Source organism: Zophobas morio, unplaced genomic scaffold (genome assembly GCF_036711695.1).
Source record: "Zophobas morio isolate AGI-343-1 ecotype UQ-CSIRO unplaced genomic scaffold, CSIRO_AGI_Zmor_V1 ptg000006l, whole genome shotgun sequence".
Classification (NCBI taxonomy): Eukaryota; Metazoa; Arthropoda; class Insecta; order Coleoptera; family Tenebrionidae; genus Zophobas; species Zophobas morio.
The window spans coordinates 4,225,904-4,674,910 of NW_026972111.1; the positions used below are offsets into that span (position 1 = coordinate 4,225,904).

The following is a 449,007-nucleotide window of genomic DNA, read 5'->3' on the forward strand; positions in this document are numbered from 1 at the left end:
ATAGCCTTAAAACATCTGCAACATTTCAAAGCATTCTGGTTAGCAGATTAAAAATTAAATTTCAAAATGTTGTTTTATAATTTTGATTTTTTTTCCAAAAATCTGGACGTTTCGGGTGAAAAGTCGATTCAGAGTTGTAAACCACATGTGTAGGACTATGTTATTTTATACAATTGAAAACCCATTTACTATGTACAATTTTGAAGTGACGTCATTGCATTAGTGGTGGGGACGATTAGACAAATTTTGGTTAACGTTTTACCATCTACATGATATTCTTAATATAAGTACAAAATTTCACAACAATCGGTCGAGTACTTTCGGAGATTATCTGTCTAATAAAAATCCGGGACGGCAGACGGACAGACGGACAGACGGACGGACAGACGGACGGACAGACGGACGGACAGACGGACGGACAGACGGACGGACAGACGGACGGACAGATGGACAGACGGACAGACAGACGGAAATGGGAGACCTATTTCTTCGTCTTCTAGGGGTCATGAAAGATCGAGAAAACGTAAAAGTAGAGAGTCGGCCGACGGACTCGATTACAATACTTCCTTTGCTTACGCTTGGGAAGTAAAAAATTAGTGGGCTTACGGTTTTCACACAAGCTCTGCAGAATATTTTGTTGTTTTAGTAATTTTAATTCTGGAAAATCCCTTATCCACTCATCCGGCGTCGATTTTACTTTCGGCATTCTTTTAAAATATTAGTAATATTACCAAAAAGAACTCAACATGTAACAAGGGAGAACCACGTATAACACTGTACTACGACAGATGCGATAGACTGATGGTTGTGAAATAAACGGTTCATTTACTTAAAAGTTTCCATTACAAAAATTTTAAGGTAGGTAGTTGGGTACAATAATCCTTTTTTCTAGAAAATCTTCAACGGTCTTGCCGCAAAATGCCGAAAAAGAACATCTGGTTAAAAGCTTTAATTCATTATCAACGGAAGTAAGGATTTAAAGTCATAAAATCAATGGAGTATTTTTCCAATCCTATAATAAAATTTTATTACCCAAACGACCGGAACCTATTCACAGTAAGTGTACTTCAATGGTCAAGTCCAGGTAAAATGCATACGAAACGATACGGCTAACTAACAAGTATTTGTCATCCCGACAAGGCCGGCATTTGAACAAAATATGCATTAAAACTCATATTCGTCGAAGAAAATGTGTCAAATGACTCCAAATTGTATCATAGTTACAGATATAAAAAAGTTTTGAAGTGCTTACATTTTTCACAAAAAGTATTAAACCTAGAAATCCGCTCTCTAGTTAGGACAATACCTAGAAGGACAGTTAAATTTACTAAAATGGTGGGCTTGTTTCATTTAAAAGTAATTGTACTTGCATCTCCACAAAAAAATCTAACTAAGTTGTCAAAATTTTTGTAATTGACTTACAACATCAATTTCAATCAACCCATTAATCCACCGTTACTTAATGTACTCGCACCCGATCCCGCCTCAAGAACCGCCGCTTCCTCGAATCGCCGACCTAATCTAACATTTACGGGCATCAAAGCCAAGAAAGCAATCCCAAGACTGCCACAAGAAGCCGGCTTCGATCGCATAACAACCTGTCCCCGCAGACATGCATCAGTCACCGGTTGTGATTACGCGAGATCATCAAACTCCACTGCAGCAATAACGAAACTTTTCAAATAGAAACCTGTTGTGTTTGCGTTATTTTAAGAATGTACGCAATTAGAACGTTTTCTGGCTTGTTATCGAGCGTCCGCACCACGACCCGGCGGAGGAAAACAGCGTCGAGGACGAGGCGCTGTTTTGTCAGGTGGTGGTGGACGTTTTTAATAGTTGACAGGTCAGGAATAGTGGAAGGTTGCGGTTTGGCCGTGACTGTTTATTGGAAATTTTGGGTTTTAATTATGTGGATATGACTTTTTCAAGAACGGTGTGAGAAACTAGTTCGATTGATTTGGGTTGGTGTTGGGGGATTGGAGAGTGTTGTGTGCAGTGTGACGATAAAGTTGTGATAGTGAGAGAAGAAAAGTGTTTCCCGAGAAAACGGCGCGGAAAAGGTGAGTGATAACTGATAAGTTAGAGGGAGGATTTATAGGCACTGAACATTCATCGTCAAATGAATTATAATTTTGAAGAGTGTTCACTGATATCGTTTGCCGGTTTGTCTAGTTTGAGGTTATGTTGCTCATATGAGGCTAAATACTAGAGTTTACTCTGATATAAACCAATTTTAACTCTCTTTTTTTACGTTTTGGGGTTCGATTATTATTTGAATGGAAACGTGTACGATTAAGGTAAAATTTCTTTGTTCTTTCCTTTCAAAAATTTGATGACGTCATCTGAAGAGCTTGATAGGTAATTCTCCACTGAAATTTTCCTAGTAACTTTTCTAATTTATAGCCCTCCATTTTTAAAGATGGAAGTTTGGAATTTTTATCACAAAACGTTTAATCACCTTGCCTTAACATACGTATATCAGAGGAAAAAGGTTTAAACATGTTTATACAGGATAAGTAAATTTGCACATGTTTTTTCTTCTCATAGTATTAAAATGTGGCACATGTAACTAGGATTTAAATTTTTTAAAATCACATACTTCCCTACTTGTGGTTTATGAATTCGCCTTGAGGTTTCCCTCAAATGCATAAAAGTTTTCACAAAAAAACAATTTGTACGGCAACCTTTTTCTATTTTTATATGAAGAGCGGATTTATATTCACAAATATTTCGTCGCTTGAGAACTCGTTTGATCTACAGACCAGAGCGCGCTCAGGCCAATGTCGACTCTAAACGTTCAGAAGCGATTTAGTTGGTTTGGACTATAATTTCCGCGGGAAATAGTTTGTGTCATATGTTTCACAGGATTTTGACATTCAGTTATTTTTTGTTTAACTAAGAATTCATTCTTTAGCTGTGTTTCATACTAGCAAAACGTCTTAAGTTAAGAATATTGTTGAAAACTTAATAACTCAATGGATTTTTTTCGGCAAAATGTATTTGTTTTTATGTTTTGGAAACATTGTGTTCTACTTTGTATGAATTTTTAAATGTTTTTAGTGACAATTTTTGTGGTTATTTTCGATACACTGTTATGATATTAACACTGAGGAAAATAAAATGAAAAATTAAAATAATCGAAAATTCGAAAAATCGAGAAATCTAAAAATCGAAACATGAGAAAATCGAAAAAATGTAAAATTCAAAAATCTAAAATTTAAAAACCGAATAACGAAAAATCGAGAAATTAAAACTCCCAAATTTAAAAAATCGAAAAATTGAAAAATCGGATAACTGAAAAATCGAAACATCGAAAAACTGGAAAATCGAAAAACTGAAAATCCGAAAAGTAAAAATCGAAAAACCGGGAAATCGAAAATTCAAAAAATCCAGAAATCGAGGAGCCGAAAAGTCGAACAATTGAGAAACCGAAATAAGCCAAAACCGAAAAATCGAAGAGTTAAAAATTGGAAAATTGAAATATTGGGAAATCGAGAAATTGAAGTCATGAAGTAGAAAAATCGAAACATTGAAAAATCGACAAAACAATAAATTAAAAGTTGAAAATTTCAAAAAGCGGAAAAATAAAAAAAGAAAAAATGAAAAACTGAGAAGCCGAAATAGGCCAAAATAAAAATTTAAAAAGTTATAAACTGAAAAACTGATAAATCGAAAAACTGAACATCTAAAACTTTTAAAAATTCGAAAAATTGAGAATCGAAAAATCAAAAAAGTGAAGTCAAAAAATCGAAACCTTCAAAGACCGAAAAATTGAAAAATCAAAATCCTGGAAAATCAAAAAATTGGAAAATTGAAGAGCAGGAAAATCGAAACACTCGAAAGTGAAGAAATGGGAAAATCAAAACAACGATTAACTGAAAAATTGAAAAATCGAAAATTTGCAAAAATGACAATTGAAAAACAGGAAATCTAAAATTGGGAAGTCGAAAAATCGAAAGATTAAGAAATCAAAACACTTGAAAAATTCTAAAACTTGAAAAATTTAAATATTGACGGACTGAAATGAAAAATCGAGACATCGAAAAATCTAAAATTTTAAAAATTGAAATATTAAATTACAAAACTTCATCCCAAAACTGAAATATCGAAAAACTAAAAAACAAAAGGAAACCTGAAAAGCGGAAACTAAATCGGGAAATCAAAACACTGAAAAATAGAAAAATTTTAAAAATGGAAAATTAAAAAGTCGAAAATTTGAAAAAAACGACAATTGAAAACACAAAATCTAAAACCGGGATGTCGAAAAATCCAAATATTTGAAATATTGGAAAACTTGAAAAACTGAAATATTGAAGAACTGAAATGAAAAATTGAGAAATCGAAAAATCTAAAATTTTAAATTTCGAAAAATTAAAATATCAAAAAATGAAAAATCTAAAATTTAAAACTCGAAAAATTGAAAAATAAAAGAAAAACTGAAAAACCCGAAAACTGAAATATCCAAAAACTGAGAATCTAAAAAATTGAAAAATTGAGAACTTGAAAAATCAAAAAGTGAACTCGAAAAATCGAAACCTAAAAAAATCGAAAAAATGAAAAATCAAAAACCTGAAAAATCGAAAAATTAAAGATTGAAGAACACTCGAAAGTCAAGAAACGGGACAATCAAAATATCGATTAAATGAAAAATCGAAAAATTGAGAGTTTATAAAGTCAAATATCAAACACGTGAAAAATCTAACATTTAAAAATCGAAAAAGTAAATAATCGACACATCGAAAAATCTAGGAGTAAAAAATCGAAACACTGAAAAATTGACGAATGAAGAAACAGAAAAATCCCAAAACGGCAATATCCAAAAATTCAGAATCTAAAAAATTGAAAAACTGTGAAACCGAAAAATCAAAAAAGTGAAGTCGAAATATCGAAACCTTAAAAAAATGGAAAAATTGAAAAATTTAATAATCCGAAATACTTAAAAATCGTTAAATTGAAAAACAGAAAAATTGGAAAATGTAAAATTGAAACATCGAAAAACTGAGAAATCGAAAAATTGAAAATCGAGAATTTGAAAAATTGAAAGATTGTAAAATCCGAAAATCGAATAATAAAAATAATCTGAAAAATCCCTAAACTGAAATTTCGAAAAGTTGAAAAATGAAAGAAAAACTGAAGAATGTAAAAACTAAAAATTCTCAAAACTTAAATATCCAAAAACTGAGAAATTAAAAAATTCAAAAATTGGAAAATCAAGTCAAAAAGTAAAGTCGAAAAATCGAAACTTTAAAAAATTGAGAAATTGAAAAATTAAAAACCTAAACAATTGAAAAATTGAAGAATTGAAGAAATGAAAAATCGAAAAACTGAGAGTTTATAAAAGTTAAATTTGAAAAATTGAAAAATCGAAATATTTAAAAATCGTAAAATTAAAGAGGAGAAAAATAGGAAAATCGTGAAATTGAAAACATTGTAAAATTGAGAAATCGGAAAATTGAAAAATTAAGAAATTGTAAAATCGAAAAATTTAATTATAAATAAACTGAAAATTCCCAAAACTGAAATTTCGAAAAACTGAAAAATGAAAGAAAAGCTGAAAAATCACAAAATTGAAATGTCCGTAAACTGAGAAATTGAGAAATTGAAAAAGGAAGTTAAAAAACCGAAACCTTTAAAATAGAAAAATTGAAATACCAAAAACCTCAAAAGTCGGAAAAATTGAAGAATTGAAAAACTGAAAAATCGAAGCAGCCGAAACTCAAGAAATGGGAAAATCAAAATATCAATTAATTGAAAAATCGACAAATTGAGAAATCGCAAAATTGAAAATCGAGAATATAAGAAAAATTGAAAAATTGTAAAATCAAAAAATGGAACAATAAATAATTTGAAGAATCCCTAAACTGAAATTTCGAAAAATTGAAAAATGAAAGAAAAACTAAAAAGTCTCAAAACTGAAATATCCAAAAACTGAGTAATTATAAAATCGAAAAATGAGAAATCAAAAAGTCAAAAAAGTAAAGTCGAAAAATCAAAACTTTAAAAAATTGAAAAATTGGAAAATCAAAAACCTAAACAATTGAAGAATTGAAGAAATGAAAAATCGAAAAACTGAGAGTATATAAAAGTCTAATTTGAAAAATTGAAAAATCGAAATATTTAAAAAATGTAAAATTGAAGAGGAGAAAAATTGGAAAACGTAAAATTGACACATTGGGAAATTGAGAAATCGAAAAACTGAAAACCAAGAAACTGAAAAATTGAAAAATTGTAAAATCCCTAAACTGAAATTTCGAAAAATTGAAAAATGAAAGAACAACTGAACTAAAACATCTCGAGACTTTAATATCCAAAAATTGAGAAATTAAAAAATTGAAAAAGTGAGAAATCAAAAAGCCAAAAAAGTGAAGTCGAAAAAACCAAAACTTTAAAAAATTGAAAAATTGATAAATCTAAAACCTTAACAATTGAAAAATTGAAGAATTGAAGGAATGAAAAATCGAAAAAATGGCAGTTTATAAAAGTCAAATTTGAAAAATTGAAAAATCGAAATATTTAAAAATCGTAAAATTGAAGAGGAGAAATTGGAAAATCGTAAAATTGAAACATTAGAAAATTGAGAAATCGGAAAATTGAAAATCGTGGAATTGAAAAATGAAGAAACTGTAAAATCGAAAAATTGAATAATAAATAAATTGAAAAATCCCAAAACCTGAAATTTAGAAAAACTGTAAAATGAAAGGAAAATCGAAAAATCTCAAAATTGAAATATCCAAAAACTGAGAAATTAAAAAAATGAGAAATTTAGAAATCGAAACAGCCGAAACTCAAGAAATGGGAAAATCAAAACATCAATTAATTGAAAAATCGACAAATTGAAGGTTTATAAAACTCAAAAATTGAAAAATCGAAATATTTAAAAATCGCAAAATTATAAAGGAGAAAAATTGGAAAACGTAAAATTGAAACATAGGAAAATTGAGAAATCGAAAAATTGAAAATCGAGAAACTGAAAAATTGGAAAATTGTAAAATCCCTCAACTTAAAATTCGAAAAATTGAAAAATGAAAGAAAAACTGAAGAATGGAAAAACTAAAAAATCTCGAAACTTAAATATCCAAAAATTTGGAAATTAAAAAATTGAAAAATTGATAAATTAAAGAGTCAAAAAAGTGAAGTCGAAAAATCAAAACTTTAAAAAATTGCAAAATTGATAAATGAAAAACCTAAGCATTTGAAAAATTGAAGAAGTGAAAAACCGAAAAACTGACAGTTTATAAAGTCAAATCGTAAAATTGAAGAGGAGAAAAATTGGAAAAACGTAAAATTGAAACATTGAAAAATTGAGAAATCGGAAAATTGAAAATCGTGGAATTGAAAAGTGAAGAAACTGTAAAATTGAAAAATTGAATAATAAATAAACTGAAAAATCCCAAAACCTGAAATTTAGAAAAACTGAAAAATGAAAGGAAAACTGAAAAATCCAAAAACTGAGAAATTAAAAAAATGCGAAATTGAGAAATCGAAAATTCAAAAAAATGAATTTGAAAAATCGAAGCTTTTAAAAATAGAAAAATTGAAAAACCAAATACCTGAAAAATCGTAAAAATTGAAGGATTGAAAGATTGAAACAGCTGAAAGTCAAAAAATGGAAAAATCAAAGAATCAATTAATTGAAAAGTCGACAAATTAAGAGTTTATAAAACTCAAAAATTGAAAAATCGAAATATTTAAAAATCGCAAAATTGTAAAGGAGAAAAATTGGAAAACGTACAGTTGAAACATCGGAAAATTGAGAAATCGAAAAACTGAAAATCGAGAAACTGGAAAATTGTAAAATCCCTAAACTGAAATTTCGAAAAATTGAAAAACGAAAGAAAAACTGAAGAATGGAAAAAAAAATATCCAAAAATTGAGAAATAAAAAAATTGAAAAAGTGAGAATTCGAAAAGTCAAAAAAGTAAAGTCGAAAAATCAAAACTTTAAAAAATTGAAAAATTGAAAAATCAAAATCCTAAACAATTGAAAAATTGAAGAAATGAAAAACCGAAAAACTGACAGTTTAAAAAAGCCAAATTTGGAAAATTGAAAAATAGAAATATGTATTTAAAAATCGTAAAATTGAAGAGGAGAAAAATTGGGAAAACATAAAATTAAAACATTGGAAAATTGAGAAACTGAAAAATCAAAAACGTGAAGATGAAAAATCGAAACCTTCAAAAATAGAAAAATTGAAAACCACAAATCTTAAAAATCATAAAAATTGAAGAATTGAAAAATTGAAAAATCGAAAAAGTAAAAAATTGACACAACGAAAAATCCAGAAGTCAAAAATTGAAAAGTCGAAGAATCCAAATATGTATTGAAAAATCCCAAAACTGAAATATCGAAAAACTGAAAAATGAATGAAAAACTGACGAATGAAAAAAATGAAAAATCTCAATACTGAAATATCCAAAAACCCAGAATCTAAAAAATTAAAATACTGAGAAACCGAAAAATTGAAAAATTGTAAAATACAATTGAATAATAAATAATCTGAAAAATCCCTAAACTGAAATTTCGAAAAATTGAAAAGTGAAAGATAAACTGAAGAATGGAAAAACTAAAAAATTTCAAAACTTAAATATCCAAAAATTGAGAAATTAAAAAATTGAAAAATCAAAAACCTAAACAATTGAAAAGTTGAAAAATTGAAGAAATGAAAAATCGAAAAACTGACAGTTTATAAAAGTGAAGTCTAAAAATCGAAACTTTAAAATATTGGAAAATCAAAAACCCATAGGTACAATTGAGAAATTGAAAAATTGAAGAAATGAAAAATCGAAAAACTGTTATAAAAGTCAAATTTAAAAAATTGAAAAACCGAAATATTTAAAAATCGTAAAATTGAAGAGGACAAAAATTGGAACAACGTAAAATTGAAAATCGTGGAATTGAAAAATTAAGAAACTGTAAAATCGAAAAATTGAATAATAAATAAATTGAAAAATTCTAAAACCTGAAATTTAGAAAAACTGAAAAACGAAAGAAAAACTAAAAAATCCCAAAACTGAAATGTCCAAAAACTGGAAATTAAAAAATTGAGAAACTGAGAAATCGAAAAATTCAAAAATTGAGAAATGGTAAAATTCAAAAATTGAAAAATAAATAAACTAAAATTTCGAAAACCCAAAAATCTCATTGTCGAGGATTCAAAAAATTCAATGCGGATTCTTAAACCACAAGTTCAAGACTATGTTACTTGTTAACATTTAAAACAGTTGTTTTATTTTATTATAAGATGCATGTACAAACATGAATAATTTGTTTTCCCGTAGAAATTATGGTCGAAACCGGCTAGGATCATGGCTTATAGATCAAATCGTTTCTGAACGCTTAGAGTCGACATTGGCCTGAATGCGCTCTGGTCTGTAGATCAAACAAGTTTTCAGACGACGATTTGTCAAAATACGAGTATGTATCAGTTGGTTGCCGCCGTATGTTCGGTTAACATCTTTAACAATCGTGATTTTTTCAATTCAGAGGGTGTCGACATGCTAATGCCTTATAGTGTGGCTGATGGAAATGTGATGATGTTTTTTCTATATTTCTGCATTACTAAGGTACGTGATACCGGGGGTACAATTGTGGTATATATTTCGAAATCACCCTGTATACTTTTAACAGGATCAACACTCTTCTATGTTGGTTTACGCCATTCCTCATAGGATGTAACGAATTTTTACCATCACCAGCCTTTTTTAATGTCTAATTATGAATGAATTAGAAATATTTTGCCAAATTATTCTCCCGATTTTTATTTGCCAATGTCAGGGACGAAATACTGTATGCTCAGTTGACATATACCTAGTTAAACTTTTATGACTTAAGACAAATCAACCTTATCAATCAAACTGTTTTAAATTGTAAACTTCGTAAACTATTGTCAAAGAATTCAATTTTTTTCGAACCATTTTTAAGCCAAATTTCGAGTGAGAATATAGTTTTTCCTGAAAAGAAAAGAGACTTTGGTTTATGTAACTATGTGCACTGTTATTACTGTGCACACACATTCTGTTGTTAATTAGTTTTGTTTGATTTCTTCATTTACGGAATAGCGTAATTTCAAGAACAAAGGATCGGTCACTTTCAAATAGGAAAACCAAATATTAAGTTGGATACTTGACAGGAATTTCGTTCTTATAATCAATCATCAAGTTGCGAAAACTCTATCCAGATAAATATAGTTTAAGGTGTTTTCTCCAAATATAGGTTTAGTATAAACTCAGACTATCTTAATACTGGTCATGGACATAAATATTATGTGTAGATTATTATCTTCGACACACTCTACTAAAACTAGGTGTACGTCCATATGCAAAAAAGTGGCTCTTTTTCCGCCGAATTCTAACTTAGTTTCACGCCAATCTGCCAAGTAAGCCCCCTATTTGCAGAAGATTACAAGTAAATGAAACGCAAATAAGATAACGTCTCACTCAACATAATTCACCGTCAATGACAATTATCGAGATCTCGGGTAAACAGCACATTGTTTGCATGTGTACACAAATAATTGTGTCTAAAAAGTCTTCTGCACGCTCCAAAGCTTAACACAATACCACGATCCTCTAAAAATATTTAAAATCAGGTCAAAAAATGTCTCGCCCGCATTTCCACTTTCCATAGTTACATCATCACCGGTGATCCTTCGAGATTATTTTCCATAAAGTAACAATTAACGATGCTATAAATGGATTCATAATTATTATTATAAAATTTCAATGCCGTCGTGTCAATACCATCGCACGGAATGTAGACCAAAATTATAGGTAGGACCCAGCAATTTGATAGCTCGTGTGAAGTGGCATTGATGGGTCGTAAAGCAAAATGGGTGTTTGTTTATCTCATTGATAAGTGAAGTGTTTATCAAGGAAGTCAATTGAACAACAAATTGTGATTCCATTTTCATGGGTGCTTCTGCGACCTTCTCGGTCAAAAATTTAGACACGGTTTGGTCATGGAAGATGAGTGGAAGAATTGTTTTGTAAACTCGTTCTGCACCTGTCCACGACACGCCTGAATTTTCCGACCTCGGGGTCAGTTGATAAGAATTATTTGAGGTATTTCTCTCTTTCACAAGCCGTTGCTTATCAAGAATTTAGAAACAGCGCACGATGTTGTATGTATCCATCTTTCTAAATGCGAATTAGTGTCAGATCTCTTTGCGAAATCTGTATGATTTATACACGGTTGCTACGCCTTCTTGTGTATGTTACATCATGAGAAATACTACAACATTTATCACAATTCCAGTGTTTGTAGTTTTCCGCTGGGTTGTTGTAGACGAATGTAGTTGCAATTTATGAACGAGCTTTAACATTTACAAGATAAAACGTTTTTAATGATAAAGGTGGTATGGGAACTAAGTACATACTTCTGTCTTGACGTAGCAGTGATTATTGGTGTGAGTAAGTGGAGGAAGGAAAAATTGAAGGATCTGCGTGTAGAAAACGTAATCGATGAAGGCCAAGTTTTTCGAGGTTTATTACCATGTACAAACACTAAAATTGCGCGAGAATTTTTCGTTACATTAAGTTATTCTGGGACTAACTTTGGTACAATTACAATAATGTTTTCTCGTCTGTCTGCCGTCTGTCCAGATTTTTATTAGAAAACCATAACTACCGGACCGATTGTTGTCAAATTGTGTATGTATGTTAAGATTCTCATGTAGATGGTAAAACGCTAACCAAAATACAATAGTAAATGTCGTTTAGCTTTTATAATTTAACGTACTCCTCCATTTGTGGTTTATGAATCCGTGTTGAATTTTCACCTTGGGCATCTAGATTTTTGGAAAAAAAAATCAAGAACTGATGATGTCGTCCTACAGTTTTATCGAATAAATGTTAAAAACTAAGATAGTCCTGCACTTTTGGTTTATGAATCACACACATGTACATACATGTACACACATATATAACAAATTTTCAATTTCTCAATTTTTTGAAAATTGATTATTCAACTTTCGATTTCTCAAGTTTTCGCAATTTCTCAATTTTTTGAAAATTGATTATTCAACTTTCGATTTCTCAAGTTATCGATTATTTCAGTTTTGGGATTTTTCAGTTTTTTATTCTTCAATTTCTTGATTTTCTTCATTTAAGGAGTATTAATTTAGTCAGTTTTTCAATTGGTCAATTTTTCGATGTTTAGGTGTTGGGATTTATCAGTTTTTCAATCCTTCAATGTATCGATTTCTCGGTTTTTTCATTTTTCGATTTCTCAATTTCACGATGTTTCAGTTTTACGATTTTTCAATTTTTCGATTCTTCGATTCATCAGTTTCTCAATTAATGAATTTTTTAGTTTTTCGATTTCCCCACTTCTCGATTTTCCGAGTTTTTAGTTTTTCAATTCTCCTCTTTTTCGATTTTTCAGGGTTTTAATTTTTCAGTTTTCATATTTTTAATATTTGCGATTTTTCTACTTCAACTCTCAGTTTACCGATGTTTCGGTTTTAGGATTTATCAATTTTTCCGTTCTTCAATTTTCGATTTTTTAGTTCTTCCGTATATCCATTTTAGGTTTTTCAGTTTTTTAATGTTTCAATTTTTCGATCTTTCGGTAGTTCATCTTCTTAGTTTTAGATTTTTCTGTTTTTCAATTTTCCGATTTTTAAATTTAAGATTTTTTGATTTCTCGATTTTTCAGTTACCTTTTTAACCCCCCAATTTTTCAATTTTGGGCTATTTCGATTTCTTAATTTTGTTATCTTTCGATGTTTCGTTTCTCGATATTTCAGTGACTCAATTTTACAATGTTCGGATTTTTTCATTCCTGAGCTTTTCAATTCTTTTTTTTTTGTGACTTTTCGATTTTTCAATTCTTGAAGTTTCTAAATTTTCGATTTCTCGACTTCTTGGTTTCTCGATTTTTCGAGTTTTCAGTTTTTCAAATGATTTTTCTACTACAATATGTCAACTTTTCCATTTCCTGATTTTTCAATTTTTCAATTCTTCAATTTTTCTTCGATTTTTCAATTATTGGATGTTTTAATTTTTTAATTTTTAAAACTATTGATTTACCGTTTTCCCGATTTTTCAGTTCTCGGATACTTCTATTTATCACTTGAATGTTTGAATTTTAGGTTTTTCAGTTTTTTAATTCTTCAATTTTTCGATTTCTCAATTCACCAACATTTCAGTTACGGAATTTTTCAATTTTTCGATTTTTCAACTTTTCGATTTTTGAGGTTTTAATTTTTAGTTTTTCCAATTTTCAGATTTTTCGATTTTTTGATGTTTTAACTTCTCGATTTCAATTTTTCGATTCTTCAATTTTTCTTCGATGTGTCGATTTTCCAGTTTTAAAACTATAGGTTTTTCAGTTTCCGATTTTTCAGTTCTTCGATATGTATTTCTATTTTTCTATTTTTCGAATCTTTAAATTTTAGATTTTTCGTTTCGATTTCTTGATCTTCTGATCCTTCAACTTTTCGGATTTAGACTTTTTGGTTTTTTAATTTTCCAATTTTTCAATTTTAGATTTATCGATTTTTCAATTTTTCGATTTCTCGATTTTCAATTTTTCAGTTTTTCAATTCTTCAATTTTTTGAGTTCTCTATTTTCCGAGGTTTCAGTTTTACGATTTTTCAGTTTTTCCATTCTTTAATTTTTCGGTTTCTAAATTTTTGGATTTTTAAATTTCTTTCAATTTTTAACGTTTCTAGATTTTTGATTTTTCAATTTCTGGATTAATCGATCTTTTTAGTTTTTAGTCTTTTCAATATCTCGACTTCTCGACTTTTATATTTTTCAGTCTTTCAATTCTTCAATTTTTCGATTTTTTAAATTTTCGATTTTTCTACTTCGATGTGTCAAATTTTCGATTTCTTGATTTACCAATTTTTCGATTTCTTAATACATCGATGTTTCAGCTTTGGGATTTTTCAATTTTTCTATTCTTTAACTTTTCGACTTTTCAGTTTTTAAATTTCAGTTTTTACAATTTTCCAATTTTTCGATTATTTGAGAGAGCTCGATTTCTCGATTTTTCAGTTTTCCGATTTTTCATTTTTTTGCTGGTTTAATTTTTCAACTTTTAAAACTGTAGATTTTTTAATTTCCCAATTTTTTAGTTCTTCAATTTTTTTCAATTTTTCCAATGTTTGAATTTTAGATTTTTCGTTTTTTTCACTTTTCGATTTATCGATTTTGGGCTATTTTCAATTCTTAATTTGTCGATTTTTAAACTCCTCGGCTTCTCGATTCTTCGAATTTTCAATTTCTGTATTTTCCATTTTTTTCAATTTCTTTATTTTAAATTTTTCCATTTTTCAGTTTTCCAGCGTTTCTGCTATACGATTTTTCAATTTTTCGATTTTTAAAATTCTTGGTTTTTCTACTTCGATGTATCAACTTTTCGATTTCTTGATTTTCTAGTTTTTCGATTTCTTAATTCACCGATGTTTCAGTTTTGGGATTTTTCAAATTTTCGACTCTTCAAATTTTCGACTTTTTGGCTCTTAAATTTTGGTTTTTCAATTTTTCGATATTTCAATTTTTAAAACTATAGATTTTTCAATTTCCCAATTTTTCAGTTTCAATTTTTCGAATGTTTAATTTTTAGATTTTTCGGTTTTTTAATGATTCCAGTTTTCGATCTTTCAATTCTCGGATTTAGATTGCCCGTTTTTTAATTTTTCGATTTTTAAATTTTAGATTTCTCGATTTTTCAGTTTTTCAATTTCCTGATTTTTCAAATTTTAACTTTTCGATTTTTCGATTTTGGGTTATTTCGATTTCTCAATTTGTCGATTTTTCAACTTCTCGGCTTCTCGATTTCTCGATTTTTCAATATCCCAATTTTCCATTTTTTTTCAATTTCTTGATTTTCCAATTTCTTGATTTTCAATTTTTCGATTTCTCAATTTACCACTGTTTCTGTTATAGGATTTTTCAATTTTTCAATTTTTCGATTTTTCAATTTTAGACGTTTCTAAATTTTCGATTCTTTAATGTTTCGACTAATTGATTTTTTATTTTTTAGACTTCTCGATTTTTCGATTTTCCATTTTCCCAATTTTTCAATTGTTCGTTTTCTAAATTTAAGATTTTTCAATTTTTCAATTTCTCGATTTTCCGATGATTCAGTTTTACGTTTTTTCAATTTTTCGTTTATTCAATTTCTCAGTTTTCGACGTTTCTAAATTTCAGATTGTTCAACTTCTCGATTAATAGTTTTTTTTTAGTTTTTCGACTTTTTCAACTTTTCTACTTTTCAGTTTTCAAATCTTAGTTTTTCAATTCTCCAATTTTTCGATTTTTTGATGTTTCGATTTCTCGATTTTTCATTTTTTGGATCGTTCAATTTTTCTTCGATTTTTCAATTTTTCGACGTTTTACTTTTTCAATTTTTAAAACTAGGTTTTTAAATTTCCCGATTTTTCAGTTCTTTGATATTTCTATTTCCCAATTTTTCAATTTCTCAATTTTTCGATGTTTCAGTTTTACGATTTTTCAGTTTTTCAGTTTTTCAACTTTTAGATTTTGAAATTTTCGATTTTTCAAGTTTTCAATTTTTAATATTTCTAAATTTTCGATTTTTCAATTTCTCATACAATCGATTTTTTAGTTTTTAGACTTTTCGAGATCCCGACTTCTCGATTTTTAAAATTTTCGATTTTTCTACTTCGGTGCTAACTTTTTCATTTCTTGATTTTTCAGTTTCTCAATTTACCAATTTACGATGTGTCAGTTTCGGGATTTTTCAATTTTTCGACTTTTCAATTTTTGAAGTTTAGTTTTTTGTTGCAATTTCTCGATTTTTTAATTTTTTGATTGTTCAATGTTTCTTCGATTATTCAATTTTTCGATGTTTTAATTTTTAATTTTAACAATTATTGATTTTTCAATTTCCCGATTTTTCAGTTGTTCGATATTTCTATTTCTCACTTTTTAGTTCTTTGATATTTCGATTTCTTGGTCTAACGATTTTTATTCTTCTCAGTTTAGATTTTTCAGTTTTTCAATTTTTAGATGTTTAAAATTAAAATTAAATTTTCTATTTCTCGATTTTTAACTTATCCATTTTTCGATTTAGGGCTATTTCGATTTCTTAATTTTTCGATTTTTCAACTTCCTTTTCGTTTTCAAAATTTTAGATTTTTCAAGTTTTCGATTTCCCAATTTTCCGATGTCAAATTTAACGAATTTTCAGTTTAACTTTTCGATTTTTCAATTTTCGGCTATTTCTATTTCTCAATTTGTCGATTTTTCAACTTCTCGGCTTCTAGATTTTTCAATTTCCCAATTTTCCATTTTTTTTTCAATGTATCCGTTATACGATTTTTCAACTTTTCGATTTTTTGAAATTTTCGATTTCTTAATTCATCAAGTTGCAGTTTTTGGATTTTTCAATTTTTCGATTCTTTAACTTTTCGATTTTTCAACTATAATAAATTTTAATTCAATTTTTCAATTTTTCGATTATGTATTTGAAAATTCGATTTCTCGATTTTTCAATTTTTCGATTCTTCAATTTTTCGATGTTTTAATTTTTCAGTTTTTAAAACTATAGATTTTTCAATTTCACAATTTTTTTAGTTGTTCAATACATATTTCTATTTTCCACTTCTTCGAATGTTTAAATTTTTCGTTTTTTTGATGTTTCGATTTCTAGAATTTTCAATTTTTCAACTTCTCGGATTTAGATTTTCAGTTTTTTAATTTTTCAAATGTTCAATTTCTCGATTTTTCAGTTTCTACTTTGTGATGTTTCGATTTTGGGCTCTTTTGATTTCTCACTTTCTTGATTTTGCAACTTCTCGGCTTTTCGATTTCTCGATTTTTCAATTTCTCAATTACTTGATTTTCAGTTTTTCGATTTCTCAATTTTCCAATGATTCTGTTGCACGATTTTTCAATTTCTGGAGTAATCGATTTTTTATTTTTTCGACTTTTCGAAATTCTCAACTTCTCGATTTTTTGATTTTTAGTTGTTTCAGTTTTTCGTTTTCTAAATTTTAGATTTTCAATTTTTTAATTTCTCAATTTTCCGATGTTTCAGTTTGACGTCCTTTCAATTTTACCATTTTAAAATTTTTCGATTTTTAAATTTTTTGACGTTTCTAAATTTTTGATTTTTCAACTTCTTGATAATAGATTTTTTAGTGTCTGGACTTTTCGATTTCTCGACTTCTCGATTTTTCGATTTTTCGTTTTCAATTCTTCAATTTTTCGATGTTTCAGTTTTACGATTTTTCAATTTTTCGACTTTTCAATTTTTAAATTTTAATTTTTTTTGCAATTTCTCGGTGATTCAATTTTTCGATTCTTCAACTTTTCTTCGTTTTTTCAATTTTTCCATGTTTTAATTTTTCAATTTTTAAAACTATAGATTTTTCAATTTCCCCATGTTCTTCTACATTTCTATTTTTCGATTTCTCGATCTTTCGATTTTCCAACTTCTAGGATATAGATTTTCGGTTTTTAAATTTTTCGATTTTTAACTTTTAGATTTTTCGATTTCGGGCTATTTCTGTTTCTCAGTTTTTCGATTTTTTAACTTCTCGGTTTTGATTTCTCGATATTTCAATTTTTCGATTTTTCAATTTACCAATGTGTTAGTTTTGCGATTTAAAAATTTTTGGATTCTTCAACTTTTCGACTTTTCTGTTTTAAAATTGTATATTTCTCAATGTTTTTGATTTTTCGATTTCTCGATTTTTCAGATTTTCTATTCTTCAATTTTTCGATCTTTTAATGTTTCAATTTTAAAAACTATTAATTTTTGAATTTTCCGATTTTTCAGTTGTTCAAAAGTTCGATTTTTCACTGTTTGGAATTTTAGATTTTTCAGTTCTTTGAAGTCTCAATTTCTTGGTCTATCGGTTTTTCCACTTCTCGATTTAGAGTTTTCAGTTTTTCAATTTTTCTATACATAAATTTAAGATTTTTCGATTTTTTATTTTCCTATTTTTCGATTCTTCAATTTTTAACTTACCGATTTTTCAATTTTGGGCTATTTCGATTTCTTTTTAAACTGTACGTTTTTCAATTTCTCGATTTTTCGAATTTTGTAATTTCTGATTTTTCGATTTTTCAATTTTACGATTTTTCAAATTTTCGATTCTCCAATTTTTCGATTTACAATTTTTCAATTTTCTAATTTCTGGATTTTTCAGTTTTTCACTTTTCGATTTTTTGATTTTGGGCTATTTTGAATTCTTAATTTGTCGATTTTTAAACTTCTCGGCTTCTCGGTTCCTCGATTTTTCAATTGCTCGATTTTACATTTTTTTCAATTTCTTTATTTTCAATTTTTCCATTTCTTAGTTTTCCAATGTTTCTGTTACACGATTTTTAAAATTTTTGATTTTTCTACTTCGATATGTCAACTTTTCGATTTCTTGATTTTAAAAATTTTCGACTCTCCAACTTTTCGACTTTTTAGCTTTTAAATTTTGGTATTTACAATGTGTCGATTATTTGATATTTCGACTTCTCGTTTTTTTTAATTTTTTGATTCTTCAATTTTTCTTCGTTTTTTCAATTTTTCGATGTTTCAATTTTTCAATTCTTCAATATTTCATTTTTCAATTTTTCAAATGTTTAAATTTTAGATTTTTCGGTTTTTTGATGATTCCAGTTTTCGATCTTTCAATTTTTCAACTTGTCGGATTTAAATTTCCAGTTTTTTAATTTTTCGATTTTTAAATTTTAGATTTCTCGATTTTTCAATATTTCAGTTTTTCAATTTCTTGATTTTTCAAATTTTAACTTTTCGATTTTTCAATTTTGGGCTATTTCGATTTCTCAATTTGCCGATTTTTCAACTTCTCGGCTTCTCGATTCCTCGATTTTTCAATTATGTACCCCATTTTCTATTTTTTTCAATTTCTTGATTTTCAATTTTCCGATTTCTCAATTTTCCAATGTTTCTGTCATAGGATTTTTCAGTTTTTCAATTTTTCGATTTTTCAAGTTTAGAGACGTACCTAATTTTCGATTTTTCAATGTTTCGACTAATGGATTTTTTATTTTTTCGACTTTTCAAATTCTCGACTTCTCGATTTTTCGATTTTCCATTTTCCCAATTCTTCAATTTTTCGTTTTCTAAATTTTAGATTTTTCAATTTTTCAATTTCTCGATTTTCCGATGGTTCAGTTTTACGTTTTTTCATTTTCTCGATTTTTCATTTTTTCGATTGTTCAATTTTTTTCGACGTTTTCCTTTTTCAATTTTTAAAGCTATAAGTTTTTAAATTTGCTGATTTTTCACTTCTTTGATATTTCTATTTCTCAATTTTTCGATTTCTTGACTTTTCGATTTTTCAGTTTTTCCATTTTTCAATTTTTCGATTTCTCAATTTTTCGATGTTTCAGTTTCACGATTTTTCAGTTTTTCAATTTTTCAACTTTTGGATTTTTAAATTATATCTAGATTCCTCGATTTTTCAATTTCCCAATTTTCCATTTTTTTTCAATGTTTCCGTTATACGATTTTTCAAGTTTTCAATTTTTTGAAATTTTCGATTTTCCAAATTTTCGATTTCCTAATTCACCAAGATGCAGTTTTTGGATTTTTCAATTTTTCGATTCTTTAACTTTTCGACTTTTCAACTATAATAAATTTTAGTTTTTTCAATTTTTCAATTTTTCGATTATGTATTTGATAATTCGATTTCTCGATTTTTCAATTTTTCGATTCTTCAATTTTTCTTCGTTTTTTCAATTTTTCGATGTTTCAATTTTTCAATTTTTAAAACTATAGCTTTTTCAATTTCACAATTTTTTTAGTTTTTTAATACATATTTCTATTTTTTACTTCTTCGAATGTTTAAATTTTTCGGTTTTTTGATGTTTCGATTTCTAGAATTTTCAATTTTTCCACTTGTCGGATTTAGATTTCCAGTTTTTGAATTTTTCAAATGTTCAATTTCTCGATTTTTCAGTTTCTACTTTGCGATTTTTCGATTTTGGGTTATTTCGATTTCTCAATTTGTCGATGTTTCAACTTCTCGGCTTCTCGGTTCCTCGATTTTTTAATTGCTCGATTTTCCATTTTTTTCAATTTCCCTATTTTCAATTTTTCCATTTCTCAGTTTTCCAATGTTTCCGTTATACGATTTTTAAAATTTTTAATTTTTCTACTTCGATATGTCAACTTTTCGATTTCTTGATTTTCCAATTTTTCGATTGCTTAATTCACCGTTGTTTTAGTTTTAGGATTTTTCAAATTTTCGACTCTTCAACTTTTCGACTTTTTAGCTCTTAAATTTTGGTTTTTACAATGTGTCGATTATTTGATATTTCGACTTCTCGTTTTTAAAATTTTTCGATTCTTCAATTTTTCTTCGTTTTTTCAATCTTTCGATGTTTCAATTTTTCAAGTTTTAAAACTACAGATTTTTCGATTTCTCAATTTTTCATTTCTTCAATATTTCATTTTTCAATTTTTCAAATGTTTAAATTTTAGATTTTTCGGTTTTTTGATGATTCCAGTTTTCGATCTTTCAATTTTTCAACTTCTCAGATTTAGATTTCCAGTTTTTTAATTTTTCGATTTTTAAATTTTAGATTTCTCGATTTTTCAATTTTTCAGTTTTTCAATTTCTTGATTTTTCAAATTTTTACTTTTCGATTTTTCAATTTTCGGATATTTCGATTTCTCAATTTGTCGATTTTTCAACTTCTCGGCTTCTCGATTCCTCGATTTTTCAATTTCCCAATTTTCAATTTTTTTTTCAGTGTTTCCGTTATATTTTCAAGTTTTCGATTTTTTTGAAATTTTCGATTTTCCAAATTTTCGATTTCTTAATTCACCAAGTTGCAGTTTTTGGATTTTTCAATTTTTCGATTCTTTAACTTTTCGACTTTTCAACATAATAAATTTTAGTTTTTTCAATTTTCCAATTTTTCGATTATGTATTTGATAATTCGATTTCTCGATTTTTCAATTTTTCAACTTCTCGGATTTAGATTTTCAGTTTTTTAATTTTTCAAATGTTCAGTTTCTCGATTTTTCAGTTTCCAGTTTTCAATGTTTCGATTTTGGGCTCTTTCGATTTCTCACTTCGTTGATTTTGTAACTTCTCGGCTTTTCGATTTCTCGATTTTTCAATTTCTCAAATTTCCATTTATTTTTCAATTACTTGATTTTCAGTTTTTCGATTTCTCAATTTTCCAATGATTCTGTTGCACGATTTTTCAATTTTCAATTCTCAACTTCTCGATTTTTTGATTTTTCGGTTTTTCAGTTTTTCGTTTTCTAAATTTTAGATTTTCAATTTTTTAATTTCTCAATTTTCCGATGTTTCAGTTTGACGTTCTTTCAATTTCTCGATTTTTTAATTTTTCGATTTTTAAATTTTTTGACGTTTCTAAATTTTTGATTTTTCAACTTCTTGATAATAGATTTTTTAGTGTCTGGACTTTTGGATTTCTCGATTTTTCGATTTTTCGTTTTCAAATCTTCAATTTTTCGATGTTTCAGTTTTACGAATTTTCAATTTTTCGACTTTTCAATTTTTAAATTTTAATTTTTTTGCATTTTCTCGGTGTTTCATTTTTTCGATTCTTCAACTTTTCTTCGTTTTTTCAATTTTTCGATGTTTTAATTTTTCAATTTTTAAAACTATAGATTTTTCAATTTCCCGATGTTCTTCTACATTTCTATTTTTCGATTTCTCGATCTTTCGATTTTTCAACTTTTAGGATATAGATTTTTCGGTTTTTAAATTTTTCGATTTTTAAATTTTAGATTTATCGATTTCTCAATTTCTCAATTTTTCGATTTTTCGATTTTGGGCTATTTCTGTTTCTCAATTTTTCGATTTTTTAACTTCTCGGTTTTGATTTCTCGATATTTCAATTTTTCGATTTCTCAATTTACCATGTTAGTTTTGAGATTTTAAAATTTTTGGATTCTTCAATTTTTCGACTTTTCTATTTTAAAATTGCATATTTCTCAATGTTTTTGATTTTTCGATTTCTCGATTTTTCAGATTTTCTCTTCTTCAATTTTTCGATCTTTTAATTTTTCAATTTTAAAAACTATTAATTTTTGAATTTTCCGATTTTTCAGTTGTTCAAAAGTTCGATTTTTCACTGTTTGGAATTTTAGATTTTTCAGTTCTTTGAACTCTCGATTTCTTGGTCTATCGGTTTTTCTACTTCCCGATTTAAATTTTTCAGTTTTTCAATTTTTCTATACATAAATTTAAAATTTTTCGATTTTTTAATTTTCCTATTTTTCGATTCTTCAATTTTTAATTACCAATTTTTCAATTTTGGGCAATTTCGATTTCTTTTTAAACTGTACGTTTTTCAATTTCTCGATTTTTCAATTTTTCGATTTTTCGATTTTTGAGTTCCTCGGTATTTCTATTATTAAATTTTTCGAATTTTGTAATTTTTGATTTTTCGATTTTGGGCTATTATTTCTAATTCTCAATTTTTCGATTATTCAACTTCTCGGCTTTTAGATTTCTCTATATTTCAATTTTTCTATCTCAATTTACCAATAATGTGTTAGTTTTGCGATTTAAAAATTTTTGGATTCTTCAATTTTTCGACTTTTCTATTTTAAAATTGCATATTTCTCAATGCTTTTGATTTTTCGATTTCTCGATTTTTCAGATTTTCTATTCTTCAATTTTTTGATCTTTTAATTTTTAAATTTTAAAAACTATTAATTTTAGAATTTTCCGATTTTTCAGTTGTTCAAAAATTCGATTTTTCACTGTTTGGAATTTTAGATTTTTCAGTTCTTTGAACTCTCGATTTCATGGTCTATCGGTTTTTCTACTTCCCGTTTTAGGTTTTTCAGTTTTTCAATTTTTCTATACATAAATTTAAGATTTTTCGATTTTTTAATTTACCAATTTTTCGATTCTTTAATTTTAATTACCGATTTTTCAATTTTGGGCTACTTTGATTTCTTTTTAAATTGTACGTTTTTCAATTTCTCGATTTTTCGAATTTTGTAATTTTTGATTTTTCGATTTTTCAATTTTACGAGTTTTCAAATTTTCGATTCTCCAATTTTTCCATTTTTAAATTTCCAATTTTTCAATTTTCTAATTTCTGGATTTTTCAGTTTTTCACTTTTCGATTTTTTTATTTTGGGCTATTTTGAATTCTTAATTTGTCGATTTTTAAACTTCTCGGCTTCTCGGTTCCTCGATTTTTCAATTACTCGATTTTACATTTTTTTCAATTTCTTTATTTTCAATTTTTCCATTTCTTAGTTTTCCAATGTTTCTGTTATATGATTTTTTATTTTTCTACTTCGATATGTCAACTTTTCGATTTCTTCATTTTCCAATTTTTCGATTGCTTAATTCACCGGTGTTTCAGTTTTGGGATTTTTCAAATTTTCGACTCTCCAACTTTTCGACTTTTTAGCTTTTAAACTTTGGTATTTACAATGTGTCGATTATTTGATAATTCGACTTCTCGTTTTTTTAATTTTTTGATTCTTCAATTCTTCTTCGATTTTTCAATTTTTCGACGTTTTACTTTTTCAATTTTTAAAACTATAGGTTTTTAAATTTCCCAATTTTTCAGTTCTTTGATATTTCTATTTCTCAATATTTCGATTTCTTAACTTTTCGATTTTTCAGTTTTTCAATTCCTCAATTTTTCGATTTCTCAATTTTTCGATGTTTCAGTTTTACGATTTTTCACTTGGTCAATTTTTCAACTTTTGGATTTTTAAATTACAGATTTATCGATTTTTCAATTTTTCAATTGTTCAATTGCTTAATTTTTCAGTTTTTCACTTTTCGATTTTGGTATTTCGATTTCTCAATTGTCGATTTTTGAATTTCTCGATTTTCCATGTTTTCATTTTCTTTATATTCAATTTTTCGATTTCTCAGTTTTCCATTGTTTCTGTTATACGATTTTTCAATTTTTCGTTTTCTAAATTTTAGATTTTCAATTTTTCAATTTCTTAATTTTCCGATGTCTAAGTTTTACGTTTTTTCAATTTTTCGATTCGTAGATTTTTCGATTTATCAATTTTTTAATTTTCGAAATTTCTAAATTTTCAATTTTTCAACTTCTCGATGAATAGATTTTTTAGTTTTTCGATTTTTCTATTTCTCGACATCTCGTTTTTTTTATTTTTCAGATTTTCAATTCTTCAATTTTTCGAGGTCTCAAATTTACGATTTTTCAATTTTTCAATTCTTCAACGTTTCGATTTTTCAAGTTTTCAATTTTTAACATTTCTAAATTTTCGATTTTTTAATTTCTCATACAATCGATTTTTTAGTTTTTAGACTTTTCGAGATCCCGACTTCTCGATTTTTTAAATTTTCGATTTTTCTACTTCGGTGTGCAAACTTTTTCATTTCTTGGTTTTTCAGTTTTTCAATTTACCAATTTACCGATGTGTCAGTTTCGGGATTTTTCAATTTTTCGATTTTTCAATTTTTGAATTTTAGTTTTTTCTTGCGATTTCTCGATTTTTTAGTTTGTTGATTCTTCAATATTTCTTCGATTATTCAATTTTTTGATGTTTTAATTTTTAATTTTAACAATTATTGATTTTTCAATTTCCCGATTTTTCAGTCGTTCGATATTTCTATTTCTCACTTTTTGGAATGTGTAAATTTTTGGTATAACGATTTTTCTACTTCTCAGTCTATATTTTTCAGTTTTTCAATTTTTCGATGTTTAAAATTAACATTTTTCGATGTTTTAAATTCTCTATTTCTCGATTTTTAACTTATCCATTTTTCGATTTAGGGCTATTTCGATTTCTTAATTTTTCGATTTTTCAACTTTCTTTTCGTTTTCAAAATTTTAGATTTTTCAAGTTTTCGATTTCCCAATTTCCCGATATCAAATTTAACGAGTTTTCAGTTTAGCGATTCATCAATTTTTCGATTTTTTTAATTTTTGACGTTTCTAAATTTTCAATTTTGCAACTTCTCAATTAATCGATTTTTTAGTTTCTAGACTTTTCGACTTCTGAATTTTTCTGGTTTTCAATTCAACTTTTCGATTTCGCAATTTTCCGATTGCTTCAGTATTACGATTTTTCAATTTTTCAATTTTTAACGCTTCTAAATGTTCGATTTTAATTGATTTATTAGTTTTAAGAATTTTCGGTTTTTCGACTTCTCGATTTTTCAATTTTTCAGTTTTTCAATTCTTCCATTTTACGAGTTCTCAATGTTTCAATTCTTCAATTTTACGATTTTTCGAATTTTCGGTTCTCCAATTTTTCGATTTTTAAATTTCCAATTTTTCAGTTTTCGAATTTCTGGATTTTTCAGTTTTTCACTTTTCGATTTTTTGATTTTGGGTTATTTTGAATTCTTAATTTGTCGATTTTTAAACTTTTCGGTTTCTCGGTTCCTCGATTTTTCAATTGCTCGATTTTTCATTTTTTTCAATTTCTTTATTTTCAATTTTTCTCAGTTTTTCAATGTTTCTGTTATACGGTTTTTAAAATTTTTGATTTTTCTACTTCGATATGTCAACTTTTCGATTTCTTGATTTTCCAATTTTTCAATTTCCCAATTTTTCATTTTTTTTTCAATGTTTCCGTTATACGATTTTTCAAGTTTTCGATTTTCCAAATTTTCGATTTCCTAATTCACCAAGTTGCAGTTTTTGGATTTTTCAATTTTTCGATTCTTTAACTTTTCGACTTTTCAACTATAATAACGTTTAGTTCTTTCAATTTTTCAGTTTTTCGATTATGTATTTGATAATTCGATTCAATTTTTCGATTCATCAATTTTTCTTCGTTTTTTCAATTTTTCGATGTTTTAATTTTTCAATTTTTAAAACTAGATTTTTCAATTTCACAATTTTTTTAGTTCTTCAATACATATTTCTATTTTTCACTTCTTCGAAGGTTTAAATTTTTCGGTTTTATGATGTTTCGATTTCTAGAATTTTCAATTTTTCAACTTCTCGGATTTAGATTTCCAGTTTTTTAATTTTTCAAATGTTCAATTTCTCGATTTTTCAGTTTCTACTTTGCGATGTTTCGATTTTGGGATCTTTCGATTTCTCAATTCGTCGATTTTGCAACTTCTCGATTTTCCATATATGTATTTTTCAATTGTCAATTTTCCAATGTTTCTGTTATACGATTTTTCAATTTTTCCATTTTTCAATTTCTCTAGTAATCGATTTTTTATTTTTTCGACTTTCCGAATTCTCGATTTTTTTATTTTTCAGTTTTTCAATTCTTCAATTTTTCGTTTTGTAAATTTTAGGTTTTCAAAATTTCAATTCCTCAATTTTCCGATATTTCTGTTTTACGTTCTTTCAATTTTTCGATTTTTAAATTTTTCAACGTTTCCAAATTTTTGATTTTTCAACTTCTCGATAACAGATTTTTTATTGTTTCGACTTTTCGATTTCTCGACTTCTCGATTTTTCAGTTTTCAATTTTTTAATTTTTCGATGTTTCAGTTCTACGATTTTTATATTTTTCGACTTTTCGATTTCTCGAGGAACCGATTTTTTATTTTTTCTCGAGTTCTCGATTTTGTGATTTTTCATTTTTTCAATTCTTCAATTTTTCGTTTTGTAAATTTTAGGTTTTCAAAATTTTAATTTCTCAATTTTCCAATATTTCAGTTTTACGTTCTTTCAAATTTTCGATTTTTAAATTTTTCGACGTTTTCAAATTTTTGATTTTTCAACTTCTCGATAACAGATTTTTTATTGTTTCGACACGTTTCGATTTCTCGACTTCTCGATTTTTCGATTTTTCAGTTCTCAATTCTCCAATTTTTCGATGTTTCAGTATTACGATTTTCATATTTTTCTACTTTTCAATTTTTAAATTTTAATTTTTTGTTGCGATTTCTTTGTTTTTTAAATTATTCGATTCTACAGTTTTTCTTCGATTATTCAATTTTTCAATTTCTCAATTTACCGATGTCTTTAACTTTTTGACTTTTCGGTTTTTAATTTTAGATTTTCAATTTTCCAATTTTTTGTGTTTTTGATGTTTTGATTTGTCGATTTTTCAATTTTTCCATTGTTTAATTTTTCTTGGTTTTTCAATTTTTCGATGTTTTTTTAATTTTTCAATTTTTAAAATTATAGATTTTTCAATTTCCTGATGATTGAGTTCTTCGACACATTTATTTTTCGATTTCTCGATCTTGCGATTTTTCAACTTCTAGGATTTAGATTTTTCGGTTTTTTAATCTTTCGATTTTTAAATTTTAGATATATCGATTTTTCAATTTCTCAATTTCTTGATTTTTCAATTTTTAACATTTCGATTTTTCAACTTCTCCGCTTTGATTTCTCGATATTTCAATTTTTCGATTTCTCAATTTACCGATGTTTTGATGTTTCGGAACCCGATGTTTCAGTTTTTCAATTTTTCGATGTTCCCATTTTTCAGTTTTTCAATAATCCAATTTTTCATCATTTCAGTTTTGGAATTTTTCAATTTCTCGATCTTTCAATGTTTCGATTCTTCAGTTTTTCGACACTTTCACTTTCCAATTTTTTTAACTGCACATTTTTCAATTTCTCGTTTTTTCGATTTTTGGGCTTTTCGAAATTTCTATTATTCAATTTTTCGAATTTTGTAATTTCTGATTTTTTCAATGTATTGATTTCTCGATTTTTTTATTCGATTTCTTGACATACACAAAAAACAATAATAATAATAATCCTTTATTGATGCATAATAAGTACTTGTTGACCATCAAAACGTTTCCAACAAAAATTGGATCCTATCATTTTAAAAAATATGAAATAAACATTTAGTGAAAACATTTTCTCGTTTGATGATTAATTCAGAATTTAGTAACATTTTTTTTTGCTTTGAGAATTGTTTTTGCAGGAATATTTAAAAAAATAAATCCATTTATGTGATTTTCGTGTTTATTATTACCCAATTATCGACTGAATAATTCAATAAATATATTTTGGAACAGAGTTTACTTTATAATTTTCCAATTCGTCGATTTTCCGATGTTTCAGTTTTACGTTATTTCAATTTTTCGATTTTTCAATTTTTCAATTTTCGACGTTTCTAAATTTTCGATTCTTCAACTTTTCAAATAATAGATTTTGTTTAGTTTTCGACTTTTCACTTTTCAGTTTTTAAATCTTAGTTTTTCTATTTTCCAATTTTTCGATTTTTTGATGTTTCAATTTCTCGATTTTTCATTATTTCTATTGTTCAATTTTTCTTCGATATTTCAATTTTTCGACGTTTTAATTTTTCAATTTTTAAAACTATAGGTTTTTAAATTTCTCGATTTTTCAGTTCTTTGATATTTCTATTTCTCAATTTTTCGATTTTTGACTTTTCGATTTTTCAATTTTTCAATTCTTCAATTTTTCGATTTCTCAATTTTTCAATTTTTAACATTTCTAATTTTCGATTTTTTAATTTCTCATACAATCGATTTTTTAGTTTTTAAACTTTTCGAGATCCCGGACTTCTCGATTTTTTAAATTTTCGATTTTTCTACTTCGGTGTGCCAACTTTTTCATTTCTTGGTTTTTCAGTTTTTCAATTTACCAATTTACCGATGTGTCAGTTTCGGGATTTTTCAATTTTTCGATTTTTCAATTTTTGAATTTTAGTTTTTTGTTGCGATTTCTCGATTTTTTAGTTTGTTGATTCTTCAATATTTCTTCGATTATTCAATTTTTTGATGTTTTAATTTTTAATTTTAACAATCATTGATTTTTCAATTTCCCGATTTTTCAGTTGTTCGATATTTCTATTTCTCACTTTTTAGTTCTTTGATATTTCGATTTCTTGGTCTAACGATTTTTATTCTTCTCAGTTTAGATTTTTCAGTTTTTCAATTTTTAGATGTTCAAAATAAAAATTTTTCGATGTTTTAAATTTTCTATTTCTCGATTTTTAACTTATCCATTTTTCGATTTAGGGCTATTTCGATTTCTTAATTTTTCGATTTTTCAACTTCCTTTTCGTTTTAAAAATTTTAGATTTTTCAAGTTTTCGATTTCCCAATTTTCCGATGTCAAATTTAACGAATTTTCAGTTTAACTTTTCGATTTTTCAATTTTCGGCTATTTCTATTTCTCAATTTGTCGAATTGTTCAACTTCTCGGCTTCTCGATTCCTCGATTTTTCAATTTCCCAATTTTCCATTTTTTTTTTCAATGTTTCCGTTATACGATTTTTCAAGTTTTCGATTTTTTCAAATTTTCGATTTTCCAAATTTTCGATTTCTTAATTCATCAAGTTGCAGTTTTTGGATTTTTCAATTTTTCGATTCTTTAACTTTTCGACTTTTCAACTATAATAAATTTTAGTTTTTTCAATTTTTCAATTTTTCGATTATGTATTTGATAATTCGATTTCTCGATTTTTCAATTTTTCGATTCTTCAATTTTTCTTCGTTTTTTCAATTTTCCGATGTTTTAATTTTTCAATTTTTAAAACTATAGCTTTTTCAATTTCACAATTTTTTTAGTTTTTCAATACATATTTCTATTTTTCACTTATTCGAATGTTTAAATTTTTCGGTTGTTTGATGTTTCGATTTTTAGATTTTTCAATTTTTCAACTTCTCGGATTTAGATTTCGAGTTTTTTAATTTTTCGAATGTTCAATTTCTCGATTTTTAAGTCTCCACTTTGCGATGTTGCGATTTCTCAATTTGTCGATTTTGCAAATTCTCGGCTTTTCGATTTCTCGATTTTTCAATTTCTCGATTTTCCATATATTTTTCAATTGTCAATTTTCCAATGTTTCTGTTATATGATTTTTCAATTTTTCGATTTTTCAATTTCTCTAGTAATCGATTTTTTATTTTTTCGACTTTCGGAATTATCGAGTTCTCGATTTTTTTATTTTTCAGTTTTTCAATTCTTCAATTTTTCGTTTTGTAAATTTTAGGTTTTCAAAACTTTAATTTGTCAATTTTCCGATGTTTCAGTTTTACGTTCTTTCAATTTTTCGATTTTTAAATTTTTCGACGTTTCCAAATTTTCGATTTTTCGATTTTTCAGTTGTACGATTTTTATATTTTTCGACTTTTCAGTTTTTAAATTTTAATTTTTTGTTGCGATTTCTCGGTTTTTTAAATTTTTCGATTCATCAATTTTTCTTCGATTATTCCATTTTTAAATTTCTCAATTTACCGATATCTTTAACTTTTTGACTTTTCGGTTTTTAATTTTAGTTTTTTCAAGTTTGGAATTTTTTGTTTTTTTGATGTTCTGATTTCTCGATTTTTCAGTTTTTCGATTCTTTAATTTTTCTTGTTTTTTTTTTCAATTTTTCGACGTTTTTCTAAATTTTCAATTTTTAAAATTACAAATTTTTCAATTTCCCGATGATTGAGTTCTTCGACATTTCTGTTTTTCGATTTCTCAATCTTGGGATTTTTCAACTTCTAGGATTTAGATTTTTCGGTTTTTTAATTTTTCGATTTTTAATTTTTAGATTTATCGATTTTTCAATTTCTCAATTTCTTGATTTTTCAATTTTTAACTTTTCGATTTTTCAACTTCTCCGCTTTGATTTCTCGATATTTCAACTTTTCGATTTCTCAATTTATCGATGTTTTGATGTTTCGTTTCCGGATGTTTCAGTTTTTCAATTTTTCGATGTTCCGATTTTTCAGTTTTTCGACACTTTCCGATTGTTTTAATTGTACATTTTTTAATTTCTCGATTTTTCGAATTTTGGGCTCTCCGAAATTTCTATTATTCAATTTTTCGAATTTTGTAATTTTTGATTTTTCAATGTATTGATTTTTCGTTTGACGTTTCCAACAAAAATTGGATCCTATCACTTAATTAATTAATTAATATTAAATAAACATTTAGTGAAAACATTTTCTCGTTTTATGATTAATTCAGAATTTAATAACATTTCTTTTTGCTTTGAGAATTGTTTTTGCAGGAATATTTTAAAAAAATAAATCCATTTATGTGATTTTGGTGTTTATTATTACCCAATTATCGACTGAATAATTCAATAAATATATTTTGGAACAGAGTTTACTTAATGATTAGTGTCACACTATACAAACACACTGATCTTCGAAAAGAGTACCCCGTATAGAAAACATTAATACTGAGTGTACTTCAAAAATGAAAGTTATTAATAATAAAAATAAAACGGTCCTTTAATTTTTATAATTATAAAAAGTATAAACAAAATATAACAGTTAAACACACATAAGGTCGTCTCCGTACACAAATAGCGTACCTTTCACCTTGTATTTAACTCATTGTTAGAGATAATTTTATTTATCTAAGTACGTCTCTGTACTACCGATAAATGCCTACTTCAAACTTTCAAAACGTGTTTGAAACGCCGAAATAATTAATATCCAAGCAATCCCAAAAATTCCACCATCCTCGACATTGACCCTCGACCTCGCCTCGTAACCCCACTCGCCACCCCCATCCCCCCACAACCCATCCCGTTACACCCCGCACGTGCCCCTCCCCGCCCGCGCGCGCACTCCCGATTCATTCATCCCGCGCCGTCCACGAAACCACTTGTTATCGTGCACGTGGTGCCGGGCGGGGATGGGCGCGGCGCTGGCGGGACGCGGGGGGCGGCAGCGCGGCGAGTCGAGCCCGAGCCGGCGACCGCTCAGTGCGCTCATCAAGTCGCCTTCGCCGTAAACAAAAGACAAACGCGAAAACAAGCGCGTGGCGCGATCTAGTCGGCATGTAGTGAGTGTCACTTGTTCGCGTGTGAGTGCTGTTTGTGTGCACATTTTTGGATACACGTGTGCTGGTCGGCCTGCGGACCGTCGGTGAGTGATTGAAGCAGTGCGCAAAGCGGGCCCTTATCGCACGCGGCCTTGAGCCGCCGATGGCAACTAGATGCGCCGCGAGGCAGGGGTTGCCACCGGGGCGAGAGTCGCGGAGCGGCTGGGTGCGCGCGACCTTAGTTTTTTTCCGCGTTTTAATTAAAATATTCATTGTGGGTTATTAATAGCGCGTTCAGGAAAGGTTACTTGACTGAGTTTTTTGTGCGCGAAAATGTGCGGCGGGATTGAGATTGAGATTCTTTGGTTTAGCGGTTTCGGGCGACCGGTTCGAGCTGGTGGTTCGATGGTTGTGGGTGGGTGGTTGACGCCACCACCTGTTGCTCGGGATTGACTGTTGACATCATGCGTGAATCAATGGAGTGTCATCGCTCCGCTCACGCTGTTTTCGGTTGACAGTTGGAGTAATGATAAGAAAGTTGGCTGTGGTGGTGATCGGATGAAGTATACATTTGTACAAATATACTCCATCCAATTATTTGAGTACAACACACTTGTTACTATAAGATTCGAAGAAATAAGACTGTCAGTTTGGGGATAGTACGTTCGGGTGGCTTACGGATCTTGGATCTAACCTTGAATTTGATACTCTACAATCGTATAATTTGGCTTATTACATTGTAGCGTGGACGGATTGTACAAAGAAAAAGCAACTCCCATTTTTAAAAACAGGTTTTGGTTATAGGGTCGAAGGCAACTTTTTTGTGGTAGCAACTTGGTTTCGTAATAAATACTTTTGTCGTTTATGTAACGGGGACCACGGTAGACCCCATCGTGTAGAAAAGTGAATCAAAATAAATAAATAAATTTAAATTTTTTAAGTTTTACAATTTTTAAATCTTTCGATTTTTCAATTTTTTAATTTTTCAATTTTTAAGTCTTTCACTTTTTCGATTTTACAAGTTTTTGATTATTCGATTTTTAGATATTTTCGTTTCGATCATTGAATTTCTCTATTGTTAATTTTTCGATTTTTGGTCATCTTAGTTTTTCGTAATTCAATTTTTCCATTATTGGTTTTTTTAATTTTCCGATTTTTCAATGTTTAGATATTTTCGTCTTTCGTTTTTTTTTTAGTTTTTGTGTTTTTGAGTTTCTCCATTTTTCGATTTTTCGTTTCTTCAATCAAGTTTTTAATGTTAAATTTTTCGATTTTCTAAATTTTAGAATTTTACATTTTTTTTTAGTTTTGGGTTCTTTAATTTCTTCAGTTGTAATTTTTCGTATCTTTAATTTTTTAATATTCTAGTATTCGTTTTTTTTCAATTTTTCAATTTTTCGTTTTTTCAATCTAATTTTCAATTATAAATTTTCCAGTTTTTAATTTTTTGATCTTGTAATTTTCAGTTTTTCGATTTTTCAGTTTCTTGATTTTTCAGCTTTGCGTTTCTTCAATTGTTCGATTTACAATTTGAAATTTTTAGATTCTTTCAGTCTTAAATAATTCAATGTTTCCATTATTGTTTCTTTAGTTCTTAGTATTTTCGTCTTTTGTTTGATCAATTTATCGGTTTTTGAGCCTCTATTTTTAATTTTTCGATTTTTCAACTTTTAGTTTTTAGTTTTTCGCTTTTCATTGTTCGATTTTTGAGGTTCTTAAATTTTCCAGGTTTTCAATTTTTTGATTTTATCATTTTGCAGTTTTTCAGTTTCTCGATTTTCCAGTTTTCAAATTTGTAATTTGAAATTTCTAGATTTTTTGATTTAAAATTTTTCAGTAATATATTTTCGTCTCTCTTTTTTTTCCAATTTATCGGCTTTTGAGTTTTTTTATTTTTCGATTTTTCTTTTCTTCAATCAAGTTTTTAATGTTAAATTTTTCGATTTTCTAAATTTTAGAATTTTACATTTTTTTTTTATTTTTGGCTTCTTTAATTTCATCAGTTGTAATTTTTCGATTTTTTAATTTTTGAATATTCTAGTAGGTACATATTATTCGTTTTTTTTTTCAATTTTTCAATTTTTCGTTTTTTCAATCTAATTTTCCAGTTTTTAATTTTTTGATCTTGTAATTTTCAGTTTTTCGATTTTTCAGTTGCTTGATTTTTCAGCTTTGCGTTTCTTCAATTGTTCGATATACAATTTGAAATTTTTAGATTCTTTTAGTCTTAAATAATTCAATGTTTCCATTATTGTTTCTTTGGTTCTTAGTATTTTCGTCTTTTGTTTGATCAATTTATCGGTTTTTGAGCCTCTATTTTTAATTTTTCGATTTTTCAACTTTTAGTTCTTGGTTTTTCGCTTTTCATTGTTCGATTTTTGAGGTTCTTAAATTTTCCAGGTTTTCAATTTTTTGATTTTATCATTTTGCAGTTTTTCAGTTTCTCGATTTTCCAGTTTTCAAATTTGTAATTTGAAATTTCTAGATTTTTTGATTTAAAATTTTTCAGTTATATATTTTCGTCTCTCTTTTTTTCGAAATTATCGGCTTGAGTTTTTTTATTTTTCGATTTTTCTTTTCTTCAATCAAATTTTCAATGTTAAATATTTCAGTTGTGCAATTTTTTTAATTTCACAATTTGTCAATTTTTCGATTTTTATGTTTTTTAGTTTTTCAGTTTCTAGATCTTTAGTTTTTCACATTTTCTTTTTTTGATTTGTAATTTTTCGAATTTTCAATTTGAAAATTGTAGATTTTTTTGATTTTAAATTTTAGATTTTTCTATTATTGGATATTTTCGTTTTTCAATTTTTCCATTTTCGAGTTTCTGTATTTTTATTTTTTCGATTTTTCAATTTTTGGTCATCTTAGTTTTTCGTTATTCATTGTGTAGTTTTTGAGTTTGTTGATTTTTCATTTTTCTTTCCATCAATCTAGTTTTCAATTTTAAATTTTTCGGATTTTTCAGATTCTCGATTTATCAACTTTTCGTTTCTTCAGTTTTACGATTTTCAATTTGAAATTTTCATATTTTATCATCTTAATTACTTCAATTTTTTTCATTATTGGTTTCTTTAATTTTTCGATTTTTCAACTTTTAGTTCTTAGATTTTCGTTTTTCATTGTTCGATTTTTGAGTTTCTCGATTTTTCAGTTTTCCAATTTCCAGTTTGAAATTCTTAGATTTTTTGATTTGAAACTTATCAGTTGTTAGATACTTTCGTTTTTCATTTTTTCCAATTTATCGGTTTTTGATTTTTCGATTTTTCGTTTCAGCAATAAAATTTTCTATGTTAAATCTTTCAATTGTTCGATTTTTTTATTTCACAATTTGGCAATAAAATTTTTTGTTTCTATTTAACACTTTTTTACTTTTTCTCCATTTTTAGGTCTTTTCGTTTCTTTCAGTTTTTAGATTTTTGAGTTTATCAATTTTGAATTTTTTGATTTTTCAATTGTTCAATTTTTGAGTTCTCGATTTTTCAATTTTTCGTTTTTTGAATCAAGTTTTCAGTTCTAAATTTTTCGGTTTTTCAATGTATTCTTCAACTTTTCGTTTCATCAATTTCTCGATTTGTTTGAAATTTCATCTTAAGTACTTCAATTTTTCCAGTATTGGTTTTTTAAATTTTTTGATTTGTTTTTTTTCGATTTTTCAATTTTTTGATATTTTCGTCTTTTTTCAATTTTTAGATTTTTGAGTTTCTCCATTTTTTGATTTTTCATTTCTTCAATCAAGTTTTCAATGTTAAATTTTTCGATTTTTAAAATTTTACAATTCCGCAATTTTTCTAGTTTTGGTTTTTTTAATTTTTCCGTTTGTAATTTTTCGATTTTTCAATTTTTAGATATATTTTTCTTTCGTTTTTTGCAATTTTTCGATTTTTCAACCTATACTTCTTAGTTTTTCGTTTTTCATTGTTCGATTTTGAAGTTTTTCGATTTTTCAATCTTAAAGTTATCAATTTTTATTTAACATTATGAAATTTTTTATTTTTCAGTTTTTCAGTTTCTCGATTTTCCAGTTTTCCTATTGACAATTTGAATTTCTCACCTTTTTTGATTTAAAATTTTTCAGTTAGATACTTCCGTGTTTTTTTCTTTTTTTTTCAATTTATGGGTTTTTGACTTTCTCTATATTTCGAATTTTCGTTTTATATATATTTCAATTGTTCGAATATTTAAATCCACAATTTGACAATTTTTCGATTTTTTGGTTTTTCAATTTTTCAGTTTTTCATATTTTCAATTTCAGAATTTTAGATTTTTGACTTTTAATTTTTCAGTTTTTCCATTTTTTGTTTCCTTAATTTTTCGATTTTACGAGTTTTTGATTTATCGATTCTTAGATTTTTCCCTTTTTTTAAATTTTTCGATTTTCGAGTTTCTCTATTTTTAATTTTTCGGTTGGTTTTTCAATTTTTGTTTCTTAGTTTTCCGTTTTTCAGCTGTTTACTTTTTGAGTTTGTCGATTTTTCATTTTTCGTTCCTCCAATCTAGTTTTCAATGTTTAATTTTTCGGTTTTTCAATTTTTCAATTTCTCGATTTTTCTACTTTTCGTTTCTTCAACTTTTCGACTCACAATTTGAAATTCTCAGATCTTTTCATCTTAAACACTTCAACTTTTCCATTATTGGTTTCTTTAATTTTTCGATTTGTAATTTTTCGATTTTTCTATATTTAGATACATATTTTCGTATTGCGTTTTTTCAATGTTAAATTTTTCGATTTTTTAATTTTACAATTTGGCAATTTTTCTATTTTTAGTTTCTTTAATTTTTTTATTTGTAATTTTTGATTTGTTGTTTCTAGATCTTGTAGTTTTTCAATTTTCAATTTTTCGATTTGTGATTTTTCTAATTCCCATTTTGAAAATTTTAGTTTTTTTGATTTTAAATTTTTCAATTTATTTGTTTCTTTAATTTTAGATTTTACAAGTTTTTGATTTTTCGATTTTTCAATTTTTGTTTATCTTGGTTTTTCGTTCTTCATTGTGTAGTTTTTGAGTTTGTTGATTTTTCATTTCTCTTTCCCTCAATCTAGTTTTCAATTTAAAATTTTTCGGTTTTTCAATTTTTCTATTTTCAATTTTAAATTTTCAGATTTTTTCATCTTAATTATTTCAATTTTTCATTATTGGTTTCTTTAATTTTTCGATTTATAGTCTGTATTTTTAATTTTTAGGTTTTTCAACTTTTAGTTCTTAGATTTTCGTTTGCCATTGTTCGATTTTTGAGTTTCCCGATTTTTCAGTTTTCCGATTTACAATTTGAAACTCTTAGATTTTTTGATTCGAAATTTTTCAGTTAGGTACTTTTGCTTTTCGTTTTTTCCAATTTATCGGTTTTTGAGTTTTTCTATTTTTCGATTTTTCGTTTCATCGATGGAATTTTCAATGTTAAATCTTTCAATTGTTGTATTTTATAATTTTTTACTTTTTCTCGATTTTTAAGTCTTTTGGTTTCTTTCAGTTTTTACATTTTTGAGTTTCTCTATTTTGAATTTTTCGATTTTTTAATTTTTTAGATATCTAAGTTTTTTCTTTTTCATTTGTTCAATTTTTGAGTTCTCGATTTTTCAATTTTTCGTTTCTGCAATCAGGTTTTCAATTCTAAATTTTTCGGTTTTTCAATTTATTTTTCAACTTTTCCTCAAATTCTCGATTTACTATTTGAAATTTCATCTTAAATACTTCAATTTTTCTAGTATTAGGTTTCTTTGATTTTTTCATTTGTAATATTTCGAGTTTTCAATTTTCATATATTTTCGTCATTCGTTTTTTTTTCAATTTTTAGATTTTTGGGTTTCTCCATTTTTTTATTTTTTCGTTTCTTCAATCAGTTTTCAATGTTGAATGTTTCGATTTTTAAATTTTACAATTTGCCAATTTTTCTATTTTTGGTTTCTTTCATTTTTCCATTTGTAATTTTTCGTTTTTTCAATTTTTCGAATTTTGAGTCTATTTTTAATTTTTCGATTTTTGAGTCTATTTTTAATTTATCGATTTTTGAGTCTATTTTTAATTTTTCGATTTTTCAACCTTTAGTTCTTGGTTTTTCGTTTTTCATTGTTCGATTTTGAAGTTTTTCGATTTTTCAATCTTAAAGTTACCGTTTTTTTTTATTTTTACCATTTTGCAATTTTTTATTTTTCAGTTTTTCAGTTTCTCGATTTTTCAGTTTTCCGATTTACAATTTGAATTTCTTACATTTTTTGATTTAAAATTTTCCAGTTTTTCCATTTTTTGTTTCTTTAATTTTTCGATTTTACGAGTTTTTGATTTATCGATTCTTAGATATTTCCGTTTTTAAATTTTTCGATTTTCGAGTTTCTCTATTTTTAATTTTTCGGTTTTTTGTTTTTTAGTTTTTCGTTTTTCAGCTGTTTACTTTTTGAGTTTGTCGATTTTTCATTTTTCGTTCCTTCAATCTAGTTTTCAATATTTAATTTTTCGGTTTTTCAATTTTTCAATTTCTAGATTTTTCTACTTTTCGTTTCTTCAACTTTCCGACTCACAATTTGAAATCCTCAGATCTTTTCATCTTAAACACTTCAGCTTTTCCATTATTGGTTTCTTTAATTTTTCGATTTGTAATTTTTCGATTTTTCAATTTTTAGATATTTTCGTATTGTGTTTTTCAATGTTAAATTTTTCGATTTTTTAATTTTACAATTTGGCAATTTTTCTATTTTTAGTTTCTTTAATTTTTTCATTTGTAATTTTTGATTTTTGAATTTGTAGAAATTTTCGTTTTCCGTATTTTTCAGTTTTTCCGTTTTTGGGCCTCAAACTTTGGTTTTTCGGTTTTTCAACTTTTAGTTCTTCGATTTTTGATTTTGATTTTCTCGATGTTTCAATTCTTTCCTTTCATTTGGTTTTCAATCTTAAATTTTTCAGTTTTTCAATTTTTTTATTTTATCATGTTGCGAGTTTTTAGTTTTCAGGTTTTCAGTTTTCCGATTTACCATTTGAAATTTAATTCTTCAATTTTTTTAATTTCACAATTTGGCAGTTTTTCTATTTTTGGGTTTTACAATTTTGCACTTTCTAGATTTTTCAGTTTTTCATATCTTCAGTTTTCCGATTTGTAATTTTTCCGTGTTTCAAGATAGAAATTTTTAGATTTTTTGATTTAAAGTTTTTCAGTTTTTACATATGTATTTTGTTTCCTTCATTTTTCGATTTAACAATTTTTTAGTTTTTCTCGATTTTTTGGTTCTTTTTGTTTTCTTCAATTTTTCGGTTTTTGATTTTCTGTATTATTTTTCAATTTTTAGATATCTTAAGTTTCTCGTTTTCAGTAGTTCAATTTTTGAGCCTCTATTTTTAATTTTTCAATTTTTCAACTTTTAGTTCTTAGATTTTCGTATTTCATTGTTCGATTTTTGAGTTTCCATCTAGTTCTCGTTCCTAAATTTTTAAGTTTATCAATTTTTTGATTTTACTGTGTTGCAATTTTTTATTTTTAGTTTTTTAATTTTTCAGTTTCTCGATTTTTCAACTTTTCGTTTCTTCAATTTTTCGACTCACAATTTGAAATTATCGATTTTTCAATATTTAAATATTTTCGAATTGCGTTTTTTTTTCATTTTTTAGATTTTTGAGTTTCTTTAGTTTTTGATGTTTCGTTTCTTCAATCAAGTTTTCAATGTTAAATTTTTGATTTTTTTAAATTTTACAATTTAGCAATTTTTCTATTTTAAGTTTCTTTAGTTTTTTCCGTTTGTAATTTTACGATTGATTAATTTTTAGAAAATTTAGTTTTCCGTATTTTTCAGTTTTTCCGTTTTAGTTTTTGATTTTGAGTTTCTCAATTTTTTAATTATTTGTTCCTTTCATCTAGTTCTTAATCTTATATTTTTCGGTTTTTAAATTTTTTGATTTTACCATGTTGCGATTCTTAATTTTTTAGTTTTTCAGTTTTCCGATTTACCATTTGAAATTCAAATCTTCAATTTTTTTATTTTCACAATTTGCCAATTTTTCGGTTTTTGGGTTTTACATATTTTGTTTGTTTAATTTTTCGATTTTTAGATCTTTTTGTTGCCTTCAATTTTTGGGTTTTTGATTTTCTCTATTTTTCAATTTTTAGATATCAAAATTTTTCGTTTTCAGTTGCTCAATTTTTGAGTCTCTATTTTTAATTTTTCGATTTTTCAACCTTTGGTTCTTGGTTTTTCGTTTTTCATTGTTCGATTTTGAAGTTTTTCGATTTTTCAATCTTAAAGTTACCGTTTTTTTTATTTTTACCATTTTGCAATTTTTATTTTTCAGTTTTTCAGTTTCTCGATTTTTCAGTTTTCCGATTTACAATTTGAATTTCTTACATTTTTTGATTTTACGAGTTTTTGATTTATCAATTCTTAGATATTTCCGTTTTTTAAATTTTTAATTTTTCGGTTGATTTTTCAATTTTTGTTTTTTAGTTTTTCGTTTTTCAGCTGTTTACTTTTTGAGTTTGTCGATTTTTCATTTTTCGTTCCTTCAATCTAGTTTTCAATATTTAATTTTTCGGTTTTTCAATTTTTCAATTTCTAGATTTTTCTACTTTTCGTTTCTTCAACTTTCCGACTCACAATTTGAAATCCTCAGATCTTTTCATCTTAAACACTTCAGCTTTTCCATTATTGGTTTCTTTAATTTTTCGATTTGTAATTTTTCGATTTTTCAATTTTTAGATATTTTCGTATTGTGTTTTTTCAATGTTAAATTTTTCGATTTTTTAATTTTACAATTTGGCAATTTTTCTATTTTTAGTTTCTTTAATTTTTTCATTTGTAATTTTTGATTTTTGAATTTGTAGAAATTTTCGTTTTCCGTATTTTTCAGTTTTTCCGTTTTTGGGCCTCAAACTTTGGTTTTTCGGTTTTTCAACTTTTAGTTCTTCGATTTTTGATTTTGATTTTCTCGATGTTTCAATTCTTTCCTTTCATTTGGTTTTCAATCTTAAATTTTTCAGTTTTTCAATTTTTTTATTTTATCATGTTGCGAGTTTTTAGTTTTCAGGTTTTCAGTTTTCCGATTTACCATTTGAAATTTAATTCTTCAATTTTTTTAATTTCACAATTTGGCAGTTTTTCTATTTTTGGGTTTTACAACTTTGCACTTTCTAGATTTTTCAGTTTTTCATATCTTCAGTTTTCCAATTTGTTATTTTTCCGTGTTTCCATTTGAAATTTTCCGATTTTTGAAATTTTAGATATTTTCGTTTTCCGTACTTTTCAATTTTTCGTTTCTTGGACCTATATTTTTGATTTTTCGACTTTCACTTTTATTTCTTCGATTTTTGATTTTGAGTTTCTCGATTTTTCAATTTATTGCTCCGTTCATCTAGTTAAATTTTTGAGGTTTTCAATGTTTTGATTTTACCACGTTGCGATTTTTAATTTTTCAGTTTTCTGATTGATCATTTGAAATTCAATTTTTCTATTTTTTAAATTTCACAATTTGGCAATTTTTCGATTTTTGGGTTTTTAAATTCTTCAATTTCTAGATTTTTCAGTTTTTCATGTCTTCAGTTTTCCGATTTGTAATTTTTCCGTGTTTCAAGTTGAAAATTGTAGATTTTTTGATTTAAAGTTTTTCAGTTTTTACATATGTATTTTGTTTCCTTCATTTTTCGATTTAACAATTTTGGTTCTTTTTGTTTTCTTCAATTTTTCGGTTTTTGATTTTCTGTATTATTTTTCAATTTTTAGATATCTAATCTCGTTTTCAGTAGTTCAATTTTTGAGCCTCTATTTTTATTTTTTAATTTTTCAACTTTTAGTTCTTAGATTTTCGTATTTCGTTCTTCGATTTTTAAGTTTCCATCTAGTTCTCGTTCTTACAGTTTTAAGTTTATCAATTTTTTGATTTTACTGTGTTGCAATTTTTTATTTTTAGTTTTTTAATTGTTCAGCTTCTCGATTTTTCAACTTTTCGTTTCTTCAATTTTTCGACTCACAATTTGAAATTATCGATTTTTCAATTTTTAGATATTTTCGAATTGCGTTTTTTTTCATTTTTTAGATTTTTGAGTTTCTTTAGTTTTTGGTGTTTTCTTCAATCAAGTTTTCAATGTTAAATTTTTGATTTTTTTAAATTTTACAATTTAGCAATTTTTCTATTTTCAGTTTCTTTAGTTTTTCCATTTTTGGGTTTTACATATTTTGTTTGTTTAATTTTTCGATTTTTAGATCTTTTCGTTGCCTTCAATTTTTGGGTTTTTGATTTTCTCTACTATTTTTCAATTTTTAGATATCAAAATTTTTCGTTTTCAGTTGCTCAATTTTCGAGTCTTTATTTTTAATTTTTCAATTTTTCAACTCTTAGTTCTTAGATTTTCGTTTTTCATTGTTCGATTTTTGAGTTTCCATCTAGTTCTCATTCTTAAATTTTTCACTTTATCAATTTTTTGATTTTACTGTTTTGCAATTTTTTATTTTTAGTTTTACAATTTTCCAGATATCCGATCAGTTGGATTTCTTTCGATTTTTTTTTCAATTTATCGGTTTTTGAGATTCTCTATTTTTCGATTTTTCGTTTCATCAATCAAATTTTCAATATTAAATCGTTCATTTGTTCGATTTTTTTAATTTCACTTGTCCATGTTTGACCGAAAATCTTAAATACAAATTACAGAAAATCCAGTATAATTGTGAGGTTTACGACTCATGAGCCACGTTCTAATCATGTAACACCTTATTTGCAATCTTTAGGTCAGTTTTTCATGACTTCAATTTTTCGAGTTGTACTTTTTCGGTTTTTCAGTTTAAAATTTTTCGATTTTTTGATTTAAAATTTTTCAGTTTTTCTATTTTTCAGTGTGTGTGTTTTGCGATTTTTGATTTTTCAAATTTTGTTTTTTTCCAGTTCTTCGTTTTTTGAAGTTCTCTATTTCGTTTTTCACCAATTTTTCATGTTAAATCTTTCAATTTTTCGATTTTTCAATTATTAGATTTGAGTTTCTCGATTTTTTGTCTGTCGGCTGTCTGTCAGTCTGTGTCGATTTTTATTAGACAGATAATCTACGAAACTACTGACCGATTGTTGTTAAATTTTGTATGTGCCTGTGTTAAGAATAACCAAAATTTGACTAATCATCCCCACCACCAATGGGATGACGTCAAATTTTACTTAAATTTTATAAAATAACATAATTTTGTACATATAATTTATAACCAGATAATTAGACAAACTAGAGAGTGGGAACAAGCAGCGAAACAAGGCAAGTGCGCGGAAATAATGAGGTTATGTATCGGTGTTAATTATAAACATTATTATTAATCAACCAAGCTTTGGTTATTTTCACAGGACCGTAGTCTGATTTACTGAACATATGAATAATATAGGTGCCTTCCGTGATAAAAATATATCAATAAAATTAATTACTGCAACATAAAATTTGTTTTTTATTACCCGCTCAAGTTACAGTTAATTTAAACACAAAGTATATTCCTGACTCTAGACGAAGACGACTGAGTTGCCGTGACTCATTCATTTTACCCATGAGATCAGCGGTCACTGGATATTGTCAAAGAAAAAAAATTGTTTGGGGTGAATGTCATCGGACAAAATCAAAAAATAAATGGAGACATTCATTTGTGGATTGAATTTCCGTATGGAATTTTTACTGCAAACAATTTTTAAATTTAAATGTTTTCGTGAAATCGGATACCTCTTGCACCTTCAAATAAATTTGGTGTCCGAGTTGGCTTTAACACTGTCGAGAATTGCGGATTGCTAGTCAAAATTATGAAACAAGTGTATTAATTACGTGTAATTTCTGTTCCACATGTCCAGACATGTTAACGTGTTGCTTGTTATTTTAATGCTTGTTGTCTTATTTTTATTGTAGCTGCCGATAACACTGTCGTTAAAACCTTATCTTAATGAAAAAATGGGGTAGACTATGACTTAAGATAATTAAACTGGTGTTAAAAAGGTCAAGGTCACTTATAGAACCTTCATAATAACAATATAATTTGTGTGAAGTGGCAACGTCAAAGGTTTGTGTGTTGTTTTCGAGTATTATGTTAATCGCAAACTCACACAAATCGCTTAAAAAAATCCACATCACGACTTAATTTTTCGCATGTTATATGACACTAATCCACCGCTGACATAATTTATTGTAAAATTTATGTCAATAACACAACGATAACAGCACATTTTGTATTAGATATGGATGAAGTAAATGCAATAACATGATCTTGTTTACATGAAATTAATGGAGCAGGGGTGCCAACGTTGTTTCTTGACGTGTTTATAGAGTTGAAATGTTTTGCGTTTCGGAATTTTTGTTCGGCTTTTTTGTGGTTGGAGTGAAGCTTTGCTGCTGGGTCTAAAAATTCCTTTTACTTAGCGATCGCGTGCCACTAATGGGTTGGTTATGGGTTGTGGTCCAAAGTAATGGGGATTTTCTAGATGGTATAAAGAATGCGACAACCACGATATATCTGTAGCTAACAAATCGTCTACACTATGTAAATTAGTCCACGAACAACACAATTAATTTTTTTCGACTGAAACTGGAACTAGAACCCACAAGGGATATTACGTAAAGTTAGTAACCAGAATTAGAATTAAAACTAATATTATAATAAAGCCTGCTACTGAAATAAATAAAATTGATTTATCTGGAACTAAAAGTAAAAATACATCGTGTTGTCGCAAAATTCAACTTGGATTTTAGTGCAATTTTGTTTAATTATTATTTTGACTGATTTTGATGTACTGACATGCTACATAATAAAATGATGATACATATAATACGGAACGTTCATTAAATTTAAAGACCAGAAACAATAAAAAATTCTGAATACATAGTTAAATAAAAGCCAATAGAAAAGCTTCCAGTCACATTTTCTATGCTAAAACACAGCCTCAAATGAAAAGAAAATGTGGACATTGAGAAATATTACTACCCGACAAAATATGGGACTAATATAACTAACTAATAGTTCAATAACTACAATTCCCAGATTTAAACGAATATACTGGTCATAGATGGAGACGGAAATCAGCGATTACATATTTGGTTGAGACTGGTGGTGATATTTTATTAATTATGTAATATATACTTTTATATATAGTAATTATAGTACTAAGATAAGACTGATTTTGGCAAATGACACCCGCTAGGAAAATAGAGGGCGGGTGGGCGGGGCTAGTACTTGCTAAGGTATATTTAATAGATTATATAAATTAGAGCATATATGTTTTGTAGTCTTAATTTTGACTGCAATAGATCTTCCACGACCGCTGCAGTGTGGTCTAGGCGCCCAGAGTCTAATTTTTGAAGTAATTTGAAAAAAGTTTGGGCACTCTGTGGGTTTTGGTTTTGAAGTAGTTTGAAAGAATCGCGGGGACCCTTTTTATCTGGTTTTTGAAGTAAGTAGTTTGAAGACATCTCGGGAATTAATTTAAAAAAAATTCGGTGACCACTTGTGTCTTGTTTTTGAAGTAATTTTAAAGAATATCTTTTGAAGTAGTTTGGATGAATCTTAGGGACCCCTTGTGTTTGGCTTTTAAGTAGATTGAAAGAATCTTGTGGATCCCTTGCGTCTGGTTTTTGAAGTAGTTTGAAAGAATCTCGGGGATCCCTTTTCTTACTTTTGAAGAAATTTGAAAGAATCTCGGGTATCACTTATGTCTTGTTTTTGACATACTTCGAAAACATCTTAGAGGACCCCATGTGGGGTTGTTTTTGAAGTAATTTGAAAAATTTTCTGAGATCCCCTGGGTTTTGTTTTTGAAGTATGTATTTGAACGTTTCAATTTTTCGATTTTTCGGCTTTTCATTTCTCTGAGTTTTTATTTTTACGATTTTTCAATGTTTCGATTGATCAATTTTTTTTGTTTTAAATTTTTCCTTTTTTTTATTTTTAACTTTTCGATTTTTCGTTTTTGGCCTATTTCTCAGGTTCTCAATTTTTCGACTTTTTCGATTTCCCGCTTTCTAGGCTTTTTGATTTTCCGATTTTCCAATTTTTGGAATTTTTCAACTTCTAGATTTTTCAATTTTTTGGTTATTCAATTTCAGATTTTCCAATTCTTGCGATTTTCGATTTTTCAATTTTAAGATTTTCAAGTGTTGGATTTTCGAATTTCTGACATCTCAATTTTAAGATTTTTCCATTTTTTGATTTTTCAATTTTTCGAATCTTTAATTTTTCGATGTTCTAATTTTTCAATTTTTAAAATTTTTCAATTCTCGATTTCTCTACTTCCCGATTTTTCAATTTTACCGTTCTTCGATATTTCTATTTTTCATTGTGATTTTTAAAATTTTTCAACTCTAATTTTTCAATTTTTTTAACTTTTCAATTTTTGAAGATTTTGATTTTTCGGTTTTATAATTTTTTAAATTTATCATTTTCCGACTTTGATTTTTTGCATTTTCGATTTGCCAATTTTTCAATTTTTAAATTTTTCAATGTTCCAGATTTGGGATTTTTCAAAGTTTCGATTCTTCAAAATTTCTTCCAGTTTTCAATTTTTCAGTTTTGGGATTTTTCAATATTTGAACTTCAGTTTTTCGATTTTCGACTTTTCAATTTTTTGACATTTCATTCATTGATCAATTTTTTAATTTTAAATTTTTCATTTTTTCGATTTTTAACTTTTCGATTTTTCGTTTTTGGCCTATTTTAAGTTCTCAATTTTTCTATTTTTCGACTTTTTCAATTTGTCGGTTTCTAGGCCTTTCAATTTTCCGAATTTCCAATTTTTGCGATTTTCGATTTCTCGTATTTCGATGTTTCATATTTGGGATTTTTAATGATTCGATTCTTGAAATTTTCATCCAATTTTCAATTTTTCGATATCTCAGTTTTGGGATTTTTCAATATGTGAATTTTTCAATTTTTCGATTTTTCGACTTTTCAATTTTCTGAGTTTTTATTTTTACGATTTTTCAATGTTTCGATTGATCAATTTTTTTTTATTATAAATTTTTCCTTTTTTTTATTTTTAACTTTTCGATTTTTCGGTTTTGGCCCATTTCAGGTTCTCAATTTTTCGACTTTTTCGATTTCTCGCTTTCTAGGCTTTTTGATTTTCCGATTTTCCAATTTTTCGATGTTTAGATTTTTCGATTTCACATTTTTTCATTTGAGTTGTGTAATTTTTTAACTTCTAGATTTTTCAATTTTTCGATTATTCAATTTTCAGATTTTCCAATTCTTGCGATTTTCGATTTTTCAGTTTTAAGATTTTCAAGTGTTGGATTTTCGAATTTTTGAATTTTTCGATTTTCTGACATCTCAATTTCTCGATTTTTCCAATTTTTGATTTTTTAAATTTTCCAATTCTCGATTTCTCTACATCCCGATTTTTCAATTTTCCCGTTCTTCGATATTTGTATTTTTCATTGCGATTTTAAAAATTTTTCAACTCTAATTTTTCGATTTTTCAAGTTTTATCTCCTATTTTTTTATTTTCCCATTTATAGATTTCCAGACTTTTTAAATTTTTTAATTCTTCAATTTTTCAGTTTTTTAAATTTCACATTTTTGTTTCGATTTTTCCGTTTTTTATATGTAATTTGAATGGATCTCGGGAATCCGTTGTGTCTGGTTTTTGAAGTACTTTGAAAGGATCTTAGGGGACCTTATGTGGGTCTTGTTTTTGAACTAATTTGAAATAATCTTGGGAATCACTTGTTTTGTTTATAAATTAGTTTGAAACAAGTCCGGGATACTTTCTTTTGTTTTTGAAGTAATTTGAAAGGATCGGCGGATCCCTTGCTTGTCGATTTTTCAATTTTTAGATATTTTGGTCTTTCGTTTTTTACAATTTTTCGATTTTTGGGTATCTATTTTTAATTTTTCGGTTCTTCAACTTTGAGTTCTTGGGTTTTCGTTTTTCAGTTCCGATTTTTGAGTTTCTCGCTTTTTAGTTTCTTAAATTTTTCAGTTTTCTGATTTACAATTTGAAATTCTTAAATTTTTTGATTATATAGGTATATATTTTTCAGTTAGATACTTTCGTCTTTCCGTTTTTCTCCATTTATCGGTTTTCGAGTTTCTCGATTTTTCAATTTTTCTTTCCGTCAATCAAATTTTCAATATTACGTCTTTCAATTGCCAAATTTTTTAAATCTCACAATTTGGCAATTTGTCGATTTTTGAATTTTTCAGTTTCGAGATCTTTTAGTTTTTCATAACTTCATTGTTTCGAGTTGTAATTTTGCGGTTTTCAGTAAAAAATTTATAGATTTTTTGATTTAAAATTTTTCAATGTTTATATTTTTTGTTTCTTTAATTTCTCGATTAGTTTTAGTATTTCTCGATTTTTAGATTTTTTTGTTTTTTTCGATTTTTGAGTTTCTCTATTGTGAATTTTTTTATTTTTCAAATTTTAGATATCTTGGTTTGTCGTTTTTCAATTGTCCAAATTTTGATTTTTCGATTTTTCGTTTCCTCAATGTAGTTTTCGATTGTAAATTTTTTAGTTTTTCATCGTTTGATCTTGTAATTTTCAATTTTTTGATTTTTTAGTTTCTGAATTTTCAGTTTCTCGATTTTTCAACTTTTCGTTTCTTGAATTTTTCGACTTGCAATTTTTCGATTTTTCAAGTTTTAAATATTTTCGTCTTTCGTTTGTTTTTTCACCTTTTCGTTTTTCGAGATTCTATATTTCAATCAAGTTTTCAATGTTAGATCTATCAATTTTTCGAATTTTTAAATGTTACAATTTGTCAATTTGAAACAATCTCGGGGGTCACTTGTGTCTTGTTTTTGAAGTAATTTGAAAGATTTTTTGACATTTCGTGGTTTTTGTTTTTTAAGTAGTTTGAATGAAGCTCGGGAATCCCTTGTATCTAGTTTTTGAAGTACTTTGAAAGAATCATAGAGGACCCTATGTGGACCTTGTTTCTGAAGTAATTTGAGACAATCTCGTGAATCCCTTGTGTTTTCTTTTTGAAGTAGTTTGAAAGAATTTCGAGGATATTTTGAAGTCATTTGAAAGAATCTGGTGGATACCTTGTTTTTCGATTTTTCAATTTTTAGATATTTTGGGTTTTTGTTTTTTTCAATTTTCCGATTTTTGAGTCTCTATTTTTCATTTTTCAGTTTTTCAACTTTTAGTTCTTGGTTTTTCGTTTTACATATCCGACTTTTGAGTTTCTCGATTTTTGAATTTTTCGCTCCTTCGATCGTAGTTTTCAATCTTAAATTTCTCAGTTTTTCAATTTTTTGATTTTACAATTTTGGATTTTTTTTATTTTTCAGTATTTCAATCTTTTAGTTTTTCGATTTTTCAGTTTTTCAATTCACAATTTGAAATAATTAAATTATTTTATTCTATATTTTTCTGTTAAAAACTTTCGTCATTCCGTTTTTCCAATTTATCGGTTTTTGAGTTTCTCTATTTCTTGATTTTTCTTTTCATCAATCCAATTTTCAATATTAAATCTTTCATTCCAATTTTTTAAATTTTACAATTTGACAATTTTTCGGTTTTCAGTTTGAAATTTTTAGATTTTTTGATTTAAAATTGTTCCATTTTTACAATGTTTTCTTTAATTTCTCGATTTTTAGATCTTTTCGGTTTTTTTTTTCAATTTTTGAGTTCCTCTATTATGAATTTTTTGATTTTTCAAATTTTAGATAATTTAGTTTTTCGATTTTCAATTGTTCAAATTTTGAGTTTTCGATTTTTCAATTTTCGTTTCTACAATCTAGTTTCACATTTTTTTGATCTTCTAAAAATTTCAGTTTTTTTTATTTTTCAGTTTTTGAATTTTCAGTTACTCGATTTTCAAGTTTTCGTTTATTCAAATTTTCGACTTGCAATTTTTCAATTTTTCAAGTTTTAGATATTTTCGTTTGTTTTTTTTTCATTTTTGCGTTTTTCGAGATTATTTCAATCAAGTTTTCAATGTTAAATCTTGTTTTTGAAGTAATTTGAGAGATTCTCTAAGATCCATTGGGTTTTGTTTTTGAAGTAGTTTGAATGAATGTCAGGAATCCGTTATAGGGCTTTGTTTTTGAAGTAATTTGAAAGAATCTCGGTATTCCCTTGTGTTTTGTTTATGAAGCAGTTTGAAAGAATTTCGGGGATACTTTGTTTTGTTTTTGAAGTAATTTGAAAGAATCTGGTGGATCCCTAGTTTTTGTTTTGGAAGTACATATGTAGTTTGAAAGAATCCTGGGGACTCCTTGTGGGACTTATTTTTGAAGTAATTTGAAAGAATCCCGTGGACCTCTTGGGTTTTGTTTTTGAAGTAGTCTGAAAGAATCTCGAGAACCCCTAGTGTACCGTTTTTGAGATAATTTGAAACAATGTCGGACGCACCTGGTGTGTTATATTTAAAAGAATTTGAAAAAAGCTCGGGGGTCCCCGTGGACTCCTTGGGTTTTCTTTTTGCAGTAGTTCCAAGAATCTTGGGATCCCTTTTCTTGTTTTTGAAGTAATTTGAAAGAATTTCGGGGATCCCTTGGGTTTTGTTTTTGAAGTAGTTTGCATGAATCTCGGGCATCCCTTGTGTCTAGTTTTTGAAGTAGTTTGTTTATGAAGTAGTTTGAAAAAATTTCCGGGGTCCTGTGTTTTTGTTTTTGAAGTAATTTGAGATCGCCATGATCTCTTGGGTTTTGTTTACAAAGTAGACTGAAGGAATCTCGACAACCCCCAGTGTACGGTTTTTGAGATAATTTTAAACAATTTTGGACGACCCTGATGTTTTGTTTTTAAAAGAATTTGAAAAAATCTCGGGGACGCCTTGGGTTTTTTGAATTAGTTTCAAAGAATCTCCGGGATCCGTTTTGTCTTTGAAGAAATTTGAAAGAATCTTGAGAACCCTTTTTCTTTTGTTTATTAAGTAGTTTGAAAGAATTTCGAGGATTCCTTGCTTTGTTCTTGAAGTAATTTAAAAGAATCTCGGGAACTTCTTGTGTCTGTTTTTAAAGTAGTTTGAAAGAATGTCCAGGACCCCACGTTGAGCTTGTTTTTGAAATAATTTAAAAGAATTAGTGGTGCTTTATTTTTAAAAGAATTTAAAAGAATCTCGGGGATCCTTTGGGTATCGTTTTTGAAGTAGTTTCGGAATCCCTTGTCTTGTTTTTGAAGAAATTTGAAAGAATCTCGGAAATCCATTGTGTTTTGTTACGAAAATAGTTTGAAAGACTTTCGGGGATCTCTTGTTTTGAAGTAGTTTTAAAAAATTTGAAAGAATCTCATAGTCTCCGGGGTATTGGTTTTGAAGTAGCTTGGGGATTCCTTGTCTTGTTTTTAAAGAAATTTGAAAGAATCTGAGGATCCCTTGTTTTTCGATTTTTCAGTTTTTAGATATTTTCATCTTTCGTTTTTTCAATTTTTCGATTTTTGGGTCTGCATTTTTAGTTTTTAAGTTTTTCAACTTTTAGTTCTTAGCTTTTCCTTGTTCATTTCGGATTTTTGAGTTTCCTATTTTTTCAGTTTTTCTCTCCTTCCATCTTAGTTTTCAATCTTAAATGTTTCAGTTTTTCAATTATTTTTTCAATTTTTTATTTTGCAGTTTTTCGATTCGCAATTTGAAATTCTTAGATTTTTCGATTTTATATTTTTCAGTTAGATACTTTCGGTTTTTTTTCCAATTTAAGGTTTTTGAGTTTCTCTATACATATTTCGATTTTTCTTTTCATCAATCAAATTTCACAATTTGGCAATTTTTCGATGTTTCGGTTTTTCAATTTTTCAGTTACTAGATCTTTTAGTTTTTCATAACTTCATTCTTTCGATTTGTAATTTTTCGGTTCAATTTGATATTTTCAGATTTTTTGATTTAGAATTTTTCAATTTTTACATTTTTTGTTTCTTTCAATTCTCGATTTTTAGATCTTTTCGTCTTTTTTTTCGATTTTTGAGTTTCTCTATTATGAATTGTTCGTTTTTTAATTGTTCAAATTTTGAGATTTCGATTTTTCAATTTTTCTTTAGTTTTCAATTGTAAATTTTTCGGTTTTTCATTTTTTTCATGTTGTAATTTTCAATTTTTTTGATTTTTTAGTTTTTAAATTTTCAGTTTCTCGATTTTTTCGACTTGCAATTTTTCGATATTTCAAGTTTTCGATATTTTCGTCTTTCGTTTTTTTTTTCATTTTTTCGTTTTTCAAGATTCTTTATGTCAATCAAGTTTTCATTGTTAAATCTTTGAATTTTTCGAATTTTTAAATGTGATAATTTGTCAATTTGAAAGAATTTTACAGGACCTCATGTGGGCTTGTTTTTGAAGTAGTTTGAATGAATCTTGGGAATCTTTTTTGTCTAGTTTTTGAAGTATTGTGAAAAAAGCTTGGAGGACCCTATGTGGCCCTTGTTTTTGAAGTAATTTGAATGAATCTCGGGAATCCCTTGTGTTGTGTTTTTGAAGTAATTTGAAAGAATCTGGTGGATCCCTTGTTTTTTGTTTTTTTTTCGGTTTTTAGATATTTTGGTCTTTCGTTTTTTTCAATTTTTCGATTTTTGGGTCTCTACTTTTAATTTTTCAGTTTTTCAACTTTTAGTTCTAAGTTTTTCGCTTTTCACTTCCGATTTTTGAGTTTCTCGATTTTTCAATTTTTCGTTCCCTCCATCTTAGTTTTCAATCTTAGCTTTTTCAGTTTCTCCATTTTTCAGTTTTCCGATTCACAATTTGAAATTAGATTATTATGTTCTATATTTTTCTGTTAGAAACTTTCGTCTTTCCGTTTTTTTCCAATTTGTCGGTTTTCGAGTTTCTCTATTTTTCGATTTTTCTTTTCATGAATCAAATTTTTAATACTAAATCTTTCCATCCAGTTTTTTAAATTTCACAATTTAGAATTTTTCGGTGTTTCAGTTGGAAATTTTTAGATTTTTTGATTTAAAATGTCCCAATTTTTACATCTTTTTTTCTCGATTTTACAAGTTTTTAATATTTCTCGATTTTTAGATCTTTTCCTTTTTTTTCCGATTTTTCGATTTTTAGTTTCTCTTATGAATTTTACGATTTTTAAAATTCTAGATATCTTAGTTTTTCGACTTTCGATTGTTCAAAGTTTGAGTTCTCGATTTTTTAATTTTTCGTTTCATGAATCTAGATTTTCATTTTGTTGGTCTCATTATTTTGAATTTTTTGATTTTTAAGTTTTTTAATTTTCATTTTCTCGATTTTTCAACTTTTCGTTTCTTCAAATTTTCCACTTGCAATTTTTCGATTTTTCAAGTTTTAGATATTTCCGTCTTTCGTTTTTCGAAATTTTTTATTTCAATCATGTTTTCAATTTCAAATATTTCCATTTTTAGAATTTTTAAATGTTATAATTTGTCAATTTGAAAGAATCTCGGGGATCACTTGTGTCTTGTTTTTGACGTACTTTGAAAGAATCTTAGATGACCCAATGTCAGCTTGTTTTTGAAGTAATTTGAAAGATTCTCTGGTTTTTGTTTTTGAAGTAGTTTGAATGAATGTCGGGAATCCCTTATGTTTGGTTTTTGAAGTACTTTGAAAGAATCTGGTGGATCCCTAGTTTTTGTTTTGGAAGTATGTAGTTTGAAAGAATTATGAGGACTCCTTGTGGGTCTTATTTTTGAAGTAATTTGAAAGAATCCTGTGGACCCCTTGGATTTTGTTTTTGAAGTAGTGAAACAATCTCGAGAACCCCCAGTGTACCGTTTTTGACATAATTTGAAACAATGTTGGACGCACCTGGTGTCTTAGTTTTAAAAGAATTTGAAAAAAATCTCGGGCATCCCTTGTATCTGGTTTTTGAAGTAGTTCTAAAATCTCGGAGAACCCTTGTGTCTGGTTTTTTAAGTAGTTTGAAAGAATCCTCGGAATCCCTTTTATTTTGTTTATGAGGTAGTTTGAAAGAATTTCCGGGGTCCTTTGTTTTGTTTTTGAAGTAATTTGAAAGGATCGCGATGATCCCTTGGGTTTTGTTTGTGAAGTAGACTGAAGGAATCTCGACAATCCCCAGTGTACGGTTTTCGAAATTATTTGAAACAATCTTGGACGACCCTGATGTCTTGTTTTTAAAAGAATTTGAAAAAATCTCGGGGACGCTTTGGGTTTTCTGAATTAGTTTCAAAGAATCTCCGGGATCCATTTTGTCTTTGAATAAATTTGAAAGAATCTTGAGAACCCTTTTTCTTTTGTTTATTAAGTAGTTTGAGAAAATTTCGAAGATCTCTTGCTTTGTTCTTGAAGTAATTTAAAAGAATCTCGGGGACTCCTTTTGCCTGTTTTTAAAGTAGTTTGAAAGAATGTCGGGGACCCCACCTTGATCGTGCTTTTGAAAGAATTTAACTCGGAGATCCTTTGGGCATTGTTTTTAAAGTAGCTTCGGAATCCCTTGTCTTGTTTTTGAAGAAATTTGAAAGAATCTCGCGAATCCATTGTGTTTTGTTTCGGAAATAGTTTGAAAGACTTTCGGGATCCCTTGTTTTGTTTTGAAGTAGTTTTAAAGAATTTGAAAGATTCTCATGGTCCCCTGGGTATTGTTTTTGAAGTAGTTTGGGGATCTCTCGTCTTATTTTTTAAGAAATTTGAAAGAATCTCGCGAATCCCTTGTGTTTTGTTTCTGATATAGTTTGAAAGAATTTCGAAGATCCCTTGGGTTTTGTTTTTGAAATTTGAAGAAATCTGGGACGCCCCCCTGTGGCTCTTGTTTTGGAAGTAGTTTGAACGAATCTCGGGAATCCCTTGTTTTGTTTTGAAGTAGTTTTAAAGAATTTGAAAGAATCTCGTGGTCCCCTGGGTATTGTTTTTGAAGTAGCTTAGATATCCCCATCTTGTCTTGTTTTTGAAGAAATTTGAAAGAATCTCGCGAATCTCTTGTTTTTTGTTTCTGAAGTATTTTGAAAGACGTCGGGGATCCCTTGTTTTGTTGTTGAAGTAATTTGGAAGAATTTCGAAGATTCTTTGGGTTTTGTTTTTGAAGTATGCAGTTTGAAGGAATCTGGGACACCCGCTGTAGTTCTTCGTTTTGGAAGTAATTTGAAGGAATCTCTAGCATCCATTGCGTCTGATTTTTGAAGTACATACTTTGAAAAAATCTCGTTGGCTCCTTGCGTATTTTTGAAGTACTTTGAAAGAATCTCGGCGATCCCTTGTCTTGTTTTTGAAGAAATTTGAAAACATCTCGCGAACCCTTTTTCTTTTATTTATTAAGTAGTTTGAAAGAAATTTCGAGGATCCCTTATTTTGTTCTTGAAGTCATTTGAAAGAATCTCGGACTCTCCTGGGGCCTTATTTTGAAAAGAATTTGAAATAATTTCGGGGACCCCTTGGGTATTGTTTTTGAAGTAGCTTTGGGATTGTCCTGTTTTTAAAGTAATTTGATAGAATCTCGGGGATTTCTTGGCTTTTGTTTTTGAAGTATGTATGTAGTTTGAAAGAATCTCGCGGATCCCCTGTGGGCCTTATTTTTGAAGTAATTTGATTGCATCTGATTTTTGAACTACATAGTTTGAAAGAAACACGGGAATCCCTTGTCTTGCTTTTGAAGTAATTTGAAAGAAACTCAGTTATTAATTTAAAAAAAAATATTTTCCATTAGTCAAACAAATTTGATTTCCAGTAGCGATAAGACTGAAAACTACATGTGATGTTTATCTGTAAGCTTGAACTTCGATAGTAATTCTAATCAATAAAATCATGGGTATTTTAGTGATTCAAATTATTTGGGGAAATCTCTGCTACATACAATGTCGTTTCGCGATGCGCAGCAACATGATTTCGGTGGTTACTGGTTCAGATTTAGACTGGTTAATATTATATATTGTTTCTCTAAATGAGCGTATGTGGGTTTTTATTGATATCGTGTTGCCAAAACAAGATTTAAATACTCTGGCAGTAGAAAATAGCTATACATTGATCAGAGGTAGAACAAGATTAAAAAAAAACAGTTACAAATAACGGAGTATTTCAAACCAAAATAAAATAAAAAATATTACTGTTTTATGGCTTCAAGAATAGTTGTTACTTTTTAAAATAATAACTCATCTTAATTCAAATTAGCGACGTTCGACTGTACTTTAGTTATTTGAAAATGTAGATAAGTAATACCGGTATCATTGTAAGTAGTTAAAACACACTTGTTTCTATTTAGTCTGGAGTGCACTTGTCCTTTATTGTTTTTCGATACATAACCGGTTATGGGTGCATTACGGACAGCGCACATATTAAACGACATCAGTTTTGCGTAAATTCATCACCGAAAAGATTGCCCGGTTGCCACAGAACTACCACCTGTATCAAAGTATCATCATTTTCAACAATATACACTCACGTACTGAATAGTCCACACGTGGGGGGTAACCACTTATCGATAATACGATAAGCTTGCACTGCTGTTCATACTTAAACCTAGCGTGTATTCGCATGTTCGCCAGATTAGAGAGCGGCTGATGGAATTATTTTTGGTGTAGAAGATAATATTTTTATATACAAGCAGAGCGCTTTGTAACCAGCTAGATGTCAGATTATCTGTATTTACACAAACACTCCATTCTTCTCACGTGCGTAAACGCTTCCACAATTTTCCAGTTTCGTGTTTCGTGCCTGCAAAGTGTGGGGTAACCGAGTTACTTCTAAATAAATATGTCGCGTAATAACACGTTTAATTTAATTACTGTTTACACCTGTTACAAGTTTATTATCTCATTAAACAGTTAATTAGTTTTTGGCAGCGATATTTGTCGAGTCGACTCACTTTTCCCGTTATCTATGTTTGTGTTTACGTTCGTCGTTCCTCAGCGAAAGCAGTTTCTTCTACATACCTTGAACACGCATTTCATTTTCGGCTTTAGATAAGCGAGGATTTCCCTTCGTTTTTGGTGTTATCGCGACCTTTGTTGATTCCGACGACGACTTGACCCATTTTTCCATAATCGACTCATTTTCTAGGGCCAATTTCGTTTTCACTCCACGGCAATTTTCAACAGGAAGTGCGTTTAGAATGACCGAAATCAGCACTCGGTGTTTTGTTTCGTTGTTATTTATATCAGTTTCAGGAATTTATTTTTTGTGGTTTCTATATTTACGCAGGTATTTGTGTAACGCGAAAAAACAAATATCCGTGGCTAGGTTTACGATTGATTGCGTAATGTGTGTGTGGTTTCTCGCGTTTCATTTTAGGTGTTTGTTTTTTTGATTATTGGGCGGATTTTTGGCTTTGTGTGGTTTAATTAGTAGAGGAATTCGTGCTTAGGTGTTGGTAGTAGCAGTGAGAAAAATCTCGTGTTGTGTTTGTCGGATTAGAATTGGTAGTAGGAAGCATGAATTTCATTTTCCCACTCAGTGTTTTAAATAAGTTGTCAATTACATAATTCTCCTTGTTGGATTTAAATTGTATTTAAATTGTCGGGGCTTTGTTTTGTCCTATTGGAAAGTTGTCGGAGAGATATGGAAAGGAATTTTCCTCGTAAGAAATTATGGATGCGTAGTATTGAATTAATTGCATTGGTTGTGAGTGCGTTTGATGAATAAAAAAGAAAATTTGGTAGATCTTCTGTGAGTATTTTCGTTGCATGTTAAAATAATTGTAATAAATTGACTCAATTTTGTGTTACAGTTTTATTTTATTTAAATACTTGAATTTATTACTTATTGTTCTATGTATAGTTCTTTTAATTTTGTTTTGTTTTGAATTTTTATCTAAACAGAACTCGGGCACTTTTTTTCTTCTCTTTTTCCCTGCAGGAATTCATCTGAAATTCACAGTTTGAGCTTTAGATGTATATTTGTAATGGAAATTTACAAAGAACCAATTTTTTTTCTGCAAGAATTCACCAAGAATTCACCCAGAATTAATTTTCCCCTGCAGGAGTTCTCATATTCATCTAAAAACGAATTAAGCTTGCTGGTATCCTTTAATTCCTTTTTCTCTGCAGGAATTCACTTAGAATTGGCTATCTGCAGGAATTTAAATTTGAAGAAACAAATTCAGTGGTTACTTTTTTTCATGAACTATAAAAAAAGATATTTTATACTGAAGAATGTAAAATGGTGGCCACCGATTTTTGACAGTTGCAGGAATATCTTAAAGTCTCATTTGTTACTAAGGATTTTTCTATACAATGAATGCATATTTTACTTACTTTTTCTGTGCTTCAATTCATCCAAAATAGACTTATTTTGCAGGAATTCAACAGAATTGATCTGAAGCAAATTTAGTGACTACTTTTGCTGTTTCAGTAAATTGTTAACATCTTGTAAGTTCTCTTTGCAGGAATTCATCCCGAATTGACACGTTTTTCGTTTACCGTTGGTAATTCTTGAAAGCGATTTTATACTTTAAGAATGGAAAATTGTGGTCACGGCATTCGCAGGAATATCAAAATTATTTTGGTTTTGCAGGACGAGTTTTTTCTGTACAAACTCACATATATTTCATGCAGGAATTTACCAGAATCGACTTTTCCTACAGGAATGTACCCAGATTTTAAACAGATTCAGTAGTAACTATTAGTATCTTTTAATTCCTCTTCCCCGGCAGGAATTCACCCGGAATTGGGAATAACAACTTTCTAATCTGAAAATCGCGTCATGTTTTTGCAGAAATTATGTATAATTTGACAAAAATTGTAATGGCCAATTTTATTCACGTTTTCATTTATAGTTGAAAACGATTTTATACTGAAGAAGATAAAATTGTGGTCATCAACATTTGCTTGAAACTGAAAATTGTTTTGGTTGTGTCGGGATAGATTTAACGATTTTTCTCTGTAAGAATTCACCCATGTGGGAATTCGCCCAGAATTATTTTTTCAGCAGGAATTCACCAAAATTGATTTCCTGCACGAATTCACACAGATTTGAAACATACTTGGTAGTTAGTAACACGGCTACATTCTTAAAACAAATCAGTATTGTCGGCATTATGCAATTCCTCTTTTTTTTGCAGAAATTCAATCGGAATTGACAGCTATTGTAATAAAATATTTTATTTGGTCGTCTGCTAATTTAGATTTTTGTATCTAATGAATCTATAAGTTTACAAAGTTTTTCTGTGCTACAATTCACTCAAAATCAACTTTTCCTGCAGGAATTCAGCAAAATTGATTTGCGCCACAGGAATTCATCCAAATATGAAACTAATTAGGCAGTTACTTTTGTTATATCAGGATTCAGAAGTAGTTGGCTATACTTTAAAAACAAACCAATATTGTTAGGAACTTATAATTCCTATTTCCCTGCAGGAATTATAATGGAAATTGTAATGGATAATTTTCTTCACGTTTTCATTTATAGTTGCTAGTTTTTGAAAACGATTTTATAGTGAAGAAGGTAAAATTGTGGTCATCGATATTTGCAGGAAAATCAGAGTTGTCTTTTATATCACTGTTTTTCATCTAGAAATGGCGTTTTGTTTTTGCATAAATCATCTACAATTTGCGAAAAATTGTAATACACTATTTTCTGATTCTGAAGAAGGTAAAATTGTCGTTATCGAAATTGTCTCCGATTTCCTGCAGGAATTCACCAGAATTTATTTTCCTGCTGGAATTCGGTATTATTTTGAGGAGTAGGACCGATATTTCCAAGAAATCTATATTGTTGGCGGTTAGTATTCCCTGTTTCTCTGCAGGAATTTACTCCGAATTGAAACCGAATCCTGATCTGAAAATCGCGTTAAGTTCTTGCAGGAAATTTTTGATAATTTGCCAAAAATTATAGTAGACTATTTTATTCACGTTTTCGTTTAGAATTGGTAGTTCTTGGAAACGATTTTATACTTAAGAATGTAAAATTGTAAAATTCTTGTCATGGCATTTGCAGGAATCTCAAATTTATTTTGGTTTTGCCAGCATGAATTTTACGAGTTTTTTCTGTAGAAATTCATGGATGTAAGAAGAATTCACCCACAACTATTTTTCCTACAAGAATACATCCAGAAATGCCTATATTCTAAATATGCTCTTTATCTGCAGGAATTCGTCATCGATAGTTTCCTCATCTGAAGGAATTGTAATAGACAATTTTGTTTACGTTGATATTTCTTGAAAACGACTTAAGAAACAAAATTGTTTTGGTTGTGCCAGGTTGGATTTAACGAGCTTTTCTGTAGGAATTTACCAGAATCAACTTTTCCTGCAGGAATTCAGCCAGATTTAAAACAGATTCAGTAGTCTACATTCTAATAAATAATCAATATGGTCGGCCTTTTGCAATTTCTCTTTTCTCCAGGAATTCAAACGGATTTGCTGAAAATCACGTCCTTCTGCAGGAATTGTTTACAATTGCTAAAAATATTAATGGAAGATTTTATTCTCGTTTTCGTTTACAGTTGTATTGAAAATGATTTTATACGAAAGAAGGTAAAAATATTTTTACCGACCCTTGAAGGATTATCAAAAATTGTCTGGATTTTTCTATCGAATGAATTAATGGTTTATAATGTTTTTCAGTGCTACAATTCTTCCAGGATTAACTTTTCCTACAGGTTCCTATCCTATCTGAAAATCGCAGGTTTTGCAGGAATTTTGTACGATTTGCAAAAAATTGTGATAAACAATTTTATTCACGTTTTTATTTATAGTTGGTGGTTCTTCACAACGATTTTATACTGTTTTATATACGATTGTGGTTATCGACATCTGCAAGAAAATAAAAATTTTACGAGTTTGTTCTATAAGAAATTACACAGAATTATTTTTATTGTAGGAATTTTCCCAGATTTGTAAGGGATTTAGTAGTTACCATTCCTATATCAGAAGTAGGTTATTTTAGATAAACAAGCCAAAATTGTCGCCATTTTGAAATTCCTTTTTTAATCTGAAAATCGCGTTCTGTTTAGGCAGATTATGGTATTCACATTTTCATTTACAGCTAGTTCTTCAAAACGATTTAATTTCGAGGAAGGTTGAATTGTGGTTATGGAGTTCTGACTGTGTATGAATATCAAAATTGTCTCGGTTTTCTCAAATTTTTCCATGGAATAAATTTTACCGCAGGAATTCACCAGATTTTATTTTTCTTTGCAGGAATCCATCAGAATTCATTTTCCATGCAGGAATTCATTGTCTTAGCAGGAGTAGATTTGTAAGAAACCAATATTGTTTCCCCCGGAATTGATACCGATATTTTCCTTATTTGAAAATCGCAACATATTTTAGCAGGAATTATGTACAATTTCCCGAAAATTGTTCTGGGAAACGATTTTATAGTGAAGAAGATAAAATGATAAATCACTGATTTGACAGTTGCAGGAATATCTTAAATTGTCGTTTGTTGTCCAGGAATTTCCTAAGAAATGATATATATTTTACCTAGTTCTTCTGTGATACAATTCATCCAGAATAGACTTGTAATTACTCTTTTTTGCAAGAATTCACCCGGAATTGGCCCCAATAACTTTCTAATTTGAAAATCTTTAATGTATAATTTGCCAAAAATTGTAATAGACATTTTAATTCACGTTTTCATGTACATTTGCTTGTTCTTGAAAACTATTTTATACTGAAGATAAAATTGTGGTCATCGATATTTGCATTGTTTGGTTGTGTCAGGATGGATTTAACGATTTCTTTCTGCAGAAATTCACCCATGTAGGAATTCCCCCAGAATTATTTTTTCAGCAGGAATTTACCAGAATTTACTTTAAGCATGAATTCAGATTTGAAACAGACTTAGTGAATACTAAAATTTTATACGGAAGGAGATAAAAATGTGTTTTACCGAAATTTGAAAGGGATATCATGAATTGTCATTTGTTAACCTGGATTTTTCTGTTGAATAAAATAAATAATGTAAGTTTACAGAGTTTTTGTGTGCTACAATTCACTCAAGATCAACTTTTCCTGCAGGAATTCAACAGGATTGATTTACGGAGTAGGAATTCGCTCAAATGGCCTTTTTCTGTGGAAATTCTTCCAAATCTGAAACCGATATTGTAGGTATCTTTTCTCTGCAGGAATTCAATCCTTCCTCATTTGAAAATCGCTTTATGTTTTTGCTGGAATTTTATCCAATTTCCAAAAATTGTAATAGATGTTATTCACGTTTTCATTTACAGTTGGTAGTTCTTGAAAATGATTTTATAAAATTGTGGTCATCGATATTTGCAGGAAAATGAGAATTGTCTTGGCTCTTTGCCAGGATGGATTTTACGAATTTGTCCTGTAGGAAATCACACAAAATTATGTTTCCTGCAGAAATTCACCAGAAATGTCATTTCCTGTTGAAATTCGTCAGAATTGACTTTTCCTGTGGGAGTTCATCCAAATTTTAAACTGATTGATCTTGTAATTCCTTTTACTTTCCAGGAATTCATCCGGGGGTTAACGAACCCTGGATTTTTCTGTCGAATGCATTTATATGTTTACAAAGTTTTTCTGTGCTACAATTCATTCAGCATCAACTTTTCCTGCAGGAATTCAGCAGAATTGATTTGTGCAGCAGGAATTCATTGAAATATGAAATTAATTTGGTGGTTGGTTATTCTCAAAACAAATCAATATTGTGGATCTTGTAATTCCTATTTCTCTCCAGGAATTTACCCGGAATTGGGATCGACGGCTTCTATATCTGAAAATCGCCTAATATTTTTGCAGGAATTTTGTGCAGCCTGCTAAAAACTAATACATAATTTTAATCAAACTTTCATTTATAGTTGGTAGTTCTTGAAAACAATTTTATACAATAGAAGGTAAAGAATTTTGGTCATTGATATTTGCAGGAATATCAAACTTGTCTTGGTTTTGCCAGGGTGGATTTGACGAGTTTTTTCTGTAGGAAATTCACCAGTATTGACATTTTGACAATGAGGGACTTCATCAGAATTTATTTACCCTGCAGGAATTCATCAAAATTTATTTCCCGTGCAGGAATTCAGTATTATTTTAACTGGCCAGGACTAGTTACCGATACTTCTAAGAAACCGATATTGTAGGCATCTTGTATTCCCCTTTCTCTGCAGAAATTCACGTGGAATTGAACACCTTTCCTTATTTGAAAATAGCGACATATTTTAGCAGGAATATAACAGTTTCCGGAAATTTATTCTGGAAAATCATTTTATAGTGAATAGAGTAAAATAGAAGTCACTGAGTTTTGACAGTTGGAGGAAAATCTTAAATTGTCGTTTGTTACCCAGGATTTCCCTATAAAATTAATATATATTTTACTTAGTTTTTCTGTGATACAATTAATTTCTGGAGGAGTTCGACATAATTGATTTTCGCTGCAGGAATTCACTCAGATTCCAAACAAATTTAGTGGTTACTTAGGTTGTGTCAGGACTAGTTGGCTGTATCTGAAAATAAAGCAATATTTATAGTTGGTATTTTGTAATTTTTCTTTCTCTGTAGGAATTCACCCGGAATTGACAGCAACGATTTCCTTATCCGAAAATCGCGTCATGTTTTTGCTGGAATTATGCACAATTTGTAAAAATTTTGTACAGAAAAAGGTAAAATTGTGGTTATCGAGCTCTGACTGTTGCAGGAAAACCAAAATTGTTTTAATGGATTTTATGTTTTTTTAACGAATTCAGAAACAATTGTTTTTCATGCGGAAATTCACCAGACTTAACTTTTCCTGCAGGAATTCACCCAAATTTGAAACAGATGTAGTAGTTACTGTTGCTGTGTCAGGAATAGGCCGCATACTAAAAACAAAAAATATTGTCGGCATTTTGTAATTTCTCTTTCTCTGCAGGAATTCACCCGGAACTCACACTGCCGGTTTCCTGATCTGAAAATTGCTCCCTGTCTTTGCATAAATAATAATCTATAGTTTACGAAAAATTGTAATAGACAATTTCTTGAAAGCGATTTGATACTGAAGAAGGTAAAATTCGATGGTCACCGAACTTTAACAGTTCCAGGAATATTATAAATTGTCGTTTTTCCCCAGGTTTTTTTTCTATGAAGTTAATGTATATTGTACCTACTTTTTTGTGGTACATTCATCCAACATGTACTTTCCCTGCAGAAATTCAACAGAATTAATTTTCGCTGCTAGAACTTTAGCCACATATATCAATATCCAATAATATTACCCTGCAGGAATTCACCCGGAATTGACATTGACAGTTTCCTTATCTGAAAATAGTGTCCTGTTTTCATTTAAAGCTGGTAGTTCTTGAAAACTATCTAAGTAGTTAGTGAAGAAGCCAAAATTGTGATCACCAATCTTTGACAGTTGCAGGAATTTTATAAATTTGAGTTTGTATTCTTGGATTTTTCTAAGGAATAAAAATGTACTTTATCTAGTTTTTCTGCAGGAATTATGCAGAACTGATTTTCGCTGCAGGAATTCATCCAGATTTGAGACAAATTTGACAGTTGCAGGAACACAAAATTGTCCTGGTTTTATAAGGTTCTTCTATGGAATTGATGTGTATTTTTCCATTGCAAAAATTCATCCTGGACAGATTTTTACGCAGAAATTCACTAGAATACTTTTTGCCTGCAGGAATTTATCCAGATTTTAGTCAAATTCATTATTATTTTTTTCTGTGACAGAAGTAGTTCCGGAAATAACCAATATTGTCGGTATCGTGTAACCCGTCTTTCCCCGCAGGAATTCACCCGGAATTAACAACACCTCGGGTTTCCTTATCTGAAAATCGCGTCCTGCTTTGATAGGAATTATCCCCAACTCGTACCAAAAATAAACCCACATTTCCCATCTCCTCTGTCTCCTTTCGCCTTTATCACACTGCAGGAGCGTGTTTACAGTGACCGCAATCTCCTCGCCAGAAATAGTCCAACAAACAGCAGGAATTCAGTAAGCAAAAGCGATAATTAGTCAGTCGTACGTCACACCGGACTCGGCGTTATCTCGTCCATTGTCGTCGCGTCCGTCTATATTTAATCCGAGTCTTTGTTGTGGAATTAACGGCTAGACCCCGCACCAACCTACGCCAATGTTTGGAGGTCGTTTATTTTTAAGCAAACGAACACGTTCAGGAAGTCCCCATCTTTCGCTTTCGGTATTTATAACATTCGCCGCTGTTTATAAACAATTGCAGAGATTCTCCTTGCGCAATAATAATTAATCCGTTGGAAGTGCGTTTTCGAAGACGGTTTTGGATCCCGCTTTTCTAGGCGGAGAGCGGACGTCTAAAAATAGCTCGAAAAGCGCCCATAACGAAGAATGCGACCTTGGACGGCGCCTCTTGTAATTCGAAGAAGAGGAGACAGTGGCGGATCTTGATTTTGAGAGGCGGTTGCCGAGGCATGCGTGCGTGTGTGGTCGCTAGACTGGAAAAAAAAGGATTTTCGAGGAATCGAGCGGTGATGCCCCTGTTACACCTAGGCTTTAGCGGGGATTATGCAAATTTATGCAGCGGCAGACGTTTGCATTATAAACAGTTTAAGGCGTTTAAGATTCTAGAATTCTCTGAATTGATGAATTTTCATTTGATTTGGACTTTGAAATTCTCGCTAAAAGCGATTGTTATGCGATGGTCGAGATTAATTGAATGCGATGGTATTCTGGGAATTTTAAAGACTGGCATTTTTCCAAACTGGTGCAGACTTTCGCAGTTTCGTTGCCTTTGAACGTTTGCCTTAGGGAATATTCCAAAATATACTTCATAACGTGCTTTTTGATTTACACCCTCTCAGTTTTTTATTACACTGCTCGTGTCGGAATTGACATAGGTGCCCTTTTTGGAATAATTGTTGATCATAAATGAATTTGCGCAGTATTCTTTCTGACCGATACATTTCTGGTCAATAAAATATTTTTTTACGATGCATTTACCATCAGGAGCAAAATTTGGTGAATAAAGAAAATCTTTATATTTAGATCTCTGATAACTCAGTTTTCAAGCGAAAAATGAAAAATGTGGGTGGACAAATGGCGGAAATTACGAACAACTGCGTCAATACAAGTCAAAAAATGCCTCAAAATATTTTTGTAAATAAAAAGAGAGAAATAATTTCGACGTCTAGAAGTTAATTTCCGCTCCATTTTTTCGATAACTCCAATGTTTTGTTCAGAATCGCCAATTGAAAATCGGCAATTTTTAGGATTTTTTTTAGAAAATCGAATTTGAAACCGAATATTTCTCAAATCTGGCTTCAGAACGACAGCAGGCTATATTTTTCGAAATCAAGACGTGGAGGTGTAGATCCCAGATTTCTTTGAGATTTTTTAGGCAACTTTCAATTTTCCAAATTCAAATTTTTGAAATCTCTGTTTTTCGACAATTTTCGAAATTTAATTAAGGGATTTTCTTTTAGATTTGGACCACTAGAAATTACTTTCCGTCCCATTTTTTCGATGACCCCTACCATTTTTTCAGAATCGCTAAATAAAATGTAATTTTTAGTTTTTTTTATTTTAAGAAAATTGAATTTCAAACCGAATATTTTAAATTATTGCTCCAGGATCATAAACACGCCATATTTTTCGAATCATACATCGAGATCTATATCCTAGAATTTTTTGGGAATTCTTGGGAAACTTTATCAAATACTCAATTTTTTTGGTATTCACTTGAAATTTTCGACTGTTTTTCGAATATTTTCGAAATTTAGTGCAAGACATTTTCTTGTAGATTTTGATCTCTAAGAGTTACTTTCCTCCCTATTTCTTCAATAACTCGTTCGCTTTTTCAAAATCGCCAATTGAAATGTAGTAGTTTTAAGAATTTTTTAAGAAAATTAAATTTCAGACCAGATATTTCTAAAATCTTGTCCCGGGACCATAAACACTCCGTATTTTTCGGATCAGCACGTCGAAATCAATGTCCCAAAATTTTTTTTGGAAATTTTTCGTAGCCAACTTTTTCAAAACCTCACTTTTTCCAAACTCCACCCTTTTGAAATTTGCGATCGATTTTTGAAATTTAGTTAAAGTCATTTTCTTGTAGATTCCCTCTAGAAGTTACTTTGCGCAAGATTTCTTCGATAACGCCTCCCATTTTCCAAATTGCCAATTGAAATGTCGCAATTTTGAAATGTTTTAAAGAAAATTGAATTTCAAACAGGGTGTTTGTAAAATCTTGCTTCGGGACCATAAACAGTAAACACGCTATTATATTTTTCAAATCATGTCTAGATGTATATTTCAAACATTTTTTTGAATTACTAGGCAATTTTTTTTAAAGCTCAATTTTTCAGTAGGTACCTACTCCTTCTCTTTTTGATTTTTCCGACTGTTTTCGATCATTTTCGAAAAAAGACCTTTTTTTTGCTGTAGAAGGTATGTGCTTTCTGCACCATTTCTTCGATAACTTCGATCATTCTTCCAGAATCGATAATTGAAATGTGGCAATTTTTACGATTTTTTAAAGAAACTTGAATTTCTTGTCCCGAGACCATAAATACGCCATATTTTTGGAGAATTTTTAAGAAACTTTTTCAAAAGCTGAATTTTTTAATATATACTCCTGGTTTTTGAAATTTTCAATTGATTTTCCACCATTTTCGAAATTAAGTTGAAGACATTTCTTGTAGATTTCGATCTCTACAAGCTACTTTCACCCCATTTCTTCGATAACATATCATTTTCCTACAATCGTCAATTGAATGTGGGAATTTTAAGATTTTTTAAGAAAATTGAATTTCGGATCGGATACTTGTAAAATCTTGCTGCGGGACCCATAAATACGGTATATTTTTCGAATCATGTGGAGATCTATATTTTAAAAAAATTTTGGAATTTTTTAGGCATGTTTTTCAAAAGTTCAATTTTACAATACTGTCTTTTTTGAAATTTCCGACTGGGTTTCAATCATCTTTGAAATTTAGTTAAAGGCATTTTCTTGTAGATTTCGGCTTCTAGAAGGTATGGACTTTCCGCAAGAAAATTGAATTTCAAACAGGATATTTCTCAAATCTTGCTCTGGGACCATAAACAGGCCAAATTTTTTGATAATTTTTAGGCAGTTTTTTCAGAAGCACAATTTTTCAATACTTTCGAAATTTTCAACTGTTTTTCTACCATCTTCGAAATTTATTTAAAGACATTTTCTTTAAATTTCGATCTTCAGAAGGTATTTTCAGCTTCATTTGTTCGATAGCTCCAACCATTTTTCTAGAGTCACCAATTGAGATATGGCAATTTTAAGGATTTTTTTTAAGAAAAATTGAATTTTAAACGGGATATTTCTAAAATCTTCCCTAGGGACCATAAACACGTAATATTTTTTGAGAATGTTTGGGCAACTCATTCAAAAGCTCAATTTTTCAATACTTTTGAAATTTTCGACAGATTTTCGACCATCTTCGAAATTTATTTAGAGACATTTTCTTGTAAATTTCAATCTCTAGAAGGTATTTTCAGCTCCATTTCTTCGATTACTTTTCCATAATCGCAAATTGAAATGTGGCAATTTTTAAGATTTCTTAAGAAAATTGAATTTCAAACCGGATATCTGTAAAATCTTGCTTCGCGACAATAAAGATGCTATATTTTTCGAATCGTGTGGAGATCCATTTTTCAAAAATCTTTTGGAATCTAAGGCAACTTTCTTAAGAGCTCAATTTTTCAGTACTCCCACTTTTAAAATTTTGGGCTGTTTTTCGATCATCCTTGAAATCTATTTAAAGGCATTTTTTGTAGATTTTGTAGATTTCGACCTCTAAATGTACTTTCCGCACCATTTCTTCAATAACTCGAATCATTTTTTCAGAATCGCTAAATGAAATGCGGCTTTTTTAGGACTTTTTTTTAAAGAGAATTGAATTACTGGCCCCGGGGCTATAAACAACTTCAAATTTATTGAGAATTTTTAGGAAACTTTTTCAAAAGCTCAATTTTTCAATTTTTGAAATTTTCTATTGATTTTCGACCATCTTCTAAATTTATTTAAAGACATTTTCGGTCTCTAGAAGGTATTTTCAGCCCCATTTCTTCGATAACTCCAACCACTTTTGAAATGTGTCAATTTTTCGGATTTTTTAGGATAATTGAACTTCAAGCTGGATATTTCTAAAACCTTGCTCCGGTACCACAAACATGCTATATTTTTCGAATCAGCACGTCGTGATCTATGTCCTAGAATTTTTTGGAAATTTTTAGACAACTTTTGCAAAAAGCTCAGTTTTTCTATGAAATGCTTTGAAATTTTCAACTGATTTTCAAGACCATGTCTGAAAATTATTTGAAGACATTTTCTTGTAGATTTAGATCTCTAAAAGGTATTTTCAACCCCATTTGCTCGATAGTTTATACCATTTTTCCAGAATCGCCAATTGAAATGTGGTAATTTTTAGGATTTTTTAAGAAAATTGAACTTTTAACCTGATATTTCTGAAATCTTGCCCCGGGACCATAAACACGCCATATTTTTTGACAATTTTTAGGCAGTTTTTTCAGCAGCTCAGTTTTTCAATACTTTCGAAATTTTCAACTGAATTCGCCATCTTCGAAATTTATTTAAACCCATTTTCTTTATTTCGATCTCTAGAATGTATTTTCCGTCCTATTTGTTCATTCCTACCATTTTCCAGAATCACCCATTGAAATGTGGCAATTTTTAGGAATTTCTAAGAAAATTGAACTTCAAACCGGATACTTCTAAAATCTTGCCCCGGTTTCGTAAACAATTTGTATTTTTCGAATCAGCCCGTGGAGATCTATGTCTCAGAATTTTTTGGAAATTTTTAGGCAACTTTTTCATGAGCTCAATTTTTCAATTTTTTCAACTGATTTTCAACAATTTTCGAAATTCAGTTGAACACATTGTCTTGTAGATTTCGAGTCCTAGAAGGTATTTTTAGCCTCATTTCTTGGATATCTTAAGATCTTAAAAAAATTGATTTTCAAGCCGGATATTTCTAAAATCTTGCGCCGATACCATAAACATGCTATATTTTTCGAATCAACACATCGAGATCTGTCCCAGAATTTCTCGAAAATTTTTAGACCGCTTATTAAAAATCTCACTTTTTCAATATGTACCCCCCCTTTTTTTTTAAATTTGTGGCCGTTTTTCGACCATTTTCGAAATTTAGTTAGGAGGATTCTGGTATTTTGAGGATTTGAAGATTATGGTGTTCTGAGGATTTGAGGATTATGGTGTTCTGAGCATTTGAAGATTATGGTGTTCTAAGGATCTGAGGATCTGAGGATTATGGTGTTCTGAGCATTTAAAGATTCTGGTGTTCTGAGAATTTGAGTATTACGGTGTTCTGAGGATTTAAGGATTCTGGTGCCCTGAGCGTTTGAGGATCCTGGTTTTCTGAGGATTTGAGGATTATGTTGTTCTGAGGATTTGAGGATTCTGGGTGTCCTGAGCATTTGAGGATTATGGTGTTCTGAGGATTTGAGGATTATGGTGTTCTGAGGATTTGAGGATTCTGTAATTCTGAGGATTTGAGGGTTCTGGTGTTCTGAGGATTTGAGAATTCTGGTGTTCTAAGGATTTGAGAATTCTGGTGTTCTGAGCATTTGAGGATTCTGGTGTTCTGAGGATTTGAGGATTCTGGTGTTCTGAGGATTTGAGGATTACGGTGTTCTGAGGATTTGAGGATTCTGGTGTTCTGAGGATTTGAGGATTACGGTGTTCTGAGGATTTGAGGATTATGGTGTTCTGAGGATTTGAGGATTATGGTGTTCTGAGGATCTGAGGATTCTGGTGTTCTGAGAATTTGAGGATTCTGGTGTTCTGAGGATGTGAGGATACGGGTGTTCTGAGGATTTGAGAATGATGGTGTTCTGAGGATTTGAGGATTTTGATGCTCTGAGGATTATGTTGTTCTGAGGATTTGAATATTACGGTGTTCTGAGGCAGTTTTTGAAATATGATGTGATAAGGAACCAAAAAACACAATTTTACAGTCATGAAAATTCAAGAAATTACTCGATTTACTATGAAATGTTAATATATCCGACTGCACCCCCCAAACATCTGGTGGATAGTAAATGCAGAAGTTGAGCGTTATTTTTTCATTAGATGAAATAAATTTAATAAAATCAAAATTAACCACTCTCTAATTTTTTTGCTACCCATCATCGCTTTATAAACGTCTTTATAAAATCAAAATTCGACGAATGAACTCTTCAAAACCTTGTCCCGTTTCAGGGACAATGGGCAAAGAATTTTTTTGGCTTTGTTTGTGTCGTTGATTCTTCCCTATATTACCCCAGATGTTTAAGGTGACCAGACGTTCCGATTTGATCGGAACTGTACCGATTTCAATACTCTAATTCCGATTTCAAATTTCGTCCAATAAATGTTCCGGTTAAAACATTCGTTCCGTGAATGTTCCGATTTCTATAAATCTGATAAGAATAAAGATAAATCTTCGGATAAATCACTAATTTTCATGAATAGTAATTTTATTTTGTGAAAAATTGGGAACAAAACTTGTATCGATACGGTTGTCAGCACTGTTTTAAATGTCAGCAGATGTCAGTACTGTTAGTATATTACAACTAAAAATTTTCAAAGCAGTTATATATCAGATTACGATGGAAATGGAAACTAATGTTCCGATTTCGGACTTTTGAAATCTGGTCACCTTACAGATGTTCTATTTATAATTTGCCAAGCAGGTACTTACATTTCAAGTGAACAAGTTTAGAGAAATAATTCTTAGAAATTATTACAATGAAAAAAAATTGTCTTTGGTGTATTTCTAATAAAGCCGTTGTATTTTTCGCTCTGAATATAATTATTAATTAAACATTTCGAACTCACTGACGAAGGTCACTTTTTAAAGAATACGACGACCCACATCTCATTGACCATATAATCTTTAACAATAAATTTCAAATAATACCATAGTGGTTTTTTTAAATTTTGGTAAGGTGTAAAACTATTTCTGTTTCTGTCTTCATTCCAGATAGTGTATTTACGTGGGCAAAGGATGCCGTACGTGGGATTTTAGGGGCGGAAACGTATACCTGATTAAATACTGTAAATACAGTGGTGTCGAACGAAGACAAAAACAGAAACATACCCGATGTATTGGTTATTATTAGAGAGCGGATTTTATGAAATTTGCATATCCGTTATTTTTTGCATATAAGTCTTGATATTTAATATGTGAACGAATCATGCTAATTAAAAAGGAATACAGCTATTAAAAAATTGCATATTTGCATATATTGCATTTTTATCAATTTTTGTGCTACTTTGAAAAAAAATTGCCATTCGATCGGCATTTTTCTAGAAAGACGAAATTTCATGAATCATATTGCAAATATTATCCTGAATTTCAAATAACTGGGAAAGGTTTGGGTTTTATGGTAGTTCGGAGGAACCACTGGGTGTTAAGCCATCCTTCCAGGTAAATTCGGGTCCTAATTACTTTTGGAAATACCGTACATTTCAATATTTTTGTTCGTTACTTAAGTGTATTAATGGTAAGTTTTATGGTGGTCGAAGGGACGTTATCCTATTATTTTTCATCGTGAATTTTTTAAGTATTTAAAGCGATAGAGGTGTGTGTCAAAATGTAGATAACTTAAATTAATTTATGAATTAAACTTTTTCCTGAACTTATTCTTCACGAAGGAACTGTGTTTTGTTGTGCCTGCTCTAATCCGATAAGTATTTTTACATCTGTGGACGCAGTACGCAGTTTTTCTATTTACAAATACATACTTTAGAATCACCGGAAAAATTTTTGTTAGAATATTTCGCAAAATATTTAAAAATAAGTTGTTACCAAAATAGTAACTAAATAGTCGATTACTACTACTTTTTAATTCGTTCTGTTTACCTATATTTATTTTTTAGTATAAGAATATTATCTTAAAAAATGTAATTTATTTGTCAGTGAGATCTAATTAAACACTTTGCGGTGTGATTTATGTATTTTTTGTAATAAAAGGTAAGGTGTTTTTGCAATTTGTAAATAAATTTAGTTCGGTTATTACGCTTTTTTTTTAATTTTTGGAGCATATGCAACTGCATATCTCTGCATATATTAAGAAAGTTATTGCATATTTGCATAAATTTGATGCATATCATATGATCATATTTCCCAAAATTTTGCTGCATATTTTCCGCTCTCTAGTTATTATACATACACTCTATTACCGACATTAAAAAAAGTCTACACTATTTCGTCATATCTGCTGCTTTATTATCAGTTTTCAGTTAGTTACGTATTGGATATGAAATTAAGTGAATTTTTTGAATAAATAATAATTTAAAAGATCAACCACGAAAATACTCAATTATAATTATACATTATACATTACCAGTTTATTTTAGAATCCAAGATTACATTGGAAAAATTTAAACTTTGGAAAATTTAATGTTAAACAGATATACCTATAACTGAGTGCGAAAGTCAATACACAAAACTCGATGATCAATTATTGTTTCGTATTCAAATTATTATTTATTTTCCTTACGATCAAAGTGAAGAAATTATTTAATTAATTTTTATTTAAGAACGATATCGCTGACCTTGAAATAGATTAGTTTTTTAATTTCGATTATTTTCTTTGTGTTGCTTTTGTTGCCGATCAACATATTTTGCATTAGAATTAATAAAATAATGAAATATATCATTTTATTTTTCGAGCTCATTTCAAAATTCTGTATATGTATAATTGTTCCTTTTTGGCAGTGACGCATAGGCAGAGGTTAAAAAATAATGTCTCATTACTAGTCTTAATTCGTATTACCTGTTAGATGGGACATTTTTTAATTCTGATCATAAACTATATGCATTAAGTCTCTTGTTCTGTTTTATAAAGCGCAGGTCGTTATGGACGTATAAAAATAAAATTATAAATAAATATATGTAATTACAGGAAATATAATATGAAAAAAAAAATTAAGAGCAACTCACTATTGGCGTCATCTCGCTTGTGCAAGATTTAAGACAGGGGAGAAATTTCTTTTTTTAAGATTCAGCATCTTTTGTTTATGAATATACTATTTACTTGTAACACAAACATAAATAATAAATATAGGGCAACAAATTAGAAACAAATTTTATTTTTTTTTTTTTACATTTAAGCCTGAAGGGGACCCCTTACCTTCAGGATCACAAGCATCCCTATAGATCCGCCTCTGTTTGTTAACACAAATTTAAAAACTCGCACGGTACGTCCCTGCTACTGGCACAGTAGCAGGATTAAATCCGGCACTCAGTTATTACCGTCTCCACCTTCAATGTGATAAAATTTTAGCGCTTCCAAAAAAACACTGCGAGCATAAATTGATACCAGCTTTATCCGTACGCCACTGCCCCTGCAGCCGCCTCGTCCGGGCCGTGTTTTTTAACACCTTGTAAATAAATCAGCAGGCGCAATTACGTTACCGCCCGCAGTAAGCGCACTTTACCGAATACACTGTTGCATAAAATGGTAATTGCGATTTTCGGTCAGTCCGCCGTTGCCTCCGGTGTGGTACAGAGTAGAACCGAACGTCCGAACATATACTCGTACATAAAAGAACAGGTGAGTCGCCGAGATTAAGTCGTGAGGATAAATCACTGCGCCGATTCGGAACCGACAGGAATTGCACGTTACTCACCACCGAAGACAATTATTCGCGATAAACCGCTTACGGTTATTATTTATTGCGGCCGGTGCTCCTGCAAGGATCGTTCCTGTGAGGCTCCTCGATAAGTCGCCGCTTCGTTACGGTCGGGTTCGTATCGTTTTGTTTGCTTTGTGATTTGATGCTTTGCTGGCTTATTTACGCTGGAAATGAGGATGGACGCTTTGATGGGATGGTAATGCGGGAGCAGTGGCGGAACGGAAACGGCGCCCCGGGGTGCGGAAAATGCGATGGAATTACGCTTTAAAAAATTGGAATATAAAAATTGGTGAATTAGGTGTGGAATATTTTGGGTTTTGAACTAATTGAAGTTTAAAAATAAAGAGCGGTAAAAAACCCTAATACCTGTTTTAACTCTTTTAATCCCCTACAAAAGTACAATGTAAAATAACTAAATAAATAAACTAGCAAAAATTAGGATGATATTCAGTAAAATTTTCATATTTCTGTTATCGGTGCGAGAGCCATCTACAGAAGTTCATTCTGCGTGGTGTAAGAGATTCCATACACTCCATGTTGAGGTACCAACATCAAGATTAATCGCACGAATGGGTAAATTTTTCTCTTCATTTACAATCTCTTTCGGCAGCATTCGCATCTGGATTCCTTTCAGTATCCTAATAAATACTGGGTTCAAAACGTCCAAGATCACGGTTTTCTGTGAACTTGGGCGAAAATATTCCATCCGGTTTTGTCTGTATCTCTGATCGGTAGGCCGACTAATTTGACCGATCTGGAAGGCCATAAATTAAAGGCATATCAGCGCATTCTTGATTAATACATGCAGGTATGGTTTGTTTTGGTTGTTTTCGAATGATTTCCAAGTGCGAACCAATTACGCCAATAATGGTACAAAATAATAACTCGAGTTTCCAATTACATATCCGATTTTTAACTTTTTATTTCATTTTGTGAGTGTTTCTATTTCTCAATTTTAGGATTTTGCAATTATTCAGTTTTTAATTTTTTAATTTTTCATTTATTCGACTTTTCAACATTTCACAATCATCCGATTTTTAACGTTTTAATTTCTTAATTAATTTCCCAATTTTAATTTTTTTATTTTTCGATTTTTAGTTAATTTTAAGACTTAGCAATTGTTCAATGTTTAGATTTTTAATTTTTTTTTAATTATTCGGTTTTTCCTTTCTTTGATTTTTAAGCTACCATTTCGTCAATTCGTAAATTCGATTCGTCAGTTTTCCGATTTTTCACTTTACGATTATTCAACTTTTCAATTTTAAAATTCCAGTTTTTCGTTTTCTCAATTGTGTATCTGATGTTTCGATCTTTCAGTTTTTGAATTTTTAATTTTTAAATTCGGCTTTTCGATTTTGTGATTTTTAAATTTATCCATTTGTCAATTTTTCCAATTTTTCACTTTTTGATCGTTCAGCTTTTCAATTTTATTTATATAATTTTGCTACTTTTCGATTTCTAAGTTGTTTGATTTTTAATTTTTAAATTGCTCAATGTTTAATTTTTCATTTTTTGATGGTTGAATTTTTGAGTTTTCAGTTTTTCAATTTCAATTTTTTGTTGTCTCAGATTTTCAATTTCTCAATTTTTAATTTCTTTTTATTTTTCGACTTTTAGCTAATTTTCAGGTTTTTTTTTAACTATTCAATGTGTAGATTTTGTTAATTTTTCAATTATTCGACTCTTCATTTTTCAAATTTATCATTTTTTCTCGATTTTCCACTTTTCGGTTCTTCAACTTTTCAAGCTTAGAATGACAATTTTTCAGTGTTTCGATTTCACAATTACCAAATTTTTCAGTTTTTCCTTTTTTTAATGTCATATTTATAGTTAATTTTCAATTTTTCTTTTTTAATTCTTCACTTTTTCAATTTCTAATTTTATAATTTAGCAATTTTTGGATTTTTTGATTTTCCGATTGTTTTTCAATTATTAGAGTTTTCGATTTATCGATTTTTAAATTTATCGTTTCGTCAGTTTTTCGATTTTAAACTTTTTAATTTTAGAATTTCTAGTTTTTCGTTTTGTCAATTTTTCTATTTGCATTTTTTCAGTTATTCGATTTTATAATTACCGGATTTTGCATTTTCCGATTTCTAAATCATCCGATTTTTAATTTTTAATTATTCAATTTTTTCATGGTTCAATTTTTCAACGAGCGGGCGTTAATAAAAATGCGTATTCTTCAAGAAATCAATTTTGGATTTTTCAATTATTATCTGATTTTTCTTTTTTTTTTAATTCAATTTTTTCATTTCTGTTTTTCGTTTTCTCAACTTTCCAATTTCTCAATTTCTAATTTTTAGTTGATTTTCAATTTTCCTATTTTTAATTATTCAATTTTTCAATTCGGTTTTTCGATTTTTTGATTTATCGATTTGTCAATTTTTCCAATTTTTCACTTTTTGATCGTTCATCGTTTCAATTTTAGAATTTTCAATTTTCCGTTTTTTCAGTTTTTCGACTTGTAGTTTAAATTTTTCGATTTTACAGTGACCCTATTTTTCAATGATTCGATTTTTCAATTTTATAATTTTGCTACTTTTCGATTTCTGAATCATTTGAATTTTAGTGTTTCAATTGCTCAATGTTTAATTTTCCATTTTTTGATGGTTGAATTTTTGAGTTTTCAATTATTCGATTTTTCAGTTTTTTTATTTTTCGGCTTTTAGTTAATTTTCAGTTTTTTTAATTATTCAATGTTTAGATTTTTGTAATTTTTTAATTTATTATTCGATTTTTCGACTCTTCAGCTTTCAAATTTACCATTTTGTCAGTTTTTCGATTTTTCACTTTTCGGTTCTTCAACTTTTCAATCTTAGAATTCCAATTTTTCAGTGTTTCGATTTCACGATTACCAAATTTTTCAGTTTTTCGTTTTCTCATCTTTTCAATTAACAATTTTTGAATGTTGTATTTTTAGTTACTTTTCATTTTTTTTAATTCTTCACTTTTTCAATTTTTAATTTTACAATTTAGCAATTTTTGGATTTTTCGATTGTTCAGTTTTCAATTTTTCGATTATTTGATTTTTTGTTTCACCGATTTTTCGATTCATCGATTCTTAAATTTCTCGTTTCGTCAGTTTTTCGATTTTAAACTTTTCAATTTTAGAATTTCTAGTTTTTCGTTGTGTTCTATTTGCATTTTTTCAGTTATTCGATTTTATATTTACCCGATTTTTCAATTTTACTATTTTGCAATTTTCCGATTTCTAAATCATACGATTTTTAATTTTTAATTATTCAATTTTCTTCCAGACATCAATTTTTGATTTTTTATTATCTGATTCTTCAGGTTTTTGTTTAATTTCAATTTTTCGATTTCTCTTTTTCGTTTTCTCCACTTTCCAGTTTCTCAATTTTTAATTTTTTTATTTTTGAATTGTTCGTTAATTTGAAATCTTTCTTTTTTTTAATTATTCAATTTTTCGATTTTTTAATTTTACATTTTTGCTGCGGTTTCTTTAATTTTTCGAATTTTTTGTTTTTCAGTGATTGGATTTTTAATTTTTGAAGTTTCATATAGATACATCTCGTAATGGTATAATTTTTAGATTTACATGTTTTTCAACTTCTCGATTTTTTATTTTTGAGATTTTCGATTTTTAATTTTCAGTTAAAATGTTCCAAATTTTTTATTTCTCTATTTTTCTTTAATTATTTTTCACTTTTCGATGTAATAACTTTTTAGTCGTCTTCAATTTTTCTATTTGTCAATTTTGCAATTTTTTGATTTCTAATTGTCCAATTTTTAATTTTTTCAATTATTCTAAATTTTTAATTATTCAATTCTTTCATGGTTCAATTTTTCAACGAGTAAGGAATTAAAAATGCGTATTGCTCAAGACATCAATTTCTGATTTTTCCTTTTTTTTTATTTCAATTTTTCAATTTCTGTTTTTCGTTTTCTCTACTTTCCAAATTCTCAATTTTTAGTTTTTTTATTTCTGAATTTTTAGTTAATTTTCAATTTTTCTTTTTTTAATTATTCAATTTTGTAAATTTTTACGATTTTTGAATTTTTTGAATTTTCAGTTTTTAATTTTTCAATTATTCGATTTTTCGTTTTCAAATTTATCGTTTTGTCAATTTTTTGATTCTTCAGATTTTCAATTTTTCAGTTTCAGGTTTTTTAGTTTTTCGTTTTTCCAAATTTTCGTTTTGTAATGTTTCGATTTTTTGATTTTACAATTTTGTTGGATTTTCTTCAATTTTTCGAGTCTTCATTTTTTAGTGATTGGATTTTTAATTTTTAAAGTTTCATATAGATACATATTCGTAATGGTATAATTTTTCGATTTAAATGTTTTACATTTTCTCGATTTTGTTTTTGATATTTTCGATTTTTAATTTTCATTTATAACGTTCTAAATTTTCCATTTCTCAATTTTTCTTAATTTCAATGTTACAATTTTGCGATTTTACAATTATTTGTTCGTTTACTTTTCAGTTTGTTTTTAATTTTGGAATTATTTTTCACTTTTCGATGTAACAACTTTTTAATACAATTTCCAATTTTTCGTCTTTTCAATTTTTCTATTTGTTAATTTTGCAATTTTTTGATTTCTAATTGTCCGATTTTTAATTTTTTTGATTCTAAATTTTTCATTATTAAATTTTTTGTTGGTTTCATTTTTGATATTTTAATTTTTCCTTTCTCAACTTTTCAATTTGTCATTCCTTATTTTCTCTTCTTAGTTGTCGACTTTAGTTAATTTTCAGTTTTTCTTAACTATTCAATGTTTAGATTTTTTTAATTTTTCAATTATTCAATTTTTCGCCTCTTCAGTTTTCAAATTTACCATTTTGTCAGTTTTTCGATTTTTCACTTTTCGGTTCTTCAACTTTTCAATCTTAGAATTCCAATTTTTCACTTTTTCGATTTTTAATTTTACAATTTAGCAATTTCTGGATTTTTCGATTGTTCAGTTTTCAGTTTTTCAATTATTCGATTTTTCGATTCATCGTTTTTTAAATTTATCGTTTCGTCAGTTTTTCGATTTTGAACTTTTCAATTTTAGAAGTTCTAGTTTTTCGTTTTCCCAATTTTTCTATTTGCATCTTTTCGATTGTATAATTACCCGATTTTTCAATTTTCCGATTTCTGTTTTTCGTTTTAAATTGTCGGTTAATTTTCAATTTTTCTTTTTTTAATTATTCAATTTTTTAATTTTTACCATTTTTGAATTTTTCGATTCTTCAGATTCCCGGTTTCAGAATTTCAAATTTTTTGTTTTCCCAAATTTTCGTTTTGTAATTTTTCGATATTTTGTTTTTCAGTGATTGGATTTTTAATTTTTGAAGTTTCATGTAGATACATACTCGTGATGGTATAATTTTTAGATTTAAATGTTTTTCAAATTCACGATTTTTTAATTTTTCATTTCTCTATTTTTCTTTATTTCAATGTTACAATTTTTCGATTGTACGATTATTTGTTCGTTTACTTTTCAGTTTGTTTTTAATTTTGGAATTATTTTTCACTTTTCGATGTTAACAGCTTTTCAGTTGTGGAATTTCTAATTTTTCTAATTGCAGTTCTTCATTTTTTCTATTCGTCAATTTTGCAATTTTTTGAGTTCTAATTGTCCGATTTTCAGTTTTAAGTTTATCATTTTGTCAATTTTCCAATTGTTCAGTTTTTCAATTTTTCTTTTTTTGGAATTTTCAATTTTTCATTTTTCCTTTCTTCTTCTTTTCTTAATTTTTCAATGATTGGATTTTCAATTTTGAAGTTTTATGTAATAATTTTTTGTCATGTTTTTCGATCTTTTATTTTTCAGTTTTCCATTTTTTAATTATGCAATAATTATAATGTTGACTTTTCAATTTGTTTTTAATTTTGCCTTTTTTCAATGCAATTTTGCGATTTTTTGTGTTTTCAGTTTTAGAATTTTCAATTTTATTTCAACTATTTCGAAGTATAATTTTCTCTTTTCAATTTTACAATTTTGCAGTTTGTCGATTTAACGTTTATTGAGTTTTAATTTATTGAATATTTTCCATTTTAATGGTCTTCTTTTTCAGTTATTTAATTGTTATTTTTTTATTTTCGATTGTCGTTTTTATTAATTATCTTTAGCTCTATTTTATTGTCTTCCTTCCCTTTTTCTTTTCCGTTTTCGCGACCTTTCATGACCCCTAGAGTACCAAGAAATAGGTTTCCCGTTTCCGTCTGTCTGTCTGTCTGTCTGTCTGTCCGCCTGTCTGTCTGTCCGTCCGTCTGTCGTCCCGATTTTTGTTACACAGATAATCCCGAAAGTACTGGACCAATTGTTGTGAAATTTTGTATTTATATTAGGAATATCATGTAGATGGTAAAACGCTACTTCAAAACTGTACATAGTAAATGGGTTTTAAATTGTATGAAACAACATTTTGCAATTTAATTTTGAATCTGTAAAACCGAATGCTTTGTAATCAAAATATATTTAGTTATCCCCTCCAAAAAATTTATGACGTCTGTTCAAAATTTTGCCAACTAAATCCTGTTTAAATTGAACACTGTCCTTGTTTTCAATTCAAAAAAAATACTGAATGCGTGAATTTATTTTATTGATTTAATCAGGAACAGGTATTGTTTTGGAAATTTCTTTCTACACTATAAAATTTTTGTTGGCAATAACGAGACGGACAGTAGCACAATAGCAAGAGATATTTACAACTTGAAGTTGTCGCGTGCCGGTAATCCCCAGATGTTAGAAAGCAGAATAATCCAGGTCCGGACAGGCCCCATCATTACGCACGAACGAAAATGAGCATTATTTTATGAGTACAACTACCTGCTAAATGTTCACAGACAAATTCTTACCATTGTACCACTGTTCACCTCGTTATTGTCAATAAAATTTTATAGGATAGAATGAAATTTCCAAAACTGTATATGTAGTACAAATAAGTAAATTTAGATTTAACTTTTTTTTACAATAATTCACTCCTATGCGTAAGCTTAAAAATATGGATGTTGCATTAAACCACAGATAAAGGAGCTGTGACGACATACAACCAGCCGGAAACGGGGTACTCGAAGTTGTGAAATATCTAGAAACCATGACATTAAACAAACAAATCACGTATTTTACTTTATAATGTGTATAAACGCCGACTTAAAAACCACAAAATTGAGCAAACCGTATTTCAAATGAATATGACGTCTCACATGGAAGATTGTTTGTAAACGACAAATAAAAATTAATATACAAGTAAATATTTAGTGGCAAGCTAAAGCTTTGTTTTGAGCATTGGATTTGTTGAAAACTCACTCACTAATTCTGAAAAGAACTGCTGTCAAGTCAAATGTCAATTATCTGTCAACCTGAGTTGCCTATTTGGTCTACGAAATAATTAATTACATTATTTCCAGAGCTTTACTATACGTAAGTAAATCGTTCGTTTTTCGTGTTCTAAATATTGAAAACTACTGTTTATTATTCAACGTGTGGTCTGACGCACGTGAATCCAAATATACATAATTCACGAGAACTGTTGACGACTCATCCACCAACATTATTAATTTTTCTTGAAGTTTTTATTTACTATAAACAAAGTTTTACTTTCTACTTTGTTTTTCCTTCCATTTCTTGTTTCCCATTTCCTTTAGGTGTTTGAAGAATTAGTATTTCACATTTTTTGTATTAAAATTTTAATGGTGGATTAAAACTAACATTAATCGTTAATAACTTTTTATTATTTTTTTTTTTTTATTTATATGTGCAAGCTATTTCGACCTTTAACCTTCCAATTAAATTATCATAATTGCGAATTTATAGACGCATTCAAACAAACCCAGCAGAAGTCGCTCGGTTAGTTTTCGCCATCTCACAACCAAAAGTACACAAACATAATTTACAATCTAAACACCTCGCAAAAACAAAGAACTAATACACGAATATCGCTAATAAACAATGTAAACATTGCCACATTCCCCATAAATAACAATAACATGCATAAAATTGCAAATATTCGTCAAAGAAACATCTCGTTTTATGGCTGTCTACATCTCTACAGGTGGCGAATTTATGCTTATGCATGGTGACATTTAAATATACCCATATGTTATTTTTATATGGTCTGTGCGGCTACACCGTATTTCAAAACTATCACACCAATTGGCATGTTTACAGGAGCTTACAAAAGAATATAAAAAAATTCAGCCATTTTCTATGATCTGTAAAGTGATAAACGAAAAATTAGCTCTAAAGGGGCCAAAATGGCCCAAATATGAATCATATAATTTACTGCAAGTCTGGTCAATAAAAATGCCACTTTGAGAACTCACGTCACTTACTATTTACTCAGTTAAACTAGTTGTTCCGATGAAAATAATAATAGTCATAATAAACCACTTAATGCAGTGTTTATCGTTAATGCACATACTTTTACAACTTGTAATTTAAACACGTCAGAAAAACAGGGAACAAAAACACGAATACCGCTAATCAACAAAGTAAATAACGACGGGAATTGCATTATTGCTTTGATAATGAATAACAATAGTGCAAGTAAAATTGCAAATAAAGCCGCGTTTTATAGTTGCGTATTTACATCTCAATGGGTTGCAAATATCCTCATTTATTATTTTGGTGCGTTAAAAAAAAGTTTCAAATCACATTCAGAATTTAAAAATAAGGTGCTATAACGCAAACAGCAGTAAATACTGGCACATTCATAATATTTATTAGAACAATTGGCTAAGCAAAAATGGGACATCGTAAAACTTGTTTATAAATAGGATTGAAATTTTGATCGTCGGAGTTCACATTAACACCATTATTTTTATGTTGTTTTTTCCAAAAATTCAAATATCTGCTAATAAATTAGACTTATTAAGGTTGTGTGGGAATTTGGCACGGTCTTTTAAGGTTGTTTTGTGATTGTTGTGTATTCAGGGGACCAAAATTAGAGCCTGTTTTTATGAATGCCAGATTTTTCGCATATTCTAAATCTGTCATATTTTTTTGTGAAATATTTTTGGTGTCAAATAAACGTTTAAAAAGTTGTTGCGTCAGATTTTGAGTCCAGCTAAATTTTTGGCTTCAAATCAAGAATGTGTTAAGTACAGAGTATTATGTATGTATAGAAGTAGAACGTTGTTTATATATTGTTTTTCGACAATGTAAACTCATTTTTGGAATATAGGAACAATACAAACACAGGGGTTATTATTAATTTTTCTTACATCGTAGTGGGGTGTGGAATTTGCCGCGTACATTTCTGGGTGTACCTAAATAATTGGTTAATAGTTTGGTTTATTTGGGTGCAAAAAACAAGTTTAACATGTTTTATAAAGTTGCAGTTCCCGAATTAGAGAGAATCGAAATTAACGAAATAATACTGTATTACGGAAAAAATTTAATTGAAAACGAATGAATTTTTATTTTATTTTATTTTAAATCATTTGTACATAAAAATACACAGTATGTTTGGTATACGTCAATATAAGATTACAACCTTAAATATGTAGAAGTGTAGATAATGATTAAAATGTACAAGTTACTACCAGTTTACTACATTCTATAAAAAATTTTTATTTTTTTCTTAAACATAGGTTTAAATTCTTACTATTTGGAGATAGCTAAATTTGTACTTTGTATCATACTGTTACGAAATAAACCCATATGCCGCCCCGATACGACGCCTATGGGTTTATCGAGGCTTTTCTAGTATGTACGGTTATGATGGGTGATCATGGGTGACGGCGGCCGGGCGGGTTACCGAAAGTCTCGATTGCAGCGTCGAGAAAAACCTCGAAGCGGCATTCGCGATCCATCCAGAGGAATGTATGACTTTGAATAGAGGCTACTTTCGGGAACGGATTATTCAGTTAACGAGTTGAGTCCAGTCAAGTTGCGCCATTGTATTGCTTTAATTTTTCCAATAATAGTAATTTACTGTTTCTGTAAATTGTTTTCTGGTATTTTGGAAAACACAAGAAGAATGGTTATTGGTCTAAAGTTGGAGGAGTCATTTATATCGCCTTTTTTATAAATTGGTGTTATGGAAGCAACATTTATCTAAATTCAACAATAATTGGTTGCTCAGACACTGTTTGTACAGTTCGTGTAGATCGGACTGTAGAGCATATGCATCTTTAACAGAATTTATTTGTTTGTAAATTTCAAAATCATCTCAGTAAGAAATATGAATGTTGAAATCAACATTGTAAATCGTTAACAAAAGGTAAAAATAGGATCGGTACGCAATGTGACCCCTGTGGCACTCCGGATGTATAGTGATCCAACTCTGACTTCGTTTTTATGGCACTGCAATCTCAATTACCGCAAGTATTAGGAACTCTATTGAAAATGTAAATAGCCGTGCCATAAATCATCTTAAAGTTTTACGGGCGCATACGGCCCTGCGTAGTATAGACAGTTGTTCCCTTGATGGTTTATGACCTGTTGTGGAACACTTAACTCCTTCACAATAGGATGCAGTCGTAAAAACTAACCAGCAGTTGGAGCACTATACCATAAAAATTTTGCTATTTAAAATTACCTCTTAACTTCTGTCTATCAGGTCTAAATCCAAGTTGATGAAGAGAGTTTGGTACTTAATACATTGTGATTGACTCTATAAGGCCTTCGCAAAGTCGGTGTAGATTGATTCAATTTGTTTCATTTGTTGAAATGATTTGTTAATAAACGAATAATAGAGCAGAAAATTAGAAAGGGAGGATTTACCCTTAATAAAACCATGTAGTACTGAACATATTTGATTCAGAATCTTTCGGATCACCGACTGATTACATATTCCTCTCTAGTCTTCAGCATCGTTTTTTTTTAAATTTTATCAAGTTTTTCATCTTATTTCTCATTTTCTCGATTTTATATCACAATTTTTCCTTTGTTTATTTCCTTTATTTTTTCAATGTTCCTTTCGATTTTACAGTTTTTCGTTTAAGTATTTAGTTTTTCAAATATTCAATCTGTGGTTTTTCAATTCCTCCATTTTCTAGTTTTTAAAAATTTTTCCAAGAAAATTCCTTTCGTTTATGAAGAGCTCGATTATGATGATCTCGTGTGACAGTAAAAATTGTTGCGTGATTTTACATTTTAAAAATACAAAATGTTGCCCACCCATCCTTTATGTTCTTAGAGGGTATATTATTTGGCAATTTCAGTCTTAACTTATCAAGTACTAGCCCCGCCCACCCCCCCTTTATTTTCTTAGAGGGTATGCCATTTGCCAAAATCAATCTTATCTTGGCAAGTACTAGCCTCGCCTACTCACCCTTTATTTGCATAGCGAGTAGGTTATTTGCTAAAATTAGTCTTATCTTGGCAAGCACTAGTTCCGCCCACCCGCCCTTTATTTTCTTGGAAGGTGTATCATTTGGCAAAATCCGTCTTATCTTGGCAAGTACTTTCTAAGTTAAGACTGAAATTGGTAAATAACATACCCTCTAAGAAAATAAAGGATAGGTGGGCAAGGCTAGTACTTGCCAAAATAAGACCGATTTTGTAGTAGAAAGATTAGAAAGTATGTCCTTTACCAAAATCAGTTCTATCTTCGCAAGTATTAGCCTTGCACAACCCGCCCTTTATTTTTTTAGAACAATAGGTCATTTGCCAAAATCAGTCTTGACAAGAACTACGCTCACCCACCCGCCTTTTATTTTCCCATAATGTCTGTCATTTGAAAAATTCATTCTTTTCTTAGCAAGTCCTAGTCGCGTCCACTCGCCCTTTGTTTTCCCAGAGCATGTCATTTGCCAAAATCAGTCATATCTTGACAAGTACTAGCCCCGCCCACCCGCCCTTTATTTTCTTAGAACAATAGGTCATTTGCCAAAATCAGTCTTGATAAAAACTATACTCACCCAACCGGCCTTTATTTTCCCCTAATGTATGTCATTTGACAAAATCATTCTTTTCTTAGAAAGTCCTAGTCGCGTCCACTCGCCCTTCGTTTTTCTAGAGTATGTCATTTGCCAAAATCTGTCATATCTGGACAAGTTTGTACTAGTCCCGTCCACTTGCCCTTTATTTTCTCAGAGTATGTCATTTGACAAAATCATTCTTTTCTTAGAAAGTCCTAGTCGCGTCCACTCGCCCTTTGTTTTTCTAGAGTATGTCATTTGCCAAAATCTGTCATAACTGGACAAGTTTGTACTAGTCCCGTCCACTTGCCCTTTATTTTCTCAGAGTATGTCATTTGCCGAAATCAGTCATATTTTGACAAGTACTAGCCCCGCCCACCCGCCCTTTATTTTCTTAGAAGAATGGGTCATTTGCCAAAGTCAGTCTTATCTTGACGAGTACTAGCCCCACCCACTCGCCCTTTATTTTCCCAAAATGCTTCATTTGACAAAATCATTCTTATTTTAGCAAGCACTAGTCCGGTCTACTCGCCCTTTATCTTCTCATAGTATGTCATTTGCCCAACTCAGTCATATCTTGACAAGCACTAGCCCCGCCCACCCGCCTTTTATTTTCCCACAATGTAAGTCATTTGACAAAATCAATCTTATAGAATTTTGGTGTTTCAAGGATTTGAGGATTTTGATATTTTGAGGATTTTGCTGTTTTGAGAATTTGGGGATTTTGATTTTTGAGGATTTTGACGTTTTGATAATTGGGGATTTTGGTGTATATAGGATCTGGTGATTTTGGTGTTTCGAAAATTTGAGGATTTCGATGTTTGGAGGATTTTGATTTTTTGATGTTTTGTGGATATAGGAATTTTGGTTTTTGGAGGATTTGAAGATTTTGGTGTTTTTAAGTTATAAGCGTTTTGGTGTTTTGAAAATTTTCGTATTTATATATTTTGAGGATTTAAAGATTTTGATGTTTTGGGAATTTGAGGATTTTGGTGTTTGAGGATTTGTAGATTTTAGTGTTTTTGAGGACTTGTGGGTTTTGATATTTTGACAATTTCAAAATTTTTGTGTTTTGAGTATTTTAGTAATAATAATAATACGTTTATTTTTGTAATATTGTACTTTGTAACTGCTATTTTTGAATTGCCTTTTTTTGGCGTAATAAATCCTATACTATACTATTTATTTGGGCATTTTGATGTTTTGAGGAATTGAAGATTATGATGTTTTGATGATCCCAGGAATTTGCTGTTTGAGGATGTGGGGATTTTGGTTTTTCAGAATTATTCGGCGTTTTGAAAATTTGAGAATTTTGATATTTTGAGGATACGGGGATTTTGGTGTTTAGAGGATTAATATTTTGGTGCCAAAATCTGTCTTATCTCGGCAAGTACTATTCACGTCCACTGGCCCTTTATTTTCCCAGAGTATGTCAATTGCCAAAATCTGTCATATTTTGACAAATACTTACCCCGCCCACCCGCCTTTTATTTTCCCAGAATATAAGTCATTTGACAAACTAAATCTTATAGAATTTTGGTGTTTCAAGGATTTGAGGATTCTGCTGTTTTGAGAATTTGGGGATTTTGATTTTTGAGGATTTTGGTGGCTTGAGAATTTCGAGGTTTTATTGTTTTGTTTTGAGAATTTGAGGATTTTGGCGTTTTGATAATTTTGGTGTATCGAGGATTTGGTGATTTTGGTGTTTCGAAGATTTGAGGATTTCGATGTTTGGAGGATTTTGATTTTTGGATGTTTTGAGGATATAGGAATTTTGGTTTTTGGAGGATTTGAAGATTTTGTATTTTTAAGTTATAAGCGTTTGGGTGTTTTGAGGATTTGCGTATTTATATATTTTGAGGATTTAAAGATTTTCATGTTTTGGGAATTTTGGTGTTTTGGGAATTTGTTTCGAAGATTTGAGGATTTTGGTGTATGAGGACTTGCGGATTTTGATATTTTGACGATTTCAAAATTTTTGTGTTTTGAGTATTTTAGTAATAATAATAATACGTTTATTTTTGTAATATTGTACTTTGTAACTGCTATTTTTGAATTGCTTTTTTTTTTGGCGTAATAAATACTATACTATACTATTTATTTGGGCATTTTGATGTTTTGAGGAATTGAAGATTATGGTGTTTTGATGATTTCAGGAATTCGCTGTTTGAGGATTTGGGGATTTTGGTTTTTCAGAATTTAAGGATTTTTGTGTTTTGCAGATTTGAGTATTTCGGCGTTTTGAGAATTTTGATATTTTGAGGAAACGGGGATTTTGGTGTTTAGAGGATTAGTATTTTGGTGCCAAAATCTGTCTTATCTCGGCAAGTACTAGTCCCGTCCACTGGCCCTTTATTTTCTCATTTGCCAAAATCAGTCATATTTTGACAAGTACTAGCCCAGCCCACCCACCCTTTATTTTCTTAGAATAGCGGGTTATTTGCCAAAATCTGTCTTATCTCGGCGAGTACTAGTCTCGTCCACTCGCCCTTTATTTTCTCAGAGTATGTCATTTGCCAAAATCAGTCATTGCTAAATAGATGAAGAGAAGAGGCCCAAGGTTCGAGCCTTGTGGCACTCCAGACCTTGACAAAAAGCGAAAAAAAGTAAAATCATTGCAAAATATATACTTGTTATGGTTTATTAGGTAAGATTCCATCAGTTTGAGAAGACCTTTTTGTTTTTATCACGAATATACATGCAAAAATATTTTGGATTACGTGCAACGCTACCATCTATATAATATAAAAATCGAAAAGGCTGTGGCTGTAAAATTTGATGGTTTTAATGGTTTCAAAGTTTTCCGGGTTGGATCCGTGTTAATTGAGTTTGGAGCCCAAAAACTCCATTAACACGGTTCCAACCGGAAAACGATCATGTATTGATTCCGACCGTGGAACCTCCGAAATTATTTCCAAAGTGTTCAATACCAATAAACAGAAAATCGTAAAAATAAGAAACCATCAAGGTGTGTTTTCCAATCAACGGATGCCAAAAAATTATTTAAGGACAATAATCACCCTTAATAAAGTCAAAGATGGTAGAGTCAAAAGGTAAAAAATTTCTCTCACACTCTGCAAAAAACAAATTGAGAATTTTCATCTAACACTAGTTCGGTACGCTTTCTTATCCAGCCGTGGACACTTGCAGAAACTTTTGGCATTTTGGACTCGAAGTCAGTACCAAAATAAGGGTTGACAAAATTAAAAATGAAACAGGTAAATGACAAAATGTGTAGAATGAAATATTAAAACTATCGACCAGCCGATAGTGCTTGTAATAATAGATTCGGACAAGTGATATCCTTATCTGTTATAATGGAACATAACCATGTTCCAAATTTTAAATGCAGATCATGATTCAGTACCCAAAGCAGGTACTTGCGAGTTCCGTTTCGCATATTCTATTTTGGTTCAGTTCAACGAAAGCCTAAAGGAGTCACGATCTTCATGTAACATATTCTTGTGATATTTGCCAGTAAAATTTCAAGTCACCAGCAACCTTCAACGATTCTTAAAGTGCAAAATTACAGGTCCACATTGTTCCCCTCGGTTACAAAAATCCGCGATACTGCATCCATTTCCGTTCCAAATTTATTATCCGTCACTGTACCTTGACTTCGCTGATAATTTTTCTCGCGAATTTTTCCCTGACGTAACATCCATCGAGTGTTACTTCACAAATAAAAATTAATCATTTATAATCACTATTTATAATGTCTTGTATTATGGTTTTGTCGGTATGCATTATCACATACTTTACAACTGAGACCATACTTCAGACTAAATATGATTTATATTTTGCTATAGGCGTGACTTTCAACTTTCAAAACCTACTCCAATTACAACTTTTTGCTTATTATTAATGAGGTATTTATTAATTTATTTTTTTCTCTTCGTTTTGTTGCGCCGTAATTACATTTGGCAACCGAACGTACGGTAGGAAAATTAACTACCGGGTTCGAGCAGTAATTAGATTTTAAATAAAATCGAAAAAAACGCGATTTTGTACAAATTTCGTCCAACGATTATCGAACTTGGCTACCAGAAACATTGACACATGTCTTGATAGAGGGAAATAGCATTATCATATTTGATTAATGCAGTGGGTTTGGAGATTTTTTAATGTGTACAATTCATCATAATCAAGTGACAAAAACCAGTTGAGGTGTCAAGATAAGTGGTGTTCGCAGCAGCAGGAAACGTTACGTATGGCGACAATTTGTTTCTCGTTTATTTGGGATAATAACAATGTAGAAAAACACACACAAGATGAAATATTATCTAATAGTACTGTGTGTGATCCGGCACGAGACCGTGGATTTTGGATACGTTTTTTGTCCATAAACGTTTTTAGGTCGAGTGGACTATGAAAAAAGCAAACTTGTGTTTCTTTACAAAGTAAAAGAAAACAAAAATACGTCACTTCATTGAAATTTTTTGTAGTAACAATAATTCGATTTGGTCATTCGACTCTCGAGCATTTAGAAACCATTGACAGTATTGAACTCTTTGTGGAAAATCAATAGGACGTAATTCATGTAGATATGTGGGACGATAGGGAAACAAATGAAGATCTTTTCTTAGAATCGTATTACAGGTACCACCAGATAAGCCAAGTTGTTGTGATAAATGAAAAAAGTATCCAGGGTTTGTCCCATTACTTTTTGCTTCGTCAGTAAGTTCTGGAGTCCACTTTTTTGGGCGGTCGCTTCCAGATTTTCATGTCACAGATCCATTTTTTGTAATTTTGGAAAAATCAGGGAATTCTTCTCGAAACTCTTCCATACATAATCCAACTGAATATTGCTAAGTTCCATCTAGTTTCATTCCATTTCGACAATAGTCACCACGAATACTTTGTGTTGTTCCGAACAAGCCATTTTTGGTGAAAATGTAGTAAATATCAAAAGTAAACTGCGGAAAAGTGATACTAACAGTCTAGGGAATGTTGTCAAGTCAAATGTCAATTGTCTATCAACCCGACTACATATTTTAAGATAGCAATGATGAAATTTTCAATGCTCTCAAGTACATTGGGTTGTCTACTAATTTCCGAAAATAATTCCTGCTGTAAACAAAAAAAGATACGAAAAAGCCGTCAAAAAGAACCTTAAAAAGGGGCATAAAAGGGAGAAAAGGGGATACAGGAAAGGAAACAAAAAGAGATACAAAAGGAAGGTGAAGAGAAGCGACAACAAAAGGATAACAGAAAAGAGACGGCAAGAAAAAAGGGAACAAGAAAGTCATATAAAGACTACAAAAATGTGCTGCAAAAAATCGACAAAGGTTAACAGAAAAAAAAGGAAAAACATATCGGTGACAAAACAAAACGACAAAAGAAAGCGACAAAAAAAAGGTGCAAAAAAATCTAGAAAAAGAACAAGAACAAGGAAAAAAATGCTAAAAATGCGAGAAAGAAATAAGCGGAGATTTCTTGATTTGAGTATTTTGAAATTTTGAGGATTTAAGGATTTTGATGTTTTGAGGATTTAAGAATTTTGGTGTTTCAAGGATTTGGGGCTTTTGATATTTTGCTGTTTTGAGAATTTGGGGAATTTTTTGTTATGTGGATTTGGGGGATTGATATCTTGACGATTTTGGTGTCTTGATGATTGAGGATTTTGATGTTTTGAGAATATGGGAATTTTGGTGTTTGGAGGATTTGAGTATTTTGGTGCTCTGAGGATTTGAGGATTTTGGTATTTTTATGTTATATGTGTTTTTGTGTTTTGAGGAGTTAAAGATTTTCATGTTTTGAGGATTTGGGGATTTTGGTGTTTTGAACATTTCTGGATTTTAATATTTTGCTGATTTTAGTGCTTTGAGAATTTGGGGATTTTGATGTTTTGAGGATTTGGTGATTTTGGTGTTTTCAGGATTTGAGAATTTTGGTGTTTCAAGGATTTGAGGATTTTCGTGTTTTGATGATTGGGATTTTGGTGTTTTGAGCATTTCTGGATTTTAATATTTTGCTGATTTTAGTGCTTTGAGAATTTGGGGATTTTGATGTTTTGAGGATTTGGTGATTTTGGTGTTTCGAGGATTTGAGGATTTTGATGTTTTGGGGATATGGGAATTTTGTTGTTTTGACCATTTCTGGATTTTGATATTTTGCTGATTTTGATGCTTTGAGAATTTGTGGATTTTAGTGTTTGTGGATTTGGGGATTTTGATGTTTTGAGGATTTGGAGATTTTACTGTTTTTTGTTTTGAGAATTTGAGGATTTTGCTGTTTGAAGATTTGGAAATTTTAGTGTTTTTCAGGATTTGCAGATTTTGATATTTTGAGGATTTAAAGACTATTGTTTTGAGAAATTGAGCATTTTGATGATTTGAGGATTTCGGTATTTTGAGGATTTGGGGATATTGATGTTTTGAGAATTTAAGGATTTTTGTCTTTTGTGGATTTGAGTATTTTGGCGTTTTGAGAATTTGGGGATTTTGATTTTTGAGGATACGGGGATTTTGGTGTTTGGAGGATTTGAGTATTTTGGTGCTGAGGATTTGAGGATTTTAATATTTTGAAGTTTTAAGTGTTTGGTGTTTTCGGGATTAGCGTATTTGTATATTTTGAGCATTTAAAGATTTTGGTGTTTTGAGGATTTAGGGATTTTGGTTTTGAGAATTTCTGGGTTTGATATTTTGAGTGTTCTGGTGTTTCGCGAATTTGGAGATTTTGGTGTTTTGATGATTTGAGGATTTTGGTGTTTCGAGGATTTGAGGATTTTGATGTTTTGAGGATATAGGAATTTTGGTCTTTGGAGGATTTGAGGATTTTGGTGTTTTTAAGTTATAAGTACATGGTCGTTTTCCGGGTTGGAACCGTGTAAATTGAGTTTTTGGGCTCAATGTTTCGCACACTTTCGAAAGTGGCATCTTCAGGGGCAGGGTTAAGAATAAGGCAAAAGAGCACGGTAACTCACTATGTCAACCGTACCAGAGGCGAAACTTTTACAAAAGTGTGTGAAACGTTGAACCCAAAAACTAAATTTACACGGTTCCAACCCAGAAAACGATCATGTATTGATTCCCACCGTGCAAGCCTCAGAAATTATTCAGTTATAAGGTAAGTGTTTTGGTGTTTTGAGGATTTGCGTATTTATATATTTTGAGGATTTAAAGATTTTGATGTTTTGGGATTTAAGGATTTTTGTGTTTTGAACATTTCTGAATTTTGATATTTTGGTGATTTTGGCGTTTTGAGAATTTGAGGATTTTGGTGTTTGAGGATTTGTAGATTTTAGTGTTTTTGAGGACCTGCGGATTTTGATATTTTGAGGATTTAAAAATTTTGGTGTTTTTAGGATTTGGGCATTTTGATGTTTTGAGGAATTGAAGATTATGGTGTTCTTCTGATGATTCTTGGAATTTGCTGTTTTGAGGATTTGGGGATTTTGGGTTTTTGAGAATTTAAGGATTTTAGTGTTTTGAGGATACGGGGATTTTGGTGTTTAGAGAATTTGAGTATTTTGGTGCTCTGAGGATTTGAGGATTTTGGTATTCTGAAGTTTTAAGTGTTTTGGTGTTTTCACGATCAGCGTATTTGGATATTTTGAGGATTTAAAGATTTTGGTGTTTTTAGGATTTGGGGATTTTGGTTTTGAGAATTTCTGGTTTATGATATTTTGAGTATTCTGGTGTTTTGAGAATTTGGGGATTTTAGTGATTTGTGGATTTGGAAATTTTGGTGTCTTGAGGATTTGGAGATTTTATTGTGTTGTTTTGAGAATTTGAAGATTTTGATGTTTTAAGGATTTGAAGATTTTGGTGATTTGGGGACTTTGGAATTTTGTTGTTTTGATGATTGGGGATTTTGGTGTATGGGGGATTTGAGGATTTTGATTTGAGAATTTTGTTGTTTTGATGATTTGAGGATTGGTGTTTTGAACATATCTGGATTCTGATATTTTGAAAAAATGAGCAATACTTTGGAGATTTGTTGATTTGAGTATTTTGAAGTTTTGAAGTTTTGAGGATTTTGTTGTTTTGATGATTGGGGATTTTGGTGTATGGAGGATTTGGAGATTTTAGTGCTTTCTGTTAAGAATTTGAGGATTTAGGTGGTTTGAGAATGAGGATTTTGGCGTTTTGAGAATTTGAGGATTTTGGTGTTCGAGGATTTGGAGATTTTGATGTTTTGAGAAATTATGGATTTTGGTTTTTTTATGATTTAAAAATTTTGGTGTTTTGAGGATTTGAGGATTTTGGTTTTGAGAATTTCTGGTTTTTGATATTTTGAGTATTTTGGTGTTTTGAGAATTTGGGGAATTTAGTGATTTGTGGATTTGGAAATTTTGGTGTCTTGAGGATTTGGGGATTTTAGTGCTTTATGGATTAGGAGATTTTGATGTTTTGAGGATTTCGAGATTTTAGTATTTTCTTTTGAGAATTTGATGATTTTGGTGTTTTGACAATTTGAAGATTTTGGCGTTTTGAGAAGTCGAGGATTTTGGTATTTTTATGATTTAAAGATTTTGGTGTTTTGAGGATTTGGGAATTTTGGTTTTGAGAATTTTTGGTTTTTGATATTTTAAGTATTCTGGTGTTTTGAGAATTTGGGGATTTTAGTGATTTGTAGATTTGTGAATTTTGGTGTCTTGAGGATTTGGAGATTTTATTGTAGCTTTTATTGTTTTGTTTTGAAAATTTGAAGATTTTGGTGTTTTGGGGATTTGAGGATTTTGGTAATTTGGGGACTTTTGAATTTTGTTGTTTTTGATGATTGGGGATTTTGGTATATAGAGAATTTGAGGATTTTGGTATTTCGAGTATTTGTAAATTTTGGTGTTTTGAACATTTCTGGATTCTGATATTTTGAGGATTTTTTGTGTTTTGAGAATTTGGGGATTTTAGTGGTTTGTGGATTTGGAGATTTTGATGTTTTGAGTATTTGGAGATTTGTGTTTTCTTTTGAGAAGTTGAAGATTTTGGTGTTTTGTGAATTGGAGGATTTTGGTGTTTAAGGATTTGGAGATTTTAGTGTTTTTGAGGATTTGCGGATTTTGATATTTTGGGAATTTAAAGATTCAGGTGTTTGTAGGATTTGAGTATTTTGATGTTTCGAGGAATTGAGAATTTTGATTATCTTGGTGTCTTGAAGATTTGAGGATTTTGATATTTTAAGGATTTAAATATTTTGGTGTTTTGAAGATTTGGGCACTTTGATGTTTTGAGGAATGGAGGGATTTTGATGTTTTGAGAATTTATGGATTTTGGTGTTTTGCGGATTTGAGTATTTTGGCCTTTTGAGAATTTGGAGATTTTGGGGTTTTGAAAATTTGGGGATTTTGGTGTTTTGATGTTTGAGGATTTCGCCACAAAAAACAGCGGCAACGCCAACAAAAAAGCGACAAAAAAGTCCACAAAAAGCCCAAAGGAAGACGAAAGGTCCACAAAACAAGGAGGGCTAAAGAAACGCGAAAGAAAGGGCGACCAAAAAGAGCATAAACAAATACGACGAAGAAGGAGGAGACATAAAACACTAAAAAAAAGGGATGACAAAAAGATACCACAAAAAACGACAACAAAAAATGAACGAAGGTTCCGAAAAATGGAGAAAAGTAACAAAAAAGTCGAGAAAAGAGCAAAAAGAATACGAGAAATAGCAACAAAGTGCGACAAAAACGAGAAGGAAAAAGCGACAAAACAAAATGCCAAAAAAATAGAAAAAAGCTACAAACAAAAGGCGACAAACTAGACAAAAGGGCCACAAAATAGAGGAAAAAAAAAGGGATCAAAACGATTTTTCCCGCGCCGGTTCATCAAGACAAGACAAGGGATTTTTCAAATTACTTCAAAAACCAGGCACAAAGGGTCCCCGAGATTCTTTCAATCTAATTAATAACAAAATAAAATGGGTCCCCGAGATAGATTATTTTCAAATTACTTCAAAAACAAAACACAAGGGTTTTCTGAGATTCTTTCGAATTACTTCAAAAAGCAGACAAGGGATTTCCAAGATTCCTTCAAACTACTTCAAAAACAAAAGAAAGGGAGTCTCCGAGATATGTAAAACTACTTGAAAAACTGGACACAAGGAGTTCACGAAATTTTTTCAAACTCTTTAAAAAATAAACACAAAGTGTCCCCAAATTCCTTCTCACTACTTGAAAAACAAAATACAAGGGGTTCTTGAGATTCTTTCAAATTGTGTACTTCAAAAACCAGACAGGGAGCGCCAAGATTCTTTCAAACTACTTCAAAAATAAAACAAAAGGTGTCCCCAAGATTCTCTCAAACTACTTCGAGAACAAAACGAAAGGGATCGCCGGATTCTTTTAAATCACTTCAAAAACAAAACAAAAAGATTCTTTTGAAAGCAGGAATGTACTTTAAAAATAACACAAGGGGTTCACGAGATTATTTCAAATTGCTTCAAAAACCAGACAAGGGATCCGCAAGATTCTTGCCAACTATGTACTTAAAAAAAACGAAAAAGCGAAAGAGGTTCCCGAGATTTTTTCAAACTACTTCAATAACGGAATAAAAAGGGTCTCCCGGATTCTTTTAAATTGCTGCAAAAACTGTACACAGAAAGTCCCCGAGATTCTTTTAAATTTTGGTAACTTTTTCATGAGAATGCATATGTTTATTTCAAATGGTGTTGCAAAATTTTGTGTAACTGTAAAATTCAGAAAAAATATTTGAGGAATAAAAAAATGATCAATAAAAAAACTGCTTTGTCCATCTACGTTTGTACCTGTTCTGAATTCATTAACGTAGCATACTTTAATCATTCATACTCCGCCAGTGTTTATGATTTGAACACAATATGTTTATAATATTTGGTCTGGAGTGCACTTAATTTCAAATATAGAAACATTTAATACAAAATTTGTTGAGTGAAGATTTTCAATAAATGAGCCATTTTCATTATTATCGTGTAAGGGAGTGTCTCATTTAAGTGATCGATTCCATTAATCCAAAAAGAGTCCTTCGAGCCGGATTGTAAAAACGTGACTTGTTAAGACGATATTGTTCAGTTAACAACACGTATCGAAATCTTTAGACTGTGACACATTTAACCTGTTTACCAACCACTTAATTAGTACAAGATAATTGTTTCAGTACACTTTCCAGGAGATAAGTTGTTTGTTGGACTTTGTCAGGAAATTCTGTTTCCTCCTGCCTCAGTAATCTAAGTATTCGTTCAGAAGTAGCCACACAATCGATGTTTTCCTCGAATACTCGAAACTTCTAGTGCACCGATTTTGCTCCTCGACTTCATCTAAAAGTCTTCTTGACATGTGACGCTCCATCGATAAGATAACAAACGGTGGAACTTTACACAACCGAAACTTTGTGAATGAGTGTTATCCGGCTGTAGTGTAGTGACTTTTGTGTTTTTTTTCCAAACCGAAAAAATCAACCCAAGTATGTGTGTTTTTTGGTGCATCCGAACCGCGTTCGTTGCGAAAGCCCGCAATCAAGACCGCAATTAAGATAAAACATCCAAAGGTAGTAATTGAAAATTAATTACTTCATATCAGTAATTGTAGATAAAACCGCCTTAATTAGACGCAGCGACTAGAAGGAACACCTAATAAGCACAAAATAATTTAACGCTTATAAATCAGAATCGCCATTCATCATAATTACGATCCAGCAAGTTGCAACAAAAACAAAAACTCGTTTCTTTAATTAAATACCAACTACTGCAGATTCTAAAACGGGACTGTTTTGCTGAACGTTATGGTTCAATTGACTTCAGTTAACTCCGGGCTATTTCGAGTTAAAGTGCAGTTATAAGGTGAAGCGTTATTCCGGCGAGTGTTGTGATTGCCGAGGATTTTCTTCGAGAGTGAAACTCCGAGGTGGTTACGTGCTCAGCTATTTCCATAGACATAGTTGGTTGCATACCCTCCGGGCTCTTCGTGCTGAGACAGGTGTTCGGCGGGCCATTATTTTTATCTGATTTTTATGCGTTTGCGAGTATTTCACTTGGGTTATTATTTATGAATCAATTTATAAACGTTTCACATGTCACGATAAATAAAATTGGCGACCAAGCCCAACGAGCCGCCACCCACACGACTCTCTCATTAGCATTTTCATAATATTTTATTATTTTTAATTAATAAATAACGAGTTATTTATGTGCAGACGTTCGTTATGAAGCCATTGTTGTTGGAGGATTGTTGTGATATATTGTGTTAGATAATTGTAAGGTGGATTAAAATTTATGGCAGAAGTTTCGTAAAAAATCTTAACTTTGTTTAAACAGGTCGTTGTTTTGACGGGTCGTAGTCAAGTGTGACAGTTGTGTTATAATTCGTTTTCGGGGTAAAATGTGGTGGTAGCACTTCACGCGGGAAATCATAGGTTATGTCGTGTGTTTGAACTTTGTTGGAAATAGGTGGCAATTACGGACTTAAATCATTCTGTTGTGGTAATTATGCACTAATTACACCATAAATTACCGGTTTATTATTGTAACTGACAGTTTTCGTACTTTACGGCGCTTTTAAATTTGAGGTTAGTCGGCATTATTAACACTAATACGGTGATTTTTTGACACTGTTAACGTCTAAATTCTAAACTAACCAAAAATGGAATTGTAATTGTTGGCTACTAGATTAATGTAACTAGTAAACTAGTTTATCTAATTGTTCACGTGTTAAAAATGGCAATTTATCTCGAAAGTCCACTTGGCAACGTTGCAAAATTATACAAAACATATGTTTTTTTCTTATACATATATAGTAATAACGTCAATACCTACTTATATAATATTTGTCAGCGCCATTTATATACTATAATAAAATGTCAATATTGGTTCATTCAAGTGGGTTATGCATGTGACGCTTCTTTTTGATGATGAGCTTGATTAGCTACTAATATTTACAACCTTGAACCTCTGATGTGAAGACGTTGCCAAAATTGGAATTTTATTGCGAAATTACAGTCAATATCATAAATCAATATTTGTAGGTCCTCTCCGTGGCAGGCAATCTTCCCGTGTTTTAGAGTCCAAAATTAATAAGTTCATGTTTTGTCCACGTTTCGTAATGTCTAGAGCACGTAAATTATGGGGTTTCCATTTATTTAAACAGATATTCTCCAAAACTACTATACTGACTGCTATGAAATTTTAGTATTTTAGGAATCCAACCAAAAGAACAATTTGATGACGTCATCTCAAAATTTTATAAGTAAACGAATAAAACTTCAATTTCATAAAATACACGTTTGTCTATAAATTCGCAACCAAATTTTTTTTTTATTCGCTCCAAAAAAATTTCTTGGGTAGTTCTGTCTAAAATATACAAAAATTAGACCTCCATTTTTTATCGCCTTTTCTCGTCGTCTGTGTTTAGTTGTTGTTTCGTCGCACTGTTTTTGTGACTTTTTGTCGCAGTTTTTGTTGCCTCGTTTTTTGCCTCTTTTTTGTTGTCCGGTTTTTTTGTCGCTTTCTTTTTGTCACATTGTCTTTGTGTTTTGGCTCTTCTTTGTCGCCTCTTTTTCTGTCGCTTCCCCTTTTTTTTTGTTACCTAATTTTTTGGTTAGCTCTTCGCTTTTTTTGGCAATTTTTTGTCATTTCTTTTCTCGTCTTTTTTGTCCTCTTTTTTGTCATTTTATGTGTTGTCACTTTTCCGCTTCCTTTTTTATGACCTTCTTTTGTTCCTTTTGTCGTTTTTTTGTGTCCTTTTTTTGTTGCTTCCTTTTTGTCGCTTTCTTTTTCTTACCTTATTTTTCTTCCTGTGGCTTTTTTTATCGCTTTTTTTGTCGCTTCTTTTTTTTTGTTGCCTCTTTTTTTATCGCCTCATTTTTTTGTTTTGTTGCACTTTTTTGTCGTTTCTTTTTTTTGTCGCCCCTCTTTTTTTTTGTTTCATTTTTCTTGTCTCTTCGCCTTTTTTTGTCGTTTTTTTGTCAATTCTTTTCTCACCTTTCTTTAGCTTTTTCGTGTTCCCTTTTTTATTGCTCTTGTTTTTTTGTTGTCTTTATGACTTTTTTTGGCTACTTTTTTGTCGCCTTGTCTTTCTTTCTGTGGTCCTTTTTTGTCGTCCTTTTTTTTATCGCCCTCTTTTTTATTTGTTCCTCGGTTTTGTCGCTTTATTGCCTTCTTTGTTGCTAATTTGTTATTTATTCTCTCTTTTTTTGTATTTTTTCGTCATCTCATTTTTTTATGGCCCTTGTTTTTTTTTTGGCGACATTTGTCGCCTTTTTTTGTGGTACTCTTTTTGTTTTTCCCCTATTTTTTGTCGCTTTTTTTGTGTTGCCTATGTTGATTTTTGTCAAGCATATTTTTTGCCGCTTTTTTCGCATTTTTTCTTATTGTCTTTGTTTCTTGGTGCATTTTTTTTTTGTAGTTTCTTTTTTTGTTATCCTTGTTTTTGTCACCTTATCATCCTTTTGTGTTACTTTTTTGTCCGTTTGTCATCTTTGTTTGTCATTTTTTTCGTCCTTTTGTATCTTTTTTTGTTTTCTCTCCTGTATCACCTTTTCTCCCTTTTTTGACATTTCGCCGTTTTTTGACGTTTTGTTTGTAGTTTATTTGTCGCCACTTTTTGTCGTTTTTTTTTGGTAGTAATTTTTCTTTGCTGCTTTTTTGTCACCTTTTCTTTGTCGCTTCTTCGCCTCTTGTTGCCTTTTTTTAGTATTTTTTGTCGCTTTTCTTCATCTTCCTATTGTATATGTCTTTGTTTTCTTTCTTTGTCAGTTTTTTTCTCGCCTTTTTGACCCTTGGCGCCCCCTTTTTCGTTGTCTCTTTTTTTATTCAGACTCTTCTGCGTCTTTTTTTGTTAATACGTTTTTACCCCCTTTTTGTTATCTTTATCGCTTTTATTTTGGCCCTTTTTTTGTCGTCTTTTTTGTCGCCTCTGTTTCCTGTTTCCTTTTCTTTTCTTTATTGTTCGTCTTTTTTGTCACTTTTTTGTTGCAATTTTTTTGTGGAGTCTTTCACTCTTTGTTCCCTTGTTTCATTGCCTCTTTTTTTGTCGTCTTTTTTTTTATCGCTTGTTTTTTTTGCGCCCCTTTTTTTGTCGCCTTATTTTATGTCTCCCCTTTTTTGTCGCCTCTTTTGTTTTGTCGCCCTCTTTTTTTGTTGCCTCACTTCTGGCGTTTCTTCACCCTTTTTTGTCATTTCTTTTCTCGTCTTTTTTTGCCACTTTTTTCGTCATCCCCCCTTTCATGGCTCTTCTTCTTCTCTTCTTTGTTATAACTTCTTTTTTTGTAGCATTTTTGTATCTTCTTTAGTTGCATCTTTTTTTGTTGCCCGTTTTTTGTCACTTTCTCGGATTGGGTCTTTTTTTTTCGTCTTTCCTTTCTTGATGGCCTTTTCTTGTCTTTTTGTAGGTTTTTTGTCGATTTTTTTTGTCTTTCGTTCTGTGATTCTTTTTTTTTTGTCAATTTTTTTGTGGCCCCCTTATTTTGTTACCACTTTATTGTCGCTTCATTGCTTTTTTTGCCTCGATTTTGTCATTTATTTTCTCTTTTTTTGTAATCTTTTTCGTCTTCATTTTTTATGACCCTTGTTTTTTGTCGCCATTTGTCGTTTTTTGTTATACTTTTTTGTTTTTCCCTTTTTTTGTCGCTTTTTTGTTGTTGCTGTTGTAATTCAATATATTAATTAAGGCAAAAATTATTGCGACCATATCCCATACATTCTCTGTTTAGCTTACTGTTAAGTATTTGTTTATAAAGGGCGATAAATGTAAGACGCCCGAGAAACGCTGAGTACTTCAGTTTGAATTTGATATTTTATATATGCGTATTTGTGATCTTAAAAGTTAGTTCGTAATAAGCTTTTAAAACGAACGGATCGCATTTTTAATACACGCACTTTAAGGACAATTGTGTTTAATTAACCCATTTCCTAGAGTTGCTTTTGTAGATATTTTTGCAGCATATATTTTTGGTCGCTTTTTGTCGCTTTTTTCACAATTCTTCTTGTTGTCTTTAAATCTTGTCGCATTTTTTGTCTTCTCTTTTTGTTATCCTTATTTTTGTCACCTCTTCATTCTTTTGTCTTGTTTTAATTTTTTTTTCACTTTTCTTTTTCATCCTCTTTTAATACGTTTTTTTTTTGTTGTATCATCTTTTCTCTCTTTGTTTGACTTTTTTCAGCGCTTTTTAACGTCTGTTTGTGGCCTCTTTGTCGCCGTTTTTTGACATTTTTTTGTAGTACTTTTTCTTTTCCCCTTTTTTCTTTGATGCTGTCCCTTTGCCGCTTTTTTGTCGTCTTTTTTTGCCACTTTTTTCGTCATCCTCTTTTTCATGGCTCTTGTTCTTCTTCTCTTCTTTGTTGTAACTTCTTTTTTGTAGCATTTTTTTTACTTTTTTTAGTTGCATCTTTTTTTGTTGTTTTTTTTCGTCTTTCCTTTCTTGATGGCCTTTTCTTGTCTTTTTTGTCGTTTTTTTGTCGATTTTTTTGTCTTTCGTTCTGTGGTCCTTTTTTTCGTCTATTTTTTTGTGGCCCCCTTATTTTGTTACCACTTTATTGTCGCTTCATTGCTTTTTTTGCCCCGATTTTGTCATTTATTTTCTCTTTTTTTGTAATCTTTTTCGTATTCTCATTTTTTATGACCCTTGTTTTTTGTCGCCATTTGTCGATTTTTTGTTATATTTTTTTTGTCGCTTTTTTGTTGTTGCTTTTGTAGATATTTTTGCAGCACATTTGTTTTGGCCGTCTTTTGTCGCTTTCTTCGCAATTTTTCCTGTTCTCTTTAAATTTTATCGCATTTTTTGTCTCCTCTTTTTGTTATTGTTCTTTTTGTCAACTCTTCACTCTTCTGTGTCATTTTTTTTGTCTTATGTTTTCATTTTTTTTTTCACTTCTCTTCTTCGTGCTCTTTTAATATGTTTTTTTTTTGTTGTATCATCTTTTCTCCCTTTATTTGACTTTTTTCACCGCTTTTTAACGTCTGTTTGTGGCCTTTTTGTCGCCATTTTTTGACATTTTTTTGTAGCACTTTTTCTTTTCCGCTTTTTCTTTACCTCTTTTTTCTTTGATGCTTTCCCTTTGCCGCTTTTTTGTCGTCTTTTCTTTGTCGTTTTTTTTCCGTCTTTTTTTGTCGCTTTTCTTTTGTCTTTTTGTGTCGTTTCGTTTTATGGTTTCTTTTTTTACCGAAACTCTTCTGCCTCTTATTTTTGTCGTCTTTTTTTGTCGCCTCTTTGTTTGTCGTCTCTTCGTCCCTTTTTCTCCTATTTTTCGTCTTTTTTGTCGCTTTTCTTCATCTTCCTATTGTATTTTTTTGTTTCCTTCTCGCTTTCCATTTTTCTCCATTTTTTTTGAGCTATTTTGCCTTTTTTTGTTTTTTTGTTGTTAAGTTTTCATCGCCTTTTTGTTGTCTTTGTCGCTTTTATGATGAGACATTTTTTTGTCGCCTCTTTCCTGTTTCCTCTTTTTTGTCGTTTTTGTTCATCTTTTTTTGTCACTTTTGTCGCCATTTTTTGTCGAGTGTTTTTGACTCTTGGTGTCTTCCTTCGTCGCCTTGTTTTGTCGTATCTTTTTTTGTTATCTTTCTTTTGTTGTCTCTTTTTTTGTCGCCTTCTTTTTTTGTTGGTTTTTTTGTCTTGGCTAAGAATTAATGACGTCATCATAAAATTTTGTTATGAAAAACGCACTCGAAACACGCATAATATTCTTCATTTGTAGCTTGAAAATGTAAACATCTTTATTTCAAATCGCAAAATCAAATTTTATAATTTATCTAAGAACGTGGATTTTTTTGTTTTTTTGTATTTTTTTTTTTTTTATTTTATTTGGGTAATAACAATCCACTTTGTTTCAGATCATCTCGTGGCGCCCCCGCGATGCACCCGTCCCTCTAACCGCCGCACCGCCCATCCGCATCCCCACCGCCGCCTTCGCCAGCGTCGCGCCGCCGCGCGCCTTTCCACCCCCACCTCCGTCCAGCACGTGAATGCGCGTCTGTTTCGGGACGCTGTGCTTCTCGTCGCGGCTGAACGCAGCTAACGACGAGGAAGCCGCCGCCACGGAGCGCCCGACGCCGACGACCGCCCTCAACGGCCACCACCGGCAGACCGCGATGATGGCGTCGTCCGTCGACGAATTGCACGCCGCCCTCGCCGAGAAGGAGGCGCGCATACAGGAGTTGAGCAAGCTGGTGCAGCAGCGGGACCTGGAGATCACCAACTTGCGCTCGCAGCTGGACAAGTTCCAGAGCGTGCTGCCGTTGTACAACCCGACCAGCCCCAAGCACCTGGTGGGACTGAACAACAATGCGCTGAGGCCGAGGAAGCAGCGGGCGGGGATCTCGGCCGAGCCGCAGAGCGAGGCGTCGATCTTAGAATTGAGCAAGGAGACGTTTCCCACGTATAATAAGGATGAAAGGTAGGAAAGGGGTGTGTGTGCTTGAGTGGGGTGGGGTTAGCACGTGCCGGTCGGAAGTGATGACGGAGTGTGTTGTGATGGACCAATGAAATTTTTTTACTTGAAATCGAAAGTAAAAATAAACTGCGCCGATGATTTTTTTTTTCTTAAAAAGTAGAATTGAACTGATGAAATGAAATATAGTAACAAGTAGAGTCCGCCAAATAGTGAACAGTACCTTCGTGTTTATTCGAAGGACCGGTTAGGATTGCTTTCCTAAAACGAAGAAAGTATATACACTGACAGTGTTGGGCAGTATCTAGATACTTGTATCTAAATAAAGTATCTAGATACATTTTTGGGTATCTAGTATCTGCATCTATATACAAAATTAATGGCGCAGATACAGATACATTTTTTATTTCACTTTTTTTTCAGTAGTTATTAGTTGAGTTATACTAGTAGTAATTTTTCATACTTCATGTTGGTGATTTTGGTCACATAAACAAAAATAGAAGTAAGAGGTCCACTAATAGTGATCTGCCACGGAAATTTTCATATTTTAAATACCATCATTTCTTACATTGTAGCCTTCCATTCTTATACATCTTTAAATATAATCCTGAGAGGTAATAAATCTAAGCCATGGTAAGGTGGTATTTTAAAAACCATAAACCACAATTCACTATTCACTGCGTTTTACGCTTATCGGGGCAATGCATTTTATCTGTGTACCTGAGCAACCCGGGTCCGGTAGGCCCGCTGGTTGTATTTGTGTTATTAAATACGAGTAATTTTAATAGTAAAATATTTGTTTAATGTATGTTATTATTTTTAGAAAATAATAATTGCGTGTTACATAATGATTATTTTTTTCAATTAGCACAAATTAGTTCTGTAATTGACTATCGAATGTTCAATACATACATTTCTCTTCATAAATCGCATATTTGTTACTGTTTTATACCTTTATTTTTCAGACAAATGTAGCATCTTTTCCTGTTGCCACATGTGTCATTTCTTCACTTTTTCATTGTTGGACCTAATGCGAGGCGGGCTTGGCAGGTCCGTTTTGCCCTAGAATGTGCCGATTATGTTTAAGTGTAAATCTTGGGCAATAAAATTAATATTTTTACAACCCTCGGTAGAATAATTTATCGTGATATATTCTCAGAAATCGTGAAACGAGATTAAAATAAAATGAGTTTCAACAAAAATCTGAAAATGTAAAGTTGCACTCTGGTGATTCCGGCCTGCCAGGCAGCCTTTGATCCTATAAGGGGTTTAAATACCTTTCTAAGAAATTGTACTTATTTTGCCTTAAACGGAACCAGCAATTCTTCCTGAAATGTATATACCTGCCGCACCGGGATAGACGATTACCGGACATGGTTATAAAAACATCGTAAGCCGATATTGCAGAATAATAATTTATGACAGCTTGCCGACAACCGACCTTCAGCACAGAATAATCATTTCCCGTATTCTTTTGAAATATTAATTTTAATGCTGGAGATAATTACTAGATATACTCAAACACAATTTGGACACTGTAGTATGGGAATAAAAACAAAAAAAATATTCTTTTTAAGCGTACGTAATAAATATTGCACAATTTGCGACACATCAAACAGCGAAGCGATGGCCTATTTCCAGGAAAAAAGAAAAGATTTTTCAGTCTTGAATAACTACGCTACAGTAAAATGTTTATTTTTTAAATTTAATACCACAATCCCTTCTTCTGCACCTGCGGAACGGGTGTTTAGTAGCGGAAACAAAATTCTGACACCAAGAAGAAATAATTTAGGTGACAATACGTTCGAAATGTATTTAATTAAAAAAAAAATTATTAAACAATTCATAAAAAAATACATAAACATGTTTTCAGTTATTTTATTCGCCAAAGCTTCAAAAAGTATGTTTTCTTGTATCTGTATCTAGATACATTTCGAAAAAATCGAAAACAATCTGTATCTAGATACTTTTATCTTCCATGTATCTATATCTGTATCTAGATGGTTTTAAAAGTATCTGTCCCCAACACTGTACACTGACCGGCAAAAAAAAACCGGGCACCCTGAAAAATTTTGCAAAACCGAACTTTAAAAATTATTAATTCAAATAGTGATCGTTATTTTATTAAAGAACTATTCACTATTGACAGATTAGCAAAAAAAAAGAAGTCAAATAAACGCAGAATTAAATTTAATTTAACAAAATAACAGAAACAGAGCGACAATTTGAGAGACGTCTGTAAAAGTTAACGGCGTTGTTTTCGGGTGAAAACGTTTATTAACTGCCAAATTTATAATGAAATAATGAAAAACACTGTTTACAACAACAGCCTCCTTTATTGTTTTAATTAAGAAATATCGTACTTGGTCTGTTTCTGTTATTTTGTTAAATTAAATTTAATTCTGCGTTTATTTGTCTTCATTTTTTGGTAATTTGTACATCATGTGTCAATAGTTCTTTCATAAAATAAGGATCGCTAGTTAAATTAATAATTTTTTAAGTGGTTTTGCGAAATTTTTTAGGGTGGCCGGTTTTTTGCCGGTTAGTGTATATAAATACTATTTTATTATATTTTTTTCCCACTGCCACTCTAGAATTGTTCTGGCTTTTCCAGAATTAAGTTCGTATAGTATTAACGGTATTATTCCTGATTTAATTTTACTGGATTTTCCTTCTCTTCCTATTTTGTTTTTTCTTTAGCCTCCCAAAACTCAATTTTGTCGTCTAAAACATTTATGCACAGTGCACACTCATCAAACTATTTCTCTTCTACAGCATGTTTCTAACTCACCTTATTTTTCTCCTTTGCCTCTTCTGTCTCGCCGTTCTTCGATTTCTTTTCATCTTTTTCCCAAATATATTTTTTCCCAGCGTTAAACTCAGGAAGTACTTGTCATAGCGACTGGCTGCTTTCATGTTTTATCAACATTTCATGATCTCTAAAGTATGAAAAAGTAGATCTCCCGTTCCAGTCTGTCTGTCGTCTGTCGTCTCTGTCAATTTTTATTAAACAGCTTCAAAACTATTGGTTGTTTAACTATTAAAATTTGTTAAATCACCCTCATCGACAATTTGGTGACGCCCTCTTATGATTTGACGCAGTTAGGTTATCCAAATTTTATAAAATAGTTTATTCCTGTACTCGTGGTTTATGAATCCGCTTTGATTTTTTTCACAATTGTGTAGGAACATTTTTTTCTCTATATTTTCGACGTGTTTATGTGGACGATATCTCGTTTAAATATCGTGACCGAGAGGTTAGGCGACGGATTGTCTGCCAGTGTGGGTTGGAATCCCATTCTCATCCATTTTTTTTTACCTGCAACTTGTATCTATATTTTTTGACTCAGCAAAAGTTAGATTTTTTTTTAAACAGAATTTGTTCGTTTGTGTTTATTTTTGTTTATTGCTCTTTCCCATGAATTAATTTTTGTTTTCTTCAGTTAGTTTATACATATTTCAATACTGTTACGTTGAGCGTCCGCCGTCACCGACGATGAGTCATTGCCACACATACTAGAAAACCCATAGGCGTCGTACCGGGATGGCGTATGGGTTTATTTCGTAACAATAGTGTTCATTTGTCTTTTCTCGACATTTTCTAACCCCTAGGATATGTAAAGTTAGGTCCTCCGTTTCTGTTTGTCGTCTGTTTGTTCATGTCTCCGAAACTACTGTTTTTTGCTAATTTTCGGTTATTATTTGTCTCTGATTTTATACGATCTAGAATTTTCTAAAATATTTTGTCTAGTTCCTTCATGATTAGCATATACATTCATCTACTTGCGTTCTCAATGGTTAGTTTCTACAATTAAGTGTTTTGAATATTTTTTTTTTCTCTTAGTTTTAGTTCTTTTCTTCCTTATGGCAATATTCTGTTTTTTCTTTCTCCTATCAGAACTATCTTCTTCCGTACTAACAAATTTTTTTTGTTTCCACGTCATGTTGCTAATTAATTTTTTGCTTTATCTTCTTTTCATACTCTCTCCAATTTTGGCTTTTTCTTCAGTTTTTTACAGAGTGCATTATCTTCTGCCTGTTTTAATATTATTATATTTTTGTTTATTGCTCTTTCTGTTGCCTGAACCACTGTTTTTCTTGCATTTGTTTGTGTTTTTTAAATAATTTTTCTCATTTCCTTGCTTCTGTGTATGATCCTTCGCTATTGCATGACGATTTCATGCGTTTTAGAGATTTTCTAAAATATTTCGTATTCGTCTTTCATATCTCTGTGATTTTCCTTTATTTCTACAGCGGGTATTTTTTTCTTGTAGCTCTTTTTTTCCGTTTTTTATTTTTTCTTATACAGAATTTCCGTTTTTCTTCCAAAATCTTCATCCAACCGACAAATTTTTTTTCTCTTCTAGATCATGTTTCTGAGTCATTTTTGTTTTGCGTCTTTTCCCACTTTGTCTCTAATGTTGTTTTGACGTTTCATAACCCTAGAGTATGAAAAGTGGGCTTCCTTTTCCGTGTGTATGTGGTCTATTTGTTGGCAGTTTTATTGGGCATATAATTTCCAAAACTATTTTTTTTTCTTGTTTTCAGTTTATTATTTTTCTCTTTTATATAACAATTTTAACGATTTATTAGAGATTTTGTAAAGTATATATTTAAATATCTGTGTCCTAAATGGCCTGTTTCCTCATTTCTCTATACATCTCTTATTAGTGTTAGTTCTTTTTTTCTTTATGATTTTATTCTGTTTTTTTGTTTCTCCTCCCAGAACTACTTTTATTTTTCCATGCTAACTAAATTTTTTTATCTTCCACTTTATGTTGCTGTCATTTTTTATTTTATCTTCTTCCAAACTCTCTTTAATCTTGGATTTGTCTTCAGTTTTTTCAGAGTTATTTAATTCCTGTTTATAATATTATTTATTTTTGTTTATTGTTCTTTCCCTTGCTTGAACAATTTTTTCTTGCGTTTGTTTCTATTTTTAAAGTTTTTTTTTTCCCTTGCTTCAGTTTATTATTTTTCTCTACTTAATAAAATATATATTTTGTAAGGCCCTTTCAGAACTATTAACATTTGTTTTTCTGCATACATTCGTATGCTTGTGTTCCCAATGTTCTGCTTTTCTTTTATTTCTACTGTAAGATTTTTTCTCGTCCACATAATGTACTTTTAACTGACTGTTGTTTTTGTATTTTACGACTGTCTCTAATTTTGTATTTTGCTTTAGACTTTTCTTTTTTTTTTGTTCTTATTTTTCCACTTCCTCATTAATTCGTCTTTTTTAATAGTATTATTTACTATTTGTTTTTTCAATTTTTTTCTAGTTCAATATCGTTAGCTAGAGAGGTTAAATTGTAACAAGCTCCATCCGGTTAACGACTAATTTCTCATGTTTTCTGGACGTTTTATAACCCCTAGAGTCAAAATATAAGTCTTTCGTTTCCATATGTCTGTCGTCTGTCATCTGTTGGCAGTTTTATTGGACAGATAATCTCCGAAACTACTGTTTTTTTTCTTGGTTTCATTTTATTATGATTCTCAATTATACCGGGTGTCTGGAAAATGGCAGATTAACTCCCCGCTACCCTCTTAACAATCAACTTGTGAGTCTGGGAAAAATAGTAAAAAATTTGGTGGAGTTATAACGATTTTAAAATTGTTTCTTTTGCCAAAACCTGTTTTATCTTAGCAGGTACTAGCCCCACCCACCCACCCTCTCGTTTCTTAGAGAGTATTTCATTTGCCAAAATCACTCTTATCTTAGCAGGTACTAGCCCCGCCCACCCACCCCCCTCTTTTCTTATGGTTATTATTTAAAAAAAAATAAAAGGGGGGTTTCAATCATCATCGTTACTAAGAAACCAGCAGGTTCCTATTTTTTGACATCTCCATTTCATCTAATGCGTCTTTTTAATACTGCTATTTATTCTTGTTTTTGGCTTTTTCTTTCCATTAATCACATTTTTTCGTGATTCTAATATTTTTACTTTTTTTTATTGTTTTTAGTTTATCCTCGATTATATAACGATTTTATTCATTCTACAGATGATCTAAAATTATTGTTCTGGCTCTTTCATAATTAATAGTTGTCTTTACACATACATTATGTAGGTCTGTATTCTCTTGGTTTCTTTTTCCCTTCCAGAGCTTCCTTCCCTCCAAAATTTTCATGTGTACTGATTAATTTTTTACTCTTCCACATAATACATGTGTTTCTAATTCACTTTTTGTACTTACCGAGCGTAAGCATAATTTAATTATGTCGTGAAAATTTATAGCGTTGACAGACCAACTTCAATCGTTTCGAAAATTTCCCCAAAAATTAAATATTATCAAGTAAACGAATCACGGAATCAGATAAATTAAAATTGAAGTGGTACTTACCCCGTTTTCGGTACTTTTTGGAAAAATATCCACTTATGTTCGTGTTCACAGGACCAACACAACACATTTTCACTAACATTTATTAATAATAAATTAGAAATTCGCGAAAATAGGCCAAACCGGAGCTCTGATGTTGCTGCCATTAGACCGAAATCTAAACAGAACACAAGGGGCCGAAAAATGTGACCTTTGCTCAGGTAGCTCACGTGACAGTGACGACACCGTACGTCACGATGAGATTGCAAAAATTACTTTTCATATTTTCGCACATTTTCGGGGTTAATTTAATAATATTTAAACAAATTGCTTTGTTTTTAGTAACTTTGTGTTTTTAAGAAAACGTATATATACGTATCGTATTTAAACATTATAAATAATATTAATTATATTATAAATAATATTAATTATATTTAAATATTATTTAATTATATCGTAAAAATTTATAGCTTTGATCGACCAACTTCAATCGTTTTGAAAATTTCCCCAAAATTTAAACTTTGTCCAGGAAACGAATTATTGATAGGACCGAAAAACGTGGACAGGTAGTTCACGTGACAGTGACGTCATCGCACGTCACGATGAGATTGCAAAAATCATTTTTCATATTTTCGCCGGGAAATTAGACATTTTCAGGATTAACTTAACAATATCTAAACAAATTGCCTTGTTTTTAATACCATCGTGTTTTTAGTAAACCGTTTTCGGTTTGATTATCATATATTAATAGTTACTTACCATATTTGAGCATTATAAATAATATTAATTATGTCTAAATTTTATTTAATTATATCGTGAGAATGTATAGCTTTGACCGATCAACTTCAACCGTTTCGAAATTTTTTCCAAAATTTAAACATTGTCGAGTAAACAACTTTCGACCAATTTTTTATTTTCCACTCAATCTCTCTAGTCTTGGATTTTTCTTCAGTTTTATCCAAAACGTTGTTCGCCGTTGAACTACTTTAGATTTTTTTCCTTTATTAGTTCATGTTTTCTGTCATTTCATTGTATTTAATTTCTTTTTTTAATACTATTATTTATATTTCTTTGTTTTCGTTTCCCTTGCATTCAACTTTCGTTTTCCTTTGGTCTATTTCTATTCTGATACTTTTAATTTTTTTCGTGTTTTCAGTTTATTCTTCTTCTCGATTTTATAATGAATTAATATATCTTCTCTGATTTTTTATATTTTTATTTTTTCATTAACGTTTGCTAAATATGTATATTCGTATCTTTGTTCCTAATGGTTTTATGTTCTTATTTACACTATGATTATTATTTTATCTCTTTTCTCCTTCTTTATTATATTCTTCTTCTTCGTTCCAAAAACTCATTTCGCTTCCAAAAACCACTATATGAATTAAGACATTTTTTTTTCATTTGATATTGTCATGTCAATCGTTTAATCAACTAGCATCCTTTGAAAATTAACTGCCTTTTTAGTTCTTATTTTCAAATTCACATTTGTGTTTCCAGTATATTACATTCTGGTACTATTTTTAAAATTTTTATCTTTTCCTCTTGTATTAAAAATTACGTCATCACTTGTACGTGGGCTCATTCTAGAGTAAGAGGCGATAATTTCACCAAACAAGATTTGCGAAACGCTCGAAGCCATTTAAAGCCAAATTTGATAATGACGAACAAAATTCAATGCATTTTTACTTCCCGAGCGTAAGCAAAGGAAGTATTGTAATCGAGTCCGTCGGCCGACTCTCTACTTTTACGTTTTCTCGATCTTTCATGACCCCTAGAAGACGAAGAAATAGGTCTCCCATTTCCGTCTGTCTGTCCGTCTGTCCGTCCGTCTGTCCGTCTGTCCGTCCGTCTGTCCGTCTGTCCGTCTGTCCGTCCGTCTGTCCGTCTGTCCGTCTGTTGTCCCGGATTTTTATTAGACAGATAATCTCCGAAAGTACTCTACCGATTGTTGTGAAATTTTGTACTTATATTAAGAATATCATGTAGATGGTAAAACGCTAACCAAAATTTGTCTAATCATCCCCACCACTAATGCGATGACGTCACTTCAAAATTGTACATAGTAAATGGGTTTTCAATTGTATAAAATAACATAGTCCTACACATGTAGTTTACAACTCCGAATCGACTTTTCACCCGAAACGTCCAGATTTTTGGAAAAAAAAATCAAAATTATAAAACAACATTTTGAAATTTAATTTTTAATCTGCTAACCAGAATGCTTTGAAATGTTGCAGATGTTTTAAGGCTATAAAGAGCATCATAAATCTTTAGTCAAAAAATATTTGCTTATCCCCTCCAAAAACTTGATGACGTCAGCTCAAAAGTTTGTGGAATAAATCATATCTAAAATGTACAAAATATGATGAGTCTGTACTTGTAATTTATCACTCCATTCATATTTTTTGGATTTGCATATACAGGGTGACTCAAAAAAATTAATGAATGCGTAAATATATTTTATTGATTTAATCAGGAACTACAAAACCGAATGCTCTGAAATCTTGCAGATGTTTTAAGGTCATAAAGAGCATAATAAATGTCTAGTCAAAATATATTTGCTTATCCCCTCCAAAAACTTGATGACGTCAGCTCGAAAGTTTGCCGAATAAATCATATCTAAAATGTACAAAATATGATGAGTCTGTACTTGTCATTTATCACTCCATTTATATTTTTTGGATTTGCATATACAGAGTGACTCAAAAAAATTAATGAATGCGTAAATATATTTTATTGATTTAATCAGGAACTACAAAACCGAATTCTTTGAAATCCACTGCGAAAAAAAAACATAATAGGCATGCAGTCGTCACGTTTCCGACAGCGAGGGAAGTACTGTCTAAACTCTTTAGACCAATTTTTTTCTTATCAACATAATTTTACATCGTAATCTTATCATCGATTACGACTTCTGACGTCATTAGTGAGCTCGTTTAATGTACTGTGGAGTAATAATTCCCAGAACTCTCTTCTAACAATGATATTTTAAATAAAATTACTTAAAACCAACACAATCTTAAACAGTTGGCGAAAATTTCGAGTCCTCGTCCCAACAATTTCCGTGAATCATTACTGATTTGACTTTTATCAGTCAGAAATTTCAAACAGTTTCGTAGTGATGACACAGCAAAGGAAAATTTGTGTATGTAAATTTCATTGTTTAAACTGTAACAAAGCTTCAACACGTCCCTTTTCCTCGGAGAATTTCCACCACGCAAAGCTTGTTTAGATTCTTTTTCCGTCTGTCATAATCCCCCTATTAATTTCGAATTTTCCCGATTTACGACGCTCCAGTTCCGTCTGAATAAATAGACAATTTTCGGATGGCCTGACCCAGAACTTAGTGCAGAAAATAGCCCCGCTCTAAAAATAGCCCGCCATTACGCCATTTGTTTTCATCCTCCACGAAGATATAAAGCGAGCTGTTTCTCCATTAATTAGTCGACGGTGTCACATAATAGACCGATTAAAGGCGATAAAGAGGGAAACCTAAACGATTTAATTATAGTCGAACCACTCGGTAATAAAACTTAATAGACGCACATTTCTTAGGACGGTTAATCCTTATCGACTCTCCGGATGGAAAAATGGATATTAGTCAGAAGTACGTGCGACAATTAAATTTAAACGAGGGATATTAATTTTCCTGTCGGATTTATGCTGGAAGCGAATTTTTCACTTCGGGAAACCGGACCGACGACTTATCGAAAAGCGATTTTCATTGTGACGGTAATCTCGACAAATTTTTTCAAAGAGACGCTGTGGGAATCTTCCTCGGCAGGAATTTCGAGGATGGTTAGCATTCATGTTGGGTTATTAATTGCCGCTATACACTTATTTATTAATAGGCGAGACGGCTTCATTACGTCAGAAGAACTTGCTAATGTGGACATAATTTTTAATAGAGGAATAAACATAATAATAATAATAATAATAATTACAGAAAGGGCAATAAATGAATGAAATACAGTGTAAAACAAGAAACGTAATTTTACATGGATTAAGAAGAAACAGAGACACTGAAAATACATGGCAAGAAAAAAGGAAGATTAAATAAGAAGTATGATCTAGAAACATATTGTAGAGGAGCTAGAAAGTTTTGTTCATGCAATGTTTGAAGATTTTGGAAGGAAAAATGTTTAGAGCCCATATAAGAAGAACGGAAAAAATACGGAGAAAATACATGTGTCAGTATATTTCGAAAAAACGAAAATTCACTCTAGAAGAAACATGAAGAATTCTAGAGATCAAAAAGCCAATCTAGAAAAAGATCATATGAAAAATTTGAATTGGAAAAAAACGCCTTGTGATGGACCAGAATATTCCAATTAGCACAGTTTTGGGAGTCGTAGAGGGTTTTGGTCGGAATGGAACAAAGGGCAGCAATTAGTGGAAAGAAAATAAAAGGTAGAACAAAATTAGAAACAGATCCGTTAAGAACACAGATGTATGAAAGTGTTAAAAATCAAATGAAAACGTCGCATAAAAAAGAAAAATAGATTAAAAGTGTGGTGTGGAGGAACAGACAAATTTGTTCAAATGGTTGATTTTGGGAGGAGAAGCGTTTGATTAAAATTTGAAGGGAGAAAGGGAATAAAGAGGACGGAAGATTGGAATAAGAAATAACAAGAAGCCCAGAAAACAATGTCAAAATAGAAGATCACTTGAAAAAGTATGAATTGGAAACACGAAGAGAAAAATGAGAACCACTCTTATGATGATTTGAGGAGGAGAAGGAATTTTTGAGACGACGAAGTAGAGAAAACATGAAAAACGGAAAGTAGAAATGGATCGTCCTCAAAACGGCTGCACAAAAACATCTAAAAAATTTAGAAGAAACACAAAGAGACATGGAAATAGCGTTGTAAAAAAAGGACCAAAGAAAAGTGTGATTTAGAAGTGTGGAACAGCAAAAAAGTTCTGCTCGTATGAACAACGAGGTTGGAAGGAGAAGAGTACTTTTAACTTCTAAAGGAAAAATAGAATAAGGAGTATAGAAGAAGTGAAAAAAACGAATACAACAAAAAGAGGACAGAATTTCGGAAAAATTGTGAATATGTTTCGAAAAGAAGAAAGAAAATTCATTTCTGAAGAAATAAGAATTTTGAGATCGAAAAGGCAATGTAGAATACAAATCATGTTGACAAGGGAAACAAGAAATGAAATAAAAGATGATTAAGAATGAAAAAAAAAGAAAGTAGAAGCAAAAAACTGATTTTGTACGAACCCAAAAGAATTCTACACATGAGAAAACAGTAGAAATAATGTTAGTCAGAAACATTCAAGAAATAAACCTTAATTTTATTAAACAGAAATAAAGTATTCTTAAACAACAATGGATAATAGAAAAAAATATGAAATGACCTACTCTTCTAAGAAAAGGTACTAGCCCCGCCCACCCACCCTTTATTTTCTTAGAAGAGTAGGTCATCTGCCAAAATCAATCTTATCTTGGCAAGTATGAAACTGATTTTTGCAAATGACATATCTTCTAAGAAAATAAGGGTGGGTGGGCGGGGCTAGCACTTGTCAAGATAAGACTGATTTTGGCAGATGACCCACTCTTCTAAGAAAATAAAGCGTGGGTGGGTGGGGCTAGTACTTTGTAAGGTAAGACTGATTTTGGCAAATGACATATCCTCTAAGAAAATAAGGGAGGGTGGGCGGTGGCTTAGTACTTGCCAAGATAAGACTGATTTTGGCAGATTACTTATTCTTCTAAGAAAATAAGGGCTGGCTGGGTGGGGCTAGTACTTGCTAAAAATAAAAAAACTAGAAAATCAAAAAATGACAAATTGAAAAATTGGATAAATGAGAAATCGGAAAATAGTACAACTGAAATATCGAAAAATTGAAAGAAAAACAAATCTTATAAAATCAAATTCCAAATTCCAGTTTTAATTTTTTTTTAGTTTTTAGATTTTTCAACATTTGAATAATGCTTTTGATAATTTATTTGACAATTTAGCAATTTTTGGATTTTTCAAGTTTTAGCTTTACAATTTTGAATTTTTTTGAATTTTAATTTTTGAAGTTCTCACGTTAAAATTTTTCCTTTTCAAGATTTGTCATTTTTAGATTTTTGAAGTAAAAGGAAAAATTTATTCCAACCGAAATTTTGAAAAATCCAAAAATTGAAATTTAGAAACAAAATTTTCAGATGTTTTAAAAAGTTACGGTAAACATGGCAAATCGCTGACCAAAATTACGTTTTATTCCATTCCAAAAACTCGGTGACAAAAAATCAAAAATCGAAAATTAAAAAAAAATAAACATCTATTTTCTCGATATTTTTAAAAATCAAATACTTAATTCAGAAATCGGAAAACTGCCAAAATTGTAAAATTAAAAAGTCGAAAGTTCTTTTCAGTTGCCCAAAGAAATCAAAAATCGAAAGACAGATCAAAAAGTTGAAAATTTAAAAAGTGAGAAATTAAAAAATTCGGAAGTTGAAAAATCGAAAAACTGAAAATTTTAGTAGTACTCGCTACGATAAGACTGATTTTGGCAAATGTAGTACCTTTTCTTAGAAGAGTAGGTCATTTGCCAAAATGAATTAAGATTCATAGAATAAGTTTTGGCAAATACTAACCTGGCCCACCCACCTTTTATTTTCTTAGAGGGTAGGTTATTTGGCAAGTACTAGCAAATTTCGATCCATTCTCGACGATTTTCTAAATTTACACTAAAGACTTTTTCTTGTAGATTTTGAGGTGCTGGAGTCATTTCCGGCCTCACTTCTTCGATAACTTCAACCTTTTTTCTAGAATTAGTTGATTAATTCAGGGCATTGAACTATGACAATTTTTAAAAATTTTACAGTACAATACGCTGTAGTCGTGTAAATTCGAGTTAGTAGGAAATAAATTGTTGAGTCTTACCCACGCTGATTTTATTCACCGATCAATGTAACAGTATGGTGTAGAGGAGCAGAGAAAATGTATTCGTTGAGTTTACGACGAGAAGAGTGTTTTAATATTAGAAAGGAGAAATGGAATAACGAGGAAGTAAAGATTGGATTAAGTAACAAATAAAAGAAAATAAGAAAATAATAAAATCAATATTTTCAAAAAAAAAAATGTACTTATGAATAAACAGAAATCTACATTTCCAAAATACGACGACGAAATAGAAGAACACTTAAAAAAATTAATGTAGAAGCATGGTTATGGAAGAGATAAATTTTAGCCTGTTTTGAAGTTGAATGGAAAATAGAAAAATGAAAAAAATGAAAAAAAAAACAACGAATAGAAATTAACGAGGACATGGAATTAATGTGCGAACGTGTTTCCAAAAAAAAAAAGAAAATCTATTTTAGAACAAATAAGAAGAATTACTGATAACAGTTCATCATTTCGGATGCAGAATAATGCTTTGAGAGGAAGAACGAGAAATGGAAGAAAGAAAGAAAAGTAAAGAAGGAAAACAAAACAAAATTAAGGACAAATGTGTGTTCGAAAATAAACCAAAAAAAGAAAATGAATTGTAAGAATCATAGAAAAAAAGCCCTAGACATGAAAAAAAACATTGTAGAAAAAAAACAGGACATATAAGTCAGAGACATGGAATGGAAAAGCAAAAAATGTCTTTCCCTAAAGACAGTGGTTTCGAACTTCAGAAGGAGTTATCGAATTAGGGGGATGGAAGATTGGAAAAAGTATAACGAACAGAACAATTGTAGGAGAATATAATGTGAAGGGGTAAAACAGTTCTCATCAGTCTTATGGATGAGGGTATGAAAGAATGAAAAAGAGACAATGAATAGGGAGGAAAAACGAGGAATGGAATAAATGAGGGTAAAGAATGAGAAAAAAAAAACAAAAGTAGGAAGAAAAGCTTAAGAAAACATATGTACGATTATAATCCAAAAAAAAAGAAGGGACACGTCAACAAACAAATGACAAATTTAAAACACCTGGTTAAGGAGCAAAATATTTCTGTTGCTACCGGTCATTATTTTAGGACGAGAAGCGGCTTTTGATAGGAATCAAACAAGGGAGAGCAAAGGATGAAAAACATCCGAGGTTGAACAAAATTAGAAACAGATGGTTAAGAACATAGATACATAAAAATATTAAGAAATTTAAAGATGAAAAAACATTTAAAAAAGAAGATTAGAAAAAAAATGTGGTCTAGAAGTAGGACGAGCAAGAGAATTGTGTTCAAACGGTTGATTTTAGAAGAAATTAGGACGAAGAAATGGATTAAGGAAAACTGAAGAAAAAAAGTAATAAAAATTCATTGGTTCAGAAACTAAAAGAAATTGAGAAACTCAGAAGGCTGTGTAGCAAAAGGAGATCACTTGAAAAAATATGAAATAGTAAACAAGATCTTGAAGGAGAAAATTTGTTAGTACGAATCATGGTTTTGGGAAGAGAATGGACTTTTGAGAAGAAAGAGGTGTGGAAAACATAAAAAAGTTAGAAGAGTCACAAAAAATATGGAAGATTGTGGAAATAATAGCATTGTAGGAAAGAAAAAATGATTTAAAAACCTGGTATTAAGGAACAAAGAAGTTCTGTTCGTATGGATGCTGAGTATTTTGAGCTTGGAATAGAGAAGAAAGAAATAGAATAAGGACTGTGGAAGATTAGAAAAAAAAAAAAACGAATAGAGAGGGGACAAACGAGAACTGAACGAAATTGAAATAAAGCGTTAAGGAAATATATTGTTACGAAAGGAACCTTTACGCTGCATAAAGACAAGTCTGGAGCGGGTTACCGGAAGTCTCAATTGCAGGGCCCAGAAAAACCTCGAAGCGGCGTGCGCGATCCATCCAGAGGAACGTATCTGGTTAAATAGAGACCACCGGCGGGAACGAGGATTATTCAGCCAACGAGTCGAGTCCAGTGAATGTTGAGAATCCAGTTAAGTTACGCCGGAGTTATTTTGTACATAATCGCTATGTAATTAAATAGTCGTGTTACTATGGTTTTGGGAAGGGAGAAGTTTTACATTTTTGTAGGAATAAAAGAAGCAAGTAAAGAAAGGAAAAAAATAAGAGCCGGAACAAAATTAAAAACGGATCGAATTTGAGAAGAAACCTAAAGATGATAGCGAAAACACAGATTTAAAAAGTGTTATCTTGGACTATGGTGGAAAGTGTTTTGAAATTAGAACGAAGAAATGAAATACCGAAAACCAAATAAAACAAATTGAATCTCGGGAAAAAAATGTTTTGGAGTACTAAAGAAGAAATTTAGAGATCCAGAAGACATTGCAGAAAAAAATCACCAGGAAATATATGTAATAGAAACAAGATTATTGAAACCAAAATATTTGTTTGTAGGAATCATGATTTTGGGGAAGAAGGGAATTTTAGAAATAGAAAAGGATTATGGAAGAATGAAAAAAAAAGAACAAAACGACTACCTAGAATTTCGAAAATATCAACATTCATTCACTTCGGAAGAAATAAGGAATTTAGAGATCGAAAAGGCAATCTAAGAAGAAAAATCATCTAAAAATATTAATTAAATCATGTATTCAGGACACAGTAAAGTTCTGGACAAGGGCGTTTTGAGAAGAAAAAATAGAAATGGAATAAAGAAAGGTAGAGAATGGAAAATAGAACAAAATAACCAAAAAAAAAAAAAGAAAATTGATTTTGAAATAACCAAAAAGAACCTAAAAAACGAGCAAAACATAATATAATTCAGCTACATGGTATGGAAAAGAAAAGATTTTTTTCCGGTTTTGGGAAAAGAGGGTTTTCAGCTTAAAAAGATGACAAGTATGACGAAATAATGGAAACAATATGGCGTAAAGAACAAAATGAGAAAAAAGAACTTTGAGAAAAAATGTATGTATGAACGTAGTTCGAAAAAAATAAGGACACTAAAAACCGAAAAATAAAGTAAAAAGGAGATCTAAAACATAAATTGGGATCAATAAATGTCATTAAGAAACAGTAAAATTTCATTGATACAGAGCATGATTTCGAGAGAAGGGTGTTTTGAAAGGAGAAACGAGAAATTAATAGGAAATGGAAAAAAGAGAAAATGTAAATATGTCTTTAATGTTTGAACTAAAAAGTACGAAGAAACAAATTTCTCTTTTCATACGAATAATAATTTTGAGAGGCGAAAGGACAAATACGAAAGTTGGAGAGGGAAGAATCCAAAAAAATAATTAGTAGAACAAAATTAGAAGCGACCGTTAAAAAAAAAACGAAAAAAGAAAGAAAACGGGGTGGAATTTACGAATGCACCTGGAAAAAAAAAGAAACTCAATTTGGAAGAAAGTCATCCAAAAAAAAAAAAAAAAATGTAAATTAGAAACGTGATATTAAGCACCAATCAGTAATCACCGAATTTAATTACAACCTCTTTAATGGAAGAACAGTATATTTTTTTTACTAAAATGTGATATTTATGTTGAGAACCAAAAAAATGCACACAAATGTCAGCTGTCACAGTAAATTTGCTTAATTATTAGTTTTGCTAAACATCTTTATGCATAGCTGCATCCAAATCTATTTTTTCTCACGATAAAATTAGTCCGGTTCTAACCCAGAGCACCTCAAACTATGCAATAATTAGCACTAATTTCGCACAAATTAGTTTTTTTCGCAAAATTCAGTCCCCATCCGCCCTGCGGCTTCTAAATAATGCGTCATCTGGCCGAACAGCTGTCATCCATTTATGGCAATATCAGCACTAGCGATCTAGCAGGAAGTTCAGGTTTTTTCGCAATTTCTCCATATTCCCATCCTTCTGCGTACGTCGTGCTTTCACGACTTGTATACCAAACAACCTGCCGTGTTTCGTTTCAGCAGGAATCCATCAGATTTGTAGCGGCATCTAAAACAGTTGTACCATCTTGTCGACATTAAAAGCTAGAAATCGCAAAAATCGACAAGAATTTACGACTCCGGTTATTCCTGGAACCCGACAAACGCGCCGGAATCTTGACCACTCACTCATTACGATCGCATTTTCATAATTGTGTCATCCAGCAGGCATCTCCGCGCCAATTCCTGCATAGATTTTCACCAAAACTAAACGCGGCGACATTCCTTCCGCTTGCAGGAATTAGCCTTATCTGAAATTTATTAGCACATTGGTGAATATTTCAAAAACACCGGACCACCTGCTAGCAGAAACGTTGTCAATTTTTTATGGCGCTCTTAATTATAAGTCGCAAGTGTATCACGTGGCAAACCTGTTGCACCGAATTTATCATTTTATAGAGGCCCGTGGTAGCAGGGCGGCAGGAAAGTAATGATGTTATTGAGGATTTTGACAATGCTATTGGTTCGCTGCGGGGGCAAACAATGGCTCTGATTGATATTCACCTACGATGGAAATAGTTACGTTTCAATCGTAAAATCAGCAGGAGATTCCTGCGGCGGACTTCAAATTAGTGAAATTTTCTCGAGTGTCGGAGTAAATTTATTTGATTCGATGAGTTATGGGAGTTGATTAGCGTGTTTTTGGTGAATTAGAGAAACAGCAGGAATTGGAAGACCAGCAGGAAGTTATTTAAATTGCCATTAATTATGGGGGGATTGAATTCCTGCGGAGACGCGTTAGAGAGTCAAGCGGTTTGTGCGTGAAGTAGGTTCATAGATCTACAAATTCCTGCGGGAATTCATAATTTCGAACCCGACGTTAATTGGAATTGTTGCACCACTTGTTTTTCGCTGCAGGAAATTATTTGTGTGTTATGTTTCTTCCTTTCCTGCTGGATTGAGTAACGTTCAAATTCCTGCTGACCATCCAAACTTCAGTCAGATTGCTGTCGCAATTCCTGCTGTGCTCCCAATTCGCGTCTCTAACGAATTTCGAAGGCCTTTTTTGAGGTTTATTATCGCGAAGTGGGACAAAAATCTCCCGCTGTCACAAAGATATTATTTGTTTCATGGCCCCCTCGCTTAATTAATTATATCTTTATAGCCGATTAAAGCGCAGGAATCGAGGACATGCATTGTGACTTTTATAGACGTGTTTATCTTTTTCGCGATTTTAGAAAAGCGCGGTTTTGCAAGACCCGAACACGTTTCTAGTGGCGGGGACAAAATGGCGTCGCAGGAATTGCGCTGGAACATCGAAAACGCATTCGCTGCAGCAGGAACTGCACCGGCATTGTCGTCGCCCCAGCAGGAGTTGATTTACGCTCCGAAACGGTGCCTTTGAAGCGCGGTTTGTTCGTTTTCGCAGCGAATTCCTGCGATTTTTGGCGTAATGAGACCGCCGCTGTCAGAACGCTGCGTTTATTTATTCGGTACTTTCGATTAATTAATTATATGTTTGTGGCATTGTCCGAGATTCGGCCACCTCCCGGGAGGCCGACCGGCATCAAAAAGGACCGCGAATTCGGAGTTTTCGGCAAAGGGAATAATTGCAGCGAGTGATGCAATAATTGCAGAGAGAAGAGAAAAAACCTCCGTTATTTTATGAGCGTTCTCGATGTATCAAGGGCGCGTGTTGAACAATTTTTCTGTCGATCGCTGGCACTGATTAACATTTAAAGTATTATTAGTAAACGGGTCATGGAATTATCGTGAAATTATGCTGATAAAAGTTGCCCCAGAAGGCGATTACGCTAATTATGAAATTGGTCGCCATTGGTCGGGTGGAGAGGAGTCGGGCCAATGAGGACGAGGAGGGCTTGGGAAATTGGAATGGAAACCGACGGACGAAACTGGGTTGTGGGAAATAGGGGCGAATTAGAAGCACGAAGGAATTGATAAATTTGCACTATTTTGGAAGGATTTTGGCGAGAACTGGTAGAATGGCAAAATCTGAAAAAAATCCACGTGTGGTTTGAAATTGGATCCTATTTTGTCCCAGTGAGGTTTTAAGTTGTTTTAGAATCGCAATTTTCCAAAAATATAGTTACGAGAACACGTTTTGAATTGTCTTCAAATCTTTAGATGTTTACATTTTCAGAAATTCGAAAATATCCATATTGTTTTAATGTTTGGTATACAAAGTACCAAAGAATAAATGTATATAAACTGCGAAATTTTTTGTTACACCTATATATGAGCGTGTAATTATGCAATTCTCATGTGACATGTGTTATTAGATCTTGATGCAATAAGTTTTATAAAATTATGTTCGAAAAAATTGCTTCTAAGTGTTGTTAAACGGTATAAACAAACAAAATCTGAGACATTTCATACAGGATTTTTTTTAAATGAACTTTTAAATTGTTGTGGTGATTGAAATTTTAAGGGAAATTATTGCTTCTACCACGAAAATGAGCGAAACCTAGGTATATGAAGAATAAATGGAAAAATCGTGATGATTCCTTTAATTATATCTAAGCCATGATAGGTCCTGAAAACTTTCAGGATTTAGACAGATTGTGAAAATGTGGACTTTTTTATATTTTTCCATTTTCCGGTGGTTGCTCCCCCTTAAAAAAATTTGACAGTTCGTAATTTAAATTATTATTTTTTTTTTAATTTTCTTTTCAAATGCAGTTTAAATCAAAATGAAGTCACCACTGACTACTTTGAATAAAATATTTTCAACAAAATGAAATGCTATTTTTTACTTCTCGATCATATTTTATTTCCTCGACGTTTCATGACACCCAGGCTACGAAAAAGTAGGTCTCCCGTTTCCGTCTTGTTGACGTCTGTGTCGACTTTATTAGATAAATAATCTTCGAAACTAGTAAATATGCTAAAAATCTAGCAGTAAAATTTGTCTTAAATCTTTCGACAACTACGATTTTGAAATTGATAAACACAAAAATACATATAAATCTGAGAAAATGTTCCTTGGCTTTCCTCCCTTCTAAAGTTGAGTCGAAAAAATACAACTTTTATTTAAAGCAGATAACTAAGAGGAAAAATATATTCTCAGTACATGCTTAACTTCGACTGTTTATGTTTATCCTTGGAAAGAATGCGACTATTAAGCACGTATAGGTAACCAACATGAGTGGCGATAGATCAAAGTATGCACCGGTGTAATAGAAAATAAAATTTGATTGATTTTGTCTCCTCAAAACAGAAAGTCCTAATTAATCAATTAATTATTTAAATAAACTACAATCGAGCAGAACGACCGGAATATTATTTTGGGCGACTAGTTGTTGTTATAGTAATTATTATTTATATACAAGTACAGGAGTACATATTTTTTGGGTTTTTCAGTGCTCCCAATTTTTTATGTTCCTGTTTATCAGTTATTCTAATTTTCTTTTGTTCGATTTTTTCATTTTTAATCTTTTAGGTTTTTTCAGTGTCCATGTCATGGATGTGACAAAATTAGTAATATTTATTTAATTTTTTGCAAATTAAGAACCTTTCCGATTTTTAAATTTTTCGTTTCTTCCATTTTACGATTGTGTAGATTTTCCGTGTTTCAGTTTCTCGATTTTTAATTTTTCAACTTTCTGGATTTGTTTTTCGGTTTTCAATCTTTCATTTCCATTTTACGACTTTGCAATATTTCTATCTTTCAATAATCAGATAATATCTGCATTTTGTACATACATAAATATTGTATTGACACTGACAACCGATAGACAGACAGACAGACGGAAACGGGACATCTACTTCCACATTTTTTTAAGGTCATGAAACGTCGAGAAAACATTAAAGTAGCCATTCATAGACTAAATCCGTTCACTTGGCTTATGTTGGAGAAGTAAAAAAGAAATGTACTTACGGAACGGAGTGTTTTTTTAATTTTAATTTTTTTTTTTTCACAAGAAAATTAAACTTCAAACTTTGTTCTGTATATTTTTTTTTTAGAAGCAATTCATGGTTATCTGCCTCTATAATTTTAAATTCTTCACGAGTTTGTGTATGTTCCATTTTTGAAGTTGTTATTTTTCGTGGTAACATTCTATCATATTGTATTATATATTTTTCGTACAACGTCCACATTTTAATAATTTTCTGGAAAACAGAAAAGCAAACCCGAAGAAAGATTTTTCAAAATATAAACTTGTCGAAAATCTTTGTAGGGTTGGATTTTTTGTGTTAGTTCTAGTTTTGTTGCCTTGATTTCTATACTATTTTTTTATATTATTTTAGACTATGTATATGTTTAAACAAAGCAAAATATAAGCTCCGCCCATCCGCCCTATCTTAATTGTGATGAATTTTTTTATTCGTCGAGAGCCGAGGGGCGGAGCTAAATTTGAAAATACACATTTCTCGGTAAAAATTTGCCATTGTAAACATGTTTTAAGCTTCTTGTTACGAAAAGAAGACTATGTATATATATTTTAAAAAAGGAAAATACAAGCCCCGCCCACCCGCCCTATCTTAATTCCGATGATTTTTTTATTGGTCATGAGCCGAGGGGTGGAACTATATTACAAAATACACATTTCTCTGTAAAAATTTACCAATTTAAACATGTTTTAAGTTTCTTGTTATGAAAAGAAGACTGTACATTTAAAAAAAGGCAAAATATAAGATCCGCCCACCCGCTGTATCTTAGTTGTGTTGACTTTTTTCATTCGTCGTGAACCGAGGGGCGGAGCTAAATTACAAAATACACATTTCTCTGTAAAAATTTACCATTTTGAACATGTTTTAAGTTTCTTGTTATAAAAATCCAGTATGTCCCACATAAAACTCCGCCGCTTAACATTTTGAGAACGATAGAGATTTTGAAATTTTCAAAAAATCGCATTTCGAAAATGTTGCTTCGTGACCATCAACGTGCCATATTTTTGGAATCAGCGTGTCGAGATCTACGTCCCCGAATTTTTTCATAATTTTTAGACAACTTTTTATAACTGAAATTTTTTAATGAAAAAATTTTGACGTTTTCGAAACTCAACTAAATATATTTTCTTGTAGATTTAGAGCTCTAGAACTCAAATCCGGCTTCGGTTTTTTGATAGCTGCAACCAGTCCAGTCGATAAAAAAGTACAAATTATAAAAAAAAAATGAATTTGAGTTAAATAAAGTACTATGAGTCGGTCATCTGGTACTTTCGAGTCAAATAGAGGGAGTCAAATCTGTGCAGCGAGCTGGCCATCAGATTGAACTTCTAATACCGATCCAATTTTCATAAGAAATGTTTTTCAGAATTGAAAAATTAAGCCATTTTCAAAATCTTTTAAAAAATATATACTCCCCGTTAGAAAACATAGATTTGCGTCGCGACGCCGACGCCATTTAAGTGTCTTATTTGCAATCTCATTTAAGCTTCCTTCTTCAAGCTAAAATCAACGGCGTTTTTCCCCAGATTTTTTGAAATATATGAGAATACTCTAATCATGTTTTGAACTGAAATTATATCTTAGTCCTCTGAAACAAACACTTCATCCCTGTATTTTTTTAATTTTAGCTTTAGTTGGCCATGGCGCTTACGTCAGCCGTTTCAGGTGCACTGTTGACGTACGCGTCATGGCCAACTAGGGCAGCAATTAAAAAAATCGCACGACATCTTAATGAGTGTATTAGGCAAAAGTGAAATAAATGGAAAAACCATTTTCTTGGTGCGGTTTTTACAAAAGTTGGGATTTTTATTGTCTGATTAGGTTAAGGTCATCTACGAAAACCCCTCAAACTATTAATTATAAAATTCCACCTGTAGAGAAAAGCGAACAAAGACAGACTGGAATGTTCGGAAAAGGACGGCTTCAACCTGGAGCGCCCAGAGAATGCAAAGCGCCTTATGAAAAAACCTAATCAACTTACGTAATTCATCTCTTATCTGATGCCAAACCGATTTATCCCTCCAAGATATCATTATTTTGAGCTCGGCTCCGTGAACAGCCGACCAAAACCAAACCATCCATCACACGACCTGTCCAAACCACGAAAACACTCCTTGCATCTCGACGACTCCTCTCCTAGAATCTAGAAATCGCTGTACGTAAAAGCGGCGCCATCAAAGTTCCCCTGGTACACAACATACGCTTCTCATTTACATACGCATTTATAACAGCGACAAGAAGCGCTATCGTTTAGAACAAGTCTTCGGACGCGAGTCGTTCGAATTAATTTGCATAATCGACGGTATTAGTTGACAGGAACGGAGCTTGTTGGCGTGATGGATCGAAAACGGGTGCAGAATTGACAGCTTCGGGGCCACCCTGGGCCCGGACTCTCAAGAAGCTCCGCACGAAATACCTTCGGCTTGTACTTAGCCGGAGAACTTTACGACGTCGCCTATTTTACGAGCCTAGTTATCTCGGACGCTCTTACCGTGGAATGGATTCCACACGATTTACATATTAAGTCTTCAATTATCCGGGGTTTATCTAAGTACAAACAGACTCGTTAATACTCGGTTAAATCAGCGGTCTTATCGGGCTTGTCATCGCGGGATTTAACACTAGAGGATTTCGAGTTACACAGACGGTTTTGGAGGCGACACGCAGGATTAATTTGTGTAAAATTAGTGTTATTTCTCACGGGAATGCCGATTTCAATTTTACTCATTACGAGGACGATGCTTCAAGTGAGAGAATTGCCAATATGCACGTTCAATTTTTAATTTGTTTTGTTTGTTTTGTGGTGGGTTTGTTATCGATACAAATCTAGAGGGAACAGTCATTTTTATTAAATATTAATAATCCAGTTTTTCTACATTCAAGATTAACGAGTTAGTGTGAAACCACTTTATCATGTCTTGCATTAAATGTCACGTTTTATTTGACAGTTTCGGGATCGTTTTTTATCTCCAATGGACGAAATTTCTTTGTAAATTGAATAGTGGAATTTATGGAGAAATTCAGAAAAATCATTGACGGACTGAAGGAATTGAGGAACAGCGGTATCCGAGACAAATACAATAATTTAGAGAGAAAGTCATTGTTTTTTATTTTCGTTTAAAAATTTTCACAATCTTAGAAATCATGTTTTAAAAGAAAAATTGTATTCATTTTGTCTTTTTGTTAAATGTTTCATAATTGAACACAGCTTTTCTTACTTTTTTTTAAGTTGGAGTTGTTTTGTTTCACATACCTACCTATTTTACCAGTCTTCAGTTCTTTACTTCTAATTTAATCACGTCCGATTTTTTCTTCTATTTTGCTTAAAAAGTGCATTTCTAGACTGTTTAATTTAGATCTCTGTCGCTCTGTTTCATTTACAAATGTCAAGGTTGATTTTACTATTATTTTAATCACTTCTGCTTTCACCTATTTGTTGCTTATGCAACTAAATAACTTTCCTGTTTTCTATTCTTTCATTTATTTCGTCTTCCATAGTTCTATGACTGTTAACTATGTTTCCCAGACACTTAAATTTGCTGTTCCATATTTCGGCCCTTATTTTGACGTCGAGCTTCTTATTTCAGTTTCGAATTATATCGTTGTTTTTGACTTATCAGCTTATTTTAAATTTTTGTCATTTTTGGTCATGAGTACCCAATCATCTTCATAACACAATTCTGTGATTTTTATCAATTAAATTTTTGCAAAAAAGCACCACACAGAATCTTTTTACTTTTTTTTTGTTTTCGTTATTGCTTCATCTAGTATACGATTAAATAGGAAATGCCTCAGAGTGAATCCTTGTTTCAAACCTATTTTATTTTATTATTATCCTTTACTTTTTAAACATCTATACATAATTATGTAGCATTGTAATTCAACTGATTTGTTTTTCCTCAGTTTCGTGTTTTTACAGTTAGCCGTATGTTCTTTCTCTTTATGTCTTTATATGCTCAAGTCAGGTGATGTCAGGTCATATAATTGCTAAATTTATTACTGCACTTTTTGCGACATAATTATTCTTATTCTCCACTCATTCTAAGTCTTTTTATGACTCTTATTAGATGTGTTATTTGTAATAGTTTTTCCTTTTCTTCTTCACTGAAGTAAGTATTTAATCATTTCCGTACTATTTTCGACTGTTTTGGGTACTTTTGCGCGTTTGGTTTTATTATGTACGTCCTTCTAGTGTCTTTCTACATAAATTATCTTGGTTTTCTCTTTTTCGTTTTGTTCCAGTTTTTTTTTTTTTATTTTTTTTAACCATGTCATACCCATCTTCGTCGTGTAATTTTTCAAAATGCTTTCTAACATTTGGTTTTCACGGAATTAAGTGGAGATTTTATTTCCAAGATATTTCTTTTATTTATTATTGATATGACGCAAGATCTTTCTGTACGTGTTGATTTAAATTTTTTTAAATTTTTAAAAATTGTGATGTTTCAATGCACTGTATTAATTAACTAATTCTGATATTAAAAATTTCTGGAAAAAAGGTTGGAGTTAACGAAGAAATGAGGCCGAAAGTGACTTCTGCGCCCCGAAATCTACAAGAAGAAGTATTTAGTTCAATTTGAGAAAAGGTACTAGCCCCATCCACCCTCTTATTTTCTTCAGAGCATATGTCATCTACCAAAATTAGTCTTATCTTATCCAGTACTAGCCCCGCCCACCCACCCTCTCTATTCTTCAGAGGGTATGTCATTTGTCAAAATCAATCTCATCCTCACAAGTACTAGCCCCATCCACCCTCTTATTTTCTTCAGAGCATATGTCATCTGCCAAAATCAGTCTTATCTTAGCAAGTACTAGCCCCGCCCACCCACCCTCTCTTTTCTTCAGACGGTATGTCATTTGCCAAAATCAGTCTCATCCTTACAAGTACTAGCCCCGCCCACCCACCCTCTATTTTCTTCAGAGCTTATGTCATCTGCCAAAATCAGTCTTATACTTACAAGTACTAGCCCCGCCCACCCACCCTCTATTTTCTTCAGAGCATATGTCATCTGCCAAAATCAGTCTTATCTTAGCCAGTACTAGCCCCGCCCACCCATCCTCTCTTTTCTTCAGAGGGTATTTCATTTGCCAAAATCAGTCTCATCCTTACAACTACTAGCCCCGCCCACCCACCCTCTATTTTCTTCAGAGCATATGTCATCTGCCAAAATCAGTCTTATCTTAGCCAGTACTAGCCCCGCCCACCCACCCTCTATTTTCTTCAGAGGGTATGTCATTTGCCAAAATCAGTCTTATCCTTACAAGTACTAACCCCGCCCACCCACCCTTATTTTCTTAGAGGATATGTCATTTGCAAAAATCAGTCTCATACTTGCCAACATAAGACTGATTTTGGCAGATGACCTATTCTTTATTTTCTTAGAAGAGTGGGTCATTGGCTAAAATAAGTCTTATTTTGGCAAATACTAGCACTTTATTTTCTTAGCGGATAGGTTATTTGGCAAGTGTTAGCCCCACCCACCCGCCCTTTGTTTTCTTAGAGAGTAGATCATTTGCCAAAATCAGTCTTATCGTAGCGAGGACCACTATATTTTTCAGTTTTTCGATTTTTCAACTTTCGAATTTTTCAATTTCTCGCTTTTTATATTTTCAATTTTTTGATCTGTCTTTCGATTTTTGATTTTTCTGGGCAACTTTCGATTTCCGATTTCCCAATTATTTGATTTTTACAAACATCGAGAAAATAGATCTATATTTTTTTAAATTTTCGATTTTTGATTTTTTGTGACCGAGTTTTTGGAAGGGAGTAAGAAGTAATTTTGATCTGCGATTGCCATGTTCACCGTAACTTTAAAACATCTGAAAATTTTGTTTTTGATTTTCAATTTTTGGATTTTTCGATTTTTTTAAATTTCGGTTCGAATAAATTTGTTCTTTTAGTAAAAAATGGAAAAATGACAACTCGTGAAAAGGAAAAATTTTAACTTGAGAACTTAAAAAATTAAAAATCAAAAAATTCCAAAATTGTAAAGTTAAAACTTGAAAAATCAAAAGATTGGAATTAAAAATTGCAATATTGTCAAAAAAATTATCAAATGAAAATGTTATTATTATTATTATTATTATTATTATTATTATTGAAAACGTTGGGCAGAGGCAGAGCCTATTATGCCCATCCGCCGAAAACAATTTTCCAGCAACTACAATTTATTACTGCTTCTCACATAGGAAGAGTTCCGGTGTCAGATGGGTGTTAAGATGACTGGTACAAATATATACCCAGTTTGTTTTTAAAGGAAGCAGTTGTAGTTGCTTCAACGATTTCTACGGCTAAGCCGTTCCAGATCTGGAAGACTCGGTTGGTCAGAAAATTTTGACGCCATTTAGTTTTATAATTTTCATGGTATAATTTCAACGAGTGTCCCCGGAGACGGGAAATATCCGACAGAACAAAGATGTCGGCAAGGCTGAAACTAAATTTATTGGAGAGGATGTTATAAGTACAAACCAAATCATTGAAGAGACGCCGTTTTTCGAGGGTAGGGAGTTTCAGTGTCGAAGATCTATCTTCATAAGATTTATTTCTGAGAGATTGGCCGTACTTAGAGAAACGACGCTGGACTTTCTCAATTAATTGCTTATCTTTTACTAGGGCAGGAGACCAGATTACACTCGCGTATTCTACGATAGGACGAATGTACGATACAAAAAGTGTTTTTAACAGAACTTCGTCCGGATTGGTAAACGTCTTTTGCAACAGATAACTTCTGACATTGGCTTTTTTTACAATGTGAACGGTATGCTCCGAAAAAGATAGCTCTTTGTCAAGTATGACACCTAAATCGTTGATCTGCTGAACGGATTCTAAAACATAGTTGTTCAGAGTGTATGCAATGTTGGGGTTGTTTTTACCCAAGCGAAGTACAAAACATTTTTGGAGATTTAGGGGCATTAACCATACGTGCGTCCAAGTATACATAGTATGAAGATCTTGTTGGATGATTCGTGAAGATGAAAAGGAATTACCGTATATCCGACCATCGTCAGCGTAAAAAGCGTGATGTGAGTTGAGTGAAGTTAGCAGGTCAGATATATAAACAAGAAACAATACAGGGCCCAAGACCGACCCTTGCGGCACACCAGACAGTACGTCTTTTTTATTTGAAAAAGCTGAGCCTACTTTTACTTTAAAATTGCGACCACAAAGGAATGCTTTAATCCATTGCAATAGGAGCCCACGAATTCCGCTGTTTTCAAGTTTGTGTATAAGACGACGATGGGGAACTCTATCGAAAGCTTTTGCGAAATCTAAATAAATTATATCAACTGGAATATTTTTTTCTAAAGACAACGTCCATTCATTAAGACATTGAAGTAGGCAAGTGACAGTGGACCTTTTAGGCAAGAAGCCATGTTGATTTAATGTAATAATGTCGTGATCATATAAAAATCGGAGAAGATGCCTCCAAATTATTCGTTCCATAACTTTACAACAGGCTGATGTCAGACTAATGGGTCGATAATTCTCCGCCATTGTTTTATCACCTTTTTTGTACACCGGTGTAATATGGGCTTGAAGCCATACTGGTGGAAGTTTTGATGTTTGAAATGAACGCTCCATAATATGTGATAGCGGACGAGCTAGATTACTACTACATCGCCTGAGAACATGTGATGTGATGCCGTCTGGACCAGGCGAACTTTTATCAGGAAGGTTATCAAGTTCCTTCAGAACTATTTCATCAGTGAAATTAATATTTGGTAACGAAGCTTCTGTACGAGGTGCTGGACATGCTGGTAAATTTCCTTTGGGTTCACTAGTAAATACACTCCCAAAGAAATCTGCTAGAAAGTTGGCTGACTCTTGTTCATTTTTTGCAAATAAGTTGTTGCTGCAGATAATAGGGACCGAAACTTTCGACAGAATTTTATTTCTCATAAATTTGTACACGGCTTTGGGACCGCTCTTCACCACGTTATTCTCAAAACGACTTTTTGCTGATCTCAAGTCACTTTTTAACATATTGGAAAAATTGCGGTGTAGGTCGTAATCCTCTTGAGCACCCGACATTCTGTATTTATTCCATAGTTTGTTTTTTATTTTTGCACGTTTTATAAAGGTCTGGGTAATCCAGGGTTTTGTACGATTGCACTTGACTTTATATGTAGTCGTATGTCTAGAAACCAGGTCACACAGTACATTTCTAAATATGTTCCACGCTTCGGTACAACAACTTGTGCTATATAGAGAAGTCCAATCGGTATTGGTCAGATCTGAATTTAACCTTTCAAAATGAATTTTGGAGTGCTTACGAAAATGATGCTTTTGCAACGAAGATGAGTGGTACTGTAAAGTGGTTTCAATAACACAATGATCTGAAATGCCAATGGGAGCACAATGCCTGATCTCCCCTAAGAGATTGAGATCAGTTGTTAAGACTAGATCAAGTAAAGATGGTTCTTGTCCAACGCGAAAACGAGTGGGGGCAGCGACAAGTTGTGTTAGGTTTGTTTCATGGAGCATATCAATAAATTGTGCTGTAGAGTCATCGTTGGTCTGCGATTGAACGTTTTGCCAGGAAATATTTGGAAAATTAAAATCGCCAAATATGATTAAGTTGGAACGAAGGTGACATAATCTTTTAATTTCATCGTACAGCAATTCATCATCAACTAGGGGACTTCCAGGCGGTCGGTAAACACATACTAATGAAAAATTTTGAGAGTTGTGACTACAGACCACACTAACCAATTCAGTATTCCCATATCTTTTGCTGTTACATATTACAGAAAATTGATTAAATAACGCCTGTTTTAGTAAGATGCAAGCACCTCCTCCTCGCGACGTTCGATCGGTGCGGTATAAAGTGTATTCATTAAGCCCAATCAAGGAATCGGAGATATCAGAAGACAACCATGTTTCCGTTAGTAGAATACAATCAGGTTTATTATCTTCGATATAGAGAGCCATAGAGTCAAGTTTTGCTAGGAGAGAGGCGATGTTAGTGTACATTACTGAAAACTGTATTATTTTGGCAGGGTGGTCTTGCATATATGTGTTACAACCTAGAGACTCCTGGCCCATATGCTATGCTGAAAGAATTTCAGCTTTGAGCTTATCAAAAGCTGATTTATACACCGGGCAGCAGTGATCCCATACTGCATGATTAGTGTCGACAAGGCTGTTGTTTTTTTCATTTAGACGAACGCAGTTGATACACTTCAAATGTTCTGATGTGCAGTTTCTGAGTTCGTGTTCGCAGCTGCATTTGGGACATGTTACTTTATTTTTACAAACACGAGAAGAGTGACCGAAGTTGTTGCAATTAAAGCATCTATTTGCTTCTAAGCCTTCAAACGCCAAACAGTAATCGTAACCAGCAAACAAGCCACCAGCAGCCATTAATCTATCATACGAAGTTTTGTCAATTTGCAGGAGGGCTTGATATACTTTCGGTTTTTTTTTAGTGGGCCAGAATTTCAGAATTTCGCATGTTGACTTAGGGTTAAAGATAGAGCTATTTACCTTTATCATGTGGTCAGCAAGGTCACTCCACTGAGCTTCCTCAAATGCCTGTGAGAAACCAACTAGTTTAACTCGGGGGGAGACTCCTTTGATTTCTCTTATTACATAAGTTTCCGCGAGTTTTTCTTGGGCTAACAGTTTGAAACGGGAGTTTTGCTCAACTGAAGAACATCCGACAAGTATACCTCCGTTTTTTGTGCTCAGAACTTTTTCTAACTGAATATTCGCGTTGAGAGGGTCTATGTTGGATGCAATGTCGGACTTAGTTTTGTTGAAATCTTGTTCTGGATTTTTTGGCTGAATAACTATTGCTGGCTTTGTTTTGTTTTTTAAAATTGCAGAAAAAGAAGGTACAGGTGGTTTACATTCCGGAAGTGTATCCTTTATCTGACGCTCAGCGCTCTCAATTAACTCCGTTTTTAAATTCGAAAATATATCTTTTAGATTGCCGACTAATTCGTCAAATTTTGCTCCGAGAAATTCATTTAGCGAATCCGAGTCAAGACAGAAACACTTTTTGACACATTCCGGACATTTCCAGTTTAGGCCAGGAACAGATTGAAGATGCTCGTGCAGACTTTCCGGAACATCAGCACATTTATAATGATACTGCTTGCCGCATGTGCCGGAACAAGTTAGGTAACACAGTGAAACCAGCCGACCGCTTTTGATGGCCGCATGGCACTTTCCACAAATGGGCAGCATGATATTGCTGAAGTCTTAGGAAAAAAGAAAACAGAATGTTTGGACTTAAAAGATTTGTTTTTGGTGGGTCAGCGAGCCGCCTACACAAGCGAAGACCGGCTGCTGGCCATAAAAAAAAGAAAAAAAAGCAGAAAAGAACCGACAATGCAGTTGATAAGGGGCCGAAAAAGATTAAGAACTTTAAAATTTAACGTAGTAATAAGGAAAGATCTTACCAAGTTTGCAATAGGAATTTGAAAATTTGTCTCTCTGGTTGGTTGCCAAACCTAAAGAGGAATTCAGCAGTTCCCAGGATATAATTGAGCCTATAAACTCACAAAAACACTAGTAAACCAGAAGCACGATACGAACACTCGCGTACTCAAGATATTTCCAATCCAAAAATGTATTCAAGTTGAAAAATTTAAAAGCTAAAAAAAAATGAAAACAGGAATTTCGAATTCGATTTTATAAGATTTATTTTTTTTCAGTTTTTCGATATTTTAGTTTTTGATTTTCCGATTATACAGTTGTACAATTTTCCGATTTCTCATTTATCTGATTTTTCAATTTGTCATTTTTTGATTTTTAATTTTTTTATTTTAAGCAAGCACTAGCCTCACCCAACCAGTAGTCTTTATTTTCTTAGAAGAGTGGGTCATCTACCAAAATCAGTCTTATTTTAATAAGTACTAGCTCCGCCCACCCACCCTTATTTTCTTAGAGGATATGTGAATTGCCAAAATCAGTCTCATCTTGATAAGTACTAGCCCCGCCCACCCACCCTTGATTTTCTTAGAAGAGTGGGTCATCTGCCAAAATCAGTCTTATTTTAACAAGTACTAGCTAAGCTCACCCACCCTTATTTTCTTAGAGGATGCCATTTGCCAAAATCAGTCTCATACTTTCCAAGATAAGACTGATTTTGGCAGATGACCCACTCTTCTAAGAAAATCAAGGGTGGGTGGGCGGGGCTAGTACTTATCAAGATGAGACTGATTTTGGCAAATCACAAGGGTTCTTTTTGTTAAGTTTTTTTCTTTTTGTCCTTCATACTTCGCTTTCCTAATTTCTTACATTTATTTGTTCTTCACTCACATTCAATAAATTGTTCTTTTGATTCTTCTCAGTTTTTCTCTGTTTTCTTTATGTATACAACCTGATCAAAAAATGGCGGATATGCTCGATGTTTTTTTGAGTTCTTCAGAGCCTTCGAACCACGTACCATCGAGCTTTTCCGTCATTTTTTGATCACCCTGTATATTTCTGTGCCAATTTCATTCTTTCTATATAAGTCTATTATTCCATTCCCATTTTTAATTCTTCCCTGTTCTCCTTCTCTGCTTAGTAATTTTTCCAGACCCCTGTTATATTTCTCATGCTACCATTTTGATGTTAACTTACAGTGTTTCTGTTGTCTTTCGTTTCGTCTTATTTTAATTTCCTGAGCGTAAACTAAGGTATTTTGATAGGGTTTATCCGATGATTCGCTACTTTAATGTTTTCTTGATGACATTTTATGACCCCTAGATTATAAAAAAATAGGTGTCTCGTCTCTGTTTGTCGTCTGTGTTGATTTTTATTAGACAGATAATCTCCGAAACTACTCGACCGATTGTTGTCACATTTTGTATGTATATTATTATTATTATACATTTTGTCTTGTTTCCCTATCACGTGTAGTCTTCTTTTCACAACAAGAAACTTAAAACATGTTTAAATTGGTAAATTTTTGTAGCGAAATACCGATTTTGCAATCACGCCCCGCCCCTCAGATTGACAACGAATGAAAAATTCATCACCACTGAGATCGAGACGAATGGGTGGAGTTTATGTTTGGCTTTTTTTTACTTATAACAATTAGTTTTCTTTGAACAACGCGATATTTTTAAAAATATGTTTTTAATTTCTTGTAGAGAAAAAATGATTTTGCAATTATCCGCCCCCTTGGCTCACAACGAATAAAACAAATCGTCACAATTGAGAGAGGGCGGGTGGGCGGGGCTTACATTTTACCTTTTTTTTAAATATGTGAAGTCTTCTTTTCACAACAAGAAAAGAGTAGTACCTGCTAAAATAAAATTAATTTTACCAAATACATACATACCCTCAAAGAAAATAGAGGGTGGGTGGGCGGGGCTAGTACTTGTAAGGATAAGACTGATTTTGGCCAATGACATACCCTCTGAAGAAAGAGAGGGTGGGTGGGCGGGGCTCGTACTGGCTAAGATAAAACTGATTTTGGCAGATGACATATGCTTTGAAGAAAATAGAGGGTGGGTGGGCGGGGCTAGTACTTGTAAGGATGAGATTGATTTTGGCAAATGACATATCCTCTCAAGAATAGAGAGGGTGGGTGGGCGGGGCTAGTTCTGGCTAAGATAAGACTGATTTTGGCAGATGACATATGCTCTTAAGAAAATAGAGGGTGGGTGGGCTGGGGTAGTACTTGTAAGGATAAGACTGATTTTGGCAGATGACATATGCTATGAAGAAAATAGAGGGTGGGTGGGCGGGGCTAGTACTTGTAAGGATGAAATTGATTTTGGCAAATGACATACCCTCTGAAGAATGGAGAGGGTGGGTGGACGGGGCTAGTACTGGGTAAAATAAGACTGATTTTGGCAGATGACATATGCTCTGAAGAAAATAGAGGGAGGGTGGGCGGGGCTGGTACTTCTAAGGATGAGATTGATTTTGGCAAATGACACCCTCTGAAGAATAGAGAGGGTGGGTGGGCGGGGCTAGTACTGGCTAAGATAAGACTGATTTTGGCAGATGACATATGCTCTGAAGAAAATAGAGGGTGAGTGGGCGGGGCTAGTACCTGCTAAAAGAAAACTGATTTTAGCAAATGAGACCCTCAAAGAAATACACAAGAAGTCTCATGTAGATGATAAATGCTAACCAAAATTTACCCAATCATCTCTACCACCAATGTGATGACATTTCTTCAAAGAAATCACATACGTTCGAATGTCCCATGGGGTTTTTTGTTTTTTTTTATGTTATTATTGCTACTATTTATCGTATTTTTTGCTAATTTAATCTCAATAACACTATACCTTAGTGTTTTATCATTAGTATTACACTGCACGTGTCGGAATTGACAAACGTGTCCTTTTGTATTTCGTATTATTTATTACTAGGTCTATTTTCGCAGCCTTTTTAGCCATTTTTCCCAGACCCTTGCAGGGGGGAAGAACCTGCCCAAATAATTGTAGCAATTTTTTTTAATTCCAGTGATCGCCTTTGTACATAGTCGTAAAATTGATAAAAGGGGTAACCACCATGTCATCAAGGAAATTCGGACCTTGCTAACTCATACTACCGTTTTCGCTGTGAACTATAATTTCGGCAATTTTGGAATCATTTATTACAGTGTTTAAAAACAAGGTTGATTCGAGTACCAACGATTTCCAGGAATTCACTCAGCTCCGAAATTGCAGCGATCGTACATCATGGAGGTAATGTGTGCCCATGGACCGGCGGGGTCGTTAATAACCATTGCGAATTTGCCCATAAAGTGGTCGTGACGAAAGGGAGAGAGTTAATTCAATTAAGACAAAATTGAAAGTCGCGCATCGATGAAGAACTTTGTAGCGTCTCGTCTGCATTATTAACACGTTCACGTTCGGACTTTTTTCGGTTTTTTTGAAAGCTCGTTTTTGTGGTTTCTTTCTTTATAAAACACAGATAGAAATCAAAAATAAAACTTACAAACCGCTTGAAGATCGGATCTCGTTAAATAAAATATCGGCCGATAATTAATATCCCGCGTGACAGTTCCAAGAACTAAATTTTTATTTATAGCCCATAAAAAATATTTCTAAACCAACCTGTTTCTTAATGTATGCGACACTAGCCGTGCTCTAAAAAATTTAATTACGTTTTTGTGGCGCAAAGTGTAGGTTTAAACAAACTCCAAATTAAAAGACACTAAAAATTAAATTGTCCAACACATAAAACAAGCTGATTAAACAACATAGTAACATTTAGAAAAGTCACCAGATGATAAATAATTTCCGCCAGTAAGTGCAGATAAATATCAGTGATTTTTTTTTGTAATGAGCATTCCGCGATTTACGACCTATTTGAGCCAAACACGGCTCCCGCAAACTTCGAAAATGTCAGTAAGTTAATTTGAAAGCCATTCGATTTCTCTTTGAGTAATAATTGTGACATTAAACGGCGATTTTATGTATGTATGTACATAAATAAATCCGCGTGTTGTCGTTTGATTAATTGCATTTAATTAATCTCCAATTCGTTGAAATCAATACCCATTGGGACTTGACACGTTATGTAGACCACGATCATTGGTTAGATGGAGAAGGTTAAAAGTGATAATTCGCAAGGACGTTTTCGCACTGCAAATGCATAGACAGCTATTGCATGCTTTGTAATTGATCGGGTTGATGAAAGCAATCAATTTTGAACGCGTGGAGATTTATGATTTATTGCTCGAGGATCATTTCAAGTAAAGTGTTAAGTGTTAAGGAAAAGAAGAGGTTCGTTGAGGTTGTAAAAGTTGTGTGTTTGGTAACAAATGGGGGGCTTTAAGGCTTTTTCTTACATTTATTAATATGAGCTGAAATAATGTAACATTAAATTAAAAACTTTTGTTAAAAAAAAAAAAATAAAAAAGCGAATTTCCATCTATCAGTATATTTACTCAATGATGAAGATCACCATTATTAAATGTTAACATAATAGCAAGTTTTTAACTTTGAACCTGATATAATTTTGACAAACTCAGTTCACTACAGATCTTTTTTGTATATTTTGACCTCCTTTTCCAAAATCGTCCAGTGAGACATGTCTATTTTTAGTCTTTAATAAAAATTCAATTACAAGTCAAATATTTTTAAAATCTTGCTCCAGGACCATAAACACGCTATATTTTTCTCATCGGGATCTATTTTCCAGAATTTTGTATTGATTTTCAAAAGCTGAATTTTTCAATGTCCCCCCTTATGCAGGTTTCGATCTTTTTTCTAACATCTTCGAAATTTAGCTAATCCAATTCTTTTATATATTTCAACCTCCAAAAGTTACTGTCAGCTTCATTTCTTCGAAGTCTTTTATGACTTCTTCAAAATCTACTAATGAATAATGGCAATTTTTAGAGTTAAAAAAATATGTTTGAACCGAGTATTTCCAAAATCCTCCGGGTCCACAAACATGCTATATTTTTTGATTCAGACTTATATCGCGGAATTTTTGTACATTTTTAGTCAAGGCTCCTAGCACTTTTCCAAAATCGTCCAATGAAATACGGCAATTATTAAGATTTAATAAAAATTGAATTACAAACTGAAAATTTATAAAATATTTCACAATTTTTTATTGTTTTTTAGGTAATAATTATTTCAAAAGACGAATTTTTTAAAGCAAGCTCCAACTTCATAAAATTTCTACCTTTTTTCGACCACTTTCGAAATTTCAGCAATGGGATGCTTTTGTAGATTTACTTTGAAACCGAATATTTTCAAAATCCTACTCCGGGTCTACAAACACGCTATATTATTCGATTCCTGATTTATATCCCAGAATTTTTGTCAAGTTTTTAAAAGCAAAATTTTTCTATATTCTTCCTTACGAAAAATTCGACTTTCGTCGACTACTTTCGAAAATTATGTAGAGATTTTTTGTATATTTCGACCTCGAGAAGCTCCGTTTGGCCTCATTTGTTCGAAGACTCCTATAATTTTTACAAAATTGTACAATAAAATATGACAGTTTTTAGGATTAAATAAGAATTTAATTACAAACCGAAAACGTATTTCCAAATATTGCTCCGGGACCATAAACACCCAGATTTTTCGCATCATATATTTCAGAATTTTTTATCGATTTTTAATTATTTCAAAAGACGAATTTTTCGAGGCTCCACCCTCATAAAATTTCGACTTTTTTTCGACCACTTTCGAAATTTCGCCAATGGGATTCTTTTGTGGATTTCGACCTCCAAAAGTTACTGTCGGTCTCGTTTCTTCGAAGTCTTACAATCTCTCAAATATCGCATAATTAAATATGGCAATTTTTAGGGTTTAAAAAAATTACTTTGAAACCGAATATTTCCAAAGTCCTACTCCGGGTCTACAAACATGATATATTTTTCGATTCCAGATTTATATCCCAGAATTTTTGTGGATTTTTTGTCAACTTTTTCAAAAGCAGAATGTTTATATATTCCTCCTTACGAAAAATTCGACTACTTTCGAAAATTATGTAGAGATTTCTTGTATATTTGGACCTCAAGAAGCTCTGTTTGGCCTCATTTCTTCGAAGACTCCTATAATTTTTCCAAAATTGTCAAGTAAAATATGACAGTTTTTAGGATTAAATAGAAATTGAATTACAAACTGAAAATGTTTTTCCAAATATTGCTCCGGGACCATAAACACCCAGATTTTTCGCATCATATATTTCAGAATTTTTTATCGATTTTTAACTATTTCAAGAGACGAATTTTTCGAGGCTCCACCCTCATAAAATTTCGACTTTTTTTCGACCACTTTCGAAATTTCGCCAATGGGATTTTTTTGTGGATTTCGACCTCCAAAACTTACTGTCGGTCTCGTTTCTTCGAAGTCTTATAATTTCTCAAATATCGCCTAATTAAATATGGCAATTTTGAGGGTTTAAAAAAATTACTTTGAAACCGAATATTTGCAAAATCCCACTCCGGGTCTACGAACACGCTATATTTTTCGATTCCAGATTTATATCCCAGAATTTTTGTAGATTTTTCGTCAACTTTTTCAAAAGCAGAATTTTTATATATTCCTCCTTACGAAAAAATCAACTATTTTCGAAAATTATGTAGAGATTTTTTGTATATTTCGACCTCGAGAAGCTCCGTTTGGCCTCATTTGTTCGAAGACTCCTATAATTTTTACAAAATTGTACAATAAAATATGACAGTTTTTAGGATTAAATAAGAATTTAATTACAAACCGAAAACGTATTTCCAAATATTGCTCCGGGACCATAAACACCCAGATTTTTCGCATCATATATTTCAGAATTTTTTATCGATTTTTAATTATTTCAAAAGACGAATTTTTCGAGGCTCCACCCTCATAAAATTTCGACTTTTTTTCGACCACTTTCGAAATTTCGCCAATGGGATTTTTTTGTGGATTTCGACCTCCAAAACTTACTGTCGGTCTCGTTTCTTCGAAGTCTTATAATTTCTAAAATATCGCCTAATTAAATATGGCAATTTTGAAGGTTTAAAAAGATGACTTTGAAACCGTATATTTCCAAAATTCTACTCCGGGTCTACAAACATGCTATATTTTTCGATTCCAGATTTATATCCCAGAATTTTTGTGGATTTTTCGTCGAGTTTTTCAAAGGCAGAATTTTTCTATATTCTTCCTTACGAAAAATTCGACTTTTTTCGACTACTTTCGAAAATTATGTGTAGAGATTTTTTGTATATTTCGACCTGGAGAAGCTCCGTTCGGCCTCATTTCTTCGAAGACTCCTATAATGTTTCCAAAATTGTCCAGTAAAATATGACAGTTTTTAGGATTAAATGAAAATTGAATTACAAACCGAAAATGTTTTTCCAAATATTGCTCCGGGACCATAAACACCCAGATTTTTCGCACCATATATTTCAGATTTTTTTATCGATTTTTAATTATCCCAAAAGACGAATTTTTCGAGGCCCCACCCTCATAAAATTTTGACTTTTTTTCGACCACCTTCGAAATATCGTCAATGGGATTGTTTTGTGGATTTCGACCTCCAAAAGTTACTGTCGGTCTCGTTTCTTCGAAGTCTTACAATTTCTCAAATATCGCCTAATTAAAAATGGCAATTTTTAGGGTTTAAAAAAATTACTTTGAAACCGAATATTTCCAAAATCCTACTCCGGGTCTACAAACATGCTATATTTTTCGATCCATATTTATATCTCAGAATTTTTGTGGATTTTTCATCAACTTTTTCAAAAGCAGAATTTTTATATATTCCTCCTTACGAAAAAATCAACTACTTTCGAAAATTATGTAGAGATGTTTTGTATATTTCGACCTCCAGAAGCACCGTTTGGCCTCATTTCTTCGAGACTCCTATATTTTTCCAAAATTGTCTAGTAAAATGTGACAGTTTTTAGGATTAAATAAAAATTGAATTACAAACCGAAAACGTTTTTCCAAATATTGCTCCGGGACCATAAACACCCAGATTTTTCGCATCATTTATTTCAGAATTTTTTATCGCTTTTTAATTATTTTAAATGACGAATTTTTCAAGGCTCCACCCTTCTAAAATTTCGACTTTTTTTCGACCACCTTCGAAATTTCGTCAATGGGATTCTTTTGTGGATTTCCACCTCCAAAAGTTACTGTCGATCTCGTTTCTTCGAAGTCTTTTAATTTCTCAAATATCGCCTAATTAAATATGGCCATTTTTAGGGTTTAAAAAAATTACTTTGAAACCGAATATTTCCAAAATCCTACTCCGGGTCTACAAACATGCTATATTTTTCGATTCCAGATTTATATCTCAGGATTTTTGTGGATTTTTCGTCAACTTTTTCGAAAGCAGAATTTTTATGTATTCCTCCTTACCAAAAATTCGACTTCTTTCGAAAATTATGTAGAGATTTTTTGTATATTTCGACCTCGAGAATCTCCGTTCGGCCTCATTTCTTCGAAGACTCCTATCATTTTTCCAAAATTGTCCAATAAAATATGACAGTTTTTAGGATTAAATAAAAATTGAATTACAAACCGAAAATGTTTTTCCAAATATTGCTGCGGGACCATAAACACACATATTTTTCGAATCATATATTTCAGAATTTTTTATCGATTTTTAATTATTTCAAAAGACGAATTTTTCGAGGCTCCATCCTCATAAAATTTCGACTTTTTTTCGCCACCTTCGAAATTTCGTCAATGGGATTCTTTTGTGGATTTCGACCTCCAAAAGTTACTGTCGGTCTCGTTTCTTCGAAGTCTTATAATTTCTCAAATGTCGCCTAATTAAATATGGCAATTTTTAGGGTTTAAAAAAATTACTTTGAAACCGAATATTTCCAAAATTCTACTCCGGGTCTACAAACATGCTATATTTTTCGATTCCAGATTTATATCCCAGAAATTTTGTGCATTTTTCGCCAACTTTTTCAAAAGCAGAATTTTTATATATTCCTCCTTACGAAAAACTCGAATACTTTCTGAAATTATGTAGAGATTTTTTGTGTATTTCGACCTCGACAAGCTACGTCCGGCCTCATTTCTTCGAAGACTCCTATAATTTTTCCAAAATTGTCCAGTAAAATATGACCGTTTTTAGGATTAAATAAAAATTTAATTACAAACCGAAAATGTTTTTCCAAATATTGCTCCGGGACCATAAACACCCAGATTTTTCGCATCATATATTTCAGAATTTTTTATCGATTTTTAATTATTTCAAAAGACGAATTTTTCGAGGCTCCACCCTCATAAAATTTCGACTTTTTTTCGACCACCTTCGAAATTTCGCCAATAGGATTCTTTTGTAGCTTTAGACCTCCAAAAGTTACTGTCGGTCTCGTTTCTTCGAAGTCTTACAATTTCTCAAATATCGCCTAATTAAATATGGTAATTTTTAGGGTTTAAAAAAATTAATTTGAAACCGAATATTTCCAAAATTCTACTCCGGGTCTACAAACATGCTATATTTTTCGATTCCAGATTTATATCCCAGAAATTTTGTGCATTTTTCGTCAACTTTTTCAAAAGCAGAATTTTTATATATTCCTCCTTACGAAAAATTCGACCACTTTGGAAAATTATGTAGCGATTTTTTGTATATTTCGACCTCGAGAAGCTCCGTTCGGCCTCATTTCTTCGAAGACTCCTATAATTTTTCCAAAACTGTCCAGTAAAATATGACAGTTTTTAGGATTAAATAAAAATTGAGTTACAAACCGAAAATGTATTTCCAAATATTACTCCGGGACCATCAACACCCGGATTTTTCGCACCATATATTTCAGAATTTTTTATCGACTTTTTAATTATTTCAAAAGACGAATTCCACTTTCATAAAATTTCGACCTCTTCGACCACCTTCGAAGTTTCGCCAATGGGATGCTTCTGTAGATTTAGACCTCTTACAGTTACTGTCGATCTCATTTCTTCAAAGTCTCTTTTTCAAGGATCATCTAATTAAATTTGTCAATTTTTAGAGTTTTAAAAAATAGGTCTAAAGAGTTTAGACACTACTTCCCTCGCTGTCACATTTTTGTAGCCGGGCAATTCATAAAAATTTTCGATGACATCAACAACAATTTTGCAAGAACACATATATCAATTTGGATAGCTGTAGTGTAATACTAAAAACAAAAGTATGGTATTCCCAAATTGTCGGGAAAATGAATTGGGTCGTCTTGAATATTGATTTATAATCAGTAAAATAATGAAACAGTTTACTCACGTATGTCGCGTGTATCAGCAGAGGTGACTCAAAATCACTTCAGTATAAGCATTCTCAATTTAAGACAACAAGCGCCAAGATTTGTTGAGATTGTACACGTGAGAGAACAGAGAAACTGCAAACAATACCGATGGTCGCCCAGACTTTTTTATTGCTTCGACTTCCGCTTATTAGATATAACATTGGATTCTACTCCGGGTCCACAAACACGCTATATTTTTCGATTCAGTGCGTCCAGATTTATATCCCAGAATTTTTGTGGATTGTTAAACAACTTTTTCGACTTTTCTCGACTACCTTCAGAAATCATCTAAAAACACTTTGTTCATTTCGACTTCTATAAGCACTTCCAGCCTCCTTTGTTCGAGAATTCCCAATAACCCAATGAAATCTAGCGATTTGTCATTAGGGTTTTTTTTTAAATTTTACTTCAAACCAAATATTTCTAAAATCTTGCTCCTAGCTAATAGTACCTCGAAATCTAGGTATATCTCAGAATTTGCTTTTAAAAAAAGTTGATAACTTTTTTAAAAGCTTCTTTTTCCAGTACTCCACCCTTCATGAAAATTAAAAAAAAAAAATTTTCTCATTGAAAAATTTACACAAGGTAAAGTTTACCTTGACGTAACATCATCGACAAAATCACACAAGGTATTAGAATTACTTTTTCTAGTTAGAAAACCAAATTGGTTTGGACAAATTAGATTATTCTTTTCTAAATATAAATTTAAATAATTGAAGAAATAAAGTTTTTTCCTATATTTTAGAGAACATCGTATTAAGTGAATGCCAACGCATAGTCTCCAAATAGACCTCCACAGTTACGGTGAAAAGGTCCTCCTTCTATCACATCACGGATTAACGCCACAATATTAAAGTTAATTAGAGGTGAAAGAAGTTTATGGGGAGCCTTTAAGCGAACAGGTCTATCAAGATATCGGGTGCATCGGAATTTCTCAAACGAATTATCTTTAATCATTAAGGAGGTCGAGACAAAGTATGAAAAGCGAATGACAGCGATAAAAATACCAAAAGTTTTTACAAACATATACGTTCGAACAAGGCTAACAGGTCCCGTTAAAACTACTCCTTGTTTAAAAGATGAGGAAACAGCCGATATTTTCTCGAACACCTTTTTAAAGTTTTTACGAAGGAAACTGTCAGTTCTTTGGTTAAATCGTGCAGACTTTTTTTTAATCAATCGTTTGACTATTATTAATTATACATTTTGATCGGAAGACTGGCAGCTATCGTCTTTGACTTATTTAGTCTCTTTCCACGATGTTGCATAATTTTTGATTACATTTCATAACAAATTTTTGTAATGAAAACGCTCACATGAAACATACCCCTGGCATGCTTCTTTACATTTACTGTGAGCTTACAGACATAACTTAAAATAATATTAAAAAAAAATAAATAAAAAAAATTTCTGAAAATGTTTCGGATTTTCAGTTATTGAGTAAAAAAACATCATACAGAGTAGCTAATTCAGCTTTAAGTTTATTATTTGATGCCGATACTAAAGCACTGAAATCGTTTAATAGTGTTGTCAATAAAGTTATTGGAAGAAAAGACGGAACAAATTTTGATGCGAACTTCATATCATCACCCGTAAATTAGAACAATGTAGGCAACCTACCATACATATTGTTATTTTAAATATTTCTTTTATTTTCTGTTGTGTATTACTAGTTGCCTAAAAGTGGGAACTATAGTTTAACTTTGGAAAAATGTTAAAGTAAACTTTAATTAAATTTTCAAAAATTTTTCATCCATCATGTTCGACACAAAGTCGAGCTTTCCTTGCTCCATTAATATCATTAATGCTGTTTTTAATATTGTCGAACTGAAAACTATCTAAACGAGACAGGTTTGAGTATTTGGGAGGCCACAAATCAACCGAGATCAAATGTTGGTTCAATATTCTTGAAACTGTGATTGTGGTCATGGCCATATGGGCCGTAGCACTATCTTGTTGAAAGTATCCTGATTTAGAGTCAGTTGTGACGAAGCGGGCGGGTTCTTCCACTATTGCCCTCCAAAATAAGGCACAATAACTTCAAGACATAAAATAAAATAAAAATGCTTAACCAAAAGTTACTTTAAGTAGGTACCGGATGATTTTTTGATTTGTGATTTAGTTACCCAATAATTTTTTGACAGAACAAGTTAGGCCTAGAAGTAGGTCCTAACTAGACACAGTGTTTAATTAATTATTAGGCTTCGGATTTTAGGTCGTTAAAAACTGAATAAAAGGAGATATTTTGACGAATTAGGTTATAAAAATCTTAGTTTAGGTTAAAAACCTGGAGGAAAAATTTACTCAACGAAAAAGCATACATCAAAAAAATATATATTTAAAAAAAAAACATTTAACAAAAAATTATAGAAACAAATATTTTGTGTAACAAACAAAAAAAAATGATTAAATAAATAAACGATCTATTGTTACGTCCACTAATTCTAGGTTATCGCAAAAAAATGGTGATCAAATTAAAGCAAGTCGCATTTAAGAAAAAATAAAATATTAATTCAGGTATTTAAAATGAGTTACAAAAGCAAACTATATATTTCTCTAAATTTTCGATTGTAAATTTACACCTTTGATCGCTTTAAACGCTTTTAAGTTTTGAAAATGTGCGTTCCATATCACAAGAAGTGATGGGTGCAAAATTAAATATTGAACAATCTACGTTTTCATTTATGTATGTATTGTTGGTAGCATTTCCATTACTGCAAATTACGTTATTTACTGAACATATAAAATCGTATCCTGGATTCTTTTTTAATAGAGAACGTAATTTTTGGAACGCCATTTCCCTCACCTTTCCTGGTGTGTTTTTTAAAGATATATATATACACTTTTTCCACAATTTCCATACTTTGGTTTAATTTTAAACCTATAGTTTCTAATAGTTCTATTTCATCAGCAATAATTTTAAAGTGAGTTTTAATGTAGAGTTCATTTTTAACGTTTGCTTTATTCAGGAATTCTTGAGCTTTTTTAATGCTTTGTGCATCTGTGGCTTCAAATGACATTACAACCTAAAAATATTCAATATAAGAATGATAGTAAAAAACTATTATATATTTACTGACTTGTTTTAAAACATCAAAGTGTTCTGCCTAAAACAATGCTGCTTAAAGCCAAGTGCCCCACCTGGTTAATACAGGTTCAGGTGGGAGAGGTGTATTTGGTTAACCTGTTTTTATAAAACTCTACTTTTATTGGTGCTTTTAAAAAGATTTTCTTAACATTGCTAATTATCCCATTGACATCTGGATAATTCAGTCTAATTGTTTCAGACACTAAATGTAACCCATGTGCCATACATGTTAAGTGTGTTATATTTTCATAAAACACCTTCAAATTAGTACCAGTTTTGATCATGTATGAAGCACCATCTGATACAAACCATTTAACTTTTTTGTGTTTAGTTCCTTTTGCCACAATAAAGCTACAAATCAACAATTAAATAAATTATAATCATTTCAATGCTTAAAATTATCAATAGCACACCCAAGGATTCGTTTATAAATCTCGAGATTGTGTTGCTATTAGTTTTATCAAGTTGCTTCAAAGCTAGTAGAAATGGACGGCCAGCTTCTTCAGAAGATAACTTTCCAATTACTAAATGGGCTATGTATCTTCCTAATATGTCCGTCGTCTCATCGACGCTAATCGATATATCATTATTGCCAATCGAATTTCTAATTTGTTTAATTACCTGTAAATTATAAAATTTATGTTAAAAAGTTTTTAAATAAAAATTCACCATATCGTAATTTTTGGTAAATAATTTTTTCTCAGAGTGCTTTCTGAGGGTAAATGCCTTCCTGTATATTTATGCATAAAATTTTTAAACTCAGGACAACTAACTTTATTCCATGGAATATTTGCTGCGGTAAATGCCCAACATAAATCGGTGCAAAATTGCGTAAAATCATTGTCGGAACTAATGTTTAATAAAGTCTGTTTACTGGATTTATTCCCGTTCTTTTTATGTGCATCGCCACTGCAGTGTTGTTCAAAGTGTGATTTTTTTTCGCGCTTAAACTAGGAAACAAAAATGTAAACATAATTCAAGCTTCAGTGTTTTAAATGTTTACTTACAACTTTTTCACACACTTTGCAGAATAACTTATTGTCTTTGGTTGAAGAAGGAAATTGAAAATTAGTGTCCAAATTATTCCCTAATCATAATTTGATTGTGGTTAAGTTGATTTGCGGCGGTGATTACACGCACATTTTTGAAGTGTCACTCATACCCTTGAATTGATAGCAAAATTAATCATCAAGGTTGCAGTAAACTTTTTACTTGTGATACCTATTGATAAATTATCAAAACTATCACAATTTCACTTATTTAAATTCGTAACCTTCAAACCCAAAATATTGCTTTGATAAGACGCGACGTACTCGTTTCTTATCACTCCACAAAAAACTAGTTTTTTGCAATTAAAGACGTGGGCTATTGACACCTCTAATTTTAGAATTTAAAAGTCTAATAACTCTAGAATGTCATTTAAAAACTTGTCTAATCAAATTTTATGGGCATTTAAAAACGAGTGAAATGCAAATTACAATTTAATCCTTTACTTTGCATTTTAAGATATCGGCGAAGTATGCGAGCGCGATACAAAGCGCGGAAATTTACAAAAACCCTGCCTCAGTGGCCTTAACACACTTAAAAACGCCAATTTCACGTCACCTCACAACCCTACCCACAATCACTGCCCTAATTTAGCATTCGCTTACGCACAATTTATCGCCACGACGACGACGTGTTAGATAATGCAGCCTTGCCGTTGACAAAGACGGACATTTACACCGTTATTGTTGAATGTAGTGCCCGCAGGAGCCATCAATCAGGAAAATATGGACAAGTTAATGAGCGCTCTCGATGGAAAGAAAAGCCGAAGGAATTGAAAACCGATACGCCATAACTCAGACGGGAGCTACTGGTTTGAGTCGGACCTGACCCGATTCGCAGAATCGCGAGAACTTTGACCGTTCCTGGTATTATCCCGGGCGTCGGCCACCTTGTCCGACATAATTTAGCCCGTGTGAACACGTCCCAAAAATCCGCTCGCGCTTCCACGTTCGCAGCCCGCGTGGGCGCGATTTACGGGCCCCGCGTACCGCAAGGCACATGTCGCGGACCCTTCCTTTTGCCTCGGACTCGCGACGATTTACGGAGCGCAGGGTGTGAGAAAGTCGAAAGAATCGGAGGAATGTTTATTGGCGGAGATAGCGGCCGGCGAGGTTAAGTTGACGCGGAGATCATTAGTTACGTCGGCAACCAGGCTTGTTCGTGTGCGTTGTTGTGTGCGTTGTCTTAATAATGGATCTAATTAGGAGCTGGCGGATGAGGTCGTGGTCGTTTTGCGTTCGGCGCTCGGGTAATGGCGATATAATAATCTTGTTCGATTTTGATTGTTAATGGTAATGGGTGCTGCGAGGCGAGCGAGGAGTCGAGATGATATCGGTTTCATTATGATGTGGCGCGGTTCGTCTTGGGTCGTTTTGGTTTCGTTGGGTGGAAAAAGTACTGAAAATAAGGAATTTGGTTGTAATACATTGTAATGCAATTATTATTAATTTAATATATACTTATATGTAGAGAGCGGATTTCTAGGTTTAATGCTTTTGTGAAAAATGTAAGCACTTCAAAACTTTTTTATATCTGTAACTATGATACAATTTGGAGTCATTTGACACATTTTTTTAATGCTTATTTGCTTTTTTTTTCAATTATATGCATATTGAAACTTATATGCTTATTTAATGCTTTTTTCGACGAATATGAGTTTTAATGCATATTTTATTCAAATGCCGGTCTTGTCGGGATGACAAACACTTGTTAGTTAGCTGTATCGTATGCATTTTACCTGGACTTGACCATTGAAGTACACTTACTCAAGACCCTTGTGAATAGGTTCCGGTCGTTCGGGTAATAAAATTTTATTATAGGATTGGAAAAATACTCCATAGATTTTATGACTTTAAATCCTTACTTCCGTTGATAATGAATTAAAGCTTTTAACCAGATGTTCTTTTTCGGCATTTTGCGGCAAGACCGTTGAAGATTTTCTAGAAAAAAGGATTATTGTACCCAACTACCTACCTTAAAATTTTTCTAATGGAAACTTTTAAGTAAATGAACCGTTTATTTCACAACCATCAGTCTATCGCATCTGTCGTAGTACAGTGTTATACGTGGTTCTCCCTTGTTACATGTTGAGTTCTTTTTGGTAATTTTACTAGTATTTTAAAAGAATACCGAAAGTAAAATCGACCCCGGATGAGTGAATAAGGGATTTTCCAGAATTAAAATTAGTAAAACAACAAAATATTCTGCAGAGCTTGTGTGAAAACCGTAAGCCCACTATTTTTTTTATCTATTTTTCTTTGTTAATCCTGTATATGTACGTTGTTTTAGATTCAAAGTGATAAAAAATATAACGTGACGCAACATGTCAGAACGACTCTTCATGTAGAAAGGACGAAAATGTTTGAAGTTTCTAAAATTAAACAGCAGACCATACATGAATCTGTTGCATCTACTTCCACAAAAGATGAGTAGCTTCAGTTTAATTTCGATTTATGTAAAATGGTGATCCAGTCCGATATACCTTTAAAAAATTGGTCTAAAGAGTTTAGACAGTACTTCCCTCGCTGTCGGAAACTTGACGACTGCATGCCTATTGTGTTTTTTTTCTCATTACATCTTTGTAGTGGGAATTTAAAAAAAAATTGCGATGACGTCATCAACATTTTTGCAAGGACACGTATATCAGTTGGGATAGATGTAGTGTAATACTAAGAATAAAATTATTATATTCTCAAATTTTCGGGAAAATAAATTGGGTCGTTTTGAATATTGATTTGTAATAATCAATAAAATAACGAAACAATTTACTCACGTATACGTATCAGAGGCAACTGAAAATCGTGTATGTATAAACATTCTTAATTTAAGATGACAGGCGTAACAGCATACGTGAGAGTCAAACAGAGAAACTGTAAACAAAACGACCATCGGTTTTATTGCTTCGACTTCCGCTTATTATATAAACCATTGGGTTTTATTTTAATTCTTGACGGTGAAATTCACAATTGGTTGATTATAAACATGTCTATTTCACATTCGCGGAACCAAGTGAGCGCATAAAACAAATGCAGGTCTGTAATGTTAAAGTCGATGTAAATAAGCGTGCTACCCTTATGTTTCAACCGAGTTTTTCCTTTAATAAATTTTGTGTCTACCAAATTGGGTTGGTTGGGGTGTAATACTAATAATAAGTGTTGCCTTTAATTTAATCAATAAAATAAATTGACTTCATTAATTTTTTTGAACCACCTCTTAAGAAAATCTAAAAAATATGAATGGAATGATAAATCACAAGTACAAACTCATCATATTTTTTGCATTTTAGATAGGATTTATTCAGCAAAATTTAAGGGTGACGTCATCAATTTTTTTAGGAGGGATGAACAAATACATTTTGAACAAAAGTTTACCATGCTTATAATAACTTTAAAATATTCCCAAGATTTCAAAGCATTCGGTTTTGTAATTCCCGATTAAATCGATAAAATAAATTCACGCCTTCATTAATTTTTTTGAGTCACCCTGCATATGCAAATCCAAAAATATGAATGGAATGATAAATCACAAGTACAGACTCATCATATTTTGTACATTTTAGATATGATTTATTCGGCAAACTTTCGAGCTGACGTCATCAAGTTTTTGGAGGGGATAAGCAAATATATTTTGACTAAACATTTATTATGCTCTTTATGACCTTAAAACATCTGCAAGATTTCAGAGCATTCGGTTTTGTAGTTTCTGATTAAATCAATAAAATATATTTACGCATTCATTAATTTTTTTGAGGCACCCTGTATATGCAAATCCAAAAAATATGAATGGAGTGATAGATCACAAGTACAGACTCATCATATTTTGTACATTTTAGATATGATTTATTCCACAAACTTTTGAGCTGACGTCATCAAGTTTTTGGAGGGGATAAGCAAATATTTTTTGACTAAAGATTTATGATGCTCTTTATAGCCTTAAAACATCTGCAACATTTCAAAGCATTCTGGTTAGCAGATTAAAAATTAAATTTCAAAATGTTGTTTTATAATTTTGATTTTTTTTCCAAAAATCTGGACGTTTCGGGTGAAAAGTCGATTCAGAGTTGTAAACTACATGTGTAGGACTATGTTATTTTATACAATTGAAAACCCATTTACTATGTACAATTTTGAAGTGACGTCATCGCATTAGTGGTGGGGATGATTAGACAAATTTTGGTTAGCGTTTTACCATCTACATGATATTCTTAATATAAGTACAAAATTTCACAACAATCGGTCGAGTACTTTCGGAGATTATCTGTCTAATAAAAATCCGGGAGAACAGACGGACAGACGGACGGACAGACGGACAGACAGACGGAAATGGGAGACTTATTTCTTCATCTTCTAGGGGTCATGAAAGATCGAGAAAACGTAAAAGTAGAGAGTCGGCCGACGGACTCGATTACAATACTTCCTTTGCTTACGCTCGGGAAGTAAAAAATTGGAGAAAGGCCCTCTTCCAGAATTCTTTGAAAACACTGCAATCGAAATATTCATTCCGGTTGAAAGTACTCTCCGAAAAAATTATGTAGGCCCAGTATTTCAGCAAGTTTACAACGAAATTAAACATCGCATTTTAGATAATTATTTGTGGTTCGCTGTCGATGAAACAACCGATAGTTGTGGAAGATACGTGGCAAGTTTAATTGTTGGAATCTTAAATGAAAATTTCCCGAGTCGAGGGTATGTAGTAAGTTTGAAAATGTTAGATAAAACAAATAGCAATACGATTACCAGATTTGTAAATGACAGTCTTAAGTCACTATTTTTGCCAATAAAATTTTATTGATGATCTCGGATGCAGCTCGTTACATGTTGAAAGCAGGGAATAATCTAAAAATATTGTACCCCAATTTAATTCACTCTACTTGCATTGGCCAAGGTTGAAACAGAGTGGCTGAAGGAATACGTTTGCAGTTTCCTGCTGTTAATAAATTAGTGGCAAATGGTAAAAAGATTTTTGTTAAAGCCCCACTAAGAGTGCAACATTTTAAGGAAAAATTTCCAAACATACCATTGCCCCCAGAGCCGATTATAACGAGGTGGGGAACATGGTTACAGGCCACATTTTATTATGACAAATATATCAAAGAATGTGAGGAAGTAGTTACGGAGTTTAGCGAAGATTCTTCTCAATCGATTAAAGATTGCATAAATATTTTGGAAAACAAAGATTTGCGACAAGATCTAGCTTTTCTAAGAAGCAATTATCAATTCGTATGTGAGGTAATAGAAAAGTTAGAAAAACCCAACATGTTGTTGGTAGATGCCATAAACTTAGTGAAAGAATTTAAACAACAAGCAAACGCAGTAAGGGGTGATATTGGTACTAGAGTATCTCAAAAACCTGACGAAGTGTTAAATTAAAATGCAGGTTTCGGTGTTCTTTCCGACGTTGCTGGTGTTTTACAAGACCAAAAGGTGGAAGATTTGGAGTTAGATTCAACATTAGTTGCAAAATTCAAATTTGCGTCAACAACGAGTGTGCATGTTGAACGCACATTCTCCAATTTTAAACACATTTTAAATGATCGGCGAAAAAATTTTACAGTGGACAACTTGGAACATATTACAATCATAAATTGTTTTAAAGAAAACTGAAATACGTGTGTAAAATATAAAGTCTAGGATTATTGTAATAATATTTTATCCAAAGTTCTAAGAAGTGTTCTTTGATTTGTAATATGATTATGTTTTTAATGCTTTTTTGCTTAAAATAAAACTTTTTTATTGAAAATGTTGTGCTTATTTAAGGGCTTATTCTTAATTTTTTTGTGCTTATAAATCCGCTCTCCACTTATATGTTTAATTTATTTTCAAAGGTACACTCCCTGCACTTTGGAAATATGTATGTCGATTATAACCTGTCAGTTCTGCGAACTTTACAAAATAGTGTATCATTAAACGAATCCCTGAAGTGCAAAATAAAATAACAGGTAGTGAGTTTTTGTTTTCAATATGTAACTGCTATGTTGTTTTGATTTGGGACGCAAGTGTCATTCATACTTAATAACATACTCGTATATTGCAAAATGAAATTTTGTGGCTGTATTGCCATGGGAGACAGAGTAGTCCGAAATTAAGGGTCAGGCTGAAATTATAGCTCATTTGGTTGTGGATCCTCTCTGGTTGGATGGGCTTCTACAATTCTGTAACGTATCATTCCCTATGTAGTTAGTCGTTACATGGAGAATGGAATTCGAAAAATATGCACCATGAATCTTTATATAGTAGGGTTGGCCATGAAAATCTAGTGAGTTTGTTGGTATTCGATGCAGAAGAATAAAAATTCCCTGAACTTTTTTCGTTAGGTTATGTTTTATTAAATTAAAGGTTAAAAAATATGCCAGAAATATAAACATTGTTGCCGATATTTTCCGTTATCAGTAGCAATGACCAAGTTAACGGTATCCATTTCTTAGAAAGCATAAAACTTTACGTTATTTAAAACAGTTATTCGACTTTTTGTAAGTGTTTATTTCATATGTAAGGAACAAACACTAAAATTTCACTTAAACATTGTTTTTATATGAATGGGGGTTCTGCATACGACTATTGTCGCATGCTACATTTAGCATCTCATTTTGGAGTACATCAAGCCATAAATTCTCCACCCTATTTTTTAATGAAGGTTGAGAAAAACAGAGGCCCTAAAACCGAAAAATTGAAAAATATGGAAAACGAAAATTTCTGAAAATTCAAAAGTCGAAAAATTACAAATGGAAAAATTAAAGCAACTTAAAATAGAAAAATTGCCAAATTGTTAAATTTAAAAAATCGAAAAATTTAACATTGAAAATTTGGTTGAAGAAACGAAAAATCGAAAAATAGAGAAACTCAAAAATCTACAAAATGAAAAAGCCATCTGAAAATTGAAAAATCGAAAAATTAAAGAAAGTAATAATGAAATAATTGCAGTAATTAAGATGAAAAAATCTGATAATTTCTAATTGTGAGTCGAAAAATTGAAGAATCGGAAAGTTGAGAAATCGATAAACTGAAAAATTTAAAAACCGAAAAATTAAATATTGAAAAACTAGATTGAAGGAACGAAAAATGAAAAATCAACAGACTTAAAAACTGAACACTTGAAAAACGAAAAACTAAGAACCAAAAATTGAAAAACCAACCGAAAAAATAAAAATAGAAAAGTCGAAAATCAAAAAATTGACAAAACGGAAATAATCAAGAATCTGAGAAACTCAAAAGCTGATAAAAAAGCTGAAAAATTTTAAATCAAAAAAGCTAGGAATTTCAAATTATAAATTTGAAAACTGAAAAATCGAGATATGAAAAACTTCAAAATGATAAAATCAAAAAACTGAAAACTTGAAAAATTTAAGATTAAAAATTACGTTGAAGGAACAACAAACTGAAAAATCCAGAATCTCAAAAAGCGAACAATGAAAAACGAAAAACTTGAAAAATTGAAAAATTAAAAATAGACACTCAAAAACCGATAAATTGATCAAACGAAAGACGAAATCACTTAAAAATTGAAAAATCGAAAAATTAGAAATGAAAAAATTAAAGAAACCAAAAATGGAAAAATTGACAAATTATAGGTACAATCTAAAAAATCGAAAAATTTTACTTTAAAAACTGAGACAAACGAAAGACAAAAATATATAAACATTGAAAAATCGAAAAATTAAAGAAACCAATAATGGAAAAATTGAATTATTTGAAATATTTAAGATGAAAAAATCGCAAAATTTCACATTGTAAATCGAGGAACTCAAAAACTGAATAATGAGAAACGAAAAACTAAGATAATCAAAAGTCGAAAAATTAACAATAGAGAAACTCAATGATCGAAACGAAAATATCTAAAAATCGAAAAATCAAAAACTTGTACAATCTAAAAAAGAAACAAAGAATGCAAAAATTTTAAATAAAAAATCTAAAAAATTGCAAAAAAAAATTCGAAAAATTTAACATTGAAAACTTGATTGAAGAAACGACAAATCGAAAAATAGAGAAACTCAAAAATCTACAAAATGAAAAACCCATTACGAAAATATTTGAAAATTGAAAAATCGAAAAATTAAAGAAAGCAATAATGGAAAAATGGAAGTATTTAAGACGAAAAAATCTAAGAATTTCAAATTGTAAATCGGAAATCTGAAAAATCGAAAAACTCAAAAATCGAATAATAAAAAACGAAAAACTAAGAACGAAAAGTTGAAAAACCTAGAAATTAAAAATGCAGACTAAAAATCGAAAAATTGAAAAACACGAAACCTGAAAATGTCTAAAAATTGAAAAATCGAAAAATTACAAATCGAAAAATTGAATAAACCAATAATGAAATAATTGAAGTAATTAAGATGAAAAAATCTGAAAACTTCAAATTGAAAATCGAAAAATTCGAGAATTTGAAAAATTGGAAAAGCGAAAAATTTAAAACTGAAAACTAGATTGAGGGAAAGAAAAATGAAAAATCAACAAACTCAAAAACTACACAATGAAAAACAAAAACTAAGATAACCAAAAATTTTAAAGTCGAAAAATTGAAAATACGAAAAACTAAAAGATCTAGAAACTGAAAAATTGAAAAACCGAAAAAACGAAAAATTGCCAATTTGTGAAATTAAAAAAAATGAACTGAAATATTTAACATTGAAAATTTGATTGCAGAAAAGAAAAATTCAAAAATAGGGAAACTGAAAAGCCGATAAATTGGAAAAAAACGTAAATCAAAAATTTGTAAAATCGAAAAAATGAAGGAAACAAAAAATTGAAAAACCAAAAAATCGGAAAATTGTCAAATTGTGAACATAAAAATTCGAACAATTGAAAGATTTAACATCGAAAATTTGACTGATGAAACGAAAATTGGAAATATAGAGAAACTCAAAAACCCGTAAATTGGAAAAAAAAGAAAAAAAGAAAAAAATTTTAAATAAAAAAATGTGAGATATTCAAATTGTAAATCGGAAAACTAAAAAATCGAGAAACTGAAAAACTGAAAAAAATGCAAAATGGTAAAAATTAAAAAATTGATAACTTTAAGATTGAAAACTAGAAGATGGGAGGCGCGAAGAATTGAAAAATCGAAGAACTTCAAAATCGAACAAAAAAGAAACTTCAAAATTGAACAATAAAAAACGAAAAACTAAGAACTAAAGGTTGAAAAATCAAAAAATTGAAAAAACGAAAGACAAAAAAAGTATCTAAAAATTGAAAAATCGAAAAATTACAAACGGAAAAATTAAAGAAACCAAAAATAGAAAAATAAATTGTAAAATATTAAAAATCGAAACATTAAATATTGAAAAATTGATTGAAGAAGCAAAAAATCAAAAAATAGGGAAACTCAAAAATATCTAAAAATTGTAAAAAACGAAAGACGAAAACATGTAAAAATTGAAAAAATCGAAACACTACAAATTAAAAAATTGTAGAAACCCATTCTGGAAAAATTGAAGTATTTAAGATGAAATTTCAAAGAGTAAACCCAGAAACTGATGGAACGAAAAGTTGAAAAATAAATTGAAAAACCGAAAAATTTAGAATTGAAAACTTGATTAAAGAAAGGAAAAATTGAAAAATGGAGAACTCAAAAACTGAACAATTGAAAAACGAGAAACTTTGATATCAAAAAATTGAAAAATCGAAAAATTCAAAACAAAGAAACTAAAAATCTAAAAACTGAAACAAACGAAAAGAGCTAAAAATCGAGAGAAAGTAAAAAATTGTAAAATAGAAAAATTAAAGAAACAAAAAATTTAAAAACTGCCAAATTGTGTATTAAAAAATTAAACAATTGGAAGATTTAACATTGAAAATTTCGTTGATGAAACGAAAAATCGAAAAATAGAAAAACTCAACAACCGATAAATTGGAAAAAAAGAAAAATGAAAGTATGTAACAACTGAAAAATCGGGAAACTCAAAAATCGAACAATGAAAAACGAAAAACTAAGAACGAAGAGTTGAAAAACCTAAAAATCGAAAGAATGGAAAACACGAAAGCTGAAAATGTCTAGAAATTGAAAAATCGAAAAATTGAAGAAACGAAATGTTGAAAAATCGAGCATCTGAAAAATTGAAAAACCGAAAAATTTTAAATTGAAAACTATATTAAGGGAAAGAAAAATGAAAAATCAACGAACTCGAAAACTACACAATGAAAAACAAAAACTAAGATAACCAAAAATTTTAAAATCGAAAAATTAAAAACAGAGAAACAAAAAATGGAAGAATTGAAAATTTTAAAATCGAAAAATCTAAAATTTTTAAACTGCAAATTCGAAAAATTACAAACCGAAAAATTGAAAATACGAAAAACTAAAAGATCTAGAAACTGAAAAATTGAAAAACCGAAAAAACGAAAAAAAGCCAAATTAAAAAAATAGAACAACTGAAATATTTAACATTGAAAATTTGATTGAAGAAAAGAAAAATCCAAAAATAGGGAATCTCAAAAGCCGATAAATTGGAAAAAAAAACGAAAGACGAAAATATATAACTGAAAAATTTTAAATAAAAAAATCTAGGAATTTCAAAGTATAAATTTGAAAACTGGAAAATCGAGATATGAAAAACATCAAAATGATAAAATAAAAAAATTGAAAACTTGAAAAATTTAAGATTGAAACTACGTGGAAGGAGCAACAAACAGAAAAATCCAGAACCTCAAAAATCGAACAATGAAAAACGAAAAACTAAGAACTTGAAAAATCGAAAAATTAAAAATAGCGACTCAAAAACCGATAAATTGATCAAACGAGAGACGAAAACACCTAAAAATTGAAAAATCGGAAAATCACAAATGAAAAAATTAAAGAAACCAAAAATGGAAAAATTGCCAAATTGTACAATTTAAAAATCGGAAAAACTTGATTGAAGAAACGAAAAATCGAAAAATGGAGATACTTAAAAACACAAAAACTGAAAAAAACGAAAGACGAAAATATCTAAACATTAAAAAATCGAAAAATTAAAGAAACTAATAATCTCTAAAAAATTTCCGGTCGAGGCCACCTCTGAATCCAGTGCCACACATGTCTTGATCGTCTGATTTAAATTGCAGTTTTAATTGTCAGCAATGTGTCAAAGCTGAGTGACTTCGATCAAGATAATTTTCGGTCGTCCTGAACAAAAATTATGCAAACAACTTCTGTGTCGTATTTACGGTTGCCATTTTAAGTGACAGGCTCCTAATTAAGCATTATCGTTAGAATATTTTACAACAAAAACATCTTTTTGATTGCTTCAGGTTTATTTTTAATTAGTTTTTAGGTTTTTCAGATATTACTTAATTTACTATTAAATGCATAACGGGTATTCATTTAAAAAGTCAGTCGGCTGACTCTCGACTTTTACGTTTTCTCGACCTTTCATGACCCCTAGAGTGTGATTTATCATTCCATTCATATTTTTTGGATTTGCGTTGCAGGGTGAATTAAAAACTAATTTTTACGTGACATTCTTCCGATGTATAAACATAAACACTTTTTTTGAAATATAGTCAGTGAACATTAGACGTGCAAAATAGATGAAATATCTCTGATCGGCTTCTTAAAGTCTGTTACTTTATATCACATGTTAGTTATTCGTACCGGTATGAAATTGATAAAAGCTGACATTTATAGATCTAATGTGACATAATGACTAATTTGAACAATAATAAGGCAATAGCATTAATTTTCCGGTCGATTAAATTCGATAGCTCTGGTTATTAATTACGATGTTTTAGAACCATTTCCAATTTCCGTTGCAGTATACCATACATTGTAATACTTGTCAGACAAATTTACATACGCTACAAAAAACCACAATAAAAAATTTGTTTGGACAGATTAGAACCTCAACAAAAATCCGCGCATACTAATAAAACAACTATTTTAAACATATATTACAACCATGGAATGCATTTCTCATTTCAGTTTACTTTGTTGATTTTCGTCTTACGTCAGAATTGGTTTAATCTGGACGTCAATCGAAACTCTGGTGGGTGTTAATTGGGTGATAATTTTGCTAAAATTTACCTTGGGTGAGAATCAAGCCGAAGAGGACTCAAATTCGAGCGTTATCTGCTTGTGTATTTTGGGTTGCATCACCACAAATCCTTACACCCGTATTAATCAGTTATTGGTGTTTGTCGTCGACACGTGATAACGTTGTTTGCGCTTGGAATTAGCAGCTTCGCGTCGCTGTGCGAATTAACTCGTCTCGGGGGTCGTCTTCGGGTTAAGCCAAAATGGGCTTAATTACAGATTGACAATTTACGTCGGGGCTATTGTGGGGTCGTTTTTTGCACACACCTATTGCCTCATATTTAATCGTCGGGTTTATCGGAGTCAACATCTCGTATGCAAATGTGGTGCATGCCAAAATGAAAACATGTTATTTAGAAGGTGATTACCATGGCGGTTTCAAATAGAACCAACATCTCAAACAACTAAAACCAGTTTCGGGTGATGTTGTGCTGCACAGAATATGAATAAATGAATAAATTTTGGACATAATCAAGATTTCAAAGATTATATTCATTGATTTTTTGTTTGGGCTATTAATCATGGAAGTGGAAGGTAGAGCTGGAAGCGATTGGAGTTTGTGTCAATAGGAGGCATTTGTTTGAAGTGAAAATGGAAATCTTTTTAGGCTCGAATTTGTATTGGTTGAAAATTTTGGAAGCTGGGAAGACTGCAATGATCGTGGTTTTCGGTCTTGTGGTATAAATTTTTGTCGAGGAGTTTGGAGATTTACTAACAGAAGTAGGGAAATTCGCAAGAAAGAGTTTTATAACCTTGTAAATCTGACAAACCATTCAAAAGACTCCTATGATATAAATATTGTAGTTATTAGTTATTATATTAGCATTAAGAAAATGAGGATGAAACACGTGTGCTCTCCTGTTTTCGTCTATATCAATTTTTATTCAATACAATTAATTTTGTACAATCTTCGAAACTACTGGACCGATTGTTCGGGAGGATAATCGTCGTATGCAAAATTTTCAGTTTTTTTTTTTCGAAAATAAGATACTCAAAGACGTATGAATCCATGTTGGGTTTTCACCCTAGACATCCAAATTTTTCGAAAATTCTGGATCCATTTACCGTCGACGAATTTTATGATATCACAATTTTTCATTTTTCCTTTTTTATCGATATTACAATTTTTTGATATCACAAGTTTTCGTTTTTTCGTTTTCTTTCATTTTTCAATTTTTTCATTTTTCAGTGTTTCGGTTTCATTTTTTCAATTTTATATCCCAATTTTCCAATTTCTTTAGTTTTCAATATTTCGATTTTTTGATTTTTAAGTTTCTCGGTTTATATTTCGATTTTTCAATTTTTTTCTTCAATTCTTCAAGTTTTTGCTTTCCAATTTTTAGATTTTTCAAAGTTTTCATTTTATGCTTCCTCGTTTTTTGATTTTTGATTTTTCAATTTTACAGAGTTTTACAATTTAACAATTTTTCCATTTTTTTTTATTCAAAAATTGAAGAAACGAAAAACTAAAAAATCATTAAACTGAAAAATCGAAAAATGGAAAACCGAAAAATTGCAAATCGAAAAAGCAAAAAATCCAAAAAATGAAAAATTTCACATATGTATTCAAAAATCAGAATACTGCAAAACAGACAAATTGAAAAAATTAAGAAAATAAAAAAAAGAAAGGAGAAACTACAAATCGAATGATATGGGAAATTGAAAAATCGAAAAACTGAAAAATTAAAAATAGAAAACTCGTAAAACTGGAAATCGGAAAATTGCTAAATATAAAAAGTAAAACATCCAAAAGTTGGAAAATCGAAATACTGAAAAATTTTAAAATGAACCGGAAGAGTTTCATATCATAAAATTGAAGAAATGAAAAAGTTGTAAAAAAAAGAAAATAAAAAATCGAAACCAAAAATTGAAAAATTAAAAATCGGAAGATTGAAAATCAGAAAAAATGAAAAAGTTAAAAAATCCAATCATTGAAAAATGGGAAAATTCCTAATTCGTAAAATTGGAAAAGTGAAAAATTTTAGAAATTATTACATTTTGAAAATGAAACTCAAAAAATTCCAAATCAAAATTGAAGAAACGAAAAACTAAAAAATCATGAAACTGAAAAATGTAAAATTAAAAAATCTGAAAGTTGAAGAATCGAAAACCGAAAAATTGCAAATCCAAAAACTGAAGAATTTCACATATCAAAAAAAAAAATCAGAATACTGAAAAACGGAAAAATTTTAAAAATTAAGAAAATAAAAAAGAGAAAGAAAAAACTACAAATCGAAAAACTGATGGAATGAAAAATTGCTAAATATAAAAATTAAAACATCCTAAGTTGGAAAATCGAAAAACTGAAAAATTTTAAAATGAACTGGAACAGTTGCATATTGTAAAATTGAAGAAATAAAAAAATTGTAAAAAAAAGAACAAAACATCAAAACGAAAATTGAAAAATTAGAAAACGGAAGATTAAAAATCAGAAAAAATGAAAATGTTTTAAAATCCAATAATTGAAAAATAGGAACATTCTTATTTCGTAAAATTGAAAGAGTGAAAAATTTTTAAAATTATTACATTTTGAAAATGAAACTCAAAAATCTAAAATTGAAAAAACAATAAATTAAAAATATGGACGTTGAAAAACCGCAAAATGGAAAACTGAAAATTTGTAAATCGAAAAAGTGAAAAATCCAAAAGCTGAAGAATTTCATAGTTTTAAAAGAGAAAAATCATAACATTGGAAAACCGAAGAATTGAAAAAATAAAGAGCATAAAAAGTCGAAACGAAAAATTTACAAATCGAAAAATTGATGAAATGAACAATTGAAAAATCGAAAAATTGAAAACTCGTGAAACTGCAAATCGGAAAATTGCAAAATCTAAAAAGTGAAACATCTAAAAGTTGAAATATCGAGAAACTAAAAAATTTAAAAATAAGGTTAAAGAGTTGAATATCGTAAAGTTGAAGAAACGAAAAAAATGAAAATTTGCAAAATCTAAAAAGTCAAATATCGAAAAGTTGGAAGAGTTGTGAATATCCTAAAATTGAAGAAACAAAAAAAATGAAAAACTGAAAAATTGCAAATCGGAAAATTGCAAAATAAAAAAAATAAAAAAATCGAAAGTTTGAGGAAATGAAAAATTGAATCGGAAAAATGAAAAATTAAAAATCCAAAAATTGAGAAGTTGAATAAATGAAAAACTTTTAAAATCCAATAACTGAAAAATGGAAAGATTCTAAATTTGTAAAATTGAAAAAGTGGAAAATTTAAGAAATTGTTACATATTACGTATTCAAAATGCAACACAAAAGAATTCCAAATAGAAAATTGAAGAAACGAAAACTGAAAAATTTAAAAATGGTAAACCGGAAAATTGTAAATCGAAAAACTGGAAAATTAAAAAACTTAAGAATTTTACATAGAAAAAGGAAAAATCCGTACATTGAAAAATTAAAAAAATAGAAGATAAAAAAATAAAAAGTCGAAACGAAATTAAAAATCCAAAAACTGAAAAATTAAAAATTGGAAATCGAAAGTTTGAAGAAATGAAAAATTGAAAAGCCGAATAAATGAAAAAGGTTTAAAATCTAACAATTGAAAAATGGAAAAAATCTGAAACGTAAAATTGCAAAAGTGATAAAATCTGAAAAATTATTATTATTACATATTGAAAATGAAACCTAGAAAAATTCCAAATCAAAAATTGAAAAAACGAAAAACAAAAAAATCATAAAACTGAAGAATCTAAAATTAAAAAATCTGTAAGCTGAAAAAACGAAGTATAGAAAACCGAAAAATTGGAAATCGCAAAAGCAAAAAATTCAAAAATTGAAGAATTTCACGTATAAGAAAAGAAAAATCAGAATACTGATAAACAGAAAAATTGAAAAAATTAAGAGAATAAAAAAGAGAAAAGAAAAATTACAAATCGAAAAACTGAAAAATTAAAAATAGAAAACAAGTAAAATTGGAAATCGAAAATTGCTAAATATAAAAAGTAAAACATCCAAAAGTTGGAAAATCGAAAAACTGAAAAATTCAAATATGAACTGGAAGCGTTGCATATCGTAAAACTGAAGAAATAAAAAAATTGTAAAAGAAAAATAAAAATCGAAACAAAAAAGTTTGAAGAAATGAAAAATTTTAAAATTATTACGTTTTGAAAATGAAACCCAAAAAAAATCCAAATCAAAAAGCTGAAAATTCTAAAATTGAAAAAACAAAAAATTCAAAAATGTGGAAGTCGAAAAGTCGAAAAATGGAAAACTGAAAAATTGCAAATCGAAAAGTAAAAAATCCATAAACTGAAGAATTTCACATATTTTAAAAGAAAAATCATAACATTGAAAAACCGAAAAATTGAAAAAATAAAGAGAATGAAAAGTCGAATTGAAAAATTTACAAACCGAAAAATTAATAAAATGAACAATTGAAAAATCTAAAAAGTGAAACATCTAAAAGTTGAAATATCGAAAAACTGAAAAAATTAAAAATAAGGTTAGAGTTGGAGTTAATTTATTTATTTAAAATTGGTTCAATAAAAATTATTACTATTATAATTATTATATCGCAATTGAAGAAACGAAAAAAATGAAAAATTCTAAAATCGTAAAGTTGAAAAAGTGAGAAATTTTAAAATTTAGTATTACATGTTTGAAATGAAAAGTAGAAAGATTTCAAACAAATATTGAAGAAACGAAAAATTAAAAAATCTGAAAGTTGAAAAATCGAAAAATTGGAAACTGAAGAAAGAATTCCGAATCGAAAAATTGAAATATCAAAATAATCAAAAATTTCACATTGGAAAATAATTATGAAACCAGAACATTAAAAAAATCGAAAAATTTAAAAAAATAACTTAGGAAAACAAAAAACTGAAACGAAAAATTGAAGACATAAAAAACTGAAAAGTCGAAAAATTGAAAAATTAAAAACTGAAAACTCGTGAAACTGCAAAACTAAAAATTAATTGTGACTTTCGAAAATCGTAAAACTGAAAAATTGTAAAATGAAAACACGAAGAAAATTGCATACCGTAAAATTGAAGAAACAAAAAAAAATAGTAAGTGAAACATTGGAATTAAAAAAATTAAATAATATTAAAATCGATAGGTTTAAAAATCGCAAAATTGTAAATATGAAGGAAATTAAAAACTGAAACGAAAGATTGCAAATCGAAAATTTGAATAAGTGAAAAATTAAAGAGTAGAAACATTGTAAAATCTAAAAATTGAAACAGGAAAAATGAACAATCACAAATCGAGAAGAACTGATGAAACGAAAAATTGAAAGGATTAAAATTTGAAAAACCAAACTTATAAAATCGAAACAATGGAAAATCGGATAATTTAAAAAGTAAAGAAAATAAACAAACGAGAAATTGCAAATCGAAAAATTGGAAGGAAAAAATCAAAAATCAAAAGAAAAATAGTAAATTGACAGTGTGAAGAAATGAAAAATTTAATCGGAAAAGTGAAAAGTTCTTAAATCCAATAATTGATGTCTTCATCTTTTTTTAAAAAAATTCAAAAATCGTAAAATTGAACAGATGACAAATATTAAAAATTTGAAATGAAATATTGAAAAATTGCAAATCAGAAATTGAAGAAACAAAAAATTAAAACATTTAAAAGTTGAAAAATTAAAAAATTGAAAACCGAAGAATTGCAAATCGAAAAATTGAAAAATCCAAATAATGAAAAACATCACATTGCAAAAATATAAAACTAGAACATTGAAAAATCGAAAAATTAAAAAATTAAAGAAAATGAAAAACTTAAGCAAAAGTTGGAAACTGATAAATAAATTGAAAGTCATGAAAAATTGAGAAGTCGAAAATGTGAAAAATTAAAACCTGAAAACTAGTGAGAAACTGTAAATCAATCTACTAATTGAGACATTGAGAAGTTGGAAAATCGAAAAACTGAAAAATTTTAAAATGAAAACTCGAAGAGTTTTTAATATCGTAAAATTGAAGTAACAAAAAAAAATTAAAAATTGAAAAATTGGAATTGAAAAAATAAAAAATTATTAAGCCAGAACATTTAAAAAGCGAAAAGAAAATTTAAAACGGAAACGAAAAATTGCAAATCGAAAATTTGAAGAATTGAAATATCAAACAATCAAAAACTTGTAAAATCTAAAAATTGAAGAAACAAGAAAAATAAAAAAAAGGATCAAAATCGAAAAGACCAAAAGTGATAAATTTGAAACAGTGAAAAATCGAATAATTTAAAAAATAAAGAAAAAAGTTGTGGGGATATTATTTATTGCACTGTTTTTTTCTTATCAGAAAACAAAAATAGCAATTTTTTGTTATAATTTTTCGAAGAACCGGACTTTCTTGGGCTTCAGAGGCGAGCGAAATTCTATAGAAATAACCGTCGAACCGTCGATAAATTTTTTCAATTATTTTTTATTTTGAGAAAGATTTTTCCGAAAGAAATAATTGTGAAAAAAATTTAACATGTAATAATTTCGGAAGCTAGTACCAACAAGTAATTCTTTTTTCAGTTAGTCCCATTATGGTGTTTTCGATTTTTTCAAAATTTAACTAAAGACATTTTCTTTTACATGTCGACTCCCAGAAGTTACTTTTTGCCTCATTTCATCGATAGCTCCTACCATTTTTTTTTCAAAATCGCATCCTTAAATCTTGCATTTCTTTTTTATTAAAAAAAAAAATCAAATCTTGCGTGGAAAGCATAAACACGCTATATTTTTGGAATCAATAGGACGAAATCTATATCCTAGAATTGTTTGTCAACTTTTTTAAAAGCAAAATTTTTCAATAAAAGTTGCATTCTTTTTTGGCAAAAATAGTTCAAATCTTTCACTGAAAGTATAAACACGCTATGTTTTCGGAATCAGTACGACGAAATTTAAACCCTAGAATTGTTTTGGAATTTTTTGACAACTTTTTCAAAAGCTAAATTTTTCAATACACTTGCGAAAATCACAGCCAATTTTCGAAATTTAACCAAGACCAACGAATTTTTTTTGGTAACTTTTTCAAAAGCAACATTTTTCATAATAAAAAAAAATCGACCAATTTTCCAAATTTGACCAAAATAAATTGACGTAGTATCTTTTTTACTAGACGTTATAGAATTTTTCTGAAAACAGATTGAGATTCCGGATTCAAGGAGCTTTATAAAACCATCGTAAAATTACTTATTTGCTTAATATCTGTTAGCAGATAAAACGAATATTTTGTTCATGAATTCCTGCGGAATTTTTATTACAAAATGACAGGATAATCTTAGGTATTTTAAGAACAGAAACAGATGGGTTTATTGAAATATCTATTAAATTCTTGGTCAACGGTTTGATAACTCTTGTTGACTGTATTTGGTTCGTTAAATTTTTCGGCTTTGATGGTGTCGATTGAGCATCTGCCAACTAGTTTTACAGAATTTTAATTAATTTAATTAATTTGCAGATTTAGAAACTGATGCTGCTGCATTTCCGGTCAGTGAGACTTGTGCATATGTTTGTGATTAAAACAAAAAAAAAATCCAGAGTTTTGGTACACTGCCAAATTTTTTTATAGCTACGTCGGTTCCACACCACCTAATCCCCCCAAAAAACTCAAATGAATCATACACCGTATTTCCCCGAGAGCGAATCAGCTCCATAACCCACTTTTGTCGCGTTATTAAACCGAAAATTATTCATGCAGAAATGATGTGTTTGACACTTGGAAACCAAATCCAATCCCGAACCGGCGAAAAACTAGTTTCAGATGATGAATGCTTTATGAATATAGACAGCTTTAATTAATGCGAACTAAAGGTTGTCCCAGCCGCGAAATCCAGCCCGCACTTTGTTTCTTAATCGTTTATTTTTTCGCCGCTTAAAACACTTCAAAACGACTTTTTCACTACCGCCATAAATCGAAATTACAATACAATTGCGTTTTGCATCTAAAAATAACGTCGCTTTTATAGACCATTACACTTTACGACGCATTATAAGCCTTTAAATGGTAATTTAATGTTAGTAGGTTTCAATAAAAAATACCATCTGCAGAAAGAGCAAGGCTCGCTTTTTAGCCGCACATGTTTTCTGCTGTAATTATGGTTTTTATAATATTAACCTCTGGTTAAAGGTGACGACTGACGAGCGATCGAAGCACGATTTGCGCGTCCTTCGGGGCTAATTTTCACGATGAGGGACTTTTTTGACCAGATTTACCCCGTGACCTAAACTTCGTTGTGACAGTTTTGGGTTAAGTTCAAAATCCCAAATTCGGCAGCCGTGACCCAGACCGCATATTTTCAAATGTCAGAATTTCCGCTTGCACAATGCTGAGAGTGAGCGTTGACAAAAAGATGTGATGAAGGAAAAATTGCGGTTGGGTTGCGGTCCGATTGTGGGCAGGTTTTTGGCAATGGTCTTAATTGAAATTATTTGGTGGCTCTTCTTTTTCCAGCTGGTGGGTATTTTAAAATCTGACCGCGTTTAAGTCAGTGATGTCTGGCTAATTTTGTTTGTTTAAGAGCTTGAGCCATCGTCAACAGACGAAAATTGACTCAAACCACAAAACTAAAATTTACTATTAATAGACGACACCAAAAAACTACGGTGTCTATCAATGTTTGTTTTTATTTTTTATTTGTGTTTACACACAAGTGGGTTTCTGACTTTCTGATAAGTTTTGTTATTTGTTTACTTGATATGTTGATAAATATCTTTACTCGTTTATTTGTACTTTTTTATATTCATCACTTTTTCTATTTCAGGTAAATACCAATCTCGTGTGCGTGTCAGCTGATCGTAAGTGAAATTTTAATATTTATTTGCTATTTTTATTATTTGTTAAAATAATCGAAAATATTTCTAATTAATGAATCAGCTTTTTCTCTAAAAATTTTCATACTCGAAATAAATAAGCGTTGACAGATGTTTCGTACGTCTAGTGGCCTGTGAAATTTACGCGTGCTGCGGATTTGCCACTTCTTAGTAATGGTGGATATTTTTAAGGTTTTAATTAATGTGGTTAATATGTCAACTGTCAGAATAATTACGGCCTATAATTTTCGAACGGACAGGCAAGGGATTTTCCCAACATGTCAAAGTAATTATGACATTTGAACATCGTTGCCATTTATTATGGTTACACACACCGAAAGAGGCGGAACGAGTCAGTGTCCACTTGGATGTACGGAATCATTTATGAAAGCTCGATGAAAGCCTTGTACAACATGTTCGTGGTTAATAATAAATTATTATTAATGGTGGTGGTTTCACAAGATATGTTTTACGGAATTAATGTATTTTTTCATTTCTCTTTTATGAATGAAGCTTTGAAGTGTCATTTTCGATCTCTTAGATTTTTTTCGTGGTCGCAAGTAACGTGACCGAACGACGCCTAAAACTGTACCCCGTTTATTGAACAAGCTTTAGCAGATTTAAGTATTGTGAAATAAGATTGGAAAATTTTCTCCTTTTTCATATTCATTTCGTAGGTTCTTGTGTTTTTTGTTGTATTTTTTTAAGACAATTTATAAATGAAAGAACAATATATCTGAAGGTGCTTAGACAAAGTTCCTTCGCTTCTGCAGCGTCAGCACAAATCAAGTTTAGTTTAAATTCCTTAAAGAGACGCAAGAGATCCTAAGATTCTTTTAGACTCTTTCAAAAACAAAACTTAAAGAATCTCCTACATTATTTCATATTCTTAAAAAAAAATTATAATACTAAAACAGTAACTCCTAAGATTCTATTAAATTCTTTGAGAAACATAAAGAGCCCCCAAGACTCTTTCAAAATCTTGCAAAAAATAAAAGACTAGAAGTCCCTTATGTACTTTCAAACTCGTGTGAATACAAAAGAGAACCCCACAAGATTCTTCCAGACTCCTTCAAAAATACTTACCAGAGGCCAAAAAGATTCCTGCACATTCTGTAAAACAATATTCTTTTAAAATCTTTCAAAAACAAGGCATAAAAATGCCCAAGATTCTTTCAAACTCTTCAAAACCAAAACACAAGCGGTTACAAAAATTCTTTACATTCTTAAAAAAAGACATTACGTGTGTCTAAGTTCTTTCAAACTATTTCAAAAACAAAACAATGAGCTCGAAGATTCTTTCAAACTTTTTTGGAAATAAAGTATAAATATGCTCCAGAGTTCTTCGAAACTCCTTTAAAAACAAAGCACAATGCGCTCCCAGAAATCTTTCAGATGATTCTTGAAAAAAATAAGACATTAAGGGCTCCTACGATTCTTCCACATTTTTTCAAAAACTAAACTTCTGAAGCCTACAACATTTCTTCAAATTCTTTCAAAAATAAAACACAAGAAGCTTCAAGATTTTTTCAGATCCTTAAAAAATAAAACACTAGCACAAGAGGGCATCAGGATTTTTTCAAACTCTTTTAAAAACAACACACAAGAAACCTCCAAATTCGATTCTTTTAAACTATTTCAAAAACAAAACATGAGAAATGCCGAAGATTTTTTAGTTTCTTAACAAAAATAAGATATTAAGGGGCTAAGATTCTTTCAAACTATTTGAAAAATAAAACACGATGAACTCCAAGATTGATGCACATTTTTCAAAAAAGACCGTAGGAGTTTTAAGATTCTTTCAAACTCTTTCAGAAACAAAGCATAAACAGCCTCCCAGACACAAGGGGTCTCAGAGATTCTTTCAAACTTTTTCAAAAACACACTACAAGAAACCTTCAAATTCTGCTACATTCTTGAAGGAAAAAGATATTAGGGACTCCTAAGACTCTTCTAAAAAAAATTTTAAATTTTCAAAAAAAATTTTCCAAAATAACAAAACTTCTAAGGCTCCTAAAATTGTTTCAATCTCTTTCAAAAAAAGCACAATTAGTTCCAAGATTTGTTCACATTCTTAAAAAATAAGAAACTAATTCAAGTCTAAGATTCTTTCAAACTTCTTGAAAAACAGAACACAAGTGGTTCTGAAAATTCTTACAGAAACAACATAAATAGCGCGAAAGATTCGTTGAAACTCCTTTAAAAACAAAGCACAAGGAGCCCGTAGGATTGAAACTCTCTCAAAAACAAAACACAAGAAGACTCCAAATTTTGTGACATTTTTTAAAAAAGTAATACATTTGGGGCCCCCAATTCAAAACACCAGAACCTTCCAACATTTTTTCAAACTCCAAAAACAACAAAACGCAAGGAGCCCCAAGATTTTTTCGCATTCTTGAAAGTAAGACACTAAGACTTCCCTTAGATTTTTTCACATTCCGTCAAAGACAAAAGAAAAGCGGCACCGAAAATGTTTTAAATTCGTAAAAAAGGCATTTGGAGTCTCTTTTGGAGACTCTTTTAAACTCTTTCAAAAATAAAGCACAAAACCGCTCCAAGATTCTTTCACATTCTTGAAAAAAATAAGACTCCTAAGATTTTTCCAAAATGTTTCAGAAACAAAACTACTGAGGCCCACTACATTCTTTCAAACTCTTCGAAAAACAACACACGAGGAGCCCCAAGATTTTTTCATATTTTTAACATATAAGACACTAAGGTTCCCTAAGATTCTTTCAAATTCTTTGAAAAACAAAACACAAGAGGTCTCGAAAATTCTTTTAGGTTCTTAAAAAAAGGCATGAGGGGTCTCGGAGATTCTTTCAAACTGTTTCAGAAACAACATAAATAGCCACCAAGATTATTTTAAACTCTTTTAAAAACAAAACACAAGCAGCCCGCAGGATTCTTTCAAACTGTTTCAAACAACATAGTCTTGAAAAGAAAAGTCATTAGGAGGTCCTAAGATTCTTCCAAATTCTTTCAAAAACCCAAATATCTGAGGCCCCCAATATTCTTTCCAACTTTTTCAAAAACAAAACTCAATGAACCTGATGATATTTTCACATTCTTAAATAGTAAGACACTCAAAATGCGTTAGATTTTTTCAAACTCCTTGAAAAACAAAACTGAAGAGGTTCTGGAAATTCTTTACATTATTAAAACAGGATAGATACAACATAAATAATAATTGAAAAAGAAAACGCCAGACGTCCTGAAAATTCTTTCACATTTTTTAAGAAAAAAAGTATTAGGGTTCTTGGAAATTTCTTTTATACTCTTTTAAAAACAACACACAAGAAGCCCTCAAGATTCTTTCAATCTTGGAAAAAAAAAGGATATGAGAGGCTCCTAAGATTCTTCCGAATTCTTTCAAAAACTAAGGCATCCTAAGATGTCTTTTACATTCTTTTAAAAAAAGATATTAGGGATCTCCGAGATTATTTCAAACTTTTTCAGACACAACATAAATATCCACCAAGATTCTTTTAAACTCTTTTAAAAGTCGAGCACTAGTAGCCCGCAGGATTCTTTCAAACTGTTTCAAAAGCGACACACACGAAGCCCGCACGGTCTTGAAAAAAAAAGGTATTAGGGGCTCCTAAGATTCTTCCAAATTCTTTCAAAAACAAAACTTCTGAGGCCTCCAACATTCTTTCTAGCTCTTAAAAAAAAGAAAACAATGAACCCCAAGATATTTTCACATTCTTAAAAAGTAAGGCTCCGTAAGATTCTTTCAAACTCTTTGAAAAACAAAACACAAGAGGGCTCGAAAATTCTTTTACATTTTTTAAAAACAAAACATTTGGGGTCTCGGACATTTTTTCAAACTCTTTCAAAAACAGAACATAAATAGCCCCAAAGATTCTTCCAAACTCTTAAAAAGAAAATACAAGAAGCCCTCAAGATTCTTGCATATTCTTGAAAAAAAAGGACATTTGGGGCTCCTAAGATTGTTCCAAATTCTTTCAAAAACAAAACACGAGGAGCCTGAACATTTTTTCACGTTCTTAAAAAATGAGACATCTAGATTAAGATTCTTTCAAACTCCTTGAAGAACCAAACACGAGATGTCTCGATAATTCTTTTACGTTCTTTAAAAAAAGGCTTTAAGGGTCTCAGACATTCTTTCAAACTCTTTCAGAAACAACACAAATTCTTTGAAACTCTTTTAAAAACAAAACACAAGCAGTCCCCAGAATTCTGTCAAACTGTTTCAAAAACAACATACAAGAAGCCCTCAAGATTCTTCCATGGTCTTGAAAAAAAAAAAGACATTAGGGGCTTCTAAGATTCTTACAAATTCTTTCAAAAACCAACCATCTGAGGCTCCCAACATTCTTTCCAACTCTTTCAAAAACAAAACACGATGAACCTCAAGATATTTTCACATTCTTAAAAAGCAAGGTTCCGTAAGATTCTTTCAAACTCTTTGAAAAACAAAACACAAGAGCTCCCGAAAATTCTTTTACATTCTTTAAAAAGAAAAGTGCATGAGGAGTGTATAAGATTCTTTCAAACTCTTTCAGAAACAGAACATAAATAGCCCCAAAGACTCTTTCAAACTCTTAAAAAGATAATACAAGAAGCCCTCAAGATTCTTCCATATTCTTGAAAAAAAAAGACATTTGGGGCGCCTAAGATTGTCCCAAATTCTTTTAAAAACAAAACACAAGGAGCCTGAACATTTTGTCACGTTCTTAAAAAATGAGACATTAAGATTAAGATTCTTTCAAACTCCTTGAAAAACCAAACACAGGATGTTCCGAAAATTCTTTTACGTTCTTTAAAAAAACGCTTTAAGGGTCTCAGACATTCTTTCAAACTCTTTCAGAAACAACATAAATTCTTTGAAACTCTTTTAAAAACAAAACACAAGCAGTCCCCAGAATTCTTTCAAACTGTTTCAAAAACAACATACAAGAAGCCCCCAAGATTCTTCCATGGTCTTGAAAAAAAAAAGACAGGGGCTTCTAAGATTCTTCAAAATTCTTTCAAAAACCAACCATCTGCGGCTCCCAACATTCTTTCCAACTCTTTCAAGAACAAAACACAATGAACCTCAAGATATTTTCACATTTTTAAAAAGCAAGGTTCCGTAAGATTGTTTCAAACTCTTTGAAAAACAAAACACAAGAGGTCCCGAAAATTCTTTTACATTCTTTAAAAAAAAGTGCATCAGGAGTGTATAAGATTCTTTCAAACTCTTTCAGAAACAGAACATAAATAGCCCCAAAGACTCTTTCAAACTCTTAAAAAGATAATACAAGAAGCCCTCAAGATTCTTCCATATTCTTGAAAAAAAAGACATTTGGGGCTCCTAAGATTGTCCCAAATTCTTTCAAAAACAAAACACAAGGAGCCTGAACATTTTTTCACGTTCTTAAAAAATGAGACATTAAGATTAAGATGATTTCAAACTCCTTGAAAAACCAAACACAAGATGTCCCGAAAATTCTTTTACGTTCTTTAAAAAAAGGCTTTAAGGGTCTCAGACATTCTTTCAAACTCTTTCAGAAACAGCATAAATTCTTTGAAACTCTTTTAAAAACAAAACACAAGCAGTCCCCAGAATTCTTTCAAACTGTTTCAAAAACAACATACAAGAAGCCCCCAAGATTCTTCCATGGTCTTGAAAAAAAAGACATTAGGGGCTTCTAAGATTCTTCCAAATTCTTTCAAAAACCAACCATCTGAGGCTCCCAACATTCTTTCCAACTCTTTCAAAAACAAAACACGATGAACCTCAAGATATTTTCACATCCTTAAAAAGCAAGGTTCCGTAAGATTCTTTCAAACTCTTTGAAAAACAAAACACAAGAGGTCCCGAAAATTCTTTTACATTCTTTAAAAAAAAGTGCATGAGGAGTGTATAAGATTCTTTCAAACGTTTTCAGAAACAGAACATAAATAGCCCCAAAGACTCTTTCAAACTCTTAAAAAGATAATACAAGAAGCCCTCAAGATTCTTCCATATTCTTGAAAAAAAAAGACATTTGGGGCTCCTAAGATTGTCCCAAATTCTTTTAAAAACAAAACACAAGGAGCCTGAACATTTTTTCACGTTCTTAAAAAATGAGACATTAAGATTAAGATTCTTTCAAACTGCTTGAAAAATCAAACACAAGATGTCCCGAAAATTCTTTTACGTTCTTTAAAAAAACGCTTTAAGAGTCTCAGACATTCTTTCAAACTCTTTCAGAAACAACATAAATTCTTTGAAACTCTTTTAAAAACAAAACACAAGCAGTCCCCAGAATTCTTTCAAACTATTTCAAAAACAACATACAAGAAGCCCCCAAGATTCTTCCAAATTCTTTCAAAAACCAACCACCTGAGGCTCCCAACATTCTTTCCAACTCTTTCAAAAACAAAGCACAATGAACCTCAAGATCTTTTCACATTCTTAAAAAGCAATGCTCCGTAAGATTCTTCCAAACTCTTTGAAAAACAAAACACAAGAGGTCCCGAAAATTCTTTTACATCTTTAAAAAAAAGTGCATGAGGAGTGTATAAGATTCTTTCAAACTCTTTCAGAAACAGAACGTAAATAGCCGCCAAGATTCTTTCAAACCCTTAAAAACAAAATACAAGAAGCCCTCAAGATTCTTACATATTCTTGAAAAAAAAAGAGATTTGGGGCTCCTAAGATTATCCCAAATTCTTTCTAAAACAAAACACAAGGAGCCTCATTATTTTTCACGTTCTTAAAAAATAAGACATTAAAGCTCCCTAAAATTCTTTCAAACTCCTTCAAAAACCAAACACAAGACGTCCCGAAAATTCTTTTAGGTTCTTTAAAAAAAAAAAAAAACGGAATCAGGGGTCTTGGACATTCTTTCAGACTCTTTCAAAAATAACATAAATAGCTACCAAAATTCTTTTCAACTCTTTTAAAAAACAAAATACAAGCAGCCCACAGGATTCTTTCAAACTCTTTCAAAAACAAAACATCCGAGGTCCCCAACATTCTTTCCAACTCTTTCAAAAATAAAACACAATGGACCCCAAGATATTTTCACATTTTTAAAAAATAAGATATTTGAAAAACAAAGCATAAGAGGTCCCGAAAATTCGTTTATACTTATTATTAAAAAAATGCGTTAGGCTTATCTAAGATTCCTTCAAACTCTTTCAGAAACAGAACATAAATAGTCTCAAGATTCTGTCAAACTTTTAAAAGCAAAACACAAGGAGCCTCCAAGATTCTTTCACATTCTTGAAAAAAAGAAATCATTTGGGGCTCCTAAGAATCTTCCAAATTCTTCTTTCAAAAACAAAACTTCTGAGTCTCCCAACATTCTATCAAACTCTTTCAAAAACAAAGCACAAAAGCCTCGACATTTTTTCACGTTTTTATAGATTCCCTAAGATTCTTTCAAACTTTTTGAAAATCAAAACGTACGAGGTTCCGAAAATTCTTTTACATTCTTTAAAAAAAAGCACTAGGGATCTGAGATTAATTCAAACTCTTTCAGAAACAACATAAATAGCCACCAAGTCCCCAAGATTCTTTCAATCTTGAAAAAAAAAAAATACATTAGAGGCTTCTAATATTCTTCCACATTCTTTCAAAAACAAAACGTGTGAGGCCGCAACATTCTTTCTAATTCTTAAGAAAAAAATGAACCCCAAGACATTTTCACATTCTTAAAAAGTAAGACACTAAAGCTCCGTAAGTTTCTTTTAACCTCCTTGAAAAACAAAACACAATAGGTCTTGAAAATTCTTTTACATTATTAAAAAATGCACTAGGAGTATCTTCAGATTCTTTCAAACTCTTTTAAAAACAAAACGCAAGAAACCCCCAAGGTTCTTTCACATTCTTGAAAAACAAAAAAACATTGGTGTTCCTAAAATTATTTCAAAAACAAAACGCAAAGAGCCTGAACATTTCTTCACGTTAAAAAATAAAACACTTTGGCGTCCTAAGATTTTTTCAAACTCCTTTAAAATCAAAAGAAGAGGTCCCGAAAATTCATTTACATTCTTAAAAAAAGACATTGAAGGTCTCTAAGATTCTGTCAAACTGTGTAATAAAAAACGCAAGGAGCCCCAAGGTTCCTTCACATTCTTTAAAAAAGATATAAGGTGCTCTTGAGATTCTTTCAAACGTTGTCAGAAACAAAACATGAAGAGTCCCAAGATTCTTTCTCATTCTAAATAAGACATTAGGGTTCCGTAAAGTTCGTCTAAACTCTTTTAAAAACAAAACACCAAAGGCCCAAAGAATCTTTCAAACTGTTTCAAAACACAAGGGGTGGCAAGATTCATTCACATTCTTTAAAAAAGACACAAGAGGCTTCTAAAATTCTTTCAAATTTTTTCAAAAACGAGACACTAAGAGTCCCTAAGTTTCTTTCATATTCTTGAAAAATTAGGCGACTCTAAAATTCTTCGAAGCTCCTTCAAGAACAAAAAACCGCAGGGCTGCAAGAGTCTTTCACATTCTTTAAAAGAATACACAAACAAAACACAAAGAGCCTTCGAATTCTTTCAAAAAATAGATATTACAGGCCCTAAGATTTTTCCAAACTCTTTGAAAAACAAAACACTAGAAGCCACAAAAATTCCTGCAGTTAAAAAAGAGACTAGGGGCTTCTAAAATTGTTTCAGACACTTTCAAAAGCAAGAATCTCCAAACTCTCAGAAGCAAAACATAAAAAACTCCAGAGATTCTTTCAAATCCTTTCAAAAACAAAACACTAGAAACCTCTTTGATTCTTTCAAACTCCTTCAAAAACAAAATGCCAGACAATAGGGGCGCTTAAGACTCTTACAAACTTTTTCAGAAATAAAACACAAAAAAGCCAAGATTCTTTCCATTCTTTTAGAAAAAGATACAAGGTACATGTTTTTAAGAAACTTTCAAACTCTGACAAAAAAAAATACCAGGAGTCTTTGATGCTTTCAAAAACACCAGAGTTCCGTTCAAACTCTTTAAAAAGAAAAATCAAAAGTTCCCAAAATCTTTTCAAATCAAAAATGAAAATATCTAGGGGTCGCAAGGTTAATTCCCGTTAAAAAAAAATCACCAGGGAGTCCTAAAATTTTTCCAAACACTTTCAAAGCTTACGTTCTGAAGAATTAATATAAATGTTGCATTTTCTCATTTAAACCTACAACATAGTGTGTCCGTAAATATGAAAAAAGACTTGATAAAACATCATCAACAAAATTTAATTGTAAGATAGAATCGGTTGGATAATTACTGGACCTTCATTAATGTTTCATATCTAGTAGGCCATGACAATTTGAAATTTGACGTTTGATGTCAAAGTTGCGTCATATTATTGTAGTCTACTAGATATCAAACCTTAATAAAAGCTGTCACTTTTACTCAGACTGCATTTTACCTTTGACATTGTACTGTTCCTATAAAAACACTATGTTTTTCATTCAAATTTTTACATAGAAACATAATTATTTACCGCAAGTTGTAACAAAGGAAAAGAGAAACTAGGTGTAGAAATACAGCGTTTGGATGGTTTTAAATTACATCAGGCTACGTCACAAAATATTCAGATAAATAAAAAATTAATAAAAAGTCGTATCAAATCTTACAAGCCCCGACGATCTCATTATTTAAAACGCGGCCTCTAAAGCTATTAATCAGTCAGACCGAAAACCATAACTTTGTTGGTACTCGCTAAACATTAATCGACAAAACTATCAGCTGTCAGTGAAATTTATGTTTCCATTACAACATTGTTCATAACTTCATAGCGACCCCAGAGCAACGTATTTGTTTTGGCCTTTTTTCCCAACTTAATGCATTAAGGATTTCAGACTTTATGTGCTGTTTATCAGCTCTTTGTGAATGTTCGACGTGGGCGAAATGCAGCCGTTCAAAGATAAAAACGACACCAGTTACCGAAAGTGTATATAATTCATGTCAGCTTGAACCTCTCCTCGTTTCTTCCATAACTCCAATAACCATCAATTTCGCATAGTTGCAATTGAAACCTCTTCCGTCCCTCCCAGCTGATGCACGTCCCTTCAACACTCAATCAAATACCTCGCCGATCACAATTAATTGCACTATCCGCTCAATCTAATCCGACGTCCTGATTGGATAATACCGCTAATTTGTCCGATCCTGTTACGACATCCGCGTTTCAGCGTTTTTGCGAGCCGTAGGCGTGCGCGAAGACGCTCCGGATTAAGCCATTCGTTTATGATTTACGATCGTGATTCTGTTTTCGTAATTTGTCAACGAGGCTTGAAAGTTATGAATCGACAAAGGACCGGCTTTCGGCGCCACTTAGTGGGCCATGAGTTGCACTTTGGACGACAAAGGACGGGCCGTCGAAGAGGAGACCTCACGTCGGGCCCGATTTCAAGGGTACTTACCTGTACCGAGAAAGAGAGAAAAAAGGTAATTAGTTCACCTGCTACGAGCCGGAGAATAAGATTCGTGACGGCGGAAGAGCTAATTTATGACTGGGCATGGAGATATGATCGACACGTGTGGAACTGTGGGCAGTCGGACATTGTTGGGCTTAATAATAATAATAATAACGGAGGTGAGCCCGGAGATACTTTTCAATCAGTGAATTGGTGATTAAGACAAACAACGAAATTGCGTGGCAAAATCGAACCAATTGCTGAAAGAGTGTTAAGTAAATTTCTGGGAACAGCTAGGCGATTTGTATCGCCATGGCATGTGTCAATATAATGAACCTGTTGACGAAAAGCGATGTACCTATAATAATTATATTGTTATTAAAATTTTGTGGCAGCTATGAAATCTCTAATAGACTAACTAAAGATAGCGAAAATCCTGGAATAAAAGGTTTACTTGGTTTAATTGCATTTGTTGGTATTGTTAAGGGGTACATTGATAATTCAAAAGTATTCAACATCAGTGATGATTCTTCTAATCTCGTTTCAAAAAAAAAAAAACACCAGATGTTTCAACATTCTTGTCAATTATTTCATAAAAGGAGACACATTGATCCCCAAGACTCTTTAAAAAAAATTCAAAAAGAAACATCAGGATCTTTCAAGATTTTATAAATCAAATCCCTTTCAAAAAGAAAACTTCTAGAACCTCCCAAGATTTTTTGAATTTTTTTTCAAGTTTTTTCAAAAGCAAAACTTAAGAGTTTTTCAATTTTTTTAAGAATGCAACCAGCAGGGACCACAAAGTTTTTTATATCCTACCTAAATTCAAGATTCTTTTAAATTCCTTCAAGTTAAAGACAATTAGGACCACAAAATTCTTTCGTTTTTCAGGAACGATACACCAAGGGCACTCTGGATTGTTTTAAACGCTTGAATAAACAAGAAATGAAGAATCTCAAAATGCTTTCAAATTTTTCAAAAAGAAAACACCAAAGACCTTCCAAAATTTTTCTTTTTTTTTAAAGGACACAAGGTACCTGAAGACTTTCAAATTTTTTTAAATAACCAAAACAGATTCTCCCAAATTCAGAACACTCGCAGCCTCAGAACTTCTTTTCAAATTGCTCCAAAGCCAAAAAAAATCTTTAAAAAACAAAACACTAGGAATCTCCAAGATTCTTTGAAATTCGTCAAAAAAAAGACACCACGAGATTTTTTCAAATTTTTTAAGAATGAAAACAGCAGAGGTCCGAAGATATTTTTTATATTCTTTCTAAATTCTACATTCTTTCAAATTTCTTAAAATTAAAGATACTTGCAGCCTCAAGATTCTCTCAGATTTTTTCAAAAACGGAACATCAACAATCTCAGAGTTTCTTTTTAATTTGCTTTAAAAAGGAGTACCAGCGACCTTCAAAATTTTTGCAAATTCGTTTAAAAACAAACCCCAGGCGGCTCCAAATTTTTCAAAAACAAAACACCAAAGACCTTCCAAGATTTTTCTATTTTTTTAAAAAAAGGATACAAGGCACCTCGGGACTTTCAAATTTTCTTAAGAATCACAACAGATTCTCCCAAATTCAGAACACCCGCAGCCTCAGAGATTCTTTCCAATTTCCTCCTAAGCCAAAAAAAATCTTTAAAAAAACAAAACGCTAGGAATCTCCAAGATTGTTTGAAATTCTGCAAAAAAAGACACTACGAGAGTTTTTCAAGTTTTTTAAGAATAAAAACAGCAGAGACCCAAAGATATTTTTTATATTCTTTCTAAATTCAAGATTCTTTGAAATTCTTTAAAATTAAAGACATTTGCAGCCTCAAAATTCTTTCAGATTTTTTCAAAAACAGAACATCAACAACCTCAGAGTTTCTTTTTAATTTGCTTCAAAAGGAAGTGAAAATTTTTGCAAATTCGTTTAAAAACAAACCCCAGGAGGCTCCAAATTTTTCAAAAACAAAACACCAAAGATCTTCCAAGGTTTTTCTATTTTTTTAAAGAAGGCCACAAGGTACCTCAAGACTTTCAAATTTTTTTAAGAATCAAAACAGATTCTCCCAAATTCAGGCCACCCGCAGCCTCAGAGCTTCTTTTCAATGTACTCCAAAGCCAAAAAAAATCTTTAAAAAACAAAACACTAGGTATCTCCAAGATTGTTTGAAATTCTTTAAAAAAAGACACCACGAGAGTTTTTCAAATTTTTTAAGAATAAAAACAGCAGAAGCCTAAAGATATTTGCGGCCTCAAGATTCTCTCAGATTCTTTCAAAATTTTTCCAAATTCTTTCAAAAAAAAACCCCAGGAGGTTCCAAAGTTCATTTAAAGCTCTTAAGAAGCACCAAGGAGTCCAAGAGTTTTCAAACTTTTTTAGAATGAAAACAGCAGAGACCCTCAGAATTTTTTCAATATTCTTTCTAAATTATACATATATTGCCGTTTTTTCTTAATATATGTAGTCATCTTTTCACGACAGAAATTTAAAACAGATGACTGCGTATATTAAGAAAAAAAAGGCATAATATAAGCCCCGCCCACCCACCCTGCCTTAATTGTGATGACCTTTTTTTACCCTTCGTAAGTCGTAGGAGCTTAATTGCAAAATCCTTGTTTTCGTACAAGAAATCGCTATGTGAAACATGTTTTTGAGTAATTGTGTTGCTTAAACCAAACTACATGTGTTCAGGTAAAAAAGAAAGCCAAAATAAGCCCCACCCATCCGTCTCGAGCTGAATCTGTTTTTAATTTTTAATATAAATAAGTAGTATTTTTTGTACTACACGATGTTCAAAAACATGTCTTACATGGTAGTTTCTTGTAGAGAAATAAAGATTTTGCAATTAAGCTCCGCCCTCTTGTCTCACGACGAATTAAAAAAATCATCACAATTGAGAAAGGGTGAGTGGGTGGGGCTCATATTTTGCCGTTTTTTCCTTAATATACGTAGTCATCTTTTCACAACAAACATTTAAAACAGATGACTACGGTTGTAAATCTTGGGGCGGAGCTTAACTGCAAATTCCTATATTACTATATCCTATATGTATTAAGCAAAAAAGAAAGCTGAAAGATAAGCCCCGCCCATGCGTCTCGATCTCAAGCTGGCTTTAATTTTTAATATGCATAATATTTTTTGATCAACAGGATGCTTAAAAACAAACCTCACATAGTAATTTCTTGTGTAGACATAAGGATTTTGCAATTAAGCTCCGCCTTCTTGGCTCACGGCGAATAAAAAAAATCATCACAATTGAGACAGGGTGGGTGGGCGGGGCTCATGTTTCTTTTCTTTCTTTAAAAAGATAATATAATATAAGCCGCCCACCCGCCCTATTTTGCTGTAATTTTTACTTAACGTAACTTAAATTTGAAGACACTTAGAATACTAGGATTTCTTCAAGTGGTTCGTGAAAGATACATCAACGCCCCGAAAATTCTTTTAAATTTTTTCAAAATAAAGACACCAGGAATTTGTACAAATGTTTCAAAATACAACATAAAGGACTTGGCAAGATTTTTCTAAATTTTCAAAATTTTTAAAATTGAGAACAGCAGGGGCCACCATTTTTTTCCAATTCTGTCTAAAATCTAAAGCCAGACGTGTTAAGATTTTTCAAATTTGGTACACCAAGAGCCGTGAGGTTAAAATTCTATCAAAAACAAAAGACGAAACGTTTCTAAGATTTTTGAAAATTTTTTCAACAATAAAACATTAGGGACGTTCAAGATTCTTTTGAATTCTTGGAAAAGAAAACACGAAGGACCTCAAATTCTCTTAAAATTTTTCAGAAATATAACATCAGAAAACCTTGAAGATTTTTTGAATTTTTAAAAAAAGGACTGCAGGGTCCACTTTTTTTCGATTTTTTCTAAAACGGTGTATCAGGGCCTGTTAATAAGACCAGGCGTCCCCAATGTTTTTTCAAATTTTTACAAAAACAAAATACTAGGAATCTCCGAGATACCTTTAAATTCAAATAAAAACACGAAGGACCTCAAGATTTTTTAAAAATTTTTCAAAAATTAAACAACAAGAACCTTCCAAGATCTTTCCAAATTAAAAAAAAAGACCAAGGACCTCATGACTTTTCAATATTTGTTAAAATAGAAACATCAGACTACCAGTTTCTTTTCTTGTAAAATTCCTTCTAAAACAATACACAAAAAATGTTAACAGGCCCTAGTATACTATTTTAGAAAGAATCTGAAAAAAATTGGTGGCCTCGATCGTTTCATATTTAAAAATTTTGAAAAAGCCCTGAGGTCGCTTGTGTCCTTTTTTCTAATTTAGAAAAATTTCAGTGGGTCCCTGGTGATCAAGGTAACTTGTGGCTTTTCTTTTGAAAAAATGTAAAAGAATCCCGAGGACTGATTGTTCACGAAAACTCTGAAAGAATCCTGATCACAGATGTCTTTAATTTTAAGAAATTTAAAATAATCTTGAATTTAGAAAGAATATTTTCATTCGTAAAAAAAAACGAAAAACTCGTGTCTTTGTTTTAAAGATTTAAAAGGATGTTGGAGGTCCCTGGGGTTTTGTTTTTGAAAAAAATTTGAAAACAAATTTTGAGAAAACCCGGTGTCTGTTTTTGAAAGAATTTGAGATAATCTTGAAACGTTAAGTGTCTTTAATTTTACGGAAATGAGAGAATCTTCAATTCAGAAACATGATGAAAAAATCTTGGGCCCCGCACTGTTGGATCTTGGGATTTTAATCTTAAAGAATTGATAGAATCTTCAATTTAGAAAGATAATGGAAAGATCTTGGGAGCCCCACTGTTTTGATTTTTTAAAAATTTAAAAACTCTCGATGTCCCTGGTGAGTTTAAAAGGATCATGGAGGTTTTTGATGTTTTGTTTTTGAAAGAATTTGAAAAAAATCTCTTGACTCTTGGTTTATCATTTTTGAAAAAAGATCTTGGACGGTCATTAGTGTTTTGTTTTTGAAAAATTTTTAAATGTCTTGAGGTCATTTTCGTTTTTTTTTTAAGAATTTAAAAGAATCTTGGAGATACCTAGTACTGTTTTTGCAAGAATTTGAAAAAATGTTGGGACACCTGGTGTTATCAACAGGACCTGGTACACTGTTTAACAAAAAAAAAAAAAAAATGTAAAAAAATAGTGGGCTCTGCAATCCTTTTCCGAAAGTCTTAAAGGTTCTACATTAACAAATATTGAGAAGTCATAAAGTCCTTTGCCTTTTTTTTAATGTAGAAAGATTTTGAAAGCTTCTTGGTGTTTCGTGTTTGAAAATTTTTTAAATATCTTGAGGTCATTCGCGTCTTTTTTTTTCAAGAATTTAAAGGGCTCTTGGAGATACCTAGTATTTTGTTTTTGTAAGAATTTGAAAAAATGTTGAGACGCAGGTTCTTATTAGCAAGTTTTGTACACTGTTTTAGAAAAAAAAATAATAATAAAAAAAATAGTGGGCCCTGCAGTCCTTTTTTTAAAAAATCGAAAAGTCTTTAAGGTTTCGTGATGTTTTGTTTCTAAAGAATTTTGGGCAAATTTGGGGTCCTTCGTGTCTTATTTTCCAAGAATTTAAAAGAATCTTGGAAGCTCCTAATGTTTTATTTTTGAAAAAAAAATTAAATGTCTTAGAAAAGCTCCGTTTTTTGTTTTTGGTAGAATTTTAGAAAACCTCACAACTCTTGGTATATCATTTTTGAAAAAATCGTAACAGGCCTTGGTGTACTGTTTTAGAAAGAATTTTAGAAAAAAAAGAATTGGTAGCCCCTGATGTTTCCATTTTAGCTAATATTGAAGTCATGAGGTCCGTTGTCTTTTTTTTTATTTCGGAAATATCTTGGTGTTTCATTTTTGAAAACTTTTTAAACATCTTCAGGTCATTCGCGTCTTTTTTTTTAAGAATTTAAAGGAGTCTTGGAGATACTTTGCATTTTGTTTTTGTAAGAATTTGAAAAAAATGTTGGGACACTTGGTCTTATTAACGGTCCTGGTATACTGTTTTAGAAAAAACAAGTAAAACAAATAGTGGGCCTTGCAGTCCTTTTTTTAAAAATTCAAAAAATTTTAAAGGTTTCCTGGTGCTTTGTTTCTGAAGAATCTTGAGCGAATTTGAGGTCCTTCGTCTCTTATTTTCCAAGAATTCCCTATTCTTTTATTTTTGAAAAAAAAATTAAAAGTCCTAGAAAAGCTCCGTTTTTTATTTTTGATAAAATTTTAAAAAACCTCACGATTTCGTGTATTATTTTAGAAGAAAAAAAAATGGTAGCCCCTGGCCTTGATGTTTCTATTTTAGCAAAATTGAAGTCATGAGGTCCTTTGTGTTTTTTTTTTTAATTTAGGAAGATCTTGGAAGGTCATTGGTGTTTCGTTTTTGAAATTTTTTTAAATATCTTCAGGTCATTCGCGTTTTTTTTCAAGAATTTAAAGGAACCTTGGAGATATCTAATACATATTTGGTTTTTGTAAGAATGTTGGGAGGCCCTGGTCTTATTAACAGGCCCTGGTACATTATTTTCGAAAAAATATATAAAAAACTAGTAGGCCCTGCAGTCCTTTTTTTTTAAATTCAAAAAATCTTTGGTTTCTTGGTTTTAGTTCTGAAGAATTTTGAGCGAATTTGTCTTTCGTGTCTTATTTTCCAATAATTCAAAAGAATCTTGGACGCCCCTAATCTTTTATTTTTGAAAAAAAAATTAAAAGTCTTAGAAAAGCACCAAGGGCCGTGAGATTCTTCGAAATTTTTTCAAAAACAGACCACTCATGACTTCCAAAATTCTTTCAATTCTTAAAAAAAAGACACTAGGGACCCCCAATTTTTTCTTTAATTTCTTAAAATTAAAGACACTTGGCAAGATTGCTTCAAATTGTTCAAAAATCAAACACCAGGGACTTCGCAAGATTTTCCTGAATTTTTAAAAAAGGGCATTCGGCATTTCACTTAAAAAATTTTAAAAATACATCATTATTTATTAAAAAGTGTCACTATCGTCGTGGAGTCCTCTAAATAATGAACTTGAAAAAGTCATGTTTACAATAAACCCAAAATTTAGTGCATGACAGTGGTACAATATAACCTCACTTTTCCGTTAAATACCTTTGTACACAATAGTATAGATAAATAAAATACATGCGTTTTTCGCTGCGTTTTCTTCTATAAAAAAAGAATGCTTATCATAACTACATAACTAATTACAAACGAACCAACAGACATTGACGATGGAATCAATTTTATATAGTTTTTTAATGTAAGAGGCGTTATAACAGTATTTCTATTTTGGATTTCGCAGTCCTAAAAATTAATTTGCCATTAAAAAATTCACATTATTTCAAATTTGCACATAAATCCTATCTTGTATTAAAGATCAAAGCCTTACCGGTTTCGCCAAATTTTTACGACTCCATTTTTTACCGTAGTTTTATGATAACCCAAGGAAATTTTATGTACTATTAACTAACCACCTGACATCATTTACGAACTTTAATTCCATGTATCTTAAAAAGCCAATTTAAAAACGACCCATTTCGCTTATTAAAAGATTTATCATCCTTCATTTACCTCTGTCAAGCAGCGAAATTCAAACCGCAGGTGTCCATAAACTGTTAAGCTTGAAGTCAAGTAGCAATTTGATAAAGAGGCATAGTAAATTTTGTAATTTATCAGACCGAATTAAAGTTTATGCGCTGTGACTCTAAATTAGTTTTAGTAATTGTAATAAATAAAAATGGGCAATAAAATATACGTTCGTGTGGTGTGGGAGATCACGTTACCATAGGGTTTTTTAGACCCAATTAAAATCACGGATGTGGGTCACGTGCTGCTGATTGTAACCTCAACTATTGTTTTTTAGATTCTTGTCTAATAATAGTAATAAGATGCTAAACCTTGATGGCTGAAGCAGAACTTTAGTGTTAATAAAGGTGCAAAACCTTCCACTCCGAGATAAGAACACCGTGCAATAAATTTTTTATTTTATATTTTTTTGTTTTCATAAATTGTAAGATACCTTGACATTATCTGATTATGATTATGAAACCTTATACAGAAAAATGAAATAAATTAGAAATATGATCGCGTCATGTTTTGAGGTGTAATTTTTGGTTTCGAAGAACTCAAATATCGAACGATTTTTCTATGGTTGTGTTAAATGGAAACCCTAGACCGTCTTGGAGTTTTTGGGTTCCGTTCCATCAGTTTTCCTGGCGCGTACTCGCGAAATTTGTGAGGGCGCCCCCAAACCCTGACCGTCTCTCGATTAGCATATAAATCCTCGTCGCGTGACATTTGAAATGGGACTGGCGTTTGATTGGTCAATCCGTGACCAATATCATCTGAGTGCGGTTCTGGTCGACCTCATCTGTTTTAATTTGCACGAGCCATGGCCTCCTTAGCGTTCGCTCGCAATAACATATAATATCCGAATTTAATACCACTACTACTCTCCTTTCCAAGATGGCGCTCCATTGTTTAGCTTAATGAATCTAGTGCGTCACATACGGCCTTCGGATGTTTTGCTTTTGGCGGGCCCAGAAATAGAGCAGCAGATGGTGGTGCTAACGAACCCTCGCTTTTGGGTCGCTTTTTTCCTTGGAGAGGCTCGGGAATGAGGTCCAATTACCGGGCCCACGGACTTCTTTTTGGCGGCCCAATCGGATTGACATTTAGATAGGCGTATGCGCATTTAAATTTCGAATCGTCGTGTTTTTTCATTCGGACCGCGATAACTGAAGTGCATTAGCCTCGATCATTTTGAGAATGATTTCCATGCGAACGCTGGACGGGCGGAATTTATGCGAAGGCACGTACGAGGTTGAGGATAAAAGTGGGCAAGGAGTGAATTTTAATTGAGGAAGAGCGATAAGATTGTGAAGGAGGATTGCGAAACGGGGTTTCGCTATCTAAATGAGCGGCCGATCGAAACTGCTCGAGTACCGAGAAGTACCGGGTGGCTCGAAATCGACAAGAAAAAATAAACAAATGTGGGATAGAGAGTGTTCGGACGAGTAATCAGATCATCGGGTATTGGCTGTGGACACGCAAACTTCCGTGAATTTTGCTGAGTTTAGGAGCTCTCATTTATCATGGAGTACCGGTGCATAAATTTCGGGAGGTACTTTATGAGGCTTCGTGTAACTTCTTTGAAGCACGAAAGTAGTACCTTACGTGTTTTAAGATTGTGTATCGTAGCCCGAAATGTACGTGGTTATCACACTATAATAATGGTGGTCAAAAAATGAAGTAGTACCGTAATGAAATGAGTGAAATAACGTAATCGTTAGACAATTTTATTCAATAAATTAAATGAAAGCGTGGAAATAATACATATCAACTGCAAAATAATTTGACTTAAAATAATTATTTACAAATTTTACAATAATATAATAAAGTTTATCCCCACAACACCGAAAAACGCAAAATACAGGATGAGTTCGAAAGAATGCGATACGATCCACTATAAACTGTGAAACTCCAACTGCAGCTGCAAGTGGACGAGTGTTGATGTCGGGCTCTTCTTCGACGCGTTCCAAAATTTGTTCTTCAGCTTGCAGTGTTGTTTCTGTTTTATCACGATCACGAAAGTAAGTTTGAGGCTTGAGGGTACTCGGAGATGCTGTACCACTGATGTAAATGTTCGCGCACACGGAATCGCGCCCTTTGCCGTCTCTTCATCTTATTGAAAAAATTACCTGTTAAACTGAAAAATATTCTGTTTCAAATGACATTGGTTAGTTGGACTGACAACTCTTCTAACTAGACTAAGGTTTGCGGTATTGAAACACTGGGAAAAAGAGGACAAACTTCGAATGAAACTAATATTTCACTATCTTCCAAAACAATGTCTTTAATGCGATTAATAAAGTCTAGGGAATTTTTAATAGCAAAGCTTGGTTGTTTGACTGGCAAATGATTAAATTCGTTTGTCTTCAGAACAATAGTATGTTGGTACTATTGTCAATAAGCTCTTAAAGAGATTTAAAAACCCAAGAATTTGTCGAAATCATCAAGATTTCTATTCGAGGATTTTATTAAATTACTGATAATGGTACTGTTTCCCCAGATTATCGATCCTCAACCACTTTTCTGATATTTTCTTCATATAGAAGTTTTACTTAGTGAAGTAGGTAAAGTCCGAAGAGTCTGAGAATAGCATGGATCAGTCTTATCTTACCAAGTACTAGCCCCGCCCACCCGCCCCCTATTTTCTCAAAGGATATGTCATTTGCCAAAATAAGACTTATCGTTTTAATATATAGGTAATATATATAAAGTGGAGGATTTAAGTAGATTCCTACAAAAATGTACCATTTTAGACATGCTTTAAGTTTCTTGTTGTCGAAATGATCCTGCACATACTAAAAAAAAAAGGCAAAATGTAAGCCCGTCCACCCGCCCTATTCCAATTGTGATGATTTTTTTCTTTCGCTCTGAACCAGGGGGACTCAGCTTAACTGCAAAATACTTTTTTCTTTAAGACATTAAAAACATATTTTTGAGTATCGTTGTTCAAAGAATACTATGTATATTAACAAAATAACAGAAAATATTAACAGCCGCCCACCCACCCCATCTCAATTGTGATGATTTTTTTATTCTTAGAAACTTAAAACACGTTTAAAATGGTAATTTTTTGTAAGAAAATATGGATTTTGCAATTACGCTCCGCCCCTAGGTCTGCCAACGAATGAAAACTAAAGGGCAGTTATGGGTAGGGCTTAATCTTTGACTTTTATTTTTTCTTAATATACATATTTTTCTTTGAATAACACAATGTCTTACATGGTAATTTTTTGTAGAGAGAGAAATAATAAAAATTTTGGATTTAAATTCCGGTCCTTTGGCAATCGACGATTATAAAAAAATCATCACAATTGAGATAGGGCGGGTGGGCGGGGCTTATATTTTGCCTTTTTTTTAATATACATAGTTGTCTTTTCAGAACAAGAAACTTAAAACATGTTTGAAATGGTAAATTTTTGTAAGGAAATATGGCTTTTGCAATTAAGTCCCGCCCCTCGATCTGACAACGAAATGAAAAATTTATCACAATTGAGAATTGAGATCGGGGCGCGTATGGGTGGGGCTTAATCTTCGGTTTAATTTTTTTCTTAATATACATAGTAGGTATTCTTTGAACAACAGGAGACTCATAAACATGTTTTTAATTTCTCGTAGAGAAATAAGGATTTTGCAGTTAAGCTCCGTCCCCTTGGGTCACGACGAATAAAAAAATCATCACAGTTGAGACAGGGCGGGTGGGCGGGGCTACATTTTGCCTTTTTTTTTTAGTATGTGCAGGATCATTTCGACAACAAGAAACTTAAAGCATGTCTAAAATGGTACATTTTTGTAGGAATCTACTTAAATCCTCCACTTTATATATATTACCTATATATTAAAACGATAAGTCTTATTTTGGCAAATGACATATCCTTTGAGAAAATAGGGGGCGGGTGGGCGGGGCTAGTACTTGGTAAGATAAGACTGATTTGGCAAATGACATATCATCTGAGAAAACAGTGGGTGGGTGGGAGTTGCTAGTACTTGTCAAGATAAGACTTATTTTGGCAAATAACATAACCTCTGAGAAAACAGTGGGTGGGTGGGCGGGGCAAGTACTTGGTAAGATAAGATAAATAAATAATAATGTTGCAAAAACTTGTGAAATTTAAAGGTGTTAATTGCAAATTACCATAGTAACGAGTTTTCACTTGTGATTTATAATTGTATTAATATTTTTTAGGTTTGCTTATACAGGTGGCTCAAACAAAAATTGAACTAGTGAACATTTTTTAACAAAATGTATGGAAAACTTGATATTTTACCGTCGAAACGTTGTAAAGGAAGTAGAATTAACGATAACAATAAAAATTAAGCCAAATCATTTTCGAAATTCTTCTAAAAACTTTAAGTAAAAGAAAATGCATATGAGTAAATCCTAAGTAGAAGTATTTACTGAAATATTCATATGCATAGTTTTATACTTTTACGCAAGCACGACCGAGGTACTTTATTTTGACATGGAATATTTTGAAATTTTTAAAAATTGCGATATTTCAATGCACTGAATTAATTAACTAATTCTGGAAAAAAGGTTGAAGTTATCGAAGAAATGAGGCCCGAAATCTACAAGAAAAAGTATTTAGTTAAATTTCGAAAATCGTCGAAAATGGGTCGAAATTTGCATGAGGAAAATTTCATTTTTGAAAAAGTTTCCTAAAAATTGAGGGATATATGTATATCCCGACGTGCTGATTCCAAAAATATAGCATGTTAATGGTAACCGAGCAATATTTTCGGAAAATTCGGTGCGAAATTCCAATTTTTCGAAATTTATAAAAATTGCGATATTTCAACTGAACGAATCTGGAAAAATGGTTTAAGTTATCGAAGAAAATAATGAAGCCAGAAGTGACTTCTGAGGCCCAAAATCTACAAGAAAATGTATTTAGTTAAATTTCGAAAATCGTCATCTTAAAAATTCTGAAAAAATTCAGTGTATAGATCCCGGCGTTTTGATTCCAAAAAGATAGCGTGTTTATGGTCACGGAGTAATATTTTTTTAGAATGAGTATCTATTATCCATTGTTGCTTAAGAATTCTTTAATTTTGTTTAATAAAATTAAGGTTTATTTCTTGAAGTTTGTTTTCAACTGTGAATGAAGTTGTTATTCAATTCCCTTTCAGATTTTTGGGAAATCGCTGATCTGAATAAATCGTTAATCCGAACACACCTTTTTCCCAATTAATTCGGATTATCGAGGTTCTACTGTACACTATACGTGTAACGAACACAACCAAATGTCACCCATGTTATGTGAAAAAGCTAAAATTTTATAATTTTTTTTGTTTAGAACGAATTTCTGGGAGATAGGTAAAATCGCACAAAAATTCCCTAGTATAAGAAATTCCCACAAACTCAATTTCATTATATATAAGTGTCAGTCTACCTAGACGACTAACAGGCGACTGAACTGCGTACAGAGTACGATGAAATGGAATTGAAAGTAAGTGAGAATTTCTTACTTGACGAGATGGAACATGTATCATAAATAAAATCAAAATATTTGAACAAGTAACAACACCAGACAATACTTTATAAACAAAACACATATGAAAATTATTCTTCTCTTAGAAAGTAATATAAGCCCAAAATAACTTATTATTATTAAAATATGCTGAATTTATAGCATAGAAATTCGATGATTTTTTTTTTAATTTTTTCAATTCTTTGACTGTGCACCTCATAATAAGGAGACCATAATTCCGTACTCGAGAATCGACCTTACAAAAGATGAAAACAAAACAATAAAAGATCTAAGTTTTGAGAACTCAATACAGGTTCTTTTTGCTAATCCTAATATTTTATTTGCTTTAGAAACAATATTATTTATATGAAAAGTAAAAGAGAGTTTACTACGCTTTCAAGAACAATAGAAGACAATGTATAATTATAATGTTCAGAACATAATTTGCGACTAACTCTTAAAACCTTACATTTAGGATGTTAAATTCTAGGTCATTTTCCTTATACCAAAAGTCTAAAAAGTTCTAATAAGATTGTATCATATGACAGTCACAGGGACATGTAATTTTTTTAAACATTTTTAAATCATCTGCAAATAGTAAAAACTGACTAGATTTTAAAACATCTGTGATATCATTTATAAAAAGAGAGAAAAGAAAGGGCCATAAATGGGAACCTTGTGGAACACGGGAAGATGGAATTATACATTTTGATTTAAACCCATTTATGAATACAAATTGCCTTCGATTATTGAGATATGAATCTATCCATGATAGTAAAGGATCACCAATTCCAAGCTTAGCCAATTTTAGTAGTAGAATACGAATGGTCACCCTATCAAAAGCGTTCGCCAAATCAGTATAAATACAATCATTATCGTAATCATTTTTCATATTATAATTAGTAAATATCATTAAATTAGAGGTTGTCGAACGCCTTTTAAAGAAACCATGGTGTTCCTCAAGGGTGATATTTTTTACATGAAAGGATAAAATGTCACATGTAATTGAATAAAATACTTTGGCTATAGGTGAACTAATACTAATAGGTCTATAGTTTGAAATATCACTACGATGACCTTTCTTATAAATAGGTGTAACATATGAAATTTTCTATAGTGTAAGTACTTTAGATAATTGTAAAGATCTTTTATCCAAAATTTGAAAGGGAAAACATAAATTGTGAGCAGATTGTTTTAAAAATAGAGATGGAATACCATCTGGACCTATTTTAACAGAAGAATCTAAGGAAAGTAATTTAGACAAAACAATTTCCGAGGATATTTCACATGAATTAATATCAACAAGATTGTGTTTTAAATATGATGAACTCATATTAACATTAGTATCAGCTATCGTATACACAGTTTGAAAATAAGTAGCAAACAAATCTGCAATGGATTTAGAAGAATCAGTTATGGTATCACCTAAGAACATAGAACAGGGGAACTCCACTGTATTAGATTTTGATTTCTTGACAAATGACCAAACTGGTCGCAAACAACTGATCGCACGTAAATTGATCGCAGCGACAATTGAACGCACGTAAATTGATCGCAGCGACAATTGATCACAAGGTAAAATTCATCGGGAAGTATTTTCTTTTATTAAAACTAAATATTTTGTATTTTGACTTTTAAGTTGCAATAAATTTAACAATGTAAGGTGTAAATATCGAATTAAAAACAATTTGAATATAGATAAGTCGAAGTTTGTAGTTGCACGTTAAAAATTAAAAAATACGAGCGTAAGCACCTTGTTACATAAGATTTTTTATTAATAAATTGTCATTTTGGTTATTTTTTTTCAAGAGATTGTTACTATTTATGTCGTTGCTTATTTTACCTATTATATTATAGGAACTAGCTTCATTATAATAAGTACTCAACATAAAAAAAGTGTTTATTGTTGTTAACTAGATTTATTATACAATTATTTAAAACATCATTTTTTTAACAACCTTTAAAGTTTAACACGTTTTGATACAGAATAGCCTCTATTGTCTATTCTTGTCTTTATACATATCACCAAACAATAAAATTTATGAACTAATAGTACATCTAGAGTATCCATATGCAGCGAATCTAAATTCCACTGGACGGATATAATACTTATTTTAATCCATTGTAAACTGCAACGGATCTTTTACAGGGTTTGAGAAAGGGTTACGTGTATTGTAAATATAAATTGCAAAAACTTTTGTTAGAGCGTCAAGAATAATTTTGTGTTACCGGGAAATCTAAGAAATGTAGGTACTTGTGCAACTAAAAACTTACTTTTTAATTATTATTATATGACTAGTATTGTACTGAAGAAAAATTCAGTTGTACCATATGTGGTTGTTAAAAATACATATACAGGGTTAGTCACGAGAAAATTACTTCTGAAAATTATTTTTACGCAACCCAAAATACGGATACCGTGCACCACTTGATACTAACTGAATTTAAAATGAAATACTTAATCCGTGATTGCTTTGAGTTTGGCAATGTCATTTTGACAATTCTGGAAAAGGAGGTTACCCGAGTGTCCATGGTGGTACCGCAGCCAATTGGAGATCCCCACTGGCGCCGCTAATAAGTTTGTCAGGACTTGCTTCGAGTGCCTCTTGATCTTTTGCAACCGATTAATCACGAGAAAATTATTTCTAAAAATTCCTTTTACGATAGATATTTCTGTGACGTGTAAAACAGCTCTTAGATCTAAAAAAAAAAGGAAGAAATAATTGGTTCCCAGTTTTCCATGAATGACCCTGCTGCGGGCTGCTACCTGTTTTTATTATTCTCCGCACTTTGCATCCTACAAAAATTTACAACATGGACTGGAGAAGATTAAAGCCGCTGTTTACATCTGCCCACCTACATCCGACAGATTAGGCAAATAATTCTAAGTGAATAGTCGCCTTCCGAGTGAAATGCCCCTCAATAAACTTTTTAAACTTCCCAAGCTAAAAATTAGTCACGCCGCGCCGTTGCGAATAACCACTACTCAGTGGCGTCGTCATCCTGGTTGTTTCTACTTTTTAACGGTATTCACTGTTTGTATTACTTGTTACTCGTGATTTATTGATTGATTTACATATTTTAAATAATCTTAATTAATAGATAATATAAATCTGTTATGTGCATTGTTTTATTCAACAATTTTTATTCCATGAGCCGCTTCAAAAAAAAAAACTGTACGTCACTGTCATCGGCAGTCTTATCTGGGTAATGAGGGGTACTGTTTATGACACTTTACCGGTTTGGCTCGAAACCATCATTTTAAGTCTGGCACTTCCTCCAGTATGAGTATATTCTTTGCTCCATGGTCAAAACTAATCTTTTTACGATCTTGTTTACACAAATGGCGGAAAAGTGGAGATTGGTATGTAGGTACTTAGCAAAGGCAACGAGATAAATTATTCATTCTTTCGTATCTACAAGCGCTTCATTAACAGTGTGAGCGTTCAAAAAACTTCTGAATGAAAAAACATCTTTGGTTTTATCATGGATTAAAGATAATCCAGAACTAATTTGTAGTGACCAAAAAATTGTCTGCAAAGAATGCAGTAAACTCCAAGATTAATTGTTGATATATAAATTCAAATTTCTTTGCACCAAATTTATTAAAAAAAATATATATTTAATTTTTTAAACTAATAAACGTAATGAAAATAATACTTTTTCACTTGAAACTGTAACGAGAGTTTTTTCACGCGTTCACTGATTATGATAAATCTATAAATTTTTAATTTGACGGTTGTAATAATTTTAAAGTCATTTTTTATTTAAAAAAATGACGTGTGTAACACGTTTTGAAAGCCATTTTTTTCATTCGTTTAATTGACAAACTTTATTATTTTCCTCATTCATAACAATTACTTATTTTCTCTATAAACCAGTTGTACTTGCGACGAATTGTGACTGCGACCAGTTGTCGTTGCAACCAGTTGTCGCAAACTCATTACTACGATCTTCAAGAGCATCTCCATTTTCGTTGGTGACTTGAGAAGTACGAATTATCAAAGTGTTCGTTACTCACATTTTACTGGTGGCATTAGTAATATTGGACGTAACTGAGCATACTGACAAAGATTTAGCATTTTTGATACTCGTCAAAATGGATATTTATTTTTTTAATGTGTCAAAAATTAGAACTGTGTCAAAGTAAGCTCTTGAGAAGTACTCGGAATCAGCGTTTCCTCTAAAACAAAGTTAGAAATGCTTAAAAATGACCCTAGAATTAATTGAAAATGAAAACACATGTTTTAAGATATTTATACACAACATAAGATATATGAAGACGCCTACAAGTTGTTATTAACTGAAAGAACATTTGCGTGTAGCACGACAACATATTATAAATCAACATTTTCTATTCTAAATCATATCCATATAAGATATTCGACGAGTTCAGCAACACATTTGATATTGATATAATTGTTTTGATATTTTATCACATTTTTCCGAAAGTATGCATTAGTATCTATTTTTATACCATTCAAAATCAAATTTTGTATTTGAGATAAGCATACGTGGTTAATTTTAGCTACATAGATAGAAAATGATCCATAAACTGATAATCTTTTGATTTCATCAGGAACTGAGTTGTACGTCCTCCACTATCATCACAGTTTTGCTCCGAATCATTTCAAAATGCATTAAGTTGCGAAAAACAACATTAATACATAAACATAACCCATGAGGAGTGTTCTTATGGTGATTAGCTCTTCTATGAAGCTCCAGCCGTTCGAAAATTATGCAAATGCTATTCACAAAGTGTATGAACGTTAATAATAGACTCGTATATCGGAAACCCGATACAAAACAGTATATCAGTAACGCATTAACGTGTCTCGTGACTAATTTTAGCATAATGCATGTCTACCCACTTATCATTGCCACAAATAGATGCACTCGCTAATCGACATTATAAAATTTTATCGCATTTGTTATTATTATTACGATACTCCTGTCCTTGGATCACTCGAGATTTCAGCAGCTCAAACCAACGCGCACCGTCTCACTATAATAAAAATAACATTAATTAAAAAGTGGATGTTATTTATTATAAAAATTTTGTTGAAAGTTGAAAGCGGCAATAAAATTTAAATTTATTGGTAGCACCTACAAAGATCCTTGTCCTTTCTAATCGCGGTACTGTTATGTGCATATGAACGGTCGGTATGTCCTACAATAGCGCGTTTTTTTGCGTTATCACGTTATCAGCAGACAGCTGACCCGTGAGACCATTAAAAATAATTACAACTAGCTAATATTTTTAATAACGGCTAATCGCGGCAAATTTCGTAATCCGAGCAGATTTCTTTTCATTAGGTGACGTTTCGCTCATTCCGAACATCATAATTGATTGTAAACTACTTAATCACTTTGTAATTATAGATATGGCAAATCCTGTGGCCATTTTAATAATCGAGGACAAAATTTGCGCCATCAATCATCCGAACACATTGCTCGTTTTCAACGTGGCGAAAAAGTATAATCAGGGTTGTTGACTTTTTTTGGATTCGTGGTATTTAATTTTGACGGACGATGCAAATGATTTTATAAGTACTCCAACGAGATCGGACGTATGATGGATGAATTTCGTCGTTTGCCCGAGTTTTAAAGCGAAATTAAGTCTGGCGTGATAGTTCCAATGATGTTCGTGATCGTAAACCTGCAAGGAGGTAAATTGAATTGGGTTTTGGTGGGTTTTTTGTATGCGGGCTGGGCGGGGTCGAAGATTCGATGAGGAATTCGATATTCGGATGGTCGTATTAAGGTTTGAGATGGTCGAAAACGCTAAAAATAGGTATGAAGTATTAGTAGATGTAGAAAGATATCAGGATGTGGATGTGAATCTATCAATAATATCAAAGCAATAACTTTTTGACTTTATAAAAAACATTATTTTAGTGTTTTTAATTTTTTTAGAACGTGTCAGAGTTGCTATGACAGGTTGTTAAGGACTGTTTATTGAACAAAGAAATAATTATACAATTATTTAGTTGTATTTTGTCTTGGGTACATGAAATTGAGTGTACTTTCATTAATTATTTCTTCGTTTTATAGAATAAGTGTTATAGAAAACTGAAAAATTGTTCAGAATGAATCTGACAAATTTTTCAGGAGCAGAATTTTACAATAAAAAAAATCTTAATCATTTCATCGCGAACTCCTATCATTTTTCCAAAATCACCTACTGAAATATTGCAATTTTTTGGTTTTAAAAACTGTACATATTTTTAAACTGAAAATTTTTGAGTCTTGCACCGAGGGCATAAATACGTTGTTTTTAAAATTAGGAAGACGAAATCTACATCCCAGAATTTTTTGGTGTTTTTTTATCAACTTTTTTAAAAGCAAAATTTTACGATATGAAAAATTTTGTCTATTTTTCGATAGTTTTCGAACTTCAACTAGACATTTTCTAATGGTTTTTTCGACCTCTACAAGTTGGTTTCGGCCTCATTTTTTCGATACCTTCTTTTTTTCCATTTGCATTGCTTTGTTTTTTAATTAAAAAAAAATGTATATTGTCAGAGTCTCTATTTTTAATCTTGCACCTGAAGCACAAACAAGTTATGTTTTTGGAATCAGGGAAACGAAATCTACATCCCTGATTTTTTGGGATTTTTTTAGCCATTTTTTTTAAAAGCAATATTTTTCAATATGAAAATTTCAGCCAATTTTTGACAGTTTTCGAAATTAAACCAAAAACATTTTCTTATGGATTTCAATGTCTAGAAGTTGGTTTCGGCTTCATTTCTTCGATAGCTCCTACCATTTTTCCAGAATCGCCCACTGAAACATTGCAATTTTTTAGATTTAAAAAAAATACATAATTTCAAACTGAATATTTTTCAGTCTTACACTAATTATATAAGACCACAAACACGTTACGTTTTTGGAATCACGAAAACGAAATCTACATCCCAGAATTTTTTGGGATTTTTTTAACAATTTTTTCAAAAATAAAATTTTTCAAAAAATTTCGCCCAATTTTGGACAATTTTCGATATTAACCAAGGACAGGTTCTTACGCATTTTGAGCTCAAGGAGTTGATTTCCGTTTCGTTTCTTCGATACCTCCTACCATTTTACAGAATGAGACCTCTGAAATATTGCAATTTTTTTGGATTTAAAATTTATAGGGAGTTTCAGACCGAATATTTTTAAATCTTGCACCGCGAGGATAAATACGTTATTTTTTTGGAATCAGGGAAACGAAATCCACATCCTAGAACTTTTTGGGATTTTTTTTTCGGAATTTTTTTAAAAGCAAAATTTTTCAATATGAAAATTTTGGCCAATTTTCGACAGTTTTCGAAATTTAACCAAAGACATTTTCCTTATGGATTCAGATCTCCAAAGGTTGATTTTGGCCTAATTTCGTCGATAGCTCTTATCAATTTTTCAGAGTGCCCACTGAAATATTGCAATTCCTTAGATTTAAAAAAATATGTGTGTACGAGTATGTAATTTGATAACTGATATTTTTGAATTTTGCAGTATTTCCTAAGGTACGACTGATTTTGGCAAATGACATACCCTCCAAGAAAACAGAGGGTGGGTGGGCGGGGCTTGTACTTGTTAAGATAAGACTGATTTTGATAAATGACATACCTTCTAAGAAAAACAGGGTATGTTTTTGGAATCAGGCAGACGAAATCTGAATTCCAGAATTTTTTGAATTTTTCTAGCAATTTTTTAATATTAAAATTTTTCAAAAAATTTCGGCCCGTTTTCGACAAATTTCGAAATTTAAGTGACAATTTCGTATGGATTTCGATTTCCAAGAGTTGGTTTCGGTTTCGTTTTTTCGATAGCTCGTCCCATTTTTCCAACGTTATATTTTTGGAATCATGGAAACGAAATCTACACTCCACGATTTTTTGAGTTTTTTTAGCAATTTTTTAAAAAATAAAATTTTTCAAGAAATTTCGGCCAATTTTGGACAATAAACAAATTCTTATGGATTTCCATCTCCAGGAGTTGGTTTCCGTTTCGTTTTTTCGATAGCTCGTACCATTTTTCCAGAATAAGCCCACTGAAATATTGCAATTTTTGGATTTAAAAAAATTATAGGTATTTTCAGACTGAATGTTTTTAAATTTTGCACCGCGAGCTTAAATACGTTATTATTTTGAAATCAGGGAAACGAAATCCACACCCCAGAATTTTTTGGGATTTTTTTAGCATTTTTTTTTGTAAAGTAAAATTTTTCAAAATGAAACTTTTAGCCAATTTTTGACAGTTTTCGAAATTTAACCAAAGACATTTTCTTATGGATTCAGACCTCCAGAGGTTGATTTTGGCCTAATTTCGTCGATAGCTCTTATCATTTTTTTAGAGTGCCCACTGAAATATAGAAATTCCTTAGATTTAAAAAAATATGTAGGTATGTAATTTGATAACTAATATTTTTTAATTTTGCAGTATTTCCTAAGATACGACTGATTTTGGCAAATGACATACTCTCTAAGAAAATAAAGGGATGGTTGGCGGGGCTTGTACTTGTTAAGATAAGACTGATTTTGGCAAATGGTATATGCTTTAAGAAAATAGAGGGCGGGTGGGCGGGGTTAGTACTTCCTAATATACGACTGATTTTGGCAAATGACATACCCTCTAAGAAAACCGAGGGTGGGTGGGTGGGGCTTGTACTTATTAAGATAAGACCGATTTTGGCAAATGACATTTCCTTCTAAGAAAAACAGAGTATGTTTTTGGAATCAGGCAGACGAAATCTAAATTCCAGAATTTTTTGAGTTTTTTGAGCAATTTTTTTTAGATTAAAATGTTTAAAAAAATTTCGGTCCATTTTCAACAGATTTCGAAATTTAACCAAAGACATTTTTTATGGATTTCGATGTGCAGAAGTTGGTTTCAACCTCAATTCTTCTATAGATCCTACCATTTTTTTAGAATCGCTCTCTGAAATATTGCAATTTTTTTAATAAATTCCAAAACTATCGAAATATAAAATATTTTTTAAAAATGGTTTGTTGGCCTTACTTACAGTAGTTGAATGTTTATAAATTTTGCCCCGAGAGCATAAACACGTTATGTTTTTGGAATCAGCAGGACAGAATCTGTAATCCAAAATTATTTGGAATTTTTTTAAGCAATTTGTTCAAAAGCAAAATTTTTGCAAAATGAAAATTTCAATCAATTTTCAACAATTTCGAAATTTAATGAAGGACAATTTCTTAAGAATTTCGGCTTCCAGAAGTTGGTTTTGGTCTCCAGAAGTTGGTTTCAGCCTCGTTTCTTTGATTTTTCCAGAATCGCCCACTGAAATATTGCAATTTTTTGGATTTAAAGGAATTATAGGTATTTTCAGACTGAATATTTTTAAATGTTGCACCGGGGGCGTAAATCCGTTATGTTTTTGGACGACGAAATCTATATCCAGATTTTTTTGTTTTTTTTTATCAAGTTTTTCAAAAGTAAAATTTTTCAATATGAAAATTTCGGCCAGTTCTCAACAATATTCGAAATTTAACTAAATACATTTTCTTAGTGTTTTCGACCTCCAGAAGTTAATTTCGGCCTTGATACTTTTCCAGAAACATCCATTGAAATATTGCAATTTTTTGGATTAAAAAAATATATTTTCAAACTGAATCTCCTTCAGAGCATAAACACTATGTTTTTGGAATACGAAATCTAGATAAATAAATATTTATCAGAATTTTTTGTGACTTTTTTGTAACTTTTTCAAAATCACAATTTTTTAAAATGAAAATATTGCCTAATTTTCGACAATTTTCGAAATTTAACTAAAGAATTTTCGTTTTGATCTCGACCTATACAGTTCAGTTTCGATCTGATTTCTCATTTTCTCCTATCGTTTTCTAAAATCGCTCACTGAAATATTATAATTTTTTTGAATTTGTAATTCTCATGCCGAGAGATCATCATCCCAGAATTTTCTTGGATTTTTTAGCAATTTTTTCAAAAAATTTCGGCCAATTTTCAACAATTTTCGAAATTTAACCAAGGACAATTTCTTATGGATTTCAAACTCCAAAAGTTGGTTTCGGCCTGGTTTCTTCAATAGCTCGTACCATTTTTCGAGAATCACACACTGAAATATTGCAATTTTTTCTTATTCTTAGAAGGAATATTTTTAAATTTTCCCCCGAGAGCGTAAATACGTTATGTTTTTGGAATCGGGAACTCGAAATCCACATCCCAGATTTTCTTGTGATTTTTATCAAGTTTTTCGAAGCGAAAAATTTTCAATATGAATTCTAAATTTAACCAAAAACATTTTATTATGGATTTCGATCTCTAGAAGTCACACCAAGAGCCTAAACACGTTAGGTTTTTGGAATCAGGAGACAAAATCTACAGCCCAAAATTTTTGGATTGTTTTTTATTAACTTTTTAAAAAGCACATTTTTTCAGTATACAAATTTCGCCCAATTTTCGACAATTTTCGAAATTTAACTAAAGACGTTTTATTGTTGATTTCAACCTCCCAGGTTAGTTTCGTTCTCATTTCTTTGATAGCTCCTACCAATTTTGAGATTCGCCCACTGAAATACATGTTGCATTTTTGTTTTTATCCAAAAAAAGTACATATATATATTTTTTCAAAGCGAATATATTTAAATCTCACAGGAGATCTTCATCCCAGATTTTTTTGTGATTTTTTTTCAAATTTAGCAAATATAATTCCTTATTGATTTCAATCTCCAGAATTGGTATTGGTCCAGAATCGCCCACTCTAACATTGCAATTTTTTGATTTTTTAGGAGCTTTTTCAAAGACAGGATTTTTCATTATGTAAATTTGGAATTTTTTTTATATATAATTCTCATTTCTTCGATAACCCCTACCATTTTTCCTGAATCGCCCACTGGCATTTTTTTGGTTAAAAATAAAAAAAAAAAATCAAACCGTATACTTTTAAATCTTGCACCGGGAACCTAACCAAGATATGTTCTTGGAATCACCAGGATGAAATCTATACCTCAGCATTTTTTGGGATTTTTTTGCCAATATTTTCAAAAGCAATTGGCTAATTTTTCATATTTTTAAATTTATTAATATCTAAATCAACATTTTATTTTCGTAAGTAAACGTAGAATTGACGTAATTAATTTTTTAACTATATTTGTATATCCTTTGATATTTGTCGAACGTGGTGCTCGAATCTTCAACACCGACAATGAAAGTACCATTTCGTCTACTGATCTTCACTTCGTAATCAGGTTTTTTCCGTTCGTGGAAGTTTTTAATTTACAGCCAAATTTAGCAATCTTTTTAACACTTTCAACGCCAAATAGCGACATTAAATTCGCTTCTTCCATTTCAAGCCATAAATCACTTTTTGAAAATTTACTTTTAATTTAAGGCGGCGTTCCTACTTCTAACATTCTACTAGAACATGACGCACAATTATTAATTAAGCACACTCCTTTAATTATCAACAAAATCCTACAAAACTCTTACCAGACCCCGACCACCTGTGGTCCAAATGAGAAAAATGTCTTCGCCCGACCATAAATCCAATCTGTCCTCTTTCGGAACCCGTATTTATTTACGACTTTTAATAGCCACCCAACAATTATTCCTACCTCAAACATGACAAATAATAATTAGTCTCCTCGCGACACTAAGCTCTTATTAATGTTCATAACTCAGCTCCGCCAACCTAACAACTCTATACGTGCCTTTCGCCCATAAAATACCTCCAAGTTACCTCCAAACGGCACTGCTAATATCTACCTATCAACTAAACCGTCCCAAACGGCCATAAGTCGCCGTCTTTATCACTGCTCCGGTACCATTACGACATCGCCTCTTATTATTCATGAGTGGCTCCGTGCGAAATCCCGTAATTTGTTGAATGGTACCACTTTTTTGCCTTTCTCTTTTTTCTCTTACCCTGGTGAAACACCCACCAGAGGCTATCCGCGTAATGGGCGCGATAAGCTCGGTCGCGATTCGTGTGCTAATGGGAGAGCTCTCACTCTCGCGAGAATGTCGAAAGGTTGATTGGAAATTGGCTAATCTCGGAGGAGGAATTTTAACTGGGCTAGGTGATGGGTGTTGGGTTTGTTTGTTTCTGTGATTAGGCGACGGGAAGGAAAATGAGATGCGGAGAGAAAAAATTAATGAGGAGATTTACGGAGATAGTACCGGGGTACCATCTGGTGAATGCTTATCTAACCGTCTGAAGCAGCGGTTCCCAAGGGTTTAGGTGTAGGTAAGGCTGGTTTTTTCAGTACTGAAAGAGTACCAATTGCGTTTCATTGTCACCTTTCTCAGTGTCGAGTCCCGCCAGCGAATTTGGCAGATTCGTCTACAACTTTGACGCTTTAGTAATCTCTAAATTTATAACAAATTCCAGGTGAGAAGTGACTGATCACGGCATGCGAAGAATTTCAATCACGAAATCAATGAATGCTCTTGTCGCTTCTGTTTACTTTTACAACCGTCAAACTTTATGGTCGGCTAGATGGAACTTTTTGATTGCGGGCGATATGCAAAAAATTCGAAACTGCTTGGATGGAAATTCCTCGAGAATTAGCTTATCTTTACCTAATTTGGCTTTTTACGGACATAAATTTAAAGTGATTGCGATAATTAAAGAGAAAAAAGTTGTTTTTATTTTAGATTGCGATCTGAAAAATAAGTAGACTGGCTGTTCTTTATATGGGAGCTATCTGGTGGCTGACACCTCGTCAAGGAACACCATCTTCGAGTCTTTGAAAAAATTTGAAACTCATTTATTTTAAAAAAAGTAATTTACAAGTGTTTTGTCTTGACAAGTTACTTTTGAAATATAAATATTAGAAGGATCACTATATAAATATAATAAAGAAAATATTGTGCACTAAAATTCAAATTTATGATCGATAACAGCTGTCATAAATTCATGTGGGGAATTCAATAAATTCTTGTGGGTTTTCATGACTCCAAATTTTCATATTTTGCGAGTTTATGTATCAATTGAGATGAAACCATGCAAAAAATACAATGTACATTAAGAAAAAAGAGCAAAATATAAACCCCGCCCGACCACCCTATCTCAATTTTGACGATTTTTTTTTATTCGTCGTAAACCGGGGGGCGAAACTTAATTATAAAATTCTTATTGTTCTATGAGAAATTATCATCTGAAATATGTTCTTAAATAATCGTGTTATACAAAGTAATCTAAATGTATTAATTAAAAAAGAAAACCAGAAGAGAAGCCCCACCCATCCGTCTCGATCTCAGTCGTGACGAATTTTTCATTCGTTGTCAGACCGAAGGGCGGAGCATAATTGCAAAATCCATGTTTCCCTACACAAATTTACCTTTTTAAACATGCTTTAAGTTTCTTGTTGTGACAAGATGACTACGTATATTAAGAAAAAAGATAAATTATGAACCCGCCCACCCGCCCTATCTCAATTGTGATGATTTTTTTTTTAAATTATCGAGAACCAAAGGAATAAAATTTGACATTTTAAACGTGTTTTAAGTTTCTCAGTATAAAAAAATCATCACAATTGAGATGGGGTGGGTGGGCGGGGTATATATTTAGCATTTCTTTTTTAATGTACATAGGATTCTTTGAACAACACGAGACTCAAAAACTTGTTTTAATTTCTTGTAAAGAAATAAGTATTTTAAAGTTAAGCTCCGCCACCTTGGTTCAGTCAATAAAAAAATTATCACAATTGAGACAGGGTGGGTGGGCGGGTTTTACATTTTGCCTTGTTGTTTTAATATGTGTAGACTTATTTTCACAATAAAAAACTTAAAACATGTTTAAAATGAAAAATTTGTACAAGGAAATATCGATTTTGCAATTAGGTTCCTTCCCATAGATGCAAAATCCATATTTCCTTGCAAAAATGTACTATTTTAACCTGATTGTTGTGAAAAGATGGCTATGTATATTAAGAAAAAAACGGCAAAATATAAACCCCGCCCACCCGCCCTGTCTCAATTCTGACGATTTTTTTATTCGTCGTAAGCCGAGAGGCGGAACTTAATTATAAAATACTTATTTTTCTATGAGAAATTATCATGTGACATATGTTCTTAACTAATCGTGTTATATAAAGAAATCTAAATGTATAACTTAATTAAAAAAGAAAACTAGAAGAGAAGCCCCACTCATCCGTCTCGATCTCAATCGCGACAAATTTTTCATTCGTTGTCAGACCGAGGGGCGGAGCGTAATTGCAAAATCCATGTTTCTCCACACAAATTTACCATTTTGAACGTGTTTTAAGTTTCTAAGAATAAAAAAATCATCACAATTGAGATAGGCTGGGTGGGCGGGGTTTATATTTTGCTCTTTTTTCTTAATGTACATAGTATTCTTTGAACAACACGAGACTTAAAAACTTATTTCAATTTTTTGTAAAGAAATACATATTTTAATGTTAAGCTCCGCCACCCTGGTTCACGGCGAATAAAAAAAATCATCACAATTGAGACAGGGTGGGTGGGCGGGTTTACATTTTGCCTTGTTTTGTTTTAATATGTGTAGACTTAGTTTCACAAAAAGAAACTTAAAACATGTTTAAAATGGTAAATTTGCATAAGGAAATATCGTTTTTGCAATTAGGTTTCTCCCCATAGATGCAAAATCCATATTTCCTTGCAAAAATGTACAATTTTAACCTTCTTCTTGTGAAAAGATGGCTATGTATATTAAGAAAAAAAATGGCAAAATATAAACCCCGCCCACCCGCCCTGTCAAAATTCTGACGATTTTTTTTATTCGTCGTAAGCCGAGAGGCGGAACTTAATTATAAAATTCTTAGTTTTTCATGCGAAATTATCATCTGAAATATGTTCTTAACTAATCATGTTAGACAAAGAAATCTAAATATATTAATTAAAAAAGAAAACCAAAAGAGAAGCCCCACCCATCCATCTCAATCTCAATCGTGACGAATTTTTCATTCGTTCTCAGACCGAGGGGCGGAGCGTAATTTCAAAATCCATGCTTCCCTACACAAATTTACCGTTTTAAACATGCTTTAAGTTTCTGGTTGTAAAAAGATGACTATGTATGTTAAGAAAAAAGACAAAATATAAACCCCGCCCACCCGCCCTATCTCAATTGTGATGATTTTTTTTTAATTGTCGAAAGCCAAAGGAGCGGAATTTACCATTTTAAACATGTTTTAAGTTTCTAAGAATAAAAAAAATCATCACAATTGACATAGGGTGGGTGGGCGGGGTTTTATATTTTGCCTTTTTTTCTTAATGTACATAGTATTCTTTGAACAACACGAGACTCAAAAACCTGTTTTAATTTGTTACACAAAAATAAGTATTTTAAAGTTAAGCTTTACCACCTTGATTCACGGCGAATAAAAAAAATCATCACAATTGAGACAGGGCGGGTGGGCGGGTTTACATTTTGGCTTGTTGTTTTAATATGTGTAGACTTATTTTCACAACAAGAAACTTAAACCATGTTTAAAATCGAAAATTTGTATAAGGAAATATCGATTTTGCAATTAGGTTCCTTCCCATAGATGCAAAATCCATATTTCCTTGCAAAAATGTACTATTTTAACCTGATTGTTGTGAAAAGATGGCTATGTATATTAAGAAAAAAACGGCAAAATATAAACCCCGCCCACCCGCCCTGTCTCAATTCTGACGATTTTTTTATTCGTCGTAAGCCGAGAGGCGGAACTTAATTATAAAATACTTATTTTTCTATGAGAAATTATCATGTGACATATGTTCTTAACTAATCGTGTTATATAAAGAAATCTAAATGTATAACTTAATTAAAAAAGAAAACTAGAAGAGAAGCCCCACTCATCCGTCTCGATCTCAATCGCGACAAATTTTTCATTCGTTGTCAGACCGAGGGGCGGAGCGTAATTGCAAAATCCATGTTTCTCCACACAAATTTACCATTTTGAACGTGTTTTAAGTTTCTAAGAATAAAAAAATCATCACAATTGAGATAGGCTGGGTGGGCGGGGTTTATATTTTGCTCTTTTTTCTTAATGTACATAGTATTCTTTGAACAACACGAGACTTAAAAACTTATTTCAATTTTTTGTAAAGAAATACATATTTTAATGTTAAGCTCCGCCACCCTGGTTCACGGCGAATAAAAAAAATCATCACAATTGAGACAGGGTGGGTGGGCGGGTTTACATTTTGCCTTGTTTTGTTTTAATATGTGTAGACTTAGTTTCACAAAAAGAAACTTAAAACATGTTTAAAATGGTAAATTTGCATAAGGAAATATCGTTTTTGCAATTAGGTTTCTCCCCATAGATGCAAAATCCATATTTCCTTGCAAAAATGTACAATTTTAACCTTCTTCTTGTGAAAAGATGGCTATGTATATTAAGAAAAAAAATGGCAAAATATAAACCCCGCCCACCCGCCCTGTCAAAATTCTGACGATTTTTTTTATTCGTCGTAAGCCGAGAGGCGGAACTTAATTATAAAATTCTTAGTTTTTCATGCGAAATTATCATCTGAAATATGTTCTTAACTAATCATGTTAGACAAAGAAATCTAAATATATTAATTAAAAAAGAAAACCAAAAGAGAAGCCCCACCCATCCATCTCAATCTCAATCGTGACGAATTTTTCATTCGTTCTCAGACCGAGGGGCGGAGCGTAATTTCAAAATCCATGCTTCCCTACACAAATTTACCGTTTTAAACATGCTTTAAGTTTCTGGTTGTAAAAAGATGACTATGTATGTTAAGAAAAAAGACAAAATATAAACCCCGCCCACCCGCCCTATCTCAATTGTGATGATTTTTTTTTAATTGTCGAAAGCCAAAGGAGCGGAATTTACCATTTTAAACATGTTTTAAGTTTCTAAGAATAAAAAAAAATCATCACAATTGACATAGGGTGGGTGGGCGGGGTTTTATATTTTACCTTTTTTTCTTAATGTACATAGTATTCTTTGAACAACACGAGACTCAAAAACCTGTTTTAATTTGTTACACAGAAATAAGTATTTTAAAGTTAAGCTTTACCACCTTGATTCACGGCGAATAAAAAAATCATCACAATTGAGACAGGGCGGGTGGGCGGGTTTACATTTTGGCTTGTTGTTTTAATATGTGTAGACTTATTTTCACAACAAGAAACTTAAAACATGTTTCAAATGGAAAATTTGTACAAGGAAATATCGATTTTGCAATTAGGTTCCTCCCCATAGGTGCAAAATCCATATTTCCTTGCAAAAATGTACCATTTTAACCTTCTTGTTGTGAAAAGAGGGCTATGTATATTAAGAAAAAAATGGCAAAATATAAAGCCCGCCCACCCACCCTGTCTCAATTCTGACGATTTTTTTTATTCGTCGTAAGCCGAGACGTGGAACTTAATTATAAAATTCTTATTTTTCAATGAAAAATTATCATCTGAAATATGTTCTTAACTAATCGTATTATACAAAGAAATCTAAATGTATTGATTAAAAAAGAAAACCAAAAGAGAAGCCCCACCCATCCGTCTCAATCTCAATCGTGAGGAATTTTTCATTCGTTGTCACACCGAGGGGCGGAGCGTAATTGCAAAATCCATGTTTCCCTAGACAAATTTAATATTTTAAACATACTTTAAGTTTCTTTTTGTGAAAATATGACTACGTATATTAAGAGAAAAGGCAAACTATAAACCCCGCCCACCCGCCCTAACTAATTGTGATGATTTTTTTTTAATCTTCCAGAGCCAAAGGAGCGGAATGTACCATTTTAAACGTGTTTTAAGTTTCTCAGAATAAAAAAATCATCACAATTAAGATGGGGTGGGTGGGCGGGGTTTATATTTTCCCTATTTTTCTCAATGTGCACAGTATTCTTTGAACAACACGAGACTCAAAAACCTGTTTTAATTTCTTGTAAAGAAATAAGTATTTTAAAGTTAAGCTCTGCCACCTTGGTTCACGGCGAATAAAAAAATTATCACAATTGAGGCAGGGTGGGTGGGCGGGTTTACATTTTGCCTTGTTGTTTTAATATGTGTAGACTTATTTTGACAAGAAACTTAAAACATGTTAAAATGGAAAATTTGTATAAGGAAATATCGATTTTGCAATTAGGTTCCTCTCCATAGATGCAAAATCCATATTTCCTTGCAAAAATGTACAATTTTAACCTTCTTGTTGTGAAAAGATGGCTATGTATATTAAGAAAACAATGGCAAAATATAAACCCCGCCCACCCGCCCTGTCTCAATTCTGACGATTTTTTTTTATTCGTCGTAAGCCGAGAGGCGGAACTTTATTATAAAATTCTCATTTTTCTATGAGAAATTATCATCTGAAATATGTTCTTAACTAATCGTGTTATACAAAGAAATCTAAATATATTAATTAAAAAAGAAAACCAAAAGAAGCCCCACCCATCCCTCTCAATCTCAATCGTGACGAATTTTTCATTCGTTGTCAGACCGAGGGGTGGAGCGTAATTGCAAAATCCATGTTTCCCTACACAAATTTACCATTTTAAATTTGTTTTAAGTTTCTTGTTGTGACAAAGATGACCACGAATATTAAAAAAAAAGACAAAATATAAACCCGGCCCACCCGCCCTGTCTCAATTGTGATGATTTTTTATTTAAATCTTCGAGAGTCAAAGGAGCGGAATTTACAATTTTGAACGTGTTTTGAGTTTCTATGAATAAAAAAATCATGACAATTGAGGTAGGGTGGGTGGGCAGGTTTTACTTTGCCTTGTTTTAATATGTGTAGACTTATTTTCACAACAAGAAACTTAAAACATGTTTGTAATGGAAAATTTGTATAAGGAAATATCGATTTTGCAATTAGGTTCCTCCCCATAGATGCAAAATCCATATTTCCTTGCAAAAATGTACCATTTTAACCTTCTTGTTCTGAAAAGATGACTACGTATATTAAGAAAGAAGGCAAACTATAGAGACCGCCCACCCATCCTATCTCAATTGTGATGATTTTTTTTTTAAATCGTCGAGAGCCAAAGGAGCGGAATTTACCATTTTGAACGTGTTTTAAGCTTCTAAGAATAAAAAAATCATCACAATTGAGATAGGGTGGGTGGGCGGGGTTTATATTTTGCTCTTTTTTCTTAATGTACATAGTATTCTTTGAACAACACGATACTCAAAAACCTGTTTAAATTTCTTGGACAGAAATAAGTATTTTAAAGTTAAGCTCCGCCACCTTGGTTCACGGCGAATAAAAAAATCATCACAATTGAGACAGGGTGGGTGGGCGGGTTTACATTTTTCCTTGTTGTTTTAATATGTGTAGACTTATTTTCACCACAAGAAACTTAAAACATGTACAAAATGGTAAATTTGTATAAGGAAATATCGATTTAGCAATTAGGTTCCTCCCCATAAATGCAAAATCCATATTTCCTTGCAAAAATATACTATTTTAACCTTCTTGTTATGAAAAATGGGAATGTATATTAAGAAAAAAATGGCAAATTATAAACCCCGGCCACCCACCCTGTCTCAATTCTGACGATTTTTTTATTCGTCGTAAGCCGAGAGGCGGAACTTAATTATAAAGTTCTTATTTTTATATGAGAAATTATCATGTGAAATATGTTCTTAACTAATCGTGTTATACAAATAAATCTAAATGTATTAATTAAAAAAGAAAACCAGAAGAGAATTTTAGACATGCTTTAAGTTTCTTGTTGTGACAAGATGACTGCGTATATTAAGAAAAAAGGAACTAGCCCGCCCACCCGCCCTATCTAATTTTGTAAAATTATATAATGTTCTTTAGTGTCAGGATATATTAAAATACTTATCATCTATATAAATTATTATTCCATCAATACCAGAAACATATTTTCTATTAACTTTTGAAAAACTTGAGCTGATACGATTAAAACGATTCTTCTGTCAGTTCCACATGCCAAAATCCATATTTCGGATCTAAGAGTGTAAAGTGATTCATGTCATCATCCAGAGTGGGAATTTCATAAAAGCCTCTCATTTCATTTAGTTACTTGAGATCCAAAAAAATTCGTAATGATTTGTTTGGCTTTTCAACAAGTAAAATTAAACGTTTTTATAAACGATGTCTAATTGCTACAGGAACTCATCTTGCCGAATTAGCTGTAGGGACTGCATCATTTTTCAACTGAATGTTATATTTATCAGGAAAACATCCTAAACCATCAAAAATATATTTATTCAAATTGATGAAATTCTCTTTTGAATCTAGTTCCTCTATTAAATCAACTGGATTAATTAACTTTTTAAACCCAAGATTGGAATTGTTTGATTATCATTTACATTAACAAACTGAGTTCTAATAGCTTTTTTGTTGACAAATTCGCAATCAATTACTAATTCTTGTAAATCTGTCACAAACTTGTCAAAATTTTCGTTTTTTTTTTCTGTTATTTCATTCTTCTTGGGGATGCAGAAAACAGAAAACACGTAAAAGTACGTAAACTAAACAACGAGACAAACGGAAAATCGGATAAATCGTATTAGCGTAAACAACTCTGCTTGTCAAAAACGTCAAACCACTGTCAAAAATTAATCATGCACATGCGTTTTTCGCTACGATTTCTGTTTTCCGTAGTACTTGAATAAAATTGCATGATTTATGTGAGGAATTCGACCCTTTGAGTGGAGTGTTCTTCAGAACTAGATAATACGAATTCTTAATTAAAAAAAAGAACCAACAAAATCTCTCTCTTCGCATCACGATACCCCCTGCTGCGACTACTTGCCATGACCACGTTTTTTATACCCGTAACTCTAGCCTAGTAACACCCAGATACTCTGATAACGAACCCATTACACCTTGCTACTGTTAGCCGCCTCGGTATGCAAATATGTGGAAACCCGATCTCTCGTTCCTAGGATAAAATCCAACAGCTACCAAATTAACTGACACCTCTGATCTCTTCCTCGACAAGCCACTCGCCTGGAAACCACCAGCCTCACTTTTCCCTCCTGTTTTCTCTCCAATTCCAGCTGCTGGCGACACAGATCCTCGAAAAATCGCAGAAAAATCCGACGTATAAGGACAAACTGGTAGCGCGACGAGAACCACGGGCGTTCCACCACAGGACATTCATCATTTCTCGGTGCTAATTATCGACCATTTCATATCAAACACGGCCAATTAATCTACATGGCTAATTACGACATTACGTTAATTATCCGCAAGAGTTGTGTTGCTACAAGTGGTGATTGACACGGACACCTCCATACAAATCGCCAGCGAAGAATACAGTCGGGACGACAACGGCGATTGTGATGGAAGAAAGAACACGCCTTGGTAATGGGCTTTTTTGATGGAATGGGCCATTGTTGGGCGGGAGATCAAACGGCGTGTTTACAAATGGAGCGGTTTGGAGATGACGAGGTGGTATTGTGATGCGGAGATGGGGGCAGCGTCATGTAGAGTGAACCCATGTTTATATGAATTTGGAAGAAATTCAAGCAAAGTGATTATGTTGTTTTTCTGGACAAAATAATGTTACTAGAGACTCCTGAAACAGTGTCCAGTTTTTTCCTACTTTTTTCTGGTTGACAGCACTAATTCCACGAAAATCAAATTTGATAGAGATAATGAGGTCCACTAATATTAAGTCATTTAATCACCATTTCACCGAAATCGTCAGATTTTAAATAGCTGCCATCATTTTCTGCACTGTAGCTTTCTGTCAATACTTAGACATTGTTAAAGATAGTTCTCGACATTCTCCGAATTAATTGGGAAAAAGGTGTGTTCGGATTAACGGTTTGTTCGGATCAGCTATTTTCCCAAAAATCTAAAAGGGAATTGAATAACAATTTCATTAAACAAAATTAAAAAATTCTTAAGCAACAATGGATAATAGATACATTCTAAAAAAATATTACTCCGTGACCATAAACACGCTATCATCTTGGAATTAATACGCCGGGATTTATACCCTGAATTTTTTCAGATGATCAATATGTATTTCAGTGGGCGAATCTCAAAATTGGTAGGAGCTATCAAAGAAATGAGAACGAAACTAACCTGGGAGGTTGAAATCAACAATAAAACGTCTTTAGTTAAATTTCGAAAATTGTCGAAAATTTGTCGAAATTTGTTTCCTGAAGAATTGTGCTTTTGAAAAAGTTAATAAAAAACATTCCAAAAAATTTTGGGCTGTAGATTTCGTCTCCTGGTTCCAAAAACCTAACGTGTTTAGGCTCTTGGTGTGACTTCTAGAGATCGAAAACCGTAAGAAAATGTCTTTGGTTAAATTTCGAGTTCATATTGAAAATTTTTCGTTTCGAAAAACTTGATAAAAATCACAAGAAAATCTGGGATGTGGATTTCGAGTTCCCGATTCCAAAAACATAACGCATTTACGCTCCCGGTGCAACATTTAAAAAGATTCAGTCTGAAAATTTCTATAATACCTTTAAATCTAAAAAATTGCAATACTTCAGTGGGCGATTCTGGAAAAATCGAAGAAACGAGGCTGAAACCAACTTCTGGAAGCCGAAATTCTTAAGAAATTGTCCTTAATTAAATTTCGAAATTGTTGAAAATTGGTTGAAATTTTCATTTTGTAAAAATTTTGGTTTTGAACAAATTGTTTAAAAAATTCCAAAAAATTTTGGAATGTAGATTTTGTCCTGCTGATTCCAAAAACATAACGTGTTTATGCTTTTGTGGTAAAATTTATAAACATTCAACTACTGTAAGTAACACCAACAAATATATTTTGATAGTTTTGGAATTTATTAAAAAAATTGCAATATTTCAGTGGGCGATTCTAAAAAAATGGTAGGATCTATTGAAGAATTGAGGTCGAAACCAACTTCTGGTGGTCGAAATCCATAAAAATGGTGGAATTTCTAAAATTGTAAAAAATTAGCCGAAATTTATTACAGATATATTGAAAAATTTTGCTTTTGAAAATGTTGCTAAAAAATTCCAAAACATTCTGGGGTGTAGATTTCGTCTAAACAAACACATAACGTGTTTAAACTCCCGATGGAAGATTTAAAAATATTCGGTTTGAATTGCAATATTTGCATGCATATAAAAAAAAATGTCGAAAATTGGCAGAAATTTTCATATTGAAAAATTTTCTTCTGAAAAAATTGCTAAAAAATCGCAAAAAATTTTTGGTATATAGATTTCGTTTCCCTGATTCTAAAAACATGACGCATTTATGCTCTCGGTGCAAAATTTAAAAATATTCAATCGGAATTTTATTAAATCCAAAAAATTGCAATATTTCAGTGGGGTCATTCTGGAAAAATGGTACGAGCTATCGAAAAAACGAAACCGAAACCAACTCCTGGAGGTCGAAATCTACAAGAAATTGTCATTGGTTCAATATCGAAACTTTTCGAAAACGGATCGAAATTTTTGAAAAATTTTAATGAAAAAAAAATGCTTAAAAAAACCTAAAAAATTCTGGAATTTAGATTTCGTTTGTCTGATTGCAAAAACATAACCTGCTTTTCTTAGAAGGTATCTCATTTGCCAAAATCAATCTCATCTTAACAAGTTCAAGCCCCGCCCACCCACCCTCTGGTTTCTTAGAGGGTATGTCATTTGCCAAAATCAGTGGTATCTTATTAGATCTTCGGTAACTTCAACCTTTTTTCCAGAATTAGTTAATTAATTCAGTGCATTGAAATATGGCAATTTTTAAAAATTTAAAATATTCCATACAACATATGCAGAAAGATCTTGCGTCATTTTTGCAAGTAGGTGCATGTTTCCAAGTTCAGTTCAGATTGCAGAGTTTTTGTTCAGATTAAAGAAGCATCGACTTCAAATAGCCTCTGTTTGGATTACTGGATGTTCGGATAATGGTAAATTCGGATTATAGAGGTTGTACTGTATGTACAAAATGAAATGCGATTTCAAAATTTTTTAATTGGTCAAAATAAAGTACCTCGGTCGTGTGTCGGAGGGGGGGCAAAGTGAACTCATTGTGACCACTGAAATATACAAAGAGTAAATTTTGAAATGGAAGGAAAGTCGAAGAATACTTTCAAAGCCACGATCAAAATGTATTTGCTTATCTTCGCCAAAAAATGCATGACGTCATGGCAAAATTTGATGTGATGAGTCAGTATCTGTGATTTATCATTGCAGTAATATTTTTTAGATTTACTTATACAGACTGTCTCAAAAAAAGATCACTTCGATTTTCGATTTTTCGTTTTTTCGACCAACCGTTTCATCTAATAGATTTTTCAGTTTCCATTTTTTTTTTACTTTCCCATTTTCTGATTTTTTAAATTTGCTGTATTTTGAATTTTCGAGTTTTCGGTTTTTCCGTTTTTCGATTTGTTGATTTTTCTGTTGGTCAGTTTTTAGACTTTGCTGCAATTTTTTTGCATTTTTCGATTATATTTTACTTTCCAATTTTTTTGATTTTTGAATTTTCGATTTTACGTTTTTAATTCTTCGATTTCCGATTTTTCAATTTTCCGGTTTTTTAATTCTTCTATTCTCGATTTTTCGATTTTCCATTAATCATTAAATTTTTCGCTTTTTCGGTTTTTTTATTTTTCGACCTTCGATTTTTCAGTTTTCGAGTATTCGATTTTCCATTTTCTGATTTTACGATTTTTCGATTTGCGATTTTCGTTTTTCCGATTTTGTGGTTTTTCGATTTTTCTGTTTGTTTCAGTTTTTATGGTTCTGCGATTTGTTTTATTTTTCCATTTTTCGATTATTTTACTTTCCGACAGTTTGATTTTTGAATTTTTTGATTTATTCATTTTTCGATTTGGGATTTTTCAATTTTTCGGTTTTTTAATTTTTGGAGTCTCGATATTTCGATTTTCGATTTTTCAGATTTGTGGATTCGTGTCCGTTTTTTCGATTTTAAGAATATTGATTAATCGAATTTTCGATTTTTGAGCATTTCGATTTTTCCATTTTTAGATATTTTTCGATTTTTTTTAATTTTTCGATTTCTCTGTTCGTCAGTTTTAGACCTTGCAATTTTTACTTTTCCGCTTTTCTATTATTTTAGTTTCGGATTATTGGATTTTTAAATTTTCGTTTTTTTTTTTCATTTTTCGATTTCCGATTTTTTAATTTTTCGATTTTTCGGTTTTTTAATTTGTCGATTCTCGATATTTCGATTTTCGATTTTCCAATCTCCGATTTTTCAATTTCCAGTTTTCGATTTTCCACTTTATGATTTTACGAGTTTTCGATTTTTCTGTTCGTCACTTTTTAGGCTTTGAAATTTGTTTACTTTTCGATTTTTGAATTGTCGACTTTTAGAGTTTTCAATATTATGAATTTTCGAATTTTCTGTTTTCCTATTTTTCGATTTTTGAATTTTCCATTTTTCGGTTTTTTGATTTTTCAATTTTCGGTTTTTCAATCTTGCAAATTTCCGATTCTTCAGATTTGTGAATTTCCGGTTTTTCGATCGACCTACGTATTATATTCATTGAATTTTCGATTTTCGGTTTTTCCATTTTTAGATTTTCCATTTTTCAGTTTTGTATTTTCAGATTTTCTGTTTTTCGCATATCTGATTCATCAAATTTTGGATTTTTCGATATTTGATTTTCGAATTTTCGATTGTTCAGTTTTCCATTCTTCAGCTTTTAGACTTCAATTTTTTTACTTTTCGATTTTCCGAATTTTCGAGTTTCAATTTTCAGATTTTTGATTTTTCGACTTTCCTTTTTAAATCTTTGAACTTTTCGGTTTTGATTTTTTGAATTTTTGATTTTTAATTTTTCCATTCTTCGGTTTTTAGACTTCAATTTTCTTTCTTTTAAATTTTTCGATATTCTATTTTCCGCTTTTCAGAGTTTTCGATTTTCAGTTTTCAGACCATTAGAATTTTGGATATTTCGGTTTTATGATTTTTCGATTTTTAGAAAATTTGAGTAGTCGAATTTTCGATTTTTCAATTCATCGATTTTTCTATGTTCAATTTTTCAATTTAAATTTTTCCATTCTCACCTTTTAGACTTCAATTTTGTTTCTTTCCGATATTTGGTTTTCGATTTTCCAATTTTCGGAATTTCCAAGTTTCTTTATTCAGATTTTCGATTTTCCACTTTCGCGATTTTAGATTTTTCGAATTTTAGTTTTTCCAATTTTTTGCTTTTTCGATTTTTCTGTTCGTTTCAGTTTTTAGACTTTGCAATTTTTTCTACTTTATATATTTTGATTATTTTAATTTCCGATTTTTTTTAATTTTTGTTTTTGATTTTTTTAATTTTCAGTATTACAAATTTTTGACTTTTCGATTTTTTGGTTTTTCCGTTTTTCGATTTTCGATTTTTCGATTTTTGAGGTTTGTGAATTTCCACTTTCGATCGACCTCGGTATTTGATTCATTGAATTTTCGATTTTTTGGTACATAGTATTCATTGAACAACACGATACTCAAAAACATGTTCTTAATTTCCTGTAAAGAAATAAGGATTTTACAATTAAACTCCACACTTCGGGTTACGATGAATAAAAAAAATCATCAGAATTTAGATAGGGTGGGTGGGCGGGGCTTATATTTTGCCTCTTTTTGCTGAATAGACATAGCCATATTTTCACAACAAAAAACTTAAATAATTTTGAGTATCGATCGTGTTGTTCAAAGAATACTATGCATATTAAGAAAAAACAGACAAAATATTAAAACCCGCCCACCCACCCCATCTCAATTGTGATAATTTTTTTTATCATTATAAACTTAAAAGACGTTTAAAATGGTAAATTTTTATATTTTGCATGTTTTGTTAATATTCGCAGTCGCCTTTTCAGAACGAGTAACTTAAAACATCTTTAAAATGGAAAAAATTCTTCTAGACAAACAAGATTTCAGAGCTTTCGGTTTTGCAATTTCCAAGTTAAATTGTAAAATGTTATACAGATTTTAATTTTCTTACAAAAGTTTGGATGTCAAGGGTGAAAATTAAACACGAGTTCACTCCACAAGTGCAGGAGTATCGTATTTTATACAATTAAAAAAACTTACTATTATAAATTTTGGAGATGACGTCAACCCATGGGTGGTGGGGATGGCTATCCAAATTTTAGAAAAAAAATTGTCAAATTTTGTATTTATATTAGGAATATCATGTAAATGGTAAAACGCTGACCAAAATGTCTCTAATCATCCCCACCTCTAATGCGATGACGTCTCTTCAAAATTGTACGTAGTAAATGTCCAGATTTTTGGAAAAAAAAAAACAAAATTATGAAACAACATTTTGCAATTTAATTTTGAATCTGCTAACTCGAATGCTTTGAAATGTTGCAGATGTTTTAAGATTATAAAGAGCATAATAAATGTTTAGTCTAAATATATTTGCTTCTCCCCTCCAAAAAATTGATGTCGTCAGCTCGAAAGTTTGCCGGATAAATCCTATCTAAAATGTACAAAATCTGATGAGTCTATACTTGTGATTTATCACTCCATTCATACTTTTTGGATTTGCATATACAGGGTAATTGTATTGTTGGTTGCGCTTTGAATTTTTTAGACGTGACACTTCACGTGAATAACTTTGTATATGGTATATTTATTTAAGAAAATAAATAATACTCTTTATAATTCAATATCTATATTTTAGTTTAATATAAACAACAAAAACTTCATACTTAATTTTAAATATGGTAATAGCTAACACTAAAATTATTGTCCTTCATTTTTTCTTCGATCCACCAAACATATAAGGCTAGATTCGTATACACTCCCGGCTTGTTGTTCCCCCCACAGCCGATCCCCCATGACACGATCCCCACTTGCATGTACCTGTCCTCCTGACCCAGAACTGGACAAATCAGCGGATAACCTCCGTCCCCCTTACACGTATCCCTATTCCGTTCTCCTCCCGCGCACAAGAAACTCTTATGCAGCCTGAATTTCTTCCCCAGCCTCGTCTGCCTTAAAGCCCGTTGACACATCCTCTTCCTCACTAACGGCACAGTTATCTTCCTCAACACCGGCGATAACTTCTGCCTTTCCATTTCTCTCCTCCCCCACCCACTTGCCAGACAATTCCGGTCGTCAACTTTAAAGTTTCCTCCGGGCAGACAAATGAAGCCGACGTTCTCTGCCAGAGAGAACGGTTCATTTAGGATAAGTAAGGCGATGTCGTTCCACAGTGTTCCAGGTTTGTATTGGGGATGCAAAAGGATTTCTTTCACGGTTACCTCCTGGTGTGGGAGGGGTTCGTCCTTGGTCCTGATATTCCATTCTCCTGCTCGCACTTTTACCGAGTCGCTCTGCCAAGTAGAGACACAATGAGCTGCTGTTACAACCACCTGCGGATGGATTAGGGATCCGCCGCATATAAATGAGTTTCGTTCGTTGGATGAGGAGGAATCCAGTAGTAAAACCGTCCAGGGAAGCTCGCCGAAGGAGGTTTTCTCCGAGTTGGACGTGATACGAATGTTGAATTTGTCCGAATTAGAGCCGGGGATGCCGCATTTTTTGACAGATGGTGTAGGAGAGGAGGTCTTCAGGGGCATGTCGCAACACACATCGAAGTGATTCGGACATGCATCGTTCTCAAATCTGAAATAAAAGAACCGTTACTATAAAATAATGCAATGTGTTCCCTTGTAGGACAAAAAATTGAGTTATATGTGACCTATCTGTTTTGCGGCACAATTTATCTCTTACTTACCGGATATCCAATGATCCCTGACCATTGGCAGCGTCATCGTCGTCGGCACATTGCTCTGGAGGAACACACTGACATTGTAGCTCGTCACTAACTACATCTTCTTCTTCGAAGTACGCACCTAAACTAGAATAAAATAATCCTAGTAAAAAGAGGAGATGTAACGAATACATTTTGTTCGGTCGTAGTGCTGATGCCTGACTACCAAGCGATACCGAGTGAAGGCAAAAGAAAAGTCACAAATGAGAAAATAAGTTACTGGGTCCTAGTAGACTGAACGGTAATTAAAAGGGATTATTGTAAGTATTGTGTCTGAAGTACTTAGAATTCCCTATGAATACAGGTAATCGTCTTCAAATGGCCAAACTTTCTATTTAACGGCGTTCTATGAATAGAAGCATTAGAAACAGTTTTTTAAAGCTTGACTTGGTATACTTCGTAATTTTTTTTTGTTTTGTTGTTGCAGCATGTTGGAAATTGTATTGAGCGATAAGTCGAATTTTTCCTAATTTCTTTCTTCATGACTTCCAAAACATTACCAGTGCAAAAATGATTATTCTTTAAATAATCTCTTAAATTACAAAATTTTTGCTCTACTAAAATTGCTATTTGGAACGCGTTCTCTGAAGCGTAATGTAAAGCACCAGTTTTATATTATTTTAATGTCACAAATTTTGCATAATTTTCATCACAATTCGTCTTAGAAACCAAAACAACAATACATTTTTTGCAAAAATTTTGATTTTTATCAAGCTTTTAACAACGTAACCTGTGCAACTGTACAAAGCATTTTTTTCTCTCAAAGAAACTTCTTTTTTCTTCAAATTCCAATTTCCAGGTAAAGCTAAATTTTCTTTTCCTTTAGGAACATCGTTTTCTTTTCTGTTATTATTTTTAATATAACTCAAAAAACCAACTGAAGGTGTTGTTTTGTCAGTTTCGTAACTTGAGTTATTTGAAACGTCCAAATATTGAGAAACTGATAAAAGTTTTAAGTCATATTTATGAATGGCCGTAGGGACCGAATGTCTTGACCGAATTTGGGAAAATACATTTTCTAAACAATCTTGAGAAGATTTCGATGTTAATAAATAAGAGTTTTTTTTTCGTTCAAAAACAAGTTTTGCAGGTCTAAAATTCATGTTGTGGTCAGTATGACACCTGTTTGAATAGACTTCCCAACTGTTTTTCCAAATTTGTCAGGAGCGACTTTTAAGTTTAAAAATAACTTAATGAAATCTTGAAGAAATTCTATAGTTTCCCTATAGACAACCATATTAAACTTGTTCAAGGCCAAAATAGTTGATCTAGAACTAATCAACTGGAACCACCTATAGGCCAGTGCCGATAATTTTTGAGAACAAAAAAATTTAGATCAGGATGATACCCATTGCAAAAGAAAGAAAATATAACAAAATAAAAGAAAAAATAATTTACGGGCGATCTGAGGTCGGTAAGTGGAAGAGGGTGAGCTTTTAAGGGCACAAAACGGTTTATCACGATTTCCGGCAAAACTAGTCATATCGAAAAAAGTTAAATGGCAAAGTTCTAGGTAATAAAAGGATCTACAACTTTTGTATTTAGACTTTTTTTGGATAACCTCAAAATTTATGCGAAAAATGCAAATAACCGAGTTTTTGGTTTTTTATTACCTTCCACAAAAAAAAAAAATCACGAAATTTGGTGAAAGCTTACCTATTTATGTCCCAAACTCACTGTAATTTTTTTGATTCAAAATATTTATTTTTCTCAATTTTCAATCGAAAATTCTCACGTCAAAATGTTTGCTTTTTTAAAAAAATCCGTGTGCTTTTTGTTCGTTGAAATCTCTAGTTTCTGATGGTGTAAAGAAAAGTATACATTACTATGGCAAATTTTCACAGGAAATCCAAAAAAACGAAAAAACTCGAATTAGAAATTTTTTTTAATCATGTAAAATTTTGAGATATTTATTAAAATTTACACTTTAATTACTCGAAAAAAGTAAGATTCCATGTTACATTGATAAACCAAAAAATTGAAAATCCATGAAACAAACGCCTTCTGTTGGTGGGAGATTTGTCAATATGAAAGATGATTTAATTCTTGCCAATTGATTTTCGAAATCTTAATTGATTCAGGATTATATTGTCATTTATACATTTATAAATATATTTGATTAATTGTAATCCATGTTTTGCGATGTCTTGTTTGTTTGCATGTTTTGTATATAAAATATTGGCCAAATTTGACAAATTTTTATCGTCTAACTAGCGTTGTTTTGCCATATAAATTATTTCTAGTGAATATTTTAGTAGTTAAATAAAAAATTAAATTAAAATAAATAAATAAATTATAATTATATTAAATTATAAATTTTACATACAAATTTATCGTACGACAATGATTATATTCAACAGTCATCTTGCAACCCTATTGCAATCACCAAGGAGTATAAAAAATGGTTTACGACCTATTTTCAGACCTACCGAATATAGACAGAAAATTTCATAAAAATCAGTCAAGCCGTTTCGGGGAGAATTTTATAGAAGGCAATGAATTTACAATGTTTTGCTTCAATTGATTCAAAAGCACCAAAACATCAATATCTTGACCCACAATTATGACAGTTTTATTAGTATCTCTGGCAGTTTCTATCGAGATCTTAACTATGTTAGCATCAGCATCTTCTTCGGCTTGTTTTCAGGAAAATCCTTGTGACTATAGATTCCAAAAGTTTCTTTTAAATAAATCAATTCGTCACGATTCTCTTCAAGTAACTCAGCCTGCACGTGTATTTTTATAGAAGATGTTGTTCATTCTTCTGATGGCCTAAAATTTTCCTTAGGCCATTCAAGTATATAAGTTATCTTAAAATAGCAATAAATAGGCACCTATGCATATTATTTAAAAATTATCCTACAACTTTAACAAAATATTGTAAATGTCTTATAAAGTATTAAGTTTATTAACTTATTTGGTTGTTAATTATAGTAGTACCTATATAATAATGATAATAACGTCTTTATTTATTTATCCCAGGTGTCAAAGTTTAGCCACAGGCTATTCCACCACTTAACCACCCAACAATACAACAAAATACATATTTCTGAGAAAAGTTATTAATATATTTAAATTATGATATACATGTGTATAATTATAGGTAATTATAAAAAAAATCAACTATTCTGTTTAAAGAATAAATATTTAAAAATATTTTTTTTAAACTAAGCCAAATTATAGCATTTTGCTGCTTGGTCAATGCTATTATACAAGGTGATGGCATTGTAAGAATAACTCCTGCAAAACATGGATGTAGAATGTTTAGGTAACAAAAATAACTTACGCCTTGGGTTGCTTCTAGTGGACAAAGGTTTAAATAATTTAACCAAATCAATAGGTCTACGACTAATCAGACAACGATGTGTTAAGCTGAGCAGGTGGTAGGAGGCAGTGTTTCCAACATTTAACCAATTAAGTTCTTTAAACCTAGAAGATATGTGGTCGTATTTTCTAAGTTTAAACACATAACGACAACAAGCATTTTGCACTTTTTGTATTCTATTTTTATGCATCTGATCAAGGCAAGTGTAAAATACCGTAATTCCATAAGAAAGAATGCTAAGTACAAGAGATTCACATAATTTTTTCCTAGTTTCAAAATTGAGTATGAACCTAGACGAATATAACACTTTCAAGCGACTAAACGTATGACGTAGAAATGGCTTACATGTAATTTAAATCTCATACATTCATCGAGATGAATGCCCAGTATTTTTACAGTTTCCTTCCATGGAATAGTCTCATTATTTATGGTGATATTTATATTATTTTTTAAGTGGTTTCGATCCATGACCGATGTAATTAACACAGCGTTTGACTTGTTAATATTCACTGTCAATTTGTGACGACAAGAATATTCATATACAGCTACTAAGTCTGAAATTAACAATGCAATCGTATTGGTTTCCTCCGATTTAAACTTAAAAACTAAAGAGATGTCATCAGCATAAGAAAAAATACCACAATTCCTGACAACATTGGCTGTGTCCGCAATAAAGATAGTGAACAAAAGCGGCCCCAGGACACTTCCTTCAGGCACACCTGAGGTTACTGCCACAACGTCCGAAAACTTACTACCTATCACCACTTTTTGTCGATGATCACATAGATATGACTTAATTAAACTTACAGACGAATTACACAAACCATAATATGAAAGCTTCGCAAGTAGTAGTTCGTGAGTAATTTTATCGAAAGCTTTGGAGTAGTCCACTGTCACAAGAATTGACGACAACTTCTGGTCTAGATTACGGATTAAAGTATCAGTTAAATGTAGCAAAGCAGTCGTGGTACTGTGATTCTGTCTGAAACCGAACTGATGATTTGGTATAATTTCATTTTCTTCACTATATTTGCGTAACTGTTGCATAAGAACGCGTTCGAAAATCTTAGAAAGAGTAGGCAACAAAGTAATTGGACGTAAGTCGCTGGGAGATTCAGGTGATGATATTTTTGGCAGAGGTCTAATTAAAGCCGTTTTCCCAGCATTAGGAAAGTAATCAGCTTCGCTGCAGCAATTAATTAAATGAGTAATGTGAGGAAGTATCACAGAGCTGCACAACTGTATCATTTCTAACGAAATTTGATTCAACCCTAAGGCATTAGATTTTAGAAAACGAATAATTAAAGCAACTTCTTCAATTGTTGATAACTGGAAAGTGAAAACTAAATTGTCTTTGCTTTTTGAGAAGAATAAAAATCAGTCGTGTTAGGATTAGGAGACACATTCTGAAAAACAGATGCAAAAAAATTGTTAATTGTATCAGGATTATTTAAGTGAGATGGAATTTCAAGATACCTGGTCCTAGTAATGTGTGATGCATTTAAAGATTTCCAAAATTGTCGACTGTTGTTTTGACCGCACATATTAACCAAGTAAGCCTTTTTCTCTCTTCTGAGAGATGCGACCGCAAAGTTTCTTAAATTTTTATATTTGTTCCAATTCTCAGGGGTTTTATGTTTTTTATAGTTACTATAAACTAGGTCTCTTTCACGAAAAATTAGCTTTAACACATCAGTCAACCACGGAGCTTTAGGTTTGGGGATTCTTATGGTACGCAAAGGAGCATGGATGTCGAATAATAGTAAAATGTTTGTTGTCAAAAATTCCAACTTTTCATCTATAGTAGGAAAGTAGAAGACATTATCCCAAGGTATACTTGACAAGTCTAACTGAAAGCGATCATTATTTATTTGCTTTAATTTTCGTAATTTAATATATTTTGGTTTTTGTTTCGGCGAACAAATTTTTAATTCAGCAAATACTATTCTGTGGTCTGATATGGCGTCTGCATTTTTCGTACCTTTGTTTAAGACTAAATCCGGTTTGTTCAAAAAAATATGGTCAACCAAAGTCGCTCATGTAGCAGTGACTCTAGCAGCTTCATCGATAATTTGAAACATGTCAAAATTAGACATAGAATCAGTTAGCACATTAGTAATATTTAATAGGTCAATGTTAAGATCACCTACGATTGCAACTATATCGTACTCTGGTATTGCTTGGGACAAAATATCTTCTACTAAGTTAATAGTATTCATTAAATTACCTTCCGGTCTGTAAATCACTCCTATAAGAATGCTTGTATGATTAACCTTACATTTAAGCCACATATGTTCCACAGAATCATTATAATCAACGTCAAATTTAACAGTATCACAATTCATATTATTTCTTACATAAAAACCTACTCGACCTCCTCTTCGCTCATCGGGTCTGTCCATACGAAATAAGTTGTAACCATTTAGACCTATATCAGCAGAAGCAATCTTATTTGAAAGCCATGTTTCGCTAATCCCAATGAAATCAAAGTCACAAAAATCGACAAAACTAGCTGTAAGTGACCGAACATTTAAATGTGCTATTTTAAAATTTTTTTGAACTTTATCAACCATAGTCAATCTTATTTTGTAAATATTTAACTTTATTTCGGTACACAAAACATTTAGCTTTTGACATTTAATTTGGAATCTGCTTAAGTTTTGTTTTTTTTTTGTAATATATAGAGTTTTCTTTCAACAGCAAGAAAGTTAAACATGTTTTCAGTTTCTTGTTGGGAAAAGAAGACTTCTTATATTAAGAAAAAATGGACAAAATATATGCCCCGCCCACCCACCCATTCTCAATTGTGATGAATGTTTCATTCATCGTGAGCTGAAGGGCGGAGTTTATTTGCAAAATCCTCATTTCTCCACAAGAAATTAGCATATGAAATTCATCACAATTGAGATTAGGGGGGGTGGGTGGGGCTTAATCTTTGTTTTTTTTTTAATATATAGGGTTGTCTTTGAACAACAGGAAAGTTAAACATGGTTTAGGTGGGGCTTAATCTTTGTTTCGTTTTAATATATAGAGTTGTCTTTGAACAACAGGAAAGTTAAACATGGTTTCAGTTTCTTGTTGGGAAAAGACGACTTCTTATATAAAGAGAAACTGGACAAAATATATGCCCCACCCACCCACCCATTCTCAATTGTGATGAATGTTTTATTCACCGTGAGCTGAAGGGCGGAGCCTATTTGCAAAATCCTCATTTCTCCACAAGAAATTAGCATATGAAATTCATCACAATTGAGATTAGGGCGGGTGGGTGGGGCTTAATCTTTGTTTTTTTTTAATATATAGGGTTGCCTTTGAACAACAGGAAAGTTAAACATGGTTTCAGTTTCTTGTTGGGAAAAGAAGACTTCTTATATAAACAGAAACTGGACAAAATATATGCCCCACCCACCCACCCATTCTGAATTGTGATGAATGTTTTATTCATCGTGAGCTGAAGGGCGGAGTTTATTTGCAAAACCCTCATTTCTCCACAAGAAATTATTATATGAAATTCGTCACAATTGAGACTGGGGCGGGTAGGTGGGGCTTAATCTTTGTTTCGTTTTAATATATAGAGTTGTCTTTGAACAACAGGAAAGTTAAACATGGTTTCAGTTTCTTGTTGGGAAAAGAAGACTTCTTATATAAAGAGAAACTGGACAAAATATATGCCCCACCCACCCACCCATTCTCAATTGTGATGAATGTTTCATTCATCGTGAGCTGAAGGGCGGAGTTTATTTGCAAAATCCTCATTTCTCCACAAGAAGTTAGCATATGAAATTCATCACAATTGAGATTAGGGCGGGTGGGTGGGCCTTAATCTTTGTTTTTTTTTTTTTTAATATATAGGATTGTCTTTGAACAACAGGAAAGTTAAACATGGTTTCAGTTTTTGTTGGGAAAAGACGACTTCTTATATAAAGAGAAACTGGACAAAATATATGCCCCACCCACCCACCCATTCTCAATTGTGATGAATGCTTTATTCATCGTGAGCTGAAGGGCGGAGTTTATTTGCAAAACCCTCATTTCTCCACAAGAAATTATTATATCAAATTCGTCACAATTGAGACTGGGGCGGGTGGGTGGGGCTTAATCTTTGTTTCGTTTTAATATAGAGCGTTTTCTTTCAACAACAAGAAAGTTAAACATGTTTTCAGTTTCTTGTTGGGAAAAGAAGACTTCTTATATTAAGAAAAAATGGACAAAATACAAGCCCCGCCCACCCACCCCTTCTCAATTGTGATGAATGTTTTTTATTCATCGTGAGCTGAAGGGCGAAGTTTAGCTGCTAAATCCTCATTTCTTTACAAGAAATTACCATATGAAATTTCTAAATATTTTTCGGCGCAAATTATTAGTTACTTCTATTACAAAGTTATAAGTATATTTCGACTTGAATCTTTTTATAAGTTTTAAATGATCAACATGTGTATCTAACCCATTCATGACTAATATATTATTAACTAACTCATCATCGTTCATTTCTAATATGTCTTTGCCACCTCCTTACAAATAGACGTGGGTTTCATTTTTTGGATTTTTCGATGACGTATTCTTGGCTAAGTGACGTTTTCAATTCATTCATTAGTATGTCACGCGAACAGTCGCTATTATATTTGACAAGAAGACCAGTATTTAACACTTATGTCGAATTAATTTTCACATTCAACTCCTGTATTTTTACCTTATGACAAATTGTTTCCAATACTTTATCAGGCTTTATTTTCGTTGAACCTTGGTACTTAATAAAAATATCGGCGGAGTTTTTGCAACTTGCTGTAGTTTTTGCGGTATCTGCATACGAAGGCTGTTTATTAAATGAGTTGAGTTCGATGCTCTCTATTTTTTCAGTTTGAAGATGGTTCACCCTTTCAAGTTGATCAACTAATTTCTGGAGCAATAACACTTGTTCTTGGAGAGCACGTTTGGCTGCAGATTTATGCACATCGTCGAGTGCTGATTCACAAGATTTACAGTACCACTCATCTTCTCTGATACACACCAATTTGGCCAAATTTTCGAAACACTTAATATGGAGCACAGCACTGGACTTTTTAGATTTAATTCGAGCTGTATAATATAACTTTTACACAGCTTACAATTATTATATTTTTGAGGATCGGTATTACTACCGTCCTCGTCGTCCGCCATGTTACATGGAATATTTCGATTTGCAATTTTTTAATTTATCAATGTAACATGGAATCTTATGTTTTTCGAGTAATTAACGTGTAAATTTTAGTAAATAGCTCCAAATTTTACATAATAATTAAGAAACAACTTTTTGAATTCGAGTTTCTTCGTTTTTTTGCATTTCTTGTGAAAATTTGCCGTAGTAATGTATAATTTTTTTACACCATCAGAAAGTAGAGATTTCAGCGACCAAAAAGCACACCGATTTTTTTTAAAAAGACATGAGAATTTTCGATTGAAAATTAGGGTAGTTTTTCGATATTAAATCAAAATAAGGCGAAAAAATAAATATTTTGGATCAAAATTTACAGTGAGTTTGGGTCATAAATAGGTAAGTTTTCACCAAATTTCGCGAAAAAAAAATTTTTTTGTGGCAGATTAAAATAAAAAACCAAAAACTCGGTTATCTGCATTTTTCGCATAAATTTTTTAATAAATGTGGCCCAACTGCTAAAAAGTAATTTTTTTTGCCATTAACTAGCTCTAGGGCATAATTTTTGCCATTCTCAGATCTATTTTTACAACCTTTCACGCTGCAGCCGGTCATCGTTCAAATTTCCACTTGACGAACGGTTACGAATGTCAAAATGACAACATTAAAATAACATTTCTTTTAAATAGGCAAGCAAGACCTGCAATTGGCCCACCATATCCGATCTGAAACAAATGGAATCGAAAGTGATTCCATTTTCTGTGTCATTAGTTTCCACTCTTGGCGCCAAACTCCAGCCGGAAAGCTCAAAATATAATTTAAGAAATTTTCAAATCAACCGTTCTCTTATGCTTTTTGTTGCTTTCCTATCCCCCTATTTTCTTGAAAATGGAGAATGCGCCCGGCGATATTTAATAATGATAAAATAATAATTGAATTTTGCGTTCCCAAGGCGCAGGGATTGGGGGGGTGCTATTGACGCCGGTTCATCCGTTCACCGAAGAAGCCCAATGGTCTCTAATCTAGTTATATTGTTTTTAAGGTGGTAAAATGGGTTTTTAGAAAACTTTAGAAAAACTAGTAAAAGAAAATAACTTGTGCGAATTTCTGAATAAGTTTACGTAAAAGACGAAAACAAAGTTAAAGAAACTGTTAGAAATGGTATCCATTCTCGTGTATAAATAAACTGAAACAAAAGTTGTACTTAATCTCAATTCTGGAACCTCGGCCTACGCCTCGTCTGATAATCTTCACAATGATTGGCGTTACGATCCTTAGAACATAAATAACAATTAGCTCAATATAGACGCTCACGCCAATTACTTGATTTAGGAATTTTTATTCAAATTCATATCATAAACCCAAAACTGGACCCGCCAGTCGATATTCCTTACAACATCGGGTAATTTATGTCTGAGGCCGATGTAACACCAGATGTTATTTAAATATATCCAATTACATCTACGAAATGATTTCAACCGATAACGTTTTTCGTTAAAAATGTAAGAAATCCAAAGACTCGAGTTTCTCGCTGTCTCGGTTTCCGCCTCGACCCCAGCCCTCATCCCATCACCTCTCTTATCTCTCGAATGCCCAGCCTTATTAGTCCGGCAATGACATTTACATATAAAGTATTATCGCGTTTATTATCGCGACCGAGACCGGCCACATTACAAATCCAGTTTGGTTTCGTGCACTCATCTCGTCAGAAGATGGCAATTAGCATTCATTTTTGGTGTGCCTTTTATTATTAACGTCTGAAAGATCGTACGTTTTACGCCCCGTATAATGGAATATGAATGTTCTTGAGCCGATCAAAATATTTAATCCGAACGAGCAATATCTCATTTTAATTGGATAATCCGCGCAAGGTTGTGCAGCGTGCGATTTTATTTTCTCGATGGTTGTTCATTGAGAGAAGGTCGCACGATCGCTATGATTAATAACGGGGATAATGAAGTGTATCGAGAGAGTGATGTGGTGAGTGTGACCTATAGTGTGATTGGCCAGCAGGTGTGAAATTGGCTAGCTGGAGATCAGTTTTTTAAATTTCAGAAATAGCCGTGCTGATGTCGGGCTCTTTTTCGATGCGTTCAAAAATTTGTTCTTCAGCAATTTATATTTAATTTGCTACGTGAACTTTACAAGAAGCATAACGTTTAATAGTAAGAAGGGCCAAAGTGAGCTTTCTTTACCACATGTACCCATCCTTCACACTCAACAATGTCTTATCAACACAACACAAAAACCTGTTCGTCAGTACCTACACACATTTTTTCTAGGCTTCCAACACACGCAGACACGATAGCTACCTACCCTTTCTATCTCCCTTTGTCGGCGAAGCTCCATTATCACAACATGTTTTCTAACTGGATGGAATTTGTGTTAATTAATCAACAGGAAACATGAGCCACTTTTTTCAAGCTGTCGGCTCGAACCTCTCGTCCGTCCTTGTTCGTACAAATTCGTATTCTCCAAACACGGTCCACTACAAATCCTCGCGAATTTTTTGGGCCGTTTTTTGAAATTCTGCAAAAATGTTCACATTCCGCGACGAGATACGAGCAGAAGCGGCAATTAATCAATTTGAGCAAAATCGAAACCAGTTAGTTGGTTGTAGCAATTTGCGCTTGTTGACATAATTAATAAACGTGCAACACTGTCAAAATATTTTGTTTTCTCTGTGATTATAGACCACGGTACACACAGACCGGTCAATAAAATCTGTAAATAAACAATTACGGCGTAATTAATTGGCGAGCTGATTTTAGCTACGGGCGAGTAGCAACAACGTTTTTCGAATTGTGCACTTACACCTGCATGGAAAATTAACTCGTTGCAAGTGTACACCGTAAACTATTTATAAACATCTCTACCATAACGTATTAAAATTATGCATTATGTGCGAACTGTGTAATACTTCGTAATAACATCATCCGGTTTTGATCAGATAAATTTTTATCGCCTGCAGGAATTTGCTTACGCGGACCCGGAGCAAGTACTCTTGTTTACGAGGTATAATGTGATGTCAATGATAAAGAAATGTGTGAAGTTATTTACAGACGGTCCTGGCCAGGGGCGAAGCTTGGAAGTGTGCGGTCCGTAGGGCCGAAAATAAGTCATATAAATTGTTTAAAAGTAACGACTGTAGTTTGTTCTATTTAGGAATATTAAGAGAGACATTTAGTTAAAACGACAGAATACTAAGTATTTTTCTAAATTGGACAGCATGAAACTTTATCTACGATCGCTTGGAATCATTACAACATTAGAGGATGTAATTGGAGCATATTTAAATGTTGACATATCTGGTGTTAAATCAGTTTCTTGTAATCTGTTTTCACTGGTCAAAGTTCCAGACAACAAATTTGCGACATAACGTCCACATGCATCGGTTGTTTCATCAACATGAACATAAATTACATTGTCTTAGCCTGCTTTGTTTTTTTGAAGCACTTTGTCCACGTAATTTTTTCGTAAGCTACTTAATTACTTATTACTTAAGTAATTGCTAGAAGAGTTGAATAAGAATTAGATAATAATTTTAAGCCGGATTACGCCTATTAAATATAGCAATAAACGGAATGTCTCCCATTCGGTTTAGGACGTCTTAATTACAGGTTTTTCCAGGTAAAGATTTTACCGGAATGTCTTGGTATTTGCTGAATAAACCTAGAATTTGAACATTTTTTATTGAAAAATATGCGAAATATGATTTTTTTTAAAGGCCAGGTTTTTGAGATATAACGAGATAAAAAATAAAATTTTAACACGAAGACAATTGTGAGAATAATTTTAAAGCTTTTATTTTGTACCCGGAAAACAAAATCTTTTCACAGTTCAACTAGAAGTAATCCAGGGTTTCGCTGAAATTATTCATCATTATTACAGTTCTCACTTGTCATTAATGTAATTTGTAACCTGTCACTTAAAGTCAACGTTTAAACGCTTTTCAAGTGTGAATTACTGTAATTCTCGTTGATCCAAGCTCAAAACAGTCGTTTTCAAGCGAAGACTGTAAAAATGGTTTGTTTATTCTGTTGAACAAGACACTTTCATTGTTATGTCTTGTTATCGTAAACGAAGAGTGTTTGTATTCTGTAACCGCTTGTAAGCAAGAACAACAAAGAAAGATCTCCTGGAAGACTTTCAGTATCTGAGAAAGTTGTTGATGGTTTGAGATGACTTGAGTAGACTCCGCAAACATCTTTGACACGATTTCCTCAGCAGTCCTGTTGAGTTCCTGTTGCAACATGAAATTGAACAATGGATGTTGAAATTTTTGAAATGAGAGAAATAAAATGGTTAACATTTTCAACATTTACTGTTTGTAATGTTTAACCACAATAAATTTGTTTCTTTCTATTGTAATGAATTATTTTTTTTTGTTTTTTACTAAGGTATGAAGCATGTAGGCAGCAAATTGCGTGTGGTATTTGTCGGGCCTCCTTGGGTATTTAGTAAAGTTCAAAAGTGAGAGGCGGCACATTTTCATGACCAAATTCGACCCTCTAATCATTTCTAAAACACCATAAACCAGGCTTGGAAGTTACTTTCAGTAGATATGGAAACTTTTACTAATATTCTGTACGCAAAACGATCAGTAAAAAAAAGTATATGCTTATATTTTGTCCATTTTTTCTTAATATACGTAGTTTTCTTTTCGCGACAAGAGAGTGAAAATATCTCTAACCATCGTGTTGTTTAAAGCAAACTATATTAAAAAAAAGGTTCCGATCTCAATTACCACAAATTTTTCATTCGTTGTTAGACTGAGGGGTGAAGCGGAATTACAAAATCCATATTTCCCTACAAAAATGTACTATTTTGGATAGGTATTAAGTTTCTTGTTGTGAAAAGAAGGCTACGTATGTTAAAAAGAAACGAAATATAGGCTCCGCCCACCCACCCTGTCTCAATTGTGATGATTTTTTTCATTCATTGTGAGCGGGGAGGTGGAGCTTAATTGCAAAATCCATATTTTTCTACAAAAAATTGCTACGTCAAACATGCTCGTAAGTAATCGTGTTCTTAAAGAAACTATAAGTTTTAAGTACAAGAAAGCCAAGTTTTCATTCGTTGTCAAGCCGAGAGGCGGAGCCTAATTGCAAAATTCGTATTTCTTTACAAAATTTTTCCCTTTTAGAAACACATTTCACATGGTAATGTCTTGTGGTGAAACGAGAATTTTGCAAATAAACTCCGCCATTCCGACTCACGATGAATAAAAAAAATCTTCACGTTTGCGAAGGGGTGGGTGGGCGGGCTTATATTTTGTTCATTTTTGCATTTCCCAACAAGAAAGTGAAAATATATAAATATCTTTTATTCCCAAATTTTCTGGAAAATGAAAATGAAGAAGTTTCTGATTTAATCAATAAAATAAATTGATTTATTTAATAATTTTTTTGAGTTACCCTTCAGAAGCAAGTCTAAAAAATATGAATGGAAGGGTAAATCACAAATATCATAATTTGCATATTTTAGATAGAATTTTGATTTTTTTGCAAAAAATGTATGGCAAAACCCAACACGGATTCATAATCTACAACTTGAGGAGCATATAATATTTTATAAAATTTAAATATATTTATTAGTATTGTAAAAGTTGGAGATGACATCATACCATTGTTTGGACAATTAGACAATTTAGACGGAAACGAGAGACCTATGTTCTCGTATTCTAGGGGTCATGAAACGTCGAGAAAAGGTAAAATATAACAGTGTTTGACAAATTTAACCGTATCTTGGATCGTGTTTTTGCAAATTTTTATTGTTTAGTGGATAAGTCAGAATGACCTCTTTTTGTTTATTTACCTTATTCTTAAGTCGTCGTTTCCAAACCTTTGGAAAAAAGCAACTGTAAGACCAGTTTTAAAAAAGGAGACCCAGCTCTTATTGACAATTACAGACCATAAGTATAATGAGAAGAATTTATTCCAATATCAAACATCTCATTACACCATTTTAACACCGATTAAAAAAAAAATATCGATCATTTCTAATTTAGCTTGCGTTAGTCAATACACTTTAGGAACTATTGACGGTAAAAACCACGTGATTGACATTTTATCATGTTGAAAAAGTTGGCTTTTCAAAATCTCTTCTTGTAATTTCATGGCCAAAACATGTTTTGGTCATTCGGGTATACCGCAAGAATCCAACTTAGGACCAATATTTTTCGTAGTATTTATTAATGACATTGTTGATAGGAGGAGCCTCTTTAATGTTTAAAGGTAATAGCAAATCTGGAAACTATCATGATATCATGAACCAGAATAATTTTGAAAAATGGGTCAAAGAACAGTTGATACCAAGTTTCCGGGAAACTTCTCTTATTGTGATGGATAACCGAACTTATCACAGTAGACTTGAGGTGTCAAGGAAAGTTAAAATTTACCATTTTTTTAGTAGATATAATTGAAAAGAGAGGACCTACGTTACTAGATAATTAGTCTCTGAACTTAAAAATTCAGTTTACAAAAAAATTTCTTATTGACTTTCCTGTTTTAGTACCTGTACCTTTCAATAATTACGAATTTGAAATTTATATTTAACTATAGCAACATATTCGTAACATATAAGAAATCACCTACGAAAAGTTATTAAAAAAAAAATCACATTCCAAGTGTTTTTGACTAGGAGTATTTCCACGACTATACTTCAAGATAATCGTCATTTTATGAGTATTAAGTAAGTTGTTTCTGGACATCTTTGACATGCTTAAATTTAGGACATCGATTGTCACACAAATAAATGTCAAATAACCATCAAATACCACCGTTAAAACATCTTTTTTAGATAAAGTAATATTAAATTTTGTTAAATGTTATTTTGTAAAAACAAACTCTTTAGTAGACTGAAATTTAACAGCCAAATCCGTTAAGCAATTAATGTAAATAACAGTTTTACCATTTATCAAAAATCTAACATTGAGAATGTTTAATTACAACAAAATCACTAGTTCCTGTAGATTTTCGCAATTTTGATTTTTTGTGCGAAATATTGTTCAGCACTGCTGAAGATTCCAACCTCTAAATTTCTTTCAATTAAGGAAATCGCCTCCATTTTTAATAACATATTGGCTCCTCGGACGATGACTCCAGGATGCGTGATTTATGAATCCGTGTTGAGTTTTTACCCTAGGCATCCAAATTTTTGAAAAATTTGAATCGTGTGAAATCTTGAAACATTTTAAGGTTATTGGAAGCATGATAAGTCGTTAATCAAAATTTGTCCGTTTAGCCTTCGTCCCCTAAAATTTTTAATATATTTTTGAGTGTTTACCCAGTTTTTTGGGGGAAAAACCGAGTGCGCTTAATTATTAGTCCTCTAGTCCTGCTTTGAGGAGACAAAATCTATCAAAATTTCATTTTCTTTTAGAACAAATACCCTTGCTGATGCTGCTAATTTAAACGTGCCAACAGTCGAATTCTTTCGAAGTATAAACATAAACAGCCGAAGTTAAGCATACCGAGCAATTGAGAACACATGTTTTCTTATTGGTTATCTGCTTTAAATATATTTCATATTATTCTTCTCATTCAGTTGGACCACCTAGTGAAATTATATTTTTTAGAGACCATAAAAAAAACGAAATGGTTTTGTTTAGATAAAAACATGGTCAAAAGCTTTTTCCACAGAACTTCCAAAGAATTCGACTTTTGCAGAGTTCAGAGTCGTTGGCTTTTTTAGATTTTTTAGCTATTTAGACATGGCGTAGCTAAACTTTACTTTTTTGTCATATTTATTATTATTACTAAACTTTGAAAATCTCCTGCTTTTTCGTACTTTTCTTGAATAAATCATGAAGTTTTCGGTCTTCAAAAATTATTTATACGAAGAGAGATGAGGCAGAACAACAAAAATTCAAGCTTGAAATGAAGGAAATGGAAACAAAAATAAATTCAAATAAAATCGACATTAGTGCTTTTGAAAATAATTTAAAAATTCCACAATATAAAGATTAAGTGACTATTAATAAAAAGTTGTGCCGCTGTAGCACAAACAAACAACAAAGTCTTAAAAATGAATTTGTAAAATAGAAAACTTGATTAAAATTAATATTTACAGTAATTTATAATATGTTCTTAGTTTGCGGAGTTTAATGTTTATTTTGTTATATTTTTATACATTTTTAATAATTCAAAGTGCGCCAAAAATCGTAGCTCTGAACCCTGCTATTAGCACGTTCTGATAACAATCATCTGCGTTAAAAGAAAATGAAATTTTTGATTTTGTCTCGTCAAAACAGAGAAGAGGATTAATTTAATAACATAATTTTGGGTGAGCGGTTGTTATGAGAATAATTATTTTATTATTATTATTAAAGATACAAGCACCAAAAATTCCAAAAAAAAGTTGTTTCAGTCTTCTGTCAAAGCTGCAGCCTTTTTTGACTGGTAGTATTCAGATTTTTTTCTTGTACATTTTCCACATCTGAAAAAACAAACTTAAAATCATGACAACTAATTTGCGAAATTTTGACTTTGACTTTAGATTAAAAAAATATATATATTATTTTGCTGTTGAGTGTTATTGGTTCCCTAAAAGTAGGAAATAAAGTTTAATTTGGAAAAATATCTAAATTTACAAAAATTGTTAAAATATCATCATGTTCTAAATAAAGTCGAACTGTTTTTTTCATATTTTCAAAAACATTAATTAATGACGGAGGTGACAAACTTCACAGTTCATTAATCTCTTTAATGTGATTCTCCATAACAACTAGTAGTCATTAATCGTTAATTAATTAATATTAATAGTAATAAAACAAGCTGCTATTTTTCATTAATAAATAAACCAAAAAAAAACATTAAATAAGACATTTATAAATTATAACAAAAATAGAGAAGATGTTCAAAATTTGTGTCTTGTACATATAAGTAAGTTGATAATGTTTCCAAATTTTGATAATTTTTTGTAAAACTTGCTAAGATAAAACTGATTTTGGCGGATGAGATACCCTCTCAGAAAAGAGAGGGCGGGTGGGCGGGGCTAATACTTGTTAATATAGAACTGAATTTGGCAAATGACATACGTGCTAAGAAAAGATAGGGTGGGTGGGCGGGGCATGTACCTGCTAAAATAAGACCGATTTTGGCAAATTCAAAAATGCATTAATTATATGGTAATGCTGTTTAAAAAAAAATAAGTTGGCCTGGCATCTCGAAAACAAATGAAGCAAAAAAAAATTTTTTTTGACTAATAATTATAGCACTATTTCTTGTACCCCTACCCCTAGTTTCACTTGATTTGAACAATTGGTTTTCAAGATATTTAAGCGACCCTGTATATAACCTGTATTTTTGCCCCAAAGCCAAAAACGCGTTTAAAATACCGGACCTTTACACCAAAAATAGCGCTTCGGAAACTTAGAGGAACGGAAAGGAAACAACCACTTTGGCTCATTACCAGAACCAAACAACATTAAATTAACCTTAAATAAATAAAGCTTTGCGGTTTACCTGACAGACTGCGGCAACACAGTCCAGAATTCCCCCGTATTTGCATATCATGAAAATTTATATTTTATACAAATATTTTACCATGTCATTAACCCAACAACTTTAATCTTTTCCCACAAAAAACTTTCCTATTAAGGCAATTATCATCTTCCAGCCACGCTCGCCCAGAGTGACGACCCTGCGCCCCATCGCCAGCCCCCGCACCATCGTTAGCCCAAAAATAGCCCTTTCTCATCCCAGCCCGTCCAACGCGCCTCAATCACAACTTTGACACTTTTCCAAAACCGCGAAAACCCAACGCGATGGTAAAAATCCACCTCCGCGCTCCTCCGCGCGAATTCGCTCCGAAGCATGGAACGGAGTTTAGTTTCATGTTTGCCGTCGTCCGGTTTAGAATCCATCATCAAAGCGACCAGTGCGAAAAAGCGCGAGACGAAGAAGTGTGCTACGGAAATTTCGACCTTGTGCCGGTACGACCCCGTTCCGCCCCTGGTGTGTTGCGTAACGCGGTTCGATTTTCGGAAGTGGTTTTTTTGGAAAATTTTGGCATTGGGTTTGCTGTATGTCGTGGGGCGATGGAAGAGGTTTTTGGTTTTTTTGGCGGTTTTGTGAGGTTTTTGAGTGAGCTGCGGCGTGTCGTTGGTAATTAGTTTAATAGTCAACAATGTAATTTAACGGAACACGTGTTCATCTGCAGTGCGTGGTATGATGGCGATGGGTTCCAGTGCCATTTTTTTTTTATTATTAATTGGGGAGTTTGGGCGATTTATGCAGCTTTCACTGCACCTGGCACGAGTTATGATGATTATGATGGGGCGATGAGGCAATGACTAAAAATATGCACCTGTGGTAATTTGCCCATTTGGACAGTGGCGGCGGCTTTAATCACTCTTAATTACAATTGAAATGACAGTTACTGTCTTAGTACTTGGTCTGAATTTACATGTTTATCTGGGTTTTATGCCACTATTGACTACCATTGTAGCTCTAGGTAAACAAATCCATTTTGACCAGACTTGTGTTCATATTTCTGTAGCTACCTGACGACTGTGATCTCGCCAAAGTACTAAAATATCATTATGGAGAGTCGTAACATAAAATCCAAATCGTAGTTCTGTGGAAACTGAAAGAAAAACATTTTATTTGTTATCGTGTGGTTGTTCAAACCAAGGACAAGTCATGGACACACCCACATAAATCATGGTTATCTAAACCTGAAGATTACCACAGTCGGAGCTAATTTAAGTGAATCCTAAACTGATGAAATTGTTAAAAATAACGTTGAGAACATAGAAGTGTAATTTCCATTGTAACGCGTTGGGAATTTTCGGAACTGGAAAATTTTGAAAAGCGAAATATACTGGGTGGTACGTGGCACATACAGTAGTTTTTTGAGTTATTATTAGTGGAATCCTGTGACAAAAATCAAGTTTAAAATGTTAAAAAAAATATTGCTATTAGCAACGGGTTCCTTGTTCGTGATATTTACTGCCAAATAAATCAAATTATTGTCAAATATCCGCAGTGCCAACACGATTATTTTAAAAATAAATTTCATGGCTTACCCGACGTTTTTTTTATTGTATGCTACTAATATGGATTTCGGGATTATACAATATTAACTTCTTTCCTTTTATAAAGTTCTGGCTTGTGCAGTACTCAACGTTTCATTGAACTTGGTTTTTATTGTATTGATAAGCAATTAGCAGAATTTTTGGAATGTAAATTTGAAAATTATTTTTCTGTTTTGACAAAATTCGAATTTTTGAATGGCCACATTTTTGTGTTCGAATTTTCTTAGTAGTTGATGAGATGGAAAATATTTTGTCATTTCTAAAATTTTGGGAAATCAAATGTCAAAAAAATTCCAAAAACGAAAGAACCTGTAAACAAAAGAAATTGGCCCAAGGTTATTTAGACAGAACTTCCCTCTTCCCTGATTATTAATATTTATTTTCTGTTATTCGTGGCAGTTTTCCTTGAGTTTTGATGTCTTTTTTGTGGTAATTTATTTTTTCGTATTTTTGATTTTTTTCAAATTTTGGTCATTTAATAATAAAGTGATAATTGCAAAATGCTCACTACTTTACAAATTATTCCGGTTTCGCCACAAAATAATAAAATCTGAAGATGGAAACGATCGTTTCCCGAACGTGAAAACTGTATAAAAACCAAAAACAAAGTAAATTACAAAAAAAAAATCAATTATAAATCTCCTTACTTTCTTTTTCGACTTCTGAAAATGTTATATTCTGTTCTTCGTCAGGGTTTTCGTGTAAATAAATAAAATTGAAAACAAGTTAAAAAATATAAATAAAACCAAACACAGTCGACCTTCGCGTTACGAGCAAGAAACGCTAACCGTTTGTCAAGGTGGATTCATAAATCACAAATACAGGAGTATTGGTGGGGAAAAATTACACAAATTTTGGTCTGAGTTTTACCAACTACGCGATATTCCTAACATACATTTTAAATTTGACAACAATCGACCTAGTAGTTTCGGAGCTCTAATAAAATTCGGCACAGACAGATGACGGACAAACAGACGGAACGGGAGACCTGATTTTCGTACTGTTGAAGTCATGAAATATTTAGAAAACATGGAAGTCGCTGTTCGCCGGAAGTAAAAACGAAATTAAATGTTTCAAAATTTCGTTTTATATTATATGAATGTTTATAATATCAAGAACTTCAGTTAAATGTTAGTGGTTCTAAAAATTTTGAAAATTATTTCTCGAATTTTGAAAATTTTCAGGCTTAGCGTACATGTTCACAGTTAACAATTTCTTTAGAGATGATAATAAAAATAATAATAATATGTAATGCATATTTGTCTTACTCACTTTACTTTTTTTTTTCAAAAATTACTTAATACATAGTTAAAATAATTGAAACAAATACAAAAATTTCCCATGATGACATAAAATCTTGAAAAATATTAATGTTGTACGCTTGTTTGAGAATTATATTCTAAAATTATTTTTTGTAATACAGAGTGTTCTGTTTTTACAACGCACAACTTAGCTTTTTAAATAAAACACCCTATATATTTTCACATATTCTCATTTTTCCTAGGCTTTATAACTACAGATTAATCCATTTTTTTTTAATTTTTTGAAAATTGGAATAATTGGCAACGTCGCATTGGAGTCTCAAAAATAACTTATGAATATAAAACTTAAATGAGGCTAATTAAAATATGTAAAAATACATACATATGTAACACTCTCTATAGTTGAAAATAATTTTACAATTTTTATCGATTTTTTTTCTTTTTTAATAATGAGTGACTCACCCTGTATATTCTATTCTTGCAAGATGATAAATTTGGAGTTTATAGACAATTTTTTTAGATATCTCCAATGACTACAACACATTACGGCGACAACGCTTCCTATTTTTGTTATTATACAGGGTGAGTCACTAAACGCGCAATCCTCTACGTCTCATTAATTTTTATAAACTGAAAAGAAGTCACTAACTAAACTTGCACGGGTTTTAGAGGACCATACACTAAAATTATTTTCAACTGTACAGAGTGTTTAATTTTTGAAGCATAGTACACAACTTGGTGTTTTTGAATAGAACACCCTATATATTTTTACATATTCCCATTAGATCCATCATAGACTCTATAACCATAATTTATTTTTGAAATGCTGATGCGACGTTGCCAAGTTATTCCAATTCTTTGTGGAAGCGAATTTTTCCACCAAAATGTGACCCAGAACCCCCATCATATAATTACTGTGCATTAATTTAATAAAAGTATGTTATTTAAAAAATATATAATATGTAAGGGTTTTTTACGAACACTCAGTACATTATAACTCTATGTTACATTTATACCACTATTCACAGCTTGTTTATGTTCTTGTAAAATAGTGTTTCAGATTTTAAAAATAACCATTTTACGATTTATTTTTTATATACCTTTGTTCTAAAAAAAACAAAGTTGTGTGTTAAGCCTCTTAAATAGAACACCCTGTATGGTTGATAGTAATTTTAGTGTATGCTACTCAACTTTAGTCTGAGTCTTTCTTTTTATTTCTAATAATGAATGAGATATCGAAGAGTGCGCCCGTAGTGACTCACCCTGTATATTGTATTCTTGCAAGATGATTACTTTGCAATTTGAAGACAAATTTTTGGATAGTGTAGTGTTTATAAGGCATTAGGGCAACAGCGCATCACATTTTTATATTAATATACAGGGTGAGTCAGTAAGCACCTGTTGGTCTACTTATCTGATTAATTATTAAAAACAAAAAAAAAGGTCAAGAACTGAAATTGTAGTACGGTTGTCTGAGTAACAACGCTAAAATTATTTTCAACTATACAGAGTGTTTAGTTTTTGAGACATAACACACAACTTAGTTTTTTAAGTTTATACACGCCCTATATTATAGAACTCGTTTTCAGTAAAATTCGAAAAACTGAAAAAACCAATTTGAAAATATCCAAAAACTGTAAAAAGTTGAAAATAAAATCCAAGAATGGGATAATTGAAAAATAGAAATATATTAAAATTTAAAAAATTGAAAAACGGAAAACTGAAAAAGCCAAAAATTTAAAAATTGCTGAAAATCAAAAAATGCAAACCTTTAAAATTGAAAATTAGAATAATTATGAAATAAAACTCGGTCTTAAAAATCGAAAAATGGAATAATTGGAAAATTGCAAAATAATTGAAATATCGAAAAAAGACCAATCGTAAAATTGAAAATTAAAATAATTCCGTATAGTACTTGTTAAGATAAGACTAATTTTGGCAAATCACATACCTTCCAAGAAAATAGAGGGTGGGTGGGCGGGGCTACTATTTGATAAGATAAAACTGATTTTGGCACTTTTAACATTTTGGGACCATTTTTCAACTATTTTCAAAATTAGTTGAAGACATTTTCTTGTAAATTCACAGAAATGTTTAAAATTTGTTTATTTGAGACAATAGAAAAAGCGGGACAGGTCAGGTCACATTAGGTCAAGTCACGTGAGGTAACGTGAAATAATAAATAAATTTTATAGCAAATAGTATAACAAAAAAAAATACGATTGGCGCCTTTTTTTTTACTTTTTCACATCTTTTTTCCACTACTACACAACAGAAGAACATAACAAAAACAATATCAATGGAATTATTTGTAAAATCTGTGCTACAATATTTTGTAGAGGGATAAATAAACGTACGCGCTTTCTTGTGGTATCAATTAAATTAAATTTTAATATACAGAGTGTTTGTAAAAAAAATCTAAAACTTTACAATTTTTAAACATCGATATTTCAGTTTTTCGAATAGAACACCCTGTATTTTGTCTTACTTTATTTTTTGTTATCATTCTTCCAATATGACGATGTGCCTAATAAACTACAGGTGTTCTTTTTGAAAAAACTGAAATATGGATATTTAAAAATTGCAATAATTAATTTTTTTGTAAACACTTTGTATATGATGATTTAATTTTATTTATACCACAATCAAGCACGTACCCTTATTTATCCCTCTATAAAATATTTTTCCCAAATATTAAAAATAACGCTAGTGCGATTTTTTTTGGGAACCGTTGTATTGCTAAACAAAAATGAAGAAAATTTGAATAACGTGGCAACGTCGCATTAAAATTTAAAAAATAAACCGTGGTTATAAAGTGTTAGAAGAGGTGATTCAAAATATGTAAAAATATATAGGGTGTTTCTTTAAAAAAATTGTTGTATGTTACGCCCAAAGAACAGAACGCTCTGTATAATTAAAAATAAATCGATTTTAAAGTATATCCTCAACCAATCGTACAACTTTGGTCTATGTTTCTTTTTATTTCTAATAATTATTATAATGAAATATTGAGGAACGTGCTTAGAAAATCTGTAGATAATTTCGAAAAATTGTAACAGTTTATGAGAAAATTTGAGAAAATTAATGGTATGTATTTATTGTCAAAATTTCTGTAAATCAAAAATTGAAAATGAGAGAAAACCCCAAAATTTTTAACACTGAAATTCTTGTTTTGGTCAACAGTTTTTGTATGAACTTAAGAATGTTTGTAGAATAGTAGGAATTTTAAAAAAGATTGTCTTCAAAATAATGAAAAACGATTTACGTTTACATACACTTGAAATTCAGTTTTTCAAAACTAAAAGTCAGAAAAAAAAGCTTGGGAATATTTTTTGAGTCTTCAGAAGTTTTTAAATTTAAAGACATTTTAATAATTTAAAAAAGGAGCCATTATTGTTGAATTTATGATCTTACACATATTTGGAGTTTTCAAAATTTTCAGCTTTTAGAAAATACCTGTCGATTTTTTTCGAAATCCTCAAAATTTTGTAGATTTTAAAAACGAGAGCATTTGTGGGACTAAAAGTGGATAAATATAAAACTATGAAAATTAATATAATTCCATGAATTCTCCGAATTTTCACTTTAAAAGAAGTAAAACTATTTTTCCATAAATACAAAATCTGTAAAACCGCAATCTTAGTATTTTTTTTAAGAAAAAATACACAACCTTCAAACTTATAGTTTCGGATTTTGGGAACCAATAACCTCCTCGAATCGGCCGTCCATGTTCTCTCCTTCGCCTATAATTCTGAACATCGTGTCTTACAAATTTTTCGGTCTCTTATTGCCGGTAAGCGCAGGTGTGTATTAGCATACATTAATGGGTTGGGTAAATAAATTTAAAAAGACTCGTATTGACTTGATAATGCGTACATAAATTAGTGGTTCGAAGGTGATAATTAAACCCAAACAATAACAAAAAAAATGCCCGCGTTGGGTAACAGCTGGGTGTTGGCCACCATTTTCGAATTTTGCAGTCGGCCAATTAGAATGTCACAGCGCTTATTAGCACTCAATTTAATCAAACGGTTTATGGGCGCTCCGATAAGGAGAAGTGAACTAGTTTGCGGTTGAATGGAAGATTAGATTTTCCTTGTTGCCATTATCATGGAGATTTTATGGGAAAGCGGTGGCTAATGGGACGGCCAATGGCCGTATTTTTGCGGAATTAGTAATGAAAATTTCGATCTTGCGAAACTATTAGATAATTCGTAGGAGATACATGGATGGGTTCGACGTTCGTGATCTAAACTGTGATAATGGGTTTGGATTGTGGCGTGATTGGAACAGCTTCGATGTCGCATGTAAAATAGGACCGTGTTCGCTTAAATTAATAATTCATGCTGTGGCATCAACGGTGTTCTGTAACAGGGGTCTGTGAGGTGAATTTTAATAATGTGTGGTTGTGTTAAGTTGTTGTAAGAATAAATTTCATTCATGTTGACGGGGGAATTTACAAGAAAAATTGTGTTGTGCGTGTTGGTTGGACAGAATTATGGAAACTGGTGGCACGATGTACAATGTATGTGTGGTAGTTTGGACCGAGAAGTTGTTACCAGAAAGGAGTTGGGACTAGTAGTGAAAAAATTACCGGAATGGCTATAAAATCACACTTTTTAGTTTTATTGTTTGGTGGCCGCTGTAAAGTCACACATTCCGATCATAACAAAGCCATGATGTTGTTGCGCGTTAGTATTTTAGTTTGAAATTGTTGCGAGTCTTGAAATTCATACATTTGTTGATGTTTTTTAATCACTTTAACGTTGTAAAACTTAGAACTTAAAATAAAAACTGTGTTTTCTTGGCGTTTCGCAATTTGTTAAATACGAAAATGCTGATTTTTGATTTATGAGAGACGCTGTTGGAAACTACAGAACCGATTACTTCGACATTTTAAAGAAATCAGTAATGTTATTCCAATTAGAAACCTAGTTACGTTGTAATTAGTGATGCCATTTGATCGAAAAAAAAAGTACTAGAACAGGCGTTGAAATTATTTTTAAAATAATGATGTTGGCAACACTAACGCATTTCTTGTTCAGTTTGGCAGTTACGGTGAAATAACTGTCAAATAGCTCCAATGCCAACATTATTATTTTAAAAATAAATTTCTTGGGCTACTAGACGATTTAATCGTAATGATAAATAATAATCCATATGTACATAGGGTGGAAATAACACCCCTTCGTCAGTTTTGTGTCATTTTAATTTTTTTTTATTTTATTTTTATCATTTTCTTCTTTTTCCCGTTTTACATTTCTCTACAAGGTTTAATTTTCTTTAAATTTCTCTTATTTTCTTCTTTGTTTTGCCGTTTTTTCGCCATTTTTTCTGAATTTCGTTTTCAGGTTTTTTTGCGAAGAAGTTAAAATTTCCTTCCTCTTTTATATACTTTTTTTATTTTTGGCCTTCAATTTTTGGTTGTCATTTCTGCAAATAATGAAATGTAAAACGTTCACCCAAATTTGTTTGATCATCCCCACCAACATTTTGATGACGTCAAAATTCTGCAAGATAAATGCTATTTAAATTTCATAAAACTGTACTTGTGGTTTATGAAACCACCTTGATTGTTTATCTTCGATATCCAAATTTTCGCAAACAAAATCTAAATTATATCAACAATCATGGGATTTTTTAATGATCTTTGATCTTTAGACTTTTATGACAAGAAAAATTTTCTTGTTGTTTTATATTCCTGGTTCATTTTTGCATATTTTTCTATCTAGTTGAGATTTCTGGCAACAACCTTCTTGATTTTTAGTTCTCCTAGACCTAGAGTATGAAAAAGTTCAGTTTCCCGTTACTGCCTGTCTGTTGTCTCTCGGCGATTGTATTAGGCGGAAAATCTCCAAAACTACTAGGTTGATCGTTTAAAATTTTAGACATGTTTTAAAAACATCCTGTAGATGGTAAAGCGTCCATCATAATGTATGATTTTAGATTTTACTCGATACAAATGTCATTAAATAATATGCATCTATCTTCTATAAACTTGTTGTTTATTAATCCACCCTAACTTTTTACTCGAGATATACAAGATGAGCCACTAAGTGGGCGCTCCTCGATATCTCATTAATTATTAGAAACAGAAAAAAGTGTAAGTCTCAAGTTGTATAGACCATATACCAAAATTATTTTCAACTATACAGAGTGTTCCTGTTTTAAAGTATAATGCACAACTTGTTTTTTCCAAATATAAGACCCTATATATTTTTATATATTCCGATTGACTTCTTCGGATTTTAATTCAATTAATTTATTTTTGAAATTTCGATGCGACGTTGCCAAATTATTCAATTTTTTTTAATTTTTTTAGTGAGGGTTCACAAAAAAGCGCAATAGGGTTATTTTCAAAATCTGGGTCATAATATTTTATGGAGAGACAAACAAAATTGAGTTTTTTAATATACAGTGTTTTTAGAAAACAATTTTCAAATATCGATATTTTAGTTTTTTTCAAATAGAACACCCTGTAATTTATTACTGCAGCTTATAATTTTTTTTTGTTAAATATTTTCTATGGTTAAAGTTGATAGCTATTTAGATTTTTTACTTTTTTAAGGAACACACCGACATATTCAAAGAAAAAGAACAAAAATTCTCAATCAGAATCAGAATCTTTTGAAGCTAAGATTTTTCATTTTTTTGATTTCTCCATTTTTCGGTTTTTTGACTTCTCGGTTTTAGATTTTATGGTTTTTCTATTTTTCGATTTTCAAAATTTTTGAATTCTATTTTGCAATTTTTCGGGTTTTAAATTTTTCTATTTCTGAATCGATTGTTTAATTTCCTAATTTTTTAATTTTTCGTTTTTTAATTTTTCGACTTTACACTGTTTCCATGTTTCAATTCATCGGTTTTCCATTTTTCAACATTTTAATTTTTGGAATTTTTCAGTTTTTCGAAATTTAAATCTTTTGGTTACTTAATTCTTAGATCTTCAATTTATTTAAATTTTGGATTTTGCGATTTCTCAAATTTTCGTTTTTATTTAATTTTTTAACTTTTCGTTTATACGATTTTTTAATTTCTCGATCTTGCGATTTTTCTACTTTTCGGTTTTAGATTTTACAGTTTCTTAATTTTTTGGTTTTTTGTTTTGTTAAGGTTACGACTGCTTAATTTTTCAACATTTCAATTTCTGGGATTTTTAAATTTTCCTCGGTTTTTCGATTTTTCGGCTTTTCGATGTTTGAAACTTATTTTGGATATTGCGATTTCCCAATTTTTCATTTTTTTTGTGGTTGATGTGAGATTTAATAAAAAAAATTTCGTTTTTAAAATTTTTCTGTTCTTAAATTTTTCGATTTTTCAGTTTATCGACTTCTTCAAAATGAAAATGTTTCATTTTTTAATTTTTCGATTTTTCAATTTTTCTATTTCCCAAATTTTTGACATTTCAGTTTTGGGATTTTTTTATTTCCCGATTTTTCGGTTTTTAAATTTCTTTCGATTTCTGGATTACCTAATCGAGATTTCAATGTTTCAAATTTTCGGTCGTTGAATTTCCAAATTTTTCAATTTTTCGATTTTTAATTTTTCGATTTTATGTTATTTCGATTTCTCAATGTTTCAAGTTCGATGTTTTAAGTTTTCGGTTTTTTTATTTTTCAAGTTTCCGATTGCTCAATTTTTCAATATTTCAATTTTTGGAATTTTTCAATTCTTCAATTTTCCAATTTTTCGATTCTTCAATTTTTCCATTTTTTAAGTTTTGGATTTTGCAGTTTCCCAATTTTTCGGTTTTCTTTTGATGTTTCAGTTATCCTATTTTTAAATTTTTTAGTTTTTAAAATTTTTCGATTTTTCAACTTTTCAATTATACGATTTTATGACGTTATGATTTTTCCATAAACCTTGGAATGTCAACAGCGCCCCCTGGTTGATATGTACCACACCATGTTATGAATCTTCCCTAGTTGAGATCTACTGAAACCTCAAGTAAGATGCAGTAATTAACTACAGCGTGTTCTTCTTAAACAATGTGAAATATCAAAAAAAGGTATACCTTTTTTACAACCACTCCGTATATACAATCTGGGGAGTGGTTAATAAGTATATATTAAATATGTGTTCTATTGAAAAAAAAACTAAGTGTATGGTATGTCTCGCAAACAAAACACTCTGTATAGAAGAAAATAATTTTATTGTGTGCTACTCAAAGAGTCGTATAACTTAAATCTGTGACTTTTTCTATCTCTAATAATAATTACTGTGATATCGAACACAACGTAACTCACCCTGTATACATATTTCGGAAAAAAAAATGGTAACTGTACCACATTTTATAATTTAATTAACAAACTAGAAAACGGAGTCCTGAAATCTTCAAACGTTGTAAAGTTATTGCAAATATTTCCAATATTTAATTTTTCAAATTTTAGATCCTTTAAATTTTTTTTTCTTCAATTTTTCTATTTGCAATTTTTGGTTTCGGTTTTTTATTTTCTTTACTTTTCCAATTTTTCGGTTTTTCAGTGTTCTGATATTATAATTTTTCCTTTAATCAATGTGAAATTTTACAATTTTTGAGTTTTTCGGTTTTTCGATTTGGAATTTTTCGTTTCGGTTTTTTATGTGCTTTATTTTTACAAATTTTCGATTTTTCAGTTTTTCGTTTCCTCAGTTTGTCGATTTGCGCTTTTGCAATTTTTCATTTTTATTGTTTCAATTTTTAAATTTTCCAACTTTTCGATTTAAAATTCCTCGAGTTTTCAATTTTAAATTTTTCAATTTTTAAATTCTTTAAATTTTTATTTCTACAAATTTTTAATTTTTCATTTTTTTTTGTTTCTTCAGTTTTACGTTCTATAATTTTTCTTTATTTTTTGTGAAATTTTTACGTATCTAAAAGTAATTACAATTTCAAAAATGTTTCACTTTTTCAATTTTACCATTTTAGAATTTTTTATTTTTTAATTATTGGATTTTAGTTTTTTCAAATAGAACACCCTGTAATTTATTACTGCAGCTTTTTTTTGTTAAATATTTAGATTTTTTACTTTTTTAAGGAACACACCGACATGTTCAAAGAACGAGAACAAAAAAAATAAGTGAGATGCAGTAATAAAATACAGTGTGTTCTTCTTAAACAAAGTGAAATATCAGAAAATTGTATACCTTTTTTACAACCACTCAGTATATACAATCTGGGGAGTGGTTAATAAGGATATATTAAATCTGTGTTCTATTAAAAAAAAAAACTAAGTGTATGGTATGTCTCGCAAACAAAACACTCTGTATAGAAGAAAATAAACTATGTGGTAACTGTACCACATTTTATAATTTAATTAACAAACTAGAAAAGGGACTCCTGAAATCTTCAAAGTAAAGTTATCGTAAATATGCTAAATCGAGTATCAAAATTTATCTCTTTATTCGCTCCAAAAACTTGATGACGTCACCTAAAAAAATTTGCTATCAATTTTGATGAGCCATCTTTTGCCTTAATTTTACATTTTTGCGTCCATTCTAGTTCTCTGAAAAGTTATCTTGGTAATTTTTTGTTGTATTTTTTTTTTCATTATACTTTTTATTTCTTTTATTTTAATACAAATTGTATTTTTTTTACTTCCGGAGGGTAATGTAAGAATATTTTGTAATAGGCTTATTCTAGTGAATGCCTACTTTAATGTTTTTTAGACGTTTTATGCCTCTCTTGATTGCCCGACAACTAATCAAATTGTTATCAAATCAAATTATGTATTCTTAGTAATATCGTGTAGATGGTAAAACGCTAACCAAAATTTTTCTGATCATTCCCACCAACAATTTGATGATGTCATCACGAAATTTTGCTTGGTAAATGCTGTTTAAATTTTGTAAAATAATATACATATTGCTGTACTTGTGATTCATGAATCCGCTTTGATTTTTTACCGTAACCATCCAGATTTTCGTAAAAAAGTCAAAATTGTATAATGATTTTTTATAAAAGAAACACTTTTGCGCTAATGCTGCGGTCATGGGACACTTTATTTTTGTCTAATACTGTGATTTGTGATATCTTTGTATATATATTTTTTCTAAAACTCTGGAAAGTTCTATCAAATAACATAAGACTAATTTTTCCTTCTGTTCCTGCTTTAAATCTCTGCACAAAGTGTAATTTTTTCCCCGTTTTTCGAGTGTCTTTTTACTCAAAAATTTCCTTCGTTTTGGCACGATTTATTCTTTGGCAACCAAAATAATCCGGAAAATGTAAATTATGTTACTATTTTATATTCCTAGTTCATTTTTGTTTATTTTTCTGTCTATTGGTGATTTCTTGCAGTCGTCTATCGGTGATTGTATTGGGCAGATAATCTTCAAAACTACTGCACTGATTGTTCTAAAATCTGTCTTAATTTTCTAGCCTCATATGTTATTTTCGATTTATTATTCTCTTCTATCAAATAAATATTTTGTTCAATTCGATGGCCGTTTTAATATTCAAATTTTTTTATAAAATAATAAAGTACAGAGATGCTTTTTCGTATCTATCGAGTTAAACATGGTTGTAATTTTCCTACATTTTAATTTACATAATTAGAAAAGAATCTGCAAACAATATCGTCTTGATTAAACAGTGAATTACGTCACCAATTAGAAATCTCACATTATTTGTACTTCCGCTTACAGCATGAGCGTAGTCTGCGTTAGGCAACATCTACGATTTATTAAAACCTCGCCTTTGATTGGCCAGTTCAAGGTCAGTTAGGAACACGTGGCCGTCTGTTCGGTTCGTTATTCAATTAGGAAATTAGATATGAATAATCTGGCAACCGGAACCTCGGCTAACTGCTGCAATTTAAACAATAACACGAATTTTTTCACTGAAACGGGGACCAAATTTTTGAATATATTTCTTAAAATGGTCGAGCGGCTTCGTTGGACGACTTAATATGGAAGACCCTTGAAAATTGCGTAATTGACGTGATGCATTTTAACTTGATGTGTATATTAATTCTCCATTTTAGACATTATCCGCTAAACTCCGCAATTACCTTTTTTACTGTCTAAATTGACGATAATCACCAATGTTTACCTGTTTATCGTCTAGATTTATCAGGCTGCGAAAACATGACTACTCTCGCTAACTTCTGAAATTAAATCAACCCAATTAAAAAATTCCAAAACACACAAACCTGTAGGGTTATTGCCCTCCCCGTGACATTGAAACCACTCCAAATAATTCTTTTCTTGACCCTATTTCTGCGAATTATTCTCCCCGCACCGCGCCGATAATTACCATGGAATTTCGCAATGAAATTTAATCTCGACAAAATTGCGCTTCAGCATTTCGATCAAGGATGGACGGGCAGTGGAAAAGTAGCGAATAATAACAATAATTGTGAAGCGGGTCCTTGAAGCACGCAAATATTTGAGATTTTCGACGTTAATTTTCGTGTTGGAGTGTGATGTTTTAATTAGATAGTCTCGGCGGAGAGCTTCCGAGAGCGAACAGGATCTGGTGGGTTTTGACGAGGACCAGGTCCTGACCCGGCCTAGTTGCCGGATGATGGATGATGTTATTTGGAGCAGAATACGTGCGGATTAATTTGCTGAGATACGCCCACGTGAGCTTTGGGAGTTTTAAATTTGCATCGAGTGCAGGTGGGACTTAACAATTATCGTTTATGGTGGGTTTTATGGGTGTTTTATTTGCGGCGTTCTTAAAATTATCGTGTACGGCGCGAGATCGACCGGATAAAGAGCTGGTGGGTAGGGAGTTGTCGGTTATGGAAGGACGATTTAATAATTATCTTTTTTATTAGCTGGGGTTTTATATTCTGAGTATTCGTAATTGTAACACCTTGTTTATTATACAGGGTCATCATAAAATACTGTAGTCAATTCACCAAAATGATTTGAACTCTTTTGAAATGGCACGAACGTCAAAATAAATCTGTCAAATGTGCCAAAAATTGAAATGCCAGGTTTGCGGTTTAATTTCATTTTAAATAGACACGAAAATACGCCAGTGTGCACTATGGTACTTCGTGAGTTATGACTGACATCATTTGCCAAAATCAGTCTTATCTTAGCAAAAGTACAAGCTCCGCCCACCCGCCCTCTATTTTCTTAAAAAGTAAAACATTTGCTAAAGTCTATCTCATCTTGTCAGGTACTAGCCCCGCCCACCCACCTTCTTTTTTCTTAAAGGATATGTCATTTGCTAAAATCAGTCTTATTTTTCCAAATACTACCCCACCCACCCACCCGTCCTCTATTTTCTTAGATGGTATATATACGCCGGTTTGTTGGGCTAGTACTTGCTAAGATAAGTCTGATTTTGGCAAAATGATATACTCTATAAGACAATAGAGGGTGGGTGGGCGGGGCTTGTATTTGGTCAGACAATACTGATTTTGGCAAATAATCTCAAGTCACATCTTACGAAGTACTAGCCCCACCCATTTATACTTCGATTTTATAGTTTTTTTGTTTTTTTTTTCAATTTTAATTTTTTCAGTTTTTCGTTTTTTTAAATTTTGCAAATTTTCGATTTGAAATTCTTCGAGTTCCCAACTTTTAATTTTTCAATTTTTGGATTCGTTAAATTTTTTTTTCTTCAATTTTTCGATTGTGCGATTTCTCAATTTTTCATTTTTCATGTATCTTCAATTTTTAAATTTTTGATTTCGGTTTTTTATTTCCTTTCCTTTTTTCGGTTTTTCAATGTTCTGATATATTGTAATTTTTCTTTTTATCAATGTGAAATTTTAAAATTTTTTAGTTTTTCGGTTTTTCGATTTGGAATTTTTCGTTTCGGTTTTTAATTTGCTTTATTTTTACAAACTTTCGATTTTTCAATGTTTCGATTTTGTAATTCTTTTGTTTTTTCAATCTTAATTTTTTCAGTTTTTCGTTTTTTAAAATTTTGCAAATTTTCGATTCTTTAAATTGTTATTTCTTCAATTTTTCGATTTGTGATTTCTCAATTTTTCATTTTTCATGTATCTTCAATTTTTAAATTTTTGATTTCGGTTTTTTATTTCCTTTCCTTTTTTCGGTTTTTCAATGTTCTGATATATTGTAATTTTTCTTTTTATCAATGTGAAATTTTAAAATTTTTTAGTTTTTCGGTTTTTCGATTTGGAATTTTTCGTTTCAAATTTTTATTTGCTTTATTTTTTGCAAATTTTTGATTTTTCAATGTTCCGATTATAATTCTTTTGTTTTTTCAATTTTAATTTTTTCTGTTTGTCAATTTGCGCTTTCCCAATTTTTCATTTTTATTGTTTCTTCTTCTTTAAATTTTTATTTCTACAATTTTTCAGTTTTTCATTTTTTTTTTGTTTCTTCAGTTTTACATTATATAATTTTTCTTTATTTTTTCAGTTTTTCGGTTTTTCTGATTTTTCTTTTTATCAATGTGAAATTTTACAATTTTTGACTTATCCGGTTCTTCGATTTGGAATTTTTGATTCCGGTTTTTTATTTGCTTTATTTTTACAAATTTCCGATTTTTCAATGTTCCGATTTTATAATTCTTTCGTTTTTCAATTATAATTTTTTCAGTTTTTCGCTTCTTCAGTTTGTCGATTTGCGCTTTCGCAACTTTTCATTTTTATTGTTTATTCAATTATTAAATTTTGCAACTTTTCGGTTTAAAATTCATCTAGTTTTCAATTTTAAATTTTTCGATTTTTAAATTCTTTAAATTTCTATTTCTACAATTTTTCAATTTTTCATTTGTTTTGTTTCTTCAGTTTTATGTTATATAATTTTTCTTTATTTTTTGAATTTTTCGTTTCCATTTTTATTTGCTTTGTTTTTTGCAAATTTTTGATTTTTCAATGTTCCGATTACAATTCTTTTGTTTTTTCAAGTTTAATTTTTTCAGTTTGTCAATTTGCGCTTTCCCAATTTTTGATTTTTATTGTTTCTTCTTCTTTAAATTTTTATTTCTACAATGTTTCAGTTTTTAATTTTTTTTGTTTCTTCAGTTTTACGTTATATAATTTTTTATTTTTTCAGTTTTTCGGTTTTTCTGATTTTTCTTTTTATCAATGTGAAATTTTACAATTTTTGACTTTTTCGGTTCTTCGATTTGGAATTTTTCATTCCGGTTTTTTATTTGCTTTATTTTTACACATTTTCGATTTTTCAATGATCCGATTTTATAATTCTTTCGTTTTTTTATTTTTAATTTTTTCAGTTTTTCGTTTCTTTAGTTTGTCGATTTGAGCTTTCGCAATTTTTCATTTTTATTGTTTCTTCAATTTTTAAATTTTGCAACTTTTCGATTTAAATAATTCCTCGAGTTTTCAATTTTAAATTTTTCAATTTTTAAATTCTTTAAATTTTTATTTCTACAATTCTTCAATTTTTCATTTGTTTTGTTTCGTTAGTTTTACGTTATATAGTTTTTCTTTATTTTTTCAGGTTTTTGGTTTTTCTGATTTTTCTTTTTATCAATGTGAAATTTTACAATTTTTGACTTTTTCGGTTCTTCGACTTGGAATTTTTCGTTTTGGTTTTTTATTTGCTTTATTTTTACAAATTTTCGATTTTTCTATGTTTCGATTTTATAATTTTTTCGTTTTTCCATTTTAATTTTTTCAGTTTTTCGTTTTTTCAGTTTGTCGATTTGCGCTTTTCCAACTTTTCATTTTTATTGTTTCTTCAATTTTTACATTTCGCACCTTTTCGATTTAAAATTCCTCGAGTTTTCAATTTAAAATTTTTATTTCTACAATTTTTCAATTTTTATTTTTTTTTGTTTCTTCAGTTTTACGTTATATAATTTTTCTTTATTTTTTCAGTTTTTCGGTTTTTCTGATTTTTCTTTTTATCAGTGTGAAATTTTTCAGTTTTTGAATTTTTGAATTTTTCTATTTGTAATTTTGCAATTTTTCTAGTTTTCATTTTTAATGCATACTTTTCTAAAAGTAATTACAATTTCAAAAATGTGTCACTTTTTCAATTTTACAATTTTAGAATTTTTCATTTTTTAGTTATTGGATTTTAAAACTTCGATTTTTTTTCAAAATTCTATAATAATTTTTCGATTTTACAATTTTTGTGTTTTTCAGTTTTGCAATTCTTTAAGTTTCTGTATTTATCAGTTCTTTGATTTGCAATTTTTCTTTTTTTCAGTTTTTCGATTTTTCAATTTTTCCATTTTTCAACTTTTCGAACAAAAAATGGAAAAATTACAAATTTGTAAAATTGGAAATAGAGATCTTGAAAAATTAAAAAACGAAATATAAAATCGAGATGAGATATTGAAAATTAAAGAAATCATGGGATCGGACAATTGAGAAATCCAAAAACTGCAAAACTGAAAAATTTAAAAATTGTAAAATCGAGGAATTGAAAATTAAACACTCAAAATTTGAAGAATTGTATAAATGAAAAATTATAAAATCGAAAGAAACATTGAAAAAATAAAGAAGGTGGAAACTGTGATATAAAATCTAGAAAACATGAATTAAAAAACAACGGGAAAATGAAAAATAAAAATCAAAAATTTGAAAAATGACGAAACGAAAAATTGCAAATGGGGAAACTGAAAAGTCGATTAGGACTTCCTTGACTCACGCTGGGGAACCAAAATTACCTGTTATCGAGCATCTGTGAACGCCACTGCAATACATTTAACCTTCAAAAATTGTGAATTAACAGAAAAGTGTTTAAGGGCTTTGTCATGAATTACACCTTAGGAAGGAACAAATAGTAGGCCCACCTACCCGCCGCCTGTTTTCCTGGAAGATATGTAATTATCCAAAATCAGTCTTATCTTACCAAGTGCTAGCCCCGCCCACCCGCCCCTGTTTTCTCAGAAGATATGTCATCTGCCAAAATAAGACTTACGTTAGCAAGTATTAGTACCGCCCACCCGCCCTTTATTTTCTCAGAAAATAGTATTTTCTAGTACTTACTAAGATAAGTCTTATTTTGGCAGATGACATATCTTCTGAGAAAATAGGGGCGGGTGGGCGGGGCTAGTACTTGCTCAGATAAGACTGATTTTGGCAAATGCCATAGCCTCTGAGAAAATAAAGGGCGGGTGGGCAGCGCTAGCACTTGCTAAGATAAGATTAATTTTGCCTCTATTAAACTTGTAAAAACTTGTTAAATTTAAAAGGTATTAAATTGCATAGTAACGGGTTGAATTCCTAAATTTGATTGGATATTTATTTTTTAACAACGCAGTAATTAATTTTTCTGAGACACCCTGTATAAGCAAATTTAAAAAATATTAATTATTTTTAAAAATTAAATCACAAATCACAATTATAGACTCATCATATTTTGCACACTACGGCTAGACTTAGAAATTTAACTCTTTTCTATGGAAATTTGCAATTTAACATCTTTAAATTTTCACAAACTTTTACAAGATTAACAGGGACAAAATCAGTTTTATCTTAACAAATACTAGGCCCGCCCACCCGCCCCCTACTTTCCTAGAGGATGTCATTTGCCAAAGTCAGTCTTATCTTACCAAGTACTAGCCCCGCCCACCCGCCCCTGTTTTCTCAGATGATATGTCATTTGCCAAAATAAGACTTACTTTAGGAAGTATTAGTACCGCCCACCCGCCCTTTATTTTCTCAGGGGGTACTATTTGCTAGTACTTGCTAAGATAAGTCTTATTTTGGCAGATGACATATCTTCTGAGAAAATAGGGGTGGGTGGGCGGGGCTAATACTTGCTCAGATAACACTGATTTTGGCAAACGCGATAGCCTCTGAAAAAATAGAGGGCGGGTGGGCGGGGCTAGTAGTTGCAAAGGTACAGCTTTTTTTGGCAAATGACAAACTCCGAAAAAGTGGAGGGTGGGTGGGCTGGGCACGCCACTATGTCCTCCGAGCCGTGTTTTTTTCTGTTCTCGAGCATCTGTGAAGGCCACTGTAATACATTTGACCTTCAAAAATTGTAAATTAACAGAAAAGTGTTTCAGAGATTTGTCATGAATTACACCTTAGGAGGGAACAAATACTAGGCCCGCCCACCCGCTCCCTATTTTCCCAGAGGATATGGCATTTGCCAAAATCAGTCTTATCTTACCAAGTGCTAGCCCCGCCCACCCGCCCCTGTTTTCTCAGTAGATATGTCATCTGCCAAAATAAGACTTACGTTACTAGGTATTAGTACCCCTCGCCCGCCCTTTATTTTCTCAGAGGGTAGTATTTACTAGTACTTGCTAAGATAAGTCTTATTTTGGCAGACGACATATCTTCTGAGAAAATAGGGGTGGGTGGGCGGGGTTAGTACCTGCTCTGATAAGACTGATTTTGGCAAACGCCATAGCCTCTGAGAAAAAGAGGGCGGGTGGGCGGGGCTAGTACTTGCATAGGTAAAACTCATTTTGGCAAATGACATAAACTCCGAGAAAGTAGAGAGTGGGTGGGCGGGGCTAGCACTTTCTAAGATAAAACTGATTTTGTCCCCATTAAATTAATTTAAAAGGTATTAAATTGCACAGTAACTTAAAACTAATCTTCTTTTTTTATTTTCCAAAAAGTCTTGCAACACTTCTTGATTAAGATTTTCATTACAAAAACGTGTAACTTTTTCTATTAATTCTTGCAATGTGTGGATTCTTATAAACACTGTCCTTCATCCATCCAAATATTGAAAAATCAAGTGGGGTCAAGTCAGGCGATCGGGGAGGGCACTCTGGATTGGCTCTTAACCTTATTATGCAGTTGCCATAAAATTCTTCCAAACATCTTGAATTTTCTCTTGTCGTAAGAGCTGTAGCACCATCTTGTTGAAAATAACCGGACTCTAATTCTTCGGGAAATAACATTTCCGTCCTTAAGTCCTCAAGAAAACCTTCACTAACTTGAAGTCTCCTCGTCGGTTTTCCCTTAGAGACGCTACCAGTGTCGTTAAATCTGGCCACAATTCGCCGTATGTGCGTCTTCAAAGATTCTTCCTCGATGACAACAGGATATTTCACCATATACTCGTCTTTACACGCATCCACAGAGTACACCCAGTCCCTGTCCTTATTTAACACCCCATTACGGTAATAGGACATGATGAACGTGTTTTGCTCCAAAGAATAACCCATCCTAACCTAAAAAAAATATTTGTAACACTGACCGTAGTCATTCCTCTGTGTTCATTACCTGAGATCATTCCACAATGATCTGAAGTTTTGATAAAAACTGTTTTTTGAGACACTTAAAGGGGAAGACAGCAAATGAAAACAACAAGACAAGTCAATGAACGCACAAAGTGTGGGAAAACGTACTAGTAATCGATAAAAACAACGTCAAAGTCATGGCCTTCCTTGACTACAATATTTTATGATGACTCTGTATAAGGTAAAATTTTTTCTATTACTGGCTATTATTATTATTATTATAAAAGTTGTTTTCTAAACAATTTTAACATTAGACCTCTGTTGGGTAGGCAACTAGTAATACATTGACGTTATTTGTAAATTTTGCACGAATTGTGTCTATCTTGATGTACTTACGGGAAATAGACGTAGCCATACAGCAACCTCCAGTGTTTTTTTTTATCATCGACCGAAACCGCGTTGCGTAACCGCACCAGGAACCGCCTTTCGCGGCGTTGGCGATTTTCCATTTCCCCGCCTTTTGCAGTGCGATTAAAATGGACCTATGAGTTGCTACAACTTCATCACAAAGGTGCTGCATCGTCGGAAGTACGTCACGGAGATGCCGCCCAGCGAGACGGAGGTGGTGCAGAGCTTGAAGAAGCTGCTCGAGGACAAGAACCGCGAGCTGAAGCTCAAAGAGGAGACGATCGCCCTGCTGGAGAAGGAGCTCGACGACAAGGATGCCATCATCAAGCACTTGCACAACGAAATCGACAAGTTTCGACAGGTGGTCAAGCCGATCACGCAGAAGATCATCACCAAGCAGCTGAATCTGGGCGACGAGAAGCCGAGGATCAAGAGGCAGGCCATCAGTGCGGAGCCGCTGAATGAAGCGGTGGGGGATTTGCATATTACGAAGAGCCCGAAGACTGCGACGTAAGGCAAATTTAGATGTAGGGGTTGTGTGGTTGATGAAATAAGCGATTTTGATGCTTTTTTGATGTAATTATTGTCTTGTCGAGGGACTATTCGACGACTGTTTATATAATCGATAATCGTGGTTCTAAAAATAGGCGTTGTGGTTTTTACTTGTTTTCACACTCACTTGCAAGTTGTCGGTTTTGTTAAAAAACAGGATGACGTCTAACAGAGTTTTATTGATATTAGGCGTAAGTTTGTTAGCGGCAAACCATGTAAATACAGCAGACTGAACGGCATACTTAACCAAATTTAGGTCAACTGGATTTCTATTATTTATAATAACTGAGGTGTCATCGGCAAAGATGATACATTTGCCATTGGTAATACAGTTTGAAAGGTCATTAATATATATTAAAAAAAGCAAAGGTCCAAGTATCGAACCCTGCGGAACACCCGTATATATTTTCTCGACAGTTGAAATAACACTGTCAAAGTAGACAAACTGAGTTCTTGTACTTAAGTAGGATTCGCTTTAGATAAGTCAAAACTTAACATTGAATAGTTACTTTTTTTTCAAAGGCTTGAAGAACTTCATTATATTCAACATGCACTAACAGCTAAACTCGTGGATCTATTATTACGAAAACCAAATTGAGTGCTATTCCAGATGTGCAAAAAGTTGCATTTTAAGAATGGTCTCAAATGTTTTACTTAAAATGGGTACAAGCGATATTGGTCTATAATTGGAAACAATATTTGGATCATTCTTTTTTAAAACAGGAATAACCTTAGCAATTTTTAATTGGCCAGGAAAAACAATCTCGAATACATTTTTTGTTAATTATTATTTTTGTTAATGGAATCACAATTATATTAACTAAATTCTTGATTATAATAGCGTTTATACCATACACATCTCTACTATTTGTGTTTTTCAAGCTATGTATCGCACTTCTAACCTCATTAAAAAGTCACTAACTTTTTAAATTCGAAATTATTAATATTAGCTTGTAGTAGGTTAGAATTTCCGCAGGAAATAGATGCTTTTATTTACAAACATAATATCACATCTCACATGTTTCACCTGATTTTGACATGAAACTATTTTTTTGTTCAACTGTGTAATTGTAAATTGAACAATCGGATAATTGAAAAATCGAAAGATCGAAAAATTGCAGTCGAAAATTTAAAAATTTCGAAAATTGAAATATAGAACTGAAAACTTGAAAAATCGAAAAACCTAAAATTTTTAAAACTGAAAAGTTTAAATATCGAAAAACTGAAAAATAGAAGAAAATTGAAGATTAGAAAAACTGAAAAATCACAAAATTGATCGAAATATCCAAAAATTGGGAAATTAAAACTTGAAAAATTTGGATATCGAAAAGTCAAAAAAGCAAAGTCGTAAAATCGCAAACTTAAAAAACCGAAAAATTGAAAAATAAAAAACCTGAAAAATTGAAAAATTGAACTGAAAAATTTTAACTTTGGGAAATCGAGAAATGGGAAAATCAAAAAATAGATTAATTGAGAAATCGGAAAATAGCAAATTCAGAAATGTCAAAATTTGAAAAATTAATAAATATTGAAAAACTAAAAATATCAAAAAATGAAAAATATAAAAATTCGAAAATCTAAAATTTAAAAATGGAAAAACTGAGAAATTAACAAATCGAGAAATTGAAACTTGAAAATTTAAAAAATTGAAAAATTGAAAAATCGGATAACTCAAAAATCGAAAAACTGAGAAACCAAAATAGGCCAAAATCGAAAAATCGAAAGTTGAAAATGGAAAAATTGATGAATCGAAAGATTGAACAATCAAAAAACATCGAAACATCCGTATCTCGATAAATTGAGATCTCAAAAAATTGAAAAATCGAAAAGTTGAGAAATTGAGAAATCGATATATAAAACATTCAAAAAATTGAAAAATCTAAAGTTTAAAAAACGAAAAATTGAAAATCCGAAAAATGAAAAATCGAAAAATCCAGAAGTCGAAAAGTCGAAGAATCAAATTACTGAAAAATCCCAAAACTGAAAGAAATATCCAAAAATTGAGAAATTAAAAAATTGAAAAATTGAACTGAAAAATTTAAACTTTGGGAAGTCGAGAAGTGGGAAAATCAAAAAATAGATTAATTGAGAAATCGGAAAATTGCAAATTCAGAAATGTTAAAATTTGAAAAATTAATAAATATTGAAAAACTAAAAATATCAAAAAATGAAAAAAATAAAAATTCGAAAATCTAAAATTTAAAAATGGAAAAACTGAGAAATTAATAAATCGAGGAATTGAAACTTGAAAATTTAAAAAATTGGAAAATTGAAAAATCGGATAACTCAAAAATCGAAAAATCGAAAAACTGAGAAACCAAAATAGGCCAAAATCGAAAAATCGAAAGTTGAAAATGGAAAAATTGATAAATCGAAAGATTGAGCAATCAAAAAACATCGAAACATCCGTATCTCGATAAATTGAGATCTCAAAAAATTGAAAAATCGAAAAGTTGAGAAATTGAGAAATCGCAATATAAAACATTCAAAAAATTGAAAAATATTAAAGTAAAAAAACGAAAAATTGAAAATCCGAAAAATGAAAAATCGAAAAATCCAGAAGTCGAAAATTCGAAGAATCAAATTACTGAAAAAACCCAAAACTGAAAGAAATCAAAAATTGAGAAATTAAAAAATTGGAAAATTGAGAAATTGTAAAACCAAAAAAGCAATGTGTGACAGTCGAAGAATGGAAGAACTGAAAAATTGAAACTTCGAGAAGTCGAGAAATCGGAAAACTTAAAATTTAGTAACGTCAAAATTTGAAAAATTGAAAAATAGGTACACTGAAGAACTGAAAAATCAAAAAATTGAGAAATCGAAAAGTCTAAAATTTAAAACATGCAACAATTAAAATATCGCAAAGTTGAAAAATCGAGAAATCCAAATATCAAAAACTCCCAAAACTGAAAGAAATGCCCAAAAAATTGAGAAATTAAAAAATTGGAAAAGTGAGACGTCAAAAAACTAAAAAATATCGAAACTGAAATAACGAATAGAAGAAAAATCAGAAAATTGATCGAAGTTTCCAAAAATTGGGACATCGAAAAGTTAAAAAAGTAAAGACGAAAAATCGCAAACTAAAAAAAAAGAAAAATTTGAAAATCAAAACCTGAAAAATCGAAACTTTCGGAAGTCGAGAAATGGGAAAATCAAAAAATGGATAAATTGAGAAATCGGAAAACTGCAAATTCAGAAACGTCAAAATATGAAAAATTAAAAAATATTGAAAAACTGAAAAATCGACAAATCTAAAAAATCTAAAATTTAAAACAGTGAAAAATTAAAATTGGAAAATCTAAAATTTAAAAATGGAAAAACTGAAACATTAACCAATCGAGAAATCGAAACTTTAAAAAAATCCCAAAACTGAAAGAAATATCTAACAATTGAGAAATTAAAGAATTGATTAAAAAATGGAGAAATTGCAAAACCAAAAAAGCAATGTGGAACAATCGAGGAATTGAAGAACTTAAAAATCGAAACTTCGAGAAGTCGAGAAACGGGAAAATTAAAAACAGATTAATTGAGAAATCGGGAAACTGAAGATTTAGCGACGTCAAAATTTGAAAAATTGAAAAATAGAAATACTGAACAACTGAAAATTCAAAAAATTGAAAAATCGAAAAATCTAATAGTTAATACATGGAACAATTAAAATATCGCAAAATTGAAAAGTCGAGAAATCCAAACATCAATAACTCCCAAAACTTAAAGAAATGCCCAAAAAATTGAGAAATTAAAAAATTGGAAAAGTGAGACATCAAAAAACTGAAAAATCTGCAAATTGATCGAAGTTTTCAAAAATTGGGAGATCGAAAAGTTAAAAAAGCAAAGTCGAAAAATCGCAAACTAAAAAAACAAAAAATTTGAAAATCAAAACCTGAAAAATCGAAACTTTAGGAAGTCGAGAAATGGGAAAGTCAAAAAATGGATAAATTGAGAAATCGGAAAACTGAAAATTCAGAAACGTCAAAATTTGAAAAATTAAAAAATATTGAAAAACTGAAAATCGACGAATCTAAAAAATCTAAAATTTAAAACAGTGAAAAATTAAAATATTTTAAAACTGAAAAATGGGAAAATCGAAACTTCAAAAAATCAAAAATCAAAAAATTGGAAAGTCTAAAATTTAAAAATGGAAAAACTGAAACATTAACTAATCAAGAAATCGAAACTTTAAAAATATTTAAAAAGTTGGAAAATTGAAAGATCTGATAATACAAAAATCGAAACTTTAAAAAATCGAAAAGCCGGAAAGTAAAAAGTCAAAAAGTCGAGAAGGCGAGAAATCGAAAAGGTGACAATCCGAAAAAGGCCAAAATCGAAAAGTTAAAAATGGAAAAATTAATAAATTAAGAGATTCAACAATAAAAACACCGAAACATCCGAATTTCGATAAATTGAGATCTCAAAAAATAAAAAAATTTAAAATATCGAACAGTTTAAAAAATGAAAAACTGAAAATACCAAAAATAAACAATCGAAAAATCCAGAAGTCGAAAAATTGAAAAGTCGAAGCATCAAAATACTGAAAAATCCCAAACCTGAATGAAATATCCAAAAATGAAAAATTAAAAAATTGGAAAATTGAACAAAATTGAAAAACCAAAAAAGCAATGTCGGAAAATCGAAGAATTGAAGAGCTGCAAAATCGAAACTTCGAGAAACCGAGAAATGGGAAAATCGAAAATAGATTAATTGAGAAATGGGAAAACTGAAATTTTAGCAACGTCAAAATTTGAAAAATTGAAAAATAGAAATACTGAATAACTGAAAAATCGACAAATCGAAACATCGAAAAATTGGAAAATCGAAAAATTCAAAAACTGAGACATCGAGAAATCGAAAAATCAGAGGATCGAGAAATTGAACAATCAAAACATCGCGACGTTCGATAAATCGGGAAATCAAAAAATTGAGAAAACGAAAAATTTTAAAGAAGAAAAATTAGAAAAATCGAAAATTTAAGACTGAGGAAAATTGAATCATAGAAGAACTGAAAACTCGAGAAATCGAAAAACCTACAATTTTAAAAATGGAAACATCGAAAATTTGAAAAATTGAGAAATCGAAGTATAAAATAATGGAAAAATTTAAAAATCTAAAATTTAACGAAAAATTGAAAATCCAAAAAGTAAAACATCCAGGAGGCCAAAGATCGAAAAGTCGAAAATCGAAATATTGAAAAGTCCCAAAACTGAAAGAAATGTCCAAAAAATTGAGAAATTAAAAAATTGGAAAAGTGAAACATCGAAAAACTAAAAAGCAAAGTCTAAAAATCGTAAGTTTAAAAGAACGAAAAATTGAAAAATCAAAAAACCTGGAAGGCGGAAAAATTGAAGAAATGAAAAAAATCGAAAGTCGAAAAATGGGAAAATAAAAAAAAAGATTAGTTCAGAAATAGGAAAACTCAAAATTTAGAAACGTCAAAATTTGAACAATTGAAAAATCGAAATACTTAAACATCGTAAAATTGGAGAGGGCAAAAATTGAGAAATCGAAAATTTGAAGAATGGAATAATTGAAAAAGCCCAAAATTGAAAAATTGAAAAATTGAGACATATACAATTCCTGGAGGCATGAACGGATAAATTTTGACTAACGACTTAATATAATTGACGTCTAATGTAAAAACTCAACACGGATTCATAAACCATAAACGAAGGGTATAAAATTTAAATTACGTCTACTATTGTAAAATTTGGAGAAGACGTCATTTTTGCCATTTGATAACACAATTTGAAATGTAAATTTTGTCATTCGGGAACATTATGTTTTAAATCCTTAAGATGTTCAAGAACTTGGTTCACTTATTCGTTGTAAAGTTCGACCACATGGCTAACGAAAGTCGGCTTATAGATAAATCGCTTAGAGTCGATATTGGCCTGAGTGCGCTCTGGTCTATAGATTAAACAAGTTCTCAAGCGACGATTAACTAAAATACGAGCTTTATTTTGAGAAGTCTCAAATTGGACATTAAAATCGCCAGAAACCATTATATATTTGTTATCTTTTATCAAATTACGTAATAAAGATTCAATATTACTTGCGAGTACATCAAAATTACCATCAGAAGTGCTGTAGATTGTTTGATGTGTTACTAACTAGCGTTGTGTATCGAAAATTTCTACCAAAGACGGAATAACTCGATGCCACTTAACACCGGTGAAAAAGCAGTATTTTGACAGTCGAAAATTGACACGGTAAAGGTTTTTTTTAATAGTTGTATCAATAAAAGTTCTTCAAACTAGTTATCAAAGCGGCTACAACAAACAAGATTTTTATCGTTAATCCATCAGGAAAGTTCACTTAGCGCTTGCAAATAGTTACAACATTAAAGTGTTTGTGAATAAATAAATTTACATAATAAAGAACTACTTGAACTATTTTTGTCAAGTCATTGACGAATTTCAAACACTTCTGACTGTAGCGACTTTAATCAGATACTAATATACATTTCACTTTGTGTTGGTAGCTTACGAAGTTATAAGCAATACCGCTGCATTATAAAGTCTGAGTCATTCCACGTCTACTTACACTTATTAAAATTCGATTGTAATTTTGGGAGATTTTTTGGGCCAAAATGTGTTATCAAAAAAATTTGTAATTTTCGCTTTTTTCAAGACTCTTTAGCCAAAATTCTGTGACAATGTTCGATTTTTCAGTTTGATGTTTTCATTTTTCAATTTTTCGATTTTCAGAGTTTTTAAAATATTTCCCACAATTTTACGATACGTAACAACAAAAAGAATATAAGTACACTAGCTGACCCCGTGAACTTCGTTTCACCTACAATTTAATTTTGAATCTGCAAAACCGAATGCTTTGAAACCTTGCAGATGTTTTAAACATATGATAAGCATAATACATCTTTATTCAAAATATATTTACTTATCTCCTCCAAAAAATTGATGACGTCAGCCCAAAATTTTGCCAAATGAATCCTATCTAAAATGTCCAAAATAGAATGAGACTATACTTGTGATTTATCATTCCATTTTTTTAGTTTTGCTTATAGAGGGTATCTCAAAAAAATTAATCACTGATTCATTTTATTTTATTCATTGAATCAAGAATTGGAAGACTGAATTTTGAAATATTGCAGACGTTTGGAAGGTACTGTTTGACTTCGCTCCTATTGATCGTAGCGTGATGTTATATAGTCTATATGTAGATACGATAAATGGACTATCCAACACAAAAAGATTTTTTGAATTCGAGCCAGTAGTTTCTGAGATTAGCGCGTTCAAGTAAACAAACACTTCTTTTTATATAAGTATAGATTACAGTATTAAAACACGACTGTGATCGTGCTTATGCTGCTATAAAAGAAACCATCACACATCTACATCACATAATATTTAATTACATTATAATTACGCAGCAAAAAAATGATCACAACTTCGTAACGTAACCAACAACATCAATAACCTCCAAATATATGAAGAATTCTCCACTCGATTAATTTTGCTTCCACCACACAAATATGAAGCCTTCGAAAAAGAATTACCATAAAGCTCACACGCTCATGAATACAGAAAAATTTCCTGTGTATGCGCCAAGTAATCAAGCGTATCCTTGTCTTCTTGGCTAAGATAACCACAATTGTAGGCAAACATCTTTATCGAACAATTTTGTACGCAAAATTTCTTGGCTATTTTCTTCAGTGGGTTGAGGTTCAAGTCCACACTTTCAAACCTGTGGTTGCTGAAAACACCTTCCCCCAAATTTTCGATGCGGTTACCCTTTAAATCTAAAACTATATCTCGTGCAGGTGAACCCTTAAAACCATCTTCGACTAGAGAGATTTGGTTGCATTTCAGGTCAACCACTGGATTTCCCGAGAGAAATCTTAACGCCCCGTCTTGTAGGGTTCTAATTTGGTTGAACATGAGATTCAGGGTTTGTAGTTTCGGCACCGCGGAAAAAGCGTCTGGATTGAGGACTTGCAAGTTGTTGTGTTCGAGATTTAGAATCTCCAAGTTCGACAAATTGGAAAAGGAATCGTCTTCCAAGACGATGATTAGGTTGTTTGCTAGATTAATTTTCTTTACCTGGATATTACGAAACGTTCCCTTTTTAACAGTCGATAGGTTATTGTTAGTTATCGTGAGTGATTCGGTGAAGTGTTGTAAAGCTTCGGACAAACAGTCCTCTTCTAATTCCTCAGTGGCACAATTGTCAAATGTGATTTGTTCCATTGGGTGTGTGAAATTCAGGATTTTGCAGCACAATTGTGGGATCAATTGGTCTATAACGGAAACATCGTCGTAAGGATCTGGGGCACTAATTATTTCCACCTCTTCGACACTCAATTTCCATTCGGTGGGAGCTTCTAACGTATAATTGAAAGGAGCGAAATTTTCACATGTCCATGCTAATTTCCACAAAGTCGTCACAAGCGACACGAAGAGTTTGAGTTGCATTTTCAAGTGCGGCTAACACACTAAATCGCATTACCCAATATTATAGAAAACGCATTAAGTTTTTTAAAAAAACGCTTCAACTTTTCCCATTATCTATCATTTAAGCGTTACCTAAGTAGTTTACAAGGACAAAACTTCGCTAATTACGGTCTTCTAAGAGATAAACGACTTCGCAGTGTCGATAGTTCCACTAATCTACAATTAAATGGCGCAGTCGGTAGGATTAGAACAAACTTCCACAAAAAATTTTCCAACGCCAACAACTAAAACTAAAAATTGTCTAATCATCCCCGCCAACAATTTGATGACGCTTTCTCCGAAATTTACAGTAGTAATAACATTTTGCAACTTGGCTTTGAAACTACAAAGCCGTATGCTCTGAAATCTTGCAAACGTTTTAAAGTTATCATAACCGTGTAATATAGTTAATCATAATTTATTCATTTATTCCTCTACTAATTCTAAAAACTCATACTTCTATGACGAGGGAAGTTCCGTCGAAATAACTCTTGAAAAATTTATTTTGTTAATATTTCGATTTGAAAGTCATCAATTTTACAATTTTTCGATTTTTGGTATTTCAATTTCTCCGATTTTCCGAAGTTCAATTTTTTAATTTTAGGATATTTTGATTTTTCAATTTTTGTTTTTTTTTTATTTAACAGTTTTTCATTTTGGATTTTTAAATTTTTGAATTTTTTACTTTTTTAGCTTTTCAATTTTTTATTTTCTTGAAGTGCAATTTTTCGATCTTTTTTATATTTTTTGATTTTACGATTTTTCGATTTTTGAATTCTCCACTTCTGATTTTCCAAATTCTCGACTTTCAATTTTTAACATTTCCATTTTTCCACTTTTTTAATTTGCGTAATTATTCAATTTTCCAGTTTTTTGATTTTTCAATTTAATGTTTTTTAAATTTTTCAGTTTTACGGTTTCTCGAATTTTCCTAGTTTACAGTCTATCGATTTTTGATTTTTCTAATATTGCGGTTTTCGGTTTTTCAACGTTTCAATTTTGTTGGATATTTATTTTTTTTTAATTTTTTCACTTTTAGAATTTTGCAATTTTTCGGTCTCTCAATTATACAGTTTTTCCGATTTTTAAATTTTTCCATTTTTTTGGTTTTTCTCTTTTTAAATTTTCCATTTCTTCTAGCTTTTGACGTGCAATTTTTTAATTTTTCGGTTTCGCACTGTTCCAATTTTTTGATTTTCAACTACTGACTTTTTTTTCCAAAAAATTTTACAGTTTTTTTTTTCTTCTACTTAGTTTTTGCAGTTAAGTTTCCAATTTTGCGACTTTTCCGATTTTCAGATTGCTTAAAATTTCGATTTTTCAATTTATAATGTTACGATTTTTCAATTTTCCTCTTCCGATTTTTCAATTTCTCGGATTTTAATTTTTAATATTTAGGTTTTTCAATGTTTCGATTTTTTAATTTTTCAGTTAGACTTTTAAATTTTCAGTTTTTTGACTTTTCAGTTTTAGAATTTTGCAGTTTTTCGATCTCTCAATTATCCAATTTTTCCAAAATTTCGATTTTTCAACTTTTGAATTTTTTTGGTTTTTCGATTTTTCAATATTTCATTTCTTGTAGTTTTTGAAGTGCATTTTAGAATTTTTCGATTTCTAAAGAATCCAGTTTTAGATTTTCAATTTAATTTCTCAGCTTTTCGATTTTGCAATTTTCTTCAAGTTTTTAAAGTTAAGTTTCCCATTTTGATTTTTCAATTTTACGGTTTTTTGATTTTTCGATTTTTCATGTCCCAATTTTTGTATTTTTCAAATGTTGAATTTTCCATTTTTGTCAATATATCAATTAGAAAAATTTTCCATTTTTCTTCTAGTTTATGAAGTACAATTTTACAAATTCCAATCTCCAAAATTTCGATTTTCAACTTCTGAATTTTTCCGTATTTCGATTTTATAATTTTCGTTTCTTCTAGTTCTTCAAGTACGAGTTTTCAATTTTGTAATTTTTCAGATTTTTCTATTTTTAAAAATTTTGATTTTTAATTTTTAATTGTACAATTTTTTGTTTTTTCAATTTCGCTACTTCGTATGTTCCAATTTCGCAATTTTTCAGATTTTCGAATTGTTTAAAATTTCGATTTTACAATTTTTAATATTCCGATTTTTTAAAATTTCGAATTTTCAATTTTTTGATGTTTTCATTTTTAAATTTTTTAGTTGCATTTTTAATTTTTCTATTTTTCATTTTTTCAATGTTCGAATTTTTTTATTTTTCAATTGTTGAATGTTTAAATTTATTAGTTTTACGATTTTTCCACTTTGTATTTTCCATTTTTTCGATTTCTCGATTAGAAAATTTTTCAATTGTTCTAGTTTATAAAGTACAATTTTATAATTTCTAATTTCCAAAATCTCGATTTTCAACTTCTGAATTTCTCAATTTTTCGATTTTATAATTTTCGTTTCTTCGAGTTAATGAAGTACGAGTTTTCAATTTTGACATTTTTCAGATTTTCCAATTTTTAAAAATTTTGATTTTTCAATTTTTATTGTACAATTTTTTGATTTTTTAATTTCTCTACTTCTCATGTTCCAATTTCGCAATTTTTCAGATTTTCGAATTGTTTAAAATTTCGATTTTGCAATTTTTAATATTCCGATTTTTTTATTCTCCATTTCTCATTTTTCAATTTCTCGAATTTTAGTTTTTAAAATTTCGATTTTTCAATTTTTTGTTGTTTTCATGGTTTTCATTTCTAAATTTTCTACTTGGATTTTTAATTTTTCAATTTTTCAATTCTTCTAGTTTACAGTCCTTCTATTTTGAATTATTTTAACATTTCGCTTTTTCAGGTTTTTATTGTTCCAATTTTTTTTATTATTCAATTGTTGAATTTCTAAATTTGTCAGTTTTACGATTTTTCCACTTTGTATTTTCCATTTTTTCGATTTCTCAATTAGAACATTTTTCAATTTTTCTCCTAGTTTATAAAGTACAATTTTGCAAAATTTCGATTTTCGACTTCTGAATTTCTAAGTATTTCGATTTTGTAATTTTCGTTTTTTCTAGTTCTTGAAGAACGAGTTTTCGATTTTGCAATTTTTCAGATTTTCCAATTTTTAAAAATTTTGATTTTTCAATTTTTAATTTTACAATTTTATTATTTTTCAATTTCTCTACTACTCATGTTCCAATTTCGCAATTTTTGAGATTTTCGAATTGTTTAAAATTTCGTTTTTGGAATATTAATATTCCTATTTTTTAATTCTATTTCTGATTTTTCAGTTCCTCGAATTTTAGTTTTTAAAATTTCGTTTTTTTAATTTTTTGATGTTTTCATTTCTAAATTTTTTAGCAGGATTTTTAATTTTTCAATATTTTGTTTTTTTAATTTTACGGTTTTTTGATTTTCCAATTTTTCAATTTTTCGAATTTACAGTCCTAAGTGTTGTGAATTTTTTAACATTTCGATTTTTCATCTTTTCAGTGTTCCAATTTTCCAATAAATTGTTGAATTTTTAAATCTCTTAATTTTACGATTTTTCCACTTTGAATTTTCCATTTTTTCAATATCTCAAGTAGAAAATTTTTCAATTTTTCTTCTAGTTTATAAAGTACAATTTTACAATTTCCAATTTTCAAAATTTCGATTTTCAACTTTTGAATTTTTCATTGTTTCGATTTTATAATTTACGTTTCTTCTAGTTCTTGAAGTGCGAGTTTTTAAATCTTGCAATTTTTTGGATTTTTCAATTTTTAAAAATTTTTATGTTTCATTTTTTATTTTACAATTTTTTGATTTTTCAATTTCTCTACTTCTCTCATGTTCTAATTTTGCAATTTTTCAGATTTTGGAATTGTTTAAAATTTCGATTTTGCAATTTTTAATATTCCGATTTTTTAATTCTCCATTTCTGATTTTTCAATTTCTCGATTTTTAGTTTTAAAAATTTCGATTTTTCAATTTTTTAATGTTTGTATTTCTAAATTTTTTAATTGGATTTTTGATTTTTCAATTTTTATAGTTTATAGTCCTTTGTTGAATTTTTAAATTTATCAGTTTTATGATTTTTCCACTTTCAATTTTCCATTTTTTCAATATCTCAATTAGAAAAATTTTCAATTTTTCTTCTAGTTTATAAAGTACAATTTTACAATTTCCAATTTCCAAAATTTCGATTTTCAACTTCTGAATTTTTCATTATTTCGGTTTTATAATTTACGTTTCTTCTAGTTCTTGAAGTCCGAGTTTTTAAATCTTGCAATTTTTTGGATTTTTCAATTTTTAAAAATTTTGATTTTTCTTTTTTTTATTTTACAATTTTTTGATTTTTCAATTTCTCTACTTCTCTCATGTTCTAATTTTGCAATTTTTCAGATTTTGGAATTGTTTAAAATTTCGATTTTGCAATTTTTAATATTCCGATTTTTTAATTCTCCATTTCTGATTTTTCAATTTCTCGATTTTTAGTTTTAAAAATTTCGATTTTTCAATTTTTTGATGTTTTTATTTCTAAATTTTTTAATTGGATTTTTGATTTTACAATTTTACGGTTTTTTGATTTTTCGATTTTTCAATTTTTCTAGTTTACAGTCCTTTGTTGAATTTTTAAATTTATCAGTTTTACGATTTTTCCACTTTGTGTTTTCCATTTTTTCGATTTCTCAATTCGATAATTTTTCAATTTTTCTTCTAGTTTATAAAATACAATTTTACAATTTCCAAAATCCAAAATTTCGATTTTCAACTTCTGAATTTTTCAGTATTTCGATTTTACATCTAATTTTCGTTTCTTGTAGTTCTTGAAGTACGAGTTTTCAATTAATTTCTCACTTTTTCGATTGTTCAATTTTATCATTTTGTAATTTTCCATTTTTCAATTATCCGATTTTTCAATTTTTCGTTTCTTCAAATTTTTGAATTGCAATTTTCAGTTTTACAAAATTTCGATTTTTCAGTTATAATTTTTTATGCTTTGGTTTTTCGAGTTTTCAATTTTCCTCCGGAACATAATCTAAGCAAATTTTGTAATCGAATCCATCAGGTGACCAGCTACTTTTATGTTTTTTTGACGTTTCATGACCCCGAGAATGCGAAAACATAGGTCTCTCTTTCCGTCTGTCCGTCTGTCGCCTGTCCGCGTCTCTGTCGATTTTATTGGACAGATAATCTTCTGAACTACCGGACCGATTGTTATAAAATTTTGTGTATATTAGGAATATCGTGCAGATGGTAAAATTCTAACCAAAATTTGTCCGACCATCCCCGCCAACTAGTAGTTTATGAATCTGCTTTTTTAATTCAGTTTTTTCTTCCAAATCTCTTTCTATCTTCATGATTAGTATCAAAAAATTTTTTCTATGTGGAACAAACCAAGGAAAACGACCTTCTTTGTCGCAGCTTTCGGGGTGACTGACCACCTCGGAATCCGCGCCCTTTTTCCGCCGTCTTTCACCGCGATTTGCCCGAATCTTAATAGCTTGTGACATCCCATCAATTTATTTTGACGAAGTGAATGAGCTGTACGCGTGACGTCGCCATTACCATAATATTACCATTCACCTTTTTCTCTTCCATACATACAATAAAAAGGTAGGACGAACTCGCGCCGGAATTCTACGCTACAATGTCGTTGTCATTGTTTGATTTAGCCACGCTTTTCTCAAATCATGCTTACGTCCAGAATTCGCCACACGCTCATTTAATATCTCGTCGTAATCACGGTTAGTGCCTAATTCTCAAGCGAATCGAATAAAACGTTATTGTTCGTAAATTGGCTCGATTCAGTCTCGATCTTACACCATTCCACTTTTATTTTTATTCGTTTAGGTTGTGTTATTCGAGCAATAAAACTCAATGGTCTATTAAAATCTGTTGAAGCAATAAAATTTAATGAAGTTATATTTTAAGTGACGAAATTCGGTGCATTAAGCTGCATGGAACATGGGTATGGAGGTATCATGGTCGAATAAAGATTCGGGTAACTGCTGGTTGTAATTGGCGTAAATGGAGGAGCTGGGGCTGATGAAGAGGCGGGATTTAATTGCCAGGTCACAGATTAATGAAAAAAGGATACATTGAATGCTGGGTTGTGGCAGGTCGTTAATGTCTGAGTGGTGGTGGTGTGATTCAGACATGGTAAAACGAAAAACTCGACAATAATTGAACAACAAATGTTCAAAATGTTCTTCGTTTATTTCTTGGCAATAGTAAATACGTTCCACACGATTCTATTAGAATATTAGGAAGACTGCAATCTTTGTGGTCTATTATCACAAACTCCATTTTTTACATAACCCCACAAAAAAGTCAAGTGGGGTTACATCGGGTAACCTAGCTGGCCACTCAACTGCTTATTGAAATATTTTTAAATCTGCATCTAGCATGTTTGCTTTTCAATACACACCTGACAAATCGATGACGGTGTTTTCAAAGCTAACTACAATTTTTTATTTTAGAATTTATTCATAGTGAATCATTTATCATTTTATTTGAGGTTTTAGTTAAGAAAGTGTATGCATGTGTTACACAATTCTATTCAAAAATTGACGACTGTGCTGCTATTTAAAAAGGATCAAGGTAGCCTTGCATCGTGAAAACAAATGGAAGTTTAAAGTTTAAGTGCCCGAGATTCTTTCAAACTACTTCAAAATCAAAACACAAGTGTTTCCCAAGATTCTTTTCAAATTATGTCAAAACCGGGACAAACAATGACCGAAATTCTTTCAAACTACTTCAAAAAGAAAACAAAGTGTCCCCGAGATTCTTTAAAAAACCAGACACAAGGGATCCCAAGGTCCTTTCAAACTACTTCAAAAACCAGACAAGAGATCCCCAACATTCTTTCGAACTACTTCAAAAAATCATCCACAAGAGGTCCCCGAGATTCTTTCAATCTACTTAAAAAACAAAACTCAAGGGATCCCTGATATTCTTTCAAAGTACTTCAAAAGCCATACACTAGTTGTGCCCGAGATTTTTTGAAACTACTTCAAAAACAAAACACAAGTGATCCCCAAGATTCTTTTCAAATTACGTCAAAAACTAAACAAGAGATCACCGAAATTCTTTCAAACTATTTCAAAAGCGAAACAAAAGAAGTCCTCGAAATTTTTTTCAAACTACTTCAAAACGAAAACAAGGGGTCCCTGAGATTCTTGCAAACTACTTCAAAAACCAGCCACAAGAGATCTCCGAGATTCTTTCAATCTACCTAAGAAACAAAACTCAAGGGGTTCACAAGATTCTTTTCAATTATGTCAAATGCAAAACAAGGGATCGGCGAAATTCTTTCAAACTACTTAAAGAAGCAGGCTTAACAGGTTCCCGAAATTTATTCAAACTACTTAAAAGCAGACACAAGAGGTCCCCAAGATTCTTTCCAACTACTTTAAAAACCAGCTAAAACAGTTTTCCGAGATTCTTTCAAAATAATTCAAAAACCATACATTAGTGATCCCCGAGATTCTTTCAAATTACTTTAAAAACAAAACATAAGTGGTCCCCAAGATTCTTTTCAAATGTTGTCAAAAACCAGACAAGGGATTACCGAAATGCTTTCAAATTACCTCAAAAATCAAAACAAAAAAGGTCCTCGAGATTTTTTTCAAATTACTTCAAAAAGACAACTAGGGGTCCCCGAGATTCTTGAAATCAGAGACAAGGGATCCTAAGTTCCTTTCAAACTACTTCAAAAACCAGACAGAAGAGTTCCCCGACATTCTTTCAAGCTACTTCAAAAAACAGCCACAATAGATTCCCGAGATTGTTTCAAACTAAGTACTTCAAAAACCATAGACTAGTGGTGCCCGAGATCCTTTCAAACTACTTCAAAATAATTCACAAGAGTTTCCCGAGATTATTTCATACTATTTAAAAAAACAGACATAAGGGGTCCCCGATAATTTTTCAGATTGCTTTAAGAACAAGAAAAGGGATCCTGAGATTCTTTTAAACAACTTTAAAAACCAGACACATGGTGTCCCTGAGATTATTTCAATCTACTTCAAAAACAAAATTCAAGAGGTCCTGAGATTCTTTCAAAATACTTCAAAAACAGTACATTAGTGGTCCCCGAGATTGTTTCCAAATTTTGTCAAAAACTATACAAGAAATCACCGAAATTCTTTCAATCCACTTCAAAACGTAAACAAAGGGTACCTGACATTCTTTCAAACTACTTCAAAAACTAGCCACAAGAGCTTCCCTAGATTCTGTTAATCACAAAAAAAAACAACTCAAGAGTTTTCTCAGATTCTTTAAAAATAGTTCAAAAACAATACATTAGTCGTTCCCGAGATTCTCTCAAATTACTTAAAAAACAAAACTCAAGTGTTCCCCGAGATTCTTTTCAAATTTTGTCAAAAACTAGACAAGGGATCACCGAAATTCTTTTAAATTACTTCAAAACCAAAACAAAAGAGGTTCTCGAGATTTTTTTCAAACTACTTCAAAACGAAAACAAGGGGTCCCTGAGATTCTTTCAAACTACTTCAAAAACCAGCCACAACAGGTTCCCGAGATTCGTTCAATCTACCTAAAAAACAAATCTCAAAGGGGCCCTGACATTCTTTCAAACTAAGTAATTCAAAAACCATAGACTAGTAGTGCCCGAGATTCTTTCAAACTACTTCAAAACGAGATACAAGAGATTCCCGAGATTTTCCAACTACAAAAACCAATCAAAAGAATTCCCCGAGATTCTTTCAAATTACTTCAAAAATAAAACTCAAGAGGTCCTCAGATTCTTTCAAACTACTTCAAAAACAATACATTAATGGTCCCCGAGATTCTTTCCAAATTTTGTCAAAAACTAGACAAGAGATCACCGAAATTCTTTCAATCTATTTCAAAACGTAAACAAAGGGTACCTGACATTCTTTCAAACTACTTCAAAAACTAGCCACAAGAGCTTCCCGAGATTCTTTTAATCACAAAAAAAAACAACTCAAGAGTTTTCTCAGATTCTTTAAAAATAGTTCAAAAACAATACATTAGTCGTCCCCGAGATTCTTTCAAATTACTTCAAAAACAAAACTCAAGTGTTCCCCAAGATTCTTTTCAAATTTTGTCAAAAACTAGACAAGGGATCACCGAAATTCTTTTAAATTACTTCAAAACCAAAACAAAAGAGGTTCTCGAGATTTTTTTCAAACTACTTCAAAAAGAAAACAAAGGTTCCCTGAGATTCTGTAAAAAATCAAATCACTTCAAAAACCAGACACTAGAGATCCCCGACATTCTTTCGAACTATTTCAAAAATGAGCCAGAAGAGGTCGCCGAGATTCTTTCAAACTACTTCAAAACCAAAACAAAAGAAGTCCTCGAAATTTTTTTCAAACTACTTCAAAAAGACATCAAGGAGTTCTCGAGATTCTTTAAAAAACTAGACACAAGGGATCCTAAGTTCCTTTCAAACTTCTTCAACAACCAGACACAAGAGTTCCCCGAGATTCTTTCAAACTACTTCAAAAACCAGCCACAACAGGTTCCCGAGATTCTTTCAATCTACCTAAAAAACAAATCTCAAAGAGGCCCTGAGATTCTTTCAAACAAAGTAATTCAAAAACCATAGACTAGTGTCCGAGATTCTTTCAAACTACTTCAAAACGAGACGCAAGAGGTTCCCGAGATTTTTTCCTACTACTTCAAAAACCAATCAAAAGAGTTTCCAGAGATTCTTTCAAATTACTTCAAAAATAAAACTTAAGAGATCCGTGAGATTCTTTCAAACTACTTCAAAACCATACACTATTGGTGCCCGAGATTTTTTCAAAACCAAAACAAAAGAAGTCCTCGAGATTTTTTTCAAACTACTTCAAAAATAACACGAGGGTTCCCCGACAATTTAAAAAAAAACAGATACAAAGAGTCGCCGGGATTCTTTCAAACTACTTCAAAAACCAAACACAAGGAGTCCCCGAGATTCTTTCAAACTATGCTTCAAACAGAAAACAGAAGGGATCCCGGAGATTCTTTCAAACTACTTCAAAAACCACACATTCGGGGTCCCCGAGATTCTTTCAAATTACTTTAAAGACAATTTTGACCTTTCAGACGCTAGTCTAAATTTTTAAAGTCATAGTTTCAAATAACATACAAAAATGTTCTTAACGATTAGTTTCTCATTTTTTTAAATTATACCCGGACGTGCTCCCTGCGCTCGCTTGTTAAACTTTTTATGTAATAAGTTTCTCTTAAAAACTTAGCTTCTCAGTAACATTATTCTTAATAACGTGAAGCTAAATTATTCTGATAAAATCGACTTCGAGAGTATAAGCGCACATATATTTTTTTACATTCTTGTAGAGCTTGCTTTTGTGGATTCATTAATGTATCATAATTAATTCACCCACACTTCGCCACTGTCTATAATTCGAACGCATTATATTACGAAAATACATTCTATTAATTTGTTGTTGTTGAGATATTTTTAAAATTTGATTTTAAAACCGCAAAAATTTCGAAAGACTGTTTTTCGAATCAGTTCGTCGATATCTGTTCCCCAATTTTTCGTGGCTTTTTAAATAACTTTGGCAAATTTTCAAATATTTTTGGTTTTTTCCGAATCGCCAAAATGAGGTATAGTCATTTTTAGATTTTTTAAAAATTGATTTTGAAACCGGGACCATTTTTTTTAATCAGCTCGTCGCTATCTACATATTCCAAATTTTTTTGTGGATTTTTAGGCAACTTCCCACAGGGTTAATTTTTCATTGAAATGACGGTTGTTTTTTTTTTATTTTTCCAAGTAATTTTTTAAATTATCCAAAGACATTTTTTTCTTGATTTCGATTTTTAGAAGTTACTTTCACTGCTTCCAAAATTCCGACCATTTTCCCAAATCGCCAAAATGAAATATAGCAATTTTGGAATACTTATTTTAAAAATTTGGTTTTGAAACGAAAAATTTTGAGAATATTGATTTGGGACCATGAATAGGCTACGTTTCCAAATAAGCTCGTAGATATTTAAGTATATTCCAGAATTGTTTTTTGATTTTTTGGGCAACAGTGGGAAAAGCGCAATTTTTAAGTAACTTATGAAATTTTTGAATTTTTTTTAAGACATTTGAAAATCATTTGACCAAAAATTGCTACCATATTTCCAGAAACGCCAAAATGAAATATGGCAATATGTGTGATATAAGAAAAATTGGATTTTGAAACCGAAAATTTTGAAAAAGTTGATCTGGGTCATCTACAGGCTGTTTTGATTTTTTCGGAGGAATTTGAAAACTTCGCCAAAATTTCGAACTAATGACCAAAATGAGAGCGACCATTTTTGGAATATTTTAAAAACCAAGTTTTGAAACCAAAGATTTCGGAAATCTTGGTGCTCTTTTTCGAATAGGCTAGTCGATATTTATATTTTAAAAATTTTAGGGAGTTTGCAAAGTCCCAATCTGGGTCCATTAACAATAATAATTTTCGAATCGACTCGTCGATATAAAAATTTTATTTTGGAACAGAAAATTTTGAAAATCTCTGTTTGGGACCATGAATAGCTACGTATTCGAATCAATTATGATTTTTTTTTAGTTTTTCCTGAACACTGTCTAAAATCTTCATTTCGCCGAAATTTCCAACTATATTTCCAAAATGACCAAAATGAATATGACCGTTTTCGGGATATTTTAAAAATTTGATTGTGAAACCGAAAATTTCGAAAATCTTGGTACTGTTTTTCGAATAGGCTCGTCTATATTTAAAATTTAGAAATTTTGTGGACATTTGCAAATTTTTGATTTTTACACACTTTTGAAAATTACTTCTTGGAAAATTCGAACCACATTTTTGGATATTTTGAACATTTAACTTTAAAGTCGAAAAATTCGAAAGTCTTGATCTGGAACATCGACTTCGAGAGTATAAGCGCACATCTATTTTTTTAGATTCTTGTAGAGCTTGCTTTTGTTGATTCATTAATGTATCATAACTAATTCACCCACACTTCGCCACTATCTATAATTCGAACGCATTATATTAGGAAAATACACTCTATTAAGTTGTTTATATTTGATCTGGAGTGCCTTCTCGTCCACTCTTAATAGGAAACGGATTAACAATTGCTTTAACTTATAATTTATGGTGCTAAACGGCTACTATAAGGTACAACAAAACTAAAATTAGTGTGACCTAAAAAAAACACAAGTATTAATTATTCATAATGCTTACAGAAGACCGATAAGTGTGACGATAAGACACCATTTCAACCAAAATAGCTGCATACAATTACCATAAGCGTGACCTCAAAATCGACATTGACCTGACAAATCAGAACTGAGGCTTCCGTAAATGTTACACGTCGAGCCACAGTTTACAAAATCGTGTCTTATAAGTATTTGTATCTTTGATTAAAAGAAAGATTCCTTTTCTGATCAATTGTTTGATCATTTAAGGTTAATAGAATGGTGGTTTTCCAAAATTGCATTGAACATTTGTATAAATCCAAAATGTTGCATAGTCAGGAATGCAGGACTGAATCATAAGGTAAACATGTGATATCTTATTTTGATAGATTTGTTGTGTCATCATGATTTTAGTTATGTTACACCATGATATAAAAATGTTGGAAATCTGGATAGTCAGATTTATTAAATTCAAATTCTTGAGACCAAAGTTTTGACCAGTTATTATTATTATTGCTGTCTGACCAACAGGTGTCGCGTCCTCCGGTCTCCGCGACTCCCCTCCTCGCTAATTTAATTGTCAAAATTGCCCCCGATAATTCCTATGCGCTTAAGCCCAGCCCAGATTGCAGCGATCGTGTTCCGATAAAATGATTAGCGAGTGCGTGAGCGCAATTTTACGACCGGGAAGCGGCCATTGATATTCATGAGTGTTGTCAGATGAAGAATTCACACAAAAGCGCCGACATCGGTGATAAATCTATCGGGTCGTAATTGGCCGGAGACCAGTTTTGTTTAGATTTCCCGATATCGCTCCATTCATGGCCTTTTTATGATTAATTGAATTGTATATGCGCCATTAGACCATTGTCACACTTTATTCTTCACCTTCCTGCTGCACTGTCCGCTTGTACAAACATCTCCTAACACGCCGTTCTCCGCTGGACGTTTATCAAGATTTTATTTATTATTATGATTTTTTTAATTTGCTTATTAGTTTTTTATGATTTATGGGTTTGTCGCTCGAATGTTAATTCGATACGATGTTGGTATGCGTATAAATCACGCCGGAATTGACTTTTACCTTGCCGTAATTGGCGGCATCTGGCGGCGGGTAACGGAACCGACCGGATTCGAGAATAACTATCCGGATTACCTTGATTTTGAGAAAATCTTTGAAATTATGGGCAATTTCGAGATTCGACGATTTAGATGTGACAGGCTTTTAGGCTACACGAGGTGAAAGTTGGACATAACCTGAATGGACTCAAAAAGCACACGAAGTAACTGCTTAATAGACAAAATGCCGTTTTAGTGCCCACACCGGAAATATTAATTTGATATCTAAACGTGAAGCATGTATTTTTAGTGTGATAATTACCCACTTAACGACCGTGGTCCGCAATGGTTGCATGACATCTGAAAATAGAAAAACAGCCACAACATGCGTAATTATCGCTTTCTAAACGAACACTAATTGTGATAATTTTTTATAATTGTACTAGGATGTATATTTACTAAAACTGTAATTTGCGGATTTAACTACTAAAAATGACGATTTGTGCTATTTCAAGGTCTTGAAGGGTTCAACATTGAAATTCGACGACGCATAATTTTATGACATGTAAATTGTTTACACGTTACATTTTAATTAATTTTACACAGTGGGTAGAGTAATAAAAGTCTACTAACAGGTAATAAAATTCGTAAAAAGAGAATCGAGCCCGTCGAATGTTTCTCCGAATTTTATTAGCTAGTTAAGTGTATCATCAATGTTATTATTGATCCATTTAAATCGGCTCACTGCCTGGGCGTAAATTGATCTTAACCTATATTGTTGTATTTTATGGTCTTTTTATTCTGTTTTATTATCTACAAGCTTGTTTCAGAATTAGCAAAATGATTTCCGGTGGTGTTTGCATTGCTAAACACTAAGTGACTGTGGTACCAACATAATTACACAAAATCACTAAAATTGTGCTCTGACAGCAAAAGATGGAAGATACTTTGCAATCGTCAATGTAATATAATTACACCTGGAAACTTGAAACAGCTTGTTGATAACCACCTGTATTTAACTACTACCTGCAATTAATGCTATTACTACTAATTTATGCCGTGTTAAATTTAACGTGACGATAACCTTGAAAACTACTAAATAAAGTGACGTAAAATAAAAATTTTCTTATTAAATATTAGCCAGTGTGTACTTGTTAAGTAAACTTTAAATGACCAAGCAAAGTTTAAGCGCTTCTAATTTATAAGTGAAACGAATTCCGGCTTAGGTTAGTTTCACAGTTCCTTCAAAATCAGTTTTAACGTTCTGCTATTTTGATAAACACTCTGTTGTAATTAGATACAATAGAACTAATAGAAAAACAGAAATTTATAATTTCTTATTTTGATTATATTTTAGGTTTTCGTTTTTACAATATTTCCCGCCAAATATCTTGTCCAGTTTATTAAATTTTTCAAGCGATTAGTGTTCCTGGGGTATTAATTCCGGTGAAACTGACAACATCGTGACGTTATATAACCTTACTTTATTTGACTTCAATCTGACATTTGCAGCTGGAGAAATACCAACCGCAAAATTTAGAACCCCAGTTTTCAACTAGAGATTTAAAAATTGACGTTAAAAATGATTCTTTCGTGCTTAAAAAATTATTAAGAATGATTAAAAAACGTTAATTTTATGATATGAAAAACTGAGGTAAAGTGGAAACATTCTACGTTGTCAAATGGCAAATTATCATGTACACGCAAGCAACAATACACCCATTGGAAAATTGGTATTGGATGTAAGATGTTTTTCTGACTTTGGAGGATCATGAGGAAAACGTTGTCAAATTCTCTAAATATTAAGGAACTTGAACACAATGATAACGTAAAAAAATGAAAATTTGTGTCTTAAATTAAAAATTGTTCACTTAATTTTAATCAATTTATTTTAATTAGATCTCATCACTGCCAACCGAATTGCGCAAAAAACCCAAACAGGGCAGAATAACCAACCTTACTTTTTAACAAATGGAGAAATAGAATGACCTGGATATTATACAGGATGAGATATAAAAAGTTGTTTGAGTAGCACAAGGTACAACTTTCGTAATTAACTTCTTTTTCTGTATCTAATAATAATTAATGAGATATCGACTCAATCTGTTTAATGTAATTCAGGCTTTTCGATTTTGAGTTTGGAATTTGTTAAATAAAACTGATCTTAGTAAATGACATACCCTCTAAGAAAGTAAAGGGCGGGTGGGCGAGTTTAGTATTTGCTAAGCTAAGACTGATTTTGGCAAATGACATACCTTCTAAGAAAATAGAGGGCGGGTGGGCGGGGATACTACTTTGTTAGATAAGACTGATTTGCTAAGATCAGACTTAACAACTAGAAACTGGGTTAAGCTTTATTATACAGAGTATTATAAGCAACCAGTAGTCCCGCTTACCCACCCCCTCTTCATTCTAGTTATTCAGAAAAGACAGATTTTGTCAAATTATATATCCTCTTAAGTGGCAGTACTGACAATATATGTCTGACTAGAAAAACAGATTAAGTCATACTGTGGAACCTTTCCATTATTCTTGGTTGTAATTTAGAAATATCTTTTTTTTTATTCGTTTTTACAGTATTTCCCACCAAATTTCTTGTCACAATTTATTGAGTTAAGTTTTCCAGGCGATTAATGCTCCCGGATATTAATTCCGGTGAAACTGACAACATCGTAACATTGTGATAACCTCAGATATTTGCAATTAGAGAAATACCAACCGAAAAAAATTGTATTCCAACTTCAACTAGCGATTTAAAAGCTTACGTTGAAAATAGTTCTTTTGTGCTTAGTAAACCGAAAATTAGGGGAAATGACGCTTCTGACCTATCTTGTTCTCATCATTGGTACCACACCAAGAATGTAAAAGTTACTGATGTCATTACTTTATTTGCATGAGGGAGTGTTCACCACACTGTGAAAAGTAACATAAGATAGCGAAAAACGCATGTGTTTTGTTAATTCATACTGTTGTTTGTAATTAATGTTTGACAGAATTATTGAAGAACGTTATTTTTTTTATTCGGCACCAACTAGAGCACGATTTTTGTTCATCGCAGGTTATTTTAGTCCAAAATTTTTACTGAATTACTCGTTTTGATACGAAATTAAATGAAAAATTAAAAAAAAACTTAAATTTTGATAAATTACGAATAAATTTTGTTGTTTTTTCAAAATCTAAATTATACAAGCACTCATGAAGTTAAAAAACTGTAATAAGTTGGCATGCAAGAACAAATTCCGTGATAAGGCAATACCATTGAATGTTTTCTTTATTGACCATAACCTATTTAAACATCAAGTGTCCTGAAATTTGCCGCTTCTTAGTAATGGTAGGTTTTAGTTAATTAATATATCATCGGTCAGAATAATGATGACATTTGAATTTGCATTACCGTTATGATTCCACAATTCAAAAGAGTCGGAACAACTCATAGCCCACTTGGATGTACCTACTTTAGATATCTGTTATTATTTGTTTTCGTTATATTTTATGTTTTTGAACAACTACAAACCTTCAAAATGTCATAGTTAACGAAGAATAAAAAGGATTTAACAGTTGGGTGAGAACAAACATTGCCTATATACTACAATGTTTATGCATTTTATTTAAACCGGACTTTAATGAGATATCTCTGGAAGTGTCATATAAGATATAACGTCTAACCTCGGTAAAGTCACTTTTACACACGAAAACTATCCATGAATGTTACCATCAACCATCATTAACACGCAACCAACAATACACCCATTCTTTTATCGGTAATTTTCCACTCTCTAGTGTAAATTATGGACAGTTGCTGGGTGTAAAGTGTTTTTGGGCCTTTGAGGGAAAATGGAAGAAAACCTGGATGAGGTTAAACGTTACAAATGTCAAAGAATTTGAACGAATGGATACATAAAAATAAAATTTTCTATCTTAAGTTAAAGATTATTCGCTTAATTTCAATCAGTTTAATTTAATTAAATCTCATAGCTGCCAACCGAATTTAACAAAAAACCCAAGCAGGGTAGTTTAACCAACCTTACTTTTTATCAAGTGGACAAATAGAATGACCTGCACGTTATACAGGATGAGAAAAAAAGCTGTAGTTTATAGTATATGTTTACGTATTCCTTATATCTCCTAGGTCTTATAGCGGTAAAAAATTGAAGTAATTATTAACCTTAATTAAGTATAGGAAATACTTAACAAAAATAAAGAGAACAAAAAACAGAATAATATGTAGTAATAAAATACATTCGTCAATCATTCGTACCACACTAAGGATGTAAAATTATATAAAGACGTTCACGGGTTTGGACCGTGTGAAATTTGACAAAGGTTTCCACGTTTCACCCACTTTCTAAGGGGCATCTTCAGGAAAGAACGAACAATTCAATGAAGAGAGGGAAACAAGTTAAAACATCTTCAAAATATCATCTCTCAGAATAATTATGACATTTGAACGTGCGTTACCATTATAATTAAGAGCCCATTTGGACGTACGAATCATTTAATGAAAGTCCTGTATATTTTCTTGTAAAATTAAATTTTTTTAAAATTATATTTTATTTTATCAAGTACTAGCCCCACCACCCACTATTTTCTTAGCGAGTATGTCATTTGCCAAAATCAGTCTCATCTTAGTAAGTCCTAGCCCCGCCCACCCGCCCTTTTCCTAATTTTATTTTTGTTCAGTATAAGATGCATTTTTCATTCTGAGCAAATCAGTGAAATAGAGGTGGGGTGGGTGGGCGGGGTTAATTATATATTTTTCTGGAGAGTGAAAGTGGGAACTTATAGAACCTAGGCTATAAAGAAACTAAAAAAGCTGCAATTGTAACTTTTTTGTGCTATTTATTCATTCTAGTAAAAACTCTTAATATTGTTCAGTCTTATCTTTATGAGTACTAGCCCAGCCCACCCACCCTCTGTTTTTTTAGAAGGCGTCAATTGCCGAGCCTAGTTTTTTCTTATCAAGTTCTAGTCCCCGCCCACCCGCCCACTATTTTCTTAGCGAGTAGGTCATTTGCCAAAATCAGTCTTATCTTAGCAAGTGCTACGTAAGAAAAAGTAAATGATTATATAAAAATTATATTACCTAATATTTTAGCATTTTTTTATGAACACCACTACTGACTCAATTTTATTGATATCACAGTAAAACGTATTTTTTTTTTTTTGTGAGGTGGGTGGGCGGGGTTAATTATATATTCTTCTCTAGGGTGAAAGTCGGAACTTATAGAACCTAGGCTATAAAGAAAATAAAAAAACGGCAATTGTAACTTTTTTGTGCTATTTAAGTTAAGTAAGATTTTCTACAGTCTTATGAGCAAGCAATAGCTCCGCCCACCTACTTCATTCTAGCAACTACTCTTAATATTGTTCAGTCTTTGTAAGTACTGGGCCCGCCCACCCACCCTCTGTTTTTTTAGAAGGCGTCAATTGCCAAGCTAAGTCTTTTCTTATCAGGCTCTAGTCCCCGCCCACCCGCCCACTATTTTCTTAGCGAGTAGGTCATTTGCCAAAATCAGCCTTATCTTAGCAAGTGCTACATAAGAAAAAGTAAATGATTATTTAAAAATTATATTACCTAATATTTTAGCCTTTTTGTTATGAACACCACTACTGACTCAATTTTATTGATATCACAGTAAAACGTATTTTTTTTGTGGGGTGGGTGGGCGGGGTTAATTATATATTCTTCTCTAGGGTGAAAGTGGGAACTTATAGAACCTAAGCGATAAAGAAAATAAAAAAGCGGTAATTGTAACTTTTTTGTACTATTTAAGTTAAGTAAGATTTTCTACAGTCTTATGAGCAAGCAGTAGCTCCGCAAACCTACTTTATTCTAATAACCACTCTTAATATTGTTCAGTCTTATCTTTATCAGTACTAGCCCCGCCCACCCAACCTCTATTTTTCTAGAAGGCGGCAATTGCCAAGGTCAGTCTTATCTTATCAGGTGCTAGCCCCCGCCCACCCACCCACTATTTCCTTAGCGAGTAGGTCATTTGCTAAAATCAGTCATATCTTAGCAAGTGCCACATAAGAAAAAGTAAATAACCATTTAAAAATTATGTTACCCAATATTTTAGCATTTTTTTAAGAACACCACTACTGACAATGTTGCATCGGAATTTCGCAAATAAAATACGTTTGTAAAGCTTAAAAGCAGGTAAATTAGAACCTAGGTACATATACAGGGTGAGTCATTGAACGCCCATATTTCATCATAGCACATAACATAGTTTTTTTTTTAATAAAACATCCTGTATATTTTTGCATATTCTCATTGTTCTCTTTCTAGGCATTCTACACCAATTTTCTTGATTTTTTTAGTGGTCGAAGGTTCATAAAAAAAAATCGCGATAGACTTATATTTAAAATATTTTGTGGAGAGATTAACAAAGGGATACGCTTTATGTTGGTGTAAATTAAATTGGATCTTAATATACAAGGTGTACATAAAAAAAAGTACAACATATTACATGTTTCACATATTGACATCTCGGTTTATGAACACCCTATATCTGCAATTTTCCACATTTTTAAGACCCACACTAACTAATCGAAGAAAAGAGAACAAAAAATTGGTGGAAAGTTGTTTCGACCGAACTTTTCTCGCCCCTCCACAATTTACAAAATGAAATACAACAATTTTTTAGAATTTCAGTATTCACAACGAATAACATCATTACAATTGAGTTGGCGGTGGGTAGGCGGAGCTTAAATTTTGCCTTTTTTTCCCTTCGGTCTGACAACGAATGAAAAATTCACCAGAATTGAGACTGGGGCGGGTGAGTGGGGCTTATTTTTTTACTTTTTTTTCTTAACATATATAGTTTGCCTTTTTTTTCTTAATATGCATACAGTTTCCGACAAAAAATTTCAAACATCACTTTTCTGTCATGTCAAAAATTTTAATGTAGTCTATGCTTTACTGTCATTATTTCGGACAGCTGGAATGTCAAATTTTCAAAATACTTCAACATCTAAAGGTTGCTGCACACTATCTGACGACTGAATGACATTGACGTCTGAAATTTTTTGGCGGCAACTGTATATACGTACTTTTCTTTTCACGACAAAAAACTGTAAACATGTTTTAAAGGGTAAATTTGTATATATTTAGAAGTATTATATCTACAGTGTTGCGAATCCAACAATACAAAGTAAAGTCACTTTTACACCTAAAAAATATGGTGAATATTACCATCATTGCCCGCAACCAACAATACACCTATCCTTTTACCCGTTACGGTTCCAGCTCAAACTAATAAAGCAGTTCCACTCGACCAAATCTCAAGAATGACAATTCTCAACGCAAATATTTCCATTGATTAAATCAGATCGAAAAAATTCACACGCTGATTCATCGCCTCAACCAACCAATTAAAAACAATCAGAAACCCATCCAATTTAGCGCTCGAACAACAAACCCAAACCGACAATCGACACTTTTAACACCACGAGTTCGAGCGTGAAGAAGTGGGCGTTTATTAATTTAGCCAACTTTATCTAGCATTCATCTTCATTTTTTTTGCAGTTCTCGGGAACTCATCAAGGCTGCTATTTTGGACAACGACTTCATGAAAAACCTAGAGACGAGCCAAATCCGAGAAATCGTCGATTGCATGTACCCGGAGACGTACCGAGTCGGAAGCCTCATCATCAAAGAGGGAGATGTCGGCAGTATCGTGTACGTCCTAGAAGGTGAGTTATGCAGCCAGTTATTCACATATGCTGTGTTTATACAACCCGTTAAACGCGAAAATCGCGCATGGTGTCTATATTCGTGGTCAGTCCAAGCGTTACCACGAGTTGTTGACCTTTCGACCAGATCTGTTAAGATACAGACACTGGGGAATTATTGGACTTAATAAGTTTAAGTGGGGACTTTCTAATTTTAAAGTTTGAGCGTTGAAAACGAGTCTTGTGATTTGTCCAAAGGGGGGGACACTTTCAAGGCGGGCGGCTATTATTATATTGTTAGTTTTTCATTGTTGTTTTTTTAAGTGTAGTTAAAGCGAATTCTGATCTTGTTGCCATGTGCACCAACCTTGATCTTTCACGAGGCGGCTCCGAACAAGTACTTTCACTGTTGGTCACGTTGATAGGGTGTTTGTTTTTAGATGCACCATACGTTCTGAATGAATTTTTTTTTGAGTTTGATTTATTGTTCGTCGGAAAGGCCAGGGGTCGAATTGACGTCGTTAATCATTGCTGGGAGTTTGAACTGTATGTGTTTTGTGCGTTGGTAATGCTGTGCATTTCCGTGTAGAGGTTGGGGTTTTTTGCTTTTGAAAGGTGGGGTTATGTAAGGAGAAATAAAATTATGTAAAGGATTTTATTGAGGAAAAGGTGTACAAGCTTTTTTAAATTAGACTGGAGAGTTCTTCAGTTCTTCTGCAGCGAGGTTATAACTGACCTATAATGATTTTAGCTTGTAGAATAAATCGGTTCGTGTTATTTTTATGATTCCATATTTTTTAGTCATTTAACAGAATTAATTATCAAGATTTCCAACTAACCCGTAGACTAAAATAATATACCATAAGCCGAATGTGCCGCTTCATTCAAAAACGAACTCGACTTAATTTTTATTAATAACATCTAATAATTCTTTATTATCAGCAATTCTACACTATAAATTGTTTAAATTCTCGGAAGAAATAAAATCTGCTATTTAATAAAAAAATGGAAAGTACGCAAAATTCTCTTTCCATTAATGGTAGTAAGTCCCATAAAACCGTCAATAAAGTTTGAAAGAAGCCTTTATGTAGTTAGTTTCTAAGGTAGATGGTAAAATTTTATTGCACAATTTTGATTTTTTCTTTTAAAATCCATTTGTGCAAGTTTAAAAGTAGAGGTGGATTCATAAACCGCACATATCTGACCTTAAAAGAAAGAACAAGTCGAGCTATAACATGCTATATAATTTTTTGGGGAAAATCTGAATGCCTAGGATAAAAATACAAGACTGTTTCATAAACCACAGGTGTATTTTAACATTCGTAAAAATCCATTTCAAAACCAATTCTGTTCAGTAACAATTAGACATGACAATCAAAAATATACAAAAAGTAATTTATCATGTATGTACTTGAATGCAGCAAATGAAGCAAAGATTACAGTCATAGTTAAACAAATCACAGCCAAACGTTGTGTAGGTGTAGACTGATACCAGTTTTGATTATTAGGTCGGTAATAACTTGTTGCTACGCCAATGACAAACATTTTTAACAAGTGTTCTGAAACTTGGATATTTCCTGACCTATTAATTGCGAAAGTCGTTCCAGTCCACAGAAAACGAGAATATATGACGTTTTAAACCGTACTACGCTTCAGTACTACCAACATTTACAAATATTTTTGAATAATAGGTTAATTGTCATGGTTTTATACGAAAGTCTTCTAAAATTTGGATCAGTTTTTAACACTGAATTCATTAAAACGAAATTGTGCCAGTAAAAGTGGTTAAAAACAAAATCCAAGGTTCGGGGTTCATTTTAGGACCTCTCCACTTGCTTCGATTCGTAAATGATTTCTCTATGTTCATTCATGTAATTTTAAGAAAGTGCTGCAATGAGTTGCACCTTGAGGTAGAAGAAAAATATCAGATTTGTTATGATACTATTTATAAACCTAAAAAGAACCCTATTGGTTAAAATAATTCTCAAAAGCGTGTTCTAAAATGAAACGAGAAATCGTGGTGGAGTGGCGGAAAACAGTAGAGTTCAACTAGGGAAGATTCATAACGTGGTGTGGTACTTATCCATCAGAGGGCGCTGTTGACATTCAAAGGTTTATGGAAAAAAAAATTCCAACACTGTTTCGTTGGTGCCGTTTATTATTTTTACATTATTTAATGAAAAACAGAAATCGTTATTTCAATTTTTAAGTTCAAAAAATGAATACAAACTTTTCTTTACGTCTTAATTTAGTAAAATTTCGTTTCTAATTTGAAAATAAATCTATCTACTAAATTTCAATGCTTCAAAAAAAATCAGTTTAACCTTTGTTTTTCAGAAAATGATGGCTTTTTTATTTATTAAACCTTTCGTCGTTGCAATATTACCAGTTTCCGTCTTAAAATTGGTTAAGATTTGTTTTCAAAACCAACACTTAAAATAAAAAATTGGTCGAAGCTTATTTCGACAGAACTTCCCTTGTCCCTGAACTACAGCCCAACAAATTTCGCTATTTTTTTTGGAAAAATTATAAAAATGAAATATTGAAAAATACAGAAATCGAAAACTTGAAAAAATGAGATCGAAAAGTTGGAATATTAAAAAATTTAAAAATAGGGAAACCGAAACATCAAAAAATTGTAGAGTCGAAAAATTGAAAAATCGAAAAACTGAAAAATCGGGAAATTGGAAAATCCTAAACTGAAGTCAAAAAATTGAAATAGCGTTCAATCGAAAAACGAAAAAATTAGCAATGAAAATTTGAGAAATTATAATTTTGAAAAATCGAATAACAAGATCTCACAACATCAAAAAATCGTATAAAAAAGTTGACAAATCGAAAAATTTTATAAACTAAAAAATTTAAAAATCGGGTAACTGAAAAATCGAAAAAAAAACGAGAAATTGGGAAATCACAAAATCCAAAATTTAAAAAAATCGAAAAACCGAGAAAACGAAAAGTTGAAATATTAAAACATTTAAAAATAGTGAAACCGAAACATCAAAAAATTGGGAAATCGAAAAATTGAAAAGTCCAAAAGTCGAAAAACCGAATAATTGAAATGGCGTACGTTAAATCGAAAAATCAAGAAATTAAAAAATAAAAAATTGAAAAACGTTAAATTTGAAAAAATTGACAAAACTGAAAAATCCAAAAATTGTCAAACAAAATATTAAGAAATTGAAAAATTGAAAAATTAAAAAATTAAAAAATTTAGAAACCGAAAAATTAAAAAATCGGGAAGTTTAAAACCGAAAAGCCGAAAAATCGAAGATCGGGAAATCATAACATCAAAAAATGGTATAATTGAAAAGTTGAAAAATCGAAAAATTTTAAAAAGTAAAAAATTAAAAAATCCGCTAACTGAAAAATCAAAAAAACCGAGACATTTAGAAATCGAAAAATCCAAAATTTAAAAAATCGAAAAATTTAAAAATCGAAAAATTGGAAAATCGAAAAGCCGAAAAATCAAAAAACCGAGAAATAACTAGAAAAACAGGAAAATGCAAAAATGAAAAATGTTGAAAAATTTCAGAAATCGAAAACTTGAAAAAATGAGAAATCAAAAAGTTGAAATTTTAAACCCTTTAAAAATAAGGAAACGAAATTTCGAAAAATTGTAGAATCGAAAAATTGAAAAATGTAAAAATTTTAATCTAAAAAAATTGAAAAATCGAAAAATTGGAAAATCCTGAAACTTAAATGTCAAAAAATTGGGAAATCGGAAAATTCAAAAGTCCAGAAGTCCAAAGCCGAATAATTGAAATAGTGTTAAATCGAAAAATAAAAAAATTAAAAAAAGTGAACAACTGAAAAATTATAAATTTGAAAAAATTGATAAACTGAAAAATCCAAAAATTGTGAAATTTAGCAAACGAGACATTAAGAAGTTGAAAAATCGAAAAATTTAAAAACCGAAGTCCAAGACCGGAAACTCGAAAAATCGAATATCCAATTATCATAACATCAAAAAATCGTACAATCAAAAAGTTGAAAAATCGAAAAATTTTAAAAACTAAAAAAATTAAAAATCGGGTAACTGAAAAATCGAAAAAAAAAACGAGAAATTGGGAAATCAAAATCCAAAATTTAAAAGAATCGAAAAACCGAGAAATCTTAAAGTTGAAATATAAAAACATTTAAAAATAGTGAAACCGAAACATCAAAAAAATGTAGTCGTTAAACTGAAAGATCTAAAAATTTTAATTTGAAAAAACTGAAAAATCGAAAGACTGAGCAATTGAAAAATTTAAGAATCGAAAAACTGAAAAATCGGGAATTTGAAAAATTCTAAAATTGAAATGTCAAAAAATTGGGAAATCGAAAAATTGAAAAGTCCAAAAGTCGAAAAAGCGAATAATTGAAATGGCGTACGTTAAATCGAAAAATCAAAAAATTAAAAAATTGAAAAACGTCAAATTTGAAAAAATTGACAAAACTGAAAAATCCAAAAATTGTGAAATTGAGCAAACGAAATATTAAGAAATTGAAAAACCGAAAAATTAAAAAATCAAAAATTGAAAAATCGGGAAATTGAAAAATGGAAAAACTGAAAAATCAGGAAATTGAAAAATCCTAAAACAGAAACCAAAAAAATGGGAAATCGAAAAATTGAAAAGTCTAGAAATCGAAAAATGAAAAAATTCAAACTGAAAATTTAAAAAATTGTAAGTTTGAAAAAATTGAAAAATCCAAAAATTATGAAATTGAGCAAATGAACATTAAGAAGGTAAAAAAATTAAAAATTCAAAAATTGTAAAGTCTAAGACCGGAAACTCGAAAAATCGAATATCGAGATCTCATAACATCAAAAAATCGTATAATCGAAAACTTGAAAAATCGAAAAATTTTAAAAACTAAACAATTTAGAAATCGGGTAACTGAAAAACGAAAAAAAACGAGAAAATGGGAAATCGCAAAATCCGAAATTTAAAAAAAATCGAAAAATTGAAAAATCCTATAATTGAAATATCAAAAAATTGGGAAATCGAAAAATTGAAAAGACCAAAAGCCGAAAAAGCGAATAATTGAAAAATACGTTAAATCGAAAAATCAAAAAACTGAAAAATGAAAATTGAAAAATGTTAAATGGGCAAAAATTGACAAACTGAAAAATCCAAAAATTGTGAAAATGAGCAAACGAAACATTAAGAAATTGAAAAATCGAAAAATTAAAAAATCAATAACATCAAAAAATCGTATACTTAATCAAAAGTTGAAAAATGTAAAAATTTAAAAACCTAAAAAATTTAGAAATCGCTTAACTGAAAAACGAAAAAAAAACGAGAAATTGAGAAAATTTAAAAAAAAATCGAAAAATTGAAGAATCGAAAAACTGAAAAATCGGGAAATTGAAAAATCCTAAAATTGAAATGTCAAAAAATTCGGGAATCGAAAAGTCGAAAAACCGAACAATTGAAATAGCGTACGTTAAATCGAAAAATCAAAAAATTAAAAAATGAAAAATTGAAAAATGTTAAATTTAAAAAAATCGACAAACTGAAAAATCCAAAAATTGTGAAATTGAGCAAACGAAACATTAAGAAATTGAAAAATCGAACAATTAAAAAATCAAAAAATTTAAATACCGAAAAATTGAAAAACTTCAAACTGAAAAATCATAACATCAAAAAATCGAATAATCGAATAATTTTAAAAACTAAAAAATTTAGAAATCGGGTAACTGAAAAACGAAAAAAAAAAACGAAAAATGGGAAATCGCAAAATCCAAAATTTAAAAAAATCGAAAAATTGAAAAATCCCAAAAATTGAAATGTTGAAAAATTAAGCAGTCGGAAACTTGACAAATCAAAAAACCGAAAAATTAAAACATCGAGAAATTCAAACATCAAAAGAGCGAGAAGTCGAAGTTGCATATAAAAGTGGCGTATTAAAAATCTAGAAGTTGAAAAATCGGGAAATTCGGCAACCGAAAATTTGAAACATTGAAATCTCGTTTAGATAATCCAGAAATCGAAAAATTTAAAAACCGAAAAATCTGGAACATAAAAAATGCTAAAACTGAAATGTCAAAAAATTGGAAAATAGATGAATGAAAAAATCCAGGAATGAAAAATTGAAAAATTTTATTTTGAAAAAGGCTACAAACTGAAAAATCGAAAAATTGAGATATCGAAAAACCGTGAAATTGAACAAAAGAAACATTAAGAAGTTCAAAAATCCAAGAATATTAAAATACAAAAATTTTAGAAACGAAAAACTTGAAAACCCAAAAATTGAGAAACCGTAAAATCTAAAATCGAGAACTCGAAAGATCGAGAAATCAAAAAATCGTATAATCGAAAAGTTGGAAAATTAAAAAAAAAACGAAAATTTGAGATTTCGCAAAATCCAAAATTTAAATAATCGAAAAATTTAAAATCTAAGAATTAAGTAATCGAAAAATTGAAGAATTACAAAAATTGAAATGTTGAAAAATTGAAAAACCGATAAATTGAAACATCGAAACTATGTAAAGTCGAAAAAATTAAAAACCGAAAAATTGAAAAATCGAAATCAAAAATTTTAAAAATCAAAAAATTAAAAAATTGTAAAATCTAAAAGAGAAGTCGAAAAATCGAGAGGTCGAGAACTCAAAAAATTTAAAAATCTAAGCATTAATAATTCGAAGAATTGAAAAATTGAACTCAAAAATTGAGATTCCGAAAAAATTTTAAAAATCGAAAAACTAAAATGTCGAAAAATTTAAAAATTAAGAAATCGACACAAGTATTGAAGTAATTATTCAAATATCGAGAAATTAAAAGTTGGAAAAAATCGAGAAAGCGAATAAAAAAACTAAAAAATCCTGAAATTGAAATATCAAAAAACTGAAAAATCGAAGATAAATTAAAGAATCGAAAAAAAACCTGCAGAATCGAATTACTGGGAAATTGTAAAACAAAAAGATCGAAAAATTAACTAATCGAAACGTAAATAGTAAGAAATAAAGAATTGAAAAACTGAAAACTCGAAGAAAAATTGAAGAATGAAAAAATTGAAAGATCCAGAAATCGAAAAGTTAAAAAATTAAAAAAAAAGAAAATCTTTAAAAATCGCAAAATCCAAAATTTAAATAATCTATAAATTGGAAAATTGCAACTGCCGAAAAATTAAAAAACGAAAATTTAAAAAATCGGGAAATTGAACAATCGAAAAATTGAAACATTGAAAACTCGATTAAGTAATCCAAAAATCGAAAAATTAAAAAACCGAAAATTCGCAAAATTGAAATCAAAAATTTTCAAAATCGAAAAATGAATCAACCGTAAAATCTAAAACCGAGAAGTTGCAAATTTGAAAGATCGAAAAATCAAAAAATTGTAAAATTTAAGCTTTAAAAATTCGACGAACTGAAAAATTGAGGAATTCAAAAATAGAGAATTTGAAAGAATTAAAGTTTAAAAAATCGAAAAACTAAAATGTGGAAGAAATCGAAAAGTCAAAAAATCGAATAATTGAGAAATTGATAATTCGCAAAATTGAAGAATTAAAAAACTGAAAAATCGAGAAATGGAAACGTCAATTAATTGAAGAATTGAAATATTGAAAAATTCCAAAACTGAAGTATCGAAAAACTAAAAATTGAAGAATTGAAAAAGTAATCGGGGAATTAAAAATTGAAAAACTGAAGAATCAAAATACTGAAATATTCTAAAACTAGAGTATTGAAAAATGGAAAATCCAGAAAGAAAAAACAGAAAAATTGAAAAATCGAAAATTTAAAAATAACAAAAATGGAAAATTGAAAAATCAAAAATTAAAGGATCGTAAAATTGAAATATCGGAAAATTGAGAAATCGAAAAATGCAAAAATCGAGAAATCGAAAATAAAAAAAATCGTGAATTTGAAGAATCGAAAAATTGAAAAATCCCAAAACCAATTTATCGAAAAATTGAGCGATTAATTTTATTAAATTTATTTGACCACTGCCCCCCGTCAGCTGTAAGTCGGTTGTGTGCTATATCCGTAAAGAACAAGACGGATTAAACAATACACAAATATTAATAATAAAGAAAATCAAGATAGATTCAGAAACCACAAGTACAGGAAGATATTATTTCACATAATTTAGTAGTGTTAATTATGCAATGTTTGTGATGATTATCAGCCAAATTTATATTAGATTATACATTCCTAATATACATACAAAATGCGACGAGAATCGGTCCAGTAGAGTCGGAGATTACGTGTCTAATAAAAATCGACACATGAAACGTCGAGGAAATATGAAAATAACCAGTCGCCCGATGGACTCGATTACTATATGTAGTTGAAAATGAATACACCGCTTTTCAGGTGTTCGAAACCCAGTTCGTTGTGTGCTAAAATTGACAACCAAATGTACCCCTTACTAACACGGAGTAGTTGTTGATCATTACAGAAAATCGTTTACACGGATCAAAGTGACCAAATGCGAGTCTAGTGTATATAATCTGTCGAAAGATTTTTCTCTTCTTCACTTGGAGATTGCTTCAAGGTTTGATTAATGATTCGATTCCAGGTACTCCTCAATCACCAACCAGTTAAATTATCCAAGTACGATTTCGTGTGACGGATGCTTTCAACATCCACGACAATTAACAACCGGAAAAAAGCAGTTACTTAAACTTCGACCTTTTGGACATTTTTGAAACGAAACAGACCATGGCTGGGATCCGCGCTTGCACAATCCAACTAGTTATTATTCCAAGACACTCCAGTAACGAAATCCATATTCACTAACCTCTACATCATAAAATTTTGAAAGTCATCAAAGTTTTGATTTCTCTTGTTTGAAAGCAGCATAAACAATACCGAGTATTATAAATGCATCATAAGCATAAATGAATACAATGTAGTTGCATTTATGCTCAGATAAAAGCCCCGTTAATCATTGTACATTACGGTTCCCACAGGCCGAACAAACAAAAGGAAAAAATCGTACCTTTTGGATTTAGAACTTGGTTCAGCATGGAACGAAAACCCATGCCCCAATTAAAGACAAATCGGTCCGTAATTGGAGTTGTTGCCACATTACTCCAGCCTTCAATTTTCAATAAAGTGGAAATTTATATTCGAAACGAAAATTGCACGGTGACGATCCTACACTATAATTTATTACAAAATGAAATATCGTTGCATGACAGAAAACGGTGATTAGGTTACATCAAGACTTGCCGCAATACTCTTCATTATAAAAGTTATAAATGACCCTATTGCCTCTTTTATCGCAATTTTGCAACTGTCACGCTGAGTAGGAGAAAAAATTGAGTGGTTTTTCTGGTTGTAAAGTTGATGCGGCCGGATATTATGTCACTGAGGAAACCATAGAAACATATTTCTCGGTATAGGTACGGTTGTATTGTGGAAATTGGCGGTACCGCTACAGTACCAAAACAACAGAATCCGTTTTAGGAGGTACCAAATTCGAGAGTTCCACACGCAATTTAATTGCACTAAAAGTGAAACTGGACGTTCCCTTTCGTTTTTTCACTTTTCAAATTGCTGATAATTTATAGAGGTACTTAATTTTTCTAATAGTACGCCACATGTGGTTATTGAAAGTTTGGCACTGTCACCACGTAGGTACTCGACAAAGTCGGGTTTTCACTAAATAAAAACCAGTAAAAGTGCAAATATTACCCGATTTCGAGTAACCTTCTGTCGTGCTACGTCACGTCGAAACATGTAAATTTTATTCAGATCAATGCAATACATAGTTGAAGACCTACGCAATTAAGGAACTCTATTTTTATCATCACATGTCATTGTACCGTGTACACACTAATTGCTCCGTATTGTGACAGTTGTTTGATGTAACACCGACTTCAATCAAGGTCGTCGTTGGTGATTTTTTTGTTGCTGCTAAAACAGGTGGCGGTACGTAAAAACTAGATTTATTTAATAATATTCCACTACTGATAACAAGTAAAACTCTCACCTTGGCATTACAAAAATCATTAGCAAAATTGCATTACTGGCCTTCACATAAGCAAAGCATTGGTGTCGCAATTAAAAAATTAAAACCGGATTCGTTAGCTCAAACATTGTATTTTGACAGATCGCTCAATTTTCTGATCGACTTGCCCCGGAAGCGATGTTTATGAAGATGAAAATTTAATGTGAACATTTCCACGGCCTGGAAAACAGATTTACGACCTCGACACATCTAAAGCGGAGTTTAGACACGCACGCTTAGCTCGGTTTATTGACTTTTAATTTTTTTATGGAGTTTGCGGAGATAGGGTTTTTAATCAGGCATTGTTAATTTTAACTTTACAAACAAAACGAAAAAGTCGGTAATGGGTTCATCCGAAAGGTGATGTCACCGACCAGACAGCGTTGTTTATGGGTTCGCAGTTCGCCGAATTTTACGTTAGTTATTAAAATTTTCCAGGCTGGGTGCAACACGGGTCCAGAAATTACAAAAAGGATTTATAATCTTCAAACAGTGTAAATCCTGTTCGTGAATTTATGTAACATGTAACGATAACAAGCCGCAAGCACTGTGGTTTTTAGATTAGTGAAATTTTTCCAAAGAATTTAGATAGTCCTATACTTTTGGTTTATGAATCCGCCTAACGCGAGTAACAAATGTTGGTTGACTTTTCTTATTTTTTTTTAATTGCAATTTATTTTGTGTTCCTTATTCATTTTGACAGTTACGGTCAAATGACTATCAATAGCTGCCATTGTTTTAAAAATAATCTGCACGGCCTACTAGAGAATTTTTTTTCGATTATATGGTATGTAAACCTACTCTCTACATCATCCCTCATTCAAACCCATTTAGACACTGACCACACGAGATTGATTTAATAATTTTTGTATGGTTATTAACAATACAATCCTTAATTTAATGGTAACTGATGGCAAAATAATTGCAATTTTGCTGGTGCCATTGTTCGTCGAAAATAAAACAATTTAAACAATAAATAAAAATTATCATTTGAATGTAGTTAATTTAACTGTTTTAATTAAATAATTCATTAATTTATTATTAAAGACAGAAAAAAGTCAAAGTTGTTTGTATGTACAGGGTGGATCACGAAGTGCGCCTTCTTTGATATCTTATTAATTATTAAATGTTTAGAAGAAAAAGTAATATGGTTCATTGAGTACTTCACAGTTATATTAGTTTTTTTTTAATATACTACCCTGTATATCGATTTCTACCTACCGCAATATTTTTTGGAGGGATACACAGAGGTACTCGCTTTATTGCGGTATCAATTTAATAAAATATTAGTATACAGAGTGTTTATAAAAAAAATAAAATGTTACAATTTTCGAATATCGACATTTCAGTTTTTTAAATATTAGGAACACCTGTATTTTAAATAATACTACATGTTACTCTATTTTGTTCTCTTCCTTCCAACATGTTGCTGTCTCTCAAAAACGTAAAAAAACGGAAGAACTAACATTTGAATATAGAAAATATTTAATAAAAAAGAAAAACAAAATTTTCAAAAAATTGAAATGTCCATGTTTCAAAATTTTAATATTTTGGATTTTTTTTTATTGTATTGTAAGAAGACTCTTGCTTTATCTCTTCGGGAAATGTTGTAAGACAAATTTTAAAATAAGTATTGCTAAAAAATTTCGGGAAAATTGGAATAACGTGGCAACGTCGCATTGAAAAATAAACTACGGTTATAATTATAAAGCCAATTAAGAGGCCAATAATAACATGTAAAGATATCTAGGTTGTCCTTTTTTGAAAAAGCTCAGTTCTCGTAATGCTTCAAAAATAGAACACTCTGTATAGTTGAAAATAATTTTAATGTATATTACTCAAACAACCATACAAATTAAGTTGGTGACCTTTTTTCTTTTTTTAATAATTATTGATTCATTTTATATACAGGGTGAGTCACTAAACGCGCGCTCCACGACATCTCACCAGTTATTAGAAATAAAAAAAGTCAAAGACCAAAGTTGTACAGTTCTTCGAGGACCATGTACTAAAATTATTTTCAGCTATACAGAGTATTGTTTTTTTAAGGCGTAACACAAAATTTATTTTTTTCAAATAGAATGCCCTATACCCCTATATAAAAGTTTTCTCGCAGTAGGGTTATTTTTAAAATTTGGGTTACAATATTTTGTGGAGAGATAAATAAAAAATACGGGCTTGATTGTGGTGCGAATTAAATTTGGTTTTAATATACAGTGTTTGTTAAAAATAAATTATAGCAATTTCCAAACATCAGTATCTATTTGTTTTTTTTCAAATAGAACATCCTGTATTTTATTACTGCATCTTATTCTGGTTTTTGTTTAGAATAAGGTGCAGTAATAAAATACGGTAATTAATTTTTTATGAACAGTTTGTATATTAAAATTTAATATAATTGATACTATAATAAGGCGTGGAACTCTTTTTATATCTCCATAAAATATTGCAAAACAGATCCTTTTTTGAAAAACCTCATTTTCAAAAATACAACACACTCCATGTATATTTGAAAATAATTTTAGTATATACTACTCAACAAATCATACAAGTCTAGGTCGGAAGAAAGCCAAAGACTAAATTTGTATAATTCTTCAAGGACCGCGTACTAAAATTATTTGCAGCTATACAGAGTGTTCTTTTTTTAAGGCCTAACACCAACAATGTTTTTTCAAATTGAATACCCTATATATTTTTACATATTCTACTCGACTTGTTCTTAGGTTTTTACACCATAGTGTATTTTCAAAATTTTGATTCGATGTTGCCAAGTTATTCCAATTTTCTTAAAACTGGAAGGGTTAAAAAAAACAGTAAAGCCCATATTTTTATTTATCTGCGATTTACTAGTTCTTACTAAAATAAGATGTTGGTAAATGATTTACCTTCTAAGAAAATAAAGGGCGGGTGGGCGGGGCTAGTACTTCTTAAGATATGACTGATTTTGGAAAATGACACTCCCTCTAAGAATATAATGGGCGGGTGGGCGGGGCTAGCACTTGCTACGATAAGACTGATTTTAGCAAATGATATACTCGCCAAGAAAAATTAGGACGGGTGGGCGGGGCTAGTACTTCTTAGGATATGACTGATTTTGGAAAATCACATTGCCTTGAAGAATATAACGGGTGGGTGGGTGGGGTTAGTGCTTGCTGAGATAAGACTGATTTTGGCAAATGACATCCCTTTAAGAATATAATGGGCGGATGGGCGGGGCTAGTACTTACTAAGATTTTATCAAATTATATACTATCTAAGAAAATAAAGGGGGCGTGGGCGGGACTAGTATTTGCTAAGATAAAAGTGAACAATATCAAAAGTAGTCACTAGAATGAAGAAGAGTTAGGTGAGCAGGACTCCTGCTTGCTTATAAAACTCTATAAAAAAAGGCTAAACCCAGCCCCCTCTCCCCTTTTCTTTTCTCCATTTCATTGTCATTTAAAAAAAGTTGAACATCGTATACAAAAACAAATGAACGCTAAACAATTTTAACATTTTTTTTTAAGCACATGCTATCTGCATCTCTAACGTGTGTAAGATCTTAATACCAAAAAGTAGGAAAGTCATTATTTTTCTCGAAAAATGTTATTTGAGAATCCGAGATTTTTTTCCTTTTTCTCAAAAACTGTTTTGTTAATATCGAAAAAGCAATAAAACCCGATCTAAAGCAGCCATGGATTTTTGAGAATCCGTCTTTGATAGAATTTTCACCTTGTCAGATTGCCGTCAATTCGAAAGTTTGAGTTGAAATCCATGGCTGCTTTTATCGTGTTTTTCTTAATCTCTCGGTATATTTTCGACGTACGGTTGGTCATTAAAATCTAGCAAGCTCGCTGGTAGTCGTTGCAGAGGAATCAAAAGCTTTCATGTTTTCTTGTTAGGAATGTTAGGTTATGTTGTTTTAACTGTAAGGTTAGGAAATCTGACGAAAACGTAAACATTGTCGCAGGAAACATATTTTTATCGCATTTTGTTATTATAGAAGAACAATGGTTGGCATAGAAAACCGGCTTGAAATAAATTATGTTAGACTATTGACAGAAAAAAAGTATAATATTTTTTTATATTTATCAAAATATAAACATTATACTTATTAGTCTGTATTTCGTACACAGAGTTTTATGAAGTAAAATATATATTTTCAACCCTGAAAATGTACAGGATGTCCAAAATCTTACAGTAAAAGTTACTCACTCCCTGCTCACTATTAAAAAATGTTTTAATACAGTCAACAAATGTTTTAATTAATTAAATATTACATAGATATTTATTTAAAAAAATTGCTCTTTTTGTAGTGGGACAGTCTATATATTTTTCGTACTTGAATGACTACAAGAAGAGACATCACCAGAAGCTAAGATTTTGTCCTATTGAATTTATTTTCGTGTACAAGAACTTAAATTTTCAAACTTCAGTACTTTAACAAAAGTTAAAAAATTGTCAAAATTGCTAATATAAATTTCGGCATGAAGTACCTAAATGTGTATATGCAAATGATTTTAATTAGTACTTGCTGTGATAAGACTGATTTTGGCAAATGATATAGTCTCTAAGAAAATAGAGGGAGGGTGGGTGGGCGGGCCTAGTACCTGTTAAGATAAGAGTGATTTTGGAAAATCACATTCCCTGGAAGAATAGAATGGGTGGGTGGGCGGGGCTAATACTTGCTGAGATAAGACTGATTTTGGCAAATTATTTACCCTCTAAGAAAATATAGGGTGAATGGGCGGGGCTAGTACCTCCTAAGATATGACTGATTTTGGCAAATGATTTACCCTATAAGAAAACAGAGAGCGGGTGGGCGGGGCAATATGAAGAGTTGTCATTAGAATGAAGAAGAGGTGAGTGAGCCCTGAGGAGGGCTACTGCTTGCCTATAAGAAGTTAAACCCAGCTCTTTTCTCCATTTCATTGTCCTTTTTCTCTCAAAAACTGTATTGTTATATACCGAAAAAGCAATAAAACCCGATCAAAAGCAGCCATGGATTTTTGTGTATTCGTCTTTGATAGAATTTTCGTCTCAAGGCTGCTTTAATCGTGTTTTTATTGATCTCAGTATATTTTCGACGTACCATTTGGTCATTAAAATCTAGCAAGCTTGTTGGTAATCGGTGCAGAGGAAACAAAATCTTTCATTTTTGGTCAAAAAGTCAGCAATAAAAAGGTAACAAGAAAGCTGCGAATGACAATCAATAATCAATAGAAACAAAAAAGAGGGCAAAAAAGGGAAAATAGAGGAATAAAAAGCACAAAATGGAAAAAGAAAAAAGTGACAAAAATTAAGAAAAGTGACAAAGAAGACAAAAAGTTTGAAAGGGGCCATAAACAGTAACTATGCAAAATTTCACGTGACGTCATCACATTGTGGAAGAATAAATATAAAATTTGACAGCAATTGGTCCTGTAGTTTCGGTAATTTTCTATCTAATTAAAAACGACAGACAGACAGATGACAGACAGGCAACACACAGACGAAGACAGACAGACAGACGACAAAAAACACTGAAAGGGTAAAACATATACAAAAGCAAAACAGGTACGATGAAGAATGAACTGCACAAAAAAACAGTAAAAAAGGGACAAAGAGAATGAACTCCACAAAATCAGAAAAAACACGAAATGAACATAAACCCAAAAAAAATACCAAAAAAAAAAGGTATTAAAATCGTCTAATAAAAGCTACAAAAAAGAGGGACAGAAAATGCACACGAAAAGTAAAAAAGTGGTAAAAAGGGACAAAAAAGACATGAAACAGAACACAAAAGATGCCCCAAAAAGGTACAAATTCAGCAACAAAATGGTAACAAGAAATAGCTGCGAATGACAATAAATAATCAATAGAAACAAAAAATATAGTAAAAAAGAGAAAACAAAGGAAAAGGAAAAAAGTGTCAAAAATTAATGAAGGTGACAAAGAAGAGAAAAAGTTTGAAAAGGACCATAAACAGTTACTATGTTAGGAATGTTAGGTTATGTTGTTGTAAATGTAAGGTCAGGAAACATATTTTTATCGCATTTTGTTATTATAGTACAACAATTTTTGACATTTTTTATTGAAATTATTTGGCAATGACAAAATTTACGTAGAAAACCGTCTCGAAATACATTTTGTCAGACTATTGACAGACAGACAGACAGAAAGGATAATATTTATATATGTATTTACAATAGAAATTTTACAGTTTGTGATTTTCTTATTTATCAGAAATAAACATTATGCTTAGTCTGTTTTTTTTTACACAGATTTATATGAATTAAAATATTTTCAGCCCTGAAAATGTACAAGATGTGTCAAAATCTTACAGTAAAAGTTACTCATTCCCTACTCCCTATTAAAAAATGTTCTAATGCAGTCAACACAATTAAGTATTACATAGGTATTTCGGTAAAAAAATTGCGCACCAAATCCCCTTCTTGTAGTGGGTCAGTGTATATATTTTTCGTACTTGACTACAAAAAAAGAAATTACCAGAAGCTCGAATTTTGTCCAGAAAATTACAAAAAATTTCTAAATGAATTATTTCTGGAACTTACATATAGCCTTTTTAGATTAGATAACAACTTAATTAAAAATTTTTATGTGGTTACATTGAATATGAAATTAATTATTAGACACGATCTCGTAAAGCTGCTAACACCACACCGAAACGAAAATAAAAGTCAGCTCGCAGGAAATGCAGTTTTACAGGTTCTCGCCACTAAACGTTCGTTCCCAGCTAGTTATCCAAACCCATTAAGCCCCCATCAATCCCAGCCACGCCAAAAAACCTTCGCAGCTCCTTCCTGCCGCACTCCGCGCGTTACACTTCTCTCACGGAAAACTGCAAGACACCCTGACGTCACACGCATTCAATCCGCGCCATCACCGAAGGCTGTTCTGCTGTCCCCTACTTTCCTGCAGCCGGGTTTCCTGCTCAGTCACCGTCCAGAAGTGTTCGGCGACGGTCTCGCGCTCGCACGCTTCACCGTAGACCTCGTGCGCGAAAAACGTGAAATGTAGTTCCGCATCCGAAGACATTTCCAGCGAAAAAGTGTAAGCATGCCGAAATGCGGTTTCCGGGTGCTGCTGCTGGCGCTGGCGTACTCGACGATGGCGTTGGGGTTGGTAGATTTTAGGGCTGACGAAGAAGTAAACAATCGGTGACACACATTCGATTTATAAATATCGGGTTTTTGCGATGGAGTGAAAGTATCGGGGCCAGTGGTACTCGTGCGAAAAATGCAGTGAATCCGGGCGATGGCGATGGGCTGACACAGGGAGGAAGTGTGGTTGTGGTTGTTTTGGATTGCTATTGTATGCAGCGGTTACTTGGTCGGGTATTTGGTGTTGTTGGGTTTGGTATTTAGCCCTAAAATTTTATCAAAGAATACTAAATATAGTATTAAGCGAGAACTTGGTGTAAACTAGGGTGTGAAAAAATTTACTCCGAGTTGGCTAGAATCCACAAGCTTCTAGGATGTCTGTCATTTTTGGTAATAATATTCAGGGAAATTCGTAGTATCTTGTAGAAAAGTACACACATTTAGATAAATCGGGTCCAAATTTTGTTTGACTTTGTGGATAATAATAATAATTGTTTTAAGATAGATAGCTTGACGTTTTATTGGCGTTCTGCAGCTTATAGAATACGAAAAAATAATTTTAGTTGTGCTTTGTTGCCGTATGACTTTTCTTTAAAAAAAGAGTCACCATTTATTTCGAAGGATTTGTAGTAAGACTTTTTTCAAATTTGGCAAGGCCTAAAACTGAATCATACTTACAAATATTAAAAAATAGATTTTAGTCATCTTTTCCACAAAAATGATGACCCACTTCTAGTTTTCAAATATAAATTTTACTTATAAATGAATTGATGAAATAAAAGTCTAATAACACACTAGTGTTGTTGTGTTAATAAATTAATATACAGGGCGAGTCAAAATATATATAGAAAAAAAAGTTCGAAAATTACTTACAATTACACAGTGTTGTGTTTCATAATTTGAAACTTTTGACACTAGAAATTAACAAAAATATATTTTATGGGTGGATAAAAAAAAACATATCAACAAAACTGAGTTTTAGTATGCAAAGAATTATAACAAAGTAAAAAGCAATTTCACCACCCTATATATTTTAACATACCATAGTTTATTTTTGAAATTCCGATACGACGTTGGCAGGTTATTTCAATTTTCTTTATTTTTTTTTTTTTGGCAACATAAAATTCGTAAGGTTATTTTTAATATCTTTGTTGCATTTTATGGAGAGATAAACAGAGGTACGTACTCTGTTGCAGTATAAATTAAATGAAATTGTAATATACGGAGTGTTATACAAAAATTTTAAAGCGTTACAATTTTCAAATATGTATCCCTTTTAAGTTTTTTCAAACAGTATATGTTTTTACAAGTCGATGTGTCTCAAAAGAGTACAAATGCCAAGAACTATCGACTTCAAATATGGAAAATATTTGATAAAAAAGAAAGGGATAAAAAATGAAATTTGTAACATTTTAATTTTTTATAAACTGTCTGTATATCGAGACTCAAGTTATTTTATACCACAACTAAGCACGTGCTTTTATTTATCTCTCCACAAAATATTTTATCACCGATGACCCTATTGCAATTTTTTTTGTGAATCCTGAAATAATTTGAAAGAATCTCGGGGACCGTCTGTGCCGAATTTTTGAAGTACTAGTTTGGAAGAATCTTGGAGTTTTTTTATGTCTAGTTTTTTTAACCAATTTCAAAGAATCTCGGGGAATCTTTTTATTTTATTTTTGAAGTACTTTGAACAAGTTTTGGGATTCCTTATATTGTTTTTGAAGTAAATTGAAAAAATCTCGGGGACCACTTGTGTCTGGTTTCTGAAGTAGTTTGAAAGAATCTCGCGCAACCCTTTTGCTTTATTTTTGAAGTGATTTAAAAGAATCTCGGAGGATCCTTTTCTTGTTTTTAAAGTAATCTAAAAAAATCTCAGGGACCTCTTGTCTCTCATTTTTGAAGAAGCATGAAAGAATCTCGAACGCCCATTATGTTTTGTTTTTGAAGTAGTTTGAAAGAATCTCGGGGACCTTTTGTAGTTTTGTTTTTGAAGTACTTAATTTGAAAGAATCTCAGGATCCCTTGTCATATTTTTAAAGCAATCTAAAAAATTCTCAAGGACCCTTTGTGTCTGATTTTTGAAGAAGCATGAAAGAATCTCGAACGCCCATTATGTTTTGTTTTTGAAGTAGTTTGAAAGAATCTCGGAGATTCTTGTGTTCTGTTTTTGAAGTAATTTGAAAGAATCTCGGGGACCGCTTGTGTTTTGTGTTTGAAGTACTTAGTTTGAAAGGATCTCAGGATCCTTGTCTTATTTTTAAAGCAATCTGAAAAATTCTCAGGGACCCCTTGTGTCTGATTTTTGAAGAAGCATGAAAGAATCTCGAACGCCCCTTATGTTTTGTTTTTGAAGTGGTTTGAAAGAATCTCGGGGACCTTTTGTAGTTTTGTTTTTGAAGTACTTAATTTGAAAGAATCTCAGGATCCCTTGTCATATTTTTAAAGCAATCTAAAAAATTCTCAACGACCCTTTGTGTCTGATTTTTGAAGAAGCATGAAGGAATCTCGAACGCCCATTATGTCTTGTTTTTGAAGTAGTTTGAAAGAATCTCGGAGATTCTTGTGTTCTGTTTTTGAAGTAATTTGAAAGAATCTCGGGGACCTCTTGTAGTTTTGTTTTTGAAGTACTTAGTTTGAAAGAATCTCAGGGACCCCTTGTGTCTGATTTTTGAAGAAGCATGAAAGAATCTCGAACGCCCCTTATGTTTTGTTTTTGAAGTAGTTTGAAAGAATCTCGGAGATTCTTGTGTTCTGTTTTTGAAGTAATTTGAAAGAATCTCGGGGACCTCTTGTGTTTTGTGTTTGAAGTACTTAGTTTGAAAGGATCTCAGGATCCTTGTCTTATTTTTAAAGCAATCTGAAAAATTCTCAGGGACCCCTTGTGTCTGATTTTTGAAGAAGCATGAAAGAATCTCGAACGCCCCTTATGTTTTGTTTTTGAAGTGGTTTGAAAGAATCTCGGGGACCTTTTGTAGTTTTGTTTTTGAAGTACTTAATTTGAAAGAATCTCAGGATCCCTTGTCATATTTTTAAAGCAATCTAAAAAATTCTCAACGACCCTTTGTGTCTGATTTTTGAAGAAGCATGAAAGAATTTCGAACGCCCATTATGTCTTGTTTTTGAAGTAGTTTGAAAGAATCTCGGAGATTCTTGTGTTCTGTTTTTGAAGTAATTTGAAAGAATCTCGGGGACCTCTTGTAGTTTTGTTTTTGAAGTACTTAGTTTGAAAGAATCTGAGGGACCCCTTGTGTCTGATTTTTGAAGAAGCATGAAAGAATCTCGAACGCCCCTTATGTTTTGTTTTTGAAGTAGTTTGAAAGAATCTCGGGCACCTCTTGTGTTTAGTTTTTGAAGTAGTGGAAAAAGTTTCGGGATCCCTTGTAATATTTTAGAAGTAATCTGAAAAAATCTCGGGGACCTCATGTGCCTGGTTTCTGAAGTAGTTTGAAAGAATCTAGGGCAACCCTTTTGCTTTATTTTTGAAGTGGTTTAAAAGAATCTCGGGGAACCCTTGCCTTGTTTTTAAAGCAATCTGAAAAAATCTTGACGGCCCTTTGTTTCTGATTTTTAAAGTAATATGACAGAATCTCTGAGACCCCTTGTATTTTGTTTTTAAAGTAGTTTGAAAGAATCTCGCGGACCTTGTCTGCCCAGTTTTTGAAGTAATTTGAAGGAATCTTGGAGTTTTTTTTATGTCTAATTTTTTTAATAATTTGAAAGAATCTCGGCAAACTCTTTTGTTGTGTTTTTGAAGTAGTTTAAAAGAATCTCGTGAACCCCTTGTGTTTTGTTTTTGAAGTAGTTTGAAAGAATTTCGGGGACCTCTTGTGTCTGGTTGTTGAAGTAGTTGAAACAACCTTGGGCATTCATTGTACCTGGTTTTTTAAAAAACCTCTGCAACCCTTTTTGTGTCCTTTTTGAAGTCGTTTGAAAAATCCCTTGCATTGTTTTTGAAGTAACCTGAAAAAATCTCGGGGACCTCTTTTGTCTGATTTTTGAAGTAGATTGAAAGAATCTGGGGAAACCCTTTTGCTATATTTTTGAAGTGGTTTAAAAGAATCTCGGGGAACCCTTGCCTTGTTTTTAAAGCAATCTGAAAAAATCTCCACGACCCTTTGTTTCTGATTTTTAAAGTAATATGTCAGAATCTCGGAGACCCCTTGTGTTTTGTTTTTGAAGTAGTTTGAAAGAATCTCGGGGACCCTTTGTATTTTGTTTTTCAAGTAGTTTGAAGGAATCTTGGAGTTTTTTGTCTAATTTTTTAAATAATTTGAAAGAATCTCGGGAAACTCTTTTGTTGTGTTTTTGAAGTAGTTTAAAAGAATCTCGTGAACCCCTTGTGATTTGCTTTTGAAGTAGTTTGAAAGAATCTCGGGGACCTCTTGTGTTTTCTTTTTGAGGTAGTTTGAAAGAATCTGGTAGATTCCATGTGTCTAGTTTTTGAAGTATAATTTGAAAAAAATTTCCGGTACCACTTGTGTTTTCTTTTTGAAGTAGTTTGAAAGAATTTCGGGGACCTCTTGTGTTTTGTTTTTGAAGTAGTTTGAAAGAATCTGGGAATCCCCTTGTGTCTAGTTTTTGAAGTAGTTTGAAAGAATCTCAGGGACCCCATGTGTCTGGTTTTTGAAGTAGTTTAAAAGAATCTCAGGATCTCGTGTCTTTTTTTTTTAAAGCAATCTGAAAAATTCTTGGAGATCCCTTGTGTCTATTTTTTAAAGTAGTATGAAAGAATTTCGGAAACCCCTTGTGTTTTGTTTTTGAAGTGTTTGAAAGATTCTGGGGATCCCTTGTGTCTGGTTTTTGAAGTAGGTTGAAAGAATTTCGGGATCCTTTGTGTTTTGTTTCTGAAGTTGTTTGAAAGAATCCCGTGGATCCCATGTGTCTAGTTTTTGAAGTAAAGTTTAAAAGAATCTGGAGGACCCCTTGTGTTTTGTTTTTGAAGTGGTTTGAAAGAATCTGGGAATCCCCTTGTTTTTGAAGTAGCTTGAAAGAATTTCATGGAACTCATGTGTCTGGTTTTTGAACCAGTTTAAAAGAATCTCAGGAGCCCTTGTCTTGTTTTTAAAGCAATCTGAAAAATTCTCGGGGACCCCTTGTGTCTGGTTTTTGAAATAGTTTGAAAGAATCTCGGGCACTCCTTGTGTCTGGTTTTTGAAGTAGTTTGAAAGAATCTCGGGGATCCCTTATGTTTTGTTTTTGAAGTAGTTTTAAAAGAATGTCAAGAACCCCTTGTGTTTTATTTTTGAAAAGTTGTTTGAAAGATTCTCTGGTTTTTGAAGTAGATTTATAGAATCTCAGAGACGCCTTGTATCTTGTTTTTGAAGTAGTGTAAAAGAATCTCGGGGACCCTTGGTGTTTTGCTTTTTAAGTAGTTTGAAACAAAATTCGGGGATTCCTTCTGTCTAGTTTTTGAAGTAATTTGAAGGAATTCCAGAATTCCGTCCTGTTGATTGCTAACAAAAATTATTTCAAAATAATATGTGAAAATATACAGGCTGCTCCCTAAGAAACTAATTTGTTTGTTACACTTTAAAAACAAAACACTCTGTATAATTGTACTGCATGTTTCCCAAAATTCCGTACGACGTTGGTCTTCTGACTTTTTTTTTACATACTTTACATGTTCTATTTGAGAAAACTTGAGTTGAATATTTGAAAATTGTCTAGAATGAATTCTGTTACAAATATTCTACGCATTATTAGGCGACAACCTTTCTTGTGCTAAAAAAATTAAGAATGTTGAAATATTTTGAGCAAGGTGGGAATTTCAAAAATAAAATATCCTTGTCAAGTTTAAAATTAAAAATATAGTGTTTCATCAAAAACCGAACACTATCGTAGTAATTACTAATTAGTAATAAATTATTGTAATTCAAAACAATTGATACAAGGAATTTTTGTAGCCTTGGCAACCAATCAAAGCAATCTAATTAGTGGAAAATGAACCTTGTAAAGAACAAATTTTGTGTGACCGTGTGTACATTTTTAATTGTCGAACAAGATACTTTCTCAATTTTTATTTTATTCCATTAATAGGATGTTAATTGTCATAATAGAATATAATAAAATATTTTTTCGTTCAAATGTTCAATATTGTTGTCAAGCTGCTATCAGAAAATGCATTTAATTCATTATTTCGCGTAATTGTTTCTGCGCTAAGTCGCTTAAGTACTTTATCTCATTTGTTTCACAATATTAATATTCCATAACGCGTGTAATTTTTTTCTTTTTTTTTTTTTTAATTAAAGTCAGTAAGTTCGCAACATTAACAACGATTTAAAAACATTTGGCGCGCTTTTTAATTATATATTTCTGAAACACAATAAGTGGCTGTTTTTATAGCCTATATTACAAAAAACCCAGATTAAAAAGCACCAGAAATCGTTGTGTCATGAGCTAATTTCTTAATTAAATGACCCGAGACCAGGTGTAAGATAAACACACAGTTACAACCGAATAACAAAAGAATGGCGTTTTTGTTGTTATTACGTTTAATGGTGCAAGAAATGTTTTACCGGCACTTAAAAACTCGTGGAACGTAGTCGAAAAATCGACAGAACAAAGAAAAATAATTTGGAAATATTTAAAATCGATAACAGAAATGGACAAAAGCTGAATCATGTTGAATTGACCTTCCATTGTCTTTATAAATGTGTTGATCAGTAACTGGCGTTTTTTACATAAAACTTTACACCTCGGGCTTTCTACAAATTTTTTCTACACCTTTCGCATAAAATCTTAATACAACCATAAATTTTCTCTTGTGGTTTGCGCTGCGAGCTTGAAAAAAGAAGAACAATTAAACTTGACGCTATAAATCGGCGACCTGAAATAAATTTCAAAAATAAAAACGTTGTCTGCAACCTTATCCGTCAGGTTGGTGTTTTCTCTAGAACTATTTCGAAAACAAGAATGTTTTTTGGCAACAAGCGATTTGAGGTGTTCCTATTTTGGAAATCGTTCGTGTTCTCCAACTTTTTTCTGAAAACTGAGTGGGCTGAAAATTATTGCAACAATACAATAGTAATAAAAAGATGGTGTAATTTGTTGGTTACAGTAATTCCAACCTAGAACGAGATAATTCTAGTTCTGAATCGTGGCGTTTTCACAAGAATACTACGCTATCATTCATGTAATCGTTATGCAGAGATAGCATACATGAGCATGTCATTGACTTTACAAGGAAAGTTAACTGTACCATTGTTAATACAGAGTTCCAAAATTGTAAATATGTTTCAGTCGGTTTTATCTTATCTGATAATTTACGACCGTTATTAATTACTGATTTAAAGACAGCGTCCACGCTTACATTATAAATAGACCAGATAAACGCCCACACTTATGTTTTTTTTTTTTTTTTAGAAGACACTCTGAATTACGAGTTTAATTAAATCTTGCTTTATTCGCTTTCGTTCGAATTTTAAAATTATAATATATTCACATCTTTTCGTTGACTACCATGCCTGATTAAATTCGAAAATTAGTGTTTCTTGTTAGGATTAAAATAAAACATGCTTACAGACGGTCATGAAAAAAATGCTTGATGTTTATGAAAACTCGCTAGAAAATTATGGACCAATTTGTCAATTCCTGCAACTTTTAGTCAAAAAATTACCAAAATTTTGTTTTATTCAACATTTAAATTGTGAAGTTGTCAGTCGTTCTCAAGAAACTTATATTATTTACCAATTGTTGTTGATTTTTATTTAGCAAATTTTCATTTTTACAATTTTTAGATACTTTAAGTTTTTTTTAGTTCTTCAATTTTTCAATTTCTTATTTCCCGATTTTTATTTTTCACTTCAATTAATTCATCAATTTGCAATTTTTTGATTTTGTAATTCTAAAATTTTGCATTTTTAAAATTTTGAAAATTTTCGGCTTTTGATGTCATTTTTTAGATCTTTCATTTTTTTATTTCTTTAATTTTTCTAGTTTTCAATTACCTATTCATTTTTCAACTTTTGAAGATTTTCAATTATTCCATATTTTATTTTTCTTTCCTTTTTAATTTTTCAATTTGCAATTCAATTTTTTTACTTCGCAAATTTTCTATTTTTTTAGATTTTACAATTTTTAAAGTTTTCACTTTTTCAACTCTTTTTCTTTCTTTGAGGTATTTGTTTCTTCAATTTTCGATTTGCAATGTCGAGTTTTCGAATTAAAATTTTTCAATTATTCTAGTTTTCAATTTTAGGATTTTTTTTTAATACTGTGATTTGCAATTTTTCTACTTTTGAATTTTTTAACTCCTGAATTGTCAATTTTTTTATTTTCAAATTTACAATTTTCAATTAGATTTCCATTTTTTTAATATTGCATTTTTTCAACCTTATTTTTGTAAATTTTCTTTTTTGTGGTTTATCAGTATTTTAAATTTTTGGATTTTTAAATTGATACTTTCTCGATTTTTAATTTTTCGTTTCTTCAATTTTTCCACTTGCAAATATTCTATTTTGTTATTTTACATTCTCAATTTTTCAATTTTATAATAAGTAATTACAGTTTTTTTATTTCTCAACTTGTCTGGATTTTAATTTTTTCGATCTTCCGGTTTTGTTTCTCCAGTTTTCGATTTCCAGTGTTTCCAGTTTCAAAATATCAATATCAAAATTGTTCAGTTATTCATTTTTTCAATTTTGGATTTTAAATTATTAAATTTTTTAAATTTTCAGTTTTAGAATTTAACAATTGATCAATTTATTTTGCAAATTTTCGTTTCTGCAATCCTTAAATATTCTAAATTTTTGGTCTTTCAATTTTATTGTTCCTTTCTCGATTTTTAATTTTTCGTGTTATTAATTTCCCGTTTCTTCAGTTTTCCAATTTGCAAATTTTCCAGTTTTTACAGTTTTCGAATTTTCGACTTTTGATTTTTACTTCTTTCGATCATTCAAGTTTTGTTTCTTGAAATTTTCGATTTGCAATGTTTCGAGTTTATAAGTAAAAATTGTCCAATTTTATTTTACAAATTTTCTTTTTTTTTCAACCTTTGTTTGAATTTTCAGATTTTTTCTTTTTTTTCATTATCAGATTGTTTAATTTTTTGATTTTAAAATGTTGCAGTTATTTTTATTTTACAAATTCTCTTTTTTAAATTTTTGGTATTTCAATTTCTTAAGTTTTGGTTTCTCGATCTGTTATGTTTCGTTTCTTCAATGTTTCAATTTGCAAATTTAGTTTTTTTTTTTATTTTTAGGTTTTACAATTTTTTTTTTGTGGTTTTAATTTATTGCATTTTTCAGGTTTTTTTTTCTTCGATTTTTCGATTTGCAATGTTTCAAATTTTTGAATCAAAATTTTTCAGTTTTGAGTTTTTTCAGCTTTTGAATTTTTCAATTTTTCTACAATCCTTAAGTATTTTAAATTATTGGTTTTTCAATTTCTCAATTGTTCACTTTTTGATTTTTAATTTTATCTATATTAATTTTCGTTTCCAATTTGTACAGTTTTCGAGTTTTCAACTTTTGATTTTTAATTCTCTGGATCTTTCAGGTTTTGTTTCTTCGAATTTTCGATTTGCAGTGTTTCGAGTTTATAACTAAAAATTGTTCAATTTTATTTTGCAATTTTTCTTTTTTTTTCAAGCTTTGTTTGAATTTCCAAATTTTAAGTTTTTCGTTTATCACATTATTTAATTTTTTGTTTGATACTTTTATTGTATAAATTTACGTTTTTACAATAATTCCAAAGTATGTAAAATCATTATTTTTTCGATTTTTTAAGTGTTTATTTCTCGATGTTTACTTTTTCGTTTCTTCAGTATTTCAATATTTTTTGGTTTTACAATTTTTTGTACTTTTTAATTTATTGGATTTTTCAGGCTTTTATTTCCTCGAATTTTCGATTTGCAATGTTTCGAGTTTTCAAATCAAAATTTTTCAGTTATTCGTTTTTTCAGCTTTTGAATTTTTCAATTTTTCTACAAGTCTGAAGTATTTTAGATTGAAGAACCTTGGATTTTTTCAATTGCAAATTTTTTGATTGTCCAATTTTTCAACTTTTTTTAATTTTTATATATTTCAATTTGACGTTTTTGCAATATTGAGATTTCTCAATTTTTCGTTTCTGCAATTTTTCGATTTGCAATTTTTCCATTTTCAAATTGAAAAGTTTGCATTTTTTTGGTTTTTCGTGTTCTTGATTTTCCATATTTTGATTTTTTCGATACTCCAATTGTGAGATTTTTCAATGTTTCGAATGTTTCGATTTTACAATTTTTCGTTTTTTCACTTTTTAGATTTCCCGATCCATTTTTTTCAATTTTTGGTTTTTTAATTTTTGAATTTTTTAATTATGGAATTTTACTTAACACCTTCCAGATTTTCAAGTTCTCATTTCTCAATTTTTTGTTTTCTCGACTTTTAATTTTTCAATTTTTCGGCAAAAACAGCAAACTGAAATTTTGAAAAATTGTCAACTAGATCCTTTAGGACTATTATTTCTATTCAAACACGACTTTTTTCATGTGTAAAAAATTGACAAATTGAAAATTTGAAAGTAGTACAATCCAAAAATTAAAAAATTAAATCATTATTAAAATCAAGACAGCGAAAAATCGAGAAAATGATATATGTATTAAAATGGTGTCTAAAAATTCAAAATTTGAAAAATTGTAAAAACGAAAAGTGGAATAACTGAAAAATCGGAAAATTTTTCGCCATGTTCTGGATGTCCCAGTTTAGACAGTCATAGCAAATTTAGAACGGCTAAAGTAAACAACAAAATTTATTAAATCAGTACATTGTGGGATTTATGAAACACCCAAACACAACAATCTTTTATTTTTTACGATAAACATTTGAATGAAAATAATAAAAATCAAAGAAAACGTAAATGTGATGGAAATTTTATAAACAAAAAAACCGTTATATCTAATTCTTTGATTCAATTTAAAACCCGTATTTCCAACAGACAGTGCACCACTGCATAACGGGAGCGTGATAACCACACTGGAGTTGACTTAGATAATATGTGGACGACCTAAAAAGAATTAGAGTCGAACGTAGTAGGCGGAATTTTCTTCAGTTTCAGTAATTAAACCTTGAACGAAATAAAATTTTATGGAGACCTAATGCACAGTTTTATAACAAACATTTTCCATTCTGCGCTTCACACGATTATTTCAACCAAGATTTCATGGCTTGCTGCGATCTAAAAAGGTCGTGAATGCATTATACGTCATCGTGTTAGCGAAAGGCTATGGAGTTCGATTTTCCAGAAACCACAGACTTTTTAACGTTCTTAAACCAGACAATAGGAATTTACTTTTCTTCAAACCCAAAGTGCGAAAAAAGTGACCGGTGTAGTCAATGTTGCCAATTCGTTAACCGCCCGTGACTTTAATGTTTTTACGAACCTGTTCTTTTTGCAAGTCTGTCAGAGTGGTTATTTGAATTTAAATACTTTTGTACACGCTACAGCACAATCAAGTAATGCGAGAAAAATGACTGTGTTTCGTAACAGATATTATACAATTTGGGATTGTATTTCTTGCTGCATTCTCAATTCGTGTTCGACTTATGCACTGGACAGAATTGCGTCATCTCAGCAACAAATTACAAATAAATTTCAAGCCATCAATTTTCTATTCTTGTTGCAACGTATTCGACTCAACTCGAACCGCCTTTTTCCAGAAATAATAAACGAGTGACTATTTCTTTGTCCGCGGATGACACACGTGGTAAATTGGAGATGATTTGGAAGCTGCTAATTTTAAAATTCAACTCAGTCATCTTTCTCTTAAGCGACAAATTGTTCAGTTGGTGCCGTGACCAGTACCTACACTTGGTGCCGTGACCACTACCACCGAATTCGCACGCACCGATTTCGCGCCTTATCTAAATCGCTTTCGTAATCCCATATTCTTCGCCTTCACTTTTTGATACAAAATTAGAAAGTGTCAAATGTTGCGATTTGCCGCCGCTAATCAGATTTACTGTTGGAATCTCGTTTTACTTTCTTCATTGGCGATTTTGACCTCTCCGGTTTACTGTTATGTCTAAAATCTGACACGGTGACGTCACGCTGCACCGTTCGAACCTAACCTTGAAGGTTTCCGCACACATTCTATTTTTCAGCTTTCCCAAAACTTGCCAAGGTTGTTCGTGTTGTCAAAGTGCCGATTCTGTGGTATTGGTCACGTCTTCCTGTGCGAACAAGGTGTAGATTTTCCGGAGGAAATTGGGAAAGGCGCTGATTGCAAAAAGTGGTTGCGCAATGCTGTGCTAATGTTTCCCAGGATGTTTAGGCAACGCAAACTAAACGATTTCTATGTAGGAACGAAAATTTTTCAAATGTGTAACGAAAGCAGGACTTTTCTTTAATCGAAGTAGCTGGAATTTATGGCATGCCAGAAACGAAACGGTGTTATTATTAGCCGGCAGTGACCCTATATTTTTACGAAATGTTTACGTTTCGCAAACGGAAGCAAGTGTAGACGTCTGAATGCTGATATCAGGCCTTGAAGGTTATCAGGGGTTTTGTTAGTGAAATTTTTACAATTAACATAAAATGAAATGACGTCGTTGTAAACGTAACTGGGGATTTACTACTATTCTAGAATACCTTTTTGGTATTTTTGCAATTAAAAGTTGGTACACATTTTAGCGTTTTTGGGTCAGGTCGGTTTCTCTTACTTAGCGAAACGTGTAAAAATCTAGGTAATGAAGATTGTTAATTACGGGGAATTAATTTAGTGCGAAGTGATAATTTGTCCGAATGGGGTTGGTAAAAGTGACTAGTTTGACAAATGGAAAATAAAGTGCAAATGAGGATCGTCTACGCGTGAATGTTTATTTACACGATTTGTACAAATAGAACAATGATAATATTATTTAAGAAAACCAAATATTGATGTAGAGTTTCAAGATTTGTGGGAGGCGGCACGAGCCAAAACGCAGTTTGTGTTAGATAACACCAGTGGCGCCTGTGACCTTAAGGTTGGCCAGAGCGTTAAAGCATGGCCAACTACTTTAATGGTTAATGTGAGACATCCTAATTTGCTGCGATTTTTATCAAATGTGAAAATTTTTTATCAAGCAGGTTATGAAAAGGTCAACTGCAAGAACAACAATTGTAAAACAATAGAGACAACCTTGTGGAAGCACAGAATTAGGAATTATTTACATTTGTATGAATTTTAAAAATGGCAAAAATTTTGATTCAAAAGATAAAATTTAAGGAATCGTTAAAAATCAGCCTCGATAAAATTGTATTTCATTCAATACGGGTTTGAATTAAATTAATTAATTTAATTAAATTTCAAAAACCCAGATATATTTCTCCTTTCTAGTGATTTTTTAGACGCTAAAACTTAAAATTTGGATGTTTTTAAAATTCCTTGTCAATCAAGGATTTGGAATATAGCCGATTTTTTTTAATATCTACATTTTGTCATTTTTAAGTACCTACTTTTTCGTTTTCAATATTTTCTTTGTATTACAAAAAATATGTACTGGTTAAAACACTTGAGAACATCTCTATTTAATTTATAAAAGTGTTGTCTTCGGGTGTCTTATAATTCCAACTATTTTGGTTTTTTTCGAATTTTCAATTTTAATTTTTTGACAGCGTGCTATGATGTCTCGCACCAAAAAATAATAATCCAGAAGGTCCAAGTTTCTACTTTTTCAAAATTCCAGTTTGATTAAATTTGTTGTTTTTGTAGATAAATGAAAACTTTTAGAAGTGGGGAAAATGAAAAAAGATCGAGAACTTGAAAATTTTAAAACCCAAAATTTGCGTAATTATTAAATACAAAAATTAAAGAAACGAAAAAACTTAAAATCGGAAAATTAAGTTTAGAAGAGAAGGATTTCAAAATTGAAAAGTCAAAAATTTAAAAAAACGTGAATTCCAAAAATATCACCCTGTTTGTAAATTTGTAAAATTAAAATTCGAAAAATTGCAAAATTGTAATTTAAAAAGTCACAAATTGAAACAATGAAGAAACAAAAAGTGGGAAATGTCTAAAATTTATTAAAACGAAAATTTGCAATACACAAATCGAAAAATTGATAAAAGTTAGTGTACAGAAAGATGACAGGATTAATTAAACAATTTTAAATAAAAAACTAAAATTGCAAATCGAAAGTTGACTGATTTTAAAATTGAAACCTCTGAAAATTGAAAATTAGAAAACTTGTAAAATTGAAAAGTCGAAGAATTTTAAATTGAAAAATCCAGAAACTAAATATGTATATTAAGGTATCAAAAAATTATATATAAAAAATAAAAATAAAAAAATTTGAATAGTGTTTATGGGATATATCCTGTACTCTGTAATTTTCCATTTGAATACATGGAAAAAATGAAAAATTAGAGAAACCGAAAAATTTTAAAAAATACTCCTAATAATTAAAAGATCCCAAAATTGAAAAAAGTTAAAATGAAAAGGAGAAAAATCAAGAAACAAAAAACGAAAAGATCGAAAAAATGTTAACCAAAGGTTGAAAAATTGAAAATTCCAAAAATTGCAAAATAAGAACCCGAGGAAACTTGAAAAACCGAAAATTTTAAGTATGTACAGTACAATTTGTAAAACAAAATTCGAAAAATGGAATTTTTGAATAATCGAAAAATTAAAAATCGACAATAGAAAATTCCACAATCATATAAGTGAAAAAAATCTAATTAAAAAATTGTAAACATTCCAAAAACGAAAAACTGGAAAATGCCAAATTTAAAACTAAAAAAAAATCAGGAAAAAATCAAAACAATGAAAAACCAAAAGTTGAAAAAATAAAAACTCGAGAAAAATTGAAGAAGTCAAAAATTCAAGTATGATGTCACAAAATTATAAAATTATAATATTAGAAAATTAAAAATTTAATGTCGGTATAAATTCAGGGATCAAAATACTGAAAAATTAAAAAATCGTAAAATTGAAGAACCACAAATTCCAAAATTGAGAAAACGGCTAATTGCAAAATTGAATAAATTCAGAAGTTGAAAAATTTTACATTGAAAACTCTAAAAATTGACGAAACAAAAAACTGAAGCATTGAAAAATGCAAAATCAGATCTCGAAAAATAGAAAATTTTTAAAAATCGAGAAGTTACAAAATTGTAAAATCAAAGAATCGAGAAAATGCAAATAGAAAAATTGAAAAATATGTAGAACAATAATTAAAGCTTGAGAAACCCAAAAATGAAATCTTGAAAAACCAAAAATTAAACCAACAAAAAATTGTAAAAAAGAAAATTTGCAAATTAAAAATGGTAAATATCAAAAAATTAAAATACGAGAAATTGAAATACTGAAAAAATTCAGAAGTTGGAGCAACGGTTTGGTGGAAAATTTAAAACTCGAGTTAAATTGAAAAACCAGAAATTTATTTTCGGTATAAAATTTGTGAAAACAAAAAATTTGCTAAACAAGAATCGAAAAATGGAAAAATTGAAAAATGGGAAACTGTGGATGGAAAAATTGCAAAATTGAAAAAGTGAAAAAAAATAAACATCTGATAACTAAAAAATGTAAAATTGAAGAAACGAAAAATTTTTGAAATCTCAAAAAAATTAAAGAACATTCAACAGGATAAAAAAATGAAAATTAATACTTGAAAAATTAAGAATTCTAAAAATTGTAAGTCGAGACAAGACGATAAAGCGCAAAATTGTAAAAATAAAGAAATTACAAAATCTAAAAAATCTAAGTATTAAAAAATCGTGAATCTTAAGAAGCATTGAAAAATTCTGAAACACTCGAAAACCAAAAATTATGTAACAAAACAATGTAAAGCAAAAATGTACTAAATGAAAATCGAAAAATAATTGAAAAATCAGAAATGTCAAAAAATGGAAAATGTAAAAATCTAGAAATCAAAAAAGGGAAACATTAAAAATCGTGTCAGATTGATACACCAAAAAAAGTTGAAAAAGCGATTAATTGCAAAACTAAATGAAATCAAACTTTTAAATTGAAAACTCTTAAAAATTGAAAAAAACAAAAAACTGAAGCATCGAAAAAAATGAAAAATCGCAAGTCGAAAAAGTGCAAAATGAAAAATTTGGAAAAGCGAAAAATTCACAATTCCAATAATTAAAATTGGAGAAACTAAAAAATGAAATACTGAAAAATCAAAAATTAAAGTAACAAAAAATTGTAATAAGGAAAATTTGCAAAATAAAAATCGGAAATATCGAAAAATTAAACTTCGAGAAATTGAAAAACTGGAAGATAAAAAAACCTAAAACCGAAGAAATCAAAATTGAAAACTCGAAAAAACAAAAAACTGAAAGATAAAAAAAATGAAAAATCAAATGTTGGAGAATTGGAATATTTTATACCTGAAAAATCGAAAAGTCTAAAATATAACATATCTAAAACAAAACTAAATATGCGAAACATGTAACGGTAAACCAAAAATCGAAAATAAAATATGTATTAGAAAAATCTGAAAACAAAAAAATTCAGAAGTTGAAAAGACGAATAATTGAGACATTTTAAAATGAAACCTTTAAAAATTGGAAAAAACAAAAAACTGAAGCATCGAAAAAATGAAAAACCAAAAATTTAATGTGAGTATCTAAAAATTGTAAAAACAAAAACTTGCTAAAAATCGAAAAAGGGCTTAATTAATCGAAAAATAATTAAAAGTCGGGGGGTTTATAGAGTCCAAAATTGTAAAATTAAAAAATTAAAAAATGTAAGAACTAAAAAGTCGTAAATTTCAAGAAACATTGAAAAATTCAGAATTTGAAAAGACGAAAAACTTGAAAAAACAAAAACTGGAAGATCGAGAGAACGAAAAACAAAAGTTAAAAATTTTTGGAAGGATTTTAAAATTGAAAGCAACGAATAATTGAAAAATCGAAAAATTAAAACTCGAGAAACTAAATTTTAAAACATTGGAAAACCTAAAATAAAAGTAACAAAAAATTGAAAAATCGAGGAATCAAAAAACTGAAAAAATAAAAAGTCGTAAAATTGAAGAAGTTGAAAATTTTAAATTGAAAACTTTAAATATTGAAGTATCAAAAAGTTACAAAATTGTAAAATGAAAGAACCGAAAATTGAGAAATCGAACAATTAAAACTTGAGAAACGAAAAATGAAATCTTGAAAAACCAAAAATTAAAGTAACAAAAAATTGTAAAAAAGAAAGTCTGCAGAAGTTGAAACAGGAACGGTTGAGTGTAAAATTTAAAAAACGAAAAGATAGAAAAAACGAAAAATCAAACTTTAAATATTGTAAAATCGAAGAATGAAGAATAATTGCCAAATAGGAAAATTAAAAACTAGAAAAATAAATAATTAAAAAACCAAAAATGTGAAGTCGGTATAAAATTTGTAAAAGTCGAAAAATAGAATAATTGAAAAATTGGAAAAATCGAGAATGGAAAAATTGGAAAACTGAAGACACGAAAAATTTATGAATACTCGAAAAGTCAAACAACAAAAAAACAGAAGGATCTAGAAAGATAGTTGAAAACTTGACTAAAATAAACTTACAAAAAATCAATTTAAAAAAGAATAAAAAATCGTAAATTTTAAGAAACATTGATAATTTCAAAAATTAAACAACTGGATGGAGAATTGAAATGTTGTAAAATTGAAAAATTGAAAAGCCTGAAGTATAAAATACTTATGTATTAGAATAATCGAAAAATTGAAATTCAAAATTTGAAGGAGCAAATAATTGCGAGTGAGCAAGTAATTATAAAAAATTTGAAAAAAGAAAAATCAAAAGTTGAAAAATTCAAATGTTGAAAAAGCAAATCATTGAAAAATTCTAAGTTAAAACTCAAAAATTACAAATTGAAGAATTCAAAAATATATAAATATGTACAGTGAAAGCAATAATATTCGAATTCAGTAGTTTTCCCCCACCAAACCCATACTAAAAAAAATGTCCACCAAACAGCAAACCTCTTGCAGTATTTGGCACATGCGAAAGTGAAATATTAGCATACTTTGAATTCTGAATTGTTAAAGTTCCAACTGATAACCACATGAATCACATTACTCGGTTCAGGGTTAACACAGCACACCTGCAAACATTTACAAAGAGCTTTTGCTAAGCTCAAAACAAATCTGATTTACGTCCTAAAAATTTAAAAACCGCACAACTGTAATCCAAACACAACTGTGTTTACGCAAATGGAACAAATTACGCTACGCTACCATTTACATAAAATAATTATAATAACACTTGTTACCTCATTTCGGATAACAAGCGAAACCGAATCGAAACGACAGCTGTGAACTCCTTTTTCCAAATTCCTTATTACGTTATCGCACCACCTAGAGTAGGAGTCCCATTTCGATAAGAAAATTTGATTGATAGGTCGAAAACAAAGAAGGTCAGAAACCTCTTAAAACAATAAATAAAAGGTCAGGACAAGGACACGAATAATCTTCAAGTCGACGAAACAATGAAGATGGAAACGATAGAGTAAATAAGAACCGTGGCCTAGAACCAGCGAGACGACGGCATCGTTACCAAAATTGACACAAGTAAAGATTCAAGAACAAGATCTTGGCAAAATTTTTGACTTGGGTTATAAAATAGTCGATTATGTGTCTTCCGCGTCCGAAATATCCGCGTTTTATCGTCGAACTAGAAACTTATCGAGAACGGAACCGCACTGATTAATCTTAACAAGAAGAGAAAAATGACGATACTTAACCCACATCTGAGCACAAAGCGCTTGATGACATCAACAGACAATCCAGATGTACATGACGTAAAGCGGTGTAAAAACTGGGCTGACTGTAAATATGTGCGAGCATTTGGGGAAAACTTTCGGTTTCGGACGATTGTTGTGGAATCCTCGGATTACCAAATAACGTCTTCGGTTATACAACACTTTATGCTCTAGTTGCGGCGACACCAAACAATATGGCGCTTTCCTTTGTTTGGTCTTAAATGTCACGGCGAAAGTATGTGCTGCGAGCGACCGGGTAATCATGAGCTCGTTTACCTCGTAAAGCATTAAATTGTCTTTATTAGCGTTGTTGCTTTCTATTTGCAGCCGCGCCGGTGGGAATGTTTATGGCAGTGGGTTGCTAAACGCATCAAAAACAAGACCGAATTTTTAATACGGTTCTGGAAAAGCTGGAAAATTTGTCGTTTGGCTAACTGGTGTGGTTTTCTCTTGATGCTGTCTATCGTTGCTCTCTTCGTTTGCTAATTGCACCCCCTCCAACAATTTGATGACGACATCTCAAAATTTTGCGTGGTAAATTCTATTTAGATTTTACTTTTTATTTTCGAAACATAGATTTTTGTAAAAAAAAAATCAAAATCGTACGACAAAAATGAAAATTTATCTTTGAAAATGCAAACTCGAGAAAATGTACAGTCTTATTTTGTTTACATTTATAAGAGTTAAATTAATTAGTTTATAATTATTCACATTTATTTGATGGAAGACATATTTTTAAAAACATCTTGCTATCCTTGATGATTCGTCGTAAAAAAAAAATGGGAGAATTTTGGAGGTCTTTGATTTCATGTTGAAAAAACTTTCAAGAATCTATTTTATTTTAGAACGAATTTAAAAAGATCTGGACGTCTCCAGAATCTTAGGAGTCCTGGTGTTCTGCTTTTGAAAAAAAATTGGAAGGATCTTGAGATTCCTGCTGTTATATTTTCAAAATGTAAAAGAATCTTGAGTTCTGTTTTAAAGAATTTAAAAGAAATTTAAGGCCCCTGGGGCCGGTTTATAGAAAGGTGAATTAAATATTTAATCCTCGATTAATTTAACACTGGATTAAAATGTGGAATGGGAGCTCGTGATTGGTTAAAACATGCACGTCGCCTAGCAACGGACCTCAATTAAAAGTTAACAGCGAATTAACTTTAATTTCGGTTTCTATAAACCAGGTCCTGGTGTTTTAGTACAGAACGAATTTGAAAGATAGCATGATTGTTTGGTTTCTTTAAAATATGAACTAATCTGAAGACCCCTAGTGCCTTTTTTTAAGCATTTAAAAGAATCTTTGAAACGAAACTTTTGAAAAAAAATTTAAAGAATGATGGTTTCTCTAGTGTCTTTTTTTGAGGTGTCATTTTGGAAAAAAATTTAAGAATCTTAGAATTCCAAATGTTCTACTTTAAAGAATAAAAAAATAATAAGCCCCTGATTTATTTTAGGGTGAATTTGAAAGAATCTGGGAGGCACTTGGTGTTTTGTTTTTGAAAAAGTTAGGAGCAATTTGAGGGTCCTTAGTGTCGTTTTTTAAAAATTTTAATAGAATCGTAGTAGCCCCTGTTGTTTTATTAAAAAAAAATTGAAAGAATTTGAAGGTCCCTAATTTTTTAAGAATTTATAAGAATCTTTGGAGTCCCTGGACTCTTATTTTTGAAAAAGTTTGAAAGAATCTTGGTATTCTTGGTGTCTTTGAGAGTGTAAAAGAATTCCTGATTTCATTTTTTAAAAACTTTCACGAATCTTGAAGTTTCGAGTGTTAGGTTTAAGAATTTAAAAGAATCTTAATTTTTAATTTAATTTTGAAAATACGGGTGTTTATTTTAGAACGACTTTGAAAGAATCTCGGAGGGACTTGGTGTTTCGTTAAAGAAAATGGAAAGAACCTTGAGATCACTGGTGTCTTTTTTCAGAATGTAAAAGAATCTTGGATATTCCTGGTTTCATTTTGGAAAAATTTTCAAGCATCATAGAATTCCCAGTATTTTAATGAAAGTAAAATAGAACACTGGAAACCCTTAAGATTCCAAAGAATTTAAAAGAACTTAAAGCTCCTGGTGTTTTATTTTAGAGCAAATGTGAAAGAATCTTGAAGGCACTTGGTGTTTCCTTTCTTTAAAATTTGAAAGAATCTGAGGGTCCCTAGAATTTTTTTTAAGAATTGAAGAGATCTTAAGAATCCCTGGTGGTGTTTTCTTTTTGAAAAAATATTGAAAGAGTTTGGGGGGTCTCAGTGTCTTTTTTTAAGAATTTGAAAGAATTTTAGGAATCCCTGGACTCTTGTTTCTGAAAAAGTTTAAATGAATCTTGGTGTATTTGAAGCCTTTGAAAATGTAAAAGAATTTTGGAGATTCTTTATTTCATTTTTGAAAAACTTTCAAGAGTTTCGAGTGTTCTGTTGCAAAACATTCGAAAGAAATTTTTGGGCCCCTAGTGTTTTATTTTAGAATCAATTTGAAAAAATCTCCGGATCTCTAGTGTTATTTTTCAAGAGTCTAAAAGAATCTTGGTGTACGTGATGCCTTTTTAGGTATAAAAGAATTTTGGAGATTCTTGATTTCATTTTTGAAAAACTTTCAACAATCTTGGAGTTTCGAGTGTTCTGTTGCAAAACATTCAAAAGAAATTTTGCGCCCCTGGTGTTTTATGTTAGAACGAATTTGAAAGAATCTTCGGGTCTGTATACCTAGTTGTTTTTCGAGAGTTTAAAAGAATCTTGGAGGTCCCTGGTTTCATTTTGAAAAGACTTCAAAGGGTCTTTACTCTCGCGTCTTTTTTTATTAAAAAAAATAGTCAAACCCCTGGTGTTTATTTTAAAACGAGTTTTAAAGAATCTTCGGGTCCCTGGTGTCCTTTTTTAAGAATGTAAACGAATCTTGCAGATTCCTGGTTGCATTTTGGAAAAAAAATCCAGAATCTTAAATTTCAAGAATCTTAAGAATTCCCAGTGTTCTACTTTAAATAATGTAAAATAGAACATTCGGAACTCTTAAGATTCTAAAGATTTTAAAAGAACTTTTAAGCCCCTGGTGTTTTATTTTAGAGTGAATTTGAAGCACTTGTGTTCTGGGGGATCTCTAGTATCTTTTTTTGAGAATTTAAAAGAATCTTAGGATCCTCGAGACTTCTTGTTTTTCAAAAAGTTTGAAAGAATCTTGGTGTCCCTGGTGTCTTTATGAGAATGAAAAACAATTTTGGAGATTTCTGGTTTCATTTTGGAAAAACTTTGAAGATTATTAGAGTTGCGAATGTTATTTTAAAGAGTTTAAAAGAAATTTTAAGCCCTTGGTGTTTTATTTTAGAACAAGGTGAAAAGAAGCTTGAATACACTTGGTGTTTTCTTTTTTAAAAATTTGAAAGAATCTATGGGTCGCTAGTATCTTTTTTAAGAATTGAAGAGATCTTAAAAGCCCCTGGTGGTGTTTTGTTTTTGAAAAAAAAAATTGAAAGAGTCTGGGGGGTCGCAGTGTGTTTTTTTTTAAGAATTTGAAAGAATCTTAGGAATCCCTTGACTCTTGTTTTTGAAAAAGTTTGAAAGAAACTTGGTGTAGATACTGATGTCTTTGAGAATGTAAAAGAATTTTGGAGATTCTTGTTTTGATTTTTGAGAAAATTTCAAGAATCTTGGAGTTTGGAATGTTATGTTTTAAAGTGTTCAACAGAAATTTTGCACCCCTGGTGTTTTATTTTAGAACGAATTTGAAAAAATGTTCGGATCCGTAGTGTTGTTTTTCAAGTGTTTAAAAGAATCTTGGGAGGTCCCTGGTTTCATTTTGAAAAGATTTCAAAGAGCCTTTACTCACTGGTGTGTTTTTTTTTTATTCAAAAAATAGTTAAACCCCTGGTATTTATTTTAAAACGAGTTTGAAATAATCTCGAAGACACTTGGTGTTTCGTCTTTGAAAAAAAAAAAATTGAATGAATCTTCGGGTCCTTGATGTCTTTTTTTAAGATTGTAAAAGAATTTTGAAGATTCGTGATTTCATTTTGAAACAATTTTCAAGAATCTTAAGAGTTCCCAGTGTTCTCTTACTTAAAATAATGTAAAATAGAACAGTTGAAACTCCAAGTTTAATATTAGAGCGAATTTGAAAGAATCTTGGGGGCACTTGGTGTTATATTTCTTCTGGGGAATCTCTATTATCTTTTTAAGAATTTAAAAGAATCTTAAGAGCCCCTAGACTTCTTGTTTTTCAAAAAGTTTGAAAAAATTCTGGTGTCCCAGGTGTATTTTTGAGAAGGTAAAAGAATTTTGGAGATTTCTGGTTTCATTTTCGAAAAACTTTGAAGATTAATTTTAGAATTTCGAGTGTTATTTTAAAGAGTTTTCGAAATTTTAAACCGCTGGTGTTTTTTTATTATCTATTTTAATTTGAAAGAAGATTGTAGGTACTTGGTATTTTCTTTCTTTAAAACTTTAGTATCCTTTTTCAGAACTTAAAGGATGTTAATTCCCTCTGGTGTTTTGTCTTTGAAAAAAATTGAACGAATCCTAAGAATCTCTAGACTCTTGTTTTTGAAATTTTTTTTAAAGAATCTTGGTGTCCTTGATATCTTTGAGAATATAAAAGAACTTTTGACATTCTTGATTTCATGTTTGAAAAATTTTCAAGGATCTTGACATTTCGAGTATTCTGTTTTAAGGAATTCAAAAGAAATTTGGCGGTTTTTTTTTTTTTAGAATTAAAAAAAAGATCTCTTGGTGTTTTACTTTGGAACGAATTTGAAAAAATCTTGGAGGCACTTGGTTCTTCATTTTTGAAAAAAAAATTTAAGAACTTTGGGATCTCTGGCGTCTTTTTTGAGGATGTAAACGAGTATTAGAGATTCCTGATTTCATTTTGGAAGACCTTTCAAGAATCTTGAAGTTCCGAGTGTTTTATTTTAAAGATTTTAAAAGGAATTTTAAGCCCCTCGTATTTTAATTCAGAACGAATTTAAAAGAATTCACTTCGTGTTTTATTTGTTCAAAATTTAAAGAATCTGAAGGCCTCTTCTGCTTTTTTGATTAAGAATTTTGAAGAATCTTAGGAGCCCTTTTTTTTTTTTTTGAAAAATTTGAAAGACTATTAGAGTCCCTGGTGTCTTTTTGATAATGTAAAGAGAATTTTGGAAATTTCTGGTTTCATTTTGGAAAAACTTTGAAGATTCTTAGAGATGCGAGTGTTATTTTAAAGAATTTTTGAAAGAAATTTTACGCCTCTGGTGTTTTCTTTCTGTAAAATTTTAAAGAATCTGAGGGCTCACAGTGTCTTTTTTTAAGAACGTAAAAGAATCTTTGAAACGAGCACCTGATGTTTTATTTTTGAAAAGAATCTTAAAGATTCTTGGTTTCATTTTGGAAAAATTTTCAGAAATTTTGGTTCCCAGTGTTCTGTTTTAAAAAATTTAAAGGAACTTTTAAGCCTCTCATGTTTTATTTCTTTAAAATTTGAGACAATGTCAAAAGCTCCTGGTGTTTTGTTTTTGATAAAATTTGAAAAAATCTGAGGGATCTCTAGTAACTTTTTGAGAATGTAAAACAATTTTGAAGATCTTTAGTTATTTTAAAGAGTTTAAAAGAAATTTTGAGCTCCTGGTGTTTTATTTTTCAAAAAAAAAAAATGTAAAGAATTTTGATGTCCTTGGTGTCTTTCAGAATGTAAAAAAATTTTGGAGATTCTAAATTTCATTCTGAAAAACTTTCAAGATTCTTAGAGTTGCAAATGTTATTTTAGAGTTTAAAAAAATTGCGCCACTGGTGTTCTATTTTAGAACAAATTTGGTTTCATGTTGAAAAGAATTCAAAGAGTCTTAGAGTCTCGCCTTTTTTTTTAGAATTTAAAGGAAATTTGTTCTCTTGGTGTTTCGTTTTTGAAAAAAAAAAAAAATAAACAAAAATTGAAAGAACTTTGCCGCACCTCGTGCATTTTGTTGAGAATCTAAAATAATATTAGAGATTCCTGATTTCATTTTCGAAGACGTTTCAAGAATCTTGGAGCTCTGAGTGTTTTATTTTAGAGAATTTAAAAGAAATTTTACTTCGTGTCTTATTTACTCAAAATTTAAAAAAATCTGAGGGGCCCTAGTATATTTTTTTAAGTATTTAGAAGAATCTTCGAAACCTCTGGTGTTTTTGAGAATGTAAAAGAATCTTTGAGATTCCTGGTTTCATTTTGGTAAAGCTTTCTAAAATCTTGGAATTTCGAGTGTTCTATTCCAAAGAATTTAAAAGAGCTTTTAAGCCGTTGGTGTTTTATTTCTTTAAACTTCGAAAGAATCTTGGGGTCCCTGGTGTCTTTTTGAGAATTAAAAGAATTTTGGAAATTTCTGGTTTCATTTTGTAAAAACTTTCAAGAATTTTGAATTCAGAGTGTACTATTTTTAAAGAGTTTAAAGGAAATTTTAAACCCATGTGGTTTTATTTTAGAACGAATTTGAAACAATCTCGGAGGTACTTGGTGTTTTTTCTTTAAAAGTTGAAAAAATCTGAGAGTTCCAAGTGTCTTTTTAGAAAAACTCGAGGGATTTTAGGAGCCCCTGGTGTTTTGTTTTTGAAAAATCTAGGGTTCCCTAGTGAAGTAGAATTTAAAAGAATCTTTGGAGTCCCTTGGTGTTGAAAAAATTAAACAGTCTTGGGGTTCCTAGTGTCTTTTTTAAGAATTTAAGAGGATCTTACGTGTCCAGAGTTGTTTTTTTCACATTTAAAAAAAATGTGAGACTCCTTTTATTTTGGAACGAATTTAAAAGAATCTGAGAAGCGCTGGTGTTCTTTTTTAAATATTAAAAATAACTTTAGGGACCTGGTGTCCTTTTTCAGAACGCAAAAGAATCTTGGAGATTCTAGAAAAACTTTTCAAGAATTTTAGAGTTCCGAGTGTTCTATTTTAAAGAGTTTAAAAGAAATTGTGATAGAATCTGAGAATCTCCAATGTCTTTTTTAAGAATTAAAATAATTAATCTTGGGATTCCTAGTGTTTTATTTCAAAGATTGTGTAAAATAATCTTGGAGCCTCCTGGTGTGGTTTTTGAAAATTCTTAGGGTTCCTAGTGTCTTTTTTGAATGTAAAAGTATCTTACAGTTTCGTGATTTCATTAAAAAAAATTTAATTTTTAAGTTCCAATTTTTTTTATTTTTTTTATTTATTTTTTTTTTCAAGAATCAAAAGAATTGTGGAGGCACTTGTTATTTTATTTCTCTAAAATTTGAAACAATTTGGGCCCCCTAGTGTTTTATTTTAGAACTACTTAATATAATTTTATTATAAATTGATGTCGAGAATATTTAACCCTGCGTGTCCAAATTTTCGTACAATCTTCCATTAATCCACGTTTTTTTGAAAGCTGCTTTTCTCTACTTTCCTTTCTTGTTCTTTTCCATTACTTATTAATTTTTTTCTTTTGATTCTACATTTTTCGTGGCATCAACTACTACCGGTGTCGTTTTTAATATTTTTGTTGCCATATCATTTAACTAAAATTTTACCACACAAAAACCATCATTCTCAGAACAAATCAGTCAATCGCAGTAATTGACACCTTTTTCCGGCTTCTTCTTTCCCATTCCGCGATACGAGTGAAAGGCGATTTGGATGAAGAATCACCATCTCGTCTCACAATTGATAAACCTCAAATATTCGATTACGGCCGATATCAAATTACTCGCGTAACGATTCCTGGTTTCTTTTTGCCCGTTTTTCATTTCTTCAGAACCGCATTCGTTCCATTTATGTGGTTTTCACACAAACTGTCAATTAATTTGATCCGAGATGAATGACTGCATGGGTTTTTTGCGCTTTGGCGCAAACTCTCGACGATGCAACATTATGTAACTCCGAACGCCTTTAATGAGACGAAATTTACCTAATTAGCCTCTAAATAATCGAGGTTTCTTCCATTTAATTGGTTGGTATTTGCTGTGGATCTATTATAGAATAAGGTCATCGAGCCGGCTAGAATTTCAGCGGGCTGGAAGACAAAGGAGTTGCATAAAATGTGTGAAATACGTGTTTTAGTAATTGGTGAATGCATTTTTGTTAATAGTTTGGTGTTAACAACACCTGTGTTTTGTATTCTAACAGTTGATCTATTTTTGGTCTTGGATATTGGAAATGACTAAGCGCTGAACACATTGACATTACCGTCAAGGTTTTTGTTTTTGTGTGGACTTATACTTATTTGAAATTTAAGTTGACCTTTCTTTCAAACGTGTTTTAGGTTTTAATTATTTTGCTTTTATTACTATTTAAAATAAATTGACTTTTTTTGACTTAATCAACCAAATTGGGCAACTTTGGTAATTGTTTTATGGCAAGTTGACCTTCCTTGTCAATTTTGCCAATTTAAACAAATATTCGAGGGAAGTTGCTAGGGCGAAGTCATATCGCACAATATAGCTTCCATTATCCTCCTCAACATCGCCTGCTCAAAATCTTCTTATAAAAACCGAGTCATCATTACTGTGAACTCGTTTCGTTTTTTTCCCAATTTCTATTTCCTCCGACTCTTATCCATCAGAATTCCATATCAATTTAATTATCTCTAACATGTGAAACTGGGCAAAAAATATTGAGGCTACTAATGGTCAGGCAATTAATTTAATCAAAACTCGAATTTGTTTCATTTAAATTTCTATCTCCTATCTGTGTATTCTCTAATTTAATAGGACGAGATCGAAACTTGTTTCGATATTGTTAACAATAATGAAAAGTTTTTTTTGGCGATACAAAAAAAGTAAACAAATTGGCACATTTGTTAGGCTTCCGACATCAAATAACTTTTCCAAACACGTTTTAACAGCACTTTCTCGATTTACTAACGCGAAAATCGGTTTGTAAGTCGCGGCAATCGTATTATTAGGCGCGAGATATTGGAATTTAGAAAGCTAGACTGAATTAAATTTGCATTTTCAGTTTTTTGTTGAAATTCCGAATAATTTAAGTGAGACGATATTTCGTGGTGTTATGTGTGCACGGATAACGAATCTGCAACAATTAAATAATAGAATTTGTACATATTCATAGAAACGCGGGACTTTACTGGACGTGTGAGCAAATTGCGGCTCGAGCGCAGCGAGCATTAACAATATCATTTAGTTTATTATTATTGATACTATACATTATCATTTAAAGGTGAATGTTGTTATAATCAGAGCATCTAAGAAATTGTTGTTTTATTCACTAGTTGAAAAAAATGACTCGCTTTCGACTCGTGAGAGTAATTCTGTTTGTGTGGAAAAAATGCACATTAATTTTTAAATACAATGATATCGTTTTTTGTTTCGTGTGGCTGTTTCGTTTAAAAAGTATAGCAGAACTTGTAACTTTTGGGTGGAACAGCCTGTATATTTGAAAATAATTTTAAATTGTAGTTCTAAATAGAACGCATTTAAATGTTTACTTGTTCCAGTTAATTTGGAATGCTTTGTTTTGATTATAAAACTGGGTAGAATTCTAGATTTAAAAAGAAGTTTTTTTCGAAATTTATAAAGTTTCCTTATGGCGCAATTCGTACAAATATCGTTAATGAGCAAGACCAAGAGCAGAAGCCCCAGAATCAGCCCTGGGTCACACCAGACGTAAAATTTTGTAATAACATCACTTTCGAGTTTCCTCGTTAACTAAGATACTAACAACTGAAGTAAATATTCATAGATATAAAAAGAATTAAGTTTATTCACCTAACGCCCTCGAAAAGTCGATGTAATTACCGGCAGCGTGGGTTTTTTCATTAAGAAAATTACTTAGAATTGTGTAAATAAACAAAGATTAGACGATACACATCTATCTTTTACAAAACTGTGTTGGTTGGATCATACAGGGTGGCCAAAAAATTACGGATTGGCTCGATGGTATAATATAAATTTCTATTTCAGTGTTTTCTTTTTTTTTAGTATTTACTAGTATATTGAAAGTGATAGTTATTGTAATTTCTAATTTTTTTGTGAGAAATATCAACATATTAAGACAAGAGAACAAAATTGTCTTTTTAGATTTTTTTATAAACACTCTGTATATTAAAATTTGATTTTATTGACAATACAAAGTACGTTCTTCTGTTTATCTCTCCATAAAATATAGCAACAAGTTTTTAAATAACATTATTGTGATTTTTTTTTTTGATGAACTGGAATGACCTGGCAACGTCGCATCGGAATTTCAAAAATAAACAATGGTTATTTGATAGTCAGAGTATATCAAAGATATAGGATGTTCTATTAAAAAAAAATAGTTACATGTTATATCTCAAAAACAATACTCTGTATAGTTGCAAATAAATTTAGAGTGTGCTGCTGTCAGAACAATGCAACTTTGGTTTCTAACTTTTTTTGTTATTTCTACTTCATGAATCATGATATATTAAAAACCGCCCGCTTAGTGACTCACCCTGTATATTGTTGTACATGGTGTTTTTTTTATCTTCTGATCTAGTCACCCAAGAACTTGTTGACAAAACAAAATGCGAAAATGAAAGGAAAGCACGATTGAGGTTATGTTAAAGCACATTGTATGTTCCAAGAGACGACATAAGTTAGTGACGTAATGGACAGCAAAAACTAGATCAGGAAATTTAAAAAAATCGCCCGGTACATGACCCACAATCCGCTCATCCAGTAAATATCTAAAGACTTAAATAATTATTGCAGTATTTTACTTTTTTGGGAGAAATATCGACATATTAAAAGAAAAAGAACAAAAGTATTTTTTAGATTTTTTTATAAACACTCTGTATATTAAAATTTGGTTGAATTAATAACATAACAAAATGCGTACTTCTGTTTATGTCTCGATCTCGATAAAATATGGCAACACAGTTTTAAAAAACATTATTGTGATCGGAATTTCAACAGTAAACAATAGTTATAAACGAAGGCAATCAGACTTTGTAAAAATATATAGTATGTTTCATTAAAAAAAAAAAAACTAGTTACTTTTTACGCCTCAAAAACAACAGCATCTAACTTTTTTTGTTTCTTATAATTCATAAAATATTAATGACACCTTGTATATTGTTGTATCGGCTGAATTTTTAAATTTCTGTTCTAGTCATCCAAGAATTTGTTGGCAAAACAAATCTGACCGAAAAGTATGTCGTAACTTGACTTGCGAAAATGAAAAGAAAGCACAATTGAGGTTATGTTAAAACACGTATGTTCCAAGAGATGACTTACGTAATTTAGTGACGTAATGGGCAGCAAAAACTAGATCAGAAATTAAAATAAAATCACCCGGTACATGACCCACGATCCGTTCCTCCAGTAAATATTTAAAAACTTAAATAATTATTGCATTATTTTACTTTTTTGGAAAAAATATCGACATATTGAAAGAAAGAGAACAAAAGTGTCGTTTAATTTTTTTTTTTTTGTAAACACTATATTAAAATTCGGTTTCATTAAAAAGCATTTATTTCTCGATAAAATATCGTAATACTGTTTTAAATAACATTATTGTGATTTTTTTTCTGTGAACTGGAGTGAATTTCAAAAATAAACAATAGTTATAAAATCTACAACGAGGCCAATCAGAGTTTGTAAAAATACATAGGATGTGTTAAAAAAAAAACTAGTTACATGTTACGCCTCAAAAATAACACTCTGTATAGTTGAAAATAAATTTTGTGTATGCGACTGACTTCTAATTTTTTTTTTATATCTCTTATTCATGATATATTAGAGACCGCGCACTTAGTGAGTGACTCTGTATATTGTAATATTGTCCGATTTTTGAAATTTCTTATCTAGTTATCCAAGAATTTGTTGAAAGAGCAAAGTTGGCCGAAAATTATGTCGTAATAACCAATAAGAACTACATATATATGAAAATATTAAAATCTAAACTATAAATTTTAAAAATATGATTTTTCAATGATGTACTTTAAAAAATGTATAGAACCTAGGTTATATATAATTTAAAAAAATTATAAAAAGCGGCAAATTTTACTTTTTTTGTAGTATTTAAGTTAAGTAAGGTTAACTTTTTTCTTATATTTCTTATAAGCAAGCAGTAACCCCGCCCACCTACTTCATTCTAGTAACCACTCTTAATATTCTTCAGTCGTATCTTTGAAGTACTAGTACCGCCCACCCGCCCTCTATTTTCTCAAGCGGAGTCATTTGCCAAATTCAGTCTCATCTTATCAAATAGTAGCCCCGCCCCACCCGCCCACTGTTTAACTACTTGCCAAGATAAGACTGACTTTGCCAAATTCTACCCTTTATTTTCTTAGAGGGTATGTCATTTGGCAAAATCAGTCTTATCTTGGTAGGTACTGGCCCCGCCCACCCGCCCTTTATTTTCTGAGAAGGTATGTTATTTGGCAATATCAGTCTTGTGTAGGCAATTACTAGCCCCGCCCACCCGCCCATATTTTTTTAGAGGATATGCCGTTTGCCAAAATCAGTCTAATCAGTCTTACAGTGTGTTTCCAAGTTTAGAAGATCAATCTCAAGTCGATGTCATTTATACCGACTTTACAAAGACAGCTGATCAAATTGACCAGAATATTCTGTTTAGAAAGCTTGTAAACTTTGGTGTCACTTCTAAATTGTTAAGCCTTTTTCGATCCTATCTGACAGTCCGAACGAACAAAAAAGTCATCACATTTGAGATGAGGGTGGGTGGGCGGGGTTTATATTTTTCCTTTTTTTCTTAATATATGAATGTAGTTTTCTATTCACGACAAGAAATTATCATTATTATTAGATCTTTCTTATTTATTGCCATTTTTGTTAATTGGAGAGACCAACATATTTTCCACAACAAAAGAATATTTTTGATTTCAAAAATAAATCGAAAATTATTGAGAGAAAATTACGGTCTGTATTTACAGTTATCTCATTATTAATTTTTAATAACACGATTAAAATTCTCTTATATTATTATAATAGCTTGCGTTTCATCTTTAGTTTTGATTTAATAGAAAACGTAAACTACGGAAAGTACTACTTTCTTTTTAAGCGTTAGGTCTTTGATAAATATTTTATAAGATTTTGTAAGATTCTTTAGAAAAATGTTCATTATACATCAGTTACCTCTTGACAGGGCTTGTCTAGACCTAACTTGTCTTGACCTGACTTGTCCTGACCTGACTTGTCCTGACCTGACTTTTGGTGACCTGACTTTTCCTGACCTGACCTGACACAAAGTACTCATTTTACTCTACTACAAACCCTGAAATACTTGTTTCTTCGTATTCGTGAGATGTATACGATTTCAACCTTGTATTATATATGTATAATAGTATATTATTTTAATACCATAGTCAAATTCTCTAAAATTTTTAATGAAAAACTATGCAAACTCGCTTTTCTTCGAAAGTACCCGTCTTCGGAATTTAAAAAGTGCCTCGTCCGCTTCGCGAAACATCCGGACGAAATCTCTCCCCGCAGGGAGCTCCGCTAGTTCCGATACTGTTCACTCCGCCATAAAATTAATACACACACTCCGCTTTCTCCCTCCGCGGCCTGCAAACCTCCGCATTAATCGCGTTATCACCCGCACGAGAAACCAACGCAACGCTCAGCCATCCAGAAAACAGGCCAGCAGCAACGCCTCGGTTCCACAGCTCTTCCTCACACTCGACTCTGTGCAGAAAATGAAGATCAAACACTACCCGGGCAAGGCGGTGGTCAACGATCCCGCTTGGCTGGAGATGGACATCTCCAACGACATCCGCGGCCGCCAGTACGAGGCCAACTGGGAGGACGCCCAGAGGAACCTCTCCAGCACCAGCAGCTCGGGCTCCAACTCATGGGACAAGTACAGCGAAGGTACCCTTTCGTCGAAACTGGGCCAGTACCAGAACATGCTCGACGAGCTGGCGCAGGAGGAGCAGCTGTACGCGGTACCCAAGAAGGAGAAGATGAAGTACCACAGCGAGAAGTGTCTAGCGAGGATTAATGGCAACATGGCGAACTACTATTTACCGTCGCAGACGAAGGTGCAGCGGAGCCGCAGCGTGAAGGAGGAGAAGCCGAAGCCGAAGCCCAGGTACTTGGTGGACGCGAGGCAGAGCCGGTACTATCTTAACCCAGAATTAGGTTTATTATATGTGTTAGTAAATGTCGAGGGGTAAGATGGTGTCGGTTCTCCCGGTTCGGGTTCAAATTTTTGCAACGGTTTTGCTCCGCAAGGACCAAGCTCCCGCCCAGCAGCGACGAGAAGTTCAAGAACGTCATCAACGACCTCGAGAAACAGATCAAGTCGGTGAGGTTCGACGACGAGAGCGACGGAGGTGTCACGGAGCGGGTGAGCGAGTGGGTTGACGACCAGAACAAGCACATTTTGGGCGACACAGTGCTGACCCTCACCGAAGAAGTACCCAAGAAGGTACGCCAGCGGATTCCGCCGCGGAACCTCACGCCGTCGCCTTCGGAAGTCAGCGAAGAAACCCCGGCCCAAACCGACGAACAAATCTACAATTTGTACAAAAGTGGGGTGGAAGCACCCAGTACTACCGCGAATAAGAGTGACTTTTTAATTCCGAGACCTAAATTGATAGTTCCTGTGCATACGTACGCGGTGCGGAGAAGAAGGACGGGGAATCTGCAGTGCAAGAGCGAAGAGGTGGTCAAGAGCGATTCGGGTGAGTTGTTTTTTTGGACGGGGATTCGGAGGTCTTCCTACGTACTTGTCTGGGCGCTGCCGAGAATTTCCATTGTGGGTGTGGCGGCGCTAAATGGCCGCTTTGTTGCGGGAAAAAATGACAGTTTGCGAAAGACGTTACAGGAATTCGGTGGGTTGGCCTGGTCGGGGTAATGATGGGTTGGGTGGGAAGGATGGATGAGAGATTTTGTAATGTTTGCAATATAAATAACGTCGTGTTGCAAGTGGTCATTACCGGAGGTACTGTATGATCAAGGCACTAAGTCATGAGTACTCTACGACCATGCAAAATAAACGAAAACATTAACACTTAGAGTTGAAATAGTGGTACCACGTTGCCTAAGTACCTGTACAATACATAAATTAAAATGGAACTTTATTTTTAAGATGTCAAAATCATCGCTCCAACAATTCCCGTTCGACCATCCTCGACAAAAACTCAATCAAGCTCTTCGCCCGCAGCGAGCCATCCGTTGTCTGCACGTCGAGACAGCAACCAGACGCTCCCAACCAAATCGATTCCTCTTTCCCATCACCTTTAACCATAATCCAGCAATTAACCGTAATGACGGTCCCGCGGGCCTGCACGCTTAAAAAAGCTATCGGTGATTCGGTGTCTCGCCGACAACCGGTGCACTTGCTTTATTTGTATTGTAGGGAATTAACGATGATGTTATGTGCTGTGCTGCCGGTCGGTGCTGCGCTCCACCGAGAAATTACTTACGTTGCAGGCGACGGAAATTTATCGAGCCGGTCGTGTCGTGCGGACGCATGATAGATGGTCTTGTTCGATAATGCCGTCGGCTGGGTAGCGCGTTCTTCATGCTGTCGACGAGGAGACTTCGACGGGCGATCACGACGGAAACGCAGGAAGTGCGATTAATTTCACGCAGTCGGGTTTCTACCGTTACAAGTCATAAGTAAAAAACGGATTTTAGGCTAAAAAAGCGATTTTTATTGCCGCTTCAATCCATGAACCCCTCTTGTCAGAACAGGTTCTGGAGGCAATGGACAAACCGGTAAGGCTTTCCGGAAGGCTTGGATCCTCAAATGCGCGTTAAAAAATAGTTTCTTTACGTTGGAAATTAAACCATTGACGTCTTCATATTGATTCTGGATGACTTCAGCTACTAAACTTAAGGCGTGAGCGAAACAGTATGCAGCGCCGTCCGTTAGTATATCTGTATTATTATATTTGAATTAACATTATCATTTAAAAAATTGGGTCACAGAGCAAATTTAAGTTCGCTTTACATCAGTTTACTTACCTTATCACATACCAAAATTGCAAATTTGCCCTAATTATGCAACAATGTTGATACAACCTTGCAACCGTGCATTGGTAAATATAACCAACCTGATTGACGCTACTAAGATACAATTTGAACACTAATGCAAGCGAAGTTAATTTAAATCCATCCTTGAAAAATGGATTTTTTTATAATTTATAGAATATTTGCAACGTATTGCCCATTAGAATTTGTAGTTTCACCTACTCAGTTTCTCTCCAAAAATAACCACCACTTTTAAGCCTAATAAAACAATATACTATTCTCAGATGCACATTTATATAAAACTTTCATGCATTTGCCTACAACTAAATAAAATGAACGATGTTTGACCTAAAATCCCCTTTTTAATCGATATCCCTGCTCTGATGCCAAGTTTGTAAAATCGCTTGTACCTCCTACGTCTATGTCTGTTTTGTTGCTTTTTTCTTTTCCATGTCCTCTAGCTTTCGTACCCACATCATTTTTTTCTTCAGTCACTTTGTTTTTGCAAGTATCGGTGAAAGAATCTTGTGATGTTCTCTTTATCTTTTGTCCCAAATGTTTGAGTCCAGTAATTGTCTTAGAGATTCCACTTTTTTCTGTGAAAGGCTTCATCACCCCATCACTCAGTTTCCAAATTATTAAATTCGCCTCAGAATTTTACTATCCTATCTAATTTTATATATCCGATGTATTTTTTCTGTTCTTGTGTTCCGGAAAGCGAAAGTGGCTGCACGTCCTACAATCCCAAGCAATTTTTTCGGTCTCTGGGATCGAATTTTATATTTTCCGAAAAAAAAAAACGGAAATTACGACCTTCATTGTTCGACCATTCAGATTTTTGGAACAATTGCTCTCTTCATATATTTCGAACTTTAAACCTTGTAAAATTTCGTCTTTAATGTTTAATGAATGATATTTTTTAGAATCATTGTGAAAGTATAGTTTTTTTTTTTTTTTGGAATTAGATCCCAAATATCCAGTGTTCTGCTTCTTCTGTTTTGTGCCGCCTGTGACAGAATACTTTCTAAATCTTCTAAATATATTACATCAACCAAGATTTATTTTCGTCTTCCTTCTTTTTTTTTGTCTTCAGTAATATGGTATCTGTATTTTTTTCTGTTTCTATTAATTGTGTTTGTAGTCATTTACACTGTAGTCATGACAAATTTAAGCTCTTTAAGCAACTCCTAAAAATTTCTTTGATACTGAACTTGGGCTACACTATCGAAACTTGTCACAATTTGTTTCTTTTTGAATGAACCTTAAAACACTCCTAAAACCCCCGATAAACTTTACTGAGTCCAGTCTTGTATTGAAGTCCAAAAATTTTAGGCTTCTTGTTAAATTGAACCCTTCCATAATCTTGCTTTCAATTTTCGAATGGTATAGAATTTCATGAAATATTGAGAGTCCTGGTAATTTTTTTCTTGAACTAAGTATGTATCCCAAATATTCAACGCAATATTTTGTGTTTTTTTTGTCGTCTTTGATAGGAATACTTTGTAAACGTTCTAAATATACATCAACTAACATTTCTTTCTCTTCCTTCTTCTGTTGTCTTCAGTGATTTGGTGCGTACCTATTTTTTTTTTTTGGTCATTGGTTAAATCTTTCACATTTCTCAAAATGGTTGGTCCTGGATGAATACTGTCTTTTCCAAATATTATTTTCAATTGTTGGCCATCATTTACGCGGTAGTCATGACAAGTTTAACTTGTTTGAGCAGCTTCTAAAAAAATTGTAGTACTGAACTTAGTATACAACATCAAAACTTCATAGAATTTGGTTCTTTTTGAATGAACCTTAATGAATTGAAATTCCTGATAAACTGTTCGCAAAGCCCAAAAATTTCAGCCTTCTTTTCAAACTGAACCCTTACAGACTCTCGTTTTGAATTTTCGAATGGTGTAAATTTTCATGAAAACTTCCCCATTTTTACGATTTTGATACTGAATTTAGTATACACCATCGATACTTCATAGAATTTGGTTCTTTTTGAATGAACCCTATTGAATTGAAACTCCTGATAAACTGTTCGCAAAGCCCAAAAATTTCAGCCTTCTTTTCAAACTGAACCCTTACAGACTCTCGTTTAGAATTTTCGAATGGTGTAAATTTTCATAAAAACTTCCCCATTTTTACGATTTTGATACTGAATTTGGTATACACCATCGAAACTTCATAGAATTTGGTTCTTTTTGAATGAACCCTAATGAATTGAAACTCCTGAAAAACTGTTCGCAAAGACCAAAAATTTCAGCTTTCTTTTCAAACTGAACCCTTACAGACTCTCGTTACAATTTTCGAATGGTGTAAATTTTCATGAAAACTTCCCCATTTTTACGATTTTGATACTGAATTTGGTATACACCATCGATACTTCATAGAATTTAGTTCTTTTTGAATGAACCCTAATGAATTGAAACTCCTAATAAACTGTTCGCAAAAACCAAAAAGTTCAGCCTTCTTTTCAAACTGAACTCTTACAGACTCTCGTTTTGAATTTTCGAATGGTGTAAATTTTCATGAAAACTTCCCCATTTTTACGATTTTGATACTGAATTTGGTATACACCATCGAAACTTCATAGAATTTGGTTCTTTTTGAATGAACCCTAATGAATTGAAACTCCTGAAAAACTGTTCGCAAAGACCAAAAATTTCAGCTTTCTTTTCAAACTGAACCCTTACAGACTCTCGTTACAATTTTCGAATGGTGTAAATTTTCATAAAAACTTCCCCATTTTTACGATTTTGATACTGAATTTGGTATACACCATCGAAACTTCATAGAATTTGGTTCTTTTTGAATGAACCCTTCTGAATTGAAACTCCTGATAAACTGTTCGCAAAGCCCAAAAACTTCAGCCTTCTTTTCAAACTGAACCCTTACAGACTCTCGTTTTGAATTTTCGAATGGTGTAAATTTTCATGAAAACTTCCCCATTTTTACGATTTTGATACTGAATTTGGTATAGACCATCGGAACTTCATAGAATTTGGTTCTTTTTGAATGAACCCTAATAAACTGAAACTCCTGATAAACTGTTCGGAAAGCCCAAAAACTTCAGCCTTCTTTTCAAACTGAACCCTTACAGACTCTCGTTTTGAATTTTCGAATGGTGTAATTTTCATGAAAACTTCCCCATTTTTACGATTTTAATACTGAATTTGGTATACACCATCGAAACTTCATAGAATTTGGTTCTTTTTGAATGAACCCTTCTGAACTAAAACTCCTGATAAACTGTTCGCAAAGCCCAAAAATTTCAGCCTTCTTTTCAAACTCAACCCTTACAGACTCTCGTTTTGAATTTTCGAATGGTGTAACTTTTCATGAAAACTTCCCCATTTTTACGATTTTGATACTGAATTTGGTATACACCATCGATACTTCATAGAATTTGGTTCTTTTTGAATGAACCCTATTGAATTGAAACTCCTGATAAACTGTTCGCAAAGATAAAAAAGTTCACCCTTCTTTTCAAACTGAACCCTTACAGACTCTCGTTTTGAATTTTCGAATGGTGTAAATTTTCATGAAAACTTCCCCATTTTTACGATTTTGATACTGAATTTGGTATACACCATCGATACTTCATAGAATTTGGTTCTTTTTGAATGAACCCTAATGAATTGAAACTCCTGATCAACTGTTCGCAAAGCCCAAAAATTTCAGCCTTCTTTTCAAACTGAACCCTTACAGACTCTCGTTTTGAATTTTCGAATGGTGTAAATTTTCATGAAAACTTCCCCATTTTTACGATTTTGATACTGAATTTGGTATACACCATCGATACTTCATAGAATTTGGTTCTTTTTGAATGGACCCTATTGAATTGAAACTCCTGATAAACTGTTCGCAAAGCCCAAAAATTTCAGCCTTCTTTTCAAACTGAACCCTTACAGACTTTCGTTTTGAATTTTCGAATGGTGTAAATTTTCATGAAAACTTCCCCATTTTTACGATTTTGATACTGAATTTGGTATACACCATCGAAGCTTCATAGAATTTGGTTCTTTTTCAATGAACCCTAATAAATTGAAACTCCTGATAAAGTTTTAGCAAAGCCCAATCTTATAGTGAAGTCCAAAAATTTCAGCCTTCTTTTCAAATTGAACCCTCATAGAATCTCGTTTTGAATTTTCGAATGGTATAAAATTTCATGAGAACTTCCCCTTTTTTACGATCTGATCTTGATGTTCCTTCTTCTTTTGGTCATTCGTTTAATTTTTCATGTGTTTTTTATAAGGATGTATTTTGTCTTTCCCAAATATTGTTGTCAGTTGTTTGTTATAATTTAAGGTGTAATTATGACAAGTTTAACTAGTTTGAGCAGTTTCTAGAAAAACTTTGATAGTGAACTTGGTGTACACTATCAAAACTTCCTAGAATTTGGTTCTTTTTGAATGAACCTGAATTAACCCTCCTGAAAACTCTCTATAAACTCTTCACTTAGACCGATCTAATCTTACTTTGAAGTCCCAAAATTGCAATCGTATTTATAAATGGAACCATTCTAGAATGGTATAGAATTTCATGAAAACTTCCCCCTTTTTATTAGTTGATCTTTTATGCAAACATCAGGACAACATTTTTTTCACAGCAAAGTTTTCTAGAACCACTTTGAAGATATAAGTGTTTCTATTCTTCTGTTTGAAGTCGTCTTTGATAGAATACTTTCTAAACCTTCTAAGTAAACATCAATCAAAATTTTTTTCGTCTTCCTTTTTTTTTGGCTTTAATCTTTCATTTTTTTCTCTTGATGATATGATCTAGAGGAATATTGTTGGTTCCAAATATTGAAATGTTGTCAATTGTTTGTTGTCATTTACACTGTAGTCACGAAAAGTTTAAGTTTTTTGAGTAACTTCTAAAATTATGTCAGTTTTCTTTTAAATTGAATCCTTCTAGAATCTCGCTTTCAACTTTCGAATGGAATAGAATTTCTAACTGATCTTTTCTGCAAACATCAAAACAAAGTTGTTTTAGAATGAAATTTTCTAGAATCATACGAGAATATTAATATTTCTTTCTTGAACTATAGCCCAAATATGCAGTGTTTCTATTCTTCTGTTTTCTGTGGTCTCTGATAGAATACTTTCTAAACCTTCCTTCTTCTTTTGTCGTTAGTGTTATGGTATGTACCAGTTTTATTCTTTTGGTCATTAGTTTCTTTCATGTTGTTTTCATAACTATTTACAGTGTAATCATGACAAGTTTAACTCGTTTGTGCAGCTTCTAACAAAATATTGATAGTGAACTTGGTGTACGCTATCGAAACTAGAATTTGGTACTTTTGAATAAACGATATAGTACCAAAATCCAGAGTTCCTCACTATTATCGTTCAAATTTCCCCCTGTTCTAGATTTTATGTATCAGAGCAAGGCAATATTCTAAAATTTTCTCTAAATTTTGTTAATTGTGTCTTTCATGAAGCCTAATCTGATAGAAATCTCTCTGGAACGCAAATTAACAAACTTCTCTTTTCAATCTTGAGTAGTACTCGCAACTTGTCTCTTTTCTTTTTACCAAATAATTCGCTAAACCACTCGGAGTTTCCTTTGTTATTCCAATCACGCATATTCCCGTTCCAGAACACTCCCGACATTTACCTTGATTCTTAACCTCATTTTTATGGATTTCTTTTTTTATTTCATTTTACAATTTTATGAATAATAAGTATATACAAAAAAAAAATACTCGAAAACTTAACACATACAAGTAACGTGATAGGTAAACCCCGTAACTACGTATCTAATAAACACAGGATGTCCATGACAAGTAGATGATTGCCTGACTTTTTTCCCTTATGATTCACGATAATAATTTCACATTTTTCATTTCTTGTCATTAAAGTAATTAATCTTTCCTTGCTTGTAACCACCAGTATAACTTCTTTCCACCTATAACAATATAATTAATTTTAATAATACATTATTCACAACACTTTGCATACCAAGTCAGACCATTCATGTTTAAGCTCAGGATAATTCCACTGAGTGTTGTTTTCTGATACGTGTTTTTATTAGATACGCAGGTGTGATTGATTGATTTATAGTGCCTTCACTTTCTTGTTTACGTTCTGCGCTTGACAATGGTGTTTAATTTTTGTGTTCTCAGTGTTTCAATTTTCCGCCACCTTATGGTACTTAATAAATGTGTGTTAATTTACCTTTCATGACATAACCTCCAAACCGATACAATTGATTTCTCAATTGAATCCTTGTTTATAAATAACTTGTTTACTTTCACTAGCTGTGTAATTATAAACTCGTTAATAAACAGTGACTGTTGGAATAATTTGCTTGTGCCTTGTTTGCAAAAAACTGGGTTTATATTATGATTACGACTGTGTCTAAAGTACCACATCGTCGATGCCCCTTTAGTCACTTCCACAGCAACTAGCTATAGGTACATTACGTGGGTTCAGCACCCATTTAACTCCTACTAAAAGCCCGTCCAATTAACGCAGATCAAGTTTGAACAGTTGGTTTTCGCTTTTTTGTTCAATAACTGCAATAAATGAATCAGCTGTCTTTTGAAGGTTACATTTCTTAATTCTTGCCTCGACGAGTTCTTACCTTGTAGACATAAAAGAGCACTTTGCGCCTACACATCTGACAACTGTGATCAATTCTGAGAAAACAAGAGTGGAACCGTTAATCATAAAATTTCTACCAACCAATGTAAATAAGCTGCATCAATTAAGGAGAAAATTTGCTTTAATAATAATATAAATGCTAATGGTGAACCGAAGGTCAAGAAAAGTTGCGTGGAAAGTGAAAAGTGTCACTACTGTTAACCTTGTGGGAACAAGCACCAGATGCAAATTGAGGGAAAACATGAAAAAAGCTTCTGTTTAAAGTAAATAAATACATAGTAACCGATATAATGTTTATTTTCAAATTTGCATATGTTTGCATTAATGGACTTTCATTTAGCGTCGACGAGAGAGCCTCGATTTTAGTAAAAAAGCGTTTAAGTTTTACCACATTATTCGAATATTAGTTAAGATTTTTAATAGCAATAAAATATTTGTCTAATTTGTTGCTTTAGAAAGCAATGTGAAAAATTTGAATGGCAGGTATAGAGTAAAATTTATTACTCCGCATAAAATTTGACTCGCAGTGTAACCTTTTGCCTAATGGATATTAAAAGCGTAGATAATTAAGCATTCACGGGTTGTTAAATTCTGTACATGTCTAATTAAAAATTTACGACGGTACAACTTAATTGAAAGCGATTTTCGTAGTTGTAATTGGGTGGCCGATAATGTGCGCTGTTATAATGCTTCGGAGGAGGTATTCGGGAAGGACTGAAAGCGATATTGGGTGGGAAAGTTATTTATAAGTAAAATTTTTAGAACAAATTAAAGTCAGCCTTGTTCTACACACCTTGTTTTGTAAAGGTAAGCTAAAAATAGCACTGCAGCATTAATTGGAAATGCACATTTACCTCATTTAAATTATGCTACCGCTGAATGTTTTTCGTTTTTAAAAATGTTAATAGATTCCAAATGTTAACCTGTTGGTGGCCCATTTATAGAACGTTACCTTTTTTTTTTTAGAGGAAATTTCTACATTTTTGCTTTTGTTACCTATTATTAATAAACCAGAGTGTACACATCGTTCGCTATTGTTAGATATTAATTGAATAGGTTATTAAATCTTGGACTCAACAATATGATCTAAAAAGACAATTATTTCATTGTCTAAATCTTTTTTAATTTGCAAATGGTACCGTTCTATTTATACGTCTTTCCATACTAAACGAAAAGAGTACCCGGCCTGAAAATTTGCTCGTAGGACTAAGACGCTTCGAGGGATCGAATATCGCAAACCCCAATGGGAAATCTTCAATTATTCGGAAGTCGTACCGTTCTATATATTCATTTCTCCGTTTAAACAGATCGAATATCCGGTGCTCTAAACCCCAACGCAAGGTCTTCAACCACCATGGAGTTATGTTCCTTTGAATTTGATCAAAAACCAGTTTTAATTCGAAACGGTGCCATTCCATACTAAACCCACTGAGTTTCCTGTCTGAAAGTGTGCTCATAAAACTAGGAAACTGCGAGTAATCGAATGCGACTTTCTGAACCATTCCAGAGTTATCTTCCTTTAAACTTGAAAAAAATCGTTTTTTAATTCAAAAATGGTACCACCGTAAACGGATTGAGTATCCAGTCTGAAAATCTGGTCGTAAATCTAGAAAGCTTCGAGGAATCGAGTACACCAAACTGCAATGGCAAGTCTTGATCCCTTCTGGAGTTATGTCCCTTTAAATTAAAAAACATACATATTCGAAATAACACCGTCCTATGTATTTGTTTCTCCATACTGAATGAATGGAGTGTTTTTACTGAAAATTTGCTCGTAGGACTAGGAAGGTTCTAGGAATCCACTACTCCATACCACAGTCCGAAATTTTGAATAGATTTGGAGTTACGTTCTTTTAAATTTGAAACAAGAATCTTTTTTAATTGGGAAATGGTACCGTCTCATATGCGTCTCCCCACCTAAACGGAAAAGGTGCGAGGAATCGAAAAATCCAAACCGCAATGCGAATTTATGAACCGTTCTGGAGTTGTCAACTTAAATTTGAAAAAAAAGATCCTTAATTTGAAATTGGTACTGTCGTATATATTTGTCTCTTCATGCTACACACATAGCGTACCCGATCTGAAAATTTGCTGGTATGACTAGAATAGTACAAGAAAGTGAATGTTCCAAACCCTAATCCAAAGTCATCAACAAAGAAACGGTTTTAATTTGAAATGGTACCACCCTATAAATTCGTCTTTCCATATTAAACCGATTGAGTTTCCGGTCTGAAAATTTGCTCGTAGGGCTAAGAAGCTACGAGGAATCGAATACTTCGAAGCGCAATGAGACTTCCTGAGCTGTTCTGGAGTTATCTCCTTTTAAACTTGAAAAAAAGCGTTTTTCAGTTCAGAAATGGGACCGTCCCATGAATGCGTCTCTCCGTCCTAAGCGGATTGAGTATCCATTCGTCTCTCCATTTTGAACGAATCGAGTTTTTTTGCTGAAAATTTGCTGTAGGACTAGGAAGTTTCGAGGAATCCACTACTCCATACCACAGTCCGAAATCTTGAATCCTTTCGGAGTTATGTTCGTTTAAATTTGAAAGAACAATCTTGGAAATAATTTCGGAGTCAATATGTGATCGTTTTGCGGGTTGAGAGTGCCATTTTCGTAAGTGACATCTTCAGGAACAGGGTTGAGAAATTAGGAATAAAGCAAAAGTAACTCAGTATGTCAACCATACCAGAGGCGCAACCCTACTCCTGAAGATGCCACTTACGAAAATGTGCGAAACGTTGAGCTCAAAAACTGTATTAACACAGTTCCAACCCGGAAAACGATCATATATAAGAAGAATATTTTTTATTTGGAAAGTGGTACCGTTGCATATATGCGTCTCCCCCGCCTAAACAGATCGAGTATCCGATTTCAAAATTCGTTCATAAGTATAGAAAGGTGTGACGTATCGGATACTCCAAACCGCAATGTCAATTTAGGAACTGTTCTGGAGTTGCGTATTTAAATAAAAAAAAAGAAAAGATCTTTAATTTGGAAATGATACTGCTGTATATATTCGTCTCTTTAATCTTCACTCATCGGGTATCAGATCTGAAAATTTGCTGCTAGGACTAGAATACCAGAAGAAATTCAATGTTCCAAACCCCAATGCAAAGTCATCAACCGTTATCGAGTTTGTCCCTTTGAATTTGAAAAAAAAAATGGTTTTAATTCGAAGTGGTACCATCCTATGTATTCGTCTCTCCGTAGTAAACGGATTGAGTACCTGGTATGAAAAATATACTCGCAGGGACAGAAAAGTAAGAGAAATCGAATTCTTCAGCTGTTCTTGAATTACATCTCATTAAATAAAAAAAAAACTGTTTTTCGACGGGCATGGTACTGTTCCATAAATGCGTCTCTCCACCCTAAACAGATTGAGTACCCGGTTTCAAAATTCGTTCGTAAATCTAGAAAGCATCGAGGAATCGAACACCCAAAACTACAGTGGCAAAAGTCTTGATGCCTTCTGGAGTTATACCCCTTAAATTGAAAAATATATATATTCAATCAAGCTTCAAGTACAATAATAGATAAAAATTAATAATTTTAACATATTTAAAAGTGTCGGAAATCAATAACAACTAACTACGATATTGTGAACTTAACACCGACCTGTGTATTCGTCTTTCCATGCTGGATGAGTGGAGTATTTTTTCTGAAAATTTGCCCGTAGGTGCAGAAATCTTCACGGAACTGAATGTCGTATTATTATTTTTTTTAATTCAGAAATAGTACCGTCTTATATATTTGTCTGTCCATACTACACGGATTGAGTACCCGGTCTGAAAATTTACTCGTAGGGATAGAAAGCTGCGAGAAATCGAATACTTCAAACCGCAATCCGAATTTTTGAACCATTCTGGAGCTGTCACTTTCAATTTAAAAGAATATATAATAATTTGGAAATAACACGGTCCTATGTACTATCAATTTTATCTTAGCAGGTGCTAGGCCCGCCCACCCGCCCCCTATTTTCCCAAAGGATATGTCATTTGCCAAAATCCGTCTTATCTTACCAAGTACTAGCCCCGCCCACCCGCCCACTATTTTCTCAAAGGATGGGTTATTTGCCAAAACCAGTCTCATCTTAGGAAATACTAGGCCCGCCCCCCGCCCCCTACTTTCTCAAAGGATATGTTATTTTCCGAAACCAGTCTCATCTTAGCAAATAATAGGCCCGCCCACCCGCCCCCTACTTTCTCAAAGGATATGTTATTTTCCGAAACCAGTCTCATCTTAGCAAATACTAGGCCCGCCCACCCGCTCCCTATTTTCCCAAAGGATATGTCATTTGCCAAAATCCGTCTTATCTTACCAAGTACTAGCCCCGCCCACCCGCCCACTATTTTCTCAAAGGATGGGTTATTTCCCAAAACCAGTCTCATCTTAGCAAATACTAGGCCCGCCCACCCGCCCACTATTTTCTCAAAGGATATGTTATTTGCCAAAACCAGTCTCATCTTAGCAAATACTAGGCCCGGCCACCCGCCCCCTATTTTCCTAAAGGATATGTCATTTGCCAAAATCCGTCTTATCTTACCAAGTACTAGCCCCGCCCACCCGCCCACTATTTTCTCAAAGCATATGTTACTTGCCAAAACCAGTCTCATCTTAGCAAATACTAGGCCCGCCCACCCGCCCTGTATTTTCTCATAGGTTGTCATTTACTAAAACCAGTCTTATCTTAACAAGTACTAGCCCTACCCACCCGCCCTCTATTTTGTCAGAGAGTATGTCATTTGCCAAAATCAGTCTTACCTTTACAAGTACTAGCCCCGCCCACCCGCCCTCTATTTTTCGGAGAGTGTCATTTGCCAAAATCAGTCTTACGTTTGCAAGTACTACCCCCGCCCACCCGCCCTTTATTTTCGTAGTGGGTATGTCATTTGCCAAAATCAGTTTTATCTTACCAATCACTAGCTCCGCCCATCCGCTGTCTATTTCCCTAGAAGATAATAAGTGTTTTTTGCAAGTATTAGGCCCGCCCACCCGCCTTTTATTTTCGTAGACAGTATGTCATTTGCCAAAATCAGTTTGATATTAACAAATATTAGCCCCGCCCACCCGCCCTTTATTTTCGTAAAGGATATGTCATTTGCATCTCCACACTAAGCGGATTGAGTACCCGGTCTGAAAATGTACTTGTTAGGAAAGCTGCGAGGAATCGAATACTTCAAACCTATGTGAGAATTTTTGAACCGTTGTGGAGTTATTATAGAATTAAAAAAAAAAATTCAATTCGAAATTCACATTTTTGCGTCTCTCCATCCTAAACGGATTGAGTATCCGATCTCAAAATTCGGTCGTAAATGTTGAAAGCTTCGAGTAATCGAATCTTAAAATACCACATTGCGAATTCTTGAACTGTTCCAGAGCTATGTCCCTTTCAATTTAAAAAAATATATAATACATAATTCGGAAATGACAGCGTTCTATATACTATCAGTTTTATCCCCTCACCCGCTCCCTATTTCCCAAAGGATGTCATTTGCCAAAATCAGTCCTATCTTACCAAGTCCTAGCCGCGCCCACCCGCCCCATTTTTTCTCAGAGGATATGTCATTTGCCAAAACCAGTCTCATCTTAGCAAATACTAGGCCCGCCCACCCGCCCCCTATTTTCCCAAAGGATATGTCATTTGCCAAAATCCATCTTATCTTACCAAGTACTAACCCCGCCGACCCGCCCCCTATTTTCTCAGAAGATATGTTATTTGCCAAAACCAGTCTCATCTTAGCGAATACTAGGCCCGCCCAACCGCCGCCCTCTATTTTCTTAGAGGTTGTCATTTACCAAAACCAGTTTTATCTTAACAAGTACTATCCCCGCCCACCCGCCTTTTATTTTCATAGTTGGTATGTCGCTTGCTAAAATCAGTGTTATTTTTGCAAGTATTAGCCCCGCCCACCCACCCTTTATTTTCGTAGAGGGTATATCATTTGCCAAAATGAGTTTTATATTAACAAGTACTAGCCCCGCCCACCCGCCCTCTATTTTTCGGAGAGTGTCATTTGCCAAAATCAGTCTTACGTTTGCAAGTACTACCCCCGCCCACCCGCCCTTTATTTTCGTAGTGGGTATGTCATTTGCCAAAATCAATGTTATTTTTGCAAGTATTAGGCCCGCCCATTCGTCTTTTATTTTCGTAGAGAGTATGTCATTTGCCAAAAACAGTTTTATATGAACAAATATTAGCCCCGCCCACCCGCCCTTTATTTTCGTAGAGGGTATGTCATTTGCCAAAAACAGTCTTATCTTAGCAAGTACTAGCCCCACCCGCCGCCCCTTATTTTCGTAGAGGATATGTAATTTGCCACTCCACACTAATCAGATTGAGTACTCGGTGTGAAAATGTACTTGTTAGGATAGAAAGCTACATAGGAACCGAATACTTCAAACAGCAATGAGAATATTTGAACCGTTCTGGAATTATCTCCCTTTAAATAGAAAAAGAAAACTTTCAATTCGGAAATAGTACCATTACATATTTGCGTCTCACCATTCTAAACAGATTGAGTATTCGGTCTGAAAATTTGCTCGTAAGTCTAGAAAAGTGTGAGGAATCGGATATTCCCAACCGCAATGCGAATTTATAAACCGTTCTGGAGTTGTCTATTTAGATTTGAAAAAAATGCGATGTAAGTTCTTGAATTGTTCTGGAGTTATATCTCTTTAAATTTGAAAAAAAAGAAACTGTTTTTCAGTTCGGAAATGGTACTGTTCAATAAATGCGTGTCCCCACCCTAAACAAATTGAGCATCCGGTTTCAAAGTTCGCTCATAAATCTAGAAACCTTCAAGGAATCGAATACTTCAAATCGCATTGGCAAGTCTTGATGCCTTCTGGAGTTATGCCCCGTTAAATTGAAAAATATATATATTCGGAAATAACACCGTCCTATGTATTCATCTCTCCACACTAAACGAGTGGAGTCTTTCTTCTGAAAATTTGCTAGTGGGTGCAAAAAGCTTCACGGAAATGAATAGTCCAAACCGCATTGCGAATTTTTGACTCGTTTGGGAGTTGTGTCGCTTTAAATTTGATTTTTTTTTTAGTTCGGAAATAGTACCGTCTTATCTATTCGTCTCTCCATACTAAACGGATTGAGTACCCGGTCTGAATGCGAATTTTTGAACCGTTGTGGAGCTATGTCCTTTTCAATTAAAAAAATAGGAGTATATAATAATTCGGAAAAGACACCGTCCTATATACTATCAGTTTTATCTTAGCAAGCCCGCCCACCCGCCCTCTATTTTCCCAAAGGATATGTCATTTGCCAAAATCAGTCTTATCTTAGTAAACAGTAGCCCCGCCCACCCACCCCTATTTTATTAGAGAATATGTCATCTGCCAAAATAAAAATCTTATCTTAGCAAGTACTAGCCCCGCCCACCCGCCCTCTATTTTCTCAGAGAGTATGTCATTTGCCAAAAACAGTCTTATCTTAGCAAGTACTAGTCCCGCCCACCCGCCCTTTATTTTCGTAGAGCATATGTCATTTGCCTCTCCACACTAAGCGAATTGAGTACCCGGTTTGAAAATGTACTCGTTAGGATAGAAAGCTGCGAGGAATCGAATACTTCAAACCGCAATGACAATTTTTGAACCGTTCTGGAGTTATCTCCCTTTAAATAGAAAAAGAAAACTTTCAATTCGGAAATAGTACCATTACATATTTGCGTCTCTCCATCCTAAACGGATTGACTATGCGTTCTCAAAATTCGGGCCTAAATGTTGAAAGCTTCGAGTATTCGAATGCTAAAATACTACATTGCGAATTCTTGAACCGTTCTACAGCTATGTCCCTTTCAATTTAAAAAAATATATAATACATAATTCGGAAATGACATGTTATTTGCCAAAATCAGTCCTATCTTACCAAGTACTAGCCCCGCCCACCCGCCCTCTATTTTCTCAGAGGTTATCATTTACCAAAACCAGTCTTATCTTAGCATGTTAGTACTTGCTAAGATAATAAGAACTAAAGGGCTACTTTTGCAAGTACTACTTATTTTCGTATAGGATATATCATTTGCCTCTCCACACTAAGCGGATTGAGTACCCGGTCTGAAAATGTACTTGTTAGGAAAGCTGCGAGGAATCGAATACTTCAAACCGCAATGCGAATTTTTGAGCCGTTCTGGATTTATCTCCCTTTAAATAGAAAAAAAAACTTTCAACTCGGAAATAGTACCATTACATATTTGCGTTTAACCATTCTAAACGGATTGAGTATTCGGTCTGAAAATTTGCTTGTAGGAATAGAAAATTGCGAGGATTCGAAAACTCGAAACCGCAATGCGAATTTTTGAACTTTTTTTGGAAATATTTGAAAAAAAAAATGTTTTGGAAATTGGGGAATGGTACCGTTTGCCCAAACTAAGGAATTTCAATATCCAATCTGAAAATTTACTCATAGGACTAGAAAGAAAAATTCTGCCTGCTTTTTTTCCCATATACATATCTAACTTTCAACTTTTTTTTGTTAAAAGTTAAAACCCATGGTATTGGTAATGACTATTTTATGTAACCCTACTATCCTCGATTTCAAAATTCTGAACTACCGGCTACCGAGTGCCTATTAATATTTACCATTTTTTTGTCAGGTTGGCAGCATATATAAAAATTTTTCGTGGCATAGTTAATGAAGAATTGAAATTTTGGGCAACTGCCACCTTGTTATTGGTTTTTAGGCGCGCTTATGTCAAAATGACGACTGTGAACTGACATGCTAACATTGCTGCCAATAATTCAGAATTGCCAATCGAAAAATTTCAATTTACATATAACATTTTACATCTGGTAGTCTGACCTTATGTTTTTCTATATTTTCTATTAATGCTTCTTTTGTGTCCTAAACAGCATCGTATAAAGCTCAAAAAAGTTAGGTTATGATCAAGATGTGTGACACAAGTAGCCATCAATCATCATCACAACGAGGCGGCAAATGTTACAAAATTTCAAAGCCAACTTGTACGATATTTTATAATTACCTTGTGTATATTTATTTCGGATTTATTGATGTTTATCTGATTATTATCAGTATTATTAAGTAATATCAGTAATATGATCTGTAGATTGTTGGTATCCTTCATTTACTTGAACATCTTATTGCTCCCGAATTTGATAACAGTGTATATAGATAGCATTTGAAAAGAATGAGTAATACAGATACGATAAATGCATACTGACACCATTTACAGATCAGTTAAAAATTTCACTAATGAACTGAGTAATTTAAATGGATGGAAACAACAGATAGTAGGTACACTTATAAAGATTCTTAACTGTGTATTTTATTAGTTGCTTGGAATTCTTATGGTTGGTGGTAATTGTGCGCTGTACTACACGAAGATTTGTGTAAATTTTATCCACTGATAAAATCCGAACGAAGTAGTATTTTGTGTATATTATAGCATACAGTTAACTGACCACCGCAGAAGAGCGTTTATGTTGAATTTGTACAATTTTTTGTCAAGCCGCTCTCGTCTCTCCTCCGTGGGTTCGGATTATAATAAACAACCATTTGAATGTCATATCGAGCTCGATAAAATCAAACCACTCGATGTTACGTCCGATAAATCAACACCATAAATAATTCATGCGTTGTAGCACATCTCCCCAAGTTTCTCCTCTAAATCTCGTGCGCTTTTCAATTTTTTCCTAACCTCCAATATGGCGAAGAAAGCATCGTGACGGCCGCAAAGGCTTAGAAACCCACGAACGCGAGGTCATAGGTCGATTGCACTTCGACGAAAATCAATTTTACTTTCTTCCCGTGAACTTTCCAAGGGTGCGCCTCATTAATTCGAAACGTGCACTACCGGACGTTGTTATTCCCGTAGTGTCTTAACAATTGCGACACGTACTAATCAACAGCGATTATTTCTTGTAACGGTACGCCGGCCGATTCGGTGTGGGATGGTGCGTTACTCCTCGATTTTATACACACAACAAGGAACTACCGCTAGATCTAGTTGCCTAACGAGATCCACCTTTCCGCTCAATTAGTCGCGGAATCAGTGACCGGAATCTAACCGATGTTTTGTTCCAGAGGGCTGCGTCGAAGTATCCCGCGAAAACAAGTTCCTCAGCACCCTCACCCCCGGCAAGGTCCTCGGCGAGCTCGCCATCCTCTACAACTGTCAAAGAACGGCCACCATCAAGGCCGCTACTGATTGTAAGCTATGGGCCATCGAACGCCAATGCTTCCAGACGATTATGATGAGGACCGGCCTCATCCGCCAGGCCGAATACACCGACTTCCTCAAGAGTGTCCCGATTTTCAAAAACCTCCCCGAGGACACGCTTATCAAGATCTCCGATGTGCTGGAAGAGACGTTCTACGCCAACGGGGACTACATCATCCGGCAGGGTGCCCGGGGTGACACTTTCTTCATCATCAGCAAAGGCACGGTGAAGGTAACGAAGAAGGTGCCGGATAACAACGAGGAGAAGTATATTAGGACCTTGGGGAAAGGGGACTTCTTTGGCGAGAAGGCGCTCCAAGGGGACGATTTGAGGACGGCCAACATCATCGTGGATAATCCAGAAGGAGTCTACTGTTTGGTGATCGATCGGGAGACGTTCAATCAACTCATTTCGAATCTGGATGAGATCAGGACGAAGTACAAGGATGAGAGTGTGGATAGGAGAAGGTGAGTTGTGTGGGAGGTGCGACTCGGGTTTAATAGATTTGGTTTGCATGCTAAGAGGATTGTGGGTAAGTTTTGGGAATGTGGTGGCATTGTTTAAGTATATTATAGTTGGACAACCTATACGGACAATCACTTTTCCATGTAGAAAAGAATGAATATATATTTTACATCTCACTCGCTTCACAATGAAGTGGCGCTACCTTACGAAAGGGGGTAAAAATAGTCCGTAAGCACGTGATGTCGATAAGGTAGTAAACGGACGTATTAATCAGTACGTTGTACGAGGAGCAGTCACAAAATAAGCAAACGTACATGTTGAAGACTTTACTGTAATATATGTATATGTAGTGCATACCTGTTTCAAGGTTAAGGTAACAAAAATTTAATATTATCGCGGTATACCTATTATCCATGAACTGCATGGCTAACAAATATGCGTCCCTTCGTCCACTTTAAAGGTATACGAAATTAAACGACTACTACTTTAATTAATAAGTAACAAGTCATCTAATTTGCCTCCAGAATAACTATGGGTTATCATCAAACTATGAACACCAAATTAATTCAATATGAACATCTTCTTACGTATTTTTTTTATTAACAGTAGTCAAATCATTAAATACATATTATTTTTGAAACTAAAATGCATTTTATCCTAAGATTGTATCACAAAATATTCATCACCATTTAAATATATACGATTTAGACATCAAGAAATAAATTTAAAATTGCAAAAATTATATCTAGTAGACTTAAAACAGCCTTAAATGTGCCTTGTATGTACGTGCTTATCAGTATGTAGGCATTTTAACGCACAGCAATAATCGTTCTTGATGAGTAATGACTGATGCCTACTGTAACACAGTAAATTCTCGAAATCGAAAATTTAAAACACTGAAAAATTCAAATATGGGAAAATTGTAAAATCGAGAAATCGAAACATAAAAAAATCAAAAAAATAAAAATTGTAAAATCTAAAATTGAACAATCTGTTAATTCAAAAATCGAAACATCGAAAAATTGTAAAATCGAAAAATAAAAAAAAATTGGACAATCGAAAATTTAAAAATTCCGAAAATTGAAAAATTGAAATATAGAAGAACTGAAAACTCAAAAAATCGAAAAAAATTAATAATTTCAAAAATTGAAAAGTTAAAATTGAGAAATCGAAAAACTGAAAAATCACAAAACTGAACGAAATATCAAAAAATTAGGAAATTAAAAAAATGAGAAACAGAAAAGTCAAAAAAGCAGAGTCTAAAAATCGCAAATTTAAAAAAATCGAAAAATTGAAAAATCAAAAAACTGAATAATCGAAAAATTGAAGAGGTGAAGAACTGAAAAATCGAAACTTTAGGAAGTGGAGAAAAGGGAATATAAAAAAATAAATTAATTGAGAAATCCGAAAACTAAAAATTCAGAAACGTCAAAATTTGAAAAATAAAAAAATATGTATTGAAGAACTGAAAAATCGAAAAATCTAAAATTTAAAACATTGAAAAGTTAAAATATCCTAAAACTGAAAAAGGAGAAATCCAAACATCAAAAAAATAAAAAAAAAATAAAAATCTAAAATTCAAAAATCGAAAAACTGAAAAAATCAATTAATCGAGAAGTCGAGAATTTAAAAAATTGGAAAATTGAAAAATCGGATAAATCAAACATCGAAACATCGAAAAATCGAGAAACCGAAAAGCAAAAAATCGAAACATTGTAAAATTCAAAAATTGAGACATCGAGAAATCGAAAAATCAAAAGACAAAAAAATCGAGGAGTCGAAAAATCGAGAAGTCGAAAAATCAAAAAATTGAGAAACCGAAATAGGCCAAAATCGAAAAATCGAAAACTTAAATATGGAAAAATTGATAAAGCGAGAGATTGAATAATCAAAACATCGAAACATCCGAATCTCAATGAAAACCGAAAAATCTAGAAATTTAAAAATTAAAATATGAAAAAGTTGAAAAATTGAGAAATTGAAATAAAAAACAAAAAACGGAAAGTCCAAAAATAAAAAAATTGAAAAATCTAGAAGTCGAAAAATGAAAGAATCGAAGTATTGAAAAATATCAAAACTGAAAGAAATATCCAAAAACTGAAAAATCACAAAACTGAACGAAATATCAAAAAATTAGGAAATTAAAAAAATGAGGAACAGAAAAGTCAAAAAAGCAGAGTCTAAAAATCGCAAATTTAAAAAATCGAAAAATTGAAAAATCAAAAAACTGAATAATCGAAAAATTGAAGAGGTGAAAAACTGAAAAATCGAAACTTTAGGAAGTGGAGAAAAGGGAATATAAAAAAATAAATTAATTGAGAAATCCGAAAACTAAAAATTCAGAAACGTCAAAATTTGAAAAATAAAAAAATATTGAAGAACTGAAAAATCGAAAAATCTAAAATTTAAAACATTGAAAAGTTAAAATATCCTAAAACTGAAAAATTGGTCTAAAGAGTTTATACAGTACTGCCCTCGCTGTCGGAAACTTGACGACTGCATGCCTATTGTGTTTTTTTTCTCATTACATTTTTGTAGTGGGAATTTAAAAAAAAATTGCGATGACATCATCAACATTTTTGCAAGGACACGTATATCAGTTGGGATAGATGTAGTGTAATACTAAGAATAAAATTATTATATTCTCAAATTTTCGGGAAAATGAATTGGGTCGTTTGAATATTGATTTGTAATAATCAATAAAATAACGAAACAATTTACTCACGTATACCTACGTATCAGAGGCAACTGAAAATCGTGTATGTATAAACATTGTTAATTTAAGATGACAGGCGTAACAGCATACGTGAGAGCCAAACACAGAAACTGTAAACAAAACGACCGTCGGTTTTATTGCTTCGACTTCCGCTTATTATATAAAACATTGGGTTTTATTTTAATTCTTGACGGTGAAATTCACAATTGGTTGATTATAAACATGTCTATTTCACATTCGCGGAATCAAGTGAACGCATAAAACAAATGCAGGTCTGTAATGTTAAAGTCGATGTAAATAAGCGTGCTACCCTTATGTTTCAACCGAGTTTTTCCTTTAACAAATTTTGTGTCTACCAAATTGGGTTGGTTGGGGTGTAATACTAATAATAAGTCTTGCCTTTAATTTAATCAATAAAATAAATTGACTTCATTAATTCTTTTGAACCACCTCTTAAGAAAATCTAAAAAATATGAATGGAATGATAAATCACAAGTACAAACTCATCATATTTTTTGCATTTTAGATAGGATTTATTCAGCAAAATTTAAGGGTGACGTCATCAATTTTTTTAGGAGGGATGAACAGATACATTTTGAACAAAAGTTTACCATGCTTATAATAACTTTAAAATATTCCCAAGATTTCAAAGCATTCGGTTTTGTAATTCCTGATTAAATCGATAAAATAAATTCACGCCTTCATTAATTTTTTTGAGTCACCCTGCATATGCAAATCCAAAAATATGAATGGAATGATAAATCACAAGTACAGACTCATCATATTTTGTACATTTTAGATACGATTTATTCGGAAAACTTTTGAGCTGACGTCATCAGTTTTTTGTAGAAGATAACCAAATATATTTTGACTAAAAATTTATTATGCTCTTTATAACCTTAAAACATCTGCAAGATTTCAAAGCATTCGGTTTTGTAGTTCCTGATTAAATCAATAAAATAAATTTACGCATTCATTAATTTTTTTGAGTCACTCTGTATATGCAAATCCAAAAAATATGAATGGAGTGATAAATGACAAGTACAGGCTCATCATATTTTGTACATTTTAGATATGATTTATTCGGCAAACTTTCGAGCTGACGTCATCAAGTTTTTGGAGGGGATAAGCAAATATATTTTGACTAAACATTTATTATGCTCTTTATGACCTTAAAACATCTGCAAGATTTCAGAGCATTCGGTTTTGTAGTTCCTGATTAAATCAATAAAATATATTTACGCATTCATTAATTTTTTTGAGTCACCCTGTATATGCAAATCCAAAAAATATGAATGGAGTGATAGATCACAAGTACAGACTCATCATATTTTGTACATTTTAGATATGATTTATTCCACAAACTTTTGAGCTGACGTCATCAAGTTTTTGGAGGGGATAAGCAAATATTTTTTGACTAAAGATTTATGATGCTCTTTATAGCCTTAAAACATCTGCAACATTTCAAAGCATTCTGGTTAGCAGATTAAAAATTAAATTTCAAAATGTTGTTTTATAATTTTGATTTTTTTTCCAAAAATCTGGACGTTTCGGGTGAAAAGTCGATTCAGAGTTGTAAACTACATGTGTAGGACTATGTTATTTTATACAATTGAAAACCCATTTACTATGTACAATTTTGAAGTGACGTCATCGCTTTAGTGGTGGGGATGATTCGACAAATTTTGGTTAGCGTTTTACCATCTACATGATATTCTTAATATAAGTACAAAATTGCACAACAATCGGTCGAGTACTTTCGGAGATTATCTGTCTAATAAAAATCCGGGACAACAGACGGACAGACGGACAGACGGACAGACGGACGGACAGACGGACAGACGGACGGACAGACGGACAGACGGACGGACAGACGGACAGACAGACGGAAATGGGAGACCTATTTCTTCGTCTTCTAGGGGTCATGAAAGATCGAGAAAACGTAAAAGTAGAGAGTCGGCCGACGGACTCGATTACAATACTTCCTTTGCTTACGCTCGGGAAGTAAAAAGGAGAAATCCAAACATCAAAAAAATAAAAAAAAAATAAAAATCTAAAATTCAAAAATCGAAAAACTGAAAAATCAATGAATCGAGAAGTCGAGAATTTAAAAAATTGGAAAATTGAAAAATCGGATAAATCAAACATCGAAACATCGAAAAATCTAGAAACCGAAAAGCAAAAAATCGAAAAACCAACAAATCGAAAAATCGAAACATTGTAAAATTCAAAAATTGAGACATCGAGAAATCGAAAAATCAAAAGACAAAAAAATCGAGGAGTCGAAAAATCAAAAAATTGAGAAACCGAAATAGGCCAAAATCGAAAAATCGAAAACTTAAATATGGAAAAATTGATAAAGCGAGAGATTGAATAATCAAAACATCGAAATACCGAATCTCAATGAATTGAGATCTCAAAAAATTTAAACATTCGGAAATTTAAAAAATTAAAATATAGAACTGGAAACTCGAGAAACCGAAAAATCTAGAAATTTAAAAATTAAAATATGAAAAAGTTGAAAAATTGAGAAATTGAAATAAAAAACAAAAAACGGAAAGTCCAAAAATAAAAAATAGAAAAATCTAGAAGTCGAAAAATGAAAGAATCGAAGTATTGAAAAATATCAAAACTGAAAGAAATATCCAAAAATTGAGACATCGACAAACCAATAAAGCGAAGTCGAAAAATCGAAGAATTGAAGAACTGAAAAATCGAAACTTTGAGAAGTGGGAAAATCAAAAATAGATTAATTGAGAAATCAGAAAACTGAAAATTTAACGCAAAAATTTGAAAAATTGAAAAATTTAAATAATGAAGAACTGAAAAGTCAAAAAATCGAGAAATCGAAAAAACTAAAATTTAAAACAATGAATAATTAAAATATCGCAAAATTGAAGAAACGAGAAATCCAATTCAATTTGAAAAATTGGAAAATCCAGAAATTGAAAAGCTCAAGAAAAAAATCGAAAAACCGAGAAATCCAAAAATCGAAACATCGAAAAATTCAAAAACTGAGACTTCGAGAAATCGAAAAATCGGAGGATCGAGAAATTGAGGAGTCGGAACCGAAAAGGAAAGTTAAAAATTGAAAAATTGAGAAATTAAAAAATTGAATAATCGAAAAATTTTAAAAAAGAAAAACTGGAAAATCAAAAATTAAAATTCAAAAAATCGAAAAATTAAAAAATTGAAATATAGAAGAACTGAAAACTCGAGATATCGAAAAACCTAGAATTTTAAAAAATGAAATATTGAAACATCGAAAAGTTTAAAAATTGAGAAATCGAAGCATTAAACAGTCGCAGAATTGAAAATCCAAAAAGGAAAAAAGCGAAAAATCAAAAATCCATCAATTCAAAAATCGAAAAGTCGAATAATTGAAATATTGAAAAATCTCATAACTGAAAGAAATATTCAAAAAATTGAGAAATTAAAAAATTGGAAAATTGAGAAATCGAAAATCTAAAAAAGCAAAATTGAAAAATCGTAATCTTAAAAAATCGAAAAATTGAAGAATTGAAGATGTGAAAAATCGAAACTTTAGGAAATCCAGAAATGGACAAATAAAAAAAATACTTTAGAAATCGGCCAACTGAAAATTTAGAAACGTGAAAATTTGAAAAATTGAAAAATCGAAATATTTAAAAACCGTAAAATTGAAGAGGACAAAAATTGAGAAATCGTATCATTGAAACATCGAAAGATTGAGAAATCGAAAAATAAAAAAAATCGAGAAATAGAAAATTTAAAGAATGGAGGAATCGGAAAAGCCCAAAATTGAAATATTGAAAAATTGAGACATTTAAAGTTGAAAAATCGAGAAATCGACAAGCCGAAAAATCCCAATAGCGTATTTAGGTATAAATCACAAGATCAGGACTATTCTACTTTTTAAAATTTAAATAACATTATAAATTGGAAAATGTTGATTTTTTTTTCCAAAAATCTTGACGTCTAAGGTGAAAACTCGACACGGATTCATAAACCGTAAACGGGGCGAAACTACAATTTTACTATTGTAAAATTTGGAGATTGCGTCATTTCATTGTTCGTGACAAATTTTGGAAAGTGTAATTTGATAATACAATTTGAAATGTAAATTTTGTCATTTGGGAACATTATGTATTAAATCGTTAAGATGTTTAAGAACTTTGTTCAACTTATTCGCTGTAAAGTCCAATGGTCGAAAGTTCTTCGTAGTGGATGTGTATCAGATCAACTCTAACGAATATCGGTTTATATATAAATCGCTTAAAGCCGATATTGGCCTGAGTGTGCTTTGGTCTGTAGATCAAACAAGTTCCCAGGCGACGAAAAATTGCATGTGGAGGGAGACTTCGGATTACAAATCGGGCCAAGAAAGTAATAAATTTATATCGGTCTAATTTCATTAAAATGATAATTATAAAATTATCATAATCACTATTGATATTAATTAACAGAAAATAGCGCGCAAGTTATCAGTTGATTTCGTTAATAAATTCATAGAAATCTATATGGGATTTTTTTCATGCCTTAGAAAATTAAAAAGTAAAAAATACAATAACAAAAATTTTAAAATACGGTTTACGAAAAATTAGTTGACCTGCGCAAAGAAGAAAATTTTGGAAACGCTGACAAATATGACATCTTAAAAAAAAAAACACTTGAAGAAGTGCTTTCGGCGTAATATTTTTGATGCTCGCGTGAACAAAATACTCTATGTCAGTGTGCCGTGCGCAAAGAGTTAACTGTGCAGATCTAGCCGAAAATCCGAAAACCAAATCGCTGTGTCAGGGCCAGCATAACGGAAGTAATAAATCATCCCATCGGTTGAAGAAGGTTAGGTCGGTGCACTGATGTCGGTGTTATATCCCGAGAGGGACCCAATACACCCAATAAAATCGAACAGACAAAATAAAGCTTCAAACATGATTATTTTTATACTAAAATTCTGAAGTTTATAAACTGCACATTTTATTTATTTATTTATTTATTTATTTTATCTTGTTTTCGAACTAAAATAAACATTTCAAACAATGTCTGTAACTTATTTTAATGTAAATTATATTCATGTGGTTAACAAAATCAGATGTAATATTAGTGTGATTTTGACCGTATTCTAGATTTTATTACAGCAGAACGGCGTATCCTTTTTAAATTTTAGAAGTTACGAAAACTAGTTCAAGAAACAATTAGTTATCTCGTATTTTTAGAACAAAATCTACCAAAATATCCGATAACAGCATTTGTTTTTCATAGAAACAAACAGTCTTCAAAGCAGCCTTTAACAACTCGATATTACAAACATGCCTCTTAAGTTCTTAATGCGTTTTTTTCTCTCTTGTAATTATTTGTAATGTTAACGCCGAAAGTTTATGTCATTCTGTTATTTACTTAGAACATATATTTTCATTTTGTGTTAATATTTTTGTAACACCACGAATCTAAATTTTACTTAAAATCTTGTTTTACTTTAATCTTGTAAAACTAAACAATTATACCAGTTTAAAAACCCTTGGAAAGTTTCTGTCAGTCTTCAGATATAGTCAAATAAAAATAGGCGTCAAATTCATTTAAATTCAATTCTTTCGTATCACGTTACAACGCGTTGTTTCATATTTTTTATGTCAAGTATATTTTCATATTTTGTATATATATGTTTATACACATTACTGTTTACGGAACAATGTTAATTATGGATTTATGGATAACTCCTCGTATAAGAGCAGAGTGAAGGGTGTTTGCCTTTGCTAATGTTTGATGGCGCCATCTGATTTAGAGTAAAATAAACCTAATACGTTGGCTCACTGTAGTGAAAATGCGCGTTGATGAAAAATTTGTATTAGGTTGTCCAACTATAATATACTTAAACAATGGTGGTGGGTTTGGAATGGGTTTGGGCGTTGGGTACAAAGGATGGTACCTGTTAACAATTAAGCAAATATGAAATCTTGATTAAACTTAATCTGAAGAGAAAGGAGGAAACGTTGCTTTTACATTTGTTACATCAAGTGATGTTTTAAAGACATTTGCATGTGAAATAAAACCACTATTGCCTACTTTTTTAATCGGTTTAATCAACTTTGCAATGTTTAAACTTGGAACAGTAAGTGCGAATTTCGTAATAAGTTTATTGTATATGTTTTTTACAGTTGTATCTAATTGTTAATTGCATACAACGTAGGTTGTTCTCACCGGGTCTGAACGACAATACAGAAAAGTCGAAATCTTGCCGATAATCAACGGCGCAAACAAATTAAGTGCTTGGAATAATAGCTTTCTTGAAGACCATTATCGAGTTCCTATTGTCCATGATTCATAAACATCTCTCTGTGAATAAAAAAACTAATTATCGACTGATGGTAGAACCGCGGGGTGCAAAACAAACGCTTAGAGTTAACGAAGTAATTATTTGTGACCATAGTACGATAATAATAGAAATGTTAAAGACAACAAACGTCCAAATATCGAATTTTTTGTACCACTATTACTACCCAGCGTTCAAACCGCCGCCATTTTGTCCCCTTTTAACCACGTCGGCCATTTTCAGAATGAACGAAGAGTTCGAACGCGTGGAGCTATCAGATCTAAAAAAACTGACAACCTTAGGTGTTGGAGGCTTTGGTCGCGTCGAACTCGTCCAAATTCAAGGCGATTCCAACCGCTCCTTCGCCCTCAAACAAATGAAGAAAGCCCAAATTGTGGAGACTCGCCAGCAGCAACACATCATGTCCGAGAAAGAAATCATGGGTGAGGCCAACTGCGACTTCATTGTGAAGTTGTTCAAGACCTTCAAGGACCGGAAATACTTGTACATGCTCATGGAAAGTTGCTTGGGGGGAGAATTGTGGACCGTCTTGCGGGACAAAGGGCACTTCGATGATGCTACCACCAGGTTCTACACAGCTTGTGTGGTGGAAGCCTTTGATTATCTGCATTCAAGGAACATCATCTACAGGTAACAACAAAATTGGGTGTAGAAACCCTTGACACTTCGAACTTTTGCAGGGACTTGAAGCCGGAGAACCTCCTCTTGGACAATCAAGGTTACGTGAAATTAGTGGACTTCGGCTTCGCTAAGAAACTGCACAGCGGCCGCAAAACTTGGACTTTCTGCGGAACCCCCGAATATGTAGCCCCTGAGGTCATTCTAAACAAAGGGCACGACATCAGCGCCGACTATTGGTCCCTGGGCGTGTTGATGTTCGAGCTCCTCACTGGTACTCCGCCATTCACTGGAGCCGACCCTATGAAAACCTACAATATCATCCTAAAGGGAATCGACGCCATTGATTTTCCGCGGAACATTACAAGAAACGCCATGGCCCTAATCAAAAAACTATGTAGAGACAATCCCGCCGAGCGCCTTGGCTACCAGAAGGGAGGAATTAGTGAAATTCAGAAACACAAGTAAGTATAACCACAATCCAGAAAATCACGAAGTTAAAAAAAATATACTATTTTCTCATAGGTGGTTTGACGGGTTCAACTGGGAAGGTCTAGTGAACAGGACCCTGAGCCCGCCCATCCTGCCGCAGGTCAAGCACGTGACCGACACCAGCAACTTCGACGAGTACCCTCCGGACGCGGACGGGCTTCCTCCCGATGACGTCACGGGCTGGGACGCCGACTTCTAGCGTTAATTTAACTTTAGGTTTTTTCTAATTGAACTGCGTGTTCGCTGCAATGACAAAGTGCCAAGGTTGCAATGATCCGATTTACATGGTAACATGACAATAATTTTGGTTTTATTGTTATTGACTGATGGTGGATGGCCGCAAATGGATAGCACCCAAGTGCCATTTTAATTCGTTTTAAAACAATTTGTTGTAATTATATTTTTTTAAATTTACAATCAGTGTTGTGACTGTTCATATTTTAACAGAAAGTTACCCAATACTATATGTGTATATTTAAATAATTGTAAATGTAAAGCAATACGTATGATGTAAAGTTTTTTTATTGTATAAGTTGTGAATATAAGATTGAAAGTGAATGGCGTTTTTTTGCGGTTTGAATTCGAGACCTGAATAATCGAGTGAGTGTACTCTAGTTTTTTTAGCCCTATTAACAATACACTCATTTACGGAAAATGTAAATTATGAACATTCTTTAATTGACGTTCTCTCGATGATATATGCAATCAAATATACACAAAAATTGAAAAAAATTTTATGTATTTGAATACAAAATTGTAGAAAAAAAGCCCCAAACAGGTAATGTAAAATTTTGCCGCTAAGAAAGTTGTTAAAATACAAAAAGAACAAATTTATTTAGGCTGAACGTTTAAAAAACCGAAAAATTGTAACACTGAAACATCAAAAAACAAAATAATTAAAAATCGAGAAACTGAAAAAATAACAAAAAGAAACAATTTTGAAACATGAAACTTTAAAAATGAAGAAAATGAGGAATGAAACAAATGGATAATTGAAAAATCGAAAAATTGTAGTATAGAAGCCTGAAAACCCCGATTGATTAGAAATAAAGCGAAAAATTGAAAAAACGAAAAACAAAAACTTTTATAAATTCAATCAAAAATACAAAAAAAAAAAATTCAAAATCCAAAAATTTTTAAATGAAAACAGGAAAACTAAAAAATTAAGGAATTGTAAAAACAAAAAACGAAAAAATTAAAAAATTGTAACATCAAAAAAACGAAATACTGAAAAATCGAAAAATTTTAAAGTTGAGAAGTCGAAGAATTGAAAAAATAAAGAAACTGAAAAATCGGATACTGGAAAAGCCAAGAATTATATAATTAAATAATAAAAACCCTAATAGTTATTTGGAAAAAATTAAAAATTAAAAATCGACAAATTTAAAAATGAAACAATTACAAAATTGTAAATTTGAAAAAAAAATTAAAAATGGAAAAAAATTGAAGATATGAAAATTGAAAATCAAAAATTGTAAAACCAAACTTGAAATATCGAAAAATTGGAAAAAATTAGCAAACTGAAAATTGGGTAATGAAAAAAGCAATTAAAAATAGAACAACTGAGGAAAATATAGAAACTGTAAAATCGAAAATTTGTAACACTGAAACCTGAAAAAGTGATAAGTTAAAAATCGATGAATTGAAAAATCGATAAAACGAAAAATTGTAAAATTCAACAGATAGAAAATCGAAAAATTAAAAAGCAAATTAGAAAAGCGAAAAATTAAAATATCTACAAATCAAAAATCGAAAAATACAAAAATTTTACTGAAAAACCCAACAATTTAAAAATTCAGATATCGAAGAATTGAAAACATAAAGAAACGCAAAATCGAATAATTAAGAGGTCAACAATTGGAAAAGAAAAAATTGTAACCTTAAAAATCAAAAACTGAAAATTTAAGAAAAAGAAAAATCGAACAATTGCGAAATTGAAAATCAAAAATAGAAAAAACGAAACTTGAAACACCGAGAAAATTAAAAATTGTAATCTTAAAACTTGAGAAACTGGAAACTTCCATAATATAATTGAAAAAACAACTGAAAATTGAAAAATACGGAAAACAAAATTTTCTAGAAATAGAAAAATCGCCAAATTGTAAAATTCAAAAGTTAAAGATTCGAAAAATTAAAATATCTAGACGCTAAAAAATCTAAAATTCCAAAAATGTCGAAATAAACATCGAAAAACAATAAAATTAAAAAATCGGATAACGAAAAAATCAACAATTGAAAAATCAAAAAATAAAAATATCGTAAATTGGAAAAATCGAAAAAACGAGAAACTGTCAGATTTGATCTAAAAATTGTAACATTGAAACGTGAAAAATGAAAAAAAAGAGAAATTAAACAAGTGGATAATTGAAAAAACAATTAAAAAATCGAGAAATTGAAAAAACGAAAAACAAAAATTTCTATAAATTAAATAATCAACAATACAAAAAATGTTAACTTCAAAATCCAAAAATTTTAAAACGAAACTTGAAACATCGAAAAATGAAAAAATTGAGAAATTGAATTGGAAAAATTGAAAAATTAAAACATTGAAACCTGAAAACCCTGGTTAATTAAAAATGGAGAAAGAGAAAAATTCAAAAAACGAAAAACAAAAACTTTTATAAAATTTCAAAATCCAAAAATTTTAAAATGAAAACAGGAAAACTAAAAAATTAAGAAATTGTAAAAACGAAACATGGAAAAATTAAAAAAATGTAACATCGAAGAAACGAAACACTGAAAAACCGAAAAATTTAAAAGTTGAGTAATCGAAGAATGAAAAAAATACAGAAATTGAAAAATCGGATAATGGAAAAGCAAGAATTGTACAATTGAATAATAAAACCCTAATGATTATTTGAAAAAAGTGAAAAATTAAAAATCGACAAATTTAAAAATGAAACAATTACAAAATTGTAAATTTGAAAAAAAAAATTAAAAATGGAGAAAAATTGAAGAAATGAAAATTGAAAATCAAAAATTGTAAAACCAAACTTGAAATACCGAAAAATTGGAAAAAATTGGCAAACTGAAAATTGGGTAATGAAAAAAGCAATTAAAAAATGGAACAACTGAGGAAAATATAGAAACTGTAAAATCGAAAATTTGTAACACTGAAACCTGAAAAAGTGATAAGTTAAAAATCGATGAATTGAAAAATCGATAAAACGAAAAATTGTAAAATTCCACAGATAGAAAATCGAAAAATGCAAAAATTTTACTGAAAAACCCAACAATTTAAAAATTCAGATATCCAAGAATTGAAAACATAAACAAACGCAAAATCGAATAATTAAGAGGTCAACAATTGGAAAAGGAAAAATTGTAACCTTAAAAATGAAAAAACTGAAAATTTAAGAAAAAGAAAAATCGAACATTTGCAAAATTGAAAATCAAAAATAGAAAAAACGAAACTTGAAACACCGAGAGATTTAAAAATTGTAATCTTAAAACTTGAGAAACTGAAAACTCCCATAATATAATTGAAAAAACAACTGAAAATTGAAAAATACGGAAAACAAAATTTTCTAGAAATAGAAAAATCGCCAAATTGTAAAATTCAAAAGTTGAAGAATCGAAAAATTAAAATATCTAGACGCTAAAAAATCTAAAATTCCAAAAAAGTCGAAATAAACATCGAAAAACAATAAAATTAAAAAATCGGATGACGAAAAAATCAACAATTGAAAAATCAAAAAATAAAAATATCTTAAAATGGAAAAATCGAAAAAACGAGAAACTGTCAGATTTGATCTAAAAATTATAACATTGAAACGTGAAAAATGAAAAAAAAAGAGAAATTAAACAAGTGGATAATTGAAAAAACAATTAAAAAATCGAAAAATTGTAGTACAGAAACCTGAAAACCCTGATTTAAATAAAAGTCGAGAAATTGAAAAAACGAAAAACAAAAATTTCTATAAATTAAATAATCAACAATATACAAAAAATGTTAACTTCAAAATCCAAAAATTTTGAAATGAAACTTGAAATATCGAAAAATAAAAAAATTGAGAAATTGAATTGGAAAAATCGAAAAATTAAAACATTGAAACCTGAAAACCCTGGTTAATTAAAAATAGAGAAAGTGAAAAATTCAAAAAACGAAAAACAAAAACTTTTATAAAATTTCAAAATCCAAAAATTTTAAAATGAAAACAGGAAAACTAAAAAATTAAGAAATTGTAAAAACGAAACATGGAAAAATTCAAAAATTGTAACATCGAAAAAACGAAACACTGAAAAACCGAAAAATTTAAAAGTTGGGTAATCGAAGAATGAAAAAAATACAGAAATTGAAAAATCGGATAATGGAAAAGCAAGAATTGTACAATTGAATAATTAAAACCCTAATAATTATTTGAAAAAAGTGAAAAATTAAAAATCGACAAATTTAAAAATGAAGCAATTACAAAATTGTAAATTTGAAAAAAAAAATTAAAAATGGAGAAAAATTGAAGAAATGAAAATTGAAAATCAAAAATTGTAAAACCAAACTTGAAATATCGAAAAATTGGAAAAAATTAGCAAACTGAAAATTGGGTAATGAACAAACCAATTAAAAAAGGGCACAACTGAGGAAAATATAGAAACTGTAAAATCGAAAATTTGTAATACTGAAACCTGAAAAATTTTACTGAAAAAACCAACAATTTAAAAATTCAGATATCCAAGAATTGAAAACATAAAGAAACGCAAAATCGAATAATTAAGAGCTCAACAATTGGAAAAGGAAAAATTGTAACCTTAAAAATGAAAAAACTGAAAATTTAAGAAAAAGAAAAATCGAACAATTGCAAAATAGAAAAAACGAAACTTGAAACACCGAGAAATTTAAAAATTGTAATCTTAAAACTTGAGAAACTGAAAACTTCCATAATATAATTGAAAAAACGACTGAAAATTGAAAAATACGGAAAACAAAATTTTCAAGAAATAGAAAAATCGCCAAATTGTAAAATTCAAAAGTTGAAGAATCGAGAAATTAAAATATCTAGACGCTAAAAAATCTAAAATTCCAAAAATGTCGAAATAAACATCGAAAAACAATAAAATTAAAAAATCGGATAACGGAAAAATCAACAATTGAAAAATCAAAAAATAAAAATATCTTAAAATGGAAAAATCGAAAAAACGAGAAACTGTCAGATTTGATCTAAAAATTATAACATTGAAACGTGAAAAAACTGACGAAATAAAAATCGGGAAACTGCAAAAACGATAACAAAAAATTAAAAAGTGCAAGAACTCCAAAATAAAAATCGAAAAACTGAGAAATCCTAAAATCGAAAAGCTAAGAATCTTAAAAACTTCAAAAATCGATGCGAATTAAAGAAAAATGCTCAGACCACACAGATGAAAGATGAAAGCAATAATATTCGACTTTGGGCCAGTTTGAATTTAGCGCCGATGTACTTTGTAGTGACTGGTCGACACGGGTGCGGAAATTAATTTAGGTATGCTTTTCTGAAATAGACTATACTCGAAGATTAGCTATTTGTAAATGTCGGACTTTTTCGTGAAGGAAAGAACAATGTTAGGTAAGTAGTAAAATAAAAATAATAGATACTTTTCGAAAAATGTACTTTACATAATAAGAGCATTTAATTCAATGTAACCATTGCTCCTTGGAAATTTTTAGTGGTATCGTAAGTATCAAACTGGAAAAGACTGTTGTAGTTATTAAAAATGCCTAATTTATATCGTAATAAGACTAATAAAACAGTAATTTTAGTTTTAAATCTTAATACACGTTATACTCTGATTGTATACGGTAGCAAAGTGATTTTTTTAGAACAATTTAGATGTAAATACTTGGGTATATACGTAGCAATGACGGTCAAATGTCTCGTCCATATGACATCATAGTGTAACGAATTATTGACGTGATGTACCTACTGACGTCTTAGAGACTGCATTTACGTCAATTTTAAGACGTTTTTCATATTTTGATTTTTAGAAAAAAAAAATGAAATAGGTAAATAAAAGCCTGAAATAATTTTATATTTTTATATTGTTTACCTTAAATAAAATATTATAATTCGGTATAATTACCAGGTAAACCTCAAAATAAACTATATTTTAATTCAAGTTAAAACAGGTAATTAAAATTAGCGTAAAAAAATGAAATTTACTATAATTGTGTACAACCAACAATGAACTTCAAAAAACAAATAAAAAATATATGTCAATTAAACAAATTAAAGATAAAACATTCTTAAGAACACAAACAAAATAAACTTCGCAATAAAATATGCTATTTAAAGAAAAATCACCTTTAAAACACTAACAAATCTATTTGCAAAAAATATTAAAAGAAAACTAGAATAAAAGGAAAAAACAAGTTAATAGCATTGTACAGTTCAACATATTTCGCTTCTTCGAATAATTAAAAAAAAATGTTATTATTAAATAATAACGAATTTTCCCATTTAAAAATGTTCGGATCAGCGTTATTTCATCAAAGGCACGTATGTCATTTCCTATACGTGCAGTGTAATATAGCAATAATAATAAAACACTGAAATGTGCCCCTGTGGACATTGAATAAATAAAAAAATAGGGTGAATCAGTTTTGATTTAATCAATAAAACAAATATAGAGAAGAATCATAGTTTAACATTAAAAAAAGAAACCAAACGCCAATGTCTAAGGGAAAAACTCAAAGCGTATTCATTTACCGCAAATGTTGTATATCATAGTGTGATAATTTTTGTGTTTTCTGTACGAATCATTATACCTTGTTCGTCGCCACAAAGGGAAGATTAACCCAGTAGGGGGTTAAAACCTAAAACGAGCTTAGCACAAAATTTGTCAGGAAACCATGATAAATAAACGCTTCAAATATCATTTTAACGACTTCTAGATGTACGTTTCTGTGAATTGCATTTTGCACATTTTTTCTTGGACCTTTGGATGTTAGAAAAAATAATGTACCTATAGAACAAATATCTAAAATTGTCTCCTCTTTGTATGATTTACGACAACATTATTAGGAGTATTTGAAACAAAGGAGAAAGTTGGGTGGTGATGCACCTTTAACTATAGTATCTTGGTGCTCCGCTCCAAGACAAGAACGGATCTTATTAGCTTATTTATTACATTTTTGGGCGTTCTGACCGATAATAATTTATGTCACCCCTAAATCGTAGGCAAAGATTTTCAGAGAGAAGAAAGTTTAAATGCGAATTGCTTGGTAGTTTTAACGCATTAGTAATTATGCGTTAGGTCCAAAGAACAATGTTAAGCAGACCTGTCTATCCACGTGATGAGTTGGTTCCTCTTCTCCTCATTCTATAGCCAACCCCTTGTTATAATCAATTCGATACATAGGTATTTATCAAAATTACATTGGTTTTATTTAAAAATTCACACAACAGGGTGGTTCTTTTAATCGTTTTCAAGCTTTTAAGTGACGATACCATACATTAGGTAGAAAATTCCTCTGGTCTAGAACTGAAAATCCGTTTAAGTCATTAAATAAGTATCAGAGATCATTTCAGTAGAAATGAATCAATATGATAGCTATATTTTATTACTTGGCTGGGATTATCAATTTTTAAAAATTACTAAAAAAATAATAAAGTGGCATCTAATCACAAAAATGACACCTAACCTCAAAAATTCAAATAGTTTTATACTGCATATACAAAAATGACAGACGAAAATAAAAATAAATATAGAAAAATTCCAAACAGCTGAAACTATAGTCAATTGGAAATATATTTTTTGCTTTTATTGCAAATGTACCTGTGTATGTACCAATGTGATATTTTTATAGATAAATTTATACACATATTTTTTTATTGGCTTAGGTTGTAAATAAATACAAAATTATATGTATTTGTAAATTAATTATAAATGTTATACAAAAAAGTATAATTTGGACATGCGCATAACTTATGTATGGCTTGGATGTTACATGTACTAATTCTTTTCAATAAAAACAGGTTTTTTTTTTGTGAAGTACATTCTTGTATATTATTGCACAGTCTCGACGGTGCGGCCTATTAGCCTTAATCCGTGTAGGTACCTGTGTAACCGGGAGAGAATTTACCTATACCCTTTTTGTCACCTTGACCACTGGGAGACAACAGACAACTTACCTACAGCCAAAATATGCTTAGGAAAATTTATGTCTGGTAATTTAACCCATGAATTATTTATTTTATTTTTTCTGTATGGTAAAATAAATTGTCAAAATAAAAATTCTAGAAATAACAATACTCGGATTTAATTATTGTATGTAAATAGTGAATACATTATTATGAAAGCTTTTTGAAAAATTTAAATAAAACAATGAAACATATATTATTGAAAAAAGATCAAATTAACATTTAAAAAATAATAATTTTAGTGTGTTTTCCATTTACTTCCTGTCAGTAGTAAATACGTTGCACAAGGTTTTCAAATTAATCTGTTATTATATTAGGGCGAATATCAGCAATCACATTTAATATTCTTTCTTGGAGTTCTTCGATGCTTTGTGGTCTATTAACATAAACTCGATTTTTTACATAACCCTGATGAAAAATCCAAGTGGGGTTAAATCAGGTGATCTAGCTTCGTCCTACCCTTATAGATAACCTTAAAGCCTGAGCAAAATTTAATTCTTTCTACTTGTCCTTGAATGGACTCAGTTAAAATACTTGTCAAGGTCACGTCTACAATTTTCTGTTGTAAACTATTAACAATACTTGGTTAGAAATATGATTTACGACATTTTTGGAAGTATCTCAAATCAAAAACAAACTTGCTTTGGACCCCGTGCCGGTCACTATTTTTAATAGCCGTCCCTAATAGCCGACACCTTGGTGCCTTGGTGTTCCGCTCCAAAACAATAACGGATCTTATTATATACTTCCCCACTCTGCGTGATAATTTATGGTCACCTCTAAGTCGTAATCAAAGATTTATAAAGAGAAGAAAGTTTTGCAAATTGCTCGGTACATTTATAAAGCACAAGTAATTGCTTTTCAAGGCCAAAGCACAATATGTAAATAAATCAGACTTATCTAGGATATTAAGCCACTCCACCCACGTGATAAGTTAATCCTTCCTAGCTCACGTGTGTTTTTAATTTTCTTGTGCTAGTTTTTTTCAGAATGGTTTCCACATTCTTAAAAATTAATTCTTAAACTAAGATTAAACAAAGAAATGCGTTAAATCATATTCACAAGTCTCTTACTAACGTGAAAAATGCAATAGATTTTTATTATACAGGGTGTAATTCCCAAAGAACTAGTTGAAAATGTTAGGGTATTAAAAATCAGCAAAATGTTTATGGAAAATCTTAAAGTACCTTTATGTTTCTTGGTATTTAGATATTATTGTTTGGCTGTCTGGTGGTCATCCTTGTTTCCAAAACCGTTTAGACACACAATGGACAATTAATTTAAGCCTTTGATAATATTGTGAAACTTTCTAGGAAAAGGATTTCAACCCCACACCTGGCGGTAATTAGTTAGGGCTTATCATTTTTGACATAAATTTGAAAATGGGGAAAATTGTCTATATAAACCACCAGAGTGTGCACATCGGCATATTTAACTGGTGACCGACGTAGTGACTAGAGCTAAAATCACTGTGTGAAATAAAAATGGGCGTCCTAGTAAGGCAAATTAGGCCTAAACGAACTTTGCCATTTAAAAAACGACACAAAACGACATGGATAGGGTAAGTAGTTTTTATTTGTTTTTGTAGCTGTTGTTAGAACTATACTAAATCTGTTCATCTTTTTTAGGGACAACGATAAACAAAAATCTTTAAAGTTGGACGATCTAAAGGTAATCACTACTTTGGGTACTGGAGGATTCGGCCGAGTCAATTTGGTGCAAATTGGAGACGACTGTAGCCGTTCCTTCGCCCTAAAGAAACTTAGGAAATCCCACATCGTTGCAACTAAGAACGAAAAAAATGTTAAAGAGGAACTCAGAATTTTAAGTCAACTGAATTCTGACTTCATCGTTGAATTTTACCAGACGTTCAAGGATGACCACAATGTGTATATGTTGATGGAGTGTTGCTTAGGGGGCGATTTGTGGACGATCTTGCAAAAAGAGGGCTCATTTAGCAATACTACGACCCAATTTTACACCGCCTGTGCAATAGAGGCTCTGGAATATCTACATTCCAGAAATATAGTGTTTAGGTAAGAGTGACAAGTTATTGTCATTATTTTTTTAATTTAATCTACTTTGTAGAGATTTGAAGCCCGAGAATCTTGTTTTGGATGCCCAAGGGTACGTGAAGCTGATAGATTTCGGATTTGCCAAGAAGCTAGGTATTGACGGTCGAACTACGACTTTGTGCGGCACGGTACACTACATGGCGCCCGAGATCATCCGAAATGAAAGCCACGACATAAGGGTGGATAGCTGGACTCTAGGAATAGTAATGTTCGAATTCCTGACTGGTGACCTCCCGTTTGGCGGAGAAAACAGCTACGCGATTTTTAAGAATATATTAGCAGGCATTGACACCGTGGACTTTCCAGAAAACGTTACCACAAGTGCCATAAGCATAATAAAAAGCTTTTGCCAAGAAGATCCCTGCAAACGTCTGGCGGGAATCAGTGCCATAAGACAACACAAGTAAATTATAAATAGATTTTTGAAATAATACCTAATATATTTTGTATTACTTTGTGAAATTTTTATAAAGACAATCGTAAAAACGAATTAATTTTCTCTTTTTTTTGTAGATATTTTAACGATTTTGACTGGGATGCACTGGTCGCTAGAACACATATCCCACCGGTTGTACCCAAGATCAAGAACGCAACCGACAGCAGCAATTTTGTCGATTGCTTTTCCGACGAAGACGAAACTCCGTCCGAAGGCATGAGTGGCGACATGGACTGGGACGCTGATTTCTAGCCCTACATAAAAAAGTACCAGTGAACTAATAATTATGATGTCTGTGATAAGAAGACTTTTTTCTTTTTACTTTATAATATTTAAAAATAAATAATTTAAAGCTAAACTTTAAATTGTATTTTTCTTGGTCAATTGTCTATAGCCATTTCGTTGTTCTAATAAATATCTTATTAACAAGTTTGTACTCATTATTTAGTTGCACGTACACATATATTATTTTTGAATGGATAATAAAGAAGATTCCATCATAATTTGCGTGGAATCCATCTACCAACTAATTTTTTTGGGGACGAATGATTAATTACGATTAATACAAAAACTGGATTCAAGAAAGTTTTCTTTTGTCACAGATTACGGATATCCGTAATCTGTGCTTTTGTAAATTGATGCAACCAACATTAGACGCCTGTTGGTTTAATTTCATAATCTGAAAAGCAACCGAAATCTAGAAGACGTACGTTCAAAATCGCACAGCATTCTTTGATCTAAATAATTAATGAACACATTATTTTTTTATTTTTTGCATTGCAAAGATTGTCATGGGCTTTTTTAATTTTGCGTTGAACTTTTCTGCATTGCTTTTGATACTTATTATGTTCTATAAGTATAAGAGGATACGTGCCATACAATTAGCTATATACACTGGGAACGCTAGACGAGAGACAAGTTTGAATTGGGCCCCATTTGTTGCCTTAAAAGCAACCAGCAATTCACCTTTTAATCTACCTGACGCGCTGGGATAGACGACTACCGGACGTGGGTCATAAAAACATCCTAAGCCGATAATGCAGAATAATGATAATTTATGACAGGCGGCCCACAACATACCTTCAGCACAGAAATATCATTACTCGTATTCTTTTGACATATTAATTTTAATATTCGAGATAATTATTATATTATTCAAACACAATTTAGACTCTGTAGAGCAAACAAGGCTTATCAAACCCGTCTATTAGTTTATTCGCCTAAATGTATTATTAATACCGTTTTCAAATTACACCAAAATTGAAAAATCGAAAAGTTAATAATTGAAAAATTGAAACATTTTAAATGAAAAAAATCGGTAAACCGAAAAATTGAAAAATCTATAAATCGAGAAATTGAACAATCAAAAATTAAACAATTTAAAAATCGAAGAATTGGAAAACCAAAAAATCTAAACCGAGAACTTAAAAAATCGAATAATCGAGAAATCAAAACATCAAGGAAAACAAAAAAATTAACGGAAAATCTAGAACTTTAAAATTGAAAAATTAAAATACCTACCGAAAAATTGAAAAACCGAGAAATCGAAACATCAAAAATTGAAAAATTGAAGAACCGAAACATTGCAAAATCTCAGAACTGAAATACTGAAAAACTGAAAAATAGAAGGAAAATTGAAAAATCGAGAAAGTGAAAAAATTCAAAACCGAAATCTTGAAAAACTGAAAAATGGAAAGAAAATTGAAGAATCGGAAAAGTGAAAAAATCCAGTAATCGAAAAATTGAAAAATCACAATTGAAGAAAGAATTGAAAAATCAAGAAATAGAGAAATGGGAAAATCAAAAAATCAGTTAATCGAAAAATTGAAAAATCGAAAAATTTAGAAACGTCAAAAATTGAAAACTGAAAAATAAAAAAAATTTAAAATCGTAAAACTGAAATATCGTAACGTTAATATATTGCAAAACTGAAAATTTTTGAAAAAAAAAAATCGTATCAAAAACTAAAAATTAAAAAATCGAGAAATTGAACAATCAAAAAATCAAAACATTGAAATCCCAGTAAGTTGATAAATAGGAAAATTAAAAAAACAAAAATGTTAAAAATCCAAGAATTGAACAAAAAAAAAATCTAAGCCTGAAAATTCAGAAAATTGAATGACCGAGAACAAAAAATCTAAAATTTAAAAATTCGACAAATTGAAAAATCATGGAACTGAAAAATCGAAAAGTGGAGATAGTGAGAAATCTAAAAACCTAAAACTTTAAAAACTGTAAAATTAAACTATCGAAAAATTTTAAAACCGAGAAAATACAATATCAAAAATTTGAAAAATTGAAGAAACGAAATATTGCAAAATTCCAAAGCTGAAAGATTGAAAAACCTAAAAACGAAAGGAAAATTAAAGAATCGAAACAGTGAAAAATTCACAAACTGAAACATTGAAAAATTGAGAAATGGAAAAATGGGAAAATCAAAAAAATTGGTCTAAAGAGTTTATACAGTACTTCCCTCGCTATCGGAAACGTGACGACTGCATGCCTATTATGTTTTTTTTTTCACATTAGATCTCAATGCATTCGGTTTTGTAGTTTCTGATTAAATTAATAAAATAAATTTGCGCATTCATTAAATTTTTTGAGTCACCCTGTATATCCGAATCCAAAAAATATGAATGGAATGATAAATTACAAGAAGAGACTCATCATATTTTGTAAATTTTAGATAGGATTTATTCAGCAAAATTTTGAGGTGACGTCATTAATTTTTTAGAGGGGATAAGTAAATATATTGTGATTAAAACGGTCCTGGTTTAATAATAAAAAAATATTGTTCGTTTATATTCGTAAAAAAATATGTCGTAAAAAAATGTACGTATGCTGGTTCCGACTGCGATTACGGTTTAAATATTTTTTAGAAAATCCTGTCATGAATGTAGAAACATTTGTGACAGCAAAAGAGATTTTTGGAGAAAATTATCTTTGAATTTAGACCAAATTGAAATAGACACTAGGCAACAGGCACATTTGGGCAAAAGAAATTAGGGTCACGGCTTCAAATTTTGGACGTATTTACAAACTTAGACCGACTACAGCAATAGCTAAAACTGTGGAGTCTCTGTTGTACAGTACATTTAGAGGTAATAGTCATACATTCTATGGACAGCAAAGTGAGGAAAAAGCTGTCAAATGTTTTGAAATAAATAAAAATATAAAAACTGAACGGTGTGGCTTGTTTATTTCAAAACAATTTCCTTACTTGGCTGATAGTGCAGACAGGGTTCTAGAGGATAGGAGGGCATTAGTCGAAATAAATGCCCTTCAAAATCGCAAGATTTGTCTCCCGAAGAAGCGGTTAGAAAAAAAATAATCAAATTTTGTACATTGACAGAGAATTGAAACTAAAAAAAAATCATGATTACTACTTTCAAGTTCAGGGACAAATGCTTGTTACGGGTATTTCACAAGTTTTATTTTGTTGTGTGGACACCCAAAGGAATAAATATAGAAAAAATTTATAAAGACGAAGAAATATGTAAAAAGATGGCAGATAAACTTGGCAGATTTTACTTTGGCGCATTATTGCCCGAAATAATTGATTCAAGAAGAAAGAGGAATCTGTCTTTGCGAGAGATTTTTTTTAAATAAATAAAATTTGTTTCTATTTTTTATGTACTTTAATAATTTATTAGGAGTAGATTTTTTATCACCAAGACTTGCATATTTTTTTTATAAATATATTTTGAAAATTATCTCTCGGCAAATGAAAACATATACGACCACTTTTTTCGAGTAAACAATGAAGGGAGAAGTTACTGGGCGTAGGGCTTTTTTAAAACACCTCCTTTCTGGGATAAGTAGAGATACACTTAGCTACTTATACGTGTTAAACAAAATAAAAACTGTCATGGAGTAGTAGTGTGTGCTGTGCTTATCACTATCATTATTTTGTGTTTAATGTGATTATAATTTTCAAAATTGGTGTTAGGGCCACATTATTCGTCTCCCGAATGGGTTCAGAAGTTAATTGAGCTTCTTGTTCATCTTTTTAACGGTATTGTGTGCCTTTTGTTCCAGTAAATATTTTTGTTATTGTTTGAGGACTCACGAAGTTGCCGCCGCGCGGCGCTCGGATTATTGAAATCTGTTCATCAGGTGGGTTCACTGTGTTTGTTTACTTTTCAGTTTTATTTTTATATTCTATTTTCTTTGTATATGAATTACTTTGCAGTATTTATTCGTGTTTAAAGATCGTCATTAAATACTTACCGTAATACTTTCTGTTGACACGTATACAGGATGTCGAATAGTAAAGACGCTTACATGGCCCTGCCTTGTAAGAAATGCAAAATTCTACCGAATTCAGGTTTAACTTGCCTGAAATGTAATTCTTTGAGCCACCCAAGTTGTATAAAACTTCTAAGAAATATAAAATACATAAGTGATAAAGAAATAATTTGTTGTGATCGATCTGAGGATCAGGATGAAGTAAGTCCCAGAGACATGTGGATCCGTACGTTTGTGATAGAGACAATTTCCCCATTGCTCGAAGAAATAAAGTTGTTGAGACAGGAAGTAATGAGTTTGAAGAAAAACAATGATACCGTTGATGCAGCTGTCGCTCCATTACGCTTAGAAATTAAAACTTTGTCAGATGAGGTGAAGTGCCTTCGTGATAGTAATCTGGATCTTGTGAAGCTTTTCTTCAATAGTCCAAACACTAATATTAATAGTAAAATGTTTTCAAAGTCTTTTAAGTTATCATCTTCAGTTTCTCAGCAACCGAAACATGATAATATATATGATAAGCAGTTGATGAAAGGTCATCCCCCATCGGTAAATAAATCGGCCTTAGAATCTGATATGAACGTGTATAACAACATTGAGGATACTAATGTTGTGTCTGGGCATAGCAAATCGATCCCGGCAAATGTAGATGACAAAACAAATGATATAGTGTCTGTGCATAAAAAGCAGGTCCCTGCAAATGTAGAGGACAAAATGAATGATGAGCAAGGATCGTGGCTAACTCAGCGCAGACGTAGATTTAAAAAAAGAGCTACTATAACAGGAACATCTACAGATGACAACAATAGTAGTTTTACTTCATCCTACGTAAAAAGAGCATGGTTTTATATAGGCAAGGTTGATAAAGATGCAGAAATTGATGCAATTAAGACATATATAGGAAAACGTTTGAAGAATTCTGACGTAGAATTAATAATTGAGAAACTTCCAGCAAAAGGTAACTTCCAAGCTTTTAAATTAGGGGTGCCTTTTATTCACAAAGAGGTCCTTCAGGATACAGAATTTTGGCCGAAAGGTATTATACTGAGGCGTTTTAATTTTCCTAAGACTAATTTTTTATGAATACCAAAAACCATTGCGTGAGTTTGGGAACAAATCTTAAAATAAATAGCTTTTCTTTATGCTATCAAAACGTACGTGGTCTTAATTGTAAAACACATCTACTATTAAAAAATTGTTCTGATCAGTCTTTTGATATGATTGCGCTTACAGAAACGTGGCTTAACGACTCTGTCTATGATTCGGAATTATTTACTTCGGAATTTAATGTAGTACGATGCGACCGGAAATTTGCAAGGGTAGGTCGAACTAAGGGTGGAGGAGTCTTGCTTGCTATCTCTAGTGCTGTCCACTTCTCTATAGTTGATACAATGTTTCTTACCGACCTCGTTCCAATTATTGATATTGTTTTATGCAGATGTATTCTTTCTAATATACGTTATCTTATTGCTGTTGTTTACATTCCACCTGATGTCAGCTGTCAAGATCTTGAAATATTTCTCAATGCGTTGGAAGTTCTTTTAATAAATGAGAATGTTATACTTATTGGCGACTTTAATGTACCCCAATTTTCCAAACGGGGCGGTGCTTTCTGTCCTAAAAGTTCAGTCCTTACAGACTTCTGCTATGTTGTAAAACTCACCCAATGTAATTCGATTAGCAACTTTTATGGCAACATATTAGATTTACTGTTTGTCAATAACAGTGGTCAGTTCAACATTGATCATCTTATTCCAGCTCTGGTGCCGGAAGACAGACATCATCCAGCTCTCTTTATAACTGTTACCATTCCGTTGACCACTAAGAATTCTTCATTTCCATCTTCTAATAACTGCCGATACAACTTTCGTAGAGCTAATTTTTGTAGACTTTATGAAGATCTTTGTGATATTAACTGGTCATTTCTTGATTCAGTTGATGATGTGAATCTTGCCCTTGATAAATTTTATGATTCATTGTATCTAATTATTAACCTACATGTTCCTCTAACAAAGCCGAATAAGCCTAATTTTCCGCCCTGGATATCATCCGATATTAAACAGATTATAAAAACAAAAAATTATCACAGACATCTATGGATGAGAACCCGTTGCCCTCATCATTATCAAGAATTTAAAAAATTGAGAGCTGTGCTGAAACGTCAAATATCCGAATCTTATAATTTTTACCTTGCTAAAATTCAAGAGGATGTTAAATCCAATCCTGCTGCGCTTTGGAGATTCTTACACCAAAAGAAAGGTACTTCCAGAATACCTAATCAACTTGTTGATGATGACAACACTGAATATGCCGAACCGCAGAAAATTGTTGATGCGTTTGCAAGTACATTTGAAAGAGCATTTTCCCCGGTTGATTCGTCTCCTCCTCAGTTCTCCTCTTGCTCATTGTCATCGTTTTCATTATCTCATGTCAGGGAGGAAGATCTAATCCCTATAATGGCAAAATGCTCAAACAATCTAACTGCTGGAGATGATTCAATCCCTAGCTTCATGGTTCGAGACTGTAGGTTTTTGCTAGCGAAGCCTTTAGCCATAATAATAAACTTGGCGCTACGTTCAGGTTCGTTTCCGGGTCGTTGGAAAAGAAATAGAGTTATCCCAGTTTTAAAAAAGGATAACCCACATCTGTTAAGTAATTATAGACCAATCTCCATCCTTCCCAATTTTGCAAAAGTTTTTGAACAAGTTCTCTATCGGTGTATAGATGGTAACGTTCATAGCTACATTTCTGAGAACCAACATGGATTTATGACGGGGCGATCCACTGTTACAAATTTAGCTGTTTTAACCCAAGATTTATGTGAGTCACTTGATAGAAGGGGTCAGATAGATGTTATCTATACGGATTTTTCTCGTGCCTTTGACACTATATCGCACAACATCTTGCTCGTTAAATTGCATCGCTTTGGCTGCTCTGATACTTTACTGAAATTATTATCATCCTATTTAACGGGTCGGGTAAATTATGTATTTTACAATGGGTACACATCGTCTGAATTTATTTCTACATCAGGAGTCCCGCAGGGCTCCAATCGTGGTCCATTACTTTTTAACATTTACCTGAATGATCTCTTCTCCTCGCTAAGATGCTCCTGCCTCGCGTATGCCGATGATGTCAAGATCTACAATAATATTTCGTCGATAGTAGATACTGCACTACTTCAGACGGACCTTGACAAGATAGTGCAGTACTCATCCGAAAATAAACTGTTTTTGAACACAAAAAAGTGTTATTATGTCACATTTACACGTAAATTACAGCCAATTGTCACTTCATATAGCATCGGTTTAGAATCATTGGAACGAAAGACATCTATTAAGGACTTAGGAGTGATATTTGACTCGGAACTTACTTTCAATGACCACATACAATGCGTCAGCAGTTCTGCTAGTAAATCACTTGGCTTCATAATGCGTGTCTCTAAATATTTCAATGACATCGATCTGCTTAAGTCTCTTTTCTTTTCATTTGTGATGAGCAAGTTGGAGTATGCGTCAATTATATGGTACCCAATTTATTTGTGCCAACATATGCCACTAGATAGAATCCACAGGAAGTTCCTTAAATATCTGTCATATAAACTCGACGGATTTTATCCTAGTAGAGGTTGTGATATGGTGATCCTGCTCCAGCGTCATGGATTGATGTCCCTCTCATCTCGGCGTGATGGGCAGTGTGCGAACTTTATTGTAAAATTAATTAATAATAGGATTGATTGTGCGTCCTTACTATCGAAAGTTGAATTTAATGTGCCGCAATTCTCTTCACGACATGTAGTTACCTTTTATGTGCCGTCTCCACGCACGAACGTCTTATGCCGTTCACCGATTTCAGTGATGTGCAAATGTGCTAATAAGCTCGTGAGTGATGTTTTCTTGGGTTAGTTCTGTTTATATTATGATCGAGAGTGCTGATTTACTCGTATTTATTTATTTATTTTTTTTTATTTAGTTATTTGTATATTTATTATTATGTATTTTTTATATTTTGTCCTGTAATTAGGGAAACCTGTGGGACAATAAACTTATTATTATTATTATTATTATTATTATTATTATTAAAAGCTGTATTTTATATATTTTGTATTATTATTATAAATGTGTTTATTAGTTTTATTAATTAACAAAGCAAAATATATATTAACAATATATTACAATGAATTTTTAGTAATCATGTGTATTGAATTCAGAATCCTGAGTGGAGTAAAAATATTATAGTTCCCCAGTTTTAATTCGGTTTTATGATAGTACCTCATTGTGTAAAAGTTAATTTCCTTAACAATAGATTACTACGGCCGGTCCTGGCGGCTTGTTATAAAACTGAGTTCCTTGCCATAAATTAGAAAAATCAGCCGAGAATTCTAGCAATTAGCCTATGGTAGAGCAGGCGATAAGGGTTTTACCTGGAAAGTCGTTTCCGTAAATTTTAGTGGCGCTCCTAGCGGCAAAGTACTGAACTAACTGCTCAAATTCTGTCGAATTGATACCCATTTTTTTCAATAATTGTTAGTTTTTGTTAAAAACTCTGCTAACCAATAGATCATTAATTTTCCTCTGATATTCCTGTTAAAATTATTCGACGTATTTTGCATTAATTTGTGGTATATTTTGATTTTAATAAACACATTATTATTTAAACAAATTGTACCACTAACAAACATTTAATGACTCTGTGCCCATAAAAAGTGATGTTTTATCCATGTGTGAATTTTCAAGCGATTCTATGATGGTTATGACTCAAAAAACTTGAAATGAAAACATGCAATGGTGCTTTTTTTACGATATTTTTCAGCCATATTTTTTTAGTTGATTGAACTGGTCTCTGCGCTCTAGAATATGAAAAAAGCTGCAGTTTGATGTAGATACATCTATATTAATATAATTTTTTCATACAAAAAACCAAAAAAATGTCTAGCTAGTCCCCTTAATCCGTCTAGGGACCTGCGTAACCGGGGGAGAATTTACCTATACCCTTTTTGTCACCTTGACCACTGGGAGACAACTTACCTACAGCCAAAATATGCTTAGGAAATTTTTAGGTCTGGCGATTTTTAAAACTTGTAAAACAAACAATGAATTGCCACACACGGCACTGAGAAACTACCTCCCCTAAATTTGCGAAAATGGAATCGTCCGGTTTCAACTTTGTTCATAGCGCACATTTATTGTGTGTTATTCTTTTGTTTTTTTTTTTGATATTTTCAATCATTATTTTGAATTTACTAGCAGTTTTATGTGTTTTAACTCTAAGAGACTAGTCATTCGTTAAATAGACTCTATTATAAATCCGTTTAATATTTTCTAAAACAAATCAAAATTTTAAGTAAAGTAATTACCTAATTCCTTATCGGCTTAATATTTACCTTCTCACTCTACAATTATAATTTTTAAGCTCCTATTCTTAAAAATCCAAACTGTTATTGTAGACTTACTCTAATACAACATGTACAATTTTGAATGGATTCCGGGAGGGGATAGTTTTTGATATATATAAGGGACTTGCAGTTCATTTCACTTGATACCTGCCTGTCAGTTCGATCACCGTGTATACCTGCAGTGTAAAGTGAATAATAAAAAAAATGTTTTTGACAAAAGTGTATGACCTGTTTCTGGTCTTGACAAGAAAAATACTTGTCTTCATCAGCATAATTAAACACATTAAATTGGAACAAAGGTATTTAAAAAGACTTTTTTTACTTATAACACTAACTAGTTTGTTAAAAGTTGTCTTTATTAGTTAGTATTTTTTTAACCAGTCTCCAACATCAAAGGTGACTTTGCCTAAATCAAAATTTTGGGCTGACCCTTATGTTTCTTGGTGGATATTTAAAATCAAATAGTTCTTTTGACATGCTTTTGTTCACTTTTTCAGAGACACGAATGAAAACAAACCTTTAAAGTTAGACGGCCTAGAGGTCTTGCGAGTAAAGACGTTAGGTGCTGGGGGCTTCGGACGTGTCGACTTGGTGCAAATTCTAGGCGATTCCAGCCGCTCCTTCGCCCTAAAAACAATGAAAAAGTCGCACATTATCGCAACCAAGCAACAAAAACACGTTAGAGACGAAAGGAGAATTTTACAGGAATTGAATTCCGACTTTATAGTTAAATTTTACCGGACGTTCAGTGACAACCAACATGTGTACATGCTAATGGAATGTTGCCTCGGGGGTGACTTGTGGACAATTTTAGATAAGCAAGGTTCCCTTGACAATGATACCACGAAATTTTACACCGCGTGTGTAGCACAGGCTTTGGACTATATACACTCGAAAAATATCGTCCATAGGTAAGAGCGAAAATTTTGACACAGTAAAATTTATGACGTTGCATTCGAAATATTTCTAATTTTATTTACTTTGCAGGGATATAAAGCCGGAAAATCTTATTTTGGATGACCAAGGGTACATAAAGCTGGTAGATTTTGGACTTGCCAAGAAGCTAGACTGTGACGGCAGAACCACAACTTTCTGTGGCACGGTAGACTATATGGCGCCCGAAATCATCCTGAAACAAGGACACGACCTCAAGATTGATTTCTGGAGCCTAGGGGTACTGGTCTTCGAGTGTCTCAGTGGAGATCTACCCTTTACCGGGAAAAACAAATACGAGACTTATACGAACATACTAAAAGGCATCGATACCGTCGTTTTCCCGGAAAACTTGACAGAAAATGCCACAAGCCTGATTAAAAGTTTGTGCAAAGAAGACCCCTCCAAACGCCTTGGAGGCTTGAATGACGTTAAACAACATGAGTAAGTTAAAAATGGATTTTTGAAATTCAAAATGTTCTCATTTTTTTTGTAGATATTTTAGCGAGTTTGATTGGGAGGCGCTGGTGGCTAGAACTCTCGCCCCACCAGTTTTGCCCCAGGTCAAAAACGCCACCGATAGCAGCAACTTCATCTCTTCGGACGATGACGAATCCCAGACGGAGGACTGGTACGACATTACAGACTGGGACGTTGATTTCTAGGGCGACTTCAAAAATGTTGTTAGTGATCGAACTGTGATAAAAAATGCCAGTGATTCGATTTCTGTGATAACTGATCACAATTTTCGTTTTATTATTTGTACATAACTGTAACGCATTTTGTAATAAATTTGTAAATACAAAATTGAAATTGAATATGTTTTGTTTTTACGAGCTTTCTGTAGGCATCTCAATTGCAAGCGCAGACTGATTTTGATTAACATTATACTTAAAACATGTTTCACATGGTAGTTTCTTGTAGAGAAATAAGCATTTTGCAATTAAGTTCCGCCCCTCGACTCACGACGAATAAGAAAATTCATCACAATTAAGATTAGGGAGGGTGGGTGGGGTTTGTATTTTGCCTTTCTTTTCTTATATCGGGTGTCTGGAAAATGGCGGATTAACTCTCCGCTACGCTCTTAACAATCAACTGGTGAGTCTAGGAAAAATAGTAAAAAAAATCCTTCTCACATTTTGGGTCAGTTATAATGATTTGAAACTGCTTCTTTTGCTACGTTTAACAACTAAATCACTCATTCATTATCGAAATAACTAGTAGTAAAACTTTTAGTTTATTTAATATTTTATTATTTATTCACGACAAGAAACTGAAAACTTGTTTAAAATGGTAAATTTGTAGAGCAGTATAGGAGATAAAATTTACCATTTTAAGCATGTTTTCAGTCTTGGAAAATCCGCAGTTACGTGGTTTTTTGTTTATTTGATTTGTCACTTTTTTGTGTAGTTTTTTGGTACTTCTTTTTGAATTAGAATTTTTAGAGACATTTTTGTGTCCTTTTGGTGTCAGGAAAGATTTTTAATTTTTCGACTCTTCAATTTTCGATTTCTCGATTTTTTAATTTCGATTTCTTAATTTTCCGATATTTCAGTTTCACGATTTTTTCCACATTTCGATTCGTCAATTTTTCAATTTTTTACTTTTCGATTTTTAACTTTTAGGTTTTTAAATTGTTTTATTTTTAGATGTTTCGATTTCTCGGCTCATCAATTTTTAGATATTTTAATTTTTCAATTTTTTGAATTTTAGTTTTTTTGATTTTAAATTTTTAGTTTTTTGAGGTTGCGATTTCCCGATCTTATGATTTTTTATTCTCGGTTTTAGATTTTTCGATTGTTTAATTTCCCGATTTTTCGATTTCTTTGAATTTAAAATTTTTTAAGTTCTCGATTTTTCGATTTTTCGATTCGTCAATTTTTACATTTTTTGACGCTTCGATTTTCCGATCTTTAAATTTTTGATAATTAGTTTTTCGATTTCTTGATAATTCGAGATTTCGTTTTTTAAATTGTTCCATTTTTCAGTTTTTCGATTTTTCGTAGCCTGGATTTACCCAGATTTTCACTGTTCAATTTGCCGAGTTTTATCAGTTCAATTTTTGTTTAATTTTTCAGTCTTTTGGTTTTTTAATTTTTCGATTTTTGAAATTTTTCGACTTTTCGATTTTTAGATTTCTCGATTTTTCAATTTAAACATTTCAGTTTTGGAAAATTTTCAATTTTTCTGTTTATTAAATTCTCGATTGCTCGACCTTTCGATTTTTCGGTTTATCAATTTTTCGATGTTTAAAATTTTTTATTTTTCAATTTTTAATTTTTTTTCCATTTTTCAATTTATCAATATCTTTTAACTTTAAAATTTTCAATTTTTAACTTTTTCGATACTTCGATTTTCAGCAATTTCGATTTCTTTAAATTTAAAATTTTTCGATTTTTCCACTTTTCGTTGTTTTGATGTTTCGATTTCCCGATTTTTTGATTTCCCAATTTTTCGATGTTTCAGTTTTGGAATTTTTTATTTTCTCGATTTTTCGGTTTTTCGGTACGTCAATTTTTACATTTTTTGACGCCTCGATTTTCCGATCTTTAAATTTTTAATAATCAATTTTTCGATTTCTTGATATTTCGAGATTTCGTTTTTAAAATTTTTCAATTTTTCAGTTTTTCGATTTTCCGTATCCTCGAATTATCCAGATTTCTACTATTCAATTTCCCGGGTTTTATCAGTTTGGAAATGTTCAATTTTATTTTAATTTTTCCGCCTTTTAATTTTTGAATTTCTCGATTTTTAAAATTTTTCGACTTTTCTATTTTTAGATTTCTCGATTTTTCAATTTAAACATTTCAGTTTTGGAAATTTTTCAATTTTTCTGTTTATTAAATTTTCGATTGCTCAACCTTTCGATTTTTCGGTTTATCAATTTTTCGATGTTTAAAATTTTTGATTTTTCGATATTTTTTTTTTTCATTTTTCAATTTATCAATATTTTTAAACTTTAAAATTTTCTCTTTTTAACTTTTTCGATCCTTCGATTTTCAGCAATTTCGATTTCTCGATTTTCCGATTTTCCAATTTATTGATTTTCAGCTTTTCGAGTCTTGAATTTTCCTATTTTCCAATATTTCGCTTTAAATTTTGGATTTTTTGATTTTTAATTTTTGGGCTTTCCGATTTTTTTATTTATCCATTTCTGGATTTGATGTTTCAATTTCTCGATTTTTTGATGTTTCAGTTTTGGCTTTTTCAATATTTCGATTCTTCAATTTTTGTTCAATTTTTCAATTTTTCGATTTCCCGGTTTTTCACTTTTTTGATTTTTGAAATTTTAAATTTTTCAATTTTTTGATTTTTAGATTTTTTCACTTCTTGGTTTTAGATTCTTCGGTTTTTAAATTGTTCGATTTTTCAGTGTTTCGAATTTTCGTGCTCCCGATCTGCCGAGATTCGATGTTCCGATTTTTCAATTTTATGATTTTTTTGAATTTAAAATTTCCGATTTTGGCCAATTTTTCAATTTCTCGATGTTTTAGTTTTTCAATTTTTCAATGTTTCGATTTTCCAATTTTTCAATTTTTCGATTCTTCAATTTTTCGATTTTTAGATTTCTCGATTTTTCAATTTAAACATTTCAGTTTCGGAAATTTTTCAATTTTTCTGTTTATTAAATTTTCGATTGCTCGACCTTTCGATTTTTCGGTATATCAATTTTTCTATGTTCAAAATTTTTGATTTTTCGATTTTTATTTTTTTTCATTTTTCAATTAATCAATATTTTTAAGCTTTAAAATTTTCTATTTTTAACTTTTTCGATACTTCGATTTTCAGCAATTTCGATTTCTCGGTTTTCCGATTTTCCAATTTATCGATTTTCAGCTTTTCGAGTCTTGAATTTTCCGATTTTTCAATAATTTGCTTTACATTTTGGATTTTTTGATTTTTATTTTTTGGGCTTTCCGATTTTTTCATTTGGAATTTCTCGATTTTTTGGATTTTTCAATATTTCGATTCTTCAATTTTTGTTCAATTTTTCGATTTCCCGATTTTTCACTTTTTAAATTTTTTGAATTTTAGATTTTTTGATTTCTTGGTTTTAGATTCTTCGGTTTTTAAATTGTTCGATTTTTTAGTTTTTCGAATTTTCGTGCTCCCGATTTGCCGAGATTCGATGTTCCGATTTTTGAATTTTACGATTTTTTGAATATTTATATTTTGGGCTATTTTTCGATTCCTCAATGTTTTAGTTTTTCAATTTTTCGATATTTCGATTTGCCAATTTTTCAGTTTTTCGATTCTTCAATTTTTCGATTTTTTAAATTTTGAATTTTTCCATTTCTCGATTTTTTTTTCATTTTTCAATTTCGAATTTTTAATTATTCAATTTTTCAATGTCTGAATTTTTGATGTTTCTGAATTTTCGATTTCTCAACTTCTCGATTAATCGATTTTTTGATTTTTCGATTTTCCAATTTTTGGGCTTTTCGATTTTTTGATTTATCCATTTCTGGATTTGATGTTTCAATTTCTCGATTTTTAGATGTTTCAGTTTTGGATTTTTCAATATTTCGATTCTTCAATTTTTGTTCAATTTTTCAATTTTTCGATTTCCCGATTTTTTACTTTCTTGATTTCTTAAATTTTAAATTTTTCAATTTTTTTAATTTTAGATTTTTTTACTTCTTGGTTTTAGATTGTTCGGTTTTTAAATTGTTAGATTTTTCATTTTTTCGAATTTTTGTGCTCCCGATTTGCCGACCGATTGTTCAAGTTTACGATTTTTTGAATTTTAAATTTCAGATTTTGGGAATTTTTCGATTTCTCGATGTTTAGTTTTTCAATTTTTCGATGTTTCGATTTTCTAATTTTTCAGTTTTTCGATTCTTCAATTTTTCGATTTTTTAAATTTTAAATTTTTCCATTTTTCGTTTTTTTTTGGTTTTTCAGTTTCGAATTTTTAATTTTTCAATTTTACAATGTTTGAATTTTTGGCGTTTCTGAATATTCGATTTCTCAACTTCTTGATTAATCGATTTTTTTATTTTTCGATTTTCTAATTTTTGGGCTTTTCAGAAGCGAAGGAATTTCTGTCGAAATAATTTTGACCTGAGGCTCAAGTCGACCATCTCAAAAATTTAAGCTTCGTTAAAACAGGTAAAAGGGACACAAGTTGGATCAACCCCTTTCTATTTCTGTCCTCGTCAGACACAAGAAAAAATACTAACCAAAATTTTTCAGGTCAACCCGAAAGTCACCTCCAAATATTTAATAACCTACAGGTTTTGTTTATGAATCCGTCTTGATTTTGTAACCTAGCATCCAGATTTTTGGGGAAAAAATTATAGTTGTTATAACATCATTTTGCAATTTAATTTTGAAACTCCAAAACCGAATGCTCCGAAATATATCAAATTTTTAGAAGGAATCAATATGTCAGTAATAGTTAAAGATTGTCCAGAATTATATGAATTTTATGGACTCCCAAAGTTAATTTGTTTTACAGCCCTGTTGTGAGTTTTATTGTTTAGCTGAAGAGCGGGGCGAACTCAGGTACAGAAAAGATCGGCTTTCCCCTGACAGGCTCTTTACCTGTACAATAGAATTGACGCCTGAGTTGTGAAACAAATTAACGTTGGGGGTCCATAAAATTCATATAATTCTGGACAATCTTTACTAAATTATGCTTATAGATAACCTTAAAGCCTGAGCAAAATTTAATTCTTTCTACTTGTCCTTGAATGGACTCAATTAAAATACTTGTCAAGGTCACGCCTACAATTTTCTGTTGTAAACTATTAATAATACTTGGTTAAAAATATGATTTACGACATTTTTGGAAGTATCTCAAATCAAAAACAAAATTGCTTTGGAAACCGTGCCGGTCACTATTTTTAATAGCCGTCCCTAATAGCCGACACCTTGGTGCTTTGGTGTTCCGCTCCAAAACAATAACGGATCTTATTATATACTTCCCTACTCTGAGTGATAATTTATGGTCACCTCTAAGTCGTAATCAAAGATTTATAAAGAGAAGAAAGTTTTGCAAATTGCTCAGTACATTTATAAAGCACAAGTAATTGCTTTTCAAGGCCAAAGCACAATATGTAAATAAATCAGACTTATCGAGGATATTAAGCCACTCCGCCCACGTGATAAGTTAATCCTTCCTAGCTCACGTGTGTTTTTAATTTTCTTGTGCTAGTTTTTTTCAGAATGGTTTCCACATTCTTAAAAATTAATTCTTAAACTAAGATTAAACAAACAAATGCGTTAAATCATATTCACAAGTCTCTTACTAACGTGAAAAATGCAATAGATTTTTATTATACAGGGTGTAATTTCCAAAGAACTAGTTGAAAATGTTAGGGTATTAAAAATCAGCAAAATGTTTATGGAAAATCTTAAAGTACCTTTATGTTTCTTGGTATTTAGATATTATTATTTGGCTGTCTGGTGGTCATCCTTGTTTCCAAAACCGTTTAGACACACAATGGACAATTAATTTAAGCCTTTGATAATATTGTGAAACTTTCTAGGAAAAGGATTTCAACCCCACACCTGGCGGTAATTAGTTAGGGCTTATCATTTTTGACATAAATTTGAAAATGGGGAAAATTGTCTATATAAACCACCAGAGTGTGCACATCGGCATATTTAACTGGTGACCGACGTAGTGACTAGAGCTAAAATCACTGTGTGAAATAAAAATGGGCGTCCTAGTAAGGCAAATTAGGCCTAAACGAACTTTGCCATTTAAAAAACGACACAAAATGACATGGATAGGGTAAGTAGTTTTTATTTGTTTTTGTAGCTGTTGTTAGAACTATACTAAATCTGTTCATCTTTTTTAGGGACAACGATAAACAAAAATCTTTAAAGTTGGACGATCTAAAGGTAATCACTACTTTGGGTACTGGAGGATTCGGCCGAGTCAATCTGGTGCAAATTGGAGACGACTGTAGCCGTTCCTTCGCCCTAAAGAAACTGAAGAAATCCCACATCGTTGCAACTAAGAACGAAAAAAATGTTAAAGAGGAACTCAGAATTTTAAGACAACTGAATTCTGACTTCATCGTTGAATTTTATCAGACGTTTAGGGATGACCACAATGTATATATGTTGATGGAGTGTTGCTTAGGGGGCGATTTGTGGACGATCTTGCAAAAAGAGGGCTCATTTAGCAATACTACGACCCGATTTTACACCGCCTGTGCAATAGAGGCTCTGGAATATCTACATTCCAGAAATATAGTGTTTAGGTAAGAGTGTCAAGTTATTGTCATTATTTTTTTAATTTAATCTACTTTGTAGAGATTTGAAGCCCGAGAATCTTGTTTTGGATGCCCAAGGGTACGTGAAGCTGATAGATTTCGGATTTGCCAAGAAGCTAGGTATTGACGGTCGAACTACGACTTTGTGCGGCACGGTACACTACATGGCGCCCGAGATCATCCGAAATGAAAGCCACGACATAAGGGTGGATAGCTGGACTCTAGGAATAGTAATGTTCGAATTCCTGACTGGTGACCTCCCGTTTGGCGGAGAAAACAGCTACGCGATTTTTAAGAATATATTAGCAGGCATTGACACCGTGGACTTTCCAGAAAACGTTACCACAAGTGCCATAAGCATAATAAAAAGCTTTTGCCAAGAAGATCCCTGCAAACGTCTGGCGGGAATCAGTGCCATAAGACAACACAAGTAAGTTATAAATAGATTTTTGAAATAATACCTAATATATTTTGTATTACTTTGTGAAATTTTTATAAAGACAATCGTAAAAACGAATTAATTTTCTCTTTTTTTGTAGATATTTTAACGATTTTGACTGGGATGCACTGGTCGCTAGAACACATATCCCACCGGTTGTACCCAAGATCAAGAACGCAACCGACAGCAGCAATTTTGTCGATTGTTTTTCCGACGAAGACGAAACTCCGTCCGAAGGCATGAGTGGCGACATGGACTGGGACGCTGATTTCTAGCCCTACATAAAAAAGTACCAGTGAACTAATAATTATGATGTCTGTGATAAGAACACTTTTTTCTTTTTACTTTATAATATTTAAAAATAAATAATTTAAAACTAAACTTTAAATTGTATTTTTCTTGGTCAATTGTCTATAGCCATTTCGTTGTTCTAATAAATATCTTATTAACAAGTTTGTACTCATTATTTAGTTGCACGTACACATATATTATTTTTGAATGGATAATAAAGAAGATTCCATCATAATTTGCGTGGAATCCATCTACCAACTAATTTTTTTGGGGACGAATGATTAATTACGATTAATACAAAAACTGGATTCAAGAAAGTTTTCTTTTGTCACAGATTACGGATATCCGTAATCTGTGCTTTTGTAAATTGATGCAACCAACATTAGACGCCTGTTGGTTTAATTCCATAATCTGAAAAGCAACCGAAATCTAGAAGACGTACGTTCAAAATCGCACAGCATTCTTTGATCTAAATAATTAATGAACACATTATTTTTTTATTTTTTGCATTGCAAAGATTGTCATGGGCTTTTTTAATTTTGCGTTGAACTTTTCTGCATTGCTTTTGATACTTATTATGTTCTATAAGTATAAGAGGATACGTGCCATACAATTAGCTATATACACTGGGAACGCTAGACGAGAGACAAGTTTGAATTGGGCCCCATTTGTTGCCTTAAAAGCAACCAGCAATTCACCTTTTAATCTACCTGACGCGCTGGGATAGACGACTACCGGACGTGGGTCATAAAAACATCCTAAGCCGATAATGCAGAATAATGATAATTTATGACAGGCGGCCCACAACATACCTTCAGCACAGAAATATCATTACTCGTATTCTTTTGACATATTAATTTTAATATTCGAGATAATTATTATATTATTCAAACACAATTTAGACTCTGTAGAGCAAACAAGGCTTATCAAACCCGTCTATTAGTTTATTCGCCTAAATGTATTATTAATACCGTTTTCAAATTACACCAAAATTGAAAAATCGAAAAGTTAATAATTGAAAAATTGAAACATTTTAAATGAAAAAAATCGGTAAACCGAAAAATTGAAAAATCTATAAATCGAGAAATTGAACAATCAAAAATTAAACAATTTAAAAATCGAAGAATTGGAAAACCAAAAAATCTAAACCGAGAACTTAAAAAATCGAATAATCGAGAAATCAAAACATCAAGGAAAACAAAAAAATTAACGGAAAATCTAGAACTTTAAAATTGAAAAATTAAAATACCTACCGAAAAATTGAAAAACCGAGAAATCGAAACATCAAAAATTGAAAAATTGAAGAACCGAAACATTGCAAAATCTCAGAACTGAAATACTGAAAAACTGAAAAATAGAAGGAAAATTGAAAAATCGAGAAAGTGAAAAAATTTAAAACCGAAATCTTGAAAAACTGAAAAATGGAAAGAAAATTGAAGAATCGGAAAAGTGAAAAAATCCAGAAATCGAAAAATTGAAAAATCACAATTGAAGAAAGAATTGAAAAATCAAGAAATAGAGAAATGGGAAAATCAAAAAATCAGTTAATCGAAAAATTGAAAAATCGAAAAATTTAGAAACGTCAAAAATTGAAAACTGAAAAATAAAAAAAATTTAAAATCGTAAAACTGAAATATCGTAACGTTAATATATTGAAAAACTGAAAATTTTTGAAAAAAAAAATCGTATCAAAAACTAAAAATTAAAAAAATCGAGAAATTGAACAATCAAAAAATCAAAACATTGAAATCCCAGTAAGTTGATAAATAGGAAAATTAAAAAAACAAAAATGTTAAAAATCCAAGAATTGAACAAAAAAAAATCTAAGCCTGAAAATTCAGAAAATTGAATGACCGAGAACAAAAAATCTAAAATTTAAAAATTCGACAAATTGAAAAATCATGGAACTGAAAAATCGAAAAGTGGAGATAGTGAGAAATCTAAAAACCTAAAACTTTAAAAACTGTAAAATTGAACTATCGAAAAATTTTAAAACCGAGAAAATACAATATCAAAAATTTGAAAAATTGAAACGAAATATTGCAAAATTCCAAAGCTGAAAGATTGAAAAACCTAATAACGAAAGGAAAATTAAAGAATCGAAACAGTGAAAAATTCACAAACTGAAACATTAAAAAATTGAGACATGGAAAAATGGGAAAATCAAAAAAATTGGTCTAAAGAGTTTAGACAGCACTTCCCTCGCAATCGGAAACGTGACAACTGCATGCCTATTATGTTTTTTTTTCACATTAGATTTCAATGCATTCGGTTTTGTAGTTTCTGATTAAATTAATAAAATAAATTTGCGCATTCATTAAATTTTTTGACTCACCCTGTATATCCGAATCCAAAAAATATGAATGGAATCATAAATTACAAGAAGAGACTCATCATATTTTGTAAATTTTAAATAGGATTATACGGCAAACTTTTGAGCTGACGTCATCAATTTTTTGGAGGGGATAAGCAAATACATTTTGAATAAAAATTTATTATGCTCTTTATAACCTTAAAACATTTGCAAGATTTCAAAGCATTGGGTTCTGTAGTTCCTGATTAAATCAATAAAATCAATTTACGCATTCATTAATTTTTGGGGTCATCCTGTATATGCAAATCCAAAAAATATGAATGGAATGATAAATCACGAGAAGAGACTCATCATATTTTATACAATTTAGATAGGATTTATTCATCAAAATTTTGGGGTGGCGTCATCCATTTTTTAGGAGGGATGAGCAAATATATTTTGATCAAAAATTTACCATGTCTATGATAAATTTAAAATATTTCCAAGATTTCAAAGCATTCGGTTTTGTAGTTCCTGATTAAATTAATAAAATATGTTTGCGCATTCATTAAGTTTTTTGAGTCACCCTATATATCCGAATCCAAAAAAAATGAATGGGACGATAAATTACTAGAAGAGACTCATTATATTTTCTACATTTTAGATAGGATTTATTCAGCAAAATTTTGAGGTGACGTCATCAATTTTTTAGAGCCGATAAGTAAATATATTGTGATTAAAACGGTCCTGGTTTAATAATAAAAAAATATTGTTCGTCTATGAAACAAGCTCGTCTTACACAAAGTATTCGTAAAAAAAATATGTCGTAAAACATGTGGTCTCGAGTGCGATTGTGGTTTAAATATTTTTTAGAAAATCCTGTCATGAATGTATAAACATTTGTGACAGCAAAAGAGGTTTTTTTGAGAAAATTATCTTTGAATTTAGACCAAATTGAAATAGACACTAAACAACAGGCACATTTGGGCAAAAGAAAGAGAAATTAGGGTTACGGCTTCAAATTTTGGACGTATTTACAAACTCAGACCGACTACAGCAATAGCTAAAACTGTAGAGTCTCTGTTGTACAGTACATTTAGAGGTAATAGTCATACATACTATGGACAGCAAAGTGAGGAAAAAGCTGTCAAGTGTTTTGAAATAAATAAAAATATAAAAACTGAACGGTGTGGCTTGTTTATTTCAAAACAATTTCCTTACTTGGCTGATAGTCCAGACAGGGTTCTAGAGGATAGGAGGGCATTAGTCGAAATAAATGCCCTTCAAAATCGCAAGATTTGTCTCCCGAAGAAGCGGTTAGAAAAAAATAATCAAATTTTGTACATTGACAGAGAATTGAAACTAAAAAAAAATCATGATTAGTACTTTCAAGTCCAGGGACAAATGCTTGTTACGGGTATTTCACAAGTTTTATTTTGTTGTGTGGGCACCCAAAGGAATAAATTAGAAAAAATTTATAAAGACGAAGAAATATGTAAAAAGATGGCAGATAAACTTGGCAGATTTTACTTTGGCGCATTATTGCCCGAAATAATTGATTCAAGAAGAAAGAGGAACCTGTCTTTGCGAGAGATTTTTTTAAAATAAATAAAATTTGTTTCTATTTTTTATGTACTTTAATAATTTATTAGGAGTAGATTTTTTAACACCAAGACTTGCATATTTTTTTTATAAAAATATTTTGAAAATTATCTCTCGGCAAATGAAAACATATACGAGCACTTTTTTCGAGTAAACAATGAAGGGAGAAGTTACTGGGCGTAGGGCTTTTTTAAAACACCTCCTTTCTGGGATAAGTAGTAGATACACTTAGCTACTTATACGTGTTAAACAAAAGCTGTATTTTATATATTTTTTATTATTATTATAAATATGTTTATTAGTTTTATTAATTAACAAAGCAAAGTATATATTAACAATATATTACAATGAATTTTTAGTAATCATGTGTATTGAATTCAGAATCCTGAGTGGAGTAAAAATATTATAGTTCCCCAGTTTTAATTCGGTTTTATGATAGTACCTCATTGTGTAAAAGTTAATTTCCTTAACAATAGATTATTACGGCCGGTCCTGGCGGCTTGTTATAAAACTGAGTTCCTTGCCATAAATTAGAAAAATCAGCGGAGAACTCTAGCAATTAGCCTATGGTAGAGCAGGTGATAAGGGTTTTACCTGGAAAGTCGTTTCCGTAAATTTTAGTGGCGCTCCTATCGGCAAAGTACTGAACTAACTGCTCAAATTCTGTACAATTGATACCTTTTTTTTTCAATAATTGTTAGTTTTTGTTAACAACTCTACTAAGCAATAGATCATTAATTTTCCTGTGATATTCCTGTTAAAATTATTCGACGTATTTTGTATTAATTTGTGGTATATTTTGATTTTAATAAACACATTATTATTTAAACAAATTGTACCACTAACAAACATTTAATGACTCTGCGACCTGTAAAAAGTGATGTTTTATCCATGTGCTAATTTATGAAAGCTTTTTGAAAAATTTAAATATAACATTAGTGATGTATCGACTAGTAGCCGACCGGTCGGATAAGCCGACTATTCGGCCGTTTTTCATTCTCGGCTGGCAGTCGGCGACTGGTCGGCTTTTTTTATTAAAATTAAAATAGTATATACAACAATTAAACCCGGTTTACAGAATCTCAATTAAATATTTAATTACCATTTAATTTTTAACACCGCGTTAAAGTACCATGACTACCATGTGACCGACCCTACGCCAATCAGACGTCGCTAATGGTCTTGTTAAATGCCCGATCAACTTAATCTCAGTTAAAATATTGTATAAACTGGCCCTAAATTGTGTTATTCTTTATTTTTGTATTGAGTTAATACAAAAAAAAAATAAATGTTAAAATAATCCAAACAAATTTAACACATTTTTTGGAAAACAAAGGAACTTTTATTAAAATAAAACAAATTTTTAAGGTAGTCAGAGAAATAGAAAAAAAACACTCTCTGCCGCATTTATAAACCGGTTTTAGCAAAGCCGAACAGTCGGCCGACTAGTCGGTTTTTACTGGCCGAACAATCGGCTAGTCGGTTAGTCGGCCAGACCTACAGTCGGTACATCTCTATGAAACATATATTATTGAAAAAAGATCAAATTAACATTTAAAAAATAATCATTTTACAACAAATATTCGAAGTGTTTTCCATTTACTTCCTGTCAATAGTAAATACGTTGCACAAGGTTTTCAAATTAATCTGTTATTATATTAGGGCGAATATCAGCAATCACATTTAATATTCTTTCTTGGAGTTCTTCGATGCTTTGTGGTCTATTAACATAAACTCGATTTTTTACATAACCCTGATGAAAAATCCAAGTGGGGCTAAATCAGGTGATCTAGCTGGCCACTTCGTCCTACCCACCTTCCAGGAAAAGTCTCACCCAACAATTCCGTACTCACAGATGGACTCTGCAGGTAAATTTGTAGGTAGTTGAAGCCCGAGAATATTATTTTGGATACGTAAATCTGGTAGACTTCGGACTATCCAATTTTAGATGAAAAAAAATTAAAGAAATTTATTAAAGATAACATAAATTTATAAATCTTATTTTAAAGTTCTGAAGAGAACTGATTTTTAAAACTTGTTAAAGAAACAATGAATTGCCACACACGGCACTGAAAAACTACCTCCCCTAAATTTGTGAAAATGGAATCGTCCAGTTTCAATTTTGTTCATAGCGCACATTTATTGTGTGTTATTCTTTTATTTTTTTTTTGATATTTTCAATCGTTATTTTGAATTTACTACCAGTTTTATGTGTTTTAACTCTAAGAGACTAGTCATTCGTTAAATAGACTCTATTATAAATCCCTTTAATATTTTCTAAAACAAATCAAAATTTTAAGTAAAGTAATTAGCTAATTCCTTATCGGCTTAATATTTACCTTCTCACTCTACAATTATAATTTGTAAGCTCCTATTCTTAAAAATCCAAACTGTTATTGTAAACTTACTCTAATACAACATGTACAATTTTGAATGGATTCCGGGAGGGGATAGTTTTTGATAAGGGACTTGCAGTTCATTTCACTTGATACCTGCCTGTCAGTTCGACCACCGTGTATACCTACAGTGCAAAGTGAATAATAAAAAAAATGTTTTTGACAAAAGTGTATGACCTGTTTCTGATCTTGACAAGAAAAATACTTGTCTTCATCAGCATAATTAAACACATTAAATTGGAACAAAGGTATTTAAAAAGACTTTTTACTAATAACACTATGTATAAGAAGTTTGTTAAAATTTGTCTTTATTAGTTAGTATTTTTTTAACCAGTCTCCAACATCAAAGTTGACTTTGCCTAAATCAAAATTTTGGGCTGACCCTTATGTTTCTTGGTGGATATTTAAAATATATACTTCTTTTGACATGCTTTTGTTCACTTTTTCAGAGACACGAATGAAAACAAACCTTTAAAGTTAGGCGGCCTAGAGGTCTTGCGAGTAAAGACGTTAGGTGCTGGGGGCTTCGGACGTGTCGACTTGGTGCAAATTCTAGGCGATTCCAGCCGCTCCTTCGCTCTAAAGACAATGAAAAAGTCGCACATTGTCGCAACCAAGCAACAAAAACACGTTAGAGACGAATGGAGAATTTTACAGGAACTGAATTCCGACTTTATAGTTAAATTTTACCGGACGTTCAGGGACAAAGAACATGTATACATGCTAATGGAGTGTTGCCTCGGGGGTGACTTGTGGACAATTTTAGATAAGCAACGTTCCCTTGACAATGACACCACGAAATTTTATATCGCGTGTGTAGCACAGGCTTTGGACTATATACACTCGAAAAATATCGTCCATAGGTAAGAGCGAAAATTTTGACACAGTAAAATTTATGACGTTGCATTCGAAATATTTATAAATTTTATTTACTTGGCAGGGATATAAAGCCGGAAAATCTTATTTTGGATCACCAAGGGTACTTAAAGCTGGTGGATTTTGGACTTGCCAAGAAGCTAGGCTGTGACGGCAGAACCACAACTTTCTGTGGCACGGTAGACTATATGGCGCCCGAAATCATCCTGAAAGAAGGCCACGACCTCAGGATTGATTTCTGGAGTCTAGGGGTACTGGTCTTCGAGTGTCTCAGTGGAGATCTACCCTTTACCGGGAAAAACAAATACGAGACTTATACGAACATACTAAAAGGCATCGATACCGTCGTTTTCCCGGAAAACTTGACAGAAAATGCCACAAGCCTGATTAAAAGTTTGTGCAAAGTAGACCCCTCCAAACGCCTTGGAGGCTTGAATGACGTTAAACAACATGAGTAAGTTAAAAATGGATTTTTGAAATTCAAAATGTTCTCATTTTTTTTTGTAGATATTTTAGCAAGTTTGATTGGGAGGCGCTGGTGGCTAGAACTCTCGCCCCACCAGTTTTGCCCCAGGTCAAAAACGCCACCGATAGCAGCAACTTCATCTCTTCGGACGATGACGAATCCCAGACGGAGGACTGGTACGACATTACAGACTGGGACGTTGATTTCTAGGGCGACTTCAAAAATGTTGTTAGTGATCGAACTGTGATAAAAAATGCCAGTGATTCGATTTCTGTGATAACTGATCACAATTTTAGTTTTATTATTTGTACATAACTGTAACGCATTTTGTAATAAATTTGTAAATATAAAATTGAAATTGAATATGTTTTGTTTTTACGAGCTTTCTGTAGGCATTGAAAGCGCAGATTGATTTTGATTAACATTATACTTAAAACATGTTTCACATGGTAGTTTCTTGTAGAGAAATAAGCATTTTGCAATTAAGCTCCGCCCCTCGACTCACGACGGATAAGAAAATTCATCACAATTGAGATTAGGGCGGGTGGGTGGGGTTTGTATTTTGCTTTTGTTTTCTTATATATTCGTAGTTCTCTATTCACGACAAGAAACTGAAAACTTGTTTAAAATGGAAAATTTGTAGAGCAGTATAGGAGATAAAATTTACCATTTTAAGCATGTTTTCAGTCTTGGAAAATCCGTAGTTACGTGGTTTTTTGTTTATTTGATTTGTCACTTTTTTGTGTAGTTTTTTGGTACTTCTTTTTGAATTAGAATTGTTAGAAGCATTTTTTTGTGTCCTTTTGGTGTCAGGAAAGATTTTTAATTTTTCGACTCTTCAATTTTCGATTTCTCGATTTTTTAATTTCGATTTCTTAATTTTCCGATATTTCAGTTTCACGATTTTTTTCACATTTCGATTCGTCAATTTTTCAATTATTTTACTTTTCGATTTTTAACTTTTAGGTTTTTAAATTGTTTTATTTTTAGATGTTTCGATTTCTCGGGTCATCAATTTTTAGATATTTTAATTTTTCAATTTTTTGAATTTTAGTTTTTTTGATTTTAAATTTTTAGTTTTTTGAGGTTGCGATTTCCCGATCTTTTGATCTTTTACTTCTCGGTTTTAGATTTTTCGATTGTTTAATTTCCCGATTTTTCGATTTCTTTGAATTTAAAATTTTTTAATTTCTCGATTTTTCGGTTTTTCGATTCGTCAATTTTTACATTTTTTGACGCTTAGATTTTCCGATCTTTAAATTTTTGATAATTAGTTTTTCGATTTCTTGATAGTTCGAGATTTCGTTTTTTAAATTTTTCCATTTTTCAGTTTTTCGATTTTTCGTAGCCTGGATTTACCCAGATTTCCACTGTTCAATTTGCCGAGTTTTATCAGTTCAATTTTTGTTTAATTTTTCGATTTTTGAAATTTTTCGACTTTTCGATTTTTAGATTTCTCGATTTTTCAATTTAACATTTCAGTTTTGGAAAATTTTCAATTTTTCTGTTTATTAAATTCTCGATTGCCCGACCTTTCGATTTTTCGGTTTATCAAATTTTCGATGTTTAAAATTTTTAATTTATTTATCAATATTTTTTAACTTTAAAATTTTTAATTTTTTACTTTTTAGATACTTCGATTTTCAGCAGTTTCGATTTCTTTAAATTTAAAATTTTTCGATTTTTCCACTTTTCGTTGTTTTGATGTTTCGATTTCCCGGTTTTTTGATTTCCAAATTTTTCGATGTTTCAGTTTTGGAATTTTTCAATTTCTCGATTTTTCGGTTTTTCGATTCGTCAATTTTTACATTTTTTGACGTCTCGATTTTCCCATCTTTAAATTTAAATTTTTAATAATCAATTTTTCGATTTCTTGATATCTCGAGATTTCGTTTTTAAAACTTTTCAATTTTTCAGTTTTTCGATTTTCCGTAGCCTCGATTTACCCAGATTTCTACTGTTCAATTTGCCGAGTTTTATCAGTTTGGAAATGTTCAATTTTATTTTAATTTTTCAGTTTTTTAATTTTTGAATTTTTCGATTTTTAAAATTTTTCGACTTTTCGATTTTTAGATTTCTCGATTTTTCAATTTAACATTTCAGTTTTGGAAAATTTTCAATTTTTCTGTTAATTAAATTCTCGATTGCGCGACCTTTCGATTTTTCGGTTTATCAATTTTTCGATGTTCAAAATTTTTGATTTTTCGATTTTTATTTTTTTTCATTTTTCAATTTATCAATATTTTTAAGCTTTAAAATCTTCTATTTTTAACTTTTTCGATACTTCGATTTTCAGCAATTTCGATTTCTCGGTTTTTCGATTTTCCAATTTATCGATTTTCAGCTTTTCGAGTCTTGAATTTTCCGATTTTCCAATAATTCGCTTTAAATTTTGGATTTTTTGATTTTTTATTTTTGTGGTTTCCGATTTTTTCATTTATCCATTTCTGGATTTGATGTTTCAATTTCTCGATTTTTTGGATTTTTCAATATTTTGATTCTTCAATTTTTGTTCAATTTTTCAATTTTTCGATTTCCCGATTTTTTACTTTCTTGATTTCTTAAATTTTAAATTTTTCAATTTTTTGAATTTTAGATTTTTTTACTTCTTGGTTTTAGATTCTTCGGTTTTTAAATTGTTCGATTTTTCAGTTTTTCGAATTTTTGTGCTCCCGATTTGCCGTCCGATTGTTCAAGTTTACGATTTTTTGAATTTTAAATTTCAGATTTTGGCCAATTTTTCGATTTCTCGATGTTTTAGTTTTTCAATTTTTCGATGTTTCGATTTTCTAATTTTTCAGTTTTTCGATTCTTCAATTTTTCGATTTTTTAAATTTAAAATTTTTCCATTTCTTGTTTTTTTTTTATTTTTCAATTTCGAATTTTTAATTTTTCAATTTTTCAATGTTTGAATTTTTGGCGTTTCTGAATATTCGATTTCTCAACTTCTTGATTAATCGATTTTTTGATTTTTCGATTTTCTAATTTTTGGGCTTTTCAGAAGCGAGGGAATTTCTGTCGAAATAATTTTGACCTGAGACTCAAGTCGACCATTTCAAAAATTTAAGCTTCGTTAAAACAAAACAGGTAAAAGGGACACAACTTGGATCAACCCCTTTCTATTTCTGTCCTCGTCAGACATAGGAAAAAACACTAACCAAAATTTTTCAGGTCATCCCGAAAGTCACCTCCAAATATTTAATAACCTACAGGTGTTGTTTATGAATCCGTTTTGATTTTGTAACCTAGCATCCAGATTTTTGGGGAAAAAGTTATAGTTGTCATAACATCATTTTGCAATTTAATTTTGAAACTCCAAAACCGAATGCTCCGAAATATATCAAATTTTTAGAAGGAATCAAAATGTCAGTAATAGTTAAAGATTGTCAAGAATTATATGAATTTTATGGACTCCCAAAGTTAATTTGTTTTTTCGCCTCCTGACATGTAAACAAAACATTCATACACCTTTGACATGCCGCGTAGCAATGATTTTACGCACCAAATATCAATTTACCGTTGCTTTACCGCCTTTGGGTGCCAAAGTAATTCAACATGCATTAGCCTCTAGAAGCTCTAATAAAAAAAGTTCTGTATAAATAATAAAAGAAAACATACTAGAATACTACTTTACATCATGCTTTGTTGGATCAAACCTTTTGAATGAGAAAAAATTAATTATTAAAAAAAAAATCACATGGCGCCATCTCGTGGCTGCCGGTATTATAGATTCCTTCAGTAAACGTCAAGTCTATAAGCTGTCACTCCATTATTTCCATTTCGAAAAATATTTTTAAAAACAAATATTTTTTAAAATAAAATCAATGTCGGCGAAAAAATTTAATACAATTTTCGTGCGTTAGGCATTTTGCAGGTTTCGGTCCCATGCCACCCTCCGCTTCGCGTCGGGTAGCAAATTAGGACCTCAACCTGCAAAATGTTACCTACCGCACTCATAATGTAAATAACTATTACAGCCCTGTTATCAGTTTTATTGTTTAGTTGAAGAGCGGGGCGAACTCAGGTACAGAAAGGATCGGCTTTCCCCTGACAGGCTCTTTACCTGTACAATAGAATTGACGCCTGAGCTGTGAAACAAATTAATGTTGGGAGTCCATAAAATTCATATAATTCTGGACAATCTTTACTAAATTATGGTTATAGATAACCTTAAAGCCTGAGCAAAATTTAATTCTTTCTACTTGTCCTTGAATGGACTCAATTAAAATACTTGTCAAGGTCACGTCTACAATTTTCTGTTGTAAACAATTAACAATACTTGGTTAGAAATATGATTTACGACATTTTTGGAAGTATCTCAAATTAAAAATAAAATTGCTTTGGAAACCGTGCCGGTCACTATTTTTAATAGCCGTCCCTAATAGCCGACACCTTGGTGCCTTGGTGTTCCGCTCCAAAACAATAACGGATCTTATTATAATATCCTTCGCTACTCTGAACGATAATTTATGGTCACCCCTAAGTCGTAATCAAAGTTTTATAAAGAGAAGAAAGTTTTGCAAATTGCTCGGTACATTTATAAAGCACAAGTAATTGCTTTTCAAGGCCAAAGCACAATATGTAAATAAATCAGACTTATCGAGGATATTAAGCCACTCCACCCACGTGATAAGTTAATCCTTCCTAGCTCACGTGTGTTTTTAATTTTCTTGTGCTAGTTTTTTTCAGAATGGTTTCCACATTCTTAAAAATTAATTCTTAAACTAAGATTAAACAAAGAAATGCGTTAAATCATATTCACAAGTCTCTTACTAACGTGAAAAATGCAATAGATTTTTATTATACAGGGTGTAATTTCCAAAGAACTAGTTGAAAATGTTAGGGTATTAAAAATCAGCAAAATGTTTATGGAAAATCTTAAAGTACCTTTATGTTTCTTGGTATTTAGATATTATTGTTTGGCTGTCTGGTGGTCATCCTGGTTTCCAAAACCGTTTAGACACACAATGGACAATTAATTTTAGCCTTTGATAATATTGTAAAACTTTCTTGGAAAAGGATTTCAACCCCACACCTGGCGGTAATTAGTTAGGATTATCATTTTTGACATAAATTTGAAAAGGGGGAAAATTGTTATATAAACCACCAGGGTGTGCAATCGGCATATTTAACTGGTGACCGACGTAGTGACTAGAGCTAAAATCACTGTGTGAAATAAAAATGGGCGTCCAAGTAAGGCAAATTAGGCCTAAACGAACTTTGCCATTTAAAAAACGACACAAAATGACATGGATAGGGTAAGTAGTTTTTATTTGTTTTTGTAGCTGTTGTTAGAGCTAAACTAAATCTGTTCATCTTTTTTAGGGACAACGATAAAAAAAAATCTTTAAAGTTGGACGATCTAAAGGTCATCACTACTTTGGGTACTGGAGGATTCGGCCGAGTCAATTTAGTGCAAATTGGAGACGACTGTAGCCATTCCTTCGCCCTCAAGAAACTGAAGAAATCCCACATCGTTGCAAATAAGAACGAAAAAAATGTTAAAGAGGAACTCAGAATTTTAAGTCAACTGAATTCTGACTTCATCGTTAAATTTTATCAGTCGTTCAGGGATGACCACAATGTGTATATGTTGATGGAGTGTTGCTTAGGGGGCGAATTGTTCACGATCTTGCAAAAAGAGGGCTCATTTAGCAATACTACGACCCAATTTTACACCGCCTGTGCAATAGAGGCTCTGGAATATCTACATTCCAGAAATATAGTGTTTAGGTAAGAGTGACAAGTTATTGACATTATTTTTTTAATTTAATCTACTTTGTAGAGATTTGAAGCCCGAGAATCTTATTTTGGATGCCCAAGGGTACGTGAAGCTGATAGATTTCGGATTTGCCAAGAAGCTAGATATTGACGGGAGAACTACGACTTTGTGCGGCACGGTACACTACATGGCGCCCGAGATCATCCGAAATGAAAGCCACGACATAAGGGTGGATAGCTGGACTCTAGGAATACTAATGTTCGAATTCCTGACTGGTGACCTCCCGTTTGGCGGAGAAAACAGCTACGCGATTTTTAAAAATATATTAGCAGGCATTGACACCGTGGACTTTCCAGAATACGTTACCACAAGCGCCATAAGCATAATAAAAAGCTTTTGCCAAGAAAATCCCTGCAAACGTCTGGCGGGAATCAGTGCCATAAGACAAGACAAGTAAGTTATAAATAGATTTTTGAAATGGTTTCCAATTTTTATTACTTTGTGATACTTTTATCAAGGCTATATGCATAATCATTCATTAAAATAGTTGATCAATCGTAAAAACTAATCAATTTTCTCTTTTTTTGTAGATATTTTAACGATTTTGACTGGGATGCACTGGTCGCAAGAACACACGCTCCACCGGTTGTGCCCAAGATCAAGAACGCAACCGACAGCAGCAATTTTATCGATTGCCCTTCCGATGAAGACGAAACTCCTTCCGAAGGCATGAGTGGCGACATGGACTGGGATGCTGATTTCTAGCCCCACATAAAAAAATTTCTGAACTATCGAACTTCTATTAACCGTGATAGTGCAATACCAATGAATTAATTTGACGTCTGTGATAAGAAGGCTTTTTTCTTTTTAACTTATAATGTTTAAAAATAAATAATATAAAACTAAACTTTAAATTGTATTTTTCTTGGTGAATTGTCTGTAGCCATTTCGTTGTCCTAATAAATATCTTATTAACAAGTTTGTACTCATTATTTAGTTGCATGTACACATATATTATTTTTGAATAGATAATAAAGAAGATTTCATCATAATTTGGGTGGAATACATCTACCAACTAATTTTTTTGGGGACGAATGATTAATTACGATTAATACAACAACTGGATTCAAGAAAGTTTTCTTTTGTCACAGATTACGGATATCCGTAATCTGTGCTTTTGTAAATTGATGCAACCAACATTAGGCGCCTGTTGGTTTAATTCCATAATCTGAAAAGCAACCGAAATCTAGAAGGCGTACGTTCAAAATCGCACAGCATTCTTTGATCTTAATAATTAATGAACACATTATTTTTTTATTTTTTGCATTGCAAAGATTGTCATGGGCTTTTTTAATTTTGCGTTGAACTTTTCTGCATTGCTTTTGACACTTATTATGTTCTATAAGAGGATACATGCCATACAATTAGCTATATACACTGGGAACGCTAGACGAGAGACAAGTTTGAATTGGGCCCCATTTGTTGCCTTAAAAGCAACCAGCAATTCACCTTTTAATCTACCTGACGCGCTGGGATAGACGACTACCGGACGTGGGTCATAAAAACATCCTAAGCCGATAATGCAGAATAATGATAATTTATGACAGGCGGCCCACAACATACCTTCAGCACAGAAATATCATTACTCGTATTCTTTTGACATATTAATTTTAATATTCGAGATAATTATTATATTATTCAAACACAATTTAGACTCTGTAGAGCAAACAAGGCTTATCAAACCCGTCTATTAGTTTATTCGCCTAAATGTACTATTAATACCGTTTTCAAATTACACCAAAATTGAAAAATCGAAAAGTTAATAATTAAAAAATTGAAACATTTTAAATGAAAAAAAATCGGTAAACCGAAAAATTGAAAAATCTATAAATCGAGAAATTGAACAATCAAAAATTAAACAATTTAAAAATCGAAGAATTGGAAAACCAAAAAATCTAAACCGAGAACTTAAAAAATTGAATAATCGAGAAATCAAAACATCAAGGAAAACAAAAAAATTAACGGAAAATCTAGAACTTAAAAATTGAAACATTAAAATACCTACCGAAAAATTGAAAAACCGAGAAATCGAAACATCAAAAATTGAAAAATTGAAGAACCGAAACATTGCAAAATCTCAGAACTGAAATACTGAAAAACTGAAAAATAGAAGGAAATTTGAAAAATCGAGAAAGTGAAAAAATTCAAAACTGAAATCTTGAAAAACTGAAAAATGGAAAGAAAATTGAAGAATCGGAAAAGTGAAAAAATCCAGAAATCGAAAAATTGAAAAATCACAATTGAAGAAAGAATTGAAAAATCAAGAAATAGAGAAATGGGAAAATAAAAAAATCAGTTAATCGAAAAATTTAGAAACGTCAAAAATTGAAAACTAAAAAATAAAAAAATTTTAAAATCGTAAAACTGAAATATCGTAAAGTTAATACATATAATGAAAAACTGAAAATTTTTGAAAAAAAAATCGTATCAAAAACTAAAAATTAAAAAAATCGAGAAATTGAACAATCAAAAAATCAAAACATTGAAATCCCAGTAAGTTGATAAATAGGAAAATTAAAAAAACAAAAATTTTAAAAATCCAAGAATTGAACAACAAACAAAATCTAAGCCTGAAAACTCAGAAAATTGAATGACCGAGAACAAAAAATCTAAAATTTAAAAATTCGACAAATTAAAAATCATGGAACTGAAAAATCCAAAAGTGGAGATAGTGAGAAATCTAAAAACCTAAAACTTTAAAAACTGTAAAATTAAACTATCGAAAAATTTAAAAACCGAGAAAATACAATATCAAAAATTTGAAAAATTGAAGAAACGAAATATTGCAAAATTCCAAAGCTGAAAGATTGAATAACCTAAAAACGAAAGGAAAATTAAAGAATCGAAACAGTGAAAAATTCACAAACTGAAACATTGAAAAATTGAGACATGGAAAATGGGAAAATCAAAAAAATTGGTCTAAAGAGTTTAGACAGTACTTCCCTCGCTATCGGAAACGTGACAACTGCATGCCTATTATGTTTTTTTTTTCACATTAGATTTCAATGCATTCGGTTTTGTAGTTTCTGATTAAATTAATAAAATAAATTTGCGCATTCATTAAATTTTTTGAGTCACCCTGTATACCCGAATCCAAAAAATATGAATGGAATGATAAATTACAAGAAGAGACTCATCATATTTTGTAAATTTTAAATAGGATTATACGGCAAACTTTTGAGCTGACGTCATCAATTTTTGGAGGGGATAAGCAAATACATTTTGACTAAAAATTTATTATGCTCTTTATAACCTTAAAACATTTGCAAGATTTCAAAGCATTGGCTTCTGTAGTTCCTGATTAAATCAATGAAATAAATTTACGCATTCATTAATTTTTGGGGTCATCCTGTATGTGCAAATCCAAAAAACATGAATGGAATGATAAATCACAAGAAGAGACTCATCATATTTTATACAATTTAGATAGGATTTATTCATCAAAATTTTTGGGGTGACGTCATCAATTTTTTAGAGGGGATAAGTAAATATATTGTGATTAAAACGGTCTTGGTTTAATAACAAAAAAATATTGTTCGTCTATAAAACAAGCTCGTCTTAGACAAAGTATTCGTAAAAAAATATGTCGTAAAGAAATTTACGTATGCTGGTTCCGACTGCGATTATGGTTTAAATATTTTTTAGAAAATCCTGTCATGGATGTAGAAACATTTGTGACAGCCAAAGAGGTTTTTTTGAGAAAATTATCTTTGAATTTAGACCAAATTGAAATAGACACTAGGCAACAGGCACATTTGGGCAAAAGAAATTAGGGTCACGGCTTCAAATTTTGGACGTATTTACAAACTTAGACCGACTACAGCAATAGCTAAAACTGTGGAGTCTCTGTTGTACAGTACATAGTAGTAATAGTCGTACATTCTATGGACAGCAAAGTGAGGAAAAAGCTGTCAAATGTTTTGAAATAAATAAAAATATAAAAACTGAACGGTGTGGCTTGTTTATTTCAAAACAATTTCCTTACTTGGCTGATAGTCCAGACAGGGTTCTAGAGGATAGGAGGGCATTAGTCGAAATAAATGCCCTTCAAAATCGCAAGATTTATCTCCCGAAGAAGCGGTTAGAAAAAAAATAATCAAATTTTGTACATTGACAGAGAATTGAAACTAAAAAAAAATCATGATTAGTACTTTCAAGTCCAGGGACAAATGCTTGTTACGGGTATTTCACAAGTTTTATTTTGTTGTGTGGGCACCCAAAGGAATAAATTAGAAAAAATTTATAAAGACGAAGAAATATGTAAAAAGATGGCAGATAAACTTGGCAGATTTTACTTTGGCGCATTATTGCCCGAAATAATTGATTCAAGAAGAAAGAGGAACCTGTCTTTGCGAGAGATTTTTTTAAAATAAATAAAATTTGTTTCTATTTTTTATGTACTTTAATAATTTATTAGGAGTAGATTTTTATCACCAAGACTTGCATATTTTTTTTACAAATATATTTTGAAAATTATCTCTCGGCAAATGAAAACATATACGAGCACTTTTTTCGAGTGAACAATGAAGGGAGAAGTTACTGGGCGTAGGGCTTTTTTAAAACACCTCCTTTCTGGGATAAGTAGTAGAAACACTTAGCTACTTATACGTGTTAAACAAAAGCTGTATTTTATATATTTTTTATTATTATTATAAATATGTTTATTAGTTTTATTAATTAACAAAGCAAAATATATATTAACAATATATTACAATGAATTTTTAGTAATCATGTGTATTGAATTCAGAATCCTGAGTGGAGTAAAAATATTATAGTTCCCCAGTTTTAATTCGGTTTTATGATAGTACCTCATTGTGTAAAAGTTAATTTCCTTAACAATAGATTACTACGGCCGGTCCTGGCGGCTTGTTATAAAACTGAGTTCCTTGCCATAAATTAGAAAAATCAGCCGAGAACTCTAGCAATTAGCCCATGGTAGAGCAGGCGATAAGGGTTTTACCTGGAAAGTCGTTTCCATAAATTTTAGTGGCGCTCCTATCGGCAAAGTACTGAACTAACTGCTCAAATTCTGTCGAATTGATACCCATTTTTTTCAATAATTGTTAGTTTTTGTTAAAAACTCTGCTAACCAATAGATCATTAATATTCCTCTGATATTCCTGTTAAAATTATTCTATGTATTTTGCATTAATTTGTGGTATATTTTGATTTTAATAAACACATTATTATTTAAACAAATTGTACCACTAACAAACATTTAATGACTCTGCGACCTGTAAAAAGTTATGTTTTATCCATGTGCTAATTTTCAAGCGATTCTATGATGGTTATGACTGAAAAAACTTGAAAAGAAAACATACAATGGTGCCTTTTTACGATATTTCTCAGCCATATTTTTTTAATTGATTGAACTGGTCTCTGCGCTCTAGAATATGAAAAAGCTGCAGTTTGATGTATGATACATCTATATTAATATCATTTTTTCATACAAAAAACCAAAAAAATGTTATACCTCGTCTAGTGACTCCCCTTAACGCATGAATTATTTATTTTATTTTTTCTATATGGTAAAATAAATTGTCAAAATAAAAATTCTAAAAATAACAATACTCGGATTTAATTATTGTATGTAAATAGTGAATACATTGTTATGAAAGCTTTTTGAAAAATTTAAATAAAACATTAGTGATGTACCGACTAGTGGCCGACCGGTCGGATAAGCCGACCATTCGGCCGTTTTTCACCGTCTGCTGACAGTCGGCGACTGGTCGGCTTTTTTTATTAAAATTAAAATAGTATATACAACAATTAAACCCGGTTTACAGAACCTCAATTAAATATTTAGTTGCGATTTAATTTTTAACACCGCGTTAAAGTACCATGACTACCATGTGACCGACTCTACGCCAATCAGACGTCGCTAATAGTCTTGTTAAATGCCCGATCAACTTAATCTCAGTTAAAATATTGTATAAACTGGCCCTAAAGGTGGATTTGCAGATATGCTCTATACCCTCTAAAAAGAGGATTGACACATTTAAGAGGTCAATTACAGATTATAAAGCTATATGCAGGTGTTTAAATAAGGTCGACTGGAATAATTTATTGAGTGACCCTTCAGTCTCTAACAACTGGAACTCGTTTAAAAATGTTATTAATGTTCAGATAGAACAACACACAACCACCTCTTTCGTTAAACGTTCTTCTAAAAAGCCCTGGATCAACAACTCTATCCTAAAATTAATTAAAAAAAAACGAGCTCTATGGCGTGCATTCAAAAGAACAGGTCTTGAGGCTGATTATAAGAGACATAGGTCTTTCTCAAATCGGTTGTCAACTATAATTATAGAAGCCAGAATAACCTACGAGAAATCTATAGCTGATAGTAAAGACACTAAGCGGTTGTACAAACACATTCGAACTCAATTATCCGGCCCAGTTGGAACTAATTTACGGATAAAAGATGACACGGGTACAGTGGTTAATAGTGATATTGAGGTAGCCGACTTATTTGCCAAATCTTTTTTAAAAATGTTCGTACAAGAACCGCCCAATGACAAAATGCCTAGCATCCTTGGAGTACCTAATGCAGCTGTTATCGATGATGTTCTATTTTCCAGTGACGCTGTCCGTAAAAAATTAGATAAATTGAAGGTGTCAAAGTCACCTGGCCCTGATTTAATCACAGCTAAACTTCTGACCACATGTTCATCTGTTCTATCGTATCCTCTCAGCATTCTGATGAGCCAGTCCTTTAATTCTAGTTCTCTACCTGCTGACTGGAGAACAGCAACTGTGCGGCCTATCTTTAAAAAGGGAGACAAATTTGATGCTACCAATTATCGACCCATAAGCCTGACCTCCCTGATTGTCAAAGTCATGGAGTCTATTATTTACGACCGTGTTATTAAATTCTTCGTGGATTATCAACTAATACCCTTCCAGCAGCATGGCTTTCTTCCCGGTAAATCTATCCAATCAAATTTACTCTGCTGCCTATCGGATTGGACGAAAGAAATAGACGCAGGCAACTCAATTGACGTAGTGTATTTAGACTTTTCCAAGGCATTCGATCGCGTCCCTAAGCGTCGATTGTTGCATAAGCTTCAACATCTTGGCTTTGGAGGAAACCTGCTAAAATGGATTGGTTCTTTTCTTTCTGAGAGAACATTTCGAGTTAAAGTGGGAGATGCTTACAGCCGTCCTTTTGAGGTTACGAGCGGAGTTCCCCAAGGTTCGGTACTGGGACCATTACTCTTTATAGCCTATACTGCCGATCTTAAGAGTAGCTTGATATCACCTTTTCCCATATACAAATTGTATAATTTAAGTTCACAAAATCAAATTCTTAAACAAGATCTTATAAGCATTCAAAAATGGTCCAGTGACTGGCTACTCCCACTTAACTTCGATAAATGTAATGTCCTTTACATTGGTAATAAGAATCCCAGAATGCCGTGTTACATGAACGGTGAACAATTAGTCTCCTCTGACTGTTGTCGTGACCTTGGTGTTTTGGTAACTTGTGACTTGTCTTGGTCTCAGCATATCGCACATGTCAGTAAAAAAGCCAATTCGACACTGTTCCTTCTGAGACGGGCATTCCAAAAAAGTAGTCCTATTGTCTTTGCCAAATTATATAAAACATTTGTAAGACCCTTACTAGAATTTGCGAACAGTGTATGGTCGCCTATTTTACAGAAAGACATCCTTTTGCTTGAATCTGTCCAACGTAGGGCTACAAGAATACCGTTTGGTAGAGTACGGCCTCAATACCATGAAAGACTCGCAATAATGAAAATTCTAACTTTATCAAATAGACGCGTAAGAGGTGATCTTATCACGACATTTCAAGCCATGTCCAATAAGTCGTCTCCGGTACACAAGCTCTTCATACTTAGTGCACATACTCTTACTAGAGGACATTCTTTTAAATTGGCTAAAGAAAAGTTTAAGACTACGGTAAGGCAGCACTTCTTGAGTACTAGAGTTTTTCAGCAATGGAATTCTTTGCCGGAAGAAATAGTCAGTTCACAATCAACAATGGCTTTTAAAATTAAATATGACATTTACAGCTCCCAATAGAAATATTGGGTACTTCCCACTAACACGACGGCGCGGGCATAACAGGCGTAGACCTCTGCCCGATCGCCTAACATAATAATAATAATAATAAATTGTGTTATTCTTTATTACTTCCCGAGCGTAAGCAAAGGAAGTATTGTAATCGAGTCCGTCGGCCGACTCTCTACTTTTACGTTTTCTCGATCTTTCATGACCCCTAGAAGACGAAGAAATAGGTCTCCCATTTCCGTCTGTCTGTCCGTCTGTCCGTCTGTCCGTCCGTCCGTCTGTCCGTCTGCCCCCGGATTTTTATTAGACAGATAATCTCCGAAAGTACTCGACCGATTGTTGTGAAATTTTGTACTTATATTAAGAATATCATGTAGATGGTAAAACGCTAACCAAAATTTGTCTAATCATCCCCACCACTAATGCGATGACGTCACTTCAATATTGTACATAGTAAATGGGTTTTCAATTGTATAAAATAACATAGTCCTACACATGTAGTTTACAACTCCGAATCGACTTTTCACCCGAAACGTCCAGATTTTTGGAAAAAAAATCAAAATTATAAAACAACATTTTGAAATTTAATTTTTAATCTGCTAACCAGAATGCTTTGAAATGTTGCAGATGTTTTAAGGCTATAAAGAGCATCATAAATCTTTAGTCAAAAAATATTTGCTTACCCCCTCCAAAAACTTGATGACGTCAGCTCAAAAGTTTGCGGAATAAATCATATCTAAAATGTACAAAATATGATGAGTCTGTACTTGTGATCTATCACTCCATTCATATTTTTTGGATTTGCATATACAGGGTGACTCAAAAAAATTAATGAATGCGTAAATATATTTTATTGATTTAATCAGGAACTACAAAACCGAATGCTCTGAAATCTTGCAGATGTTTTAAGGTCATAAAGAGCATAATAAATGTTTAGTCAAAATATATTTGCTTATCCCCTCCAAAAACTTGATGGCGTCAGCTCGAAAGTTTGCCGAATAAATCTTATCTAAACTGTACAAAATATGATGAGTCTGTACTTGTAATTTATCACTCCATTCATATTTCTTGGATTTGCATATACAGGGTGACTCAAAAAAATTAATGAATGCGTAAATTTATTTTTTTGATTTAATCATGAACTGCAAAACCGAATGGTTTGAAATCTTGCAGATGTTTTAAAGTTATAAAGAGCATCATAAATCTTTAGTCAAAAAATATTTGCTTACCCCCTCCAAAAACTTGATGACGTCAGCTCCAAAGTTTGCCGAATAAATCATATCTAAAATGTACAAAATATGATGAGTCTGTACTTGTGATCTATCACTCCATTCATATTTTTTGGATTTGCATATACAGGGTGACTCAAAAAAATTAATGAATGCGTAAATTTATTTTACTGATTTACTCAGAAACAACAAAACCGAATTCTTTGAGATCCACTGCGAAAAAAAAAACATAATAGGCATGCAGTCGTCACGTTTCCGACAGCGAGGGAAGTACTGTCGAAACTCTTTAGACCAATTTTTTTTGTATTGAGTTAATACAAAAAAAATAAATGTTAAAATTATCCAAACAAATTTAACACATTTTTTGGAAAACAAAGGAACTTTAGTTATTCCTTTTATTAAAATAAAACAAATTTTTAAGGAAGTCAGAGAAATAGAAAAAAAAACACTCTCTGTCGCATTTATAAACCGGTTTTTTATTGCAAAGCCGAACAGTCGGCCAGACCTACAGTCGGTACATCTCTATGAAACATATATTATTGAAACAAGATCAAATTAACATTTAAAAAATAATCATTTTACAACAAATATTCCAAGTGTTTTTCATTTACTTCCTGTCAATAGTAAATACGTTGCACAAGGTTTTCAAATTAATCTGTTATTAAGTTATTATATTAGGGCGAATATCAGCAATCACATTTAATATTTTTTCTTGGAGTTCTTCGATGCTTTGTGGTCTATTAACATAAACTCGATTTTTTACATAACCCTGATGAAAAATCCAAGTGGGATTAAATCAGGTGATCTTTGTCCTACCCAGGTAAATTTGTAGGTAGTTGAAGCCCGAGAATATTATTTTGTATACGTAAAGCTGGTAGACTTCGGACTATCCAAAACGGCAAAACTAACAAGGCTGGTAGAGCTTGTCTGGCCAAAAAGTGATATGTTGTTGTACACAAAAGTTTGATTTAGTATTTCTAAATTTAGATGAAAAAAAATTAAAGAAATTTATTAAAGATAATATAAATTTATAAATCTTATTTTAAAGTTCTGAAGAGAACTGATTTTTAAAACTTGTAAAACAAACAATGAATTGCCACACACGGCACTGAGAAACTACCTCCCCTAAATTTGCGAAAATGGAATCGTCCGGTTTCAATTTTGTTCATAGCGCACATTTATTGTGTGTTATTCTTTTGTTTTTTTTTTTATATTTTCAATCGTTATTTTGAATTTACTAGCAGTTTTATGTGTTTTAACTCTAATAAGAGACTAGTCATTCGTTAAATAGACTCTATTATAAATCCGTTTAATATTTTCTAAAACAAATCAAAATTTTAAGTAAAGTAATTACCTAATTCCTTATCGGCTTAATATTTACCTTCTCACTCTACAATTATAATTTTTAAGCTCCTATTCTTAAAAATCCAAACTGTTATTGTAGACTTACTCTAATACAACATGTACAATTTTGAATGGATTCCGGGAGGGGATAGTTTTTGATAGGGAATTGCAGTTCATTTCACTTGATACCTGCCTGTCAGTTCGACCACCGTGTATACCTACAGTGCAAAGTGAATAATAAAAAAAATGTTTTTGACAAAAGTGTATGACCTGTTTCTGGTCTTGACAAGAAAAATACTTGTCTTCATCAGCATAATTAAACACATTAAATTGGAACAAAGGTATTTAAAAAGACTTTTTTTACTTATAGCACTAACTAGTTTGTTAAAATTTGTCTTTATTAGTTAGTATTTTTTTAACCAGTCTCAAACATCAAAGTTGACTTTGCCTAAATCAAAATTTTGGGCTGACCCTTATGTTTCTTGGTGGATATTTAAAATCAAATACTTCTTTTGACATGCTTTTGTTCACTTTTTCAGAGACACGAATGAAAACAAACCTTTAAAGTTAGGCGGCCTAGAGGTCTTGCGAGTAAAGACGTTAGGTGCTGGGGGCTTCGGACGTGTCGACTTGGTGCAAATTCTAGGCGATTCCAGCCGCTCCTTCGCTCTAAAGACAATGAAAAAGTCGCACATTGTCGCAACCAAGCAACAAAAACACGTTAGAGACGAATGGAGAATTTTACAGGAACTGAATTCCGACTTAATAGTTAAATTTTACCGGACGTTCAGGGACAAAGAACATGTATACATGCTAATGGAGTGTTGCCTCGGGGGTGACTTGTGGACAATTTTAGACAAACAACGTTACTTTGACAATGATACCACGAAATTTTACACCGCGTGTGTAGCACAGGCTTTGGACTATATACACTCGAAAAATATCGTCCATAGGTAAGAGCGAAAATTTTGACACAGTAAAATTTATGACGTTGCATTCGAAATATTTATAAATTTTATTTACTTGGCAGGGATATAAAGCCGGAAAATCTTATTTTGGATGACCAAGGGTACTTGAAGCTGGTGGATTTTGGACTTGCCAAGAAGTTAGGCTGTGACGGCAGAACCACAACTTTCTGTGGCACGGTAGACTATATGGCGCCCGAAATCATCCTGAAACAAGGACACGACCTCAAGATTGATTTCTGGAGCCTAGGGGTACTGGTCTTCGAGTGTCTCAGTGGAGATCTACCCTTTACCGGGAAAAACAAATACGAGACTTACACGAACATACTAAAAGGCATCGATACCGTCGTTTTCCCGGAAAACTTGACAGAAAATGCCACAAGCCTGATTAAAAGTTTGTGCAAAGAAGACCCCTCCAAACGCCTTGGAGGCTTGAATGATATTAAACAACATGAGTAAGTTAAAAATGGATTTTTGAAATTCAAAATGTTCTCATTTTTTTTTGTAGATATTTTAGCGAGTTTGATTGGGAGGCGCTGGTGGCTAGAACTCTCGCCCCACCAGTTTTGCCCCAGGTCAAAAGCGCCACCGATAGCAGCAAATTCGTCTCTTCGGACGATGACGAATCCCAGACGGAGGACTGGTACGACATTACAGACTGGGACGTTGATTTCTAGGGCGACTTCAAAAATGTTGTTAGTGATCGAACTGTGATAAAAAATGCCAGTGATTCGATTTCTGTGATAACTGATCACAATTTTAGTTTTATTATTTGTACATAACTGTAACGCATTTTGTAATAAATTTGTAAATATAAAATTGAAATTGAATATGTTTTGTTTTTACGAGCTTTCTGTAGGCATCTCAATTGCAAGCGCAGACTGATTTTGATTAACATTATACTTAAAACATGTTTCACATGGTAGTTTCTTGTAGAGAAATAAGCATTTTGCAATTAAGTTCCGCCCCTCGACTCACGACGAATAAGAAAATTCATCACAATTAAGATTAGGGAGGGTGGGTGGGGTTTGTATTTTGCCTTTCTTTTCTTATACCGGGTGTCTGGAAAATGGCGGATTAACTCTCCGCTACGCTCTTAACAATCAACTGGTGAGTCTAGGAAAAATAGTAAAAAAAATCCTTCTCACATTTTGGGTCAATTGTAATGATTTTGAAACTGCTTCTTTTGCTACGTTTAACAACTAAATCACTCATTCATTATCGGAATAACTAGTAGTAAAACTTTTAGTTTATTTAATATTTTATTATTTATTCACGACAAGAAACTGAAAACTTGTTTAAAATGGTAAATTTGTAGAGAAGTATAGGAGATAAAATTTACCATTTTAAGCATGTTTTCAGTCTTGGAAAATCCGCAGTTACGTGGTTTTTTGTTTATTTGATTTGTCACTTTTTTGTGTAGTTTTTTGTACTTATTTTTGAATTAGAATTTTTTAGAGGCATTTTTTGTGTGCTTTTGGTGTCAGGAAAGATTTTTAATTTTTCGACTCTTCAATTTTCGATTTCTCGATTTTTTAATTTCGATTTCTTAATTCGATATTTCAGTTTCACGATTTTTTCCACATTTCGATTCAATTTTTCAATTTTTTTACTTTTCGATTTTTAACTTTTAGGTTTTTAAATTGTTTTATTTTTAGATGTTTTGATTTCTCAGCTCATCAATTTTTAGATATTTTAATTTTTCAATTTTTTGAATTTTAGTTTTTTTGATTTTAAATTTTTAGTTTTTTGGGGTTGCGATTTCCCGATCTTTTGATTTTTTACGTCTCGGTTTTAGATTTTTCGATTGTTTAATTTCCCGATTTTTCGATTTCTTTGAATTTAAAATTTTTTAATTTCTCGATTTTTCGGTTTTTCGATTCGTCAATTTTTACATTTTTTGACGCTTCGATTTTCCGATCTTTAAATTTTTGATAATTAGTTTTTCGATTTCTTGATAGTTCAAGATTTCGTTTTTTAAATTTTTCCATTTTTCACTTTTTCGATTTTTCGTAGCCTGGATTTATCCAGATTTCCACTGTTCAATTTGCCGAGTTTTATCAGTTCAATTTGTGTTTAATTTTTCAGTCTTTTGATTTTTAAATTTTTCGATTTTTGAAATTTTTCGAGTTTTCGATTTTTAGATTTCTCGATTTTTCAATTTAAACATTTCAGTTTTGGAAAATTTTCAATTTTTCTGTTTATTAAATTCTCGATTACCCGACCTTTCGATTTTTCGGTTTATCAATTTTTCGATGTTCAAAATTTTTGATTTTTCGATTTTTATTTTTTTTTATTTTTCAATTTATCAATATTTTTAAGCATTAAAATTTTCTATTTTTAACTTTTTCGATACTTCGATTTTCAGCAATTTCGATTTCTCGGTTTTCCGATTTTCCAATTTATCGATTTTTAGCTTTTCGGCTCTTGAATTTTCCGATTTTCCAATAATTCGCTTTAAATTTTGGATTTTTTGATTTTTTATTTTTGTGGTTTCCGATTTTTTCATTTATCCATTTCTGGATTTGATGTTTCAATTTCTCGATTTTTGGATTTTTCAATATTTCGATTCTTCAATTTTTGTTCAATTTTTCAATTTTTCGATTTCCCGATTTTTCACTTTTTTGATTTTTGAAATTTAAAATTTTTCAATTTTTTGAATTTTAGAATTTTTGATTTCTTGGTTTTAGATTCTTCGGTTTTTAAATTGTTCGATTTTTTAGTTTTTCGAATTTTCGTGCTCCCGATTTGCCGAGATTCGATGTTCTGATTTTTGAATTTTATGATTTTTTGAATATTTCCGATTTTGGGCTATTTTTCGATTCCTCAATGTTTTATTTTTTCAATTTTTCGTTTTGCCAATTTTTCAGTTTTTCGATTCTTCGATTTTTCGATTTTTTAAATTTTGAATTTTTCCATTTCTCGTTTTTTTTTCATTTTTCAATTTCGAATTTTTAATTATTCAATTTTTCAATGTCTGAATTTTTGGCGTTTCTGAATATTCGATTTCTCAACTTCTTGATTAATCGATTTTTTTATTTTTCGATTTTCTAATTTTTGGGCTTTTCAGAAGCGAGGGAATTTCTGTCGAAATAATTTTGACCTGAGACTCAAGTCGACCATCTCAAAAATTTAAGCTTCGTTAAAACAGGTAAAAGGGACACAAGTTGGATCAACCCCTTTCTATTTCTGTCCTCGTCAGACACAAGAAAAAATACTAAGCAAAATTTTTCAGGTCAACCCGAAAGTCACCTCCAAATATTTAATAACCTACAGGTTTTGTTTATGAATCCGTCTTGATTTTGTAACCTAACATCCAGATTTTTGGGGAAAAAGTTATAGTTGTTATAACATCATTTTGCAATTTAATTTTGAAACTCCAAAACCGAATGCTCCGAAATATATCAAATTTTTAGAAGGAATCAATATGTCAGTAATAGTTAAAGATTGTCCAGAATTATATGAATTTTATGGACTCCCAAAATTAATTTGTTTTACAGCCCTGTTGTCAGTTTTATTGTTTAGCTGAAGAGCGGGGCGAACTCAGGTACAGAAAAGATCGGCTTTCCCCTGACAGGCTCTTTACCTGTACAATAGAATTGACGCCTGAGCTGTGAAATTAACGTTGGGAGTCCATAAAATTCATATAATTCTGGACAATCTTTACTAAATTATGCTTATAGATAACCTTAAAGCCTGAGCAAAATTTAATTCTTTCTACTTGTCCTTGAATGGACTCAGTTAAAATACTTGTCAAGGTCACGTCTACAATTTTCTGTTGTAAACTATTAACAATACTTGGTTAGAAATATGATTTACGACATTTTTGGAAGTATCTCAAATCAAAAACAAAATTGCTTTGGACCCCGCGCCGGTCACTATTTTTAATAGCCGTCCCTAATAGCCGACACCTTGGTGCCTTGGTGTTCCGCTCCAAAACAATAACGGATCTTATTATATACTTCCCCACTCTGCGTGATAATTTATGGTCACCTCTAAGTCGTAATCAAAGATTTACAAAGAAAAGAAAGTTTTGCAAATTGCTCGGTACATTTATAAAGCACAAGTAATTGCTTTTCAAGGCCAAAGCACAATATGTAAATTAATCAGACTTATCTAGGATATTAAGCCACTCCACCCACGTGATGTTTTTAATTTTCTTGTGCTAATTTTTTTCAGAATGGTTTCCACATTCTTAAAAATTAATTCTTAAACTAAGATTAAACAAAGAAATGCGTTAAATCATATTCACAAGTCTCTTACTAATGTGAAAAATGCAATAGATTTTTATTATACAGGGTGTAATTTCCAAAGAACTAGTTGAAAATGTTAGGGTATTAAAAATCAGCAAAATGTTTATGGAAAATCTTAAAGTACCTTTATGTTTCTTGGTATTTAGATATTATTGTTTGGCTGTCTGGTGGTCATCCTTGTTTCCAAAACCGTTTAGACACACAATGGACAATTAATTTAAGCCTTTGATAATATTGTGAAACTTTCTTGGAAAAGGATTTCAACCCCACACCTGGCGGTAATTAGTTAGGGCTTATCATTTTTGACATAAATTTGAAAATGGGGGTTGGGGCTTATATTGTCTATATAAACCACCAGAGTGTGCATATCGGCATATTTAACTGGTGACTGAGGTAGTGACTAGCGCAAAAATCACTGTGTGAAATAAAAATGGGCGTCCTAGTAAGACAAATTAGGCCTAAACGAACTTTGCCATTTAAAAAACGACACAAAATGTCATGGATAGGGTAAGTAATGTTTATTTGCTTTTGTTTTATCTTCTAACATAAACCTGTTCATAATTTTTAGGGACAACGATAAAAAAAAATCCTTGAAGTTGGACGATCTAAAGGTCATCACTACTTTGGGTACTGGAGGATTCGGCCGAGTCAATTTGGTGCAAATTGGAGACGACTGTAGCCGTTCCTTCGCCCTAAAGAAACTGAAGAAATCCCACATCGTTGCAACTAAGAACGAAAAAAATGTTAAAGAGGAACTCAGAATTTTAAGTCAACTGAATTCTGACTTCATCGTTGAATTTTATCAGACGTTTAGGGATGACCACAATGTATATATGTTGATGGAGTGTTGCTTAGGGGGCGATTTGTGGACGATCTTGCAAAAAGAGGGCTCATTTAGCAATACTACGACCCAATTTTACACCGCCTGTGCAATAGAGGCTCTGGAATATCTACATTCCAGAAATATAGTGTTTAGGTAAGAGTGACAAGTTATTGACATTCTTTTTTTAATTTAATCTACTTTGTAGAGATTTGAAGCCCGAGAATCTTATTTTGGATTCCCAAGGGTACGTGAAGCTGATAGATTTCGGATTTGCCAAGAAGCTAGATATTGACGGTCGAACTACGACTTTGTGCGGCACGGTACACTACATGGCGCCCGAGATCATCCGAAATGAAGGCCACGACATAAGGGTGGATAGCTGGACTCTAGGAATAGTAATGTTCGAATTCCTGACTGGTGACCTCCCGTTTGGCGGAGAAAACAGCTACGCGATTTTTAAGAATATATTAGCAGGCATTGACACCGTGGACTTTCCAGAAAACGTTACCACAAGTGCCATAAGCATAATAAAAAGCTTTTGCCAAGAAGATCCCTGCAAACGTCTGGCGGGAATCAGTGCCATAAGACAACACAAGTAAGTTATAAATAGATTTTTTAAATAATACCTAATATATTTTGTATTACTTTGTGAAATTTTTATAAAGACAATCGTAAAAACGAATCAATTTTCTCTTTTTTTGTAGATATTTTGACGATTTTGACTGGGATGCACTGGTCGCTAGAACACATATCCCACCGGTTGTACCCAAGATCAAGAACGCAACCGACAGCAGCAATTTTGTCGATTGCTTTTCCGACGAAGACGAAACTCCGTCCGAAGGCATGAGTGGCGACATGGACTGGGACGCTGATTTCTAGCCCTACATAAAAAAGTACCAGTGAACTAATATGATGTCTGTGATAAGAAGACTTTTTTCTTTTTACTTTATAATATTTAAAAATAAATAATTTAAAACTAAACTTTAAATTGTATTTTTCTTGGTCAATTGTCTATAGCCATTTCGTTGTTCTAATAAATATCTTATTAACAAGTTTGTACTCATTATTTAGTTGCACTTACACATATATTATTTTTGAATGGATAATAAAGAAGATTCCATCATAATTTGCGTGGAATCCATCTACCAACTAATTTTTTTGGGGACGAATGATTAATTACGATTAATACAAAAACTGGATTCAAGAAAGTTTTCTTTTGTCACAGATTACGGATATCCGTAATCTGTGCTTTTGTAAATTGATGCAACCAACATTAGACGCCTGTTGGTTTAATTCCATAATCTGAAAAGCAACCGAAATCTAGAAGACGTACGTTCAAAATCGCACAGCATTCTTTGATCTAAATAATTAATGAACACATTATTTTTTTATTTTTTGCATTGCAAAGATTGTCATGGGCTTTTTTAATTTTGCGTTGAACTTTTCTGCATTGCTTTTGACACTTATTATGTTCTATAAGAGGATACATGCCATACAATTAGCCATATCATTGTTTAAGTATATTATAGTTGGATAACCTAATACAAATTTTACTTCGCCTAAATAGTGAGCTTTAGGACAAGGAATCCAGGGGGCGTGGGACAAATTTTTCGTCAACGCGATTTTCACTACAGTGAGCCAACGTATTAGGTTTATTTTACTCTAAATCAGATGGCGCCATCAAACATTAGCAAAAGCAAACACCCTTCACTCTGCTCTAAACGAGGAGTTATCCATAAATCCATAATTAACATTGTTCCGTAAACAGTAATGTGTATAAACATATATGTACAAAATATGAAAATATACTTGACATAAAAAATATGAAGCAACGCGTTGTAACGTGATACGAAAGAATTGAATTTAAATGAATTTGGCGCCTATTTTTATTTGACTATATCTGAAGACTGACAGAAACTTTCCAAGGGTTTTTAAACTGGTATAATTGTTTAGTTTTACAAGATTAAAGTAAAACAAGATTTTAAGTAAAATTTAGATTCGTGGTGTTACAAAAATATTAACACAAAATGAAAATATATGTTCAAAGTAAATAACAGAATGACATAAACTTTCGGCGTTAACATTACAAATAATTACAAGAGAGAAAAAAACGCATAAAGAAGTTAAGAGGCATGTTTGTAATATCGAGTTATTAAAGGCTGCTTTGAAGACTGTTTGTTTCTATGAAAAACAATTGCTGTTATCGGGCATTTTGGTAGATTTTGTTCCAAAAATACGAGATAACTAATTGTTTCTTGAACTAGTTTCCGTAACTTCTAAAATTTAAAAAGGATACGCCGTTCTGCTGTAATAAAATCTAGAATAAGGTCAAAATCACACTAATATTACATCTGATTTTGTTAACCACATGAATATAATTTACATTAAAATAAGTTACAGACATTGTTTGAAATGTTTATTATAGTTTGAAAACAAGATAAAATAAATAAACAAATAAATAGGTAAATAAAATGTGCAGTTTATAAACTTCAGAATTTTAGTATAAAAATAATTATGTTTGAAGCTTTATTTTGTCTGTTCGATTTTATTGGGTGTATTGGGCCCCTCTCGGGATATAACACCGACATCATTGCACTGACCCAACGTTCTTCAACCGATGGGATGATTTATTACTTCCGTTATGCTGGCCCTACACACAGCGATTTGGTTTTCGGATTTTCGGCTAGATCTGCACAGTTAACTCTTTGCGCACTGCACACTGACATAGAGTATTTTGTTCACGCGAACATCAAAAATATTACGCCGAAAGCACTTCTTCAAGTGTTATTTTTTTTAAGATATCATATTTGTCAGCGTTTCCAAAATTTTCTTCTTTGCACAGGTCAACTAATTTTTCGTAAACCGCATTTTAAAATTTTTGTTATTGTATTTTTTACTTTTTAATTTTCTAAGGCATGAAAAAATCCCTTATAGTTTTCTATGAATTTATTAACGAAATCTTCACTTCGCGAACGACAGCAAACAATTTAAAATTACCGCTAGTCAAGCACCTGAAAATCCATCTCTCCCAAATATGTCTTTCTTGGCACGATTTGTAATCCGAAGTCTCCTCCCACATGCAATTTTTCGTCGCCTGAGAACTTGTTTGATCTACAGACCAAAGCACACTCAGGCCAATATCGGCTTTAAGCGATTTATCTATAAACCGATATTCGTTAGAGTTGATGTGATTCACATCCACTACGAAGAACTAACCCATTTCGACCATTGGACTTTACAACGAATAAGTGAACAAAGTTCTTGAACATCTTAACGATTTAATACATAATGTTCCCGAATGACAAAATTTACATTTCAAATTGTATTATCAAATTACACTCTCCAAAATTTGTCACGAACAATGAAATGACGCAATCTCCAAATTTTACAATAGTAAAATTGTAGTTTCGCCCCGTTTACGGTTTATGCATCCGTGTGGAGTTTTCACCTTAGACGTCAAGATTTTTGGAAAAAAAATCAACATTTTCCAATTTATAATGTTATGTATTTAAATTTTAAAAAGTAGAATAGTCCTGATCTTGTGATTTATACCTAAATACGCTATTGGGATTTTTCGACTTGTCGATTTCTCGATTTTTCAACTTTCAATGTCTCAATTTTTCAATATTTCAATTTTGGGCTTTTCCGATTCCTCCATTCCTTAAATTTTCTATTTCTCGATTTTTTTTATTTTTCGATTTCTCAATCTTACGATGTTTCAATGATACGATTTCTCAATTTTTGTCCTCTTCAATTTTACGGTTTTTAAATATTTTGATATTTCAATTTTTCAAAATTTCACGTTTCTAAATTTTCAGTTTTCCGGTTTCTAAAGTATTTTTTTTATTTTTCCATTTCTGGACTTCCTAAAGTTTCTATTTTTCACTTCTTCAATTTTTCGCTTTTTTAAGCTTACGATTTTCCGATGTTGCTTTTTTAGATTTTCGATTTCTCAATTTTCCAATTTTTTAATTTCTCAATTTTTTGAATATTTCTTTCAGTTATGAGATTTTTCAATATTTCAATTTTTCGACTTTTCGATTTTTGAATTGATGGATTTTTTTTTATTTCTCGCTTTTTTCCTTTTTGGATTTTCAATTTATTGTAAACTTTAGATTTTTCAATTCTGGGACTATTTAATGCTTCGATTTCTCAATTTTTAAACTTTTCGATGTTTTAATATTTCATTTTTTAAAATTCTAGGTTTTTCGATATTTCGAGTTTTCAGTTCTTCTATATTTCAATTTTTCAATTTTTCCATTTTTTGAATTTTAATTTTTGATTTTCCAGTTTTTCTTTTTTAAAATTTTTCGATTATTCAATTTTTTATTTTCTCAATTTATCGAATTCAGATGTTTCGTTGTTTTGATTGTTCAATTTCTCAATTTTTCAATTTTTAACTTTCCTTTTCGGCTTCCGACTCCTCAATTTCTCGATCCTCCGATTTTTCGATTTCTCGAAGTCTTAGTTTTTGAATTTTTCGATGTTTCGATTTTTGGATTTCTCGCTTTTTCGATTTTTTTCTTTTGAGCTTTTCAATTTCTGGATTTTCCAATTTTTCAATGCCCCGATTTTTCAATTTTTCAAATTGAGTTGGATCTCTCGATTCTTCAGTTTTGCGATATTTTAATTATTCATTGTTTTAAATTTTAGTTTTTTCGATTTCTTGATTTTTGACTTTTCAGTTCTTCAGTATTTAAGTTTTTCAATTTTTCAAATTTTTGCGTTAAATTTTCAGTTTTCTGATTTTTCAATTAATCTATTTTTGATTTTCCCACTTCGCAAAGTTTCGATTTTTCAGTTCTTCAATTCTTCGATTTTTCGACTTCGCTTTATTGGTTTGTCGATTTCTCAATTTTTGGATATTTCTTACAGTTTTGATATTTTTCAATACTTCGATTCTTTCATTTTTCGACTTCTAGATTTTTCTATTTTTTATTTTTGGATTTTCAGTTTTTTGTTTTTTATTTCAATTTCTCAATTTTTCAACTTTTTCATATTTTAATTTTTAAATTTCTAGATTTTTCAGTTTCTCGAGTTTCCAGTTCTATATTTTAATTTTTTTAATTTACGAATGTTTAAATTTTTTGAGATCTCAATTCATTGAGATTCGGATGTTTCGATGTTTTGATTATTCAATCTCTTGCTTTATCAATTTTTCCATATTTAAGTTTTCGATATTTCGATTTTGGCCTACTTCGGTTTCTCAATTTTTTGATTTTTCGACTCCTCGATTTTTTTTGTCTTTTGATTTTTCGATTTCTCGATGTCTCAATTTTTGAATTTTACAATGTTTCGATTTTTCGATTTGTTGGTTTTTCGATTTTTTGCTTTTCGGTTTCTCGATTTTTCGATGTTTCGATTTTTGATTTATCCGATTTTTCAATTGTCCAATTTTTTCAATTCTCGACTTCTCGATTCGTTGATTTTTCAGTCTTTCGATTATTAAATTTTAGATTTTTATTTTTATTTTTTTTTTGATTTTTTGATGTTTGGATTTCTCCATTTTTCAGTTTTAGGATATTTTAACTTTTCAATGTTTTAAATTTTAGATTTTTCGATTTTTTTAGTTCTTCAATATTTTTTTATTTTTCAAATTTTGACGTTTCTGAATTTTTAGTTTTCGGATTTCTCAATTAATCTATTTTTTTATATTCCCATTTCTCCACTTCCTAAAGTTTCGATTTTTCAGTTCTTCAGTTCTTCAATTTTTCGAATATTCCGGTTTTTGATTTTTCAATTTTTCGATTTTTTAAGTTTGCGATTTTTAAACTCTGCGTTTTTGACTTTTTTGTTTCTCAATTTTTTAATTTCCTAATTTTTTGATATTTCGTTCAATTTTGTGACTTTTCAGTTTTTCGATTTCTCAATTTTAACTTTTCAATTTTTGTAATCATTAATTTTTTTCGATTTTTTGAGTTTTCAGTTCTCTATATTTGAATTTTTCAGTGTTTTAAATTTTCGATTTCGAGGATTTACTGTGTTACAGTAGTCATCAGTCATTACTCATCAAGAACGATTATTGCTGTGCGTTAAAATGCCTACATACTGATAAGCACGTACATACAAGACACATTTAAGGCTGTTTTAGTATAATTTTTGCAATTTTAAATTTATTTCTTGATGTCTAAATCGTATATATTTAAATGGTGATAATAATAATAATAATAATAATAACTTTATTGCCCAACAGTTTCCCATTAACAGGACAAAATACATATTTGTGTACATGTACAATAAAATAAAATTCAATTCAATTAAATTAACTTAAAATAAATTAAATTACAATAATAGAAGAATATAAACTTAAATATTACAAAAACATAAATTAAAAAGTTATTTGTTTGATCCCATTAGCAAAAATATCATCATATAACTTATTAGCACAACGATATAGGTTAGTTATTGGAGATTTTTTTAACATATTAGTCTTGGGTTTGGGTAAATAAAATGTCACCGCATGACGATTATTCAGACGTGGCACATAGAAATTGATCATCGATAGGATGTGAGGACAATCAACTCTATTATGTACAATTTTCCAAAGAAATTTCGCAGAGTGCATATCTCTTCGCATGACCAAAGACTGAAACTTATGCTGATCAAGAAGAGCACTATATTCCATAGTTCTTTCAGGAAAATAACCATACAGCTTAAAAGACATAAACTTCAGAAATCGACGTTGAATACGCTCAATAATAAGTTTGTATTGTAAATAATAAGGTGACCATATTACTGCAGCATATTCGAGTTTACTGACTACAAAACAAAAGTAAAATGATTTGAATAAAGCTGGAGTTCTAAAATATTTCGAAATGCGTATTACAAATCCCAGAGATTTTGAGGCAGATGATACAAGTGTTTCAATGTGCTCTGAAAAAGTTAACTGTGAATCAAAGACTACGCCCAAGTCTTTAACAGTGTCATTTTTAATAAGATTTTGGTCATTGATGTAATAAGCAGAAAACAAATGATTTATTTTGCGAGTAAAAGTCACAAAACAGCACTTAATAGTGTTCAAAAGAATTTTATTTTCTACAGACCATCTGTAAATCATGTCTAGGTTGTCCTGAAGAAGCTTCATGTCATTAAGATTATCAATGGAAGAATAAATTTTTAAATCGTCAGCAAATCCAAGTCTAGGACATGTAAGTGCCCTCAATAAGTCATCAATAAATAATATAAAAAGAAGAGGTCCCAGGTTGGAACCTTGAGGTACACCTGACGTTGACACATACTCATGTGATAAGTAACCATTATAAAAGACATAGTTAATTCGTGCAACCAAGTAGGATTCAATAAGTTTAATAAATGATAGAGACATGCCAAAAAAACTGAGCTTATTCAGCAGCAAGTTGTGATCAACACGGTCAAACGCACTAGAAAAGTCCGTGTAGATTACATCCACTTGTCCACCTTTATCTAATTCTTCAGAAATATATTGCGTTACTATCATGAGGTTTGTAATGGTCGATTTACCAGTTAAAAAACCGTGTTGATAAGGAGAGATGTGAAGATGAGTATTAAGGTAGATGGTACTGTATATAACTTGTTCAAATATTTTCGAAAAGTTATTTAATATAGCTATTGGTCTATAGTTTTTTAGTTGAGAGATATCATTCTTCTTATAAATCGGAACAACTCTAGCACGTTTCCACAATATGGGAAAACAACATGAAGAAATAGCTAAGTTAATAATTGAACATAAAGGTTTAGCCAAAACGTATCTGCAATCACGAACTAAAAAGCTGGGTATCAGATCATCACCTGCTGTATTTTTGTTTGAAAAGGTTGACATTATTTTTATTAAATCCTCTTCACATACCTTTTGTAAATTGAAAGTATTATAAGAAGTGTGAGTATCAACAACTGGAACATTTGATGAATCACTAAAAGATTGAGAGAATGTGCTTGCAAAAGCATTTACAATTTCACTTGCAGAGTCATACATTATATTACCATCATACATTCTGCCCGGAATCCTGGTTGTGCCTTGCTTCATGTGTAAGTACTTGAATACTTCCTTGGGGTCGGAATGAAGGGATTGTTCAATTCGATCCATATAAGAAGCATAAGCTGTAGAGATATCATTCTTGCAAAGACGGCGTAATCTTTTAAAATTCTCTAAATAAATAACATTTTTACTAGATCTCCACTTCCGCCTGTAGTAATTTTTGAGTTTTAAGTTAGATATAATACTAAAGGAAAACCAAGGAGGATACTGACACTTTTGTGTTGTATTTTGGGGAACTGAGTTTTCCAAAATTCCGTATAGAATATTATAAAAAGCATGAAGTGCTTGGTTTACCTCAGAGTACCTTTCAAGACAGGACCAGTCCATGTTAAGAAGATCATTGTATAATGTAATGAAATTCGCTTTTCTGAAGTTGAATCGTTTATTTTGAGCAGACGGAAACGGAAGTAAATTCAGACTGGCCGGGATTTGAACTGAAATTGCCAGGGCAGGGTGATGGTTGTCCTCAATTATAAATGGTTGATCATCTCGAATAACCTCAATACTGTAATTTGGATTGGATAATACTAAGTCTAAAACTCTATTATTTGTATTAATTATGCCATTAAATTGCGCAAGACCAAGAGAACTGCATAAGTGTTGAAGAGATCTAGCACTAGTGCATGTAGTATTTTTATCAATATAAGATGTTATGTTAAAGTCTCCAATTATTAAGACAGATTTATTAGCAAGGAATATTTCAAGTGCTTCAAAAAAGATTTCATAGTCATTAGATGATAAATTCGGGGGTATATACAATACAACAAGGAAAAAATGTGTAGTAGACAACTGACATTCACATACAGCAATATCAATCAATGGCACCAGTTGAGAAATGTTCGAAACGTCAACAACAGTGTATAATATTTTATCAATAAGACCAATTACAACACCTCCACCATCAGATTTGTTAACAACATCAAATTTTCGGTCAACTCGAACAATATTATAACAAGAAGGAAATAATTCATAATCCTGAATAGAGTTATTTAACCATGATTCGGTAGCAATAACAATATCATATGAGGATTCACAAACGCCAAGATAAAAATCATGTGTTTTAGATCGAAGACCCCTTGTATTTTGATAGTAGATAGTAATGATGGTGGGATTATTGTTGGGCGCGTTTAGTTTAAATTTGAGACAATGCCAGGAATTCCATTTTTATATTTGATTTTAAGATTCAACTCTCCATTGGCTAAACGATTAGATAATTCATTTTTAACAGCTTTATAAGCCTGAAGCTGCATTGGTGTTCGGTCAGACGAAATAGAAATATTACTGTAATCAGGAATAAGTTTAAGCTTAAAAGAATTACGCAAGATGTCAATAACATTACCAGTCGAAGACAAAAATACCTTCACAGGACGACAACGCTCTTGTTTAGAAGAATCAAATTTTCCCAACCGCATAAAGTTTAAATCGTTTTCATTGAAACCAACCGCGGAAAGAATTTTTGGAAGTATAACTTTATCAGCGTTCAGTTGATCGTTATTTGTCTTAAGATCCTTGTCTTCTTTGAGACCAAAGACAACGATGTTAAACTTACGTTTCTCTCTATCGGCTACCTCCTGAACAATCTTTTCCACATCAAGTAAATTAGCCTGTGAATTTGTAGCATCCGGTGTCAGCATTTTTGATTTCAACTCATTGATATCATTTTGTAGTGCAATAATGATTTTCTTTAAACTATTGATATCATTTCCCAACTGGGCACAATTCTTGCATGTCCAAGTCAAGCCGGACTTTGAGTGAATTTTTCTGGCCTCCCCTGATGAAATATTCACACAATCAATTTTATAGGGTTTGTTACATACACAACAGTTCACAATTTTATGAGGTTCTGCAGGACCATTACAACAACTACAATTTATAACGCTCATAATTCAGGAAGTTGGATATAACAGGGACACTTTTTTCACACTGGCGGTGTCGGTCGCAGTGACTTTCTAAAAAATATTCACACACAAGGAAAGATCGACAACGGCAGGGAACAGCGACTGAGTACAAAGGTTAAGCCAATTGAGAAGAGAAATTTTAAAGGCACTAATAATCAATAACAGCATTCATTGACATTCAATTAAGGAGCAATAAAAAGTGAACACAAGAACATTCACTGATAGAAGTTGTGAATTAAAGTGCTCACTTACCAGCCAAATTACCAAGCTATTTCAAATCAAGGGACATTCAAATGCACATCACAAAATTCAGAAGATTTTACACTATCTGAATATGTAATTTTTATGTAATAATTCGCACTATAACTTCTGAAACTTATGAAGATTTCACCAGCAAGCATTTTACGTACGTACACTTGATAAGATTCTCAATGAATGATGAATATTTTGTGATACAATCTTAGGATAAAATACATTTTAGTTTCAAAAATAATATGATGAAGATGTTCATATTGAATTAATTTGGTGTTCATAGTTTGATGATAATCCATAGTTATTCTGGAGGCAAATTAGATGACTTGTTACTTATTAATTAAAGTAGTGGTCGTTTAATTCCGTATACCTTTAAAGTGGACGAAGGGACGCATATTTGTTAGCCATGCAGTTCATGGATAATAGGTATACCGCGATAATATTAAATTTTTGTTACCTTAACCTTGAAACAGGTATGCACTACATATACATATATTACAGTAAAGTCTTCAACACGTACGTTTGCTTATTTTGTGACTGCTCCCCGTACAACGTACTGATTAATACGTCCATTTACTACCTTATCGACATCACGTGCTTACGGACTATTTTTACCCCCTTTCGTAAGGTACCGCCACTTCATAGTGAAGCGAGTGAGATGTAAAATATATATTCATTCTTTTCTACATGGGAAAGTGATTGTCCGTATAGGTTGTTCAACTATAATATACTTAAACAATGGCCATATACACTGGGAACGCTAGACGAGAGACAAGTTTGAATTGGGCGCCATTTGTTGACTTAAACGCAACCAGCAATTCTTCTTTTAATCTACCTGACGCGCTGGGATAGACGACTACCGGACGTGGGTCATAAAAACATCCTAAGCCGATAATGCAGAATAATGATAATTTATGACAGGCGGCCCACAACATACCTTCAGCACAGAAATTTCATTACTCCTATTCTTTTGACATATTAATTTTAATATTCCAGATAATTATTATATTATTCAAACACAATTTAGACTCTGTAGAGCAAACAAGGCTTATCAAACCCGTCTATTAGTTTATTCGCCTAAATGTATCATTAATACCGTTTTCAAATTACACCAAAATTGAAAAATCGAAAAGTTAATAATTGAAAAATTGAAACATTTTAAATGAAAAAAATCGGTAAACCGAAAAATTGAAAAATCTATAAATCGAGAAATTGAACAATCAAAAATTAAACAATTTAAAAATCGAAGAAATGGAAAACCAAAAAATCTAAACTGAGAACTAAAAAAATCGAATAATCGAGAAATCAAAACATCAAGGAAAACAAAAAAATTAACGGAAAATCTAGAACTTAAAAATTGAAAAATTAAAATACCTACCAAAAAATTGAAAAACCGAGAAATCGAAACATCAAAAATTGAAAAATTGAAGAACCGAAACATTGCAAAATCTCAGAACTGAAATACTGAAAAACTGAAAAATAGAAGGAAAATTGAAAAATCGAGAAAGTGAAAAAATTCAAAACTGAAATTTTGAAAAACTGAAAAATGGAAAGAAAATTGAAGAATCGGAAAAGTGAAAAAATCCAGAAATCGAAAAATTGAAAAATCACAATTGAAGAAAGAATTGAAAAATCAAGAAATAGAGAAATGGGAAAATCAAAAAATCAGTTAATCGAAAAATTGAAAAATCGAAAAATTTAGAAACTTCAAAAATTGAAAACTGAAAAATAAAAACATTTTAAAATCGTAAAACTGAAATATCGTAAAGTTAATATATTGAAAAACTGAAAATTTTTGAAAAAAAAATCGTATCAAAAACTAAAAATTAAAAAAATCGAGAAATTGAACAATCAAAAAATCAAAACATTGATATCCCAGTAAGTTGATAAATAGGAAAATTAAAAAAACAAAAATTTTAAAAATCCAAGAATTGAACAACAAAAAAAATCTAAGCCTGAAAACTCAGAAAATTGAATGACCGAGAACAAACAATCTAAAATTTAAAAATTCGACAAATTGAAAAATCATGGAACTGAAAAATCGAAAAGTGGAGATAGTGAGAAATGTAAAAACCTAAAACTTTAAAAACTGTAAAATTAAACTATCGAAAAATTTAAAAACCGAGAAAATACAATCTCAAAAATTTGAAAAATTGAAGAAACGAAATATTGCAAAATTCCAAAGCTGAAAGATTGAAAAACCTAAAAACGAAAGGAAAATTAAAGAATCGAAACAGTGAAAAATTCACAAACTGAAACATTGAAAAATTGAGAAATGGAAAAATGGGAAAATCAAAAAAATTGGTCTAAAGAGTTTAGACAGTACTTCCCTCGCTATCGGAAACGTGACAACTGCATGCCCATTATGTTTTTTTTTCACGTTAGATTTCAACGCATTCGGTTTTGTAGTTTCTGATTAAATTAATAAAATAAATTCGCGCATTCATTAAATTTTTTGAGTCACCCTGTATATCCGAATCCAAAAAATATGAATGGAATGATAAATTACTAGAAGAGACTCATTATATTTTGTACATTTTAGATAGGATTTATTCAGCAAAATTTTGAGGTGACGTCATCAATTTTTTAGAGCGGATAAGTAAATATATTGTGATTAAAACGGTCCTGGTTTAATAATAAAAAAATATTGTTCGTCTATGAAACAAGCTCGTCTTAGACAAAGTATTCGTAAAAAAAATATGTCGTAAAAAAATGTACGTATGCTGGTCCCGACTGCGATTATGTTTTAAATATTTTTTTAGAAAATCCTGTCATGAATGTAGAAACATTTGTGACAGCAAAAGAGGTTTTTTTGAGACAATTATCTTTGAATTTAGACCAAATTGAAATAGACACTAGGCAACAGGCACATTTGGGCAAAAGAAATTAGGGTCACGGCTTCAAATTTTGGACGTATTTACAAACTTAGACCGACTACAGCAATAGCTAAAACTGTGGAGTCTCTGTTGTACAGTACATAGTAGTAATAGTCGTACATTCTATGGACAGCAAAGTGAGGAAAAAGCTGTCAAATGTTTTGAAATAAATAAAAATATAAAAACTGAACGGTGTGGCTTGTTTATTTCAAAACAATTTCCTTACTTGGCTGATAGTCCAGACAGGGTTCTAGAGGATAGGAAAGCATTAGTCGAAATAAATGCCCTTCAAAATCGCAAGATTTGTCTCCCGAAGAAGCGGTTAGAAAAAAAATAATCAAATTTTGTACATTGACAGAGAATTGAAACTAAAAAAAAAAATCATGATTACTACTTTCAAGTCCAGGGACAAATGCTTGTTACGGGTATTTCACAAGTTTTATTTTGTTGTGTGGACACCCAAAGGAATAAATATAGAAAAAAATTATAAAGACGAAGAAATATGTAAAAAGATGGCAGATAAACTCGGCAGATTTTACTTTGGCGCATTATTGCCCGAAATAATTGATTCAAGAAGAAAGACTTGTCTTTGCGAGAGATTTTTTAAAAATAAATAAAATTTGATTCTATTTTTTATGTATGTACTTTAATAATTTATTAGGAGTAGATTTTTTATCACCAAGACTTGCATATTTTTTTTATAAATATATTTTGAAAATTATCTCTCGGCAAATGAAAACATATACCAGCACTTTTTTCGAGTAAACAATGAAGGCAGAAGTTACTGGGCGTAGGGTTTTTTTTAAACACCTCCTTTCTGGGATAAGTAGTAGATACACTTAGCAACTTATACGTGTTAAACAAAAGCTGTATTTTATATATTTTTTATTATTATTATAAATATGTTTATTAGTTTTATTAATTAAGAAAGCAAAAGATATATTAAAAATAATATTACAATGAATTTTTAGTAATCATGTGTATTGAATTCAGGATCCTGAGTGGAGTAAAAATATTATAGTTCCCCAGTTTTAATTCGGTTTTATGATAGTACCTCATTGCGGAAAAGTTAATTTCTTTAACAATAGATTACTACGGCCGGTCCTGGCGGCTTGTTATAAAACTGAGTTCCTTGCCATAAATTAGAAAAATCAGCCGAGAACTCTAGCAATTAGCCTATGGTAGAGCAGGCGATAAGGGTTTTACCTGGAAAGTCGTTTCCGTAAATTTTAGTGGCGCTCCTATCGGCAAAGTACTGAACTAACTGCTCAAAATCTGTCGAATTGATACCCATTTTTTTCAATAATTGTTAGTTTTTGTTAAAAACTCTGCTAACCAATAGATCATTAATTTTCCTCTGATATTCCTATTAAAATTAGTCGACCTATTTTGCATTAATTTGTGGTATATTTTGATTTTAATAAACACATTATTATTTAAACAAATTGTACCACTAACAAACATTTAATGACTCTACGACCTGTAAAAAGTGATGTTTTATGCATGTGCTAACTTTCAAGCGTTTCTATGATGGTTATGAGTCAAAAAACTTGAAAAGAAAACATACAATGGTGCTTTTTTTGCGATATTTCTCAGCCATATTTTTGTAGTTGATTGAACTGGTCTCTGCGCTCTAGAATATAAAAAAACTGCAGTTTGATGTATGATACATCTATATTAATATCATTTTCTCATACAAAAAACCAAAAAAATGTTATACCTCGTCTAGCGAGTCGCCTTAATCCGTGTAGGTACCTGCGTAACCGGGAGAGAATTTACCTATACCCTTTTTGTCACCTTGACCATTGGGAGACAACTTACCTACAGCCAAAATATGCTTAGGAAAATTTATGTCTGGTAATTTAACGCATGAATTATTTATTTTATTTTTTCTATATGGTAAAATAAATTTGTCAAAATAAAAATTCTAGAAATAACAATACTCGGATTTAATTATTGTATGTAAATAGTGAATACATTGTTATGAAAGCTTTTTGTAAAATTTAAATAAAACATTAGTCGGTACTAGTAGCCGACCGGTCGGATAAGTCGACTATTCGGCCGTTTTTCATCCTCGGCTGGCAGTCGGCGACTGGTCGGCTTTTTTTATTAAAATTAAAATAGTATATACAACAATTAAACCCGGTTTACAGAACCTCAATTAAATACTTAGTTGCGATTTAATTTTTAACACCGCGTTAAAGTACCATGACTACCATGTGACCGACTCTACGCCAATCAGACGTCGCTAATGGTCTTGTTAAATGCGCGATCAACTTAATCTCAGTTAAAATACAGTGGACGCCGCTTAATGTGATCACTTTGGGACTCAGACAAATTGATCACACTAACCGACTGATAATAATAAGCGAACCCCACCGTCAAAGACAGTAAAACTCGAAACAAAACAAAATCATGAACAAGACAGTGATTATTACGCTGATAGATGAAGGTACATAAACATTAGAATTTATTTTAAATTTTGGTTACCATTCTGAGAAAGGAACCCTCGATTTCCTTTCGTTGTTGTAGAAATTTGTTAAGTAAGGGCTGAGAATTTTTTTTTTTCTCTGATAAACTAAGATTTCATCGTTTCGACGTGCTAATTTTTACATAAGTACTACTCAAATTTAAAACAGAAACAATTCGTTCGTTCAAAAGTCGAAAACGCACTGATTACTTAAGTCTGTTTTTGACCACCGATTGTGGTTGTATAAAGTGAGTGGTATAAGCGAATGTACCTTTTGAGACCAATGAGTGTTCATTAAAACACAATACTAGTTTCAGTCGTCTCGCTTCTCCAAAAAAGCAATTCCCGTTTGTATAAGAATTGCGAGATTGATCACAATAAGCGAAATATTGATCACAATAAACGGAAAAACTGTAATGCATAGGTATTGCGTGGGCCCGTTCCAAGCGATTTTGATCACACTAAGCGGTTGATAACATTAACCGTGATCATATTAAGCGGCGTCTACTGTATTGTATAAACTGGCCCTAAATTGTGTTATTCTTTATTTTTGTATTGAGTTAATACAAAAAAAAAATAATTGTTAAAATTATCCAAACAAATTTAACACATTTTTTGGAAAACAAAGGAACTTTAGTTATTCCTTTTATTAAAATAAAACAAATTTTTAAGGTAGTCAGAGAAATAGAAAAAAAAACACTCTCTGTCGCATTTATAAACCGGTTTTTTATTGCAAAGCCGAACAGTCGGCCGACTAGTCGGTTTTTACTGGCCGAACAATCGGCTAGTCGGTTAGTCGGCCAGACCTACAGTCGGTACATCTCTATGAAACATATATTATTGAAAAAAGATCAAATTAACATTTAAAAAATAATCATTTTACAACAAATATTCCAAGTGTTTTCCATTTACTTCCTGTCAATAGTAAATACGTTGCACAAGGTTATCAAATTAATCTGTTATTAAGTTATTATATTAGGGCGAATATCAGCAATCACATTTAATATTCTTTCTTGGAGTTCTTCGATGCTTTGTGGTCTATTAACATAAACTCGATTTTTTACATAACCCTGATGAAAAATCCAAGTGGGGTTAAATTAGGTGATCTAGCTGGCCACTTCGTCCTACCTGCCTTCCAGGAAAAGTTTCACCCAACAATTCCGTACTCACAGATGGACTCTGCAGGTAAATTTGTAGGTAGTTGAAGCCCGAGAATATTATTTTGGATACGTAAAGCTGGTAGACTTCGGACTATCCAATTTAATTAGATGAAAAAAAAAATAAAAGAAATTTATTAAAGATAATATAAATTTATAAATCTTATTTTAAAGTTCTGAAGAGAACTGATTTTTAAAACTTGTAAAACAAACAATGAATTGCCACACACGGCACCGAGAAACTACCTCCCCTAAATTTGCGAAAATGGAATTGTCCGGTTTCAATTTTGTTCATAGCGCAAATTTATTGTGTGTTATTCTTTTGTTTTTTTTTATATTTTCAATCGTTATTTTGAATTTACTAGCAGTTTTATGTGTTTTAACTCTAATAAGAGACTAGTCATTCGTTAAATAGACTCTATTATAAATCCGTTTAATATTTTCTAAAACAAATCAAAATTTTAAGTAAAGTAATTACCTAATTCCTTATCGGCTTAATATTTACCTTCTCACTCTACAATTATAATTTTTAAGCTCCTATTCTTAAAAATCCAAACTGTTATTGTAGACTTACTCTAATACAACATGTACAATTTTGAATGGATTCCGGGAGGGGATAGTTTTTGATATATCTAAGGGACTTGCAGTTCATTTCACTTGATACCTGCCTGTCAGTTCGATCACCGTGTATACCTGCAGTGTAAAGTGAATAATAAAAAAAATGTTTTTGACAAAAGTGTATGACCTGTTTCTGGTCTTGACAAGAAAAATACTTGTCTTCATCAGCATAATTAAACACATTAAATTGGAACAAAGGTATTTAAAAAGACTTTTTTTACTTATAACACTAACTAGTTTGTTAAAAGTTGTCTTTATTAGTTAGTATTTTTTTAACCAGTCTCCAACATCAAAGGTGACTTTGCCTAAATCAAAATTTTGGGCTGACCCTTATGTTTCTTGGTGGATATTTAAAATCAAATAGTTCTTTTGACATGCTTTTGTTCACTTTTTCAGAGACACGAATGAAAACAAACCTTTAAAGTTAGGCGGCCTAGAGGTCTTGCGAGTAAAGACGTTAGGTGCTGGGGGCTTCGGACGTGTCGACTTGGTGCAAATTCTAGGCGATTCCAGCCGCTCCTTCGCTCTAAAGACAATGAAAAAGTCGCACATTGTCGCAACCAAGCAACAAAAACACGTTAGAGACGAAAGGAGAATTTTACAGGAACTGAATTCCGACTTTATAGTTAAATTTTACCGGACGTTCAGGGACAAAGAACATGTATACATGCTAATGGAGTGTTGCCTCGGGGGTGACTTGTGGACAATTTTAGACAAACAACGTTACTTTGACAATGATACCACGAAATTTTACACCGCGTGTGTAGCACAGGCTTTGGAGTATATACACTCGAAAAATATCGTCCATAGGTAAGAGCGAAAATTTTGACACAGTAAAATTTATGACGTTGCATTCGAAATATTTATAAATTTTATTTACTTGGCAGGGATATAAAGCCGGAAAATCTTATTTTGGATGACCAAGGATACTTAAAGCTGGTGGATTTTGGACTTGCCAAGAAGCTAGGCTGTGACGGCAGAACCACAACTTTCTGTGGCACGGTAGACTATATGGCGCCCGAAATCATCCTGAAAGAAGGCCACGACCTCAGGATTGATTTCTGGAGCCTAGGGGTACTGGTCTTCGAGTGTCTCAGTGGAGATCTACCCTTTACCGGGAAAAACAAATACGAGACTTACACGAACATACTAAAAGGCATCGATACCGTCGTTTTCCCGGAAAACTTGACAGAAAATGCCACAAGCCTGATTAAAAGTTTGTGCAAAGAAGACCCCTCCAAACGCCTTGGAGGCTTGAATGATATTAAACAACATGAGTAAGTTAAAAATGGATTTTTGAAATTCAAAATGTTCTCATTTTTTTTGTAGATATTTTAGCGAGTTTGATTGGGAGGCGCTGGTGGCTAGAACTCTCGCCCCACCAGTTTTGCCCCAGGTCAAAAACGCCACCGATAGCAGCAACTTCGTCTCTTCGGACGATGACGAATCGCAGACGGAGGACTGGTACGACATTACAGACTGGGACGTTGATTTCTAGGGCGACTTCAAAAATGTTGTTAGTGATCGATCTGTGATAAAAAATGCCAGTGATTCGATTTCTGTGATAACTGATCACAATTTTAGTTTTATTATTATTTGTACATAACTGTAACGCATTTTGTAATAAATTTGTAAATATAAAATTGAAATTGAATATGTTTTGTTTTTACGAGCTTTCTGTAGGCATCTCAATTGCAAGCGCAGACTGATTTTGATTAACATAATACTTAAAACATGTTTCACATGGTAGTTTCTTGTAGAGAAATAAGCATTTTGCAATTAAGTTCCGTCCCTCGACTCACGACGAATAAGAAAATTCATCACAATTAAGATTAGGGAGGGTGGGTGGGGTTTGTATTTTGCCTTTCTTTTCTTATACCGGGTGTCTGGGAAATGGCGGATTAACTCTCCGCTACGCTCTTAACAATCAACTGGTGAGTCTAGGAAAAATAGTAAAAAAAATCCTTCTCACATTTTGGGTCAGTTATAATGATTTTGAAACTGCTTCTTTTGCTACGTTTAACAAC

The 449,007-nt window shown here is 31.5% G+C and overlaps 7 protein-coding genes across 11 annotated transcripts; all 7 read left to right on the forward strand.

Annotated features, from left to right (window-relative positions):
* The first annotated feature begins 2,040 nt into the window (after nt 1–2,040).
* Nucleotides 2,041–371,030, forward strand: LOC135123375 (cGMP-dependent protein kinase, isozyme 2 forms cD4/T1/T3A/T3B-like). 5 transcript variants are annotated; one of them, XM_064047976.1, is made up of 7 exons: nt 2,041–2,060; nt 103,497–104,059; nt 291,376–291,542; nt 359,732–360,335; nt 369,585–369,992; nt 370,043–370,444; nt 370,506–371,030. In XM_064047976.1, the coding sequence occupies exons 2-7, from the start codon at nt 103,629–103,631 to the stop codon at nt 370,669–370,671; spliced, it is 2,178 nt and encodes a 725-aa protein (XP_063904046.1). In that variant the 5' UTR covers nt 2,041–2,060; nt 103,497–103,628; the 3' UTR covers nt 370,672–371,030. The 5 variants fall into 5 exon arrangements, with proteins under 5 accessions (XP_063904046.1, XP_063904044.1, XP_063904045.1 ...); XM_064047974.1 differs by lacking the exon at nt 2,041–2,060 and adding an exon at nt 31,509–31,703; XM_064047975.1 differs by lacking the exon at nt 2,041–2,060 and adding an exon at nt 96,994–97,221.
* Nucleotides 371,031–380,070: 9,040 nt separating this feature from the next.
* LOC135123222 (cGMP-dependent protein kinase 1-like) lies at nt 380,071–381,349 on the forward strand. Its single transcript, XM_064047715.1, has 4 exons — nt 380,071–380,147; nt 380,215–380,622; nt 380,675–381,064; nt 381,175–381,349. The coding sequence occupies exons 1-4, from the start codon at nt 380,071–380,073 to the stop codon at nt 381,347–381,349; spliced, it is 1,050 nt and encodes a 349-aa protein (XP_063903785.1).
* Nucleotides 381,350–398,401: 17,052 nt separating this feature from the next.
* LOC135123223 (cGMP-dependent protein kinase 1-like) lies at nt 398,402–399,616 on the forward strand. Its single transcript, XM_064047717.1, has 4 exons — nt 398,402–398,415; nt 398,483–398,890; nt 398,943–399,332; nt 399,442–399,616. Exons 1-4 carry the CDS (start codon nt 398,402–398,404, stop codon nt 399,614–399,616), a joined length of 987 nt encoding a protein of 328 aa, XP_063903787.1.
* Nucleotides 399,617–406,202: 6,586 nt separating this feature from the next.
* LOC135123224 (cGMP-dependent protein kinase 1-like) lies at nt 406,203–407,475 on the forward strand. The gene is made up of 4 exons (XM_064047718.1): nt 406,203–406,213; nt 406,373–406,786; nt 406,864–407,253; nt 407,307–407,475. Exons 1-4 carry the CDS (start codon nt 406,203–406,205, stop codon nt 407,473–407,475), a joined length of 984 nt encoding a protein of 327 aa, XP_063903788.1.
* Nucleotides 407,476–412,509: 5,034 nt separating this feature from the next.
* LOC135123225 (cGMP-dependent protein kinase 1-like) lies at nt 412,510–413,752 on the forward strand. Its single transcript, XM_064047719.1, has 4 exons — nt 412,510–412,523; nt 412,591–412,998; nt 413,051–413,440; nt 413,578–413,752. The coding sequence occupies exons 1-4, from the start codon at nt 412,510–412,512 to the stop codon at nt 413,750–413,752; spliced, it is 987 nt and encodes a 328-aa protein (XP_063903789.1).
* A 15,613-nt stretch (nt 413,753–429,365) lies between these two features.
* Nucleotides 429,366–430,574, forward strand: LOC135123226 (cGMP-dependent protein kinase 1-like). Its single transcript, XM_064047720.1, has 4 exons — nt 429,366–429,379; nt 429,441–429,848; nt 429,901–430,290; nt 430,400–430,574. Exons 1-4 carry the CDS (start codon nt 429,366–429,368, stop codon nt 430,572–430,574), a joined length of 987 nt encoding a protein of 328 aa, XP_063903790.1.
* A 15,704-nt stretch (nt 430,575–446,278) lies between these two features.
* LOC135123227 (cGMP-dependent protein kinase 1-like) lies at nt 446,279–448,478 on the forward strand. The gene is made up of 4 exons (XM_064047721.1): nt 446,279–446,398; nt 447,405–447,790; nt 447,868–448,257; nt 448,310–448,478. The coding sequence occupies exons 1-4, from the start codon at nt 446,279–446,281 to the stop codon at nt 448,476–448,478; spliced, it is 1,065 nt and encodes a 354-aa protein (XP_063903791.1).
* Nucleotides 448,479–449,007: the final 529 nt, after the last annotated feature.

Bases quoted from the DNA above. Each gene is read 5' to 3' on its own strand.
- LOC135123227 (XM_064047721.1), top strand. From the start codon at position 446,279: ATGAAAAATCCAAGTGGGGTTAAATTAGGTGATCTAGCTGGCCACTTC. The intron at 446,399-447,404 runs GTAGGTAGTTGA...AAACCTTTAAAG, and splicing joins TGGACTCTGCAGGTAAATTT to TTAGGCGGCCTAGAGGTCTT. The intron at 447,791-447,867 runs GTAAGAGCGAAA...TTTACTTGGCAG, and splicing joins TCGAAAAATATCGTCCATAG to GGATATAAAGCCGGAAAATC.
- LOC135123222 (XM_064047715.1), top strand. From the start codon at position 380,071: ATGGGCGTCCTAGTAAGGCAAATTAGGCCTAAACGAACTTTGCCATTT. The intron at 380,148-380,214 runs GTAAGTAGTTTT...CATCTTTTTTAG, and splicing joins CACAAAACGACATGGATAGG to GGACAACGATAAACAAAAAT. The intron at 380,623-380,674 runs GTAAGAGTGACA...TCTACTTTGTAG, and splicing joins TCCAGAAATATAGTGTTTAG to AGATTTGAAGCCCGAGAATC.
- LOC135123224 (XM_064047718.1), top strand. The intron at 406,787-406,863 runs GTAAGAGCGAAA...TTTACTTGGCAG, and splicing joins TCGAAAAATATCGTCCATAG to GGATATAAAGCCGGAAAATC. The intron at 407,254-407,306 runs GTAAGTTAAAAA...TTTTTTTTGTAG, and splicing joins AATGACGTTAAACAACATGA to ATATTTTAGCAAGTTTGATT.
- LOC135123225 (XM_064047719.1), top strand. The intron at 412,999-413,050 runs GTAAGAGTGACA...TCTACTTTGTAG, and splicing joins TCCAGAAATATAGTGTTTAG to AGATTTGAAGCCCGAGAATC. The intron at 413,441-413,577 runs GTAAGTTATAAA...CTTTTTTTGTAG, and splicing joins AGTGCCATAAGACAAGACAA to ATATTTTAACGATTTTGACT.
- LOC135123375 (XM_064047973.1), top strand. From the start codon at position 340,785: ATGAAGATCAAACACTACCCGGGCAAGGCGGTGGTCAACGATCCCGCT. The intron at 369,993-370,042 runs GTAACAACAAAA...GAACTTTTGCAG, and splicing joins TCAAGGAACATCATCTACAG to GGACTTGAAGCCGGAGAACC. The intron at 370,445-370,505 runs GTAAGTATAACC...ATTTTCTCATAG, and splicing joins AGTGAAATTCAGAAACACAA to GTGGTTTGACGGGTTCAACT.
- LOC135123226 (XM_064047720.1), top strand. The intron at 429,849-429,900 runs GTAAGAGTGACA...TCTACTTTGTAG, and splicing joins TCCAGAAATATAGTGTTTAG to AGATTTGAAGCCCGAGAATC. The intron at 430,291-430,399 runs GTAAGTTATAAA...CTTTTTTTGTAG, and splicing joins AGTGCCATAAGACAACACAA to ATATTTTGACGATTTTGACT.
- LOC135123223 (XM_064047717.1), top strand. The intron at 398,891-398,942 runs GTAAGAGTGTCA...TCTACTTTGTAG, and splicing joins TCCAGAAATATAGTGTTTAG to AGATTTGAAGCCCGAGAATC. The intron at 399,333-399,441 runs GTAAGTTATAAA...CTTTTTTTGTAG, and splicing joins AGTGCCATAAGACAACACAA to ATATTTTAACGATTTTGACT.